General features: G+C 39.3%; 1 protein-coding gene across 4 annotated transcripts; it reads left to right on the plus strand.

Moving 5' to 3' along the window:
* The first annotated feature begins 47,660 nt into the window (after nt 1-47,660).
* Nucleotides 47,661-434,930, plus strand: LOC149156925 (uncharacterized). 4 transcript variants are annotated; one of them, XM_089445409.1, is made up of 8 exons: nt 47,661-47,817; nt 47,946-48,115; nt 109,520-109,626; nt 148,210-148,275; nt 211,593-211,675; nt 342,406-342,452; nt 434,171-434,249; nt 434,366-434,930. In XM_089445409.1, the coding sequence occupies exons 1-8, from the start codon at nt 47,686-47,688 to the stop codon at nt 434,456-434,458; spliced, it is 777 nt and encodes a 258-aa protein (XP_089301535.1). In that variant the 5' UTR covers nt 47,661-47,685; the 3' UTR covers nt 434,459-434,930. The 4 variants fall into 4 exon arrangements, with proteins under 4 accessions (XP_089301535.1, XP_089301536.1, XP_089301539.1 ...); XM_089445410.1 differs by having other exon boundaries at nt 47,946-48,111; nt 109,534-109,626; XM_089445413.1 differs by lacking the exon at nt 434,366-434,930 and having other exon boundaries at nt 434,105-434,193.
* The last annotated feature ends 141,786 nt before the right edge of the window (nt 434,931-576,716 follow it).

Genomic DNA, 576,716 nt, shown 5'->3' on the forward strand with positions numbered 1-576,716 from the left:
CATCCATGATATTCATTGAATATTTCAATTGTTTCCCCTTCTGTCAGACAAAGCAACAAAACACCAACAAGATCTTTCCAATATAACTGACCATTTACTATCACATACTTTTGTGTCTTCAATCTCAAAGCCTTATATTTTTCTCTATCTAAGGTTTTTGGACAACTAAGAAACAGTAAATAATGAAAAATATTCTTATACCAATCAGAACAAACATATTTGTATGCAATTCTATTATCTTGTTCATTTTTCTTACCTTCTTCACCAACTGATTTTGATTCAAGAATTGTTGCTAGCAAATTAATTCCCATTGCCTGGTAATTCGCCTCTGTTAAAATCCTAGCCAATCCCTGCCCCTTTATTAGTTTTGTTGGCTTTATGTCCATGTCAAATTCTTGGATTTTAGCTATCCATTTTCCCCTCCTTCTCTCACTGTCACCCTGTGTCAACACATCCCTAATAACTGAGTTTGGCACATATACATTAATCTGGGATTGCAAAATGTACGTTCTGAAAGCTTTCAAGGCTTTGACCAGAGGATAAGCTTGTTTGTCCAAAATAATATACTTTAATTCAACATCTCTCAATAACTTGCTAAAAAATGCTACTTGCTACTCCTTATTGCCTTGATTCCTTTGCAAGAGAACAACTGCAACAGTAGAAGGTGAGGCAATGTTGGAAATACTGAGAGGGGGGTGAATCAGTATTTCTTATTATTATTTTTTATTTATTTTTTAATTGTTCTAGTGATTTCCAACAACATATATAGATATGTGTATGTATACATAGAACACAGAAATCAACAGCTGAAATTAATGCTTTTATTAAAACTCAAGGCAGTGCAATGAAATAAATACAATATAAGTATAAATCTAATTGTGAATAGTTGCCAAGCTCCAACTTGGACTTCAGTGAGGCTCCAACCTCCAGAGCACCAACTCTGTTTTGCAGTGGTTCTGCACTTAGGAGCACCTACCCCCAATGACTTCAGTCTTGTTCAGTTTTGAGGCTCCAACCCAACCTTGGTATAAACAAGTATGCTGCTGCACACTATTCAGCCAAGGTTGTCTCACTCCTGCTCTTCTGCCTCTGCTGCTTTTATTGCCTCTACAGCCTCTGCTACTTCTACTACCTCACACTTTGGTTCTTCACCACACCAACAACAACAACAGTTCTTTGTTTTTACTGTTTTATACATTCTCATGCCTTTGTCCATTCGTTTCTGCTTACTCAATGGCTCTTTGGCTTCCTCCTCGCTCGCTTGAGCTTTGGCTTCCTCAATACTCGCTTGACCTTCTGGCTTCCCTCCTCCATTCGCTTTACCTTCCTCATGTTTACCTTCAATTGATGTGTTGAAAATATAATGTCGTCGTAGAGAAATTGGTGTTTCAGCAATGCCGCAATCGGTGTTTCAGCAACGCCGAAATTGGTGTAATGGCAAATTTTTCACAAGTGTTCAACAGCTGCGGAAAAGGTTGGTGTTTCAGCAATGGAGAAATTGGTGTTTCAGCAACTTTTCTCCAAGTGTTTCAACAGTGTTCAATAGCTGCAGCAGCCTTCACCAGCGTTCACCAGCAACTTCATACAACGCTTAACTACCTTTGCTCCTCTTGGCTCCGATGGCTATGTGTGCTCCTCTTCTTTGGCTCTGTCTCCTTCCTTGAATATTGCCATATTGACATCAATGACAATCTGTGTCCAACAATCTCCCCCTTTGTTATTGATGGCAATATTCTTCTGCTCTCTCCCCCTTTGACATCAATGGCAAAGGAATGCATACAGACTCCCCCTGTCAACCTGCTCCCCCTGTCCTACTACATCTTTATGAATGAACTTGAGTGACGATAAAGAAATAACCCCCATCTTTTGACGCAGATGTTCGAATGCTTCTCGAGGAAGACGTTTTGTGAAAATATCAGCTATATGCTCCTTACTACTGATATATTCCAGGATAATGTTTTGTTCAGCTACTTGCTCACGGAGGAAATGATACTTGATTGGTATGTGTTTGGTTCTTGAGTGCATCACTGGATTTTCGCTGAGACTGATAGCACTTGTGTTGTCACAATAGACGGTAATTGGTTCATCTGTACATATGTCGATATCTTTTAGAGCTTCCTTCATCCATAGTATCTGAGTACAACAGTCTGCTGCAGCAATATACTCGGCTTCGACTGTGGATAATGATATGGATGACTATTTTTTGCTGAGCCAGGATACCAAACAGTCTCCTAGGAAGAATGCATATCCACTAGTACTTTTCCGATCATCTATACTTCCAGCCCAATCAACATCGGTGTATGCAGTTATAGTCAGTGTTGAGTTCTTTGGGTACCAAGACCGAAATCAGAAGTTCCCTTCAGATATCTGAGAATTCTTTTTACAACTAATAAATGGGATTGTTTGGGAGCAGATTGAAATCTTCCCACCATTCCTATTGCTTGCATTATGTCTGGTCGTGTAGCTGTTAAGTATAGAAGGGCTCTGATCATTGACCTGTAATGAGTTGCATCCACTAGAGGGGAGTCATCATCTTTGCTCAGTTTGCAGTTTGTGGTCATAGGTGTGCTCATGGGTGCATAGTCCTCCATTCCATATTTTTTGAGCATGTCTTTTAGATATTTGGTTTGAGATATACACAATCCTGCTCTGGTTTGAGATATTTGAAGTCCAAGGAAGTGGGACAGCTCTCCTATCATTGAAATCTCAAACTCTTTTGACATGTTTTGAGAAAATTCATGGCTCATTTCATCATTATTACTAGCAAAAATCATATCATCGACATAAACAAGAGCAGCTAGTAACTTACCTTGATTTGTCTTTATGTATAGATTACTTCCATCCACTCCCTTTTTGAAGCCTTGTTGTTGTAGGTAGTGATCCAATCTTGCATACCAAGCTCTAGGAGCTTGTTTCAATCCATATAAATCCTTTTTCAACTTACAGACTAGGTCCTTTCCTGCTGTCAGATCAAAACCTTTTGGCTGCTCCATGTAGACTTCCTCTTTGAGTTCCCCATTTAGAAATGCCGATTTCACGTCCATTTGATAGATTTTGAATCCTTTTGAGCAAGCAAATGCTAAGAACATCCTGATAGCTTCCATACGAGCCACTGGTGCAAATGTCTCTTCAAAGTCAATTTCTTCAATTTGTGAATAGCCTTTGCAAACAAGTCTTGCCTTGTTTCTGATAACCTGCCCTTCCTCATTCATTTTATTTTTGAACACCCATTTGGTTCCTATTATGTTTTTGTCCTTTGGATGAGGTACCAGCTCCCATGTCTTGTTCTTCTCAATTTGGGACATTTCTTCTTCCATGGCTTTTACCCAATGAGGATCCTTACTTGCTTCTGCAAATGTTTCTGGTTCTATCATAGATAGGAGGGCAACGACTTTTCTCTTGGGTGAGGTTGTTATCCTTCTTCGGGTCTGCACACCTTCATCTCTATCGCCAATGATCTATTCTTCTGGATGATATCTTTCGACATACTTCATCTTTGAAGGGGTATGAGGTGGTTCTCTTTTCTCTTCTTCTTCTTTCTCATCTATCTCTTCTTCTTTAGGTTCTTCTTCTTCAAGGAGAAAGTCATCTTCATGTTCTTCAATTTCCTTTACTGGAAGTTCTTCGTCAACCTTTACATCAATGCTTTCCACTATTTTCTTCAGTCGATAATTGTAGCACTTGTAAGCCTTGCTCCATGTAGAGTATCCAAGAAATATCCCTTCATCAACTCGAGAATCAAACTTTCCTGGTGAACCATCATTTATTTTTATGAAGCACTTGCTTCCAAAAATCTTGAAATACTTCACCGAAGCAGGTCTTCCGTTCCATAGCTCATAAGGAGTTTTTTCACAATTTGGTCTTAATTGAGTTCAATTCAGTGTATAGACAGCTGTCCCTACTGCTTCTCTCCAGAATCTAGGCTGTAAGTCTGCTGCTAATAGCATAGTTCTTGCCATTTCTTGGACTGTTTGGTTTCTTCTTTCAACTACCCCATTTTGTTGAGGTGTTCTGGCAGCTGAGAATTCTCTTTTAATTCCATGAATGTTACAGAACTCACTAAACTCGTTTGATGTGAATTCTCCTCCTCTGTCTGTTCTGAGGCACTTAATTTTTGAATCTTTTTCATTTTCTACAAGGGCTTTTAGATTCTTAAAACACTCAAAAGTTTCAGATTTATACTTTATGAAATATATCCACATCATTCTAGTATAATCATCAACAAATAACACAAAGTACCTTTCTCCTTGGAGTGCTTGATTTCTAGTTGGCCCACACACATCAGCATGGATGATCTCCAAGGGCTTCGATGTATAGTGTTCCTTTGTCTTGTGGTTGGTTCTGGTCTGCTTTCCATGTTGACAAGGACCACATACTCCCTAATTTGGTTTGAATAGCTTTGGGATGTCTCATACAGCTTTGATCTTGCTTATATTGATCAAATTTTCGAAGTTTGTATGTCCAAGTCACTTTTGCCACAGCCAACTCTCATCTGTCTGACTCACGTAGCATTTATTTTCTTGAATCATGTTCAGTATGTAAATGTTGTCTAGTGTTCTCACCCCTTTTGCCACAAGTTTCCCTAAGGCAGAGTTCCTTATTTCACAGTCTTTGGTGTTGAAAACAACCTTATGTCCTTGATCACAGATTTGGTTGACACTCAGGAGGTTGTGTTTGAGTCCGTCAACTAGCAGAGCATCTTGAGCTTTTCCTTTTCCATTGATCAGAGTAACTGTTCCTTTTCCTGCAATTATGCCCGATCCACTTCCAAAGGACACATTCCCTTCCTTTTTGCTCAGTGAGACAAACTTCCTTCTATCTCTTGTCATGTGTCTGGAGCACCCACTATCTACAAACCACTGGTTTTCATTATTTTGAGCATATAGAGCCAGGCCGCATTTGTCCATGCTGGGGTTCTTGCTACTCGTCTTTCTTCCTTTGAGTGGGCAGTCTTGTTCATAGTGTCCATTATTGTAGCAGAAAGAGCAAATCAGATCAAATTTGGTCAAGGGATCAAATGGATTGAACGTTTTGATTTGTCCCTGCCTTTTGGGGGCATATGAGTTGATTATTCGGTCCTTTAGATTTGTCTTTTCACTTCTGCGAGCCATACAATGTCTGGCTTGATGACCGAAGTTTTTACAGTGAAAGCAGTGTCCAAGAAAGATGGTTTTGTACTTGTTGAAGCAACCACGATTTGAGTCGATTTCCATCCTGGGAATTACTCCTCCCTCGTTCTTCGGATTTGCGATGGGCCCTTGGTGGAGTACAGTTTTGTATTTGTTGTAGTGTCCATGATTCGACTCCACATTCTTCTTTGGAGTAATTCTCTCTTCATTCTTGGGGTCTGGGATGCACTTTTGATAACATATTTTTTCATCTTTTGGATTGCAGGAAAGTGCATCAGCATAGCTTTCCACACTATTTTTAGTGTTTGAGGATTCTCCTTTGAAACCTATTCCAGACTTGTCATGTTGAGGTTTTTGATTTTTCAGAATAGTCTCAAGTATTTGAGAGCTTTTACAGCCCTTTTTAATTTGCTCCAACTCCTTTCTCAGAGACACTATTTCGGCCTCGCGTTCTTCACAAGTCTCTTCTTTTTCTTTAAGTTTTGCTTCCAAGAGATCTTCTCTCCTTCTTATTTCCTCATTTTCCACTTTGAGAGAAATGATTTTGTTTCGTAGTTTCTCATTTTCTTCAATGGCGCTTATTAACAATTCATCTACATTTCCTTCCAGCCCTGAGTCATCATCATCTGCGAGTGCCATGAATAATGCTTCTTGGCTTTCATCATGATCACTTTCCTCATCTGATTTCTTTTTTATGACCATAAACTCATCCTCATCAGACTCATCTTGCTTGGAGAAGAAGTTTTTCTTATTGAACCCTTTCTTTTCATGTGCCATTCTTTTAGAATTTCCTTCATCATCACTGTCATGTTTATGAGCACATTTTGCTGCATAATGACCTATTTTACCACATTTAAAACAGATAAGAGGATACTTGCCTTTAAGCTTAGATCCTCTCTTAAGCTTTCGTACAAATTGAGCCAATTCGGGTTCCACATCAGACTCATCACTACAGTCATTCCTTTCTTTCCCCTTCTTTGACTTTGAGGCCTTGAATGCTGCATCTTTGGAGCTTGGGCCACCTTTCCTCATTTCATAGGCGGTGAGAATTCCATGGAGTTCATCCATTTTGAGGGTATCTAGATCCCTTTCTTCTTCTATAGCGCTTATTTTGGAGTCAAATCTGTCTGGAAGAGACCTTAATACCTTTTGAACAATGGTAGTTTCTTCAACTTTTTCGTCCAATCCTTTCAGGGAATTTACCACTTCAACTACTCGGAGGAGGTATGCTGCAATGTATTCTTCATCTTCCATCATCAAACTTTCAAATTTTCTTCGGTGAGTTTGAAGCTTTGCCTTTTTTACTTTTGAGTCTCCATCGTACAAGCTAACTAGCTTCTCCCACATTTCTTTGGCAGATGTACAGTGCATGATTTTTGTAAACTCAGAATCAGTGATTCCACTAGTGATTGAGTTCATGGCCTTTGCATTTGTGATGTAGGCTTTCCTCTCGTTTGGTCCATTAGAAGAGTGGTAGTCGTTTTGTATTCATTTTGAACAAAATGCCAAACTTCGGGTCCAAGGGACATTAAGTAGTAGGTCATTCTTTTCTTCCAGAAACCAAAGTTAGTGCCATCGAACAAAGGAGGTCTTCCTGATGCTTCGTGATTTCTCATCATGGCTGTGGATCCTTCTTCAAGCTGTTAGGCTAGTATGAAGCAACCTGGCTCTGATACCAATTGTTGGAAATACTGAGAGGGGGGTGAATCAGTATTTCTTATTATTATTATTATTATTTTTAATTGTTCTAGTGATTGCCAACAACATATATAGATATGTGTATGTATACACAAAACACAGAAATCAACAGCTGAAATTAATGCTTTTATTAAAACTCAAGACAATGCAATGAAATAAATACAATATAAGTATAAATCTGATTGTGAATAGTTGCCAAGCTCCAACGTGGACTTCAGTGAGGCTCCAACCTCTAGAGCACCAACTCTGTTTTGCAGTGGTTCTGCACTTAGGAGCACCTACCCCCAATGACTTTAGTCCTGTTCAGTTATGAGGCTCCAACCAATGTTTTAAAACTCCAACTCGGCTGAGGGTCGACTCTGACTCTGACTCCGACTTGGTATCGACTCGGCCGGCTCGATTTCAATGACTCGGTCATTGTAAAAAATACATTAAATATTTATTTTTTATAAAAACAAATAATTTTAAAGATTTTCATTCATGTTTCCAAACACACAGCATTAGAATATAGATAGAAGACAACATATGATCAAAGTAGGCTCATGAATTTATCCATTATATCAAAATGGCACCCAGTGCACTGTCCAATACATACACGTTGTTGATATAGAGATCAAAACAAAAACACATAACCAAGGAGGTTATAAATTGCCTCTACAACAAAATTCTGTGACCAGTACTACTGGCAACTGCGAGAGTTGCCAACATCATCTGGCTCAATGTTACTTGGGAGCGGGAGCGAAAGTGGGGAGCGAGAGCGAAAACGGGAGTGGGAGTGACATTTTCAGAAGCTCTTGGTTTGGGAGCGAATCCTGGAGGAGTTCGACAACCAATGTCACTAACATCAAGGTACATAGAGGGATTGGTGCTCTTGATTAAATACGAGTTCCATACCCTAATACATGACAAAATTCAATGGAAACATGCAATCCTCCAATCCTTAAATCCTGAAAAACTGATAAGTCTGCTGTATTTTGAATGAAATCTAAAATTCTACTTTCTCCATATGAAATCCAATGAGGCCTGGAACCACTCTCAAACATCCTGAGTCATTTGATGGTAATGTTAAAAATTTAAGTAAAAGGATGAAAATGAAGATTAAGGAGAATGAAAATTTGAATAGCATATCAATACTAGGAGAGGGGAATGGACCCCAAATAGCACTTAACCAATTTAGAAAACACCTTGGAGTCCCCAACAATCAGCTAAATGTTAAAAAGTTAAAAAAAAAAATTAGAAAAATCCCTGTTTTTTTGGGTCACTGGCCGGATTTAATGACTCGGCCAAGTAGATGTGGAAACGGCCGAGTTGGCCAAGTCAGCCATGACTCGGCCTCCCGAACCATTTCCTCCACCGAGTCATATTTCTGGGCAATGAAACGGATCAACTCGGTCGTTTCCGTTTCTAATCGGCCGAATTTTAAAACTATGGCTCCAACCCAACCTTGGTATAAACAGGTATGTTGCTGCACACTATTCAGCTGAGGTTGTCTCACTCTTACTCTCCTGCCTCTGCTGCTTTTACTGCCTCTACAGCCTCTGCTGCTTTTACTGCCTCTACAGCCTCTGTTGCTTCTACTACGTCACACTCTGGTTCTTCACCACACCAACAGCAACAACAATTCTCTATTTTTACTGTTTTTTACATTCTCATGCCTTTGTCCATTCGTTTCCGCTTACTCAATGGCTCTTTGGCTTCCTCCTCGCTCGCTTGAGCTTCGACTTCCTCAATACTCGCTCGACCTTCTGGCTTCCCTCCTCCATTCGCTTTAGCTTCCTCATGTTTACCTTCGATTGATGTGCTGAAAATATAATGTCGTCGCGGAGAAATTGGTGTTTCAGCAACGCCGCAATCGGTGTTTCAGCAACGCCGAAATTGGTGTAACGGCAAATTTTTCACAAGTGTTCAACAGCTGTGGAAAAGGTTGGTGTTTCAACAATGGAGAAATTGGTGTTTCAGCAACTTTTCTCCAAGTGTTTCAACAGTGTTCAACAGCTGCAGCAACCTTCACCAGCATTCACCAGTAACTTCATACAACGCTTAACTACCTCTGCTCCTCTTGGCTCTGATGGCTCTGTGTGCTCCTCTTCTTTGGTTCTGTCTCCTTCCTTGAATATTGCCATATTGACATCAATGACAATCTGTGTCCAATAGGCAAAAGAAAATTTTTGAAAGGGTTTATGGTAATCAGGACTTACCAAAAATAGAGATTCTCTAAAATCTTTTTGATTCTTGTAAAAGACTCCCTCAATGCTGGAGTCCATTTAACCTTTGCATCTTTCTTTAACATATCAACAATCTCTTTAACAATTTCTCCATAATTGGGAATGAATCTCCTGAGAAAATTTATTCTTCCCAAGAAAACTTGAATTTCCTTTTTATTTTTGGGTAGAGGTATATTATTGATTGCTTCCAGTCACTTTGGGTCAATCTTGACTCCCTCTTTTGACACAATATGTCCCAACAATTTCCCTTCTCTTAGATAAAAATGAGACTTCTTTGGATTTAGTGATAGTCCATATTTCCTACACTTCTCAAAAGTCTATTGAAGGTGTTTCAAGTGTTCATCATTAGATTTAGAAAACACTGTAATATCATCTAAATATATGACCATGAATTTGTTCTTTTCTCCCACAAAGGCTATATCCATAGCCCTCTGAAAGGTAGCACCAACATTCATCAACCCGAATGGAATTTTTGCATACATAAAAGTTCCCCATGGAGTTGTGAAAGTTGTTTTCTTCTAATCATCTGGATGCACTTCTATTTGATTGTACCCTGAAAATCCATCAATCATGGACAACCTTGAAGATCCTATCACTTTCTACAAAATATGATCCATTTTTGGAAGAGGGTAATTATCCTTTAGTGATGCTTTGTTCAGATTTCGGAAGTCAATACACAATATAATCTCTCCATTATTTTTTCTTACAGGAACTAAATTTGCCACCCAGACCGAATATCTCAAAGGTAGAATTATCTTTGCATGCAATAATTTCTTCACATCCTTCTCTATTGAGGGAAAAAACAAAGGATTTATCTATCTTAACTTCTGTTTATGTGGTTTGACCACTAGTTTCAAAGGGGTCTTATGTTGAATAATATCCTTGTCATTAGTTTTAAGGTATTCATAAGACCATGCAAAAACATCAAAATATTTTTTGAATAGATCTACATACATGTGCTTATAATCTTTAGAAATACCCTTTGCCAACTTCACAAGTTTGGGCTACTGTTCAGTTCCAAGATTACAATCTTCAACATCATCCTCCCAACTCTGCTTGCTAACATTTACTGGAACATCATTTGCATCAAACAATTTCTCCAAAGGTACCAAACCTTTGGGAATCACATTACCTTTCAATTGAACAATCTTTTGGCCTGCCATGGAATCTTTCCAAGGTAACTCATCATCAACTTCTTCCTCTGCAGCATTTTCAACTTCCTCTTCTTGATCAATCTTTGAGTTAGAAAACTCTCCTACCACTTCCAAAAATATTTTGATTTGTTCCTCATCTTCAAATACCTGCCAATATTTAACATTATCTGGTATAGAAGGTCTATTTCGAACTTCAACTTCATACCTCAACTTTGGATTCTGTGGAGGTCTAAAGGTGTTGGCTTCCACTGCAAGTGAATCAACTAATATGTTTCGTTCCCTTGGCATAAACTGAATGTTAAAAGCTGAAAAGAAGTTGTCCACCAGATCCCAAACTTCATTTCGGTAAGCTCTAAGCCTCGGGTGCTTTGTCTGACACTGTCCTATGATCTGTTTTACAACTAATTTTGAATCTCCAAAGACATAAATGTAGGTTTTAACCCTGTATAGAAATTACCTGCAAATGAATTCATAAAAACATAAAATAAACAATGGCAAGAACATAAAACATAAAATAGATATACACAGGTATTTTCCCCTGGATCCCAAAACCGGGACTACTAGATTGATTTTTCATTATGTTCATGTCAATGTTACAATATATATATATATATATATATATATATATATATATATATACATGTCGAAGCATTCATAAACCCCAATCCATTAACCCTGGATTAGAACATAATTGTAGTTCCCTTGACATGTTCTACAAAATATCATGGTCAGAAAACCATCATGCCCAAAAACATGTGCAAAACTGCCCCAGGTTTGATATTCTTACACTGATTGAGTCTCCAGCTTGGAAGCAACCTTTTCCCTAATATTTTTATTCCTCTCCTCAATTTTTTCATAGGACTCCTTCAAGACAGTAATGGAAATATTCCCAGCTTCTTCGGGAATAGGAGAGGAAGGTGTGCAACTTATTTCTCCCAACTGTAATTGGAAACCAACTCCAGAAGAAGACCTTTCCACCAAAGGCTCGGATTCATGATTGTTTTTTATTTCTTAGAACTCTGGGTAGTTTCAACATCAAGATCAATGACATCTTCAATTCCTCTTTTCAATCCTTTCTCTGTAGGGTGAGGAGTCTCAACCAACATCCCTTTCTGTGATTGATGTTGACCACCATTAGCAAGTTTCTCAATTTCAGGTCTGGACTCATGTAAATACGATGCATAAGAATTATCCACCCTGCTCTTTGAAATAATTTGATGAGGGTCATAGGCCCATTTATCCCCTTGCTGAAACTGCATCTCCTAAAGCATATTCTCTACTTCCTCCACAACTTGTCTATTATTAATGATAAAAGGCCCAACAATCCTAGGCAACTTGAACATGTATCTCTTTTTAGCAGGCACAAAATGGACTTGGTCCACATTCAAACTTTGCTTAATGAATTCTAATGCAAAGAGCCTCATAGGTACAAAAGATGGTAACCAATAAGGGGCAACCTCTGCTCCATGCAACCTGATTTCAATATAATCTCCAAATGCAAACCAATACCCCACTTTAACATCTCTACTCAACTACAAGAATGACTGGGCTTTTGGAAACATGCAAGGTGGAACATAGTTGTGTATAATAGAATAGAACGCTGACATGAAATAGGTGATAAAGTATGGAAAACCTTCATAATTAAGATTACTTTTTACAATTCTAGTCCAATTTATCACTGGGTGCTTTCTCCTATGAGGGTTTGTTATGTTTAAGCTTAAATGCATGGATTTCTCCACATGGACATATAGGATTAGGTAAATTAATAGAGATGGGAATAAAAAACAACCTGTGAGATTAAAGTTTAACAATTGAGAATTGATTGAGCCCTCCTAAAAAGCTGGTATATCAAGAATCACATTAGGTTGCATGACCAAATTGGCAATTACTTGTAAAACTCGTTTAGATTCTTTAGCAAAACTATCCAAAGGGAAAAAAATTGGCTCAAGAGACAAAGCATGTCTAGATGGCATAATATGGAAGCACAACTTGGCATAACTCTCTGAAGATAAATTTTGGAAAAAGGCCACAAGAGTTTCTTCAGAAAATGAAGTATAATGTTTAGACTGTGGAAAGTCTAATGCTTGTTGAATTAGTAAGACAGACACCTGGAAGATGTTTTCTCCCAGTGAATTCATTACAAAGCACTTTTGTGGGTAGAGTGAAGAGGTTATCCAGGTTATAAAGTCTGGGAAAAACTGTGTTTTGGGAATAATTGCAAACAACATCCCAGATTTCATGATTCTAGAGTACACCGGTGACTCTAATTGACTAGCTAGAACATTTTGACGCAATTCCATAAGGTTTAATGCACACACAGGGTCAAAAATATCCCTCTCTATGTCCATGAGTGGAATGTGGGTTGCAGAGCCCACCATAGAAGCTTTCTTTGACATTTTTGAAAAATTGAGTAAGATTGTGTGGTGGATAAATACCTGAAGACTCTTAGCTGACATTGGATTTTAAACTGGCAAGCTGGCAGGTGCCGATGGACTTTGGTACCCTCTATAAAATCAACAGATAAAATGGTTTTGGCGAAAAAACGGGGTTTTATAAGTAAACAGGGGAGAGTGGGGAAATGAAATTTAATGAGAAGTGACAAATGTATGACATGATTACATAATGATGACGTAGAGGTGCGAGCTGGATTGTTGACGTGGAGGGGTGACGTGGAGAGAATGGATGAGGTGGAGAAGTGATATGGAAAATGGAATCCTATTAAAATCTTTATTGCTTGCCATAGAATGTGATGAATACCACTTACCGCCTATGGTGGCACCCATGGTGATAAGTGGTTAGATCACCGAGTGATGTCATATATAATCCCGACCATTGATCTATTGTTGGCGGTTTAGCTACAAAAACTCTTATGGGAGCACCCTTCCCCATAATTGTCGCGCTCTTCGTGGTGTCGGGTTTCTCCTATGGAGGAGTCCCGATGCCGCGAACGACATTGTGCTCCAAAACTGCACGACTTTTAATCTTCCCTTTTTCTCTGTTGGGTCCCGCCAATTAATATAAAATTAATTTTTGGTACTGCACCATTCTCAATCCGACATTAATCCCTTGTTATTTGAAAATATACCACCACCCAAAATAATTTCAAAACTTTTTCTTTTTTATTTTTATTTATAAGATTTGTTTTTGTTTTTGGCATATATGAATTTTTTTCCTTTTTTGAAATTTTGAACAAAGTGAAAACAAGCTACAACACCATGACTACTTCAACTCTGCCTATCTAGACTTGATGTCATTTCTTCGCTTGAAGGATTGGACCCCACAACTCCTCATATATATCATTTTTGTACCTTGTGCCCACAAAAACAATACAATCACACATTGGCTACCAAAATTGATTATTTTTGGCGATGCTGAGAGGTAAGTCACTCCAGAAAAGACAGCTCCCCATAACCCTATCTACTTCTTGCTTCTCCATTTTTTGTATCATTGAATTAATTGAATATTTTGCTCCAACTCTAGTTCATGCAACAAAAAATGATGACCTCTCAATAGGTGAAGTTGTGGAGTCCCTCCCACTACCCATAGGCTTCCAAGTAGATAGCCCTGAAGATCTACTTGCACAGTTGGCCCTATTTGCAATTGCCTCTTCTCTCTTTTTGTGCTTTGCATAAATTGCATGATGTGCAACCCTCATAACCTTCAAGATAGATGAAGGACAAATCCTAAGATTATGCTCAGGGATTTTAGCTAGATGGTATTTCAACCAGTAAATCCCTCCTGTCATATGTTGCTCACATAATTTGCAATTTAGTATTTTTCGGTATGTCCCACCTTCAGGTTCCTCGTACTAACAAAAAGGGTCAAAGTCCTTTAGCATATTTGCAGTGGAAATGGATAGCTTCAAAATTCAACCCTAGGACACCAAAAACACAAAAATGGCATTAAACACTATCAGTCTAATTTACGGAGTTGAATTAGAGCTTCTATTTTAATATCAATCCGGGTTGGTAAACTTAGAATCACACCAAGGTATATGGATCCTATATTTAACTAGTGTAGGAAGTAGTTGTTTAGATGAAAATAATGGAAATGAATATTACAAATATACAATATTGATTGTAAAGAAAGCATAGAAATTTTGATCCATAAGCATGAACAAGTGAATAGTGATTTTATTTGAATCATAGTCAACAAGGAAGAGGCTCCAACTTGGAGACCTGGATTGTCCTTCCTTATTCAAACTAGTCAATGAAAGGAGATCAATTCCAAAATCTGAATGGTTATGACATGCTAATAAGTTTATACATAAAATATTCACAAGAGATTATAAAAAAAACTAAAATGCTAACTTATTCACAATTATGCACATTAATTCACAAAATAGTGTACTTAGCTTAGAATGGGGGCCCTCCACCTTTGCTTGGTACACCTTAAGATAATCAGCTACATCAATTCACCATTCACATCCCACATAAATGATGCATAAGAAATAAAAATCAAGTCTTCAAATGTATTCAGAAAGAGAGTAATCACAATTATAATAATGTGTATCCACAATTGCTTAGTAGTTGTGCTTAAATAGGCTAATAATGTAACAAAATCAACTATAATGGATGTAACAACCAACAAGAGTCTATTCCACCTAATAGGGTATAACTCATCCCTTTGTTGCACAAAATATGAGAAGATTCCACAAAATCATAAAACTATCCCTAAATCAGGGAATTTTCTGAGTGATTGGTCAAGTTTGACCAGCTTTGACTGGGCCTGCTCTGACTCATTTGGAGTGTGCAAATATGAGTCAGTCTATCCTTGGTTCCTGTACTTCTCAAATCTACTTTCAGTTTGTGCCCAGGTATTGTTGAGCCCTGAACTTGCATCTTTCCTATACACCTTCCTAGACTTTTTCCATTCACCTGGACCTCCTAAGCTATCAACATCATTTCATATTAATCATAAAAGAGCACTTAAAGTGGTTTTTAACTATGTTTTGTGTCTGTTGTTTGAACTAGATTTTTGCTCATTGAGCTGCGGAATCCTGTCAATTTCCGCAGCTACTTCAACTTTCCGCAACTGTGTTTGTTAAAGTCTACATTACAGGTGTCTTCGGGCAAATCGAGCCACATGGGCAAGTTGGAAATGACTTGGACATGGACCAAGTCCTATTGGCTCAGTCAAATTCATCAGAGGAGGCCGTGGTCAACGGTGGTCAAGCAGTGGTCAAACAGAAGAGTCCTACGGCAACAGGACCCTGTTTCCAAACACGTGAAAGATTTTTGTGGTCGTTTCTAGATTTCTGGAGGCACGCTGACACCTGTAGGCTGCCCACGATGTAAATCCAACAAGCCGCTTTCACTAGATTGCATCATCTCGACAGCCATGATGCTAGATCCATGGATGTTGTCGTTCACGTGTCCTCTGTCAGCGTAGTTTATAGGATAACAATTATGTAGCCTTTTGTTATAAATAATGTGTTCCTATATGCATAGGAGTTAGTCTTTTGGAATGTAATTTTGCTGTTAAAAAGCCCACTGTGCCATGACACTAGTTTCGTTGTTGTGACTGCGTTCTGAAATATATGAGAAGACTCTGTTTCTAAGCATAATTCTTGATTGATAGCTGTTGCTCGAGGTTGTGCAGAGGGCCCCTACACACGCCGAGGTTTTGTTTCTTATTTGTTGTACAGTTTCATGTTGTGTTTCTTTATGTTTATTATGCCATAGTTATTCACTTATGTATATTTCATTTACTATGGTACTAACGTTTCATTCTTGTTCATAATTTTACATGCTTTACATTGTTGTTAACGCTGATCAGTGTGTATGTTCCAGATTACAGTAGGCAGCCCGGGCATTTGCATATAATTTTCACAATGACTAATGACATGGAATCAGTCTTTCTGCTGACTTACTTTTCTTAGCTTTTAATTCCAGTTCTGTTTTGTTTATTTCAGTTTTGTTCATTGGCTTTATTAGTTAGCTTAGATATTAAATTGCTCATATCATTGTCAGTTACCTCCGAAAGCCATAGCGAGACTAATGGCGAGGGATTGAAGTATGAGTGTGTAATTTGATATTAGTTTTATTTTTCTGCAATTAGATATCAGATTGCTCAAGTTGTTGATGATTACCTCCGAAAGCCATAGCGAGACTAACTAGCGAGGGGTCAGACTATGAATTGATGTGATTTGATTTTAAGTTTACTTTTCTGCAATTAGATATCAGATTGCTCAAGTTGTTGATGATTACCTCCTAAAGCCATAGCGAGACTAACCGGCAAGGGGTCACACTATGAATTAATGTGATTTGATTTTAAGTTTACTTTTCTGCAATTAGATATCAGATTGCTCAAGTTGTTGATGATTACCTCCGAAAGCCATAGCGAGACTAACTGGCGAGGGGTCAGAATATGAATTGATGTAATTTGATTTTAGCTTTACTTTACTTGCAATTTTTTTGGATTTCTTTGAGTACAATAGCTTAATTCATTTCTTTTGTATTTAGACAGCAGCAGGGATAATGGTTTCATGATCAATAGTTCATTGTTTGTTTGATTAGAATAGTGGCACATTTTCATTTTCTTTTAGGAATTAATTTCATCATTAGCATGTTCTAAGACCTTCTGAAGTTTGAAGTTTTGGAAACCATTATAAAGGACATAATTGCCTTGAACATTTATATCCATACTTGTCTTTTAGAATTTCCATTTCACATTAGGAGATAAACGAAGATAAAAACCCCCAAAACAAAATAAAAAAATAAAAAACAACAAAAAGTAAGAAATAGGTTATCTTGCACATATAGTGCGCCACACTTCAACAGTTTACGACTCCCGGATTGACAATTAATATAGCAATTTAGGACACTCTAAATTGACCAAACATTTTGGCGCCGTTGCCAGGGAAGTGTAACTAGGTAGCCAATTTCTTAAAAAAAAAACTATTCAAAGAAGGGAAAAATTGGTAACTTCTCAAAGTATGCTCTCCTCTTGCACCTAGTGTGATCTGGAGGATCAGAAAAGAGAGTTATTGGTTCAATAATTTCTTGAGTATGCTCTCTTCTTGCACCTAGTGTGATCTGGAAGATTAGAAAGAGAATTATTAGCCCGACTTAAAATAATAATAATAATAATAATAAAATAAAAAATAAAAATAAAAATTGACATGCATAGAGCAAGAGATTCTAGTGGAAGGTTTATAGCTAGGGCCAAGAGTTCGATTTTTACAACTCCATCTACTTCAAGGCATAGACAAGATACACCTCCATCATCTCCAACTCACACTCCCAGCCTTAGGATTCTTGGAATTCAAGGGGCAACAGCTGAATTAGGAGATTCTCCCACACTATCCATCAATATACTCCATCTTTTCAAAATCAACAAGCTCCACAACTTCCAAATCAAAACCCACAACTTTCATTGCCATTTCCACAACAACAACAACCTTCTCAACAAAATCCAAATTCTCAACTCTTGCTTCCATTCCAACAAAAGACAAATCAACTACCAGCCCAGCCATTGCCAAATCCTAATAAAAAAAATCCTCAGAATGCTTACATGGTAGAAGGACAACAATTTCCTACCTATATGATTGTTCCTCTTAATGATGTACAACTCAGGTCTGGTAGAGTTCTAGAAAAACCTTTTATAGATGCTCAAAAGCAAATTACTTTTGAGGAAGATTCTCTTAACATCAATAAAGGTTCTGAAGCATCTCTTCAAAACCAAAACACTCAAAAAGAAAAAGAAAAAGATTCGACCCCCACAACTTTTATAGTTGAGCAACCTGCATCTTCATCCACACCTCCTTTTCCTGAAAGATTACAAATTGACAAAGGGGTGGAAAAACAAATCTTGTTGCCTGACTATGATTTCCTAGATGAATTAAAGAATGTTTGTATCAAGATTCCCTTGCTACAAGCCATTAGAGAGATTCCTATTCTAACAAAAACAATAAAGGAGTTGAGTCTCAAAAGACCAGGAAGGAAACCAAGAGATATAAGAAGAATCCACCTAGTAGGAAAAATTGCAGATATCATGATGGGAAAAATCACCATGCAGAAGTATGTAGATCCCGGTAGTCCAATTGTCAAGACACATATAAATGGGGTAGAAATTCCAAATACTTTGATTGACTTAGGGGTTGCTATCAACATTATGAGTAGACAGAGTATGGAACAACTTAAACTTCCTAATCTTGTTTTTACACCTACCTTACTGCAACTTGCAGATCGATGAATAATCAAACCAGATGGTGTATTAGAAGATATTTTAGTCTCCTTAGATTCTTGGGAATATCCAGTAGATTTCATGATTTTGACTCCCAAAAGTAATTTAGGAGAGCATCCACTCATCTTAGGAAGACCTTGGCTAGCCACAGCTGATGCTTTCATCAATTGTAGATCTGGAGATATGTACATTTTTTATGGTAATTCAACAAAGAAGTTCAATTTGTATCCTCCAGCAAAAGAAATTATAGAAGTAGGAGATAATGAATGGGTCGATGATGAGGACACTATACAACCTGTCTTTAACATTTCTGAAATTAGTGAAGATAGTCAAATTCTTAACACATTAGAAAATTTTGAAACATCTTCAGAATATGACCACACACAATTTCAGTTAGATTCTGACATTGAGTATTTATTATCAAGACAAATGTCTATTTACTCTATGGAAGAGTTTGGTAGTTCCACCATTGAGATGTTTCCAGGTAAAACATTGAATATCAATAAAAATTTGGAAAAGTCACAACAGGAAGAGTTAACCAAAATCTTGCAAAAACATTCTACTGCAATTGCATGGGAGCATACTGATATGAAAGGTATTGACCCTAAGACTTGCATTCATCACATCTACATTGAGGAAAACAGTAGACCAATCAGACAACCTTAGAGAAGGATGAATCCAAACCTTAGGGAGATAGTGAAAGAAGAGCTCCAAAAACTACTCAATGTAAACTTCATTTATCTAATTTCAGATAGCCGATGGGTTTCTCCTTTGGTTATAGTACCTAAAAAGAATGGTAAATGGAGGGTATGCATTGATTACAGGGAATTGAATAAAGCAACTTTGAAGGATCACTTTCCTTTGCCCTTTATCGATCAAGTATTAGATACATTAGCAGGAAAAAAGTACTTCTCATTTCTGGATGGCTTTAGTGGCTATAATCAAATTCAGGTAGCCCTTGAAGATCAAGATAAGACCACATTTACCTGTCCATGGGGAACTTTTGCTTATCGAGTGCTTCCTTTTGGATTATGTAATGCACCTGCAACATTCCAAAGAGCAGTACTAAAAATCTTTTCTGATCTAATCCATGATTGTGTAGAGGTTTATATGGATGATTTTACAGTTTATGGTAATTCGTTTGAAGAGGCAGTAGAGAATTTGGAAAAAGTCCTTATAATATGTAAAGAAACAAACCTTTCATTAAGTCATGAAAAATGCTTTATGATGTTTACTGAAGGTATTGTTTTGGGACATCACATTTCAGGGGATGGGATTAAAGTTGATAGATCAAAATTTGAAGTCATCTCCAAGTTGCCTATTCCAAATTATCAAAAATATGTTAGAAGTTTTCTGGGATTTATTGGGTACTATAGAAGATTTATAGAGAACTTCACTAAAATAGCATCTCCACTCTTCAAATTGCTTACAAAAGACTGTGAATTCAAATGGGATCCTGATTGTCAATCAGCATTTGAAACTTTGAAAACAAGAATATCTGAAGCACCCATCTTGAGAGGGCCAAATTGGAAACTTCCTTTCCATATTTCTACAGATGCTTCAGATACAGCTCTAGGGGTTGTGTTGGGTCAAAAGGATTTAGTTCCTTATGCCATTTACTATACCAGTAAAAATTTGACTCCCACTAAGTTGAACTATACTGTAACTGAAAAAGAGTTCTTAGTTGTTGTTCATGCAATCAATAAGTTTAGACATTATATAACAGGCTATGAAACTTTTATTCATACTGATCATTCTGCGATTATATATCTAATGAACAAACTTGTTACTAATGGCAGAGTTACAAGGTGGCTCTTACTTTTACAGGAAGTCAATATCACTGTGTTGGATAGACCAGGAAAACAAAATACAGTAGCTGATTTATTGTCTAGGATTTAGAATACTAAAGAAGATTCTCCTTTAGAGGACAAGTTTACTGATGAATATTTATTTGCAATAACTACTAAGACTCCTTGGTATGCAGATATAGCTAACTATTTGGTTACAGGGAAACTGCCTCCACATTTATTTCCGGGTGAAAGAAGAAAGATTATTCAGGAGAGTTCAAAATATTCATGGATTTCTAACGAATTGTTTAAAACAGGGCCAGATCTTGTGATCAGAAGATGTGTTAGGGAAGATGAAATGCCTGATATCCTCAAAGCATGTCATGATGAACCATGCAGCAGACACTTTGCTGACAAAAGGACAGCCTATAAAATCCTCTCTTTGGGATATTATTGGCCATCCCTTTTCAAAGATGCAAAACAGTATGTCAAAAGGTGTGACAGCTGCCAAAGAGTAGGGAAACCTACCCTTTCAAATGAAATGCCATTGCAGCCACAAGTACTCATCGAACCCTTTGAAAAATGGGCTTTAGATTTCATTGGACCTATTAACCCACCATCTAAACAAAAAAAGTATATATTGGTATGTACTGATTATGTCACTAAATGGGTAGAAGCTAAAGCATTATTTTCTGCTACTGAAAATTCAGTTGTTAATTTTCTTTATGAGGATATTTTTACTCGCTTTGGTGTTCCAAGAGAAATTGTGACAGATTAGGGAAGTCAATTCACATCCAACCTGGTGGAGAAGCTGATGGAAGAATACAAAATCAAGCACAGAAAATCTACTCCTTACCATCCGCAAGCAAATGGCCAAGTGGAATCTACAAACAAAGTTATTGAAGGCATCATCACCAAAACTGTTCATCTACACAGAAGAGATTGGGCAGAAAGGCTTCCTGAAGCCTTATGGGCCTACAGAACTACATGGAGAAATACAACAGGACATTCTCCCTATGAACTAGTTTATGGGAAAGAAGTCCTGCTCCCCATTGAGTTCCAAGTCAAAACTTTCAAGATGGCAGTTCAGTTGGGGATGGATCTATCAGAAGCCCAAAAGCACAGAATGGAGCAATTGAATGAGCTAGATGAGATCAGACAAGAGGAAATTCTAAGAACTGATCTAGTTCAATATCAAAGAGCTAAGTGGCATGACAAATACATCAAAGAGAAAAAGTTTCAAGAAGGAGATTGGGCATTGCTATTTGATTCCAAGTTTAAAGATTTTAAAGGAAAATTTCAGACTCATTGGCTTGGGCCATATGAGATTGACAAAATCTTTAGCAATGGAGCGGTAAGAATCAAAACCATTGATGAATATCAAACTCCTCTTATTGTGAATGGCCACAGATTAAAGATCTATTATAAGCCACTCTCAAAAGAGGAATTTTTCAAAATGTTTCAAGATAGTTTTGCAATAAGGCTAGTGAAGAAGAATCCTTCTTCTCCACCAGCCTAGCCTCTGTTCCTTTCTCTTTCTAAAAAATAAAAAAATAAAAATGTATAAGCCTGAAAACCAATCATTGACTGGTAGTCTTATACAGAAAATACAGGGCAAAAATCAGGAACTCCTGACGCCCTATATTTTCCAAAAAAAATTCTCTCTCTCATTTCACATTTTTGTGACACTCCACTTTATTTCATTCCACTCCACTTCATTTCATTCCACTCCATTTCATTCCATTCCGCCAATAAAAGTTTTTTTTTTTTTCATGACCATTTTTCATTCATTTAGTTATCATCTATCCATCTCCATTCAGTCAAATGATTGCTGTGTTAGTTTCCGCAGCCAGAAGCAGTTTCCGCAGCCATCACTCTGTTTTTCAAAAAAAAAATTGACAGCCAAATGTTAGTTACATAATCATGAAATCAAATGCAGGTATGACTGAGGACATATTATGAAGACATGAGGCACTTAAAAGCATCAACAAGGAGCAGCTGATCAAAGATTAATGGACAAAAAGTGGCAAGAATTCCAAGGTATGAGTAGAAATTTATTTCAAATAGCGTTCAAAGCACATTTTTACATAGTTATAAAACCATAGCTCCATTATATGCAATGATTGGCGTTGATAACTCCATAACCGTTCCACGATCTCTATACGATTCCCCCACAATCCTTGCATTTATTTTCAAACGGCCTCATGATCAAACCTCCGGTTTTAACTCGTGTTCGGCTGTACTTTGATACTCCACCTATAATTATGGGACGTGGTTGATTTGATCACGGCTTCTCTCCACCGCACAAATTCCACAGCCATTTCATAAACGTGTTTACGTCCACTCCGCAGCCATTCAGTTTAAAATTCTGCTGGGTTCACTTTACTCCCCTACTATTTTATTGAAGCCCCGGTTGCATTTCCACCTTGTTCATATCAGTCTCCGCTCCATTCCGTGAATTCACTTCCGCTACCTGTTCTCTGTTTTCCATTTACAGTCACTGTTTTCTTCTCCATAAACCCTGTTCATCACCGTAACCCAGCCGTCTACCTCCGCTAAAACCATTACTCACGTGGACGAATTTTAAAGACAGAGGGAAGGATGGGTCTGTTGTTGAGGGCAGAACTGTTGGCATTATGATTCAAGTGTTGTCCTTGATGGCAACTCACTCAGAAGGTTGGTACAGGTGCTCAGAGACTGGTACAGGTGATGACAACTTAACTAGAAGACAGATCTCAGTACAGCAGGACAAGAAAGAGATATACGCAGGTTCAGCAAGGAGAATCAGCGTGTACACGCAGGTTGGCTTCAGCAAAAGCGCGTGTATGTGGAAACGTACCTTTGGTCCATGGCGGTTAGTCCTTGGAAGTTGTGCCTATGGTTTCGGACCATTGTGTCTCGACGGGCGTGTCGATCCCTAGTATTGAAGTTGATGGTATTGTGTTTCTATGGTTTTGGCTCTTGGTATTGAACAAGGCCTAAAGCTATATAAGGAGAAGATCACTAGGCAAAGGAGCATGGATTGTGTGTGGCTGACGCAGTGAGAGGATCTGGTATTGTTGGTTATCTGTTCGGGACGCTTGGTAAGGGTCGGATCTGACAGCAAAGGCAGAAGTAATCATTTCTAGATCTGCACGCGGGTTGCCTTTGGAGAAAGCGCGTATACACGCGGTTTTGGTACAGTGAAGTAGCGTATGCATGATAAGGGTTGATATTTCAGGTTGTTGCTGATTCTGGTGGTTGTTGCAGAGTTCTAGATTCTGGTTTGGGTTCTGTGTTCTTGATGACAGGGTTTCAGTGATTCGGTATTGGGTTGTTTAATGAATTATGATGCAAGTATAAGTTGATGATTGTATTGCGGTAATGTTTGCTTTGTACTCTTGGATCCAGTCTGAAAATTGATGAAACGTGGTCCCTGAAGGTTGTAGGGTCAGCACCTACGTACTAGTAAATGGATCAGCTAGTACAAGAGCTGAGGGGGTTGTAGCTCCCTTCCAAAAGTAGTTGGAAAACGAAAGAGAGGGTTGTAGCCCTCTGCAGGTTGTAGCCTGCATACTGGTAAAGGACTGCACCAGTATATTGTAAAAGAAGTTTCTCATTAAAGAAAGAAAGAGACGAATTGCAGCAGGTGGTTTTCACCCACATTGGGTTTCCACCTTATATCATGGTGTTCATGTGTGTGGCTCTTGTGTGATGATTCTGTTCTGTTATACTGCACCTGTTTACTCCTAAATTGCTTAATAATGTTCTGATGCATTTACTGAAGATAAGATTAACTGAATCATAAGATATCTGCATATACGCTAGTTGCTTTAGACACAGTCGCGTGTACACGCTGGTTCACTTAACAGAAGTCGCGTATATGTTTCTGAGTAGGAAATTGAAAAGGTTTTATTAATCTGATAATACTGATTCACCCCCCCTCTCAGTATTATTTCCAACAATTGGTATCGGAGCAGGTCCTTCAGAGGAAGCTTGATCGCTTGAAGGAAAAGATCCATCAAAATGGCTAATCCAGAAAGAGAGGCACACATCAGGCCACCAGTCTTTGATGGGAACAATTTTACTCACTGGAAGATAAGAACCACTGCATATTTACAGTCTCTTGGAGCAGAAGTTTGGGGACTCATAGAAGGAGGATACAAATTCCCATCAGCAACTCCTACAGATCCAGCAGAGAAAAAGCAATATGAGCTCAATGCCAAAGTAGTTAATGTCCTATTGGGTACTTTGACTCAATCAGAATTTATGAAGATCATGCATCTCAAATCAGCTAAGGAAATATGGGACAAAATCGTTACAAGCTACGAAGGAGATGATCTGGTAAAAATAGCGAAGCTTCAAACTCTCAGAATCTGGTATGAAACTCTTAAGATGCGAAGTAATGAAAGCGTAGCTAATTATTTCCTGCGTATGGATGAGATTGTGAATTGTATGAGGGATCTGGGTGAAGAATTTGAGGAAGTTGTCTTAGTTCAAAAGGTTTTGAGATCTCTGTCTACTAAATTTGATTCTAAAGTATCTGCCGTAGAAGAAAAGGAGAATGTGCGAAAACTTACCATGTCACAGCTTCACGGGATCCTAACTGCTTTTGAAATGCGACTAGAGGTACCACCAGAGGCCGCATTCGAAGTGTCAGAGGAAGAAGATGAGGTAAATTTTGTCAAGAATCTTGAACGGGGAACTGGACGGTTCAAAGATAAGTTGCCTTTCAAATGTTTTCTATGTGGAAGAGTTGGTCACTATGCTGCTAGATGTCCTCATAACAAAGGAAGGATATATGAAGAAGATGGTAGAAGCTATTATTCCCATATTAAAAGTTCATTTAATGATAGTGAAGATATTAGAAGTCTCATGGAGCACAAGAAGAAGAATGCTTCATCCAATGATAGCGAGGATATTAAAAGTCTCATGGCACATGAAGAGAAGAATGTAGAAACTGAAGAAGCTGCCAAATTAAAAGAACTATTGGAAACAGAAACCAGGGTAAGGGAGAAATTGCAGGATATAGCAAAAGATCAGAGCACAACTATTCAGAGACTTGAATCAAAGATCCTCTCTCTAAAAGAAGATCTTGAAGATCAAGAACATGAAGTGATCAAACTAAAGCGACAAGTAGAAGAAGGGAGAAAAGTTGAAGAAGACCTAAGGAAGCAGTATCTGAAAAAGGAAGAACAACATCAAGTTGAGGTAAATATCTTGAAAGGTAAACTAGAAGAAAAGGATAAGCTTTTACGATTTCAAGATAGTTCTAAAGTCTTGGATGATATTCTTAATAGTCAAAGATCTCCTGCTATCAAGACTGGTCTTGGTTTTCATGAATATGTTGAAGGTGAATCTAGTTCACAAGGTGAGACAAGAAACTCTAATGAGAAATCTGAAATGCTCAAGGAACAACCAAGAAAAGAAATTCCTCAAGGAAGATCCTTTACTCCTAACTATGAACGTGATAGACGATTATTTCCTCCGCTGAATAAAGTTGAATGTTATGTATGTCATAATCTTGGACATGTTGCAGCCAGATGCAGAAGTAGAATGGTTCAAGAAAGATCATCTCATCCCAGGTATTTCAGAGGGTATTGCTTTGCCTGTAATGCATATGGACACAAAGCATTTGAGTGTGATAGAAGGAACATGAAAAATATAAGGTGCTATACATGCAACAACTATGGGCATAAAGCAAGGGAATGCAGAAGCAGATTTCAAAATTCAAGACAAGGGGACCATACATCATCACAGTTGCAGGAATTGAAGAAGACAGAGACAGAAAGGTGTGGGATAACTCAGACAGCTGACATAACAGACACAGGGGAATCTGAAAGTGATGAAATTCAGTATTCCATCCTGCATACGCTGATAGACTGAAGACAAGTCGCGTATATACGCGAGTTACAGGCTGCAAAGTCGCGTATATGAAGAAAGGGCAGCAGAACAGACCCAGGTTCAGTCATGGTTGGCTCAGGCTCAGGGGGAGCAGAACAGACTCAGGAAATGGTTCAGACATGGTTGGCTTACACTCAGGGGAGAATATTCTTCGAATAATGCATTGTTGGCATTATGGTTAGAAGGTGTTGATAAAGTCTATGAAGCTAAATGATACATCTTACTGTTTAGGAATGGTATTGCAGGCTGATGGTACAGATCATGATGCTGTTGGTGGCTTTCATAAGTCTTGGTCTAGATATTTCATCACTATGTCATGTATCTCTTTTATGATGTCAAGGTCATGTAATGGCCTATGTTGGTTTCCCCACTATGCCTGGGATGAATGATGAAATGTTCATGTATTATCATGTATCTTCACATGGTTAGGTGAATGAGTAAATATTGGGATATCCCCACTAGGTTGGGTGATGAATGTATGTTGAGTCTTTTGGTGATAGGAAGGTCTTCTATGATGTATAAGTCTTTGTTCTTCTTGTAGAACATCTTTTACAGATCTTGCCTACAGTCAAGGGGAGCATGAACAGCACATTTCAGCAAGAGCAGGATGGATAGATTGGTACACTTTGGCATACACAAAGGGGGAGCACATTTGGAGATTTCAGCATATACTCAGGGGGAGTATGGACAGCAGTATGGTCAGCAGAAGGTATACCAAGGAAGAGAATATCTTGGTCCACCCTTTGCCCTTGATGTCAAAGGGGGAGAGTGACTTGGTGTGGTGGTTGCCATCAAGTCCAAAGGGGGAGATTGTTGGCATTATGATTCAAGTGTTGTCCTTGATGGCAACTCACTCAGAAGGTTGGTACAGGTGCTCAGAGACTGGTACAGGTGATGACAACTTAACTAGAAGACAGATCTCAGTACAGCAGGACAAGAAAGAGATATACGCAGGTTCAGCAAGGAGAATCAGCGTGTACACGCAGGTTGGCTTCAGCAAAAGCGCGTGTATGTGGAAACGTACCTTTGGTCCATGGCGGTTAGTCCTTGGAAGTTGTGCCTATGGTTTCGGACCATTGTGTCTCGACGGGCGTGTCGATCCCTAGTATTGAAGTTGATGGTATTGTGTTTCTATGGTTTTGGCTCTTGGTATTGAACAAGGCCTAAAGCTATATAAGGAGAAGATCACTAGGCAAAGGAGCATGGATTGTGTGTGGCTGACGCAGTGAGAGGATCTGGTATTGTTGGTTATCTGTTCGGGACGCTTGGTAAGGGTCGGATCTGACAGCAAAGGCAGAAGTAATCATTTCTAGATCTGCACGCGGGTTGCCTTTGGAGAAAGCGCGTATACACGCGGTTTTGGTACAGTGAAGTAGCGTATGCATGATAAGGGTTGATATTTCAGGTTGTTGCTGATTCTGGTGGTTGTTGCAGAGTTCTAGATTCTGGTTTGGGTTCTGTGTTCTTGATGACAGGGTTTCAGTGATTCGGTATTGGGTTGTTTAATGAATTATGATGCAAGTATAAGTTGATGATTGTATTGCGGTAATGTTTGCTTTGTACTCTTGGATCCAGTCTGAAAATTGATGAAACGTGGTCCCTGAAGGTTGTAGGGTCAGCACCTACGTACTAGTAAATGGATCAGCTAGTACAAGAGCTGAGGGGGTTGTAGCTCCCTTCCAAAAGTAGTTGGAAAACGAAAGAGAGGGTTGTAGCCCTCTGCAGGTTGTAGCCTGCATACTGGTAAAGGACTGCACCAGTATATTGTAAAAGAAGTTTCTCATTAAAGAAAGAAAGAGACGAATTGCAGCAGGTGGTTTTCACCCACATTGGGTTTCCACCTTATATCATGGTGTTCATGTGTGTGGCTCTTGTGTGATGATTCTGTTCTGTTATACTGCACCTGTTTACTCCTAAATTGCTTAATAATGTTCTGATGCATTTACTGAAGATAAGATTAACTGAATCATAAGATATCTGCATATACACTAGTTGCTTTAGACACAGTCGCGTGTACACGCTGGTTCACTTAACAGAAGTCGCGTATATGTTTCTGAGTAGGAAATTGAAAAGGTTTTATTAATCTGATAATACTGATTCACCCCCCCTCTCAGTATTATTTCCAACAAGAACTGGAAGGGCCCAAGTTTTTGGAAGGATACCCGCAAGTGAAAAACATATTGAAAAAGGCAAGGTGGCTACAGTTTATTCAAAAATTCAAGGGCTACAACAAGGAGATTACAAAGACTTTTGCGAGGTCTTTTAACAGCCTGGAAACGGAAGTTGGAGACCTCAAGTTTACAGTCACTGAGGCATCCATAACAGCTGCTACAGAACTTCCGCAGGAGGGTGAACACCGGTTCAAGAACAAGAGCTTTGACGAGAAGGCTTGGAGGGCTATCTTATGAAATCCAGGTATGGATGTAACTATTTTTAAACGAGGAATCCATGTCCATGCTTTAGAAGAGAAGTGGGCCAGTCTATTGTTGATTATTCAAAAGTTCATCACCTGTGAGGGACGTTTTGTATCAATGTATATGTATCACACCCGGTTGTTGATGAATTTCCTAGAAAACCAAACCCTCAATCTGCCATACTTTTTACTGAATAGTTTGAAAAAGATGTATGTAACCGTCCAAAAGAATATGGGGGACGTATAACCACACTTGTATCACCATGGCCTTGTGAAAATCTTGATAGAAAAACAATTGAAAGAAAAGAAGGACACATGGGAGCAGTTTCTAATCAAAAATTTCTTTCAAAATCCACAAGAAGCCCCTAAAAGCAGTACATCAAGAAGAAGCAGAAGAAAGAGAACAAGTGATAAAATTCAAAGTACTCCTACTAACATAGTTGAAGAAACTAGTAGAGAAGAAAGACTATCTAAAAGGAGGAAGGAAAAGACTGAGGGTAAGAAGCCAACAAAATCAAAAGAGAAAAGAAGCATTGAGGCTGTGCATCAAACCCCAGAACCTTCCTTAGAAGAAGACCATCAAGTATTGTCTGAAAGACTAGTTCACCTTCAGGAACAGTCAGCTGCAGCCAAGAAGAAAGGAAAAGAAAAACAGAGTAGGGAGGAAAAAGACACTAGTCCACAGCATGTAAGAAGAAGCTCCAGGCTAAAAGGGAAATTAAGGACAGTGCAAACCAAAGGACCCCACTTTATTGACTTGGGAGGGGAAACACCGGAGCAGCCTCCAACAACCTCTCCTAACCGTAGCCCACACCATACTTCCATTTCACAGACAGATTTTGACATGAGTCCTTCTCGGCCAGATTTGGAAATCAGTCATTCTCAATAGGATTTTGGGTCAGCCCAAGGAAAACTACACCCGAGATAGACCCAAATCAGCAAGAGATGTATGATTATCTAGAATCCTTGGAAAAGACAGCCGCAGGCCCAAGCACTTCATCCGCCTAGCCTCACACAGCACAAGAGGCTCTAGTCCAATCATTGAAACTAGAAGTCTTTGAATTGGAGGTTTTAAATAGACATATTAAAAATGAAAATGAAGCATTAAAGGAACAAAGCAGATTGGACAAGATCATTCATGACAACACTATGTTACATCTGGGGCTGTGGCAGAAAAAGAACAGGAAATTGAAGAAGAAATGCAAGAGGTTGAAAGCACTAATCAACCTTAAATTTCGATGCTTGATGAGGAAGCCTAGAATGTTAGCAGTACCAAGGAAGAGGAGAAGAGGGCTGGATGTGCTGGCGGAGGTGTCAGAGCATATGGATTGAAGAGAGGATGGTCAAAATTTTGGTTGCATGGGGACATGCAACACCTTCACAGTGGGGGTATGTTGAGCCCTGAACTTGCATCTTTCCTATATACCTTCCTAAACTTTTTCCATTCACCTGGACCTCTTAAGCTATCAACATCATTGCATATTAATCATAAAATAGCACTTAAAGTGGTTTTTAACTATATTTTGCGTCTGTTGTTTGAACTAGATTTTTGCTCATTGAGCTACGGAATCCTGTCACTTTCGGCAACTGCTTCAACTTTCCGTAGCTGTTTTTGTTAAAGTCTACATTATAGGTGTCTTCAAGCAAATCGAGCCACATGGGCAAGTTGGAAATGACTTGGACATGGACCGAGTCCTATTGGCTCAGTCGGATTCATCAGAGGAGGCCGTGGTCAATGGTGGTCAAGTGGTGGTCAAACAGAAGAGTCCTATGGCAACAGGACTCTGTTTCCAAGCACGTGAAAGATTTTCGTGGCCGTTTCTAGATTTCTAGAGGCACGCTGACACCTGTAGGCTGCCCACGATGTAAATCCAACAAGCCGCTTTCAATAGATTGCATCATCTCGGCAGCCATGATGCTAGATCCATGGACATTGTCGTTCACGTGTCCTCTGTCAGCGTAGTTTATAGGAAAACAGTTATGTAGCCTTTTGTTATAAATAATGCGTTCCTATACGCATAGGAGTTAGTCTTTTGGAATGTAATTTTGCTGTTAAAAAGCCCACTGTGCCGTGACACTAGTTTCGTTGTTGTGACTGCGTTCTGAAATATATGAGAAGACTCTGTTTCTGAGCATAATTCTTGATTGATAGTTGTTGCCCGAGGTTGTGCAGAGGGCCCCTGCACACGCCGAGGTTTTGTTTCTTATTTGTTGTACAGTTTCATGTTGTGTTTCTTTATGTTTATTATGCCATAGTTATTCTCTTATGTATATTCATTTACTATGGTACTAATGTTCCATTATTGTTCATAATTTTACATGTTTTACATTGCTGTTAACGCTGATTAGTGTGTATGTTCCAGATTACAGTAGGCATCCCGGGCATTTTCATATAATTTTCACAATGACTAATGACATGGAATCAGTCTTTCTGCTGACTTACTTTTCTTAGCTTTTAATTCCAGTTCTGTTTTGTTTATTTCAGTTTTGTTCATTGGCTTTATTAGTTAGCTTAGATATTAAATTGCTCATATCATTGTCAGTTACCTCCGAAAGCCATAGCGAGACTAATGGCGAGGGATTGAAGTATGAGTGTGTAATTTGATATTAGTTTTATTTTTCTGCAATTAGATGTCAGATTGCTCAATTTGTTGATAATTACCTTCGAAAGCCATAGCGAGACTAACTAGTGAGGGGTCAGACTATGAATTGATGTGATTTGATTTTAAGTTTACTTTTCTGCAATTAGATATCAGATTGCTCAAGTTGTTGATGATTACCTCCGAAAGCCATAGCGAGACTAACTGGCGAGGGGTCAGACTATGAATTGATGTGATTTGATTTTAAGTTTACTTTTCTGTAATTAGATATCAGATTGCTCAAGTTGCTGATGATTACCTCCGAAAGCCATAGCGAGACTAACTGGCAAGGGGTCAGAATATGAATTGATGTAATTTGATTTTAGCTTTACTTTACTTGCAATTTTTTTGGATTTCTTTGAGTACAGTAGCTTAATTCATTTCTTTTGTATTTAGACAGTAGCAGGGATAATGGTTTCATGATCAATAGTTCATTGTTTGTTTGATTAGAATAGTGGCACATTTTCATTTTCTTTTAGGAATTAATTTCATCATTAGCATGTTCTAAGACCTTCTGAAGTTTGAAGTTTTGGAAACCATTATAAAGGACATAATTGCCTTGAACATTTATATCCATACTTGTCTTTTAGAATTTCCATTTCACATTAGGAGATAAACGAAGATAAAAACCCCCAAAACAAAATAAAAAAATAAAAAACGACAAAAAGTAAGAAATAGGTTATCTTGCACATATAGTGCGCCACACTTCAACAATTTACGACTCCCGGATTGACAATTAATATAGTAGGACACTCTAAATTAACCAAACAGATATCCTACACATACGACTTCTGCCAAAAATAATTTTTAATGCTCAATTTTTACTAAAAATTCTAAAAATTAAAATATATAATTATTTTACCTTAGTGTGCAAAAAGAGGCAAAAATATGACAAATATGATCATGACATGGTGGTAAGAGATGGTAAAAAGGTGGAATATGTATGGTAAAAAAGGGTCAAAATTGAGGGCTAACAAACACCACTACACAAAAAAAATAGCCTCATTTAAAAAATCAAAATTTTAGAAATTTAAATTAGATTATTTTGCAATGAAAAATGACAATAAGAGGGTTCATAAAAAAATTAAAAACTAAAATCAAGTATGTTATCCAAATATGGAAAAAACGCTTGCATTGTTTCATGGGCATGCAAATAATAGCAATTGACAAAAAAAGAAGGAAAACATTGGCAGGCAAAGAGGTAGACAAGCATATACCTAAATGTATGGAAAAATCGTTAACATAGGGGTATTTAAGAACATACATGTGAATGGAAGATACAAATTCTTTCTGGTTGATTTGTCAAATGATCTTTGAATCTTTGATCCACATAAAAAAAACTTTGTTGGTGATGATAATGTTTTTTGGTCCTCAACCACTCCCTGAAAATCATCACAAGCTCTTCTCCTTCCTTCTGCAAAAAAAATGGCAGAAAAAACCTAAAACTATCTTTAAAACCTCGCAGATGCGCCTTCTTGGTGATTTTTTGGGTCATGGCGCGATTTTTCGAGAAAAAATCACGATTTTTTTCAAAAGAATTGTGATTTTTTAAAAAGTGAAAAAAAAATCACAGTTTTTTGTCACTAAAAAATCAAGTGGAAAAAACCTCCAATTTCTCAAAAAATCACAAAATTTTGTTTTGTTTTTTATACAATGATCTTAAGGATTAAAACATAACCATGAAAACATAAAGAGAAATAATTTTATGATTTATCTTAACATCATATACTATAGCTCCCATATGGCCATTATGAAAAGGCAACACCTATATATTATAGAGACTTGCCTTAAATGTGAGTTGTCAGCTCACGATTATGATACTCGCAATTTTGTCAAAGGTAATGAACAACAAACCCTTTCCATGCCTTTAGCGAAATCGTGAGCAATGGAACCATGGTTTGATAACTTGCATTTAAGGTGAGTCTATATAATATATAGGCATTGCCTTTTGTTACAAAAGTAGTTAACAATTTTTTTTTCCCATCATTATTATATTATAGGATGATTAAAAATAAGTTTTGATTAAAAAATACTTTCCTTTACATGGAATTATCCTCTAATCATCGACATAAAGGAAAACTTGCTTACGTGTATCTTATTTTCTTCGTGATAGCACTATCGTTTTCCAATGAGGACAATACATTTCGCTTCATTTTAAATATGACGCTAATTTGCCATGACCGATATATGCACATTTAAAGCGAGAAGCATTTCTTTTTATTCCTCGATGAGTTTTCATCATTGTAAATCTACAAGTAAAATATCTAAGAATGTTGGTTGGTTTTCTCTATATGATGTTCAAGTTTGAGATAAGTGTTTTGTTTCAAAAAAGAAAAGGAAAAAATTAATATAGAATTAAGTCTGTGTAAGATATATCTTTGGCTTAGTTTAACAATAATGAAGAAGTGGTTAGGTTGTGGAATGTGGTTGTTTATGTAAGGGTAGTATTAATAGGAAAGTTTCTAATTTTGATTGATAATAGAGGGTTGTTGTGAGTTGTAATGATATGAATCTACTCATTTTACTCGACAATAGAGAGTTGTTACTTTGGCAAAGATAAAATACATAATTTTGATCCAATGATGTATATCCTAACCTTTATAGCATTTAATATATTGTTGCAAGGTGCATATTATTTGTCTTCTCTAACAAGTCGTCAACATATTAATTCTCGCATAGCTCCTCAGTATTGTCCTTGCTTCTCTTACTTAAGTTGACCAATCAAAAAGTAGGTTATTAAATCATTGTTGAGTTGGCTTGCCAGTAGAATAAATGTTTAAAATTATCTGGATGGTTGTCTAACACATTGAATGGACCTACTTTGATGTTAATGGATGACTAATGATGCTTCAATTGATGTATAACAAAATCAACATTCATGACAGGCTAAGAGGTCACTTCAATGAATCAGTTAAACTAGATAATGCCTTACAATACAATTAACTAAAATATAATATTATAACTATTTATCAATATTTAAAAATTGAGTATTTCATGATCAATGGTTGGTCTCAATTTACTCAAAAACAACCTAGGAATGAATCTAGCATGGGGTAAATATTGATAAGGACACACACTGATTAAACTTAGTTATTTTCTAATAAATTAGATATAACTTGTTGGATAAAAATGAATTTTGATTGCCAAAATTTTGATCTAATGAACCATGATCACTATGAATTTTGATTACAATTTTTTTAACTTAACGAGTCGTGATCTAATAAACTAGATCGAATGAGTTAAATCAAAATGAATTAAATCTAATAAGTAAAATCACAACGATTTTTAATCTAATAAGTTGTGGTAAAATTGTGATAAAAAATAATTAGATTACAATAAATTAGGTTTAACGAGTTAGTTGTGATTTCAATGATTTTAATCTAACAAGTTGTGATCAGAACAAATTAGATTTAATGAGTTAAATCATAATAAATTTTGATTGAGTGAGTTGTGAACATAACGAATTTTGATCACAACTTCACTTTCAAAATTGTTGTGATGACTTTGAATTAACAAAAGATGGGTGACTTAATAAAACTACTCATATAATTATTAGAGAAACATTATTAGCTCAAAAAAACAACAAAATTTGAAACTAAAAAACTATTAACTATTTGATTGCAATATCAACTTAAATGAAGAAATATTAAAGAAAAAAAAAATTCTCTTCTTGAACATGAATATGAATGTAAAGGATTGATATATTTTAAATATTCTAAAAAAAATATAACCTCTCTTTTATCTAACTTGATAACTTTTCTTTATAATTGTAATTTTAAAAATTTCAGAACCATTTTTATTTGTTTTTAATTTCATACAATTTATTTCATTTTTCAAAATTACAATTTTTTAATATATCAATTGTCGGGCGGATGAATCGTTCTTGCGGACAAGACCGATCTCCCTAGTATCTAATGATATCTAGCGACAAGCAAACCAAACAAATTCTATCTTTCTCTAAATATGCAATTTATAAATAAAAGCTAATAGATGTTTTAGGCCTACCTCGGGTCCAATGCTAGTTTGTGGAAGCCACGCTCCGTTGATCCAAATGAGTTCCCTTTTAAAGAATCTGTAAACACAAACAAGCACACATATTAAATAGCACCTGCATAGCCAATATAATAAAGCATATTTATCATAATGATCAAGGAATTCATGAAATAAATCATAGAAGACAATTTATTGAGAAAAATGAATCTGATTGTATTAACTTTAATCAAAGAAGAACTTTACAACCTTGGTGCCTTGATGCTGTACAAGCTCCTCCCAGGGTCCAGCAAGAATCTCCTCTACTTTGACAAGTTTCACTCTCTTCCCAAAGAAGCCAAAAGGTATGTAATCTCTCCTCTCAAGCTTAACTAGGAAGTCTCAATTCCAACAACATTTACCCTAAAAAATGTTCAACTTTCAACCTCCCTAGCAACCAGCCCAATGCCTTAATTTATAGTGCAAAGGAGGGAAGTTACTAGTTCCACCTTCAAAGGGATAGAGCCCTCCTTCAAAGGGATATGCTCCTCTCATCAAGGGGTTAGCTCCTTTAGTTATGGGATGCATGAACCACCTAGGAGCGAACCATCCACGTCAAGATTCCTTCTAGAAGCGTCCAGAATTAACCCAAAGTGAGTTTTTAAGAATAAACTTGCACCTTTTTGACTTTTACAGGGGTCCGCACCCACTCCTTTAGAGACAGAGCGGGCAGGTCCGCAGGTAACATGACCAAGGGGTGCGGGACCGCAGGTAATGGTAAGTGAAAGTGCGGAACCAGAGTTTTAAAGATTTTCAAAGACTTGCTCTCATTTTTAAAGCTTGATATGAAGAGCTGAGGTTTGAGACTTGCAAAGGAGGACAGTATGAGTGGTGATAGACTCACACTGACTACAGAAAGTCATGGTGACAATGTTTTGTGTAGCATCAATTATTATTATTTGCAAAATACATATTTTTTATGTTTTATTTTTTTTAAAAGAAGAATTGAAATGTCCCTTTTATCTAACGTGATAACTTTCTTTATAATTGTAATTTTAGAATTTTTATAAATCTCAAAACCATTTTTATTTGTTTTTAATTTCATACCGTTTAGTGTATTTTTCAAAATTACAATTTTTTTAATGCATGAATTATTATTATTATTTGTAAAATACATATTTTTTATGTTTTTTTTTTTTTTTTATGAGGTGTACTCCTTGTGTTTTTCATGTTTTTTTAATGAAATTAAAGAATATTTCTTTATATTATTTTGAAAATTTATATATTTTTATATGTTTTTAAAAAAATTAGAGACTTTCTAAATGATTTAAGTTTGTTGTCTTATTTAAAAATTTCTTAAAATATTCACAATGGTTGTAAATGAAGTTACTAGAAATAAATAGTACATGAATTCATATTAATGTTTGCAATAAACATTTCATTAATTCATATTACAAAACAATAATATCGACATGGCAATTATGATCTCTTAAATGAAATACTTTATAAGTTTATATAATTGTGTTGCTAGGTATGTATTGTATTCTTCCACGCATTGCACGTTTTGTCAGACATAGAGGGGGGTTCACTAGATGGTAGAAGCCCCCTTGCATAAGAGTTTGAGGGCAACAGCCCTGAAAAAAATATTGGCTGGCTTTTGTGTCCATTTTTGGTTGTTTTTAGAACATGGTTTTTGCGTTTAGCAATTTTGTGGCACATGGGGTTTTGCCCATAGTTTTGTAGTTTTGGTTAAGGAACTACGGTTATATTCTAATCCATGGTAAATAGATTGATACTTTCTGGATGTTGCGAGAGATATATTGTAGTGTAATATTATACATAAGAAAATAAATTGAAACATTTTTATGGTTTTTCTAGTTTTGGTTTTTCAAGGTAAAATCTATGCATTAATGTGAGCATTTGACATTGCATCTTTTCTATTTTATTAAGAATTTGTTTGCAATAATTAATCATATAGGGTTAAAACCTACACATGCAATGACACCAACTTGGTAAACAAGGTTGCCACAAACAAGATTTTCATGAATTCTTACCACCTAAGAATAATGTCAACCTAGTAAATAAGGTGAGTAAAAATTGAAATAGATTGTATTGTTTTGTGAAAAAAGCAAAATCGATTACAAGGAAATTGTTTTGCCCATGTCTAATAGCCTACTCCACTTGCCATATTGTTATTATTCCTAGTGTGAATGGCTCCTGATTTAGCGAGAGCACATCCACATCGTTCCTTTCCACCAAATTTTAGATATTAATTGAGTCATTGTAATGAATTTGATATTGTGGGTCATCAATCCATTTTCTCATGAATTCAGTATTGTGGGTAATTGAGCCATTTTGTTTGATTTCAGATGTCTCTTTTTGATAAATATGCATATGTCCCCATTACAAACAAAATATCATGGGTTTGTTACACAACAAGCATCTAAACATGCCCACCATGTATTTTTAGTTAGAGAGGCTTAACAAAAAGGAAATAGCTAACCCAATGCCTAATATGTTTTTATGTGTGTCGCGGTGGAGCCACCATTAGTGAGCAGGTGTAGGATCAACAACATTGTGGCTAGACAAACCATTTTTTTCCATATGTAGATTGAACATTAAAGATGGGAATGAAGTGTACTATATCTAGAACCAATTTAACAATGTAATCTAATTGTCCTCATTTCTTCTTCCACTCTCAAATTTTCAATGCTATAAGAACATCATTTCTTATTTTCAAATGGATTTCTTATGATATAAGAATATCATTTCTTAGAAGCATAAAAGAAAGGGTTAGTTCCCAATGTTGAAATAACATAGAATATAACATATGTTCAGACAAAACAATAAGAATGACAAAAACTAAATTCAACTTATAATGTCAACATAACTTGCTTTACATGCATTTCATAAAATTAAATATATTTGCAAGTTTTTGGTTTAGAAACAAACTTAGCCATCATATACCTCTCTGTAATGTCAACATGGAAACAAACAAAATAGCATAACATATGACTTGAGTTCATGCAAAATGATGAAAATAACAAAAAATAAATCTAATATGTATCTCTTAGTAACATCAACATGATGTGCATTACATGGCTTACTAAGCAAACAAGATATTTGTAGGTTTTCAGCTAGAAACAAACCTAGTTAGCATATATATATTTATGACATCAACGTGATATCATGACATGAGTTATACACCAAAAAAACATACATTTATTGTTTATCATTTAAAAACAAACATCATTTGCATGGGTTTGTGAATTCTAAGTTAAAAGAAAATATTATTTGCACCTCAAAAACAATTCAAACAAACTGAACTTGGGTGGAACCAAACAAACTTAGAATATTTTAAGGTTTTCTTTTAAAAACCAAGCCTAGTTGACTTACATCTCATTATAACATTAGTATGAACTTCATGACATGCATTACACAAAAATGAAAACTCTTGTAAACAAATATACTTGAAATATTGCAAGAAATGTAAGGGATGAAACGGTTCTCCATTCCTTGGATTGTTTGTACTTTTTTTCTTTTTAATTGTAACAAGAAATTGTATTCATGTGAAAATATGCATTTCGGGCACACCCTTACATCAAAAATAGGTTGGAAAGATCATGATAGTGTAGTCAACTTTTTCCATGAGCCTAAAAGCAAACATGATCCACTCTAGAGTAACTATAATACTATAGTCGTTAAAAGTATAAAATTTCCGAAAAGGGCTAAAAATTAATAAGATTTTGTATACATCTTATGGCTTAGAAACAAGGGAATTGGGATCTCCTTGTACTCTTTTGCTAACCCAAAGAAGGATTGTAACATTAAGATAAGGAATGCTTAATTGAAAGTGACCAACTTAATTACCAAAAGAGGGAGAGTTGGGCTGTTGTTTTCTATGAATCCTTCAAACCTCCTCAATTTGTTGTCTTAGACTTACCATTTCATCTTTAATGCATTGAATTTGTGTCCTATGGTCAATGAGCATTTATCTTGTGGAGGTGAGTCTAGATACCAACTGATTGTGCCTAATTTGTAGCTCCTTGATGTCTATTTGCATCTACTCAATTACTCTTTTATTTGTCTCCTCGAGGTTTGATATTTTCCATGAAAAATGTCCATTGAGATGCTGGTTGTACATTGATTTGCATGTCGACTTCATCCTTCAAAGGGCCCATTACAAAATACAATTTACCCAATTAAACCTTCTTGCAGGTCAACCATAGATCCCCCGCAACATATAAAGAAAAAGGCACATATTTCCTTTCTTGGGCAATTTGCTTGACAATAAGTCTCCCCACACAAGCATTGAGGACTGGACTCAACTGAAGATAAAAGCACACAACATTTTCCTCTAATGGAAATCTCCTCACATAAATATCGATTGAGAGGGAATAACAAAAATGATTATTAATATAACTTCTCAATTTTGTGAAAAAAAAAAAAAAAAGGTGAAATCCTACATCAACATACTTGTACTTCAAGAACTCAATACAATAATTTATGTATATGCCCAATTTGTAGTGACATGGCTTCTTTCTATAGATGCCAATTACCTTGAAATCACATCTTAGGAGCCAATGTCCACCTAAAATCATGATTACATGGCATACAACTACTTTTGTTTCTAACTTTGACCTCTTATCCTTTATCATTTCCCATGCCTCGAGAAAATGGTTGATAAGCTTGGTTGTGAATCATACTTTGTCCCATATAATTGCATACTGTATAATATCATAAAACACATAGTGAACTTGGCAAGCAATTCAAGTGCACTTGTGCCCTCCGTTCTCACACTCAATAAGTAGAACTATCAACTCTATTAATGCTTGCATCCTTGCCTGATCAGATCCATGGGAGAGGCGAGAGAGTTTCGCTAGAAAAGTCCTTTTGGACCAAGAAATGACAATATTTTCTACTCCATGCTTCAAATTATATAGAGGTACCACCTGTAACCAAGCTTTAAGGTGGCTTAAAGGATTCAAATCCTTTATGCACTTCATTAGGGGATAAGATGGAACCCCTCTAGCCCATTTATCATGAAGATTCCAATAGCCAATTTAATTCCCTTGTTATCCATTTGGTTAACTTATTGGTTGTTCTATCAAAGGACATGAAAAAGTGAAATATAATGAATCTTGTTTAATAAAAATTTAATTCTGTTGAAAATACCCTTCAGTTTGACACCCCTTGGACTTGTAAGAATCATTGAATGTTGTATAAGGTTCCTTGAATCTCCTATAATAATCAAATTGTTGATATCAAGGACACAAGTCCGAGTTAATCCCTAAAAATGACCATACTCTTCTGCCTAACTAGTCTTGCTCTTGTTGAGTCCCTAGGCATAGTATATTTCAATTTTTTCATTGAGCAAAAAATAACCCCTCCACACTCTTGCCACCATTGGATTGTTTGAACTTTTGTTCACATTCTACACAACCATAATTTTTTTCTTTAACACCATAACAAGTTCCATTTATAGTCTAGACAACTTAGTTCACCTATTTTGAAGTTGTCAAAACATTCAAAGGGAATAACAATGACTACAAATTGGATGTGGATAAGTTGTACCAAAAACTATTTCACATTAGTGAAAACAAATGAACCATTGGGCGTTTTTTGTAGCATCATTTCGATGATTATTTTGGGTGTTAAGTGGTTGTTGTGACATTAATATTGTATTGTGAATACACTTGTTTGTTTTGAGTTTGACTATACTTTTGTTGCTATATAGCAATGTCTCTCAACCTCTATCCAACAGACCATCACAAATCCATCTATTACTTTTGTTAATATTGATGAACTTGGATTTTCCACAACTCAACTTCATTCTGCTTACCTCTTAGACAATTTAAAATGTGATACCATCTTATATATGGTCATGGATGGTGGAGCAACTAGTTATAAGCTATTTTTCTACTTAAACTACCTCTTCATACAAAGTAATGAATTTGTCATTATATGATGTTGTTTTTCCACGCATTAGAGAGTTTAGGTTAGGGTCTTAGAATATCTAACACTACCAATCCAAATGCCACAACAAACTACATTGCACAATAGAATACAAACATCAATAAATCAACTAGTGCGAAAAATAGACAAATTTTTACATTTTTTACAATAACCCAACTTCGTTATATTAACAAACTATAATACGACTGTCTAGGGCTCTCATACTAGGGATAATGGCCCTCATACATCCACTAATACAAGAATACAATCTAGGGCTTATTATCAACAACTATGACAACCAAATTTCCCTGAACAAGATACATTGATCGTCTAGCTGATGTAGTTGACAATCACAATCACCTTGATTGTACCCTGAACACACCTGTTGGTCTTGCTCCCAATCTACAACACTGCCTCTATCAATGGTCCTGCTCCTTTAGGTCATTGAACACAACTCACAAATATGTCCTCTAGTTGATCATTCATCCATCAATGCATCAACACATAGGGACTTTTGTTGAGTTCTTCACAACTCCATTTGTGAACAACTCTAAACAGCCCACTACTGCTCCTTAGCTCCTTTGGGACTTATTCCATCTAATGCCTTTCTGAGTTTCTCCAATGAAGGCAACTTTTGGCCCAGAGGGATTCCACCTATCACTGCAAGATGTCCTTCTCTTTAATGAACTTGGGCTAGTAAAACTACTCCCTTTGACCTCCTTATTTAGTCTTTCAAAAACCAATCACTGAGCTCTCGAAACTTCACCCTCCTTAGAGTTGTCAATGTCATTCTTTCCCACTGATCTAGGGATACTTTGGGCACCTAGTTTGTTCCCTTCAACAACCCTAAGATACCCCACAAAAATATGTCCAAACTAGACTCTATCCTCTAGCAAAACAACGTCAATAAGAAGAGTCAACCATACTTTGATTATTGATCCTCTTGTCCTTGGCACCTGTGCATAATCTTTGAGTTCTATCAGACCTGGTTAGGGCACATTTGAGCCCTAACTCATTGTTGCAATCCTTTACGTTTTCTATCCAATACAAGCCTAAACTACTCATTGCTCCTTCTTGTGAATGTGACCTAGGTTGGGTTACCTTCTAGGCCTCTTGGCCTCCAACAAAACAGAGATCCGCACCTACAATTACCATAGAAAGGTTTGTGGCCTAAATCATAAATATAATGCAACTAAGATGTTCTCCCTACATGACTATGTCTCACCTCAAAATCCCCAGCCTCCTTCCTATGGAAATCTACCCTCCAAACAATTTAGAAAAGTCACCAAACCTTGCTCCTTTTCACCTTCCCTGGAGTCCCTTGCTTCTATGACTATTTCAAAGATCCTTCCTTGATGTGTTTGCACTTGGGTGTTCTCTTCTAGCCTCAACGTCAACTTTTATTTATATGTTTCCTTAGGCCAAACGACCATCCCATCAAGGGACACCACACTTGCCAAGTTGACTTTCTTTTTGAGTCATTTAGCCCATCACATATAAATAAAAATTAATATCTCACATTGTAGACCTCCTCTCTTGGTGCTTGAATTTTCTCCTTGCTCCTTTAAGGGTTCTCTTTGGGTGAAAAACCCCCAACCTTGGTTTCTTAGCCCACAAAAGACTTTGTGGTGCCAATTCCTCCACAACGCCAAACCCTAGGGTTTGGAGTACCTCCCAAGCTACAAATCTCAACACTCCTTCTTTGCGAGGGAGGTACTTCCAAGACTAGGAAGTAACTCATCATCACTGTCGTTATTGGTGACATTAGCCCAACTCATGGCGCTCACGACTCTAGCAAACATTGTTGCATGAACTGCGCCCTTTTCGGAAGTGTCATTACCACTGGAAGCCTCTTGCTTCTTCTTCTCCTAAAATGTTTTCAATCCATTCCATGATCCATTCTTGTCAGTTTTAGAAGCGCCCTTACTCCCCACTGACCAAACACTCTTCTTGGGCTACACATTATCCCTCTAAACCTACAAACCTTCGTCAGAACTCGGCTCCCTCTGACCCTCTGGAACCTGGACCTTCTCTTCCTTCCATTTCTCATGATCTATAAGCTTGCCCGTCATCCTATATAGACCATGCTCTCTAACTCCAATCACAACTCCTACCGAGCTAGAGCCTTTGGGCCTGAGTCTCGCCTTTTCACCCTTGAACAACAACTCAAACCCCTTCTACTCAATCTTGACACACACAACACATTATATATGAGCTCTGGTACAAAAAATATATCCTGAACTCGAATCAACTAGCCTGACTCCATCGTGAATGGCACGACACCTGATCCTATGATCTCTTTTTGACTCTTTTTTCCCACCACTATGTGCTTCTCACTTAGCTAGAGTCTCGAACACATCCTACAAATTTTTCATATGATTTGATGCACCATTGTCCACATACCATGTAACCTCGTCGATGGTACCCTGAGAGAAATGAGAGATCAAAGAAAAATCCTCTCTCTCAAATCTCTTGGAGAGGTCATCAATCTCGGTAGAAGTGGTGACACCTACAACCTACTTCCCCTTCTTCTTCTCATCATCTCCTTGCTCTTTCTCAGACACTTTATCGAATAATGGCCATACTCACCACAGTTTAAACACTTAATCTTACTCAAGCCCTTCTTTTTCTTGTCCTTCATTCTTGATGCAATAGCCACGTCGTCATCATAATCCTTCTTGTTCAAATGAAGATCCTTGTCTCGCAATTATTTCTGAATGTATTCATCCCACAACCCGTTCTAGTCTGGCAGCTTGTCTCTGACAACAATCCCTTTGATGAACGACTTCCACTCTGGAGTAAACCCCTTCAAAGATATCCTCACCATCTCATAATCTATAACAGTCTCACAGATAGTGATAAGATCATCTAAAACCTGAGACAACCTTGTCAGATACAAAGTCACCCCCTCACGCTGTATCATTTTGGTGGCCTTCAACTTAACTTGTAACACCAACAATCGGTTCTTGTTCTTATTATGGAATGAATCTTGAAGAGTTTTCCACATCCCATGGGCACTAATCTTCCCCAAAAAATGCGGTATCAAAGGATCGTTAACACCATCTAGGATGATCAACTTAGCCTTCGTATCCATCTCTTCGTACACTTCCAACTCCTTAGGGTTAGTTGGCTTATTGATCTCTTTCTTGGAAAAGTCCCAGATCTTGTTCACTATAAAAAACAACTTTATCCTTTCCTTCCAAGGACTATAGTTGGACAACCCTTCCAACTTGTCCTCATATCGCAGACCAACCGTTAACTTCAACATTGTTATGAGCCCTTCAACAACAATGTGACCAACTCCTTCTTAATTTGTACTTGTTGTGCCCACTCGGATTCACTGGCCCATTAAAGTAGCTCTAATACCATGTTGTTTTTCCACAACATTGGAGAATCTAGGTTAGGGTCTTAGAATCTATGAGACTACCAATCCAAATGCCATAACAAACTACTTTGCACAACATAATATAAACAACAATAAATCAACTAATACAAAAAATATACAACTTTTTACAATTTTTACAATAACCCAACTTCGTTATATTAACAAACTATAATACCATTGTCTAAGACTCTTGTATGAGGTATAATGGCCCTCATACATCCATTGATACAAGAATACAAACTAGATCTTGTTGTCAACAACTATGACAACCAAACTACCCTAAACAACATACACTATTTGTCTCGTTGATGTAGTCAACAATCATAGCTACCTTGATCGTACCTTGAACACACCTACTAGTCCTTCTATTCCCAATTTGCAGGACTGCTTTTATCAATGGTCTTGCTCCTTTAGGTGACTAAACACGGCTCACAAATCTGCCCTCTAGTTGATCATTCACCCATCAATGCATCAACACATAGAGACTCCTGTTGAGTTGTTCACAACTCTGTTTGTGAACAACTCTCAACTGCCCATTGCTGCTCCTTAGCTCCTTTGGGAATTCCTTCCTCTATTGCCTTCTTACGCTGCTCAAATGAAGACAAAATTTGGATTGGAGGGTTGTCACCTATCATTGCAAGATGTCCTTCTCTTCAATGAACTTGGGTTGGTCAAACTTCTCCCTTTGACCTCCTTCTTTAGTCCTTCAAAGACCAGTCATTGAGATCTCCATACTTCACCCTCCTTACAACTATCAATGTCCTTATTGCTAACTGATTTAGGGATAGTTTGGGCACCTATTTGCTACCCTCCAACAACTTTAAGATACCCAACAACAATTTGTGCAAACTTGAATCTATCCTCTAGCAAAACAACATCAACAAGAAGAGACAATCATACCTTGATTATTGCTCCTCTTATCCTTGGCACCTATGCACAATATTTGAGTTTTGTCAGATCTACTTAGGGCACATGTAAGCCCTAACTCACTTCTGTAATCCTCTGTGTTGCCCTCCAAAATAGGCCTAAAATACTTGTCGCTCCTTCCTGTGTATGTGACCTGGGTTGGGTTGCCTTCTAGGCCTCTCTGACTCCTCCAAAACATAGATCCACACCTTCAATTACCATACAAAGGTTTGTGGCCTAAATAACAAATATAATGTACCTCATATGTGCTCCCTACACACCTAGATCTCATCTCAAAAGGCTCAACCTCCTGCCTATGGAACTCAACACTCCGAATAGTCTAGAAAAGTCACCAAAGCTTGCTCCTTTTCATCTTCATTGGAGTCCCTTACTTCTGCATCTATTTCAGAGATCCTTTCTTGACTTGTTTGCACTTGGGTGTGCCCTTCTAGCCTCAATGTCACCTTTTATTTATATGTTTCCTCAGGCCAAATGACCAACCCACCAAGAGACACCATACTTTCCATGTCGACTTGCTTTTTGAGTCATTTAATGCATCACACATAAATAAAAAATAATATCTCACATTGTAGACCTCCTCTCTTGGTGCTTGAAGTTCCCCCTTGCTCTTTTAAGGGTGCTCTTTCATCTCCAAGAATCAAACCATAAAAAGTCATCTTGGTTTTGGCCCAACTCCTTTGGGTGCAAAACTCCTAACCTTGGGTTCTTAGCCCACAAAAGACTTTGTGGTGCCAATTCCTCCACAACCTCGAACCCTAGGGTTTGGAGTACCTCCCAAACTACAAATCTCAAGATATGAGAATGATGATGATGATGGTGTTCACTAATAGCCTATATCTTATCATAAATCCTATTTAAATACAATCATTGGCCTTGATGCAATGCATCTATGAGTTACTTTGGTTGACTTGATTCCTTCCAAGAGGAAGAAGTTTTAACCAAATCGAAGTCAAGAAACACTAAGACAAGGAGCATAAAGATGGCGAAAACCTAAAGAATGACAAGCTCTTCATCATTCATAACATTCAACATTTCCAATTAATGATCCCTATGGAAGTTGATAAATGTTCTTTGGCTGGATTTAGTGGCTTAGTCCACAACACCAACAAATTCTTTGTCTAGGAATTCAACATTGTGAAACAACAATAAACATCAAAGCAAACCCCTAGTTTGACCAACACATGAAAGAAAAGTAGAATGGATTGATGCTAATTCCATGCTAGATAAAGTCTCCAATCTTTGCCTACCATCGTTGTTGTTTGAAAATCTCCATGACATGTCATCATCATTGAATTGTAAATGCTACATCCCTCCCTAGTATGAACGAGATGCAACATTATCCTCTTCTCCATGTGTTTGACGATGCATTTAGAGTTGTCTCACTTCAACATGGTATGAGGACACCCAAAGAGACTAGAGGTCACTATAAAAGGGCGTTGTCATAGTTTGATAAGTCTATGTCGACATGGTAGTGAGAAGATGATCGAGACTCTACAAATGAGACTCTAGCTTGGTCTAATGACATCACAAGCCTAGTTGAGGCACATTGTTGATTCTATCTTAAAAAAAAAAATCTTTGTTACTCAAGATTACCAACCTAGTAGCATCCTTAGATCGACATCAATGTACAAGTATATCATTATATAGAAATAAAATTTAGCCACCTATAATATCTTATTGATGATTTATAAGAGGTCAAAGTGCCATTCCTACCAAATGTCTCCAAATCTTTAACCTATAACTTGTTACCTTACATACGAAAAAAGACTCTTACCGAAAAAATAAACACTCTAACCAAAAAGCAATGCCAATTGTAATATCTATCTTAAATAACCCTAACCTAATGTCTCTATGCCTTTACAACCAACCTCGCATATATATAAATTCAACTATATAAAACCCCTTTTTAATTGAAGGTCTAATTTAACATTTGGTCTAGGAGCTATTCTTATTCCACTTCTACCATAAGGTGTATCTAACAAAGAATGTGATTTTTTGTTGTTTGAAACATTTTTGAATGCATAAATGAATTCAACACCCTGAAAAACTCCTTGAGACACTTAAATTTTGCAGATTAAACAACTTAAACTCAGATTTTTAAAAATATGCACAAAGTTTTAATTAAAATTAACCAAAAAAATAACATGAAAAAAATTATTTCAACTCTAAAATAAAATAAACTAAGCTATTTTAAATTTAAAATAATAAAACAACCTACTCTTGAATAAAAATGATAAAGTAACTTAAATTCACTATTTTCGCAATCAAAACTTCCATATCCATCATGGGAGGGTTTTGTGACACGCCATTCTCCACGTCAAACACATTAAAAATATGTATGACATCCTGGTACTCTCACTCATCGTCTCGGAACCCAAAAAGGAAACGACAATGGCGAGTGCTCTCGGAGGGCCTCTGCTTGGACACCACAACACTCCTGCGTTGCAAATGATAAAGAAATCACCTGTAATCGTTCACGAATTAGCTCGTATTTGTTCTGTTCTCGAGTTCAAAATTTGTGGGCTACTCCAACTGTGATTTTTCATGTACGTAAAAACTATAGCCATAATATTTGATCACGTCTTCGTACGCAGAGATTGAGTGGGCGCAGAAGGCAGCCATTGAGCAGAACAATAGTGCCCATGAGAGGAATGCATGCGATTTGTGCAGCTAAGAAAGTGCAGGAGTCTCCCTTCTTGTTGAAATTGGCAGTTGGGTTGGTTACTGAGCTTTTAAGGATCTTCACAACATCACAAGAACGCAGGTGTGCTCAACCATGTGGCATTAATACTGTTGAATTTTGGTTTCATGTCAAAACGGATACAATACGCTCTTTTCTTTTATATTTGCCTGACTTGAAACCCTTTTTCATTGCTTTTAATGAGATTGTATTATGTATTGGCCCATCCCCTTCTAAACCCAGGTCTTATATACGACACTAGGATGAGAAACTCAAGGTTGCCTAGCTATAATTTCAATTTTTGACACATCGAGACAACTTGAGATATTGTATCTTGAGGTTCATCACCTCCAGGTGCATGTTAGACCTTCGGATTAGAACCATCGATAAGGACCTCACCGGGCAGACTCATTGACAGATACTTTGATGAAAATCCTAGTTGTGCTGTTGCAGCTTTATTTATTTCGGTGGGAATCATTATATCGATCTTTCTTCACATATTCAATTGTGCCATCCTCAACATCCTCGCTGGTCCCTACTTTCTTCTCGTCATTAATTTCCCCACCATTTCTCTTTGGTTAATTCCTTTCTGATTTTAATAAATCACCGATATCTGCCTTGAGATGTGGTAAGGTTCGCTGATGTTGGGCTCTACTCCTGTAATATGGCATGAGTTTCTGGACCGAATAATCTTCATCATCTTTAGTTAAAAAGTTCTAAATGACTCCTCTAAACTTATCAATCGACGGATAATTAGGTCCAGTTTCTCCATTATTCGGGCATACCTTTTGTCCTCTTGTTCATTTCACCTATTTACACTGTTTTTAAGATAGTTATATTCAAGTTTGTATTATACAAAAATTACGATTGGAAATTGGGATGTATTGAGCCAGTCCCACAGGATGAGTTATATGACTGGCATATATATATATATATATTGATTTTTTCTCTTATTATTCGAAATTGGGATGCATTGAACCAGTCCCCCAGGATAAGTTATATGACTGGCCCAGGTTGATAATAGTATGAGATTTTGGCCATTGTCATGTCAGAGTTTCTAAGATTTATATATTGTAATATTTAGCCTAAATCAAAATTTAGGTGATTTTAACATTGGGCTATAGATATACTATCTTTCATATTGCTTTTTTCTTTTCCTTCAAAACAAAAATGGTTATAGTTCGTATTAAAATTTGGCTGCAAGGAGTAGTCCTTGTTGAAAATAGCAACAATAAATGCTAAATATAGAAGTGCTAAATTTAGTACTGCTATAAATAGCATTTCGGGATACCTTCCTCATTTAGTTAGTCTCTGAACTAAAATAGAGAAGTAAAAATTCGAATGTGATCTTAGCAGCTGTTTGTAAAATAATTAATTAATTCACCATAAGTTAATTAGTTGTAGAAAATCAAACATGAAGTCTATGTGGGGACATGCAACAGTTTCTCCATTAATTGAAGAATTTATCCATCAGTTAAAGAGATAAGGATGAGTTGTAATATTGAGGTGTAATTAGTTGACTTAGTTAATTGAGTCAAGTCCAGTTAGATTAATTCAAACAATTTGTTGAATTAATTGTGAGTTCAGTTAGTTAATGCATGCATGCATGTATGGAACTGCTGCACTTCAGATAAGTGAATATTCTCTCATAAATAACTCATGCATGTCAGTTCAGACAGAGACCCCGTTGAGATCAGATGGAGGGACAGTGTACTATCAGTTGCTAAAATATTCCAGTGTGAATATCCCTTGCATGCAGAAGGAATTCTTTCTTTGAGGATTGCGCAGTTACTTCTTCAGGTTTTGTGAGTGTGATGAGGCCAATTCACACATGTGGCATCACTGGACCCCAAGAAAAACTGCGTAAGGAAATAGGAGGCTTGGAGGGCTTGAGGAGGACATATACAGTGTCTATTCAGTCCGTGAGCTGTATTGTTTGATTGCAGAGAGAACATGATAGCTTGAGAGTTGATTCTTTTTGTAACTCGAACATATTTCCACTTGTATGATAATACAGAGATTGGGGTTTTAGGCTAAGGCTTTCCCCAGGTTATTTTTTGTGTGTTATGTGTGATTGATTTCTCATTCTCAGTTATATGTGTTCTCATTGATCTTGCTCAATTCGATTAAGCTTCCGCAAAGTTTGTTGTAGAAGTAGATCTTGTATTTTGTTTTAATCTATTGCATAATCTATTGATCTACAGTGGGAATTTTACATGGTATCAAAGCAAAGGTGATCAAGGCGAAGAACAATATACAAGAAGGGAGAAGTTTGAAGTTTGAAGTTCCTGAATATAGAAATCGAGTTCTTATCACATCTCAATTTCACCAATGGCGTTCAACGGTTTAAGACTCGAGTATGCCCTTGATGGTAGCTCGAATTATATAGTCTATAAGGATCGCATGGAAGCAGTGTTAGAGGATAACGGTTTAAAAGACTTCATTGATCAAGAAGTCCCCAAGCAGACTGATGCTACTTAATTGGCGGAATGGAAGAAATGTGTGGCTAGAGCAAGGAGAATCCTTCTGGAGGGAGTTCGAGACCACATAGTCTCGAGTCTCCATGGGAAAGAGACACTGTTTTCGATGTGGAAAACATTGAAAGATCTATATCAGAACAACAACGATCAGAGGAAGCTGGCGCTGAAAGACAAGCTTCGGAAAATCAAGTGCGAAAAGGGCGACACGATCTCTACATATCTGAACAAGCTCACCACTTACAGGGATGAGCTTGGAAGTGTAGGGATCACGACTGCTAATGATGACATGGTGAGTCTTGCACTCCTCGATCTTCTTAAGAGCTGGCATAGCTACCAAGACTCGGTTAATGGAAGAGAAAAACTACCAGATTGGGAATGACTTTGGTCGGATCTGATGCAGGAGGAGATAAGAAGAAGCACCAGAGATGGATCCTCATCGAAGCAAGATGATGAGGAAAATCTAGCCTTAGCGAGTAAGGCGAGAAAAGGGAAGGGAAGGTGTCCCATCCCAAATCCGGTTCTTCCCATGGTGGGAAGAAGTTTGACAAATCGAAAGTGCGATGCTTTCATTGTCATGAAGTGGGCCATTATGCTACAAATTGTCCACAGAAGAAATCCAAGAAGGGTTCCTCGAAGGGATCTGATGGTGAGGTACTGGCGTCACAGTTTGAGCTGGATTTCTTGTTTATCGCATGCATGGTTTCATCCATGGTGGGATGTGTGTGGTACCTGGACAGTGGAGCTTCATTCCATATGTCAGGTGACAAGAATATTTTTAGTACCTTGGAGGAGAAGGATCTCCAGATGCAGATCGAGATGGGCGATGATGGAAAGTACCGTGTTTCAGGTGAAGGTACGGTTGTGTTTCAGAGGGAGCATGGAGCTCCCCTCACCCTGACTGATGTAAAGTATGTACCAGGTCTGAAGAAGAATCTTGTGTCTGTCGCTATGCTAGAAGATAAAGGTTATGATGTAGTCTTTAGTAAAGGAAAGGTATTCCTGAGGCATATTGGTACTGGACAGACCAAGCGAATTGGGATTCGAGTAAAGAATCTCTACAAGCTAGAGGTAGACGACTGTGCTGCATTGAGTTCCAAAGCTGAGATGGTGCAGAGCCAAGATGTTGGTGAGCTATGGCATAGAAGACTGGGCCACTTGCACCATGGAGCCCTGAAGATCATGCAACAGATTTCTACCGGATTACCCAAGGGAAAACTTGAGCAGACAAATACATGCAAAGGTTGTACCTTGGGTAAGTATGCGAAATCTTCCTTTCCGGATCGAGACAGTGGAGTTGGAGCAATCCTGGAGCGAGTTCACTCAGATGTTTGCGGACCATTCTCTACAACCTCCACCGCTAAACAAGGGTACTATGCTATTTTTATTGATGATTTTTCTCGTAGATGCTGGATCTACTTTATGCAAAAGAAGGATCAAACCTTCTTGAGGTTTTATGAGTTTAAAGCCTTGGCGGAGAAAGAATCTGGAAAGAAAATAAAAGCCTTGTGTAGCGACAATGGTGGGGAGTATGTCTCCCAACAGTTTAAAGACTTTTGCACTGCAGAAGGAATTAAACGGGAATTGACAACACCCCGTAACCCACAACAGAATGGGGTGGCCGAAAGGAAGAACAGATCGATTGTGGGAGCAACTCGAGCGATGTTGCATAACAAAAGCCTACCACTGCATTTGTGGGCTGAGGCATGCAATACAACAGTATACTTGCAGAAAAGAAGCCCCCACCGTATACTGGGGATGAAGACACCTATGGAGGCATTTTCCGGGAAGCAACCTGATGTAAGTCACTTTCAAATCTTTGGATCATCAGTTTACTATCATGTGACCAAAGATGCCAGGAAGAAGCTAGATCCAACAAGCTAAGTTGGGAATACTAGTGGGGTATACAGATACACCCCACAACTATTGGGTGTACCTACCTACCACTCAGAGGACAGTGGTACGTAGGGATCTGAAGTTCGACGAGCAGAAAGCCATGCGATTATCACTTGAGAGGGAGCTCAAGTTGCATGCAGAGGAGGAACTTTCAGTTCCTAAGGAGGAGGAGCCTCAGATTGATGCGGAGCAGCCGCATGCAAAGGATCCGGGAGTGGAGACATCCACTCATGCTGAGACTTCCAAAGATGGGCGGAAACGCTCAAGGGAAGCTGACAGGTTGATGCTGGATGCGCGGGAGAATGTGGGACAACTATCTTCTTAGCGCAGACAAAGGAGGTCGCCCGAGCGGTACACTGGATACATGGCCTTGATTGGGGAGTGTGTAGATACCGAACCTTCTTCATTCGAGGAGGCAGTGCAGCAACCAGTCTAGGTTGATGCAATGGTAGAGGAGTACGACTCTATCATTCAGAACAGTGTGTGGGATGTTGTCCCAAGACCTCAGGGTAAGTCAGTGGTGAGTTCCAGATGGCTTTACAAGGTAAAGCAGGCAGCTGATGGCAGTGTTGAGAAACACAAGGCAAGGTTTGTTGCCCGAGGTTTCTCACAGGTCGAGGGGATCGACTACGATGAGACTTTTGCTCTCGTAGCAAGGTACTCATCGATTAGATCGATGTTGACACTATCAGCTCAGATGGGGTGGAAGATCCACCAGATGGACGTGAAGACAACATTCCTCAATGGGAAGATTGAGGAGGAGGTGTACATTGAGTAGCCAGAGGGTTTCGAGACCTTCGATCGTGAGTCGCATGTGTGTCGACTCAAGAGGGCTTTGTATGGGCTGAAGCAAGCACCCCGTGCTTGGTACACCAGGATCGATAGCTATTTCACCGGGTTGGGATTCACCAAGAGTGAAGCAGATGCGAACCTTTACCACATCATGGTAGAAGGTAAACCATTGATCATTGTTCTTTATGTCGATGATCTGATTTTGACAGGTGATGATCAGCTGATATAGTCTTGCAAGGAGGACCTTGCAAGAGAGTTCGAAATGAAAGACATGGGTCTTATGCACTACTTTCTAGGCATGGAGGTGTGGCATAAAGATGGTGAAGTATTTGTGTCTCAAGGCAAGTATGCCAATGAGATACTCAGCCGCTTTCACATGGAGAAGTGCAAGCCCACGCAGACTCCTCTAGCTGGGAACTGGAGGAAGGAGGATGCTACTTCAGGTGAGGTAGTAGCTGCTACTATTTATCGGCAGCTGGTGGGTTCGCTTATGTATTTGGTGAACACGCGACCCGACTTATGCTTTGCGGTGAACCAACTGAGTCAATCTATGGTTCAGCCTACCAAGCTGTTTTGGAAGGCAACGAAGCATGTGCTGAGATACCTCAGAGGCACATATTAGTTCGGATTGTGCTACAGAGGGACAGAGGTAGTGAAGCTTCAGGGCTTCACAGATGCGGATTGGGCAGGGAGTCCATCAGACCGGAAGAGCACTTCTGGAGGAATCTTCAACCTTGGTTTAGCTGCAGTTTCCTGGTACAGCAGGAAACAGAGATCAATGCACTTAGCTCAGCAAAGGTTGAATACATGGTTGCTAGTCAGGCTGCATGTGAGGCCATTTGGATGCGGAAGATTCTAGTGGGATTGTTTGGTCAGAGGATGGATCCAACCATGATCTACTGCGATAATCAGAGTTGTATCAAACTCTGAGAATCCAGTTTTTCATGACAGGTCCAAGCACATTGATATCCGGTATCACCATCTTCGAGACTGTGTGGTCAAGAGGATCATGTTGTTGCTGTATGTTTCGACCGAGGAACAGGATGTAGATTTTGACGAAGGCATTGTCAAAATGCAAGTTCGAGTTCCTCAGAGACAGGATTGGGGTTACTGATAATCCCTTTCTTGTTGAGAGGGAGTGTTGAAAATAGCAACAAGAAATGCTAAATATAGAAGTGCTAAATTTAGTACTGCTATAAATAGCATTTTAGGATACCTTCCTATTTTAGTTAGTCCCTGAACTAAAATAGAGAAGTAAAAATTCGAATTTGATCTTAACAGTTGTTTGTAAAATAATTAATTAATTCACCATGAGTTAATTAGTTGTAGCAAATCAAACATGAAGTCTATGTGGGGACATGCAACAGTTTCTCCATTAATTGAGGAATTTATCCATCAGTTAAAGAGATAAGGATGAGTTGTAATATTGAGTTGTAATTAGTTGACTTAGTTAACCGAGTCAAGTCCAGTTAGATTAATTCAAACAGTTTGTTGAATTAATTGTGAGTTCAGTTAGTTAATGCATGCATGCATGTAACTGTTGCACTTCAGATAACTAAATATTCTCTCATAAATAACTCATGCATGTCGGTTCCAACAGAGACCCAGTTGAGATCAGATGGAGGGATAGTGTACTATTAGTTGCTAGAATATTCCATTGTGAATATCCCTTGCATGCAGAAGGAATTCTTTCCTTGAGGATTGCGCAGTTACTTCTTCAGGTTTTGTGAGTGTGATGAGGCCAATTCACACATGTGGCATCACTGGACCCCAAGAAAAACTGCGCAAGGAAATAGGAGGCTTGGAGGGCTTGAGGAGGACATATACAGTGTCTATTCAGTCTGTGAGCTGTATTGTTTGATTGCAGAGAGAGCAGGATAGCTTGAGAGCTGATTCTTTTTGTAACTCGAACATATTTCCACTTGTATGATAATACAAAGATTGGGGTTTTAGGCTGAGGCTTTCCCCGGGTTATTTTTTCTGTGTTATGTGTGATTGATTTCTCATTCTCAGTTATATGTGTTCTCATTGATCTTGCTCAATTCGATTAAGTTTCCGCAAAGTTTGTTGTAGAAGTAGATCTTGTATTTTGTTTTAGTCTATTGCATAATCTGTTGATCTACAGTGGGAATTTCTACAGTCCTGTTTCAGCAGCTTCACAGAGTTCAAATATTTCAACATTGATTTCCAGTAGCTGTTCTTGCTCTGCTGTGCTAGATGTATATCTATGGAATGTACTTGTATACTGCCTAGTAGATTGGTTCAACAAAAACACATTTTGCAAAACATAATAAAACCAAAATTACATTAGCTCATGCTCATCAAGGGCGATCGAGAATGTAGCTCAGGCAGGAGCTTCTTGCAGAGGTTAGGTGTGAACATGTGACAAGTAGTTCGAGACAACTTCTAGTGATCACTTAGTAAAAGTGAAAAATAATAATATCTTGTAATTTCACTTAAATAAATAAAAGTGAAAGTCAAATTTTCTATATTCTTCTAGTCTTAGAAATCTAAATCTAGAGACTACAGAATATTAGTGAATTAGATTTGTTCTAATTTTAGCCATATACTTCATTGTTGAGATAAGGTGGTTGCTAGGACCAAGGAGATTAGTTACTAAGATATGGGAAATTAGTTGCTAAGATTGAGGAGATTAGTTATGTCTCTCAAAGCATAAATAGGACAACATGGGATAAATTGAAACACACATAAGAACACTTGAGAGAGGCGGAGAGCAAGAGAAGAAGGATAGTGCATCTAAGAGGAGAAAATGCAGATCCATTGTACCAACAGAAAGATGGAATCCATATAACAACATCATCGTAAAGAGTTACAGCAATAGCTACTGCCTCCTTTCTTTAGCAGAGCCATACTTCTATTTCAGCAGGTTATACTTCTTTGTCATGTAGTATTTTGTTTTTTGTATTGCTGCTAACTTACAACAAACTGTTGAGGTACCTTGTAAGCTTTGATCATTGCAATGATAAAGCTAATTTGAAGGGGAAACAGTGTGCATGTGTATTTTTTATTTACTACTGCTGTTCTTTTTCAGCTATATATTTGATTGTTGCATGTTTAGAAAGCTGCATAATTGATGCAGACATGGCTAATGAATCAACAATAACATTCATAGGCCTTGGCACTGCTTCTATGCCAAATGCATCAGAAGCATCTATGACTCCCATGACTTCCTATCTATACTTCCTAAGTCTTTCATTCTTGAGGTCATGTAGGCCTTTTGATTTGAAAACCACCATATGTGAATCCCCCATAACCTTTAGACATGATGTTCCCATATCCCTAGTAGTGGATAATCCTAAAAGTAAAGCTTCATACTCCGCCATGTTGTCGGTTGCCTTAAACTCCAACTTATACGAGAAATGGAGGACTTCATTGTAACTTGTTAGAAAATGTGAAAAAAATTCCGACTCCATTGCCATATTTCGAGGATGCACCATCAAAACTCATCCTCTCTAACCCTTTTACTTCCTTTAGCTGAGGAACTTCAGTAGCCGTGACTATGTAAGATCCCATACTTTCCTCTATGATTTCAACTTGATTTTCAGGGTTTCCAGGATCTTCTACATGGTTCATTCTATATGATTCCCTGTATAACATAATAGATTCACCCTTAGGGGTAGATAGCATGATGTAAGATATATCCATTTGAATAGTGCTACCTATATATCTACTTTTGCGACAAAAACATTTGCCTAGCTAGAGGCACATCCAACACTACAATGGCCACACTTGAATACATCAAGATGCATTGCAAGGTGGACTTATAAATCCTGGATTAAAATGACAAATGGGATCTCAAGAGATTCAAATGCACAAATATTCTTGTGTGTTCGCGAAGTCCTAAATGCCATCCTCGTTGCCACTTGTAAACTCATGACATTTACTGCAACCCCTAAATCCGTCATGCAATTGTGAAGGATCCAGTCAGTTATGATTAATGACACTAGAAATGGCTCATTTAAGGGGTTATTGCTAGGTTTGCTAAACATGGTAGACATGATAAACACAGGGGGATATTCACTCTAATCCATACTAACAAGGTTACTCCAAACTAGCTCTTGGACTCTTTACTCTTCAAAACCTAAGACCTTCCCTATTTGACTTCTAAAGGTGGGGGTTGTTAGTTTTTGTAGCATCAGAGGTGTTCTAGTCTCAAAAATTTGTGGAGAGGCTAAAACACATGAGCTCTCCATAAGCCAGAAACTGTTTTTGGAAATTCCAACTAGAAGTGTTTCAATTAGATTATTAATCTATTTTTTAAATATTTCTTAAGTTTAAACTTAGGAAATCTGGTTAATTAATCAATATTAATTGAGATAAGGTGTGAATCATCTAGGAACTCATATAGATCGACTAGGAAATAATTTGGGCCCTTGATTAAGTTTTAATCTTGGCCATTGGAGTCCCAACAGAAGATTATAAGAAGAAGTCGATGGGTAGATGGATAACACACTTGTGAGAACCAAAGAGAGTTTGATTTCGTTGGAGAGTTCGATTTTCCAGAAAGCCAGCAGTGCTGGAAGAATTCGAGCCTCAACAGGGAAGTAGAGAAAGAGAGGGGCAGAGATAGTGAGGCTGGAGGAAGTTTTCCAGATCCGGTGTAGTGCATTGCAGAGAGGCAGAAAGAGCCACAGTGAGGTTGAAGCAGGGGTTGCGTAGAAGCCTCTAGAGGCAATTCGATTTTGCTAGAGAGAAGCCGAGTTTCAGTTCCATAGGCCAAGAAAGGGTTCTATAAGGCCAGAGAGACAGTTTCTCAACAAGTGGCAGATAGGACAACTACACGAGCAGTTGATTAAGGCAGAGCATAAAAGGACTGCGTAAGGGTGACGTAGGCCTGCGCAAAGGCTGTTTGGATGACTCACTTGGAGCTGTAGTTAGAGCCCAGATTGCTAGTGGGGGTGAGGAAAATTCCTCACAATAATTTTGCCAGTAATTTCTCTACAAGATTGCCAGTTTTCAGTATCCAGATTGTATTTCGAATTTCTCATTGTTGCATAATAATAAAAACCCTCAGCTATTGCACCGGTTTTCCCAAGTTGGGTTTTTTCTGAGACATTAGTCCAAAAATAATTGTGTTAATTTTTATGTGTGTGCACTAGTACATTTCTCAGTTTCCAACGCTATTTTTTTCCGCAATTTTGTTTGTGAAGGTTGCAGTGTGAATTATTTGGTATTTGTCGTAGTAGATAGATTGTTAAATTAAGTAACAAGTAGAAAAATAATTTCTAGTTGCCGCAATAGGATTTCAGTAGTGAAATTTTCACAGGGGTCTTGACAACCTTAATCAAAGGAATAGGCACTTTAGCATTACATTCCCATCCAAAGAGATCTACGTCCAATTCCATGGACTCTGAAGACTTAGGAGGGTCCACTACCCTCTTAGAAGAAGAGGATGTTTGACCAGGAGTTTGAGCTAAGTTCGAGTTTGGATAGAATGTTTCTTTAGATTTTTGTTGATAAGTCTTCCCTTTATAACGTTCAACATACATCTATTTAAGCTAATCATCAAAAGGTATCCTACCAAACAACCTAGTATTTTTATCCACTTAAGGCTCACTTCCTCTAGGCTTGGGTTGATCGAATAATCCACTAATAAATCTGAAAGAAGATAAAGTGTGTGAAAATTCCAAACTGGAACCCTATTGCAACAACTGGAAATTATTCTCCTAATTGTTAATTTAATTGAACAATTTTTTTACTGTTTGCTACAACAAATACTGAAAAAATCACACTACAATCTACACAAATAAACTTGTGGAAGAATAAACATTGGAAGAAATGCTAGCACACACACATAAAATAAAATGATTATTTCTGGACAAAAGTCCTCGGAAAAACCCAACTTGGGAAAACCGATGCAACAACTGAGGTTTTTATTATTATGCAACAGTGAGAAACTCTGAGTAGAACTGGATGTAGAAATATGGCAATCCTACAGAGAAAAATATTGGCAAAAATCTAGTGAGGAATTTTCCTCACACCACAGGCAAACTCCCGACATGACTTGCCTTCATAGATTCGGTCCTTTGACCCTCTATGTCAGCGTCTGCATTGCTCTACGCAGCCTGCTGGACGTCTTGTCTCAAACTGGTCTCTGATGAAGCCGTTCTGCCTTCTGCTGATTGGAAAGATGCTTCTTCGACACTCTGGGACTCCTTCCTGGCCTCTAGAACTGAAAACGTCAATGCCTCTCAGGTATTTTGACTTTGACTCTAGAAGCTGCTGCGCTACCCCAAAGCCAGCCTCTTTGTGGCTCTCCTGCCTTTCAGTGAATGCACTCGTTGGATCTGGGATGCCTCCTCGAGCCTCACTGTCTCTGCCCCTCTCTCACTGCTTCGATCTCTAGCTCTCTCTCTGATAACTAACTGCTGCTACTTTGGAAATCAATATGCTCAGAAATTGAACTTCTCAAGTGTACTCTCCATCACCACATCGACTTCCTCTTATAATCCTCTGTTGGAGCTCCAAGGACCAAGATTAAAACTTAATTAATGGATAGGATCATTTTCGGATTGATCCGTGTGAGTTTCTAGATGGTTCTCGCCTTAACTTAATTAATATTGATTAATTAATCATATTCCCTAAGTTTAGGCTTAGGAAATATTTAAAAACTGGTTAATAATCTAATTAAGTCATTTCTAGGCGGAATTTCCAGGAATGATTTCTGGGTTTTGGAGATCTCATTTATTCTAACCTCTCCATAGAATTTCGTGGCTAGAACACATTTGATGCTACAAAAACTAACACTCCCTCTTAGTGAGGAATGTGTTCTAGTGCTACTGCACACCCTGTAGCAGCACCCTGTCTCTGCACCATCCCTTGTCACGCTGCTGATGCCTGGCCATACTGCCCACCAACCACTGTGCAACTCTAATATACGCTGCATCTGTGCTGCTACTGACACTGCCGTACTTCTGCCAACACCACATCTGCATTGCAACTCCCCCTGATTTGTTGCTATTGCAACTGCAACATCTACAACTGAAAAACATCCAAAATACTGAATCAACTATTATCAGTATAATGCATCTGTCTCCCGAGTTTTTGGCTACTGCTAGTATTTGCACTATCACTGAAGAATCTACGTTGTTGCTGACTTTGCATTGTGCCAATTGCACTGCTGCCAACTTTGCATTGTGCTCCCCAACATCTGGCTACTACTAGTCTCTGCAATTGTGACTCGGTCTCTGATTGCATCGACTGCCATTGATCCATCCTGCCACTAAATATTGTGGGCCACCGTAGCACGGTATTGATCCATGAGGTGGACTCCTCAAGGATCCTTCCCATCTGTAGCACTCTAGGGCTACAACACCAAGTTACCCCACGTCTCTTGTGGAGGTATATTGACAAACATAGTGAAGCCTTCCTCCAGCCTAGAGGAAATCCTATTGATTTCTGCTGAAGCTTCCTGCTGGTCCCGCTTCTCCTCTTTGTCCTTCTTTTTGAGAGGACACTGGGTATTGTAGTGACCAAGCTCACCACATTTGAAGCACTTGACCTTCGACATGTCCTTCTTCTTCTTCCTCTGCTCCCCCTGTCTCTGACTGGGACTCTTAGATGTGAGGGCCACATTCTCCTCCTCCTTCACTTGCTTCTTTTCGCTGCTGCTGCCACTGATGGAGCTCTTTAGAAGAGCTCGCCTCAATTCCTCCTGTTGTAAGTCAGCCCACGTCTTGTCCCAATTTGGTAGCTTGTCTCTAGCCAATATGCTTTGGACAAAGGCATTCCATTCTTCGGAAACACTGTTGAGTGCCAATCTCACAAGCTCTGTGGGTTGAGGCACTACCCCAACAGTTGACAACTGGTCTCGGACCTCCTGAATCTTGGTGAGGAAGGGTTCTATGCTTTCCCCCTTTTGCATCCAGATGAGCCTCAACTTCTCCTCGAGGTACATCTTTTGCTACTCGGAAGTGCCCTGATATAGTGTGGTGAGAGCATACCACATCTCTTTGGCAGTATCCTTGCCAGCTATGTGTGAGACTATATGGTCTTGGACTCCATCCAGGATCAACTGCTTCGCCTTTGCCATTTTCTTCCTATATTCCTTCAGTTGATCCGCATCCTAGGGTACTGCCACAACGCTGTCTATATAGAGCTTCAAGCCATATTCATCCAACAGGAAGGACATCCTGGCCTTCCAGATGACATAGTTGGAGGAGCCATCCAACCTATCCTAATCTCTCAGCCCAACTGTGGCCATCTCAACAAAATGTCGAAAATCTCCTCTTTCCTTTTGCTCCGCTGCTACTCTGATATTCGCACTCCTTTCTGGAGTGAGAAGATTTGCTCACAATGACTGCTGATCTGCAAAGAAAAATCGAACTTCTTGAGACTAGAAGTTCCTTGAGGAAAATTTTCCCTCTGTGTGTGCTCTTCTTCCTTCCACCCGACGCTAGCTCTACTCTAGCGAACTGCTGCAAAAACCACTACATCTATCTAGAGATCCGCCTAACGAAAAATCTGAGTTACTCACTCTGCCTCTGGAATCACTTGATCTGGAAAGATCGAATTTTTTTGTCCCCCACTTAGAATAATCGAACCTTGACAAGTAATTTGGCCTCCTGGCAGAATGACTACGCTGCCCTTGGGAATTTCCACAATGAGCAAGGAAATTCCTTCTCTCTTCGCCTCTAAGCTCTTTGGCTGATCAGCTGCGCTCTGATACCATGTGAAAATTCCAAACTGGAACCCTACTGCAGCGACTTGAAATTATTCTCCTAATTGTTAATTTAATTTAACATTTTTTTACTGTTCGCTACAACAAATACTGAATAAATCACATTTTAATCTACACAAATAAAACTACGGAAGAATAAACACTGGAAGAAATTCTAGCGCACACACATAAAATAAAACAATTATTTTTGGACAAAAGTCCTTGGAAAAACCCAACTTGGGAAAACCGGTGCAACAACTGAGGATTTTATTATTATGTAGCAGTGAGAAAATCTGAGTACATCTGGATGCCGAAATCTGCCAATCCTACAGAGAAAAATACTGGCAAAATCTAGTGAGGAATTTTCCTCACCCCACTGGCAAACTCCCGACATGACTTGCCTTCAGAAATTCAGCCCTCTGACCCTCTGCATCAGCCTTTGCGCTACTCTACGCAGCCTACTGGACGTCTAGCCTCAAACTGATCACTGATGAAGTCGTTATGCCTTCTGCTGACTGGAAAGACACTTCTCCGACACTCTGGGACTCCTCCCTGACCTTTGGAACTGAAAATGTCAATCCCTCTCAGCAATTCGACTTTGCCTCTAAACACTGTTGCCCTGCCCCAACGTCAGTTGCTCTGTGGCTTTCTTGCCTCTCTGCAAATGAACTCACTGGATCTGGAATGCCTTCTCTAGCCTCACTATGTCTGTCCCTCTCTCACTGCTTCGATCTCTAGCTCTCTCTCAGGCAACCGATTGCTGCTACTTTGGAAATTGATCTGCTAAGAAATCAAACTTCTCAAGTGCACTCTCCATCACCACATCGACTTCCTCTTATAATCCTTTGTTGGAGCACCAACGACCAAGATTAAAAATTAATCAATGGCTAGGATCATCTCTTGATCGATCCTTGTGAGTTTCTAGATGATTCTTTCCTTGACTTAATTAAATACTGATTAATTAACCATATTCTCTAAGTTTAGACTTATGAAATATTTAAAAACTGGTTAATAATCTAATTAAGTCCTTTCTAGGTGGAATTTCCAGAAACAATTTCTGGGTTTTCGAGATCTAATGTATTCTAGCCTCTCCACAAAATTTCGTGGCTAGAACATATCTGATGCTACAAAAACTAACACAGTGCACGTCTAAGAAACTAGACTCTTAGGCTTGCTTCCATTGTATGCCTTTGCAAAAGCTTGGCAAATAAACTCATAGTGGAAGGAATTGCACACCGTATAGAAAATATGACTAAACTACTCAAGGGAGTTATTAGATTTCAAAGGATTAGGAGGTTTATGACCTTGTTATAGAGGTTTAGGAATAGCATTAGGAGGGAAGTTATTTCTTTTGCATGGTGTAATAGTCCCTCCCAACCCCTTGGCTTATCTTGGTTGTGGGAGGTATTATCTATCTGTTTTAACCCAACTTCCAAGGTGTTGATTTTCTAAGTGCAATATAACATAGCAAAATATTTCTGAAACACTGGTAATTACTTTTGATGTTGATCTTCTTTTAAATTGTTCCAACATACCATTCAACAATTATACTTTAGAAATTCAACCATACAAGAGCAGTAGAACCATAGAAATCACAATGCACAAAGAGAAACAAGATTTACCCTGGGAAAACCCACAAAGTGGAAAAACCCAACAACCTTTTCAATAGAGAAAATTTTCTGTTCAACAAGAGACACACCTAGACCTATGGTTAAACCTGGTCAACCTCTCCAAGCCAAGCCTCCCAATCTGATCTAGAATTTCGCTCTTCCTGATCTGACCCACAATTTCGGCCCTCTTGTAGCTGCCAGTTACCCTAGAATTTCAGCCCCTGCAACTGCCTAGAATTTTGGCCCCTTGCAACAGAATTGTCCAGAAAAAATGTGAGCCAGAAGAAAAATATACAATTCACATGTGCGAGCTTGAGAGAGAGAGAGAGATAATTCGTCTACTTTTCGTCCTCCTTGTCCTTCTTGATCTTCGCTAAATTGCCCAAAAAATGTCTCCTTGAGGAAGTGTGAATTGGTGCCAAGAGAATGAGGTCGAGTTGCCTTTATATAGTGATCTATTGGGTCGAATGGGTGTGTCCTTTGCCCTGGGTTAACTTGATTTGGAGGGAAGCCAACTTGACAACTTTGGAGCCACAAATTTCAAATTCAAAACTCAAATTTTCTTCTTTAAAAAGTCATAATGGTACTTTGACTCAAAATATATTTTCTTTTGACTCTAGCATTTAAATATGCTTTACAATAATCAATATAAATATGTCAAGTGGCCAATTATGCATTATGAAGACCGACCATAGTTTCAAAATTCAACACTCCCTCTTAACAAGGGAGGTATTTGTAATGACTGTCATAGATGTTCTCAAGTTGACAAATTTGTCTAAGGAAAAGGTTATATCAAATCATCATCTACCATCAACATCCACTAGTATCCATATCAAGGGTGGTACCATATCCATGGCTTGTCATTAGCATATAAGGACTCACTCCTCCAGAGTGATCGGTCCTCAAATCCCAAGGCCTTTCACTAGGCCAAAATGCTGAAACCCAAACCTCTTGGGGAGTACTAGTAGGCACTCACTCAAACCTCCCGGGGAGTACTTGTTCAACCCTCCTACGAAGCTCTTCCTCACCCCTCTCGAGGAGCAATATCAACCCTGATGTTGGAAGACTTCACTCAACCCTTCCCTGGGGAGTGATTAGGTCTCAATGCTAACAAACCTCACTCAACTCTCTCTTGGGGATTGATCAAGTCTAGATGCTAAGAGACCTCACTCAACCCTCTCCTAGGGAGTGATCAAGTGTAGGCCTTACTGAAGCCTTCATGGGGAGTGATCAGGTGTAGGCCTTACTCAAGCCTTCATGGGGAGTAATCGAGTATCCTCACCGAGACGTGCTCACTCAACCTTATTAGGGGAGCACTCTGGGCCTCTCGGACCATTCTCCCTCTCGGGAGAATGTCCATCCATGTTGGTGTCATATCAACACTTCCTCTCAATGAGAGGGGTAATCTCCACAAGCCCCAACTTGTCTTTGAAGTACACAAACTTCTCCTTGGGCAACGACTTCATTAAAATATCAGTTGTCTGCTCATCAGTGGAGATGTACTCGAGCCTTACTGCTCTCCTCTGCACCATGTCATGGATGTAGTGGTACTTGATCTCAATATCCTTTAACCTGTCATGGAACACAGGATTTTTTGAAAGCTTCACACAACTTTGATTATCACAATGTATCACGGTCGATTCCAACTCTTGGTCGAACAATCTTGCAAATAACTTTCAAAGCCACATTGCTTCTGTACATGCTTCATTGGCTGCAATATATTTTGCTTTTGTGGTGCTGAGTGACAGATTTCTGTTTCATGCTCATCCAAGATATAATTGCAGAACCCAAACTGAAGCATACCCCTGAAGTGCTCTTCCTATCATCAACACTTCCTACCCAATCAACATTTGTATATCCCTAAAGTTGTACATCCTTGTTTGCAACATATCTCAAACCATAGTTTAGAGTACCACGTCAATATCTCAAAATGTTCTTCGTTGCAATCGAATGCTCATGTCTGGGTTCCACCTGGAACTGGCTTAGCGTGTTAACAACAAAGCAAATGTCTGACCTAGTGTTAACCAAATACATCATCAAGCCAACGAATTGCTGGTACATAGATGGATCTACCAAATTGGATTCAGAGCCTCTTAACTTCTTCAAGTTAGTCACCATGGGAGTAGCCATGGATTTACAATCCATCATGCCAAATTTATGAAGGATCTTTATAACATACTTTCCTTGTCTAAGGAAGACTTTCCCAGGTTTCTACCATACTTCCAGTGCCAAGTAATAATGCCTCAGACCAAAATCCTTCATATCGAACACAGAAGCTAACTACTTCTTGCACTTAATAATGAGAGGCTTAGCACCTTTTAGAAACAAATCATCAACATATAGCAATAGGATCAAAGGTGCATTCTTCACAACCTTAAAATAAAGGTTTGTATCAACATCGCTTTTGGTAAATCCCAGTCTCATCAAATAGCTGTCAATATGAGCATACCAAGCTCTTGGAGTTTTCTTGAGTCCATACAAGGCTTTCTTTAACCTGCAAACATGGGATTCCTTTCCATGCACCTCAAAACCTTGAGGCAACTCTATGTACACCTCTTCCTCAATCACACCATTGAGGAAATAAGTCTTCACTGTTGACACCTAATCATTGGGATTGGGCGAATATTTGTAAAATAGTGTAAATAGTAAATAAGGAGAATAGGAATATGAAGAGACATTGGGAGGTGAAGCCCAAGAGTCTCTCCCTCTATGTATATATCCATGAGCACTCTTAATGCAAAATCACAATTCACATTGTGGAGTTACCTCCTGGCCTGACATGGTATCAGATCTAGCCCCCAACTTAGTTTGTGCTGTAACTCCTCTTAGTTCTCTGCCATATTCTGTTCCTATATTCCCTGCCATATTTTCTGCAAGACTTTGTGCACTTATATTCCTCAAGGCTGCAGCGAATATCCATTGTGAGTAACTTCTTTTGTGAAGGTTGAGGTTTTGTTTTGAATGATGTCATATGTGCTGACCATAGTCATCGGTTTCCGTTTTAATGTATTACTAATAACACCCCATACGTTATACCTGCACCCCAGTTGCGTTATTGGTCTTGGCCTACACTCAGCTCCGGTCCACTGTTGAACAATGCCTTTTATTAATGCTGCTCCTACCATTGCTCAAGGCCTTGGCCTCTCGGCTCTCTCCTCCTGCGCTCCTCCAAACAATGCTCTCACACCCCTCACTGCTCCCGGTTTTCAACTCCGTTAAACGCATTTAGGCTCCCGATTTTCAACTCCATTAAACGCATTCAGGCTCTCGGTTTTCAACTTTGTTAAACACATTCGGTCCCGGTTTTCAACTCTGTTAAACGCATTCAGGCTCCCGATTTTCAACTCCGTTAAACACATTCAGGCTCCCGGTTTTCAACTCCGTTAAACACATTCAGGCTCTCGGTTTTCAACTCCGTTAAACGCATTTAGGCTCCCGGTTTTCAACTCCGTTAAATGCATATAGTCCTTCGTACCACAACTTTCCTGGAACATTGCACCATACCATAACTTTCCATTGTGTTAAACTGCAACTCCAACTTCGTTGAACGCTGCTCGACTCAACAGTCGACGCCCTATGCCTCACCTTCGTACCTTGGCTCCTCCCACGCACAGTGGACGCTCTCCACAGTCCATACAACCCCACTGCGGTACACCCTTCGTGGACCCTTAATACCGCTTCCCCCATATGTTGATTACTGTTGCAATACCCCTACTGTGTAATACTGCCTCCAAACCACTTGTATAATACTCTCCCATATATTCCCTCCCTCGTATAATACCCTCCCCACATACAACCTCCCCCTTATAACAACTACCCCAAATATTACCTCTGTCCCATAAATATCAGATTGCATTTTTTTACACAAGTGCATTTTTGCCGCCAGAACTGCATTTTTGCCACCAAAAGTACAATTTTTTTTGCAGTATACATTTAAATGCATTTATTGATATCTATTGTTGGAGCAGTTTCTCTGGTAAAGAGAACTATCCTGAATGGTCACGAAAAATAAAACGCACTCTCATTTTCAATGAGTTGTGGAAAGGAGTTTGTGTAGGAGAAGGAGATGATGAACCTACAAAGCCCACCTCAGATAAGGAGATCACCATTTAGGAAAACAAGAACAACAAGGCCTATGCCTTGATTGCAGCATCTGTAAATGAAGAGGTGAGTCACCATATTTCACCATTTTCAAATGCTTTCGAAGCCTTATAGAAGTTGATGGAACTCTGACTCACTCTGAACTTGAAGTTGTCCAATTGGTGATTAAATTGTTCAGTCTTGAATTGAAAAGTGATGACCCTCTTGCTTTAGGATCAAAATTAAGATCTATTATGCATGATACCAAAACCACTGGTGTTCAAATAGACATTCCTCTCATAGCTTATGTCAAGGCACTATATCCCACTTATTCAAATTATCTTGAGTCATTGCAAGCAAGTGGAAACCTCAAGGAGATTACCTTTGAATCCCTTGAGAAGAAGTTTGCTGAGAGAGAAGGATTTTGGGAAGAAGACAACTCCTCAGTCTTCTGAAGAAGCTGTGTGTGTTGCACATAGAGAGAAGAATCATGCTCAAGATTCTTCTAGAGGAAGAGGAAGAAGAAATTTTAGAGGCAGGGGGGGCAGACACTTTCAAGGAGAAAAGTCCGATCTTCATTGCATACGTTGCAATAGAGATGGACATGATGCATCTACATGTAAGTTGCCTTGGGACAAAATTGAGCAGGAAAGAAATGAAGCCAAAGGTAAAACCCATGACAAAGAGAAAGGTAAAGCACCTGAATCCGCTCACTATGTTGTGGCACATTGTAATATTGGAGTAACTAAAGACTTGTTTAATGCTTCACTTGCTTCTTGGAAAAATGATTGGTTGCTTGATTCAGGAGCAACTTGCCACATGACTTTTACAAGAGATTTTTTTGAAGAATTTATTGACAATGTTGATGGAGCAGTATACTTTGCAGACAAATCAAAACTCAAGCCATCAGGGCTTGGAACAATCAGGCTCAAATTGCCTGGTCTTCCAGACTTTTTTCTGCATGATGTTTTATGTCTCCCGGAGTTGAGGAGAAACTTGCTGTCCTTGGTCCACATCTGCCAGCAAGGACACTCCATTCATATGTTTGATGGCAAGGTTGAGGTCATAAAAGCGTCAGATTTCTAACTTGTCATGACGGGGATAGAAGAAGAAAGACTTTTGAACCTGCAAGGTACCTCCGCTCATGCACAAAACTTTGCATACAGTTCTCATTATGATGAAGGTACATTTCCATCAAGTCTTTTATGGCATGCTAGATTTGGACACTTGAATTATGACAACCTTGGTATGTTGAAGAAAAATGGTGTTACTGGTTTGCCTACAATTCCTAGGAAACTCAAACAATGTGATGCTTGTATTCTAGGAAAACATAGCAAACAATCTTTTCATGATTCACATTTTAAAGCACATAGAATACTTGAACTTGTTCATTCAGACTTATGTGGCCTAATGCTTGTTCCTTCTGCAAATGGAAATAAATATATGATGACATTTATTGATGACTACACCAGAATGTGTTGGGGTTTATTTATTGAAGAACAAATCTTATGCTTTTCAAACATTCAAGAACTTTCATGCATGGATTGAAAATGATGCACAATCTCATATTGGTTCTATTCACACTGATAATGGAAAAGAATACACTTCAAATGAATTTGAAAACTATATTCGCCAGCATGGGATCAAACATCAAACAACTGTGCTTTATAATCCCCAATAAAACAGAGTAGCTGAAAGAATGAACAAGACAATATTAAATATGGTACGTTCCATGATGTTTTTCAAGAATGTAAAATTGCTATTTTGGGCTGATGCAATTCTATGTGCCGTGTATGTAAAAAATAGATGTCCATCTAATGCTATTAGAAACAAGACTCCTTATGAAATGTGGTATGACCACATTCCTTCGGTAAAGCATCTCATGGTCTTTGGTTCCACTTGTTATGCTTTGATACCAAAGGAACGAAGAAACAAACTTGGTGCAAGGAGTCGTAAGTATATCTTCTTGGGGTATTCAAATACCTCCAAAGCATATTGTCTCAACAGATCTGAAATTTGGACCTGAGGTTCAGAACGATTTCGGATCAAATGGGTTTTGTTTTTAGCTTTTGAAACTTTGTAGCGAAAAAGTTATAGCGAAAATTCCATGATGACCTGTTTGGAGCAGCGAAACCTTAGAATGCAAAGCTCTAATACCAAATGTTATGCAACCAGCTCACAAAATAGAAGAAAAGATAGATGAACGCCTTCAAAATAAACCTCTTTGAGGGGGCAACCTCCTTTACATTACACAAATGAACAATTCTTGGATGATACAAATGACAAGACCTCCTTTCTATATATAGGAGTCTAAGGGGTCATAATATAATCAGAGCCGATGTTACAATAATAATGTAAGGGCACAACAATAACAATAGTGGGCTTCTATGGGGCACAATAATAACAATATGGGTACTACATGGGCACAACAATATAATAACAATAAGGGGTTACAATAGTAGTATAGGGACCTAACAAAAACTGGTGCAACATATAGAGGGTTTGTATTATTAAGCAGATTTCATGAATAAAACTAGGGTGCTAGAAATGGCTCACCCAACAAAGAATATCCTCGGCAGTAGTACTTCTATCCGGAGACAGATATTCCGGAAAATCAACAAACGGATGAACAAACCCCACAGTGACTCCAACTGTTCCATATGCTGGATAGCGAAAGATGCTCCAAGCACTGCTCTGGACCTGTGTCACTCCTCCAGGAGCTGCATCACCCTCTCCCGGATCAGAATCTGCTGATCTGCTCCCAGTCTGCCCCATAGAATCTGCCAGCGCTGCCTCTGAGGCCCAGCGTTAGCATTTGCGGCTTCTGCGTCTCACTGTGTCAGCGCTCTGCGTCCTCTGCGTCAGCTCTTCTAGGGCCTGCGTTGTGTCTCCTGGCATTGTGCTGCCTCTTTGTTATGTATTCTTCAACCTTGGATGAAAATCCCTTGCTAAACAACCCCTCGCTACAATTCTGATCACTAACTCGATTTCCTGAGCAAACCTCGCCCCATAAAATCAAATTCTTTGATCACTTTCTTGTTGTATCTTGAACTAACCGTCAAGCCTCCTCTTATACTTTTCTGTTGACGAATCAACGGCCGAGATTAAGTCCCAAATCAATGGGTAAGATTAGAACTAGCTTTATCCTTGCCACTTCGAACTTTTTCACCCATATTTTATTAATACACATTAATATTTTTATTTTCCTAAGTTTAGACTTAGGAACCCATTAAAAATATTAATTATTTTAATAACTCTTCATCCGGGTGGAATTTATCCAAAGGATTTCTGGGTCTTGGATATCTCATGTGCCTTAGCCTCTCCACCAATTTTCAAGGCTAGAGCACATCCAATGCTACCCAAAATTAACACGAGAGAGTAGAGTATACACCCATAGAGCCATCTATTGATGAGATGTCGTTTGTAGTTGGGGTTCCAGGAGACACAGAGGTACTTGGAGCCATGATTGATTTCCCAGATGGCCTCCACCTACAACAACATGGAGAAGAGGGATGTGAGGTAGTCATGGAGGGGTAGTTCGTGGCTCATGTTGAGCCCATGGGGGAGGAGGACGAGCAGTCATCTTTTGGGCCAGCTACCGATTTAGAGCAGACAAATGCACAGACCGTCAGTAGAGTTGTAGTACTTCCAGACAGTAGCTCTCCTGGGATTATATAGATGGGGCTTGCAGCATTGCTAGGCTACCCTTGCACAGCGGAGAGAGATGCAGAGTCACCTCGAAAAATTTTATGTGTTGACTCGCAAGATGGAGGGCTTGTTCTACGTGTGGGAGTTTGTGCATTCGATCCCTCTCTTGGGGTTGGATGGCGAAAGGTTCTTAGTTGGTACCCGATGGAGTGGGTTGGACTCATGAAGATGGTTGTAGTCCGGAGTGAAGCTCAGTGGGAGCTCTCAAACAGCAAGGGTACTGGAGGCACAGGTTGGCATTGGGATCCAGGTGGGGCTTCCCATCCGATATTAGACATGTGGGATGGCTATGGCATTGATTAGTTAGTTGACCCAGTGGTTGAGCGCATGCATTCTTTAGGGTAGTTCCAGTTCGCACTAGTGGCTAGGCAGTTTGTGAACAAATCCATGGGTTGTTTTGGCTTGTTGGTTTCGCATGGGGTAGCAGGATGATTAGCATTCTCTGGCAGGAGTTGGTTGGAGGAGGCGGCATGGGTAGGCCACCAGACTGGGCATTGTATGGAGATGGTGTTCTCCCATTGAGGTATTGGGCTCAGGGGTCACTGAGAATTGACATAGTAGAGATATCCCCTCTAGCAGGTGTGGAGTTAGGTCGCTTAGGTCTACCAGTATGGATGAGGAGACATGATGCGTGTCATGGTGGGTTCACTAGTAGAGTGGCAGATACATTGGCACATGCGGGATACGATATGTTACAGGGTGGTATGATAGTAGACATTGGTACACAGTACTGCACTGAGTTATGTCATAGGGTCCAATGTTATATAGAGGGATGTGGCCTGATCCATTCAAACCCAATTTTAGACCATAGCATCTAGTGGTGTATAGAGCTATGCAACGAGGAGCACTGAGGATCGGCATAGCAGAGATATCGCTCTAGCAGGTGTGGAGTTAGGTCACTTAGGTCTATCAGGATGGATGGGGAGACATGACTTGTGTCATGGTGGGTTCACTAGCAGAGTGGCAAATACATTGGCACATGCAGGATATGATATGTTACAAGGTGGTATGACAGTAGGCAGTGGTACATATGACTACACAGAGTTATGTCGTAGGGTCCAGTGTTATATAGAGGGATGTGGCCTTATGCATATAGACCCAATTTTAGACCATAACATCCAGTGGTGTGCAGGGCTATGCAGCGAGGAGCAGTGGCCTGTAGAGGAGCATGGAGATGCATGGTGGTGTGCCATAGCATGTCGGTTTACACTGTGGAGTAGGAGTGACTCGCATTACATTGAGTACCTGCGGGGAGTGTCAGGTATAGTGACACAGGGAGGACATGAGACGGTACAGGATGGTACAGCAGTAGTAGGGGGTATCCAGCAGTGTACAGGGGTAGGCCGCAATGTACAGTGGCATGCCAAGGAGTACATGGATGCTTGGTGGTATGCAGGGGCATATGGTGCTGCACCGCAGGGTCTTGGAGTGTTGCCTCCAAGGAGACTTATGGACAAAGACACCAAGCATACCTTTGGGTGTAGTTCACCCAGGATCGATGGGGACGTAGATGAATGACACTTGATGGTATCCATGGGGACCCACATGCATGTCCCTCTTCTACATCACGTACAGGCACAAATGATTTGGTTGTTGTCCTTTGACATTCTGGGCATGAGCAATAGGGAAAGGGGAACTCACCCGAGATATTTGGATGACACTCAGCACACTAGGGGAGAGACTTCTCAGCTGCAGCATTGGGTCGGTGCGTGAGTTGACAGCCACAGGTTGGGAGATGAGGTGATCGTCCGCAGGTGATCATCACTAAGCCTACACCTGGGGAGTTGGTCATGAGGGAGACGTGTGTCACTCTTTCCACAGGGCATGTCGGGACCATGCATGAGCAGAGGATACCGTGTACGACTGAGGCAATTTTCCAGTATGTATCCCAACTCCAAACATTGTATTGGCACATTATCGAGAGGGCAGATGGCAGACTTAGTGGTGATGGTTGGCAGAAGCAGGATGGATCCAGATACATTGAGTCTATTGTGAGTATCGGATACCAATCTATTGGCTGCATTCAAGGGGTAGCTATTTGGCACATGTGGTTTCTAGTGGTCATCAGTACCTTAGTCACCTGGTTCGACGAACTTGAACGAATAAATTCGAAATTCGCCGAACTTCAAACGAATTCGAATTTATTCGTTCAAGTTCACCAAACAAAATGGCGAACTCGAACATCATGGCGAACCCGAATTTTATACCGAACAAATTCGCCCAACTTTAAAAAAAACACCGAAAAAATCGTTGAAATTCGTTTAGGTTCGTTTAAAAAAAATAAATTAAAATGCCTTTTGCAAATTGCGGGCCCCGTGGTTTTCATTTCATTGTTTGGCAGCACAGGTTTCATTGTTTGCAATTGCGTCCGCGAGTTTCATTGTTCATTGTTTAGTTTTATTATCATGATTCACCACAACCGGCGACAGTCCAAAATCTGTCACTCCATAGCATAGTGAGCAGTGGCAGTGCTATTGCAATTTTGTGGTGACCACAACCTACAGGTGAACCGTGACAACCACAAGCATAGCTCCAGGGCTCCTCTCCGTGATAGGCACAATGTCTAATCACGATAGATCACTGGCTGTCCTTGTTTCGTTTAGAAATAGGCAATCTGAATAGGCGTTGTTTATTTGTTCGCTTTATTTATTTATTTTTTTTAATTATTAATATGATTGTGTTAAAAATTTTAAATTTGTGTTATTTAAAATGTATTTTTTTACTATATAAATAAATTTGCACGCCCGAAAATTTATTTGTGTAATTTATATAATTTAAATTTATAATTTTAATATTTTCGAGACTTCTCATAGAATTAATTTAAAAATATATAAATTTTAAAACTTAAAATAATTAAATCGTGAAAAAACTTTAAAATTTAAAATAATTAAATTAGAATAGTTGAAAATTGTAAATTGTAAATTGTAAATTATAATTTTATTATAATTTTAATATTTGAGAAATTTCTCATAAAATTAAATAATATATATATATATTTTAAAACTTAAAATAATTAAATTGTGAAAAAACTCAAATTATTTTAAATTACAATAATTGAAAATTGAAAATTAATAATTTTAATTTTACTATAAAATTGTAGTTGTGGTAGGTGAGATTGTAATTTAATTGTAATTCAATCGTGTTTATATATATATACATTTTTTTTTCAAATTTCTATATGTTGAATTTTATGTCGAACTTTATCGGCAAAATTTTAGGTGCTGAACTTTATTCGAATTTCAAGGTTGCCGAACAAGAACACGAACACGAACCTGGTGACTTAGATCAGTACTATGTAGTGGCAGGCACATGCATAGTTTTGAAAACTGGAATTGGTGGCTGGACTAGTCCACCTAAAAACCGGGTTTCAAACCGGAATTAGTCAAACCAGGACTGGTCAGAGTTCAATGGACCGGTTTTTAAACAATACATAAAATAATTAATTATTAATGAAAAAAATATTTTTAAGATTTAAAACCATGATTCGAAGCCAATAGAGACAAAATATGCAAAGTTTGCTCATCTATATACCATGTAAAGGTGAATATATCAAAATGGCACCGAGTGCAATACATATCATCGACAAAATACATAAGCAATGAAGCTCTAAATGGAATATAAAGTCCAAAAACAATGCTACAAGCTATGGGGCCATTGGCCTACTACAAGACTACAATTCTATTGGTACATATCAATGATCAACATGATCATTCCTCATCATGATCAAATTCATCACCACTACTAGACACAAGATCATCAACAAGAGCTACATAAACATCATCTGGATCAGAGTCTGAGGATGCCTCAACTTCATCTGCAACCTCAGTAGTAACATTGCCACCAATAACAATATAAATGGACCTAATGGAAGCATGAGTTGGTTGAGTTGCACGACTAGTGCCTTCCATTGGTTGTTTGCCTTTGCTTGATGCGGCTACTAATTCTGGTTCATATGGCGTTGCTACTAACAAATCTTCTTCATCCACCCCTAACACCATGTCAATATCAAAATCAGCATCATACTCAAGATCTTCAACGTCCTCCACCCAAAAAAGTTGTAAAAAAGCGTCAAAAAAGGCTTAGAAACCGCAAAAAAAGCCTTTGGTGGGTCCACGGCCGGCATGGCAATGAACTGACCGGTTTATGACGAAATTGACCATTTGCCCATAAACTGGCCGATGTTTGTAAAAAACAGGTGAAATCGGCTCTCTAACCCGGTTTTTTGCCTAGTCCTGCCGGTTTAGCCAGTGAACCGACCGGTTTGAACGGTTTTCGGTTGAGACCGACCAATATTTAAAACTATGGGCATAGGGAAGTTTATCATGCATTAGATTATTTCATGATATATGGAGCCTATATATTGATTGCATGCAGGGACTAGAGACAAGGCAGAAATGGATTCCAATAGTTTTCAAAGCTATGTCGCAGCATGTCTCGCTATGGGATCTAGGGATTCAGTTGGTTGATAGATCACTCTATCTCGTGATGAGCGAAGTCACGGCAGAGAGTAATCTAGTTCACTCTTGGGTTGAAACATGGGGGTTTGTAGAGGCCTTCATCATATGGCGAGGCGGGCTTTCCCTATTACTGCACAGGTTCGGGGTTAGCTTTGGATGAGTAGGCTTTGGCATCATGGTGATGCTTGAGCAGGATGTATTTGGCCTTTATCAGTATTTCACCATCGGTTTCCAGGAGAGGAGGATATGGTATGCACACGATGCGAAGTTAGTTGTAATTAGAGTGGCGCAGCATCAGCATGGTGGCATCTTTTTGAGATTAGCATGGGACCCTGGTATCGAGGGATTCATCTATGAAAGGATGGTGCACAAATTTAGGGTGACTAAGTGGCACATTTAGGACCTCGGTATTGTTTGCAATGACAGTTTGGGTCAGCAAAGAGAGGGAGCACTTGTTCGAGCATTGCTTGAGGACAAACAATTTTTGGTGGGGAGTACTGTAATATCCCCAATTTTGTGAGCATGGGAGTCACTAAGTAATTTTGCCCAATTTTAGTAATATTAATTAAAAAGGGGCAAATATTATTGGATAAAGGTGGTTTGTATTATTTTATTAGGGCATAGTGGCAAATTATTATTTTATTAAATGGTGGCAAAAGTAACTTAGTGGATAATGACCCCCACCAATAAAATAATATTAAAAAAATGAGTCTAGAGGCAGGAGGAGAAATTATAAAGGGAGGATCGACTCATTTTGTGGATTATCTTTTGACTATTACATTTCACCTTTCATCTTCTCTTGGGGCTGTTTAGCACAAGAAGAAAAGTGTTGTTTAGCACCAGGAATTACAAGCGGAATTCCACCCTCATTTCAGAGAACTTAGAGTGTCTCCCTAGTGAGGTAATTTGGGAGTCCAATTCAAGGCTTTCCTTGAGCTTCATTGTAGGAGTTTCCTAGCTATGCACATTTCCTGGGCACGGAAGGAGTTCGTGGCACATCATTTGGAGTAGCTGCAGTTGGTTGGAGACTCCAGGATTTTGTTGAGACATTCTTCATAGTTAAGGCCAGAGATTTGGAGCATTTTGCAGGGCAACGAGTGAGGTCAGAATTTGGGACGAATTTCCCCTCATTTTGATAGTGCGCAGAGCTCACTGGCTCAAGTCTGCGTAGGAGCAGGAGGTGGCTTCTTTTCGAGGAAATTTGGGTTGGAGAAATCAGGCATTTTCCGGAGGGGATCTTTGCAGGACTTTGGGAGGCTTTCAGTGTCATATTTTGGGCATCCTACAGTAGTTCCATTCCGTGGGGCGTTTTTTGGCCAAATTGGGTAATTCACACTTGTTGGTGGTCACTGGGGCTCGGGGATTCAACCCAAACTCTTTATGGGTTTTTGTGGGTTTGGTGAGAGGAAGCTAGGATTAATTTTACAAAATTTTCTGAACATTTCCGAGGGAAGAATTCCTAGTTCCATTCAACAGTCAATAGTGGAAATTGTTGGAGGGCGCGATTTATCTCGGGACAATTTCCACCACTTGGGTCCGTAAGATATTTATGGGTGTTATTGGAGTTGGTGTGGAGAGCCTGCATTTAATTTTGCAGAATTTTTGGAATAGATTTGAGGGCCAAGATCTCAGTTCACCTACAACAACAGTGGCAGTAATTTACTGGGTCAACGTAGAGGTTTTTGGAGTCATTCTTTTACTTGGGCATCACAATTCCAACCTGGGTTTCGCCTAGCTTGCTGTAGCAAGCCTAGGTTCCTATTTCCATACTCATTGTACTCCATTCTACTCAAAATAAATAAAATGGCTCAGTGTTTTGGTGTATTTTCTCTTGTGTTTTAATTTCCTGTGTATGTGTTGAATTTCCTAGTTGTTGTTATAGTGCATGTTTTTGTTATTCACTTAATATTTTCGTTAGGAATATTACAGAGCCCTTGGGGAAAGCCCAAGTTCATGGACTTTGAGGTGATCACATTTTGTTTGGACCCTGAGCTTATCTAACGAATCTATTTTGCAGAGTTTGGGTTTGTGCATTAAAATTTAAACTATTTCTATCAAATTATCTTGCAAAATCTATTCTTGGGCTATAAATGAATTATTTGCTAATTAGAGCTAATTTGTCCTTGTCGATGATTGTAAACAATTTGTAAATATTTTGTAAATTATTCCTAACCCTTGTAAATTGTTTTTATTACTTGTAAATAATAATTTTGGTGTTTTTATTTGAGAAAGTTCTAGATCTTGTGTCTTGGGCTGTATTTATTCATCTTGCAGGTGCTAAAGGACTAAAATTTTGAAGACAAACTCAATTGTGAAGGTCCTAACCCTCACCTAGCATAGAGGGTTAGGGTTTAGAGGGGTATTCAGCCTGAAGAGGAGCCATCCAACCCAAAGGAGCAAGTCGTTCACCTTTTGAGGGTTGATCTAGGGTCTGGAGACCAAGATCTACATGACCCAAGTCCCATTTTCGCAACGTCTAATCTCCTTGAGGAAGTCGCTAGCCCTAGAGGGCTTTCCTATTGCTGCAATTGGGGTATTTTTTTGAGTATTTATCTTCTGAAGTTGTTTTGTAGGTGGATTCTCAAGGTTGAAGGCATTTTTGGGCATTTTCCAGAGTTTGAAGGCCATTCTTGACCTAGCCGCTAGGGTTAGAGGGTTAAAAGCTCTAGCCACAACCTCTTTCCTGTTGATTTGGGGTAGCGTCGAATGTGCTCTAAGCCTCAAATTTCGCAGGGAGGCTTGGGCACATGTACTCCAAAGAACACAGAAAGCGTTTTGGGAAATTCCACCCAGAAGTGATTTTATTAAAATAATTAATATTTTTAATGGGGTTCCAAGTATAAATTTAGGAAAATTAAAATATTAATGGGTATTAACCTAATCAAGGGTGAAAATTCTAGAAAAAGCCATGGATCAAGCCAAACCGATTTGAGCCTTTGATTAAATCTAGGCCGTTGGTTGTCCAACAGGAAGATATAAGAAAGGGCTTGAGGGTCATTTGGAAAACACACAAAGAGATTGGGAAAATCAATTTTCTGAAGTGAGAAGTTCTCAGGAGTAAAAATCGATTGAGGTGATCTCTTGCAGTTGAGGGGTAGGGATAACAGCTTCTGGAGAGAGAGATTCTCAGTTGGAGATACATCAGTAGAGAGAGGCAGTGAGTGATCCAGAAGCCTTGACGCAGAGGCTGACGCAGGGCCAGAAGGGCCACGCAGAACCAACGCAGAGGGAGAGAGAGGAGTTCGAAATCTGTAGAGGAATTCGATTTTCAGAAGCTGGGAGTTGGGGTGTGAGATCGGGAGGCAGAAATCGAATTTCCTGGGTAGCAAATCAACCAACCAGAGAAGTGACGCAACACCTAGAGAGCTTGACGCTGGGCTGACGCAGACACTGCACAGAGGCAGCCAGAAAAGCTGGGGGGCAGTCAGTTTGGGGTTGGATCAGCTAGGATTTCTCAGTGATTGTGTGAGGTAAAACTCACAAAGCTTTTGCCAGTATTTCTCTCTGTAACTGAATAACCTTGTGAGGTATTCAGTGATGTATTCAGATTTTGCTACTGCTTAATAATAATAAACCCTCAGAGTTGCTGCACCGGTTTTCCCACATTGGGTTTTTCCGGGGACTTTTGTCCAAAAATAATTGTCCTATGTGTTTCTATTTTCCTCACTTAGTTTCTATGTTTCAGAATCATATTTAATTGGTGTAGGCTGTTGGAAATACTGAGGGGGGGGGTGAATTAGTATTTCTTTTCAATTATTATTTTTATCAGTTAAAAACATTTATATTTGGAACACAGAAATAGATAATACGAATAGATGCTTTTATTAATGTGATCTTTGCAATAAATCAAGTACAAGATATATATATATATATATATATATATATATATATATATATATATATATATATATATATATATGGTTTCAAGTATATATATATATATATAGATATATATGGTTTCAAGTAGTTGCCAAGCACCAACTTGGACTCTTTGTGAGGCTCCAACCTCCAGAGCACCAACTCTGTCTTGTCAAGGCACCAACCTTGAATTTAGGAGCACCAATTCCTAGGACACCAATCCTTTCAGTTCTGAGGCACCAACCTCAAGGGCTCCAACCCTCTGCTGTAACTGTATGGATCTGTTTGGTTGTAATACTCTGCTCCCAACCCTGCTGGACCTATGGCTTACTTCTATCCTCCTGTTCCTTCCACTTCTACTAGAACTTCGACTCCCTGTTTTTCTTATAGTTCGCCAGCACCTCAAACTTTCCCTTGCTCTCTGTTTTATATGCCTGATACTCCTGACCTTTGGCTTTCGCTCGTTTCCTCTTCGCTCGCTTGATCTTCTGGCTTCCTCTACGTTCACTCTTCGGCTAAGTTGCACGAAATGTCTTAACATTTCAGAGTTTCTGAAATGGGTACGTTTAGAAACGTCACCTCCCAAAAATAGAAACGTCATATATGTCTAGATATATATAAAAAAGGTTATAAATAAGTGAATAACACATTATCTTGCAAGAGAAAAGGGAATAAGACCCATAGACAACAATTTAGAAGGAAAAACAAGTCTATATTAATTCTCATACATGGTCGAGTTTCAGCCGAGTTTCGGAGTTTCAGGTACGGGTACGGCTTGAAACGTCGGGTTCCTAGAAGTTTCATGCAACATAGCTCTTCGGCTTCCTCTATCCCTTCGGATTCATCAAATTCTTACAGGACACGTTAATGCGGAAGAGAGGCCGTATTATAATAATATTGCATATTAAAGAATAACTATATCAGAGAGGCCCCCCCTTTTTTTTTCAATATTCATACAATGGACCCAAACCTATCGGAAGCGTTTATTTGACTTTAAGCCCCGGGCAACACATTTATTGGAACCACAGGAATACACGGAAATACACCCTCCGAACACATAAGGCCGGACTTCAAATGCATTACGCCCGCATCTATAACTTCATCGGGTCTGCTCCTCCAATCCTTTCCACAGCGCTCTCCGACCTCTGCATTAACTGATCTCCGATCGGCACTTGGCTTCATCGCTATTGGTCATCGGCATATCAGCCCATCGGCAATCGACATACCACCACGCTGTCACTTAACCTTCCCGAAATGCGATCAGTGATTAAATCTAGACCGTTGATCTGGCGCTCGATCCGATGGTTGTCGCTTAGCTTGATCACCAACCAGTCCGCTCGATCTCCACCGTTGATCACCTCCTTTTGATCCGACAGTTGACATTGATTTCGGGTAGACAAATAGCACAGGGATTACCTGCCCGAAAAAGCGGTTTCCTCTCTCCTCCCAAGTGCTATGTGTTGCTCGGTTGGTGGAATCGGGTGCTCACCCTTCAATACCACTTACCACTTTTACCTCGCTCGAAATACCATTTCCTATTGTGGAACCACTTTCCTCGCGAATTAGCACCCTCACATCTCTGCCATGCGATGACCGTCGATTTATAAGATCTAACAGATCTCATGCACTCTCTGTTTGTTTCCTCCTTGACTTGATCTTGTTCGCTATTGATGGATTTATGTTGCTCTTGCTTTAGGAGATAACTCTTCCAACCTTTATAAAATCGAAGGTTTCGGGGGTGACATCGCTTTATAACTTGCGATATGAGGGTTCCGATGGGCGGACGCGATGTCATATTAAGGATTGTTGCTATAACCTGTTCGGGTCCGTGTTATTATATCGCATCTATATAATATATATACTCCTCTGCTCTTTGTACTCCTCCGCTCTTTGCTTCTCGTGGTTTCAAATGAATCTTCCTCTATGCTTCTCTTGCTCCGTAACCTGCTTCTTTGAGGGCTTCCGATGGACTCTTCCTCTCACTTTTTGGGCATACATTACACGCGATACTCCCGATATGGCTCCTCCGATGTGGCTCCTCCTCAATCTTCCGCTCTTACACTTGCTTCTCTTCTCTGCTTTGATAGCTCTGTTGCTCTTTGTTCTTCCGATAGCGGTTTCCCTTGGACATATCTCTCTGTGACTTTCGATGACTTTGTTTATGTACCTTCGCTGATGCGATCCTCTTTCCAGTGGCTTTGCTCCTGTTCTTCACAAGTCTGCTCTGCTTCTCCTTGGCTTCATATTGACATTAATGACAATCTAGATCAACAATCTCCCCCTTTGTCATTGATGGCAATATTCTTCTTCTCTCCCCCTTTGACATCAGTGGCAAAGGAGTGCACAAGGACTTGCCTTGTCAAACCGCTCCCCCTGTCCTGCAACATCTTTATGAATCAACTTAAGTGATGCTAAAGAGATAACCCCCATCTTTTGACAAAGATGTTCAAATGCTTCTCGAGGAAGAGGTTTTGTGAAAATATCAGCTATCTGCTCCTTAGTATTGATATATTCCAAGATGATGTTTTGTTCAGCTACTTGTTCACGAAGGAAATGATAATTGATTGGTATATTTTTGTTCTTTGAGTGCATCACTGGATTTTTACTGAGGCTGATCTCACTTGTGTTATCACAATAGATGGTAATTGGTTGATTTGTACCTATGTTGACATCTTTTAGAGCTTCCTTCATCCATAGTATTTGAGTACAACAATCTGCGGCAGCTATATACTCGGCTTCAGTTGTAGATAGTGATATGGATGTTTGTTTTTTGCTGAGCCAAGATACTAAACAGTCTCCCAGGAAGAATGCATTTCCACTAGTACTTTTCCAATCATCGACACTTCCGGCCCAATCAGCATCGGTGTATGCAGCGAAAGAGTTGAGCTCTTAGGGTACCAGAGACCGAAATCAGGAGTTCCTTTCAGGTATCTGAGAATTCTTTTTACAGCCAACAAATGGGATTGTTTAGGGGCTGATTGAAATCTTCCCACCATTCCTACTGCTTGCATAATGTCGGGTCTCGTAGCAGTTAAGTACAGAAGGGCTCCAATTATTGACCTGTAATGAGTTGCATCCACTGAAGGGGAGTCATCATTTTTGCTCAATTTGCAACTTGTGGTCATGGGTGTTGCACAGTCTTCCATTCCATATCATTTAAGCATGTCTTTAAGATATTTGGCTAGAGATATATACATGCTTGCCGTGGTTTGAGATACTTGTAGTCCAAGGAAGTGAGATAACTCTCCTATCATTAACATCTCAAACTGTTTTGACATATTTTGAGAAAACTCATGGCTCATCTCATCATTATTACTATCAAAAATCAAAGCGTCAACATAAACAAGTGTGACTAGTAACTTATCCTCATCCGTCTTTATGTAGAGATTACTTCCTGCCACCCCCTTCTTGAAGCCTTGTTGTAGATAGTGATCCAATCTTGCGTACCAAGCTCTAGGAGCGTGTTTCAACCCATATAATGCCTTTTTCAACTTACAAACAAAGTCTTTTCCTTCTGTTAGATTAAACCCTTCTGGTTGCTCCATGTAGACTTCTTCCTTGAGTTCCCCATTCAGAAATGTTGCTTTTATGTCCATTTGATAGATTTTGTATCTTTTTGAGCAAGCAAATGCCAAGAACATCCTGATAGCTTCCACACGAGCTACTAGTGCAAATGTTTCTTCAAAGTCAATTCCTTCAATTTGTGAATAGCCTTTACAAACAAGCCTTGCCTTGTTTTTGATGATTTGTCCATCTTCATTCATTTTGTTTTTGAACACCCACTTGGTTCCTATTATGTTTTTGTCCTGTGGACGAGGTACCAGCTCCCATGTCTCATTCTTTTCAATTTGAGACATTTCTTCTTCCATGGCTTTTACCCAATGAGAATCCTTACTTGCTTAAGTAAATGTTTCTGGTTCTATCATGGATAGAAGAGCAACATCATTCTTCTTTGGTGTACTAGTCATCCTTCTTCGGGTTTCCATCCCTTCATCCATATTGCCAATAATATGCTCTTCTAGGTGATATTTTTGGAGAAATTTCATCTTTGAAGGGGTTTGAGATGGTTCTTTTTCCTTGGTCTTTTTCTTCTTTTTTAGGTTCTTCTTCTTCAATGAGAGGATCAACTTCATGTTCTTCAATTTCTTTTTTTGGAAGGTCTTCATCAATTTTTACATCAATGCTTTCCACTATTTTCCATAGTCGGTTATTGTAGCACTTGTAGGCTTTGCTTCTTATAGAATATCCAAGAAAGATCCCTTCGTCAACCCATGAATCAAATTTTCCTGGTGAGTCATCATTGATTTTTATGAAGCACTTGCTTCCAAAAATCTTGAAGTATTTTATTGACGCAGGTCTTCCTTTCCATAATTCATAAGGAGTCTTTTCATTATTTGGTCTCAATTGAGTTCGATTCAATGTATAGACAGTTGTCCTGACTGCTTCTTTCCAGAATTTTGTCTGCAAGTTAGCTGCTATTAACATTGTTCTTGCCATTTCTTGAACTGTTCGGTTTCTTCTTTCAACTACCCCATTTTGCTTTGGTGTTCTGGCAGTAGAGAGTTCTCTTTTAATTCCATGTATTTTACAGAATTCATCAAATTCTTTTGATGTGAATTCTCCCCCTCTATCTGTTCTGAGACACTTAATCTTAGAGTCCTTTTCATTTTCCACAAGAGCTTTAAGATTCTTAAAACACTCAAATGCTTCAGATTTATATTTTATAAAATATACCCACATCATTCTAGTATAGTCATCAACAAATAAAGCAAAGTACCTTTCTCCTTGGAGTGCTGGAGTTCTAGTTGGTCCACATAAATCAGCATGAATGATCTCCAAAGGCTTTGATGTAGAGAACTCCTTGGTCTTGTGACTTGTTCTAGTTTGCTTTCCATGTTGACATGGGCCACATACTCCTTGATTTGGTTTGAATAACTTTGGAATGTCTCGTACTGCTTTAATCTCGCTAATATTGATCAAGTTATCGAAGCTTGTATGTCCAAGTCGCTTGTGCCACAACCAACTTTCATCTGTTTGACTTAAGTAGCATTTATCTTCTTGAATCTTGTTCAAAATATAGATGTTGTCTGGTGTTCTAACCCCTTTCGCCACAAGTTCCACTGAGGAAGAGTTCCTTATTTCACAGTCTTTGGTGCTAAAGACAACATTATGTCCTTGATCACAGATTTGGCTAACACTCAGGAGGTTGTGTTTGAGCCTGTTTACTAGCAAAGCATTTTGAGCTTTTCCTTTTCCATTAATAAGAGTAACAATTCCTTTTCCAACAATTTTGGCAGATCCACTTCCAAAGGATACATTTCCTTCCTTTTTGTTCAATGAGACAAACTTCCCTTTGTCCCCTGTCATGTGTCTGGAGCACCCACTATCCACAAACCAATGATTTTCATTATTTTGAGCACATAGAGCTAGGCCACATTTATCTGTGTTGGGATTCTCACTTCTTGTTTTTCCTCTTTTGAGTGGGCAATTTTGTTCATTGTGTCCATTATTATTACATAATGAGAAAATCAGATCAAATTTGGCCAAGGGATCAAAAGAATTGTAGGTATTGATTTGTCCTTGCCCTTTGGGGCCATATGGTTTGTTTATTTGATCCTTCAGTTTTGGTGTGTCATTCTTACGAGCCATGCAATGTCTAGCTTGATGACCAAAATTTTTACAATGGAAACAATGCCCAAAAAAGATAGTTTTGTACTTGTTGTAATAGCCATGATTTGAATCAACATTCTTCCTTGGAGTTATTCCTGCTTCATTCTTTGGATTTGAGATGGGCCTTTGATGAAATACTGTTTTGTATCTATTGTAACATCCATGATTCGAATCAACATTCTTCCTTGGAGTTACTCTCTCTTCATTCTTTGGATCTGGGATGAGCTTTCGATGAAATAATCTTTCTTCTTTTGGGTTGCTGGAAAGTACGTCGGCATAGCTTTTCGCATTATTCTTAGTACTTGATGATTCTCCTTTAAAACCTATTCCAGATTTGTCATGTTGAGGTTTTTGATTATTTAGGATAGTGTCAAGTATTTGAGAGCTTTTCCAACCCTTTTTAACTTGCTCCAATTCCTTCCTCAGAGATACTATTTCAGCTTCACATTCTTTGCAAGCTTCTTCTTTTTTTTTAGCTTATTTTTCAAGAGATCTTCCCTTTTTTTGTTTCCTCGTTTTCTACCTTGAGAGAAATGATTTTATTCCGTAATTTCTCATTTTCTTCAATGGCACTTATTAACAATTCATCTACATTTCCATCTAGCCCTGAGTCATCATCATTTGTGAATGCCATGAATAATACTTCTTGGCTTCCAGCATGGTCATTTTCTTCATCTGATTCTTCATTACCTCCTTTGCGGTGAGGGAACTGGTTAGTTGATTTCTTTTTGATGACTACAAATTCATCTTCATCAGACTCATCTTGCTTAGAGAGGAAATTATTTTTTATTGAACCCTTTCTTTTTGTATACAATCCTTTTAGAATTTTCTTCATCATCACTATCATGCTTATGAGGACATTTTGCAGCATAATGACCTATTTTTCCACACTTGAAACAAATAAGAGGGTATTTACCTTTTAGCTTAGATCCTTTCTTCAGCCTTCGTACAAATTGCACCAATTCGGATTCAACATCGGAGTCATCACTACTGACATTCCTTTCTTTCCCCTTTTTTGATTTTGAGGCCTTGAATGCTGCATCTTTGGAACTTGGGCAACCTTTTCTCATCTCATAGGCAATGAGGATTCCATGGAGTTCATCCATCTTGAGAGTATCTAGATCCTTCATTTCTTCTATGGCACTTACTTTGGAGTCAAATCTGTCTGGGAGAGATCTTAAGACCTTTTGAACAATGGTGCTTTCTTCAATGTTTTCTTCCAATCCTTTAAGAGAGTTGACCACTTCAGCTACTCAGAGAAAGTATGATGCAATATCTTCTTCATCATCCATTTTCAGACTTTCAAATTTCCTTCTATGAGTTTGAAGCTTTGCCTTCTTGACTTTGGAGTCCCCATCGTATAAGCTAATTAGCTTATCCCATACTTCTTTGGCAGAGTTACAATTCATGACTTTTGTAAATTCAGAATCAGTGATTCCACTAGTGATGGAGTTTAAGGCTTTTGCATTTGCAACGTAGACTTTCCTCTCGTCTTGATCTGTTGGAAGAGTGGAAGGAGCTATGTACTCATTTAAGACCGAATGCCAAACTTCAGGTCCAAGAGACATTAAGTAGTAGGACATTCTCTTTTTCCAGAAACCAAAATTTGTGCCATTGAACAAAGGAGGTCTTCCTGACACTTCTTGATTTCTCATCATGACTAAGAATCCTTCTTCAAGCTGTTAGGCTGATATGAAGAAGCCCGCTCTGATACCAATTGTTGGAAATACTGAGAGGGGGGGGTGAATCAATATTTCTTTTCAATTATTATTTTTATCAGTTAAAAACATTTATATTTGGAACACAGAAATAGATAACAGGAATAGATGCTTTTATTAATGTGATCTTTGCAATAAATCAAGTATAATATAGATATATATATGGTTTCAAACAGTTGCCAAGCACCAACTTGGACTCTTTGTGAGGCTCCAACCTCCAGAGCACCAACTCTGTCTTGTCAAGGCACCAACCTTGAATTTAGGAGCACCAACTCCCAGGACACCAATCCTTTCAGTTCTGAGGCACCAACCTCAAGGGCTCCAACCCTCTGCTGTAACTGTCTGGATCTATTTGGTTGTAATACTCTGCTCCCAACCTTGCTGGACCTATGACTTACTTCTGTCCTCCTGTTCCTTCCACTTCTGCCAGAACTTCGGCTCCCTTTTTTTCTTACAGTTCGCCAGCACCTCAAACTTTCCCTTGTTCTCTGTTTTATATGCCTGATACTCCTGACCTTTGGCTTCTGCTCATTTCCTCTTCGCTCGCTTGATCTTTCGGCTTCCTCTGCGCTCACTCTTCGACTTCCTCTGTCTCTTCGGATTCATCAAATTCTTACAGGACACGTTAATGCGGAAGAGAGGTCGTATTATAATAATATTGCATATTAAAGAAATAACTATATCAGAGAGGCCCCCTTTTTTTTTCAATATTCATACAATGGACCCAAACCTATCGGAAGCGTTTATTTGACTTTAAGCCCCGGGCAACACATTTATCGGAACCACAGGAATACACGGAAATACACCCTCTGAACACATAAGGCCGGACTTCAAATGCATTACGCCCGCATCTATAACTTCATTGGGTCCGCTCCTCCAATCCTTTCCACAACGCTCTCCGACCTCTGCATTAACCGATCTCCGATCGACACTCGGCTTCATCGCTATCGGTCATCGGCGGATCGGCCCATCGGCAATCGGCATACCACCACGCCGTCACTTAACCTTCCCGAAATGCGATCAACGATTAAATCTAGACCGTTGATCTGGTGCTCGATCCGACGGTTGTCGCTTAGCCTGATCACCAACCAGTCCGCTCGATCTCCACCGTTGATCACCTCCTTTTGATCCGACGGTTGACATTGATTTCGGGTAGACAAATAGCACGGGGATTACCCGCCCGAAAAAGCGGTTTCCTCTCTCCTCCCAAGTGCTACGTGTCGCTCGGTTAGTGGAATCGGGTGCTCACCCTTCAATACCACTTACCACTTTTACCTCGCCCGAAATACCATTTCCTGTTGCGGAACCACTTTCCTCGCGAATTAACGCCCTCACATCTCTGCCATGCGATGACCGTCGATTTATAAGATCCAACGGATCTCATGCACTCTCCGTCTGTTTCCTCCTTGACTTGATCTCGTTCGCTATTGATGGATTTACGCCGCTCTTGCTTTAGGAGCTAACTCTTCCAACCTTTATAAAATCGGAGGTTTCGGGGGTGACAGCCCTTTATAACTTGCGATATGAGGGTTCCGATGGGCGGACGCGATGTCATATTAAGGATTGTTGCTATAACCTGTTCGGGTCCGTGTTATTATATCGCATCTATATAATATATATACTCCTTTGCTCTTTGTACTCCTCTGCTCTTTGCTTCTTGTGGTTTCAAATGAATCTTCCTCTATGCTTCTCTTGCTCCGTAACCTGCTTCTTTGAGGGTTTTCGATGGACACTTCCTCTCACTTTTTGGGCATACATTACACGTGATACTCCCGATATAGCTCCTCCGATGTGGCTCCTCCTCAATCTTCCGCTCTTACACTTGTTGTCGCGCAGATTGGCACGACAACGCTCGGACCGGGGGCTGTCACTCTGATCCCCGATCCCTCCGTTTAAGCCTGTCTCCCGCGGCTAAGGGGGGTAGACCCTGCGAGATGATGAGACCAACTGTCGACCAGTTGGTTGGGAGACACGAGATACGATATGAAAAGCACTAAAATGATTTGATTAGTTAGCAGACCAGTGCCTTGAGAGATTGTTATTAAAATGATTACTTGTTAAATGATATAGAAGAATAAACCGTGAATAGCAATCATCCATCATCAGCTAAATCATAATGCTTTTAAAACGACCAAAACGATATCCAGCAACTGAAAATTTTAAAGGATGAATGCTTTAAACCACCACGAATCATAAACCATTAACTAGATATCAATTTCGCATCTCGGCTCAGAATATTCAGCATGAAAGATATAGCATGATAATAACTGAATACTGGCAAAATAAAATTTCCGCAATATTTTTATATTTCAATTTTTTTTTTTTTTTTATAAATTTTTAAATCTTTTTCAATTTTTTTTATTTTTCCATGTTATAAAAATGAAAAAAATCTAAAAAATTTAAAATTTAAAATCTATTCTAATACTAAATCTAAAACATTAAAATAAAATCTACATAATGAAAACTATACAAAGAAAATAAACCTAAGTCTAAAAAAACTAAATAAAATCTTTTACAAAATTAATCTAAAACATTAAAAAACTAAAACATAGAATAAAATAAAACTATACAAAACTAAAACTAAAAACCAAAATTTTTTTTACGATTTTTCATTTTGATGAATCTATACTAAATAAAATGAAATTAAAAATACGTGACTATACAAACTTAAACAAAATTATTTTAAAACTAAAATCTATAACTAAAGCCCTACGACTACACTAACCTCCGTTATATACCAAAAAAACGCTGAAAACATAAAAGAAATCGCAACCCGAGCATACGCAGTCAAATGAGGACAAGCCGCAGATAAATTTCTTTGTTTGTCTATGCAGGTCGGACGACGTAGGGTAATCGATTTGCAGCCAACCTGAAGACGCAAACGCTTACCACAAAGATGGCATCGAAACCCTGAAATGCGGCTTACTGATGCGGATAAGAGAAAAACGCAGGTATAAACGCTGGGATTTGCAATGGACACAACGATTTTCCACGCTACAGCAAAAATGAGAAACGTACACCCCTGGAACGCAAGCTCGAATGGTGAAATGGAGCAGAATAAATATGAAGAGACGCCCTTGATGGCAGCGGGTTTGAGTTGATTTTTTTAAAGGCTGTCATGCAATGGTGGGGGAGAAAACAGTGAAAGATGGCCACGATTTTAAGCTCTGATCCGGGCAGCACTGATCTCCTTCTGAAAATCCTAAAAAAAAAATTTGCTCCTGATAAAAAACCTGTACAATAAAAACAGAACCCAAATGAGAACTGGATAAAGCAAAAGATTGAAACCCTAGATCAGCTAACTAATTTACAGATTTGGCCCCTTAGCAGCCAGATTTAGCAGTAAACACAGAAAATTTTTAAAGATAAGAAATTTCAGATTGTCACTGTAAGAAACTTCAGAAATTTTCTCATGCAAATTAAAACATAAAACCGAATGATAGACCCAGGATCAAATCCAGCTGGGCTCAACAAAAAAAACGCTTGCGGGAGTTGGCTGGTTCAGCCGAGAACTTCCCCGAACGCCCACAAAATTCCTTCAGAAAATGTTATTCTGCACAGCTCAAAACAATCGTCAATAAAGAGGGCAAAAATGCTGCTAGATCTCAAACAGTAATGGAGATACCTGCCATTACTCCAGAAACCCTAGCAGCACCCAAACCCTAGCAAGTGGGCAAGATACCTGTACCCACAATACTCTACAAAAGCTATTATTAACAGCTGAAAATAACATATGCAGAAAATGAAATGATCTCACAGCATTCCAAGAGAGTAACACCAGCAAGATATGGACCCCAAAGTCTTCCTTTATTAACCAGAAACAGATTTACAAGAGAGCTTCTTTAGTCTTAGACTCACAGATCGAATGATCTGAAATGACCACCTAAGACCCTATAAAAAGGAAATGATCCCAACGACTAGTTTTGGGTGATCCATGTAGAACTGATCTCGACCGTTGATGAGGATCAAGACATCTCTTGATCTCATCCGTCGATTTATTTAACTTATTATTTTATTAGTTAGGGTTTTTGCTTCATTTTTTAATTTTTTATTATTTTATTATTTTTATTCATTTTTTTAATTTTTTAATTCATTTTAAGATGGATCATCAAACTAAGCCGTTGGAAACATCACCTAGGACCTAGGACCTAGGACTCATGAGGGGATTTACAACTTTTTCAACCCTCAAGACACATTACATCATGACTTTTACAAAATTACATCTTAAGGGACAAACCCATTTAATACAAACCCTCACAAAACACCCAGTTCTGCGACACAACTATAATCTAGCAGATTTAACACACTAGGGTTCTCCTAAAGTTCTAATGACAAAATCAATCCCGGCTTTGGGGTCAGGTTTGAAGGAAAACTCTGCCGATCCGTGGATCGGTGAGACGAAAAACCTTCCGGGACGTAGATTATCATCAAAAAGTTAGGTCCACCTAGGCAATTTACATACATGACTTTGATCTGCTTAGATTATTTACAATTCATATATGCAGACTGGGTTTACAACTGAAATGATCAAGCTGCTGATGATGGCAGGATGGCACGGACATGCTGATCAGGTGCTGCTTCTTTCTGTCAAGAAAAACGGGATGCACTGCATGGGTAGTTGACCAGTAGAGGTCAACAACACTTGCTTCTCTTCTCTGCTTTGATAGCTCTATTGCTCTTTGTTTCCGATAGCGGTTTCCCTTGGACATATCTCTCTGTGACTTCCAATGACTCTGTTTATGTACCTTCGGTGATGCGATCCTCTTTCCAGTGGCTTTGCTCCTGTTCTTCACAAGTCTGCTCTGCTTCTCCTTGGCTTCATATTGACATTAATGACAATCTAGATCAACATAGGCTACTTGAGTAATTTACTTCAATGTTTCATGAAGAAATCTGAAATAAGCTTGTAATGTAATTTACAATCTAGGGGAAGTAGATTTAGCTGGTTGTAGTAGGATTCCTGAGATTGTTAGATCTAGGAATTTTCACATGGCATTAGAGGTGTAGATGTGAAACAGGGAAGAGAAGATCTAGCATTGAAGGAAGGGCCAACTTGCTGCAACATGCAGCAATTCGAATTCCCTGAAGGATAGCGCAGTTCTAGCCAGGAGGGCTATATTTTCGTGGGTGTCTCTCTTTGAGTGAGCTGACAGAGAGGTAAGACTGCCGGATCAAGAATTTGCCGAGGCAAAGGGAGCTACGCAGAGCCATGCAGAGCTAGAGGGATGTAGTTTTTTGCAAGCTGAGTGCTCGGCAGAAAAGCTGTCAGAAGGAAGAAGTAGATCACATAGTGAGGGAATACTTCCTCAGTGATTTCTTGCTGAGGAAATCAATATTTCTCATTTGCTAAGCAACAAAGGAGTAGCAGCTTACCAGCTCCATCAGGGAGTGCGTAACGCAGCCTATGAGTTACACAGTAGGGAGAAAGAGGGAGTTGTTCGACATTTTTTGGAGGATATGGCAACTAGTGGCTTGAGAGATCAGGACAGGTTGGATGGGGGTTCCAACTATGCCATCTGGAAGGCTAGAATGAATCTCCTTTTAGATGAGCATGCCCTCAAAACATATGTTGATAATGTGGTAGCTATCCTTGCGAATGCAGATTTGCTGAAGAAGTACAAAGTTGAGATGGCTAATGTGAAGAGGATGATCCTAGATGGAGTCAAGGATCATGTGGTGTGCCACGTTGCTAGCAAAAGGACTGCTAAGGAGACATGGGATGCCTTGGCCACATTGTATCAGTGATCTTTCGAGCAACATAAGATGTACTTAGAGCAAAAACTGAGATCTGCTTAGATGCAGAAGGGAGAATGTGTGGATCCATTCCTCACGAAACAGAAGGAGACCCGTGATGAGCTGTTCGCTGTAGGGCATACTCAGGATTCAGTGTTTGTAAGACTGGCTTAAATTCTGTCTCGGATGAGTGGAAAATCTTTGTCCAGAGTATCCTCGGCAGAGCAGCATTGCCAAATTGGGACGAGATGTGGGCAGCTCTAAAACAAGAAGAGCTGAGGAGAGACTTGCTCAAGGTCAAACTTGACGGGAGCAGTAGCATCAATGGGTCGAAGCCCAAAGTAGAGGAGGAGGATAACACAACCCTTGCATCGAAGGGACAGCAGGGGCGACAGAGACGAAATAAGGACGTCTCCAAGGTGAAGTGCTTCAGATGTGGCGAGATGGGTCACTATGCATCCAAGTTTCCCTTGAAGAAAAAGGCAAGGATGAGAAGCATGATCCTAAGGTTGTAGCCGCAAAGATTGAACAAGAGGAGGAGTTCGCCATGACAGCCAAGATACCTCCAGGAGGGAGGTGGGTTGATATAGAACTGTAGTTTGATAAAACTATAGATGGGTAGAATCTAAGTATGGGGGTTTTACGCAGTGCATTATATTAGATATCATTTTGGGATTCAACTGCGTTAAGTAAGTCATTCACGTATGACCATTTCCATGAGAGGTAGTCGTAACTGACTAATTTCTCATGATTTTTGAATAGTTCACTTAGCACTCATTGCATCGGGTGATGCTCACAGGGGTGAAGGAATGAGATTGAAACTAGTGAAATGAATCACATAGCGTCAATCATCACTTCCGGGGCTTGCACCCGGTAACCAGGACTTCCCGGGAGGTCACCCATCCCAGATCGCCTCTGGCTCAAGCGCGCTTAACTGTGGAGTTTTCCCCACAATCAAGCCCACTTAGCTTGCTACCCCATTTGCAAAACCTTAGCAAGTATTGTGCCTCATGAACCATTCAAGTAGAGATCCCCTCACTCTTTTTGAATTTAAGTATGGGGGTTTTACGCATTGCATTATATTAGATATCATTTTGGGATTCAACTACATTAAGTAAGTCATTCACGTATGACCATTTCCATGAGAGGTAGTCGTAACTGACTAATTTCTCATGATTTTTGAATAGTTCACTTAGCACTCATTGCATCGGGTAATGCTCACAGGGGTGAAGAAATGAGATTGAAACTAGTGAAATGAATCACATAGCTTCAATCATCACTTCCAGGGCTTGCACCCGGTAACCAGGACTTCCCGGGAGGTCACCCATCCCAGATCGCCTCTGGCTCAAGCGCGCTTAACTGTGGAGTTTTCCCCACAATCAAGCCCACTTAGCTTGCTACCCCATTTGCAAAACCTTAGCAAGTATTGTGCCTCATGAACCATTCAAGTAGAGATCCCCTCACTCTTTTTGAATTTAAGTATGGGGGTGTTACGCAGTGCATTATATTAGATATCATTTTGGGATTCAACTGCGTTAAGTAAGTCATTCACGTATGACCATTTCCATGAGAGGTAGTCGTAACTGACTAATTTCTCATGATTTTTGAATAGTTCACTTAGCACTCATTGCATCGGGTGATGCTCACAGGGGTGAAGAAATGAGATTGAAACTAGTGAAATGAATCACATAGCGTCAATCATCACTTCCGGGGCTTGCACCCGGTAACCAGGACTTCCCGGGAGGTCACCCATCCCAGATCGCCTCTGGCTCAAGCGCGCTTAACTGTGGAGTTTTCCCCACAATCAATCCTTGAGGAGCCCCCGTCTTGGATCATCACCTTACTACGTGAGTCCATGATCAGTAGTAGCGGGATGGAGGAGTTTTCAGTAGGTGCCATGGAGTGTTGATTAGATAGATGCAGTGGTTAGTAGCGTCGGAATGTGAGCAGCGCGGAGCAGAGAGGCAGGAGTGCGAGGAGGCACAGTGTAGAGCTTCAGCAGCGCAATGGCTTCGGAAGAGAGCATGGGACTAGCAATAGTCAGGATTTCAACATCGAGGTGTATCCAATGGATACATCTCCAGTTTTGGGTTTTTTCAGTTGCAGTACGGATGCAATGTTAGTAGTGGCATTGCTAGCAGCAGAGCAGATGTAGCATTTGAGAGGGAGATGCAATGCAAATGTATCATTGATGGTGGCAGTGTCAAAGGCAGCAGTACAATAGAAGCAACATCGCAATAGTTGGTGGACATCATGTCAGATATCAGCAGCGTAGAGGACAATGCTTCAGAGTCAGAACAATATGTAGTATTGCTAGAGCACATTCCTCGCTAAGAGGGAGTGTTGATTTGGGGTAGCATCGGATGTGCTCTAAGCCTCAAATTTTGTAGGGAGGCTTGGGCACATGTATTCCAAAGAACCCATAAATTGTTTTGGGAAATTCCACCCAGAAGCGATTTTATTAAAATAATGAATATTTTTAATGGGGTTCTTAAGTCTAAACCTAGGGAAATTAAAATATTAATAGGTATTAATCTAATCAGGGGTGAAACTTCTAGAGAAAGCCATGGATCAAGCCAAAGCGATCTGAGCCTTTGATTAAATCTAGGTCATCGGTTGTCCAACAAGAAGATATAAGAAGGGGCTTGAGGGTCATTTAGAAAACACACAGAGAGATTGAGAAAATCGATTTTCTGAAGTGAGAAGTTCTCAGGAGGAAAAATCGATTGAGGTGATCTCTTGCAGTTGAGGGGCAAAAATAGCAGCTTCCGGAGAGAGAGATTCTCAGCCGGAGATACAACAACAAAGAGAGGTAGTGAGTGATCCAGAAGCCTTGACGCAAAGGTTGACGCAGGGACAGAAGGGCCACGCAGAGCCAACGCAGAGGGAGAGAGAGGAGTTCGAAATCTGCAGAGGAATTCGATTTTTAGAAGCCGGGAGCCGGGGCGTGAGACCGGGAGGCAGAAATCGAATTTCCTGGGCAGCAGATTGACCACCTAGAGAAGTGACGCAACACCCAGATAGCTTGACGCTGACTCTATGCAGAGGTAGCCAAAAAAGATATGGGGCAGTCCATTTGGGGCTGGATCAACCAAGATTTCTCACTGATTATGTGAGGTAAAACTCACAAAGCTTTTGCTAGTATTTCTCTCTGTAACTCAATAACCCCTGTGAGGTATTCAGTGATGTATTGAGATTTTGCTACTGCTTAATAAAAATAACCCTCAGAGTTGCTGCACTGGTTTTTCCGCACTGGGTTTTTCCAGGGACTTTTGTCCAAACATAACAGTGTCCTATGTGTTTCTATTTTCCTTGCTCTGTTTCTATGTTTTAGAATCATATTTAATTGGTGTAGGCTGCTTCAGTAATTCACTTCAATGTTTCATGAAGAAATCTGAAATAAGCTTGTAATGTAATTTACAATCTAGGGGAAGTAGATTCAGCTGGTTACAATAGGATTCCTGAGATTGTTAGATCTAAGAATTTTCACATTTCCAGCCTTTCCAGGAGAGCCGCAACCATAATTAGGCCTCTAAACCTAGGGCTCAGCCCTAAAAGGGCCTAAATTTGTCTTTGCAAGTGGTTTCAAGGATTAAAATCTTGTTTTGTCGGCCTACAATAATTTTGGCAAGGGTGTGTAGTGTTTTTCCCATCATATTTTTGTCAATTTGTGGACTAACTTTGGTTTTGCAGCCTTCTCATTGAAGAAGGGTTTCAAGGGCCAAAAATTCATTCGTTTATCCATTATAGCGTTTGGAGGCCTAGCCGCTAGCCTTAAGGCCACCTCTAGGATTGGCTGCAAGCATTAGAGGGCTTGGAAGCCCTAGCCACATGCTCTAGAAGGGCGTATCAGTCATCAAACTTGCTTTACATGTTAACAAATTTGAGTTTTAGGTCTGTACAAGGGAAAATTTCCAATTTTTGAGGGTGATACATCAAGTTTTTGGGGTTTGCACTTGCCACGTTTGCTCAACTAGCCTAGTCGTAGGGCTAGAAGGCCTAAATTTTCCCTAGTTGTGGGGTTTTGAGAGAATTTCCTTGATTTCCAAGCTAATCATTGGTGGTTGCAGGTATTCAAAGGCTCAATCATTGCCAAGTCACTTCATTTGGTGCCTCAAGCTTGTCTCAACTTGGTAAACTTGCTAGTGAAGCAAGGCTTTAGGGCCTTAAGGGTTTGATCCTCTATCTCTTTCTCTCTTTCTTTGACTGTAATAACATATCAGATCTGAAGCTAATCTATAACAGTGGCATTAACCAAGTGGTAATCACTCTAAAGAAGCCTAAAAATAATTCTAAATAGGCTTAAATAACTATAACAAATAACATTCATCACTTAAGGGCTTCAATCATTATTGTGTTTGAGGGTTTCTCTTGTCATTTTTGGGACCGCTTCACAAATATAGGTTGTTGCTCTAATTTATTCAAGTCTGGTGCATATTTCAAGTGATAGCATTGTGAGTAGTCATTGGTGAATTAACCATATAAGTCTTGCATTGACTTATCTATTGCATCTTGCATTCTTGCATTGTTTCTTTCTAGCATCCATTGTTAATTAGATGCACTTGTTGGCTTCATATCACTGTTAGCAATCTCATCTGTGATTGTACTTGTTTCTATTTTGATCTAAGTGGAAAATAGATGTTGTTCTGATTATTGTGATGTAAAGTTGCTTCTTGTGCCTAATTGCTAATCAATTGTTAACATAAGTAATACATTGAGAACATCTAATAAGTATCTTGGGTATTTGAAATTGCTAGCCTTACTTCCTTAATTAACTAACACATTAACAAGTTTTAATAATCTCTTGCTAATTGTGTTTCATTCTCTGGATTGTTTCATTGGGATATTTTGTAAATGCCGTAAGTACTTCATTTGCTTGCTCTTGTCATCTCGTGTTGAATATCATTTGGATCTCAAGTTGATTTCTTGTTGAAGTACTTAATTCACTTAAGTAATCTCATTGAAGCAATCACTCACATCTTGGATTTCCATTCTAAGTTATAAGTGCATTTGTAAAATATACCTCCAAGCATAAGCTTTGTTGTAAGAAGATAGGACCATCTTCTTCAAATAATTTGCGAATTTTGGACCCTCATCCGTAGTTAACACGGTGACCTTGCTGTTCTATTGTTGGCAATCCCTTGTAGGAACAGAGCCACTCGGGTAGTTAGAACTCCACGGGAGGTATTGTTAATGAGGCCCTAGCTTCCTTCCCTTGTACTTCTCTCTACAACTTGTGTTCGTGACTAGCTTCAAAAGAATTGAGGTGAAGGACACACTTAGATTAGGCATATAATTAAAAGTAACCAAGAACTTGCATCTCACATAATTTTAGGTGCTGCTCTTCATATAGGATAGAACTTGCATATTGCAGCAACTGTTCATCCGATAACTTGGAAATTTAATCCTAATTGCGTAAGTAATTAATCTCCTAAGGCACTGGGCTCTAACTTAAAATCTTAAAGAATCTAATCAAAGCGTGCTTGATAATCATACTTTCCTCTTAATTCCATCCAGGTTTCTAGGCTATCAATTGTGTCTCCTTGACTTGTTGGTTCCCAACAAGTTGTTCTTCATCCAATCCATAGGGACTACCCCCCATAGTTTGCAGTTAGGTGACAACTTAAACAAAGAGGGTAGGGATCAGAGTTGAAACCCCTACCCTGAGCATTATCACGATCTGGTGTACAATTTGAGAGACAACACCTCCCTAGGTTGGAGTGGCTAATAGACAACCCTATTAGGCATTTCCAACCCCTAAAGCGAAGTGGCATGTCTTTAGTCCTCTGTTCAATCAATAGGTATCATGTGAATAATGACAAAATGGAAGGGGAGAAGGGGTCTCAATGCCAAATGCCACGGTCAAAGGGGAAAAAATAATGATGGATTCCACATATTGGGCATACACATGTGAGGAGGGAGCAATTTTGGATGCATGAGTAACCTCGACCTTTGTTTTTCTACCCCTCTTATTTTCTTTTTCTTTTTCTTGATTTTTCTTCATATTACTGCCCAAAGCTCTAGGAAATGAGAACATGCTTTGAATGGTATGTAGCAGTGGTTACCCCCTTAGTGGTGGGGCAGTTCATCACCCACCAAGGGTTGGGACATGCAAAGGTTACTTTTTATGATGTGGGAAGGAAAAATTGGCCCCACGAATCGGGTGATGACCATAATGATAAGGGGTAGAGCTCATGCTTGGATTTTCCCCATGTGCTAATATTAATGTCCCGACCATCTTTTGCATTTTTATAATTTTCTTTCTTTTGTTTCTTTCTTGTGGCCATAATATGCATTTTCTTTTTCTTTTAGCTGCATCAACCTCTTGGGGAAAAGGGGGGTGTGCTAGATCCCAGTGGACCCAAAGAAGGATTATGGAATAAGGGCTCGTGATGTGTGGAAGGGAGTGATAAGTATGGTCGTGATAGATGGGACACGCTATCTCAATCATGGATTCCTAAGTAGTGCCCCTTCCTAAAGAACTAAGCCATTAGAGGCGGTACCGCTGGATTAGGATAGAAAATTAACCCCCCATTTAAGGTGAGGGAACAAAATTATGGCCAAGAGCCTTCTTTCTTCCAAGTCACCCCACAATCCATGCTAAATGCCCAAAATACAGGCAGAAGCACCCGAATGCAAAATGAATAAAGTACCTTTTGACCAAAATCTCACCTTCCAACATGTGATCCTGACAAATGGGTGAGGAGACATATGACTGATGCAGGTAGTGGAGATATCAGCGACACGTCATGTCAGCTACAAGGTGGGTTTGGCTGTCGACTAGATGAGATGACTAGGAGAAAAAATTCACCTTTGTGGTCACCCACTTTTGGTAGGTAACATTTATAACATCAACAAAAAAAAGAAGTTCACTTTTGCAAGATGAGTGTATTTTTCAACCCACTCTTGAGTGGTAATGTGACAATGCTAGTTTTCATGAAACACATGCACACGGAATAACATTCAAGAGAAGGAAGAAATGTGCACTCAAAACGCAATGGTTTGATAGTGTGAAGTATCATGTATTGATAACACAACATTTATTTTAAAATTGGTTCCTGAAGATAACAATTAATCTTTAGTCTGAAAAGGATTTATTTTAAAACTATTTGCTCTGTCTCAAAAATATCTTTTTTAGCCTTTTCTTTTCTCACATGCCTGAATTTAAATTCCATGCCTATTTTTGTTTGAATAGGGTACCCTTATAGAATAGGCATTGTTGTCGCTCAAATTGTACAGGCATGGTGCGACGACTCAGGGCATGGGATGTCACTCTGATCCCTTCCCTCTCTGTTCTAGCTGTCTCCCAATAGCAGGGTTTGTGGGGTAGTCCCTATGGAATATGAGAGTGCGAGATTTGTTGGCAACCAACAAATCTGGGAGACAACTGAATGGCCTAGCCACTTGGTTGATTTAGCATGTTTAAGAGATTAGATTAGATTATTGCATGAGAGCAGTGCCTTACAGAGTCAAATACTTGCTTTATATCAATTATACACCAAATGACCAGATGTACAGTTGTTGCTTGGAGATGCTTAGTTATCCTATATGAAATGCAAGTCCTAAAATCTAAGTGAGATGCAAAGAATCTTGGTTTATTTTAGTTATTTGCCTAGCTAAATGTATCCCTTAATCCTTAGCTGTTTTGGGGCTAGTCTCCAAAGTAGGTTGTAGAGAGAAGTTGAGGCGAAGCAAGCAAAGGCTTGGTTAATGATACCTCCCCTTGAAATCTAACCACCCGGTGCCTATGGCGCTGTAGAGACTGTGGTTCTGACGACTAAAAGGTCACTGTGTTAACCACTAGAGAGGGTTTATCCTTCACAAGGTACAGGATGAAGGGTGGCCCTATCTTTCTATCAACGAAGCTTAGGTTTGTAGGTAAATTTATTAATGCAAGACTAGGCCTAGAATGCAAGTGCAAGGTGATTGAGTGCGCAATTTAACAGTGCCCAAAAATTTGTATCCAACACGACCAAGTGATAATTTATCAAGTATCAAATAAAAGACGACTAATTCTCTTTATAACAATTTACCGATATGTCAAAGATAAAATTATCATGTACAATACATATTCAATTTAACCATGAACAATAAATGACAATAATGGCTATAAGGAAGATTAGAGCACTTATCCACGATATTACTTAGAACAATTAGCCAAGGTTCTTATATGAGATAACACAAGATGTGAAAGGATGCCAATAAACAATTGCTCAAGAGATTGACAATTTAGATGATTACAAGAAGTTACCACAATGCCAATTAGATGTTAAACAATTAGGCTTCCAATATCCTTAAACAATATTAACCATTTAAAATGATGCTCAATTCTTGAGATTGATTTGTGCTTATATGAGTGAGTTATTTAGTGCGAATTTATGACCTCTTAGATTATGAAACTCACAAGAAAGCAAAGCGTTAGTATTCTTATTAGAGAACGATATAATCACTTGACTAATTAACATGCCAATAATTCTTTTCAACAATAGATCACCAAACAATATCAAGAACCTTAATGCAATTTATGTTTCAATGACATCACATGAGCAATAGTAAACTTTTATGAAATATAATTATGACAGCAGTAGCTAATCTTACGCCCAATGTCTCAAAACAGTCCCAATTACTTGTCTCTTTCTCTTTTAAATGAGAGCACTTAAGATGAGATGCAAACAGTGAGAAAATGCCTATGAGTGCAAGCATACAAGAGTGCAAATAAGATGAAGGACGTAGCCAAGGGACACAGCCCTCTTAAATCACTTTGCCAACACAAAATATAAGCAATGAAGCAATGGAAACCAAGTTACAAATGCTTGATTAGCCTAGGATCTCTTTAGATATCACTGTTATGTTAAATTAGACTTTATGGTGCTTCTCCAAACAGTATGACAGTCACCAAAATTTATGAAATTTTCCAAACAGTGAATATGCAATTGACTTAGCAACAAGTTGTGTGATTTATTCGTTAATTTTATGCCACTTGTATGTATCTTATATCACTGCAAACAAAATGATTGATGGCAGCAAGCAAAAAAGAGATGAGATTGAGGGCTAGAGGAGGCAAACCAATAGGCCTTTAGGCCTTGAAGATGATTAGTTATCTTGCCCAAAACTCTTACAATGAGATGATCTCTCGCAGCCACAATTGTTAGCTCCAAATTCACTTGAAAATAACTGTAACCACAATGTATTAATGATTAAATTTTTTGCAAACAAGAAGTGTTAGAGGCAAAAATAAAATGGAAACCCAAATCAGAGATAGATGAGACAAAGGGGCTAGGAGAGGGAAAAAATGAGGGCAGCGGCTAAGGGAAAAGGCCAAGTAGGCCTACTGTCAAGGGGAAGGAGGGCCTTAGAGGCTTGCGGCCAAGGCAAAGAGGCCTCTAGGGCCTGCCGCAAGCCCTTCAAGGGCTGCAGCCTAGGGAAGACAGTCCCTTAGGGACTGCGGCTCAAAGAAATGAGGTGGTGGGGCCCATGGTAGAGGTGAGGGAGGTTCACGGAGGAGGAAAATGGGGCAGCGGAGGCCTAAATAGGGCATCAGCTCACCAAGACAAGGAGAAAAGGCCACGACTAGGGCAAGGAGGGCTAATTGTAAAGCCTTAAATTTAAAATTTCTAACAGGGTATAACCATTAAGAATATCAGAATTTATCAATTGGATGTTGAGTACCTCCCTGGGGTTTCTGTGGTTGAAGATGCTTCTGATTTATCGGGTTCTCACTCTTGCTCATGTTCCCGTTACCAAACGATCAAAACTTCACTGCCACACTAGGCACAGAGTTAGTACCTAGCTCCAAAGTACTTCAAATTCGAGGTACTTTGGCCTCCCTGCCCAAAATTTCAAGAACAGTGAAAGCCCAATTCGCTTTGTATTGACTTTGTTCAGAATTCTTCCTCTCTATAAAAACTTGTTCCCCCTGTTATGGCCTCCTCAACTTCCCTATATGCTCCATTTGATCGTCCTCATCTCTCCACCGCCCCAGCGAAATATCTTCTCGGCTCCTTCTTACTACTTGCCACCTACAATGCCTTAGGTTCTCTGTCTCCCTTGCTTTTAAAGTGTATTTATATCTTACATGACTCATGGCTTTGGTACTTGCCACCTTTATTATTTTCCTTTTAATTTCATAAGTTCTATATTATGTTTATTTTGTCTTGTTTAATTAATATAATGTCCCATGAATGTGTTCATTGTTTTATTCGTAGTTTTTAATAATTCACTTTATTAAATATTTAAATAAGTTATTTTATTTACTTAATTAAATCAATTAAATTAAATTTATATTTTATTTCCTTTAATTATATATATAGATATATACGTATACGGGTGGTATGTATCTAAGGCCTCACTTGATATATTTATTATATTATGGTAAGTTAGGAATTTACTTCGATAATTGATTTATTAACCTAATTTAAATATTTTCCAATATTAGATGGTATGTATACTAGTGCAGTGCATGTGATCTATGCATATGTAGTTATCATATGCATGTTAATATTCACATTCTGTTTGTAATTGTAGGAGGGTCGTTACACTAATGCTAGGCCTATAAGGCCTAAAAATAATTCGGACCCCTGCAAAAAATAAAAAATTGCTTCAGATCTTGAAAAATGCCACGAAAAACTTCCTTGAGGGCTAGCAACTTCTTCTTTGGCTTTATTGCTGAGGTTGGAGGGAAGCTAGAGGGCAGATCTTGCCTTCCTAGGCCGAGATCCACCTCAAAACCCCAAGGCTTTCCTTCAATGAGGTTAGAAACCCTCACAAAATCGATATGGCTTGAAAACTCACCTACGCAATCAAATAAATTTTTCCCAAAACCCCAATAAATACAAAATTTAAAATAAACCCCCAAAACACTGTTGCAAAACCAGGGTTAAAAATAATTTATAAAAAATTATTCTACAAAATATTCACAAATATACAATGCTTGTAAAATAAGATTTTTTGAGAAAATAAATTTGGAATAGTGGCAGTGGATCAATGTATTTTTCGAAAGTTAGAATATTGGCCACACCCTTTAGCGAAGTAAGAACACCATATAAAAATTCCTAGAGCCCAAACAAGGTCGACTCTTCCCCAAAGTCTGTGAACTTGGAGCCCAAGGGCTAGTGTACCTGCAAATCTCTATATATTTTCTCAAGCAGACTTGTTAGATCATATGGTGAATCAGATCACCTAAGATAAAACCAAATTTTACCAATAGAATGTTCTTATCACCGACAAATGAAATAACAAGTTCTAAATAATTTTATCACAATAAAGGAAAGCACATAACTAGCACATACCACAGATCAATGGCACAAGAACACCATGAACTGAATCCCAAAGTCATTTTATTATGATATTTGTAGAACCCCAAATTCAGAAATTGACAAAATTGGACACAATCGATGCGCAAAATTCAGACAGTGATATTTTAAAACAGAATATGTCAATTTAATACACAGATACATATCCGGTTTTCACGTTTGAAGTCAATACCGAGCTATCGTAGCTCCAAACTTGCTCCCATTACCAAAAGACCAAAACCTCCCTTCCAAACTGGGCACAATCTCGGTACCCAACTCCAAAATACTTCAAAATTTGAAGTAATTTGGCCCCCATGCTCAAAATCCTGAAGAACAATCAAGGCTTCACTTTCTTTCTCTGTCTATGGCTCTTTGTTGTAGATTCGTCCTCTGTTTCTCTGAAAATACTCCCCCGAATACCTTCTCCAAACCCCTCTTCCTCTCTTAAATAGCAGAGGTTCCTTCACTTCTGCGCATTCGTTCACCGTCTTTATAAAAAAATATTATTTTTTGTCAAATGGTGGTTGCCTCATCATGTTTCTTGCATTTAATTGAATCGGATGACTTTATAACATACGGTGAAATCACTTTTAACTATGATGGTCAGTGTTTTGATTGATAAAATAGTATATAGTCATATAGTGTTACAATGATTTAAATATTATTTTATTTTTATAACATATAAGATTTAATAAAAAAGTTTGTGGATTTAGCTTATTTAAAATATATTTTGGGTTATATACGGGGTGGTAAACCTATGAATAAACTCAATATATTCACTATATTTCTTAATTAATATATATTTAATTAGCACCTTTGATAATTAATTCATTTATCCTATATTAAGACATTCTTCATGAGTAGTTGATATATATACTAGTGCAGTGTATGTGATGCATGCATATGTAGCTATCATATGCACGCCTCACATGCATGCTAATATTGCTATGTTACTCGTGATTCGAGATACGGTGTTACATACACCCCTCCTTCAGAAAACTTCGTCCCGAAGTTAAAGGGTTATATAGTATATCGATAATTACTTTAGGGTATGTAAGGATTGTGTTCTTTGATTGAATTTTCATTTATAATTGTGAGGACACTTAATATTTGTATTTTGAACATTTATTGGTTACAATTTTAATAATCAAGTCCTGTCCCAGCCGGGCTCCCAAACTATTATAGAATTATTGTATCCTTCCTAATCTCTTCCTCTCCCATCCTATCCGTCCTCTACTTGAATATGCCATGACGTCAGCTATATTGTTCTAACCATTCATAAACCTCAAGGGTGACAATGTCGACTATATTGACATGATTACCCAGTGGGCATCCGCCAGTCATCATCACACGTCTAGGGGAGCGTGATTCGCACAGTCCTCCCATGACTCCAGGTTTTGGAGAATAAATGGTGGGCAACATCTCCATCCCTCCCAGTGAGACCAGGGTCAACACCCTATCATGAAATCTCATTGAGCCTCAATTGTTCTTGGAGCTTTTGTCATCACGAGGTCGTTTTGGTAATGGTATTATCTGCAATGTAAACACTTGTGTATGCATTTATAACATATGCATGAATATATTGAAAATTTATTATATTGAAATGATAGTTCCTTGTATTTCTTTCATGTTACCATTTATGAGATTGATCTTATAACATATTTGGCTATGTATAGTGTTGATTTGTGGTAGCATCGGATGTGCTTTAGCCATAAAAATTGGTGGAGAGGCTAAAGCGCATGAGATCTCCAAACCCCAGAAATCATTTGGAGAAATTCTACCCGGATGAGGAGATATTAAAATAATTAATATTTTTAATGGGGTCCTAAGTATAAACTTAGGAAAATTAAAATATTAATGTGTATTAATATAATTTTGGGTTAGAAGGTTCCAAGAGACGAGGATCAAGCCAAATCTAATCTTAGCCGTTGATTAGGACTTAATCTCAGTCGTTGAAGACTCAACAGGGAAAGTATAAGAGGAGGCTTTAGGGTCAGTTGGAAAAACACCAAATTGATCAGTTAGTTCGATTTTCTGGAGCGGGGTTTATTGAGAGAATCGAACTAGTGATTTTTTGCAGCGAGGGGCAGTTCGGCAGAAGGCCGAGAATACATAGTAGAGAGGCAGCGATAGTGCCAGAGAGACATTATAGAGCCTGGGAAGGCTAACGCAGAGGTAGTTGGGATTGACGCAGAGGCTGAGGAGGCCAGCGTGGGTGACGTAGAGGGCCAGAGGGCTGACGCAAAGGCATCAGTAGCTGCGTAGAGGCTAGTAGACTTGACGCAGGGCCATGAGGCAACGCTGAAGATTTTTGTGGGGTAGACTGGAGCTGAGAGGGTGACGCAGTCCCTAGCAGAGTGACACAGAGCAGTGGAGAAGCTTGGAGCAACTTTCGCTGTCTAGCTAAGGAGTTGCCGTAGTTGCTGTGGGATCGATCATTCGGTGACTGATTAGCTGGAATATCTGTCTCTGAGGAGAGGTACTTCTGCCAAGGGCATTCTCTGTTGGGTGAGCCATTTCTGGCACCCTAGTTGTATTCAGAAACTGCATAATAATAAAAGCCTCATATCTGCTACACCGATTTTCCCGCATTGGGTTTTTCCAGGGACGATTGTCCAAAAGTAACAGTGTCTCTTGTGTGATTGTCTCAGTTATTTCAGTTGTTGATTTGTATATATGTTATGGCTGCATTTGTGTTTATTTTGGTATTTATATTTATAAATAACTTGTTAATGAAAAGAACAAGTAGGAGAAAATAAACCAGATAATGCAGTAGGGATTTCTGACGTGTTAGACTTAGAAATTTCAACATCTAGTCCATGTATCAGCTAGTTAGTTTTCATTTTAAAATGTGGTGATTCTTTTGACTATATTATCCCATTTAGAGGTAGAAACCACCTAATAAAATACTTGGTTAACTCCATTTGGAGTTTAGGAGACATTGGCACATGTCGAAGCCCATTATGGAAGGGCAGGCCATTATGAAGTCCCCACCCGTGGTCCATGATTAGGTAAGCTCATTTACTTGATTTCTCTAATGACTTGTTGTACTGGAAGGCTAGGGGACGCATTGGATCTTATGCAGGATTGCAGATGGTTTCCATTTGGGGTTTGGTCTCCCTATACGGGGTCCAAATCCTCCAAAGGGCTACAATGGCACATGTAGGGTGAGAATTGAGAGCCATGGGCCTCCACAACAACAGATTGCACTTCATGGATCTCCACAGCCATTCAGAGATTGCTCCTGGTTCACTTATTAGACGAGGAGGATGCACCTAATTCATCATGCCCAACTGACCCCAGATCTACATCATAAACTTGACAGATGATCCAGGTCTTGCACGATGATGTGATATCACCAACACCATCATCCTATCCCTTGCAGGCGACCTACAGGCATCTTCGATTTGTTTGGAGACCCATGATGACACTTATGTGCCCTCACATGTCATTTGGAGCACCAAAGGTAATTACAAGGGGCTAACCCCTTGCCCACTGCTTTCGAGGGTCTTAGTCTTCATTGTGGCACCCATGGACCTCATTAGGCCTCTTAGAGGGCCCTACGACATGCATATATTATTATTTGACCTCTTGAGAGACTTACTTTTTCATTTATGAGCTAGTTTGGTGGGTTTGTCACCAAAAGTTAGAATATTAACACATTATTTTATTTTTGGGGCTTATGTAGGCCAAGGAGGCTAATTCGAACTCCTAAGTTGTGTATAAATACAAGTGAGATGAGTTCATTTCTCATCATCACTTTGGTTTGGATCTCTTATCTCTCTTGAGATTTTCGCACTTTTTCTAAGGATAAATTGGAGCTTTATGGATAAGTTTTGATGTGTGGATATTGGTCTATTTTCTCTTGGAGCTTCTTTATTGTCAATTGCGAATGGCTGGATATACTCTATTACATGTAAGTACGTACTTTTGATGTTATTTTTGTTTACTTTTGTCATACATGTTTGACTTGTTGCATGCATTTACTACTTAATATTGTGGAATTTGTTTCTATAATAGCCTTCCTTCAATGTATGGGCCATGTAATGTGAGTGAAATCTCCTAGGGGTAAAATTTGACCTTGACAAGCCATTCCTCTTGCACATCGAAGTATAAAAGTTGCAAGGTTGCTTCCTCTTGACCTAGAAGGCAAAACGAAGTGATCTTGAGGCCTCCTTGACTGGGAACCAAGAAATCCTACTCTTACTCAACATAGACTCCATTCTCCCAAAGGTTAAGGCACTGATCTACCAAGGGTGGTCACTAAAATCCATATTTTCTCACATCCTCCCGCGACTAGCCACTTTGGGGTACAAAGGGCATCAATTTCCCGACAAGCTAGCCGTCAAAAGAATTCAATCTGCTAGGGTCTCTTGCGCAGGCCATTCCTCTAGATCTCCTCCAATTTTGAAGTCATTCTGACGATGGAGTTGGGAGAAAAGTCAAGCCCTAGCTTCGGGATCAAAACTTGCCCTGCCATCCCCAAGGCTAGTACCTCATAGGGTCAAGACAACATCTTCAAGTGAAATTATTTCCTTGATCCTTTCCCCTACCTTGTCTAGGTTAAGAATATCATTGGTTGCTTCATACCTTCCTTGTACCCTAGACCGGGTCCACATGGCCTCGTTTGGTTCCACTTGTTCAAAAGATCATTCTTCAAGAACCATCCGGGATACTAATTCTAACAAGGATTTTAGGCATTGGGGAACTCCTTCACAAGCCTATTCCCATAAACCTAACCCTCAAAATCCTCTCTTCCTTTCCTTAGAAATACTTAATACCTTGCTTAGAAAACAAGCAAGTTCCATCCTTCAAACTTTTCTGGAAAAGGGTTTGGGTCACTCATATCCATTGACTTATCATTCATTAGTGACTCCATACATATTGGGTCTCCTCCCATTGGTGAAAGTCCATATATAGAAGGGATCTTTAGCAGAGGTGACAGTAGGCTAAGTCTCCATTTGTTGCCCTTGGCCTACCATTTGCCCTTTAGGGACCCCCCTTAAGTCCCCTGCTAGTTTGAGCGGTAACAAACATTTTTGTATGAGGAGTAAATTGTAAAAGAATTTAAAGAGGAGCAATTAATTTGGTCAAAAGAAGTCACCTTGAGCAACTGTTCTGTGCTTACACAAGTTTTGTGACTTGTAATGTTAATGAACTTATGTATGTGTGTCTGTGTCTGTATATTTTTTAGATTACAGAATTAAATTATTAATTCAATCCCAACTATTGAAATGGATTTTGAAGAGATGGATGATCTTTGACATGTTGTATGATGCTTCTAGTTTATAGGAACTGCAATGATGGGTTGACATTGTTAGGGTTTTTTCTGAGACATTGAAGCTCCAAAATAGGCATGTTAAAGTTTTCCCCAGCATGTCATCTCTTGATAATATCCTAAGTAATTTGCACTGTGCAGTATTCCTCAAATTGTTGATGTTTTAAGATTGAATGCTCTTCTTGGTCATTTTATGCATCATCAGGCATCTAACAATGTCTAACTTTTAACTTGATAAAGTTCTTTTGTTTCAGGTTCAACCACACCACATGAAGTTTCTGTTGCTGATATAGATGATGTAGTAGCTGTCCTTGAATCTGATTATAAACGATCCTATTTTCTAACAGGTAAGCTTCTTCCTTGATAACTTGGAGCAAGTGCCATTCAAACTTGTATATGACTTCTAGTTTCAGAATTTGAGACCCTCGAACTTCAAACATCATGTTTTCCCTGTTTGAATATTCCTTGCATTTATAAGTAGCTGTTTTTCCACCCTTGTTGGAGTACCTACTTGAAGTCAACCAGCAAGTTAATTCTCTTGGTAGTGTCTTGTTGTTTTTCATAGCTAGATTCAAACATCATGTTTATTCCCCGTCGGTGCTTACATTCATGCATTTTCCATCTTTTGTGGCACCTTGATAAATGAAAAAGTTGATGTTGATTGTAATCCATCAATGAAAAAGAAAAACCAGATAATAAGCAGGAAAATATCAGCAACAATAAAACTTATAAGGAACTATTCTTAATTGTGGAGCTTGAAGTAAGGAGGCCAGAATAATTTGCATGACAAAGTCTCAGCAATGCAGTCAAAGACTCCACAGATGAAAAACCAGTAACTTTTGTTGCAGTCCAAAATCTTGACACAGGTCTTCAAGAGGGCCAAAAGGATAACATTCAACATGGATGGATTTGCCTGAACAGCTCCAAGATAACTTATTTTAAGCAAATTCTATTAGTAATAATAATGTTGGGTTCATTGGGTTATTACAAGTTGTAGGGTTAGGGTCAGTGTTGACCTATGTCCCATGCTGACTATATAAAACCATATCAGTGGGCAATTATGAAAATGCAAAGACTTAGTAGCATTATGATGTTGAGAGTGTTGAAATTGGGTAGCATCAGGTGATACTCTCACATGCCCTTGGTGCTAAGCTTGTGAGAGAAAAACACCCACAAAGTATGAGTGTGTGGGTTCTGCACCGAAGTTGTGGGCTTTGTACCCAAAGTGATGGGGTTTTGTGCCCAAGGAAAGCATTTATTATTCTAATTTAATGTTGAAGTTGATGTTGGAGGTTTCTTGAAGGAAAATGGGGGCTTCCAAAGGGACTTATGGACAAGAATAAATAAGAATCCAATGAAGAGGCTTGGGACATGGAACAATGTAGGATAATTTTTCTTGTGAGGAGCAAGAGGGCTAGAAGAGACCCCTAGCCGCAGGCTGCTAAAGGAGACAAAGGAGGAGATTGGAGGGAAGCTGGCCTAAAGAAAGGATCCGTAGCTTAAAGGAAGGCATCTGCTAGAGGCAGAAGAGGCCACAACTAGGAGGAAGTTGGCTGCAGGCCCAAGCAAACTGGCCACAAGAAACTAGCTACAGGAGCTGGCCATAGCAAGTTGGTCGCAGGAGCTAGCCACAACAAGCTGGTTGCAGAAGCTGGCCACAAGAGATGAACCACAGGCTTGTAGGTGCATCCAAGGGTTAAGAATGTTGGGTTGTGTTATATTCTTTCAACGACTAGCCCACGTAGTTAACCAGGGGGTTAGAAGCGGGGTGGAGCCCCCCCTTTGTTGCGCGATTGCGTAGCGGGGGGGGGGGGGGGTCATAGGGGGTTTGAGGGGTGCAGGTAACCCCACTCTATGGTTTTGTGCATGATTTTTCGCACATGGTTTTGGACGTGATGGTTTTCGATCCATGGTTTTGGACGTGATGGTTTTCGGTACATGGTATTGGATGCTTCGGCATGTATAAATATGTATTGTAACATTGAAAGGAACATAATAAAAAATCAATCTGGTAGTCCCAGTTTTGGGATCCAGGGGAAAATCTCTGTGTATATGTGTTTTATGTGTTATGCTCTCGCATTGTTTATTTTCTGTGTTTTAGAATTTGTATGCAGGTAATTTTTGTATGGGGTTAAAACCTACATTTGGTATCAGAGCTGTTTTGGCTTCAAGGGGATGCCTTTGTTGTCGAGGGGTTTTGCTCGGGCCTATGGTAGACCCTGTTCAGTGGGAGATCTACGAAATCGATTTTGGTGGTGAAAGAAGATGGCGAGCAGTGGAAAGATAGAGATCGAGAAATTTAATGGTCAGAGTTTTGAGTTATGGAAACTCAAGATGGAGGATCTGTTGGTGGATAAAGATCAGTGGCTCGTGGTAGATCCAGGTACTAAACCAACGGGAGTGTTCGATGAAGAATGGAAGAAGTTGGATCGGAAGGTAAAGAGCACAATACGATTGTGTGTCTCAAATTCAGTATTGCTGAATGTATCAGGGGAAGCTACGACGAAGGCTTTGTGGGACAAGTTAGGGACTTTATACCAATCTAAGTTTCTGGTGAATAAATTGTTCCTACGGAAAAAACTGTATAACCTGAGGATGAAAGATGGAGACTCAGTGATAGATCATCTGAACGCATTTAATATTGTGGTAAGTCAGTTATCATCTGTTGATATTAAAATTTCAGATGAAGATAGTTGTGTTCTCTACCAGATTCGTGGGATAGTCTGGTTATTGCAATAGGTAGCAATACAACTGCCTTGCAGTTTGATGAAATAGTCTCATCCTTGCTGACGGAGGAGATGAGACGGAAAAATATGGAGAGCCAGAATGGTGATGCTTTGTCTGTACGAGGATGATCCCAAAACAGAAACAAAAATAAGTTATCGAGCGGGATATCTAAATCTAGAGGGAGATCTAAATCTCCAGGAAAACTTGTAAAGGTGGTGTGTTGGAAATGCGGAAAGGAAGGGCACTACAGAAGGGACTGTAAATCTAAAGCTCCTGATAAAGAAAAGGGATCTGATGATGATCCTTCTGCAAAGGCGAAAACCACCTCAGATGAAGGTGGGGATGTGTACTTGGCTTCTTCAAGTACACATGTAGATAATGAGGCATGGTTGATTGACTCAGGTGCATCCTTTCACTTCACTCCCCATAGAGAGTGGTTTTGCGAGTATGAGAAATATGATGGTGGTGATGTCTTTTTGGGGGATGACAAGAAGGCTAGAATCGTTGGTCGCGGAAAAGTAAAGTTGAAGTTGCAAGGTGGAAGGGTTAGAACACTTCTAGGTGTTCCGCATGTTCCTGCATTAGCCAGAAATCTGATTTCGTATCGCGAGCCCGCGTACGATTACTGCCATCCTCTGAAAGCGGTGCGGGGAATACCGCTTACTGCCCGTTGGCCCGTCCTCGTCGGTTAACCTCCGCACATCTTTTCCGCCCGAGATCCGACGGCTCACGACTGTCCGCCTCTTGTTTCCGCCCGATTCCTCTCGCCAAGAGATCTCTGCCGTCCATGCATTGGATCCAACGGCTCACAATTTTCTTTCGCCTCGCCTCCTGGTGCTCCTCGCCAAGCGCTCTCCGCCGTCCATCTGCGCGATCCGAAGGCTGATATCTGTTCCCGTCAGACTCATGCCTCCGCCATTCTGTCCATGCCCATAGCCTGTCCCGTGCATCCAAAGGACGAAGGTAACCTGTTCGCCTGTACCTGGCACATTTCATCTCCAACAACCGCATTCAAGAAACAGAGTGGCCGAGAAGAAAAGGACCAGCCTCGAGCAGTTAAATGCATTTATTAGTTATGGAACTTCTTCCATATTACACTCCACCTGCTCGAGGAGTACAACAGAGCATCAGAGAATGTCAAATTAATTTATTGAAGCAAGCAGAGTGTAGCAGAGACTCCATCAGAGAGTTAAGGTGGTTGGCGGTCCATTATGACCCCTCCACGCATAGCACAACAGCATATCTTTGTAAAGAAACTATATATATACCCAGCACACAGATGGGGGAGGAGGGGGAGATAGTTGTTGTTTTGATGTAAAGTTCAACTTCTGGAGACTGTAACTACTTTGATACTTGCAATGTCTGGTCTTCATTTTCAGCTAATACAAGCTTCTTTTGCTATTAATTGCTCACTTTCCATTTCTACTCTGTTCTAGGTTGTGCCTGTTATGCATTTATTCATGTGCTCTTGATATTTAGCATTAGAGGGGCTGTCATCCCACCTCTGTGTTGAAGTCTAGTATGTATCATTGAATGTGTTATGTAGGTTTCTGTTTACTTAATGCCGGAGAGCTGTCATCCTATCTGTGCATTAGGAAATAGATTTGCAGACCTCTTCACTGGTTGCAGCCAACCATCACATGGTCTTGTGCATCTGCTAGTGTAGTCAGTATTCTCCATGTTCACCTAATCCTCAAACTGTGAGTAATTGGTGGTCTAAAGCCTTGTAGTCTGGGGGTGTTCACCCATGTCTGGAGTTAAGCATAGTAGAAGTGGTTATCTGGCTTGGACAAGCATCATACCTTCCATTCATCCATTTCCAACATTTTGTTGAGTTTGTAATGTTCCCGAGCATCTTTGAGATACAACCTAGGAGAGTTTCTTGGGGTGATAACAGTAATGTAAGATGGAAAGTGGTATGTATGGAATTGAGAAATGGGACTACACTTTCTCAATTGGGGTTGCCCAAGTAGTGCCCTTTCTATACCCATTGGGCCATTAGGGGAGGTCCCATTAGACTAGGATGAAAGATTAACCCCCCATTTAAGGTGAGGGAACAAGATCACGGTCAAAACCCCTCTTCCTTCCAGGTTACCCCATAATCCAATGTCAAATAGCCAAATACAAACAAGCATAAGCACCCGATTGCAAAATGAATAAAGTACCATTTGATCGAAGCCCACCTTCCAACACATGCTCTTGCCAAATGGGCGAGGAAACATATGACTGATGTAGGTGGCAAAGATATAAACGACACATCATTATCGATCAGTAGTGGCTATTAGTGGCTACTGACTAGTTGGCTGGAAGAGATGATGAGAGAAAAATTCCTCCTATGGGTTCACCCATTTTTGGTGGGTAACATGGACATTTTCAAATATTGAATTGCCTTATAATTAGTGATAATTGCCCCAACTTAGGGTAAGGAACTATATCTGCTACTAGGATTCCTTACTACTTGTTACCCATCCATGTGTGGATAACTCCTAGGAGAAATTTTTTCTCTTATGATGCAGTTTGCTAGCTAACATCTACTACTAGGATTCCTTAGTACCTTTTACCCACCCATGTGTGGATAACCTTGAGGAGAAAATTTGTCTCCTATGATGTAGTTTTCCAGCTAGAAACCTTGCCATGATCCATAGATAGCCAGCGTCAGATGCCTCTTATCCACTCTTTGGTCAATGCTTTCATCCAACTAGCCTACTCATTTGATGAAGGTGGGTCATCTATTGTAAGGTATGTTAACCATTTTTGCACTCAAATGCTTTCATTTAATGTTTAAGGCATTCAATTATGGATCACAGGTTGAATTGGATTATAGAATGCTATTGGCTATTTTTTTGTTCCCCTAATTCTCTTTGGTGGTTATCATGTGTCCCGAGTTCAATGTGACCTTTTCTTGGGGTCTTTTCTTTCACTATTTAGGAGGGGCACAAATAGGAGGCTTTGATGGTAGTAACACTCCATGTTATTCATACTCAACACTCGTCATCATTCCCCTTATTTGTTGTCCAACCTTTTGATTGATTATTGTCAGTCGCTCATGTTGGTTCACTTTTGACCTTGTCTCATGAGAAGGGGTTGTATATACTTGAGGTTGATGTAGCTGTAAGAAAAGAAAAAGCATGAGCCAATTGTTAAAATGCAAAAGAATGACAAGGGATGTAAAAGAAAAAAAAAACCAATATCAGCTTGAGCTCCACCCCTCTTATATAGCCACTCGTCCCTAAGAGTGTCCATGTTTATCACGCCTATCAAAGTAAAAGGAACTCTTTTTGAACATCCCGAAGCCCGATGGACCAATGACTTGCCTGTAAGAAAAGGGGTTATATTATTTCTACATCATTATCAATGAAGCTCGTTAAACAAGTTATCTAAATAAAAGAAAAGGGCAAATATTGGAGGCTTGGAAAAACAAATGCAATGAAGGTAACTCAAGCATTGCTAAAATGCTCCATATACAAAGGCACTCATGGGAAATGGTTTTTCATAACCTAGCATGAGACTATGACACCTTTCATGAAGTAATCACCAAGTCATATCATCTCTCACATACACCTATCATTTGCAAGTGTCGGCCTAGGAATCGTTCCTCCCCTTAGGGTTGTAAGCGCCTAATAGGGTCATATGATAACATTGCCATACTCAAGGAGGTAACTTGTACACATTCATGTTGATAAATGTACGGAAGCTAGATTAGGGGTGATTTCTCTTTACTTTGATAACTGCTTGTCATGTTCTTTTAGTTCAACTTGTAGTATTTATAATTAGCCTCTTCTTTTCTTGATTATTATAATGTTCTTATCATCAAACAACTACCAAAACATGAAGATCAATAGAACAAATGGAAACAAGATGTAGGCTGCTAGCTAGTGTCAAAACCTCTCCTAGATAGGAAAACCCACAAGAAATTCTTCTCTTTTTATAGAATCTTCAAATGATGAATTCCAAGACCTTTAGACCCAAGACTGAAACCCCTCCAAGACCAAGTCAACCTTCTTTTAGATGAGATTCTCTTTCACAAAGTCAACCCAAGTCAAATCTTCTTCATTTGCACAACTTCGACCCCTCCAACAAATTTTCGGCCTTCAATGCATGTTTGCACTTTTTCGGCCCTCCTGCAATTGTTGCAACTTCGCACATGTGGATGAAAGAGACTAATTTTGGCCTCTTTTCTTCTTCGCTTGGTTTGCTTCTTCCTTCTAGATAAATAGACTATAAAACATGCTTCCTTTCATCGGATTTTCGGCCTTCTATGGAGATCTGAATTTTTTTGCTTGTAGCTGCAGAAACCCTATCTTGCTATTCACATGTGTGAGAGAATAGAGATAAGGTTTTGGAGTTTCAACTTCTTCCTTAGATATTCCTTCCATTTGCTTCTTGTTTAGATATTCTAGATATGCTTCGACGAACTTGATTGATGCTTCCTCCAAATGAGGTCGAATGCTTTATATTTATACCTTTCCTTGGAGCTCGAATAGCCCTAAACAAGGTCGACTTGTCTTCTGCAGGCTGACTTGGTCTTGGAGGGAGATTTTGACACATTTTGACTCAAAATAAATTCTTTTGACTAGTTACAAGATGCCTAATAGGGTCTAATACATGTGACAATGACTCTTTCGACTTCTTTGACTCTATGACAAATCCTAGAAGCACACAATGGGTGCTTTGACCTATAAAAAATTGACTTTGAGTATGAAACCCCATGATTTACAAAATAACAATAATAGTTTGTCTTTTTCTTTTACATCAAATACATAAAAACAAGAGTACATAAAATATTATGAAGATCAATCCTAGTTACAAATTTCAACACTCCCTCTTAACTACGGAGGTATTCATGATGTCAATGGTACAAGGACATTTTCATACTGAAGAATTCTCATAGGAAGAGTTGGATTGGTAAGCCATCTCATAAGCCATCTTTTCAGCTTATGTCAGTGCATCTCATCATATTGACCAACATTTTGATATAACAAGGCCTTAAATAACAACTCTATCTCTCCACTAGATTAGAGCACAATGTTTGGGAGACAATGATTTATAGACACCTTTGTCATTGTCTCTCAAGGCACATACCCCATCTGGATGTTCACAAGGTATGTCCTTTTAGGACCATTCCCTTCTTGGAATTAAACATCCTCAAGGAATCTCCTCTTCGACTAATCTTGCCTATTGGATACCCTACCTCATCCTCAAAGAGTATCTGTTCCCAAGACTACTTCTATCCTTAAGAAGTATCGGTCTCAGATGCTTACCCTATCCTCTATTCTTTCTTCATGATGTGAAGAAAAGAATGATGTGTCTATCTCTTCCTCTTAACTAGGGAGGATCTGCTCATTCCTTTACATGAAAGGAATATACCCAAGCTCCCTCTTAACTAGGGACTTGTTTCCAACAACAACTATCTATTATTGTATGGAGATCATGGTACTATCAGTGGCTTTTAGGGCTCCTTTTTCTCCATCACCATGCCATAAATAAACTTTAACTTCTACATCATGGAGCCATCTTCTAACATAACTTTTTCATAGGGCTTCGACCATCTTTCTCATCACTTTCCTTCAACGAAACATAGCGTTGAACCAATTAATGTTAGTCATGTCATCCTTATTTTCATTAGAAAGTGACCTTCTTTGTCATCATCTGGCTATTCTTCACACTGCTACCTTTTCCAAGTCATGTTTCTTTTAGAATCATCCATCCAAATTTATGTGTGCTAGTTGTCAGTGATATTCTACAACCCCTTGTCGGTAGCCCTGTTCCAATCCAACCATATGCTTTCTTTCAAAAACCAAAAGTGAACATCAAAATATAATTACCTCTTTATGATGGCCCTTTGTTATCTGCTTTTGCAACATTAACACTCTTTTTCTATACGAATCCATCTCCAAGACATCTATTACCAAGGTTATCCTTCTTCATCATACTTATCAGGGTTTTCATAATTTCTTCATGGAGATGTCATAACCAATCCTTCTTTACATCAGATGTTGATTATCCATGTAGATGCATCTTACGAACTCTCTTTTCAACTTCTTCACATACTGCTTCCTCATGATTTTTTATACATAGCTCCTTCTTTAAAGGAACAATTGTTGCCCACTACCTCATATTCTTCATGAGGTCATATAATGTTGATTCTATCATTATGTAGAAGAGTTCAAGGCATATTGTATCTATGCCTTCATGCATCAACCATAAGGGAGTCTTTTTCTTCAAACATGCTCATGAGATAGAGCATTTCAATCATCCTTTTTTGAAACAAAATGAAGACATGACTTTGTCTATCTATCAAAAAGTTATCAAATGTATGCATACCTCTTTCTTCGTATGGTCATCTAGACTTCCTTTAGCAACTTCCTTTTCCCTTGTTTGAAGATGGGAAATACTTCAATCAAACCATTATGCTGCACTTCCTGTCATCATACCTTCATCCTTCTAAACTATGGATCCCACATTAAGTGGAATGTAGACTGTCTATGTAACATTTGCTTCTTCAAGTAGTGATGAACCTTTTCAACAAATATTCTTGTGGAGGATCTTGATGATCCTTTTCTACAAATACTTCATTCTAATGATGATGAGGTATGATGAGCTCTTATCTTCCAATCTTGCTAGATGACTTGCTTCAACCATGCAAACTGCTACTTCAACTATCCTTTTATGCTTCTAATATGATGCCATCTCAATACTGCTACAATGCATCCTATTTTAACTGCAATGCTTTCTACCATGACTGCTATTTGAAAATGAACTTCAATATATGAGAGATCATTAATAATAGAGGTCTCTCACTTCTTCTTTCTTTGCTTTCTTTTCATCAAGTTCTTCCACTTTTTCAGTTACATGGGCTTCACTTCTTTCTTTCCTTTTCTTGTTGCCCTTCTTGAGTTTAGGACAATTCCTCTTGTAGTGCCTGTTGGCGCGCGAATTGGCACGACAACGCTCAGACCGGGGGCTGTCACTCTGATCCCCGATCCCTCCGTTTAAGCCTGTCTCCCGCGGCTAAGGGGGGTAGACCCTGTGAGATGATGGAGACCAACTGTCGACCAGTTGGTTGGGAGACACGAGACACGATTCAGATAGACACTAAGATGATTTGATTAATCGAACAGACCAGTGCCTTAAGAGATTGTTATTACAATGATTACTTGTTAAATGATATAGAAACATAAACTGTGAACAACAATCATTAATCATCAGCTAAATCAAAACGATATCCAGCAACTGAAAGATCCAAAAAAGATAAATGCTTTAAACCACCACGAGAATCCTAATCCAGATATCAATTTCGTGTTTCGACTTAAAAATTCAGATCTCAGCATGAAAGATATATCGCGAAAGCAACTGAAACTGGCAAAATGATTTTCCACAAATTTTTTATTTTTTCAAAATTTTTTAAATCTTTTTTTTTTCAATTTTTATTTTTCAATGTTATGGAAATTAAAAAGAAATCTAAAAAAATTTAAAATTCTAAAAAACTAATCTAATTTTAAAACTAAACTAAACAAAAAATTAAATTAAAACAAAAACATTTTTACTTTTTATATATATATATATATATATTTTTATTTTTTTATTTTTTTAAATTTAAAACATAAGTCAAGATCTAAAATCTAACTATAGCGTAAAACTAAGGCTAACATTTTAAATCTAAAATCTAAAACGTAAAATAAAAAGGAACTAACCTAAACTAAAGAAATACATTAAAATCTAAAAATTAAAATACATAACCAATTCAAATCCTAAACTAATTCTATGCTGGCCTACGAATAACCAAAGGATTGAAATCGAAAACAAAAAGAAACTTACGCATAAACCAAAACGACTATTCAAACAGTGAACGTAAACCCTAAAAAATGAATTGCTAAACGAAAAGAGACGAGTTACCTGCTGCCGGAGTAAATAAAGTTCGATGGCAACGCAAATATGTTTGCGGAAAAATGAACAGCTGATAGCACGCAAGCAGACACCGAGATCAAAATGCATACGTTCTCTCTTGCTGTCGATTTCTTCAATCGTCGAACTCGGCTGCGTTTTGAAAGAAAATCGATTGTTTTTTGCAGATGAAATGGCAACCGAAACTTAACTCTGGCCCATGAAATTTAAACAAGAAATTTGTTAATAGCTCAGTGTATACAGGACGACGGCGATTGAAAGGAAAACGCGTGGTGGTTTGAAAGCCGACATTGCCAACTCAATGCGAGGGTCATCAAAATCGAATTTGCCTGTGTGATGGCCTGCGATGATGGGCTTAACACATGAAACCCCTTGCACAACCTTTCCAGAACTCTGATGGCGAACCAAATGGAAACCCCGACCACGTAGATTGAAATCTTCGAGAGCACGTTTCGACTGTCAGTGGCCGAGAAAGAGATTGAAATCGGTTTTGAGATCACCGTTGTTTCGTTGATACACAGATTTTGCTTTGCTTGTGGTGCTTTGTTTCCGAAACATTGTCGACGGTGCTCAGAAATCGACACACTTAAAACCAGCGAATGTCTCAGTCGATGGTGATGCAGGTCGATGGAGAGGCTGCGGGCTTGCAGATTGACGGCAGCAATAGTAATTAAGATTTACGTAGAAGCATATGCTAATCCAGCACGCAGATGGTCATGCTGCTTCAGGGTTTTGAAAACTGCTGCGTATTTATGTCCACAACTCAGCGGATTTGAGTTAACTTTCTGAAGACTGTCATGCAATGGTGGGGAGAAAGCAGTGAAAGATGACCACGATTTTAACCAGAGGAGTGCTATGATCTGGGCAGCCCTGATTTCCTTCTGAAGATCTAAAAAAAATTTTACTCCTGATGAAAACCCTGTAGCGAAAGCACAAAAATAAAAAACCCTAATGAAAACTGCATAGAGCAAAAATCGAAACCCTAGAACAGCTAATTGATTAATGTACAGACTTGGCCCCTTAACAGCCAGATTTAGCCATAAATACAGAAATTTTTCAGATTATCAGAAATTTTGAACTTCACTGTGAACAGAAAGAAAATCTCTCAATGTAAAACAGAAAAGAAACTCTTAATGATTAACCCAGGGAACAATCAGCTGGGCTCTGCACAGAAAAGCCTGTGGGAGTCGGCTGGTTCAGCCTAGAACTTCCCCAAACGCCCACAATTTCCTTCAGAAAGGTTTTCCTGCACACCTCAAGCAACCATCAGCACAGAGAGAAAGAGTGCTGCTAGATCTCAGAAAATAATGGAGATACCTGCCATTATTTCAGAAACCCTAGCAGCCCTCAAACCCTAGCAGGTGAACAAGATACCTGTGCTCACACTACTCTTAAAAAAACAAGCTATGATTAACGGCTAAAAACTGAAATATGCAGAAAATTAAAGATCTCACAGCAATCCCAGAGAGTAACACCAGCACGATTTGGACCCCAAAGTCTTTTTATTAACCAGAAAATCAGATTACAAGAGAGCTTTTTCAGTACAGACTCACAGATCAGATGAATTGAAATGACCCCCTAAGACCCTATATAAAGGAAATGATCCTAACGGCTAGTTCGAGTGATCCATGTGGAAATGATCTCGACCGTTGATGAGGATCAAGACATCTCTTGATCTCATCCGTCGATTTATTCACTTAAAATATTATTATTTTATTAGTTAGGGTTTTTGCTTGATTTTTTCTTTTTATTTTTTATTATTTTTCATTATTTTATTATTTTTATTCATTTTTTAATTTTTTAATTCATTTTAAAATGGATCACTGAACTAAACCTTCGGAAACATCACCTAGGACCTAGGACTTAGGACTCATGAGGGGATTTAAAACATTTCTCGACCCTCAGGACACATTACATCATGACTTTTACAAAATTACATCTTAAGGGACAAACCCATTTAATACAGACCCTCACAAAACACCCAGCTCTGCGACACAACGATAATCTAGCAGATCAACACACTAGGATTCTCCTAAAGTTCAAATGACAAAATCAATCCCGACTTTGGGGTCAGGTTTGAAGGAAAACTCTGCTGATCCGTGGATCGGTGAGACAAAAAACCTTCCGGGACGTAGATTATCATCAGAAAGTTAGGTCCACCTAGGCAAATTACATACATGACTTCATGTCTGCTAAGATTATTTACAGTTAATACATGCAGATTGGGTTTACAATCAAAAAGATCAAACTGCTGATGATGACAGGATGGCACGGACATGCTGCTCAGGAGCTACCCCTCTCTGCCAACAGAAAGGAGGTGTACTGCATGGGCAGTTGACCAGTAGTGGTCAACATCTGGCTCTACTTGGGGACACGTCGCTGCACTGGTAGGAATGTGAGAATCCAGAATCTGCATCCATACAACACACAAATGAAAATAAGTAGCGTCCATTCCAAAGTCATCATATACATTAAGTACAGGAAAGATAAAAGCTCTTCATTTATTGACTATCTAATAACATGAAAAGTAAATCTAATCCCAAAAGCAGAAATGAAATGCTGAAAAGACAAGGAGTAGGGACAGAAATACAATACAAAAGATGCCCCACGGCATCAGATGTGTTCAATATAGTGCATACTGAGCATTTGCCTGCTTTCAGGCAAATCTGTCGGCTGCTTGTCGGATGTGCCATGTCCCATTTTGCATATGGTAGGACTCCTTCCTATCCGAAAATCAAGCTGCTCGCGGCCGTCTGATGCGTCAAATCTTCTTCTCATTTTCTTCCTCTTGCGCTTTTTCTTTCTGGCAGGATGAATTACTGATGATCTGGAACTTTCTGTCTCGAAACTATTAGATGAAGTACGCGTGATATGTCTCTCTTTAGCTCGCATCTGATCTTTATCATTCTTAAGTCCATCCTCGATCAACCATCTTTCAACTGAACTAATAACCTCCTCATAATAAGATGGATCTTGTTGCAACAAATCAGAAGGCTCCTGATCTATTGATGTTATCTGTTTTCTTTCATTTTCCAATTGCTGAAATTTTTGAACCTGTATTCTAATGGCATCCATCTGTCTAGAGTGTTCAACCTTTATAGCACTAATTTGTCTGGCATGATGTTCTTCCATGTCTTTTATTACTTTAACATTTTCTTCCTTTATGTTCATCAAGCAATGCTGCATGGAATTTATTTCTTCTTCATGATTCGCTTGTATGTTTCCAATTTCCGTTTCATTTTTAGTTTTCATGGCCTCAATTTCCTTAGCATGCTGATTTTGCGTGTCCTCAATCTCCTTATTACGTTTTTCCAGATGGGTGCGTAAAGTTTTAACATCATTGATAAGATTAGTTTGGTTGCTTTCCAGATTTTTCACCAGCATCTTTAAATCTTGTATTATTTGCTTTTGCTCCTCCTTTTCCTTGTCATTTATCCCTGATTTTTCACTATGATGATCTGCAATATTTCCGGTGGATGACACATTCTGACCCTGAAATCTTTCTTCAACAGCTGAATTACTTTCTTTCTGTTCAACAATTTTAGAAGTAGAAGGCAAGCTGTTTGGACTATCATATCTATCTTTAAAAGCATTGAGAATGTCTTGTAAAGAAGTGAAAAAATCATTAGGAAAGTTATTAAACCAATTCAAGGCATCACCCTCTAAAGAACGGACAAATAGACGCATCTTGAAATCTTCATTATTATATTGAGGAAATCTACAGTATAAGATCATTACACAAGTAAACATGTTTAAATGCCTTTTAACAGCGACCGAATCATCACCCGAGAACTTAAGTAATTTACCAATGGCCTCTTTCGGAAGATCATGGAGATTATCAGTAAAATGACATGGTTTAAATGAATAATCCATGATGAACAATAAGGGATCAGATGGATGATAGAACTAGCTCTTTGCTCAAGAAAATCAAAAGATGAAAGAAGTGGAGTCGCCACTTGAACAATAAAACTGATTCTAAGATCCAAGAAGTAACCAACAAACAGATATGCGGGAGGCTTCTTGTCTGGGAAAAAAAAAAAAAAAAATGGAGTCGCCACCCAAACAAGAAACACACCGAAGAGATGCTGCTGATATGTGATGAAAAGATGCCAAAATATTGAATCTGCCAGCTCAAATGAGAGATGAGAAGATGAGAAGATGAATGTCGATGAAACTCCAGGAACAGAAAAACTCTGTCCCCGGCAACGGCGCCAAAAATGTTGGCGCGCGAATTGGCACGACAACGCTCAGACCGGGGGCTGTCACTCTGATCCCCGATCCCTCCGTTTAAGCCTCTCTCCCGCGGCTAAGGGGGGTAGACCCTGTGAGATGATGGAGACCAACTGTCGACCAGTTGGTTGGGAGACACGAGACACGATTCAGATAGACACTAAGATGATTTGATTAATCGAACAGACCAGTGCCTTAAGAGATTGTTATTACAATGATTACTTGTTAAATGATATAGAAACATAAACTGTGAACAGCAATCATTAATCATCAGCTAAATCAAAACGATATCCAGCAACTGAAAGATCCAAAAAAGATAAATGCTTTAAACCACCACGAGAATCCTAATCCAGATATCAATTTCGTGTTTCGACTTAAAAATTCAGATCTCAGCATGAAAGATATATCGCGAAAGCAACTGAAACTGGCAAAATGATTTTCCACAAAATTTTTATTTTTTCAAAATTTTTTAAATCTTTTTTTTTTCAATTTTTTTTTTTCAATGTTATGGAAATTAAAAAGAAATCTAAAAAAATTTAAAATTCTAAAAAACTAATCTAATTTTAAAACTAAACTAAACAAAAAATTAAATTAAAACAAAAACATTTTTACTTTTTATATATATATATTTTTTATTTTTTTAAATTTAAAACATAAATTAAAATCTAAAATCTAACTATAGCATAAAACTAAAGCTAACATTTTAAATCTAAAATCTAAAACGTAAAATAAAAAGGAACGAACCTAAACTAAAGAAATACATTAAAATCTAAAAAATTAAAATACATAACCAATTCAAATCCTAAACTAATTCTATGCTGGCCTATGAATAACCAAAGGATTGAAATCGAAAACAAATAGAAACTTACGCATAAACCAAAACGACTATTCAAACAGTGAACGTAAACCCTAAAAAATGAATTGCTAAACGAAAAGAGACGAGTTACCTGCTGCCGGAGTAAATAAAGTTCGATGGCAACGCAAATATTTTTGCGGAAAAATGAACAGCTGATAGCACGCACGCAGACACCGAGATCAAAATGCATACGTTCTCTCTCGCTGTCGATTTCTTCAATCGTTGAACTCGGCTGCGTTTTGAAAGAAAATCGATTGTTTTTTGCAGATGAAATGGCAACCGAAACTTAACTCTGGCCCATGAAATTTAAACAAGAAATTTGTTAATAGCTCAGTGTATACAGGACGGCGGCGATTGAAAGGAAAACGCGTGGTGGTTTGAAAGCCGACATTGCCAACTCAATGCGAGGTTCATCAAAATCGAATTTGCCTGTGTGATGGCCTGCGATGATGGGCTTAACACATGAAACCCCTTGCATAACCTTTCCAGAACTCTGACGGCGAACCAAATGGAAACCCCGACCACGTAGATTGAAATCTTCGAGAGCACGTTTCGACTGTCAGTGGCCGAGAAAGAGATTGAAATCGGTTTTGAGATCACCGTTGTTTCGTTGATACACAGATTTTGCTTTGCTTGTGGTGCTTTGTTTCCGAAACATTGTCGACGGTGCTCAGAAATAGACACACTTAAAACCAGCGAATGTCTCAGTCGGTGATTGATGAAGTTCTGGTGAGACGCCTGTATGTTCATGCTGTTCTATCCGCCGTCGGGAGCTGGAAACCACAGCCATCACTCAGGATTAACACCACAAAGACGTTGCTGGTTCTGCGTTGAATGATTATTACTCCAGCCGTCAAGCTCCTCGTTAATACAGACGAGATACCTGCAAAAAATGAAGGGCGAGATACCTGCAAACAAATGAGAAAAGAATTAGTTTTTATTTCGTCGATTGCCATTGAATCATCCAGACCCGCCGACGTATTTTCTTGCTGTATCCGCATAGGGTATTGGGACGCTGTATCAGTTGATCAGTCGATTGTATGAGAAATCTTAATATCAGGTATCGTTCAACATCAGGACGCAAGTCGAAATCCTCAGATCCTTCCGCGCGGGTGCTGCCTCATACTGCTCTGTCCGTCGTGCCACAGCTCCATCGAGCCCGTCGTTTATCTTCAGTCGTTTTTTCTTTAGTGATATGATCCATCGCTGGAGCAAACAAGGCCAGAGGACGCAGGTAAGTCGATTTTGGTTCTGGCCATTCTGCGCAGTCACGTCTATCCGTCCAGGTATTTTCATTTAGCTTCAGCAGGTCAAGTCGATTCTTTCGTTTACCTTGCCGCCGTCACCATACCTCATCGAAATTTCTCTGCGGCCTTTCAGTATTCCTATGCGTAGATGTTTCAGTTCTGAGAGCGCATTTTTTTGGCTTACGCTTCGTTTTAGTTAGGTTTTGTAAATCGTATCTCCTTTTAGGTTAGTGTAGATTCTAAATAGATTTTAATTTTTTTTTTTAGAAGTTTTGTATAGTCACGTATTTGTTAGATTTTGATTTCATAGATTCATAAAAAATAAAAAAATTGAAATGTTTTAGTTTAGATTTTTAGTATTGAGTTTAGTTAGATTTTAATTTGATTTCAATTTTTTTTTTTTTTTTTTTTTTTTAGATTATAGTTTAGGTTTGTATATTCACATAATTTTTTTTTTTTAGATTTTAAATAGTTACTTTATTTTTAGTTTTAATTTTTTAGGATTTTAAAATTTGTAAAAAAAAAAAAAAAAAAAAAGATTTAAATTTTTTTTTGAAAAATAAAGATTTTGTGGGAAATTATTTTTGCAAGTCTCATGAGCTTTCGCGTTATGTGTTTTATGCTGGGATGCTAAATTTTCAAGTTTGAGATGCGAAATTGATATCTGGTTGATGGTTTATGATTCTCGTGGTGATTTAAAGCATTCATCTTTTCAAATTTTTAGCTGCTGGATATCGTTTTTGTCATTCTAAGAGCATTGTGTTTTTAGCTGATGATAGGTGATTGCTGTTCATGGTCCATCCTTTCATATCATTTAACAAGTAATCATTTTAATAACAATCTCTTAAGGCACTGGTCTACTAAATTAACCAAATCCATCGAGCCCTTTTTATATCGTATCTCGTGTTTCCCAACCAACTGGTCGACAGTTGGCCTCATCATCTCACAGGGACTACCCCCCTTAGCCGCAGGAAACAGGCTTAAACGGAGGGACCGGGGATCAGAGTGACAGCCCCCGGTCTGAGCGTTGTCGTGTCAATCCGCGCGACAACAGTGCCCATAGTCATTACATGAACCAGCCCTCCAAATTGACATGCACTGCACTGCTAAGCTCTCCTGTGAATTCTAGATGAATTCACCAAGGGTAGATGGGTACTCGCCCAATCTCACTGAATCCCTCGAGGGTTTCGTCCTGGGGCTACACATGAAGTAGAGAATCAGGTTCTCAAACCTCTCATACAAGAAGAAGATCAAATCCAAGAAATCCAAGATATCCTCTAATGGCCTCCTCCTCCTCTTTTTATAGCTCTAATGGACCCCTCTAGAAGCTCCCATTTTGTTATTATTTTAATCATTGAGCACATTTCCCTCAATTAGAATATCTTTTTAATGTGGGAAAATGGTAAATTGGCCACCATGTCTTCTCAGGCCTTTGAAACCCCCATTAACCATCCCATCTTGTAGATATTCTCGTTCCGGTTCCAACGAGCTATTACACTAATGTGTTTCGTTAAGTATTCCTCTCGAAATGCCACCTTAAGCGTAATTAATTGAGTTAGGCACAATAATAACCCTGTTTTATGGGAATTATCAAAATGCAATGGAATGAGAAACAAGTTGTGCAGAATCAATCCTAATGATGGAAGATGGCAAGTGAACTCCTCTAGACCCCATAAAACATCTCCAAAAGCCCCTGAGGTCATTGATGAAGTAAACCTGCACCTGTGACCTATCTGCCTCCAACCTTGAAAGTCCATCCTAACCATGCCGTAAGGAACACCAGAAAAAGGAACATTACAAATCCTCCGCCCCAAGATTGCTTGCCCTCAAGCAATCCAAACCCGTGGACCAGTCTGGTGGCCCAATGCAATCGAGACCCAATCCCTGGATCCCATATAAACCACTGGGTGATGCTATGCCTCTGTGTCAACCCACCATGAACGTACCCTTCAATACCCAGATCTTTGGCCAATATTTGACTGAACCTATCATCAACAAATCCTCCTGGATCTCAATGCCACCAAGAATAAGCATAATTGCTTCATGGCTCCTGCTGTGCTATAGCTTCGGTTATGAACGCTACTCCATCAACCATGTACCAACTCATTACCTCTCTCCAGTGCAACCCTTGGCATAGGCCAGGGTCAGTCCCGCTATGTAGAGGCAAGCATGAAATGTTGGAAAGTTGTTGGCCTACCTCCCACCGCCAACTGGAGGATGTAGTACTCCTCATGTTTAAGGGTCCCTATGACACTATGCCTCTGACTGAGAATATCATGCTACCAACAGGATACCAACTGATGATCTCCTGCCAATCCATCCTGTAGGAAGGATCGGATGCATGTGCACCTATATAGGATATGAGTCCACTATGTTGTAACTTGTACCATGCTCAACTCATGCAGTTCTGCTCAATCAATTAACCAAATATGTCTAGGAATCCCTGCCTCTCTCCCTATAAGTGGGCAACCTGTGCTGCATGCTCTGTCTATGTACTCTTGGAGAGGGCTACTACCTGGAAATACTGCACCTTTGCTAGCTGCCACTGCATCTACCTACACCTTGTCACTGGGTAGACCCTGTTGACCCTGCCGCCTACACCTACCTACAAGTCAGTGAGAAAAAGCCTTCAACCCCACAAGGTGTGGTTGGTGGCAGGGAACTAAGAGAAGGGGCTGTCACACTAATCCCGACTCTCTCCGTTTGAGCTATCTCCAAAGTTAATTTAAAAGGGATGTGAGTTTCTAGGAGAATTGTTAGAGTTAAATAGATTATCTCTTTAAGATTTAGAAACAAAAAATTGATATGAGCAATAACCATCATAAGATAAGCATCAAATACATAAACAACCAGTGCCTTCCAAGTATTTGCTCTTTAAGAAATGAAATTGTATTTTGCTTAAAATGAAGTGAAATGCTTTCAAATGGAAAGCCAAAATAAACCTGAAAAGTGAAACACTAAATTGTTAGCACAAGATATTATAAATGCTTTCAAGATGAATAAGTCTACAAATCAAAGCATGGAAACTATCTTGCTCAAAAAGATACAAAAATAACTCAAATGTTAGACCAAGATGACAACAAAGTATGTTACAAAAATAATCTACAAGAGGCTAGACCAAAGAGTATGAGCAAGCTCTCCTCTTTGACTAGCCATGACTTAGCTATTTGAAATAGCGAAATATTGATAAATGAAGTACAATACGTAAAAAAATATTCTTTTTCAAGTTTGATATTTTGATGCAAGAAATAAAAGATTTAAGAAACTTGAAAGAATCCCCGCAAGACACAAATAAGATATAGATGAGACTTTGGAATTCAAGAATATTTCTCCTTGAATATTTTTCAAGAATGGATTGATTCCTTCGAGAATTTCCCCTCACGCTTGAAAAGCTTAACCAAATAATGATTCATCTACAAAACTTCACCACAAATCATTAAATCGACATGAAATTAAATAAGTGTAGTGGAAAGAATTCCTAGAGATACATCTTTTATCCACTAGAAGATTTCTTTTCCTAAACCAAATAATTAATTCTTATGCTAATATGAGATAGCTGCATGCTAACATAACTTGAAACAAGTATGAAAGAAATAATGACATGAGGAAATAAATAGAAAGCATAACAAGTCAAGAATTTACCGCACATGCAAGTAGAAGAACACCATCACGCTTCACCCCAAACATTGTTGTATTATATTGCAAGTAGTGAATACAATCCCTCAGAGTCTCCTCAAGCACAATAGCTCGTATTACATGATACAATGTGAGAGCCCATGGCTCTATTATATAGAGAGTTGGGAGCAAATCCCAATGAAGAATGCCAATGACAAATGGCATTGGAGCCAATACCAATATAGAAGTGATTAAACAAGTGGCATGAGGTGACAATCCCAAAGAGAAATTCGAATTTGTTGAATGGAACTCCAATGCCAAGTGTAAAAATCGAATTCTGGCAAGTGGACATCATTTTCTTCTTTCCTTATGTGTCAAATTCGAATTTTATGATAGAATGACAAGTGTATATGGGTGGTAACCCATGTGGAGACAATTTCCCACAAAAATCTCCACCAAATATTCTTTCAAATCCTCCCAAATGTGCATTAACTTCACAAATTCGAATTTCCAAGTAAGCAACTTTCTTCTTTTATGCCAGAAATTCGGATTTATCTGAGCACATGTCCTTCACTTGATTTTAGGAGTTCACATCACCTTGGAACTTCACTTTAACTTCCCCATAATTTTCCACCTCATTTCCACAACATTTAGCATGTGTGGATATTTATTTTTCTCCATTTATTTAATTTCTGGCTTAATTAATTGCCAGATTTCCCACTAAACTTAGGAAAAGTGGGTTTTGAGGATTCAAAACACATTTTTAACCCATCAAAGTGTGTCGTAGTAGAAATTTGAGGGTGAGAGATGTAAATTTCATTACTCATAACCCATACAACTTCTCTAGACATCACTTATTACATTACAAGTACAATTTTATTTGTAATTTTTGACTTGCAAGACATTTAAAAAATTTAAAAATGACTACCTAGACCTAACCAAATTCCACGATTTTTTTTGTGTGATCTAGTATGGTAATATACATCAACTCTAGACACTAAGATGTGTTAGGAGCTCAACCTTCAAATCGTCACCCTGACTTTGGGGTAAAAAGTGAGTGAAAAAAGCCAAGAAAATTATCCACCTCTGAAAAAGAAAAGATAATTAACTAGATAAAAAAAACACTCCAAGGTGTACTCATCTGCTAATAGAGTCCCAACATCCTAGTCCTATTACATACTCAAAACTCATCATTACTAGTATCACTTATTACAATTCCTCGCAGTGTGGGGAATTTGGGTACAAGAAAGATGATGAGAAAATAGAAGTAGAGTTAAAAACTCTGTTGACTGATGATATCTGATGGTACAAGTGTCCTTTAGATCATCCGTGGGCATGGAGTCTTCATATAATCATCAGGTGCCACTCCAGTGGTCAACAAACTCAAAGATGGATGCATCAATATCCCCAAAAGGGCCTTCCTCATCTGACCAGGAACTCCATGTTCTATCGGTCCACTTGTCACTTGCAAAACTGTCTGGTCATGTCCCAATGCCTGTTGATGACCAATGGATGCAAATACTAGCTCCCTACTGACAACCTACACATCTGTATGCCCCTCATCAATGGTTGGTCGTTAGGACTGCTGCTCATCCTCCATCACGGGCTTAATATGAGCCACTAGCTAACTCTCCAAAAATGAGCCATCACGCATATTGTGCTCTACTGTGTGATGCATGTGCTGACTCATTGAACATGGATGTGGATTTGGGCTGCTGTCGTCATCTATATGGGTCTGCTCAAGCTCCTCCATGCGCCCACCATGCTGGATCGCCACTGATAGCTCATCTCCCTAGTCTCCTCCTGGCATGGGAATAATTCGATGCTCATCAAAGCTATCCATCAGATAGTTATACATATCACGACTGCTTCCACCATCCCCACATGCCTATTGATACTCTTTAGAAGAATCCTCATCTAGAAGGCCAGAATGAGTTTCCCCCTGATTTACGTTTGTCATCCCCTCTGTGTCACTCAAGCATGTCCTCCCAATTCTCAGCTGCTCCTCCTTGGTCAACTTCCTCCTGAGCAGATTTATGTTCTGCTCAACCAACCTTTCAGCTAGCTCATAAGCAGTAGGTGAGACCAATTGTTCTCTCCTCCAAACGGACAACAATCGAGACTGCAACTCCCGACAAATGGCATCACGACCTCTCATACATGATGACAAGATGGACTGCATGTGTGTTTTGACTGAGTCAGGATGATGTCTCCTAATGCTGAAAAAGCATTGGAACATTTGCAGAATCAAGTCATCACACTCAAGATCAAACATGATTTCATAAGTCCTAGTCATGGCCATAATTTCCAAAACCTGAAGCTTCTTCCCAAATGTAGGACCCATAGAGTTATCCAAGTCTCGTAAGGTTTCTACCATCAGCTTGAAGACTCTCTTCATAACATCATCATTGTAAGGAGCTATAGGGGCGGTCAACATCATGATGCTACTAAGACAAGAGGCAATTGGAAGTGTGACCCCTTCACAAGGGTACTCCAAAAACTTGGGTTGTATTAAAGCTAGCATGGTAGGTTTCAAAGCCCACATCAACTTCTTCCCCTCTAACTGGTCTATCTCAGAAAGGAGTGTGTCTAGTTCTTCTAATTTGGAAAGGGCTTGTAATGTGAATGAGATGCTTCTTGAGTTAAGATTGTTTATGTTAAGTACTTCAGTTATGATTAATTTTCAATTATGACAATAAGTACTCATCAATGGAGAGAGACAATCTCAACCACAAGAGTATGTGCCAAATCAACAAGTGTCAACAAGATACAAGATATATCCACAATAAGATTGCTCAAGATATATTTTTTGAAATAAGAAGTCTCCAAGTTAAGAATTCGTAAATCTCATGTGCCAATGTAAAGTTATCATTCACGAATAGATAATGACAATGAAACAAGAATGACAATAATGAAAGCACTATTCACCAAGGTTCTTATGATATAGACGATAGATACCAATATCCAATGAGCTCTTAGACTTATTTACTTAGGCAACCAAAATTATTAGATTATGTGCTTTAGGGAGTGAGTTACAAAGATTATGAACTTTGATACTTATGAGATCCACAAGAAAACACAACGTTAGATTTAATAGCATCAACACTAGCAATGAACAACATAAGCCAATCTTTTACACCATGAGCAATAAACCAGAGCAAACTTATGTTACATATATTCCAATCACATATATTGAGCAATAAATGAACCTTTATGACAGAGGTGAGTAATCTTTAGTTTAGAGCATTTTTAGATGCAAAATGAGATGCCAAAATGTAAGTGAAATGCAAGTAGTGGAAGCCCAAATGTCAAATTGATTTGCAAAACATAAGATTCTAATTAAATTACCCTTTTTATGATGCAAATGTCATTTTTATATCAGACCTCAGTGAGCCTTTCAAACAGAGATGACAGTCATTAAAAAGTATATGAAAAGTGCCCAAACCATAAATGCCAAATATGCTCAAGTGACTTATCAATATGTGAGATAGTTTGCCAATTTGTTTTATGCCACTTAGATATGTTTTTCAACATTGCTAAGAAGATATCATACTGTTGTAACAAAAAAGCAAGGGTTGGAGAGTGAAAACCAGTGAGCCCTTTTGGCTTGGAGATGACTAGTGAAACTGCTCAGAGCTTCTCCAAAGCCAAGGTCACCTTCAATCACAAATTTCAACTCCAAATCTCTGCAATACACACAATATTAGCTTAGAAAAATAGATCGAAGGTCAAATGAGGCAAAGAGAGGCCCGACTAGGTGAATGATGAGGGCAAGGAGAAAATGCCAGGCCAAGAAAGGCCACGACTAAGGCAAATAGGCCTAGTAGGCTTGTCATCTAGGGAAAAAGCGCTGCCGAGGCCAAAGGCAAGCCAATTAGTCCTGCAGTAGCGACTAAGGGAGGCTGCCGTGCGGTAGTAGAGGGAAAAGGAGACCACGAGAGCTGAGGGGCAAAAGAAGAGGACAGAGGGCTGGAAAGGGAGGACGAAGGCCTAGAGGCCTAGGAAAAGGTCTGCCGCCTGCGGCTAGGTTTATGAGGGCAGTAATGCCCACGACTAGTAGAGGAAGGCTCACAGCCAACCTTAGGGTGCCCAATTAGGCCTGCGGCCAAGGGATGAAGGCAGAAAAGGGTAGCGGCTAGGGCTTGAGGGGAACGATGGGCCTTGAGGCCCTAAAAAATATTTACAAACCCTCGCAAAATTTGATTCTTGTTTCAAATCTTCAACATTAACTCAAATCACTGCAAAATTCTTGATGTTGGCCCTGCAAAAAATTTAGAGACTAGATCTTACCCTTAAGGGCCTAGATCTAACTCAAACCCCAACAAATCTTCTTCAAATGGATTGGATCTCACATGCACAAATGGAAAATAAAAATACCCAAAACCCCAATATATTCAAAAATTTAAAATAGAACCCCAAATCCTAGTTGCTGCAAAACAAGTGTTTGAAAAATTTATTTACAAAATTTATTCTACAAAATATAATTTACAAAGATACAAATATACAGTGCTTGAAAGGTTTTTTGGAGAATAACATCTATAAAAATGACAATGGCCTGATGTATTTCGAAAGATAGATATTAACCATAGTCTTAGCGAAATAAGAAAATCACATAAATTTCCCGAAGCCCAAACAAGGTTAGCCTGTGCCCATAGTCTGTGAACTTGGAGCCCAAGGGTCAGGGAACCTGCAAACTCTATATATTTTCTTCAAGAAAACTTGTTAGACATATGGCGAATCAGATCACCTAAGATAGACCCAAAATCTACCAATAGAATGTTCTTATCACCATCTAATGAAATAACAAGTCTTATAAAATTGTAAGCACAATATAGGAAAGCACATACCCAACACGCACCACAGATCAATGAGACAAAGACACCATGAACTGAACCCAAAGTCTTTTATTATGAATTTCAAACTTTCCTAGTGGAACAGTGGTTTCACACCAGTGTTTACAAAATTATATCAGCCAAAGATGATCAATAGAAGCAAAATGCCTTCTATTTGTAGAGAAATCCCTCCAAGTCGAAAATAACGGCTAGTTGGCTTGATCCTTGTTAAGACAATCTCGACCGTTGATAAATACTTGATCAACCTTTAATCTCTGCCGTTGAAAATATTTATTTTTGGGGAATTTTCAATTTCTCATAAAAACCATTTTTTTATTAAAAAGTTGACTTCCACTTAACTACCAAGGTCCAAGGGCTTAATTTTTCTTAAAAAATCTATTTTTGCCTTGTGGGGGACGTCCAAAAATTAACTTCTTTTTGACCCACAATTTTTGTTGTCATTTTCCACTTGGAGAAATTAATTTCTCTAGAATTTTATTTTTTTGACTCTAAATTAATTAATTTTCTGGCTTAGGAATTAATTTTATTTTTGCCAGAGAAATTAATTAATTGACACTTGAGGGGATTAATTATTTTTCCACCCTCAAATACTTTAGCCATAGTGTCTAATTGTAAGGGTCTATGCACTAAAATATTTTTACGTCAGATAATTTACATATTCAACCCTTAAAGGGGGAATACCCATTTGTTATAGACCCTCATAATTTTTACCCAATTCCGCGACACAATATGATCTAGTAGACCAAGTGATTTGTAATAAAATAATCTAGCCAAATAATTTAAACTATTCCAAAATCACTTTTACAATAGACATGACTAGGAACACTAGGACTCACCTAAGACTTTATCAATAAATTCCACCCTAGCTTGAGGGTTTAGGTTGGAGGGAAAAAACTCTTTCGATTAGCCGTGTCTAGAAACCTGGGTAATCGATGAGGTTAAAAGACCTCCTAGGATGAAATTCGTTGCCAAAATCATAGGTTTACCTAGGTTGTTACATAATTAAACGGTCGTACTAGCATCATGTACATTACAATTTGCAGCAATTGGGTTTACAATGACATGATAACTGTCTGGCTGATGATCCTGAACTTTGAAAAATTTTGCACCACCGCTTCCTTGGACTTGTGACAAAATGGGTGCAACAGCTCCCAACTTCACTTGAAAATGTCACTACTAGCAAGAACTTCAAACTCAGCCTCAACGGTAAATATGCTTTGGCCAGCAGCAAAAGTGGGGCTCGTTCCAACAAAAGAATTGAGGGTACTTGGCCTTGCTCAACAGGAATACAACATTAATATAATAGAATAATTCTCCAGTAATGAGCTCAAAACTTGTCCCTAAAGTGGTATGCTGCTCCTAAAGATAAACTTACAACCACACGAATATATGTAGAGGGAAACTAATCCTTCTGATTTTGAAGTATAACCAGCAACCCAATACTCTTGTTCTCTTCCCGAATGATAGCTTGAACCTCTGCAATAATTTATTGGCATAAAATTTCCGAAGAATAACAAACGGTGGAAAACTCGACCTTGGTTCAACAATGAAGTTTTAACTCAATCTCCAGGAATACACACAAAGGTCTTTTAACCTCTTCCTCAAGCAATAGACTCCATAACTCATCCCCTTATACACTATAAAGACTCCAACAAGAGACTGATACATTCATTTGGTAAAAGAACGACCCACAAACAATTTGCATGCAGTACCAATGGGAAAGAAACTCGTTCCTCTTTGAATGGTACTCTTGAGCCTCAAGAACAGTGAAGATCGATCTCTTCCTTTGATTAAACCCGAAGAAACTCCACCAGCGGAGAGATTCGACATCCAGATGCGTTCCTCCTTGTCTTCAAAACAAAAAAACTGGTCTTGCAGCTTGTCCCTTCTTTCTTGACTGATATGATTTCTCCTTTTACAAAACCTTGGCACAAAAATCTTATCATCCTTCTTCCGAATGAAAGCGCTCAGGAATTAGAAAAATAGCTCGGCTAGTGACGCGGTTCCAATGGCTCAAGAACTTTGATCTTGCAGTATATGGATAATTTGGCTTGGCTTCAGAATTACATTCGGTCTGGATCCCCTTTTTTTCTTTTTGCTAGAAAGAGAGTGAATAGCCTCTATACACACTAGAATTTCGACAACCACTATTTTCCCTAACTTTGAAAATATGAGAATTAAATCGGCCCACAAGTCAATGGAATTCAGTGCAAATTTAACTTCACAGAAAAATGATTTAGCTCCAGGTGCTCTCAGCCTTTAAAAATTTGGTTGAGTTCGAAACCCAAATAAAAATGAAATTCGGCCCCACTTTGAATAATAAGCCACGACCCACTATAAGAATTCGACCAAATTAGCTTACGACCCCTTCAATAATGTGATGCCCCTTTAAACCAAATAGTTGGGTTTTCACAAAAATAAATCTCCCTTTTTTTTTCTAATAATAAAATTTGACTTAAATAATTCAACAATTTGAAAGAGCTACTGCTGAATGCTTAATATTCATTAGATAATTTTCTCTTAGGCCAACAATTTGTTCGACATTTCGTCGAACCATAGTAGCTGCAACTAAAAACTGAAAACCTGCAGGCTGAGCAAAGATCAATGCTCTGATACCACTGTAATATCCCAAATGGAAATATTTTGATTAATTTTGCAGAAGCAAAGTGACCTTAAAAGAAAAGAAGAAAAGTGACCTTAAAAGCATTTATACTTCGTTGCAAATGGAGAAGGCTTGTCAAAATAACTTCGACCTCTAGGACAATTCATTCATCAAACATGGCTCATGCATAAAGATAAGCTATATAGAGACATAATTCCACATTGATGTCGTAAATGCATGCAACAACTAGCCCAAAAATAGCGAAAATCTCATGATCAATGTATGCAACAAAGTAAAAGAAAATATCATCAAAATTATACTTACATGTAAGATAATATATCCAACCATCAACACATTTGCAATATAAGAAGCTCCAAGATAAGAAGAGCCAATCCACACATGAAAATTCATCCATGATACAAAAATATCCTCCAAGGAAAAATGCGAAGTTCTCAAGAGAGAGAATGATCCAAGTCATGTGATGATACAAAGTGGATTCATCTAACTCCTATTTATACACTCATTAGGAGTTTGAATTACCTAATTGGGCCTACAATAGCGCGTAAAATAAAATAATGTGCTAATAATCTAAATTTTGGTGATAAGCCCACCAACCTAGCTCACAAATGAAATAATAAGCCTCTTAAGAGGTTAGATGATGAATAATACATGTTGTAAGGCCCTCCAAGTGGCCCGATGAAGTCCATAGGTGCCATAATGAAAAATAGGACCATCAAAAGTGATGGACAAGGGGTTGGCCCATTGTTCTCTAAACAATAAACCTGTGGTGCTCCTAGTGGGTGTGGGGGCATAATAATAACCTCATGGGTCTCCAAGTGAGTCGAATATGCCTGTAGATCATCTGCAAGGGGCTTTGATGATGGTGTCGGTGATGCCACATCATTCTACAAGTCTTGGGTCAGCTGCCAAGTGTATGGTACATTTGTTGGGCCGGCTGGGCAAAGGTGAACTAGGTGCATTTCCTCGTCCAATAAGTGAATCTCAAGCAATCTCAGAACATCCTTGGGGATCCATGGATTTCTGTCTATTGCTGTGGATGCCCATGACTCTAAACACACACCCTATATGTGCTAATGTAGCTCTCTGGAGGATTAGGACCCTGTATAGGGAGACCAAACCCATGATGGAGACCATCTGCAATCATGCATAAGATCCAATGCGTCCCCTAGCCTTCCAGTACAACAAGTCATTAGAGAAATCGAGTAAATGAGCTTACCAACTATGGACCACAGGTGGGGACTTCAAAATGGCCTTCCTTTCCGTAATGGGCTTTGGGATGTGCCAATGTGTCCTAAACTCTAAATGGGGTTAACCAATTATCCTATTAAGTGGTTTCTACTTCTAAAGGGGATAATATGTTCAAGGTATATCCTTTAAAAGGTGGTGGTATGTGATAGATAGGTGAATGAAGTAGGGGATGAGAGGGGCAGCGCTAGACAACATGCTGGGGTGCAAGGGTAGCTAATAAAAAAGAAACCCACTCTTGGGTTTATAATGTATAGGAGGGAGCAATCGTGGTGCATGAAATGCCCCATCCTTGATTTTTCCACCTTTCTTTATATGCCTTTTTCCTTTTTATGATTTTTCTTTGATTAACTGCACGGGGCTCAAGGGTTAAGAGCATGATGTATGAGATATCGCAGTGAATACCCCTTTTAGGGTAGGGCGGTTCATTGCCCACCAAGGGTTGGGACAATCATGGGTTCCTATATGATGAATGAGGCTCATAGAACTTGTAGGAACCAGGGTGATGGCCATGATGATGGTGTAGAGCTCATGTATTGGCTTTTGCTCACGTGCTAAATGTGTTTGTCCCGACCATCTTTTGCATTTTGTGGTACATGTTCCTGTTGAATGTGGCCAAATATGCTTTTTTTTTTTAGCTGAATCAACCTTCACGGCATCATTCTAGGCCTGACCCAAGGTGTGGGCAAGTGTTAAAATTGGCAACTAGGGCCAAACTCCATGTGGGTCATCTTATTTATGGCAGCTGATATTTTTCTTGGATCCCTTTCATTGAGAGGTGTAGGATTGATCTAAAGCTCATCTGATTCCAATAAGTATTCATGGAGTTATGAAATTATTTGTGTTATAAGACAATTCGTCAAGGTCGGCCAGCAACCAAATATACCCCACATGTGCTCAATGTTTTAGTATAAAAGGAGATGACTTGATAGTCATTTCTACACACACTTCTATCTTGATTTCTCTCCGCTTGTCTTTGGTTTTAGTGGAAGAGAAATCTAGGAGTGGAAGCCCTAGATGTTGGAGGATTGAGGCGCCCTAGTTGCAGTCAACAGGAAAAGTATAAGAGGAGGCTTGAGGGTCACTTGGAGAATACATCAGAGTGATCAATCATTCTATTCTCTAGAGCGGGGTTTGTTAAGAGAGATAGAATCAGTGATCAGGAGAGAAGCTGAGGGGCATTAAGTACAGAGAGATAGAGAGGCAGAGATAGTGTCGGGAGAGCAGCTAGAGAGAGAGACGCAGGAGCAGCCAGTGCTCACGCAGGGCCACGCAGAGGCAACTAAGTGTTGCGCAGAGCACCAGAGAGGCTAGCGTAGCTGACACAGAGGCTCAGAGCGCTGGTGTAGGGCCTCCTGGGGTTGACGCAGGCCAAGCTAGGTTGACGCAGGGCTAGCACTGGGCTAGGAGAGGTTGACGCAATCTATATTGGGCAGATGCTGGGGTTTCTGGGGCAGATTAGTGCTGAGTAGCTGCCGGAAGGATTATCTGAGGTTTCAGCCAGTAGATTTGTCAGAAACTGAGAGGTATTACTGCTAAGGAAATTCTCTGTTGGGTAGGCCAGTTTCGGCACCCAGATTGTACTCTGATATTGCTTAATAAGAAAACCCTTAGATAGTTGCACCGGTTTTTCTGCATTGGGTTTTTCCGGGGACATTAATCCACAAATAATGGTGTCATATGTTGTGTTTGTTCTTGTTTCTTTTAGTTGCTGATCTGTAATATGTTGAGCATGCACTAGTGTTTATTTTCAATATTTACATTGTAAATAACTTGTTAAGGAAAATAACAAGTAGTTAGGAATAAATCAGATAAAGTGCATGGAAGGGTTTCTAACTAAGTAAACTTAGAAACTTCAACAAAAACTAGGTCGGTCTTAATCGTATTCGGCCTAGTTGATTGAGCCAGACCCCTGCCCTGGTCGGCTAGGTAGAAAAACCGGTCCGACGGCTGGTCCATTACCGAATCGACCGAGCCGGACATTGATTTAGCTAGTTCAGTAATGGACAGGCCGGTTCAGTAATGGATTGGCCGGTTCGGCCGAGCCCATCTTAAACTGCCTGAGCTAGTCCGCGGGGAAAAAAGACGGCAAATCAGACCCAAAAATTCAATTTTTTTTTTTGTTTTCTTTTTCTTCTTAATGCCTCTACCTCTCTCCCAAGGCTATGAAAGTGACCCAACCCCCTCACATTTACTCACAACTATCCCATTGCATTTGTGTGAGCATTTGTGACGAGTTTGTGAAGAGTTGGAGTTGGTTTTTGGAGCAGTAGTGAGGAGGAGCCATGGGTTTCCTTGTTTGACTCTAATTTAGAGTCTGAGCCAGATGATCTTGCCTTGTTTAGCAATAGTGACTAGTGATGTTTCGTTGTAGAGGCCATTTAGAGCCTCCTTGGTTATGTGTTTTTGTTATGATCTCTATATATTACATGTATTGGACAGTTTACTGGGTGCTATTTTGATATAATAGATATATTCATGAGCATACTTTGATCATATGTTGTCTTCTCTCTATATTCTAATGCTTTGAGTTTGGAAACATGAATGAAAATCTTTAAAAATGGTTTTTCATAAAAAAAAAATATTTAATGTATTTTTTACAATGACTGAGTCAGTAAAATCAACTAGGCCGAGTCAGAGTCGACCCTCGGTCGGTTCTGAATCCAAGTCAGAGTTTTTAAACTATGCTTCAAACATACGATCATGACAGATGGGTGAGGGACCACATGGCTGGCTCAGGTGGCGGAGAAGTGGAACAACGAGATAGTTGGTGGCTTCAAGGGGTTGTTCGCTGTCGGCTGAGGACCATCTTGGAGAAAATTTTCTCCTAGGGATATCACCCACAAGATGGTGGGTAAGATCTGGCTCCAACTAGGACGTGATCTCTCGAAGAAGTGGACGAAGCTACTCGAACGGGAGGCCATGAGAACTCCAACAATATCTTGGTTGTCATAGACCTCTTACCTGCACATATAATAGATGAAAAACACGGGGCAACAAGCTTTTTCTGTCTTATGATTGCACATGCTTAATGTTAGGCCATAAAATTAACCAAAAAGTAAAATATACAAATTTTTAATTTAGATGCATCTACCATGAGAAATATCATATGATGTTAGTTCTAATGAGAAAATGAGCATGCAATGCATCCTATTCTAGCGTGCATATAGTAAGGTTAATACTAAGTGTAATCATAAACCAGTGCAACCAACATATCATCACATTAATATACATATGCCTGCCAGCGTGATTACTCATGTAGCAACTCCCAAATCGAATGTAGACATAGTGACATGGCAAATGAAGCGGGTGGCAGGCGAGGAAACATGATCTCCATTCGAGTTAAATGGAATTCCTAGGAGAAATAAAATAGGTCAATCTAGAGGTCTCAGGCTTTCCCTCTAAGTACACAATGGTGGAATGAAAGATCACTCTCAAGAAATCCTCATCACAAACACTGCTTGTAGTATCATGCTTTGAAGATGTCACATGGTTGTGATGAGAGGGGAACGAAGGGTGAGACAAAGGAGTGAAACAAATGGGTTGCTCAATGTGATGGTCACATCGGAGAGGGGAGGTCATGAAGTGATCAAAACCTCGTGGGTGAGTCAAAGGGGACAAGGTATATTCAATGAAGGGTTCTTCCTTGACACCATGTTCAAAAACGGGGAAAGGGGCATGGTCACTCGAGGTCATAGCAAAGGGATGAGGGACTTACTTGAGGAAGACTCAAGATGATAAACAAGAGGGAAAGGCAAAGGGTAGGGTGAAGTGTTATATTTGATGGTTTTTCCTTCCCCATAATCTAAAGGCTCATGTGATTTGAATATATAATCATGAGGTGGGTATGTAGGAGCTTCATTGCTTTCCTCATTATAAGAATCAAAGATTGGGTTTTCATCAAAAGGAGAATCAATCATTTCCAATTGTCCTTCTTCATGAAAGGGAAAATAATAATTCTTCTTTCCAAGGGCATCAATGGGTATGTCATCGCAAGTAATGACCGGGATAAAGAGAAAACCAATCTCAACCTCATCTTCTTTGTCAGTATCACAAATGGGAGCATAATCAAATTGAGGCCCAACAATCTCCCATTTCTCCTTTTCAATGCAGAAATAATATCCATTGTCATCCTCCAAGGAGCTCATGGGATCACCTTCCTCAATGTTCTCAAAAGGAGAGTCATCATGAGTAATACCCTTAGAGAGGTAAGGTCAGTCGTGGCCTTACTTTCCATAGCCTCATTCTCCTCAACACATGTGCTCTCAAAATCATTCTGGCCATCTTGTGGCCCCAACGAGCAATCATCTTCCTGCTCATCGACGAGATCCTCAAGGTCATCTTCATCTTGGTTGTTTGACAAGCGAGACCTCTCTTCTTCTCTCTTCTCTTGAAGAATAACGACTAAGGTATTTGTTACATGATTTTGGTAATATGCTTCTAAGAGGAGAGAATTAGTAGGGTTCTCTTTATATTCACATTTCATCTTATGAAGCTTCACCTCTTCATCATATAAACGGGAGAATACTTCATTAGAATTACATTCCCTTACTAACCCCCTGCATGACCTACTATATTCATCCATTCTTTCTTTCGTGATTTGGAGGCTTTCAGGATCCAACTCTTCATCATCCTCAAAGAAGATGTCTTCCACTTCACTGCTATTGGCCCCAATTCCATAACTGATATCTGCTCATCATCCTCATTTTCTTGGTCATCCTAGTTATCCAAATCCACATCTGGTAATGAGCCATATTTTTCTTTGATCTTGCGAGACAAGGAATTAAATGCCCCAGTATAATAGGCAAGCTCCAAGAAGAGATAATCGGTGGGCCCTTCTTCATACGCCCGCCTTATGTTGTCGAGGTTTGACCTACTCCTGTTATAAAAATTGAGTATGAAGTCCTCGTTCTCGTGCTCTATCAGATGATCACAAAGCTCAGACCACGAATCCAATCTTTCCCATAGGTCTTGTTCTTCTTCGGGGCTAATGTCGTGGATACTTTCTTTAACCATTTTTCATGATCTTGCATATAATGCCAAAATGGAGCCACCAGGGTGAATTAAAATGCCTTCACAAATGCTTACTTCACCCTACAAGCATTTGACTTTGAAGTTCAATGAGGAACTAGGACTTCATTCCTCCAATGGAGTCGCCAAATGATATATCAATAATGTCGTATGGGGAACAAAGCACACGTTTTGTGTCCCTCGCAACGACGCTAAAATGTTACCGCTCAAACTAGCAGGGGACCTAAAGGGGCTTCCTAAAGGATCAAATGCTAGGCTAAGGGCAACAAATGGAGACTTAGCCCACTGTGACCTCAGCGAAGGCTCCCTACTCTTTACGGACTTTCACCGATGGGAGGAGCCCCGGCATATATGGAGTCACAAACGAAGGATGAATCAACAAATGGATATAAAGTGACTCAAGCAATCCCTTTCTTAAAGAGGGTCAAGAATGGAGCTTGCTTGCTTTCTAAGCAAGGTACTATGCCTTCTAGGAGAAGGATGTGGGGATTTGAGGGTTAGGTTTAGGGAATATGACTTATGAAAGAGTTTCCCAATCCCTAAAATTCTTATTGAAATTGGTATCCCAAATGGTTCTTGAAGAATAGTCTTTTCAAAGATGTGGGACCACACGGGACCAAGTGGACCCAGCCTAGGATAAGGGGCACAAATTTAGCAACCAATGATATTCTTAACCCAGACAAGGAGGGGGAAAGTATCAGAGCAAGAATCTTCACTTAAAGGTGTCAAATTGATCCTATGAGGCATTAACCTTGGGATGCTAGGGCAAAGTTTGATCTCGGAGCTAGGGCTTGGGTTATTTCACAACTCCACTATCGGAATGGCTTCAAAATTGGAGGAGGCCTTGAGGACACACTATCGCAGGGGAGGCTAAGAGATTGAACTTTTTGGAGGGCTACTTTGTCGGTAAATTGATGCCCTAGGTGGCCGAGCGTGGCTAGACCTAGAAAAAAAGAGATAAAGGTGAGGAAATAGGTTGAAAGTGACCACCTTATGATGGATCAGTGCCTAATTCCTTTTGGGATATAGAGACAATGAGAACTATGAAGATGGATTTCGTTTCTTGTTCAAGGAGGCTCTCAAAGTCAACTTCGTCCAATGTTAAGGGAAAGAGAAGAAAAGTGACCTTAAAAGCATTTATACTTCGTTGCAAATGGAGAAGGCTTGTCAAGGTGACTTCGATCTCTAGGGCAATTCGTTCATCAAACATGGCTCATACATAGAGATAAGCTATATAGAGACATAATTCCGCATTGATGCCAAACATGGCTCATACATAGAGATAAGCTATATAGAGACATAATTCCGCATTGATGCCGTAAATGTATGCAACAACTAGCCCAAAAATTGCGAAAATCTCATGATCAATGTATGTAGCAAAGTAAAAGAAAATAGCATTAAAATCGTACTTACATGTAAGAGAATTGTAAGAGAATATATCCAACCATCAACACATTTTCAATATAAGAAGCTCCAAGATAAGAAGACCCAATCCACACATCAAAATTCATCAATGATCCAAAAATATCCTCCAAGGAAACATGCGAAGTTCTCAAGAGAGAATGATCCAAGTCATGTGATGATACAAAGTGAATTCATCTAACTCCTATTTATAAATTCATTAGGAGTTCGAATAACCTAATTGAGCCTACTTTAGCCCCTACAATAAAATAATGTGCTAATAATCTAAATTTTGGTGACAAGCCCACCAAACTAGCTTACAAATGAAATAATAAGCCTCTTAAGAGGTCAGATGATGAATAATACATGTTGTAGGGCCCTCCAAGTGGCCTGATGAGGTCCATAGGTGCCATAATGAAGAATAGGACCCTCAAAAGTGATGGACAAGGGGTTGGCCCCTTGTTCTCCAAACAATAAACATATGGTGCTCCTAGTGGGTGTGGGGGCACAATAATAACCTCATGGGTCTCCAAATGAGTCAAAGATGCTTGTAGATCATCTGCAAGGGCTCTGATGATGGTGTAGGTGATGCCACATCATCCTACAAGTCCTGGGTCAGCTGCCAAGTGTATGGTACATTTGTGGGGCCGATTGGGCAAAGGTGAACCAAGTGCATCTTCCTCGTCCAATAGGTGAATCTCAAGCAGTCTCTGAACATCCTCGGGGATTGATGGATTGATGTCTATTGTTGTGGAGGCCCATGGCTCTCAATACACACCTTACATGTGCCAATGCTGCCCTCTGGAGGATTAGGACCCTGTATAGGGAGACCAAACCCAAGATGGAGACCATCTGCAATCCTGCATAAGGTCCAATGTGTCCCCTAGCCTTTCAGTACAACAAGTCATTAGAGAAATCGAGTAAATTAACTTACCAACTATGGAGCACAGGTGGGGACTTCATAATGGCCTGCCCTTCCATAATGGGCTTCGGGATGTGCCAATGTCTCCTAAACTCTAAATGGGGTTAACCATGTATACTATTAGGTAGTTTCTACTTCTAAAGAGGATAATATGTTCAAGTTATATCCTTTAAAAGGTGGTGGTATGTGATAGATAGGTGAATGAAGTATGGGATGAGAGGGACAGTGCTGGGCGACACGCTGGGGTGCAAGGGTAGCTAATAAAAAGGAAGCCCACGCTTGGGTTTATAATGTATAGGAGGGAGCAATCGTGGTGCATTAGGTGCCCCGACCTTGATTTTTCCACCTTTCTTTATATGTCTTTTGCCTTTTTATGATTTTTCTTTGATTAACTGCTCGGGGCTCAAGGGGTAAGAGCATGATGTATGAGATATAAGAGTGAATACCCCTTTTAGGGTAGGGCGGTTCATTGCCCAACAGGGGTTGGGACAATTATGGGTTCCTATATGATGATGGAGGCTCATAGAACCTGTAGGAACCAGGGTGATGGCCATGATGATGGGGTAGAGCTCATGTATTGGCTTTTGCCCATGTGCTAAATGTGTTTGTCTCGACCATCTTTTGCATTTTGTGGTACATTTTCCTGTTAAATGTGGCCAAATATGCTTTTACTTTTCTTTTTAGTTGCATCAACCTCCTGGGAGCTATTCCAGGTCTAACTTAAGGTGTGGGCAAGGGGAAGGGGTGAGCTAGCCCTATGCGGACCTAGTGGAGGAATGTGGACCCAGGTGGGAGAAATGATGAATGGGGTAATAATGAGTGGAGAGGGGGTAATATATGCGGATAATGGAGTAGGACCACACAACCAAAATCATGGTTTCCCGTGAAATACCATCCCTAAATCCAAATGGTCAGTGAAAAAGATCCCACAGGACTAGAATCCAAGGTTAATATGCAAAAGGGGTCTAGGGGACAAGAGCACAAACCTATCCCATTTTTTGCGTCGAATCCCCCCAATAATCCATGCCCAGAAGTGTCCATGATAAGCAAACTACAATACTCAATTACCAAATGACAAGGCATACCTTTAGGTTCGGGAGGCCCACCTTCAAACATACGATCATGACAAATGGGTGAGGGACCACATGGCTGGCTCAGGTGGTGGAGAAGTGGCACAACGAGCTAGTTGATGGTTGCAAGGGGCTACTGGCTGCCGATTGAGGACCATCTCGGAAAATTTTCTCCTAGGGATATTACCCACAAAATGGTGGGTAGCAGATGTAGTTGTAGATTTTCTGGTGGGACGTAGCGCTGACAGTGGGTGATTTCACTTGATTTTTGGGTAATTCTGGGAGGTTGGAATTAGCCCAAAAGCTTTATGGGTTTTGTTGGCCCGGGGTTGGAGAGCATTGTCCTAATTTTTTAGAATTTTTGGAGCAGATTTGAGGCCTCAAATGTCAGTTTGCTACCAGCAGCAGCAGTGGTAAATTTCTTGGCAGAGCGTACAGCCAGTGAGCCTATTTCAGCATGGAGTTTTCTTCATTCCCACCTGGGTTTTTCATATTTTCTTTGGCAAGTCCAGGTGCACTCATTCCACTATGTTTTGTACTTGGCTTCTTATTGAATATTGAATAAAATGGCTCAGCTCTATTGTTTCTGCTCAGTAGTGTTCTAAATTTGTTGTTCTTGTGGAGTTTTCAGATTGCATGTTCATTTGTTCGCTGTAGCTAGTTCATGTTTTGGTATTTCACTGTATTTTCTCTTGTCAGAATATTACAAGCTTGCACCATTAGCATGAAAATTAGACCATCCCAAACCTCCCTCGAGTGGTCCCACCCCTTATGGAGAATACCACTTGCTATCATCATCATCCTACAGCCAGTAATAGCTATTTGGTGATTCTAAACACTATGTTGTAATTTCATAGAAGCATGGTTGCTATCTTTAGCGCCTCTGAGCTGTCCCCTATCTTAATAGTAAAGAAATATGATTGGGTTTTCCTCCCTTTACACCTAGCTGGAATTTTACTATTCTCTCTTAAGTGCCTATTTCTACTTTTTTTTCGTATATTCCTTTTTTAATCTGCTTTCTGATGTTTAATTTTAAGAAAACAGGTTAACTGCTAAGTATACATGCTCATTTGATATTTTTTAATCATACATGTTTTATATTATTTCCGTTAGTAACTATTGAGAGTATCTGTTAGTATCTAATATCTGTCATGCTAAATAAATCAAATTGAGGTAAACTTACAATGTAAATTTTGTTACCGCAGGAGAGTTTACGAAATCAATTTATGCAGAAGATTGTTGGTTTATTGATCCGACAATTAGGTTTAGAGGTAGGTGATGATTTCAGTTTCACTGGTCTTTCCTACCTATGTCCATGAATAAACTCTAAAGTTGCTGTATGAATCTTTCCATGCTTTTGTCTTATTTCTGTCTCTTGAAAACAGTAATAAGTTAAACTTGAAGCATTTTATATAATTTAGTAGCGTCCTTGAAACCAGTACCAGAATCTTTAGCACAATAGAGAATAAAATCCTCTTTCTCATTATACTATTAGATAGTTCTTTCCTATCATATAGCTAATCACAATTCGAATTTTGGAAAGCAATATCATTGAATGACATGGTTGAAATCAATACCAAAATATACACTGTATTCGAGAACAAATTATTTTTCTGATAACCCAATTCTGAAGTACTCTCGTTTAAGGCATCTCCAAGTTTTTATGTCGTAAGAAATCTTAACATTCTTCATTTTGAAAAGGAGAACATTTTGAGAATGCCTACATGTTACAGGATCATAAGGAAAATATTCATATATCACATTTATAATATTTTTTTCTGCAATTTGATATATTCACATATTCAAAATCTTTAAATTAAAAGAAGGTTTTGTCTCCTACTCATTTTATTGTAGACAAGACAATTTTCAATTTTTATTGACCCTAAAAGGAGTCTTTATACATTGAGCATTTAAAGGTAGTAAGAAGCTAGTGGCTGATAGACCAATTCTGAATAAAGTTGTATGATTGACCTACTAAAGTGCCAACATACAGACTATTGCGATGTGAGTACGATAAGAGGCTAGAGAGAGTGTACATTCAACTTTAAACGGGGATGGATAAGAATTGGTAATTGGAATTATATTGTGTCCATGAATAAACAAAAATAGATTAATAGGGCTTGAGTACTGTTGACCCTGCCGCCTACACCTACCTACAAGTTAGTGAGAAAAGCCTTCTGTTGATTTGGGGTACCATCGGATGTGCTCTAGCCATGAAAATTGGTGGAGAGGCTAAGCACATGAGATCTCCAAGACCGTGAAATGGTTTGGGCAGATTCTAACTGGTTTGGGAGATATTAAAATAATTAATATTTTTAATGGAGTTCCTAAGTCTAAACTTAGGAAAAATAAAATATTAATGGGTATTAATATAAAACTGGGTTAGAAGGGTCCAAAAGTCATGGATCAAGCCAAATCTAATCTTAGCTGTTGATTAGAGAATTAATATCGGTCGTTGATGGATCAACGAGAAAAGTATAAGAGGAGGCTTCAGGGTCAGTTGGAGTATACACAAAGAGAGATCAAGAATTCTATTTTCTGGGGTAGGGTTTGCTGAGGAAATCGAGTGAGTGATCTGAGTTGCAGTTGAGGGGTAGTGAATACATAGCAGAGAGGCAGAGTTAGTACCAGGAGGATCAGTGCAGAGCCAGGAGAGGTTGACGTAGAGCCAGCTAGAGGCTATGTAGAGGCAGCCAGTGGCCACGCAGAGGCAACCAGGAGCTGCATAGAGCCAAAGAGGGCTAGCGTATGAGACGCAGAGGGTCTAGGGGCTGACGCAGAGGCTTTAGAAGCTGACGCAGATCCCCAAGAGGCTGACGCAGGGCCTAGAGGCAGCGTTGGGAGAATTTCGTGGGACAAACTAAGAGCTGGAGAGTTGGATAGGGTGATGCAGTCCCTATCAGAGTGATGCAGAGCAGTAGAAGTTGCATTGTTGTTGTGGGATCGTTCATCCGGTAATTTAACCGGAATATCTGTCTCCGACTGAGAGGTACTATTGCTGAGGGCATTCTCTGTTGGGTGAGCCATTTCTGGCACCCAGGTTGTATTCTGAAACTCCATAACAATAAAACCCTCTGAATAGATGCACCGGTTTTCCCGCATTGGGTTTTTCTGGGGACATTAATCCAAAAACAACAGTGTCACTTGTGTACTTGTTTACTTTCAGTTGATGATCGTATGTGTTGATACTGTACTTGTATTTATTTTCAGTATTTACATGGTAAATTACTTGTTAAGTAATTGAACAAGTAGGAAGAAATAAATCAGATAGTACAAGAATTATTTCTAATGGGTTAAACTTAGAAATTCCAACATGGTATCAGAGCGAGGTTGTAGATCACAAGATAACTGAAGGCATTAGTTGAGCAGAGTAGTAGTAGCAGAAACAACTGTCCCGAGTGACAGAAGGTGTTCCTAGCAGAAAGCAGCAAGGAAGGGGTGATGCAGAGGGACTGTGTCATCAGTTCGAGCCAGGAGGAGGATCAACGTAGAGGCAGAAAGGAGCATACTTGACCTACGCAGTGCCCGGTCATCTTTCTCAGTTAGGAAGGATCGACGCTGTGGCCAGGAGGTGCAGATTTTGTTGGTGTCTGGATTTTGTAGAGCCTAGAGGCTCAGTCCTTCAAGTTGCTGTGGTATAGGACGCTAGGGATAATTTGCGGAGCAAATTTGGTGGGGTACTGTGGTCAGAACAGTACCTAACAGGGCAAGACCAAGGAGGAGGGATTTCCAGGAATGAAATCGAGACTCAGAGGGAGTCGAACCGAGGACTTCCAGGAGGGAAGTAAAGAGACTCAGAGGAGTTAGAAGAAGAGCAGCAAGATGATAGTGAATGGGCTGAGAGATCAAGATAGACTGGATGGAGCTTCCAACTTCGTAGTCTAGAAGGCTAGGATATTGTCCATTCTAGACAGGTATCGCATCAAGCTCTTTGCCTTGAAAACAATAGCGATCCCAGTTGACCCAGCTGAAAATGAGAAGTACGAGAAGGCAATGGCCAAGGAAAAGTGCATCATCCTTGATGGGGTCAAGGATCATGTGGTGCCGCATATTGCCGAGAAGGACACGACAAATGAGATGTGGGAAGCCCTAAAGAAATTGTACCAGCATACTTCCGTGCAGAGGAAAATGTTACTTGAAAATTAGCCGCGGTCATCCCAGATGCAGAAGGGAGAGCAGATAGATGTCTTCCTCGGTGGATTGAAGATCTGTGATCAACTAACTTCCATAGGGGCCACGTCGGATCAGGAATTGATGGTGGGGACCGCATTGAATGCAGTCTCAAAGGATTGGGAGGTATTTGTCCAGAGCATATTAGGCAGGTCGAGCCTTTCAGATTGGGAGGAACTGTGGGCGACTCTTCGTCAAGAAGAGATCAGATGGGTGACCAAGGCGGGGAGTAGCTGAAAAGGGGTCAGAATCAAGAAGGAGGAGGAAGAAGATGCGGCTCTCACATCTGCGGGAAAGCAGGAGAAGAGAAAGAAGAAGGACCTCTCCAAGGTCAAGTGCTTCTATTGTGGGGAACTGGGTCATTTTGCGAACTAGTGTCCTAGGAAGAGGAGCAAGGGAGAGGCTTCTGAGACCAAGGCAGCACCAGCAAGGGCGAAAAAAGAAGTCAAGACTGATGACAATTGTTCCATGAGTGCTCATGCGCCACTTGAGAAGAAGTGGAGAGACATCGAGCTGTAGTCAGACAGACTACAGGTGATGAGGGGCAGGATCCTCGAGGTACCCAACCTCTTAGATTATACCTTGCTGCGGGAGTTCCAAAGAGGAGTAGCAGGATTGGCAGATGTCAAAGACGGATGCGGATGAAGCAGCAGAGAGTGCAGGAGTTTCGAGACATTGCAAAGGCTAGCAGGATGCAACAGTGTGAGAAGCACGGGAGTATTGCACCAGTGCAGGATGGCACGGAGAGGTGTGCAACAGTGCAAGATGCATGAAGTTGTTGCAGCAACGCAGAGGTCAGTAGAGGGAGCACTTGCTAGCAGCAGAGGGAGCTTCAGCATCGGGAGAGTCTCTAGCCTGATAGGGATGTCAGAGTTGGGTGGATCAATTACTTCCTTCTCTGTAACTGGGTTGCAGTGCAGCAGTTAGCAGTGGCAGTGCTATGGGTAGCACGATGCAGCGTGAGGAGAAGGGGATGCAATGCAGATGCAGCAGTGGCAGTGATAGGGCCATGGGCAACAGCACAGATGCAGAAGGAGCTGCCGTACATATGCAAGAGTGGCAATGGCAGGGTAATGGGTAGTAGTACAGGATGCAATAGTGGGTGTTGGGCAGGGAGGCCTAGCATCAGCACAGCGACCGATGCTGGATGATCAGGGTGATACTCAGAGAGGAGTATTAGTAGAGCATAATCCTTACTAAGAGGGAGTGTTGATTTGGGGTAGCATCGGATGTACTCTAGCCATGAAAATTGGTGGAGAGGCTAAAGCACATGAGATCTCCAAGACCCAAAAATGGTTTGGGCAGATTCTAACCAGTTTGGGAGATATTAAAATAATTAATATTTTTAATGGAGTTCCCAAGTCTAAACTTAGGAAAAATAAAATATTAATGGGTATTAATATAAAAGTGGGTTAGAAGGGTCCAAAAGTCATGGATCAAGCCAAATCTAATCTTAGCCGTTGATTAGAGATTTAATCTCGACCGTTGATGGACCAACGAGAAAAGTATAAGACGAGGCTTGAGGGTCAGTTGGAGTATACATAGAGAGAGATCAAGAATTCAATTTTCTGGGGCAGGGTTTGCTGAGTAAATCGAGTGAGTGATCTGAGTTGCAGCTAAGGGGCAGTGAATACATAGCAAAGAGGCAGAGTTACTACCAGGAGGATCAGTGCATAGCTGGGAGAGGTTGACACAGAGCCAGCTAGAGGCTACGTAGAGGCAGCTAGTGGCCATGCAGAGGCAGCCAGGAACTGCACAGAGCCAGAGAGGGCCAGTGTGTGAGACACAAAGGCTCCAAGGGTTGACGCAGAGGCTCTAGATGCTGACGCAGAGCCCATAGAGGCTGACGCAGAGCCCATAGAGGCTGACGCAGGGCCAGAGAGGCTGACGCAGGGCCTAGAGGCAGCGCTGAGAGAATTTTGTGGAACAGACTGAGAGCTGGAGAGCTAGATAGGGTGACGTGTGAAAATTCTATCTCTGCAACAACTGATTTATTTTACCTACTTATTTCCCAATAAGTTATTTATGAAAATCCTTCAATAAACATTAAAAGAAATTCTGCTGCAAATATCACATCATAATACGGATACAAACACATGCACAAGAATTAACACATCGACACAAATATTTTGGACAATCAGTGGCCGGAAAAACCCAATGTGGGAAAACCGGTGCAACAAGGGAGGATTTTATTATTCAACAACTCTTCAGTACAAATGGGTGCGAAACTGGCTTACCCAACAGAGAGAAAATTCTTTAGCACTTCTCCCAGTCTCAGCGTTAGCCTGGCTGACCTTTGCGTAGCTTCTAGACCCACTGCGTCAACCCCTGCTTCTCTGTATCAGCACTAGGCCTCTCTGCATCACCCACGCAGACTCTCCAGTGACTGCGCAGTCTGCTACCTCTGCGTCTGCCTCTCCATCCTTTGCGATGTTCCCCTGGTGTTGGTCCCTACTCTCTGTTCCGTACTTACTGCCTCCTACTACTCTCCAGACTACTAGTTCGGATTTCTCAGATAACCCTGCTCCAAAAATCGAACTGACTGGTCTCCCTCAGTATGTTCTCCAACTGACCCTCAAGCCTCTTTTATACTTTTTCTGTTGATCCTTCAACAACTGAGATTAAATCTCTAATCAACGACTAAGATTAGATTTGGCTTGATCCATGACTTTTGGAACCTTCCAACCCAGTTTTATATTAGTATCCATTAATATTTTATTTTTTCCTAAGTTTAGACTTAGGAACTCCATTAAAAATATTAATTATTTTAATATCTCCCAAACCAGTTAGAATCTGCCCAAACCATTTTTGGGTCTTGGAGATCTCATGTACTTTAGCCTCTCCACCAATTTTCAAAGCTAGAGCACATCCGATGCTACCCCAAATCAACATGACACAGTCCCTATCAGAGTGACGCAGAGCAACAGAAGCTGCATTGTTGCTGTGGGATCGTTCATCTAGTGATTTAGCGGGAATATCTGTCTCCAACTGAGAGGTACTACTGCCGAGGGCATTCTTTGTTGGGTGAGCCATTTCTGGCACCCAGTTTGTATTCTGAAACTGCATAATAATAAAACCCTCTGAATAGTTGCATCGGTTTTCCCGCATTGGGTTTTTCCAGGGACAGTAGTCCAAAAACAACAGTATCACTTGTGTGCTTGTTTACTTTCAGTTGATGATATGTATGTGTTGATGCTGTACTTTATTTATTTTCAGTATTTACAGGGTAAATAACTTGTTAAGTGATTGAACAAGTAGGAAGAAATAAATCAGATAGTACAGGAAGAATTTCTAAAGGTTTAAACTTAGAAATTCCAACACCTTAAACCCCACAAGGTGTGGTTGGTGGCAGGGAACTCAGAGAAGGGGCTGTTACACTAATCCCGACTCTGTCTGTTTGAGCTATCTCCTAGGTTAGCTAAGGGGGATGGTCCCTAATGAAAAGTTAAGTTAAAAATATGTGGGTTTCTAGGAGAATTGTTAAAGTTAAATAGATTATTTCTTTAAGATTTATAAGCAAAACTAATATGAGCAATAACCATCAATACATAAGATAAGCATGAAATGCATAAACAACCAATGCCTTCAAAGTATTGCTCTTTAAGAAATGAAATTGTATTTGCTTAGAATGAGGTGAAAAACTTTCAAATGGAAAGCCAAAATAATCCTGAAAAGTAAAATAATAAATTGTTAGAACAAGATATTATAAATGCTTTCAAGATGAATAAGTCTACAAATCAAAGCATGGAAACTATCTTGCTCAAAAGGATACAAAAATAACTCAAATGTTAGACCAAGATGACAACATGAAATTGAGTTTGCAACTCAAAATAATAGTACTGAAAGTGAAATCAACCATTTATGACAATAATTAAACCACAATATGAGTCAATTTCCAAGTACAAGAAAAATTAAACTTGTTGCAAAATTAAAAGGAATTACAATGCTTTCATCCAAAGTGCCCCTTGAAATAAGATTTGCATGTGAGACTTTAAACCATCAAGATAACAAGAAATTTAAGAACTTTCCAAACAAAACAAATATGATGGAATGAGTTCTTGATTTATTTATTAATTAGCGTTAAGACAAAGTTACAATTGAACTCTAGTCCTCATATTTCATCCTCGCCCAAATGTTTGGATCTCACAATGAGGAGTCAATAGAGGTAGAGGGTCCTAAAATTCTATTCAACCAACTTAAGTTGGAGGTAAGTTTTAATGAGGCTTGGGGCCTTCCTATACTAAAATGCCTAGATGAAATGCAAATTGTGTTAATTTCCCAAATTAAACTAATGCTTCAAAGAGAAATAGTTTGCAAAACTTGAGAGCGTATGCATGTGGGAATTTAAATACAAGATTAGTAAAATTTTGCATGAGTGAAATGTGTTGATTTTAAGCATGCATAATATGAAATTAAAAGCTAAAAATTTAAAAAAAACTAAAAGCAAGATTAGGCCACCCACAATAATTCCTTCTCTAAATGAGGAAGGGGGATGCCATGGGAAAAATCCCAAGCTCCCTCAAACAATTTTTTTTATCTTTAATTAGTGCTTAAAGCGGGTAAAAATGCCTCTAAGAGGGCAGCCCACAATACGAAAGAGATCTTTACAAAGATGGGACTCTAACAAAGCTAGACTTTCTCCCCAAAATATAACAACAACAAACTTGAAGATGAAAAAAACTCTCCAAAAGAGATTCACAAGGCTCAAAAGGCCCACGGCCTAGATGAGTTTGAAACTATCTCCCAAGTGCTTATGGCCTCCCTAGAAATCAGTGTTTGGACAACGTGAGGGGGTCCTGCACGCACACGAGTGAGTAGTTTTCCAAAACTTCTCCTCAAGCTCCTTTCTGCCCAATGGTCAAGCCTATGGGCTGCAAAAAAAAAAAATACCAATTGTCAGTGTGAAATTAGGAAAAAGAAACCAAAATTAAACTTATAATTTAATTTACAAAGTACTAGCTCAAGTAATGGGAGTGAACCTCCATGCTTGCCTAGCTTTAGAAATGACTCTTGAATAAGAGATATAACTTTGAAAGAACTAGAACCAAAGAAGTATTTTTAATTTTAAATGGATGATCAAGTAGCTATAGACTAAGAAAACTCCCTTTTTCTCTTTGTTGGATGGAAAACTTGGAGCAAAAAATGGCTAAGTCTTGGATCGCTGTGACTCGAGGAGTGAGTTGATCTAATTGAGATTTCTCTCACTTCTAGATGGATTCCTACACACAATACAAAAGATCTTTCTTACACACTTAAACACGTATTAGTTTGCACAAGATTAGAGCAATATAATGAATAAGATAAACCAAACATTCCTCTTAAAATGAATTGGAAAGCTTATCCCTAAAATACTACTCTAAATCAATGATATGTGCAAGATAGCTTGCACACATCAATCCAAGCAAGATGGCAAGTATAAACTAATATTAATTCAACATGCAAAAGAAATTAAACACAATAGCAGTAGTATGAAAGGACATCACCTCATAACGCCAAGAGAACACCAGCCAGATAGCCCCAAAGTCTTGATTATATTAAGAAAGTATGCAAGTACAAAATGATAGAGTTTCCTCAAGCCCAATAACTTATTACATGATACAATATGAGAGCCCATGGCTCTATTATATAGAGAGTTGGGAGAAAATCCCAATGAAGAATGACAATGACAAATGGCATTGGAGCCAATCCCAATGTAGAAGTGATTAAACAAGTGGCATGAGGTGACAATCCCAAAGAGAAATTCGAATTTGTTGAATGGAGCTCGAATGCCAAGTGTAAATTTTAAAAATCGAATTTTGGCAAGTGGACATCATTTTCTTCTTACCTTATGTGCCAAATTCGAGTTTTATGATGGAATGACAAGTCTATATGGATGGTAACCCATGTGGGGACAATTTCCCACAAAAATCTAGACCAAATATTCTCACAAATCCTTCCAAATATGCATTAACTTCACAAATTCGAATTTTCAAGTAAGCAACTTTTTCCTTTAATGCCATAAATTTGATTTTATTTGAGCACATGTTCTTTCCTTGATTTTAAGAGTCCACATCACCTTGGGACTTCACTTTAACTCCCCCATAATTTCCCCCTCATTTCCATAACATTTAGCATGTGTGGATATTTATTATTCTCCATTTAGTTAATTTTTGGTTTAATTAATTGCCAGATTTCCCACTAAACCTAGGAAAAGTGGGTTTTGAGGTTTCAAAACACATTTTTAACCCATCAATGTTTGTCATAGTGGAAAGTTGAGGGTAAGAGGTGAAAATTTCGTTACTCAAACTCCATACAACTTCTCTAGACATCACTTATTACATTACAAATACAATCTTATTAGCAATTTCCGTAGTGCGGAAAATCTAAAAAATTAAAAAATGACTACCTAGACCAAACCAAATTCCATGAAACTCTTTGTGTGATCTAGTATGGTAATATACATCAACTCTAGACACTAAGATGTGTTAGGGTCTCAACCTTCAAACCGTCACCCCGGATTTGGGGTAAAACGTGAGTGAAAAAACCTAAAAAATTATCCGCCTATGAAAAAGAAGGGATAATTAACCAGATAAAAAAACACTCCAAGCTGTAATCGTTTTTTGATCGAGTCCCAACATCCTAGGCCTGTTACAGACTCAAATACTCATCATTACTAGTATCACTTATTACAATTCCCCGCAGCGTGTGGAATCTGGATACAAGAAAGATTATGAGAAGATAGAAGTAGAGTTAAAAAACTTTTTTGACTGATGATATTTGATGGTACAAGTGTCCTCTGGATCATACTTGGGCATGGAGTCTTCATATAATCATGAGGTGTCACTCCAGTGGTCAACAAGTACATTGTTAGTTTTTGGTAGTTCGGTCAGGTGTTCAGTCTCTATTGGTGTCTATGAGGCTAAGGAACACAGAGGGATAGTTATCTCCAAGACCCAGAAAAGGTTTCCAAAGAAAATGCCTTAATTAGATGCATTAGCCAATTATTAAATATTTTCCTAAGTCTAACTTAGGAAAACTGGTTAATTAAATCAGATTAATTGAGGTAAATCGATTTTTCTCTAGACTTTTGGAAAAGTCATGAGAAGGGGTCAAGATGATCTTAGCCATTGATTGAGAATAGATCGTGGTCATTGGTTGTTCAATGAGAGATTATAAGAGCAAATCAATGGGGCTTTTGGAGACACGTCACAAGGAGTTCGAATCACCCAGTTGTAGAGATAGCAAGGGTACAGTTTGAGCGAGGGAGACACCGCCATAAGGTCTCAACACAAAATATTGGGGAGAAAAATTTCCGGAGGAATTTTATTAGTGATTTCCAATTTCCAATGAGATGAAGGAGGTCAATTTCATCAGAAGAAGAGGTCAAGTTTAGCAATGCGAATAGCTAGTTAACCAGTGTGAGTGACAGGGTGGCTCGTTTCAGTTGTTGGTTGTCGGAGCTATCACCTAGAGGAAGTCATGAGGAAAATATATACATATTTTGCCAATCATCTGACTGTCTAAGCTTCAAAATTATTAGTATTTGGGTTTGAGACCTCCCATATGATATTGACATTCTATACAACAAAAACCTCTGTAACAACTCAAATGATCGAGACCCCCCAATTGACTACCTGAGTCCCACCAACTACGGAAAAACCAGAAAAAAGAGAAATAAAAAACTAGCTAAAAAGAGGTTTGTTTCCATAGACTCTATCTCAACACCATCTGAAAGCTCATGTGTATAGACAAGATCCAACTGGGAGAGCGAGTGATTCCTTTGACAGGCTGTCTGCTTAAACATTCAACGCACGCAAAATATGGCAGAAAGATACACGCTCAAAGGAATCAACCACCTAACAAATATTGCTGAGAAGAGACTCCAAGCCAATGTATTCACCGATGCCCTATGAATTTCCTAGTTTAGAGCAAGCTTGGAATCGCCCATAACGTGAAGGTTGAACAACGATTTTTTTGTGGAAATTTCTGACACGAAATTCTACTGCAGCAACTGATTTATTTCTCCTACTTATTTCTCACAATAAGTTGTTTACAAAACCCTTTAGCAAACATTAAAATAAATTCTACTGTAGTTATCACATAATAGCATAGAGAAAAATAATAGTGATATACAAGCATAGGAATCAATCACATTAACACAGTTATTTTTGGATAATTGTCCCCGAAAAATCCCAATGCGGGAAAACTGGTGCAGTAGATTAGGGTTTATTTATTATTCTTTAGCAACAATCTCTTTACAAGGAATAATTTTGCAGTACATAGAGAAACCTTCAAGAAAACAACGGATATAGTTTTCCTCCTCATCTAGGAGAAATTCTGACACCACAAAGACCCTTTATCCTTCATTGTGTCACCCCTTCATCATCTGCGTGAGGACTGCATCATCCCTGCGTCATCTGCTTGAGGATTGTGAGATCTCGTCCCTGCCTGCACTGTCTCTTAGAGCTCTCCCTCTACGCTGTCTCTCTGAGGCACTGCGTCACCTCCTCCTCAGTCTCTAACTGATGCTGAAACCCTCCTCTTCCTTCACCCTGCAACTCTCCCTCTGAAATCGAATCACCATTGGGTGGCTCCACCAAGGGCAAGATCTCCGCATCAACGAACAATGTTGCTTGTCCTATGGCATTAAGCTCTTCAATGATGAGTTATTGTGTGATATTTCTACCCTTGAAGTTTATGATGTTTTTTAGGCCAACCATAATTGTGGCAACGTCATGTTGTATATGAATCTAAACCTCGTAGTGTTTTATTATTTTGGGCAAACAACTATATAGGATACCAAAGGTAACCCCGCGTATTTCCATTTCTTTGATCTCTACTAATTAATGTAAGGTCATCTCCCAGACTAGGAAATTTGTCTTCTTCTCGATTCGCCCTCAAAGTAAGGACAAGATTGTGGCCACATCCATGGCCTCCACACAGGGCTCCTCCACGCAGTAGAGGTAAGTGGACAAGGTCGTGGAAGAATACAAAGACATCTTTTCCTCACTCACAAGGGTACCTATGAACTGTCAGGTCAAGCATTCGATCGATCTAACCCCCAACACACCTCTACCAAATGGACCAATCTACCACTGTTCTATTCTGTAAATTGAGGAAATCAAGCGCAGGTCCAAGAGTTGCTCCAAAAAGGGCACATTCGACTGAGTTCCTCACCCTATGGAAGTGCAATTGTACTCATGCAGAAGAAAGACGAGACTTGGTGACTGTGCATTTATTATCTGGCCCTGAATAAAATCACAGTCAAGAACCGGTAACCGATTCCCCAGATTGACGACCTGCTTGACCAACTCAATGGGGCCAAGTATTTCATTAAGATTGATTTGAAGTGAAGTTTGAAGTCCCAATATAATCAACTGATGTATAGAAGAATGCTTTCAAGTCCAAGGTGGGTCTTTTCAAATGGTTGAACATACCCTTCAGTTGGACAAATGCCCCAACAACGTTTGTGAAGTTGATGGATGATATCTCGCGGCCTTTCCCCAACTCTTTTGTGGTTGTATATCTTGATGATGTATTCATCTTTAGCAAGAGTTACACAAGACACTTGCAACATATTTAGCAGGTGCTTCACACTCTGTGGCAACATAAACTATGTGCTAACTTGGAAAAATGCTCCTTCGACATGAACAAGGTCCAATATGTAGGCTACATCATTAATGATCAAGCTGTACATGTGTATTTGACCAAGATCCAAGTCATTTGTGTGAAAATTTCAAACACGAAATTCTACTGCAGCAACTGATTTATTTCTCCTACTTAAATAAGTTATTTAGAAAACCCTTCAGTAAACATCAAAACAAATTCTACTGCAGTTGTCACATAATAGCATAGAGAAAATAACAGTGATATACAAGCAGAAGAATCAATCACATTAACACAGTTATTTTTGGACAATTGTTCTCGGAAAAATCCAATGAGGGAAAATCGGTGCAGCAGATGAGGGTTTATTTATTATTCTTCAACAATAATCTCTTTACATGGAACGATTTTACAGAATATAAAGACACCTCTGAGAGAAACACCTGAGACAATTTTTCCCCTTGCTCCGGAGAAATTTTGACACCTGGAGAACCTTCAGCCTTCACTGTGTCACCTTTGCGTCACTTCTGCGTGAGACCTGCTGTGAAAATTTCTAACCCGAAATTCTACTGCAGGAACTGATTTATTTGACCTACTTATTCTTCACAATAAGTTATTTACGAAATCCCTTCAACAAATATTAAAATAAATTCTACTGCAGTTATCACATAATTACACAAAGAAAATACATATACAAGAACCAGTCACATCAACATAGTTGTTTTTGGACAATTCTCCCTGGAAAAACCCAATGTGGGAAAACCGGTGCAACAGATGAGGGTTTTATTAATTTTTAGCAACAATCGCTTTTACAAGGAATGATTTGACAGAGAAATTGAGAGAAAACACCTGAGACTTTCCCCTGGAAACTTTCTGACACCTTGGAGACCCTTCTCCCACTTCTGTGTCACTTCTACGTCACTCTGTGTGGCTTTGCGTCCCTCTGTGTCAGCTTGTGTGAGGGCTGCGTCTCCCCTGGACTATGTCTCCCTCTGCATTGTCTCTCAATGTCCCTGCATCACCTCCTCCTTAGTCACTGACTGCAGCTGATGCCCTCCTCTTTCTCCACCCCGCAACTCTCCCTTTGAAATCGATTTCCTTCTCTTTGAGAATCGATTTTCCTTGAGATACTGAGTATCTGCTAGTGTGTCTCCAAATGATCCTCAAGTCTTCTCTTATACTTTTCCTGTTGATGAATCAACGACCGAGATTAAGTCTTTAATCAACGGCGAAGATTAAAATAGACTTGATCCTCATTTCTTAGAAGATTCTCACCCCTATCTTTATTAATACCCTTTAATATTTTAATTTTCCTAAGTTTAGACTTAGGAACCCATTAAAAATATTAATTATTTTAATAACTCCTCATCTGGGTGGAATTTCTCCAAACAATTTCTGAGTTTGGGAGATCTCATGTGCCTTAGCCTCTCCACCAAATTTCAAGGCTAGAGCACAATCGATGCTATCCAAAATCAACACTCCCTTTTAGCGAGAATTGTGCTCTAGCAATGCTTCACCATAATAGCATCACACTGATTCTTCGCATCGATTCTTTGTGTTGATGCTTGGCCTGCTGCTCCACATCCATTGCACTGCTACTTCCTATACTGCTGCCCATGACACTACCACTGCCACTGCTACATATGTACTGCAACGCCCTCTCAACATGCTGCATCATGTTGCCCATAGCACTGCGACTGCTAATTGCTGCACTGCAACTCTCGATACCTATCCATTTCTTCTACTGAAATGGATTTTTCACCATCCCCTTTTTCTCCCTGAAATAAACAAACTTTGTTCTTCCTAGAGCCTTGGTGAGGATATCTGCCACCTGTTCTCCTGTAGGAGTGTACCTCAACTGTACTGCCCCTCGTTGGACACAGTCTCTGACAAAGTGACACCTGATATCAATGTGCTTCGACCGATCATGAAAAACCAATGTGGAAAAGTCGAAGTTGGGATTAAATCGGCAAGGGTCCAGAAATTGAAAAGGTCGTTTAAGTCTAGAGATTTTTGAAAAAGTCGGCAAAATTAAAAAAATACAAAAATATTCATTTTTTTTTTTAAATCTCGACATTTTCAATAAAATCCCGACTTTTTCAATATAATCTTTGATTTTTTCCAAAAAAAAATAAAAAATCGTTAAAGAAATTGCCTCATTCACGATTTTTTGGAAAAGTCCTGATTTAATCCCGACCTTTTCAATTGGGAAAAAATCGGCAAAAAATTGGCCGATCTAATTGGCCAACCTAAAAAATCACGTTTTGGGGATTTAATCTCGATTTTTTCCCGACTTTTTCCACACTGAAACACTAGATTTTCAGAGAGATTGATGCAACTCTGATTATCACACAAGATCTTGGTTGCTTCCATCCTCCTACTGAATAGATTCGCAAGCAATTTCCTGAGCCATATGGCTTCGCAAGAAGTTGTGCTAGCTGCCATATATTCTGCTTCAGCTGAGCTCAGAGCCACAAATTTATGTTTTCTACTGCACCAGGAGGTCATTCTCGATCCAATGTTAAAACAATACCCAATTATACATTTCCGATCTACTGAACTTCCAGCCCAATCTGCGTCAGTGAACCCACTCATCCTGATGTTATTTCCTTGGGTGTACAATAGTCCATGCTCGACTGTTCCTTGTATATACCTGAGAACATGTTTGGTTGCTACCCAGTGCACCCTCGTGGGTTCCACCATGGATTGACTGAGGGTGTTGACAGCGTAACAAATCTCTGGCCTGGTATTGACCAGATACATCAGGGACCCTTTAAGCTGCTTGTACAAGGTGGGATCAACGTCTTTGCCTTCTGATGCATCAATCTTCTTCCAGTTGGTGATCATTGGAGTAGCCATAAGTCTACAGTCCTGCATCCTGAATCTCTTCAAGATCTTTGTAGCATATCTCCCTTGTCCAAGGAAGATCTCACCCTTCTACTGCCAAACTTCCAACCCCAGGAAATAATGCATCTGTCCCAAATCCTTCATGTTGAATTCTGTGGTTAGGTTCTTCTTGTATTCTTTGATGAGCATGGATGATCCTGTCAGGAAAAGATCTTCCAGATATAATACCAGGACTAGAGGCTCATTCTCTACGACAAGATAGTAGAGATTAGGATCTGCGTCACTCTTGATGAACCCCATGTTCTGCAAGTAGCTATCAATTCGACCATACCATGCTCTAGGTGCCTGTTTAAGCCCATACAATGCTTTCTTTAATATGCATACATGAGATTTCTTCTCATGTGTCTCAAAACCCTCTGGCTATTCAATGTATACTTCCTCTTCTATCAGCTCGTTCAAGAATGTCGTCTTGGCATCCATTTGGTGAATCTCCCACCTCATCTGTGCTACAAGGGATATCACGGTTCTAATAGAAGTATACCTGGCTATTGGGGCAAAGGTTTCTTCATAGTCTATCCCTTCCTTCTAAGCATACCGCTTAGCCACAAACCTGACTTTGTATTTCTCCACACTGCCGTTTGCAACATATTTGACTTTGTAGATCCATCTCGAACTTACCACTGACCTGTCCTGAGGCCTAGGTACCACTTCCCAGACATCATTGACCATTATAGAACTGTACTACTCCACCATAACATCTATCCATACTTGATGCTGAACGGCCTCCTGAAAACTAGAAGGTTCCCCAACTTGAGCTACTAGGGCTTGGTATCTGTTTGGCTATCTTCACTCCCTTTTATCATTCTTGGGTGCACCAATGAAGTCCTCTGCATCCCGTAGAATCTGTCGGAGTTCCTGGCTCATTCTTCCATTGGTAGTGGGTACATCTATCAACTCTTCCTCTTCCTGAGGTTCCTCTTTGCCTTTGGGAGAGTTGCTGGTACTAGTTTTTGCTGGTCGAAGTGGTTGGACCAACACATTGTCTTTTGACTGCTCCTCGGAAGGCATTTCTCGGGATTTCCCGAAAGCTCTGTCCTCCGTGAACTTTACATCCCAACGAACTACTACCTTCCTACGCCCTGGAAGATAGACTCTATATGCCTTAGGATTCTCGCTATATCCCGCAAGATATCCTTTCTCAGCAGTTTGATCTAATTTCTTTCTCTTTTCTTCGGGTATACGACAATACACCAAACTTCCAAATATCCTGAAATGACTGACTTCAGGTGTCTTCTCGGTGAAGACCCTTTCCAGAGTGATTTTTCCCAATGCCCTGTGTGGAGTCCTGTTTTGGACATAAACTGCTGTGCTGCATGCTTCTGCCACAGGAATTTGGGCATATCCTGATCATACAACATTGCCCTAGCTGCTTCCACAATAGTCCTGTTTTTCCTTTCTGCTACTCCATTCTACTCCGGATTGTAGGGAACTGTTCACTCCCTTCTGATGTCTTCCCTAGCGCAAAATCAGTGAAGTCCTTGGCAACATATTCTCCACCATTGTCTGAGTGCAACACTTTTATCTTCTTTCCTGTCAGATTCTCCATTGAAGCCTTAAACTCTTTGAATCGAACAAAGACCTCATCCTTGGTTTTCAGAAAGCAGATCCAAGTCTTCTTGGAATGGTCATCAATGAAGGTGACGAAGTATTCAAGTCTTCTTGGAATGGTCATCAATGAAGGTGACGAAGTATTCAACACCACTAAGAGCTTTTGTCAACATCGGTCCGCAAATGTCTGAGACTCTGAGTGTATCAATCCTAGAACACTCTTACCTCTATTGTTACTTATGGAAAGCGTTGCTTTGGCATACTTGCCTAGAGCGCACCCTCTGCATACATCATCTCGTTCGGTACTTAGTTCTAGAACTCCTGATACTGTTTTCCTGAGAATTCTCAAAGCCCCATGGTGTAAGTGTCCCATCCTCCTATGCCATAGTTCATTCAAATCTTTATCTCCATTGCTGCCTATCAATGCCATTGGAGATTCTAGCTGTAATCTATACAACCTGTTACTTCTGATTCCAATCTGGGCCTTCCTTTTCCAACTCGGGTGTTTGACATATACTTTCTCCTTAATGAAGAAAACGTCATAGCCCTTGTTTTGAAGTTGAGATACAGAGAGTAAGTTCATCCCCAATCCTGGCACATGCAGCACATTGGTTGCTCGAAGCTGTTCTCCTGGTTTGGTTTGAAAGACTACAGTACCTCTTCCTACGGGGGCACACTTTGTCTTATTGCCCATGGTGATCTGAAAATTCACCCTTTCTTCCTGATAATCTGAAAAACATTCTTGAACTCCTGTCATATTCCAGGAAGCTCCAAACCTCTGAGGAGTCAGAGCTTGCTAGGCAAGCGACTTCTTCTTCGAATCTAGAAGCTAACATAGAATAATCGTGATCCATGTCCCTTGTTCTTTCTTCTAGAAATTTTCGTGCGTCCCTTTGAGTTGATGCCTCTACATCATGCTCTTGACCCATAGCCGATTCTTCTCTCCTGTTGCTGGATCTCTTCTCTAATACCATGTGAAAATTTTTAACTTGAAATTCTACTGTAGCAACTGATTTATTTCACATACTTATTCTTTACAATAAGTTATTTACGAAATCCCTTCAACAAATATTAAAATAAATTCTACTGCAGTTATCACATAATTACACAAAGAAAATACATACACAAGAACCAGTCACATCAACACAGTTGTTTTTGGACAATTCTCCTCGGAAAAACCCAATATGGAAAAACGGGTGTAGCAGATGAGGGTTTTATTAATCTTCAACAACAATCGCTTTTACAAGGAATGATTTTATAGAGAAACTGAGAGAAAACACCTAAGACTTTCCCCTAGAAACTTTATGACACCTTGGAGACCCTTCTCCCACTTTTGCGTCACTCTATGTGGCTCAGCGTGGCTCTGAGTGGCTCTGCGTCCCTCTGCGTCAGCTTGCGTCTCCCCTGTACTGCGTATCCCTCTGCGCTATCTCTCAATGTCCTTGTGTCACCTCCTCCTCAATCACTGATTGCTGTTGATGCCCTCCTCTTCCTCCACCTTGAAACTCTCCCTCTGAAATCGATCTCCTTCTCTTTGAGAATCGATTTTCCTTGACATAATGAGTATCTTTTGGTGTGTCTCCAAATGATCCTCAAGTCTTCTCTTATACTTTTCCTGTTGATGAATCAATGGCCGAGATTAAGTCTCTAATCAACGGCTAAGATTAAAACAGAGTTGATCCTCGTTTCTTAAAAGCTTCTCACCCTTATCTTTATTAATATCCATTAATATTTTAATTTTCCTAAGTTTAGACTTAGGAACCCATTAAAAATATTAATTATTTTAATAACTCCTCATCTGGGTGGAATTTCTCCAAACGATTTCGAGGTCTTGGATATCTCATGTGCCTTGGCCTATCCACCAAATTTCAAGGCTAGAGCACATCCAATGCTATCGAAAATCAACACCTGCCAGCTCTGTGTCACTTGTGCGTGAGGCTTGTGTGAGGACTGTGTCCCTTGTTGCGCTATCTCTCTGATTTTCCCTCTGCGCCGTCCCTCTGATGCTCTGCATCACCTCCTCGTCAGTCTCTAACTAATGCTGATGCCCTCCTCTTCCTTCACACTGCAACTCTCCCTTTGAAATCGAACTCCTTCTCTTTGAGAATCGCTTTCCCTTGGGTTATTGAATATTTGCCCAGTGTATCTCCAAATGACTCTCAAGTCTTCTCTTATACTTTACCTGTTGATGAATCAACGCCTGAGATTAAGTCCCTAATCAACGACTAAGATTAAATTAGACTTGATCCTCGTCTCTTAGAAGCTTCTCACCCATACTTTCATTAATACTCATTATATTTTTATTTTCCTAAGTTTAGACTTAGGAACCCCATTAAAAATATTTATTATTTTAATAAAATGCAATCTGGGTGGAATTTCTCCAAACGATTTCTGGGTCTCGGAGATCTCATGTGTTCTAGCCCCTCCAAAAAATTTCGGAGCTAGAGCACATCCGATGCTACCTAAAATCAACGCTCCCTCTTAGCGAGGTAGCGCTCTAGCAATACTTCCCAACAGAAGTATCACATTGATCCACGGCATCGATCTTGTGCGCTACTGATGCTCGACCTGCTGCAACCTGTACTGCTGCCCATGACATTGCCACTGTCACTGCTAGATCTGTACTGCAGCTCCCTCTGAATATGCTACATCATGCTGCCCATAACACTGCTATTGCTAACTGATGCACTGGAACTCCCTGTACTATCCGCTTCTGCTACTGAAACGAATTCTCAATCATCCCCATCTTCTCCCTGAAATAAACAAACTTTGTTCTTCCTAGAGCCTTGGTTAGAATCTCTGCCACCTGTTCTCCTATGGGGGTGTACCGTAACTGTATTGTCCATCATTGGACACAGTGTCTGATAAAGTGACACCTGATGTCAATGTGCTTTGACCGATCATGAAAAACTGGATTCTCAGAGAGCTTGATGCAACTCTGATTATCACACAAAATATTGGCCGCTTCCATCCTTCTCCTGATTAGATTCACAAGAAACTTCCTAAGCCATATGGCTTCACACGATGTTGTGCTAGCTGCCATATATTCAACTTCAACAAAGCTCAGAGCTACAGATTTCTGTTTCCTACTACACCAGGAGGTCATTCCTGATCCAGTGTTGAAACAGTGCGCAGTGGTACTTTCCAATCTACTGAACTCCTAGCCCAAGTTGTGTTAGTGAACCCACTCAGACTGATGTCATTGCCTTGGGTGTACATTAGTCCATGCTCAATTGTTCCTCTTATATATCTGAGAACATGCCTGGCTGCTGCCCAGCGTGCCCTCCTTGGTTCCACCATGAATTAACTGAGGGTGTTGACAGCGTAACAAATGTTTGGCCTGGTATTGACTAGATAGATCAGGGACCCTATGAGCTGCCTATATAAGGTGGGATCAACTTCTTTATCTTCAGATGCATCAACCTTCTTCCAATTGGTAATCGTTGGAGTAGCCATAGGTCTACAGTCTTGCATTTTGAAACTTTTCAGAATTTCTGTAGCATATCTCCCTTGTCCAAGGAAAATTCCATCCTTCTGCTGCCAAACTTCCAATCCCAGAAAATAATGCATCCGTCCTGTTGTCGCACAGAGTGTTTAGGCACTGCGACAACGCTTAGATCGGGGGCTGTCAACCTTATCCCTAATCTCTCTGTTTAAGCTGTCTCCCTACAGCAGGCTAAGGGGGCTAGACCATATGGAAAAAATGGAATGAAGAAGAACTAGTTGGGAACCAACCAGTTCGGGAGACACAGTGAGTCGATCAAGTACTTGATTAAGATTTAGCAAGACTTAGGATTTGATTTGATTTTAAACGATTGATACCAGTGCCTTATGGAGTCAACAATCTTGCTAGGGAAATGAAGACCAGGTAATCGATTAACAACTGCTGCTTAGATGAATGAATACCTTATATGAAATGCAAATCCTAAAACTAATGTGAGATGTAAGAATCTTGGTTAATTTTAGTTAAATGCCTATTTAAATGCGAATCCTTCAATCCTTTCTATGTTGAGCCTGATTTAGTAGTAATTGGCAAAGAGAAGATAAGGAGAAGCACACTAAGGTGTGATTAACGATACCTCTCTTGAAATTCTAACATACCCGGTGCCTCCGGCGCCGCAGAGAGCTGTGGCTTTGACGGCTGCAAGGTCACTGTTTTAAGTACTATTAAAATAGGCTTCTCAAGCGAAGATTGATGGATACCTATCTCTCTATCGACCAAGCTTCTGCTTGGAAGTAAATTTTATTATGGAAAGCTAACTTATATGTGAATGCAACAGAAGATGAGATGAGGTTAGACTCGAGGATGGGAAAACACTTGCGTCGCAAAAGCTCTCGATCACCAAAATGTTCTGATTGCTTTATGGATGAAGACTTAAAAATAAACCCCTGAAGATATTATAATTAAACCACGAGTTTATTTCAAATATTTCTGATACAATTATAGCTCAAAGAAAACAAAAAAAATCTCTTTGCAATTTAATATTAATGTCAACAGATGTTTAAAAATACTTAGCTTAGGAAACAGAGATATGCAATCTATTATAAAATTCTTTAACAACTGCTTGAAAATATTCGCAAAATGTTTAACATGTAATGAACACTAAATAATTCAAGCGATGACGATCAATTTCAATAGATGCACAATATCATAGCAATTAAATTTCTAGAGATCCAAATACTTTTAACAACCATGAAATTTAAAAGCTAACCAATTTCGATCCTAGAATTAAAAGATTTATGCTTAGTGACCCAAATCTAGGAAAATTTACCACTTTCCTATAGTTAATTTTTAGATATAAAAATTTAAGCACATTTAACTATAGATAAATAAAAAATATCGACACCACAAAAGTTCTCCTTTAGACTTTATCCTTAGCACAAAAGACACCAAGAAAGAATTTTACAAATTGACAAATTTGATTAGTTCTCAGGAAATCTTTTTTCAATATGCTAAGCAAGACTTAATGTGGTAAATGATTAATCAAGATCTTTTTTATGTGACCCAAATAAATCAAAAGATTCAATATTTTTTAAATTTTTTAATGGGCCAGAGGCCACATAAAAAAAATTTAAAATCTTTAAATGCGGAAAATGCTTTTGATTTAAATTTTTTAGAAGGTCCCAAAATCACATGAAAAATAAAAATGAAGCCCCTTCCTTTTTTATTTTTTAGTTTTTTAGGGTTTAGGAATCTTTTATAACTTTTGAGTTTTAGAATTTTTTATTTTTAGAATTTTTTTTGTTTTGATTCAAAATTTAAAATCATAAATCAATAAAAAAAAATAGAATGAAATCAAATATCAAAAAAAATAAAAACCAAATCGAAATCTTATTTGTGTTTCTTTATGCTTTACATAAAATATAAAAAAAACTAGCCAAAGTTTAGAAGAATGAAATAAAATCTAAACTAAATAAAAGTGAAAACTAACCCAACCCAACTGCATACACAATAATAAGAAGAATAAAATTGAATGAGTTTGAGGGTTTGTTGTTGTGCATGTGCAGGTTGAAGGGCTCGACGGTGGCAGAGGAGACGACAGAATGGAGGAAGGAGCAGGACGGAGATGAAGGAGGCTGCGATGGGAGGATGGACGACAGAGAGATGGGCTAGATGCAGAATGAGGAATGGATACCGCTTCGTGGAGGGGTTGGCAGCAGATGAGGAGTTCGATGAGTAGGTAAGGAGGTAGTGAAAGGATGAGATGGAGGCTGTGGGTTGCTGTAGAGAAATGGCGGCGAGGGAAGGATGAGATTGAGCTATTGAAGAAGAAGGTAAACTGCAGGGAAGGAACCACGGTTAAATGCGGATCTGTTGGAGACTTCGACGGCGGAAGAACAGAACGCAGGTCAATGAGGAAGGGAGAACACTCAACGCAGAACGCAAGGAAGGAAAAATGCGCGTGAAGGCAAGGTAAGGTAGCGTGAGGAGTTAATGGAAACGCAGCAGTGGAGGGAAACTAACGAGAGAGAGGCAGGTTTGCTTGGACGAGAAGCAAGGATGAAGACATCGGAAAGGAGATGAGGCAGCGAAAAAGGTGCAGCGAGGGTTTAGGTGATAAGGAGGGCCACAAGCTATGGAGGGTTGCGAATTTGATGGGAAAGTAGAGCAGAGGAGAAATGGAGAGAATTGCTGCGTATTTCGTGATGGCTGAGAATGTAGCGTTTTTTGTTTTTCTTGTGATGCAGGTTCGACAGCAGCGTGGAAGGAGGAAAATGACTGAGGGAATGCTGCAGTAGAAGGGTTTCTAAAAAAAAATCGAAATGCACAGTGAACCCCAAAAAACTAGGCAACAAATCAAAGAAACCAATCAGCAAAATGGTGGCCCAGAAACCCCTTAAAAATTTTCCAGAAATCTTAATTAAAATTTGTGAATCCACTTGCTTCAGATTTAATAGTGAAACCCTTAAAAAAATTTCCAGATTAAAAAGTTTTAAATTTAAAACCCTGGACTGCAAAAATGTCTGAATAATATCCCTGGATAACGATTTTAATGAACCCCAGAGATCTAGATCTTACCCTCCAGGGTCTAGATCTGGACTCTACACAATTTTCTTCTTTAAATCTGTAGCTGCACGACAACAAGAAAACGCCCAAACGATATATACAATGATAAAAACTAAAACCCAGAAAACCCAAGTCAGAAAACCGCAAATAATTATAGATCTATGTACAGGAATAACAGATCTATCAGATCTGAGGAGTGTGAGTCCAACTCCGCTCTCAGATCTGATAGTTTAAGGCTCTCAACAACCAGATCTATTAATTTTGCACATAAAAATTATTTTTTTTGAATTTTAAAGGAGGTGCTGAGCTCAAAACCCTTCATGCATCATCCATAAAAAATCTTATGATAAGCCCAGGATCAAATTAAGCTGGGCTCTTCAAAAAACACGGATCGGGAGTTGGCTGGTCCAACTGAAAACTTCCCCGAATGCCCGATGATCTAAAAATCAAGACTTTCCTGCAAAACTGTTATGCTCTTAACCTGCAAGACGATACCAGAATATAGAATATGCGAAGAAATATACCCAGAACATAGAATAGTGAGAAACAACAAGAAGTATGTTATTATTCAGAAAACAATGTTCACTTGCCTCTTTGAGGGGGAAACCTCCAATAGAGCAGAGCTCGATTACAAAATAAGACACGATGCTCCTCTCAGGGAGTCTCTATCCTTTATATATGACTCATACATGCAATACCATGGATCAATACCATGGTTCTTATTAATACCATCTATCTAATACCATGGCCCATTTGCAATTAACTGTGGTCCCGTCATTAAGTGCGCGTTAACCGCTTACAATTATTAATATGGGCTTTATTGACTCTTTACTTAACTATAACTAGGACTCGATCCTACTACATAAATAAGGGGGTTAGGGTGGGACCCTAACATGCCCTCCCCCTTAAGAATGGCCTTGTCCTCAAGGCTGAAGCTGCGGAAACTGTTGAAGAATAGTGGTTGGTTCCCAGGTTGCATCTTTCAGAGAGGTGTCTTTCCACTTGATGAGGACTTCCTTGATCATGCGGCCACGCAGGTGCCATTCTCGTGTGTCTAGGACCTGTTCAGGTTGGAGCCAGATTAACCCTTCTTCATCCAATTCAAGTAGACTGGTTTGAATTCTGCAATTGTTCCCAATCACTTTCTTGAGGCATGAGACATGGAAAACTGGATGGATTTTTGCAGTGGGTGGCAAAGCTAGCTTGTAGGCCACTTCTCCAATGCGCTGAAGTACTTGATACGGTCCGTAGAATTTTGGAGATAGTTTCTGACAACCCTTGTCTTTGAGTGATGTTTGCTTATATGGTTGCAGCCTCAAAAATACCTGATCCCCTTCTTGAAATTGGCGCTCTGAGCAATGCTGATCTACCTGTTGCTTCATGCGGTTTTGAGCTTGATGAAGATTCTCTCTAAGATGGGCGAGCATGGTTGTGCGGTTTTGTAGGAGTTGATCCACTGCTTGTACCTTTGAGCACCCCTTGATATAAGACGTAGGGGAAGGAGGGAGTTGACCATAAACTGCTTCATAGGGAGTCACTTTGGTGGTGGCACGATAGTTGGTGTTATACCACCATTCAGTTAGAGGTAACCACTGTACCCAAAGATGTTGCTTTTCTGAAGTGGAACACCTAAGGTAGGTTTCCAGACATCTGTTGACGGCTTCAGTTTGACCATCCGTTTGTGGATGATAGGAAGTACTGAGTTTTAGTTGGGTGCCTTGTAGCCTGAAGAGTTCCTGCCAAAAATTACTGGTGAAGATCGGGTCACGATCAGACACAATAGAAGTGGGCATGCCATGCAATTTGAAGATCTGATCCATGAAAGATTGAGCGACCAAAGTCGGTGTAAAAGGGTGGGGTAGGGCACAAAAATGAGCATACTTAGAAAGTTGGTCCACAACCACCATGATGACTGACATGTTTCCTGACTTTGGAAGACTTGTAATGAAATCCATAGAAACCTTTGTCCATATTGATGCCTGGATGGGCAATGGTTGTAATGTGCCTGGTGCTTTGACTGTCTCCCCTTTGTGGCGCTGACAAATATCGCATTCCGCTACAAAAGTAAGGATGTCCTTTTTCATGCCTGTCCAAAAAAATGATCTTCTAGTGCGAGCATATGTCTTCTGAAAGCCTGAATGTCCTGCAGTGGGGGATGAGTGCAATTCCGCCAAAATGCGGCTTTTAAGGGTGGATGTTGGTGATATTACAACTCTGTCCTTGTAGCGAAGAATCTCATCCTGCCACGAGTAGCCCTTGGTGGAATTTGGATTCGCCTGCAATTGAGTAATGAGTTGGGAGAGCCAGGGATGTGAAAACCATTCCCTGCGAGCCTCTTCAATCCATTCTGGAATGGGAAGGGAAATTGCGAGCAGGGTACTTTCCTCCTCAAATTGGCGAGATAATGCATCTGCTACAATATTTTCGCGCCCTTTCTTGTAAATGATCTCATAATCATATCCCAGCATTTTGGCGAGCCATTTATTTTGTTGTGGGGAGGATAGGCGTTGCTCCAAAAAATATTTAAGACTGTGATGGTCTGTGCGGATTTGGAAACGTCACCCCAATAAGTAACGTCGCCCAATAAGCAAGATACCTGTACTCAAATCACTCTTTAGAAGCTTACCAATGGCTAAAAAGAAGTTACGCATGAAAACAATACATCTTACTGTATTTCCATGAAGAGTAACACCGACGAAAATTAACCCCAAAGTCTTCCTTTATTATAAAAAAAAACGTTTACACAAGAGCTTTTCGCTTAGCACACGATCAAAAGATTGGATGAATTGACTGACAAATGACTTCCTATTTAAAGATAAATCCTCCAACGGCTAATTCAAGTGATCCTTGTCAAAGCAATCTCGACCATCGATGAGAATTAAAATTTCTTTTAATCTCATCCGTCGAAATATTAAATTCATGAGGAAATTCGAATTTTTCAATTAAATACATTTTAATTAACTTAAAAATAAAAATTTTGAGTTAAATTCCTCAAAAATTTGACTTTGACTTAACCCCCAGGGATCAAAGGCTTAAAATTTATCAAAATAATTAATTTACTTTAGTCCTGGGACCTTTTAAAATTTGAATTTTTAAGGACCGACGAATTTTGCCTTCGGAGAATTTAAATTTACCTAGGACCTAGAATTAATTAAATTTCTGGCTTAGGATTTTAATTAATTTTGGCCAGAAAATTTAATTAATTAACCTATGAGGGGATAAATTATTTTTCCAACCCTCAAGACACTTTACATCATAATTTTCACATTTTTTACATCTTAAGGGGGAAAACCCATTTGTAAAAGACTCTCACAGACTACCTAATTCTGCGACACAAATATAATCTAGCAGACCAAGCAATTTGTAATAAAATAACCTAACCTCTGAGAGACACCTAATAAAATAAGCAATTTGTAATAAAATAATATAATCTCTTTACAAGGAACGATTTTACAGAATATAGAGACACCTTTGAGAGAAACCCATGAGACAATTTTTCCCCTTGCTTTGGAGAAATTTTGACACCCTGGAGATCCTTTAGCCTTCACTGCGTCACCTCTGCATCACTTCTGCGTGAGGACTGCGTCCCTTGCTGCTCTCTCTCTAATTTTCCCTCTGCGCTGTCCCTCTGACGCTCTGCATCACCTCCTCCTCAGTCTCTAACCGATGTTGATGCCCTCCTCTTCCTTCACCCTGCAACTCTCCCTCTGAAATTGAACTCCTCCTTGAGAATCGATTTCCCTTGGGTTACTGAGTATTTGGCCGATGTATCTCCAAATGACTCTCAAGTCTTCTTTTATACTTTTCTTGTTGATGAATCAACGACCGAGATTAAGTCCTAATCAACGGCTAAGATTAAATTAGACTTGATCCTTGTCTCTTAGAAGCTTCTCACCCATACCTTCATTAATACTCATTAATATTTTTATTTTCATAAGTTTAGACTTAGGAACCCCATTAAAAATATTAATTATTTTAATAAAATACAATCCGGGTGGAATTTCTCCAAACGGTTTATGGGTCTTCGATATCTCATGCGTTCTAGCCCCTCCATAAAATTTTGGAGCTAGAGCACATCCGGTGCTACCCAAAACAAACAATTTGAGATTGGCCAACCTCGATGACTCTAACAGAGCTTTGCGACTTCTTGGGCCTTGCTAACTTCTACCAAAGATTCGTGTTATGGTTCTCTTATATCACTTGGCCCTTAAGTGAGGTGACCAAGGGCATAGCAAAGGCAAAGTTTTTTTGGTCTGGGTCACAACAGAAGGCATTCGATGAACTGAAACGCCACCTTTGCTCTTCACCAATCCTCACCCTTCCATACTTGCAACAACTATTTGAGATTGAGACAGGTGTCTTTGACTATGTTATTGGTGTTGTCCTCGTTCAACACGGACATCTGGTGGCCTATCACAGTGAATCTCTCTCTGATATTTTCTAGAGATACCCCACCTATGATAAGGAGATGTATTTCATTGTGCAAGCTTGCCGACAATGGAAGCATTATATTCTAGGGAAGGAGACGATCATCCACATTGATCACATGCTTCTATAATTTGTTGATTTTGGGTAGCATCACATGTGCTCTAGCTCCGAAATTTTGTGGAGGGGCTAGAACACATGAGATCTCTAGAACCCAGAAATTGTTGGGAGAAATTCCACCCAGATGAGGAGTTATTAAAAAAATATATATATTTTTAATGAGTTCTTAAGTCTAAACTTAGAAAAATAAAAATATTAATGTGTATTAATAAAAATATGGGTGAGAAGGTTCTAAGTGGCGAGGATCAAGCTATTTTAATCTTAGCAGTTGATCAGAGATTAGATCACGACCGTTGATTCATCAACAAGAAAAGTATGAGAGGAGGCTTGAGGGTTGGTTGGAGATACACCAAGAGATCAAAGAGTTCGATTTCTCTGTGTTGTGGTTTGTTGAGAAAGTCGAGTTAATTGATCTGAGTTGCAGTGAAAGGGGAAGTTCGGTAGAGGTTCTTCAGTGCAAGGCCGAGGATATGTAGTAGAGAGGCAGAGTAGCAGTAGGAGAGACAATGCAACTCCAGAGAGGGTGACACAGAAGCTAGAGGGGTTTACGTAGTCCCTTAGAGGCAACGCTGGGGTTTTCTTTGTGGCAGAGAGAGCAGTAGTTCAACATATTGACTTAGAGCAAGGGAGCCTCATTGGGAGGGTGACGCAGCTCCTAGAGGAGGTGACGCGGTTCCAGCGCAGAGCTTGGAGCAACCATCGCTGCCCAGCACTGGGAACAATAATTATCATGTGGGGTTTGATCATCAAGTTGCTGGAATTGTCAAAATATTTGTCTCCCTATAGAGGTACTTCTGCGAGGTTTATTCTCTGTTGGGTGAACCGGATTTGGCACCCTAGTTGTATTAAGAAATCTGTTTAATAATACAAACTCTCTATATGCTGCACCGGTTTTCCCGAATTGGGTTTTTCCGGGGACAATTGTCCAAAAATAACGGTGTCCCTTGTGTGATGGTCTCAGTTTATTTTAGTTCATGATCTGTGTTGTCGCACAAATTGACACGACAACACTTAGACCGGGGGCTGTCACCTGATCCCCGATCTCTTCGTTTAAGCCTGTCTCCCGCGGCTAAGGGGGGTAGACCCTATGAGGTGATGAAGACCAACTGTCGATTAGTTGGGTTGGGAGACACAAAGGAACAAGCACTAAATTTGATTTTGTTAAGTTAAAAGACCAGTGCCTTTGTGGGTTTGATGTTTAAACAATTATTTACTAGATGTTGCAGAGATGTAAACCATGTACAGCAATCATTTACCATCAAACAACTTGAACGATGCAAGATATCCAATAAAACCACCATGCTCTTATAATGATTAAAGCTCAATAACGATATCCAGCGATTAAAAATTTCGAAAGATGAATGCTTTAAACAACCACGCAATTATGAACATTAACCAGATATCATATTCATGCAGCTAATCTTCAAAATAATCATTCACGTGCAGACTCGCATAAAACATTCATTTCACATCAAAAATTTTAGCCTTAGCAAAAAAGATAAAATGTGATAAAATCCCCGAGCCAAGACTGAATCTGGCAAAATATTTCCAAAAAATATTTTTATGTTTTTCAAATAAAAGAGAACTAGTCTAAGCAAAAGCTAAAGGCTAAATAAATGAAACTTAGAACTAAGAAATCTAAAAAAAGGAAAAAATTTAAAGATTATTTTTTATGCTCTTAGGATTTTTTTATTTATTTATATTTTTTTTTTTGTGATTAAAATCTAACTTTAAACAAACTTGACTAAACTAAAAAAAAATAAATCTAAAACTCTAATCTAATCTAAAATAAAAGGGGAACCTTTTAATATTTAAATTTTTTTTTTTATGATTTTAAAATCTTAAATCTAAAATGAAACATTTATCAAATAAAATCTAACTTAAATAAAAAAAAAAGTTATTTCTGATATATATATAAATAAAAATAAAACTAAAACTAAATCTAAACTAAAAAGAGATCTAACGAAGACTTTATTAAATCTTTTTATTATTTTTATTAAATTAAATCTAACATTTAAACAAAACCTAAACCTAAATCTATTTTATATTTTATTTTATTTTTTTATATTTCAAATAAAATCAAACTAAAATGAAAATAATCAAACTAAATCGAAAACGTAAAGGAGAAATGATATCTTAACGAAAAACTTACCAGCGTTTCAGAAAATCATATTTGGAGCTGAGAACGTCTCACCTGATGCCCGTGCGGAATGACTTTAACACACATCCACAGAAATTTACTCAGCCTAACACGTGAAGCATGCGTGGAATGTCCAAACCTTGACGGATGAGGAGAGCTTCGACGGGCTTGCGCAGGTCGGCGGTAGAAAAGCAGTGGGAGAATTTCGACTTGAAGATTTGCCAACGACGTTAGGGGGAGTATGAACCTCAGTCCACGCAGCACGTGAATTGTTGGACGGGCAGAGAACTTTAACGCTGGTTCGGCGAGGACGCAGGGATGCTGAGGCTGCAAGCTGAGCAGAAAACGTTGAACGCAGGAGAAAACGAAAGCGTAGAAAAATGCTTGCAGATGGGGAGATACACTGCACACAGATGGTTGGGCAGCGTTGGACACTAGCTGTTTGAGAGAGGGGTGAAAATCGATTGCTGTAGTGACTGTAGATCTTAATGTGGAAACAATGAAACGTGGGCAGCAGCAAATGGTAGTGTTGAGGATCAAGGATGGAGCCAGGATACAGCACTTTGCTGCCTTCAGAAATTATGATCAATGTGAACCTCAAACCCTAGCTGTGAAAGCTGGAAATCCTTGCTCCGTCAAATCTGTAACCTGAAATGCAAACAGACAACACCAAGAAGTAAGACGTGCCCAAAACTGAAACTCTAAATCAGCCCTAAAATTTACGACTTTAGACTCTTGAACAGCCAGATTTATCAATAATAGCAATAATATGATCAAAATTCCAAATCTACTATAAAAGAAATTTCAGAAAATCTCTCATGCAAATCAGAAAATAAACTAAATGATTAACCCAGGATCCAAACTAGTTGGGCTCTGCAAGAGATGCTTGCGGGAGTTGGCTGGTTCAGCCGAGAACTTCCCCAAACGCCCACTGGTCTTCTTTAATAAGGTTTTCCTGCACAACTCATTTCAACCGTCAATAAAGAGAGAAAAAACAATACTAGATCTCAATAGCAATGGAGATACCTGCCATTACTTCAGAAAAACCTAATACCATTCAAACCCTAGCATGTGAATAAGATACCTGTGCTCAACAATACTCTATAATAAGCTGTTACTAATGGCTGAAAATCAAAATATGCAGAAAATAAAATAGCTCACAACACTTCCAGAGAGTAACACCAGCAAGATTTGAACCCCAAAGTCTTTCTTTATTAGCACCAGAAAAGTTTACAAGAGAGCTTCTTCAGCACAAGACGCCAAGATCGAAAAAATCTCAAATGACCCCTAGCACCCTATTTAAAGGAAAAGATTCCAACAGCTAGTTCAAGTGATCCATGTCAAAATGATCTCGACCGTCGATGAGGATCAAGATATCTCTTGATCTCATCCGTCGAATTTTTAATGTATTAAAAAATTGAAATTCTGCATTTATTTACTCAAAATATTATTATTTTATTATTTTTAGGTTTTTTTACTTTATTATATTTTTTATTATTATTATATTTTTTATATTTTTATATTTTATTTTATATTTTATTTTTATTTATTTATTATTTTTTTAATTTATTTTTAAATGGATCCTTGAACTTAGCTTTTGGGAAAATTACCTAGGACCTAGGACTTAGGACTTATGAGGGGATTAAAACATTTCTTATCCCTCAAGACACTTTACATCATGACTTTTACAACTTTACATCCCAAGGGGGGAAAACCCATTTGACATAGACCCTCATAAACCAACCAGTTCTGCGACACAACTATAATCTAGCAGATTAACACACTAGGATTCTCCTAAGATTCTAGTGACAAAATCCATCTCGGCTTTGGGGTTAGGCTGAAGGAAAACTCTGCCGATCATGGATCGGTGAGACGAAAAACCTTCCGGGACGTAGATTATCACTTAGAAAATTAGGTCCACCTAGGGAATTTACAGACATGACTCATATCTGCTAAGATTATTTACAATTTATACATGAAAACTGGGTTTACAACATAAATTGATCAAGCTGTCGATGACTGAAGGATGGCACGGACATCTTGATCAAGCGCTACCCTTTTTGCAAAGAAAAAAGGGGGTGTACTGCTATGGGCAGTTGACCGGTAGTGGTCAACAATCTGTATAGTGTTGACTTTTCTATGTCTATCCGTTAGAAATCCTTCCTGTACTTCACTGATTTATTCCTACCTACTTGTTCTGTTAATTAACAAGTTATTTACCATGTAAATACTGGAAATAAATACAAGTACATGCTCAACACATTACAGATCATCAACTGAAGGAAACAAAACAAGCACACAAGTGACACCGTTGTTTTTGGACCAATGTCCTCGGAAAAACCCAATGCAGGAAAACCAGTGTAGCTATCTGAGGGTTTTATTATTATGCAGTTTTTGAATACAATCTGGGTGCCAAAACCGACTCACTCAATAGAGAAAAAATCTCAGTAGTAGTACCTCTTAGTCGGAGATAGATGTTCTGGCTAAAACCCCGGATAATCACTCTGACAACCTCACAGCTCCAATCTGCCCCACGAAACCCCAACGTCAGCCTCTAGGGACAGCGTCAGCCCTTTTTGGCCCAACGTTTGCCCAACGTCACTCTGGCTTGGCCTGCGTTAGCCTCTGGAGGCACTGTGTCAGCCCTTTGGCCCTCTGCGTCACCCACGCTGGCCCTCTGAGGCATTGCGCAGCTCCTGGCTGGCTCTGCGTGAGCCCTGGCTGGCTTTGCATGAACCCCTGGCTGGTTTTGCATCCCTCACTCTCGGCTACTGCGCTGATCCTCCTGGTGCTATCTCTGCCTCTTTGCTTTTGTATTCACTGCCCCTCAGCCGCAACTCTGATCACTCTCTCGACTTCCTCAGCAAACCCAACCCCAGAAAGTCGAAATCTTGATCAACTTGATGTGTTCTCCAAGTGACCCTCAAGCCTCCTCTTATACTTTTCTCATTGACAAATCAACGACCGAAATTAAGTTCCTAATCAACGACTAAGATTAACTCTAGCTTGATCCATGACTTTTGGACCCTTCTATCACAGTTTTATATTAATTCACATTAATATTTTATTTTCCTTAAGTTTAGACTTAAGGACTCTATTAAAAATATTAATTATTTTAATATCTCCCAAACTGTTTAGAATCTGTCCAAACCATTTCTGGGTATTGGAGATCTCATGTGCTTTGGCCTCTCCGCCAATTTTCATGGCTAGAGCACATACGATGCTACTCCAAATCAACATATATATATATATATATATATATATATATATATATGTGTAGGTTACAAAAGTGTTTTATCGCTATTTGAGTAATTAAATAACTTGCTGAATGTGTTATATAATTGATCTGAAAATATATGAGAAATATAAATATACCCAGAAATAATAAGATAGAAATAGATAGAAATGCTTCACTTTATTAATCAAACCCTTAAAGTAGGGCAACACCATACATTTACTCCTTAAGGAAGGAGAACACTCCACAAGCCATATGCCTGTTCGTACAATAATCCTTGACATCTCTCAATGGGGAGTCTCTAGCCTCTATATAAGCCTCATACATACAATACCATGGGTCATTACCATGGTTCCCTCAATACCATCTATCTAATACCATAGACTTATTGTATTATTGTTAACTACTTATGGTCCTTTACATGATACGGGTTAACCAACTTATTTATTACTATGGCCCATCCCATTATTACATTATTTCCTTGGGTACCTCCCCCTGTACCCCATATTATCCCCCCTAAGTATACTACATTCCACCCCCTTAACATGTTTCGTCCCCAAAACATATGAAGAACACAAATAATAAGATCTACTCAAAAGAGTAGTCCATTGGTACCATGCACTTGCATCTAGCTATCCAAGAGAAAGGTGAACTCTCGATCCAGTTGGTGCCTCGCTCGTTTGAGATGGAAGATGACCCTGGTGGCTCTTCTGTGTTGATGTGTAGTAGGTGGATTGTTGCTCCTCTCTCTGTCATGTAGGGGTTGTTGTCCTTGTGGCTAATTTGTTGCCATCTCGTTGGTTGTTTTCTTGCGGGGTGATGTGGGTGGTGATATATTGAAGTTTTAACCAACGGTGTATCTTTCTTTAATTTACCACCTAATAGAGCCTAATTGGTATCTGGTACATGTTGTGGTGCCTGCTGTTGTTTCTTATCTTCCAATATTACTTCAACCACTGAGTCCTCATCTGATGTATTAGTACCTATAACCTTTTCTGCTTCAACCTCCTTGGATTCTCCCTGTTTTTCTGGTACCTGGTTCGATGTTTGTGTTTGGTTGTCGACCATTAAAGGCTCATCATCTGATGTGTCAGTGTCATTAGAGCTTTGTGCTTCTGCCTCCATAGTCTCTGCTTGGGTCTTAATGGAAATATCCTGCAATGTAATTTTCTTCTTTTTATACCAGAGCTTTAAGAATTTCTTCTGCACATTAATATTGATAGTACCCACATATTCCATCCAAGGATATCCCAAAACAACATCCATGTTATCCATATCTGAAGTATAAAAATCACAATGCAACACATACTTATCCATAGAAAGCTTCAAATCTTTATAAACTTGAACATCTTCATTATCAATCTGTGTGTTTTCAATGTGTTTTATCGGAACTTGCAATTTTTTTGCCAAATTAACATTGATAAAATTATGCTTGAAACTAGGATTTATAGACACAACGATCTTCTCCTTCTGAATCAATCCATGAACCTGCAATAAGGAGATACCAGCAGAAAATAACCCTTTAGGTTTCTTGGTTTCCTTCTTTCTTGGTTTTTGACTTGGAGGGGGTTTTCTAACTAAAATTCTTGTGCCTACTGTGTTCTTTTATTTACTATTATTACTGCATAAACATTAATAATAATTGAATATTAACTAAGGCTCCCCTATGTTCAACACAACTACAACAGAGCTCTCCATAGCTCAACTAGCCACAACGCCTTGTAGGTGGGCTTGGGATTTCAACCATTGGGTCCCATTGATGTCGCATTCCCCTTGCAACTAGATTGGAAAAATCTACACATGTTCAATCTGGGGTCGGAAAAGTGTTAGTTTTTGTAGCATCGGATTTGTTCTAGCCACGAAATTTGGTGGAGAGGCTAGAATACATGAGATCTCCAAAACCCAGAAATTGTTTCTAGAAATTCCTCCTAGAAGTGTCTCAATTAGATTATTAACCGATTTTTAAATATTTCCTAAATCTAAACTTAGGGAATATGGTTAATTAATCAATATTAATTGAGATAAGGTGAGAATAGTCTATAAACTCACACAGATCCATCCAGAGATGATTCTAGCCATTGATTATGTTTTAATCTTGGTCGCTGGTGCTCCAACAGTGGATTATAAGAAGAGATTGATTTGGCGATGAAGAATTCACTTGAGAAGTTCGATTTCTTGGTAGATCGATCTCCAGAACGACTTCATCAGAGACTAGTCAGAGGCTAGATGTCATAGTGACTGCGCAATCTAGCGCAGAGGGTGACGCAAAAGCTTCAGGAGGCCGAGTTTTCTATAGGCAAGTTGTGTTGGGATTGCTTGTGGAGGAAGGGTAAATTCCCTTCAATAATTTTGCCCAGATTTTCTTGCTGTGGATTGCTAGTTTCAGGGATCCAGATTGTACTCAAATTTTCACTACTGCATAATAATAAAAACCCTCATTGCTGCATCGGTTTTCCCAAGTTGGGTTTCCCGAGGACATTTATCCAAAAATAATTGTCTCATATTTTATGTGTGTGTGCTAGCATTTCTCAGTTTCCAACGCATTATTTTTCCGCAGTATTTTATTTGTGAAGGTTGTAGTGTGTTTATTTCGATATTTGTTGTAGCAGATAAATTATTAAATTAATTAACAATTAGGAGAAATAATACCAATTGCTGCAATAGGATTCCAGTTGTGGAATTTTCACATGGTATTAGAGCGCAGTTGATCAGCCGGAGAGCTCAGAAGTGAAAGAAGGAATTTCGTTGTTCAGTAAGAGCAGCAGGCCGAAATTCCCAGGGGCAACGTAATCTTTTTCCAAGAGGGGCGAGTTACTTGAGGAAACTCGATTTTTCAGAGCAAAAAAATTGAATTTTCCAGATCGAGTAATTCCAAAGGTAGAGGAAGCAACTCATATTTTTCGTTGGGCAAATCTCTAGTTGGACGTAGAGGGTTTTGCAGTAGTTCACTAGAGCAAAGCCAACGTCGTGTTGCAGGAAGAGAAGCAAGACCAACAGGCAACTTCTGCAGAGATTGACAGGGTATTCTCTAGTTTGGTGGGGAAATTTGATACTGTACTCCTAGAGAGCTACAGAGATTGGGCAGGGTCCTTGAAGAGTCCACTTCATGGATCATTACCTGGCTACAGGGGCCCGCAATATCCAGTAGCAGGATGGATCAATGGCAGTTGATGCAATCAAAGACCGAGTGACAGTTGCAGAGACTAGTAGCAGTCAGATGTTAGGGAGCATAGTGCAATGTTGACAACAGAGCAGGTGGCTTAGTGGAGAGTTGGCAGCAACGCAGATTCTTCAATGACAGTGTAGATGCTAGTAGCGGTTAGAGACTCGGGAGACAGATGCATCATACTGAACACAATTGATTCTGTGTTTTCGATGCTTTTCAGTTGCAGATATTACATTTGCAACAACAATAGATGAGAGGAAGTTGCAGCGTAGATGCAGTGTTGGTAGCAGTATGGTAGTGTCAGCCGCGGCACAGATGCAACATATATCAGAGTTGCATAGTGGTTGGTAGGCATCAACAGCGTGACATGACATGATGTAGAGACAGGGTGTTGTGGCAGGGAGTGCAACACTAGAACACATTCCTCGCTAAGAGGGAGTGTTAGTTTTTGTAGCATCAAATGTGTTCTAGCCACAAAATTTGGTGGAGATGCTATAATACATGAAATCTCCAAAACCCATAAATCGTTTCTGGAAATTCTTCCTAGAAGTGTCTCAATTAGATTATTAACCGATTTTTAAATATTTCCTAAGTCTAAACTTACGGAATATGGCTAATTAATCAATATTAGTTGAGATAAGGGAAGAATATTCTAGAAACTCACATAGATTGATCCAGAGATGATACTAGCCATCGATTGTGTTTTAATCTTGGCCATAGGTGCTCCTACAGTGGATTATAAGAAGATATCGATGTGGTGATGGAGAAGACACTTGAGTAGTTCGATTTCTTATCATATTGATCTCTAGAGTAGCAGTAGTCAGTTGTTAGAGAGAGCTAGAGATCGAAGCAGTGAGTGAAGGGCAGGGACAATGTTACAGAGGAAGTTTTCTAGATCTGGAGAGGCAACACCAAGAGGGCCCAGTTATCCCAGTGAGGCAACTTAGAGCTTTGCACAGTAGCTTCAGAGAGGGAAGTTCGATTTGCCAGAGAGAAAATCGTTTTCAGATCCAGAGGTTGGGCAGAGGTTCCAGAGGGCCGAAGAGATGGATTTCTTAATAGAAGAAGGCAGAATGACTTCATCAGAGACCAGTCATAGGCTAGACGTCATAGTTACTACACAGTCCAGCGCAGAGGGTGACACAGAAGCTTTAGGAGGTTGAGTTTTTGGTAGGCAAGTTGTGTCGGGATTGCTTGTGGAGGAAGGGTAAATTCCCTTCAATAATTTTGCCTAGATTTTCTTGCTGTGGATTGCCAGTTTCAGGCATCCGGATTGTACTCAGATTTTCACTGCTACATAATAACAAAAACCTTCATTGCTGCACCAGTTTTCCCAAATTGGGTTTTTCCAGGGACATTTATCGTAAAATAATTGTCCATATTTTATGTGTGTGTGCTAGCATTTCTCAGTTTCCAATGCATTAATTTTCTGCAGTGTTTTATTTATGAAGGTTGCAGTGTGTTTATTTCGATATTTGTCGTTGTAGATAAATTGTTAAATTAATTAACAATTAGGAGAAATAATACCAGTTGCTGCAATAGGATTCCAATTGTGGAATTTTCACACAAAGCTACTAATTTTATTGAACGGATTCAACACATTTGCCATTAAGTCCATAATATCTTGTAGAAAGCCAATACTAAGTACAAACAACACCATGATCACCACTGGGTGCCACACAAATTTCAAGTGGGAGAGAAGGTTTGGTTGCATTTGTAGAAGTAATACCTTGCAGGGGCCCATCGGGAGCTTTGACAATTTCACTATGGACCTTACACCATTGCTAAGGTTGTGGGTGACAACGCTTTGAGCTATGTATCCCCCCTTCTTCCTTAGCCTGCACCCAATGTTTAATGTGGACCTCTTTCAAGCATACTTTCCACCATTGTTGGACACCTTACATATCTTAGAGCAGCTAACACCAACAAAGCTCAACACAGATTGCATTGAAGAGGCAACAATTGATCAGATCATTGACACACAGATTAAGAGTGCTTGCCAACAGAGAATCCAACTGTGTCGAGTTGTGCAGGGCCAATTCCTGCACCAAGGCAAGTGGCTCACTAAGGCCAAGTTCAACAGATGTTTCCCCATCTAATGGAGGCACTCAATGCAATGGAGACCATTGCTTCCTAAGGGGGGAGGACTAATCCAGGTGGATATTGGTGGCCACCCAGCTACTGCACTAGTTCACAACACAATTTTCTAGTTTGACAGTTTTTTTCTATAGTTTTTTTGGTCTTATACTTTCAGAGTTGTTTTGAGGCCCCAAACAATGCTTCTTGGCGAAATGGGCACTTCACAGGTAAAGACTGCCTAGTGTAGTAGGAAAATGTACTTCTTGTTTAGACCTTTCCAACGGGGCCACTGAGTGCTCCAAATGAAGATCATATGCCAAAGTTATCACCTTGGGAAGTTGACATTCCAACTTACCTTATTGAGGCCCATAAGCGTTTTGGTGCTCCATATGCTAGGGTCAGGTTTTTCGCTGTTTAGGGTTTTCTCATTGCTTCTTTATGATAAAAGGGCCTTGCAGCCTCATTGTAAGACAGTCCAACGAAGGTGCATAGCCATGAAATATTTTCTCAAAGATAAGCTCCCACCGTTCGAGCTAGTTTGTTTTCATTATGCATTTATACAGTTTCAACACTTTCCATATATTAATAGAAGTCAAGTTTCACTATATCTCTCTATTTTGGTTACAAATCTGTATATGTTAAAATTGGCAGCTAGGGCCAAACTCCGTATGCGTCACCTTACTTGGGGCAACTGATATTTTTCTTGGATTCATCTCTCTGAGAGGTGTAGGATTGATCTAAATATCATCCAATTCCAACATGTATTTATGGAGATATGAATTTATTTATATTCTTGACAATTTGTCAAGGTCAGCCAACAAGCAAATTAGTTATTTTTCACCCCCAACTTAACCTCAACGTTGCTATAAAAAGAGGAGACCTCATGGCTTCATTTCACCATATCATCTCATCATTCTCTCTCTTGTTTAGGTATGCATTTTTGGAGCTGTCTCTCTCACATGTGTGGAAGGTCGAATTCTGATTTTTTGTTAGGGCAACGTTGACTAAGGTTGACCAAAGTTGCAGAAGGGTTTTGGATTGCATTTTGGACAACGTCTTCTCTCCTTGAGTGTGGATTGGGTTAGGTTGCCTCTCCTAGGCAGGCTGCAGTTTTGGATAGCCTTCTGGACCCCTCCTTGACCTTGCGTTGACCAGCGTTGATTGTGCTAGGGCTGGCCGCAGGGTTGACTGCAGTTGAACGAAGTTTGACAGTGATTTTTGGACTGTTTTGGGTTGCTTCTCCTCGCTATTGGAGGCCGAGTTGTTTGGGTTGATGATCGAGCGATTAGAGGTCAAATCTGACTTGTTTGACCAACTTTGACTTTGCTGGTTAGGATTTGTTGTTGCTGTCATAAAAATATCAGAACTGTATATTTGTACTATCTCTCTCTCTCTCTGTTGAATTATTGAAGACTATAAGAAGAATTGATCAAGGGTTTCCCCACATTGGGGTTTGTCCCTGGCTGGTGCCACATCTTGTGTCCTCGTCTTGGCTCGTCTTCTATTGTTTATGTTTATGTTCTGTCTGCATTTTACTATCATGCTAATGTGATTGCTAATTTGGAAATTGATATTGGGCTAATAAGAAATTTGAAGTAAATTGCTCTTAAGCATAGAACATACCAAATTAACATGGTATCAGAGCTGAGGTGAAGACAAAGCCCAAGCAAGAGTGAAAGAGCAATCATCGAAGATAGTTGGAAAGGACAAAAGGCTCAATGGGTTCCTCATCCCACTTCTCGGTTGAAGACAAGCTCCGTGAAAAGTCTGACTATCACGAATGGAAGATGTCTCTTGATCTAACATTGGAAGAACAAGAAGTGTTGGACTATGTGAAGGGTAAAATCCCTGAGCCTCCATCAAATGCATCGGCTGCTACAAAGAACAAGTACACTAAGGGTGAAGTCAAAGCGAAGAAGATTATCAGAGATTCCATTGACAAGCCTCTACCTACATCTCCGATTTGAACACCTCCAAGGAGATCTACGACAGATTGGTAAGCATGTTTAACGTCAGTGATGCAAATCAAGTTTTGTTCCTCAAAAATAAGTTGAAAGATATTAAGAAGGGAAAGGATGAGGATATTCAATCTTACTTCTTAAGGATCACTGAAATCAAGAATGATCTTCTATCGATTGGAGAAGTCATTCCTGACAGGGAACTTACTATCACTACCCTTGGAGGGCTCCCATCCGAGTGGTATATATTTAGAACCACTCTTCTCAATAATGATTGAATTCCGGGGTTTGAAGAATTGATGTCGAGATGCATTCAAGAAGAGACAAGAATGGTGGAGCAAGAAATGCCTTCAAATAGAGGCAATCCCACTGCTTTCTCTGCTCATGCCAAAAGGAGAAATAATTTTGGGTCTAAAGGACATTTCAAAGGTAAGCCCGGATCTAAGGGTGGAAGGAAGGGAAGATGCTTTGTTTGCAATAAATTTGGCCACTATGCGAGGGAGTGTCCAAATAGAAAGGATACATCACATGATGATGATCATAATCACTCTAGGGGCAACTTCAACAACAAAAATCAAAGGAATGACAGGTTCAATGGCAAAGAAGGAGGAATGCGGGAAATCATGGAAATGGTGAACCGTCCAAGAAAGCAAGGAACTCCAGGTATGAAGAATCAAATGTTGTTAACAATAAGAAAAATGAGTATTATCCTATATCGACCCTCTCCACTACCTCTCCTCCGGACACTTTGGGGAATTGGCTTATTGATAGTGGTGCCTCGAGGCACTTCACCAGATACAAGGAAGCTTTCTCTAATTTGATAGAGAAGGAGACAAACTTGGAGACAATGTCACCTATCCTGTAAAGTGTTGGAATTTCTAAGTTTAACCTGTTAGAAATTCTTCCTGTACTATTTGGTTTATTTCTTCCTACTTGCTTAATTTCTTAACAAGTTATTTACCATGTAAATACTGAAAATAAACACAAATACAGTATCAACATCTACAGATCATCAACTGAAAGAAAACAAGCACACAAGTGACATCGTTATTTTTGGAACAGTGTCCCCAGAAAAACCCAATGTGGGAAAACCGGTGCAGCTATTCAGAGGGTTTTATTATTATGCAGTTCTCAGAATACAACTAAGGTGCCAGAAATGGCTCACCCAACAGAGAATGCCCTCGACAGTAGTACCTCTCCTCGGAGACAGATATTCCAGCTGATTAATCATCAAATGAACGATCCCACAGCAACAATTGCAGCTTCCACTGCTCTGTGTCACTCTGATAGGGATTGCGTCACCCTACTCAGATCACCGGCTCCCAGTCTGCCCCACGAAAATCCTCCCAGCGTTGCCTCTTGGCCTTGCATTAGCTCTGCTAGCCTCTGCGCAACTACTGTAGCTTTTGCATCAGCCCTTAGACCCTCTACGTCACCCATGCCGGCCTCTTCTAGATCTGCTCAGCTCTCATCTGCCTCTGCGTAGCACCCAACTGCCTCTGCGTAGCACCCAACTGGCTCTGCATCAACCTCTCTAGGCTCTGCGCTGTCTCTCTAGTACTAACTCTGCCTCTTTGCAATGTATTCACTGCCCCTCGTTGCTGATCACTGATTCAATTTTGCTTAGCAACCGCGCTCTAGCAAAATGAATGACTGATCACTCTGGTGTGTTCTCTAATTGACCCTCAAGCCTCTTCTTATACTTTTCTCGTTAGTCCATCAACAACCAAGATTAAATCTATAATGAACAACTAACATTATATTTGGCTTCATCCATGACTTTTGGAACCTTCTAACCCTGTTTTATGTTAATACCCATTAATATTTTATTTTTCCTAAGTTTAGACTAAGGAACTCCATTAAAAATATCAATTATTTTAATATCTCCCAAACCGGTTAGAATTTGCCAAACCATTTCTGGTCTTGGAGATCTCATGTGCTTTAGCCTCTCCACCAATTTTCATGGCTAGAGCACATCCGATGCTACCCCAATCAACACTCCCTCTTAGCGAGGACTGTGGTCTAGTAATACTCCACACTGAGCATCACCCTAATTATCCAGCATTGGTCCCTGTGCTCATGCTAGGCCTCCCCGCTCAACATCCTATGCACTGCTGCATCCTGTACTACTGTCTATGGCCCTGCCACTGCCATTGTTGCATCTGTATGACAACTCCCTCTGCATCCGTGCTGCTGTTGGTCCATACTCCCAACGCTGCATTTGCACTGCATCCCCTCTCATCATGCTGCATCGTGCTACTGCATACTGCTATTGCACGCAACTCAGTTACTGAGAAGCAAGTAACTAATCCACCCAACTCTGACATCCCTGTCAGGCTAGAAACACTCCCGATGCTGAAGATCCATCTGTCGCTAACAAGTGAACCCTCTACTGACCTCTGTACTGCTGCAACAACTCCCTGCATCTCGCACTATTGCACACCTCTCTGTGCCATCCTGCACCAGTGCAACACTCTCGTGCCTCTCGCACTGTTGCAGTTTGCTAGCCTCGCACTGTCCGGGGACTCCTACACTGTACCACTCGCTGCTGCTCTATCCGCATCCATTTCTACTGACATCTGCTAGTCCTTTTACTCCTCTTCGGGGCTCCCTTAGCAAGGTATAATCCAAGAGGTTGGGTATCTCAAGGATCCTGCCCTTCATCGCCTGTAGTCCTCCTGACTACAGCTCGATGTCTCCCCACTTTTTCTTAAGTGGTACATGAGCACTCATGGCACAATCGTCTTCTTCCTCGACTTCTTTCTCCACCTTTGCAGGCATTGCCTTCGAGTCCGAAACCTCTCCCTTGCTTTTCTTCCTAGGACACTGGTTCACAAAATGACCCAGTTCCCCACAATCGAAGCACTTGACCTTGGAGAGGTCCTTCTTCTTCCTCTTCTCCTGCTTTCCCGCAGATGCTAGAGCCGCATCCTCTTCTTCCTCCTTCTTGATCCTGACCCCTTTTCCACTACTCCCCGCCTTGGTCAGTCGTTTGATCTCTTCTTGACGAAGAGCCGCCCACAGTTCTTCCCAATCTGGAAGACTCGTCCTGCCCAATATGCTCTAGACAAATACCTCCCAATCCTCGGAAACTGTGTTCAGTGCGGTCCTCACCATCAATTCCTCATCCGACGTGGCCCCTATGGAAGTTAGCTGGTCACGGATCTCCTTCAAGTGACCGAGGAAGACATCTATCTGCTCTCCCTTCTGCATCTAGTATGCCCTTAGCTGATTCTCCAGGAGCATCTTCCTCTGCACGAAAGTATGCTGGTACAATGTCTTCAAGGCATCCCACATCTCCTTTGCCATCTCCTTCTCGGCAATATGTGGTACCACATGATCCTTGACCCCATCAAGGATGATGCACTTAGCCTTCGCCATTGCCTCTTCGGACCTTTCATTAGCTACCGGGTCAACTAGGACAACTATCACTCTTGTGACGAAGCCCTTGAGGTGATGTCTGTCTAGAATGGACAAGATCGTGGCCTTCCAGACTACAAAGTTGGACGTTTGTTCAACCTATTCTGATCTCTCAGCCCATTCATGACCATCTCGCTGCTCTTCTTTCGACTCCTCCGAGTCTCTCTACTTTCCTCTTGGAAGTCCTTTGTTGGACTCCTGCTGAGTCTCTCAACTTCCCGTCTAGAAGTTCTTGGTTCAACTCCCTCTGAGTCTTGATTTCCCTTCTGGAAATTGCTCTGCCAACGTCAAGCTGCCTCACTCCGATCATCTGTGCAACTGCACTACTGATCTGGATTCCTTGGCTAGAAATCCGCCTCGGCAGCAACTCCCTCCACCTTGGTCTTGCCCTGTTAGGTATTGTTTTGACCACAATACCCCACCAGCTTCGCTCCGCAAATTATCCACAGCCTCCTATACCCCAGCAACTTAAGGATTGAGCCACTTGGCTCTGCACAATCCCGACACTAGCAAATCAGCTACCCCAGCCGACTGCGTCAACCCTCCTGGCCTCTGTGTGAGCTTGACTCTGCCTCCCTTAGCCTCTGCGCTGCCTTTCTCTGGCCCAAAATGATGATGCAATCCCTCTGCTTCATTCCTTCCTCTGTTGCCTTCTGCAAGGATCAACTCTATCACTCGGGACAGCTGAATCTGCTGCAAATGCTTTGCTCGGCTGATGCCTTCAGTTTTCCTGTGATCTACAACCACGCTATGATACCATGTTGAAATTTCTAAGTTTAACCTGTTAGAAATTCTTCCTGTACTATCTGGTTTATTTCTTCTTACTTGCTTAATTTCTTAACAAGTTATTTACCATGTAAATATTGAAAATAAACACAAGAACAGTATCAACATCTACAAATCATCAACTGAAGGAAAACAAGCACACAAGTGACACCGTTATTTTTGGACCAATGTCCCCGGAAAAACCCAATGCGGGAAAACTGGTGCAGTTATTTAGAGGGGTTTATTATTATGCAGTTTTCAGAATACAACTAGGGTGCCAGAAATGGCTCACCCAACAGAGCATGCCCTCGGCAGTAGCACCTTTCCTCAGAGATAGATATTCAAGCTGATTAATCATTGGATGAACGATCCCACATCAACAATTGCAACTTCCATTTCTCTGCGTCATTCTGATAGGGACTGCGTCCCCCTACCCGCATCAACTCTGCCTCTTGGCCTTGCCTCAGCTCTGCTAGCCTCTGTGCAACCACTGAAGCTTCTACGTCAGCCCTTAGACCCTCTGCGTCACTCGCGCTGGCCTATTCTGGCTCTGTACAACTCCCAACTGCCTCTGCGTAGCACCCAGCTGCCTCTACGTCAATCTCTCCAAGCTCTGCGTTGTCTCTCTGGTACTAACTCTGCCTCTCTGCAATGTATTCACTGCCCCTCGCTACTGATCACTGATTCAATTTTGCTTAGCAACCCCGCTTTAGCAAAATGAATGTCTGATCTCTCTGGTGTGTTCTCCAACTGACCCTCAAGCCTCTTCTTATACTTTTCTTGTTGGTCCATTAGCGGCCGAGATTAAATCTCTACTCAACGACTAAGATTAGATTTGGCTTGATCCATGACTTTTGGAACCTTCTAACCCAGTTGTATATTAATGCCCATTAATATTTTATTTTTCCTAAGTTTAGACTTAGGAACTCCATTAAATATATTAATGATTTTAATATCTCCCAAACCGGTTAGAATTTGCCCAAACCATTTCTGGGTCTTGGAAATCTCATGTGCTTTAGTCTCTCCACTAATTTTCATGGCTAGAGCACATCCGATGCTACCTTAAATCAACATAAAGGGTGTAGGGAATGTTACCCTTCAATTGAATCAGGGTAACACGATTCATTTACAAGAAGTTCTATATGTAACTAATCTAAAGAAGAACCTGGTGTCCATTTCGGCAATGGAAGACAAAGGCTACAAGGTGGCATTCATCGATGGAAAGGTATGTGTTTGGAAAAAGAATTTCAAAGATGCTTTTACTCTTGGGTTCTGGATTGACACATTGTATCAAGTTGGAGGAAGTCCATTGGGGGGCATGTCTTGCCACATATCTCTACAATCTGAACTATGGCACCGGAGGTTTGCCCACCTTCATTATATGGCCCTATCCGATGTGAGACAGATGGTAACAGGGATGCCCGAGTTCAAAGTAGAGCATGAAGGTATATGTCCTGGATGTGCCAAAGGAAAACTCAAAAGGGGACCATTCCCTTCAAGTAATAGCAAGACCACAAATATATTGCAGTTGGTCCACTCCGACATATCGAGTATGATGCCCGTAAACTCTTTGGGAGAATATCTATGTTGTCTCACTTTCACAGATGATTATTCTCACAAGACTTGGATGTACTTCTTGAAAAAGAAAGATGAAGTGTTCACCTGATTCCATCACTTCAAAGCCATGATCGAAAATCAATTCGAGAAGAGAATCAAGATATTAAGGACTGATAATGGGACCAAGTATGAATCCAATGAATTCCATGACTATTGTAGAGAAGCTGGCATTAAGAGGGAGACCACTATACCATACACTCCTGAGCAGAATGGTGTGGCTGAAAGGAAGAACCGTACTATTATGGAAGCTTTTCATGCCATGCTTCATGATCAAAGGCTTCCGAAGTTTCTATGGGCGGAAGCTGCAATTACCGTTGTTTATGTTCAAAACCGATGCCCTCATCAAGCATTGTACCCCAAGACTCCCGAAGAAATGTTCGCTAGTCAGAAACCCGATGTCTCTCATTGTAGAATTTTTGGAAGTCCCATATACTTTCATGTGTCGAAAGAGAAAAGAAGCAAATTGGGTGCATTTGGAAAGAAAGGAATCTTTGTGGGATATAGCGACAATTCTAAGGGTGATAAAATTTATGTGGCTAGTCAAAGGGAATTTGAGATAAGTCATGATGTCACCTTTGACGAAGATATGGCTCTTAGTAAGGTTGACAATCTTCTTATACCAAGGAAGGATAAAGACGCTGACATCGGAAAGCCGGATGACAAAGTAGATGAAACAATGCCGGATGTTGAAGAACCTATGGATCCCATTGATCCTCCTCCTCAAGAGCCCTCTTCCTCTAAGAAGAGGCCCTCAAGGCTTAGGGAGACTCTCGAAGATGCTGAGAGACATATTGCGCCAAGGGGGACTTTCCGTGAAAGCAAGAAGCCGACCAGGTATCAGGGATACTTGACCATTATGAGCATTATCATTCAAAACGAGTGTACATCATTCGAAGAAGCTGTGAAGCATCAAGTATGGAAGGATGCTATGAATGAAAAATACGAGTCCATTATGAAGAATGATGTTTGGGATGTGGTCCCTAGACCCCAAGATGAATCGATTGTCACCTCTAAATGGCTTTACAAAATCAAGCATGGAGCTGATGGGAGTGCAGAAAAGTACAAGGCTCGCTTTGTTGCTCGAGGCTTCTCTCAAAAGGAAGGTGTAGATTACGATGAGATATTTGCACCTGTTGCTCGATACACCACCATCCGCTCAATCATAGCCCTTGCCGCTTCGCAAGGATGGAACCTACATCAGATGGATGTCAAGACCGCTTTCTTGCATGGTTCGATTAAAGAGGAAGTCTATGTGGAACAACCTGAGGGGTTTGAGATTTACGATCGAGAATCTCATGTATGCAGGTTGAAGAAATCTCTCTATGGGTTGAAGCAAGCACCCCGAGCTTGGTATGAGAGGATCGATATATATATATATATATATATATATATATATGGTTGAGCCTCATCACTCACACTGGATTGGTGCCAGGAATCTTCTGAGATATCTTCGGGGCACAATCATTCATGGACTGAGATACACTGCCGGAGATGTGAGGCTGCATGGTTACTTTGATGCTGAGTGGGCAGGTCGTTTGGTGGATCGCAGGAGCACTTCTGGGTGTTGTTTCTCTTTGGGTTCTGCCTCAATATCTTGGATGAGTAGGAAGCAGAAGTCGGTTGCTTTGAGCACCGCTGAGGCCAAATACATAGCTGCGAGTATGGCGTCTTGTGAAGCTGTCTGGTTGAGGAAGCTCTCCAGTGAGCTGTTTGGACATGTGCTGGATACCACCATGATCCTTTGCGACAACCAGAGTGGGATCTGATTATTAGAGAATCCCGTATTTCATGATCGCTCTAAGCACATCGATATCAGGTACCACTTTATCTGGGATATGGTACAACAAGGAGAAATAAGGCTCCATCACATTGGATTGATGAGCAGGTCGCCAACATTTTGATGAAGCCCCGGGGAAAGGTCAAATTCTTGACTTTCTGAGAACGACTAGGAGTCGTGGAGAGACCCTCTTATGAGGGTCTTGTATGATATGGACATTGCGCTCTGGGAGCTTCGGGGGGCTTGGGGTACTTCTTGGAGTGATGAGCAACAATAGGGTGAGTGGTTTAGCCTTCCCCTAGTGGTTTGCTATGTACAGGGTGAGTGGTTTAGCCTTCCCCTGTGATACCCCGTGGCAACATGTAGGCAGGATGAGTGGTTCATCCTTCTCCTGCTGAGACATCCTACCCATGTAGTCTAGGACACATGGGAAGTACCTCTCATCTGGCCAATGAGTAGGGAAATGAGGATAGGGACCATAGTACTACTGATGGACGCATCGTGTACTACCGTACTCCCTATGCTAGGATGATATTGATCTGGGATCAATTGGAACTGATTTCGGGTCAGTAAGAGCGGTATGATACACTCTCTTTATTGGAATTGACTTCGTGTCAGTAAGCGTGGTATGAGACACTCTATTTTATCTGGCACTGACTTTGGGTCAGTAGAGAATGGTATGATACATTCTTGATCACTTCTTCTTCTTCATAGTTCAGCAGAGCAGAGCAGTGCATTAATGGCAGAGATAGTACCGACAGACAGATGGATTAGCAAATGGAGTTCTCCCTAGTTGAGAGGGAGTGTTAAAATTGGCAACTAGGGCCAAACTCCATATGGGTCACCTTATTTGGGGCAGCTGATATTTTTCTTGGATTCCTCTCTCTGAGAGGTGTAGGATTGATCTAAAGATCATTTGATTCCGACATGTATTTATGGAGATATGAATTTATTTATATTCTTGACAATTTGTCAAGGTCGGCCAACAAGCAAATTAGTTATTTTTCACCCCCAACTTAACCTCAACGTTGCTATAAAAAGAGGAGACCTCATGGCTTCATTTCACCATCTCATCTCATCCTTCTCTCTCTTGTTTGGGTACGCATTTCTGGAGCTGTCTCTCTCACATGTGTGGAAGGCCGAATTCTGATTTTCTGTTAGGGCAGCGTTGACTAAGGTTGACCGAAGTTGCAGAAGGGTTTTGGACTTTGTTTTGGACAGCGTCTTCTCTCCTTGACTGCGGATTGGGTTAGGCTGCCTCTCCTAGGCAGGCTGCAGTTTTGGACATCCTTGTGGACCCCTCCTTGCCTCTGCATTGACCAGCGTTGATTGTGCTAGGGCTGGCCGCAGGGCTGATTGCAGTTGACCGAAGTTTGACAATGCTTTTCAGTTTGTTTTGGGCTGCTTCTCCTTGCTGTTGGAGGCCGAGTTGTTTGGGTTGATGACTGAGCTGATTAGAGGTCAAATCTGACTTGTTTGACTAGCTTTGACTTTGCTGGTTAGGGTTTGCTGTTGCTGTCATAAAAATATCAGAATTGTATATTTGTACTATCCTCTCTCTCTCTCTCTGCTGAACTATTGAAGATTATAAGAAGAATTGATCAAGGGTTCCCTGACATTGGGGTTTGTCCCTGGCTAGTGCCACATCTTGTGTCCTCTTGTCTTGGCTTGTCTTCTACTGTTTATGTTTATGTTCTATCTGCATTTTACTATCATGCTGATGTGATTGCTAATCTAGAAATTGATGTTGGGCTAATAAGAAATTTGAAGTAAATTGCTCTTAAGCATAGAACATACCAAATTAACAGTATGTCATTGTGTTCCCTTAATGGATTCGGATCAATCTCCCTTCACTTTAGGCCGGCTTTCCTTTGGGGCAAAGAGGGTTTTCCTGAATCAACTCTTATTGTCTTCTAAAACAAAACCAGATTTAACAATTGAAGTGTTTATGATATACAATAGATATATGGTGGTGGATTCAAGTAACTCAATGCCTAATCCTTGGGAAAATAGAGTCAAAACACTGGCTTGGAAGACTTGATGATAGACAATATTAGACCAACAAAGATGCCTAGAACAGCAATCCATCTTAGTTATAACTGTGTTGCAAAATGAGATGCAAACCAGCATAATAAGATCATAAAAATGCACTAATTTTATTGCATTCTTGTTTCATCAAACAACATCAGGATCTGAAATATGAAGCAAAACACAGCCCTCTATTAAGGAAAAAGAAGCCCAGTTACATAACATAATCCAGATCTGAAATTAAGAGTCTCCAAGAGGAGAAAATAGTCACATTTCAGACCTCTTATGCTGGAAGATAAACCTTATAACAACAAAATCATTTCCAGCATAAAAGAGTGGAAAGGAAGATACAGCAATAGCCTTACTATTGAATGATTGTAGCCCTGAATATTTCTTCAATGAAGATCCAAACCTGCACAAGATAGCTTTGACTTACAGCTCAATAGTCTAGGGATCTCTCCACAACCAAAACACCCTGCAGATGGAGAGAAGGCCTTTTATAGCTTTCTATATCACTTTTACATGGAATAAAATATTATCAGAATTGTCTACATATCCATGGAAGGAGGGAACTCAACTAAACAAGCATTAATATAATTTTAAAGTGATAAAATGTGTCATATGTGGGCCTCAAAGGCTAGGTTCTCCTTCAAAATATGACTTGATCTTTCTATGCGTGCCTTGTGTGAGATTCTTGGGCTGAGTGCTCGACTAATTGGTGACTTTACATTAATAAATGTGCTACTTGTGAGCTGAAATGGCTGAGCTCTCCCTTAGAAATTGAATTATGCTTCCAAGGGATGTCTTCACATGTGATGTCCCCAATTTTGATTTACTGTCTGGGGAGGCCACAAGGAGGCTATGCACACCAATGGAGAGAGAAGTGCGACTTTGGGAGGCAAGGTGGTGGTCACCAAGGAGGCAATACACACCAAGAGGGGGAAACCAAACGTCAAAGAAGGGGGACGAGCTAGTGGATTGTGGGGGCCACAAAGGGGAGGAAAAGGGTCCATGGCTATATAAGGCAGCAAGGAGGCATTTCTCATCTTTATCTATTGCATTTCAGAAATTAACATTTCTTGGAGGTCCTCAGCTCAAGGGTTTGGAGTGTTGTTGAGCACAGGAATTTCAAGCGAAATTCTACCCCTTCTTCGGAGAGCTTCGAGTGTCTCCCTAGTTGGGAATTTGGGGAGTCCATTTCCAGGCTTCCACAGAGCCATATTGTAGCAGATTTTTTTGTGGTGCGAATTACCAAGGCGTAGAGACATTTCAAGCAGCATAAATTGGGCCAGCTACAGGGATTTAGGAGAGCCGAGAAATTGCAAGAGAATTCTTCATCTTACAGTGAGAGTTTTGGTGACTGTTGTCGCGCAGATTGGCACGACAACGCTCGGACCGGGGGCTGTCACTCTGATCCCCGATCCCTCCGTTTAAGCCTGTTTCCCGCGGCTAAGGGGGGTAGTCCCTGTGAGATGATGAGCCCAACTGTCGACCAGTTGGTTGGGAAACACGAGATACGATATAAAAAGGGCTCGATGGATTTGGCTAATTTAGCAGACCGGTGCCTTGAGAGATTATGGTTAAGACGATTACTTGTTAAATGATAAAAATATGGACCATGAACAACAATCATCTATCATCAACTAAATCACAATGCTCATAGAACGATCAAAACGATATCCAGCAACCGAGAATTTTAAAGAGATGAATGCTTTAAACCACCACGAGAATCGTGAATTATTAACCAGACATCAGATTCGTATCTCGACTTAAAAAAATTTAGATCTCAGCATGAAAGATATATCGCGAAAGCAACTGAAACTGGCAAAATGATTTTCCACAAAATTTTTATTTTTTAAAATTTTTTAAATCTTTTTTCAATTTTTATTTTTCAATGTTATGGAAATTAAAAATAAATCTAAAAAATTTAAAATTCTAAAACTAATCTAATTTTAAAACTAAACTAAACAAAAAATTAAATTAAAATTAAAAAAAAATCTAACAAAAACATTTTTATTTTTTTATATTTATTTTTTATAACAAAGTTTAAAACATAAACCAAAATCTAATTAAAACATGCTAACACATTAAAATTTAATTAAAACGAAACTAAATAAAAACTAACATAAAAATCTATTTAAAATCTAACATTAAAACGAAATCTAAACCTAAACCCTATCCACGCACATGCATAACAATCAAATGCCAAAATTTAAGAAAATACGTATACCCTCATAACCAAAGCGTAATTAAATGATCCACTGCATAAACACGCTACACTATGGCGACTGAGAAGGCAGACAGCGAATGAAAGCAGGAGTTTGGAAGGTGGCAATGAAAAAAGGCAGCAGCGCGGTAAAAAAGAAGCCCACGGAGGTATCATTGACAGCGAGGGACAGCAGAGATTTCGATGGCGTGAGGCAGAGCTTTGAATCGATTTCTGACCCGGCGGGCTTGAGCACATGCAGAAAAACAGCAAATCGATTTTACCTGATACTGAATGCTTGGAGATTACCTGAGCCGCCGATTGCGTGATTGGTGATTGCTACCTGATAAAATTTGGTGCCACTGTTCACCTGCGTGAAGGGGGACTGGGTACGATTCAAACAAAGGAAATTTCGATGGTGATCGCCGGCCCACGAAAATTTTACAGTTGCAGCAACGACTTCACACAATGCCTTCATCCAACGTTTTGTCCAACCAATGCACCGCCGCGTAAAATGATTGCCCAAACTTGCGGCCTCAGATCAGAAGTGAAAATGAAGAGATGATTAATGAGTGATTAGCGCATTTTCTTGCTGTAGGTCAAAGTTTCCAGCAGTTACGTGATTTACAAAAACGCGTGAATTTTTATTGACGTTACACTGGTGCTTATAAGACAAGCTGAGCACTGAGATCGAAGTGTCTACAACCCTAGCCGCAGAGAAATTTCTGTTGTTATCTGGCCCGTATCGATTGATCACCTTATGCGTTTGCAGGTGCTTGGGGCTGAGAAGATTGACGATGGTCTTGCAAAGACAAAACGCTATACCTGCAAAAGAAAAACAAAACCCTAATGAAGTATGCCAGAAAATAAACTAAAAACCCTAATGAAAAAATTTGAAACTCTAAGACAGCTAATAAATTTACAGATTTGGCCCCTGAAATGCCAGATTTGACAATAATTGCAGTAATGTTTTCAGTATATCAGAAATTTTTTGAACTTCACTGTGAGCAGAAAGAAAATCTCTCAATGTAAAACAGAAAAGAAACTTTAAATGATTAACCCAGGGAACAATCAGCTGGGCTCTGCATAGAAAGTGCTTGCGGGAGTTGGCTGGTTCAGCCGAGAACTTCCCCGAACGCCCACAAAATTTCCTTCAAAAATGTTTTCCTGCACATCTCAAGCAACCATCAGCAAAGAGAGAGAGAAAGCTGCTAGATCTCAGGAAATAATGGAGATACCTGCCATTATTTCAGAAACCCTAGCAGCCCTCAAACCCTAGCAGGTGAACAAGATACCTGTGCTCACACTACTCTAAAAACAAGCTATGATTAATGGCTGAAAACTGAAATATGCAGAAAATTAAAGATCTCACAGCAATTCCAGAGAGCAACATCAACACGATTTGGACCCCAAAGTCTTTTTATTAACCAGAAAATCAGATTACAAGAGAGCTTTTTCAGTACAGACTCCCAGATCAGATCCTCTGAAATGACCCCCTAAGACCCTATATAAAGGAAATGATCCTAACGGCTAGTTCGAGTGATCCATGTAGAAATGATCTCGACCGTTGATGAGGATCAAGACATCTCTTGATCTCATCCGTCGATTTATTAACTTAAAATATTATTATTTTATTAGTTAGGGTTTTTGCTTCATTTTCTTTTTTAATTTTTTATTATTTTATTATTTTTATTCATTTTTTAATTTTTTAATTCATTTAACATGGATCACTGAACTAAGCTTTCGGAAACATCGCCTAGGACCTAGGACTTAGGACTCATGAGGGGATTTAAAACATTTCTCGACCCTCAGGACACATTACATCATGACTTTTACAATTTACATCTCAAGGGGACAAGCCCACTTAATACAGACCCTCATAAATCACCCAGCTCTGCGACACCACGATAATCTAGCAGATCAACACACTAGGATTCTCCTAAAGTTCTAATGACAAAATCAATCCCGGCTTTGGGGTTAGGTTTGAAGGAAAACTCTGCCGATCCGTGGATCGGTGAGACGAAAAACCTTCCGGGACGTAGATTATCATCAGAAAGTTAGGTCCACCTAGGCAAAATACATACATGACTCATGTCTGCTAAGATTATTTACAATTAATATATGCAGACTGGGTTTACAATCAAAAACATCAAGCTGCTGATGATGGCAGGATGGCACGGACATGCTGATCAGGTGCTGCTTCTTTCTGTCAAGAAAAACGGGGTGCACTGCATGGGTAGTTGACCAGTAGAGGTCAACATCTGGCTCTACTTGGGGACACGTTGCTGCTTGCAGGAATGTGAGAATCCAGAATCTGCATCCATACAACACAAAAAATAAGTAGCGTCCATCCATAAGTCAGCATATACATTAAGCACAGGAAAGAAAAAAGCTCTTCATTTATTAACTATCTAAAGCAGAAATGAAAATGCGGAAAAAACAAGGAGTAGGGTTAGAAATACGCTACAAAGGATGCCCTACGGCATCAAATGTGTTCAATATAGTGCATACTGAGCATTTGCCTGCTTTCAGGCAAATCTGTCGGCTGCTTGTCGGATGTGCCATGTCCAATTTTGCATATGGTAGGACTCTTTCCTATCCGAAAATCAAGCTGCTCACGGCCGTCTGATGCATCAAATCTTCGTCTAATCTTCTTCCTCTTGCGCTTCTTCTTTCTGGCAGGATGAATCACTGATGATCTGGAACTTTCTGTTTCGAAACTATCAGATGAAGTGTGTAAGTTATGCATGCTAAGTCTTTTTGTGTCTTGCATCTGATTTTTATCGTTTTTAAGCTTATCTGGATCACCTTCAATTATCCACTTAATGACCTCCTCATAGTAAGATGGAACTTGTTGCGGCAAATGAGAAGGCTCCTGGTTTCTCTTATCATCTGACCATTGTTGAATCTTTTGAACTTGTATTCTAATGGCATCCATCTGACTAGAGTGTTCAACCTTTATAGCACTAATTTGTCTGGCATGATGTTCTTCCATGTCTTTTATTACTTTAACATTTTCTTCCTTTATGTTCATCAAGCAATGCTGCATGGAATTTATTTCTTCTTCATGATTCGCTTGCATGTTTCCAATTTCCGTTTCATGTTTAGTTTTCATGGCCTCAATTTCCTTAGCATGCTGATTTTGCGTGTCCTCAATCTCCTTATTACGTTTTTCCAGATGGGTGCGTAAAGTTTTAACATCATTGATAAGATTAGTTTGGTTGCTTTCCAGATTTTTCACCAGCATCTTTAAATCTTGTATTATTTGTTTTTGCTCCTCCTTTTCATTGTCATTTATCCCTGATTTTTCACTATGATGATCTGCAATATTTCCGGTGGATGACACATTCTGACCTTGAAATCTTTCTTCAACAGCTGAATTACTTTCTTTCTGTTCAACAATTTTAGAAGTAGAAGGCAAGCTGTTTGGACTATCATATCTATCTTTAAAAGCATTGAGAATGTCTTGTAAAGAAGTGAAAAAATCATTAGGAAAGTTATTAAACCAATTCAAGGCATCACCCTCTAAAGAACGGACAAATAGACGCATCTTGAAATCTTCATTATTATATTGAGGAAATCTACAGTATAAGATCATTACACAAGTAAACATGTTTAAATGCCTTTTAACAGCGACCGAATCATCACCCGAGAACTTAAGTAATTTACCAATGGCCTCTTTCGGAAGATCATGGAGATTATCAGTAAAATGACATGGTTTAAATGAATAATCCATGATGAACAATAAGGGATCAGATGGATGATAGAACTAGCTCTTTGCTCAAGAAAATCAAAAGATGAAAGAAGTGGAGTCGCCACTTGAACAATAAAACTGATTCTAAGATCCAAGAAGTAACCAACAAACAGATATGCGGGAGGCTTCTTGTCTGGGAAAAAATAAAAAATGGAGTCGCCACCCAAACAAGAAACACACCGAAGAGATGCTGCTGATATGTGATGAAAAGATGCCAAAATATTGAATCTGCCAGCTCAAATGAGAGATGAGAAGATGAATGTCGATGAAACTCCAGGAACAGAAAAACTCTGTCCCCGGCAGCGGCGCCAAAAATGTTGTCGCGCAGATTGGCACGACAACGCTCGGACCGGGGGCTGTCACTCTGATCCCCGATCCCTCCGTTTAAGCCTGTTTCCCGCGGCTAAGGGGGGTAGTCCCTGTGAGATGATGAGCCCAACTGTCGACCAGTTGGTTGGGAAACACGAGATACGATATAAAAAGGGCTCGATGGATTTGGCTAATTTAGCAGACCAGTGCCTTGAGAGATTATGGTTAAGACGATTACTTGTTAAATGATAAAAATATGGACCATGAACAGCAATCATCTATCATCAGCTAAATCACAATGCTCATAGAACGATCAAAACGATATCCAGCAACCGAGAATTTTAAAGAGATGAATGCTTTAAACCACCACGAGAATCGTGAATTATTAACCAGATATCAGATTCGTATCTCGACTTAAAAAAATTTAGATCTCAGCATGAAAGATATATCGCGAAAGCAACTGAAACTGGCAAAATGATTTTCCACAAAATTTTTATTTTTTAAAATTTTTTAAATCTTTTTTCAATTTTTATTTTTCAATGTTATGGAAATTAAAAATAAATCTAAAAAATTTAAAATTCTAAAACTAATCTAATTTTAAAACTAAACTAAACAAAAAATTAAATTAAAATTAAAAAAAAATCTAACAAAAACATTTTTATTTTTTATATTTATTTTTTATAACAAAGTTTAAAACATAAACCAAAATCTAATTAAAACATGCTAACACATTAAAATTTAATTAAAACGAAACTAAATAAAAACTAACATAAAAATCTATTTAAAATCTAACATTAAAACGAAATCTAAACCTAAACCCTATCCACGCACATGCATAACAATCAAATGCCAAAATTTAAGAAAATACGTATACCCTCATAACCAAAGCGTAATTAAATGATCCACTGCATAAACACGCTACACTATGGCGACTGAGAAGGCAGACAGCGAATGAAAGCAGGAGTTTGGAAGGTGGCAACGAAAAAAGGCAGCAGCGCGGTAAAAAAGAAGCCCACGGAGGTATCATTGACAGCGAGGGACGGCAGAGATTTCGATGGCGTGAGGCAGAGCTTTGAATCGATTTCTGACCCGGCGGGCTTGAGCACATGCAGAAAAACAGCAAATCGATTTTACCTGATACTGAATGCTTGGAGATTACCTGAGCCGCCGATTGCGTGATTGGTGATTGCTACCTGATAAAATTTGGTGCCACTGTTCACCTGCGTGAAGGGGGACTGGGTACGATTCAAACAAAGGAAATTTCGATGGTGATTGCCGGCCCACGAAAATTTTACAGTTGCAGCAACGACTTCACACAATGCCTTCATCCAACGTTTTGTCCAACCAATGCACCGCCGCGTAAAATGATTGCCCAAACTTGCGGCCTCAGATCAGAAGTGTAAAATGAAGAGATGATTAATGAGTGATTAGCGCATTTTCTTGCTGCAGGTCAAAGTTTCCAGCAGTTACGTGATTTACAAAAACGCGTGAATTTTTATTGACGTTACACTGGCGCTTATACGACAAGCTGAGCACTGAGATCGAAGTGTCTACAACCCCAGCCGCAGAGAAATTTCTGTTGTTATCTGGCCCGTATCGATTGATCACCTTATGCGTTTGCAGGTGCTTGGGGCTGAGAAGATTGACGATGGTCTTGCAAAGACAAAACGCTATACCTGCAAAAGAAAAACAAAACCCTAATGAAGTATGCCAGAAAATAAACTAAAAACCCTATTGAAAAAATTTGAAACTCTAAGACAGTTAATAAATTTACAGATTTGGCCCCTGAAATGCCAGATTTGACAATAATTGCAGTAATGTTTTCAGTATATCAGAAATTTTTTGAACTTCACTGTGAGCAGAAAGAAAATCTCTCAATGTAAAACAGAAAAGAAACTTTAAATGATTAACCTAGGGAACAATCAGCTGGGCTCTGCACAGAAAGTGCTTGCGGGAGTTGGCTGGTTCAGCCGAGAACTTCCCCGAACGCCCACAAAATTTCCTTCAAAAATGTTTTCCTGCACATCTCAAGCAACCATCAGCAAAGAGAGAGAGAAAGCTGCTAGATCTCAGGAAATAATGGAGATACCTGCCATTATTTCAGAAACCCTAGCAGCCCTCAAACCCTAGCAGGTGAACAAGATACCTGTGCTCACACTACTCTAAAAACAAGCTATGATTAATGGCTGAAAACTGAAATATGCAGAAAATTAAAGATCTCACAGCAATTCCAGAGAGCAACACCAACACGATTTGGACCCCAAAGTCTTTTTATTAACCAGAAAATCAGATTACAAGAGAGCTTTTTCAGTACAGACTCCCAGATCAGATCCTCTGAAATGACCCCCTAAGACCCTATATAAAGGAAATGATCCTAACGGCTAGTTCGAGTGATCCATGTAGAAATGATCTCGACCGTTGATGAGGATCAAGACATCTCTTGATCTCATCCGTCGATTTATTAACTTAAAATATTATTATTTTATTAGTTAGGGTTTTTGCTTCATTTTCTTTTTTAATTTTTTATTATTTTATTATTTTTATTCATTTTTTAATTTTTTAATTCATTTAACATGGATCACTGAACTAAGCTTTCGGAAACATCGCCTAGGACCTAGGACTTAGGACTCATGAGGGGATTTAAAACATTTCTCGACCCTCAGGACACATTACATCATGACTTTTACAATTTACATCTCAAGGGGACAAGCCCACTTAATACAGACCCTAATAAATCACCCAGCTCTGCGACACCACGATAATCTAGCAGATCAACACACTAGGATTCTCCTAAAGTTCTAATGACAAAATCAATCCCGGCTTTGGGGTCAGGTTTGAAGGAAAACTCTGCCGATCCGTGGATTGGTGAGACGAAAAACCTTCCGGGACGTAGATTATCATCAGAAAGTTAGGTCCACCTAGGCAAAATACATACATGACTCATGTCTGCTAAGATTATTTACAATTAATATATGCAGACTGGGTTTACAATCAAAAACATCAAGCTGCTGATGATGGCAGGATGGCACAGACATGCTGATCAGGTGCTGCTTCTTTCTGTCAAGAAAAACGGGGTGCACTGCATGGGTAGTTGACCAGTAGAGGTCAACAGTGAATATTTGTAGGGTCGGAGTTGTGGCATTTTTGTGGGCCGAATTTACCCAGCTCTGGATGTGCATGGAGGTGACTGTGCAGTGCCTGCGCAATCATAGGAGTTGGAGGAGTGAGGTGCTTGGAGTTGAAGGATTTTTGGGCTCCGGAAGGGAATTTAGCAATGGATTTTGAGGGAAATTTCAGGAGAAATTGGGGAGCAGCCACAACAGTGATTCTTCCTCCAGTGGTACGCATTAGCAGCCAATCTGGACCACTCGCACTTGTGGGGGTCAAATTTCACTACCTAGAACTAGCCCGAACTATTTCTGGGTATTTCTGGGTTTGGTGAGAGGAGCTTGGGGTTAATTTTGTATAATTTTCTAGGCAATATTTCAGGTGGAAATCCTTGTTCCATCAGTCAACCAACAACAATTTATTTCTAAGTAGTGTGCATTTCTTGTTCTAGGACATTTCCCTATCTAGGCCTAAGATATATCATGTGGGTTTTGCTCAACTTGCTTGGCAAGCCAAGGTTCTATCATTTCAGCTTATTCTATGTACCCAATACCAGTTTATTAATAAAATGGCTCAAAATATTTAGCTGACATGTATTGTGCTTTAATTTGTGGCCATGTCCTTCATTTATTTTTGTTGTTCCTTGTTTATTGGTTTGGTATTTGCTGTTATTTCCAATTAGGAATATTACAAGACATGTATTCTAGAACATTCTATGCCAAGTGTTTGTTGGAATTTCTAAGTCTAACCCATTGGAAATTCTCCCTGTACTATCTGGTTTATTTCACCTACTTGTTTAATTACTTAACAAGTTATTTACCATGTAAACACTGAAAATAAACACAAGTACAACATTAACATCTACAGATCATCAACTGAAAGAAAACAAGCACACAAGTGACACCGTTATTTTGGACCAATGTCCTCGGAAAAACCCAATTATGGAAAACCGGTGTAGCTATTCAGAGGGTTATATTATTATGCAGTTTATTGAGTACAACTGGGTGCCTAAACCGGCTCACCCGACAGAGAAAAATATACGGCAACAATACCTCTATATCTGGAAACAGGTATTCAGAAAACCTATCCCACGAAACCCTCTCCGGCACAACTGAAGCTCAGCGCTGGCCCTTTTGGCCACTGCGTCAGCCTCCTGCTGACCTGCGTCAGCCCCAGGACCCTTTGCGTCAGCCCTTTGAGGCACTGCGCAGCCTCTGGGAGCCTCTACGTCACTCCCTCTGCCCTCTGCGTGGATGACGCAGTCTCTCTAGGCTCTGCGCTGCCTCTACTGGGCTCTGCGTAGCCTGGACTGACTGCTGCTCTGGCTCTCTCCGCTTTTGTGCTGGTCTCCCAGTATTGTCCCTACCTCTGCCTTTTACTCACTGCCCTTTGCTGCTGATCATTGATTCAACTTTGCTTAGCAACCCCACTCTAGCAAAATGAATGACTGATCACTCTAGTGTGTTCTCCAACTGACCCTCAAGCCTCCTTTTATACTTTTCTCGTTAGTCCATCAACAGCGGAGATTAAATCTCTACTCAACGGCTAAGATTAGATTTGGCTTGATCCATGACTTTTGGAACCTTCTAACCCAGTTTTATATTAATACCCATTAATATTTTATTTTTCCCAAGTTTAGACTTGGGAACTCCATTAAAAATATTAATTATTTTAATATCTTCCAAACCGGGTACAATCTGTCCAAACCATTGCTGAGTCTTGGAGATCTCGTGTTTTTTAGCCTCTCCACCAATTTTCATGGCTAGAGCACATCCGATGCTACCCCAAATCAATAGTGCTCCATTAAATAGTGACCTTAAAAATATTTTGTGCCTTGTGGGGGCTGAAACGTCAGCTTGCTTCAACAATGTACTCCTTTGTCTTCATGAAACCTTCCTTGGATGAAGGGTGTTCAAGCAGAAGAGGGTTGTTTGACCATGTAGATGGGTGTTGTATGCCTTTTGTCATTATCCTAAAGAGGGTGTTCCACCAAAAAGCCTTGTAACAAGTGCCAATATGCCATATCTTGCCTCGAAATATGTAGAACGTGCTATGTGTGATGTGAAATGTACCCATGAAGATTATCATGCCTTCAACTATGCAAATATGCCTTGGGGATGTGAAAATGCCTAAGAGTATCCTCAATGAAAAATTATGCATTCAAATGTATGATAATGCCTACCTATCGTCGACACCTAGGGCTTGTGCATGTTCTAGGAGTAACATGTGGTTCTAGAAATCTGATTAGCACATAGATTTTCTGGGAAAAAGACTAATAATGCACTGAGTACCTTGCTAATTACATGTAACCTTCTCTAACACCAGTGCATATTCTGCACAACCTTCATATAACATTGTCCTCTTCTTCATATTAGCTCTACAATACAAGAGGGTCCTGTACCAATCTCTAGAACATCATCACACTGATCTTTAAGAAGTTCTGCACTTAACAACACAAAACAACCCACTACAATACTGCACAATTCAGTTAAGGATAACAACAAAACTTCAGAACATAATTGTCCCAAGAATAGCTTGACAGTTCCACACCAATAGTTAAATAATTTAACCCTTAAGAAGATTACAACTCAAACTTGAATGATAAAACATTCTCCATAAAGGAAACTCCTGCATGAAGATATTGCAGAAAAGCTAACTCTTTTTAACTAGAATACACCACAAATGGCTCTCAAATATGTTGTACGAGCTTTTTGCCTACACAAGAAGTTTTTTTTTTTTGTAAGCTTCGGCGGGACCCAGTACATTTTACAATCTCATTTTTACAACCTCATTTACAATCTCATTATACAACCTCGCAGGATTCGAACTTGGGTGGGGGGTGTGAAAGCCATCCGCCCCAGCCATTACATCATGCACGTCATGTGCGCCTACACAAGAAGTTTACAGTTCCAATGGATTAAAAATAAGTTTACAGCCAACACTTTGGCTTACTCAATAACTCACTAACTTTCTCTAACAATCTAATCCAACCAGGGGAATAAAGTATTGACAATTTAATACTTTATAGATTTGGGACTAATCAAAGCTGACCAAGTTTTCCACGTACCTCACCGATGATAGAATTGACAGGGTCAATGATCAAATTTGTCCAATTCAAGCTTTGTGTAACAATCACATCCACATCAACAATCCACGGATATCACTTTGGTGCCAATTTAGCTCTCATGCTAGAATTGTTTGTGCGCCATAATTAGAGCATGCTAGAGATGGTGTTGTGCTTGTGCTAGTTTTGCGTCTGTGCTTTCTTCTTTACACTTCTGCAATATTATGATCTGCACTGTATGATTTTCCTTACGTTTTACAACATTGATACCTGGGAAGTTACAAGGATGATTACCTTAGGATGTTGTCTACCCAACTCCCTGATGTCATTAACCAGGGGTATTAGAAGACACATAGAAGTGAAGGCTGACCATTCTCTATTAGTCTTACTACGGGTATGGTGTCCCCTTCTTGATTCCACATTGAAGTACACCCCTAATACATATTTATATGATAATATACTTTATATCACAATTATTCATGTTGATGTCCTCATATCTGATTCTTTTTCTATTTTTTTCATAATGCATATTACTCAGAACTATGCTACTAAGGAATCATTTAGCATAATTAGTACATTAAGGCCCTAACATCCAGTGATTTGAAATGCATGTTCTATCATATTAGAAATGGTGTTGATGATTTGCTTATTGTTTTAATGTTTTGTCTTTGTTTAGAAGTTTTGGATTTTTCAATTGTGCAGGAAGGGATTTGTATCAACGTAATTTACAACTGCTTGTTCCGTTTTTTGTGAATCCATCCCTGTATCTTTGTGGGATTGAACAGGTTTGTCAAATTTAACCCCGTGTTTAAACAAACTTATTTTTTACAACTAGAAATATCATGGATTGGGACCTACTGTTGGAAAATGGAACATGGTAGCTTATTAAATCTTATTTTCCTTTCCATTCATACTTGCTTGTGAACTTAGTTATTCTTCTTATGTTCTTTAGTTAGATTTTTTCATCAAACAAATATTAGGAATGAAATAGCAACAACAGAAGACACAAAAATTAGGCTCTTAGTCAGGGCAAAACCCATCCAAGGGGAAAACCCAGTAAACTCTTCTCTTCTTATAAAATCTGCTTCAAAATGATACGAAGACCCAAACCCTAGACCAAGTCCTTCAAGTACCAAGTCAGCCCTCCAACAAGTCTTTCCTTGATTCTGCACCAACCAACTTTAAACTACAACTTTGACTTGTCAGCTTCAATACTGCAACTCGTCCTGCAACTTTGACCCTGCAATTTTGGCTTTGCAGCTTCTATGGAAACCCTAATTCTACCTCTTCTTGAGACCTTCCTAGATCAAGATAGCTCTTCCCAAGGTCAACAAGGTCAAGGTAGGGTATGCTTCCTTCCAGCGACAAGATACAACACTTCATCCTCCTGCAACTCGAACCTGCAACTTCGGCCTCCTTTTGCAGCACTAGAAACCCTAGAACTTCAAACGTGTGAAAGAGATGGAGCCCAAGACAAAGATTTTTCCTTCTTGGATTCTTCTTGCTTCTTAGACCTTCACTCTCCTCTTCTACTTCTCCCAGCTATAGATCGAATTTCTTTGTTGATAGATCGAACTTATGGATGAGTGAGTCCCAAATGAGGTCAAATTGCTCCTTTATATAGCCTTCTCAAGGGTTCGAATTCCCTCCTCTAGGCCAACTTGTAACTGTTAGGGCCGACTTGTACTTTTGGAGTTTCTCGGACTTTCTAGACTCAAAATAATTCTTTTTACAATTATATTTTTCCTAGAAGGATCTTATAAACATGATTTTGACTCCTTTGACTCAAGACAATAAATCCTAAGACCTAAAAAACCCCAAAAGCACAAAGAACATGCTTTTACCTAGAAGACCATCAATAAAGAGCATGAAACCGATGTTCTAATAATAATAATTTTTTCATTTCTTCTCTTGCTTGTTACATATGATACATATTGAAATGAGTATTGTTAACCCTGCCACCTACACCTGCCTACAAGTCAGTGAGGAAAACCTTCAACCCCACAAGGTGTGGTTGGTGGCAAGGAACTTAGAGAAGGGGTTGTCACACTAATCCCAACTCTCTCCATTTGAGCTATTTCCTAGGTTAGCTAAGGGGGGTAGTCCCTAATGAAAAGTTAATTTAAAAAGGATGTCAGTTTCTAGGGGAATTGTTAGAGTTAAATAAATTATCTCTTTAAGATTTATAAGCAAAAAATTGATATGAGCAATAACCATCATAAGATAAGCATGAAACAATAAACAACCAGTACCTTTCAAGTATTTTCTCTTTAAGAAATGAAATTGTATTTTGCTTAAAATGAAGTGAAATGATTTCAAATGGAAAGCCAAAATAACCCTAAAAAGTGAAACACTAAATTGTTAGCACAAGATATTATAAATGCTTTCAAGATGAATAAGTCTACAAATCAAAGCATGGAAACTATCTTGCTCAAAAGGATACGAAAATAGCTCAGATGTTAGACCAAGATGACAACAAAGTATGTTACAAAAATAATCTACAAGAGGCTAGGCCAAAGTGTATGAGCAAATTCTCCTCTTTCACTAGCCACGACTTAGCTCTTTGAAATAGCCAGATATTGATAAATGAAGTACAATACGTAAAAAATAATTTTTCCAAGTTTGATATTTTGATGCAAGAAATAAAAGCTTTAAGAAACTTGAAAGAATCTCTGCAAGACACAAATAAGATATAGATGAGACTTTGAAATTCAAAACATGCAGGTTCTCCTTGAATATTTTTCAAGAATGGGTTGATTCCTCCGAGAATTTCTTCTCACGCTTGAAAACCTTGACCAAATAATGATTCATCTACAAAACTTCACCACAAATCATTAAATTGACATGAAATTAAATAAGTTCAGTGGAAAGAATTCCTAGAGATACATCTATTATCCAGTAGAAGATTTCTTTTCCTAAAGAAAGCAATTAATTCTTATATTAATATGAGATAGCTGCATACTAACATAACTTGAAACAAGCATGAAAGAAATAATGACATGAGGAAATAAATAGAAGCATAACAACAAGTCAAGAATTTACCACACATGCAAGGAGAAGAACACCATCACGCTTTACCCCAAAGACTGTTGTATTATATTGCAAGTAGTGAATACAATCCCACAGAGTCTCCTCAAGCACAATAGCTCGTATTACATCATACAATATGAGAGCCCATGGCTCTATTATATAGAGAGTTGGGAGCAAATCCCAATGAAGAATGACAATGACAAATAGCATTAGAGCCAATCCCAATGTAGAAGTGGTTAAACAAGTGGCATGAGATGACAATCACAAAGAGACATTCGAATTTGTTGAATGGGGCTCCAATGCCAAGTTTAAAAATCGAATTTTGGCAAGCGGACATCATTTTTTTCTTCCCTTATGTGCCAAATTCAATTTTTATGATAGAATGACAAGTGTACATGGGTGGTAACCCATGTGGGGACAATTTCCCACAAAAATCTCCACCAAATATTCTCCCAAATCCTCCCAAATGTGCATTAACTTCACAAATTCGAATTTCCAAGTAAGCAACTTTTTCTTTTAATGCTAGAAATTCGATTTTATTTGAGCACATGTCTTTTCCTTGATTTTAGGAGTCCACATCACCTTGAGACTTCAATTTAACTCCCCCATAATTTTCCACCTCATTTCCACAACATTTAGCATGTGTGGATATTTATTTTTCTCCATTTATTTAATTTATGGCTTAATTAATTGCCAGATTTCCGACTAAATTTAGGAAAAATGGGTTTTGAGAATCTAAAACACATTATTAACCCCTCAAAGTTTGCCATGGTAGAACGTTGAGGGTGAGAGGTGTAATTTTGATTACTCATACCCCATACAACTTCTCTAGACTACACTTATTACAATCTAAATACAATTTTATTTGTAATTTTTGACCTGTGGGAAATCTAAAAAATTAAAAAATGACTACTTAGGCCTAACCAAATTCCACGAAATTTTTTGTGTGATCTAGTATGGTAATATACATCGCCTCTAGACACTAAGATGTGTTGGGGGCTCAACCTTCAAACCGTCACCCCGGCTTTGGGGTAAAACGTGAATGAAAAAACCCAGAAAATTATCTGCCTCTGAAAAAGAAGGGATAATTAACCAGATAAAAAAACACTCCAAGGTGTACTCGTTTGTTGATCGAGTCTCAACATCCTAGGCCTGTTACAGACTCAAAACTCATCATTACTAGTATCATTTATTACAATTCCCTGTAGAATGTGGAATCTGGGTACAAGAAAGATGATGAGAAGATAGAAGTAGAGTTAAAAAACTCTATTGACTGATGATATCTGATGGTACAAGTGTTCTCTAGATCATCCTTGGGCATGGAGTCTGTTGTCGTACAAAATGTCTAGGCACTGCAACAACGCTCAGATCGGGGGCTATCACCCTGATTCCCAATCTCTCCGTTTAAGTTGTCTCTCTACAACAGGCTAAGGGGGTAAACCCTATGGAAAATTGAATCAAGAAGAACTAGTTGGGAACCAACTGGTTTGGGAGACACAGCGAGGTGATCAAGTACTTGATTAAGATTTACCAAGACTTAGGATTTGATTAGATTTTAAACGATTAATACCATTGCCTTATGGAGTCAACAATCTTACTAGGGCAATGAAGACCAAGTAATCGATTAGCAATTGCTGCTTAGATGAATCACTATCTTATATGAAATGCAGATCCTAAAACTTAATGTGAGATGCAGGGATCTTGGTTAATTTTAGTGAAATGCCTACTTAAATTGTGAATCCTTCAATCCTTTCTATTTTGAGCCTGATTTCATAGTAACTGGCAGAGAGAAGATAAGGAGAAGCACACTAAGGTGTGATTAACGATACCTCTCCTGAACTTCAAACATACCCGGTGCCTTCGGTGCTGCAAAGAGTTGTGGCTTTGATGGTTGCAAGGTCATCGTTTTAAGTACTATTAAAACAGGCTTCTCAAGAAAAGACGGATGGATATCTATTTGTCTATCGACCAAGCTTATGCTTGGAAGTAAATTTTATCAATGCAAAGTTAACTTATATGCGAATGCACTAGATGATGGGATGAAGTTAGACTTGAGGAAGGGAAAACACTTGTGTCACAAAAGCTCTCAATTACCCAAAATTAAATGTTCGCTTTACTGGATGAAGACTTAAAATAAACCCTTGAAAATATTACGATTAAAACACAAGCTTATTTCAAATCTTTCTGATACAATTATAGCTCAAAGAGAACAAAACTTCTTTGCAATTTAATATTAATGTCAACAAATTTTCACAAATATTCAGCTTAGGAAACTGAGATATGCAATCTATTGTAATTCCACATCAAAGTTCTTTAACAATCGCTTGAAAACATTCACAAAATGTTTAACATGTAACAAGTATTAAATAATTCAAACAATGATGATCAATTTCAATAGATGCACAATGTTCTAGCAATTAAATTTCAAGAGATCCAAATATTTTAAACAACCACGAAATTTAAATGCTAACCAATTTCGATCCTAGAATTGAAAGATTTATGCTTAGTGACCCAAAATCTAGGAAAATTTACCACTCTCCAATAGTTAATCTTTGGATGCAAAAAAACATTTAAGCGTGTTTAACTATAGAGAAATAAAATATTAATACCACAACCGTTGTCTTTAGATCATGTCCTTAGCACAAAAAGACACCAAAAGGAATTTTAAATTGACAATTTAATTAGTTCTTAGGAAAACCTTTTCAATGTGCTTAAGCAAGACTTAATGTGGCAAATAAGAAGAATGTGACCGAAATAAATCAAAAAGATTTAATAATTTAAATTTTTTTTTAATGGGCCAAAGGCCACATAAAAAATTTAAAATCTTTAAATGTGAAAATTATTTCGATTTATTTTCTAGTCACACAAAATATGAAAATGAAGCCCCTTCCTTATTTCTTAATTTTTTAGTTTTTTAGGGTTTTTTGGTTTTTATGATTTTTTTAGTTTTAGAGTTTTTTTAATTTTTTCTTCTTTTTTTTTATGATCTAAAAAAAAAGAAAAAAAAAAGTGAAATGAAATAAAAAATAAAAAATAAAACAAAGCAGAATCGAATTTATAAAAAACGAATATAGGTAAAGTATATAATTAAAAAAAAACTAAATATTAAACTAACCTAAAGCTAGGCTAATTCATAACAAAAATAAAAAGAAAAATCAAATGCGCTAACACTTAACCCAAACTAACCCTAATACATAAAAAAAAATCAAAAGTATTTCTTTTGCTGCTCCAAGTTTAGCTCGACGGCGGTAGTGTTTCGACGGAGAAGGGAGGTCGAGGCACGATGGAGGAGGGAGTTGTAGGAGCAAAGGTCGGAAGGGTGTATGGCAGGGTTGCGGATTTGGACGGAGTAGCAGCAACGAGGATGGAAGGAAATGACGCTGGCTCGAGGAAGCTTGCAGAAGGGCAAGGAAAGGACGCAACAGATGGAGGAAGCAGCACACAGGAGGAAAAACAACAGACAACAACAGATAGAAGCAGAATGAGGGAAGAAGATACAACGTGGATTTGAGCTGTAGCGAGGAGGGCAATGTAGAAGAAACAACGAGAGGCGCTGAGGGCGCAGTAAAGAACGAGGAGCTAGCAGATTGAAAGCTGGAGGGTGAAGGACGCGGGTCAACGCAGGGATGGCAGTGAGATGGGTATGGAGGGCTGTGAATGTAGGGATTAGGCTGCAAAAATCGAGCGGCAGAGAGGGATGTAGGGAGATAGAGCCGCAGGCTGAATGGAGGATTTTCTAAAAAAAAATCGATATTTCTATGTAGCAGCGAAAATGAAAAACCCAGGCAACAGCAAAAGACTGTGGGCCTTGTAAAAAAAAAACAAAATTTGCACATCAAAATGAAAACCCAACCAACAAATCAATCAGCAAAATGGTAGCCCTGAAACCCTCATGAAAATTCTCCAGAAATCTTAATTAAAATATGAATCCACTTTCTTTAGATTTAACAGTGAAACTCGTAAAAAAATTCCAGATCTGAATTTAAATTTAAACCGTTGGACTGCAAAAATCTAGATAGTATTTTCTGCAAAAATAATCTTAAGGCCAGATCTTACCCTCCAGGGCCTAGATCTGGCTTTAAAATCAAACTTCACCTTCAAATCTGCAACCTGCACCTGAAAACACAAACACCCAGAACCTGGATATACAAAAATAAATGAAACCCTAGAAACCCAAGTCAGAAAAATATTTTTTTACAGATCTATGCACAGGAATAGCAGATCTAACAGATTTGGCGAGTGTGATTCCAACTGTGCTTCCACATATGATAATCTAAGGCTCTTGAAAGCCAAATTTATCAATTTAGCGCAGAAAAATTTTGAAATTTTAAATTTAAACGGAGGTGCTTCGCCCAAAACCCTTCATGCATCACCAATAAAAAATCTTATGATAAGCCTGGGATCAAATCAAACTGGGCTCTTAAGAAAATATGAATCGAGAGTTAGCTGGTCCAACTAAAAACTTCCCCGAATGCCCTATGATCTAAAAAATTCAAGAATTTCCTGCAAAACTCAATTCAACCATCAACATAGAGCGAGAAAACGATAATAAAATTCAGATTAAAAATAAATAGAGATACTTGCTATTATATTCAAAACTTAAATTTTCATTCAAACCCCGGTGACTGAGCATGATAACTGTTCTCACATCACTCTACAGAAATCTATCATCAATGGCTAAAAATAAATCTATGCATGAAAATGACACATCTTACAGTTTTTCCACAAAGAGCAACATCAACAGAAATTAACCCCAAAGTCTTTCTTTATTGCTCATAAAAAGATTACAAGAGAGCTTTCACTTAGCACATGACTCCAAGATCGGATGATCTCAATTGACAAATGACCTTCTATTTAGATATAAGTCTTCCAACAACTAGTTCGAGTGATCCTTGTCAAAGCAATCTCGACCGTTGATGAGAATTAAAATTTTTTTGAATTTCATCCGTCGAAATATTAAATTCTTGAGGAAATTTGAATTTTTTAATTAAATGCATTTTAATTAACTCTAAAATAAAAAAATTGAGTTAATTTCCTCAAAAATTTGACTTTGACTAAAACCCCAGGGACCAAAAGCTTAAAATTTAGCAAAATAATTAATTTACCTTAATCCTGAGACCTTTTAAAATTTGAACTTTAAGGACCCAGGAATTTTGCCTTTGGAAAATTTAAATTTACCTAGGACCTATAATTAATTAAATTTCTGGCTTAGGATTTTAATTAGTTTTTGGCCAGGAAATTTAATTATTTAACCTATGAGGGGATAAATTATTTTTCCAACCCTCAAGACACTTTACATCATTATTTTCATGTCTTTTACATCACAAGGGGGAAAACCCATTTTTGTGACACAAGTATAATCCAACATACTAAGCAATTTGTAATAAAATAACCTAACCAAATAGTTTGGATTATTCCCAAATCACTTTTATATAGACTCGATCTATAGGACTAGGACTCGCCTAAGATCTCGGTGACAAAATTCATTCTGGCTTTGGGGTAAGGCTGAAGGAAAACTCTGCCAACCATCTGAGAATGGATCGGTGAGACAAAAAACCTCCTGGAATGTAGATCGTCACCAAAAAAATAGGTTTACCTAGGCAATTACATACATGACACAGATCTGCTGAGATTATTTACATCATATACATTCAAAATGGGTTTACATTATAACATGACAATCAGGGTGATGATGATAGCTAGACGACACGGACACATTGATTAGGCGTTGTCCCTTTTGCGAAAAAAGGGGGTGTACTGCTATGGGTCGTTGACACGTAGTGGTCAACACAGTCTTCATATAATCATCAGGTGCCACTCCAGTGGTCAACAAGTACAACAACAATTATGAAGACCGAAACTAGTTACATTTTCAACGCTCCCTCTTAGCTAGGGAGGTATTGATAATTGTACAACATCATTCTCAAATTAAAGAGTTCTCATAAGAAGAGTCGGATTGATAAGCCATACTGTAAGCATCATCATTATGACCAACAGTCTCTGAGGTCTAACTAGACAAACTCTAGTTCAATCAAGAGAATTATGCTGGGAGGTTTTACGTGTGATACCACACTACCTCTACAAGGCACATACCCCATATAGATGTCAACAAGGTGTGTCCTTTTAGGACTATTCTTATCTTGGATCTCCAATCTTGAATCCTCAAAGAATATCAATCCTCTTTGACGACTCTCCTCTTGGATATGTGTCACATCCTCAAAGAGTGTCGGTACCATTCCTTTTTTGGATGTTTTATCCTCAAGGAAACGACAGATGCTTATCCAATCCTCCACCATTCTCTCTCCATCACCAAGAGAAGAGAATGTACATGTGGTGTCCAACATCACTCCCTCTCATCCAGAGAGGACATCTCTATTCTCCCTTTTGATTAGAGAATAGATCCTTGCTCCTATTCAAGGAGATTCCTTTGCTCCCACTCAAATCTAGAGGAGATTCCAGACTTCTTTTCTATTTGGGAAGTCAACACCACAAGCCTTGTTACCCACCATTTTGTGGGTGATATCCATAAGAGATTTTTTTTTTCCAAGATGGTCATTAGATAACAGCCAGCAGCACCTTGCATCCACCAACTAGCTCATTGTGCCATTTCTTCGCCACCTGATCCAGCCATGTGGTCCCTCACTCATCTATTATGATCGCATGTTTGAAGGTGGGCCTCCTGAACAATGTTGCACGAAGCGGGGACGAAACAGGGACTTTTTTTGGAAGCGGGGATGCGGAAGCATCATTTTCCAAAAATCTAGGAAGCGAAGCATCTGCTATATATATATATATATTTTAATATTTTTTTGGCATTTATACTCAAAACAAGCATCCCAAATACCAAATTAGTTGTAGAAGACATAAAAACATGCATATTTTTGCATAAATAAAGATAGATATGGCATCCATGATTCCATTGTAGTTACTAGTATGTACATCAATGATTAATTATTCGAACATCAATCATCTATATTCTAGCAATTACAAACATACATCAAATATTTAAGCATATTATAAAACATAAAATGTTTAAGCATATTATAAAACATATAGCATATTATGATTTATCTAGCAAGTGAGCAACTGTCAACATTTGTCATGTCCAAAATTCAAATAATAATGTTTACAAAATAGGTCACTTGGTCACCACCAAGACAAAAAGGTTGAAATTCACAAGCCTACAAGTCTAATGATTAATTTATGAAAAAAGTAGTAAATTGTGAATATATCTACTAATCTCTCCTCCTTCCACCACGAAGAGAACGTGGCAGTGGGCCTCCACGTGGTGGCAATGAAGAAGATGGTGCCTGTGGAAGTTGTGGCACTAAAACTGATGAAGATGAACCCCCTGTTGTTGGTTTTGAACCATGGAACCTAGGAACCAAGGGACCAGATGGGGGTGGCATCTCAACGCGATCATTATCATCCTGGAATCACTAAAAAGCTCATACAAAAAAAAAACACTAGTTAACAAAGAAAATTAAAAACATGAATTAGAGAAATGCTTTATAAGCAAAATTCATACCACAATGGACATACCTGGATAAGATCATCCTCTAATTGCTCTAATCGCACACTCCATCCTCCAAGTTGGACTCCTCTGGATTCTTGTCCCAAATCTTAAGGTCTTTATTAGTCTTTGCATCATCACAGTAATGGGACAACAATCGCAAGTTGTAATGAACATAAATTAAGCTCTCTGCGCGGTTTAAACTCAACCTGTTCCTTTTAACATTGTGGATGAAAGAATAAGAGCTCCAACACCTCTCTGTAGAAGAAGTGTTTACCACCTGTGATAGCACCCGCAATGCCAAAGTCTGTAGAAGTGGAGTAGCCCCTCCATGCATGTTCCACCACTCAAGAGAAGAAAAAGTCTCTTGATCTCTAATTGCATGCATGCTCCCAAATGGACCAGTGTTAAGCATATAATTGCTCAACTGTCTCCGTACCGTGGCAGCCTCCTCCTCATCAGGGACTAATTTATTCAATGCAATCATATATTTTTTGTGAACCTCTTGATCTTGGTGTGGTTTTCCCCTGCTTCCCCCCCCAAGGGCTGGTGTTGAAAGCCATGATGGATGATAGTATTTAGGTGTCAAAACATATGGTAATGCATGCAATGGAACATTTAGAATTTCCCATCGGTTTTCCACCTCTGCTCAAATATAATTGTACAAGGTGATATCTCTAGGCTCAACAATGTCCTTAATCTGCCCCAACGTGCTATCCATTTACTCATACACCTCCCCAATTATTGGTCGATCTGAATCTCTAAACTTGGTCATGTAATAAATTGGTTTGGTGAATTGCAAAACATATTTAACCTATGAACATAAGTACATGTCAAGAATAATGTCCTTGGCTGCATTAGTACCATCTCTATCAGTGTTAATTTCATCCCATGTTTCAGCACACACCATATTAGTTAAAGCTTGTTTCACCTTCACTAGCTGCCTAAAGGTGAGGTAATAATTGGCAAATGTTGTCTTTGCAAGTTTAAGCAACTACAACTTGGAGTAAGTGCCATGGAAGTAGTTTACCCTTGTATGCCCTGTGATGAATTTAATGAGTTGCTTCCCTCTCCTGTAAAGCTCATCAATCCACCCATTCTTTATGCTTCACAATATCATGCATCAAAAGGTTCAATGTGTGAACCAGGTACCCAGACCAAAATATGTGTGGATGAGTACGCTCAATAATTTTTCCTGCTGCCTTACAATTTGCTGCATTATCTGTGATCACTTGAACCACATTATTCGGACCAACATCTTTGGTTGATTGCAATAGGAGATCTGCAATGTTTTGGGAAGATGCACTGATGGAGGACGAGTCATGACATGTAATAAATACTGCACCACTAGCAGAAACACCAAGGACACTTATCAAATGTCGGTTTCTAATATTTGTCCACCCATTTGATACAATGGATACCCCACAATCTACCCACTCATTTGTAAAACGTGTCAAAGCTCTTTGAACCTTTGCTTTTTTTTTTTCTAATAACACTGTTCTAGCTTTCTCATAGTTGGGGGACTTGTATCCTTTTGGGGCTTCATTGATGGCCTTTACCATTTCATGCCAATAGGGAGAGCGAAGCACATTGAATGGTACACCGCAAGCACAAAGAAATCAGACTATCTTTCCATCCACATCATCCCTCCTAGCAACATTAAGGAAATCTGCTATTGTTCTTTTACCTCCAGAGCTTCCAAAAGCACCATGAGGAGATGAGCTACCAAATCTAGAGGTTGCACTTGATTCAGAATGAGTTTTTTGTTTCTTGCTTTTTTGTTGTGCAACCTCCTCTATTTGGATGTATTTTCTTCTTTGTTCAGCTGAAATGTTTGGGCAAATTTGTATCCCCACAACACCCTTTTTATCATCACTGTCCATCACCCCACAAAGATGCCTCCTCACACGGGTATATGAACCACTAAATGGTTTTCCTCCATGACAACCATGAGGGCACAAAAATTTGTAGCTTCCACCACCCCTTCAAGTTTACATAGTTCCATAAAGGTGTTAATGCAGCGTTCCCCTCTAGCGTTTCAGTTTCCCCTTTAGGTTCAACTTCATCCCCTTCTTCTTCAAACCCTTCCTCCTCATTATACATTGGGTCACTCATATTGGGACCACTATCTTCTTGTGCTTTTTCCCTTCTATTCCTACTCCCCCTTGCCATCATTAAAACCAAAAGTGGAATGATACATAGAAGCCAAAAGAACACCATCTTGGAATATGGATATAGGTGGTAGACAACCTGCGATTAAATAAGCAAGTAGAAACAATGGGAAAGAGTAGGAGAGGGAGGAGAAAAATACAAAAGAAAATGTCAAAAAAATAAGGGAGTTTGGGGTTTGCACTTACCTCTTTAGCTCTTGTAGATGGAAGTCCTCCAAGCTCCTACTCCAAGCTCCTCCTCCTTCTCCTAGCTCCTCTTTCACTCCTCCAAGCTCTCCTCTCCTCTCTCTCTTCTCTTCTCTTCTCCTCTCCTCTCTTCTCTTCTCTTCTCTTCTCTTCTCCTCTCTTCTCTTTTCCAAACTCTCATAAACTCAAAGTGAGAAAATGAGAGGTGAATGGGGGGTTAAATCCCTTCATTCCTCACCCTAACCCAAGGTGGACCCACCCCCAACAAAGCAAAATGCCAAAAATAAAAAACAAATTGTGCTTTTTTGGCTGCACAGCAGAAACAGAGGAAGTTGTACGGAATCGCTCGCGATCCATACACTTCGTACTCTAAAGCGCAACGCTTCGTACGACCGAAGCGTCGTACAAAGTGCGTTTCGGAAAAACAGAAACGTGTTTCGGTCATACGCTTCCGAAATTTCCACGAAGCGTGTTTATCAGCCCGAAATGCGTTTCGGTTTTTCCTGGGGTTTTGATCTGGGGGGGGACGTTTCCTGCAACACTGCTCCTGAACCTAAAGGTATGCAAGGTATGCCTTGTCATTTGGTAATTGAGTATTGTAGTTTGCTTATCATGGACACTTATTGACATGGATTAGTGGGGAGTTTCGGTGAAAATAATGGGCTAGGTTTGTGCTCTTGTCCCCTAGACCCCTTTTTGATATTAATCTTGGCTTCTAGTCCCGTGGGATCTCTTTTACTGACCATTGGTTTTAGGGATGGTATTTCATGGGAAACCCTGATTTTGGTTTGGTGGTCTTGCTACCTTATCCGCATATATTAACCCCTTTCCACTCATTATTACCCTATTCATCATTTCTTCTGCCTGGCTGCACATTCCTCCACTTGGTCCACATAGGGTTATCTCGCCCCATCCCCTTGCCCACACCTTGGGTCAGGCCTGGAATAATGTCCTGGAGGTTGATGTAACTAAAAATAAAGATAAAAGCACATATGTCCACATTCAACAGGAAAATGTACCACAAAATGCAAAAAATGGCCGGGACAAACACATTTAGCACGTGGGCAAAAGCTAATACATGAGCTCTACCCCATCATCATGCCCATCACCTTGGCTCCTACAGGTTCTATGAACCTCCTTCATCATATAGGAACCCATGATTGTCCCAACCCCTGGTGGGAAATGAACAACCCCACCTTAAAAGGGGCTATTCACTACTATATCTTATACATCATGCTCTTACCCCTTGAGCCCCAAGCAGTTAATCAAAGAAAATCATAAAAAGGAAAAAGGCATATAAAGAAGGGTGGAAATATCAAGGTTGGAGCACCTCATGTACCACGATTTCTCTCTCCTATACATTATAAACCCAAGTGTGGGCTTCCTTCTTATTAGCTATCCTTGTACCTCAGCATGTGACCCAGGGCTGCCCCTTCTCATCCCCTACTTCATTCACCTATCTATGACATGCCACCGCTTTTGAAGGATGTACCTGGAATATATTATCCCCTTTACAAGTAGAAACCACCTAATAGCGTTCTTGGTTAACCCCATTTGGAGTTTAGAGACATTGGCACATCCTGAAGCCCATTGTGGAAGGGCAGGCCATTATGAAGTACCCACCTGTGGTCCATGATTGGTAAGCTCATTTACTCGATTTCTCTAATGAGTTTTTCTATTGGAAGGCTAGGGAACACATTGGATCTTATGCGGAATTGCAGATGGTCTTCATATTGGGTTTGGTCTCCCTATACTGGGTACTAATCCTCCAGAGGGCTACATTGGCACATGTAGGGTGTGCGTTGAGAGCCATGGGTCTCCATAGTAGCAGATATTATTCCATGGATCCCCACAACTATTCAGAGATTGCTCGTGGTTCACTTATTGGACGAAGAAGATGCACTTGATCCATCATGCCTAGCTGGCCCCAAATTTGCACCATACACTTGGCAAACTATGAAACTGGATTCGTCCCTAAGGCCCATCATGTCTCGAATCTAGTGAATTGGACATAATTCAGGAAAATTCGAATCCGAAATCGGGATTCGTTGTGTTCGATCGGGACACGATTGAATCCGGATCGTGTCCCAATTAGACACGACGAATCCCGATTTTCGGATTCAAATCTAGAAAAAGGGATGTCGCACGACATTATAAAGGCAATTTTTCCCTTTTTATTTCCACATTCACTTGTTTAGTTTGCTGTGGGTGTTTGAGAGTAAGGAGCAAAGGGTGTGGGATCATTTTCAAGGAGATTCAAGCAACAGGTAAGTGCATTTTCTCTCTTTTTTTTGCATTTTTATTACAACAGTTTGGATGTGCATTTCTTTTACAAATTTGTGCATTTTTTTTTTTTTTTTTAGCATTCATGGCTCAATCAAGGGCAGCAGGGAAGGGGCAAAGGAAGGGGAAGAATGTCCCCATTGGAGATGCCCCTCCTCTCCCAATTTCATCAGGGTCTGCAAGTGTTCCCTCTATTGCATGTGGGGCGACAACAATAGCCTCAAATGTTGAGGGAAGACTTCCTCCTCAAGGTAACAAATATCCCTTGTGGAAATATGTCAAAAGAGAGCAAAGGCCACCCAACAAGGTGAAGGGAGGAGACAATGTGAGTTGGAAATGCAACTATTGCCACAATACTTTCACAAGCACATATATCCGTCTGAAAGGTCATTTGTTGGCTTTACCAGGTTGTGGAATTGGAGCTTGTACAAATGTGCCTTTACCAAAGAGGAAAGAAATGCTAAGAGAGTCAAATGTTGGTATGGCAAATGTGGCTGCAAAATAAAAAAAAAAAACAAGAATGATGACTCCCTTCCATTCTTGAGGAAAAACAACAACAAATTCCCATTTGAGAGTTCTGGTGGGGGACAAGTAGCAAAAATAAAGGCAATTTCACTTGGTCCAATGGACAACATTTTTATGAGGGAGAAACAGGAAGAGCTTGATCTCACCATTGTCTCTATTTCTATCAAGACTTCATAGCCTTTAATGTTGCATGCTCACCCCCATTTATTGAGATGTGTCGAGCTCTAACTCATGGGTCTCCATCATGGTATGTGCCTCCTGGTTCAGAGAAGCTTAGAACCACATTGTTGACGAAGGCAAAAAAAGAGGTGCAAAAAATGCTTGAGCCTATTAAAGCATCATGGCCAACATCTGGGGTTAGCATTGTTTCTGATGGATGGACAGATCCAGCATGACACCCACTCATCAACTTCATGGTGTCTTCCTTGAATGGTCCAGTTTTCTTGAAAGCAGTGGATACACTTGGAGAATACAAGGATGCACAATTTATGGGTGAGTTATTTATTAAAGTTATTGAAGATGTAGGTGTTGATTCTTGTGTGCAAATCATTACAGATAATGCACTTGTTTGCAACGCTGCTGGCATGATTGTGGAAGCTAAATATCCACAAGTGTTTTGGACACCTTGCATTGTCCATTCATTGAACTTAGCACTGAAATCCATTGCTTCTGATGTGCTTTGGATTGGTAACATTATTGAGGATGCACGACATATCCATAACTTTGTGCAAAATCATACAAATGCCCTCACTATCTACAAGGAGTACAACAATCTATCATTGTTGAAGATTGCTGATACATGGTTTGCCTCTTCATTCATCATGTTGAAGAGGTTGAGGGAGGTCAAGACCGCTCTTGGGGCCATGGTTATTTCTGAGTTTTGGTGTTTTTGGAGAAAGACAGATCAAGTAGCCTCTAAAAGGGTGAAGGACACAGTGTTAGATGATGCTTACTGAGAGAGGGTAGATCTACTTATTCAGATCATGGACCCTATCATTTCTTTGCTTCGATTTGCATATACAGGGCAACCCATCCTAGGAGAGGTTTATGAGGGATGGGATTCCATGATTGAGTCTGTGAGGATCGTTATTTTACAGAGTGAGTGGCCCGAGTATGAGACATCATCAGAGGCATTCTTCACCACTATATAGGACATTCTTGTCAGCAGATGGGACAAGAATTGCACACCGTTACATTGTTTGGCTCACTCATTGAACCCAAAATACTATAGCCATGAGTGGCTAAATGGTGGACCTTCCCACAGATTCCCTCCTCACATGGATGGTGAAATCTCACAGGGGAGGAAAGATACATGTAGGCGGATTTTTCAGGATCGAGAATCCCTTTGATGAGGTGGAGGATGCCTTTGCAGAGTTTTCCACTGGTACTGGTCAATTTGCAAGATATGATCTGATTAGAGACAGGGGGGCTAAGAAGCCCTATTCTTGGTGGGCAAATCATGGGGCAACAAGCCCTCCTCTACAACAGTCAGCCATGAGGTTCCTCTCTTAGGTGACTTCATCCTCTTGTTGCAAGAGGAATTGGAGCACATATGGGAATTTGTATAGTGTCAAGAAGTGCAGGCTTGAGCAGTCCAGGGCAGAGACAATGGTGTATGTGCACACCAACCTTCATCTTATTTAGAGGCAAAGGGATGAGTGGTTGAAGGGAAAGACAAAGATATGGGATGTATTTCCTGATGATATGGGTCTGTACAACAGTGTATTGGCCAACTCGGATTTCAATGATCTAGTGCTAAAGCCTGTCAGATTTGATCATGGTGATACTATAGAGGGGTCATTCTCCACACCAGCAGATGCAGATATGACTTTGGATGCAAAGGAGGAGGATGCAACAGAGGAGAGCAGTGGTGACCATGATGATGAGGACAACATTGCCAATTTTGATGATGACTATGAGGATTGATGAGTCGCGAGTCATGAGCTACCTACTGCCTTGAGGCTTGTATACTTGTAGACTTGTAGTTGTAGTTGTTTTGTATTTGCTATTTCTATTTGCCATTGGCATTGCACTACCTATGTAAACAATAACACATTTTGATTTTGATGACTTAATGAGGAAACTATAGTATCTTTATCTTACTATCTTGTCTTTCTCCTGTTGGATCATTGATGAATTGAATATGTATTATAATTTATCATTTATGTAACAATTGTTTTTGTAATTTTGTATGCATAATGTTACTTTGTAAAACTTACATCTAGATGAAGATCTATGTTTGAATCAATGAATTTGTATCATGAATGAGAATTTGTGTAAGAAATATCTAATTTTTAATATATATATATATATATTTTTTAATAAAATAATATATAACGTATCCGAACGTGTCCTGTTCCGGGGGGTCAACGTGTCTGTATCCGACACTTGAGTCCCCATATCTGTCGAATCCTAAATCCCTGTGTCAGGTGACTTAGTTGGCAGATGGTCCAGGACTTGCACGATGATGTTCCATCACCTACACCATCGTTCTAGCCCTTGCAGGCGTTCTATAGGTATCTTTGATTTGTTTGGAGACCCATTAGGACACTTGTGTGCCCCCACATGTCATTTGGGGCACCACAAGTTATTACAAGGGGCCAACCCCTTGTCCACTGCTTTTGAGGCTCCGATTTTTCATTGTGGCACCCATGGACCTCATTAGGCCTCTTAGATGGCCCTACAACATGCATAGATTATTATTTGACCTCTTGAGAGGCTTTTTCATTTATGAGCTAGTTTGGTGGGCTTGCCACAAAAAATTAGAATATTAGCACATTATTTATTTTAGGGGCTCATGTAGGCCAAGGAGGCTAATTCGAACTCCTAAGTTGTGTATAAATACAAGTGAGATGAGCTCATTTGCTCATCATCATTTTGGATTGGATCTCTTCTCTCTCTTGAGAATTTCGCACTTTTTCTAGAGGATGAATTGGAGCTTTATGGATGAATTTTGATGTGTGGATATTGGTCTATCTTATCCTGGAGCTTCTCTCTTGTCAATTATGGATGGTTGGATATATTTTGTTACATGTAAGTACATGTTTTTAATGTTATTCTTGTTTTACTTTGTCATATACATTAGACTGGGATTTTTGCTATTTTTAGGGCTAATTGTTGCATGCATACACTACTTTAAATTGTGGAATTTTGTCTCTATTATGGCATCTCTCAATGTATGAGCCATGTAACATGAATGAAATCTCCTAGGGGTAATTCCATTGACGAATTGACCTTGAAAAGCCATCTCCTTTGCACATCGAATTATAAAAGCTGCAAGATTGCTTCCCTTTGACCTAAAAGGCTAGAGAAGTAGTCTTGAGGCCTCCTTGACCAAGAACGAAAGGTCCTCACTCATATTCATCATAGACTCCATTCTCCCAAGATTAAGGCACTGATCTACCAAGGGGTGGTCACCTAAAATTGTACCTTTTTAACCTTCTCCTAGGTCTAGCCAATTCAAACTCCGAGATCAAACTTTTTCCTAACATCCCCAAGGCTAGTGCCTCATAGGATCAATTCAACACCTTTAAGTGAAAACTCTTTCTTTGATCTTTTCCCCCACCTCGTCTAGGGTAAGAACATCATTGGTTGCTATACTCTTTCCTTCTACCCTAGACTGGGTCCACTTGGTCCTGTGTGGTCCCGTTCCTTTGAAAAGACAATTCTTCAAGAACCATCCAGGATACCAATTTCAATAAGGATTTAGGGATTGGGAAACTCCTTCACAAGTCATATCCCATAAACCTAACCCTCAAATCCTCCCTTCCTTTCCCTAGAAGACATTGTACCTTGCTTAGAAAGCAAGCAAGCTCCATCCTTCAAGCTCTTCTGGGAAGGGGATTATTTGGGTCACTCATATCCATTCATTGATTTATCCTTCATCGGTGACTCCATAATATACCAGGTCTCCTCCCATCGGTGAAAGTCCATAAATAGAAGGGAGCCTTAGCTGAGGTGACAATGGGCTAAGTCTCCATTTGTTGCCCTTGGTCTAACATTTTTCCTTTAGGGATCCCCTTTAGGTCCCTCGCTAGTTTGAGCGGTAACAAGCATTACAACTTGTCTTTATGAGAGTACCAGCTACTTGATCTTCATAGCGATATGGCTCCATGTTTCTTCTGCATCTCTTGCATTGAGCTTTGCTTCCTTTAAAGGTATCATGGAGCCATCTTCTCTCTTCAATCTTGTGACAAGATCCAGGTCATCTTTCTTGATCATCTCTTTCATATTCGTGAGGAATGCATTGCATTGAGCCTTTTCAAACTTAAAGTTGATCATAACTTCCTTATGAAAGTGATCTCCTTTGACCTTCAGGTTATCTTCTCGTACAACTACCTTTCAATCCCAAGATGGGCACATCTTAACTTCATAATTGCCAGGTACCATATTTTGAACTTTCCTCAACATTCTTCATACATTTCCATCCATACAGTTGAACTTGCCTCCACTGTCATCATGTATCCCTGCAACATTCTTCCAGATAGCAAAAATAACATGTTAACCAGATAACCAATAATAATAACCAAAATCAGACTTACCTCATTGTGATGACCTTGCTCCATCAACATCCTCATCGACTATCTCCACTTAAAACTTCCTTCATGCATCAGAGTGCCCAAAGATCGAACTTGATTACCAAGTTAGAACTTTTTCTTTTGGAGATTATACTGGATGTTAATCATTATTTACATATTCTAGAGAAAGTCTCAATATTTAATTTGTCCTTGAGTAAGTCAAATCCTATTTCTTTCAAGCATCATATATCCATGCATATTTTATGACCAACTTTCTTTTCACAAGATTCTATACATATGAATCTTATCCAAAATTTTACATCCAACATGCATTCCTATGCTTTCACCCAATCACCTAGCTCTTTGCACTAAAGTGAGCCTTCAACCTGACCCATTGCATTCTTTCATCCCTTTAACAATATTGACTCCACATTACATGGAATGTCTACTAACCTTGTCATGATGCTTTTCCCAAGGACCTTCCAAAATCATGATGATCCAACTACGCAGGATGACAACTTCTAACATAATGTTAGATAATACTTGGATGAACATTATGCAAAAATGGTCTATCTATCCATCTATCTAGATGATCTCTACAAAGCAACTTAATCATGTAAATTCTAGACATGCTACTATCATATGCTTCTTTCTATGATGTTATGCAAAACATACTATCCTAAAGGAAAGATTAATCCTTACAAAGAACCTGACAGTCAGTGAGCCTTCTTTAGTAGTAAAGATCCTTCACTTCTTCCTTCTTCGGCTTCTTCTCAGGTTCTCCCACTGCCTCGGCTACATGAGCTTCACTTCTTTCCTTTCTCTTATTGTTTTGTTGGCTTGGACAGTCCCTCTTAAAGTGTCCAAAATCATTACACTTAAAGCATTGAACCTTGGACATGTATTTCTTCTTGGGATTTCCAAATTTTCCCTTCTTCTTCTTGTTGACTCGGGCTAGAAAGGCTTGAGACTGCTCATCTGATACAATGTCATATTTTACCTTGATCCTTGATTCTTCCAATATGCATTGAGCCCACAACTCATCAAAGGGAGTTGAATCTTTCTTGGAGTAGATGCTTGTTCCAAAGCTGCTCCATTCTGGTAGCAATGCATATAGTACACAAATGGTTACTTCCGAATTAGAAATTATTTCCCCAAGTCCTTGCAGATGGTTTCTTAACTGAGAGACTTTCATGAGAAAGGATGCCATATCCTCATCTTTTGATTTCTTCATTCTATATAATTTATTCCGCAAAGAAATCTTTTGTCATGATGTACTTGCATAGTACAAATTCATTAGTTTGTCGTACATAGCCTTGGAATTTTTTGAGTTTGCAACAAATGGAACAAGATAATCTTTAATGGATTCAACTATGATCCTTTGAGCCCTTACTTCCCCTTTCTTGTACTTTGCTAGTTCTTGTGTCTTGTTTTTGCTAGTTGTTGACTAGTGGAGTGGCACCTGATGATTATATGAAGACTCCACGCCCAAGGATGATCCAGAGGATAGTTGTACCATCATATATCATTAGTCAACAGACTTTTTTAACTCTACTTCTATCTTCTCATCATCTTTCTTGTACATAGATTCCACACCCTGCGGGGAATTATAATAAGTGATACTAGTAATGATGAGTTTTTGAGTCTGTAATAGGCCTAGGATGTTGATACTCGATCAGCAAATGAGTACATCTTGGAGTCTTTTTTTTATCTGGTTAATTATTCTTTTTTAGAGGCGGATAATTTTTTGGGTTTTTTCACTCATTTTTTACCCCAAAGCCGAGGTGACAGTTTGAAGGTTGAGCTCCTAACACATCTTAGTGTCTAGAGTTGATGTATATTACCATACTAGATCACACAAAATATTTCGTGGAATTTGGTTAGGTTTAGTTAGTCATTTTTTAATTTTTTAGATTTTGCGCAGGTCAAAAATTGCAAATAAAATTGTATTTAAATTGTAATAAGTGTAGTCTAGAGAAGTTGTATGGGGTATGAGTAATCAAAATTACACCTCACCCTCAACTTTCTACTAGGACACACTTTAAGGGGTTAATGATGTGTTTTGTACCCTCAAAACCCACATTTCCTAAGTTTAGTGGAAATTATGGCATTTAATTAGGCTAGAATTAAATAAAATAGAGAGATAAATTATTCCATGTGATAGAATGACGTGAAAATGACTTGAAAATTAGCCTAAGTCAAAGAGTTGAGTCAACGGACATGTGGAAGATGACTAGGCACTCTCCATCATAAATACACCATTATTTCATAAAATCGAATTTGCGAGAGATAAAGCAGCAGTTTCACATGTGGAAAATCGAATTTATTAGAGGAGCTCATGCACTGAAGGAATATTCTATGGTATATTTGGACTGAAGATTAGGTGGGGCCTCATCTCACAGTTATCTCAGGGTCTTCTACTCTTGGCACTCCACTCTTGAGGACTACGAGTTGCACATGGAGGAATCACGCAGTTCATGGAGGAATCACACAGAGCTATCTGGGGTTGTCTACATATGTGGCATCACTTAATTCGAGTTTGCATTTGTTGACTGGAGTTATTACGGTACTTGGATTCACTCATGGATGAGTTTACTATGCCATATATGGAATTCGATTTCCCTTGATGTGCACAAATGGAATTCGATCTTTCTCTGATGTCTTTATCTTCTCCACATTGAATTTGATTTATCTTTCCTTTGGATTTGCTCCAAGTTCAATTCTCACATGCATTCTTCCTTGGGATTTTCTTCCAACTCTCTATATAATGAGGCTATATGCTCTCATATTGTATCATGTAATAAGCTATTGGGCTTGAGGAAACTCTGCCATTTTGTACTTGCATACTTTCTATTGATTTGGGGTAGCACTGGATGTGCTCTAGCCATGAAAATTGGTGGAGAGGCTAAGGCACATAAGATCTCCAAGACCCAGAAATGGTTTGGGGAAATTCCACCTTGTTGGAGAGATATTAAAATAATTAATATTTTTAATGGGTTCCTAAGTCTAAACTTAGGAAAATTAAAATATTAATGGGTATTAATATAAAACTGGGTGAGAATGTTCTAAATGACATGGATCAAGCCAAATCTAATCTTAGCCATTGATTAGGGACTTAATCTCGACCGTTGAAGACTCAACAGGAAAAGCATAAGAGGAGGCTTGAGGGTCAGTTGGAGATACACCAAGATTGATCAGTTAGTTCGATTTTTAGGAGCGGGGTTTGCTAGGAAAATACGAACAAGTGATCTGTCATAGCGAGGGGCAGGAGTACATAGCAGAGAGGCAGAGATAACGCCTGAGGGTCAACGTAGAGTTTTAAAAGGCTGACATAGAGGCAGCCAGAGCTATGCAGAGGTAGCAGGAGCCACGCGAAGGTAGCTAGAGACTGCGCAGAGGCTGAGGGGCCTGCGTGGGTGATGCAGAACGCCAGAGAGCTGACAGAGAGGCAAAAGGCTGACGCAGATGGTTCCAGAGCTATGCAAAGGCTAGCAGGGCTGAAACAGAGCCTTTGAGAAGCACCAGAAGGATTTTCGTGGGACAGACTAGTGCTGAGAAGCTGAATATTTGTCTCCGAGAAGAGGTATTACTGCCGTGTAAAAATATTTGTTGGGTGAGCCAGTTCGGCACCCTAGTTGTACTCAAGAAATCTGCATAATAACAAAACCTTCAGAACTACTACACCGGTTTTCCTGCATTGGTTTTTCTGGGGACGATTGTCCAAAAATAACGGTGTCCCTTGTGTGTTTGTCTCAGTATTTTTCAGTCGCTGATCTGTAGATGAGTTAAGGCTGCATTTGTGTTTATTTTCAATATTTATATGTATAAATAACTTGTTAATGGAATAAACAAGTAGGTGAAATAAACCAGATAATGCAGTAGGGATTTCGAACGTGTCAGACTTAGAAATTACAACATGGTATCAGAGGATTGCAGATCATAGGAGGATTGAAGGCACTAGCAGATATCGGAAATTTGCAGTATTAGCATCTATCTCGAGACACAGAGCTACTCCTAAGTAGAAGGCAGCAGAGAAGGAGTGACGTAGGGGGCCTACGCCATCATTTTGAGCCAGAGAGAGGGCCAACACAGAGACAGAGAGAGGCAGAAGAGGCTCACGAAGAGCCACATCATCCTACTCAGCCAGGTAGGCTTGACGCAGTGGCTAGAGGAGCAATTCAGCCTTTGTCGGGATTGCGCAGCGCTGGAAGGCTCAATTTCTTCAGTTGCCGGGGCCTAGAGAGATGTGGGCAGATTGTGATTGGGAAGCTGGTGGGTTGTTGTTTCTATTGGAGCAGAGCAGTACCTAATGGGACAGAACCAAGGTAGAGGGAGTTGTTGCCTTGACAGATTTCTAGCCAAGAAATCCAGATCCGAGTTGCATTTGCAAAGAGGATTGGAGAGGAGTGGTTCGACATTTGGCGGGAAGATTTCCAGCAGGGAAATCAGGACTTAGAGGGAGATTTCCAAGAGGGAAGTCGAAACTCAGAGGGAGTCCAGAAGAGGAGCAGAGATGGCAGTGAATGGACTGAGGGATCAGGACAGGTTGGACGGGGCTTCCAACTTTGTCATCTGGAAGGCCAGGATCCTAGCAGTCCTAGATAGACATTGCATCAAGGGCTTCGCCTTGAGAACTGTGGCTATCCTAGTCGACCCAGTTGATAATGAGAAGTATGAGGATGCAATGGCGAGTTCAAAGTGCATAATCCTTAACGGGGTCAAGGATCATGTCGTACCACATATTGCTGAAAAGAACACAGCAAAGGAGATGTGGGGTACTTTGACAACATTATATCAGGGCACTTTCGTGCAGTGGAAGATGCTATTGGAGAATTAGCTGGAGTTGTATTAGATGCAGAACGGGGAGCAGATAGATCTATACCTCCTCAGATTGCAGGAGATTCGGGACCAACTTACTTCCATATGGGCCATGCCAGATCAAGATTTCATGGTGAGGGCTGCCCTGAATGCAGTCTCCGAGGAGTGGGAGACATTTGTCCAAGGCATTTTGGGCAGAGTTACTCTTCTAGGATGGGAAGAGATGTGGGCAGCTTTTTGCCAAGAAGAGATCAGATGTTTAACCAAGGCGGGGAATAGTGGGAAGGGAAGTCAAATCAAGAAAGAGGAGGAGGAGGATGCGGCTTTGGCATCTGCGGGACAACAAGGGAAGAGGAAGAAGAAGGACATCTCCAAGGTGAAGTGCTTCCGTTGTGGGGATCTGGGTCATTATGCATCCGAGTGTCCCAGGAAGAAGAACAAGGGAGAGGCTTCCGACTCCAAGGCAGCTCCGGCTAAGGCAGAGGAAGAAGTCGAGACTGATGACATCTATGCCATGAGTGCTCATGCACCTCTAGAGAAGAGGTTGGGTGACATCGAGCTGTAATCAGGAGGACTATAGAAGATTAGGGGTAGGATCCTTGAGGTGCCCAAACTCTTGGATCATATCCGGCTACGGGAGCCCTTAACGACAGTAGCAGGATGACGGATGTTGGGAAGAAGTAAGAAGCATGTTGTCATCTTGGTCTAACATTTGAGTTCTTTTTGTATCCTTTTGAGCAAGATAGTTTCCATGCTTTGATTTGTAGACTTATTCATCTTGAAAGCATTTATAATATCTTGTGCTAACAATTTACTGTTTCACTTTTTAGGGTTATTTTGGTTTTTCATTTGAAAGAATTTCACTTCATTTTAAGCAAAATACAATTTCATTTCTTAAAGAGCAAATACGTGGAAGGCAATGGTTGTTTATGCATTTCATGCTTATGTTATGATGGTTATTGATCGTAGCAGTTTTTGCTTATAAATCTTAAAGAGATAATCTATTTAACTCTAACAATTCTCCTAGAAACTCACATCCTTTTTAACTTAATTTTTCATTAGGGACCACTCCCCTTAGCTAACATAGAAGATAGCTCAAACGAAAAGAGTTGGGATTAGTTTGACAACCCCTTCTCTGAGTTCCCTGCCACCAACCACACCTTGTGGGGTTGAAGGCTTTTCTCACTCACTTGTAGGTAGGTGTAGGGGGTAAGGTGAATACTAGGTTTAGTAATTTCCCTAGTATCATACTTCATTACTTCTTGTTTAGTGAGTATCAGGTCAACCCTTTTCTTCCATGCTAGATAATTTGATGCTCCAACGAGCTTATTGCTCTCCTTGCAGAAAGAACCAATATGACCTGTAGATTCATACATGATGTAATAATATGATACTTACTTGATAATCAATATTTTCCTTGATGGTGTCTCCAACATTCTTGATGCCTTCAAGATCTTTGAGGAGACTTCCTTGAAAGATGTTCCCTAAGATTCCTCCAACAATAACTTTGATGCTTCCTTTAAAGAGGTCTACCAATGAGTCTTCAACTAGATCCTTTCAAGAGGTAATTCTTCTTGAAATCTTCTTCTTTAGGCTTTCCTTTTTCCTTCCCCATGAAAAACAACGCCTTCTAGTGTCCTTCTAGCTGCCTTCCTTGTTAACCTTAGCTCTAATACCATGTTGGAAAAAGGAAAGTGGTAGCTTATTGAATCTTATTTGTTGATTTTGGGTGGCATCAGATGTGCTCTAGCTCCAAAATTTTGTGGAGGGGCTAGAACACATGAGATGTCTAGAACCCAGAAATCGTTTGGAGAAATTCCACCCGGATGAGGAGTTATTAAAATAATTAATAATTTTAATGAGTTCCTAAGTTTAAACTTGGGAAAATAAAAATATTAATGTGTATTATAAAAATATGGGTGAGAAGGTTCTAAGTGACGAGGATCAAGCCTATTTTAATCTTAGTTGTTGATTCATCAACAGGAAAAGTATAAGAGGAGGCTTGAGGGTCAGTTGGAGATACATCAAGAGATCAAAGAGTTCGATTTTTCTGGGGCAAGGTTTTCTGAGAAAATCGAGCTAGTGATCTGAGTTGCAGTGAGGGGCAGTTCGACAGAGGGACTTTAGTGCAAGGCCGAAGAATACATAACAGAGAGGAAGAGTAGCACCAGGTGAGACAACGTAGCTCCAGAGAGGGTGATGCAGAGACCAGAGAGGCTGACACAGAAGTTGGAGGGGCTGACACAGGCCCTTAGAGGCAATGTTGGGGTTTGCCTGTGGGGTAGAGAGAGAGCAGTTCAGCATATCGAATTTCTGAGCAATGGAGGTTCACTGAGAGGGTGACGCAGCTCCTAGAGGAGGTGACGCAGTTCTAACGTAGAGCTTGGAGTAGCCATCACTGCCCAGAACTGGGGACAACATTTGTCATCTGTGGGGTTGATCATCCAGTTGCTGGATTTGCCAAAATATCTGTCTCCAGATAGAGTTACTTCTGCCAAGGTTATTCTCTGTTGGGTGAGCCGTATTTGGCGCCCTAGTGGTATTTAGAAATCTGCTTAATAATACAAACCCTCTATATGTTGCACCGGTTTTCCCGAATTGGATTTTTCCGGGGACGATTGTCCAAAAGTAATGGTGTCCCATGTGTGATTGTCTCATTTTATTTCAGTTCATGATCTGTATGTATGTGTAGGTTGCAATAGTGTTTTTCATCAATGTTTATGTAATTAAATAACTTGTTAAATGCAAAGAACAAGTAGGAGATGATAAACCAGTGATTGCAGTAGGGGTTTTTGATGTGTAGATTCAGAAATTTTCACATTATTTTCCTTTACCTTAATGCTTGTGAACTTAGTTATTCTTCTTATGTTCTTTAGTTAGATATTTTTATCAAACAAATATCAAGAATGAAACAACAACAACAAAGGACACATAAATTAGGCTCTCAGCCAAGGAAAAAGCCCGCTAAGGGGAAAACTTGATAAACTCTTCGGTTCTTATAGAATTTGCTTGAAAATGAGACACAAAGACTCATATCATAGACCAAGTCCTTCCCCGATTTTGCACCAACCAACTTCAAACTGCAACTTCAACCTACCAGCTTCAATACTGCAACTTGTCCTGCAACTTCGACCCTCCAATTTCATCTTGCATCTTCTATGGAAATCCTAATTCTGCCTCCTCCTGAGACCTTCCTAGAGAAAGACAACTCTCCCCAAGGTCAACAAGGTCAACAAGGTCAAGGTAGCATAACCTTCCTTCTAGATACAAGATACTACACTTTGTCCTCCTCCAACTTTGGCCTCCTTTTGCAGCACCAAAAATCCTATAACTTCACATCTGTGAGAGAGATAGAGCCCAAAACAGAGATTTTTCTTTCCTTATTGGATTCTTCTTGCTTCTTAGACCTTCACTCTCCTTTTCTGCTTCTCCCAACTACAGATCAAACTTTTTTCTTGATAGATTGAACTTATGGATGAGTGAGTCCCAAATGAGGTCACACTGCTCCTTTATATAGCCTTCTCAAGGGGTTGAATTCCCTCCTTTAGGTCGACTTGTAACTACTAGGGCCGACTTGTACTTTTTGAGTTTGCCGGACTTTCTAGACTCAATAATTCTTTTTACAATTATATTTTTCCCGGAAGGATCTTATAAACATGATGTTGACTCCTTTGACTCGTGACAATAAATCCTTAGACCTAACAAACCCTAGAAGCACGAAGAACATGCTTTTACCTAGAAGATCATCAATAAAGAGCATGAAACCCATGCTTTAATAATAATAACTTTTTCTTTTCTTCTCTTGTGTGTTACATAGGATACATATTGAAATGAGTATAAAAACAATTTTGAAGACCGAAATTAGTTACATTTTCAACACCTACAAACAATTCTGGTTAGGTAGGTCTTGTCATCCATTAATCACTTGGACAAACACGTCCCGCTGCTTTGAGAACCTGCTCAAGGCATTTCTCACGAGCTTGTCATATTCTATCTTTTCTCCAATAGTTGCTAACTCGTCTTTGACAAGTCTAATCCTGGTGAGGTAACTGACTACGCCTTCGTCCTTGTTCATTCTGGTGTTTCTTAGCTTGTGTCTAAAGATCAACTTCTTGTTTACAGTGACATTCTGGAATAGTTTCAGGATGGATCCCACATCTTCTTGGTTGTATCCAACTTTGCGATATGGGGAACAATATGATATTTATCCCCGTCCTAGATAATACACCTAGCCTTGGCATCCTCCTTCTTGTAAGTTGCTAACTGTGCTAGATCTGGCATTATGGAAAAAATTGTCATAGCATACTCCTTCAGTGCATGCTCCTCTAGCAACAACAAAATTTTGGATTTCCATACACCAAAGTTCGATGTACCATTGATTCTATCTTGATCCCTCATTCTCGCTGCAACCATATTTGAAACCCTTGGAAAATATAAGAAAACCCAAGTAAATATTGAGCAACTCGAATTGGGTTTATAAGTTGTCAGTTTTCTCTCCTATACCCTGTGCCGAGCTTCTCAAATAATCTGCCCCGCCTTAGATCTACTCTGATACCATATGAAAATTCTATTGTAGTTAATTCACCTATCTTTTAACAATTATTTGTCCCAGCAAATTAATTTACTGCAAATAATGAATAAAAACACAACTGCAAATTTCACCAAATAATAAATCATAGGAACTGAGAAAATGTCACACATAAAATGGACACAGATTTTTGGACAATTGTCCCTGGAAAAACCGCAAGGTGGGGAAAACTAGTTTTGCAGATGAGGGTTTATATTATTAATTCTTCAACAAATTGAGAATGTACATAATCTGCTTGCCTTCCACTAGCAAAGCTTGGACAATTTTTTCTTCACTTCAACTGACCAAGTTGCACTGGAAAATCAACTTGGCCTCTACTAGGCAACTCGCATTGCCCACTGGAAATGCACACTAGCCCTCCAAGAAATTTGCACCGCCTCTAGGAAAATTGTCACACGAGTTTTTCTGCCTCCAACAACTCAAATAGCCCACTCGGACTTCCCCCAACAAATCGATCTAGCAATTCGTAATCGAAACTGTGTCTCCGACAACTCGCACTGGAAAATTCAGCCTCCCTCTTGCAAAATAATTCGGCCTCCCTTTGTCTCTCAGAAAACTGGAATCACTTTGAAGAAATTGCTTCGGCAAATGTCTCCACAATTTCTTTTGCTGAAACCCTTGTTGTTGTTGTCTCACACGCTATAGTTGCGCATCACTTCAACTTGAATAGGGATCTCCAAGATCCCCATTGATTTCCTCATATAATCTCTCATTGAGCAATCAACATCCGCGATCTAATCACAATTGATGGCTAAAATCATCTTGACCTCATCAAGTCACTTTTCTAGAAGTCACTAGAGAGAAATCGACCTGTCTCAATTAATACTAATTAATTAACCCATTCCCTAAGTTTGAATTAGGAAAATAATTAAAACTGGTTAGTAATCTAATTAAGAAATTTTCACTTTATAGAATAAACTAGGCTTGGAGATAATTAATCCACTTGTGTTCCTAGCCTCATTGATGTTGATTTGTGTAGCTTGGGAGGTACTCCACAACCCTAGGTGTTGGGTTTGTGAGAAGGTTGATCACAAAAGGATTTGTGGGCGAAATACCCAAGCAGTGGGAACCCAAGAAAGGGGTTTAAGATCTAAAAGAAGTTATTATTAATTCCTAAGGTCAAGAGGACTTAAACCCTAGATCTAGAGGGTTCCTAAGAGAGTAAGGGAAAAAGTATTTAAATAGACCTAAGGATCAAGCCTAAGACAATAAATGAAAGGAATATCATTGAGCATGGAAGCTAGAAGAGATCTAGCCATAGGTGATGAACAACAATGTTTTTGAAGCACTAGAGCAGTGAATGTGTGCACTGTGTATGGGAAGTTTTGGAGGCCCTAACGAGAGTGACAAAAGGTGATTTTTCACAGTATGAGGGAAAATTTGATGATTCCCTAGGATTAACATTTTAGAGTAAGTAGAAGGTTGACAAGTGGGAAAAATATGGAAGGTCTTATGACAGTGATCTTGGAGTAGCTAAGACACTGTGTGAAGGCAATTGAGTTATGTTCCCAAACAAAGTTGTGAACAATGATTCTCGTATGTAGTATGCAGTGGGTAGATTCCCTAAGTTCTATCACCTTTGGAGTAGAAAGGAGCTGGATAGTAGGCAAATCAGGAAGACCTCATTTACAGTGATCCTTGGAGCAACGAAGGGATTGTTAGGAGGTAGATTTGCGGGAGCCCTAGTTTAGGGATTTGGTGTGGAAAATCACTGATAAGAGGGCAGATCCAGAGGATGCAATGAGCAGACATCTTAGTTGAGCAAGAGGGCTACTAGTGGGTAGATCAATGGGCTAAAGTTTAGTCATCTAAGAGTGGCCAAGTGTGGTTGATAGCGACAAATTGGACAACTGGAGATGAAATTGCAGTGATCAGCAGATGGGGAGGCAAAGTACTCACCAAATGTGTTCAAGGTACGTGGATTGAAAGGGTTGAGCCTGAACCTTCAACAAGTAGGTCAAGTGTATCCTGTTCAGGGTAGATTGGTGGTCGTAGTTGTTGACACCAAGCCCTAGTTGTGTCCTTGTATCAAGGTTGTATGTAAGGGCCATGATCCCTGGTACGGGAGCCTTATGATTGTTGTATTAAAGTTTGTAATATTGTTGGAAACACTAAGAAAGGGGTGAGTCAATATTTCTTATCAATTAATATATTTTTATCTACACAAAGAATTAATTGTTATTAGCATCAGATAAATCTAAACATTCATCAACACCATTCAACAATGCACAATAACAAAGATAGTAGACACAAATATTTTTAGGTGGAAACCCCTTTGGGACAAAAACCATTGAGCACTTATTAATATTTGTCTTTCAATAAAATGTACATCAATATATTCAACTCCAACTCAGGGAGTTGTGGATTTGAGGTAGCATCGGATGTGCTCTAGCCATGAAAATTGGTGGAGAGGCTAAAGCTCATGAGATCTCCAAGACTCAGAAATGGTTTGGGCAGATTCTACTCGGTTAAGGAGATATTAAAATAATTAAGATTTTTAATGGAGTTCCTAAGTTTAAACTTAGGAAAAATAAAATATTAATGGGTATTAATATAAAACTGGGTTAGAAAGTTCCAAAAGACATGGATCAAGCCAAGTCTAATCTTAGCCGTTGATTAGAGATGTAATCTCGGCCGTTGAAGGACCAACATGAAAAGTATAAGAGGAGGTTTGAGGGTCAGTTGGAGAATACACCAGAGTGATCAATCATTTGATTTTCTAGAGTGGGGTTTGCTACGAAAAGTCGAATCAATGGTCAGTTTGCAGCGAGGGGCAGTGAGTATGAGGCAGAGAGGCAGAGATAGTGCTGAGAGACTAGCGCAGAAGCAGAGAGAGGTCGACGCTGAGCCAGAGGGATAACGCAGAGCCCAGCAGAGACAAGAAGGGCCTGCGTCATCCACATAGAGGTTGCAGGAGTGACGCAGAGGGCCGTAGAGGCTATGCAGTGCCCTAGAGGGTTGACGCAGAAGGCGCCGGGCTGACGTTGAGGCCAAGTGGGTTGAATATGAGCTTCAGAGGTTGTTGGAGAGGGTTTCGTGGGGCAAATTTTCTGAATATTTGCTTCCGAATAGAGAGGTATTACTGTCGGATTTTTTTCTCTATTGGGTGAGCTAGTTTGGCACCCAGTTGTACTCGAGGATAGACTGCATAATAAAATAACCCTCAGAATTGCTGCACCGGTTTTCCCAAGTTCGGTTTTTCCAGGGACGAGTTGTCCAAAAATAACGGTGTCACTTGTGTGTTTGCTATTCCTTTCGGCTGTTGATCTGTAGATGGTTGAGATTGTATTGTGTTTATTTCAATATTAAATGTTTAAATAATTTGTTCGTAATTAACAAGTAGGAGAAATAAACCAGAAGAATACAGATAAAATTTCTAATGGGTAATACTTAGAAATTTTAGCAGGAGGCTCCAACCCCTTGGTTTATAGGCTCCAACTTGTAGGACGCTCTAACGCCCTGTTTACCAATTGCAACTGTGAGGATACTCCAACGCCATGGTTTACAGGCTCCAACCTGAAGGATGCTCCAACACACTGTGTACGAGCTGCAACTGGACAGGTGCCCCAACGCCCTGTGCAGGCTCCAACCTGAAGCAGACTCCACTCTCATGCCTTGCACCACCCAACCACCATGATTAGTCGGCAGACCATGTTTCACAATTTTAAGATTGGATCCACTTGTGCTCAAGATCAATTCAAAACAAATTGCAATATGATCTATACTCAATCTGCTTTTGCTCAATCTCTATGGCAAACCTTAGATGCTGAACCATTCATCTCTTTCAATTTCAATACCAAATCTGATTGCTACACAACATTGCTGCACTCAAACTACCACTGTTGCTGCTATCAAGGTTGTTGTTGCGTAGAGTGTCTAAGCACTGCGACAACGCTCAGACTAGGGGCTGTCACCCTGATCCCCGATCTCTCCGTTTAAGTTGTCTCCCTAGGCTAAGGGGGTTAGACCCTATGGGACAAAAGAAGACCAACTGGGAACCAGCTGGGTTGGGAGACAAGATGAGGCAATTAAGCGCTTGATTAAAGCTTAGCGACACTTCAAAAAATTAATTGGCTTTTGAATGCCTAAGATCAATGCCTTATGGAGTTAATGATTAAATAATTGTTTATCAATTGCTGCAGAAATATGAAATTTGTAATTCCACGACTAACAATCATTTATCATAAAAAAATCCAAGCAATGATTAATTTCACCAGATGCAAGATATTCAATAAATACACAATGCTTTAGCAATGTTCCAGCAATTAGATTTCTAAAGCTTAAATACTTGAAACAATTAAGAAATTTAAAAGCCAAGTATCCACAGAAAAATGATCATGCTTGAAATTCCAGACATAGAAAAATTTATCGTTCTCCAATAGTTAAACTTTAGATAAAAATTAAGCACTTTTAACTATAGAAAAATGACAAATATTAATACCACAACAGAAAAAGACATCAAAAGGAATTTCCATTTCTTAATTAATCTTTTCTCAATTTTTTTTTAATTTTTTTAATTTTTTAATTTTTAATTTAATTTTTTATGCTTAAAAAAATACCTAATTTTTTATTTTTTAATTTTTAATTAAACTTTCTATGCTTTTGGGATTTTTATTATTTTTATTTTTATTTTTTATGATTATTTGTTTTTATATTTTATTATATATTTTTATGGTTTTTTGATTTATTTTAAGATCAAAAAAATAAAACAAAACTAAACTTAAAAAAATACCTAATTCTAAAACTAGAACCTGAGCTAAATAAAATTAAGTAAAAAAAAGTCTAATTTAAAAAAAAACTATATAACAAAATGAAAATGATTTATTTTTTTTATTTTTTATGGTTTTTTGATTTATTTTAAGATCAAAAAAATAAAACAAAACTAAACTTAAAAAAATACCTAATTCTAAAACTAGAACCTGAGCTAAATAAAATTAAGTAAAAAAAAGTCTAATTTAAAAAAAAACTATATAACAAAATGAAAATGATTTTTTTTATTTTTTTATTTGAAATTGAAAATGTACGCTAGCCTAAGTCACAGAAATACAAAAAGATCACTGAAAAAATATCTTACCTAATGTATATACTTACAAAGTAAACAAAAATCAAATGTTTAAACCTAAACCCTACCTACGCATAGAAAAAATTCTTTATTTGTTTTATTGTGTGTGTGTGCAGGTGACGGCGGAGCAAGGAGTAGCGTGACAAGGGACCCGAGTTTCTGCTGTTGTGTGAAGAAAAGAGGGAGAGTTTTGCTGCGTGGGATGAGCTTGGAGTGCTGGGTAACGAGGGTATGGAGAGCGATGAAGGAATAGCGAAGGAGGAGCTTCACACAGAGGAGAGGTGGGTTTTGAATGGTGGATGGACGCAAAAGCAAGAGTCAAGGGTTTTGCAGAGCGCGTGGACAACTGGTTGGACAGTGTGGAGGCTATGGATCAGCGAGGACGTGATTTGGAGGATGCAAGGAACGTTGAAGGCAAGGTTTGATGAGAGAACTGGAATGAGGGCCGTAACTTGGCAGAGGATACGCAGAAGTAAGGGAAACACAGAGGTGGGAAGCGCTGCGTAGAAGGGTTGAGTGGCGGTGTAGCAACCTGTGAGGTATGCCAATGAAAAATGTAAGGAGGCCGAGGGCAGAGAGATAGCAGTGCGTTGATGAATGATGGGAGTGTGAATGAGTTCGGTGGGTGTAGGGATATGCAGAGCGCTGATCGTGGACAGGTTTGCGTGGAGAGATGGGATTCGATGGCCGAGAAATGCGATTTGCAGTGGGAACAGAAAATGCTGGAGAACGTTGCATGGATAAGGTTGCAGAGAGATGGGCCAAATACGAAATGAGGGTGCGGGTAGGCTGCATGAAGAGTTGAGAGAATACTGATCTGACAGAGAGGAAAGGACTGTAATGAAAAGCTACGGGTCTGATGGATAACAACGTGAGGGTTCTACACAGTACACCTAAAAAAATTTCAAAATTTTTCTGCAAAAATGAAACCTCAGCAGACAGATAGCTTGGACAAACCCTCGAATTTCTTTAGGAAATTTGAAAATCTTTTGAAGAGTATCCCTGCAAAAATGATGTTGAGGCCAGATCTTACCCTCCAGGGCCTAGATCTAGCTTCGAAACAAGATTGCACCTTCAGATCTGCAACGTGTAATGACAAAAACAAACACCCAGAAACAAAATATGAAAGAAACGAAAAAAAACCCTGAAACGATCGAAATAATTACAATATTCACAGTTTAAAGGCTCTAAATAGCCAGATTTGTCAGTGTGCCACATAAATATTTTCAAAATTTTAAATTTAACGTGAGATGCTTCAGAAAACCCTTCATGCATTCACAAGAAAAATTCAAATGATAAGCCCGAGATCAAAACTAGCTGGGCTCTTTAGAATGTGCTTCTCAGGAGTTGGTTGGTTCAGCCAAGAACTTCCCCAAATGCCCGTTGATCTTCGAAATCAAGATTTTCCTACACAGCTTACTTCAACCATTAACAAAGAGGGAGAAAATGATATTAAAATCCAGATCTAATGGAGATATCTACCATCATATTCAGAAATTAAACTACCATTCAAACCCTAGTGACTGAACAAGATACCTATGTTTAAAATCACTCTTAATCAAGCTATCATCAATGGCTAATTATATTTATGCAGAAAAATGAAACATCTTACAGCATTTTCAGAAGAGTAACACCAACAAGATTTCAATCCCAAAGTCTTTCTTTATTGCACATAAAAAAAAGGATTACAAGAGAGCTTTTTTTAGCACAAGACTCACAGATCGAATGATCTCAAATGACCCCTGACACCCTATTTAAAGAAAAAATTCCCAACGGCTAGTTCGAGTGATCCATGTCAAAGTAATCTCGACCGTCGATGAGGATCAAAATTTCTTTTAATCTCATCCGTCGAATTTTTAAATGTATTTTAATATATTAAAAAATTAAAATTTTGCATTTATTTCCTCAAAACTTTGACTTATTATTATTTTATTATTTTATTTCATTTTTATTTATTTTATTATTTTATTTTATTTTATTTATTTATTATTATTATTATTTATTTATTTTTATTTAAAGGAACCCTCGAACTTAGCCTTTGGAAAAATCACCTAGGACCTAGGACTTATGAGGGGATAAAACATTTTCTAACCCTCAAGACACTTTACATCATGATTTTTTACATTTTTACATTTCAAGGGGGAAAACCCATTTGACATAGACCCTCGTGGACTACCTAGTTCTGCTATACAAATATAATCTAGCAGATCAAGCAATTTGTAATAAAATAGCCTAACCAAATAGTTAGGACTATTCCCAAATCACTTTTACATAGACTCGATTTAGCACACTAGGACTCCCCTAAGATTCTAATGACAAAATCCATTTTGGCTTTGGGGTTAGGCTGAAGGAAAACTCTGCCGACCATGGGTCGGTGAGACAAAAAACCTTCCGGAACGTAGATCATCACTAGAAGATTAGGTTTACCTAGGTACTTACATGACATCGATCTGCTAAGATTATTTACAAATTTACACATGTAGACTGGGTTTACAAAATAACATAATCAAGCTGATGATGATAGCCGAATGGCACGGACATGTCGATCAAGCGCTATCCCTTTTGCGGCAAAATGGGGTGTACTGCTATGGGTAGTTGACACGTAGTGGTCAACATCTAGCTCTACTTGGGGACACATTGCTGCACTGCAGGAATGTGAGAGTCCAGAATCTGCATCCATGCAACACACAAAAAAACATAAGTAGCGTCCATCCAAAAATCATCATATAACGTTAAGCACAAGAAAGATATAAGCTCCTCATTTATTAACTATCTAGTAACATGAAAAGTAAATCTAATCCTAAAACAGAACTGAAAATGCTGAAAAAACAAGGAGTAGGGTTAGAAATACAATACAAAAGATGCCCCATGGCATTAGATATCATCTTTGAAGAACAACTTGAGCATTTGGCCATTTGCAGGTAAATCAAGTGGTTCGCCATCCAATCTACTCAAGTGGAATGAGTTTGGTCCAACAATGTCACGAATGATGTACGGTCCCAGCCACAAACTGTCAAACTTCTTATGTTTTCCCAGTTTTTCATTCTTGCGATCCCAAAGAAGTACCATATCTCCAACCTGCAAAGATCTAGATCGAGAGGATTTATCAAAGCTTTTCTTAATGTTAGATTGGATTTTACATATAGTATCAAAAGCTGTCCTACGAGCCTCATCTAACTCCACAATTTGATCTATTCTATTTTGAACAACATCTTTATTAGTGGAAAAATGCTGAAGGAACTGATAAGTTGGCAATTTCAGGTGCACAGGTAAGGTTACATCCAAGCCATAAACCAATTCAAAGGGAGATTTACTAGTAGCTTTCTTTTTAGTGACCCTATCTGCCCATAAAGCATACTTGATTTCGCTATCCCAAGATCGCTTATTATCTCCTACTATCTTCTTAATAATGGTTATGAGATTTTTATTGCTTGATTCAACCATACCATTACCCCGAAGATAGTAATTTGATGAATGAGATAAGACAATGCCATACTTAAAACAAAAAGACGAAAATTCTGAAGAACTAAAGGCCTTGGCATTATCAGTAGTGATCTTAGCAGGGACACCAAATCTAGTAATGATATTATTTTCAATGAAATCCATAATAACCTTTTCAGTGGCATTCTTAGCAGGGATGGCTTCAACCCATTTAGTGAAATAATTGGTAGCAGTCAAAATCCATGAGTAGCCATTGTTAGAATTTTCATGAAACTTCCCAATGAAGTCCAGACCCCAATGCTGAAAAGGTGCCTCCACAACGATAGGTTGTAAGGGCAGGGCAACAAGCTTCTGTTTCCCAGTGAACAGTTGACAAGCTTGACAACTTCTAACAAACTTATGCACATCAGAAAAAATTGAAGGCCAATAATAACCAGCTCTCAAAATTTTGTGGGCAATGGTTCTAGCAGCATAATGACCACCACAAAATCTTGAATGAAACTCAGAAACTAACCTTTTGGATTCAATTTCATCAACACACCTAAGAACTATGCCCTCAGGATTTCTCCATCCAAGACCATCCTTCATGAGGCAATACTTAGTAGCTTTTAATCTAAGAGCCCTTCTCTTATGAGCGACTAAATGGTTAGGACATGTAAGATTTAACAAGTAATAACTAATGTCCTTGTACCACTCATGCTCTCCTAATCTTTGCAACTCGGGCGAAGATAGATCGTTAAGACAAATCAAACCAAGAGCCTTTTCATTACCTTCAGTCATCATTTGAGCCAAGCCTTGGCCTTTGACTATCTTGGTGGGTTTGATCTCTAAATCATATTCTTGTATTTTAGTAACCCACCTAGCGCGAGTCCCTAAGCAATCTATTTGAGTTAATATATCTTTAACAACAGAATGTGGGACAAAAGCAATGATTTTGGAATAACCCACATACGTCTTGAAATGCTTAAGAGATTTGACTAAGGCATAGGCTTGCTTTTCCATGGTATTGTATTTTAATTCAGAATTTTGAAACGCTCTACTCATGAAAGCAATACGCTGCTCGTGACCATCTTCATTTTTCTGTAATAAGACACCAGCAATGGTATCTTCAGAAGCGAAAGAGAAAATCATGAAATCCTTAGAGTAGTCAGGACTAACTAAGACAGGGGCTCTTGCAATAGCGCATTTGATTTCCTGAAAAGCCTTTTTTCCGTCTTCTTGCCAAACAAATTTTACATCTTTCTCCAGAAGACTTTGAATAGGCTTAGCTACTTTTGCATAATTTGGAATAAACCTTCTGAGAAAATTTGTTTTCCCAAGAAAAGACTGAAGGGACTTAAGATTATGGGGAAGAGGAATCTTTTGGATTGCCTCAACTCTTTTAGGATCAATTTTGATTCCATCTTTAGAAATGATGTGACCAAGTAATTTCCCTTCGGTTACTCCAAAAACAAACTTAGCCGGATTTAAAGAAATCCCGTACTCTCTACATCTATGGAAAACCTGCCTAAGATGATTTATATGACTGATACCATCTTTAGAAAATACAATAAGATCATCTTGGTAAATTTCTATAAATTTCCCAATTAACCACTTGAAGGCATAATCCATAGCCGTTTGAAATGTTGCCCCAGCGTTGGGTAATCCAAACGGCATTCTAATGTATTCGAAAGTACCCCATGGTGTGGTGAATGTGGTTTTGTGACGATCCTCTTTTTTAACCCATACCTGATTCTACCCAGAAAAACCATCTAGCAATGACATCATTCCAGAACTAGTTACTCTTTGCAACAGAGTCTCCATGTTTGGCAAAGGTTAATTATCTTTCTTACATGCTAGATTAAGGTTTCGAAAATCGACACAAAGTCTTATCGTACTATTCTTTTTCCTAACAATCACCAGGTTGGAACACCATGTTGAATGCCTCGTTTGAGAAATAATTCCTGCTGCAAGCATCTTTGAAAGTTGCTTCTGAACCGAAGGGGCTAACTTAGGATTAATCTTTCTAAGCTTTTGACGAAAGGGTTTAGCATTTTCATCTTTCAAAGGGATAGTGTGTTCCATGACATCCTCCCTATATCCTTTCAATTCATCATAAGAAAATGCTAAAACATCCTGATATTCACGAAGTAAATTGGTTAACTTTTTTCTTTCCTCAACACTAGTACTGTAGGAATTTACAAGGTAAGTTCCTCAGACAGAACACCAAAGGACACCGCTCACAAACAGATCATAGATCAGTACACCAGTATTTTGACATGGTTAAAACCCTCAAAGAGGGAAACAGTCCACGGCCTGAGCCAACGCGGCCACTTCAGGCAATTTATTAATAAAAGAATGAAAATTTACATATGCTTCTCTCATAGACGGATGACCCTACAAATGACCCTCCATGCTCTTTAAATAGAGATCATGGACCAATCGGGTGTTAAGCCACGGATCAAGTGTCGGTAATACCGAGGAGAGAATGAACCGTCGGATCACTACATATCGTGACCGTCAGATTGTAAGTTACAAAATGTACATAGTAAAGAAACACACTTTACCTAACTCTATACCTAACTCTATACTAGACCAAGTTGTACTTAACTATTTCCTATGTGTCAGAATATCCTAACATCCCCCCTTAAGAACAACTTGGGATAGGATTGAAGGATTTACAAATATGACACAATAGGAGAAGAAAGGAGGCACTAGAGCCTATCCCCCCTTAGTGACAACTTCCTAAACTCCAACCATAAATCGAAGTTTAGTGAACTTCGCCTCTGTGAGAGCCTTTGTAAAGATGTCTGCAACTTGATCATCTGTTGAAAAATATTGCACTTCAAGAACATGGTCGTGAATGAGCTTTCTGATGAAGTGCATGTGCAGTTCAATGTGTTTGCTGCGCTGATGTTGGACTGGATCTTTGCATAGCTGAATGGCATTTTGATTATCACACCAAAGTGTAGTCGGATGCTACTGCTGAAAGCCGAACTCTGACAGGATCTGACGAAGCCACAAGGCTTCCTTACTAGCTTCTACGGCACCACGATATTCTGCTTCTGCTGAAGAAAGAGAAATGGCACCTTGTTTCTTGCAAGCCCATGTAATAGGTCCTGAACCAAGAGTGAATACATAACCTACAGTAGACTTCCGATCATCAGGGTCACCAGCCCAATCGGAATCAGTGAAACCAACCAATAGAGGAGTTGCTTCAGCACTGTAATGAATCCCAAACTGAACTGTACCTCGAACATAACGAAGTATTCTTTTAGCTGCTTTCCAATGACTTTCATGTGGGTTTTGCATAAACCGAGCAACAAGGCCAACGGCAAAGGAAAGGTCAGGACGAGTATGGGTTAGATACAAACGTTTTCCTACAAGTTGACGGTATAAGGTAGCATCAACTTTAGGAGAAGTACAAGTGACTGAAAGGGAGAAGGGGCTGGCTTACAGTCTTCCATGTGAAAATGGCGTAGAATATCACAGGCATACTTGGACTGAGAAAGGGAAATACCTTCCTTGGATTGCAAGACTTGAAGACCGAGAAAATAATGTAAGTGTCCTAAGTCTGTCATTGCAAACTTCCTTTTAAGGCTAGACTTCACATGGTTTATAAGGTTGGGATCACTACCAGTCAGAAAAAGATCATCAACATAAAGAACAAGAATGATAAGAGACTTGCCCACTTTCTTGGTGTAGATAGTATTGTCAGAATGACACCTAGAGAAGCCAGATTCTAAAAGAAAGTTATCCATTTTGGCATACCAAGCTCGAGGAGCTTGCTTGAGACCATAAAGGGATTTCTTAAGCCGACATACAAGGCTGGAGTCAGTTTGTATAAAACCAATAGGTTGTTCCATATAGATTTCTTCATGCAAGTCCCCATGCAAGAAGGCGGATTTAACATCCATCTGATGGACTTCCCATTTGAAAGAGGCAGCAAGGGAAAGAACAAGGCAGATAGAGTTCATTTTGGCAACAGGGGAGAAGGTTTCAGTATAGTCAATGCCTTCAACTTGTGAAAAACCCTTAGCAACAAGACGAGCTTTATGTTTATCAACTTTCCCATCTGGTCCATACTTGGTTCTGTAAACCCATTTGCATCTAACAAGTTTTCGTCCCTTTGGTAGAGGAACAAGATCCCATGTATCATTTGCCAATAATGAATGATATTCTTCATTCATCGCTGCTTCCCAATCTGGATGGCCTAAAGCTTCTGCAAAGGTGTCAGGATCATAATTCGCTAACGCTTGAGCCAGTAAAGAAGAGGCTCTCTCGAACTGAGAACGTGTACGTCGCTGATCTGTAGGATCACCGACAAGATCACCTGCTGCATCCCGAGTAGCACGGACCCATTTTGGAAGCTGAGGAGCTGAAGAAGGATCCTGAGAAGGTGGGGGAGGATTTTCATCCTCGCTTTCATCATCTGAAGAAGAAATATTTTCAAAAGTAGAAGAGATAGGGAGAGGTGGCACATCCGCCGAACTAGGCTCGCAGGCCGATATATTTTCATCAAACTTTACATCTCTTCTAATGATAACATTTTTGGACTTAAGTGGAATAAGTCTATATCCTTTGACATCTTCAGAATATCCAACAAAAATACATTTTTCACTCTTTGGTTCTAAAGCTTTATGTTTCTCATCTGGAATATGGGCCCATGCTTCACTTCCAAAAACACGAAAGTGACTTACATCTGGTTTGTTTGAGCTCCATGCTTCTTCTGGAGTGATATTCTTTAAAACCTTAGTAGGTGTGCGATTTATTATGTAATTTGCACAGTTAATTGCTTCTGCCCAATAATTAAGACTAAGTCCTTTAGATTGAAGCATACAATTAGCCATTTCCTTTAAGGTGTGATTCTTCCTTTCAGCTACACCATTTTGTTGTGGAGTGTATGGAACAGTATGTTGCATTTGAATTCCATTCTCAGTGCAAAAGTTGATGAATGTGTTTTTAACATATTCTCCGCCATTATCAGATCTTAGCTTAAGAATTTGATGTCCAGATTGTTTTTCAACAAAGGCCTTAAAGGCCAAGAACATGTTAAATACTTCACTCTTGAGTTTTAAGAAGTATACCCAAGTGCGTCTTGAGAAATCATCAATGAAAGTTAAGAAATACTTGTAGCCAAAGAATGAAGCAACTGGAAGTGGACCACATAAATCACTATGCACGAGTTGTAAAGGGGCTGAGGCGTGCCAAGAGGCACGTTTTTCAAAACTGTCCCAATGATGTTTTCCGAGTATACATCCGGAACAAACACCATCTTTGCAAGATACCATTGGAAGACCTGTCACCATATTTTCTTTACATAGATTCTGAAGAGAGCGATAGTTTAAGTGACCAAATCGCTCATGCCAAAGTTTGCTCACTTCATCATTATGAGCAACAAATACTGAGGGAAGAATTGATGACCCAAAGTTGTGAAACTTATACAACCTTGTAGAATCATCAGAATGCCAGTGGCTAAAATCTGTCTAGGATCTCTTAGGTCCTTAATTACAACATCGTGCGGTGAAAATTCAACGATTTTACCTTCACCTGAATGGGTTGTCTGATATACAGATAGAAGGTTGCAGGATAAGGTTGGAACACATAATACATCATTAAACTGACCATTGTCTAGATGAACAGTTCCAGTCCCTACAACACTAAGAGATCTATCATCACCAACATATATATTTTTGGTGTTACAATCATTTAAAGAAGAAAACATGGCTTTGTTTTTGGCCATGTGATAAGAAGCTCCAGAATCAATGAGCCACTCATGAGAATGAGAAGAAGAAGATACATTTAGTGCATAGCCAGACCGAGATGCTTGACAACCACATGCAGAAAGTGCCATTCCTGAAGATGAAGTTGAAGTTGAAGATTGCTCCAAATGGATGTTATGCTTCTTCATTGCTGCTTCCAAGGCTTCCATCTTCTTAAAGCATTTGGATTCTAAGTGGCCATCTCGATTACAAAAGTTGCAATGTCTATCAGTCTTCTTCCCTTTGTTTTTATTTGTCTTATCATTTTGTTGAAATGATTTTTCATTTTGAGGCTGAAATTGCTTAGGACCCTTGTTTGGTTTAGGACCATTCTTTTTAGGATACAACTTCTTAGGATTCTTTGGATTTGGTTGCTACTGGGCGGCTAACGCTTTATTAGAAGAGTTTCCAAGATGAAGAAGACCAAGGTGTAAGAGTTTTTCTTGTTCTCTTATTAAAGAATCACAAAAGGAATCAAAGGAAGGGGACTTGTAGGTTTGTCCTTGAGAAATGAAGGCTTCTCTTGTAGAATGGAAGGTGGAAACAAACACAGAATAGGCTGGTTCCAACTTAGTAAGAATGGAGTAGATAAGGCTACTATCTTCTGTCTTAACCTTAACACCTTCCAAGAGAAGTCTAAGGGTCTTGAACTTGGACAAGAAATCTTCAATGCAAGAAAAATTATTGGGGTCCAATGTAAGCAATTCATTTTCAAGTTGATGGGCTTTAAGTTCATTTTTAATTCCAAAGACTTTAGTAATTTGTTTCATTGCTTCATCAGGAGTATCAAGTTCTGCAATATGGAATCTAAGATCTGTAGAAATAGACATCCCTATCAACCCACGTGCTTGGTCTTGCCTATTTTCCCATTTAGCTGCCTTGTCTTCATCTTTCAGTTTGGTCTCTTGGCCTGTGGCTATTCTATAAAGACCTTTACTTCTAAGTAAATCCACAATGTAGGACCACTATTGGAAATAGTTGGTGCTGTCAAGAATAACTTGGCATGGACTTTCCATTTAAAAAAAAAACTGAAGTTATAAATGCTGAAACTAAGTGTTTCAATGGAAAGATCTCAAAAAATTAGGCTGTTTAAAAAAAAACGGTTCTGAAAACGACTTCCGGATGAAGAAGTTATGGCTTTTTGAAAAAAATTTGATGAAGTTGCCGACGAAGTGCGGGAATGTGTGGAAATGAAAAATCTGCCCCCACAAAATGGAGACTTGAACCCAAGACCTCTACTCTCATAAATTAGCTTTGCACCAAGTGAGCTATACAAAAAGTTTGAGAGAGAGAGAGAGAGAGATTGGGGGGGGTTGATGCTTTGGTTTGCATGCTTGCTTTGAGAAAGCTCTTTTTCCCTACAAAACAAAAAACACAAAACCCAACACGGAAATACAAAAAAAAACGAACCTTGCGACTCGAAGTTAGCTTTAGCCAGAAACTAAATATTTTCAAAGACGAACCTTGCGGCTCGAAGTTAGCTTTAGCCGGAAACTAAATATTTTCCTCAATGTTTCTGATTTTCCGAGATCACACTAAGGCACAGCGGAAAAGAGCATACGCATGAGAAAAATCCTTCCTTTCTGTTTCTAATTTGCCCAGATTGCACAGAGTCGCAGGGCAAAGAGCATACGCAGAAATGAAAGGTATAGATCCGGTAATAAAAAGGGCTAAATAAACCGAAAACCGAAATAAACAGAGAGAAAATAACTGTAAACTGCAAATAAACACTGTATACCTCCAGATCTTAAAAATGACGCAGCCAGGGCTACCGGAAACCTTTTCGCGTGAAACGAAAGGGTTCCTCACTGGAACAGATGCTCCCAACACAACAGAGCAACCCTCTCGGCCCGAAAGCAGTCAGAAACAGTAGATCTAGGAAACGGCAGTCAGATGCAGTTCTACTGGCTTCAGATTTGGATCACCAACGGACGTGGCCCTCAAATAGCTCTGATACCATGTAGGAATTTACAGGGTAAGTTCCTCAGATAGAACACCAAAGGACACCGCTCACAAACAGATCACAGATCAATACACCAGTATTTTGACGTGGTTAAAATCCTCAAAGAGGGAAACAGTCTATGGCCTGAGCCAACGCGGCCACTTCAGGCAATTTATTAATAAAAGAATGAAAATTTACATATGCTTCTCTCATAGACGGATTACCCTACAAATGACCCTCCATGCTCTTTAAATAGAGATCATAGACCAATCGGGTGTTAAGCCACGGATCAAGTGTTGGTAATACCAAGGAGAGAATGAACCGTCGGATCACTACATATCGTGACCGTCGGATTGTAAGTTACAAAATGTACATAGTAAAGAAACACACTTTACCTAACTCTATACCTAACTCTATACTAGACCAAGTTGTACTTAACTATTTCCTATGTGTCGGAATATCCTAACAAGTACCCTTACCAATTTTAACAATCTTTGGATCCCCAAGAGTACCAATGTTTATCTTGATGTATTCGCCTAGATCCATTTTATTTTCCTCTTTCAACTTTGTGGCATCATGTCGATCAAAGTGCAGTTCTAAAGCAACCACATTCCTAGGAGTAGGATTTATGATATCTTCATGATCATCAGATCCATCCTCCTTGGAATCTATCCGAAAATTCTCAAACTCATCCAAATTATCAAGAAAACGAATCACTTGCTTTTCATCATTAAAGATTTGCCAATGCTCTGAGTTATCTGGAACAGACGGTCTAAATATAACTTCCATTTTGATCTTATCCTTTATTAGCTCATCAGACAATTGCAAAGTAGAAGCAGCGACGACAAGTTCATCTGCCAAACTATTATGCTCTCTTGGGATTGCCTCAAGGTCAAGGGCATCAAAGTGTTCCATAGTATCCCATACAGCATTTCGATAATTCCTTAACCTTTGATTTTTACATATAAATTTATTTTTAAGCTACATGATAATTAAGTTAGAATCCCCCTTAATGCTAAGCAACATAATTCTCAAAGCCTTTGCCAATTCAAGACCCAACAACAAAGCTTCATATTCAGCAATGTTGTTGGTTACTTCAAATTCCAATCAATAGGCAAACTTGAAAATATGACCAAGGGGAGATTTCAAAACTATACCCGCACCTTTACCATGTCTAGACGATGCACCATCAAAATACATGTACCAAACTTTATCATTGAGATCCCTAATCTTTTTTTTGACCTTATCATCAGGAGGAACTATGAAATAAGACATGATAGCATAATTCCCAATGTCAGATTGTTCTTTAATTATCTCATTATGAGGTCTCTTAGGATCTTCAACATGGAATTTTCTCTCGGGCTCTCTATTAAGTCTCACAAAGCCATCACCTCTAGGAGAAGGAATCATAGCATATGACCAATTCATCTGAATACTTCCTCCTAGATCAGAGGCCCATTTTCTGGATAAAAGCATACCCCAAGCATCAGGCACATCAACAACAACAATGTCCATAACAATCATGATGTCCGGGTAAACTGATAAATGAACCTGTAAATCCTTGATTAGACCATGAACTTCAATCTTTTTAGAATCCATGGCGCATATATTGTAATAGGGTCTAGAAACTCTTAAGTTGTTCCATGACCCTCTTAGTCATGACACAAGCTGAAGTACCAGAATCCAGCATGCAATTATTCAATTTATACCCATTAACCATCAAAGTGATAAAGAAAGGCGGATGATCTTTGTTATCCGAGTCTAAACTTTGCAAATATATGGGAGCATCATGAAAATCAACTTCCGGGGTCTTCTGTTGAGAAGCATTTGCTTGAGGACCTTGAATAGCTTTTAGTAACTTATCTCTTTGGGAAGGGATTTTCACAATCTCGGAGACAGGAACCCAGATTTTCGCATTGTTAAACCAACTTCCCAAATCGACATCTAATCCGGAATTTAAACCTGGGTTAAAGGTTCGAGGAGGAATTGGATTCCCGCTCTGATCTTTATCCCTTCTTTGATAAGTTAGACCTTTGTCTCTAGCAATTTCCATTATTTGCTCTGGAGAGGGTTTTTCGCCATACAACTTAGCCAAAATGTCATCTTCATTTTCAAGATTATTTATACCAAAAACTGATGAAGGATGCATAACATCTCGACTATTTTCCTTAACCTCAATCCAGTCGTTCATGGACAAAGGAAACTCTTTACCCACTACGTTTATTTGATCACCCGCCCCAAACATTCCATTATCCAAAATTCTTCTAACAATGGGGCAAGTAGCCTCTTCATGAAGAGCATCACAAACCCGACAGTAAGGCGGAGCATCATCGACCAAATTAGTAAGCGGATTAGGAGGTCTCTGTTCACTAGATTGACCCTTCTTTTGCCAATTATTATTTCAATTATTATTATTATTTCTAGGCTGGAAATTTTGCATTTGCGCTCTTTCCATTTGGACCAATCTATTCTGCAGAGTATCTTTCTCCTTAGCATGGTTAGTTGTTAATTTCGCTTGATTAATTTCCATGCTTTCGATCTTCTGGAGCAATTTCTGAACAAGCTCGCTATCAGGTTCTTGAACTGCTTTTCCTTTAGGTTCTTTTAGTTTCATAGCAGCCCTATCGAAACCTGGGATCTCAGACTTCCCAGATGCTGCCTTGTCCTTTTCGAGTTCTACTGTTAAGGCTTGGCAATCCCTATAATCATGAAGTTTAGCGCGTCTCAACTCATAGGAAGGCTCAGGGCTAAAGGCATCAATATAAAAATCTCGAAGAGATTTGTCGGTAGGTTTATAATCTTGAGGTAACTCTTTAATAATATCATTAAACCTTTTATTAAATTCTTTAGCGGTTTCATTCTCTCTCTTTTTGATTATGCTGATAGCTTTTATGAGGTGTCTTCCTTCTCTCTTATCTCCATACTTTTCCTTAAAGGCATTAACAATCGATTGTAAGGAATCAAATGAATTTTGAGGCTTTTCCGTAAACCAATCTAAAGCATCACCCTCCAAGGTCAGAACAAAAAGGGTCATTTTAACATCTTCATGATTAAAATCAGCAACCCTTGCGTACTTCCCCAGCCATGAACTAAAAGCTTTCAGATGTGAATTAGCACTAATTGCGTTATCTCCCTGAAAGATAGGCAATTTATCCATTCCATGCTTTGGAATATCATTGGGATAACCCTGAATGTTAGCAAAGTTACACGGGGCGAATATGTCCATGATGTCGTGCTCAACCGGGCTAGTAAAAAGCAAGCGGATATCAAAGAGGGCTTCTTGTCCTAGGTTAACAAGAAGTGTACGAGAAGAGAGTTTGTGTAATCGTACCTTGAGAGCCCTTTCAGGATCAGGAGCAGGATTAAACAAACTACTTGGATATCTTCTAGTATACACTCTTGCAAAGGATAAATGAAGTGGAGTTGCCACCCGGACAGAGAATCTAACACAAAAAAAACTCGAAAGGAGAGAGCTAAGGACAGGAAAGGACAAGAGGAAAGAAACGAGACGAATGTCGAAGGAACCAAGGACAGAAAAAACTCTATCCCCGGCAGTGGTGCCAAAAAATGTTGTCGCGTAGAGTGCCTAAGCACCGAGACAACGCTCAGACCGGTGGCTGTTACCCTGATCCCCGATCTCTCCATTTAAGCTGTCTCCCTAGGCTAAGGGGGGTAGACCCTATGGGACAAAAGAAGACCAACAGGGAACCAGCTGGGTTGGGAGACAAGACGAGGCAATTAAGCGCTTGATTAAAGCTTAGCGACACTTAAAAAATTAATTGCCTTTTGAATGCATAAGATCAGTGCCTTATGGAGTTAATGATTAAATAATTGTTATCAACTGCTGCAGAAATATGAAATTTGTAATTCCATGACTAACAATCATTTATCATCAAAAAATCCAAGCAATGATTAATTTCACCAGATGCAAGATATTCAATAAATACACAATGCTTTAGCAATGTTCCAACAATTAGATTTCTAAAGCTTAAATACTTGAAACAATTAAGAAATTTAAAAGCTAAGTATCCACAGAAAAATGATCATGCTTGAAATTCTAGACTTAGAAAAATTTATCGTTCTCCAAAAATTAAACTTCAGATTAAAAATTAAGCACTTTTAACTATAGAAAAATGACAAATATTAATACCACAACAAAAAACGACATCAAAAGGAATTTCCAATTTTTAATTAATCTGTTTTCAAATTTTTTTAAATATTTTAAATATTTTAATTTTTAAATTTTTTTATTAAAATATAAACTAAATTCTAAAATAAAACAAGACTAAATAAAAACCTAAGGATTAAACTTTCTACGCTTTTGGGATTTTTATTATTTTTATTTTTATTTTTTATGATTATTTGTTTTTATATTTTATTTTTTATTATATAATTTTTTATGGTTTTTTGATTTATTTTATGATTAAAAAAAAAACAAAACTAAACTTAAAAAAATACCTAATTCTAAACCTAGAACCTGAGCTAAATAAAATTAAGTAAAAAAAAGTCTAATTTCAAAAACAAAAAAAAAAAACTATATAACAAAATGAAAATGAATTTTTTTATATTTGAAAATGAAAATGTACGCTAGCCTAAGTCACGGATATACAAAAAGATAACTGAAAAAATATCTAACCTAATGTATATACTTACAAAGTAAACATAAAATCAAATGTTTAAACCTAAACCCTACCTACGAATAGAAAAATTTCTTTATTTGTTTTATTGTGTGTGTGCAGGTGACGGCGGAGCAAGGACCAGCGTGACAAGGGACCCGAGTTTCTGTTGTTGCGTGAAGAAAAACAGGGAGACTTTTGCTGCGTGGGATGAGCTTGGAGTGCTGGGCAACGAGGGTATGGAGAGCGATGAAGGAATAGCTAAGGAGGAGCTTCACGTAGAGGAGACGTGGGTTTTGAATGGTGGATGGATGCAGAAGCAAGAGTCAAGGGTTTTGCAGAGTGCGTGGACAACTAGTTGGACAACGCGGAGGCTATGGATTAGCGAGGACGTGATTTGGAGGATGCAAGGAACGTTGAAGGCAAGGTTTGATGAGAGAACTGGAATGAGGGCTGTAACTTGGTAGAGGATACACAGAAGTAAGGGAAACGTAGAGGTGGGAAGAGCTGCGTAGAAGGGTTGAGTGGAGGCGTAGCAACCTGCGACGTATGCCAATGAAAAATGTAAGGAGGCCGAGGGCAGAGAGATAGCAGTGCGTTGATGAATGATGGGAGTGTGAATGAGTTCGGTGGGTGTAGGGATATGCAGAGGGCTGATCATGGATAGGTTTCCGCAGAGAGGAGGGATTCGATGGCCGAGAAATGTGATTTGCAGTGGGAATAGAAAATGCTGGAGAAGGCTGCGTGGATAAGGCTGTAGAGAGATGGGCCAAATACGGAATGAGGGTGCGGGCAGGCTGCGTGAAGAGTTGAGAGAACACTGATCTGACAGAGAAGACAAAACTGTAATGAAAAGCCGCGGGTCTGATGGGTAACAGTGTGAGGGTTCTACACAGTACACCTAAAAAAAATTTCAAAATTTTTCTGCGAAAATGAAACCCCAGCAGACAGATAGTTTGGTCAAACCTCTCGAATTTCTTCAAGAAATTTGAAAATCTTTTGAAGAATATCCCTGCAAAAATGATGCTAAGGCCAGACCTTACCCTCAAGGGCCTAGATCTGGCTTCGGAACAAGACTGCACCTTCAGATCTGCAACTTGTAATGACAAAAACAAACACCCAGAAACAAAATATGCAAGAAACGAAAAAAACCCTGAAACCAGCTAAATAATTACAATATTCACAATTTAAACGTTCTAAATAGCCAGATTTGTCAATATGCCACAGAAATATTTTCAGAATTTTGAATTTAACGTGAGATGTTTCAGAAAACCCTTCATGCATTCACACGAAAAATTCAAATGATAAGACTGGGATCAAAACTAGCTGGGCTCTTCAGAATGTGCTTCTCAGGAGTTGGCTAGTTCAACCAAGAACTTCCCCAAACGCCCGTTGATCTTCGAAATCAAGATTTTCCTGCACAGTTTACTTCAACCATTAACAAAGAGGGAGAAAACGATACTAAAATCCAGATCTAATGGAGATACCTGCCATCATATTCAGAAATTTAACTACCATTCAAACCCTAGTGACTAAACAAGATACCTGTGCTTAAAATCACTCTTCATCAAGCTATCATCAATGGCTGAAATTAAATTTATGCAGAAAAATGAAACATCTTACAACATTTCCAGAAGAGTAACACCAACAAGATTTCAACCCCAAAGTCTTTCTTTATTGCACATAAAAAAAACTTAGCACAAGACTCACAGATCGAATGATCTCAAATGACCCCTGACACCTTATTTAAATTAAAAATTCCCAACGGCTAGTTTGAGTGATCCATGTCAAAGTGATCTCGACCGTCGATGAGGATCAAAATTTCTTTTAATCTCATCTATAGAATTTTTAAATGTATTTTAATATATTAAAAAATTAAAATTTTGCATTTATTTTCTCAAAACTTTGACTTATTATTATTTTATTTCATTTTTATTTATTTATTATTACTATTAATTTTTTTTTTTTTTTGTAAGGAATCCTTGAACTTAGCCTTTGGAAAAATCACCTAGGACCTAGGACTTATGAGGGGATAAAACATTTTCTTACCTTCAAGACACTTTACATCACGATTTTTTACATTTTAACATCTCAAGGGGGAAAACCCATTTGACATAGACCCTCATAGACTACCCAGTTCTGCGATACAAATATAATCTAGCAAATCAAACAATTTGTAATTAAATAGCCTAATCAAATAGTTAGGACTATTCCCAAATCACTTTTACATAGACTCGATTTACACACTAGGACTACCCTAAGATTCCAATGACAAAATCCATTCTGGCTTTGGGGTTAGGCTCAAGGAAAACTTTGCCGACCATGGGTCGTTGAGACAAAAAACCTTCCGGAACATAGATCATCACTAGAAGATTAGGTTTACCTAGGTAATTACATGACACGGATCTGCTAAGATTATTTACAAATTTACACATGCAGACTGGGTTTACAAAATAACATAATCAAGCTGATGATGATAGCCAAATGGCATGGACATGTCGATCAAGCGCTATCCCTTTTGCGAAAAAAGGGGGTGTACTGCTATGTGTAGTTGACACGTAGTGGTCAACAAAGGTCACTACCATAATCAAGGGTAACTGTCATAGTCGAAGGTCATTGCCATATAAGGTTATTGCCAAAGAACTCAAACCCTAGCTAGATATACCTTATGTCTTGTACGGACTACTCTTTGCATGATAAAGCTTTGGCTCTACTTAATACTTCTCGATAGCTCCAACAATTGTATACCAAATTGTGTTAACAACAAATTTATGTCAACACTCCTACAACTCAAATATAATATCAAACCTGAACCCATAGCCTTTTCCATCAACATTATAGTGATCCTCTGATGATGAGAATGTCACAAACATTCCCAAACCCTAGTGGTCAGTTTTATAGGACAATTATGCTCAACTAGATTATGGTATGCAGATCATCAACAACCTCTGTTATCTTCTTGTGAACATTGTGTTACCGCTCAAACTAGCAGGGGGTCCTATAGGGAAACTACTAGGTCAAGGGAAACAATTGAGCGCCCACTGTCACCTCAACTAAGGCTCCCCGCTCTTTATGGAATTTCACTGATGGGAGGAGACCCAGTATAATGAGGATCACAAAGATGAATGGATCAATGATAGGGTGAAAGGTGAACTTAGAATCCTATTCACAAGAAAGGCTCAAATATATGGCTAGCTTGCTTGGAAAGCAAGATGAAAGGCTCTCTAGGAAGGGCTTGAGAGAATCCCAAGGGCTAGGGTTTGAGTATATGACTTATCAAGGAGATTCCTAAACCCTAAGATCCTTGTGGAAACTTGGATACCAATTGGTCTTTATGAAATTATCTTTAAAAGGTTGTGGGACCATACGGGACCAAGTGGACCTAGAATTAGGTCAAGGGGATGGAATTTATCAACCAAGGGTGTGCTTGACCTAATTGACGGGGGGAGAAAGAGATTAAAGGAGAAATTTTCTCTGAATTTGATGCAATAATCCCAATTAGGTCACTAGCCATAGGAAACTTAGGGCAAGAAACGGTCCTCGAGCTAGGGCTTGCAATATCTTGAGATCCCACCACCAGATTTGCTTCAAATTTGGAGGGCCTCTAGAGCAAACTTCATCACAATTGTGGACCAAAATTCGAAGTATTTGGATGTCTAGATTGTGAGATACGTGATGCCCTAGTTGACCTGTGTAGGTTAGACCTTGAAAGAAAGAGAGAAGGTGCAAAAAATATGCTTTAAGGTGATCACCTATGGAGGACCAGTGCCTAATCCTTTGCAAGAGATGGAGTCATGGAAGATCAAGAGTTTGGATTTATTTCCACTTGTCAAGGAGGCCTAAAAAGCAACTTCGTTGGGCATTAAGGAATGGAAGGAGCTTCAAGGTCTTTATACTTCGTTCAACAATATTTTGTGACTTATCAAGACAAAATGTCTCTAGGAACTTTCTTCATTCAAACATGGCCCATACATGATATATCACTATTTAGAGATTCAATTCCACAATTTCGTTCTAAGAAAAGCAGCAAATTAACCCTAAAATAACGAAAATCCCAATATAATGAATGCAACGACATAAAGAAGCAAAATAGCATTAACATGGTATTTACATGTAAGAATAATATATCCAATCACTAAGATATGCCAATCATAGAAGATCCATGACAAAGAAGATTAACCAAACATCAAAATTCATCCATTCATCCAAAAATTGTGAAAAATCCTACACTGAAGGAACCCCTACTGCAAAAAACTTGAATCTACGTCACCTACTTGATTTTTTACATTACATTCATCAAGTTATTCTTCTGAACACTGAATAAAATTACTTCTGCGGCCTACACTAATTAAATATTTGATCTCATGAAACAAAAAACAGAGCAAAGAACAAGATACATAGGACACACTTATTTTTGGACACAATAGTCCCCGAAAAAACCCAATGCGGAAAAACTGGTGCAACAATTCTGAGGGTTTATTATTATGCAGGAGAAATATCTGAATACAAATCTAGGATGCTCTAATCTGAGTGAATTTTATCTCACTTCACTGGCAGAATTCATGTTGATCCGACACAAGATTGGCTAACCCCGACTATCTCTGTGCTGGCCCTGCGTACGCCCTGCGTCACCCTTTCAGGCTCTGTGTCACCTCTTTTTCTCTCTGCGTCAGCTATCCCGACTGTTTCGGTAGTTTCTGGTAGCTCCAGTTGTTCTCGACAGTTTTGGATTCTGCGTGATAGGCAGCTTTGCCTAAGTTTAGAGTTAGGAACTCCATTAAAAATATTAATTAGTTTAATAAAATACAATCTGGGTGGAATTTCACCAAACGGTTTTTGGGTTCTTTAGAACTCATGTGCCTTAGCGTCTCCACCAATTTTGAAGGCCAGATCACTTTCGATGCTACTAAAAATTAACTCTCCCTCTTAGCGAGGAAGGTGCTCTGGCAACAATGTCCACCTGCATGCTGCTTTGTTTATGAAACACCTCTTTTCTGCACCGCTGCTTCCACCAACACTGTCCTATTGCTGCTACTGTACTGCTGCCTGTAGGAATTTACAGGGTAAGTTCCTCAGACAGAACACCAAAGGACACCGCTCACAAACATATCACAGATCAATACACCAGTATTTTGACGTGGTTAAAACCCTCAAAGAGGGAAACATTCCACGGCTTGAGCCAACGCGGCCACTTCAGGCAATTTATTAATAAAATAATGAAAATTTACATATGCTTCTCTCACAGACGGATTACCCTCCAAATGACCCTCCATGCTCTTTAAATAGAGATCATGGACCAATCAGGTGTTAAGCCACGGATCAAGTGTCGGTAATACCGAGGAGAGAATGAACCGTCGTATCACTACATATCGTGACCGTCAGATTGTAAGTTACAAAATGTACATAGTAAAGAAACACACTTTACCTAACTCTATACTAGACCAAGTTGTACTTAACTATTTCTTATGTGTCGGAATATCCTAACATTCCCCCTTAAGAACAACTTGGGATAGGATTGAAGGATTTACAAATATGACACAATAGGAGAAGGAAGGAGGCACTAGAGCCTATCCCCCCTTAGTGACAACTTCCTGAACTCCAACCATAAATCGAAGTTTAGTGAACTTCGCCTCAGTGAGAGCCTTTGTAAAGATGTCTGCAACTTGATCATCTGTTGAACAATATTGCACTTCAAGAACATGGTCGTGAATGAGCTTTCTGATGAAGTGCATGTGCAGTTCAATGTGTTTGCTGCGTTGATGTTGGACTGGATCTTTGCATAGCTGAATGGCACTTTGATTATCACACCAAAGTGTAGTCGGATGCTGCTGCTGAAAGCCAAACTCTGACAGGATCTAACGAAGCCGCAAGGCTTCCTTACTAGCTTCTACGGCACCACGATACTCTGCTTCTGCTGAAGAAAGAGAAATGGCACCTTGTTTCTTGCAAGCCCATGTAATAGGTCCTGAACCAAGAGTGAACACATAACCTGCAGTAGACTTCCGATCATCAGGGTCACCAGCCCAATCGGAATCAGTGAAACCAACCAATAGAGGAGATGCTTCGGCACTGTAATGAATCCCAAACTGAACTGTACCTCGAACATAACGAAGTATTTTTTTAGCTGCTTTCCAATGACTTTTCACGTGGGTTTTGCATAAATCGAGCAACAAGGCCAATAGAAAAGGAAAGGTCAGGACGAGTATGGGTTAGATACAAAAGTTTTCCTACAAGTTGACAGTATAAGGTAGCATCAACTTCAGGAGAAGTACAAGTGACTGAAAGTTTGACTCCAGACTGAAAGGGAGAAGGGACTGGCTTACAGTCTTCCATGTGAAAGTGGCGTAGAATATCATAGGCATACTTGGACTGAGAAAGGGAAATACCTTCCTTGGATTGCAAGACTTGAAGACTGAGAAAATAATGTAAGTGTCCTAAGTCTGTCATTTCAAACTTCCTTTTAAGGCTAGACTTCACATGGTTTATAAGGTTGGGATCACTACCAGTCAGGATAAGATCATCAACATAAAGAACAAGAATGATAAGAGACTTGCCCACTTTCTTGGTGTAGACAGTATTGTCAGAATGACACCTAGAGAAGCCAGATTCTAAAAGAAAGTTATCCATTTTGGCATACCAAGCTCGAGGAGCTTGCTTGAGACCATAAAGGGATTTCTTAAGCCGACATACAAGGCTGGAGTCTGTTTGTATAAAGCCAATAGGTTGTTCCATATAGATTTCTTCATGCAAGTCCCCATGCAAGAAGGTGGATTTAACATCCATCTGATGGACTTCCCATTTGAGAGAAGCAGCAAGGGAAAGAACAAGGCGGATAGAGTTCATTTTGGCAACAGGGGAGAAGGTTTCAGTGTAGTCAATGCCTTCAACTTGTGAAAAACCCTTAGCAACAAGACGGGCTTTATGTTTATCAACTTTCCCATCTGGTCCATACTTGGTTCTGTAAACCCATTTGCATCTAACAAGTTTTCGTCCCTTTGGTAGAGGAACAAGATCCCATGTATCATTTGCCAATAATGAATGATATTCTTCATTCATAGCTGCTTCCCAATCTGGATGGCCTGAAGCTTCTACAAAGGTGTCAGGATCATAATTCACTGAAGCTTGAGCCAGTAAAGAAGAGGCTCTCTCGAACTGAGAACGTGTACGTCGCTGATCTATAGGATCACCGGCAAGATCACCTGCTGCATCCCGAGTAGCACAGACCCATTTTGGAAGCTGAGGAGCTGAAGGAGGATCCTGAGAAGGTGGGGGAGGATTTTCATCTTCGCTTTCATCATCTGAAGAAGAAATATTTTCAAAAGTAGAAGAGATAGGGAGAGGTGGCACATCCGCCGAACTAGGCTCGCAGGCCGATATATTTTCATCAAACTTTACATCTCTTCTAATGATAACATTTTTGGACTTAAGTGGAATAAGTCTATATCCTTTGACATCTTCAGAATATCCAACAAAAATACATTTTTCACTCTTTGGTTCTAAAGCTTTATGTTTCTCATCTGGAATATGGGCCCATGCTTCACTTCCAAAAACACGAAAGTGACTTACATCTGGTTTGTTTGAGCTCCATGCTTCTTCTGGAGTGATATTCTTTAAAACCTTAGTAGGTGTGCGATTTATTATGTAATTTGCACAGTTAATTGCTTCTGCCCAATAATTAAGACTAAGTCCTTTAGATTGAAGCATACAATTAGCCATTTCCTTTAAGGTGTGATTCTTCCTTTCAGCTACACCATTTTGTTGTGGAGTATATGGAACAATATGTTGCATTTGAATTCCATTCTCAGTGCAAAAGTTGATAAATGTGTTTTTAACATATTCTCCGCCATTATCAGATATTAGCTTAAGAATTTGATGTCCAGATTGTTTTTCAACAAAGGCCTTAAAGGCCAAGAACATGTTAAATACTTCACTCTTGAGTTTTAAGAAGTATACCCAAGTGCGTCTGGAGAAATCATCAATGAAAGTTAAGAAATACTTGTAGCCAGAGAATGAAGCAACTGGAAGTGGACCACATAAATCACTATGCACGAGCTGTAAAGGGGCTGAGGCGTGCCAAGAGGCACGTTTTTCAAAATTGTCCCGATGATGTTTTCCGAGTACACATCCAGAACAAACACCATCTCTGCAAGATACCATTGGAAGACCTGTCACCATATTTTCTTTACATAGATTCTGAAGAGAGCGATAGTTTAAGTGACCAAATCGTTCATGCCAAAGTTTGCTCACTTCATCATTATGAGCAACAAATACTGAGGGAAGATTTGATGACCCAAAATTGTGAAACTTATACAACCTTGTAGAATCATCAGCAATGCCAGTAGCTAAAATCTGTCTAGGATCTCTTAGGTCCTTAATTACAACATCTTGCGGTGAAAATTCAACGATTTTACCTTCACTTGAATGGGTTATCTGATATACAGATAGAAGGTTGCAGGATAAGGTTGGAACACATAATACATCATTAAACTGACCATTGTCTAGATGAACAGTTCCAGTCCCTACAACACTAAGAGATCTATCATCACCAACATATATATTTTTGGTGTTACAATCATTTAAAGAAGAAAACATGGCTTTGTTTTTGGCCATGTGATAAGAAGCTCCAGAATCAATGAGACACTCATGAGAATGAGAAGAAGAAGATACATTTAGTGCATAGCCAGACCGAGATGCTTGACAACCATATGCAGAAAGTGCCATTCCTGAAGATGAAGTTGAATTTGAAGATTGCTCCAAATGGATGTTATGCTTCTTCATTGCTGCTTCCAAGGCTTCCATCTTCTTAAAGCATTTGGATTCTAAGTGGCCATCTCGATTACAAAAGTTGCAATGTCTATCAGTCTTCTTCCCTTTGTTTTTATTTGTCTTATCATTTTGTTGAAATGATTTTTCATTTTGAGGCTGAAATTGCTAGCCCTTGTTTGGTTTAGGACCATTCTTTTTAGGATACAACTTCTTAGGATTCTTTGGATTTGGTTGCTCTGGGCGGCTAACGCTTTCTTAGAAGAGTTTCCAATATGAAGAAGACCAAGGTGTAAGAGTTTTTCTTGTTCTCTTATTAAAGAATCACAAAATGAATCAAAGGAAGGGGACTTGTAGGTTTGTCCTTGAGAAATGAAGGCTTCTCTTGTAGAATGGAAGGTGGAAACAAACACAAAATAGGCTGGTCCCAACTTAGTAAGAATGGAGTAGATAAGGCTACTATCTTCTTTCTTAACCTTAACACCTTCCAAGAGAAGTCTAAGGGTCTTGAACTTGGACAAGAAATCTTCAATGCAAGAAAAATTATTGGGGTCCAATGTAAGCAATTCATTTTCAAGTTGATGGGCTTTAAGTTCATTTTTAATTCCAAAGACTTTAGTAATTTGTTGCAGTGCTTCATCAGGAGTATCAAGTTCTGCAATATGGAATCTAAGATCTGGAGAAATAGACATCCCTATCAACCCACGTGCTTGGTCTTGTCTATTTTCCCATTTAGCTGCCTTATCTTCATCTTTCGGTTTGGTCTCTTGGCCTGTGGCTATTCTATAAAGACCTTTACTTCTAAGTAAATCCACAATGTAGGACCACCATTGGAAGTAGTTAGCGCTATCAAGAATGACTTGGCATGGACTTTCCATTTTTAACAGAAACTGAAGCTGTAGATGCTGAAACTAAGCGTACCAATGGAACGATCTCGAAAAATTAGGCCGTTTAAAAAAAAACGGTTCTGAAAACGGTTTCCGGATGAAGAAGTTATGGCTTTTTAAAAAAAATTGACGAAGTCGCCGACGAAGTGTGGGAATGTGCGGAAATGAAAAAATCCACCCCCACAAAATGGAGACTTGAACCCAAGACCTCTACTCTCATAGATTAGCTTTGCACCAAGTGAGCTATACAAAAATTTTGAGAGAGAGAGAGGGGGGGGGGGTTGATGCTTTGGTTTGCGTGCTTGCTTTGAGAAAGCTCTTTTTCCCTACAAAACAAAAAAACACAAAACCCAACACGGACATAAAAAAAAAAACGAACCTTGTGGCTCGAAGTTAGCTTTAGCCGGAAAGTAAATATTTTAAAAAACAAACCTTGCGGTTTGAAGTTAGCTTTAGCCAGAAACTAAATATTTTAAAAAAGGAACCTTGCGGCTCGAAGTTAGCTTTAGCCGGAAACTAAATATTTTCCTCAATGTTTCTGATTTTCCGAGATCACACTAAGGCGCAACAGAAAAGAGCATACGCATGAGAAAAATCCTTCCTTTCTGTTTCTGATTTGCCCAGATCGCACAGAGTCGCAGGGCAAAGAGCATACGTAGAAATGAAAGGTATAGCTCCGGTAATAAAAAAAAGCTAAATAAACCGAAACCGAAATAAACATAGAGAAAATAACTGTAAACTGCAAATAAACACTGTATACCTCCAGATCTTAAAAATGACGCAACTAGGGCTACCAGAAACCTTTTCACGTGAAACGAAAGGGGTTCCTCACTGGAACAGATGCTCCCAACACAATAGAGCAGTCCTCTCGGCCCGAAAGCAGTCAGAAATAGTAGATCTAGGAAACGGCAGTCGGATGCAGTTCTACCGGCTTCAGATTTGGATCACCAACGGACGCGGCCCTCAAAGAGCTCTGATACCATGTAGGAATTTACAGGGTAGGTTCCTCAGACAGAACACCAAAGGACACTGCTCACAAACAGATCACAGATCAATACACCAGTATTTTGACGTGGTTAAAACCCTCAAAGAGGGAAACAGTTCACGGCCTGAGCCAACGCGGCCACTTCAGGCAATTTATTAATAAAAGAATGAAAATTTACATATGCTTCTCTTACAGACGGATTACCCTTTAAATGACCCTCCATGCTCTTTAAATAGAGATCATGGACCAATCGGGTGTTAAGCCACGGATCAAGTGTCGGTAATACCGAGGAGAGAATGAACTGTCGGATCACTACATATCGTGACCGTCGGATTGTAAGTTACAAAATGTACATAGTAAAGAAACACACTTTATCTAACTCTATACTAGACCAAGTTGTACTTAACTATTTCCTATGTGTCGGAATATCCTAACACTGCCCATGAAATTGCCACTGCCACTGCTGCATCTGTACTACAACTCCCTCTCAAATGTTGCATTTGCTATGCTGCTAGCATTGGCATTGCTAACACTGCATCTGTACTACAACTTAGTTGCTGAGAGAAGCTACTGGAAAACATCCAAAATTAGTTGTACTTAACTATGTTCAACATAATACAATGAATGTTGGAATTTGACTGCTACTAATTTTGACCCTTTGAATCTTCTGCGCTGTTGCTGATTCCTGCACTGTGCCAACCGCACTGCTGCCAACCTTGCTCTGCGTTGATCAGTCTCTGGTCCCCAACTACTGCATATGTCCTCCAAACAATCCACTACATCATCTGACACTGAGTCCATCTTGCTATTGCTGAATCTTGGGCTCCCGTAGGAAGGAGGTGGACTCCTCAAGGATCTTGCCCACATGTAGTCCTCCTGACTACAACTCAATATTGCCCCATCTCCCTCATGGAGATGCGTGGGCACTCCTGGCAAACTCATCCTCGTCAATCTTGTCTGAAGTAGCCTTAGGATCATGTTTCTCATCCTTATCCTTTTTCTTCAAAGGATGTTGGGATGCATAGTGGCCCATCTTGCCACAACTGAAACATTTCACCTTCGAAATGTCCTTCCGCTTCAGCTTCTGCTGTCCCTTCGATGCTAGAGCTGCGTTTTCCTCCTCCTTTGTCTTTGTGCTACTCCCACTGCTGCCACTAAGGTTGATCTTGTTAAGTTATGGTATGTTCTATGCTTAGAGCAGTTTACTGCTTTTTATTATTATAATCCACAGATTAGCAATCACATGTACATTAAGTAAAGTGCAAATAGAACATTAAACAATCAACAGAAAACAAGCCAAGACAAGAGACCCAAGATGTGGCGGCTAGGCAGGGACAAACCCCAATATGGGGAAACCCTTTGATCAAATCTTCCTTTATCTTCAATAATTAAGCAGAGAGAAATAGTACATAAATCCGATTTACATCAGCAGCAGCAAACCCTAGATTAGCCCTAAACTAGGGCAGACAATATCTTGCAAACCGACCGTCAGATCGGCTTGATTCCTTCACCAAAAAATGCGGCCTTCTGAGGAGAGTCAGTTCCACCTACAGTGCAGTTTTGAGAGAGAGTCTGATGGTCAATGCTGGTCAAACTTCTGATCTATAGTTGCAGCCCTAAATCTACGTCCTTCCTTCCACACATGTGAGAGAAGAGTCTCTTTCTGTGCAGTAGGAGAAGAGCCTCTTTTTTGCACAGGAGAGAGAGAGAGAGAGATGTGATGAGACTCGAGAGTGAGTGTCCAAATGAGGAAAAGACCTCCTGTATTTGTATACAAATGTTGATGATGAATAGATGCGACTGCTGGGCTTTTGAGCCTACATGAGTCGCTGGTCGGCTTGATAATTATTCCATAATCAAAATAAATTCATATCTCCATAAATACTTATCAGAATTGGATGATCTTTAGATCAATCCTACACCTCTCGACGAGAGGAATCTAATAAAAATATTATCAGCTATGAATAAGATGTCCCACATGGAGTTTGGCCCTAGTTTCCAATTTTAACACTCCCTCTCAACTAGAGAGAACTCCATCTGCAATTTGTTTGTCGGTCGCTACTATTCATCCATCAAATGCACTGCCCTGTACAGCTTGACCCTTGCTCTGCTCTGTTCTGTTCTACCCTGTTCTAATCTGCTATGCTCTGCTCTGTTTTGCTTTATTTTGCTTTGTTCGAATTATGAAGAAGAAGAAATGATCGAGGATGTATCATACCATCCTCCACTGACCCAAAGTCAGTCTCAAAGTGTGTACCACTGGTCCCAGACTAGTCCTCAACTGACCCGAAGTTAGTGTCATAGTGGGTACAACTCCTACCACTGGTCCCAGACCAGTATCATTGATCCTAGATCAATGAAGGTCATCCTAGCATAGGGAGTACGGTAGATACAACGATGCGTCCATCGGTACTACTATGGTCCCTATCCTCATTTCCCTGCTCATTGATCAGATGAGAGGTACTTCCCATGAGTCCGAGACTGCATGGGTAGGATGCCTCGACAGTAGAACTAATCATCCTGTCCACAGGAGAGCAAATCATCCTGTGTAGTGGATGCCACAGAGAATTAATCATCTTGGCCCACAGGAGAGCGAATCATCCTGTTCCACAATCACCATGGAGAACACATCATCTAGGCCTCACAGGGGAACTAATCATCCTGCTACGCAATCGTCATGGATAACACATCATCCAGACCTTACAGGAGAACTAATCATCCTGCTACACAATCGTCATGGAGAACACATCATCCAGACCTCACAGGAGAACTAATCATCCTGCTACACATAGTCTCCACGGGGTGTCACAGGGGAAGGTTGACCCTTTTACCCTGTACTAAGTGCACCAACCGGGGATGGTGAGTCACCCTGTGGTCATGTGTCGCTCCAAGAAGTACCCCGCGCCCCCCCGGAGCTCCCAGAGCTCAATGCATCATACAGGACCCTCATTAGAGGGTCTTTGAACGACACCAAGTCGTTCTAGAAATGTCAGGAGTTTGACCTTCCCTAGGGACTTTGTCAGAATGTCGGCGACCTGTTCATCTGTACCGATATGTTGGAGCCTTATAGCTCCCCGCTGCACCATATCTCGAATATAGTGATACCTGATATCGATATGCTTGGAGTGATCATGAAATACGGGATTCTCTGATAAACAAATCCCACTTTGGTTGTCACATAGGATCACGGTGGTATCCAATATAAATCCAAACAGCGCACTAAAGAGCTTTCGCAACCAGACTGCCTCATAGGAGGCCATGCTAGCAACAATATACTCTGCCTCGACGGTGCTCAAAGCCACCGACTTCTGCTTCCTGCTCATCCAGGATATTGAAGCAGATCCCAAGGAAAAACAACACCCGGAAGTGCTCTTACGATCCACCACACTACCTGCCCAATCAACATCAATGTATCCAAGTAGTCTCACATCTCCGGTAGTGTATCTTAACCCATATGTAATTGTGCCACGTAGATATCTTAACAGATTCTTGGCACCAATCCAATGTATGTGGTGAGGTTCAACCATATGTTGACTCAATGTGTTGACTACAAAGCATATGTCTGGACGGGAGTTCACTAAGAACATTAATGCTTCGACGAGTTGACGATACTCGGTGGCATTCCTTAAAACATGTCCAGCAGCACTACCGCTTAACTTCTTGAAGTCAAGCTCCATCGGGGTAGTTACGGGCTTGCAGTCCACCATACCGAATCTTTCCAATATCTTCACCACATATTTTCCTTGAGACAGGAAAATTTCCCTTGGCTTCTGCCAAACTTCGAGTCCTAGGAAATAGTGTATCAGTCCTAGGTCCTTCATTTCAAATTTAGAAGCCAACTCCCTCTTACATTTGTGAATGAGAGGGTCTGCACTTGTTAGAAAGAGGTCATCCACATACAACACCAGTATGAGAGGTTTGTCATCTTCAACCTTAAAGTAAAGGTTAGGATCGACTTCACTCCTAGTGAATCCCAGCTTCATCAAGTAGCTATCGATCCTCTCATACCATGCTCGGGGTGCTTGCTTCAGCCCATAGAGAGCCTTCTTCAACCTGCATACATGAGATTTTCGATCATAAATCTCAAATCCTTCGGGTTGCTCCACGTAGACCTCTTCTTTGATCGAACCATGCAAGAATGCGGTCTTGACATCCATTTGATGTAGGTTCCATCCTTGTGAAGCCGCAAGGGCTATGATCGAGCGGATGGTGGTATATCTGGCAACAGGTGCAAATATCTCGTCATAGTCTATACCTTCCTTCTGGGAGAAGCCACGAGCGACAAAACGAGCCTTATACTTTTCCATACTTCCATCAGCTGCATGCTTTATCTTGTAAAGCCATTTAGAAGTGACAATTGTCTTGTCCAGGGGTCTGGGAACCACTTCCCAGACATCATTCTTCATAATAGACTCATATTCTTCGGTCATAGCATCCTTCCATACTTGATGCTTGACAGCATCTGAGAATGATGAAGGCTCATTTTGTATGATCGTGTTCATGATGGTCAGGCATTCCTGATACCTGTTAGGTTTCTTACTTTCACGGAAGGTTCCTCGGGGTGCAATGTGTCCTTCAGCATCATCGAGTAGCCCCCTAAGCCAAGAGGGCCTCTTCCTAGAGGAGGAAAGCTCAGGTGGGTCAATAGGATCCATGGGTTCATCCACATCGGGCATTGTGACATCATCTTTTTCTTTTGATTCCCTGGTGTCAGCTTCTTGAGAGCTCCTTAAAGTAGGAAGACTGTTCACCTTGCTGAGAGCCATATCTTTGTCAAAGGTGACATCATGACTAATCATGACTTCCCTTTGACCAGCTACATAGATTCTATAGCCCTTAGTATTTTCACCATAGCCCACGAAGATTCCTTTCTTTCCAGATGCACCCAATTTATTCCTTTTCTCTTTTGGCACATGAAAATATACAGGGCCTCCAAAAATTCTAAAATGAGATACGTCAGGTTTCTTATCGGTGAACATTTTTTCAGGAGTCTTGGAACCCAATGCTTCATGAGGGCATCGATTTTGTACATATACGGCGGTGTTTGCAGCTTTGGCCCATAGAAACTTCAGAAGTCTTTGATCATGGAGCATGGCACGACAGCTTCCACAATCGTATGGTTCTTCCTTTCTGCCACACCATTCCGTTTAAGAGTATATGGTGTAGTAGTCTCCCTCTTAATGCCAACCTCTTTACAAAAGTCATGAAACTCGTTAGATTCATATTCAGTCCCATTATTAGTCCTTAAGATCTTGATCTTCTTTTCAGTTTGATTCTCGATCAAGGCTTTGAAGTGTCGAAACCAAGAGAACACTTCATCCTTCTTTTTCAAGAAGTATATCCAAGTCTTTCGAGAATAGTCATCTGTAAAAGTAAGGTAATATGAATATCCTCCCAAGGAGTTCACAGGCATCATACCAGATATGTCTGAGTGAACCAATTGTAATATATTGGAGGTCTTGCTTTGGCTTGAGGGGAATGGTCCCCTTTTGAGCTTTCCTTCGGCACATCTCGAACATACACCTTCTTTCTCTACTCGGAATTTGGGCATCCCTGTCACCATTTGTCTTACATCGGGTAGAGCTTTATAATGAAGGTGGGCAAACCTCCGATGCCAAAGTTCGGACTGAAGAGATGTGTCACAAGACATGACACCTAGCGGACTTCCACCGACCTGATATAATGAATCAACTTGAAACCCAAGAGTGAAAGCATCTTTAACATTGTTTTTCCATACACATACCTTGCCATCGCTAAAGGTCACCTTGTAGCCTTTGTCTTCCATTGCCGAGATGGACACCAGGTTCTTTTTGAGGTCAGGTACATATAATACATCCTGTAAGTGGATCGTATTACCTTGATTCAATTTAAGAGAGACATTGCCTACACCTTTCACGGGATATTTCATATTATCTCCAAGGACAATTTCCAGGTTAGTTTCTTTCTCTATCAGATTATGGAGAACATCTTTGTAACCAGTGAAGTGCCTTGAGGCACCATTATCAATAAGCCAAATTCCCAGCGAGTCCGAGGGAGTAGAGGTGGATAGAGCAGCTAGTAGATAATATTCATCCTGCTTATTGTCAACAGTGTTAGATTCATACCTAGAATTTCTATCCTTCTTGAATGGTTGTCCTCTTCCTTGATTTCCAGCACTCCTTTTACCTCTGCTATTAGATTTGCCATTCCTTTGATTGCCATGAGAGGGATTTTGATCATCGTCCTGGTGTGAGTGCCTTCTATCAGGGCATTCCCTTGCATAGTGACCTGCTTTATTGCAAATGTAACATCATCATTTTCTTCCACCCTTAGGTCCAGCCTTTCTTTTTGATTTAGTCTCGAAATGATTTCTTTTCTTAGCATGAGAATAAAAGGCAGCAGGCTGACCTTTAGGCATGGGCATTTCTTGCTCTTCTATCCTTGTTTCTTCTTGAATGCATCTTGCCATTAATTCCTCGAAACCAGGAATCATGTTATTGTTGAGAAGAGTAGTCCTGAACACGTACCATTCAGATGGTAATCCTCCAAGAGTCGTGAGTGCCATTTCCCTATCAGTAACATTCTCCCCAATAGATAGGAGATCATTCTTGATCTCGGTGATTCTTAAGAAGAATGCTTGCATACTCTCATCTTTGCCCTTCTTAATTTCCTTCAACTTATTTCTAAGAAACAAGACTTGATTTGCATCATTAACTTTAAACAAACTCACTAGTCTATCGTAGATTTCCTTGGAGGTGTTCAAGTCGGAGATGTAAGCCACCAAGCGCTTGTCGACAGAGTCCCGGATGATCTTCTTTGTTTTGACTTCACCGGTTTTACATTTGCTCCTAGCAGCAGCGGGTGCATTTGATGGAGGCTCAACAATATTGCCTCTCACATGGTTCAACACTCCTTGATCTTCTAAGGTTAGATCGAGAGACATCTTCCATCCGTGATAGTCAGACTTCTCACGGAGCTTGTCTTCGGTAGGGAAGAGTGTTGAGGACCACATAGTTCTTTTAAGATAGCCTTGCCAATCTTCTCTTCGGTGATTGCTCTTGCTCTTGCTCGGGCTTTGTCTTCACCTCAGCTCTGATTCCATGTTAAGTTATGGTATGTTCTATGCTTAGAGCAGTGTACTTCTTTTTATTATTATAATCCATAGATTAGCAATCACATGTACATTAAGTAAAGTGCACATAGAACATTAAACAATCGACAGAAAACAAGACAAGACAAGAGACACAAGATGTGGTGGCTAGCCAGGGACAAACCCGAATATGGGGAAACCCTTTGATCAAATCTTCTTTTATCTTCAATAATTTAGTAGAGAGACATAGTACATAAATCTGATTTACATCAGCAGCAACAAACCCTAGATCATCCCTAAACTAGGGCAGACAATATCTTGCAAACCGATCGTCGGATCGGCTTGATTCCTTCACCAAAAAATGCGGTCTTCTGAGGAGAGTCAGTTCCACCTACAACACAGTTCTGAGAGAGTCTGATGGTCAACGCTGGTCAAACTTCCGATCTACAGTTGCAGCCCTAAATCTGCGTCCTTCCTTCCACATGTGAGAGAAGAGTCTCTTTCTGCGCAGTAGGAGAAGAGCCTCTTTTCTGCGTAGGAGAGAGAGGGAGATGTGATCAGAGTGAGTGTCCAAATGAGGGAAAGACCTCCTGTATTTATATACAAATGTTGATGATGACTAGATGCGACTGTTGGGCTTCTGAGCCTACATGAGTTGCTGGTCGGCTTGATAATTATTCCATAATCAAAATAAATTCATATCTCCATAAATACTTATCGGAATCAGATGATCTTTCGATCAATCCTACGCCTCTCAACGAGAGGAATCTAATAAAAATATTATTAGCCATGAATAAGATGTCCCACATGGAGTTTGGCCCTAGTTTCCAATTTTAACAGACCTTCACTAGGTCCCTCCTTAACTCCTCTTGTTGAAGAGCCGCCCAAATCTCCCTCCCATGACAGTAGTTTTTCTCTGCCCAATATGCTTTGGATGAAAACTTGTCATTCACCTGAGACTACATTCAGGGTTATCCTCACCATTGCGGTTGGCTGAGGAGTGGACCTCACTGCAACACGCTGGTCTCTAGTGTCTTTAAGATGTTGAAGATAGAGGTTCACCCCTTCTCCTTTCTGCATCAAAGTCCGCTGCAACTTCTGCTCCAAATACATCTTCCGCTGTTCGGAAGAGCCTTCATACAGAGAAGACAAGGCTTCCCACATCTCTCGGGTTGTATCCTTGCCCTGCAAGTGTGAGACCACATGATCTTGAACTCCATCGAGAATGAACCTCTTTGCCTTCCCCTACTCAGCCTTGTACTTCTTCTTTTGATCGTTGTCAACAGGAACAACTACAACACTATTGACGTAGGCCTCGAGATCATATTCCTCCAGAACAACTAAGATTTTGGTCTTCCATATGACATAGTTGGAAGCTCCTTCCAACCTGTCCTGATCTCTAAGCCCATGCGATGCCATCTCACCCAATTGTCGAGCTAACTCCTCTAGTCGTTGCTCAGTTGCTCAGCAAGTGAGAAATTTGAACTTTCTGGCGGAAAGTTCTCTAAGGAGAAAATTCCCCTTTTATGTGTCTTCATTCTTTTCCAGCGGATTTCTGCCCTGGCAGAAGCTACACCCTTGAAGCACTACGTTGAGGCTCTGCATCACTCCCTCTGCCTTTGCAAACTCACGAACTGGAAATCGTACCTCTTTGTCGTTTCACTCAGAGAGAGATTTCCTTGGATCTGCTTTCCGACAAGGACTGCACAATCCCTTAAAGGGGATTTGAATTGTTGCTAAGTGCAACTTTCGACCTCACTGCTCAGCACTTGATTTGCTCTAATACCATGTGAAAAGTCCTACACTGAAGGAACCCCTACTGCAGCAAATTTGAATCTACTTCACCTACTTGATTTTTTAAATTACATTCATCAAGTTATTCTTCTGAATACTGAAGAAAATTACTTATGCAACCTACACTAATTAAATATTTGATCTCATGAAAAAGAAAATAGAGCAAAGAACAAGATACATAGGACACACTTATTTTTGGACACAATATTCCTCGAAAAAACCCAATGCGGTAAAACCGATGCAGCGGTTTTGAGGGTTTATTACTATACAGGAGAAATATCTGAATACAAATGTAGGATACTCATCTAACAATCCTTTACAAAGACAATACTGGCGGAAAATCTGAGTGAGTTTTATCTCACTTCACTCGGCAGAATTCCTGCTGATCCGGCACAAGACTGGTTAACCCCAGCTATTTCTGCATTGGCCTTGCGTAGGCCTTGAGTCACCCTTTTAGGCTCTGCGTCACCTCTTCTGCCCTCTGTGTCAACTATCCCAGCTGTTCCGATAGTTCTCGGCAGTTCCGGCTGGTCCCAACTGTTATGGATTCTGCGTGACAGGTAGCTTTTCTGCTCTGCGTTGTCCCTTCTGGCTCTGTGTCAGGGCTGCGTGGGCCTAGACTGGCCCAACGTCATCTCTCTCGACTACTGCACTGCCTCTCTGCAAACTCTCTCCGCCTCTCTACCAGTATTCTTTGGAAAGTCATTCTCCCAGATTCTCACTGCCCCTCTGCTACTGAATGATCACTTAGTTCGAATTTATCAACTTCCTAGCCCCAGAAATCGAACCCCAGATCAATTCTATCTCTGTGCACGTGTTTCCAAATGAACCCCAAACCTCCATTTTGTACATTTCATGTTGAGTCTTCAACGACCGAGATTAAGTATCTAATCAACGGCTAAGATTAAAACATGACTTGATCCACCTTCTAGATCATTCTCACCCAGATTTTGATTAATACCCATTAATATTTTAATTTCCCTAAGTTTAGACTTAAGAACTCCATTAAAAATATTAATTATTTTAATAAAATACAATCCGGGTGGAATTTCACCAAATGGTTTCTGGGTTCTTTAGCCTCTCCACCAATTTGCAAGGCTAGAGCATTTCCGATGTTACAAAAAACTAACAAAAATCTCATCCTCAAAATATAGCAAAAATCTCACAATTAGATATGATCCAATCCAAGTGATGATGCTCAAATTAATTCACATCACTTGTATTTATACACTTCTAATGTGTTCGATTTAGCTAATTAGGCCAACATTAGCCCCTAGAATAAAATAATGTGCAAAATAACTAACTTTTGGTGACGAGCCCACTAAACTAGGTCATAAACAAAAGAATAAGTCTCTCAAGAGGTTGAATAATAAATAGTACATGTCGTTGGGCCTTCTAAGAAGCCTGATAAAGTCCATAGGTGCCATAATGAGAAATAGGACTCTCAAAAGTAGTGGACAAGGGGTTGGCCCCTTGTTCTCCAAATAATAAACTTGTGGTGCTCCTAATGAGTGTGGGGGCACACAAGTAACCTCATGGGTCTCCAAGTAGATTGAAGATTCCTATAGATCATCCATGAGGGCTCGGATTATAATGTAAGTTATGCCACATCATCATATAGGTCCTGGGTCATCTTCCAAGTGCATGTTACCATTGTGGGGTTGGTTGAGCATGGTGTACTAGGTGCATCTTGCTCGTCCAATAGGTGGATCTCTAGAAATCTCTGAGCGTCTCTAGGGATCCATGGAGTGTTGTCTACTACTGTGGAGGCCCATGGCTCTCTACACACACCCTACATGTGCCAATGTAGCCCTCTGGAGGGTTAGAACCCCGTATAGGGAGACCAAACCCAAAATGTAGACCATACACAATCCTACATAAGATCCAATGCATCCCCTAGCCTTCCAATACAACAAATCATTTTAAAAAATTGAGTTATAGAGCTTACAAACCATGGATAATAGGTGGGCACTTCATAATGGCATGCCCTTCCATAGTGGGCTTTGGCATGTGCTAATGTCTCCAAGCTCCAAAGAGGTTAACTAAGTACCCTATTAGGTGGTTTCTACCTTTAGAAGGGATACTATGTCAAAGATACATCCTTCAAATTGTGGTGACATTTGATAAAGAGGTGAATGGAGTAGGGAATGAAAGGGGCAATTTTGGGCCACATGTCGGGGTATAAGGGTAGCTAGTAAAGGGAAGCCCACACTTGGGTATATAATGTATAAAAGGAAGCAACTGTGTTGCATGAGATACCATGGCCTTGATTTTTCCACCCCTTTTTGTATGCCTTTTGCCTTTTATGATTTTTCTTTGGTTAACTACTCGAGGCTCAAAGGAATGAGAGCATGATGTGTAAATTATAGCAGTGGATACCCCCTTTAAGGTGGGGTAGTTTATCGCCCACCAGGGGTTGGGACAATCATGGGTTCTTGAATGATAAAGGAACTTCATCTAGGGCCTATAGGAACCAGGGTGATCGCCATGGAAGGGGGTAGAGCTCATGTATTGGCTTTTGCCCACGTGTTAAATGTGCCACTATTTTTTGCATTTTGTGGTACAATTTACTGTTGAATGTGGCTAATTATGCTTTTACTTTTATTTTTAGCTACATCAAACTCTGGGGCATCGTTCCATGCCTGACCCAAGGTGTGGGTAAGGGGAAGGGGAGGCTAACCCTATGTGGACCCAAGTGGGAAGAATGATGAAATGGGTTTATAATGAATGGAGGGGGAGTTATATATGTGGATGAGGGAGCGGGACCACACAACCAAAATCAGGGGTTTCCATGAAGTACTATCCTTAGAACCCAAAGGTCAGTAAAAGAGATCCCACAGGACTAAGGTCCAAGGGTAACATCTAAAATATGTTTAGGGGACAGGAGCACAGACCTGGCCCACTCTTTCTGTTGAATTCCCCCATTAATTCATGCCCAAAAGTTTCCATGATAAGTAAACAACAATACTCAATTACCAAATGAAAAGGCATACTTTTAAGTTTGGGAGGTCCACCTTCAAACATACGATCATGACAGATGAGTGAGGGACTACATGGTTGGATCAGGTGGTGGAGAAGTGGCACTACATGGTTGGATCAGGTGGCGGAGAAGTGGCACAACAAGCTAGTTCGTGGCTACTGGTTGCCAGCTGAGGACCATCTTGGAGAAATTTCCTCCTAGGGATATCACCCACAAAATGGTGGGTAACACATTGTTGATAACAAATTTTGTAAAACTTATCTCAACATTATTTGTCATTAATACATAAGAGACACTCAAGTATGATACTTCTAGAATTTCATTAACACTTTAGCTAAGTTACTCCTATCATTCAAACTTAGCATCAACTTTGTCCAAACAACATAGTAATAAAACTTATACCAATAATGCAACCAAGACTTTGTCACCGTGATCATGAACGTGTCCTTGTCAGTTTACATACCTTTGTCTACTCAGAATTGGTGCTTCAAGATAATTAAGTCTTATAGATATTCAAAACACAGATTTTACTATTTTTGTCAACGAACCCTTGGATACCTTTGAAACTTCCAACAATGGCCAAAACAAGAGCACAATTTGAACACACCAACAATTTGAGAGTTCATAATAGGAGTACATTGACCAATACTTACCTATGTTTGATAGGACATTTGACATGACTGAACAAATCATAAGATTAGCTCAATTTTCCATCAAGTGATCATCCTTTCAACTGTTTATTTGAGGGTGGAAAGATCAAAGCTTCAGTGCACAGACCTCAAGTTCAACCTGTTGCTTCTGTAAAGTTGGCTTACTTCTTTAGATAGACTTGTGGACAAGTATTTGTATTCAGAATGCCAACATAGAAACACGTCACTGCAAATATGAGGTTAGTATGAACATCTTTGCAATAGTAGTCCAATCATTTACTTGCAATGGAGTATCCACAAGTCTGTGCAGATGGAAAGCCCTTATGCTCGGAATGTAGGTCTGATGTTAGGATATTCTGACACATAGGAAATAGTTAAGTATACTTGGTTTAGTGTAGAGTTAGGTAAAGTGTGTTTCTTTACTATGTACTTTTGTAACTTACAATCCGTCGGTCACGATATGTTCTAGACATGAAGTGATCTGACGGTTCATTCTCTCCTCGGTATTACCGATACTTGATCCATGGTTTAACACCCGATTGGTCCATGATCTCTATTTAAAGAGCATGGAGGGTCATTTGTAAGGTGATTGTTCATGAGAGAAGCTTATGTAAATTTTCTTTCTTTTACATTAATAAATTGCCTGAAGTGGCCACGTTGGCTCAGGTTGTGGACTGTTTCCCTCTTTGAGGGTTTTAACCATGTCAAGAATACTGGTGTATTGATCTGTGATCTGTTTGTGAGCGGTGTCCTTTGGTGTTCTATCTGAGGAACTGACCTTGTAAATTCCTATATGGTATCAGAGCTATTTGAGGGCCGCATTCATTGGTGATTCAAATCTGAAGCCGGTACAATTACATTCGATTGTTGTTTCCTAGATTTATTGTTTCTGATCGCTTTCGGGTTGAGAGGACTACTTTATTGTGTTAGGAGCATCTGTTCTAGTGAGGAACCCTTCGTTTCACTCAAAAAGAGTTCTGGTAGCCCTAGCTACGTCATTTTTAAGATTTGGAGGTATACAGTGTGTTAGCGCTTGGAATTCACCTAGGCTGAGATAGACAAACTCTCAAGGCTACATCAAACCATTTCACCTCGTAGCTAGCCCTACGAGGTATGAGAAGGCTCTCTCGGGTCAGATTCGGTAGATCTTTCAATAGGATAGGCTGACCAATTAGGAATAAAGATTTTAGGCTAGTAAATTGATAAGGGAGGTTGATTTAAAGATTTTTGGGGTTTTTGGTGGCAATTGAAGGGAGTGCAATTCAGGGTGCGGGGATTGGGCTCAGTTTTTGCAGGGGGATTTTTGGGGCAAAGTAGGAGTGAGTGCTGATGCCTTAATCTGAGATGGATGATCAAGGAAGAAAGAGAGGGAGCTAAAGAGGGCAAACAATGACTTTGAATCCTCTTTAGACAGTGGAAAACATAAATATTAAACAAAATTGAAAGCTGAGCATGGCATGCATGAATTCAAACTTTATCACTTCTTTTGTTTAATTAGCAACAATAGAATAAGAGATGGAACACATAAACACACTTACAATGACAAGTAGGAAACACACCATCAACACAATAATCCACAAGAATCCACAATGATGTCTGCAAAACCCTGGCCTTCCTTTTCCTTAAATTGCAGTAATAGATGTACAATATACAATAATGCTTCTCCCACAAGAGTCCAACCATGAAAATGAGCAAGAGAAGGCATAATATAGATCATCTAACTCCTTTCCCCACCTCTAGGGGTCGAGCTCAGCTTCCTAGGAGCAGTTTGAACTAATTCTAAACTGAGCACTAGATAATAGGCAGTCAAAACAACTTGCCTCTAAAACTTAGGTAACCCATCCATGCATTTAATATTCACTATTTACATCAAGGAAGCTTCTAGAAGGGTTAAGAGAGATTAAATCTATCAATGTGCCATGAAAATTATCCATACATCCATCATTTACAAGTACAAATGATCAACCAAGGTAAAAAACAGAGTTTGCAGGCCTGAAAAGTCAAAACTGGCAATTTTAGCTCGAGTGGTCGCGCCCCCTGCTCGAGTGGTCGCGCCCCTTTGCAGCACTTTTTGAGTGGGTTTCAGTTGTCCAAATCAAGTGCAAGATGGCTCATTGGAAAGCTCTGTGTGTCTACTTTCCATCCCAAGTGGAATTTCTGGATTTGGAGTTGATTTGACCCCTCAAAAGTCAATTCTCCCAAGGTCACTTTCTGCAACTCAAAAAATGGGCAGAAAGTCAAAATTTTGATGTATTTTGAGCTTTTGGAGGCCCAAATCTCAAAATCAAGTTGACCCCAAGTATAGGTAATTCTAGTTTTTGCATGCCCTTTCCAAAAATGTCAACTTTTTGTGATTCTGAGCAGTCCTCCCGAGTGGTCGCGCGCGGGGTGAGACCACTCCAATGGCCAAAACCTGTAAATTGCACAAAAAATTCACAAATGACAAAATTTTCTCCAAATTTCTTGAAATTTGGGCTGGGAGTCCCCAATCAAGTACCATGCTCAGTCAAAGAGGCTTTGGCCAAAGTTTGGAGCGGATCGGGCGTTTTCCTTCGTTTTTGTGCTTTGGCCAACCGTCCTTGGAGCACCTTCGTTCTCGCCGGTATTTTTGACATTTCTCTCAAACCATGACACCTGTGTAAAAAGTGAAGGAGGTTTTTCTTCTTTGGCATGTTTTGGACAAAAACCTCTCTCAGATTTCCAAAATTCATCTTTGATTGCTCTGGAACATCATTTGAGTGCGACTTGTCCCGATGTGTGAAGCAAGGAATTTTGTCGAAATGGAGCGAGATGAAGGGGATAGGGGTCTTCTAAATTCTTGGGGAAATTTATGGGAGTGGGGAGGGATGTTAGGAAGCAGGAGAAAGTGAAATCTCAGTGATTGAGTGAGGGGAAGGGGTCGAAAAGGGCAAAACACAGGCCAAACCTAGAAAATTGCCAGGTTGTAGCTAGAAACTAGGGTTTGCGCAAAAATGAGGAATTTGGCGGATCTAAGGGATGGGAAGTGTTTGATAAGGTACTTTAAGGATAGGGGAAGGTGTATGAACATCAGGAAACAAGTTTTGCCGGTGATTTGACCGTCCAAGAGAAATTGCCTTCAAAACCCTAGGAGAGGGAAATGACCTTGCCTAGGTGCAACTGAAGCATGAACAAGGTGTGAAATGACTCATTAGACACTGACATAATAATGACAACCCTATGAATGATGATAAACTCAGCTGAATGGTGACATGGACTGACATTTGGGCAAACCCTAGACCTAATGCCTAGTGACCAAATTTTGCTTGAAGACTCACTGAAATGACAAAATTTGACCTTGACACTTCAAAATCACTTTGTAAGAGCATATTTGATCACTGGAGGAAGGCTGGAAAGACTGACACTAACACAGTGTTTATTTGCAGTTTTAGTTATTTATCTCTCTGTTTATTTCAGTTTATTTCTCTGTTTTTTATTACTGAATCTATACCTTTCATTTCTGCGTATGCTCTTTGCCTCGTGATTCTATGCGATATGGGAAAATAAAAAATAGAAATGAAGGATTTTTCTCATGCGTATGCTCTTTTCCACCACAACTTAGTGGGATCTCGGAAAATCATAAACATTGAGGAAAATATTTAGTTTCCGGTGAAATCAAACTTCAAGCCGTAAGGTTTGGTTTTTTTTGTATGTCTGTTTCGGGTTGTTTGTTTTTTTTTTTGTAGGCAAAAAGGGTTTTCTCAAGTAAGCACACACTCCAAAGCTTCAGTGACTAAAGAAAAAAAAAAAAAATCCCTTTCCTCTTTTCCAACAATGACTAACCTTTTAAACTAGCTCACTTGGTCCAAAGTTACTTTATGAGAATAGAGGTCTTGGGTTCAAGTATTTCCTTTTGTTGAGTTACTTTTTCAAAAAGCACATATAACTTATGTTTTAAAGTTATTTTATGTAAAAATGTTTTCACCCATTATAAAAAGTGAGTCACTTATAATTCTAAAGTCTCTTTATCTTTTCTTTAAGTTACAATTTAGTGGGTAGCTCATAAAGTATCATTATAAAAGTGACTTTCACTTATTTATAAAAGTGGGTCACATATTTTTTTTTTTAAAGTGAGCTAATTAGATTAAGTTTGGAAAGGGGCGATATTTTTTTAAAATATAACATTATCATTCACTTCCGCACATTCGCGTACTTCGTCGGCATCTTCAACAACTTTTTTTCAAAAGCCATAACTTTTTCATCTGGAAGCTGTTTTCAGAGCCGTTTGTTTTTAATCGGCTTAATTTTTCGAGATCTTTCCATTGGAACACTTCATTTCAGCATCTATAACTTCAGTTTCTGTTAAAATGGAAAGTCCATGCCAAGTTATTCTTGACAACACCAACTACTTCAAATGGGTGTCCTACATGGAGGATTTACTTAGAAGTAAAGGTCTTTATAGAATAGCCTCAGGCCAAGAGTCTAAACCTAAAGATGAAGATAAGGTAGTAAAATGGGAAAATAAACAACATCAAGAAAGTGGGTTGATAGGGATGTCTATTTCTCCAGACCTTAGATTCCATATCACAAAAATTGATACCCTAGATGAGGCAATGAAACAACTCAATAAAGTTTTTGGAATTAAAAATGAAATTAGAGCCCATCAACTCAAAAATGAGTTGCTTACGTTGGACCCCAATAATTTTTCTTCCATTGAAGATTTTTTGTCCAAGTTCAAGACCCTTAGACTTTTCTTGGAAGGTGTTAAGGTTAAGAAAGAAAATGGTAGCCTTATCTATTCCATTCTTACTAAGTTAGGATCAACCTACTCTGTGATTGTTTCCACCTTCCATTCTACTAGAGAAGCCTTTATTTCTCAAGGACAAGCCTACAAGTCCTCTTTTGATGCCTTTTGTGATTCTTTAATAAGAGAACAAGAAAAACACTTACATCTTGGTCTTCTTAATCTTGGAAACACTTCTAAGAAAGCCTTAGCTGCCCAACAACAACCAAGTTCAAAGAATCCTAAGAAGCAACATCCTAAAAAGAATGGTCCTAAACCAACCAAGGGTCCTAAGCACTTTTAGTCTCAAAATGAAAAATCAATTCAACAAAATGATAAGGCAAATAAAAACAAAGGTAAGAAGATTGATACACATTGCAACTTTTGTAATCGAGATGGCCACTTAGAATCCAAATGCTTTAAGAAGATGGAAGCCTTGGAAGCAACAATGAAGAAGCATAATATCCATTTGGAGCACTCTTCAACTTCAACTTCAACTTCAGGAATAACACTTTCTGCATGTGGTTGTCAAGCATCTCGGTCTGGTTATGCACTAAATGTATCTTCTTCTTCTCATTTTCATGAGTGGCTCACTGATTCTGGAGCTTGTTATCACATGGCCAAAAACAAAGCCATGTTTTCTTCTTTAAATGATTGTAACACCAAAAATATATATGTTGGTGATGATAGATCTCTTAGTGTTGTAGCGACTGGAACTATTCATCTAGACAATGGTCAATTTAATGATGTATTATGTGGTCCAACCTTATCCTACAACCTTCTATCTGTATATCAGATAACTCATTCAGCCTTTCAGGTGAAGGTAAAATCGTTGAATTTTCACCTCATGATGTTGTAATTAAGGACCTAAGAGATCCTAGACAGATTTTAGCTACTGGCATTGCTGATGATTCTACAAGGTTGTATAAGTTTAACAACTTTGGGTCATCAACTCTTCCCTCGGTATTCGTTGCTCATAATGATGAAGTGAACAAACTTTGGCATGAGCGATTTGGTCACTTAAACTATCACTCCCTTCAAAATCTATGTAAAGAAAATATGGTGACAGGTCTTCCTATGGTATCTTGCAGAGATGGTGTTTGTTTCGGATGTGTACTCAGAAAACATCATCGAGATAGTTTTGAAAAACGTGCCTCTTGGCATGCCTTAGCCCCTTTACAGCTTGTGCATAGTGATTTATGTGGTCCACTTCTAGTTGTTTCATTCTCTGGCTACAAGTATTTCTTAACTTTCATTGATGATTTCTCAACACACACTTGGATATACTTCTTAAAACTCAAGAGTGAAGTATTTAACATGTTCTTGGCCTTTAACGCCTTTGTTGAGAAACAATCTGGACATCAAATTCTTAAGCTAAGATCTGATAATGGCGAAGAATATGTTAACAACAAATTCATCAAATTTTGGACTGAGCATGGAATTCAAATGTAACATACTGTTCCATATACTCCACAACAAAATGGTGTAGCTGAAAGGAAGAATCGCACCTTAAAGGAAATAGCTAATTGTATGCTTCAATCTAAAGGACTTAGTCTTAATTTTTGGGCAGAAGCAATTAACTGTGAAAATTACATAGTAAATCGCACTCCTACTAATGTTTTAAAGAATATCACTCCAGAAGAAGCATGGAGCTCAATTAAACCATATGTAAGTCACTTTCGTGTTTTTGGAAGTGAAGCATGGGGCCATATTCCCGATGAGAAACATAAAGCATTAGAACTTAAGAGTGAAAAATGTATTTTTGTTGGATATTCTGAAGATGTTAAAGGATATAGACTGCTAAGTCCAAAAATGTTATCATTAGAAGAGATGTAAGGTTTGATGAAAATATATTGGCCTACTACCCTAGTTCGGCGGATTTGCCACCTCTCTTTATCCCTTTTACTTCTGAAAATACTTCTTCAGATGATGACAGCGAGGATGACAATCCTTCCCCACTTTCTCGGGATCCTCCTTCAGCTCCTTAGCTTCCAAAATGGGTCCATGCTACTCGAGATGTAGCAGGTGCTCTTGTAGGTGATCCTACAGATCAGCGATGTACACGTTCTCAGTGTGATAGAGCCTCTTCTTTACTGCCTCAAGCTTCAACGAATTATGATCCTAACACCTTTGCAGAAGCTTCAGGCCATCCGGATTGGGACACAGCTATGAATGAAGAATATTGTTCATTATTGGCAAATGGTACATGGGATCTTCTTCCTCTTCCAAAGGGATGAAAACTTGTTAGATGCAAATGGGTTTACAGAATCAAGTTCGGACCAGATGGAAAATTTGATAAACATAAAGCTCGTCTTGTTGCTAAGGGTTTTTTCACAATTTGAAGGCATTGACTATACTGAAACCTTCTCCCCTGTTGCCAAAATGAACTCTATCCGCCTTGTTTTTTTCCTTGCTGCATCTTTCAAATGGGAAGTCCATCAGATGGATGTTAAATTTTCCTTCTTGCATGGGGACTTGCATGAAGAAATCTATATGGAACAACCTCCTGGATTTATACAAACAAACTCCAGCCTTGTGTGTCGGCTTAAGAAATCCCTTTATGGTCTCAAGCAAGCCCCTTGGGCTTGGTATGCCAAAATCGATAGCTTTCCTTTAGATACTGGCTTTTCTAGGTGTCATTCTGACAATACTGCCTACACCAAGAAAGTGGGTAAGTCTCTTATCATTCTTGTTCTTTATGTTGATGATCTTATCCTTACTGGTAGTGATCCCAACCTTATAAACCATGTGAAGTCGAGCTTTAAAAAGCAGTTTGAAATGACAGACTTAGGACACTTGCTTTATTTTCTTGGTCTTCAAGTCTTGAAATCCAAGGAAGGTATTTCCCTTTCCCAGTCCAAGTATGCCTATGATCTTTTATGCCACTTTCACATGGAAGACTGTAAGCCAGCCCCTTCTCCCTTTCAGTCTGGAGCCAAACTTTCAGTCACTTGTACTACCCCTAAAGTTGATGCTACCTTATACCGTCAGCTTGTAGGAAAAATTCTGTATCTGACCCATATTCGTCCTGACCTTTCCTTTGTTGTTGGCCTTATTGCTCGATTTATGCAAAACCCACATGAAAGTCATTGGAAAGCAGCTAAAAGAATACTTCGTTATGTTTGAGGTACAGTTCAGTTTGGGATTCATTACAGTGCAGAAGCATCTCCTCTATTGGTTGGTTTCACTGATTCCGATTGGGCTGTTGACCCTGATGATCGGAAGTCTATTGCAGGTTATGTCTTCACTCTTGGTTTTGGACCTATTACATGGGCTTGCGAGAAACAAAGTGCCATTTCTCTTTCTTCAGTAGAAGCAGAGTATTATGGTGCTGTAGAAGCAAGGAAGCCCTTTGGCTTCGTCATATCCTGTCAGAGTTTGGCTTTCAGCAGCAACATCCGACTACACTTTGGTGTGATAATCAAAGTGCCATTCAACTATGCAAAGGTCCAGTCTAACATCAATGCAAAAAACACATTGAACTACACGTGAACTTCATCAGAAATCTCATTCATGACCATGTTCTTGAAGTGCAATATTGTTCAACCAATGATCAAGTTGCAAACATCTTTACAAAGGCTATCATAGAGGCGAAGTTTACTAAACTTCGATTTATGGTTGGAGTTCAGGAAGTTGTCACTGAGGGGGGATAGGCTCTAATGCCTCCTTCCTTCTCCTATTGTGTCATATTTGTACATCCTTCAATCCTATCCCAAGTTGTTCTTAATGGGGGATGTTAGGATATTCCGACACAGGAAATAGTTAAGTATAACTTTGTCTAGTGTAGAGTTAGGTAAAGTGTGTTTTTTTACTATGTACTTTTGTAACTTACAATCTGGGGGTCACAATATGTTCTAGGCATGAAGTGATCTGACGGTTCATCCTCTCCTCGGTAATACCGACACTTGATTTGTGGCTTAACACCCGATTTGGTCCATGATCTCTATATAAAGAGCATGGAGGGTCATTTGTAAGGTGACCGTTCATGAGAGAAGATTATGTAAATTTTCTTTCTTTTACATTAATAAATTTCTTGAAGTGGCCGCATTGGCTCAGGCCATGGACTGTTTCCCTATTTGAGGGTTTTAACCACGTCAATAATACTAGTGTATTGATCTGTGATCTATTTGTGAATGGTGTCCTTTGGTGTTCTATCTGAGGAACTTACCTTATAAATTCCTACACCTAACAGTGATCATGGTGGAGGTTTTAGGCCTTAAAATACCGTCAATATATTGTCACTGTAACAGAACAAGGATAATCTTTTCATCAATCGACATATTTCTTAGAAGGTCCAGGAAAAAGTTCAATGCAAATCCCTGTAGTTACAAGTTTGTTATTGAGACCTTGAATCATAACTAGACCTCAGAAAAGATAACAAATCTTGCTTAGAATGCCCAGATAACTAGCCTTGAGAGGGTCAAGGCTCACACTTCACTTGGCTACAAGAGATGGTTTACAAGAAGCCACAAAGATTCAAATCATAAGGTTACACTTGTTGAGAGGTTTAATACTTAGTCCAATTTGTAGAGATGATGCCTTTTCTTCAAGGATTCTGAAACTTCATTATGGCTACTGAAAATGAATTAATCACAGTGAAGAAAATACAATGCAACTTTAGAATAGGCTGCAATTTACACTGTCCAACAGACCTCAAACTTGATGCCCTAATTGTGAAAATTTCTACGAAATTTCTATTGCAACAATTAGAATGAATTCTTCTAATTGGAAATTAATTATGCAGTGTATTGCTATGACAACAACGAATTAATAACACTGCAACCTTCAAAAATAAAATATTGCGGAAAATAAAAGCACTGGAAACTGAAAATGCTAGCACACACACATAAAAATGACATCGTTATTTTTGGACAAAAGTCCCCAGAAAAACCCACTGTGGGAGAACCAATTGTAGTAGCTGAGGGTTTATATTATTATTATGCAGCAAAAATTTTGAGTGCAATAAAATGTTGTCAAACTAGCAATTCTACTGAAGAGAAATACTGGCAAAAATATGTTGAGAGATTTTACCCTCTCTCTGAACAATCCCGTCACCTGATTTCCTTTGAAAAGCTAGCCGTCCACTTTCTCTGTGCAGGCCCCGCATCACCCTAGCGTAGACCCTCACACGTTTGGCCTGGAAATGATACCAGTCTGGCCGTCCTACCTATTACTGACTAGGAAAATGCTTCTTTGACCCTCTGGAAAATCTTTTTGGCCTAGGAACTGAAAACATCCTCTCCTTCAGCCAAATCAAGTTGCTCTTTTGAAGCAACTGCACAATCCCTGTGTTGTTTCCTGGAGAAAATTTTGGCCTCCTCTTTTTCACTCTCCTGAACTGGAAAACTTCCTTCGAATCACTGCGGATCTCTCCTGCCACCTACTACTTGCTTCCTGGCTCGATCTCCACTGTTGAATCACTCTTGCACTTAGGAATTCAAACTGCCTTGGCAATTGAGTATCTGCACTGGTGTATTCTCCATCTACCCATCAACCTCTTCCTATAATCTCTAGTTTGGACTCCAATGATCATGATTAAAACTTGATGGTTGAGATCATCTCCAAGTCGATCTGTGTGAGTTTCTAGAGAATTCTCACCTTTCTCAATTAATTCTTATTAATTAACCATTTTTCCTAAGTTAGACTTAGGAAATTTTTAACTATGGTCAATTAATTTAATTGAGCCATCTCTAGGTGGAATTTCCAAAAATGATTTCCGGGTTATGGAGAACACCTATGTTTTAGCCTCTCCCCAAATTTTCGAGACTAGAACACCATCTGATGCTACAAAAACTAACACGCGTTCTTAACAAGGAAGGTGTTCTAGTGTCGTACGACAACAACACCCTGTCTCTGCTACATCCTCCAACCATGTTGTTGATGTCTGACCTCTATAGTTGCTTGCCACTGTGCATTAACCAATGCGCTAATTCTAATTCATCTACCACTGATTGTAGCTGAATGATACTGCTGCATCTGTGCTGCGCTGACACTGCACTGTACAACCTGTACTACTGCGAACTCTTCATCTGCACTGCAACTCCCTCTCAACTGTTGTTGCTGCTACTGCAACTATTGCAACTGAGAAGCATCCGAAATATTGTCCCTGCTACTAAAACAGGTTCTCCACTATACCCATTTTTTCTTTGAAATAAACAAACCTAGCTCTCCCTAAACCTTCCGTGAGTATATCTGCAACCTGCTTATCTGTGGGAACATACTGTAGCTGGACCGCTCCACGTTGCACACAATCTACGATGAAATAACACCAAATATCTGTGTGTTTCGACTTGTCATGAAACACTGGATTCTCAAAGAGCTTGATGCAACTATGATTATCACAATAGACACTAGTTGCCTCCAACCTCTGCCTGAACAAGCCCACGAGAAAATTCCAAACTGTTAAGTTATGGTATGTTCTATGCTTATAACAGTTTACTTTTTTTTCTTATTATATTCCACCGATTAGCAATCACATGTACATAAAGTAAAGTGCAGATAGAACATTAAACGATCGACAGAAAACAAGCCAAGACAAGAGACACAAGATGTGGCGGCTAGCCAGGGACAAACCCCACAATGTGTGGGGAAACCCTTTGATCAAATCTTCTTTTATCTTCAATAATTCAGCAGAGAGAAATAGTACAATAAATCTGATTCATATCAGCAGTAGCAAACCCTAGATCAGTAGCATCAACATTAGTAGCTTCATTATCAAACTAGGGCAGACCATATCTCACAAACTGACCGTCGGATTGACTTCATTTCACCACCAAAAGTTTCGGCTTCCAGCGGAGGTTCAGATGAACCTACAGCGCAGTTCAGATGAGGAGATTTTCTAGGCCACGCAAGTCAATCTTTACTTCTGCAGTTGCAGCTTCAGTTTCAGCAGTTTCCGGCTTCAAACTAGGGCAATCGATATCTTGCAAACCATTCGTCGGATTGACTTCATTCCACCACCAAAAGTTGCGGCTTTCAAAGGAGGTTCAGATGAACCTACAGCGCAGTTCCAAAGAGGAGATCTTCTAGGCCACGCAAGTCAATCTTTACTTCTGCAGTTGCAGCTTCAGTTTCAGCAGTTTCCGGCTTCAAACTAGGGCAGTCGATATCTTGCAAACCGTTCGTCGGATTGACTTCATTCCACCACCAAAAGTTGCGGCTTTCAAAGGAGGTTCAGATGAACCTACAGCGCAGTTCCAAAGAGGAGATCTTCTAGGCCACGCAAGTCAATCTTTACTTCCGCAGTTGCAGCTTCAGTTTCAGCAGTTTCCGGCTTCACATGTGTGAGAGAGAGAGACCCATTTCAGCGCAGTAGAGAAGAGACTCATATCTGCGCACTAGAGAAAGAGAGATGTGATGAGATGAGTGAGTCTAAATGAGGAAAAGTCCTCTTATATTTATACACAACGTTGGTGGGTGAATAGATGCGACTGTTGGGCTTCTGAGCCTACATGAGTTGTAGGTCGGCTTGATAATAATTTCATAATCAAAATAAATTCATATCTCCATGAATACTTATCGGAATTGGATGATCTTTATATCAATCCTACACCTCTCGACTAGAGGAATCTAATAAAAATATTATTAGCCATGAATAAGATGACCCACATGAAGTTTTGCCCTGGTTGCCAATTTTAACACTCCCTCTCAACCATGGAGAACTTCATCTGCAATCTGTCTATCGGTCGTTACTATTCATCCATCAAATGCACTGCCTTGTACAGCCTGACCCTTGCCATGCTCTGCTCTATTTTGCCTGTTCTTCTTTGTCTTGTTCTGCCCTGCACTGATCTATACTGTTTTGTTCTGTTCTGCTCTGCTCTTGCATTGTTCTGTTCTACTCTGCTTTTGTCCGAATTATGAAGAAGAAGAAATGATCGAGGATGTATCATACTGACTCAAAGTCAGTCTCAGAGTATGTACCACTGGTCCCAGACCAGTCTCAACCAACCCAAAGTTAGCGTCATAGTGAGTACAACTCCAATGGTCCCAGACCAATATCATCCTCCACTGACTCAAAGTCAGTCTCAGAGTATGTACCACTGATCCCAGACCAGTCTCAATCGACCCGAAGTCAGCGTCATAGTATGGTACAACTCCTACCACTGGTCCCAGACCAGTATCATTGATCCCAGATCAATGGAGGTCATCCTAGCGTAGGGAGTACGGTAGTTACAACGATGCGTCCATCGGTACTACTATGGTCCCTAACTTCATTTCCCTGCTCATTGATCAGATGAGAGGTACTTCCCATGAGTCCCAGACTGCATGGGTAGGATGCCTCGACAGGAGAACTAATCAATCCTGTCCTCACAGGAGAACACATCAATCCAGGCCGCCATGGAGAACACATCAATCCAGGCCGCCATGGAGAACACATCAATCCAGGCCTCACAGGAGAACACGTCAATCCTGCTACAATCGCCATGGAGAACACATCAATCCAGGCATCACAGCAGAACACATCAATCCTGCTACAATCGCCATGGAGAACACATCAATCCAGGCCTCACAGGAGAACACATCAATCTTGCTACAATCGCCATGGAGAACACATCAATCCAGGCCTCACAGGAGAACTAATCATCCTGCTACACAGGAGAGCGAATCATCCTGTTCCACAAGAGAGCGAATCATCTTGTCCCACAAGAGAGCGAATCATCTTGTTCTAGTGTGCACCACCAGGGGAGGGTGAGTCACCCTGTGGTCGTATGTTGCTCCAGTAATAACCGCAAGCCCTCAGAGCTCCCAGAGCTCAATGTATGCAACATGCAGGACCCTTGTACAAGGGTTTCTTACCGACTCCAAGTCGTTTGGGAAAATCACAGATTAGATCTTTCCTCGGGGCTTTGACAAGGTGTATCAACCTGTACATCATCTTAATGCGATGGAGCCTCCTTGCTCATCAACTTACCATATCCAAGATGATGTCTATCTGCTGGAGCAATCGACGAATAAGGGATTCCTCAATAATCGAATCCCACCTCTGGTTGTTATAGAGAATCACAGTGGTATCCAATGTAAATCCAAACAGCTCACTAAAGAGCTTTCGCAACCAGACTACCTCACACGAGGTTATGCTAGCAACAATATATCCTGCTTTGGCGGTGCTCAAAGCCACCGACTTCTGCTTCCTGCTCATCCAGGATATCGAAGCAAATCCCAAGGTGAAACAGCACCCGGAAGTGCTCTTACGGTCCACCACACTGCCTGCCCAATCAACATCAGTATATCCAAGTAGTCTCACATCTCCGGCAGTGTATCTTAATCCATGAGAGATTGTGTCCTGAAGACATCTCAGAAGATTCCTGGCATCAATCCAGTGAGGCTCAACCAAATATGAGCTCACAATGCTAACTGCAAAAAATATGTTCGGACGGAGGTTCACTAAGAACATCAATGCGAATGAGTTTATGAAACTCAGAGGCATTTCCCAAATCTGGTTCGACATCACTACCATATAACTTCTAAAAGTTAAGATCCTCGAGGTAGTCACAGGCTTGCAGTCCATCATACCAAATCTTTCCAATATCTTTACCACATATTTCCCTTGAGATAGGAAAATTTCCCTTGGCTTCTGCCATACTTCAAGTCCTAGGAAGTAGCGCATCAGTCCTAGGTCTTTCATTTCAAATTCAGAGGCCAGCTCCCTCTTACATTTGTGAATGAGAGGGTCTGCACCTGTTAGAAAGAGGTCATCCACATACAATACCAGTATGAGAGGCTTGTCATCTTCAACCTTAAAGTAAAGGTTAGGATCGGCTTCACTCCTAGTGAATCCCAGCTTCATCAAGTAGCTATCGATCCTCTCATACCATGCTCGGGGTGCTTGCTTCAGCCCATAGAGAGCTTTCTTCAACCTGTATACATGAGATTTTCGATCATAAATCTCAAATCCTTCGGGTTGCTCCACGTAGACCTCTTCTTTGATAGAGCCATGCAAGAACGCAGTCTTGACATCCATCTGATGTAGGTTCCATCCTTGTGAAGCGGCAAGGGCTATGATCGAGCGGATGGTCGTATATCTGGCAACAGGTGCAAATATCTCATCATAGTCTATACCTTCCTTTTGGGATAAACCACGAGCAACAAAATGAACCTTATACTTTTCCGTACTTCCATTTGCTGCATGCTTTATCTTGTAAAGCCATTTTGAAGTAACAATTGTCTTGTCCAGGGTCTGGGAACTACTTCCCAGACATCATTCTCCATAATAGACTCATATTCTATGGTCATAACACCCTTCCATAGTTAATGCTTGACGACATCTGAGAATGATGAAGGCTCATTTTGTATGATCGTGCTCATGATGGTCAGGTATCCCTGATACCTATTAAGTTTCTTAATTTCACGGAAGGTTCCTCAGGGTGCAGCATGTCCTTTGGCATCATCAAGTATCCCCCTAAGCCATGAAGGCCTCTTCCTAGAAGAGGAAGGCTCATGTGGATGAGAATCTATCAGATCCATGGGTTCTTCTACATCAGGCATTGATTCATCATCCTTTTCTTTCGGTTCCCTGGTGTTGGCTTCTTGAGAGCTCCTCAAAGTCGAAAGATTGTTCACCTTGCGGTGAACTTTTCTTTAGGAGTCTTGGAACCCAATGCTTGATGAGAGCATCAATTTTGTACATATACGACGGTGATTGTAGTTTCAGCCCATAGAAACATCAAAAGTCTTTGATCATGTAGCATGGCCCAGACAGCTTCCATCATCGTGCGGTTCTTCCTTCCCACCACACCATTCTGCTCAGGAGTATGTGGTGTAGTAGTCTCCCTCTTAATGCCAACCTCAGGTATGCCTGAGTGAACCAATTGTAATATATCAGAGGTCTTGTTTTGGCTTGAGGGGAATGGTCCCCTTTTGAGCTTTCCTTCAACACATCCTAGACATACACCTTCATTCTCTATTTAGAACTCGGGCATCCCTATCACCATTTGTCTTACACCGAGTATAGCTTTATAATGAAGGGGGGAAAACCTCTAATGCCAAAGTTCGGACTGAAGAGATGTGTCATAAGACATGACACCTAGCAGACTTCCATCGACCTGATATAATGAATCAACACTAAACCCAAGAGTAAAGGCATCTTTAACATTATTTTTCCATATACATACCTTGCCATCGCTGAAGGTTACCTTGTAGCCTTTGTCTTCCGTTCCCGAGATGGACACTAGGTTCTTTTTGAGGTCAGGTCATTTAATACATCCTGGAATTTCTGGCCTTCTTGAATGCTTGTCCTCTTCCTTGATTCCCAGCTCTCCTCTTACCTTTGCTGTTGAATTTGTCATTCCTTTGATTGCCATCAGAGGGATTTTGATCATTGTCCTAGAGTGAGTCCTTTCTATTAGAGCTCTCCCTTGCATAGTGACTTGCTTTATCGCAAATGTAACATCGTCATTTTCTTCTAGCCTTAGGTCCAACCTTTCCTTTTGATTTAGTCCCGGAATTTATTTTTTTCTTTGCATGAAAAGAAAAGGCAGCAGGAGGACCTTTAGGCATGGGCATTTCTTACACTTCTTCCCTTGTTTCTTCTTGAATGCATCTAGCCATTAATTCCTCGAAACCAGGAATTACATTATAGTTCAGAAGAGTAGTCCTGAACACATACCATTCAGATGGTAATCCTTCAAGAGTTGTGAGTGCCATTTCTCTGTCAGTAATAGTTTCCCCAATAGATAGGAGATCGTTCTTGATCTCGGTGATTCTTAAGAAGTATGCTTGCATACTTTCATCTTTACCCTTCTTGATTTCCCTCAGCTTATTTCTAAGAAACAAAACTTGATTTGCATCATTAACTTTAAATAAACTCACCAGTCTGTCGTAGATTTCCTTGGAGGTGTCCAGTTCAGAGATGTAGGCCACCAAGTGCTTGTCGATAGAGTCCCGGATGATCTTCTATTGTTTTGACTTCATTTTTTCATTTGTTCCAGGCAGCAGCAGATGCATTTGATGGAGGCTCAACAATATTGCCTCTCACATGATCCAACACTCCTTGATTCTCAAGGGTTAGATCGATAGAAATCTTCCATCCGTGATAGTCAGCTTTCTCACGAAGCTTGTCTTCGGCAGAAAAGAGTGTTGAGGACCCCATAGTTCTTTTAGGATAGCCTTGCCAATCTTCTCTTCAATGATTGCTCTTGCTCTTGCTCGGGCTTTGTCTTCACCTCAGCTCAGATACCATGTTAAGTTATGGTATGTTCTATGCTTATAACAGTTTACTTCTTTTTCTTATTATATTCCACCGATTAGAAATCACATGTACATAAAGTAAAGTGCAGATAGAACATTAAACGATCGACAGAAAACAAGCCAAGACAAGAGACACAAGATGTGGCGGCTAGCCAGGGACAAACCCCACAATGTGTGGGGAAACCCTTTGATCAAATCTTCTTTTATCTTCAATAATTCAGCAGAGAGAAATAGTACAATAAATCTGATTCATAACAGTAGCAAACCGTAGATCAGTAGCATCAGCATTAGCGGCTTCATTATCAAACTAGGGCAGACCATATCTCACAAACCGACCGTCGGATTGACTTCATTCCACCACCAAAAGTTTCGGCTTCCAGAGGAGGTTCAGATGAACCTACAGTGCAGTTCAGATGAGGAGATCTTCTAGGCCACACAAGTCAATCTTTACTTCTGCAGTTGCAGCTTCAGTTTCAGCAGTTTCCGGCTTCAAACTAGGGCAGTTGATATCTTGCAAACTGTTCGTCGGATTGACTTCATTCCACCACCAAAAGTTGCGGCTTTCAAAGGAGGTTCAGATGAACTTACAACGCAGTTCCAAAGAGGAGATCTTCTAGGCCACGCAAGTCAATCTATACTTCTGCAGTTGCAGCTTCAGTTTCAGCAGTTTCCGGCTTTAAACTAGGGCAGTCGATATCTTGCAAACCGTTCTTCGGATTGACTTCATTCCACCACCAAAAGTTGCGGCTTTCAAAGGAGGTTCAGATGAACCTACAGCGCAGTTCCAAAGAGGAGATCTTCTAGGCCACGCAAGTCAATCTTTACTTCTGCAGTTGTAGCTTTAGTTTCAGCAGTTTCCGGCTTCACATGTGTGAGAGAGAGAGATCCATTTCAGCGCAGTAGAGAAGAGACTCATATCTGCGCAGTAGAGAGAGAGAGATGTGATGAGATGAGTGAGTCTAAATGAGGAAAAGTCCTCTTATATTTATACACAACGTTGGTGGGTGAATAGATGCTACTGTTGGGCTTCTGAGCCTACATGAGTTGTAGGTCGGCTTGATAATAATTCCATAATCAAAATAAATTCATATCTCCATGAATACTTATCGGAATTGGATGATCTTTATATCAATCCTACACCTCTTGACGAGAGGAATCTAATAAAAATATTATTAGCCATGAATAAGATGACCCACAAGAAGTTTTTCCCTGGTTGCCAATTTTAACACAAAGCCATATATCTTTGCACGTAGTTGTGCTAGCTGCCATATACTCTGTCTCTGTAGAGCTCAGTGCTACTAACTTTTTCTTGCTGCTGCACCAAGAAACCATCTTTGATCCAACGCTGAAGCAGTACCCAAAGGTACTTTTCTTGTCCACTAAACTGCCTTCGCAGTCTGCATCTATGAATCCACATAGTCTAACGTTATCCCCTTTGGCATATTTCAACCCACTCTATTGTGCTGCACAAATACCTCAAAATGTGCTTCATTGTTGTCCAATATACTCTCTTCGTTTCCAGCATATACTGACTGAGAGTACTGACCACCAAGCAAATATTTGGCCTAGTGTTGACCAAATACATGAGAGAACTGATGAGTTGTCTATATAAGGTGGGGTCAACATCCTTGTCATCTGACGCATCTATCTTCCTCTAGTTGGTGATCATGGGCATAGACTTGGGTCTACAATCTTGCATTCTGAACCTCTTTAGAATATCTGTAGAATATCTCCCTTGACCAAGGAAAATCTCCTCGTCCTTCTGCCACACTTCCAGTCCTAGGAAATAGTGCTTCAACCCCACGTCCTTCATATCAAAGTTTGCTGCCATGTACATATTGCAATCTTCTATGAGCCCTGATGATCTTGTCAAGAACAGATCATCCACATATAAAACTAGGATGAGTGGTCTATCCTCTACCATCAAGTAGTAAAGGTTAGGGTCAGTCTCACTCTTGACGAATCCCATCCCCTACAAGTAGTTGTCAATCTAACCATACCATGCCTTGGGAGCTTGCTTGAGCCCGTATAGATCTTTCTTTAGCTTGCACACTTGTGCGACTCTCATGAGTCTTGTTGTCGCTTAGATTGTATAAGCACTGCGACAATGACTCAGGTCAGGGGCTGTAACTCTGCTTACTGACCTCTCTATTCTAGCTCTCTCCCAACAACAAGCTATGGGGGGTAGTCCCTATGAAAATGTGAAGATGAAGGACAAGTTGGCAACCAACGAGTCCAGGAGACACGACTGAATGGCCTAGCTACTTGGTTAATTTTAGCAAGACTTAAATATTAGATTAGATTAAACATGAGATCAGTGCCTTATGGAGTCAACTTCTTGCTTTATATTAATTAGAGACCAAGTAACCAGATGGACAATCGTTTCTTAGATGCTTGACTATCCTAGATGAAATGCAAATCCTACAAGCTAGGTGAAATGCAAAATCTTGGTTTATTTCAAGTTATATGCTTATTCTAAGTGTTACCTTCCTCTTAACTGCTTTGAAACTAGTCTCTAGAGTAGATTGTGGGATGGAAGCCAAACGGAAGCAAGCAGAGGCTTAATTAATGATACCTCCCCATGTGTTCCAACCGCCCGATGCCTTTGACACTGCAGAGACTATGACTATGACGACTACAAGGTCACTGTGTTAATGACTAAAGAGGTGCTAACTTGCTAAGTCCCTCAAGCTAAATTGAGAAATGGCGGCCCTAAATGTGTATCAACCAAGCTTATGCTTGGAGGTAATTTATTAATGCAAGACTAACTTAGGATGCTTTATTCAAGATTATGAGTATTCTTGATGTGAGATTACTTAAATGTTTCCTTCAGTACTTAATTATGATTTACTTCAAGTTAAGATATCAAGTACTTAACAATGCTTAGAAAAGGTAATCTCAATCGCAAGACAAGCTTTCAAGTTTAACAGTGCCAACAAGAGATAAGATGCCCATGATACAATTGTTCAAAAGATGCTCTTAATAATGATTCACCAATACAAAGTTTTCACAATAGATAGTCACTTACAATATGAACGATAAATCCAATAACAATTAGAGCACCTAAGACAATTAGCTAATGATTCAATACAATATGCCAATGATGACTTCACGGCAAGATTATTAACAATCTCATGCCAATACTCTTCAATAATTAGTCTCTTTTAACAAGATATGCAATTAGATTCGAGCTAAATTCCCAAATTTCTTAAGAGAGATTCAATGATATTCAATTCTTGATTAAGAGCTTTTCATGGTTTGCCAATAAGTCAAGGATTTACAATAACCATAAATCAATAATTACAAAGGAAAACGAGAGCAATTATCCAATGATTCACTTAGAAGCCCAAGAAAATAATGCCAATTAGATTTCTTAATACCAATGATTTAAACACTTAGAGAGCAAGATAATTGAATGGCAATTTGTAGAGATAATTAGATCAAGATCTCGGAAGTAACTTAAACCATTCAACACAATGCAACTTGAGATTAGAGTGCTTTAGTGAGTGAATTAGATGAAAACTTTAGTCAACTCACAACAACAAATGTGTTAGTGCACTTGGAACAATTAGAAACCAACTTGTTAATTACCTTCTTCACAATGGCACATAGAACCGTGAAACAAGTAACAATTATAATGTAAAGCAATGAAAGCACTTATGTAATTAAAATAGATCTATGACAATAGTGAGATAACTGTGAAAACAGTGAGATATCAATGTGCTAACTTGTGCGAAAATGTGTGAAACAATTTCCAAATGCCAAATCAAATTCGTCAATATGAAAACTTGGATACTTTAACCCTCTTATGATGCACTTTGCCACTGTTATATCAGAGCTCAATATGCAGAGCTGACAGTGATTAGAAATTGAGATCTTACTCAAACAAAATGCCAAATTTATCCAATTAGTTCCTTAATGTGTTAAGCAAATTATGAGTGATTTTTAGAGCATTTTCATAAGTCTTTTGTCACTGTAAAAAAATGATAGGATTTCTGTGGCAAAACAGAAGTAAGAAGAGGGTGTATAAGTGGCAAACCAATGGCCCTAGGCCTAGAAGGGGCTTGCTAAATTTGCCAAAAATTTCTCCAAGGACTGGAACACCTGCAAACACCAAATTTTTTGCCAAATATCTCTACAAAACACACAAATATTCAGTCCCGAAATCAAATGCTCAATCAGAGATGAAAAGAGGGCAAATGAAGGTCAAAGAAGGGCAACAATAGACCCTAGAGGGCTAGCGTTGAAGTGGAGGAGGGCTGCAAGGCCTACTTAGGCCTGCGGCTAAGGCCTAGAGGCCAAGACAGGCCTAGGGCTTGTTGTCGCACAAAATGTCTAGGCACCGCGGCAACGGCTCAGATCGGGGGTTCACAATGATTCCCAATCACTCCCGTTTGAGTTGTCTCTCAATAGTAGACTAAGGGGGGTAGACCCTATGGAAATGGAAAAAGGAAAGATTAGTTGGGAACCAACCAACCTGGGAGACATAGCTAAGCAACCAATACTTGTTTTAGATTGCGCAAGATTTTAAGGATTCAAAATGATTTGAAGAAAGTGATACCAATGCCTTGTGGAGTCAACTATCTTGCGAAGAAAATAAGGTTCAAGTAAAGGATGGAAAATTGCTGCTGAAAAGACTCGACTGTCTCATATGCAAATGCAAAATTAAAACTATGTGAAATGCAAGGACTTGGTTAATTTTAGTTAAATGAGAGCCTAAAATTGTTTCTAATGTAGAAATTTTAAATAATTTAACACATATTCAACAGAGATTATCCTGATCATGTACTATTGCGGAATACATACACAATACATAAGCTCCTCTACGTTGATCATCAATATAGCAGCATCAATAACAATAAAACATCAAGAGCATTCACACATTAACACAGTATGTAACCCGGGGAAAACATCTCGCTAAAAACCCCACACTATCTGTATATTAATGATTGAGACCATGTAACATTACAAAGTACAATGCTTATCACAAGCAATCCAGTACCAGCTCCACCTGTTACACACAATACAGCTCAGATCTGATCTCCAAATCTATTCCACTGCTTGCCTGCCTCCACTTCTCAATACCTGCTCAAGAATGAATGAGAATGGTCTACCAAACTCGTATTTCACCTCCAAAGAATCACTCACAATGTGTAATACGTGAGCAGAAGCTACAAACTGGGCAAATACATGAGCAAACTCATTGGCATACTCAATCCTTTGATTGTGCAAGATCTGATGCACAACTATAGTCACAACTGATAGCAATCTGATTCTCTAACACCTGTCCCTGCTGAACTGAACATGCACTGACATGCAACTGAGTTAACTGATGTATTCTATAGTTGTATTATGAGTTAATAATTAGTTTAACAACTCATCATTAGTCTATTTGTAGTTAGACTAACTACAACTAGTTTAACCAAGTCAAACTGAACACAACTCCATCAACTCCACAATCAACTCCACCAAACTCAACTGATTGAATTCTAACTGAAGTCATGCATGCAACAACTCAACTGACTCATAAGAAAAGCGTACTTCCTTCTGACAGCTACATGGGCCACATCTGTAGCTCAAACTGAAGTGCTCCAAGAGAATAAGATCAAGTTTATAGTCCAAATATTATTATGAGACAATAATATTTGACTTTTCTATTTTTGACAGCCAGTCTAAAAATAGACTTTGATCACCCACATTGTGGTCACCCACACTTTGGTCACCCACATTGTGATCACTCACACTGTGATCACTCACATTGTGGTCACCCACACTGTGATCATCCACACTGTGACCAAAAATAGAACTTGCACCATAATTTGCCTGCGGGCCCACTTAGTGAAGGCTACTCTTTTCACTAAGCTCCATCATCTTGTTGCAATCTCAACACTCCCTCTCGACAAGATATGGATTATCAGCAACCCCTATCCTGCCTCGGTGGTACTCGAATTTGCTCCTAGTGAGAGCCTTCGTCAGAATATCAGCATCCTGATCCTTCGTTGGAATGTATGAAAGCAACATGATCCTTCGCTGCACACAATCTCTGATATGATAGTACCTGATGTCAATATGCTTAGATCTATCATGAAATACAGGATTAGCCGAGAGTTTAATGCAACTCTGGTTATCACAGTAAATCACAGCAAGATCCAAATGAGAACCGAACAAACCAACCAGGATCTTCCTCATCCATATAGCCTTGCATGCAGCCAAACTTGCTGCCATATACTCGGCTTCCGCTGAACTGAGTGCCATGGATCTCTGCTTCCTGCTGTACCAAGAAACTGCTGTCGATCCAATACTGAAGACCCCTCCTGATGTGCTCTTTCTGTCCGTTGGGCTCCCTGCCCAATCTACATCCGTGAAGCCACATAGCTTCACCTCATCCTCTTGTTTGTACCACAAACCATATCCCGATGTGCCTTTCAAGTAGCGCAATACATGCTTGCCCACCTTCCAAAAGAGCTTGGTAGGCTTAACCATAGCTTGTGAAAGCTGGTTAACTGCATAGCATATATCAGGTCGTGTATTGACCAAATACATCAGCAACCCCACCAACTGTCGATAAACAGTGGCATCCACTTCTTCTCCCGAAGTGGCATCCTCCTTCCTCCAACCTCCAGGAAGAGGAGTATCAACAGACTTGCAGCCATGCATGTTGAATTTCTCCAGTATCTCCCGAGCATACTTGCCCTGAGAAACAAACAGTCCACCACTGTGCTGCCATATTTCCAATCCTAGGAAATAGTGAAGGAGGCCCAAGTCCTTCATCTCAAACTCTGTAGCAAGATCCTTCTTGCATGACAGTGTCAACAGCTCATCACCCGTTAGAATCAAATCATCAACATACAGTACAATGATAAGCAACTTACCCTCCACCATAATCTGGTATAGGTTAGGATCCGCCTCGCTCTTGGAGAATCCAAGTCCTGTGAAATAGCTGTCTATCCGTGTGTACCAAGCACGTGGTGCTTGCTTCAACCCATATAGCGCTCTCTTGAGCCTGCACACATGCGACTCGCTGCTGAAGACCTCAAAGCCTTCGGGCTGCTCAATGTACACCTCCTCCTCAATGACTCCATTGAGGAACACAGTCTTCACATCCATCTGATGAATGTGCCATCCCATCTGCGCTGAGAGAGCAAGAATCGTCCGTATGGAAGAATACCTTGCGACAGGTGCAAAGGTCTCCTCATAATCGATCCCCTCTATCTGTGAAAAGCCTCGGGCAACAAATCTTGCCTTGTACTTCTCCACACTCCCGTCAGCTACCTGCTTGACCTTGTATATCCATCTCGAACCCACCACTGATTTCCCTTCCGGTCTAGGAACAATCTCCCATGCACTGTTTCTGACAATAGAATCATACTCTTCCACCATGGCGTCTACCCATGCGGGATCCTCCACAGCTTCCTCGAAAAAGGATGGCTCAGTCACAACACACTTGCTCATCAGAGCCATGTATCCAGTGTACCGATCAGGTGACTGTCTCTGCCTGCGTTGGGCTGTAGGTGGTCCTACAACTTTCTCTGCATCTTGAGCCAGTCGCTCAGCTTCTGTCAAGTGCTTTCGCCCTCTGATGGTTGGCGCTGCATGAGTGGTCTCTTCCACTCCATGAACCTCGTCCTGTGGCTGATCCATGTCCTGAAGCTCATCCTTAGGAACTAATAGCTCCTCATCTGCATGCAAGTGTAGCTCCCTCTCAAGCGAACACTTCATGGCCTTCTCCTCCTGAAATTTTATATCCCGTCGCACAACAGTTTTACCACTGTCTGGCAAATACACACGATAGTTGTGGGGCGTATCAGTGTACCCCACAAATATCCCAACCTCTGCGGTCGGCTCCAACTTCTTCCTGGCATCTTTCGTCACATGCATGTAAACATTAGCACCAAAAATCCTCAAATGAGAAAGATCAGGCTTCTTACCAGAATAAGTCTCCTCAGGTGTACTCATGCCAAGTATCCTATGAGGACAACGATTCTGCACATAAACTGTTGTATTGCATGCTTCCGCCCACAAGTGAAGGGGTAGGCCCTGATCATGCAACATTGCCCGTGCAACACCCACAATCGTTCTGTTCTTCCGCTCAGCTACCCCGTTCTGCTGTGGGTTATGGGGAGCTATGAGCTCTCTACGAATCCCTTCTGCCTTGTAGAAATCCTTGAACTCGTCCGAGATGTATTCACCACCATTGTCGCTCCTGAGAGCCTTCACCTTCTTCCCCAACTCCTTCTCGACCAGTGCTTTGAATTCACAGAACTTTGAATATGTCTCGCTCTTCTTCTGCATGAAGAAGATCCAGCACTTACGAGAGAAATCATCAACAAAAATCACATAATACCTGTGTTTTGCTGTCGAAGCAACTGAGAAAGGTCCACACACGTCTGTGTGAATTCTCTCAAGGATCGTCGTGGCGCGACTATCCTTCTCGTGAAAGGTGGCTTTCACAAACTTCCCCAAAGTACACCCCTTGCACTGATCTGACTGCGCAAGTGTGCCTTTAAGAAGCCCTGTAGTGATCTGCTATAGTATCTTCAAGGCTCCATGGTGAAGGTGACCCAATCTCCTGTGCCACAACTCGCCATCATCCCAGCTCACCAATCCTTCTGCCTTGCCCGCCATTGCTGCGCATCCATCTACATGCAACTGATAAAGGTTCCTCACTCGAACCCCTATCTTCCGGGTCTCACCAGTTGTCTTGCTGCGCAGGAAAGCCTTTCCCTCGCTGAAAACAACATCATACCCCTTGTCTTCTAACATCGCCACTGAGATGAGATTCTTTGTCAATCCTGGAACATGCATGACTTCCTTCAGTACGAAGGGTTTACCAGACTCCCTCTCAAAGGAAATGGTACCGATACCGGTCGCATTGTATCTACCATCATCGCCCATCTCGATGTGCACTCCAAGATCTTTGTCCTCCAGATCAGAGAACAAATCTCTATCTCCCGTCATGTGAAAAGACGCACCACTATCCAAGAACCACACTGATCCCATCACACTTGAAACCAAGCATGCGATCAATGAAAAATCAAGCTCAAACTGTGAGGCTAGAGCCTCTCCTGCTGAAGATCCAGTAGCCTACTTGTTCTTCTTCTTCTGCGGACAATTAGTGGCATAGTGTCCGTGCTGGTGACAGTGAAAACACTTCACCTTGGACACATCCTGCTTCTTGCCTTTCGCATCGGAATGAGAAGCTTTCTTATTCTTCCCCTTCTTTGCTTTGGCAGCCAAAGCGCAATTCTCTTCATCAGATACCTTTGATGAAGATCCATTCTCACCTTTATTGTTTCTGAGTTTATCCTTGAGCGCCAGGTCGCTCTTGCTTTGGAATAACATTTGCAATCCGTTGAAAGACATTTCAATCAACACTGCTGCAAATTCGATTTCCACCAGCTCAAACTCAACTGCTTCCGATCTAAAATTCGTGAGAACACAATATTTCTCGTACAGAGATTGATTGTATGGGCATTCACCGGATATCTCACCTTCCAAAGGAAAGATGAATCCAGAGGCTACCTGGCCCGATTACAGACTTTGCTTGAAGAAATAGAATGTAAACACTTCCTGAATAGTAGATCTGATGATCAATCCTCGCTTGATATCCTGTAAAAATCTCTTCTACAAATCAAGCAGCTCTGATACCATGTAGAAACTTTTTCTACAATTATCTAGCTCGCTCTGATACCATGTAGAAATTTTGAATAATTTAACACATATTCAACAGAGATTATCCTGATCATGTACTATTGCGGAATACATACACAATACATAAGCTCCTCTACGTTGATCATCAATATAGCAGCATCAATAACAATAAAACATCAAGAGCATTCACACATTAACACAGTATGTAACCAGGGGAAAGCATCTCTCTAAAAACCCCACACTATCTGTATATTAATGATTGAGACCATGTAACATTACAAAGTACAATGCTTATCACAAGCAATCCAGTACCAGCTCCACCTGTTACACACAATACAGCTCAGATCTGATCTCCAAATCTATTCCACTGCTTGCCTGCCTCCACTGCTCAATACCTGCTCAAGAATGAATAAGAATGGTCTACCAAACTCGTATTTCACCTCCAAAGAATCACTCACAATGTGTAATACGTGAGCAGAAGCTACAAACTGGGCAAATACATGAGCAAACTCATTGGCATACTCAATCTTTTGATTGTGCAAGATCTGATGCACAACTATAGTCACAACTGATAGCAATCTGATTCTCTAACACCTGTCCCTGCTGAACTGAACATGCACTGACATGCAACTGAGTTAATTGATGTATTCTATAGTTGTATTATGAGTTAATAATTAGTTTAACAACTCATCATTAGTCTATTTGCAGTTAGACTAACTACAACTAGTTTAACCAAGTCAAACTGAACACAACTCCATCAACTCCACAATCAACTCCACCAAACTCAACTGATTGAATTCTCACTGAAGTCATGCATGCAACAACTCAACTGACTCATAAGAAAAGCGTACTTCCTTCTGACAGCTGCATGGGCCACATCTGTAGCTCAAACTGAAGTTCTCCAAGAGAATAAGATCAAGTTTATAGTCCAAATATTATTATGAGACAATAATATTTGACTTTTCTATTTTTGACAGCCAGTCTAAAAATAGACTTTGATCACCCACACTGTGGTCACCCACACTTTGTTCACCCACATTGTGATCACTCACACTGTGATCACTCACACTGTGGTCACCCACACTGTGATCATCCACACTGTGATAAAAAATAGAACTTGCGCCATAATTTGCTTGCGGGCCCACTTAGTGAAGGCTACTCTTTTCACTAAGCTCCATCATCTTGTTGCAATCTCAACATCTAAAATGTCTTAAATGTTACTTAACTTAAGGTTCAGAAAGGTGGTGATCTAAATGTGAAAGAAAGTACTTATGCCAACACTGCAAAATGTAAAATCTGCACAAATAATTACTAAAATGCACAATGGACTGAAATGTAAAATGCTGGAATAAAACACCTTTAAATTCAAAAATTCATTTGTATGAAATACTCAATCAAGATCATTAGATGCATAAGTAAAACTAGATTAGTTCTACTTGCATAAGCATGTTAAAAACAAATGAATTTCAGAAATTAAACTAAATGTTTTAAACTCAGATCACATTAATGAAATATCAGTCTAGTAATATGTTCTTACATCAAATGTTAAAACTAGCAATATATTCTAAAATATTAGTTTTGTAACCATGCAGTATTCAGAAATTTCTATGTATAACAGCGGAAAATTTTAAATGACAAACTGATAACTACAATTCAGAAAATTTCTGAGTTCAATTATTTTTGATCTATTGATGTATTGGATCTAAAAAACTCACAAATAAACTACTGAACAATAGTAAAACAATTTGTAGAAATTTGTTTGCAAAAGTTATTAAAACTAACTTCTATTTCTAGAATTAAACCACAGTAAAAATGTAAATTAAATCTGTTGCTAAATTCAGAAAATATCTGAGCTTAATTCTTTCTGATCTATTTATGTATTTGATCTAAAAGCTTGGAAAATTACTAAAAAAACAGTGAAATAATATTCAGAAAATAGCATGTAAAAGTTTCTAAAAGTAATTATATTTCTGAAATGTAATGCAGTGAAAGATTAAAACTAATTTGCTGCTAAATTTCAGATAACTAAAATTTTATGTCAGTATTAATCTTTCTTTCAATTAGATCAATGAAAAAGGTAAGGGTTTAGAGGATGTGCACCAGTCATCCCTTAGGGGCTTGAAGACACCTGAAGATATGCTGCCCGAATCACTAAAAATCCTCAACTCAGAATTTTTTTTGTGAAAAACTTTGTTAAATTTGACGTTTTTTGGGAAATTTTTAGGAAAAATTAGTGAGAGAATTTTGATAAAAAGGGGAGGCCACAAGGCTGAAAGGGAGGCTAAGAAAGAGGCTGGAGATGGCCAGCGTAGGGCCTCAAGGCCCTAAAAAAAATTTGCCCATGATCTTCTTGAAATTTATTTTCAACCTGCATACAAAATGGAGATGCCCTCTGGGGTTCAGATCTCTCTCTGGAATCCACAAAAATCACCTACAATTTTAAGATTTTTTCTTGCACAAATAAAAGACAAAAAACCCCAAATCATGTATATACAAAAATATGAAATACTCAGAACCTCAATGAATTAAAAATTTGTTATTTACAAATATACAATAATATTCTACAGATCTAGTAGATCTGCAGATCAAAGCCCTGTATTAGCCAGATTTAAACATTGTTTTGCACAATATTTATGTCAGGCTAGGTAGTAACTCGACAAAAATTCATTTCATATTATTCTTTCAGGTTGGTCTTTATTATATACATGAGGGACACTGTTCACTTCATCTCCCGATGGCTGTTCATATTTCTTATTATTTATTTACATCAATTGTATTTATTCACCCAATCCTGATAATTAGTTGTCAACATCCCCCCCCCCCAATCTGAAGGGATGTTGGTGAGTCCAAGCATCATTTTGAATCATTCAAGCTTTTCTCTTCTAAGCACTTTGGTGAAGATGTCTGCAATTTGCTCATTAGTGGAACAATGACGAAGATGGATTGTCTTGGCCTCAACATGATGTCGAATCAGATGATATTTAGTATTGATGTGCTTCGTTCGATCATCGAACTTTGGGTTATTGGCCAACTTTATTGCAGAGGTATTGTCAATCATAAGTGGAGTTGATTGTACTTGTTTTACCTCCAAATCTTCAAGAATTTTCTTGAGCCACACAATTTCTTTTGTTGCCTCAGCTGCTGCCACATATTTTGCTTCTGTTGTGGAATCTGCTGGCACTGATTGTTTGCGTGATCTTCATGAGACAGCTCTTGATCTAAGACTCATAGCATATCCTGAAGTAGATACCCCAGTTTCTTTGTCTCCATCAAAGTCTGAATTAGAGTATCCAATCAAACTGAAGTTGTCCACCTGTGTATACTTGATTCCAAAGTCTTGAATTCCCTTCAAGTACCTTAGAACTCTTTTTGCAGCAGACCAATGTCTTTCACAAGGCTTTTGCATAAACCTGGAGAGGATTCCAACAACAAACGAAATGTCTGGCCTGGTAGTAGTTAGGTAGTTGAGACTTCCTACAAGCTGTCTATACTTTGTTGCATCCTCAAATTCTTTTCCTTCAATAGATGTGAGCTTTAAGTTTTGTTCCATTGGAGTAGTAAGAGGACTGCATTCTGTCATGCCAAACTTGTTCAACAAATCTCCAATGTATTTCTTTTGAGAAGGAAATATGGATTTCGGATGTTGAGTTACTTCAATACCAAGATAGTAATGAACATAGCCCAAGTCAGTCATTTCAAAACTTTTCCCCAATTCCTTCTTTATGGATGCAATGTAGCTTTCATTGTTCCCTGTCATCAAAAGTTCATCTACATATACCAAAAGATATACAACTGTTTTGTCAACTTTCTTGACAAATAAAGTTGCATCATCAAGATCATAGTGTTTGTAATTGAGTTTCAGAAGATGCTCAGTTAGTTTTTCATACCAAGCTCGTGGTGCTTGTTTGAGGCCATACAAGGATTTCACAAGTTTGCATACTTTATGTTCATGTGATTTCACAGCGAATCCTTCAAGCTGGGACATAATCTTCGTTCAAGAAAGCAGTGTTTACATCCATTTGATGGACTTTCCAACTGTTCTGAGTAGCTAGGGAAAAGAGTGTCTGAATGGTAGCCCATTTTGCTGTGGGGGCAAAAGTCTCCTCATAATCGACCCCTTCCTTCTGTGCAAAACCTTTTGCCACAAGCCTGGCTTTGTGCTTGTCAAGTGAGCCATCAACTTTATACTTGTTCTTGTAGACCCACTTGCAGCCAATTGGTTTGGTTCGTAATGGAGGATCAACTAGCTTCCAAGTGCCATTCTTTATGAGGGCATCATACTCCTTTTGCATTGCTTCTTTCCATTCATCATGAGAAGCAACTTCTTTGAAGGAAGTTGGTTCAAATCTGTAGACAATTTCAATTCACAATCATAAGAAACATCCATATCAATAGGTGAATTAGAGTCATCTACATCACCTCCATTTTGCCAGTTTGAATTTCTAGTTTCTGTCTTTCCAACCTCATCAGGATGAACACTTTAAAGTGTCGTTGTCAGCTACTTTGGGGGACCTTTCTCAGATGGTCCAGGCTGCTCCGTTGATTGAGTTGGGACTGAATCAAGATTGAGTCTCCCAATTCTATCAATCACATCACTTAAAGCATCATCCGTTGTTGGAGTTTCATGTGGGGGAGAGAGTTCTTCAGAAGAAGATTCCACATGTTGATCTAGTATAGGAATCCCTCTTTCAAGATGTGGAATCTGATTATCAAATTCTTGAAATGATTTTGCATTTGCGAATCTCTTCAAGCGATCAAGTTGCCGCTCAACAACATTGTCAGTTTTGGACGATTAAAGAAAAGTTACATCTCTAGATACAACAAACTTTTTATTGACTTCATCATAGAGACGGTATGCTTTGGAGGTGTTTGAATACCCCAAGAAGATACACTTATGACTTCTTGCACCAAGTTTATTTCTATGTACCTTTGGTATCAAGGCATAACAGTTGGAACCAAAGACCCTGAGATGCTTTACCGAAAGAATGTGCTCTTACCACATTTCATAGGGAGTCTTGTTTTTGATAGCATTAGATGGACATCTATTCTTTATATATGCAGCACATAGAACAACATCAGCCCAAAACATTATTTTTACATTTTTGAAGAAGAGCATGGAGCGTACCATATTTAAGATTGTCCTATTCATTCTTTCAGCTACACCATTCTGTTGGGGATTATAAGGTACAGTCGTTTGATGTTTGATCCCATGTTGGCAAAGATAGTTTTCAAATTCATTTGATGTGTATTCTTTTCCATTATCAGTGCGAATAGACCCAATATGAGATTGTGCATCATTTTCAATCCATTTATAAAAGTTCTTGAATGTTTGAAAAGTATCAGATTTGTTCTTCAATAATTAAACCCAACACATTGTGGTGTAGTCATCAATAAATGTCATCATATATTTATTTCCACTTGCAGAAGGAACAGGCATTGGACCACATAAGTATGAATGAATGAGTTCAAGTTTTCTATGTGCTCTTGAATGTGAATCATGAAAACACTGTTTGTTATGCTTTCCTAGAATGCAAACATCACATTGCTTAAATTTCCTAAGAATTGTAGGCAAACCAGCAACACCATTTTTCTTTAACAAGCAGAGGTCGTCATAGTTAAAATTTCCAAATCTAGCATGCCATAATAAACTTGATGGAAGTGTACCTTCTTCATAATGAGAATTGTATGAGAAATGTTGTACACGAGCAGAGGTACCTTGCAGCTTAAGAAGCCTTTTTTCTTCTATTCCCCTCATGAAAAGTGAGTGGTCAGATGCTTTTCTCACCTCAAGCTTGCCATCAAACATATGAATGGAGTGACCTTGCTGGCGGATGTGGACCAAGGACAACAAGTTTCTCTTCAGCTGTGGGAGATATAGAACATGATGCAGAAGAAAGTCTGGAAGACCAGGGAATTTAAGCCTGATTGTGCCAAGCCCTGATGACTTGATTTTTGATTGGTCTGCAAAGTATACTGCTCCATCAACATTGTCAGTAAATTCTTCAAAAAATCTTTTCTATGAGTCCTGTGGCAAGTTGCACTTGAATCAAGCAACCAATCATTTTTCCAAGAAGCAAGTGAAGCATTAAATAAATCTTCATTTATTCCAATACTACATTGTGCCACCACATAATGAGCAGATTTAGGTGTTTTACCATTGTCTGTGTCATTAGTTTTACCTTTGGGTTGATTTCTTTGTTGCTCAGTTTTGTCCCAAGGTATTTTGCATGTAGAGGCATCATGTGATCCATTTCTTTTGCAGCGTATGCAGTGCAAATCTGCCTTTTCTCCTTGAGAGTGTTTGCCCCCCCTGCCTATGAAGTATCTTCCTCGTCCTTTTTGACCACCTCTTCCTCTGGGAGAATCTTGAGCAGGATTCTTTTCTTTATGAGCAAGGCACACAGCCTCTTCAGAAGATTCAGGGGCTGTCTTCTTTCCAAAAGCTTTCTCTCTTTCAGCAAATTTTTTCACAAGAGAGTCAAAGGTAATATCTTTCAGATTTCCATTTGCTTGCAATGACTCAAGATAATTGGAGTAAGTAGGATAAAGTGCCTTGAGAAAAGAGATAAGAGGAATATCCAATTCGACATTAGTGACTTTGATATCATGCATTATAGACTTTACTTCAGATGCAAGAGCAAGAGGATCATTATTTTGCAATTCAAGAATGAAGAGTTTAATTATGAGTTGGACAACTTCAAGTGCAAAATGTGAGTCATAGAGTTCTTTTAGCTTTTGTAAAGTTTTAAAAGCAGTTGAAAATGGCGAAATATGGTGATTCACCTCTTCATTTACAGATGCTGCGATTAATGCATAAGATTTGTTGTTTTTATTTTTTCAATTGGTGAGCTCTTTGTCTGAGTTAGGCTGTTCTGGCTCTTTGTCTCCGTCTCCAATGCACACTCCTTTCCATAACTCATTGAAAATGAGGGTGTGTTTTATCATCCAGGACCATTCAGGATAGTTCTCCTCGCCAGTGAGAACTGTTCCCACAATGGATATGATTGAATGCATACTGTAACAAAAAACTTTTGCTGGCAAAATGTGTTGAATGTTTAATACAAACCTCGTGGCAGAGGACTGTGGTATGTTGGATTATACCACAGTTCTATTAAAAAAATACAGCAATAACATTCAATGGTCAATGCTCAATGTAATAAAAATGGGAAGCAGAAGCTGTAGCAGTGTTGATATAGCATTGTCGAATATCAACAACTGCTCCTTAGAAGGTTTGCAGATCAGTTCAAGAAAATGTATGAATTGGGAGCGAGAAAATTTCTAATATCGAATGTAGGACCTTTAGGCTGCACACCTTTGATGATTAGTTTAGAGAAATCTCGATAATGGAAGCTGCGTCGGTTATGCCAATGGCATCATCTCAGATTTCAACCGAGGCTTGGATAAATCAGCAACGACGCCACATATCAAAGGTATATATCATATAACATGAGACCATATCATTCACAATGCTTCATGCCACAGCGCTTTGATACCAACACATATGGTGGTCCTTCACGCAGTAGCACGTATGATGGTCCTATCGGAGCAACGCCCTCACGTTTCACGTACCATTCACACAGCAACGTTCCACTCACGCAGGTATGGTGCGCAGCACTACCTCATACTTCAACAGCACACTCTCGCAGCAGCGTTCCATAGCACACTCACGCAGCAGCGTTCCTTCACGCAGGTATGGTGCGGAGCGCTCCCTCACACTTCAACAATTACTGGCAAGGGAAGGCGAAGCAGTTACTGGCAAGAGTATAAAGGATATTTCATTCCCAGTAACTAGCAATCTTTGAAAGAGCGAGCCATGGTGGAGAATCATAACACACAAGATAAGATGTCTTCGCCACATGCAAATACGGACTATGGCACGAGTTTGAAAATCAAAGGCGGTAGACTATACAGACGCAAGATTTTAGTCGAGGACGTTCAATCATGCGGAGAACGCTTTTCGAAAACTGCCCTTTGCAATGGAACGCTGTTGCCAGGTCAGAGGTGTCAGTTCTGAAATATGGGCAGAATAGGAAAATAGGCAGAAAATGGAGTTACAAGGGCAGGAATACTAAAAATAGCACTGGCTCTGATACCATGTCAGGCCAGGTAGTAACTCCACAAAAATTCAATTCATATTATTCCTTCAGGTTGGTCTTTATTATATACATGAGGGAGACTGTTCACTTCATCTCTCGATGACTGTTCATATTTCTTATTATTTATTTACATCAATTGTATTTATTCACCCAATCTTGATGATTAGGTGTCAGCAATTTAGAAATAAATTTGAAATTTTAAAGAGGCACAAGCCCAAGAAAAACCTTGCAAGTAAAATATTCTATAAAATGACTTCATAAATTAAAAAGATAGTGGGATTTTTTAGATTCTGTAAACTGAGAGTCAGTTGGTCCAGTTGAGGACTTCCGCAAACGCCCAAATTCTGAATTATAACTTCTGCACACTTAAATCTTGTTAGATTAATAGAAATTTAAAAAATGATCATAAAATTATCAAGAAATAGGGATACCTGATACTTCTATCAAATTAAAATGATATTCTAAAAAACCCAAAAATCTGTGCAAGATCCCTGTACACAGATCAATCCTTAAAGGCTATTAACCAGCAAATGCAAATAAAAGCAGCAAAGTATTAAGAACAATATTACCACATAAATCTGAAAGAAGAACACCAAGATTTGAAAAACCCCATAGTCTTTGTGTTTTATTAACCAGAAAAAGTTACAAGAGCTTTCTTAGGGCAGGTACACGATTCAGAAATCGGATGCAAATAATGGAGAGAGGCCTCTCATTTATAGGAAAATTCTCCAACGGCTAGTTGGCTTGATCCTCGTCAAAGCAATCTCAATCGTTGATGAAGATCAAATGATCTTTTAATCATCACTGTTGAAATAAAATTACTTTTTGAGGAAATTAGAATTTCACTTTTAATTAACTTAAAAATGATTATTTTGAGTTAATTTCTGCAAAAAGTTGATTTTGAATAAACTACTATGGTCCAAGGGATCAAAATATCTTGAAATTTTCAATATTCCCTTTGTCGGGGACCTCCAAAAATTAAAAACTTTAAAACCTGCGAATTTTAAATGTTGGAGAATTTAATTTTTCCTAGGACCTAAATTAATTAAATTTATGGCTTTAATATTTTAATTTATTTTAGCCAGAAATTTTAATTAATTGACTCATGAGGGGATTATTAATTTTTCCAACCCTCTAATATTTAGCCATGGTGTCTAACTATGAGGGACCATGCACTAAATATTTTTTATATGAAATATTACATTTCTAACCCATGAAGGGGGAACACCCGTTCGTTATAAACCCTCAATAATTACCATTTATGCGACACAAAATATGATCTAGTAGACTAAGTGACTTGTAATAAAATAATCTAATCAAATAGTTAGAATTATTCCCAAATCACTTTTATAGAGACTCGATAAATAACACTAGGACTCATTTAAAATCCCGACGACAAAATCCACCCTAGCTTTGGGGTGAGGCTGGAGGGAAAAACTTTGTCGATCATCCGTGTTTAGAAACACACATGAATCGGTGAGACTAAAAACCTCCTAAGATAGAAATCATCATCAGAAAAATAAATTTACCTAGGTTGTTACATACATTTGTCTTACTAGGATCATTTACATTACAAAATGCAGAATGGGTTTACAAAACTCCAATGTACATATAGCTGATAATGATGAATCTGTGGATCATCTGAGTGCTCGGACACGATGAAAATCCATGTGCGAAAATATGTATAGCTATGGGGTAGTTGACATGGAGTGGTCAACATCTGGCTCTACTTGGGGACATGTTGCTTCATCGAAGGAATGTGAGAATCCAGAATCTGCACCCAAAGAAAACACAAAATGACATAAGTAGCGTCCATCCAAATATAATCCAAAAATCATCATATAACATTATATAAAATAGAAGCTTTGTAACAATTCTACAAACATGAAATGTAAACTTAGTCTAAGAACATAAATAAAATGCTAAAATGACAAGGTGTAGGGTTAGAAATACAATACAAAGGATGCCCCATGGCATCAGATGTGTTCAATATAGCGCATACTGAGCATTTGCCTGCTTTCTGGCAAATCTGTTGGTTGCTTTTCGGATGTGCCATGCCCGATCCTGCATATCGTAGGACTATGTCTTATCCGAAAATCGAGTTGCTCTCGGCCATCAGATGCATCAAATCGCTTCCTTTTGCTTTTCTACTTTTTTCTCTTCTTCTGGGTGGGCTGTGATGTCAACAATGAGACCACTATAGATTTCTTGTCCTGATCTTGAAGATGTTTGGACGAAAGATCTGAAGAATCTGAAGTATGCCCAATCTTATTCTGAATATACTCTGTTAATGGTGATACATAAGCTCGGTCTTCCTTAACCAAAGTCGACTTGTCCTTAATGGGAAAAATAACCTCCTTGCGATGAGATGGGAAATGATTCGGTGGATTGGGAGATCTGTGAGTCGTGACAAACCTTTTGTGCTTTGGTCTAACCTGAAATCTTCGAACTTGTGCATTTTTCATCATTTGTAGCTTATCTTGAAGAGTGGTATTTTTGATTTTGATGGCATCAATCTGGTTAGAGTGTTCAACCTTCATAGCATTGATTTCCTTGGCATGGCTTTCCTCCATGGTCAATAATTTATTCTGAAAACATATCTGACAAGCTTCCATATCTTTCATTAATTGCACTTGCTTTTCCTCCATGGCTAACAATCTGTTTTGAAGAGAAATCTGACCAGCTTCCATGTCCTTCATCATTATGTTATGATTTACTTGTATAGTACTCATTTCTTTCTCATGATGATTCTGCATGTCATTCCTCATAGCCTCCATCTTCTGAGCACACTTTTCTACTACGGTGGCTATGTGATCAGAGTGATTAATTTTCATGATTTCTATCTCCTCATCACATTTTTCTATTTGGGTGTACAAAGTTCTCATATCCTTGGTGTAATCAGCTATAAATTTTTCTTGATTAAGCTCCATGTTTTTTACTAGCTACTTTAGTTCTTTAATAAGATGCTTATCATTTTCTCTTTCATTGTTGATACTGATTTGACAATTTGTTTCTTATTTTCCATTATCATGGATTTGTCTTTTCAACGGTACAATTGCATTCATCATGAGAACATTCACAATGCCTGCAATATGGCATATTTTGATATGGAGAATTGTTTTGATATATTTCGTTGATAGTTGGGTTCTTTATAAGATTACTTTCATCCTTTTGCATAATACTAGGGGCACAAGGCAAGTCACCTTGATTTCCATATCTATCTTTAAAAGCATTGATGATGTATTTTAAAGAAGCGAAAGAATCCTCAGGACAATTACGAAACCAATCCAAAGCATCACCTTCTAAAGAAAAGACAAATAGACGCATCTTGACATCTTCATGATTATATTGTGAAGGAAGACAATATCTAGTTATTATATGAGTAACCCTGGAGAGATGCTTTCTAGCAGTGGTTGAATCACCACTTGAGAACAAAGGCAATTTATGAATGGCCTCTTTCGGCATATCATGAAGAAAGTTAGTAAAATGACACGGGGCAAACAAGTCATCCATGATGACTTGCTTAAAGGGATAAGGAGGGACCAAATGGATGCTAGAGAGAGATCCCTGCTCAAGAAAATCAAGAGATCCCCAAGAAGCGAGCTTCTAGCAGAAATTCTTGTAAGAAATGAAAGAAGTGGAGTCGCCACTTGAACATGAATCGAGCTCTATGATCCAAAAGGAAAAAACCAAAAGGTCAGTTAGGGAGAAGCAGATGGATATAATGGAAGTTTTCTTGTATGAGAAAAAAATGGATGAATAAGTGGAGTCGCCACCCAAACAAGAAACCAACCGAAATATCCAGGTGCTAAAAGTGCAGACGAAAGATAAGGTGACGAAAAAATGAAGAAATATAATGGCGCCATAAAATGTGGCGTTGATGGGATAAGAAATTATTAAAAGACTGAAAATGTGAAGATGAATGTCGTAAAGCCAAGGTCCAATAAATTGGTCCCCCGCAACGACGCCAAAAAATTTTGTGCTCCTTGACGGGCTAATGAATGGCAGAAGAGATTAGAAGATTACAAAAAATGTCATGAGGACCAAGGACAAAAAAACTCTGACCCCGGCAACGGCACCAAAAAAATGTTGTCGCACAGAACGTCTAGGCACCGCAACAACGGCTCAGATCGGGGGTTGTCACATTGATCCCCAATCACTTCGTTTGAGTTGTCTCCAAATAGCAGACTAAGGGGGGGTAGACCCTACAGAAATGGAAAAATGAAATATTATTTGGGAACCAATCAACCTGGGAGACACAGCTAAGCAACCAATACTTGTTTTAGATTGCGCAAGATTTTAAGGATTCAAAATGATTTGAAGAAAATGATACCAGTGCCTTGTGGAGTCAATTATCTTGCAAATAAAATAAGGTTCAGGTAAAGGATGGAAAACTACTTCTGAAAATACTCAACTGTCTCATATGCAAATGCAAAATTTAAACTATGTGAAACGTAAGGACTTGGTTAATTTTAGTTAAATGAGAGCCTAAAATTATTTCTGAAATATGTCTTAAATGTTACTTAACTCAAAGCTCAGAAAGGTGGTGACCTAAATGTGAAAGCAAGTACTTATAGCAACACTGCAAAATGTAAAATTTGCACAAATAATTACTAAAATGCACAATGGACTGAAATGTAAAATGCTGGAATAAAACACCTGTAAATTCAAAAATTCATTTGTATGAAATACCCAACCAAGATCATTAGATGCATAAGTAAAACTAAATTATCTCTACTTGCTTAAGCATGTAAAAAACAAATGAACTTCAGAAATTAAACTAAATGTTTTAAACTTAGATCACATTAATGAAATATCAGTCTAGTAATCTACTCTTACATCAAATGTTCAAATCAACAATATATTCTAAAACAACAGTCCTGTAACCATGCAATATTGAAAAATTTCTATGTATAACAGCAGAAAATTTTAAATGACAAACTGATAACTACAATTCAGAAAATTTTTGAGTTTAATTATTTCTGATCTATTGATGTATTGGATCTAAAAAACTCATAAATAAACAACTGAACAACAGTAAAACAATTTGCAGAAATTTGTTTGCAAAAGGTACTGAAACTAACTTCTATTTCTGCAATTAAATAACAGTAAAAATGTAAATTAAATCTGCTGCTAAATTCAAAAAAAAATTGAGCTTAATTCTTTCTGATTTATTAATATATCTGATCTAAAAACTCAGAAAATTACTAAAATAAACAGTGAAATAATATTCAGAAAATAACATGCAAAAGTTTCTGAAAGTAATTATATTATGAAATGTAATGCAATGAAAGATGAAACTAATTTGCTGCTAAATTTCAGATAACTAAAATTTTATGCCAATGTTAATCTTGCTTCCAATTAGATCAATGAAAAAGGTAAGGGCTTAGAGGATGTGCACCAGTCATCCCTAAGGGGTTTGAAGACACATGAAGATATGTTGCCCAAATCACTGAAAAACTGAAAAATTAGTGAGAGAATTTTGGTGAAAGAGGGGAGGCCATAAGGCTGAAAGGGAGGCCGAGGAAGAGGCTGGAGATGGCCAGCGCAGGGCCTCAAGGCCCTAAAAAATTTTGCCCACGATTTTCCTGAAATTTACTTTCAACTTGCAAACAAAATGGAGATGCCCTTTGGGGCTCAAATATCTTTCCGGAATCTACAAAAATCACCTGCAATTTTCAGATTTTTTCCTACACAAATAAAAGACAGAAAACCCCAAAGCATGTATATACAAAAATATGAAATACCCATAACCCTAATGAATTAGAAATTTGCTATTTACAAATCTACAAAAATATTTTATAGATCTAGCGGATCTGCAGATCAAAGCCCTCTATTAGCCAGATTTAAACAAATTTTTGCACAATATTTAGAAATAAATTTGAAATTTTAAAGAGGCACAAGCCCAAGGAAAACCCTGCAGGTAAAATATTCTATAAAATGACTTCAGAAATTAAAAAGATAGTGGGCTTTTTTAGATTTTGTAAATTGAGAGTCAGTTGATCCAACTGAGGACTTTTCCAAATGCCCAAATTCTGAATGACAACTTCTGCACACTTAAATCTGCTTGTTACATTAATAGAGATCTAAAAAATGATCATAAAATTATTAAGAAATAGAGATACCTGCTACTTTTACCAAATTAAAACGATATTTTAAAAAACCCAGAAATCTGTGCATGATACCTGTACACAGATCAATCCTCAAAGGCTATTAACCAGCAAATGCAGATAAAAGAAGTAAAGTATGAAGAACAATATTACCACATAAATCTGAAAGAGGAACACCACGATTTGAAACCCTAAAGTCTTTGCGTTTTATTAACCAGAAAAAAGTTACAAGAGCTTTCTTAGAGCAAGTACACGATTCAGAAATCGGATGCAAATAATGGAGAGAGGCCTCTCATTTATAGGAAAATTCTCCAACGGCTAGTTGGCTTGATCCTCATCAAAGCAATCTCAACCGTTGATGAAGATCAAATGATCTTTTAATCATCACCATTGAAATAAAGTTACTTTTTGAGGAAATTCGAATTTCACTTTTAATTTCCTTTTAATTAACTAAAAAATGATTATTTTGAGTTAATTGCCGCAAAAAGTTGATTTTGACTTAATTACTATGGCCCAAGGGTTCAAAATATCTTGAAATTTTCAATATTCCCTTGGCTGGGGACCTCTAAAAATTAAAAATTTTAAAACCAACGAATTTTAAATGTTAGAGAATTTAACTTTTCCTAGGACCTAAATTAATTAAATTTTTGGCTTTAGCATTTTAATTTATTTTAGCCAGAAATTTTAATTAATTGACTCATGAGGGGATTATTAATTTTTCAAACCCTCTAATATTTAGCCATGGTGTCTAACTATGAGGGACCATGCACTAAATATTTTTTATATGAAACATTACATTTCTAACCCATGAAGGGGGAACACCTGTTCGTTATAAACCCTCAATAATTACCCATTTCTGTGACACAAAATATGATCTAGAGGACCAAGTGACTTGTAATAAAATAATCTAATCAGATAGTTAGAATTATTCCCAAATCACGTTTACAAAGACTCGATAAATACCACTAGGATTCATTTAAAATCCCAACGACAAAATCCACTCTAGCTTTGGGGTGAGGCTGGAGGGAAAAATTATGTTGATCTTCCGTGTTTAGAAACACACATGAATCGATGAGACTAAAAACCTCCTAGGATAGAAATCATCATTAGAAAATTAAATTTACCTATGTTGTTACATACATTTGTCTTACTAGGATCATTTACATTACAAAATGCAGAATGGGTTTACAAAACTCCAGTATACATATAACTGATAATGATGAATCTGTGGATCATCTGAGTGCTAAGACACGATGAAAATCCATGCGCGAAAATATGTATAGCTATGGGGTAGTTGACATGGAGTGGTCAATAGGGCTCAAAGGTGGGAGCCCAAAAGGCTCACGACAGGCCCTAAGGGTTATCGTTTGGCTTGAGGAAAGGCCAAGAAGCCTCTTATGGCTCACAACAGAGGGAGAGGAACTAGTGGAGGGCAAGAGAAGGGGATATGAGGAAGAAAAGGGGAGTGGAGGAGAGGAAGAAGGGGAGGAAAGGCCCGCGGCATGCCTAGTAGGGGAGGCCGAGGGCCTTAGGCCTTACGATCAAGCCTAAAAAGCCAAAAATGCCCACGACAAGGAAAATAAGGGCAGGCCAAGGCCTTTAGAGGCTTGTGGCTAGCTTAGAAAGGACAAAAAAGGTTGACGTAGAAGCTAGGAAGGGTAGATGGTTAGGGCAGAAGGAAACACTGGTCCTAGATGTTGAAAAATGTAACTAGGTTCAATCTTCATAATGACATGGGAATTGTGCTTTTATGTAATTGATGCGAAGAATAAAAATAAAATTATTATTGTAATGCTTGTCTCATGGGTTTCATGAGCAAGGAATTTTAATTTTAGGTAAGCCTCCCATTGTGAGCCCTTAGGATTGGTCATAAAGTCAAATTGAGTCAATGTCATGTATGAAGGACCCTTCTTGGGCATGTTACATATTCGTATGAGTCATTAAAGGAATAAAAAGGCCCTCCAAGAACAAGCTAAAGCATCTCCTTCAAGTCGGCTTCAAGCTGGAATAACGGAATTGCACCAAAGGACATGTCGGCTCACCCTCAACTCATATTGGCTTATTTGATGGAAAAACTACTATAAATAGGGCAACTCAGCCTCATATCAGAGACAAATTTTCGGTGAAGAAGAAGTCTGCAATAAAAGGTGCGAAAAGGAGTCTCATAATCAGCGAAGAGGAGGAAAGGAAGAGCGAAGTCTTTAGTATTGTGTTTGGTTATGTTTTTGGGTTGAATCACTCCACACGTGCGAAGTATATACACTGTCTGTTGCAAAAGAAGCCGAAGTACTGCAATCCCATTTGAAGGTTAACTCAAGGAGAAGACTAAGGAGTATCTCAAGCCGATTTGTCAAGGAAGCAACCTCCACCAAGAGCGAGGATAATCAAGGGTCAAAGTTGGTCAACCTCATGTGCTAAGGGTTTATGAATTAGGGCTGAAGAGGTTGCAGGTCTGAAGCAGAGGGTATTCTTGAAAGAGGAAGAAGCAGAGGTTGGACTATTGTTGACTCAATCAAGAAGGATCTCATCAAGGAAGTTGTGTGCCTTGGGCTTGGAGAGGAAAATAGGTCAAGAGTCTTGGTCTTGGTATTTGTCAATTGAAGTCTCTATAAGAAGAAGAATTTGTTTTGGTTTTCCTCTCAAGTGGGGGAGGTTTTGGCCTTGGTTGATAGCCTATATTTTGTCTCTTGTCTCTTTGTTGTTTATGCATTGGTAATTTTTTGATGAAGAAGAACATTATAATAATCTAATGAAAGAGAAGATCCTAATCTAAATAAGTAAAAAGCATTCACAAGAAGTTATCATTAGAAGAAAAATCACCTAATTGTTATGCCTTAGATTTCTCAACACTGGAGGCCCTAAAAATTTTGAAAACCCTTGCCAAAAAATTGAAACTACTTCAGATCTTCAATTTCACTAAAAAATTCTTCAGTTGTTGGCCCTACAAAAATGTTAGATACTATATCTTACCCTCAATGGCCTAGATCTAGCTCAAAGCCCCAACAAATCTCTTTGAATCACTTGGATCTGACCTACACAATGAAAATACAATTCCCAAAACCCCAATATATACAAAAAAAATGAAAAACCCAAACCCCAGTTGCAAACAAGGGTTAGAAAAATTATTCTACAAAAATTATATTACAAAAATTAATTTACAAATTATACAAATGTACAATGCTTGAAAAGATTTTTTGAGGATTAATTTCTAAATAAAATTTTGACAATGGCCAGGTGTATTTCGAAAAATAGATGTTAACCACAACCTTAGCGAAGTTAGAAAATCACATAAAATATTCAAAGTCCAAACAAGGTTAGCTTGTGTCCATAGTCTGTGAACTTGGAGCCTAAGGGCCAAGGAATCTACAAACTCTATATATTTCTTGAGAAAATATCGTTAGAACATACAATGAATTAGATCACCTAAAATAAGCCCACGAGTTACCAATAGAATGTTCCTATCATCTACAAATGAAATAACGATTCAGATATAATTGAAGTGCAATATAGGAAAGCACATACCCAACACATACAATAGATCAATGAGACAAGGACACCATGAACTGTACCCCAAAGTCTTTTATTATGAAATTCAAAATATTCTCGGTAGGACAATGGCTTCACACCAATGTTTACAAAAATTACATCAAACCAAATATCATAGTCCTCCAAATAGAAGCAAAATGCCTTCTATTTATAGAGAAATTCCTCCAAGTGGAAAATAAGTTGGTTTGATCCCTGTCTAAATAATCTCGATCGTAGGTAAATCCTTGATCAACTTTTAATCTTGACCATCGAAAATACTTATTTTTGAGGAATTTTTGAATTTCTCATTAAAACCATTTTTTATTAGTTCAAAAATAATTATTTTGAACTAATATCCTCAAAAAATTCTTTGACTAAACCACCAAGGTTGAAAGGTCCAAATTTTCTTGAAATTTCCAATATTCCTTTGGTGGGGGACCTACAAAAATTAAATTCTTCTAGACCCACGAATTTTTACACTTGGAGAAATTAATTTCTCTAACATTTTAATTTTGACTCTCAATTAATTATTTTTTTGGTTTAGGATTTAATTTTATTTTTCCCAGAAAAATTAATTACTTGAGTCATGAGGGGATTAATTATTTTTCCACCCTCAAATATATTAGCAATGGTGTTTAAGTATGGGGGAGCATGCGTTAAAATATTTTTACATTAGATATTATATTTCAACCCTCAAAGGGGGAATACCCGTTTGTTATAGACCCTCATAAACATACCCAATTCTGCGACACAATACGATCTAGTAGACCAAGTGATGTATAATAAAATAATTTAGCCAATTAGTTTAAATTATTTCCAAATCACTTTTACAATAGACTCTACTAAAACACTAGGACTCACCTAAGACCTTGTTGATAAATTCCACCCTAGTTTTATTCCCAAATCACTTTTACAACAGACTCTACTAAAACACTAGAACTCACCTAAGACCTTGTTGATAAATTCCACCCTAGCTTTGGGGTGAGATTGGAGGGAAAACTCTGTTGATCATCCGTGTTTAGAAACACAGATAACCAGTGAGATGAAAAACCTCCGAGGATGAAACTTGTCGTCAAAATCATAGGCTTACCTTGGTTGTTACATAATTAAACAATCATACTAGTATCATTTACATTACAGATTTGCAGAATGGGTTTACAACGACATGACAGACTGTTGGTTGATGATTTGGCATAATTGTTTCCTTGGGACTGTGAAAAAATGGGTGCAACATCTAGGTCCATATGGGGATACATTGCTTCGATGGAGCAATGTGAAAATCCATAATCCTATATTCAATAAAACAAAAGTTCATCAAATAGATATCTGTTCATAATCAAAATCATCATGCATATATGGGAGATCAATGAGAATGATGCTTTGCAAAACATAAATAACATTAAAGATATTGTTACTTCTAAGTTCAAAGAAAAATTGTGGTGTGAGAAAGATTTAGCGTCTAAAAGAAAATTAAGTTATTATAAGAAGGTCATCATTGAGGATCAAAAGTATCTCTCTATTCTAGCTAGCTCCAAAGATTAGAACGAATTCTCATGAGCTCCATAGTGAGACTGGCCGCTGGGTAGTTCCTAAAACGCCATGGATGGAAAGGATCTGCCATATTTGTGAGAATAAGAGCATCGAGGATGAAAACCACTTCCTCTTAGAGTGCCCTGCATACAACCACATTAGATCTCAATTTCACAAATAATACTGACCTTTCTAGCCTTTTACAATGCCAGTGAACTCGAGAGGCTTCTCTCCAAGCTTTTTGAGCATCGGAATAAAATCATAAATCAAAATAAATAATTCAGGTCCGATAGATCATTATTTGGTCTCAGTGGACGTTAACAACCATCATCATCATCATAAAATATCTACTGGAATAGAAAAAATCTACTCTAACAAATTGAGATGTAAAAACATAAAACATAAGTGCATGAAAATGAAACTAACTAACGACATAAATGAAAGGGAGTAGGGTTAGAGATACTATTCAAAGGATGCCCTATGGTATCAAATGTCTTCAACATAGTGCATACAGAGCATCTGCCGACTTTACGGCAAGTCTGTGGGTTGCTTCTTGGATGTGCCCTGCCCAATCCAGCATATCGAAGGACTCTGTCTTATCCGAATATCAAGCTGCTCTCAGCCATCAAATGCATCAAACCTCTTCTTTCTTCTCTGCCACTTTTTACGTTTTCTTTCGGCAGGATGTGATGTGTTCGGTGCACAACTTCCTTCTTGATCTGAAAAACACTCATATGGAAAATTTGGAACGTCCAAGACTTTTGTGACCTGCTCTTCTTTATTTTCATGACCCTGCTCTGTCAAAGTTGTTGGATCAATCTTGCAAGCATCAATCTGATTTCCTTCAGTTTCCTTCTTGCCTAGATCATCTTCATTTAACCATTTCTCAATGGAATCAATGACTTCTTCATAATAAGATGAAGGTTGCTTTAGTAAGCTGGGAGGCTCATGCTCTGGACCTTTTAGTCTTGGCTAGAGTTCCTGAACCTATGATTTTTCCATTAGCTGCAGCTTATTTTGTAGAGTGATTTGCTTATTTCTCATGGCATTATTTTGATTAGCAATGCTTAGAAAGGTAATCTCAATCACAGGACAAGTGTTCAAGTTTAACAGTGCCAACAAGAGATAAAATGCCCACGATACAAGTGTTCAAAAGGTTCTCTTAATAATGATTCACCAATACATAGATTTCACAATAGATATCCACTTACAATATGAACGATAAATCCAATAACAATTAGATCACCTAACACAATTAGCTAATGATTCAATATGATATGCCAATGATGACTTCACAACAAGATTATTAACGTTCTCATGCCAATACTCTTCGATAATTAGTCTCTTTTAACGAGATATGCAATTAGATTCAAGCTAAATTCCCAAATTGCTTAAGAGACATTCAATGATATTCAATTATTGATTATGAGCTTCTCAAGATGTACCAATGAGCCACGGATTTACAACAACCATAAATCAATAATGACAAAGGAAAACAAGAGAAACTATCCAATGATTCACTTAGAATCCCAACACAATAATTCCAATTAGATTTCTTAATACCAATGATTTAAACACTTAAGAGAGCAAGATACTTGAATGCCAATTTGGTAGAGATAATTAGATCAAGATGCCAGAAGTAACTTAAACCATTCAACACAATACAACTTGATATTAGAGTGCTTTAGTGAGTGAATTTGATGAAAACTTTAGTCAACTCACAACAACAAATGTGTTAGTGCACTTGGAACAATTAGAAACCAGCTTGTTAATTACCTTCTTCACAATGGCACATAGAACCATGAAACAAGTAACAATTATAATGTAAAGCAATGAAAGCACTTATGTAATTAAAATAGATCTAAGACAGTAGTGAGATAACTGTGAAAACAGTGAGATATCAATGTGCTAACTCGTGCCAAAATTTGTGACACAATTTCCAAATGCCAAATCATATTTGTCAATATGAAAACTTGGATACTTTAACCCTCCTATGATGCACTTTGCCACTGTTATATCAGACCTCAATATGCAGAGATGGCAGTCATTAGAAATTGAAATCTTACTCAAACAAAATGCCAAATTTATCCAATTAGTTCCTTACTGTGTTAAGAAAATTATGAGTGATTTTTAGAGCATCTTCACAAGTATTTTGTCACTGTTAAGAAATGATAGGACTGTTGTAGTAAAACAGAGGTAAGAAGAGTGTTTAGAAGTGGCAAACCACTGGCCGTAGGCCTAGAAGGGGCTTGCCAAATTTGCCAAAAAATTCTTCAAGGATTGGAACACCTGCAAACACCAAATTCTTTTCCAAATATCTTTCCAAAACACATGAGTATTCAGTCCTGAAATCAAATGCCCAATCAAAGATGAAAAGAGGGCAAATGAGGGTCAAAGAAGTGAAATGCTAGACCCTAGAGGGCTAGCGTGGAGGTGGAGGAGGGATGCAAGGTGTAGTTAGGCCTACGTCTAAGGCCTAGAGGCCAAGACAGATCTGCGGCTCAAAGGAGGGAGCCCAAAAGGCTCATGGCATGCTTTAAAGGGCTGTTGTTTGGCTTGAGGGAAGGCCGAGAAGCCTGTTATGGCTCATGATAGAGGGAGAGGAGCTAGCGGAGGGCAGGAGAAAGGGATAGCAAGAAGAAAATGTTATGAAACCAGCTCACAAAAAGATAGAAAAGATAGATCAATGCCTTAGAATTCAGCCTCTTCGAGGGGGCAACATCCTTTACATTACACAAATGAATGATTCTTTGATGATTCAAATGAAAAAACCTCCTTTCTATATATAGGAGTCTAAGGAATCACAATATAACCCAGCCGACCTAACAATAATAATATAAAGGCACAAAAATAACAATAGAGGGATTCTATGGGGCACAGTAATAACAATATGGGGACAATAGGGGCACAACAATATTAATAAGGAGTACAACTACAATAGTAATGGGGTAATCACTAGTATTATAGGGACCTAACATGCCCCTCTCCTTCAAAAAAGTGTTGTCCTCAACGCTTGAGTAGTTCTGGATGCTTCTGTATAAAATTCTCATCTTCCCATGTGGAATCTTCAGCGGATAAGTTCTTCCACTTGATGAGATACTTCGAAATTGATTGATTTCGTAGCTGTCGAGTTCTTGTTTCTGTGACTGCTTCCGGTTCCAATATAATTTTTCCTTCCTCGTCAAGTTTTGGCAATATTGTTTGAACTGGGAGCTTGTCGCCTATCACCTTCTTTAAACATGAAACATGGAAAACTGGGTGCACTCGAGAAGCTGCAGGAAGCTCCAATTTGTATGCCATAGTACCAATCTTTTGCAACACCTTGTACGGACCATAATACTTTGGTGATAATTTATTATCCTTCTTAGCTTGCTTAAGAGACATTTGTTTATATGGTTGTAGCCGTAGGAATACCCAATCACCTACATCAAAACTTCTTTCGCTGCGATGTTGATGTGCCTGTTGTTTCATTCTATTCTGCGCCAACACGAGGTTATCCTTTAAGAGTTGGAGGACTTGTTGTTGATGCTCGATGTGATGTTCCACTTCTTGAACCTTAGAATTTTCTCTTAAATATGATGTGATGGATGGTGGCTGATATCCATAAAGTGCCATAAATGGGGTCATTTTTGTTGCTGTATGGAAGGAAGTGTTATACCACCATTCAGCCAGAGGCAACCGTTTGACCCATTGTGTCTGTTTATCAGATACAAAGCATCGAAGATATCCTTCCAAACATTTGTTTACTATCTCAGTTTGCTCATCAGATTGAGGATGATAAGATGAGCTATGAGCTAACTGAGTACCGAGACAAGAAAATAATTCTGTCCAAAAATTTCCAGTGAAAATGGGATCTCTGTCATTTACAATAATCTTTGGGTTTCCATGTAGCTTTTGAATTGTTTCCATAAATGCAGTGGAAACTGTACTGGCTTTAAACGGATGTGATAATGCACAAAAGTGTGCATACTTGGTAAGTCTGTCAACTACCACCATGATGACACTCTTTCCCTTAGACTTGGGTAAACCTGTGATAAAATCCATTGAAACCTCCTCCCAAAGTTGGCTTGGAATGGATAAAGGTTGTAATAGACTTGGGGTCTTAATTGTTTCAACTTTATTTTGTTGGCAAACCAAACATTCCGCCACAAACTTTTGAATATCCGATTTAAGGCCATCCCAAAAAAATCCTTCTTAACCCTGTGGTAAGTTTTTAAAAAATCCCGAGTGCCCTCCTAAGGGAGAAGTATGCAGTTCCATAAGAATCTTTTGTTTGAGTTGGGAATTCTTACAGAGGTATAAGCGATCTTTGTACCATAACGAATCATTTTGCCAACTAAATGTATCAGATGTACTGGAATCTTGTTGTAACTTTCGAATAAGTGCCCACACTTCTTCATCATTCTTCCATTCCTCCCTTGCTTCGTTTATCCAATCTGGTTGGATAATAGAAATGGCGCACAATAATGCTTCCACATCCTCATCCTTTCTTGAGAGTGCATCTGCCACCACATTTTGCTTCCCTTTTTTGTAGATGATTTCAAAGTCATAACCCAACATCTTTGTGACCCACTTTTGTTTCTCTTCAGAGGATAATCTTTGTTCTAAAAAGTATTTAAGGCTATCATGATCTGTTTTTACCTTGAAATGTCTTCCCATTAGGTAGGGTCGCCATTTCTTAAGTGCATGTAGTATTGCCAACATTTCCTTCTCATAAATAGCTTTGTGTAAAAAGTTTCCCTTGATTGGACGACTTTCAAAAGCAATGGATCTTTCATCTTGCATTAAAACAGCACCAATTCCATTTCCTGAAGCATCACATTCCACAATAAAGGTTTTTGTGAAATCTGGTGTAGCTAAGACCGGTGCTTGGCACATTGCCTCTTTAAGATGTTCGAAGGCCTTTGTTGCTTCTGGAGTCCATGAAAATGCATCTTTCTTCAATAATATTGTTAGAGGTGCTGCTATTCTCCCATAATTCTTAACAAACTTGCGATAATACCCTGTCAACCCCAGAAATCCTCGCAGATGCTTTATGGATGTGGGGATTTTCCATTCCTTAATGGCTTTAATTTTGCTAGGGTCTACCTTAACTCCTCCATGAGATACAATATGACCCAGATATTCCACCTCTTGTACTCCAAAGAAACATTTGGATCTTTTTGCATATAATTGTTTCTCCTCCAATAGCTGTAGCACCCTGTCAACATGTTCAACATGATCTTTCCAAGACTCGTTGTAGATTAGTATATCATCAAAAAATACTAACACAAATTTTCTAAGGAAGGGTTTGAAAATGGAATTCATCAAACATTGAAATGTAGAAGGTGCATTGGTAAGGCCAAAAGGCATGTCCAAAAATTCATAATGACCCTCATGAGTTCTAAATACTATTTTCGGAATGTCTTCAGTCTTCATTTTGATTTGATGATATCCTGAACGAAGATCCAACTTGGTGATGTAAATTGATCCATGCAATTCATCCAGTAATTCATCAATGACAGGAATGGGAAACTTATCTTTAATAGTGAGCTTGTTGAGCTCCCTATAATCCGGACACATGCCCCATGATCCATTTTTGTGCACCAATACTATTGGAGCAGAGAAAGAACTTTGACTAGGTTGAATTATACCAGCCTCTAGCATTTCTGCAACCATACGTTCAATTTCACTCTTTTGGGCATAGGGATGTCTATACGGACTGATGTTTGGAGGAACACTTCCTGGAATCAGATGAATAGCATGATCATGATCACGAATAGGTGGGAGACATTTGGGAGTCTCAAATACCTTGGAATGATTGTCCAAGACTTTTTGGAGATCTGGAGAATTAGATGATTTCGATGTGGAAACATCTAGTGAACATAATTGTGCAATTACACCTCTTTGTTCCTTTTTTAGAAGCTTTGTCATACAGTTAGAGTTGATTATCTTTCCCGGTTTCCCAACAATACCCCTTAATTCAACTTCCTTTCCTTCCGCAGAAAATTTCATGAAAAGTTCTTGAAAATTAAAAGCTATTATACCCAAGGATTGTAGCCATTAGACTCCTAGTACAACATCAACACCTCCCATTGGAATGGAAAGCATTGGGCTAGTCAATACATATTCTCCCATGGATAGCTTGATATTATGGCACTTTCCACAGCAATTTATTGTTCCTCCATTTGCAACCATCACTTGACACTCTGGTGCTGGATATAGGAAGCAATTCAATTCTTTTGCTATCTTACAATGAATAAAATTGTGGGTACTTCCTGAATCAATCGACACTATTACCTTTTTCTTCTTGATTTGTCCTTCTATCTTGATGGTTTGAGGAGTGGTAATTCCAGCCAATGCATTACAAGATATGGTCGGATTAATTTCTTCTTTATCTAGGCTTTGTTCCTGGAGTATATCCTCTTCTTTTGACCTTTCTTGCTCCTTTTCTTCTTCCTCTTCACAATCTATGTAGAATAATTTCTTCTCAGCACACTTATGAACTTTAGTGTATTTGTTATCACAACTGTAACAAAGCCCTTTTGCTCTTTTTTCTTCCAATTGTTGTGGGGTCAACCTTATAGGTTGTGGAGGACTAGGGGCAACAACACTTCCATCTTTATAATTGTGAGTGGTATGCTTCTTGGTTGCCATAATTTTGCTTTCCATTTTTCTTGCTAACCTGAATGCCTTCTCTAATGAATCAGGTTCCCAAAGGCGAACATCATGTTGGATGTTATCCTTTAAAGTCCCTATGAACACATCAATCCTATGCTCCTCTGGAATATTTTTTACCTTTATGTTCAATTTTTGGAACTCCTCAATGTGCTCCATTATTGAACCCTTTTGTTTGAGACTTATCAATTGGCTAAAAAAAGTGTTGCTTTTTGTATCCTCATAATGTGCTGTCAATTCTTCCGTAAAAATTGCCCAAGTGATAATTTGTTTACGAGAGCAAAGCCATTGATTCCATACAAACTGATTTGGTTCCAAATATAAAGTTGCAATATGTACATTTTGTGTGTTTTGCACATTATTGAGATCGAAAAATTGCTCCATCTGTAATATCCATGTTGCAGGATCCTTGCCATCAAATTTCCTCATATCAATTTTTGGAATATGGTGGGTTTTCAATCCAACATTAGAGTCTATGAAATCATGATTAACATTTCTTTTGTTCGCATCATGAGTTTCCTTTGCTACTCTTTCACCATTAGTAAGTATTTCTTGTAGAAAATTTGTCAAATCTGTCTTCAAATCATCAATCTTAGCTTTCATGCCATTCATCTTAGCTTCCACGCTCTTTATCTTAGATTCCACGCCATTTATCTTAGCTTCTGTTAGCTTTTGTGAGAGTGAAATTTGTTGCACTTGGTCTTGTAATTTTGATATATCATGTAGCATTCCTTCCTCTTCTTCATGAGTCATGCTAGAGTTTTCAGGTTGCTTACTAGGTGTTTGCATTTTCTTTCCTCGGGGCATTAGTTACCGATAATAATGCTCTACTATGCCCTTTGAATCAATGTTGTGAAAAGCGCGATCGGGATTAAATCGGCGCGGGAAACGAGTCGGAAAAAATCGGGAAAAAATCGTTTGGTACAAAAATATTCATTTTTTTTCATTTTTTTTCAATTTTTTTAATATCTAAACCATCTACAACATAAAATAAATACATTGACACATAAATATGATAAAAAAACTAATATATAAGATGTTTAATATCATTTCTAGCGCTAAAATCACACATAACATTGAATCATGTCCTGAATAGTAAGTCCTGACTCCTGAGTCCCAACTCAGCCTCAAAATATCAACAAAAAATATGATAATGTATCTCATCATGTCATAATGTCATATACAATAAAATGAAAGTCTAATCCTATTGATTCCTCTGCCCCTCTTGCGAGAAAATGCCACAGCTTTCCCTTTCCCTCTAGATGTAGATGCTGGTGGAGATGGCAGTGGAGTCTGATGTGCTCTAGAAGCTGAAGAACTAGAAGTAGGAGCTATAGGAGGTAGACCACGTCCTCTACTGGTGGCAAGGGTAGTCTGGGCAGGTGGTGTCACCTGGAAACATTACAATCTCCCAATCCTGAAATCCTGAAAAACTGATAAGTCTGCTGGATTTTAAATGAAATCTAAAATTCTACTTTCTCTATATGAAATCCAATGAGGCTGGAACGACTCTCAAACATCCTGAGTCATTTCATGGTAATGTTAAAAAATTTAAGTAAAAGGATGAAAATGAAGATTAAGGAGAATGTCACTTTTACTTTAAGAATTTAACATTACCATGAATAGCATATCCATACTAGGGCCTAGACTTGATCATTAAGCTGCCCCACTCAAAAATTATTTGTTTCTTTAAAAAAAATTGCATGAAAAAACCCAAAAAAACGTTTAAAAACTATGTTGTCCTGACCCCGTGCGATTTTTTCAGTAAAAATCAACAAAAAAAAAGTAGGCGATTTTTTCGTATAAAAATCGCGATTTGATCAGCAAGCTAAAAAAATCGCGATTTTTTCATTAAATTGCGATTTAATCGCGCTTTTCACAACACTGCTTTGAATTCCTAATTTTTCAAACCAAGTTTAAGCAAAAATTTAAAAAAATCCACACTTTTTTTCACTTTGTAGGAGCTCGATATTGCCTTTGATGTATCTCTGTAATTTCGGATCATCTAGTTTTGAAATTGCGACCTGCAGTAGCTCTCTGTGTCCTCTTTCCAATGCCACTAGTGTGATCCCAATTGGATTCTCCAAGGAAGAGTTATGCCAAATCTCCCACAGTGACCTGATTATAGACTAGTTCAGTAGAGTGAACTTGTACGACGTGCCACGTGTGCCTGTTTCGACCTTTGGTTCTGAAAAATATATTCAAGAAACTACAGTCCGTCCTCTTTCTGTACCTTCTTACAAAATTTCAATCCGATGCTCAAAGAGAAAGTTATGACAATTTTCCCCAGGTCACTTGTTCGGAATGTAATTTAGGAGTTTGCAAAAAGGCCAACTTCCTCAGATCATATCTCCGCAAATATAGTGCGAAAAGCTCTTAAATTTTGGACCCGAGGTTCAATGTGATTTCGTCTCAAATGGGTTTTTTTTTTCGCTTTTGAAACGTCGCAAAAAAAAGTTAAAGCGAAAATGCCACGATGACCTATTTGGAGCAGCGAAACCCTAGAATCCAAAGCTCTGATACCAATGTTATGAAACCAGCTCACAAAAAGATAGAAAAGATAGATCAACGCCTTAGAATTCAGCCTCTTCGAGGGGGCAACCTCCTTTACATTACACAAATGAATGATTCTTTGATGATTCAAATGACAAAACCTCCTTTCTATATATAGGAGTCTAAGGAGTCACAATATAACCTAGCCGACCTAACAATAATAATATAAAGGCACAAAAATAACAGTAGAGGGATTCTATGGGGCACAGTAATAACAATATGGGGACAATAGGGGCACAACAATATTAATAAGGGGTACAACTACAATAGTAATGGGGTAATCACTAGTATTATGGGGACCTAACATAAAAAGGGAGCAGAGGAGAGGAATAAGGGGAGGGAAGGCCTGTGGAAGGCCTAGGAGGGGAGGCCAAGGGCCTTAGGCCTTATGGCCAGGCCTAAAAGGGCCAAAAATGCCCACAACAAGGGAGAAAAGGGAAGGCCAAGGCCTTTAGAGGCCTGCGGCTAGACCAAGAAAGCCAAAAAAAGGTTGACAAAGAAGCTAGGAATGGTAAACAGCTAGGGTAGAAGGGAAGGCTGGGCCTGGAGGCCCAAAACAATTTGAAAATCCTTGCCAGTGTTGAGAAATCTAGGGCATTAATATTAGGTGATTTCTCTTCTATTAGTGACTGCTTGTGAATGCTTTTTACTTGTTTAGATTAGAATCTTCTTCATGTTATATTATTAGTGTTCTTCATCAAATAGTAACCAATGGATGAACATAAATAGACAAAAGACATAACATGTAGGCTATGAGCCAGGGCCAAAACCTCTCACTCTTTGAGAGGAAAACCCACCCCAATTCTTCTTTCAGAGATTCCAATTGATGAATACCAAGACTGAGACCCTTGATCTATTCGCTGCTTCCAAGATCAAGACACTAGCTCTCTTGACTTTCTTCTCCTTCCTTCTTTCAGTTCCTCTTACGCATTGAGATCATCTTCTTTCAGTTGACACACTTGAGATGGCACTATACCATATCACTGTCTTGTCACAAAACTGTCCTTACTATAGTATTAGCAAGACACTATAATGCTTCTCTAAAGGGCAGCTCTTTCACATCACCAAGCCGTGGCTTCTATTCATCATCTATGGTATAGATACATCGTCACTATCACTGTATACCCGAAATTCTAGAGATACATATGAGAACTTATTTCCCTGTGGAGATATGAACTTTTCCCTAAACAAAAACCCTTGCTATCGGTTCTGCTTAGTCGGAACTGTATACTGTGATATGACATCCGAAACTGTCCATCAACACAGAGATCCAAATCGCTGTGTGATTGTGCTAGTAGTCCAAATTCAACGTTGTCCTCTCCATCCAAATCACAAAGATGTTCGACTTCTGTTCACTGTTCCTCATAGAGGAATTTGAGCTTGTGTCTTATCCTTTCTCGTTGCCACTGTGATACAGACTTTAGAGGGATCCGAGTTCCAATCTACATCTTTATTCCCAAGTCTGAGCTCCTTCTACACCTTGATTCAAATTTTGTGACTGTGATCTGAAAAACTCAAAGACATCAAACTTCTAAACTGTGTTTATGCGAAGTGCCTTTACCTAGTATATATAGTGGTTGGTCTACATAAATTTGCTGACATGAGCCATGTGAATCGTTGTGACTCCATGAGGTAAGGCCAACATGATCTTTGTTTTAACTTGCAGCCGACATGAGGAAGAGAGCTAGTTCTTGTTGTTGGAGAGCTTCTAGACAGTCCTATTAACTCAAATACATTTGTTACATGCCCAAGAAGGGCTCTTCATACATGACATAGACTCTTTGACTTTTAATGATCAATCCTAAGGCTCTCAATGTGAGCCATCTAAAAATAAAATCACTTGCTCATGAAACCCATGAAGCAAGGCTTACAATAATAATTTTATTTTCTTCATTACATCATTTACAAAAGTCACAATTACATGTCATTATGAAGAGCGAACCTAGTTACACTTTTCAACAACCAGAAAATTGAAATTATTTCAGATCTTCAATTTCACTGCAAAATTCTTCAGTCGCTGGCCCTGCAAAAATTTTAAAGACTAGATCTTACCCTCAAGGGCCTAGATCTAGCTTAACAACCCAACAAATCTCTTTGAATCACTTGGATCTGGCCTGCACAAATAGTTTGTTATTGTTATTGTCAATCTCTAATAGTTTGTTGTTGATTAGTAGATTTCCTAGTATCATTAGTTGATAGGTGAAGATTTGTAGTCCTTTTATGATAAATTATAGTTTCTAGACTTTGAAAATCTAGGCTATGTGTAATTCTTTTGTGATTAATGAAAGTCTCTTCTAATTCACACACACACACACACAAAAAAAAAAACTAGTAAATTTTTGTGAAGGCCATTATAGAGGAATTCAACAATCAACACCATCAATGTCAAGTCACATGAAATGCATTTCAAGGCCACGCAAAACATGTTTCTCACTAGATGGATCTGTGTTATGGCCTTGAAATGCATTTCCATGTTTACGTGCATTTTTGTACATGGTACAACCCTTTAGGGCATGTTTCTTGCAACTTAGTTTCAAATTTAAATTTTAATAGCAAAATCAACGTTAAAATATTATTTTGTAAAACCAAGTCATTTTCGAGATCAACAATCTAATTCTAATCAACATAGTAGGGATCCACACTATCTAGCACTTATTTATATATGTTTCAAAGTGGTATCACCACTACGTAACACTTGTTTATGTATGTCGTACAATGGGGATTACCATTATGTGGCACTTGTTTATGTATGTTGTAGCTTGCATCATTGACAATTTTTCAATAACCATAGTAGCCCTTCATACTTAAAATTCATTTTTCTTTAGAAGAAGATTTAATTATCAATTTCACTCCATCAATGTCAAAAATTGATGCCTTAATGAACAACATTGTCTTTGTGCAGGGCTTCAAAGGTGATGCAAAATTCATTAAAGCAAATTGGTATCTAAGGTGCTCAACATTCAAATCAATTATGCTTAGATTATGCTTCAAATAGGCTTAGCTTGGTATTTGTTTACTTATGCTATTTTTTTCATTATAATTAGTAATTTGCGTATGATGTGCTTTGATATATCATATGATATGGTTGAGAGTAATGAATTCCTTGTGTTATTGATAACGCTGCAACAAAACATCACATGGTTAACTTGAGCTAGGCTACCCAAGTACATCAAATACATGTACAAGTTTCTCACATACCTCACCATACATTACATCATATATAGTTCCTTAAGATGGTTAGGTGGTCTACCCACCTAACTAACCTTAATTCTATTCAATGTTACCCTTCTTATTGTGTGAGAGGTAAATTTGTTAATTTTGTCACATGACAAGAGTTTCAGTATGAGAATTAGTTTTCAAATGACATGATGTTCCAATTCATGCTTGATATGAGCACTTCAGATTTGTCACTCAGAGCACATATGCTAGAGATTTTGTTGCATGATGATCTTTCTTGCATAATGGAAAGTCTCTTGTTATAGACTTAGATAAAAGTGACATATCCAAGACCCATGACCATGACAAGATTCCAACCCTCAAGATGCCAAGTCAAACCCTTCTTCCAAATAGCAACAAGTTCATAGTAGAAAAACCAACATCATTTACAGTTTTAGAAACAACCTTTCAACAAGAGATGTGTCATAGCAGAACTTCCACAAATCTGAGCTCAAGAAAACCTTTCTTTACACGTGCAAACTTCAGACTTTGGCCTCCCTTGACTTTGCTATTCTATGCTTTATTTCGGAACAGATCATGCGAAACTCTTATCACCAAATGAATCTAACTTATCCTTCAATTTATACTATCCAGAAGGGTTCTATTAGATGTCTCTTCCTTGGGTGGGGCCGACTTGATAGGCAAAGCCGACTTGGCATCTAAATTTGACTCAAATTACATATTTGAATTTTTTTTCTAGGCTATAAATAAACCTTTGAATTTGACTAATACAAATAATAATGAGCATGAAGAACATGCTTGAAGAAGAATAATAATTTGACTTGAACATGAAACCCATGCTTGAAAAATAAGGATTTCTTTTCTTTTCTTTTTTACATGAAATATGCAATGGCACAAGTACAATGATAATTACGAAAAACGAACCTAGTTACATTTTCCAACAGATATTATGATAATGTGTGTTGTATTGGATATTGTCATAGCTTGTATTCTTGCTCATGTATGGTGAATTTACTTCATGTATTGGTCATGATCATGGTGAACATTGTTGTAATCTAATAATGAAACATAATTCCTAAGTTCTTTTCTTTTATTTATTTGTGCCATGTTGGGTGGTAATTTTCCTCTAGGTAAGTTTTTTCATCTTTTGAGTCAAGTTGTACTTCTAGAGACCTAAGTAGATGTAGTGTGTACATCTTCTATAACCATCTTTCACACCTTGTCATCTTCCAATTACTGGCATGCACATTCATCATTTCTCCCCTCATGGTTGACTTATCATATGTCATATAGCAAGGTCTAAGGCAAGGAAATCCCATGTACGAAAAGCCTAAATAAGGTCAAAAGAGCTAAGAGCTTGAGGTTGATGTAGCTAAAAGAAAAAATCAAATTGTAAATCTTGAGCCATGTTGCCTTGCAAAATACTGATTTCCCTAAGTGCCATGCTTAATGAATGCTACATCTAAAGCAAGGGACCAAGCAAATAAATAAAAGGACAAACAAGGGTTAGTAAGAAAGATAGGCTCAATAATGTTAATTCAATGCTAATGCTAAGTGCTCTCTCTCTCAAGGAACACATGTGGAATGAAAATATAACCCTAGTTCTTGAAAGCTAGAAACAAAAAGACATTTTACATATGCTATGAGAATCAACTCATGTAATAGAGTTTAATGATGTCCCCAACATGGTTAATCTTAGCAAATGATAAGAATTAAATGAGTCATTGAGAAGTTAAAGGATGCCACTTAATGTTCCATCACCTAATGACATGTATATCTAGGCATGACTCTTCATTATGAGGTGGCACCCCTACATTGTGATCTATATACTTGCCAAGAGCATTGCATCTCTACCTCAAGAGTTCTGTACTTGCATTGAGAGTTATGTGATTGCCTTGGTCATTGTGAACATATGCCTAAGGTACTATGACATGCATAACGGTTTGTGATAATTGCATTGGGCATTGTTACTACAAAATCTAGCATCCTAGTGCAAAACCTCATTAGGCAACCTAGGTATTAGGGAAACAAAGAGATTAGCCACCATTGTCACCTTACTGGGCTTTTTCTTGCTATTTTTTGGTTGGATATTATCCCCACAAGGGAGGCTTCCCTAGCAAGGCTTACAAAATAGATGACCTAGAGTTACTAAAAAATGTTTTTCTAAGTATCTTGCTAACAATATCAACTACAAATATCTTCAATAAAGGAATGCTCAAGGGTGATAAGATATTAATGGTTATGGAAGAAGGTACTAGCTGTTAGACAATGTAATCCTTCAGGATTATGGTAAAAGAGTAATTTGGTTTGAAGATTATGTTGGGAATCACGATTGTCGTTAGACCAAAATCTGCAGGTGTTAGTCAACGATCGCATCGCTAGAGATAAGGATTCACAAGAGGCGGTTAGTCCATGTCATGAAACACACGGGGAGTGTTGGTTTATCCAATGTCCAACAATATCCCCCAATGCAAGCCGAGTGTGTATCGAACTCGTGACCTATGCTTTGATACCACTTGTTGGAAATCACGAATGTCGTTAGACCAAAACCTGCAGGTGTTAGTCAACGTTCGCATCGCCAGCTATAAAGATTCACGAGAGGCGGTTAGTCCATGTCGTGAAACACAAGGGGAGCATTGGTTTATCCAATGTCCAACAGATTAGTTGTAGTAAAGGATAGATCGTTGGGAACACTAAAAACCCACATGTATCCTCCATGTAATAAACATTTCCTGTTTGTTAATGAATATACATTGGAGCTTTTCGATCCTTAGTCTAACATGGTATCAGAGTTGAGTGCTCCTTTGATCTCCTCGTGCTTCTGCCCCCATGTTGTTCAGTGAATGTGATTGTGAGCGTGTTCAGTGAACGAGATTGTGAAGGTGTTTTTGGTGAGCGATTGTTAGTGAAATTGAAGTGTGATGGACCTGGTGAAGTGTGGCAAAGTGTAGTGGACCTATTGACTATTTTAAGCCAAAATACTTAGCTTGTCAAAAGAGAAGATAATGGTGCAGTGTTGAAGAGCGTACACATTGAGTTTAAGAAGCGGAGTCAAAGTCATCTCTAAAACAAGGTCATTACCGTTCGAATTGGTGTTTCAATAATGGTTTCTGCAAGGGTGTAACTCCTTTACATTCAAAATTGTAAAAGTTTTGGCCATAGGCCATGTTATCAACATTTGATTAATACCGTGTTATTGTTGTTCCGATCTGAACTTTGCAGTATGCAATGTTAAATATCATTCGTACTTTCAAACCAAAATCTGTGGCATAAGTGTCATTGTCTTATTACACGTTCTATGATTTTTTCTTACTACATTCAAGGGTGATTATGATTTCTATGTTTTTAACATTCAAATGACTGGCCATTAAACTCGAACTGACTGGGAAACATCTCAGAGTGGCTGCGAATCTCGTTATTTGTACGTGTCTTTCTTAGTGATGCTCAGGGATTCATGTTCTTTGATTATTTATTTCAGATAGTTGGTTTAATACTCAGCATCAAGACCAGTCAAATGATGGCAGACAGGGCCAAACCATTATCCATAGTTGGTCTAGTCTCTTGTACATAGATACCTAGCCGTTGTTAGGTGTGGTGTTCAATGGTCACATACAAAATAGATAGGCGTGGTGTTCAAGATATTTCTTGACCTCACTAAAGAAAATGCAACGGAGGATAAGGTCGACGTCAACCGATTAGCCATCATTTGCTATGGTCATACATTTGAAGTCAAATGTACCATGGTGTTGCATGAAGACAAATTTAAAAGTACTTTTAACAGGAGAGTATTTTTAAATTAAAAAAGGGTTTTCTTGTGCTGTTTGAAGAATGGCCATAAGATTTTTCATGTAATTTTAGTTTAGTGAAAATTTATAAACATTAAAAGATTTTAATCAAAAGATCAAATTCATAAAAACCGTAAAGTCGGAAAAGTTTTATTTTTGAAGGTAAAAGTATTTTAAAGGAGGTTGAATTGATTAAAATTTGGAAGTTTTTCAAGCAATATAATGCATTCTCTGAATTCCATAATTGGCATAGTTTTGACTAGCAAATAGAACTATGCAGAGTAGCTCAAAAAAAATAAAGAGCACACTCATTTTTAATGATTTATGGGACAAAATTTGCGAAGGTGAAGTCACAAAACTGGATGATGATAACGAATTTGAAGTGGAGCTGAAGGAAGAGCTACCAGTCCAGCCCACATCCAACAGAGAACTTGTAATTTGGAAGAGCAAAGACAAGAAAGTATATGACCTTATCAATGTTACAGTAAACGAGGAGGTAAGTAGACATATTGTTTCACTCAGGGTTGCAGGGGAGCGCCACCCCGCTCATGTCCCCGCTTTGAATTCCCGCTTCGGTTGGGAGGGCTCCAGGACCTAGTCGGGAGCGCGCTCTCGAAATCACTCGCAAAGAGGGAGTGATTTTGGGAGCGTGCTCCCTACAAAAAAAACGCTCCTTGGTTTTTCCGGAGTGTTTAGTCTTTTTTATAAAAAGAAATTGCAGGAACATTCCAAATGCAATTTTTTTTTCAAAGAAACAAATAATTTTTGAGTGGGGCAGCCCAATGATTAAGCCTATGGCCCTAGTATTGATATGCGATTCATGGTAATGTTACATGCTTAAAGTAAAAGTGATATTCTCCTTAATCTTCATTTTCATCCTTTAACTTAAATTTTTAACATTAACAAGAAATGACTCAGGATGTTGGAGAGTGGTTTCGACCTCATTGGATTTCATATGGAGAAAGTAGAATTTTAGATCTCATTTAAAATCTAGCAGACTTATCAGTTTTTCAGGATTTCAGGATTGGGGGGATTGTAATGTTTCCATTGGATTTTGTCATGTATTAGGGTATGGAACTCGTATTTAATCAAGAGCACCGATCCCTCTATGTACCTTGATGTTAGTGACATTGGTTGTCAAATTCCTCTATTATGAGCCTCCTTAAAATGTATGCATCACTCAAACAAAATCTTGACTTGACATGCTATGATTTTTCTATCTTATGTTAATGCTTAGAGGGTGATATTAATGACAAAGATCCCTATACGGATCCAAAGGTAATGACAAACATACCTCTAGATATTAATGCTTAGAGGGTGATATTAATGACAAAGATCCTGATTTTCCAACAAGACTAAAAAAGTAGACATTTCTCATGGCGGCAACAGGCCCAAGCATTAGCAGTGGATAATAGATTTACTTGTCTTCTCTAGTTTCTAGTAGTTTTTATATATATTGACTGTTTCATATTTATTATGATAATTTTGTAAACAATATATGACAATTTATGTTTGAAGTTGGCAATTATAAGTTATAACTCATTAGTAATGAATTATGAATATGATGCTTTGTGAAAGTTGAAATTTTTTTAATTTCATTTCATTTTATAACATTTCATTTCATGTTAGATATTATTTGTTGTAATGTTTACACTTAGCTTACAAATACAACTTTGGTGATCAATGATGATAAATGTTATATATTGAATTTTGAAAGCTTGAAACTTTAAGATTGATGAATCATGAGACTCAATATGTTGTATGTTACTGACTTGTGGACGTGGTTGATGAAGATCATAACTTCTAGATGATTGTTGTTATATGGTTCAATCTATGGTTTTTATATCTATTTCATCATTCTACATGCTTTTGTTGACATATATGCATCAAAATATAAAAATATAAAATATATATATTATATAAAAAATCGCTCCCAAAAACTAGGGGCTTCTGAAAATGTCACTCCCGCTTCCGCTTCCGCTCCTCGTTTTCGCTCCCGCACCCAAGTATCCTTGGTTTCACTTATGTATTCATAAGGTACACTTAAGAAATTAAAATAACTGTATGATTTTCATTCAGAATTAGAACTCCTACCATTTCTCGTAAGTTTTTTTAATCTTGAATTGAAAGATGATGACCCCAATGGGCTAGCTTTAGAAATCAAAGCTATAATGCATGACATTGATGCCACTAGAGTAAAGATAGATCTTCCTCTCACAACCTTCATAAAGGCCTTGTATCCTACCTACTCTCACTACCTTGAATATTTGCAAGCGAGTGGTCAGATGAAAAACATAACATTTGACACCCTGGTTAAGAAGGTTTCAGAAAGAGAAAAATCCTTTGGGAAGAAGAAGCAAGCATCACAGTCCATTAAAGAAATTGTATGTGTTGCCCGGAAATGGAAGATAGATCCTTCCATAGGCGACAATAGCAAAAGAGGACGTGGGAGAAAGAACTTCAAACGAAGTGGGGGGGTAGACAGAATCAGACGAGAGACCAGATCTTCATTATGTCTGCTGTGGAAGAAAAGGACATGAAGCCAAAACATGCAAAATTCCATGGGAGAAGATCAAAGAACAAGAAGAAAAAGACAAAGACAAAGCTTCAGAACAAGTGAAAGGTAATGCACTAGAATCTGCTCATTATGTTGTTGCTCACTATAATATTGGATTGCATGAGGATGTATTTAACATTGCATCTGCTTCTTGGAGAGACACATGGTTTCTTGACACAGGTGCCACTTGCCACATGATGTTTTAGAGAGAAGCTTTCGAACAATTTGATGAAAACATAGATGGCGTAGTATACTTTGTTGACAAGTCTAGTCTCAAGCCTTCAGGGATTGGAACAATTAGATTGAAGCTGCCCAAACTTTCAGATTTTGTCCTACATGATGTTCTCTATCTTCCTCAATTACGAAGGAACCTGCCATCCCTTGTGCATGTACATCAACAAGGTCATTCCATCATCATTTTTGATGGAAAGGTTGAGATAAGGAGGGATTTCGACAACAAAGTTGTGATGATTGGAGAGGAAGAAGACATATTGCTGAAACTAAAGAGTATATCTACATCCTCTGCACAACATTTAGCTCATGTCACTCAGCATAGCGAAGGTACACTGTCTTCGTGTCTTCTATGGCATGCTAGATTTGGACATGTTAACTATGATAGTCTTCATTTGATGAAGAAGAATGGTGTTTCTGGTCTTTCTACTATTCCTCGAAACTTAAAACAATGCTCTGCATTCTTGGAAAACAAAGTAAACTGCCATTCCATGACTCCAATTCTAGGGCATAAACTTGGGTTGATTCATTCAAATTTGTGTGGTCCTATGCCTGTACCTTCTGCAAATGGAAATAAATATATCATGACATTTATTGATGACTACACTAGAGTGGGTATCTTTGTTAAAAGATAAGCCTAAAGCATTTGAAGCATTTAAAAACTTTCATTTCTGGATTGAAAATGAAGTTCAAACTAAGATTGGTGTCCTTCGTAATGATAATGTAAAAGAGTATACTAGTAATGATTTTCAATCCTATCTTCAACAACATGGTATCCAACATCAAACATTAGCTCTATATAATCCTCATCAAAATGGTGTAGCTAAGATGATGATTAGGACATTTTTGAACATGGTTCATTCCATGATGTTTTTTACGAGTGTGAAACTGATGTTTTGGGTTGACGTTGTTTTGCATTAGAGGAAATTTCAGCCTAAAAGTGCCCGTGAAATTTTCACGTCATTTCCATGTCATAATATGTAAACCATTCAAAATCCCTTAAATTTAAAAAGAGGTACATGTCCTAAATAATTTTAAATTGTTTAATTTGGGTATCCGTGAAATATTTTATTGTTAACTTAGGTATCAGTGAAATATTTTATTATTAATTTGGTATTCGTGAAATATTTTATTAATGTTATTTACCTACCTTACCCATATGAATTAGAATATTGAAAAATTTATTAATGCAATGTAAATCTTGATATTAGTGAAAAAATATAAATTAAAAATGTGGGCCCATTTGACATTAATAACCATGCCCAAAAAAACACAAAAAATAGTTAAATATAAAATATATATAGACAGTTAAATATAAAATATAAATATAGACAGTTATAGTTAAATATAAAATAGTTAAATAGTTAAAAATAAAATATAATTATAATTAAATATAAATTAGTTAAATAGTTAAAAATAAAATATAGTTATATTTAAATATAAAATAGTTAAATATAATTAAATATAAATTAGTTTAATAGTTATAAAATAGTTAAAAAACATGTTCCAGAAAGGAAAAATTACTGGATTCTAGCCAAAAAATATATTTTGGGCGAAATTGTGGCTTAAGTAGACAATGTCGTTCAAAAAGCACCAAAAAATATAGTTAAATATATAATATATATATAGTTAAATACAAAATATAAATATAGACAATTAAATTTAAAAATAATATATGTATATATATATATATACTGCCATATATTGAGGTATTTCAATAAAGGTCAAAAAATAGAAATAGTATATTAATTTTTTTTATTAAACTCATGCAAATAAATATTGTGCAACAAAGATAAAAGTAAAGTAATATTAAAAAATTGTCTACATGGCATTTTTTTTATTAATTTCTTGATTTTTCCTTAGGATGCCACTTTTATGCTGAAATTTCCTATAATGTGTGCAGTCTATGTGAAAAATAGATGTCCATCACATGCCATTCAAAACAATACTCCTTTTGAAATGTGGTATGACGACATCCCCTCCATCGAGCATCTCAGGGTTTTTGGTTCCACCTACTATGCCCTGATTCCAAAACAATAGAGAAATACATGAGATATCCAAAATCCTGAAATCATTTCTGGAAATTTCGCCTAGAAGTGTCTCAATTAGATTATTAACCAATTTTTAAATATTTCCTAAGTCTAAACTTAGGGAATATGGTTAATTAATCAGTATTAATTGAGATAAGGCGTGAAGCATCTAGAAACTCACACAAATCGACCCAAAAATGATCCTAGCCATTGATTAAGTTTTAATCTTGGTCGTTGGTGCTCCAATAGTGGATTATAAAAGAATGTTGGTGCAGTGATGGAGATCATCCCAGTGCAGATACTCAGTTGCCCAGGCAGTTCATTTTTCTTAGTAGCAGTAGCTCAACAAAGAAGATAGAGCCAGAGGGTGAGAAGCAGGTGGAAGAGGAGAGCAACAACATTCCGGGAGAATGTTTTCAGTTCTCGGAAGAGTTGAAGGAAGGAAGGACAGAATCTTCAGAGGGCCAGCGTAGGAATTGCGTAGAGGCTGACGCAGGCATCTCAACGCAGAGGTTGGGGAAGCTATTTCAAAGGCAGAAAATAACTGTGGGGTGAGAGAAAATTCTCATAATATTTTTTCCAGTGTTTTCTTCAGATTAGATTGCCAGCTGGGCATCTAAATTATTGTACTCAGAATTGCTGCTGAACATTAATAATAAAACCCTCATCTGCTGCACCAGTTTTCCCAAGTTGGGTTTTTCCGAGGACAATTGTCCAAAAATAACTGTGTCAATTTTATTGTGTGTGTGTTAGCATTTATCGATTTCCAGTATTTTATTTTCCGCAGTATTTTTATGGTGAAAATTGCAGCTGTGATTTTATTTATTATTTGTCGTAGTAAATAAACTGCAGAATTAATTTCTGAGTTAGAAGAATAATCTCCAATAGCTGCAATAGATAAAATTTCACATGGTATCAGAGCTTAATTGATCATCCAGGAAGCTCAGAAGCAGAGAAAGGAATTTCGTTGTTCAGAGGGAGTAGCAGATCAAAATTCCCAGAGAGACTGCACAGAGCCCAGATCAGGCAGTTCGAGTTGCTAGGGCAGTAGTTCGATTTTTCAATTAATAGGAAGCAAGAAAAATTGAATTGCCTAGATTAGTGATTCCAGCAATCAGAGGGGGTAGTTGCAGCTCGGATTTTCGCTGAGCAGCATACTGGTTGTACGTAGAGAGTTTTGCTGCAACTCTGCAGAGCAGAATCCGCATCGGGAGGACAAGAGAAATGGCACACTAAATTCACTCCAGTATAGCCATGGACATAAGTAACATTCCGGAGACTTCAGATTTGTCTTCCAATTTGGAAGACCAGTTTGCTTGCTTAGCAGTATCAACTTTGCTTAGTAGTATCAACTTCACAGGGAGTCTGTGTTGAAATTTCTAAGTTTGACACGTTAGAAATCCCTACTGCATTATCTGGTTTATTTTCTCCTACTTGTTCTTTTCATTAACAAGTTATTTATAAATATAAATACTGAAAATAAACACAAATGCAGCCTTAACTCATATGCAGATCAACAACTGAAATAACTGAGACAAACACACAAGGGACACTGTTATTTTGGACAATCGTCCCCGAAAAAACCTAATGCGGGAAATCCGGTGCAACAGATATGAGGGTTTTACTATTATGCATATTCTTGAGTACCACTAGGGTGCCAGAAATGGCTCACCCAACAGATATTATTACATGGTAGTAATACCTCTTCTCAGAGATAGATATTCAGCCTCTCAACTCTAGTCTTCCCCACAAAAATCCTTCTGGCACTTACTCTTGGCTCTGCATCATCCCTTCTAGCTTCAAATCAGCTCCTGAAGCCTTTGTGTCAGCCTCTTGGCTCTCTGCGTCAGCTCTCTGGTCCTCTGCATCACCCACGCAGGTCCCTCAGCCTCTACATAGTCCCCAGCTGCCTCTATGTAGCTCTTGCTGCCTCTGCGTAGCTCTAGCTGCCTCTGCATCAGCCTCTTCGGTCACTGCGCTGACCCTATGGAACTATCCTTACCTCTCTGCTATGTACTCACTGCCCCTCGCTACAACAAACCACTAGCTCGAATTTTCTTAGCAAGCCCCGCTCCAGAAAATCGAACTGACTGATCAACTTGGTGTATCTCCAACTGACCCTCAAGCCTCCTCTTATACTTTTCTTGTTGAGTCTTCAACGACCGAGATTAAGTCTCTAATCAACGGCTAAGATTAGATTTGGCTTGATCGATGTCATTTATAACATTCTCACCTAGTTTTATATTAATACCCAATAATATTTTAATTTTCCTAAGTTTAGACTTAGGAACCCCATTAAAAATATTAATTATTTTAATATCTCTCCAATTGGGTGGAATTTCCCGAAACCATTTCTGAGTCTTGGATATCTTATGTGCCTTAGCCTCTCCACTAATTTTCATGGCTAGAGCACATCCGATGCTTGTTGCATGTGGAGCTTGATTATCTTCTTTATTTAGAGGTATCGCCACATTGGACCCCGGTTCGTAATGTGGCAGCAACACCGCCTGTAAAATCTACGCTGCAAGGGGGTCCAGGGGAGGCGGTTGCGATCTTTGGGAGGCCCCCCCTGGCGGGGGATCGGGGGCAGCACCCCCGAAGCTAAAAATAAATCTAAAAGTGCCTTGTAAAATGTTGTAATTTCGTAGTCAATCTGGGCCGTTCATTAGGCGGAGATCTGACGGTAGAAGTTATGTTCAATTTAGGGTTTTTTGCCCTAGAAGGCAACCCCACACTATATATGAGGGAATTGTATTGCGTTTATGTAGATCGGTATTCTGAGTGAGAAGGAGAGAGGAGATTGTGTGAGAGTGAAGAGGGAATTACAACGATTTGCTGTAGGTTGTATCTCTTCAGTTTGTTGGATAATATAAAAGGAAGGACTGGCTGTTTCCCCGTGGATGTAGCCCAAATTGGGTGAACCACGTATATCTGTGTCTCTCTTGTTCTATGTGTTTTCTGTGTTTATATTTCTGCAATTTTATGTGTTCCATTGCTGTGTAATATATAATTTTCTAACAACTAGTATCAGAGCTGAAGGTCTATTTGGCTGATAAACTAGTTGGAGAGAAGGGTTCTTGGTTCGAGTGGGAGCAATGGCGGAAGATGGTAGGTTTAGGGTCGAAAAATTTAACGGACAACAAAGAAGCCGACGAGTATGACAGACACAGAATGGGATATTCTTGACAAAAAGGCTCTTGGAACAATACAACTGTGCCTAGCAGCATCGGTAGCCTTTAATATTTCAAAGGAAATAACAACAGAGGGTTTAATGTCGGCATTGGGCAACTATATGAAAAACCCTCAGCCTCAAATCAGGTATTTCTTATGAAGCGTTTATTTAATATGAAGATGTCAGAAGGTGGATCTGTTGCTGATAATTTAAATGAATTTAATACAGTTACCAGTCAATTAAGTTTTGTAGGGGTTAATTTTGATGATAAAGTTAGGGCTCTGTTATTTCTATGCTCATTGCCAGAAATTTAGAATGGTTTAGTTATGGCCATTAGTAACTTTGTCTCTAGATCTAGTACTTTAAAGTTTGATGATGTTGTTGGTGCAATCCTTAGCGAGGAAATGTGACGGAAAAGCTCTGGTGAGACATCAGGTAATGCTTTGACTGCAGAGACTAGGGGAAGAAAAATGGAAAGAGGAAAGAGCCCAGGATATCGCAGTAAGTCAAGGAAAGGAAGATCCAAGTCCAAATCGGGGATAGTGTGCTGGAAATGCGGGAAGAAAGGACACTTGAAGAAAGACTGCAAATCTCGGAAGGGAAAAGAAGAAGATGCCCAGAAAGAAAACAATCATGAAGCGAATGTGATAGGTGATGTGTTGCAAGATGCTTTGATTCATTCATTAGAAAATATTATTGATCCCTAGGTAGTAGATTCAGGGGCCTCATTCCATGCCACACCTGATAGGAAACATTTTCATGATTATGTTCAAGGAGATTTTGGACAGGTTTGATTAGGTGATGATAAACCTTGTAAAATCATTGGAATGGGTACAGTTTCATAAAACAATAGAATGGAAATCAATAGCTATTGAAAGAGGTAAGGCATGTTCTAGATCTGAAGAAATATCTGATTTCAACAGGACAGTTGGGAGGTCAAGGTTGTGTAACAACTTTTACAGATAAAACCTGGAAGGTCACTAAAGGAGCCCTGGTAAAGAAAAAGGAGAAAAGGTTGGTGCATTGTATTTATGCAATGGTATTTCTAATTATGTTAATGCTTTAACCTCTACAGGTGAAGATACAACATTGTGGCATCATAGGCTTGGACACATGAGTGAGAGGGGGATGCAGATTCTTCACTCAAGAAACTTGTTGTCAGGTTTGAAGCATGTTGATTCCTCAGAGTTAGGAAAGAAAAGAAGAGCGAAAAATTAGAGCTTGTGCATACAAATGTATGGGGACCTACTTAGGTATCATCTCTCGGTGGCTCTCGTTATTATGTTAATTTTATTGATGATGCAACCAGAAAAACTTGGATTTATTGTATTCGAAATAAATCTGATGTATTTGATACTTTCAAGAAATAGAAAGCTTTGGTTGAAAATGAGACATGAAAAAGGTTGAAGTGTCTCAGATCAGACAATGGAGGTGAATATTGCAGCAAAGAGTTTGATAGGTACTGTTCAGAAAATGGAATTTGCATAGAGAAGACAGTTCCAGGAACACCATAAGAAAATGGTGTGTCAGAAAGGATGAATAAGACAATCATGGAACGTGTAAGGTGCATGAGATTCCATGCAGGATTACCTTTAAAATTTTGGATAGATGCTGTAGATATTGCTGTTTATCTAATAAACAGAGGGCCTTCAAGTTCCTTGGATGGTGGTATTCCAAAGGAGGCATGGACAGGTAAAAGTGTAAACTACTCATTTTTAAAGACTTTTGGTTGTGAAGCCTTTGTCCACATTAATAAAGAAAATGAAACAAAGCTTGAGGCAAAATCAAAGAAATGTATCTTTATTGGATATGGTGTTAATGATTTTGGTTATCACTTTTATGATTATGAAAAACACAAAATCATTAGGAGCAGAGATGTCATATTCAATGAAAAGGTTTTGTATAAGGATCAGATGCAGGAAAAGAAACAAGAAAAATAAAACAGAGAATACACGGTGCTTGATGAAATCACATAAAAAATGAAGGTGCCTGAAAATCATTATGATCAACAGCCAGAACAACAACAACAACCACAACAGCAACAAGCACCTCAAACACCTGAAAGTGGTGTTAGAAGATCTACCAGGATAAGTAGACCCCTTGAACAATACTCTCGATTATATTATGTATTGTTCACTGATTCTAGTGAACCAGAATGTTATGAAGAAGCAATGTAGGTAGAAACCAGGAAGAAGTGGGAGCAAGCCATGAAAGAAGAGATGGACTCCTTAGCACATAACCAGACTTGGGACTTAGTCAGGTTGCTTACAGGTAAAACAACATTGTAGAATAAATGGGTTTACAGGTTGAAGGAAGAAGATGGAGGTAGAAAAAGGTATAAAGCTAGACTTGTGGTGAAGGGGTTTGCACAAAAAAGGGTATAGACTTTGATGAGATATTTTCTTCTGTTGTTAAAATGACTTCAATTAGAACTATGTTAAGTCTAGTAGCAGCTGAAGATTTGCATCTTGATCAGTTAGATGTAAAGACAGATTTTTTCCATGGGGATTTGAGGAAGAGATATATATGTAGCAACCACAAGGATATGAGGTAAAAGGGAAGTAGAAACTAGTGTGCAGGTTGAAGAAGAGCTTATATGGCTTAAAACAGGCTCCAAGGCAGTGGTTTCTAAAATTTGACAGGTTTATGTCTGAACAAGGTTATACTAGATGTTACTCTAATCATTGTGTTTATCTCAAAAGTCAAAAGGAAAAATGATGGCAGCTATATTATTTGTTATTGTATGTAGCTAACATGCTTGTTGCAAGTTCTAACATGCAGAAAATAAATGTGCTCAAAAGAAAATTTGCAAACTCATTTGCAATGAAGGATTTGGGTGCTACAAAACAAATCCTTGGTATGAGAATAACTAGAGACAGGAAGAACCGCAAATTAACATTGTCTCAGAGTGAGTACATACAAAAGGTGTTGAAAAGGTTTAATATGCAGAATGCAAAACCATTTAATATACCTTTGGCTCGCCATTTCAAACTAAGTAAGGAAATGTGTCTCAAGACTCAGGAAGGAATGGATTATATGTCTAAAGTTCCATATGCATCAGCAGTTGGAAGCTTAATGTATTCAATGGTCTGCATAAGGCCTGATATTGCACATGCAGTGGAAGTTGTAAGCAAGTACATGAACAATCCAGGAAAAGAACATTGGATGGCAGTGAAGTGGATTCTCAGGTATTTGAGAGGTACCACAAATCAAGCATTATGCTTTGGTGGTTCAAACATTGCTCTATAGGGATATGTTGATGTAGATACGGTGGGTGATAGATATAACAGGAGGAGCACCACAGGGTATGTGTTTACTATAGGTGGAACAACTGTCAGTTGGGTCTCAAAATTGCAAAGTGTTGTTACACTCTCAACAACGGAAGTAGAGTATGTTGCTGCTACAGAGGCTAGTAAAGAAATGATTTGGTTACAAAGGTTTCTGGATGAATTGGGTAAGAAGCAGGAGTTGGGAAGGTTATACAGTGACAACCAAAGTGCCATACATCTTGCAAAGAACTCTGCATTTCATTCCAAGACTAAACATATACAGCTCAAGTACCATTTCATATGGTTAGTGTTGGAAGATGGACAGTTGAAGCTGGAAAAGATACACACTAGCCAGAATCCTGCAGATATGTTAACAAAAGTTGTAACCAGGGAGAAACTGAGATTCTGCTCAGTTTCAATTGGTCTTCAAGTATGATGAAGAAGATGAGAAACAGGCAGGTCCAAAGTGGAGTCATTGTCCAGCAAATGAAGCAGCGGTGGAGTTGTTATAATCAGTCTCCAAGTGGGAGATTGTTGGGTGTGGAGCTTGATTATCTTCTTTATTTAGAGGTATCGCCACATTGGACCCCAGTTCGTAATGTGGTGGCAACGCCGCCCGTAAAATGTATGCTGCAAGGGGGTCCAAGCGGGGCGATTGCGATCTTTGGGAGCCCCCCCTTGGCGGGGGATCGGGGGCAGTGCCCTCGAAGCTAAAAATAGATGTAAAATTGCCTTGTAAAATGTTGTAATTTCGTAGTCAATATGGGCCGTTCATTAGGTGGAGATCTGATGGTAGAAGTTATGTTTAATTTAGGGTTTTTTGCCCTAGAAGGCAACCCCTCGCTATATATGAGGGAATTGTATTGCATCTATGTAGATCAACATTCTGAACGAGAAAGAGAGAGAAGATTGTGTGAGAGCGAAGAGGGAATTACAGCGGCTCTATTGTAGGTTATATCTCTTTAGTTTGTTGGATAATATAAAAGGAAGGATTGGTTGTTTCTCTGTGGACATAGCCCAAATTGGGTGAACCACGTATATCTGTGTCTCTCTTGTTCTATGTGTTTATATTTCTGCAATATATTTTATGTGTTGCATTGCTCTGTAATATATAATTTTCTAACAATGCTACCACAAATAAACACTCCCTCTTAGCGAGGAATGTGCTCTAGTAATGCTCCACCATTGAAACATCACACTGATCCTTCTGTATTGGTACCTGTGTTGATGCTTGGCCTGTTGCCTCACATCATCTACAATGCTGCTTCCTGTACTGCTACCCATGACATTGCCACTGCCACTGCTACATCTGTACTGCAACTCCCTCTCAATATGCTACCACTGCTAACTGTTGCACTGCAACTCAGTTACCGAGAAGTAAATAACTGATCTACCCAAATACTGACATCCCGGTCAGTCTGGAAGCCTCATGAAATTGAAGCTGCCTATGTTGCTATCCTGTGCTCCCTTTGTTGCCACTACGCTGGTGCATACACCTTTGTGCCTCTCGCACTGCTGAAACCTCCACTATGCTGCCTCAGATTTTTGCACCCAAACACTGCCTTGATTTCACCACACTTTGCTCCACTTGACCTCTGTCATCTTGCTATTGTCGTTAAGGGTTCCCGTAGCCAGATATGATCCAAGCGTTTGGGCACCTCAAGGATCCCGCCCCTAGTTTGTAGTTCTCCTGACTACAACTCGATGTCTCCCCACCTCTTCTCTAGAGGTGCATGAGCACTCATGGCACAGTCGTCATCAGTCTTGACCTCTTTTTCTGCCTTAGTTGGAGCTGCCTTGGAGTCGGAAGCCTTTCCCTTGTTTTTCTTCCTGGGACATTGGGATCCATAATGTCCTAGTTCCCCACAATGGAAGCACTTCACCTTGGAGATGTCCTTCTTCTTCCTCTTTCCTTGCTGTCCCGCAGATGCTAAAGCCACATCCTCCTCCTCTTTCTTGATTCGACTTCCCTTGCCACTACTCCCCGCCTTGGTCAACCTTCTGATCTCTTCTTGGCGAAGAGATGCCCACATCTCCTCCCATCCTGGAAGAGTAGCTCTGCCCAAAATGCCTTGGGAAAATGTATTCCACTCCTCGGAGACTACATTCAGTGTGGACCTCACCATGAACTCTGGATCCGGTGTAGACCCTATGGAAGTAAGTTGGTTACGAATCTCCTGCAATCTGAGGAGAATGGATCTATTTGCTCTCCCTTCTGCATCTAATAGGACCGCAGCTGATTCTCCAATAGCATCTTCCATTGCACGGAAGTGCCCTGAGACAAGGTCGTCAAAGTATCCCACATTTCCTTTGTTGTGTTCTTTTCAGCAATATGTGGTACAACATGATCTTTGACCTCGTCAAGGATCATGCACTTCGCCCTCGCCATTGCGTCCTCATACTTCTCATTTTCAGTTGGGTCGACTGGGATAGCCACGGTTCTCAAGGCAAAGTCCTTGATGCAATGTCGATCCAGGGTTGCTAGGATCCTGGCCTTCTAGATGACAAAGTTGGAAGCCCCGTCCAATCTGCATTGATCCCTCAGTCCGTTCATTGCAATTTCAGCTCCTCTTCTGAACTCCCTCTGAGTGGACTTGCCTCCTAGAAATCTCCCTCTAAGTCCTGATTTCCCTACTGCAAATCCTCCCGCCAAATGTCGAACTGCTCATTCTCCAACCCTCCTTGCAACTGCAACTCTGATTTGGATTTCTTGGCTAGAAATATGTCAAGGTAGTGACTCCCTCTACCTTGGTTCTGTCCTTTTAGGTACTGTTCTGCACCGACAGAAACAACACCCCACCAGCATCTCAATCACAATCTGCCCACAGCTCCCCAAGCCCCGGCAACTGAAGGAACTAAGCCTTTCAAGCTCTGCGCAATCCCGGCAACAACAGAATCTGCTCCTCCTAACCATAGCATCTATCCTTCTTGGCTAATAAAGATGATTGGGCACTACGTAGGTTCGATCTGCCCCTCTTTGCCTCTACGCTGGCCCTCTTGCTGGCTCAAAATGATGATGCAGGCCCTCTGCGTCACTTCTTCTCTGTTGCTTCTCCTCTGGAACAACACTGTCTCTTGGGACCACTGTTGCTGCTGCAAATACTTCAGATTACTACAGGTGCCTTCAGTTCTCCTGTGATCTGCAATGCTCTAGTACCATGTTGAAATTTATAAGTCTGACACATTAGAAATCCCTACTGCATTATCTGGTTTATTTTCTCCTACTTGTTCTTTTCATTAACAAGTTATTTATAAATATAAATACTGAAAATAAACACAAATACAACCTTAACTCATATACAGATCAACAACTGAAATAATTGAGACAAACACACAAGGGACACTGTTATTTTTGGACAATTGTCCCCGGAAAAACACAATGCAGGGAAACTGGTGCAGCAGATATGAGGTTTTATTATTATGTAGATTCTTGAGTACAACTAGGATGTCAAAAATGGCTCACCCAATAGAGATTGTTACATGGCAGTAATACCTCTTATCGAAGATAGATATTAAGCCTCTCAGCTCTAGTCTGCCCCACGAAAATCCTTTCGCCGCTTCAACTTGGCCCTATGTCAGCCCTGCTAGCTTCATCTGAGCTCTTGAAGTCTCTGCGTCAACCTCCTGGTTCTTTGCGTCAACTCTCTGGCCCTCTACGTCACCCACGCAGGCCCCTCAGCCTCTGCGCAGTCCCCAACTGCCTCTACGTAGCTCTTGTTGCCTCTGCGTAGATCTAGCTGGCTCTGCGTTAGCCTCTTTGGTCACTACGCTGACCCTCTGGCACTATCCCTACCTCTCTGCTATGTACTCACTGCCCCTCGCTGCAATAGACCACTTGCTCGAATTTTCTCAGCAAGCCCCGCTCCAGAAAATCGAATTGACTGAACAACTTGGTGTATCTCAAACTAACCCTCAAGCCTCCTCTTATACTTTTCCTGTTGAGTCTTCAACAACCGAGATTAAGTCTTTAATCAACGGCTAGGATTAGATTTGGATTGATCCATGTCATTTAGAACATTCTCACCCAGTTTTATATTAATACCCATTAATATTTTAATTTTCCTAAGTTTAGACTTAGGAACCCCATTAAAAATAATAATTATTTTAATATCTCTCCAACTGGGTGGAATTTCCCCAAACCATTTCTGGGTCTTGGAGATCTTATGTGTCGTAGCCTCTCCACCAATTTTCATGGCTAGAGAACATCCGATGCTACCACAAATCAACAGTCTGGTACATAGACAGTGGAGCTTTAGCTCACATGACAGGGGTTAGAGAATATTTCTCTAGCTACGAAGAGGAGCAAATGGATTTCCAAATTACTATGGAAAACAAAACAAAATGTACTCCAGCAGGGAGAGGTACCATAGATTTTCATGGGCAGTCAAGAGCAAGCATCAGTGCTTCAGATGTATTGCATGTGTCAGGATTGGGTATGAACTTGATTTCAGTATCCCAATTACAGGATAAAGGGTATGATGTTCACTTCGTAGGGAAGAAACTGTATGTCAAACACCCGAGCTGGAAGAAGGTAAGATAGGTTGGAGTTCAAAGTAATAGGTTGTACTGGTTACAAATCGATTCTCCAATGGCATTGATAGGAAGTAACAGTAGCAATGGGAAGGAGATGAATGAATTGTGGCACAGAAGGATGGACTTCTACATCATGGAGCACTCAAGATACTCAAAGAAATCGTAACAGGGGTTCTTGAACTAGGAACTGAACACGATGATGTGTGTAGAGGGTGTGTGCTTCGGAAGTATGCTAAGGCGACATTTCCAAGGAGTGACAACAGAGATGATGGCGTATTAGGACTTACACACAGATATTTGTGGCCTGATGTCCACTAGAGCTCCCAGTGGTGCCAAATATTTTGTCTCCTTTATTGATGATCATTCCAGGAAAACCTGGATCTACTTCTTGAAGACCAAGGATGAGGTCTTCAATTGTTTCAGAGAGTTTAAAGCTCTCGTGGAGAATGTGACAAGGAAAAAGATCAAGGTACTTCGCTCAGATAATGGTGGAGAGTATATTGATAAATACTTCATAGGTTTTTGTGCGAAGGAAGGCATCAAGAGAGAATGGAAAACTCCATATAATCCACATCATAATGGTATAGCGGAGCGGAAAAACATAACCATTGTGGGAGCTGCAAAGGCTATGTTATATGACCAAGATCTACCCAGATTTTTGTGGGTAGAAGCATGTAACATGACAATGTATATTTAGAATAGGACTCCTCATAGAGCATTGGGGAAGAAAACACTAGGAGTATTCACGGGGAAGAAGCCTGAAGTCAACCACCTCAGAATTTTTGGCAGCGTTGCTTATTGTCACGTGCTAGATGATAAAAAGGACCAAACTGGATCAGACTGCAGAGAAGGGGTTTTTCGTTGGGTATGTTGAGAATTCAATAGGGCAATGAATATGTTAGTTATCTTAACTTGATAACTGTTTGTGTTACCTTTTACTTATTAGCTTTGTTCATTGTTATTCCAATGTGCAATACATCAAACAACTACCAAAATAGTAAGAACAGTGACACAGTATATAGGCTGCAAGCCAGGGCCAAAACCCTCCTCTTGAGGGGAAAACCTGTAAATATCTTCTTTATCTTTCAGATCTTCCAATTGACGAATTTTGATTTCTGGTAGCATCGGATGTGCTCGAAGCCTCAAAATTTGCAGGGGGGCTAGGACACATGTATTTCAGAATACCTAGAAATTGTTTTGGGAAATTCCACTCGGAGACAGTTTTTTTAAATAATTAATTATTTTTAATGAATGCCTATGTTTAAACTTAGGAAATTAAAATAATTAAAGGGTATTAATTAAATTGGGGGTGAAACTTCTAGAAGAAGACAAGGATCAAGTCAATATGATCTGAGTCATTGATTAGAATCTAATCTTGGCTGTTGATTACTCAATTGGAAGATTATAAGAAGGACTTTGATGGGCATTTGGAAAACACATTGGGTGAGAGATCAGAGATCGATTTTCTCAATAGAGCAACACAACAGTTGTCGGGGAAGTCATCGAGGAGATTTCTTGCAGTGGGACAGGGATAGTTTTTTGGTCGGAGAGTTTCCTGATCCGTGGATACATTGCAGAGAAGGCAGAGAGAGATCCAGAACAAGCAGCACAGTGCCACGCAGAGGCAGTGCAGAGCTTCAGAGGGAGTCTAAGATTCAGCTGGGAAGTCGAGTTCCAGAGCCAGAAGTCGGGGTGTGAGATAGGAGGGCTAGAGGAATGAAGTTACAAACATCAGAAGATCCGTGGAAGAGGTGACACAGACCCTAGAGAGGTTGACGCAGATCTGCGTAGGCTAACGTAGAGACTACACAGAGCCAGCGTGGGGCTAGCCATACAGGGCCTGGATCAATGTCAGTTCTCCAGTGATAGTTTGAGGTATTTCTTACTAATTTCTCTGCTGGTCAGATTCTCTGTATTGGATAGTCAGTAAGGCATCCAAAGATTGTATTCAGAAACTACTGCATAATAATACAAACCCTCAACTGCTGCATTGGTTTTCCCGCATTGGGTTTTTTCCGTGGACATTTTTCAAAAAACAACAGTGTCACTTGTGTGTGTGTTATTTCTTCTTTCTCACTTCTTGTTTCCACATATAATTTAATTAGTGAAGGCTGCAGTCGTATTTACTTCGACATTTACAATGTAACACAATAAATAACTTGCATGAATTAACAAGTAGGAGAAATAATATCAGTTTTTTGCAATAGGTATTTGGGGTCACCATATTTCAACATGGTATCAGAGTGCAAGTGAAGCAAGAGAGCAGACCGAAAGAGCTGAGCGTTGAAGAGAAGGAGGGAGATCGAAGTGTTGTGTAGGTAGCAGATTTAATCCCTAGAGGGATTGTGTAGTCCAAGCTAGGAGGGAAAGATTCTCGAGGAAAATATCTCTCTAAGTGAGTTGACAGAAAGGTAAGAGTTATAGATCGAGATTTGTTAGTGGCAGAGAGAGAAGCGCAGCAGAAGCTTCAGCGCAGAGCAGTCTTCAACTGAGACACAGTTTTTTGCAGCAGTTATTGGGGCAGAAAACGTCAGAAGGAAGGAGACACTTTTTGAGGGAATTTCTTCCTCAGTGAATTCCAAGCCAAGGAATTCTATTTTTCAGTTGCTGAGTAGTAGTATCAAGGAGTAGATCTACTAACTCCAGCATGGAGTGCATAGGCCAGCCTAGCAGCTGCGCAGAGGAGAGAGGAGGAAGTTCGACATTTTGTTGGCAACTAATGGGCTGAGAGATCAAGATTGGTTGGACGGAGCATCCAACTATGTGATCTGGAAGGCTAGGATCTCCTGCCTTCTGGATGAGCATAATCTCAAAGCCTATGTCAATAGTGTGGTAGCTGAACCTACAGATGGGGATCCACTCAAGAAGTACAAGGCTGAAATGGCGAAGGCCAAGCGGTTGATCCTCGATGGAGTGAGGAATCATGTTGTATGTCACATTGCTGGCAAAGAGACGACCAAAGAGATGTGCGATTCCTTGGCTACGTTGTTTCAAGGATCTTCCGAGCAACGAAAGATGTACTTGGAGGAGAAAATGAGATCTGCGAGGATGCAGAATGGGGAACACATTGATTTTTTCCTATCGAAGCTTTAGGAAGTCCGAGATCAGTTGGTAGCTATAGGATCATCACCTCAGCCTACAGAGATGGTAAGGTTGGCCCTGAATTCAGTCTGAGAAGAATGGCAAGTATTTGTCTAGACTCCAGAGTATCCTGGGTAGAGAGAAATTGTTGGATTGGGAAGGGATGTCAGCCGCTCTTCAACAGGAAGAGATGAGGTGAGACTTAGTCAAGTGCAAACTTGATGGCAGTAGCAACAATGGGACAAAGCCCAAGGAAGAGGAGGAGAATGCAGCCCTTGCATTAAAGGGGCAGTGGGAGAAGCATAGGCGGAAAAAGGACATCTCAAACAGTGTTGAAAATATCGGTATCGGCAAAATATCGGCGAGGGTCCAGAAAATATCTTATCGGCAATATCAGCGAAAATATCGGCAAAATATCGACAAATAAAAAATAATTTTTTGAAATTTTTAAATATAGCCGATATTTTCAAAATATCGCGATATTTTGCCGATATTTTCCGATATTTGCCGATATTTTGAAAATATCGCGATATTTTCAAAACAGAAAATATCGCGATATTTTCTCGGCGATATATTGTTTTGCCGAAAATATCGCGATATTTCCGAATATCGCTGATATATCGCCGATATTATCAACAATGATCTCAAAGATCAAATGTTTCTGGTGTAGTGAATTTGGTTGCTGTGCTACATAGTGTCCTCTAAAGAAAAATGACAAGGACGAGAAACATGATCCGTAGGCCGCAACCTCTAATATCGAGGAGGAGGAGTTTGCCATGATTGCTCAGATACCTTCAGGGGAGAGGTGGGGTGATCTAGTACTATAGTTCGAAAGAACTACAGATGGGCAAGATCCTTGAGGAGTCCACCTCTTGGATCAATACCTTGCTACGGGAGCCCATATCAGAAGTAGCAGGATGGACCAGTGTCAGTTGGTGCAGAGGAGTGCCAGAGTGACAGTTGCAGTGGCTAGGAGTGCCAGAGACTGAGCAGCGCAGAGCAGAGTTGGCAGTAGTGCAGTTGGCACAGTGCAGAGTCAGCAGCAGCGCAGAGGCTTCAGAGGGTCAGCGCAGAGACTAGCAACAATCAAAACTCCAGCAACAGATGCATCATGCTGAACACCTGTTCAGTATTTTGGATGCTTTTCCGTTGTAGTTGCAGAAGGCAACAAAAACAGTTGGAGTAGAATTTCAGTGCAGATATAGTTCGCTGCATGCAGAGTCAACAATAGCATGGATGTAGCATTTGCGCAGTAGTTGGTGGGCAGTGATGTCAGACATCAGCAGCGCAGAGAGAGATGTTACAGAGTCAGGGTGATGCTTTAGCAAGTTGCATTACTAGAGCACATTCCTCGCTAAGAGAGAGTGTTGATTTCTGGTAGCATCAAATGTGCTCTAAGCCTCAAAATTTGCAGGGAGGCTAGGACACATGTATTCCAGAATACCCAGAAATCGTTTTGGGAAATTCCACCCGGAGACAGTTTTATTAAAATAATTAATTATTTTTAATGGATGCCTAAGTCTAAACTTAGGAAATTAAAATAATTAAAGGGTATTAATTAAACTGGGGGTGAAACTTCTAGAAGAAGACGAGGATCAAGCCAATATGATTTGAGTTGTTGATTAGAATCTAATATGGGCCGTTGATTACTCAACTGGAAGATTATAAGAAGGACTTCGATGGGCATTTGAAAAACAGTGAGGGGTAGGGATAGTTTTTCGGTTAGAGGGTTTCCTGATCTGGGGATACACTACAGAGAAGGCAGAAAGAGATCCAGAAGAGGCAGCGCAGTGCCACACAGAGGCAGTGCAGAGCTTCAAATGTATTCCAAGAGTCAGCTGGGAAGTCGAGTTCCAGAGCCACAATCTTGGGTGTGAGACCGACGGGCTAGAGGAACGAAGTTCCAGACATCAGAAGATCCGTAGAAGAGGTGATGCAGACCTTAGAGAGGTTGATGCAGAAGCCACGCAGAGCCAGCGTGGGGTTAGCCATCCAAGGCCTGGATTAGTGTCAGTTCGGTGTTTCTCACTAATTTCTCTGCTAGTCAAATTCTCTGTATCGGATAGCTAGTAAGGCATCCAAAGATTGTATTTAGAAACTACTACATAATAATACAAACCCTTAGCTGCTGCATTGGTTTTCCCGCATTGGGTTTTTCCGGGGACATTTGTCCAAAAACAACGGTGTCACTTGTGTGTGTTATTTTTTCTTGCCCAGTTCTTGTTTCCACGTATAATTTAATTAGTGAAGGTTATAGTCGTATTTACTTCAATATTTACAATGTAACACAGTAAATAACTTGCATGAATTAACAAGTAGGAGAAGTAATATTAGTTTGCTGCAGTAGGGATTTGGGGTCACCAAATTTTCACAACGAATACCATGACCTAGACTTAGACAAATACCCTCCAAGATCAACTCTACCACGGCCTTCTACTGCAATAACTTCGACCTCCTAGTAGATTTGAAATTATACTCCCCAGCAACTGTTGCTGCTTCTCTAGGAGACTTTGATCTCTCTCTAATAGCCTTCCTCTTAACTTCGCTTGTCTTGACTTGAGTCCTAGGGCTAGTAAGATGCCCTAAGAGACCTTCGCTTTCCTTCCCTTCTCTTCTGCTTCCAAAATTGAACCCCAGAAGATCCAGCGCAGAAACCCTAACTTTGATCTTCCCAGAAGAATAGATAAGGCCCAGAAACACTTTGACTTCTTTGAATTCCTCTTCTTCGCACTTCCTTCTTCGACTTCTCCTTCTTCTACTTCTTCGTATAAGAGATGAGTGAGTGACTGATCCAAATGGAGGACGAGTTCCTCTTATATATAGGCTTCTTCGAGGGTGGACGTGGCTCTTCATGTAGGCTGACTTGACAACTCATTAGATCGACTTGATCTTGGAGGTATTTTGACACTTTAAAGACAATAATTTTTTCTTTACAATTTACAATGTGCCCATAAGGTCTTCAATATATGACAATGACTCTTATACCTAAGACAAACCCTAGAAGCACTCAATGGGTGTTTGACCTATAAAATAAAAGAACTTGAGCATGAAACTGATACTCCAATAATAATAATAATAATAATAATTTCTTTTTCATTTTATATTTACAAGAATACATTTCATACTTATGAAGGTCAAACCTAGTTACACATTTTTCAATAGGGTACAACGAAACCTCAAAAGCATTTAGAATATACATTCCTAGTGGCAGGAAGATAGTAGTAATGCGAGACGTGAAGTTCATGGGGGAACGAGCTTTTAGGAGGTCTCGTGAGATGCTTGCAAGTGATCAGAATCACTTAGCAGAATCTCCTTTAGTCCAGCCAAAGGAGTAGCTAGTGGGAAAAGCAGGAGGATAGTCACAAGGGTCAAGTACTGTGACTAGTGCCAATATTTCCTTAGGTGTAGGAAATCCAGGGAGTTCTCAGCAGATGGAGCAGCAAAGACAGGATGAGGAGGAGATGGAAGAACCTCCCACGACTAGTGATCGAGCCAACAGAGAGGTTTGTCAGAAATTATGGGATGCATAGGAGTTTATTGGAACTCCTAGGAAAAGCAAGAGACAATGCAGACAACTTGACAGGTACCAAGCATTGGTAGCTCAGTTTGTAGAACCTTTCAGCTTTCAGGAAGCCGCATAGCATTAGGTGTGGATAGATGCCATGGTAGAAGAGTATAGCTCTATCATGATGAATGATATTTAGGAGATAGTGCCCAGGCCATAAGACAAATCAATTATAGGTTCGAGGTGGATCTATAAGATTAAATATGCGACAGACGATAGTGTGGAAAAGTACAAGGCTAGGTTTGTGGCAAAGGGGTATGCACACAGGGAAGGGATATATTATGAGGAAACCTTTGTCCTAGTTGCCAGATAAACTTCTATCCGGTCAATTATATTTCTAGCAGCTCAGATGGGATGGCAGATTCACCAGATGGACGTCAAGATAGCCTTCTTGAACAGAGTGATAGAGGAGGAAGTGTACATAAAACAACTAGAGGGCTTTGAGACTCAGGAGAGGCACACACGTGTGCAAATTGAAGAAGGCTCTATATAGGCTCAAGCAGACTCCCAGGGCATGGTATGGTAGAATTGACACCTACTTGTAGCAGATGGGGTTGGTCAAGAGTGACGCAAATCCTAACCTTTTATATTTGATGGTAGAGGATGAGCCCCTCATTCTAGTTTTGTATGTGGATGATCTATTCTTGACAAGATCAGCAAGGCTCATAGAGAATTGGAGGAGGAACGTGGCAGCAGAATTTGACATGAAGGATTTGGGGTTGATGCACTAATTCCTAGGATTGGAGGTGTGGCAGAAGGATTGGGAGATCTTCCTTGGGCAAGGAAGATACGCTACAGATATTCTGAAGAGGTTCAAAATGCAGGACTGCAGACCCATGTCTACACCCATGATTACCAACTGGAAGAAGATAGATGCATCAGATGACAAGGATGTCGACCCCACCTTGTATAGACAGCTCATTGGGTCTCTCATGTATTTGGTCAACACTAGGCCAGATATTTTCTTCGCAGCCAATATTCTTAGTCAGTTCATGGTGGAACTGAAAAGGGTACATTGGGTAACAGTGAGGCATATTCTGAGGTACATTCGTGGCACAGAGGAGTATGGGTTGAAATATATTCGAGAGGATGACGTCATACTTTGTGGGTACATTGATACAGATTGGGCAGGTAGTTTAGTGGATAGGAAAAGTACCTCCGGGTACTGCTTTTGTGTTGGATTAGGGATGGTTTCTTGGTGTATCAAGAAGCAGAAGTCAGTAGCACTAAGCTCTGCAGAAGCAGAGTATATGGCAGCTAGCACAGCTACATGCGAAGCTATATGGCTTCGGAAGCTGCTAGTAAGCTTGTTCAGGTAGAGGATGGAGGGGACCAATGTCTATTGTGATAATCAAATTTGCATAAATATCTTTGAGAATCCAATGTTTCATGACAGGTCGAAGCACATCGATATTCGGCGTCACTTCATCAAATATTGTGTACATCGAGGAGCAATCCAGCTACAGTATGTTCCCACAGAAGAGCAAGTTGCAGATATACTCATGAAAGCTCTAGGGAGAGCTAAGTTCGTCTATTTCAGAGAACAAATGGGTATGGTGGAGAACCCGTTTCAATAGCAGGGACAGGCTATTTTGGATGCTTTTCAGTGGCAAATGTTGCAGTTGCAGCGGCAATAGATGAAGAGGGAGTTGCAGTGCAGATGTAGTGTTGGCAGCAGTTCAGCAGGGTTAGCAGCAGCACAGATGCAACACATATCATAGTTTCACAGTAGTTGGTGGGAAGCAGCAGCCAGATATCAACAACGTGACAGGAGATGATACCGATACAAGGTGTTGCGACAAGGGGCAACAACACTAGAACACATTCCTCGCTAAGAGGGATTGTTAGTTTTTGTAGCATTGGATGTGTTCTAGCCTTGAAATTTTGTGGAGAGTCTAGAATACATGAGATCTCCAAAACCCAGAAATCGTTTTTGGAAATTCCGCCTAGAAGTGTCTCAATTAGATTATTAACCAATTTTTAAATATTTACTAAGTCTAAACTTAGGGAATATGGTTAATTAATCAGTATTAATTGAGATAAGGCGCGAATCATCTAGAAACTCACACGGATCAACCCATAAATGATCCTATCCATTGATTAATTTTTAATCTTGGTCGTTGGTGCTCCAACGGTGGATTATAAAAGAAAGTCGATGTGGTGATGGAGATCATCCTAGTGCAGATACTTGATGAGTCCCAATTTTGGTACAATTTGGGCTCATTTTGGCCTATTCTACTTGCTCAAACCATTCATATTTTATTGCTTATGCATGCATTTCTTAGTTTATTCGTGTTGTTTGCGGGAAGAAGGGTAGACACTTTATCTACGTGACTAATGCATTATGATTTCAGGTTTTTGCATTAAAAGGGAGAAAAGACCACGTGAAAAGGAGACAAGGAGACAAGGAGGTGGCACTGCTGGTTTTTAGGAGAGGATGTCCACAGTCTTGGGACATTCCTCGTGATTCCCACCAAGAACTCCGAGCTCCAATCCATCTCCCCTCCGAGCTTAGAAGCAGCCAGCTGTTCTACAGGAACAACAGTTACAACTGTTCTACAGGAACAACACTTATGACTGTCCTACAAGATCAGCAGTTAAACTCTAGTTGGACAGCCGAGCTCCTAAAATCAAGGACACTTGTTGGATCACTGTTTTGCATAAGTATAGAGGCCGTAGCCTTTGATAGGTTGTTGAAACTTTCGCATTACTATTGTAATTTTGGAGCACAGCTCGGTGTTAGTTCTTGTTGTAAGCCAGTTTTGGCATAACATCAGATTATGAATAAAGAAGGCAGATTTTGATCTAGCTCTGAGTTTTCTTAAGGAGACTATAGCTCTCAGGTTAGGGCCCAACCTGAGAGCCATAGATCCCCTCTGCTGTAGTGTTGTTTCCATTTCGTTTCAGCACTTTGAGTTTTCATTTCCACATGCAATTCGAATTACAGGTTGTTAACTTAGTTGTTTTTCATGAATTTAGATAGGATTTGCTTATGGTGAGTTTGTTTACAGTTGTTTAGGTTAGCAGAGGATAGATATAATCCATTGGAGCTCCAGCAAAAAGGTTGTTAAGGCTCACTGCCATCTCATTTGGGATTGGGGTGCAGTCCATGATTAACCACCAAAAATACGCATTTCTTTATTTCATGATTGCTGCAAACACAGTCACGTTATGTTAAATGCTTCCACATGATTCACACCTGCACCACACTCCTTTACCACAGCTTCATGCACATTCTCCTTCGCGTTTTGGATTGCTGTTCATTGAATTTACAAGCACAGGTAGTTTAGGTTGATGCATTTTCGGTTTGGTGACAGTCATAAGCATTTGTTTCACTTACACTGCTCTCTCTCGTTCCATTACCTCATTCTCCATCTTGATCACGCATGCAAACACATCTTTGACCCCTGCTCCGCTCTGTTATCTCCCAAAGTCTTTCACTCCTCACGTACTTCCATTCTCTAGCCCTTTTGTTGACCTAGCCCTCTATCTTCCAACCTACTCCCTACATTCACTCCCTATCCCCATTCCTCCACTTCTACAGCCATCACCAGCCTCATTCCTACCTTACACATCTCCCCCTACCATTTCATCACTCCTCCATCACGCCAAACACTCACGGTAGGTCATCCTGTAGCCGTTTGTAGACATCCTGTAGAAACCAGAGTATCCTGTAGGATCCCATGCAGACATCCTGTAGGAGGCCACTCACTCGGTTGCTGAGCATCTGAATGCGAGGAACCTCTGTGGATGGATGCTAAGGATCCCTAGGGACCTCTCCTAGCCTCCCCAACCTGTCCCGCGCTTTCCTTCCTTCTCCATCCCATCTGCACAACCAAACCCTAGTTAGCACAAAATCACAATCATTCCATTCACTTAAGGGAAAAATACAAAAACATGTCTTTTATGATGCAAGTAGCTTAGATCCATGCATTTCCACTTATTAGAGGTAACAGCAGCATTGGTAGAGGTTCCATTCACATTCTTTGCATTATAGAGGTTAGACTAGTTAAATTAGGGTTTCCTAGGTTTACATGCTTTGATTTGCTTTTAGTCCATTTCGTCAAGTAGAGTAGTTTTCCTTTGAGAATAGCTTTCGTCCATCAATTAGCAAGCTTCTTCTGAGAGCCTATAGAAGTTGGCTTGAGCCCTAGCGGACTTGTGCCAGCTGACCAAGTGACAGCTGCGACAAGAGCTAGTACTTGTGCATATAGCACCGTCGCTTCCAAGTTTGTACGAACTACCGGGTTGATAAAATGAGAGACAGGAAGCCCCAGGAGTTGTAGCATTATTGCTACAATACTGGAGCTCACCATCTTTTTGGCGCCGTTGCCGGGGAAGCGTCAGAGTATTAGTAATTGTTGCTTTTCTTCTACTTTCGTACTCTTACTTCTGCTCAGTAGTTTATTTCATTTCCATTCTGCAAAAGTAGCTTAGTATTTCTTGCTTTCATAGATTAGCATTTCCTGCTTTCCTAGATTAATATTTCTTGCTTTCCTAGCTTAGTATTTCCTGCTTTCATAGATTAGCATTTCCTGCTTTCCTAGATTAATATTTCCTGCTTTCCTAGAATTAGCTTTCCAATTCCGCAAATTTCATTTGAGCAATATAGTTAGTGTAGATCACTCTGTTTCAGTTTTGCAGGTACCAAAGAAAAAGCAAAAGCACAAAAAAAAGAGAAAAGTCCTTTCCATTTCATGCCTCGTAGGAACCGAGATAGATCAGGCAAATTCCTACCAAACACCCCCACCACATCACTGAGTCACCCTTCTCTCTTCTTTGGTGACAGTGACCCAGAGGAACCTATAGGTGAACATCCTGAGATATACCAAGACCCTATAGAAGAAGAAGAGTTAGAGACCACTCCATCTGAAGCCATGGCTGATAATAGAAGAGAAGATGAGAGAATAGAAGGAGCTTTCCCCATCCGAGAGACCAATGGAGAGATGAAAATGAAGAACATTAGCCCCTCCGCCTTGCCTCACTTCCATGGACTGACCACTGAGGATCCTGATACCTTCTTGTTTGAGTTTGCTGTCCTTTGTAGAACCTATGACTATACTGAAGATGAGCAAAAGCTGAAGCTTTTCCCTTCAACCCTTAAGGATGCAGCACTACGCTGGTTCATGGGACTACCTGGGAATAGCATCGCTACTTGGGCTCAAATGCAGCAAGCCTTCAATACCAAGTATAGGGATTACTGTAGGTCTAAGGAAACCAAGGGAGAGATCTTTCGGATGACCATGGGGAATGATGAGTCCTTAGAGGATTATGAGGAGAGGTTCCAGCTTAGCTATAAGCGGGCCAGGTGCACACTTGACCCTGAATCCCTCAAGTTGGTTCTACTCCGAGGAGTCCCTGAAGATCTCTTAGACACCCTTCACATGTTAGCTGGGGGGGACATTTACCAACTGCCTTATGAGGACATCAAAACTGTGTTTAGAAATCATTCCAGGGCAGCTAGGAAACGAGGTAGAGGAAATCTCCTCTCCACTGGTGTCCCTTTCTCCAAACATGAGTTTACAAACCAATTAGAAGATCTTAAGAGTGAGGTGAGACAGACCATTGCCATGCAGCTGGACACATTCAGGATCCAGCAAAGAAAGAGGAAGCTGAGAGAGCCTTGGCTGTCTTCTGCCCTAGGTGCACCAGAAGACACCCTAAGAACGAATGCCCATTGCATTCGGTTGAAGTGTGTTTCGTTTGTGAGGAGGACCACCCAACAAATCAGTGTCCAACCTTACCTGGGTTTAAAGCCATGTACCAAGGGACCGAAGCTCCCACAGAGCCTCTCTATTACCTCAACCAAAGGAGGCCACAAGGATCTAGACCTTATCAGCAGGGGATGCAAGGGGCATCTCAAGCCTATTACAACCCCAACCAGTCAACTCCTATGCCTTCCTGGGGTCCCCCTGCTCATCCTTCATGGTCCATGCCTCCTCCATGGTCTTATCCACCTCAGTACCCCACTCAACCTACTTCTCATCCATATCACTCACATGCCCAGTCACAGCCTCAATGGAGTGCACCTCAGTCGGGGTGGAGGCCCCAATACAACACTCCTCCTACCATTTTGCCTCCACCACCAGTTCAACCTCAGCCTTTACCTCCTGCTCCTCCAAGGCAACCTCAGATGCCTGCTCAACCGAACCCGAACCCCAACAATAGACAGGCTCAGCAGGTATATACTGGGGAGACCTCATGCCCTACCTATGCTGTGGAGATCCAGGAGATCAATCTTAGATCTGGAAAGACTCTTCCAGATCGCCAACCTCCTCCCCCAGAGGATGAGGAAGACCATCAGGAGAGTGAACCAAAGCCTATTCCACCCTTTCCTGAGAGACTAACAGCCACCACACAACCCAACCCAGAGGAGGATGAGCTTCTGGGAGAGCTCAAGCAGTTGTGTGTTAAGATACCCCTTCTCCAAGCTATCAAGGATGTGCCCATTTATAACAAGCTGGTTAAGGAGAAGTGTTTCAAACACCCAGGCAGACGGAAGAAAGATGCCTCAACTATCAATGTCATAGGACAACTGTCTGACCTTATGCTAGGACAAGTCATCTGCCCAAAGTACCTAGATCCTGGAAGTCCTGTAGTAGATGTTCACATCAATGGCACCATTATCCCCCACACCTTGATTGATCTGGGGGCGGCCATCAATGTGATGACCAGGGATACCATGCTTAAACTCAATCTTCAGGGTTCCTTGAGGAAGACCTCGACAGTACTGCAATTAGCAGACCGCTCCACTGTGACTCCCGAAGGGATTGTGGAGGATGTCATGGTCTCCATCGATTCTTGGGAATACCCTGCAGACTTCCTGGTTCTGCAACCAAAGGCCAAGCTTACTGGATATCCTCTCATCTTGGGAAGGCCTTGGTTAGCTACTGCAGATGCTTACATAAGTGGTCGGGCAGGAAACATGACCATCAAAAATGGTCCCATGTCCAAGCAGCTAGTCCTATACCCTCCTGCCCAACCTTCTTTAGAGCATGATTTACCGCTCTGGTTGGAGGAAGGAGAAGAAGACGAGGTGTATTCAGCACCTCTGTGTACCCTAGATACCACTAAAAGAAACCCCCCAACCGACGATGACTTGATTGAGACTCTGATCCAAAACCCACCTACCAGTGCACTACCTTTAGAAAAATTGGTGGAGGATGCCCAAGCTAGCACCTTAGTGGATCTTTGTACAACCAACCCTGTCACTCCCAGAGTTAAGAATGTGGAGTTCGGCCCTGAGAAAGCATTGAAAATCAGCTCCTCCCTATCTCCTTCCCAGGAAAAGGAGCTGTGTAGTCTGTTGGCCAACCACCTAGATGCTTTTGCTTGGAGTTATAAAGAGATGAAAGGAGTCCATCCCTCGGTCTGTACCCATCATATATACATCAAAGAGGATTGTAAACCGGTTAGGCAACCTCAGAGGAGAATGAATCCAGCACTTAAAGACATTGTCAAGGAAGAATTGCAGAAACTGTTGGATGCCGGATTCATCTACCCCATCTCAGATAGTGAATGGGTGTCCCCTCTAGTGTTGGTTCCCAAAAAGAATGGGAAGTGGAGAATCTGTGTGGATTACCGTGAGCTGAACAAAGCTACCAAGAAAGACCATTTCCCTCTACCTTTCATAGATCAAGTGTTGGATGGACTGGCAGGAAAGAAGTTCTTCTCTTTCCTGGATGGGTTTAGCGGGTACAATCAAATCCAAATCAGCCCGGAAGACCAAGATAAGACCACCTTCACTTGTCCTTGGGGTACCTTTGCCTACCGAGTCCTTCCCTTTGGACTATGCAATGCTCCTGCTACCTTTCAGAGAGCTGTCTTGAGCATCTTCTCAGAGTTGGTCCATGATGCAGTAGAAATCTATATGGATGACTTTACTCCTTACGGGGCTAACTTCCAGGAAGCATTGTCCAACTTGGGAAAAGTCCTCACCAAGTGCATCGAGATGAACTTGTCCCTTAGCCCTGAAAAATGTGAATTCCTAATGACTGAAGGGACCGTGCTAGGCCATACCATCTCTTGCCAAGGGTTACAGGTGGATCCCAACAAAATTGCTCTAATCAAGAAGGTTCCACCTCCCCAAAAGGTCAGGGATGTTAGGAGTTTCTTGGGATTAGCGGGATACTACAGGAGATTCATTAAGGACTTCAGCAAGTTAGCCTCACCATTGTTTGGCCTATTGGCAAAAGATGTGGAGTTTAGGTGGACTGACGATTGTCAGAAGAGTTTGAATGAGTTAAAGGACAAGTTGGTGTCAGCACCAATCCTGAGAGGTCCAAACTGGGCCCTACCTTTCCACATCCACACTGATGCCTCGAACAAAGCCATAGGTGCAGCCTTAGGACAAGTTGAGCAAAAGCTTCCATATGCCATTTACTTCGTTAGCAAAAACTTGTCCAAAGCAGAGCTGAATTACACGGTAACCGAGAAAGAGTTCTTAGCTGTAGTCCATGCACTAAACAAGTTCCGTCATTATATCACTGGATATCAAACATTTGTACATACTGACCATGCTGCTATTAGATATTTGATGAATAAACCAGATGTGAACGCTCGTATTATTAGATGGTTACTTTTATTGCAGCAGTTTGATTTGACCATTGTTGATAAACCAGGTAGAGAAAATGTTGTTGCTGACTTTTTATCTAGATTGGATTTGTCTGCAGATGAAGATGGGACGGTGGATGACCAGATGCCTGATGAGCATCTGTTTGCTATCTCAGTACTCTCTCCATGGTTTGCTGATATAGCAAACTACCTTGTTTCAGCTCAGTTCCCTCCGCACCTCTCTTCAAAAGAGAAGAGCAGAATCATCAGAAAAAGTGCCTCATTTACTTGGATCGGGGGCAACCTGTTCAAGCTTGGCCCCGATCAGATCTTAAGGCGTTGTGTAAGGGAGGAGGAAGTCTTTGATATCCTCCTCACTTGTCATGATGGGCCTTGTGGAGGGCATTTTGCAGCAAAGAGAACTGCCTTCAAGATCCTGCAGGCAGGCTACTATTGGCCCACACTTCATCAAGATGTCAGAAGATATGTCAGTCAGTGTGACCAATGCCAAAGAATGGGGAAACCAACCCAAAGGGATGAGATGCCTCTCCAACCTCAAGTGACTCTTGAGCCATTTGAGAAGTGGGGCATGGACTTTGTGGGTCCAATCAATCCCTCTTCGAGGCAAAGATCCTACATCATTGTGTGTACTGACTACTTGACAAAGTGGGCAGAGACCAAAGCAATCAAGGCAGCAACAGAAGAGAAAGTGGCCGAGTTCCTAAGAGAGAACATCTTCTACAAGTTTGGCTACCCAAGAGAGCTGGTCACCGATCAAGGGAGCCAGTTCACCTCCAACCTGGTTGAAGATCTCCTGGCTCATCACAAGATCAAGCATAGGACTTCCACTCCCTATCATCCTCAAGCAAATGGGCAGGTGGAAGTCACCAACAGAGCATTAGAAGGGATCTTGACCAAAGTGGTGAGCAGCAGCAGAAAAGATTGGGCAGATCGCCTGGTTGAGGCCACATGGGCCTACAACACCACTTGGAAGACCACCACCGGTTTCACACCATATGAGCTGGTCTATGGGAAGAAAGCTTTGCTGTCCATTGAGTTTGAGTATAACACTTTGAGGATGGCAGCTCAGCTGGACCTAGATCTCAGCCATGCACAACAAGAAAGGCTGCTGCAGCTGAATGGCCTGGATGAGCACCGCATGCAGGCCCTCCTTCACTCAGAAGTGGTTCAACTTCAGAGGAAGGTGTGGCATGACCAACATCTCCATGACAAGCAATTTCAGCCGGGAGATTGGGCCTTGTTGTATGACTCCAGGTTCAAAGACTTCAAGGGGAAGTTGAGAACCAGATGGCTGGGACCGTATGTAGTGGAACAATGCCATGACAATGGATCTGTCCTCATTCGAACCATTGATGAGGAAGCCATTCCCATGCTTGTCAATGGGCATCGATTGAAGATCTACAAGAGACCTATCTCAAGACAAGAGTTTATCAAAACTATGGAGAAATCTGTATTGGTCATAGAGAAGGGTTCTGCCTCTGCCTCCGGCACACCCTGAAAGAAGATCTAAAAAAAAAAAAGAAAAAAAAAGAAAAAAAAAAGAAAAAAAAAAAAAAAAAAAAAAGAAAAAAGAAAAAAGAAGAAAATAAAGATCCTTGGGTGAAAACCTCTCTGAGGCGCCCAAGGCAGGTAGTAGGGGTGAAAACCTCATTGAGGCACTCCTATTGCTTTTTCAAAAAAAAAAAAAAAGAGAAAAGGTTGAAAAAGATCCTTGAGTGAAAACCTCTCTGAGGCGCTCAGGGCAGGTAGCAAGGGTGAAAACCTCTTTGGGGGCGCCCCTGTTATCTTTTCAAAAAAAAAAAAAAGAAAAAAGAGAAAAAATAATAAGCACAATGTGAAATTTGCATGCAGATTGCAGGTGTTCTATGGAGGAGAGGAAGCCTCTCAACTCAAGGTCAAAGGTCCTTATCATGCAGCCAGGACACCTCACCAGCTCCTCCTCCAAGAATGCTTATGTTCTTCAAGGTATGTGCACTTTCATTATAAATTGAGTCTCCTACAGGAAGACACAGATTTTCTACAGGAAGGTGCGAGTTTCTACAGGAAGGTGCAAATTTCTACAGGAAGAGTTGCCTGTCTACAGGAAGCTCTGTATTTCTACAGGAAACTTCCTGTAGAAGTTCAGAACGGCCCAGAATGCGTTTCATGAGCAGATCTGATGACTACGGGTTGGTGTGGACGCATGCAAGCCTCTTTTGGGCCCATGCACGATGCTGTTACCTTACTCCACCACCCGTGTCGACATGCGGCCAAGTCCCTGCACCCACAAAGAAAATCGATGAGTTCTCGCGGGCAAGCCATTTCCAAAGGTAACAAATGACGAGATCTCATACCATATGCATCAAGAGCGCTGGGATCGTGATCGAAAAGCCAGAACCACCAGCGTGCAGCATGCACCCAAGGAGAAAGGACTGTGACGAGACCCCTCGCGGGGATCCTGTAACAGTTCAACTTGCTTGAGTGAATACCCTCCACATCACCGCCATCCGAGATGAAACGCGGGCGCATGAAAGCAAAACCATCCACTCCAGCGTCAGCAACCTGTAACCATGAGCCTCCGGGTCTGTGTAAGCCGCGTGCAGCAGGTAGATCCGTCGTCCAAAAACTGAAAATCGTGTGCAGACGCGCGCAGGTAAGTGTCTCAACCTTCTCTCCATCAAATCGCATGAATATTACTTTGATTTGTTTGCATGGCGTAAGAGTGAATGGTTGAGCAGCCGTATGGCCAGTTGACTGGCCACGTCGGCTAGTTATGGTATAGTCGGATGATCGGGTGGCAGCCACGACAAAGAAAACACGCAGCACGCACGTGAAGATAGTCCCGTCAACCGAGAAACGAGTTTAACCGAAAAGGGCGGCGGCAGATCTGTGGGAATGAATGCGGCAGCGAGTGAACATGCAGGCGAATGATGGGTGACGTCGCCCAACGGTCCGGCGGGGACAGCTCACCCCCGCGCCACGAGCTGCGCCGATTCAAAATCTAATCGGCTAGATTATGCGCATGTATTCATCAACCTCCACTTCAAAACTTGAGTGGCTCTTCTGATTTCCTCGGCACGTTGATACGCCAAGCTTTCGGCTACCAGAACACCGGTGAAGCGCACCTCAACCGCAGTCCAATTGCAGTCCTCCCCGAAGTTTGCATACTGCTCCTACAGGAACAGTTTCTACAGGAACGCAGTCCTACAGGAAGCAGTCTCTACAGGAACGCAGTCTTCTACAGGAACGCGGGTGTTCACGTAAAAAAAAAGGTGGCCGAGTAACGAGGTAACCCTGGACTCCTCACGCAATTGATCATTTAAGGTGGTAGGATTGTCAGTTACTGTCTGGGTAAATGAGAAAGTAGACAAATTGCTGTCTGTGTGCCCATACTGCAATTCTACAGGATTGTTGCGTGGTTAGACTGTGTTGTAAAATTTTTGTGGGTTATACGCATTGTTCTGCACTCTGTCACCGAAACTAAACTCTCTTCCACCATCACCACCTCCGGTTAAGAAAATTGTGCCATCATGCCGGGTGGATTTATCAGGCGAGAACCCACAGATTCCACCAAATTAAGGAGAAATCCCGCAGTGGTGGAGCTCTTCACCAGAGCACAATGGATGCCTTTTTGTGATAAGCTGCAGGGCTACGATGATGAACTAGCCGAGGAATTCTTGCAGGCATTGAAGCCTAAATCCCAGACACTGGCCACAGTAAGCTTCAGAGGTCTCAGCCTCCAACTCACCCCAGAGCATATAAGTCGAATCACAGAACTGCCCATGGGTCTGCCGTGGGATAAAGAAGAGCGGAAGCAGAGCCAGCAAGCAAAGAAGGAGTTCTTCCCACCTGAAGAAGAATTCACAGAGGATAAAAATGGGGTGAGAAGGACAAGCCTGTTGCCACCATGGAACGAAGTCAGCTTGCACATCATGAAATATATCACCTGTGAGGGTCGTTACAGCATCGTGTATGCATATCATTTCAGACTGCTCACCGAATTAAGACATCGGATCAATCTTCCTGTAGAGCAGAAAGTAAGCATTCCTTATTTCCTGTTACAATCCTTGATTGAGTGCGCTACAAAGCTCAAATATGGTCTACCAGATCAAGTCGCACACCATGGGCTGATCAAATTGCTTGTGGAGGATGCACTGCACTCATATAAAGTTCCCCTCTCCTGGGAGTCATTTAGGAATCTAACACGAGATGGGGACATAAAAATGCTAGTCGAAGCTAGTGGCTCCTCCAGCGGTGAAGAACGAGAAGCAGAGGCTGAGGAAAAGAAGGAAACTAGCCCAAGTACCCCGACTACCATGCAGGAGAAGCAACACGAAGAAAAAGATGTTGAAGAAAAGGCTGACTCCCCCATCCTGTCAGCGAGGGAAATAAGGTCAAAGAGCAGAAGGGACAAAGTTGGGGCAGGCCACGTCAGCCCAATTACCTCTCCAGCACTCACAAGCAAACAAAAAGATAAAACCCCTGCAGCAAAGCGAGCGAAAGTGAAGACACCCGTCACTACAGGAAAGGAGAAGTAGGCTTCTACAGGAAGCCTGAAAACAGCTTCTACAGGAAGCACAAAAGCACAGAAACAGGCTTCTACAGGAAGCCATGCAAAATCAAAATCAAAGGAGCAGAGGCTGGATGTTCTGGCCAGGGAGGCAGCGGCTGTATTAGCTGGCCTCAGTACGCCACCTAAGCCAAAAGGGAAGAGGAAGAGGGACCCTCCTCTCTACTTCAAAGCCCGGAGAAGTGTTCGGATAAAAACAGGGAAACCACAGACGCAGTCCAGCAGCCCAATTGTCATCGAAGACACCCCTGCTTCTCCCAAAGAGAAATCACCCTCAAAGATTACAGTTACCTACGAAAAGGGAAGTCCAAAGAAGAGCACATGGCAAGAAAGGGTAGATCTGTTGGATGAAAAAACCCGGCTACAGGAAGCCGAAAATGTCCTACAGGATACCTTGGCTCGGCTACAGGAAACCGAACAAAGAGAAGGGGAAGGACCCTCGTCACCAAAGGAGGGTGAGCTAGCACCTCTTGGTGAAGAAGAAAGAGAACATATCCCTGAACCTAGCCCTTCACCGAATCTGAACTCCTACTACACCTTCTTGGAGGCGGGAAAGATCATACCGCAAAAATTTACTGTACCTCTATTTTTTGAACTAGAGAAAGAAAGAGTTCGTTCCCACACATGGATGCAGATCGCTAAATCAAAGGGTGTGGCAGACATAGGCCCTTTACAAGATCAACTTAGGGAGGTCAGGAGTGAATTCACCATGGCAAAACATGTGGCTAGCTGCCAACATGCACTTCTACAGGAAGAAAACCAGAAGTTGAAATTGCAGCTACAGGAGCTAAGGGCAGGGGTAGGAACCTCCTCCAAGGACACCACAAATGAGCAGCAAGGGAAACAAGAGCTGACCACCCATCTTGAGGGGCCAATTACACTTCTACAGGAAACAAGACAGCAGGGCCAAATTGAAACACAAGCTCTGAAAGAGCAGCTGAAACAAAAGGAAACACAACTGGCCTGCATGGCCAGTTGGGCCATGGAAGCCCTGCAGTGCAGACATCCTGCAAAGTCTTATGGGTTGTACTTAAAGGATCAGTGGCTACAGTTCCAGATAAACACATTAGCACAAAGAGGTATTGCACAAATCCATAGCCCACAGCAATTTGCCGAATTATGCAATATTAGCTCAGCAGAAGACAAAGCCAAGCTAGCAGAATTCTACATCCACAATCTGGTTTTGCCTAATGAAGTCTCTTGGGATCCCAATATCGCCTTGGGTGATATGCAGTTGATGGCCTTCGCTTCATGGTTAAATCATGAGGATCAGAGAGCAACCGAAGAAAAATCGGTTATGAGCCGAGAAGTGAGAGAGCCACTGTACATTCGAGCAGAACCAGAGAATCCGGTTGCCCTCATCTCAGCCCGCCAACAGTTGTCTAATGATCCCACAGCTTCCTTGAGATTTATGGACCAGCAGGCCCAAGCAATAGCCCACTTTGAAGATATGGACAGATTATTGGGAGAAACTGCTGCCCACGCATGTGCACGCAGGTGGCATACCTTGGCACATAGTTTGAAGATCCGGGAGTACCATACCCCGACCCGGATGAGGGAAGCATTGGCAAGAGTGGACCTTTACAAGAAATCCATGCAAAGACTTCAGGCCAGCTGGATTGGCCTTAAACTCAGCCCCCCATTGCTGCTAGGATTGGCTGAAGGAAGTACAGAGAAAGATGACAATGCACAATGGGAAAAGGTGGACCAAACAGCCGGGTTTCATATCAACAAAGAGGACATCACCACAGAAGCTTGGGATGTAAGGGGAGCAGTGCAAGCCATGAAGGACGAGGATCTTGATTGAGTTGCTCAAGGATGAGCAAATGGTTCAGCTGGGGGGTGATGATGAGTCCCAATTTTGGTACAATTTGGGCTCATTTTGGCCTATTCTACTTGCTCAAACCATTCATATTTTATTGCTTATGCATGCATTTCTTAGTTTATTCGTGTTGTTTGCAGGAAGAAGGGTAGACACTTTATCTACGTGACTAATGCATTATGATTTCAGGTTTTTGCATTAAAAGGGAGAAAAGACCACGTGAAAAGGAGACAAGGAGACAAGGAGGTGGCACTGCTGGTTTTTAGGAGAGGATGTCCACAGTCTTGGGACATTCCTCGTGATTCCCACCAAGAACTCCGAGCTCCAATCCATCTCCCCTCCGAGCTTAGAAGCAGCCAGCTGTTCTACAGGAACAGCAGTTACAACTGTTCTACAGGAACAACACTTATGACTGTCCTACAGGATCAGCAGTTAAACTCTAGTTGGACAGCCGAGCTCCTAAAATCAAGGACACTTGTTGGATCACTGTTTTGCATAAGTATAGAGGCCGTAGCCTTTGATAGGTTGTTGAAACTTTCGCATTACTATTGTAATTTTGGAGCACAGCTCGGTGTTAGTTCTTGTTGTAAGCCAGTTTTGGCATAACATCAGATTATGAATAAAGAAGGCAGATTTTGATCTAGCTCTGAGTTTTCTTAAGGAGACTATAGCTCTCAGGTTAGGGCCCAACCTGAGAGCCATAGATCCCCTCTGCTGTAGTGTTGTTTCCATTTCGTTTCAGCACTTTGAGTTTTCATTTACACATGCAATTCGAATTACAGGTTGTTAACTTAGTTGTTTTTCATGAATTTAGATAGGATTTGCTTATGGTGAGTTTGTTTACAGTTGTTTAGGTTAGCAGAGGATAGATATAATCCATTGGAGCTCCAGCAAAAAGGTTGTTAAGGCTCACTGCCATCTCATTTGGGATTGGGGTGCAGTCCATGATTAACCACCAAAAATACGCATTTCTTTATTTCATGATTGCTGCAAACACAGTCACGTTATGTTAAATGCTTCCACATGATTCACACCTGCACCACACTCCTTTACCACAGCTTCATGCACATTCTCCTTCGCGTTTTGGATTGCTGTTCATTGAATTTACAAGCACAGGTAGTTTAGGTTGATGCATTTTCGGTTTGGTGACAGTCATAAGCATTTGTTTCACTTACACTGCTCTCTCTCGTTCCATTACCTCATTCTCCATCTTGATCACGCATGCAAACACATCTTTGACCCCTGCTCCGCTCTGTTATCTCCCAAAGTCTTTCACTCCTCACGTACTTCCATTCTCTAGCCCTTTCGTTGACCTAGCCCTCTATCTTCCAACCTACTCCCTACATTCACTCCCTATCCCCATTCCTCCACTTCTACAGCCATCACCAGCCTCATTCCTACCTTACACATCTCCCCCTACCATTTCATCACTCCTCCATCACGCCAAACACTCACGGTAGGTCATCCTGTAGCCGTTTGTAGACATCCTGTAGAAACCAGAGTATCCTGTAGGATCCCATGCAGACATCCTGTAGGAGGCCACTCACTCGGTTGCTGAGCATCTGAATGCGAGGAACCTCTGTGGATGGATGCTAAGGATCCCTAGGGACCTCTCCTAGCCTCCCCAACCTGTCCCGCGCTTTCCTTCCTTCTCCATCCCATCTGCACAACCAAACCCTAGTTAGCACAAAATCACAATCATTCCATTCACTTAAGGGAAAAATACAAAAACATGTCTTTTATGATGCAAGTAGCTTAGATCCATGCATTTCCACTTATTAGAGGTAACAGCAGCATTGGTAGAGGTTTCATTCACATTCTTTGCATTATAGAGGTTAGACTAGTTAAATTAGGGTTTCCTAGGTTTACATGCTTTGATTTGCTTTTAGTCCATTTCGTCAAGTAGAGTAGTTTTCCTTTGAGAATAACTTTCGTCCATCAATTAGCAAGCTTCTTCTAAGAGCCTATAGAAGTTGGCTTGAGCCCTAGCGGACTTGTGCCAGCTGACCAAGTGACAGCTGCGACAAGAGCTAGTACTTGTGCATATAGCACCGTCGCTTCCAAGTTTGTACGAACTACCGGGTTGATAAAATGAGAGACAGGAAGCCCCAGGAGTTGTAGCATTATTGCTACAATACTGGAGCTCACCAATACTCAGTTTCCCAAACAGTTTGTTTTTCTCAGTAGCAGCAGCTCAGCGGAGAAGATAAAGCCAAAGGGTGAGTAGCAGGTGGAAGAGGAGAACAACAACATTCCAAGAGAAAGTTTTCAGTTCTCGGAAGAGTCGAAGGAAGGAAGGCCAAAATCTTTAGAGGGCCAGCGTAGGGACTGCGCAGAGGCTGACGTAGGCATCTCAGCGCAAAGGTTGGGGAAACTATTTCGAAGGCAAAAGATAGTTGTGGGATGAGAGAAAATTCTCACAATATTTTTGCCAGTGTTTTCTTAAAATTAGATTGCTAGCTGGGCATCTAAATTATTTTACTTAGAATTGCTGTTGAACATTAATAATGAAACCCTCATCTGTTGCACCAATTTTTCCAAGTTGTATTTTTTCTGGGACAATTGTCCAAATATAATTGTCAGTTTTATTGTGTGTGTGCTAGAATTTCTTAGTTTCCAGTATTTTAGTTTCCGCAGTGTTTTTATGGTGAAAATTGTAGCTGCGATTTTATTCGTTATTTGCCGTAGTAAATAAATTGTAGAATTAATTTCTGATTTAGAAGAATAATCTTCAGTAGATGCAATAGATAAAATTTCACAAAAAGAAACTTGATGCAAGGAGTAGTAAATGCATCTTCTTTGGGTAGTCAAATACCACCAAGGCCTATCGTCTTTACGATGAGGAAAACAAGAAATTCATACTTTCTAGAGATGTCATATTCCTTGAGTCCAACAAAAGTGATGACGTTGTTGAAAGACAACTTGATCAACTAGAAAGTATTTCTCCGATGAAGAATTATCATGAATTTGACAGTGAGATTCCAAACATTGAAGGGGGGAACCCAATTCTTGGTCAATCTTTGGAATATCCCTACGCAAAACTAGAACCAACTCCTCCTCATGAAGAAGTTCCAGAAACCTCATTAAATTTGGATGATGTTATAAGTAATTAAGAAGTTAAAGATTGATTATGCTACACCCTCATCAGAGCCATCTAGTCCTTCTCCAAAACAATCAAAATGGTTGTTCAAGGCACTTGAAAGTGTCCATCCCGATGAGATCAGAAAGATTGGAACCAGGATTTCTACAAGAGAAGACAATGGAAGTGCAAATTCAAGTGATGTAAATGACATAAATACTTTGTATGATTGTGAACTGAATTTGTCTGTTGACTTTGAACCTACTTCCTTCGAAGAAGTTGCTTCTCATGATGAATGGAAAGAAGCCATGCAAAAGGAATATGATGCTCTCATAAAAAATGGGACTTGGAAGTTGGTGGACCCTCCATATGGAACCAAACCAATTAACTGCAAGTGGGTCTTCAAAAACAAGTATAAAGTAGATGACTCACTTGACAAGCATAAAGCAAGGCTCATGGCAAAAGGATTTGCACAAAAAGAAGGTGTTGACTATGAAGAAACCTTCGCTCCCACAACAAAATGGGTGACCATCCGGACCATATTCTCTTTGGCAGCACAGAAAGGATGGAAAATCCATCAAATGGACATGAAGACAACTTTCTTGAATGGGGATTTGAAAGAAAATGTTTTTATGTCTCAACCTGAAGGTTTTGTTGTGAAGGGACAAGAACAAAAGGTATGCAAGCTCATCAAATCCTTATATGGTCTAAAACAAGCACCACGGGCATTGTATGAAAATCTAACGAGCATCTTATCAAGCTAAATTTCAAACATTACAATCTCGACGATGTTACTTTGTTTGTCAAAAATGTTGGAAAAACAGTTGTGTATCTTGTAGTGTATGTAGATGATTTGTTAATAACAGGAAACAATGAAACTTATATTGCATCATTGAGAAAGATTTGAAGAAAGGTTTTGAAATGATAGATTTGGGACATCTTCATTACTACTTGGGCATTGAAGTCAATCAAAATCCAAAATACATATTCATTTCCCAAAAGAAGTACGTTGGAGGACTACTGAACATATTTGGCATGGTAGATTGTAGCCCTCTCTCCACTCCAATGGATCAAAATTTGAAGCTTACGTTAAAAGAAGGGAATAAATTTGAGGATGCAACCAAGTACAAACAACTTGTAGGAAGTCTCAACTACCTAACCACGACCAAACCAGATATCTCATATGTTGTGAGCATCCTTTCTAGATTTATGCATAAACCCTTGCATTGGTCTACTGCAAAAAGAGTCATGAGATACCTAAGGGGAACAGAAGATTATGGACTTAAGTGCACCAAGGTGGATGACTTCAGTTTTATTGCATATTCTGATTCAGACTTCGTTGGGGACAAGGAAAATGGAGTATCAACTTCAGGATATCTCATGAATGTAGGATCAACAACTATCTCCTGGAGGTCACACAAATAGTGAATTCCGATAGATTCGACAATAAAGGTAGAATATATGGTAGTTGCAGAAGTGACAAAGGAAATTGTGTGGCTCAGGAAAATACTTGAAGACTTGCAGGAGAAACAAGTGAACTCAACTCCTTTACTTGTCGACAATACTTCTGCAATCAAGTTGGCCAAGAACCCCAAATTTCATGATCGAACCAAGCACATCAATACGAAATATCATTTGATTCGATATCATGTAGAGGCCAAAATCATTCATCTAAGACATTGTTCCATAGCTGAGCAAATTGCAAACATCTTCACCAAAGTGCTTGGAAGAGAATGTTTTGAAAAATTTAGAATGATGCTTGGGCTCACAAACACCCCTTCAGATTAGGTGGGGGGGGGGGATTTTAGATAACGCAATCCTTCAAGATTATGGTAAAAGGGTAATTAGGTATGAAGATTAGTTGAAGTAACGGATAGATCGTTGGGCTATCACCAGAGAAAACCCTAAAAACTATCAATTTTAAATTTCAAATAACTTCACTTCCCAAACTCTGTTTTGGATGACTTTTCTTTGAAATTGAGTATTTTTTTTTATAGCAATTTAGTTCTCAAAGAATTCTCCAATTTTTGCACATAGAGTTCCAAAAAACATCCTATATGTTGTCTTCCTCTTTTTCCATCATAAATCAACAAAAGGAAAGAAAATCTCCCACTTTGTGCCAAAGAATTCTCTCATTTCGTGCCCAAGAAAGAGCTCTAATAACACTTGTAGTGTAATTGACATAAAATATAATGAAAAACCCAAGAAAACAAGGGAAAAAAGAGATAATCCCGAAGAAAGATCCCTTTGATAATAAAACAATAGGGATCTATGTTCACTTGCCTCTTCAAGGGGGCAAGCTCTATGAGGAATGCTTCAAATACAAGAAAAATTCTTGTAAAAACATTACCTATACTTCTACTCAATATATAACTATCCATTGATACTCTTAACTACCTATGGGCCCACTTATAATGTGAGCCTATTAACTAATTGGGGCCATACTAACAAAGAGAACCCTTTTTACAATGAGTGTTTGATAGTTCTCATTCAATATTGTGGCCTTATACATTGATAAAGTATTTAAATAAAAGGGTTAGGGTAGGATCCTAATAAATACACACTATTACAAGTCAATAATCACATTAACCAACAACTAGAATGCATGTAGCCCATAAATGTGAGTAACACTCAAATATGATAATAATGTATGGCTATAGTTATCCATGTAATGATTCCAGCTATTAATTAACATAACCAAAACAATATGAAATGCAACATCCACAATGCAAAGTACTCGATCACAAAACAAATTAATGAATGCACATCATAGACATAGAAAACCTTTATCTTGGAAAGCCAAATGGGAAAACCTACATTAAATGGGATTAATTCTTGCTTAGGAGATTATTATAGAGGATGAGACATGGACTCTCAAATGAGATTTTGATGCATTCTTACTGACTCATAGTTTTGCAAATGGATTTGAAGACAAAATGCAACCACTAAAGCATTTCCAAGATGAATCCCCAATGAATGCGGTCATAGGCCTTTTCAAAATCAGTCTTTAGAAGCAAGGAGTCCTTGCATGTTTTTCTTGCCTACTCCATTTTTTCCTAAGTATTAAATGCATCAAGGATAAATCTTCCCTACACAACACTCAATTGTTCAAGCTTGACAATTCCAGACACTACTTTCCAAATCAGCAAGGCAAGAGCCTTCGCAATTATGTTGTAGGAAACATTAAACAATGTAACAGGTTGCCATCTACTAATGGTGTTTAATGCTGCATTTTTTGAAATTAATTTAAGCAAACCTTGATTTGGAATTTCAATAGATTTAGCTATGAAAAATTGATATGGAAGGCCAACAAGGCCGAGGGAATTACCATTCTTGATTTTGAGCACCAAATACATGTCTTCTTTTGAAATTTTACTCAACATTGACCTTTTCAGAGTAGAAATCTTGGTAGGGACCACATTTAAACACTTATTCCTTGCATTTCTCACCATTTCAATGTCAATATAAGTGAATAATGTATTCTAGAAATGTAGATTAATTATATCCTTCACCACAATTAAGTTTTCCTCCAAAGGGCTTGTTACCCGCCACCCGTGGGTGACGCCATACGAGATTTTTTCTCCTAGATTTGTCTTCAGTCATTAGCGAACAACCCCTGACAGCCACTTGTGTAGCTGATATATTGTGCCAGTTGATCTCCACTCCCTAAGCCAGTCATATGTCCCATTACCCATCTATCAAGAGCGCATGTTTGAAGGTGGGCCATGCAATCCTAAAGGTATCTTTTTCTTTGGGAGCATTAGGTATTTATCACTGCTCAAACTAGCAGGGGACCTAAAGGGAAAATGCTAGGCCAAGAGCAACAAATGGAGACTTAGCCCACTGTCACCTCAGCTAAGTCTCCCTACTATTTATGAACTTTCACTGATGGGAGAAGACCCAGTATATTATGGAGTCACTAATGAAGGATAAATCAATGAGTGGATGTGGAGTGACCCAAATTATTCCCTTTCCAGAAGAGGTTGAAGGATAGAGCTTGCTTGCTTTCTAAGCAAGGCACAATGTCTTCTAGGAGAGGAATGAGAGGATTTGAGGGTTAGGTCTAGGGGATATGAGTTGTGAAAGAATTTCTTTTAAAATTGGCAACTAGGGCCAAATTCCACCTTGGGATAGCTCATATGATGGGGATGATTATAGCATTGGATTCCTCTTTGTGAGAGGTCCAATTTTGGTATAAAGATCATCTCATTTTGACAAGCAAAAATGGAATTTTTAATTTATTCTCTCTCATGCACAAATTGTCAAGGTCGGCCTCAATCAAATGTAGGTTCATGAAGCGCAATAGATGTGTCTCCTCACCATCAACAAAGTGTATAAATAGGAGTGACCTCTCTCCTCATTTGGACATCACTCATCTCATCACATATCTCTCTCTCTCCTCTCTTGATTGGTTCGTACAACTTGGAGGCAACCTCTTCCTACTTCACATGTGTGATAGAAGGATGAATTTTTGGGTTTGTTTGCTGGCCGAATTTCAGGAAAATAGACCAACGTTGACTAGGGCCTATTTGATCTTCGTTGACTTCGATCTTGAGGGTAGAATTTTGATTTTTGGAGGCTGCATTCATTGGCACAAAAATTGAGGTGATTCAGACAGTTTGACCAAGGTTGACTTTAGCATTGACTACATTTCTGACTGCAAAAATTACATTAGTGTTTTCTCTCTCCTTTGACTAGGTTGACCAAACTGTTTTGGGTTGACTTTGACTCTCTTGGAAGGCCGAATTAATCTATTGTTGACTAAGATGCTTGGAGGACATTTTGGTGCTGCTTTGATCGGCATTAACTTTCTGGTTAGGGTTGCAGTTGACTGCTAATTTTGACGAGAATGTTTTGGGCTAGTTAATTTGATATTTGTACTCCCTCTCTCTGTTGAACTATTGAAGAATAATAAGAAGATTTGATCAAAGGGTTCCCCACATTGGGGTTTTTCCCTGGCATCCACCATATGTTGTGTCCTCTTGTCTTGGATTGTTTTCTACATATGTTTTTATGTTCTATCTACAATTACTGTCAATGTGATTGCTCCTGGATATAATTGCAAATTGTCATTGGGCTGATAAAGAACATTGAAGTAAATTATGCTAAAGCATAGAACATACCATTTCTATCTAAAATTAACATGGTATCAGAGCTCAGGTGAAGATAAATCCCAAACAAGAGTGAGGAAAAGCAACCAATAAGGGAAACTGTTGGACAAGGACTTGGAACTAGTCTCAATGACGATTACATCTTACTTCAAATCTAAGGATAAGCTTAAGGACAAATCGACTATCATGCATGGAAGATGTCTCTAGATTTGACATTGGAAGAAAATGAGGCCATGGACTATGCCAAAGGAAGAGTAGTGGAACCTCCTTCAAATGACTGCACAAACAAAGTACAAGAAAGGTGAGGTTAAAGCTAAGAAAATTATTGTTGATTCTATTCACAAGCCTTTGGTTGCCTATATTTCTGATTTGGGAACATCTAAGGAGATGTATGACAAACTTGTTGGGATGTTCAAAGTAAATAATGCAAATAAAGTTCTCTTTCTCAAGAACAAGTTGAAAGACATCAAGACGGATAGAGGAGAATCCATCCAATCCTACTTCATGAGGATTACCGAGATCAAGAATGATCTCCTATCTATTGGAGATGTCATTGGTGACAGAGAGCTCACTCTTATTGCACTTGGAGGTCTTACAAGAGAATGGGATGTGTTCAACACTGCCATCCTCAACAATGACAGGATTCCGGGATTTGATGAATTATTGGCTAAATGCACTCAAGAAGAAATAAGGATGATGGAGAGAAACAAGCCCTCAAATAGAAACGATCCTACCTCCTTCTCCACTCATTATAAGAGGAAGAACAATGGTGGTCCAAGAAGACAAGGTTAAGGGTTCAAGCCGGGATTCAAAGAAGGAATAAAAGGGAGATGTTTCAATTGTAATAGGTTTGGCCACTTTGCTAGAGAGTGTCCTCACAAGAAGGATACTCCAAGAGATAATGACAACCATAACAAAAACTACAAGGACAATGGCAATGAAAAGAACAACAGGTTCAACAACCAAGGGAAGAGGAATGCTCCCGCTGCTTGAAATGGAAATGGTCGTCTTCTCAAGAAGTCGAGAAACTCCAGGTATGAAGTTAATGTTGTAAAGCAAAAATAATTTTATCTTATTTCTGCCCTCACCACCGCCTATCCTCCAGATACATTAGATCATTGGTTGATTGATAATGGTGCCTCAAGGCACTTCAATGGGTACAAAGAGGCTCTCTCAAACTTGATTGAAAAGAAGACAAATATGGAGATTATACTTGGGGATAATTCCACTTATCCCGTGAAAGGAATTAGGACTGTTACTCTTCACTTAAATCAAGGTCAAAACCTTCATTTACAAGAAGTGTTGTATGTCCCTCATCTGAAAAAGAACTTGGTCTTTATTTCTACGATGGAAGATAAAGGTTTTAAGGTGGCATTCATTGATGGGAAGGTTTGTGTTTGGAAAAGGAACCCAAGAGATTAATTCACTCTTAGATTCAGGGTTGAAGGGCTCTATCAGGTTGGAGGAAGTCCATGGGAGGAATGACTTGTGATACTTCTCTTCAATCCGAGTTATGGCACCAGAGATTTGTTCACCTTCATTTCAAAGCCTTACCTGATGTAAGGAAGATGGTCACAAGTATGCCTGAATTCAACTTAGATCATGAAGGTGTTTGTCAAGGTTGTGAAGCTGGAAAACATACAAGGGGACCATTCCCCTCAAGTGAAACTCAAACCACCGATATTCTTCAATTGGTCCATTCTGATCTATCAGGTATGTTGCCCGTGACATCTTTTAGTGGATATTTGTACTATGCAATTTTTGTGGATGACTTTGTTGATTTCTGGTAGCATCGTATCTGCTCTAAATTTTGCAGGGAGGCTTGAGCACATGTATTCCAAACAACTTAGAAAGCGTTTTGGGAAATTCCACTCAGAGACTGTTTTATTAAAATAATTAATTATTTTTAATGGGACCCTAAGTCTAAACTTAGGAAAATAAAATAATTAATGGGTATTAATCTAACTGTGGGTGTAACTTCTAGAAGAAGACGAGGATCAAGCAGAAATGATCTTAGCCATTGATTAGCTTCTAATCTGGTCTGTTGAATGTCAACAAAGAGATTATTTAAGGACGCTTGAGGGTCATTTGGAATACATGCAGAGAGTTTATCAGTGAAATCGAATAGCTAGAGCTAGAGGCAGCGCAGTGATTTGTGGTGATCACGGAGAGAGGGACAAAGGAAGCTTTTGGCTAGAGGATCTTCTTCGGAGCTAAGAATACTCAGCAGAGAGGCAGAAAGACACACAGAGGAGGCAACGCAAAGGGCATAGAGGGTGACGCAGAGCTAGGAAGGGCTCACGCAGGCCCCACGCAGACCATCGTTGAAGCCTCAGCATGAGGAAGCGCTGGTGTGATGCATTTTTTTTGCAGGTCGTTTTGCTGGGCATGAAAATGTCAGAAGAGAAGCACATCGAGGGAAATTTTCCTCAGTAGACTTCCTGCCAAGAATTCTATTGTCCTATTGGCTTAGCAGCAGCAGTAGGAAGCATAGAGCAATTCGACATTTTCGAGGCAGAGATGGCAACCAGTGGTTTGAGGGATCAAGATATATTGGACAGAGCATCCAACTATGTCATATGGAAGGAAAGAATGTCATTCCTTCTAGATGAACATTCCCTCAAGACATATGTTGACGGTGTGGTGGTTGAGCCTGCAGATCTAGATCTGTTGAAGAAGTACAAGGCAAAATGGCGAAGGCAAAGAGAATGATCCTTGACGGAGGAAAGGATCATGTAGTCTGTCACATCGCTAACAGAGGGATTTATAAGGAGATGTGGGATGTGTTGGCTACGCTATATCAGGGATCTTCCGAGCAGAGGAAGATGTACTTAGAGCAGAAACTGATATTTGCACAGATGCAGAAGGGGGAGCATGTTATATATCTGAAATAATAAGATAGAAATGCTTCTTTATTGATCAAAACCCTTAAGGTAGGGCAACACCATACATTCACTCCTTAAGGAAGGAGAACACTCCACAAGCCATATGCTTGTTCATACAATATTCCTTCACATCTCTCCATGGGGAGTCTCTAGCCTCTATATAGGCCTCATACATACAATACCATGGGTTATTACCATGGTTCCCTCAATACCATCTATCTAATACAATGGTTTTATTACATTATTGCTAACTACTTGTAGTCCTTTACATGATATGGGTTAACCACTTTATTTATTACTATGGTCCATCCCATTATTACATTATTCCCTTGGGTACCTCTCTCTGTACCCCATACTATCCTCCCTAGGTATACTACATTCCACCCCCCTTAGACATGTTTCGTCTCCGAAACATAAGAACACAAATAATAAGATTTACTCAAAAGAGTAGTCCACTGGTACCATGCACGTGCATCTAACCATCCAAGAGAAAGGTGAACCCTCGATCTAGTTGGTGCCTCCCTCGCTTGAGATGGAAGTTGATCCTGGCGGCTCTTCTGTGTTGATGTGTAGCGGGTGGATCGTCGTCCCTCTCTATTTGTCATGCAAGGGTTGTTGTCCTTGTGGCTAATTTGTTGCCATCGTGTTGGTTGTTTTCTTGCGGGTTGATGTGGGTGGTGATATGCTTAAGTTTTAACCAAAATTCACCACTTAATGGAGCCTGATTGATATCTGGTACATGTTGTGGAGTCTACTGTTGTTGCTTATCTTCCAATATTACTTCAACCACAGATTCCTCATCTGATGTATCTGTACCTGTAACATTTTCTGCTTTAGCCTCCTTGGACTCTACCTGTTTTTTTGGTACCTGGTTTGATGTTTATGTTTGGTTGTCGACCATCAAGGGCTCATCATCTGATGTGTCAGTCCCTAGAACATCTTCTGCTTCAGCCTCTTTGGACTCTACTTGTTTATTGATGGAAATATCCTGCAATGTAATTTTTTTTTATCCCGGAGTTTCAGGAATTTCTTCTACACATTAATATTGATAGTACCCACATTATCCATCCAAGGATATCCCAAAACAACATCCATGTTATCCATATCTGAAGTATAAAGATCACAATGCAACACATATTTATCCATAGAAAACTTCAAATCTTTATAAACTTGAACATCCTCATTATGGACCTGTGTGTTTTCAATGTGTTTTGCTGGAACTTGCAATTTTTTTGCCAAATTAACATTGATAAAATTATGCTTGCAGCTAGGATTTATAGACAATAGTTTTCTCCTTCTGAATCAATCCATGAACCTGTAATAAGGAGATATCATCAGAAAATAACCCTTTAGGTTTCTTGGTTTCCTTCTTTCCTGTAAAATAAAATCTTTGCTAGGGTTTTGGGTTTCCTTCTTTCCAGTATAAGACCATTTGTCCAAAAATAGTTTTTCAATTTCTTTAGCACGAGATAACTTCAGAATCTCACTATCAAGTGATTTCCACCATATATCAGCCTCATCTTTCAAATAATATCCTATGGAGTCCTTCCAAAACCATAGGCGGTCACACTTCTGATCTTGTATGAATTTTTCAATAGTCGGCCCATAATTTTTTCCTAAAAACATATCGTTAGAAGCCATGAAGAGGGTTTTGAAAAAAAGAAATCACTTACTTGACGAAAATTTAAAATGGCCATCGTTCGGTCAATATTGCTCAGAATCTTTATTATGACTTGGTTTTGGAAATGGAACAGTGATTCTGCATCTTCCCATGTGATAGAAATCCCGATCTAGGCACTCTAGAATTTCATATTCACGCTGCAATTGTTCCGCCATCACAAAAATTATGAAAAAATGAGCTGATTTTAAATCAGCGATATCTTCCTCATCTGGATTCCTATTCGACCGATTTTTTTTGAAATTGGGTATTGTTTTGCAAAGAACCCAGATCTGCAATTAGATTCTACAAATTTTGCACCAGAACGTACAGATTTGATCTGCAAACTCGTCGCCTTAAAAAATTTCTGCAACACAGCGGATTTTTAAATCAACGATATCTCCCTCATCTGGACTCTGATTCGGCTGATTTTTTTTTTTAAATTGGGTATTTTTGCACAAAGAATCTAGATCTGCAATTAAGTTATGCAAATTTTACACCATAACTTACAAATTTGATCTGCAAACTTGCCGGCCAAAAAAGTCCTGCAAAAAATTAAAAAAAAAAATCTCCACTTTGCCTAAGAAAGTGCTCTGATACCACTTGTTATAGATCTGATCCAGAAATATATGAGAATACAAATATACTAAGAAATAACAAGATCTGAAATATAGAAAATGCTTCTTTATTGATCAAACCCTTGAGGTAGGGCAACACCATACATTCACTCCTTAAGGAAGGAGAACACTCCACAAGCCATATGTTTGTTCATACAATATTCCTTAACATCTTTCCATGGAAAGTCTCTAGTCTTTATATAGGCCTCATACATACAATACCATGGGTCATTATCATGGTTTCCTTAATACCATCTATCTAATACAATGGGCTTATTACATTATTGCTAACTACTTGTGGTCCTCTACATGATATGGGTTAACCACTTTATTTATTACTATGGCCCATCTCATTATTACATTATTCCCTTGGGTACCTCCCTCTGTACCCCATACTATCCCCCCTAGGTCAGATATATAACAAGTGGTATAAAAAAATTCTCCGCTTTGCCCAAGAAAGTGCTCTGATACCACTTGTTATAGATCTGATCCAGAGATATATAAGAATACAAATATACCCAGAAATAACAAGATCTGAAATATAGAAAATGCTTCTTTATTGATCAAACCCTTGAGGTAGGGCAACACCATACATTCACTCCTTAAGGAAGGAGAACACTCCACAAGTCATATGCTTGTTCATACACTAATCCTTCACATCCCTCAATGGGGAGTCTCTAGCCTCTATATAGGCCTCATACATACAGTACCATGGGTCATTACCATGGTTCCCTCAATACCATCTATCTAATACAATGGGCTTATTACATTATTGCTAACTACTTGTGGTCCCTTACATGATATAGAATAACCACTTTATTTATTACTATGGCCCATCCCATTATTACATTATTCCTTTGGGTACCTCCCTTTGTACCCCATACTATCCCCCCTGGGTATACTACAGAGCGCATAGATCTGTTCTTCACGAAGCTTCAAAAGCCCCGGGATGAGTTAGCAGCTGTGGGGTCTACACCTCAAGGTTTCGAGATGGTGAGATTGGCCCTAAACTCAGTCTCAGAAGAGTGCCAAGTCTTTGTCCAGAGCATCCTCGACAGGGCAGCTTTGCCAGACTGGGATAGTATGTGGGCAACTCTCAAGTTGGAAGAGCTGAGGAGAGATCTAGTCAAGTGCAAGCTTGATGGAAGCAACAACAGTGGGTCGAAGCCCAAGGAAGAGGATGAGAATGCAGCCCTTGCATCGAAGGGGCAGTAGGATTAGCAGAGACAGAAGAAGGATGTCTCAAAGATAAAATGCTTCAAGTGTGGTGAGATGGGTCACTACGCAACACAATGTCCTCCCAGGAAGAAGGACAAAGATGAGAAGCACGATCCGAAGGCTGCATTCGCAAAGATCGATGAAGAGGAGTTCGCCATGATAGCCGAGATACCTCTAGGAGGGAGGTGGGATGATTTGGAGCTATAGTTCGAAAGAGTTACAGATGGGCAGGATCCTTGAGGAGCCCAGCTCTCGGATCAATTCCTTGCTACGAGAGCCCAGATCAGGAGTAGTAGGATGACGAAGTGTGAGTTGGTGCAAAGGAGTGTTGGAGCGACAGATGTAGTGGCTAGAATGCTAAGTCTGAGCAGCGTAATGTAGAGTTGCAGCAGTGCAGGGAGGCACAATGTAGTAGTAGTAGCAACGCAGTGCCTTCAGAGGGATAGTGTGGGACTAGCAGCAGTCAGATCTTCAGCATTGAGATGCATCTATGCTGACCACCTGTTTAGTAATTTGGGATGTTTTTCTGTTGTTGATGCAGTAGCAATAGCAGTTTGCAGTACAGTGGTAGTACCAGCAGCAACACAGATGCAAAATTTCAGAGGGAGTTGCAGTACAGATGCAGTGTTAATAGTGGCAGGGTCAGCAACAGTATAGATGCAACATTTACGCAGTAGTTGATGGAAAACAAGTCAGACATCAGCGGCGCAGAGGACGATGTTGTGAAGTCAGGGTGATGCTTCAGTGGGAGGCATTGCTAGAGCACATTCCTCGCTAAGAAGGAGTGTTGATTTCTGGTAGCATCAGATATGCTCTAAATTTTGTAGGGAGGCTTGGGCACATGTATTCCAAAGAACCCAGAAAGCATTTTGGGAAATTCCACCCGGAGAGAGTTTTATTAAAATAATTAATTATTTTTAATGGGACCCTAAGTGTAAACTTAGGAAAATAGAATAATTAATGGGTATTAATCTAACTATCGGTGTAACTTCTAGAAGAAGACGAGGATCAAGCAGAAAGATCTTAGCCATTGATTAACTTCTAATTTGGGTCGTTGAATGTCAATGAGGAGATTATTTAAGGAGGCTTGAGGGTCATTTGGAAGACACACAAAAAGTTGTTCAATCAGATCAAATTGTTGGAGCTAGAGGTAGTGCAGTGATTTGTGGTGATCATGTAGAAAGGGGTAGAGGGAGTTTTTGGCTGGAGGATCTTCTCCAGAGCCAAGAATACTCAGTAGAGAGGCAGAGAGACACACGAAGGAGGCAGCGCAGAGGGTAGAGAGGGTGACGCAGAGCCAGGAAAGGCTCACATAGGCCCTGTTGACCAGTACGTGTAAACTACCGATAGCAGTACACCCCCTTTTTCGCAAAAGGGATAGCGCTTTATTAACGTGTCCATGCCATTCGACTGTCATCATCAGCCCGATCTTGTTATGTTGTAAACCCAATCTACATGTGTAAAATGTAAATAATCTTAGCAGATCTTAATCATGTATGTAAACTGCCTATTTTCTAGTGATAATCTACGTTCCAGAAGGTTTTTTGTCTCACCAATCCATGATCGGCAGAGTTTTCCTTTAGCTTAACCCCAAAGCCGGAATGAATTTTGTCATTAGAATTTTAGGGAAACCCTAGTTTGCTTCGAGCCTATGTAAAAGTAATTTGGAAATAATTCTAACTATTTGGTTAGGTTATTACAAATTGTTTGATCTACTAGATTATAGTTGTGTCGCAGAACTGGGTCGTCTATGAGGGTCTATGTCAAATGGGTTTTCCCCCCTTGAGATGTAAAATTGTAAAAGTCATGATGTAAAGTGTCTTGAGGGTTAGAAAATGTTTTAATCCCCTCATAAGTCCCAAGTCCTAGGTCCTAGGTGATTTTTCCAAAGGCTAAGTTCGAAGATCCAAAAATAAAAAATAAAAAACAATAAAAAGTAAAAGATATAAATAATGAAAAATAATAAATAAAAATAATATATTTTAAAAATAACTAAAAATTAAAAATTAAATTAAATTAAAAGAATAAATAATAAATTTTGAAAAATAAAATAAAATAATAATAAGTCAAAGTTTTGAGTAAATAAATGCAGGATTTTAATTTTTTTAATATATTAAAATGCATTTAAAAATTCGACGGATAAGATTGAAAGGGATTTTGATCCTCATCGACAGTCGAGATTAGTTTGACATGGATCACTCGAACTAGCCGTTGGGAATTTTTCCTTTAAATAGGGTGTTAGGGGTCATTTGAGATCAGATTGGATCTTGGAGTTTGGTGCTAAAGAAAGTTCTTTTGTAGTCATTTTTTGTGCAATAAAGAAAGACTTTGGGGTTGAAAATCTTGCTGGTGTTACTCTTCTGAAAATGCTGTAAGATGTTTTATTTTTCTACATAATTTTATTTTCAGCCATTGATAAGAGCTTGATGAAGATTGATCTAGGCACAGGTATCTTGTCTGATCTCTGGGGTTTGAATGATAGTTTAGATTCTGAAATATAATGGCAGGTATCTCCATTTGATCTGGATTTCACTATTGTTTTCTCTCTCTATGTTAATGGTTGATTTTAAGCTGTGTAGGAAATCTTTTTTTAGATTACTAGGCGTTCGGGGAAGTTCTTGGTTGACCAGCCAACTCCCGGATTGCGTTTTCTGAAAGGGCCCAGCGAGTTCTTGATCCGGAGCTTATCATTTGAATTTTTATTTTTTGTGAATGCATGAAGGGTTTTCTGAAGCATCTCACATTAAGCTTAAAATTCTGAAAATATTACTGTGGATTATTGACAAATCTGGCTACTTAAGAGTCTAAAATCTGTAAATATTGTAAATTTCTAGCTGGTTTTAGGGTTTTTAGTTTTGTTTCTGGCACATTTTACTTCTGGGTTTTCTGTTTTTTCCATTACAGGTTGTAGGTACAGGTTTTGTGAAAATTTTCAGGGTTTCCATCAGGTAATCTAGAGCAGGAAAGATTCAAAATTTTAATTAAGTTTCTAGACTACGGGTTTGCTACTGCGTTTTCATTTTTCACTGCTGCCTGGGGTTTTCATTTCATAAAAAAATTTCGAATTTTTTTTTAAGAACAGGTTGTGGGATTGCTGCTTCACCTCCAAGCAGTTTTCTCCCACTTGCAGCACACTGGCAACATTTTTTCCCTCTGCGTTTTTCCTCTCAGCTATCCGCAGCAAGCTTCCTCAGCTCCAGGTGTCCAAACCCTCACGTCACCCTCAACCCTCTCCACGCAGCATCATTCTCAGCCTTCATGCAGTTGCGTTCTCACCATTTCCCCATCCGTTGGCCACTACTCATTCCACGCAGCTCTCTCAGCGTATTTTCCCTCTGCCAAATCCGTTGTTCCTTTTTTCTTTTTCTCTCCCAGCGTGCATTCTCCTTCCCGCTGCAGTCTCCCTAAGCTGTGTGCTACCTAGTCGAGGCTCCCTTCGAACAAAAACACGTCCATCTTACCCCTCACGCAGTGCTGTCCTGCTCCATCCTTCTGCGTATTACTTCTTTGCAGCCTTTGAACGCTGCTCAAACTGTTCATTTCGCTGCCCCTCCTCCCTGCATACAGTTTTCTGCTCCATTCAGCCTATCCGTCCTTTGCTCCTCACGTGCACCTACAAACAACCACCTAGTTCTTCACGTATTTTTCCTTTGTCGTCAACCTGCACCAACAGCAAACAAAGCAAATTCGATTTTCTATATATGGGTATGGTAAGTCGTTGGTAAGTTTAGACTCTAGGTTTGATTTTATTTTTTTATTAGATTTCATCTAAATTATAGTTCGATTTTTTTTTATTTTGTTCTATTTAGAATTTTATTTAAAGTTTTGTTTAGTTTTAGGGTAACGAATGTATATATATGTTTTGTTAACTTTTAATTTTGAACTTCATAAAAAAAATAAAAATAAAAATAAAAAATAAAATAGATTTGGTTTAGAATTAGATTATTTTTAGTTTTAGATTTTAAAGTTAATTAGATTTGATTTTACCCTTTTTTTTAGTTTAGAATTTAATTAGCTTTGTTTATTTTAAGTTTCAGTTTCATTTAATTTAGATTTAAACTTTTGTTTATTTTGGTTTTGATTTGTGATTGATATAATTTAGAATTAGATTTTAATATTTTAAGTTTTATTTGCTTTAGTTTTACTTAGGATAGTTTTGTTTTATTTTTTCATTCATGAAAAATAAAAAATTTCATAAAAACAGAAAAGGTTAAAAAAGTTAGTTTTTAGGATTTATTTAGATTTAGATTTAATTTTTTAAAGTTTGATTTTAAAACAATTCAAAAAAAATATAAAAATATAAAAAATATATATAAAAAGGGCATAAAAGGTTTTTTTTTTCAGGTTTTAGATTTAAGTTTTATTTTTTAAATTTTATATTAGAATTTTATTTAAAGTTTTGTTTAGTTTTAGAGTAACGAATGTATATATATATATGTTTTGTTAACTTTTAATTTTGAACTTCATAAAAACAAAAAATTAAAAAAAAAATAGATTTGGTTTAGAATTAGATTATTTTTAGTTTTAGCTTTTAAAGTTAATTAGATTTGATTTTACTCTTTTTTAGTTTAGAATTTAATTAGTTTTGTTTATTTTAAGTTTCAGTTTCATTTAATTTAGATTTAAACTTTTGTTTATTTTGGTTTTGATTTTTGATTGATATAATTTAGAATTAGATTTTAATATTTTAAGTTTTATTTGCTTTAGTTTTACTTAGGATAGTTTTGTTTTATTTTTTCAGTCATGAAAAATAAAAAATTTCATAAAAACAGAAAAAGTTAAAAAAGTTAGTTTTTAGGATTTATTTAGATTTAGATTTAATTTTTTAAAGTTTGATTTTAAAACAATTAAAAAAAATATAAAAATATAAAAAATATATATAAAAAGGGCATAAAAGGTTTCTTTTTTCAGGTTTTAGATTTAAGTTTTATTTTTTAGATTTTATATTGTTTCATTTTATGTATATAGCTTAGGTGTTAGTTTTAGATTAGATTTTATTTAGATTTTAAATTTTGTTTCATTTTAAATTAAAAGTTTTAAAATCATAAAAAATATAAAATATAAAAAAGCATAAAAAGTTTTAGTTTTTAATGGGTTCATATTTTGTTCTAATTTGTTAGATTTATTTGATTCTAGGATTTAATTTTAATTTAGTTTAGTTTAGTTTAATTTTGTTTTAAAAAATTCATTCTTCAGCATCTTTTGTGGTATCGATGTTTCACTTTTCTATAGTTAAATGCACTTAATGTTTATTTGAAGTTAGCTATGTGAAAGTGGTAACTGGTCAACATTTAAATTTTATGATCATTTAAAGCATTTGATTTTTCTTGAAGTTTAATTGTTGGAACATTGTTAAGCATTGTGCATTTATTGAATAGCTTGTATCGCTTGGGATATTCGATGATAAATGATTGTTTTACAAGGTTCATATTTCTGCAAAATTTAATAAATAATCATTTAATCATTAACTCCATAAGGCACTGGTACATTAATTCCTAAAATCAATCAAGTACTGATATTGCCTTGCTGTGTCTCCCAACCAACTGGTCCACAGTTGGTCTTCATTCATCCCATAGGGTCTACCCCCCTTAGCCTCGGGAGACGACTTAAATGGAGGGATCGGGGATCAGGGTGACAACCCCCGGTCTAACCGTTGTCGCGTTGCCCAGACAATCTGTGCGACAACAGGCCCCACGCAGAGCAACACAGAGGCCTCCAGCGTAGAAGTCCGAGTTTGCTGAGGAGGCTAACGTTTCTAAGCCGGGAGGGCTGGAAAATGCTTCTGAGGGCAAATCCATTCTCAGTTGATCTGACACAGGGCCTTAGAGGCTGACGCAGGGGCAGCGCAAAAGTAGCAGGGGAACTCATTGGTTCAGCTGTCGGATCTGTCGGGACTTGCAGTGTAGAGTAAGGAAATCTCACCAGTTTCTTTTGCTAAGGGATTTCTCTGTAACTGGATTGCCAGGAAGGCATCCAGTAGTTGTATTCAGAAATACTTCAACTTAATAATAAAAACCCTCAGATCTACTGTACCGGTTTTCCCGCATTAGGTTTTTCAGGGAAGTTTGTCCAAAAACAATTATGTCATTTGTGTGTATCTTTCTCTATTGTTCAGTTTCTTGTTTCAGCATATTATTTAATTGGTGTAGGCTGTAGTGTATGTATTTCGATGTTTGCCGTAGGAAACTGCAAATAACTTGTTCATGTAAATCTAACAAGTAGGAGAAATATCATCAGTTGTGTGAAAATTTCTAATCTGAAATTCTACTGCAGCAACTGATTTATTTCACCTACTTATTCTTCACAATAAGTTATTTATGAAATCCCTTCAGCAAATATTAAAATAAATTCTACTACAGTTATGACATAATTACACAGAGAAGTTACATACACAAGAACCAATGACATCAACATAGTTGTTTTTGGACAATTGTCCCCGGAAAAACCCAAAGTGGGAAAACTAGTGCAACAGATGAGGGTTTTATTTATCTTCAGCAACAATTGCTTTTGCAAGGAATGATTTTACAGAGAAACTGAAAGAAAACACTCGAGACTTTCCCCTGGAAACTTTCTAACACTTTGGAGACCCTTCTCCCACTTCTGCGTCAACTCTACGTCACTCTACGTGGCTCTGTGTCCCTTTGCTTCACCCTGCGTGGGGACTACTTCTCTCCTTTGGACTACGTCTCCCTCTGCATTGTCTCTCAAATTTCCCTGCATCACCTCCTCCTTAGTCACTGATTGCTGCTGATGCCCTTCTCTTCCTCCACCCTGCAACTCTCCCTTTGAAATCAATCTCCTTCTCTTGAGAATCGATTTTCCTTGAGATACTATCTGCCGATATGTCTTCAAATGATCCTCAAGTCTTCTCTTATACTTTTCCTGTTGACGAATCAACGGCCGAGATTAAGTCTCTAATCAACAGCTAAGATTAAAACAAACTTGATCTTCATCTCTTAAAAGCTTCTCACCCTTATCTTTATTAATACTCATTAATATTTTTATTTTCCTAAGTTTAGACTTAGGAACCCATTAAAAATATTGATTATTTTAATAACTCCTCATCCGGGTGGAATTTCTCAAAACGATTTCTGGGTCTTGGAGACCTCATGTGCCTTAGCCTCTCCTCTAAATTTCAAGGCTAGAGCACATCCAACGCTACTAAAAATCAACACTCCCTCTTAGCGAGGAATGTGCTCTAGCAATGCTTCACCATAGAAGCATCACACTGATCCTTCGCATCGGTTCTCTGTGCTGATGATTGGCCTGCTGCCCCACATCCATTGCACTGCTACTTCCTGTACTGCTACCCATGACACTGCCACTGCCACTGCTACATCTGTACTGCAACTCCCTCTCAACACGTTGCATCATGCTGCCCATAGTATTGCCACTGCTAACTGTTGCACTACAACTCCCGACACTTAATCATTTCTGCCACTGAAATGGATTCTTCACCATCCCCATATTCTCCCTGAAATAAACAAACTTTGTTCCTCCTAGAGCCTTGGTGAGGATGTCTGCCAGCTATTCTCTTGTATGATTTTACCTCAACTGTATTGCCCCTCGTTGGACACAGTCCCTGACAAAGTGACACTTGATATCTATGTGCTTCGACCGATCATGAAATACTGGATTCTCAGAGAGCATGATGCAACTCTTATTATCACACAAAATCCTAGTCGCTTTCATCCTTCTCCTGAATAGATTTCACAAGCAATCTCCTGAAGAAAAATACTTGGCAATCTTTTCATTTTTTATTAATCAAAAAAGGGCTTAAAGGCAACTCGTCATGGAGGAACGAGTGGTATAAAGGGTAGCAACAGGTTCCGGTGATGGGGGAACTGCTCAAAACACTGAAAGGTCAAGAGGCTAGCTTTAAAAACCACTCATCACTGCAGTTCCTCAGGAAAGGAAAAAACAACCAAGTGAAAGCATATGATCAGCCAAAGAGATGGTGGCGATGGAATAAAACAACCAAGGCTCATCTAACAGAAATTAGCTGATTAAAATGGCAATCACGAGATGTAAATCAGGCATGGGTTCATTTTTACACAAGCTTGAACCATGGAGAACTCTGCTTGGATTTAGTTTCATGTTTACACAAGCTTGAAACGAAAAACTATGCTTGAGATAAGTTTGCATGCCCCCGGCATAATGACTCAATTCGAGGTACATGCCCCCCAAGCTTCATTTCATTCAACTAGGTGAATGGAATGAAGGTTCACTTTCGAGATCCAGGAAAGACTCATATGGGATTTTACGAGATCTTAATCAAAGACTCGATTTGGAAAAGGGTGGTGCTTTATTTTTTAATGAAGTTGACACAGTAAAAGAACTATCCTCGAGACCCTTGTCTCATTTTTTAACGAGCTTGACACAAGACAAGGAATTATCACTCCTTGATTCATTTTTTAACGAGGTTGTCACAAGACAAGGAACCATCCTCATGACTCCTTGTTTCATTTTTTAAAGAGGTTGACATAAGACCAGGAACTATCCTCACGACCTTTGTTCATGACCCATAATAGAACATGGCTCCCAAGAGGTCTTGACTAGATGGAAGAACCATGCTCTGGGAGGAATACATGTCATTTGGTACCAAAGACATATTGGGTTCTAATGCCCCCAGTACATAATGTACAATACCATCTGTGTGATCATCAGCAGATGCAGAGATAGAACAGGTAGCCACATAATTGACCTGTGACGGGGAAGGTATTGTTTGCAAACAAGAGCCGATAGGGGATGATGGTTGCAAAGGAGGCGCCTAGTGACCAATGAACGACAGTTGATCAATAGTCACAATTCTCCCTTCGTGCGGAAAACAAACCACATGGAAAAGTGAAGAAACAAGAGCTCCCATGACATAAACATAGTCGCGTCCAAGGAGAAGATTGAAATCTAAGGGACCTTGGACTACCATCACGTCTATATAGATGGTCTTTCCTCCCAAAGTAATAGGGAACTTCGGAAGGATCCCTAAGGGTTGACTGGTTCCTCCGTTGAAAGCCAACAGATTCTGGGTGACAGGCACAAGCTGTGGGGAACCCAAAGCTTGCCAAGTAGTAGAAGACATGATGCTAACAAATGCACCTTCATCTAATATAGTGCCATGTACTACCATATTATAGGCTTGTACTGTGATCTGGAAAGGCACATAAGATGGAAGGTGAAAAGCAGTCAATTTACTCCAATCAAAAGAAACGACAGAACTACTTGGTGGGGGTATCATATGATTTCCCCCATGCTCTGCAGGAATAGGAGAAGGACTCTCCTGAACAACTGGGACGGGAGGGTCACTCTTCGATTCATGAGAATCTGAGGAGACGAGAAGAACATGAGCAGTATGATCACCACTCTCTTCGGGAACAGAGTGAACAACTGAAGGCGGAGCCAAGTCGACACTCTTTTCGACCAATGGTTGGTCGGGAACAGACATAAGAGAGTCATGCTCAAGAAGAGCAAGATGGGCAAGAGATGAATCCAAGTTAATCTCTTTACCAACTATGAGAGGGTTAGAAAAAAGCCTTCGATAACCAACAGGAAGTTGGGGTTGAGGAGCTATAAGGTTTTCCAAAATTTTGGAAGCTTTATCCATAAGAGGACGAAGTTGAAGAAGATGCTTCCCTTCACATAACCTATAGGGGAATCTAATTTTTCCCTTCTTCTTACCATCATTAGCTGAAGATGTAGCATCGACATGATCTCCAGAGGTCGATAGGGATGGTCGATTCAAGTCTTGAGACCATACCTTTAAGACTTTGGGAATGCCAAGATAGTCTCGAAGGAGATGGTCATCCTTACACAGCTTGCAAGGGAATCTGACCTTTCGTGGGGGATCGGAAGGTTTGTCTACAAGAGGTGCATTTGGAGCAATAGCTGCACGGTTGGCATCTTGCTGATCTGGCTCTTCTTCCTCGTCTTCTTCTTCTTCTTCTTCTTAGCCTCTTGGTTACTGGATTTCAAACTTTCACTAGGCGAAGTAGAAGAGGAAGATGAAGAAACAGGGGAAGAAGGCGAGGGGTCAATTTTAGAATCAACGCGATGTGATTCACATGAAGGAGACGGTTGGGTAGGAGTTGGGACACTCAGGATCACCGAGGTCGAAAATAACCAGATAGGTAAACCAATGGTTAACCTAGGAAGGGACAACGTTGCCATGTAAGGAGCACCAGTGTTTCCAAAAGAAGGAAAGGGACCAGGATTCCCATCCGAGGGGAATCCTTGACTAGTAGACTCTGGAAATGTTGCCATTGGAATCGACCCTAAAGAATCACTAAGGAAGATAACTTTAACCAGGAATATTTCATGGGTAGTTAATTTTAAGACACTGAAACAAAACTTTGCCTTTTCATATTTTAAGAGTCGAGAAAAGGACGAAAGGTGACTCTAGTCGCTTTCAGATTTAAAACAAGCTCAAAAGGATAAGCACTCGGTGATATTTTAAATTTAAAGAGTCAAAAAGACCAAAACAACTACTCAGGATAATCTAGGCAAAAAGGGATTACCAGGTAACCGTGAACTGCAGAATACCTCCCGGCAAACCAAAAAGTACGAGTAGGCAATCTCCCCGAATGTTGTGTTCGGTGTATCACGTTTACAAGGCGGCAGACTCGGTGTCCTACAAATAAAAGATTGCAACCTAGTGGGGTTTCCCTTTATATACTCGATGGTACAGGGAGCACAAGTCCGTACTAGCGCTGTCTAGTGCCGAAGCGAACGACAGCTGCTAGGTTTAAAGACGCTGGAACACTTCTCTAGCCTAGACCTTCTAAACATGATCATTAGGTTTGAAATGCGCCTTAGGTTAATTGAATACATTTTAAAGTTTATCTTGAAATTATGTCTCGGTTTTCAGGCCTTATCGAAGTGACTCGAAAAACTCCTATATGCAGTTAAATGAGACAAGACCCTTTCAATTTGATGAATTGTTTACACTAATGAGAGTAGAAAACACACTCAATGCAACAAACAGGCAATTGAAAGCGAAATGACCTTTTCACTACTTCACTTTTTTGAAAACAAAATGATGAAAAACTCTTTCCAATTCCTATCTTTCCTATCAAACGCACTTCAAGTAGTCCTTTCAATAGTAAAGAGAATTCATTTCTTTTCCAATGACGATGCAACTCTAGTCTTCAATGATGCTAGCTAATGTAACATATTGATTCAGCAAACTAGAATTATGTATTTTTCAATGAAATGATAAAACGAATCTTTCACAAACACTTCAATGAATTTTTTTCAAAACAATCAACCTCAAGCAAATGCAAAGCACAAAAGAGAATTCCTTCCAAACTAATGATGCAAAGACTCAACCAAAAACAAGATGAGCAATGTGATCTATGCCCGAAAAGAGACGCTTAATCAACAAACGAAACTTTTCAAACTTGTTAAATGGAAATCAAAGCAACAAAAGGACTAAAAAAGAAATGCAAGGAGCAACTTAACTAACAACTTGACTTGCTGAGCACACAAATAGGTGAATGGATGACGACCTAGATTCCCTAGGGCTACAAACCATCCAAGGACTCAAGAAACCAAGTGAAGAAAAGGCAAACCAAACAAGCATATAAACCAAGCTAATGGAGCTTTCTAGTCAAGGAGAACACAGTCAAAACAAGCCAAGAAACAAATATCAGAAGGGCAAGACACACTGGTTATGATCTAGGGGAAACCCTGATCTTCAGAGAAACTTGCGCTGATCGGCGTGACTGTCAAAAAAATAAATGCATTGATCGAGGATTCAAGGAAAAAAATTAAAATTTTCAAAGGTTAAAACCAGACTTGCCACTGTATCAGACTCGGAGCAGTAAACCAGGCAAAGCAGAGAAAACTAAATGGAAATGGTGATACTAGAAAAGTTCACAAAAAACCATAAAATGACAATCAATCAAATAGAAGGATTGGCTCCCCAGTATGGTCACCAATTTGTGGTGCAAGTAAATTCTCAGTCTGGACACAAACAATTCCTCTAGCCCGAGAGAGTGGGTCTAGCCACAAACAAACAATATATGGAAAACTTCCTTAAGCTAGAATCAAATAAGAGGGCCTACCTCTTAGAACGCTATTCCGCTTGGTGATGATCCTGCTTCCTTACTCCAGCGACTTTTCGTTTCCTTCCTTCAAATACCTGAAACAAGCAAATAAACAACAACAACAAATGTGATAGCATACAAATTGCATTTAGCCTACTTAACAAGTCAAGGAACATTAAGCCATCAAATGTATGATAATACTTTAATGTAGGAAATCAATCAATAGTTGTATTCATATAAGTTCAGAAAGAGATCACAGCCAATGCCTTGACATTGCTGGTCTCCTCCGACGTATCCGGGTTCCCACATTTCTGCTAACATATCATGGATAGCCCCAACAATGGAAGTTTTCAGGCTTCTTCCCTTTAGTCTCAAACCAAACCAAACACACTATTATCCCTCAAACATAAACTAGAGAGCTACAAGCTATAGATGTCTTGCTGATTATTCAAGCTCCAAAAATACCAACACTGAAACTACATCCAAAAAGCCAGTTTCAACTTCGGGAAAGGAGGGGCTTATATAACTTTGATGGAGGGGAGATGGTTCGTCTTATCATGGGAGAGGCCTTATCTCTTGGGTTTGTTCCATCCTAATAGGGGAAAGGAACCCAAACTGACTTTCTCGGCTCCATCCAACCCAACCATTTACCGAACTTCTATTACGAAACTTCTAGACCTGGAAGCTTTGTCTCCATATTTAAAAAACTTGCCAAAATAGGATCGGTGTGACTGAGACAAGGCTCAGTAGCGCTGATCGGCGCTAGTCCCAGTGTTAAACTCTATAGATCGACGTAGGGGATGAACTGGTCATTAGCATCGGTCTTGTAAACTGGGGTAAAAGGAAGATTCTTGGGAAATGATGCAAAAGGGAAATGTTCTGCTCATGAAGAGGGACATAATGGGAGTTTCTTCATGATGGGAAAACGCATGAGGGTCACTATAGAGGTCCTCTGGGATCGTGGAACGGGGAGTACAGGGACAATGACAAAATGCTGCATAACAACCCCAATGTGGGGAAAACCCTTTGATGGAATCTTCTTACTATTATTCAATAGTTCAGCAGAGAGAGAGAGTACAAAATTCAAATAGACTAGCCCAATACAAAGTCAAATCAGCCCTGTCAAATTCTGTAGTCAACTACAGTCAAACTTCAGCTCTAATAAGAAAGTCAACGCTGGTCAAATCAGCAGCAAAACACCTCCTTTGAAGCTCGGTCAAAGGAATATCAATTCAGCCTCCATGAAGGGTCAAAGTCAACTCAAAACAATCCCACAAACACTGGCCAAACTCGGTCAAATAGCTCTGTGGTCAATGCTGGTCAAATAGTCCCAAACACCTTGATTTTCATGCCAATCAATGCGGCCTCGAGAGAGGAAAATTCTACCTCCAAAAATGCAATCAAATTCGATCAAATCAGCAGTGGTCAATGCTGGTCAACAGTGTGAAATTTTCGGTTCTGTTTCAGCCCAGAAAAACAGTGCTCCTAGCCGCACATGTGTGTGTGAGAGAGAGAAGATCCCTAAGCTATACGAACCAATTTGTTGAAGAGAGAGAAGAATGGTTTTGTGAATGATGCCCAAATGAGGAGAGAGGTCTCTTCTATTTATACACTTTGTTGTGGGTGAAGAGACACATCTATTAGGATTCTTGAGCCTACATTAAGTTGAGGTAGACTTGAACAATTTGTACATGTGAGACAATAAATTCAAAATCACACTTCTGCTTCTCTGAATGAGATGATATTTATATCAAAATTGGACCTCTTGAAAAGAGGAATCCAATGCAATAATCATCTCCATCATATGAGTTGTCCCAAGGTGGAATTTGGCCCTAGTTGCCAATTTTAACAGGATTGGTGGGGGGACTTCGATGGAAAGAGTGGGCTAGGTCTGTACTCTTGTCTCTGCTTGATTTGGCGGTTAGCCTTGTATCCTAGTCCTATGGGATCTCCTTTACTAGCCACTAGCATTAGGGCTCTCACTACATGGGAAATCCTAATTTTAGTAGCATGGTCTCGTTTCCTGATACCATATACATCACTACCCTTTGCTCATTTTAACTCCATTCATCACTTTTCCCATCTGGGTCCACATAGGGTTAGCCTCCCCCTCCCCTTGTCCACACTTTGGGTCGGACCTGGAACAATGCCTCAGAGGTTGATGCAGCTAAAAGGAAAAGAAAAAGCATAATTTTTCCACTCTCAACAGGAAATGTACCACAAAATACAAAAGATGGCAGGGACATACAAATTTAGCACCTGGGTAAAATCCAAATATGAGCTCTACCCCTTATTATGACCATCACCCTGGTTCCTCTTGATCCTAGATGATCCCCCTCCACATTAAGGAACCCATGATTGTCCCAACACCTGGTGGGCAATGAAATGCCCTGTTGAAATTTCTAAGTATTACCCATTAGAAATTTTAACTGTATTCTCTGGTTTATTTCACCTATTTGTTTAATTACTAACAAGTTATTTAACCTTATAAACACTGAAATAAATACAATACAGTCTCAACCATCTATAGATCAACAGTTGAAAGAAATAGACAAACACACAAGTGACACTGTTATTTTTGGACAATCGTCCCCGGAAAAACCCAACTTGGGAAAACCGGTGCAGCAATTTTGAGGGTTATATTATTATGCAGTCTTTCTAAGTACATCTGGGTGCCAAACTGGCTCACCCAACAGAGAAAATAATCTGGCAGTAATACCTCTCTTCAAAAACAGATATTCTGAAAGTCTACCCCACGAAACCCTCTCCATCACAATCTGAAGCTCAGTGTCAGCCCTCCTGGCCTCTACATCAGCCTAAAACCCTCCGCATCAGCCCTCTGAGGATCTGCACAGCCTCTATGGCCCTCAATGTCACTCCTGCAGCCTCTGCATGGATGACACAGGCCCTTCTGGCCTCTGCGCACTCTACTGCCTATGCATGGCTCCTTTTGGCTCAGCGTCTGCCTCTCTGCCTCTGCGTTGGTCTTTCGACACTATCTCTGCCTCTCTGCCTCGTACTCACTGCCTTTCGCTACAAACTGATCACTAATTCGATTTCTCTTAGCAAACTCCGCTCTAGAAAATCGAATGACTAATCACTATGGTGTGTCTCCCACTGACCCTCAAACCTCCTCTTATACTTTTCCTGTTGGTCTTTCAATGGCCAACATTTCATCTCTAATCAACGGCTAAGATTAGGTTTGGCTTGATCCATGTCCTTTAGAACCTTCTAACCCAGTTTTATATTAATACCCATTAATATTTTATTTTTCTTAAGTTTAGACTTAGGAACTCCATTAAAAATATTAATTATTTTAATATCTCCTTAACCGGGTAGAATCTGCCCAAACCATTTTTGGGTCTTGGATATCTCATATGATTTAGCCTCTCCACCAATTTTCATGGCTGGAGCTCATCCGATGCTACCCAAAATCAACAATCCCTCTTAGCAAGAATTGTGCTCTAGTAATACTCCACACTGAGTATCACCTTGATTATACGGCACCAGTACCTGTGTTGATGCTAGGCCTCCCCACCCAACATCCTTTGCACTATTGCATCATGTACTACTGCCCATGGCTCTACCACTGCCACTACTACATCCGTATGGCAGCTCCCTCTGCATCTGTGCTACTGCTAGTCCTTTCTCCCAACACTGCATCTACATTGCAATCGCCTCTCATCATGCTGCATCGTGCTATTGCTACTGCTATTGCTATTGCACTGCAACTTAGTTACTGAGAAGTAAGTAACTGATCCACCCAACTGCTGACATCCCTGTCAGGCTAGAAACACTCTCGATGTTGAAGCTCTCTTTGCCGCTATCTCTTACTCCATTTGCAATCTTTGCGCTGCTGCAACATCTTTGTGCCTCTTGCACCGCTGCAAACCCCTTTGTTCCTACCTGCACTACTGCAACGTCTTTTGTGCCTCTCGCACTGCTGCAATCCCCACTGCGCTGCTAGGGACTACTGCACTGTAGCACTCTTTGCCACTTCATCAGCATCCACTTGTACCAACGTCCGACATCCTGCTACTCTCCCGTTGGGGCTTCCGTAAGCAGGTATGATCCAAGAGTTTGGGTACCTCAAGGATTCTGCCCCTCATCGCCTATAATCCTCCTGACTATAGCTCGATGTCTCCCCACCTCTTCTCTAGAGGTACATGAGCACTCATGGCACAATCATCATCCTCCTCTACCTCCTTTTTCGCCTTTGCTGACGTTGCCTTGGAGTTAGACACCTCCCCCTTATTCTTCTTCCTCGGGCACTACTTTGCATAATGCCCCAGTTCCCCATAGTTGAAGCACTTAATCTTGGAGAGGTCCTTTTTCTTCCTCTTCTCCTGCTTCCCCGGAGATGCCAAAGCTACATCCTCTTCCTCCTCTTTCTTGACCCGGGCCCCTTTCTTGCTACTTCCCGTCTTGGTCAGCCGTCTGATCTCTTCTTGGTGAAGAGTTGCCCACAGTTCTTCCCATCTTGGAAGATTCGCTCTGCCCAAAATACTCTGGACGAATGTCTCCCACTCCTCGGAGACTGTGTTTAGGGCAGTCCTCACCATCAACTCCTGATCCAGCGTGGCCCCTATGGAAGTCAGTTGGTCCCAGATCTCCTGCAACCGGCTGAGGAAGTGATCTACCTGCTCCCCCTTCTGCATCTTGTACGACCGCAGTTGATTCTCCAGTGGCATCTTCCTCTGCACGTAAGTGCCTTGATACAACGTCTTCAAGGTATCTCACATTTCCTTTGTCATCTCCTTCTTGGCAATATGTTGGACCACTTGATCCTTGACCCGATCAAGGATTATGCATTTTTCCTTGGCCATTGTATCCTTATACCTTTCATTGTCAACTGGGTCGATTGGGATAGCCATTGTTCTCAAGGCAAAGGCCTTGATGCGATGTCTATCTAAAACGGACAGGATCCTAGCCTTCCAGATGAAAATGTTAGACGCCCCGTCTAGCCTGTCCTGATCCCTTAGTCCATTCATGGCCATCTCTCTGCTATTCTTTTCGACTCCTCTGAGTCTCTACTTCCCTTTGGAGCTTCTCCCTTTGACTCCCTATGAGTCTCTACTTCCCACCTGGAAGTTCTCTGTTAAACTCCCTTTGAGTCTCGATTTCCCTCCTGGAAATCCTCATGCCAACCGACGAATCGCACCTCTGTGATCTCCTGTGCTCCTCCAACACTGATCTGGATTCCTTGGCCAGAAATCCGCCGAGGTAGCGACTCCCTCTACCTTGGTCTTGCCCCGTTAGGTATTGTTCTGTCTCGGCAGCAACAACACCCCACAAGCTTCACTCCCTGCAATCTTCCCACTGCTTCGTATGCCCCAGCAACCGAAGGACTGAGCTTCTAGGCTCTGCGCAATCCCAGCATTGGCTGAATTGCTCCACTAGCCAACTGCATCAACCCTCCTGGTCTTTGCATGGCTCTTCGTGAGCCTCTTCTGCCCTCTTCAACATGTGCACTGGCCTCTCTTTGGATCTAACTGATGACACAGTCTCTCTGCGTCAATCCTTCTTTGCTTCTTTCTACCTAGGAACAACTTTTGTCACTCGGGACAGTTGTTTCTGCTGCAAATTCTCTGATTCAGCCAGTGCCTTCAGTTCTCCTGTGATCTGCAATGCTCTAATACCATGTTGAAATTTCTGAGTATTACCCGTTATAAATTTTATCTGTATTCTCTAGTTTATTTTTCCTACTTGTTTAATTACTAACAACTTATTTAACCATATAAACACTGAAATAAACACAATACAGTCTCAACCATCTACAGATCAACAACGGAAAGAAATAGACAAACACACAAGTGAGAGGCTTATTTTTCTATTTTGAGCTATCTTGGTGGGCTTGTCACCAAGGAATCTTATTGTTGCACATTTAATTTATTATTTGGAGCTCAATTAGGCCAATTAGGCTATTCGAATTCCCTTATGGATTTTATAAATTGATGAGAGGTTCATTCATTCCTCTCATCATCACTTGGATTAGATTAGTATCTCTTGAGGGATTTCCACACTTTTTGCTGGGGTGAACTTTCTGGAGTTTCCTGATGCACTATGATGTTTGGATTTTCGCTATTGTCTTTGGAGCTTCTTTCTAATGAAAAATTGATGAATGGATATACTCTCTCTCTCATGTAAGTGAACCTTTAATGTTATTCTTGTATCTTACTTGTCAAATCCATGTATATTGTTATCATTATTCTTGTATGGGTTAATGTAAAGCGAAATTCCTCTAGGACCTTGAATAAGTGGTTTAATGCGTGTGTTGCTCATTGAAGGATTGGGTGAATGTTCCTAGAGGCACCTCTTAGGTTTGAAGACCTTGAAACTTCATCTCTTTGGCAATTTGAAGTATAAATCTCTAATTACCTAGTTGTTTCCCTTGAATAGGCTAGTGAAGGTTCATTAAGGCTCCTTAGCTCACGAAATTCCTCGATCTAGGTGTATCTTGACTCCATTAAGCCCCCTAAGCAAGGCACTTATCCTCACATCCTCTTAGTGGTCAAATTTACCTTTCTTTTCTTCACTCTTCCCAATTTTAGGCCTAACCCTAGAGAGTCACCTAGGAACCAATTGAATTCCTTTGTAGCCATCCAAACACCTCAATTTTTGGTCCACTACTACACTAGGGTTTTCTTTAGACGTCCTCAAAGTTTGAGGAAAATACGACGGTGGAATCTCGAGATATAGCAAGCCCTAGCCATAAGTCCAATTCTTTCCCTAGGTTGATTTGGGTTAGTGTCCTCACTTGGATCATTGCATTCAATCCTCAAAGGAAAACGTGTCCTTTGATCCTACTCTCTCCCCTAATTAGATCGAGCCCCTTCTTGGTTGATCAACTACATACCCTTGACCTAGTTTAGGTCCACTTGGGTTCTTTGTGGTCCCACAACTCTACAACTCAAATGCCACAAGGATTACATAGAATCCATTTCTTCACAAGGATCCTTAAGCCTAGGAAGCCCCTTGTCAAGGCATATCCCAACCCTAGGTCTAGGTATCCTCTTAGCTCTTCCTAGAGAGCCTATCACTTTGCTTTTAAGGAAAATAAGCCAATTATTTGAGCTTCTCTTGAGAATAAGCTTTAGGAATCACTTCTCATCCCATCATTGATATTTTCATCCTTGTGATTCCTCTTATATCGGGTCTCCTCCCATTAGTGAAAGTTTGTAAAGAGCAAGGACCTTTAGTTGAGATGACAGTGGACTATTGCTCCATTATTGCCACTTGACCTAGTAGTTGCTTTATAGGATCCCCTCCTAGGACCCCTGCTAGTTTGAGCTGTAACAAACCCTAAAATCAAGAGAGTAGGATTTCGTGAAGAGATCTAAACTTTATCAATAAACCCTAAGAATATTAGGGTTTCATCATTATGATACCCTAAGCATCTAAAGGCTAGGTTTTATAGTGAATCCTAAGGTTAGGGTTTTATTAAAGAAAAATGACAAGAGATAGAATGATAAGGGAAGATTCAATCTAAATATTAATCACCCTAACAAGAATCTTTATGATTCAAAGCCCTAGACATAAGAGAGTTAGTAATATAAAGCAAATTTCAAATGAGAATGATCATACCTTTTTGTATGAAGAAAATCTTGCAACAAATCTTGTAGTCTAAGACATACCTTGAGTTGTTCTTTAACAAACCTTGTAGAGTTTCTTTAGCAACAAGCTTACTTTTATGATACAAGTATTTCTTTGAAGTTTCCTTCATAATCCTTATGTATTCCTGCAAGCTTTCCTTCTAAGGAAAATACAAAGAAAGGATTATGAGTATGTAATACAAATAAACTTAGGTGTGTGGAGGAAATCAAACATGAAAGAGGAAACAAAGAACAATATACTTATCTTTTGGTAAAATGGTGAAGGCTCCCTCTTAATCCAATCTTTCTGAGGGATACCTACAACTTATCAAAACAATTCAAGAACTTCTAACAAGACATATTAGATCAAAACATAAAAGAAAAAACTTTACAAAACTTAAAACAATAATCTAGAAGGATATGCAAGGAAAGACTTAATAGTATAAGTCTTTGACTTCAGATTCTTCGGCCTTGTTCTTCTTGGGTGGAGCTTCATCAACAATTGTTGTGTGTTCCCTTTCTCTTTTCTTATTTTGGTTCCTAGGATTTTCTGGAGATTGATTCTTATAATGTCCCATCTTATGATAATGATAATATTCTACTTTAGATAGGTCAATTTTCTTCTTTGGTCCCTTAAACTTCTTGTTTCCTCCCTTCTTCTTGTAGTGAGAAAAATAATCATTTGAAGTGTTGTGCTCATCTTCTTCCTTCTTATTATTTGCTAATGAGATGTGAGCTTCTTCTTGACTACATGCATTCCACATTTCTTTAAAGGATGATGTTTCTTTCCAATTGTTAATGCCTAATGCAAAGGAACTCCATGATTTGGCAGACCTAGTAGAGCAGCAATCACGAGTTCTTTGTCTGGAATGATCTTATCAATGGCTTAGATCTCATCTCTTATTCAGGAGATCCTCACAAAATATGAAGATACAGTATCATATTTTGTCATCTTCATTGTTCTTAGTTCATTCTTGAGACTAGCAATTTGTCTAATGTTCTTGATAGTGAATAGTTCTGAGATAACTTCATATATCCCTTTTGCAGTGTTTATATTGGATATATAGGGGATTAGGTTTTCTTTTACTCCATCTACAATTAGATTCATAGCCATGATGTTTGTCTCCTTATATTTTTCTTTTCCTGCATCATCTACAGGTTCCTTCACCTTTCCTTGAACAAATTCCAATACTTTGTGTTTTGCAAGGATGAGATCCATCCTTTTCTTCCATGCTCTATAGTTAGTGGCTCCTAGCTTATTCTCTATCTTCATTGAAGTTGCCATAGATTTTCTACATGTATATTCTTCCTTTCTTTCAATAGATCTTCAAGGTGCCTTTTTCTCTTCTTTTACCTTAGCTCTAATACCATGTTAGAAAATCAGAAAGACAAAAATATTTTCTTATGTTGACAATTATTTGTGATATTCTTATATTCTTATTAGATTTCTTTATGTTCTTCTTTATGTTCTACTCATCAATCAATCATCAAATCAAAAGCATGAAGATCAATGACACCAGAAGTGGGCACTCAGCCACGGCTAAAACTCCTATGAAGGTGAAAAATTAGTCAAACTCTTCCACTAGTAGATTCAAATCAAATTGAGACAAACCAAGATCTTTGACTAGACCAAAAGACCTTCCTCACTCGACCAAGTCATCCTTCCAAGATGATTGTGCAAACTTCAGTAGTCTCTTCTTGTCAACTAGCTTCAACCTATCTACAACACAAAATTTCAGCTCCCGGCTTCCAAAATTTCGGTCGTACCGCAAATCTAAAATTTCGGCTCTCTAGCAACAACCCAGAAACTCGCATGTGTGGCAAAAGAGAGAGAAATTCAACTTCCTTTCACTTGACAAGTGTCTCCTTTGCTAGGATTTTCTCCTTCTCCTTAGGTATTTCGCTCTCCTTTTCCTTCTCCAACTACTGCAAATCGAACTTACTTGTCTTGTGCTCCAAATGAGGTCGAGTTGTTGCCATATATAGTGGATTTTGGCTCCCAATTAGGCAGACACTGAGGAGGCCTGAATGACCCATTTTTCATGAAAATATTTTTTCTTTCTTGATTGGAAAACCCCAAGAAGGGTCTATTACACGATGACATGGACAAGTACTCTTGACATAAACCCTAGAAGCCTACGATGGAAGCTTTGACCTAGAAATAAAATAATGAAGCATGAAACCCGTGCTAATAAATAAATTTTCTCTTATAATAAAATTTATTTTTATTTCTTTTAATAAATATATTATATCTGGACTCAAATACTTATGACGATTGGCACTAGTTACATTCTTCAACACAACTTGCATCAATTGTTTGAATGAATTCATTTGTATCACATAATGCATTAACTTTTTCTATTAGAACTTTTGTATCAAAAATTGCATCTACCTTCACTGTAGATGTTGCATCAATAATATAGTCAATTTGATCTTGCTTTTCTCTTCACTTAGTCTAAATAGCATAAAGCAATTGATCATTCAGTTATATTTCTCTTTGAATATCTTTTGTATCTGCGAGTGTGCCAAGCATTTAATCAATTATGATTTGATTTTGTTGTAATTTCCACTCAAGTACTTTAATTTTATTGTGTAGTTCATGGTTGCGCTCTTACCAATCTTTGATTTCTTGAGAAGCATTTTGTAGACACTTTCCTACTTTACCCATTTTTCACTTGACTCGTTCACTTGTACTTGCTCGCTTTCTTATGTGTCATGTTCACTTGTTCTTGCTCATTTGCTTATGTGTCACACTTACTTGATTTACATCACCTTAGGGTTTCAAATACTACCAATCATGCACCTTAAAGTGCAATTACAATCTTGAATTTTGATCTCCTTATTCAATTTCAAGCAAGTTTTTTTGATGTTTGATTTAAAAATGCCATTCTCTAATGCTCCACGCAACCTTCTAACTTATTGTCGATTTGATTTTCATGCCTTGTTAGTCCATGTGTATCATGATAAATTTCATGGAAATGCCAAAACTAGACACCAAATAGAGTATCACACACCCAAAAATCGTAGACAACCACAAATGTCCTTAGACCCCCATTCAATTTTGGGACAAGTCTAGGACTATGCACAAAAAATGATAATTATATTCTTTGAAGTGGTACATCAAGCTTTCAAATAGCTTAAAAATTCAAAACCCCTTTAAAACTTACTACAAATATTCAAGCCCCTTATTGCAAATTTAGCATATGAATTATTTTCAAATTGAAAAATCATACTAATGTTCAACCATAACTTACCAAATTGAAAAATCATACTAATGTTCAACCATAACTTACCATCTTCACCATTATACCTCCCACTTTCTCAATATTATATTCACCCTTTTATCTCCCACTTTCTCATAAAATGATAAGAACTTCCAAACACATTTTCACACCATCTAATATAAAATACCTCAGTACGATCAATTATGATTTCAAAACACTATGTGATAAGAAATTGGAAATTGGGGTTGAAGACAAAGTTAAATAGTATTTCCTTCTTTGCAGGGAACGTCGCTTCTAGGCATTATTCCAAGACCCAATTTATGGCATCATATATATCTTGAAGTTGAATCCTTTATAATTGTAGATCTTTCCCATCCGTCTATTTCCGTCAATTGGCATCTTGCAGGGTTGCCACAAAGCTTCTAGAGTCAAAGTTCTCATTTCCAACGAGGAGGAAGGCGACTGCCTATATTTTTTAGAGAAGGCATTTTCAACAAGAGATCTATATCTCTGAGGTCATGCATGGTTGAAAAATGAACCAGAACAGAAAATGAGAGATTCCATGCACTAAAATATACCTTTTGTTTTTCCACAAACCACACCAAACACTTGTGTTTTCCGTTGTCTTCTAAGCTTTTGTATGCATATTTGATAACATGTAAGGTTTTACAAATTCTTCCTGACTGCCACTGTTGTTAAACATCGTATCTGCGAGAAGATCTAGCTGACAAAGTCTACTGGTACTTAGCTTCTTTCGTCGAGTCAAGCATAAGCTTTTTCAATAAATTGATTTTGAAATGGGGAGAAACAAAATTCAGCATGATCTGGTAAAATAGCTTCTCAACCAACTGCAGAGGCAAAGAGATAGCTCTACATCCAAACAAACCGCCATTAAAATTTTTAAATGTGTTTTGGCTCCACTGTGTGACAGTAAAGGCAGAGGAACATACAGTAAAAATCACAGAGTTACGCGCAACACAGAAGACACAGTAAAAATAAAATATTGCGCATAACAAATAAAATTTAAATATCCAGAATGAACGATGCAAGGAAAGTATTTATTTTAGATTATATTATCATGAAACCAAAATAAATTTTCAAAATAAACGAAGACTTCAGCTCCTTTCACCCACAGTTGAAAAACTAGAATTCACAGAAGAAGGAAAAAAAAAAAACTAGAATTTACGGAGATTTACGAGCGCTCTGTTTTTACACAATAAAAAGCTAGTTTTACCTGCACACCAAAATTTCAGCTCCAAGCATGGTTTAATGGCTGTTTTTTTATGCACATTCTTATTTTCATGTCATGACACAAAAATAATAAACTATTAAAATATTTAATGAAACATATACTTTCCCTCATACATATGTGCAATACACTATATCATCGCCCAGTACAACCAGGCATTTACAACTACATCAACTGCACGTACATATATCAGAGTTTTGATTGACGAATGTGTTGCAGGGATGGGAAACTTGTACACTGGCCAATTCTACGTTCCTTAATCCAGAAAGCAAAATCTGCAGCTTGATTTTTCTGTACTCCTAGATATGGACACGTGATTAGGTTCATTAATTTGGTACTTGTGATTAATTTCCAACACTGTTGCAGACTGTTGTAGGTTCCATGACTGAATTTGCGGAGACCCAGTTGCACACCTGGCAAAGGAGGGGTGAGTTGAACTCGAGATCTGACGGGGTTTTCAAACTGCACAATGCTGCCACAACGAGATTACTCTGGAAAAGGCATTAACAATTTTATTTGCAAGATTCCCAGACATTGCTTTCTAATTGGAATGAAGTTGGTTGTCGTCGCTCCTGTTGTAAGCGGCTAAAACGATTCAAATTCGAGCGGAACTGTTCCGTTAGAAGCTGCTATCTAACTATTTGTTTTTGTTTTGTTTTTTTTTTTTTTTTCAAACAAAAAATGTGATTTTTCATTCTTCAATGATGAGCCGCATAAAAGCTTTGATCCCAAACTTTATAGGTCTCAATAAAAAACTGAGCAAGAAGAAGAACTCGAGGAATTTGTGAATTTTGAGCATTATCATGATTTACTTAATCATCAACGTAGATAATTCAATGATGAAGAGGGTTTGTAGAATGTTGATAAATAAATGGAAGCAAGAAAAAAGAAAGCATTTTGAAGACTAAAAAACTATGTGATGTAGAACTGGCCGCTTGCAAAGAAAAGTCAACGAAGGAAGTATTAAAGGGGCAATTTTTAGATGATTATCTAATACAACTTTTCAGCCATTTGAAACAATTTCAATATTGATGGATTTGTTAAAAGTAAGGTGATTTCACAGCCAGATGTTTCATTTTACATTTCCATGAAGCCTATGTGTTGTTTAGTATTGATCTCAATATCTAAATTTATAAAACATCAATTGACCTTCTAGATCTAGATCACACTCACAACTCATTAGTGGATCATCACAAAAACTCATCAAAATAAGAATCACAAGTCACTACAATTGTATTCTTAGACTTTCTGATTGTCTAGGGACCCAGTCTAACAAATTATAACACTTTATTGGGAGCGAGGAGGAATACAAGTCCAAGGGAGATAGGGTCAATATTTTTTTTAATAAAAAAAGTACAGAATAAGAAAGAAAAATATAATGTTACTTCTGAATGAAAAATATTAGAAGCAATAATTGAGCTAACCTTTTTATGTCCAAAGGGTTGACTTAACTAGTTGTTACTAATGTTTTTCAAAATTTGGCTAGTTTTATGCTAGCAAGTGCTTAGTTTGAATCCCCCTAGATTAATTGTGTTGACCCTGCTGCCTACACCTATCTACAAGTCAACGAAAAAAGCCTTCAACCCCACAAGGTGTGGTTGGTGGCAAGAAACTCAGAGAAGGCACTGTCACACTAAATCCCTTCTCTCTCCGTTTAAGCTATTTCCTAGGTTAGCTAAGGGGGGTGGTCCCTAATAAAAAGTTAAGTTAAAAAGAGATGTGAGTCTCTAGGAGAATTGTTATTGTTAGAGTTAAATAGATTATTTCTTTAAGATTTATAATCAAAAACTGATATGAGCAATAACCATCATAAGATAAGCATGAAATACATAAACAATCAGTGCCTTCTAAGTACTTGCTCTTTAAGAAATGAAATTGTATTTTGCTTAAAACAAAACTAGAATGCTTCAAAAATTGAAAGCAAAACAATTCTGAAATGGAGACAAAGATGACATGAAATAGTCAAAATGATAATCTACAATTAGTGTACAAGAATTAGATCAAGAGAGGCAAGTAGAACTCCATACTTGTCTAGTTAAAACAATGCTCTAGGTAGCAAATAAAATCCTTGAAAGCACAAGATATTGATCAACAAAAATATTTAATTTAAATTTATGTGATCTTAGTAGGCTAGAGGAAAGGAAACTCCCTCTTTCAAAATCGTTTGATGAGATCCTTGAGGCAAACCGATTGGGTCCTTCTATTCTTGATCTTGGCAGTTAGTTCATCTATTGGAGAGCTACCCCACGCCCAAATAAATCTTTCAACCAATCTAAAGATCCCTACACACTTGGAAAAAGACGTTAGCAATCATAAGAGATTAGATTATACAATGCAGGAAAAGGCTAGAGATTTCACCAAAAATCTTCTAGTGCTCCTCTTCCTATAGTATTTCTCTAACCAAAAAACCATACAAGATAGCTTGCATATGTTAATCCAAACAAGTGGCAAAATGATAACTAGCATAATCCAACATACATGTAAAATGTAAAGCACAACAATTGAAATAACATCATCTCAAGAAATAGAAGGAGAACACCAACACAATAGTACCCCAAAGTCTCTTTTATTATATGAAAGATAAATACAAAATTCAGCAGAGTCTCCGCAAGCCCAACAACTCGTTTTATGATACAATGTGATAGCCCATGGCTCTATTATATAGAGAGTTGGGAGCAAATTCCAATGAAAAATGACAATGACAAATGACATTGGAGTCAATCCCAATGTAGAAGTGATTAAACAAGTGGCATGAGCTGACAATCCCAAAGAGAAATTCGAATTTGTGAATGGAGCTCCAATGCCAAGTGTAAAAATCGAATTCTGGCAAGTGGACATCATTTTCTTCTTCCCTTATGTGCCAAATTCTAATTTATGATGGAATGACAAGTGTATATGGGTGGTAACCCATGTGGGGACAATTTCCCACAAAAATCTCCACCAAATATTCTCCCAAATCCTCCCAAATATGCATTAACTTCACAAATTCGAATTTCCAACTAAGCAACTTTCTCCTTTAATGCCAGAAATTCGATTTTATTTGAGCACATGTCTTTTCCTTGATTTTAGGAGTCCACATCACCTTGGGACTTCACTTTAACTGCCCCATAATTTTCCACCTCATTTCCACAACATTTAGCATGTGTGGATATTTATTTTTCTCCATTTATTTAATTTTTGACTTAATTAATTGTCAGATTTCCCACTAAACTTAGGAAAAGTGGGTTTTGAGGGTTTAAAACACATTTTTAACCCATCAAATTGTGTCATAGTAGAAAGTTGAGGGTGAGAGGTGTAAATTTCATTACTCATACCCCATACAACTTCTCTAAATGTCACTTTACATTACAATTACAATTTTATTTGCAATTTTTGACCTGCGGGAAATCTAAAAAATTAAAAAATGACTACCTAGACCTAACCAAATTCCATGAAATTTTTTGTGTGATCTAATATGGTAATATACATCGACTCTAGACACTAAGATGTGTTAGGGGCTCAACCTTCAAATTGTCACCCCGGCTTTGGGGTAAAAAGTGAGTGAAAAAACCGGAAAAATTATCTGTCTCTGAAAAAAGGATAATTAACTAGATAAAGAAAACACTCCAAGGTGTACTCATTTGCTGATTGAGCCCCAACATCTTAGCCCTGTTACTTACTCAAAACTCATCATTACTAGTATCACTTATTACAATTCCCCGCAGGGTGTGGAATCTAGGTACAAGAAAGATGATGAGAAAATAAAAGTAGAGTTAAAAAACTTTGTTCACTGATGATATCCGATGGTACAAGTGTCCTCTGAATCATCCTTGGGCATGGAGTCTTCATATAATCATCAGGTGCCACTCCAGTGGTCAACATTTGGCTCCATATGGGGATGCATGCTAGATATGAAGTGATAGTGTGCAAGAACCTGGAATCTGCATCCACCGACAAAAGACATATATCAGCAGTATCCATTCAAAAATATCATCAAGTACATAAATGAAGCAATGGAAATTTATTCTAAAAGCATAAATGACAATTTATTCATGAAATAAAATGACGAGGGATAAGGTTAGAAATATGATACAAAAAGATGCCCCATAGCATCAGATGTCCTTAATGAAGTTCATGCTGAGAACCTGCTTACTTTTAGGCAGATCCATGGGCTGCTTTTCTGATGTGCCTTGTCCAATTCTGAATATTTGAGGACTTTGATCAATCCCAACATTGTGTTGTACATGGCCATCAGATTTACCAAATCCTTTCCGCTTTTTTCTTTTCTTCTTAATAGATTGTGATGTTGATGTTGAGGTGATCAAAGTAGACCTTTCTGCCCAATTTTGAAGATGCTTTGATGGAAAATTCAAAGTATCCAAGACTTCTTTGACTTGCCTTTGTCCATTTTGCTTCTGCTCTGACATGGGTGATGGATCAATCTCATAAGTATAAACTTGATTCCCCTCAGTTTCCTTGCTATCCAAGTCTCCATCAATTAGCCATTTTTCAATGGAGTAAATGACCTCCTCATAATGAGATGAATATTTCTTCAGTGGATTGGGAGGCTTATGATTTGTTTCTTTGTTCTTTTCCCATTCGTCATTTAACCTAAGTTGGAATTTTTGTACCTGTAATCTTTCCATTTCATCCAACCTATTCTGAAAAGTGACCTGATTAGCCTTCATAACACTTATTTCCTTGGCATGATTCATTTCCATGGTGTTGATTAATTGCACTTGTTTTTCTTCCATGGCGAGCAACCTGTTTTGAATAGAGGTCATCTAATTAGAATGATTGACTTCCATGGACTTTATTGCTTGTGCATGATTTTCCTCCATGGTCTTAATGAGTTGAACTTGGTTGAGTTGCATATCCTTAATCATTTGAGTCAACCCCTTGATGAGATCCTTATCATTCTCATTTTCTTTTGCTTTGATCTTTCTTTCATCTCCATATTTTTCTTCAAAGGCATCAATGATTGATTCTAGAGAATCAAAACTGTTAGCAATTAATTCTATCAAACAATCCATTGGATTTCCATCTAATGAAAGATGAAAAGTCTCATTTTAACATCCTCATGGTTAATATCATGGCACCACTTTCTCACACAAAGGTGGAAATTCCTAAGGTGAGTTTCGGTATTGATGGCATTGTTACCTAGAAAACTAGGCAACTCTTCAATAGCCTCAATGGCTTCATCCGGAATGAAATTCGGATAGCTTGCAATGTTAGTAAAATTACAAGGGGCGAACAAATCATTCATGATGCTAGGCTCTACTTGTTCTTGAAAAAGCAAATGAATAACAGAAATAGCCTCTTGCCCAAGACTAACAAGAGCTCTACTACGAGAAAGTTTATTCAATCTCTCTCTAAAAACCCTTTCAGGATCAGGGGAGAGGCTAACTAGACCACTTGAATTTCTCCTAGTAGAGACTCTTGCAAAATTTGGATTGAGTGGAGTCGCCACTTGAGCAAGAATCTAAATCTAAAGTTTAAAAATGCTAAAACCAAAAGGTTAGTAGATTTCCTAGGTACAAGAAGACTTGTCCCCGGCAGCAGCGCCAAAGATGTTGACCATGCCGCCTACACCTACCTACAAGTCAGCGAGAAAAGCCTTCAACCCCACAAGGTGTGGTTGGTGGCAGGGAACTCAGAGAAGGGGTTGTCACACTAAATCCCTTCTCTCTCCGTTTAGGTTATCTCCTAGGTTAGCTAAGGGGGGTGGTCCCTATTGAAAAGTTAAGTTAAAAAGAGATGTGAGTTTCTAGGAGAATTGTTAGAGTTAAATAGATTATTTCGTTAAGATTTATAAGAAAAAACTGATATGAGCAATAACCATCAGAAGATAAGCATGAAATACATAAACAACCAATGCATTCCAAGTACTTTCTCTTTAAGAAATGAAATTGTATTTTGCTTAAAACAAAACTAGAATGCTTCAAAAATTGAAAGCAAAGCAATCTTGAAATGGAAACAAAGATGACATGAAATAGTCAAAATGATAATCTGCAATTAGTGTACAAGAACTAGATCAAGAGATGCAAGTAGAACTCCATACTTGTCTAGTTAAAACAATGCTCTAGGTAGCAAATCAAATCTTTGAAAACACAAGATATTGATCAAGAAAAATATTTAATTTAAATTTATGTGATCTTATTAAGCTAGAGGAAAGGAAACTCCCTCTTTCAATATCATTTGATGAGATCCTTGAGGCAAACCGATTGGGTCCTTCTATTCTTGATCTTGGGAGTTAGTTCGTCTATTGGAGAGCTACCCCACGCCCAAGTAAATCCTTCAACCAAATCTAAAGATCTTTACACACTTGAAAAAATATGTGAGCAATCATAAGGGATTAGATTATACAATGGAGGAGAAGGCTACAGATTTCACCAAAAATCTTCTAGTGCTCATCTTCCTAGAGTATTTCTCTAACCCAAAAACCATACAAGATAGCTTGCATATGTTAATCCAAACAAGTGGCAAAATGATAACTAGCATAATCCAACATACATGTAAAATGTAAAGCACAACAATTGAAATAACATCTCCTCAAGAAATGGAAGGAGAACACCAACACAATAGTACCCCAAAGTCTCTTTTATTATATGAAAAATGAATACAAAATTCAGCAGTCTCCACAAGCCCAACAACTCGTTCCATGATACAATGTGAGAGACCATGGCTCTATTATATAGAGAGTTCGAAGCAAATCCCAATGAAAAATGACAATGACAAATGGCATTAGAGCCAATCCCAATGTATAAGTGATTAAACAAGTGGCATGAGGTGACAATCCTAAAGAGAAATTCGAATTTGTTGAATGGAGCTCCAATGCCAAGTGTAAAAATCGAATTCTGGCAAATGGACATCATTTTCTTCTTCCCTTATGTGCCAAATTCGAATTTTATGATGGAATGACAAGTGTATATGGGTGGTAACCCATGTGGAGACGATTTCCCACAAAAATCTCCACCAAATATTCTCCCAAATCCTCCCAAATGTGCATTAACTTTGCAAATTCAAATTTCCAAGTAAGCAACTTTCTCTTTTAATGCCAGAAATTCGATTTTATTTGAGCACATGCCCTTTCCTTGATTTTAGGAGTCTACATCACCTTGGGACTTCACTTTAACTCCCCCATAATTTTCTACCTCATTTCCACAACATTTAGCATGTGTGGATATTTATTTTTCTCTATTTATTTAATTTCTGGCTTAATTAATTGCCAGATTTCTCACTAAACTTAGGAAAAGTGGGTTTTGAAGGTTCAAAACACATTTTTAACCCATCAAAGTGTGTCATAGTAAAAAGTTGAGGGTGGGAGCTATAAATTTCATTGCTTATACCCTATACAACTTCTCTAGACATCATTTATTACATTACAAGTACAATTTATTTTGCATTTTTTGACCTACGAGAAATCTAAAAAATTAAAAAATGACTACCTAGACCTAACCAAATTCCACGAAATTTTTTGTGTGATCTAATATGGTAATATACATTGACTCTAGACACTAAGATGTGTTACGGGTTCAACCTTCAAACCATCACCCCGACTTTGGGGTAAAAAGTGAGTGAAAAAACCGAGAAAATTATTCGTCTTTGAAAAAGAAAGGATAATTAACCAGATAAAAAAACACTCTAAGGTGTACTCATTCGCTGATCGAGTCCCAACATCCTAGGCCTTTTACTTACTCAAAACTAATCATTACTAGTATCACTTATTACAATTCCCCATAGGGTGTGGAATCTGGGTACGAGAAATATGATGAGAAAATAGAAGTAGAGTTAAAAAACTCTGTTGATTGATGATATCTGATGGCACAAGTGTCCTTTGGATGATCCTTGGGCATGGAGTCTTCATATAATCATCAGGTGCCACTCCAGTGGTCAACAAATTGCATTGGTATACATCAACTTGTTTACTAAAGATGCTATCCACAAATGTGGGGAAGCATCTCTTGGGTCTCCATACAAGGTGTACCTTGGGAAAAAATATATAATTTAAAATCTTAAATTATTGAGAATTAGCTTTTTTTTTTTTCAATGTCTATTTTTTATAGCTCAATTTATTTTAAAACTAGAAGTTTGTCATTACATCAAGAGAAATGAAGTGTGGGGAAAACTCTGCATACATATGTGGGTAATGCTAACAAAATAAATTGCACAAAAGAAGAGGAAAAAATATAAATTAGCACAAGATTTGCACCTTAATTTTTTTATCCATCTAGAGTTGAGATGGATCTTTAAAAAGTAGGTTAGAAATTAAAAGCCATCAATAAAATTTGGAATCTTTAAGATTTTTCTTTTACAGCTGTGAAATGTTGTTAGTGGTTTAGCAAGTGTGTTTCTCCCCCTGCCCCCACCATAGATCTCCTTATACAACCATTAGACCACAATCAATGTTCATTCTTAGAAAGTCTTGGGTGGGAGTTTCCATATCTCCTCTTATTTAGGCCTATGAGTGTCCTCGTCTCTTAATGGAATGATCATGTGCCTAATAGAAATCACAGAGTTTAACACAACAGAATACTTTATTTATTCAGGCCTAAGCCTGCATACTTTCTTACTACAAATACATCACAATGTGTCGCATTATATAACTATGGGATCACTAGACTCGATGCGCATAACAACATGGAACATACACACTCTGACTTAGCTACAACTCAGTTACATTGGAAAACAATTACTTCTAGAACAATAGCTCGTAACTCACATAGATCTAGGTCATTTCCTGACAACTAAGAAGAAAACTCAACAAACCTAGTACATTTTCAGACTCTTCCATTTCTACATTATTCTAACACCCTCATTAATGGAGAAATGGATTTGCTACAATACATAACAATGCCTGTTGGTCTAAGTCTCAGCTAGGCTTACAAATATGACTCAAACATTTCATTTTGACTTTCTTTGCTTCAACATATTGATGAAATTTCTTCTTGGACTTGTTGCTCCAAACTCTGATGCTTTCAACCTATGTAGTCTTCTTCCTACTCCAGATTATGAAGTCTGGATATTACTTCTTATTGCAACTAGGATGATGCCAATCCATTTCAACTCCTTTTTCAACAAGTTCATTTTCATCATCAATAGTTTCTTGTTCATTGGACAGCTCCCACATCAATCCATAATAATGTTTAATCTCTTCAAGACTCCAATACATGAAAATCTCATTAACTTTTTCATTTTCTACATCATCCATGTTGTCTTCAACATTCATTGTTGCAACTTCTATGGAGACTTCATCAAAACATGGTGTTTCAAGCCATGCTTCAAGGAACTTTAATTATTCTTCAAATTTTTTCACTTCTTTGTGGTTGCTGCTAATATCTGCACACTGAGAAACATTCATGAGATTCACTAAATCATCATAATTTGAGTTCTTTTCAACATCCTTTATATTGAGAGTTTCCTCCACTTCTTCATCTCTATCCTCTGCCAAATCCTCCTTATTTTCTACATACTCAGTTTCATCTTGCTCTTCCAATTGTTTTTCGACCTGGGTTACTGCTCCATTGAGCAATTTAGCTATGAGCTTCTTTTCCTGCGACATTTGGAATCACCTTTATCTTGAAATTTGTTCGTTATCATATTTCACTTTAAGTTCTTCAATTCCTTCATTCTCTTTTCCTGTAACCTTCTCTGTAGATTCTTCTAGTGACTCATAAGACATCTTGCTCCCCCACTGCATATTGTACTTCATTTCAAGAATATCCCAAAATATTTTTGCGTTATGTATTTCACCATATTCATGCAAAATACTAGATAAGATTTTATCGTCCAATGCTGATATAATAAGAAACAATGCTACTGCAACTCTACTCTTATCATCAAAATTTATAGAAGCTTCTTGAACAAATTCCCATAAATCTACCGAACCAAGCAGTCCCTCCATTTTAATTGCCCATAGCTTAAAATTTTTACGTGAGAAAGATGGAAAAACTGGCATTAATCATTTCAATATTGCACTAGTTTCTTCAAATTCTTCATTGATGTGGTCTAGTTCTGCATTTTGATCCTCATGTATGGTTTCTTTTGCTGGAAACATTCCATATTTTTCTGCACCTTCTTCTCTTTGATTATTTCACCTAAGTTGCTTCAGTTCTTTCCGGAACTGCTTAATTCTCCTTTGCCGGCCCATTACCACTATGCATGCTCCTTTTGTCTTCTATAGTTTCTTTAACCGCAATAAACTAAAAATTCACATCAATCAACAATGACAACAAATTCCCTTAGTGAATTCCTTCAACAATACACCAGATCTGAATAATTTTATGCAATACTTCAAATAAGAGACAGATACCAATAACCAACAAGTTCCTCAAATAAATTCATACCACCCTTCCAAAGTTTTTCTGGACTGCACTTTCCTTTTTCTTTGTAATTAGAAAACACCAAGCTGCTTTTCCAAACATAAAACTTTCTTTTTCAATTGGTTATATCTCCTTTTCACTAATAATTAAATCTTACCTCATAAGAGCCTTGAAATTATTAAGCTTTAAATAGAGCTTAAAAATAAAGTGAATGATGTTTTCACAAATAAAGCTTTATAAAGTTATTAAGCTTTAAATAGAGCTTAAAAATAAAGTGAATGATGTTTTCACAAATAAAGCTTTATAAAGAAGACGTGTTCAGTTCATAATTCATGCGGCTCCCTTTAAAAGTTCATAGTTCATATGTCTCCCTTTTTTATAAATATAAAATTTAAAGGAAACTTGTCATAATTCCAGCGGCAGTTATGGCTATCTACGCACATTGAAAGACAAAGATCAGGGGAGCGATAACTGGTCGGTTACCCTTATTTCTTCATGCAACACTGCTAAAAAAAAAATAGAGCCAAAAGAAAAACACTCTCACCAGATTTGAAGTTTATATTGCCCTTGTTCAAAATTTGATGGGAGCTGCAAACCACAGTGCCTCTACAAATTCACCGATCTGGTGTTGGAACCTTATGGCTCTGATACCAAATTAGAAATTGACTTATGGCTTTAATACCAAATTAGAAAACACAGAACCTTATGGCTTTGATACCATAATAGAAATTACAGAGTTTAACACAGTGGAATACTTTATTAATTCAGGCCTAAGCTTGCACACTTGCTTACTGCAAATACATCACAATGTGTCCCATTATATAACTATGGGATCACTAGACTCGATGGACATAACAACATGGAAGATACACACTCTGACTCAGCTACAACTCAGTTACATTGGAAAACAATTACTTCTAGAACAACACCTCGTAACTCACATAGATCTAGATCATTTCCTGACAACTAAAAAGACAACTCAACAAACCTATCACATTTCCAGACTCTTCCATTTCTACATTATTCTAACTGTGTCATTCTACAATTATGAATATTTTGCTCTTTCTGTGAATAGAGGTTGAGTATTTTCTATTTCATGCCTGCAATGTCTATCATGCATGGATTGTCCATTGTTGCAACTACTATACTAAATGAGTCAACTTTGGGTACTTGGTCGAGATGGATAGATAAGGACTTTTGGGTACTTGGTCCAGATAAAGACATATATATATATATATATATATATATATGTGGTTATGTCTATCTTTTGAATTTCATACAGAATTCAGAAGGGTGCTCTTGTGGTAGATATTGATTGACCATGTTTGCCGGATATCTTGGGTAACAGAACGAACTTAAAACTTCCTTGGAGACCCCTGATTTCTCTAGAAGGCTCAACAATATATGATTTGGATGATAGCTTAAAGGTAATTATTTAGTATTTATAGTTTACAATACATTCACTTTTGTTTATTTTTATAATTTTATAAGATTTTTAGCAACGGTGATGCAGCTCATAATGATATTTTTTTGTTCCATCCAGATTGTATACCATGTTGAAAGTTGGAATATATCAGCATTTGAAGCTATCACACAAATATTTTTACCTTCAGCAAATGGTTCCTTCCATAAATGATGACCTTATTATAATGTGATAGTAGATTAATTATATTAAAAGACGTTCTAATCGATTTCCAACATGCCGATAAGGTAGAATTAGTATCGGTTAGAAAAGTCTTCATTCAGCTATGGTTATTAAACATTTGCTTCATTTGCTTCATATATGAAAATGCAATCTTGGAGCTCAATCTTCAGGCAAACATCAAGCAAGAAGCCCTCAATGGCCATGTCTTATTTTAAAGATCAGGTTTCTTCATGTTATGCCATATAGTTTTGTTGTCAGGATTGTATATTAGGTTTATATCTATAAGCTTTTTGGTTATACAGAAAGAATTGTAAGAATTACACAGCTTGTGGGTAGATTGTTGAAATTTTGAGACTTTTTGAATCCCTGCTATGAGAGTCTCTTTTTGAGTTGTAAACTCGCTACACAGTGTGGTTGTAACTTTCTTTTAATACAATTGAATCCCTGGTATCAGAGTCTCTCTTTTTTGAGTTGTAAACTTGCTACACAGTGTGGCTGCAACTTTCTCTTAATACAATCAATACTCATTTCAGTTTTTAAAAAATAATAATAATACATTTACATTTCAAATGATCAAGTAGTTCATTTGACAGCAAGTACAACTCTTATGAGTATCTAACATGATTTTGGGTTGGCCAAAAGTCTCAATTAAACTATCATTACACTGTGGATTCGGCTTCATGTCTAGGTGTGCCTCCTTTTGCATTGGCAACACTGGAATGATTGCACATTGTGCTCCTTAAAGAGATATAATGATCCCAATCAAACGCTACCCGCATGCCTTATTATCAGCTGCGGTCTACCAGCAGACTCCATTTGATGTGGCTTGTCTCCGTTATCTTATCGTCCGAGTGTCCTTACTGTTCAGTGTTGCCTGCTGCCCCCTTGTCATCTTCTTGTTGATCCCAAAGTTATTTTTTGTTGTAGTAGTTTGTGTTCGTGCAATTTGAAGGGAATTTTCAATGACAAAAACTGACTATTTGAGATGGAAAAATGAAAATCAACGCAAAGCATTGCAAAATCACCATCAATTGGAATTTTGTAATGCATACACCTAAATGGAGACACTGTTTTCTTAACTGTAAATGGTAATATGAACTTCCAACCAAAATAGTACTGAATCAATCCTTCTCATGGAATGGTGGATCCTGGAGAGTTAGTCCAAAGGGCTTCCAATTCGATGGGAAAAACAAGGAAAACCATGCTAGTATGGAGTTGTCGCAGAGACTGTAGGTTACATTGAATTGTGTGATATTAGCTTGTTGACTGTACGTGCTCTTCTAGAAAGGGGCCTTTAGAAGCATGATCATCTCATGTACATGTGCATCCTCATTCTACCGACCTTGTTTGATCGAAAATAGAACAAGCTCAGTATAGTTTTCCATTTTCTTCTTTTCATTATTTTAATACAAAGCATCTGACGATATTCTTTGTATTGAAGTTACAAGAGGCCCCAGCTTTAAAATGTAAAACGATCACCCATTAATATTTTCAAAAATGGTGAACGACTACATACTTCATTATTTATTGAAGTAATATAATGATGTTGGGAGAAATCCGCATGACTAACTTCATAGTATGAATAATTTGTTGAAGTTAGTTTCTTTATTACACATTCATTGCTTATTTCTTAGGTTAAATATGTTTTTATGTCATAGGAAATACTTATTTATTGAATTTTATTTCAAAGGATTATTTAATCTGAACAGTTCATTTCTTGGCTATATTGTTTATTCCAAGTAATTAGTTACTAATTTCTAGTAATAATAATAATAGATTTGGTGAGATGATAAATAGCTTTTCTAATAAGGATATGTCTTGGTTTTTAAATTTGGATATGGAGAAGTATAAGATGAGTTTTGTCTCACTTTCTCAATTTATCATTTTTTATAGTATTTAATTTGATTGAAATATTGAAGTTGAATGTTAAGCTTACAAAATTTAAGAGATATTTGAATATGAAAATCACAAAATTATTTTGGAGCTTTTATCCTCTCCAATCTTATCGACCCTAAGAGTCTCAACATCTTTATTGAACATTTTGAAGAATTAGCCCTTAATATCTCTTTGCAAAAACCAGTTGTTTGTATCATTTTGTTGATAATACATTTTTTATCTGGCACATAGTTGCCCCTCCCTTTCAACCTTCCTCAACCATTTCAGCAACATTTCTCCCCATATCCAATTTACTATGGAATTTCAAAATAGTAATTCCCACCTCTTTCTTAATGTCCTTATTTCACGTCAATTTGTGGTACCCTTATCCATCGAGTTTATGGAAAAATTCCCTGCACCAATAGATACCTTCATGCCCAATCCTACCATCACCTACCCCAAAAATTCATTATTCTTACAACTTTGGTCACTAGGACCTTCTGGATCTCTACTCACCAATTCATTGAAGAAGAGAGCTCGTTCATCAAAATTCTAAAAGAAAATGGTTACTCTTCTCAAATTCATAGAGCATTTTGATCCACTTGGAAATCCAAATCCTCCAACTCTTCTCCTCCTTCCCTGCCGAGAGCCCACATCTCTCTTCCCTACATTTGAGGTATCACTAAAATAACTTCTAAGATTCTTGTAAAAAATAATATGAAAACCTTATTTAAACCTTATAAAACTCTCAAACATCTTTTAAATCTGCTAAAGACATATCTGACCCTATGGTGTACCTTGGAGTTTACTAAATCCCATGCTCCTATGGAAAATCCTACATTGTGCAAACTAGAAGATCCTTCATAGCCCACATCAATGAACATATTCTAACAACCATAACTACATTTCCAAATTAGTCATTTCTAAACACTCTCATAACTCCAAACTCCTTATTTTCTCTGACCAAACCAAAATTCTAGCTTTCAAACCTTTCTATTCCACTTGAATTATCAAAGCAACTATCGGAATTGAAAAGCGCACTAATAATTTCAATCGTGAATATTACCATAAACTCAACTAATCCTAGAAACTTATTATCCATTTCCTCGATCATTAATTGTTCTCCCTTTTTTTCTTCCTTGGTCATCTCTCCTAGGTTCCTTCCCCTGCCCCTTCCCAATAGCTTGCTCATTTATTTCTACTCCTTACTCATTTCTTCTCTTTTGTTTTTTTCCATGTTGGATCCTTCTCTCTCTCTATTCCTCTCCCTCATTAATTGATTCTCCCTTTGCATCTACTCCTTGCCTCTTCATCCCTCATTATTTTAACCTTTTTGGCTTTTATTTTCTTCTTTCATTCCACAATTGCAATTGGGTTTATTTCTTTTGACCAAATTATTTCCTACGATTTGATTCCTTCCCTTAAGTTGGGTCCCTCCCTCTTGTTAACAATCATTTTTCTTATTTATCTTTACAATTCACTTGTTCACCCTCACATTTTTGTACTCAATTACTATCTCAATTTTCATTGATTTTTATTTTTGATTTTTCACTTATCAACCCCTTCGTTGACTTTGACCTTGAATCCACAATTTATGGCTTTCTTCACTTTACAACCTAATTTTTTTGGTCCTAATATTTCTTCCAACACTTAAATAGTTTTTTTTAATCTATATATATTTAACTCCTAGCACTCTTTTGAGACATTTTTCTATAGTTTTTTTTGTCCCTGATGATGGGTGGAGTGTCCAACCAAAATGTTGGACGTTTCTTGCACCTGCACACAATTTATCTCCAAATATAACATAAGCATTAAATACATGAATGTTCTTCAACAAATCATGGATTGAATAATTCCATGATTCATTACAATATTACATGCTACATATGTTTTTTTGTCATACAATATATTAAAAACATTAATATGTCAATATATTGATGCACAAACACATTACCCTTTAACCAAGAAAACATTGGAAAAGCATCAAACCATACAAATCAACTTTGTATTGAAAAATATTAAATTAATAATATCATTATTTCAAAGTGTTGAAAAGGATATAAAGGGTCAAAATAAGGCGTTATTGTTCCACTATTATTGAAGAATCCATGAAGCTTAAGTTGCCTAGTTATAAATGTGGAATAAGGGATTTGAACCTACAAGATGAGACTCTAGAGAGAAGTGAAATCCTTAAGAGGTAAGTTTAAAGATAAAAATTTGTTGAAGAAAATTTTGATATTCTAACAAAATTATTTAATGGTTTGCTCCTATGGGTTATTTTACCAACAATGGTTCACCAATAACAATTAACATTGCTAAAAGGAAAAATCATTGCTAACTTGAGGATGGGCACAAAAAATGTGCCAATGAATTAGTTTTAATTCTAAAATGTTGTTAATAAGAAAATCTCTTTATTACTCTTTAGTGAAATGTGTCTTTGTCTTCCTCTTTTCAAATTATAGTAACACATTTCTTTGATTTGTTGGCATTCATTTTTTTTAGAAATTTATCAAAATATCATTGATTAGATAGGTAATTGTTATATATTACAATGAGTCTCTCTCCGAGACAGTGCCTAGATCGTCACGCCTTTTGTGCGGGTCAGAACTTACTCAATGCTTAGTGATGGATTATATTGATGCTTTAAATGCACATCACTAAGTAGGTCATAAATTAATACCTTTGTAATGATGTTAATCACCAAATCAACCAAGTCCAACTACAAAAATGTCACAATGTAATTGAAATTAAAAATAGTCCGAAGTATTTTTTCGTGTAGTAGTGGCAATTAATTATTTTTGAGGCCCCTTCCCAATTCAATTTTCATGTGAGATGATCTATATAACATTGAGCATTCCTAATGTTTAATCTCTTAAGTTGGCTCAAGCATACATTTTTGGATTTCACTGGCAAAGTTATCATAAGGTTTAGGGACAAATTCTTTTTATGACAGTGGGATGTGAACTGTTGACCTTGTAGCATTGGTGGTGTTGGTTTAAATAGTGAAACATGTGCACTTTGATGATAGGTGACATGCGCTCTTTCTTGTATAGCAAGTCCATTTTGCTCATGTTTTGATAAATGCACATAATCTATGACACAAATGGTTACATGCAATGGCACAAATACTAGACCATGATAAATTAATTCATAGTTTAGTTTTGTCGGTAATAATATAATATGAACTACGCCAAATTTTACGTTTCATAATGTGTGATTTGATTGGCCTTTTAAATGTGATTGCAAATGGCAAATACAATTCGATTAAATTCATGCTTAGTATGAATTTGTGGTTCTATGTGATTAGTTAAATATACATTAGGTTGGCTAGATATCATATGGATGTTGATATGGTAAAAAGTGCTCAAATTTCATGATGTTAGCCTCAATAAGGTGTATTTTGTAATTTTTTTGATACATTTCCATTAATTTTCAAAACTATTTGGTTCACGTGATTCTCAATGCATTTTTTAATCCTTCTTAAAATTATTGGCATCCAATAAGTGATTAGTCATGTTTAAGGGTTGAAACATTACAAACATTGAGGTTGTGGCATGAATGTGATTTCTTGTCATGGTTTTTGAGCTAGAGCTCTAAACCATTTATTTTGACTTTCTATCCATCGATGGTCACAATTGCGAGATACTTGCTTGGGTACACAAAAAATGTTTAGTTGCTTAGTGAAACTGAAGTTTATGTAATGATGAACACTGTTAGAATGTAACATTGCAATTGCTTTTTTATTATTTATGATTCCTTTAAGCTTCAAGGTCTTAGGTTGTAATTTTCCTCTCATGATTGTATAATAGCCCCAAGTTAAAAATCCATGTAATAAAGTTAATAAAGGCAATATAAGACCAAGGTCATGGGAGACATATTCCAAGTTAAATGTTGGGCAAAACATCCTAGCAGGTGTTCATTTGGTTTATTATGGCTAAGACGAAATTGGCAAAGGCATTTGAAAAGACAAGACACATTATTTGGCATTTATTTATAAAAATAATGGAAAATAAGAGAAAAGGAAGGTGAAAGGTCATAGGTAGCATGTGAGGAGGAAACTGAAGGAAAAATAGGGGAAATTGAATAAAATAGAGGCCTTATTGATAAAAAGGCTTCCGAGGATCAATTGGTAACCTTTTGTCAGTTTTAGCTTGGAGTTCTCTCTCCATTCTCTTTCTCTTTCACACTAAGAGCATTATTGGAACACTCTAGCATTGGAGAAAAGAAAGCAAAGGAAAAAAAGGATCAAGTGAGGAAAAGGTTGGATCAAGTAGCTACAATAGGAATATTTGCAGGTAACAAGTTGCATGTGTGATTTCCTAGTTGGTTCATGGATGCATGGTACATGCATGTGTGTATTTAGTCTTCTTGTTGTCATCGACATGGGTTTCGCTAAGTGTGATAGTAGTTTTAGGCTTGCCTTGCTATTTATGGATAGTCATGATGTGATCGGGTTCTTTCACTTGGTTGAGTTGGATTGCTGGATGGTTTTGAAACTGAGTGGGGTGGTCTCAGGAAATTTCCCAAAGTCCTCGGAATCCACTAATCAGTACATGGTGGGATACATGGTAAAGCCTGAGGGTGGAGACGGGAAAATTCGTCACGGTTTAGGTGGAGAGATCCGAAAGCATTCATGTTGCTTGTTTAGGGCCTATTAATCCCTTGACCGGTATATGGAGGGGTTGCGATAAAGCTTGGTAGTGTGTTTATTTTTTGGGCCTAGGAATCCCTTGACCGGTAGATGGTGGGATACACATAAAGTCTAGTTGTATAGATGAGGGTTTCGGGCCTAGGAATCCCTTGACCGGTAATGGTGGGATGCATGGTAAAGCATTAAAAAGCCTTGATTGGTTTTGTTATGAATCCCACATTCATGCTTGGAATATGGCACAAGGGTGATTGGCTAAAAGAAAGATTTGGTTCAGCCCAATCTATGGTCGGGTGGTACGTGGAAGTCCCTGACTTGGTTGGGTTTTGCATATGAATAATAAGAATCTTTCCTCTTGAGTTTTATGAGAAAATGTGCCTATTATTATGTGATTTTAATGGATGTTCTATCATTGTCAATCTGTTGGTTATATGTTGGTTATAAGCATGGGTTTATGACAGACTTCAGTTATGCCTCTCATCATGTTTTGTCTTGTAAATGAATGGTTAATGATTGTATGAAATAATAGATGATAATGCAGTTATTATATGAGAGCATCATATCTTCTTGACGATCTTTAGATAAGTATGAGATCCCTATGTTTAGATATGTAATTATGACTTGTAGATTACATGTTCATGATGTGTTTGACGGAATGTCTATCATGGTTAGGCTTGGTTAGGCCAAGTACTTGATCAAGTTTTGTATGGAAGGGTTTGTCCATGTGTCATTTATCATTTTTGATAGTTTCATTAAGTTTTGGGTAGTGGTCTAGAGACTAGCCCTGAAATGTGCCTTAGATCTCGCGGTCACGGGCATAGAGTTGGGTGAAAAAGACTGCAATCACTCCCTTGCAGGCTCATGCATGTGACTGGAGGGTTATAGTCAAATTATAACAGTGTTGTGCCAGTGTCTAGGAGTCCATGACACAAAAACAAAGGTTTAACTCAGGGTCTAGGCACCTGGAAAGGTGGTTTAGCCCTTGGGGGTCCTGTAGCACCTAAAGGAGGCTAGTAAGGTTTTGGTTTTGTCAATTCCACTTCTTTAAGGTGATCTAGGAGGTTGAGTCATATCATAGTAACTCTTCATCACATATTTACCTCGGTGGACTGGTAAGCTTGGGTAAGTATGGGAGGAGGGTGTTATATTGTGGTATCAAAGCATGGTTCAACACTTGGACTAGATGGGTGGGATGTGTTTGTCATGCATGCATGTTAGTTTTCTATTTGATTGTTATGTATGCATTGTGATAGTCATTGTATGCATTTTATGTCATCATGATGTTGTTGGTATATTATGATGCTAATGTGTTATCTGAGATAGAGCAGGAGAAGAAGATTATTAGAGAGAGGTGGCAGCATTGGACCTCGGGGTAAGAGAAGATTGTCATACAGGTATTGTATGTTTGGCATGCAAGAATGTTGGTTAATGGTTGTTATAGGCATTATGGTTATATGCATGCTTGTCATTTTATTATTGTTGTGGTTACATGCATGATAGATGCTAGTTGTTCAATGCGTTCATATGTACATGCGTCAGTTAGTCATGCTTGGCAGTAACTTGTTGTGATATGCATTGTGGTCATGTCCATGATGAGTATGGTCATTGCATCTAGGATCTTGGTGGTATTATGTATCGTTCTTATCTGAATTGGTCTATGTAGATGGTTATGGTTATGATATTCAGATATGGGTCGATATACTTATGATGTTGTGTCGTACTAATATGGGCTAACTTGTACAATTGTGATAGCCTCCCCTGGGATAAATTGAGGTATGATTTGATTATGTTGTCTATTTGGCTTATCTAACATGCTATGTTTACAGATTGTTTGAATGCTTCATTAATTGCTTGATATGAGTATGTGTTTGTTGTGGAGGTAAATCCCCTCTGCGGACAGAGGAGATCCCTACTAGCCCAAATGGGGTCTAGCAACAATCAAACAATGCTAACACGCAGGTTCCTAATTGCAAATCAAAGACCGATGATGAGGGCCTACCTGGACTCCAATGCTAATATTTGTAGAAGATTCGTCGCTCCTGTTCCTTTGCTCTGGCTGGTCACAATCCCCACGATCCTCGTGAACGGACACCTGCACATGCAAAGAACGACACAAACACAAGCATAAAATCCAATAGATGCAACTATATATCAGTCAGAAAGGATATAACTCAATCATCATTACAAATACAATAAGAGTGGAACCATAATGATAGTCGTCTATTATTGATAAACAACAAAGAAGAATACAACCATAGTTCTGACGTCAAATCCTCCTTTGGCTAGGTGATCAGTAGCACATGCCTTGCAAAGCTTGTTGGGAATAGGGAACAAGCCTCTCTCTCCTTGGTTACTTGGACAAGAATCTCCTCACTTTAGATTTAGCTTCATGGGAATGAAGAAGGCTTCTTGTAGCATAAGCTTAGCAATTCTCAAACTTTGGGACTTAGAATTTGGAACTTGGAGACCAACTTGTCAAAGGCAAAAGGACAAGCTTTTAAAGATAGAGGAGAAGGAGTTAGGGTCATCCACAAGATTCATGGGATTAGCTTTATCACTAAGAAGCTTCCATGAGAGGTGGAGAACTACTTCCCTTCTATGGAGATTTGAAGCCCAACTGAACTAACTCAAGATGGAATTAGTTCATGAATAGGTTAGGAAGAACCTTCGTAAGTTTGTTTGTTAAAAACTTTACCCAACTGGGCTGGCACGAGTGCGACTCTGAGACAGAGCGCCAGCTGGCGCACCCTCTTTGGAGGATTTCCCCCACTGGTGCGAGTGATACACAGTGGAACCGCGCCAATGGAAAAAGGGCTATTTTTATGGGTATTTTGCAGAAGGTGTCTTCAGGGCATATGAAGTACATACTCAAGGGGATACAATGCAAGTGTTTCCAGGCTATGTCACTTCTCACAAGTCCCGGAATAAGTCCTCCAAGGTGCGGGAGAAGGGGTAACAGGGACGGTGACAAATTACTGTGTAACAGATGCCCCCTAAAGCATGAAGCCCGAGAGAGAGAGAGGGATGAAATGCTTTACAAGAACATGGCCAACTGAAAACACTACCGCCGGAGAACCTGGATGAAGAAGTACAACTGATATCTCAAGTACATGATGTATGTGGTATGGGTGCAGCCATCCATAGCAGAGTACAGAAAAATCCAAATCCAAGGTATGGGCGCAGCCATCCAGTAAGGATCGATAAGTAGACTCAGGCATGGTCGCAGCCATCTAGTGAATGAGTCATGTAATGATCATAATAATCCCAAAAAATCGCAACCTGGATCTCAACAGACAAAATCCAGGGTCTTGCGCTCCATCTCGACCCGAACAAAGTACAAGTCCAAGCATACGAATATAGGAGTCGAAGTGGAACATGCAAGAACATCGTTTGATTACCAGTCAATGATGAAAACTATTAACAGACGCGAGAGGTACCACCAATAATGAAAATGGTCCTCAAGGTACTATAGGTACAATCTACGGCGTGCAAATCAGTGAGCTGGCGTCGAACACCCGTAGAATCATTCGATCAGAGGCCAATGATGAAAACCTCGTGTCGAACACGAAGAACCTGCCATTGAGGCATGCAGGCTCTAAGGCACCTGAAGGGAGTCTCTAGGTCAACTTCCTAGATAATGAGTTGAAGTCGACAGGAAGTGACCTTGATCGAAGGTGGGCCATAATGTTTCCCACACCATCGACACGAGACAGAGAAGGATAAGATGTTTTGTGAATCAGGATTATGTGAGGCATCAGAGGGAGGTTGAGTATTTTACAGAGGTCAACTTCTCTTGAACATATTGGCGGCACGACAATGGACTTGGCAGTGTTTGAAATCAAATGATCAAGGGTCATGGTGACGAGGTAATGAGCAGATGAGAGGTTAAACAAGATAACCCAAACCCACGGAGGCAAGTGTAAAAACAAGATGAGATATCCCACCCAGACACGAATGCAGACAAGTGCCATGTTCAAGAGCGACATACTGCCGACACGACAATAATTGTGGTTCCATTTTCCCCACCATTTCTGGTGAGTACCCCAATTATTTTTATCGACAAGCTTGACGAGGATAGCATATGCTTGTGAGCGTCATTTCGACGGAATCCAATGCCATCAAGTTTTAACGAGCCTGACAGAGGAAAAACTCGGCGTATTTTCATGTTTAGAGAGTTTGAAAAGACAGCAAAAAAGTAAACTCCTGGGGTGTCCTTTTTCGTAAAGTTGTGTCTCTCGAGCCCGAAAAAGTATAAAATAATGTTCGAAAGAACCGCCCGATCATTACGATCGAGGAGTACTTTTCATGAGTAGTGATTTCGACCTGAAAAAGTAAAAAAGCGATCGAAACCACGTCGCTTCGTAACCGTTAACGAATCTGAAACGACAAGGGTCTGACGATGTTTTCGTCTTTACACGGTCGGAAAAGAGTTTAAAGACGACCACCTCTCATTTACATTTAATGAGTCGAGAGGAATAACTCGGCGTTCTTTTCACGTTTAGAGAGTCAGAAAAGAGAAAGATGACTCCAGAGTGACTTTTTCGCGTATTTACTGAGTCTGAAAAAGGTATAGAATACAACTCGTTTCGTCACCTAAACCGCACAAACACTTGTCGTTGCACAAAAACCAGTGTAAAATCCATTTTCGACGCAAATATACATTAAAATATTTATAAAAAGACTTTTAAAACCTATTGAGGGTCAAAAAGCTATAAAATGGGTGAAAATGGTAAAAACAAGAAATTACTTTTCATTTTTACCTCTTGAGAATGACATTTGTGCTTTTGGTGTGCGACCTTCAAGCGTCGATTGCGACAGATCCAGTTGACCATTCGGAGCGCCATCAGTGTCAGGTAAGAGGTCTCTTTCCCCACTCCATTTCCATCCGTTTCGAATTTGTTTTAAATTGTTTTTTCATCCTTTATGGGAGGGATTTAAAAAATGAGGGTTGCGCCCATTGGCGCGGGTTTCGAGCACGGACCCGCGCCAATGGGGCAACTTTCCTTAAAGGCACGTGCCAATCGCCGTGCGGGTTTTTTGCTCAAATTTTAACGATTTAAAGCAATTTTCACTGCATTTTTAAATTTTCCCAGGATCTAATACAATGTTTTGACCCTGTGATTGCAGAGAAATAGGCAAAAATGGCAATCGTATGGAAGGAAAGAGAACACGACCAAGTGGACACATTGGCTTTAGCAGATGAGGGCTGCATGGAAGCTCTCAGAGCTTGTGGGCTCAAGAAATTTTTCCTACTATCCTATTTACGAGCTCAGCCAGAGCTCTTGCAGTATTTGATCAACTTATGGGACGAACAGGAACAGGTGTTCCGGATACGAGACCAAATATTGGAATTACATGTATCTGATGTCTACTTCCTTACTAGATTGTCACGACGAGGGCTGGTGCCCCAATTGACTGGTAGCAGGCCATCTGGAGAGAAGATGGAAGATGTGAAGGCTCGAGTTTGCCCAGGGGCAAGATATGGGTCGGGCAGCTCGAAAGTGGATATCCCCACTGTTGAGGACCTGACACTCAGAGCTTTACTATTCACCATTACACGAACTGCAGGGGCACAGGCGTCCCACGAAGCTACGAAGAACCACCTGATCTTGGCGACAGAGTGCCTTAGTCCGATGGTCTTCAATTGGGCGTCAGCTGTGATGACCAATATGAAGAGGCAGCTAACGAAAGCCAAGTGCGGCAAGCTGCAATAGTTCGGGTACAGCTCCATCTTGGTGACGTTCTTCTTGGAACATGTGCCACTCTTCCAGGGCCAAGGGGCCCTTGTTCCTGACCTGGCACCTCGAGAGCCGATGTTGGCTCGTTAGGCGCCACTGATGCTGAGAGGGGGGGCGGTCAGCAGATGTCATTCAGACCTGAGTTTTTTGGGTGGCTTCACTGCCAATTGATCATGGTGGAGGACTGGCCGTATGCAGGGACAGACTTCACCAGTGACCCTGACCTCCCACTGCCAGAGGGGGAGGACTGGGACGAGGAGATAGGTATGACCTCATTTTAATTTTGTGTTTTATGATTTTTTGTTAATAAATGTTCGTTCTAACAACAGTTATATGTGTATGCAGATGTTGGACCAGAACGCCCAGCTGGCATGTCTCCTATTACGCAGAGAAACCAGCCTACAGCTAACCCTCAGCTAGAGGATGTCGAGGGAGGAGAGTTGATCCAGAACCTCGAGGGGCTTGCCCAGGGGATTCCAGACTATGCCCGGCTGGCAGATGTCCCACCGGCGTACCAGAGATATACAATGGGAGTGCCCAATCGCATCCACCGCCTCTTGAAGCGCCTAGTGCGTGCGGTGACGTGCTATCATGAGCACCACAGGGATTAGACATCTAGGGTTTATTTTCATGCATATTTTTTTTTTTGAGAGAGAGACATGTCGTCTCCGGATGTATTAAGATGAACATGTATATTTTTTGACCCATGTGATGCACGTTGTGCAAACATTTCGACACATATATACATATGCCTATTTTGGATGGATCTTTTACATGTGATGATGTTTTTATATGCTATGCAGATGTCTAACACAAATGTAATCTAATGTATCAGTTGCATAACAAACGACCCAATGCGAAATGTATTTAATCACATATTTTATTTTTACGCAAGCTTAAAAGCACACATGACAACACATATGCAAACTATGCTTGGAAATGGATTTTCTTTTCATGCAATCTTAAAAGCACACACACACAACACACCTGCTAGAAGCACATGTATGTAAAAAAAGTAGAGTGCATGCATGATACTTGTTCAAGTCAAGCCCATTTTAGGACTTACCGTATTGCATCGCTGTGTGACAGATAGTGTAGGCGTCATCTCGACCTGTTTTGTAAAATGATCAACGACACCGATGATCTGCCCAAGCGAGGGTTACCTAGATAATCAATGCATAGCGACAGTGTGCAATGGGGAATCAGAACGAGCGGAAATCAAACCGATCGAGGCAAGATTCACAGGTGGGAGTGAGAAGACACCCATGAGGGCAGGGTCTTTAAAGAGCCCGGCTCGTGGAGGTATGCTCCACAAAAGGCACGTTACCTTCGGAAGAGGAAGCGAAGAAGGAGAGCTAGTCTACCGTGACAGATGAGCGAATGACACGAAAGAGGGAGGAAGCCACGACACGCATGGCATATGTCCAGCTCTAGCCCAAAAGGAGGTTGTAAGTGAGGTTAGCATCGACAACTTCAACTTCCACTTCAACGGTCTTCCCTTCCAAAGTAATCGGCAATCGTTGGAGGATACCGTAAGGGCGAGATTCTCTCCGTCAAAGGCTTCCAGTGTCGTTGGAGACTGACTCAAAGTCGGAGACCCAATAGCCTTCCAACAAGCAACAAACATAATGCAAGTTGACGCGCCTTCATCAATAATTGTACGATGAATCGTTTTCGAATTGATGATGACCTGAATGAGGAAGGCAATCTGGTGAGGCAATCTCGGTACATGGCTCTCAAGATCAAACGTGATCAAATCCGAGTCAGTCGGGTCGATGCCACCGATGGCCGATAGCAAGGACTTCCTCTTGGGGGGGGCAGTTCTGGAGAACTTCTAAAGTGGACATAGCTGACGGAGCCTGAGCTAAGTCCTCAACGATGTTGTAGTGCTGGGCAGCACGAGCATTAGGGTTGTAAGATGATCTCCGGAGTACACCTTTAGGAGGGGGTCGAATAGGTGTCTCAGTGCTAGGTCTCTTGATGTGGAGCGGACCAGAACTGGACGAAGGAGCGCTTGAGGGGACCTCAGGCTCCTTCCTGGAAAATGACGGATATTCCTTGCTCGAGTCATAATATGAATGGGAATTGTTCCAGCCATGAACACTTGGGAACCAAGGGGAGAAGAAGACGAGGATGGGTCAGCCACCATTTGCGTTTGCTATGAGGGGAAAGGTTCTTTCAGAACCGCAGGAATCCCAGGAGCACCTTTCAATAAATGACTAACTTCGGACCGCCTTGGGCAGTCTTTGATATAGTGATCTTCGTCACAGATAAGACAAGGATACTTTGGTTTACGTTTGGCTCCTTCCTTGGGTGGAGGTTTAGGGGAGTATTGTCTGGGTTGTTCAGATTTATCTTTCGCTTTCCCCTTCTTCTTTCCTTTCGAGGCTTTATCCGCCGTGTTGGACTGGATGGCGTTGACCTCGGAAGTATTTCCGGAATTAGATACACCCTGAAAAGTGTTTTCGTTTGAAGCATTTGATTTTTGCTTCCCAGGGTTCGCGGATGATTTCTTCGAAGACGGATTTACAGAGCCAATAAGATGGCTTCAGCGGAGCTGTGGAAGTTCCGGGCCTCGGGGCATCAGGAAAATAATCATATAAGGTACCTGACCGAGAATAAACTAAGTCGAGGTACTGAGCACGTGCGATAGATTGCTCTTTAGTTACATAAGCTCCCATAGCAATGTCTCGCGCGATAGCTGGGACAAAGGAGGTCGTAAACCAATCGGTCAGGAGCTGATCAGGGATCCAGAACTTGATCAAACGACGACACCATCTCCATTCATGTATATGATCGGATATGTGCGTGGCCGTGTCCTGTTTAAGAGACGTGAGGAGATGCGTCCCCATCTCATACCGAATGGGAAACTGAAAGTGAGTTAGAAATGCCATTGCCAACGAGTTGAAATCTTGAAAGGATCCGTGAGTCAACTCAATGTACCACTTAACAGCCGATCCGGTGAGAGTCCTTTGGAAAAGGCGGAGCCGGATGGAATCGTCAAGCCATGAATTTGACGAACACCAAAGGTGGTAAGTCATAACATGGGCTTGAGGGTCTTCTCCAGCTTTGCCATCGAATTTGGGACAATCACCGAGTATCTTGGTTGGAACTGGTGGCCAGAATGGATTATGAAGGATAGGATCATTAGTCAATTTGGACACATCCGACAATTCCAATGTTGCTAAGAAAGGTAACTGAGGATTGAAGGACATCTGTGGCCGTGGATAAGAGGTAATGCCAGAGTTCCAACTAGTTGGTGGTGGCCCCATTGACTTTGTCCGGACGGGCTTGGCCCATAAGGGTTCTGTCCGTAGGGATTCTGTCCATAGGGGTTGTAGCCATAACCGGACGGTTGACTCTGGGTTTGCCCCCCAGCACCCCATTGATTACCAACTTGGCCTGCAGGAGCAACATACTGTTGTTGGTAATTCTGATAAGGAGCGACCTGCATTTGTTGATAATTTTGGTACGGGGCCAACTGAGCTTTCCCTTGGGGTTGCTGGTAACCATACGGTCGCTGAGCTCTATACTGAGTCTGGGGACCAGGTCGCGCTTGGTAAGAAGGTTGGGATTGAAACCCACCTTGCATTTGAAGACCAGTTTGAGTCTGGGGCCCAGCTTGGGGCTGAAAACCGGGTTGAGCTTGAGAAGCAACCACCATTTGAGTGCCCGGTTGAGCAGGCCCAGCCTTGAAAAGATGGAGATTGGGCCACCTGGCCGGAAGGTTGCCTTGGTTGAGTTTGGGATGGACCCACTTGCCCAGAAGGTTGAGCTTGATGGGTGTTAGGTTGTCCTTGTACAACCGAGTGTTTTCCTTGTGGAACAAATGGCTGAGCGAACTGGACGGTTGGTTGACCCTGAGGTTGACCAACTTGTCCAGATGGTTGACTAGGCTGGGCAGTGGGTTGGCCTTACTGTACATAAGGCTGACCACCCTGCCCAGAAGGGTACCCTTGCTGGATTCCAGGTTGTCCTTGTTGCATATAAGGTTGTCCTGGATTCCCATAGGGTTGACCAGAAGGGTATCCCTGCTGGACTCTAGGTTGTCCTTGTTGCATATAAGGTTGTCCCGGATTTCCAGAGGGTTTCCCAAGATAAGTGAAATACGGACCACCATAGGCCAAAGGTTGTCCTTGGAAGGGTTGTCCTTGTGGGCATCCAGGCTGCCCTGGATAGGATTGACTGTAATACTGTTGCCCATAAGAAGGCTGCATGTAAGACGGCTGACCCTGATGCGATGGTCCTTGGTAAGGCTGTCCTTGATCCGGATGGGGTACTTGGCCACCACCATAACCAGTGGTACCCCAAGCGACGCTTAATGGAACTGAGACCTCAACCGCAGGCTGAGATGGCAAGGAAGTATACAAATGATGCCCTATAGGGTCATAATAATGATTTGGACCTTGCGTGCCCAGATTTGGACGGCATGCAAATACTGATTATGTGCCTCCCCTGCTGGAATGGAACCAGAAGAAGGTGGGGCACAAAGTGCAGGATGAACAACTCTGGGTGTATGTGCCAGCTGGCCCCTATTTACGGGGCCGTGAGATGGACCAGCAACAGTAGTTACAGTTGAAGATGTCGTAACGATACTAACAACCGGTGTTGAATAGGCTACACAAACAGTTGGAATAGTCGGGACTGAAGTGATGACTGTATTGTGAACTTGTGGAATGAAAGATCCCGTAGTGGGAGTGATGTGGTGATCCCACATGGTACCTGAAGAGGGGTTCCTAAAACCCATATTATCCCTCAAAGCCTTATAGCGTGAGGGTACCAGGGATGTGGCCGGGATAGGAGTTTCGATACTTGACAAAACATGTGTCTCACTCGCTATAGGAGATGTGTCATCCATGTCAGAGGAAGACATTGGGACCGAAACACCAGTAGGAGTAAAAGGAATATCCTCTTCGTAAGGCTCCCAAATAGGGTTCCAAAATAGATCGTGGAGATTGTCTTCTGGAGCGCGAGAGTTAATCGGTTGGATACTCGGAACAATAGGGAGAGTATCACTCACAACCGGTACCTCAGGAGCAACAGAAGAAGGAGACCCTTGGTCACTTGGAACGGGAGATGGGATCAGTGATTCCGCCAGGATGACAACTTCAAAAGATCCTAGGCAAACTAACGAGAAAGGACCCTACTCAAGCTAATGCGAACAAGATCTAACTGGGTAAATGTGAATCGTGGCCGAATAAATTTTAAGACATAGGAACAAAACTTGACCTTTTCATTTTTAAAGAGTCGAGAAAAGGACAAAAGATGACTCTAGTCGCCTTCGAATGTTTAATGAGCCTGAAGTGACAAGTGCTCAGATGGACCTTTTCTTTTAGGGAGTCCGAAAAGGAACGAAAGTGACTACTCTGGAGAGCTAGGCAAAAGGGTTTACCAAACAAATCCGTAAAACTGCATATACACCTTGGTAGTCATATGAAAACCAAGGACTTTCCATACGACAATCAATCTTCCCGAATGCTGTGTTCGGTGCGTTACGACTTGTAAGGCGGCAGACACGGCTTCCTATGGATAAAGGATGATAACCTAGTGGGGTATCCCCATATACTCGACGATACATGAGAGCTCAAATCCGTACTAGACCATTATTGCGTCACGAAAGGAGGAATCACCCAACCTTGAGTGAAACAAAAGTGACTAGGTTTAACGATGCCAGAGCACGTCTCTAGCCTAGACCTCTAAATGTGTGCGTTATGTTCCAATGCATTGTTAGATTCATTCAGTTCATTTTAAAGTTGATCTTGTATTAGGTTTCAATTTTCAGGCCTTACCATATGTAATCTCTCAAAATTCCCTAAATGCAAACTATATGCCAAAATATGTCATTTCATTCGATGAATGCTAGTTACGAGAGGGTTTGAGAGCTTTCACGCAAACGAAATGATCACAAAACAACAAAGAACTTCCCTAATGCAGCTAATGGAAATTAACAAACTTTTCTTTAAGATCACTAATCACTAATCAAAATGAAAAGTTCTAATTCTCATTAACTAATACAAAGCAAAAGAGATTTTTTCTTTTGTTGATGGCAAAGTGCATTAAACAAACTTTGAGAAATGACAACAAATAAATTCTATTCAATACAAGCACATTCAATTCCCTAAATCACCAAGCAAACCTCCAAAGAACAAGAAAAGTCCCAAAGAGACCAATGAGCCGTGTAATCTAGGCTCAAAGTGAGACGAAGCGGAATTCAAGTGAAAGCGAAGCAAGTCACCCAAATAACGCAATAAAACAATTTACATTACCAAACAAGTGCAAGGGAGTAATCAAAGAATCGACTGGACCACTAGAAGATCAAAACACCTGAGGAAGGCTCGACACACAAAGCCACTAGATGCCCTAGGGCTAGAAATGTGAAATCGATAGAAAAAAGAAAACACCCAAAGGGTAAAGATCAAATCTAGTCAAATCATACTCCAACACACTCAAATAGTTTAAAAAAGGTACCCAGAACAAAAACTAAGCTCAGAGGGTTCACAACCAAGCAAACTTCAAAAGTTCCCAGGCCTGACACGACTGTCAGGCTGAAACTAGCGCCTTTCTGGTATTGGCGCAGGTTGTCAATGTGCAACATGCGCCAACTGGCGTGACTGTAATGCTATAAAATAGCGCCAGCCGAGTTTGCTATAGAAAAATAAAAACAAATGAGCCAAAGATAAGTCAACAGTACCCAGGTACACCAAGGGGCAAGAAGCAATACAAGGACTCAACCCAGAAAGCTAATCAAGCAGGAGAAACCAAGAAACAAGGCAAGTTCCAAGCCGTTCAGCTCATAAACCAAACCGGAGATGGATTGAAGTGGCGTTGATCTACTTTGCTAATGCGGAGCAATAGCATTTCGAAGGCTATCTGGCCGTACTTCAGGCTCAGTCTAAAGTTTACAAATCAAACAACAAGACAAAACAAACAACAAGGCAAAAAGCCAACTCCCCAGTGGAGTCACCAAATCATTGTGGAGGTAAATCCCCTTTGCGGACAGAGGCGATCCCTACTAGCCCAAATGGGGTCTAGCAACAATCAAACAATTCTAACACGCAGGTTCCTAATTGCAAATCAAAGACCGATGATGAGGGCCTACCTGGACTCCAATGCTAATATTTGTAGAAGATTCGTCACTCCCGTTCCTTTGCTCTGGCTGGTCACAATCCCCACGATCCTCGTGAACGGACACCTGCACATGCAAAGAACAACACAAATACAAGCATAAAATCAAATAGGTGCAACTATATATCAGTCAGAAAGGATATAACTCAATCATCATTACAAAGACAATAAGAGTGGAACCATAATGATAGTTGTCTATTATTGATAAACAACAAAGAAGAATACAACCATAGTTCTGACGTCAAATCCTCCTTTGGTTGGGTGATCAGCAACACATGCCTTGCAAAGCTTGTTGGGAATAGGGAACAAGCCTCTCTCTCCTTGGTTACTTGGACAAGAATCTCCTCACTTTAGATTTAGCTTCATGGGAATGAAGAAGGCTTCTTATAGCATAAGCTTAGCAATTCTCAGACTTTGGGACTTAGAATTTGGAACTTGGAGACCAACTTGTCAAAGGCAAAAGGACAAGCTTTTATAGATAGAAGAGAAGGAGTTAGGGTCATCCACAAGATTCATGGGATTGGCTTTATCACTAAGAAGCTTCCATGAGAGGTGGAGAACTACTTCCCTTCTATGGAGATTCGAAGCCCAACTGAACTAACTCAAAATGGAATCAGTTCATGAATAGGTTAGGAAGAACCTTTGTAAGTTTGTTTGTTAAAAACTTTACCCAACTGGGCTGGCGCAAGTGCAACTCTGAGACAGAGCGCCAGCTGGTGTGCCCTCTTTGGAGGATTTCCCCCATTGGCGCGAGTGATACACAGTGGAACCGCGCCAATGGAAAAAGGGCTATTTTTATGGGTATTTTGCAGAAGGTGTCTTCAGGGCATATGAAGTACATACTCAAGGGGATACAATGTAAGTGTTTCCAGGCTATGTCACTTCTCACAGGTCCCGGAATAAGTCCTCCAAGGTGCGGGAGAAGGGGTAACAGGGACAGTGACAAATTACTGTGTAACAATGTTTATAAGTTTGCATGAAGGAATGATCTTGTTTTAAGATGGTTGTACTAACACATGTGTTGAGATAGCTAATATGTACTTGAGTGGAAGTGGGTGCTAGTTATAGTATTATGACTATGACTGTGAGTTGACTATTGATAATGGCATGGTTGTTAGTCTTGGTAAAAAATGATTTCAGATTACTAGACATGATGTCTTGATCTTTGGAACATGTGACTGACATGAATGAGCAGTTGCAGGGCAACATGCTTTGTAGTAACATGACAAGGTAACAGTTGATTTGTTTATATAACTAGCAGCTGGGCGATGTGATAGTACATAATAATATTCAATTTCAACAAGGAGAAGAGGTAAAATAAAGGAATTGGGTGAGAATTCCTTTGGCTATGTTTGGAAACCACGATTCCAAATGAATGAACACTTCGCATAATACAAGAAGTCTTCTTAACTTTGATTTCATTTGACATTATGTGGACATGTGTTATAGTCATGGACATGTGTTTTGTAACACTCTCCTCCCACATCTACTCAAGTAACCGGTCAACCGGGGTAAACATGTGACGAGAAGTTACTATGATCTGATTCGATCTCCTAAGTCACCTTAAGGAAGTGGAACCGACAGAAACACACCATACAGACCTTCCACATCAGCCACAAGACTCCCATGAACCATCCCAACCTCTTAGGTAACCAACCCTAGGTCCCACTGAGATTTTAGACCATTAAACCCCCGGACGCTCCCTTGATATGGGCATGCATGCGTCTAGGAGGCTCTGGATGCTCCTACACCACGGTATGCATGCATCCAAGGACTTTTCTGTCCAGTGTTGTGTTTGCGTCTTTGAGATTTGTGCCACTTTTTCAGGCCCAAATACCAGGTCACTGCCCAAAACTCAATGACACTTTTATAATTGAAACATAACAACCAAATAATGATAAAAATGCAATTACTTGAACAAGGACTTGACTGGACCCCTACTATCCATGACAGGCATTTCGTCAAACATGTCACAAATATGTAATCTACAGGTTTAAACAACATATCTGAGCATAAGGGTGTCATACTTATCTGAGAATCACTAAGAATCATTGTTCCCTTATATCATTAGCTACAATTTCATCTGTTAGGCCATAAATACATTGTTCATTCGTTTACAAATCAAAACATAATGAGAGCCATACTTCATCATTGTCATAAAACGTGCTCATAACCAACATATAACCAGTAGCATAACAATGATAATACAACCATCAAGGTCACACAATAACAAGTACACGTACTCATCATTTACAAGAGGAAAGAGATCTTATTAACATATGCAAAATGCAACCAAGTCTGGGAATTCCACGTACCACCCGACTATAGACATGGTTGAGCAAAATCTCTCTTCATCTAGCCACCCATATGCCATATTCCAAGCATGAATGTGGGATCTCATAAAACATGTCAATCAAAACCATTCAGGGCTTACAGAGGCCAAACCACCTCAACCCATCAAATGGTGATTCCACGTCATGGTCAGAAATCACAAACCATCACTAGATTGGTCTCTACCAAAGCCTTCCAAGGCTCCAGAGAGTTTGTTCCAACTAAGGCTTCCAGGAAATGTAACTCAACCCACAGCTTATTCTAGGCTTCTAGATCGTTTTTCCAACCAAGGCTTCCAAGACTAGTAACTCAACCCACCAAGGGCTTCCAAAGCGTTTTTCCAACTAAGGCTTCCAGGACTAGTAACTCAACCCAAGTTGTTATAGGAATTCTAGAGCGTTTTTCCAACCAAGGCTTCCAAGACTAGTAACTCAACCCAAGCTAAAGGGAACATGAGAACCAACTAGAAAAAACAAAGAAATAAACCCACAACACCCTGCCTATCCAAGAAATGGAAAGGCTAGGCAATTCCACTGTCAATCCAGGCAATCCTCCATGCCAATGATAGATCATGACCAATAAACCACATGCATATGTCATGCATGCCAAAACTAGTGAGGAAAACATACATGCAACTCAGTACCTGCAAGCAAAACCCGTTGTAGTTGTTGATCCCGATGTCCTCTTGCACTTTCCTACTCATCCTTTGCCTTCTTTCTCTAAAACTCCATGTATGCCAGACTCTCCAAGGGTGCTCGTAGAAAACTCTAAGTGTCCAAGAGTATGAGAGAGAGAGAGAGAACAAAATGAGAGCTCCAAAACTGAACTAACAAAAATCTGCACTAACTAAGCTAACCCATTGATCCTCAGAAGCGTTTTTATCAATGAGGCTTCTATTTTTTTCATTTTCCATTATTTTCCTTCAATTTCCTCCTCACATGCAACCTCTGACATTTCACTTTCATTTTCTCCCAATTTCCTTTATTTTCATAAATAAATGTGAAAAAATGCCACTTTTCCTTTCCAAAGCCTTTACCTTTACCAATTTCCTTTAGCCATAATAACTGAAAGAAGATCCACTAGAATGTTTTTCCCACCATTCAGTTTGGAATACGTGTTTAATGACCTTGGTCTTATATATTTTTACATGGGTTTTTAACTAGGGCTGTTACAGAACCCTCCCCCTTGGGGGAACATCGTCCTTGGTGTTCAATGACACCTATAACCAGCAAGGCCATTGAAAACAAAATATATTGCCCATGGAGCTTTATAACATAGCTTGTTTCAATATTTATAATGACCATCTGCTAAAACATGGCAAACATATTGTTTACTAGAGCTTTATAACATAACTCATTACGGTTTTACAATAATAATGACATATACACACATACACATTTTCTTCACTCAACAAATAATCATATTGTCTATGGAGCTTTATAAATCTAGCTTGATACAGTATTTACAATAATACACACCTACACACATATACACATATGCACATTTTCTCAACCAACAAATAAAAGGATACGATGTCTGCATACGCAACAAGGGAATTGAGAGGCTCACACCTCCACCCTCAAGGTAATACCAGGATTCACCTCCTTCCTACGAACTTCAGAATCCACTGCAAGGTCAAATCTACATCCAATGTCCAGCGCTATAATCCTGTGCCACTTGTCCTCTCAATGAACAATTACTGCCTCATTGTTCTAGGGCACACTCCCAATGTGCATATGATTCCATCTGGTAATGCTAATGACAAAAAAAATCCATTCCTGACATTCCCTTCTCTACTAGAAAGTCCCTCGAGAAATCTGCTTACCCCCTTTCGTGCAGTCACTCACCTTCCAAGTTCCGCTGGCACCCCCATCCCGAGTAGTCCATCCCTTGGCAAGACTTCCTCGCATCAGAAGATACAAAAACCAAGGCATACCCCTTCCTTAAAACCATCATACCGATCATATCATTCTCATGGAAATCGAAGGACACTATTGGGTACCAATGTCCCACAATGGTTATGCTCCTAAATGTTTTACTAGCATACTGCTGCATGTTCCAGTTCCTTTTGTCATTTCTGATAACGTTTGTCGTAAGTTTCAACCATCCAACCAGCCATATTCATGCATTCTTGTACCAAGCACATAATATCCATTAAATTTAAAATAAATTTAAATAAATTCACATCATACCTCATTGGTAGCTCGTCAATAAGGTACATTTGCAATCCTATTTACTTCCTGCCACAACAAGTCAAGCTAGCATCTTTGACCAAATCAACATGTATAAACATATCACTTTCGGTTAGCTCAAAATGCAGCCATCATAATGAAAATCATGAATCACATGTAATCATCATAAATTAGAATCATAGATTACATATAACCATCATAAATCAAAATCATAGGTCATATGTATAATAAAAATAAAATGAAATACTAATACTTATCCTTCATTGGTCCTTACTTCTACCTTTGTTCTTTCTGTACACACACCAAATTGGTTTCCAGGCCCGGCAAGCACCCAGTGCCTTTGCTTATCTTCAATCACGTACACATACACAGTGTACATCACAACACATACATCCACACACAACGTACAACACCACATAATGCATATACCTACACCTGATATACAACACAACACATACATCTATACCCGATGTACAATGCCAAACAATACATGTACCTACACCTGGCGTACAACACAACATAATACATCTATACCCAATGTACAACACCACCCAATACATGTACCTACACCTAGCATACCACACATATACTTACACCCAGTGTACAACACAATGAATACATATGTCACGATACCACGACTACACAATGCACATACATAGTACCGCATGCTCGCAACACAACATGTATGACATGCGCACAATACCACATGTACACCAGTACCATATGTACAATATGTACACAGTACCACTTGTACAAAGCACCACCTACACAGCGTGTTCACAACATCACACGCTCACAACACCACCTGCACTATGTGTACATAACACCACATGTACATCGTACCAACTGTACAACATGTACATAACGTTGGACATACACAACACCACATGCACATGTATACGAGACCACATGTACATAACACCATATGCACGACATGTACACATCACCATCTGGACACAACACCACATGTACATGATGTACACGACACCACATGCTCACAACAACACTTGTACAATCATGCACATAACACTATATGTATATAGAACCACATGTACAACATGCACACAACACCATATACACACAACGCTGCATATCCATCAAGCGCACAGTACGATATGTACACAACACCACATATCCAACATGTACATAGCACCATCTATACCCAGCACTGCATATGCAACATGTGCAAACCACTATATGTACCACCTTGTACAAAATATTGCATAAACAACATGTACACATACTATATATACACAACACCACATGTGCATAATATCACAGATGCAACATGTACAACATGTGCACAACAATAGCACCACACTATCTCTACCAGGCAACCTTGCTTCTAGTGTTTCTCTGCCATCCATGTTTGTCCTAGCATGTCACAGATCTCACTCCTCTCATTCAGTTGATGTATCCCTTAGAGTTACTTGTCATAACATAAACATAGGCATGATACAAGTATACAATATCAATTCATATCCACATGATACTGACCTTGCATATTTGTCATGACTACTCCCCCCACTTGATTCCCCATAACACCAGGAACTGCGTCATGTCATTCACCCACATAAGCAATCCTTCCTCCACAAGAATGATCCCTGAAAGTCCTGTCGGGTAGTGACATAGATACATGGATACATACATATACATAAACATTAACATAAAACAATCATGCTCCTGTCAGACAACGACATACATACACACATATACATATAAACATTAACATTAAACAACCATGATCCATGATGATCCCATCAAACATGAAAAACATACATACATACATGTATACATATATAAAAACCAACATAATCATGATCATAACATAATTACCAGATAGCATAAGGTCAAGGTTAAGATAACTCCCTTCATCTGTTCACAGCATGCACAACATTGAGAGCAATTTTACCTTTCCTAGTTATTTTTCTCATGTTTGTATTGCCACAGTCCATTTACCTCAATGGACCCACCCTATCCAATCCACTGTCATATTCTTGCTTCAACGTCCCCTTACTCATGCACTGAGCTTCAATCGGGTCTTACATTGCCTGTCAGGTTTCATTCAACTCCCCCTAAGCTCCATTAACTTTCCTCTTTCCCAAACCAATTCCCAAGTCTAAAAACATAAAACGAAAGAACAAGAAACAAACAAGAAGAAAACCATGAAAGACTAATAACAATACGACACCACAAACAAAGTGGCATGGACATGCACAAGACACAAACATAACTGCAAATCAAGTGCAAGCAAATCATAAAACACCAAAACCACAACACTAGCAACAAACACCATGACTCAATCCCATAGTTCTCAATGCCTCCAAGGGAAATCTCAACTTGAGTCTTCTTCGAAATTTCATGGCATCCTCTTTGCCATGCAATCCCTTGCATCATGCTTCCATAAACACATAACTATTGTTAGAAAATTATATATTACAAAGCAATGGAACACATAAAATATATTGCAGAAATATAAACATAGAAAATGCATAAAACAAGAGAGACACAAATATACATGGTTCACCCGATTTGGGCTATGTCCACAAAGAAACTGTCAGTCCTTCCTTTTATATTATCCAACAAAATGAAGAGATAAAACCTACAACAGATCCGTTGCAATTCCCTCTTCGCGCTCACAAAATATCCTCTCTTTCTCGCTCAGAATACATATCTACATGGACGCAATACAATTCCCTCATATATAGCAAGGGGTTGCCTTCTAGAGCAAAAAATTATAAATTAAACATAATTTCTACTGTTAGATTTCCGCCTAATGAACGACCTAGATTGACTATGAAATTACAACGTTTTACAAGGCAATATTACATCTATTTTTAGCTTCGGGGGTGTTGCCCCCAAACCCCCCTAGAGCCCCCTGGCGGCACACATTTACGAGCGGTGTTGCTGCCACATTACGAACTAGGGTCCAATGCGGCAATACCTCTGAATAAAGAAGATAATCAGGTTCCACACCCAACAATCTCCCACTTGGATACTGATTATAGCAACTCCACCGCTGCTTCATTTGCTGGATAATGACTTCACTTTGGACCTGGTTATTTCTCATCTTCATCATCATACTTGAAGACCAATTGAAACTAAGAATAATCTCAGTTTCTCCCTGCTTACAACTTTTGTTAACATATTTGCAAGGTTCTGGCTAGTGTGTATCTTTTCCAGCTTCAACTATCCATCTTCCAACACTAACCATATGAAATGGAATGTTTAGTCTTGGAATGAAATGCAGAGTTATTTGCAAGATGTATGGCACTCTGGCTATCACTGTATAACCTACCCAACTCCTATTTCTTACCCAATTCATCCAAAAACCTTTGTAACCAAATGATTTCTTTACTAGTGTTGCACAAAAAATTGTCACCTTGACATTCTGCAATCTGTGTGAGTCCATTACCACTCATACTTTCCTCCTTTGCAAGTCTTAAGCCTTAGTTCTTTATATCAAGCCTTGAAAATAAGAGAAAGTCCTCAAAAGTATCTAAAACTTTGGTTCTGCACTTTCTCTTTGCATTACTTGCGGTCCCGCACCTAATGGTCATGTCCCCTGCACACCTGACCACTTTGTTTCTGTGTTATGGGTGCGGACCCCTATAAAAGTTAAAAAGGCAAAAGTATATTCTTAAAAGCTCACTTTGAGTCAAATCTAGAAGCTTCTGGAAGGAATCTTGAGATGGCAAGTTCGCTCCCTTAAGGTTCATGCATCCCATACCTTAAGGAGCTAACCCCTTGATGTGAGGAGCTTATCCCTTTGAAGGAGGACTCTATCCCTTCATAGGTGGATCTGTAACCTCCTCCCTCTACACTATAAAATGAAGTATTGGGCTGGTTATCAGAGAGCTTCAAAGCTGAATATTTTTGAGGTGAAATGCTGCTGGAACTTAGTCTTCTTAGTTGAGATTTTATGAGGAAAGATTACATACCTCTTAGATCTCATTTAGAGAAGCGTAAGGCTTGTCAAAGTAAAGGAAATTCCTGTTTTGGACCCTGGGAAGAACTTGTTCAACATCAAGGCTGAAAAGGTTGTAAGGTTCTTCTATTTCAATGTTAATACAAATAAGTTTGTTTTTCTCAATAAGCTGTGTTTTATGGTTTATTTTATGGATTCCTTGATCACCATAATCAACATGATTTATGATATTAGCTATGCAGGTGTTATTTGATGTTTTCTTGTTTGTGATTGCAGGTTCTCAAAAGGAAACTCTTTCGGACGGTTGAAGGATTACTACTACAAACTAGCGTTGGACTTAAGGTAGGGACTAAACACCTCTATAGTTTTTATTTATGAATCACATATGTTTAGAGAAAGATAGATTTGTTTGTCTGCTTGTTGCTAGATATCTTTTGATACTAGGGAGATCGGCCTTGTCCGCAAGATCGATTTATCCGGCCAACAAATTGGTGACTCCACTGGGGAACTGAATTTAGCTTTTGGTTTTCCTTTGTATTTGACTTGAGAAACTTGTTTTCGTTTCTGGTTTTTGATTGATGTATGTTGGCTTGGGTAGTTTTTAGAATCTGGATTATTTTTTGTTTTTCTGAAGTTTTCATGGGACTGCACTTTCTCTTTACAGACAATGTGGGCATCTCCGCACTTTTCCTTTAGTACACAGAGTGGTACCGTGCTTGTTTCTTCTGGAAGCCTGCGGAACCTGTAATTTTTTTTGAAAAACCTAAATTTTTTTCTTCCAGTTAAGTTTTAGGTTTCATTTACGACTTTTAGTGTCTACCCAGATCCACATGTGTTCTGTCAAAATCTCTTGTGAGTGAGTTCCATCGGTATTTTTGTTTTAGATGATTTTCTAGAAGTTTTGCATGCCTGGAGTGGTTTTCACATGGTCTTTGTAGTGACTCAAAGATCAGAAGCTTGAGAAACCTTAGATTACCCTGGTGTCTTTTTGTCTTCTTGATGAGTCTGATTGAATTGTGAAATCTATCCTTTGTGAGAAATAGATTTACTTTTCTCTTTGCAAATCTTTGAACAAACTTGGTCATAAGTTTTGAATTTCATTTTTATAAAAGAAAACGTATTTGTATGTTTTTTGATTGATTTGTTATTCTGAACAAATGAATCCTTAGTTTACTGAATAACTAAGTAAAACGTCCTCAACGGCTAACAGATAAAACAGCAACGGCTAAGTCTTCAACAATGTTATAATTCTGAGTAGCTCTTGCATGTGGATTGAAAGCTGATTTCTGAAATATACCTTTAGCAGGGGGTTTGATTACTAAGTCAGGGTTGGGTTTCTCGATCTGTAGCAGACCAGAACTAGGAGGAGTTGTAGTTGATGTGTTTGAATTAGAAGATTCTCCTTCTTTACCATCAACAAGATTTTTACTACCATAATCTTGCGATTGCGTCGCAATCCTGACATGGGACATCATCATAATGGGTTCTTCTGAGGTATTCGAGGAAGAAGCAACCACCTTACTATCTTGAGTAGGAGAAGGATCCTTCAAGACAACAGGCGTTTGAGAACCTTTAACGAATTTTGAAAACTCTGCTCGATATGGGAATTCTTTGGTAAAATGATCCTCATCGCAAATGAAACAAGGATAGCAAGGTTTTCGTTTTTTGTCAATAGATTCATTTTTATTTGTTTTATCTTTTGAATTTTGATTGTTTTTGTTCTTCCCCTTCTCTTTACTACCGGAGTTGGTCATAGATGAATCTACGACATGGACGTTGGTAGAAACTTTAGCAGAAGAATCTCCTTTCGGGAATCAGGTAAAGTTATTGTAGGAGAAGAATTCTATGAAGATCTCTTATTACTTTTAGTACGAACTGAACCAATCATACCATTAGCAGCATGAGACCCTGAAGGAGCTGTATTTTTTGGAAGATCAAGGATTTTTCCGTGTAAAGTACCTGACTGCGTATAAACGAGGTCAAGGTACTAAGCCTGAGCAATGACTTGCTCTTTAGTGACAATAACTGCCCTAGCTACATCTTCAGTGATTTTAGGTAACAATGATTTAATGAACCATTCCACTAAAATTTGATCCGAAATGAAAACTTTCACTAAACGCCTCCTACGTCACCATTCATGAATATGATCAGAAATATATGTGGACGTGGATTGCTTTAGTGAAGTTAACAGTTCCGTGCCATTGTCGTATCTGATAGGCAACTGAAAATGAGTTAAGAAAGAAGTGGCTAACTGACTGAAATTATAAAAAGAGCCTCGTGGTAACTCAATGTACCATTTGGCAGCAAGACCAATAAGAGTTCTTTGAAAAAGACGCAATCGAATTGAATCATCAATGATTGAATTAGATGCACACCAGAGGTGATAAGTCATAACATGATTTGACAGATCCTCTCCTGACTTACCCTCGAATTTTGGGATATCATTGGGCAACTTATTAGGCATTAGTGGCCAATATAGAAGATAGTAAATCGGATTGTTCATAAGGCGCAACAAATCAGGTAAATCCAAAGTTGCAATAAATGGTAATTGACGGTTAGGTTCACGAAAACCTTGAGTAACTAGACCAACTCCATGAGGAGGATATCCAGGATAACCTAGAATCAGATTTGCATTAGGAATGTTATAACCTCCTGGGAAACCAGGATTAACCGGACCAAACTGGGGTTGTTGAGGCTATTGATAAGTATAGCCAGGATACGGTTGATCCTGGTAAACTGGGTTTTGTACTGTAGGACTGGATTGATACTGTCCCTGGTACAGTTGACTCGTGGCAATTGTACTTGGACCAGCTTGTCCTGCAGGCATCTGGACTGAAGTCTGAATCGTAGGTCCTGACTAGGGCACAGAGACTTGAGGAGTTTGCACTGATGTAGGGATAGTAGAAACCAGAGCTACAAATACTCCAGAAACAGGTGTGGTAGGTTGAACAGAAAATGCAGTAGTTGCAGCAACAGTTTGAGGCGGACTCTGAGGTGAGCTAGGCCCAGGCTACTGAACTAAACCAGTTGTAGAGGTTTGAACCATAGGTTGGACAGGTTGTTGGGTTGGACCAGAAACCAAAGGTTGTCCAAATTGATTAGATAACTGCACATTAGGTTGCATAGTATGTTGAATTTGAGAGGGATCCCACACCATATTCATTACGGGACCCATAAAAGGTTGAACATATGGAGGACCATAACCTGGTTGAACATAGGGCTGATAATTTGGAGGTGCATTTCCAGCTCCTTGTAAAAATGACTAACCAAAAGGCGGTTGGAAACCTTGAGTTGGGTACTGACCTTGAGGTTGATAACCCTGAGGCACGTACTGAATCTGGGATTGAAAAGCATCCTGAGGGATATGGGGTTGACCTTGGGGTATGTACTCTCCTGAAGGTTGAAAACCTTGAGGTATCCCTCTAGGTGGAAACTGACTACTTTGGGGTTGCCCCCTAGGTGATAACTGACTACCTTGAGGTTGCCCCCCAGGAGGTAACTGAATGCCTTTCCCCCCAGGCGGTAACTGACTACCCTACCTCCCCAGGCGGTAACTGACTACCTTGAGGTTGAGGGTTTGGAATACTACTAGACATCATAAAAATTGGTTCTGCGTTCAACATTTTAGTTCCATTATTACCAGGTGATAACTGATATTCAGTCGGTCGAGGAGTTGCTCCTGAAAAGGTACCAGAAAGTGACTGGTACCCCAAAGGAACAGTAGGACTGCCATATAAAAATGTTTCTGGTGATTGAGAAAACATAGATGATTGTCTTGACATGATTGATCAAGAATAATAATCTCTGGGTGTAGGATGAAAATAATCACACGAAAACAAAGAAAATTTCAATAAAAGCACCTAAAGTCTCTAAAGAAACAAACAACTGAATCACACGCCTAAAAAATCTAAGAGTTCAAACCACACACATACAGTAACTTCCCGTACTAAAAACACTAGTTGGTGATGAAATTCAACGTCGTAGAATTTTAATACAGAAAGGGCGGTTGGAACAGTTACCCCGACAACCTGTTTAATGAAACAGACTGGCACAAGTCTCTTCACAAAAACCATCTCGAGTGAACAGAACCCCCCAAAGAGTCCAAGTGAGTCTAGTCGACGTCTGCTCCAGGTACAATGAGACTTGTCCTTCACCGTCACCTTAGGAAATAATCTTAAGTATATGGACAATAAGGTTACCAACAACAACAAATACAATTGGGGGAACAGTCTACGATTCGATCTATGCGCAAGGGCAGAGTAACAAAGCTCAATCCCCTTGAAGGCTCCCCGACATGATCAATCCGAGGTCTACCAACAAGTGACCCCAGGATCCTCGACAATGTTTAATCCACGGTTTACCGTTTATAATACGCATAAATCTTCTATCTTTCCCAATGAAACAGACATGATTATCTCAAAGGTTCGGACATGATCTCGTGATTGACTCCTTTAAGAGAAGGTTCCCAGAATGTATCAATTACAATTGGATTTATTTCCTACCGCAAGATATAGCTACTTGTTTTTTTTAACTATCTTGGAGAGTTAATTACTCCCTACTCCAAGATACTAGCCTAAGCTATATTGGTGATAAGAGCCCTAGAAATAAAAAAGATTACTAGATCAATTTTAATTAAGCGTTGCTTTTATGGGTTGTTCTTTAAGTCAATAGGTATGGAAATGAAACTTTAATGGTGTGAACACTCAACTCCAAAAACATTAAAAAGATGCACCTAAAATGATAAACAATTTGTTTTTCTTTCAATGAAATTCTAGCTAAAAGAAAGAGTTCAAGAATGCAATTATTTAAGAAACAAATCCTTCTTTCAACATAGGAATGGAAAGAAAATATTTTTGTCTTTTTCAATAAGAACTCAAAACAAGACTACTAATTAAAGCTCACAAAAAATCCCTTTCTCTTTTCAAAACTCGAAACTACAAAAAACAATTTCTTTCAAAAGAGATCTACAAGTTTTAGAAAAACACTCAAAACTACAAAACTAATTTTGAGATCTAAAAACTTGAAAACAACCTAATTGTATAAAAGCTTCAATTCTTTTTGAGGACGTTTTACTTAGTTATTCAGTAAAATAAGGATTCATTTGTTCAGAATAACAAATCAATCAAAAAACATCCAAATACGTTTTCTTTTATAAAAATGAAATTCAAAACTTATGACCAAGTTCGTTCAAAGATTTGCAAAGAGAAAAGTAAATCTATTTCTCACAAAGGACAGATTTCACAATTCAGTCAGACTCATCAAGAAGACAAAAAGACACCAGGGTAATCTAAGGTTTCTCAAGCTTCTGATCTTTGAGTCACTACAGAGACCATGTGAAAACCACTCCAGGCATGCAAAACTTCTAGAAAATCATCTAAAACAAAAATACCGATGGAACTCACTCATAAGAGATTTTTGACAAAACACATGCGGATCTGGGTAGACACTAAAAGTCGTAAATGAAACCTAAAACTTAACTGGAAGAAAACATTTTAGGTTTTTCAAAAAAATTTATAGGGTCCGTAGGCTTCCAGAAGAAACAGGCGCAGTACCGCTCTGTGTACTAAAGGAAAAGTGCGGAGATGCCCGCACTGTCTGTAAAGAGAAAGTGCGGTCCCCTGAAAACTTCGAAAAAACAAAAAATAATCCAGATTCTAAAAACTACCCAAGCCAACATACATCAATCAAAAACCAGAAACGAAAACAAGTTTCTCAAGTCAAAGACAAAGGAAAACCAAAAACCAAATTCAGTTCCCCAACAAAGTCGCCAATTTGTTGGCCGGATAAATCGATCTTGCGGACAAGGCCGATCTCCCTAGTATCAAAAGATATCTAGCAACAAGCAGACAAACAAATCTATCTTTCTCTAAACATATGCGATTCATAAATAAAAACTATAGAGGTGTTTAGACCCTACCTTAAGTCCAACGCTAGTTTGTAGTAGCCATCCTTCAACCATCTGAAAGAGTTTCCTTTTGAGAACCTGCAATCACAAACAAGCAAACATCAAATAACACCTGCATAGCTAATATCATAAATCATGTTCATTATGGTGATCAAGGAATCCATAAAATAAACCATAAAACACAGCTTATTGAGAAAAACAAACTTATTTGTATTAAATTTGAAATAGAAGAACCTTACAACCTTTTCAGCCTTGATGTTGAACAAGTTCTTCCCAGGGTCCAAAACAAGAATTTCCTTTACTTTGACAAGCCTTGCACTTCTCTAAATGAGATCTAAGAGGTATGTAATCTTTCCTCATAAAAGATCAACTAAGAAGACTAAGTTCCAACAACATTTCAACTCAAAAATATTCAGCTTTCAACCTCTCCAATAACCAGCCCAATGCTTCATTTTATAGTGCAGAGGGAGGAGGTTACCAGTCCACCTATGAAGGGATAGAGTCCTCCTTCAAATGGATAAGCTCCTCACATCAAGGCGTTAGCTCCTTAAGGTATGGGATGCATGAACCTTAAGGGAGCGAACTCGCCACCTCAAGATTCCTTCCAAAAGCTCTTAGAAATGACTCAAAGTGATTTTTTAAGAATATACTTGCGCCTTTTTAACTTTTACAGGGGTCCACACCCATAACATAGAAACAAAGTGGTCAGGTGCGCAGGAGACATGACCATTAGGTGCGGGACCGCAGGTAATGCAAGGAGAAAGTGTAGAACCAGAGTTTTAGAGACTTTTGAGGACTTTCTCTTATTTTCAAGGCTTGATATGAAGAACTGAGGCTTAAGACTTGCAAAGGAGGAAGTATGAGTGGTAATGGACCCACACAGATTGCAGAATGTCAAGGTGACAATTTTTTGTGCAACAACTAGCCTTTGTAGCAGCAACATACTCTGCTTCCATCATTGAGAGTGCAACAACACATTGCAGTTTTGAAACCCAACTGATAGTTGTTCCGCCTATAATAAACACATACCTTGTGGTGCTCGTCCTGTTATCTCTATCACCTGCCATATCTGCATCAACATATCCTTGTATAGCACTGTTTAAACCACCAAAGCATAATGCTTGATTTGTGGTACCTCTCAAATACCTGAGAATCCACTTCACTGCCATCCAATGTTATTTTCTTGGATTTTTTATGTATCTCCTTACAACTCCCACCACATGTGTAATATCAAGCCTTGTGCAAGCCATTGCATACATTAAGCTTCCAATTGTTGATGCATATGGAACTTTAGACATATAAGCCATTTCTTCCTGAGTCTTGGGACGCACCTCCTTACTTAGTTTGAAATGGCTAGCCAAAGGTATACTAATTGGTTTTGCATTTTGCATATTAAATAATTCAACACCTTTTCTATGTATTCACTCTAAGACGATGTTAAGTTTCGATTCTTCCTGTCTCTATTTATTCTCATACCAAAGATTTGTTTTGCAGCACCCAAGTCCTTCATTGAAAATGAGTTTGCCAATTTTCTTTTGAACACATTTATTTCTTGCATGTTAGAACCCGCAACAAGCATTTCATCTACATACAATAACAATATAATATAGTTGTCATCATTTTTCCTTTTGAGATAAACACAATGATCAGAGTGACATCTAGTATAACCTTGTTCAGACATAAACCTATCAAATTTTAGATACCACTGCCTTGGAGCCTATTTTAAGCCATACAAGCTCTTCTTCAACCTACACACTAGTTTCTCCTTCCCTTTTACCTGATATCCTTGTGGCTACTACATATATATCTCTTCCTCCAAATCCCCATGGAGAAAGGGTGTCTTTACATCTAACATCTCAAGATACAAATCTTCAGTTGCTACTAGAATTAAAATAGTTCTGATTGAAGTCATTTTAACAATAGGAGAAAATATCTCATCAAAGTCTATACCCTTTTTCTGTGCAAACCCCTTCACCACAAGTCTAGCTTTATACCTTTTTCTACCTCAATCTTCTTCCTTCAACCTGTAAACCCATTTATTTTGCAATGTTGATTTACCTGCAGGAAACCTGACTAAGTCTCAAGTTTGGTCATGTGCTAAAGAGTCCATCTCTTCTTTCATGGCTTACTCCCACTTCTTCCTGGTTTCTACTTGCACTGCTTCTTCATAACATTCTAATTCACCAGAATTAGTCAACAATACATAATATGATGAAGGAGAGTATCGTTCAGGGGGTCTACTTATCTTAGTAGATCTTCTAACACCACTTTCAGTGTTTGAGGTGCTTGTTGTTATGGTTGTTGTTGTTGTTCTGGTTGTTGATCTTTATGATTTTCAGCCACCTTCACTTTTTCTGTGATCTCATCAAGAACTGTGTCTTCTCTGTTTTCTTTTTCCTTTTTCTTTCCCTGCATCTGATCCTTATACAAAACCTTTTCATTAAATATGACATCTCTGCTCCGAATGATTTTGTGTTTTTCATAATCATAAAAGCGATAACCAATTTCATTAACCATATCCAATAAAGGTACATTTCTTTGATTTTGCCTCAAGCTTTTTCTATTTTCTTTATTAATGTGGACAAAGGCTTCATAACCAAAAGTATTTAAAAATGAGTAGTTTACCTTTTTACCTATCCATGCCTCCTTTGGAATACCACCATCCAAGGAACTTGAAGGCCCTCTGTTTATTAGATAAACAATGATATCTACAGCATCTACCCAAAATTGTAAAGGCAATCCTGCATGCAACTCATGCACCTTGCACACTCCATGATTGTCTTGTTCATCTTTTTTGACACACCATTTTCTTGTGGTATTCCTGGAACTGTCTTTTCTCTGTGAATTCCATTATCTAAACAGTACATATCAAACTCTTTGCTGCAATATTCACCTCTATTGTCTTATCTGAGACACTTCAACCTTTTTCATGTCTCAGTTTCAACCAAATCTTTCCATTTCTTGAAAGTATCAAATACATCAGATTTATTCTGAATATAATAAATCCAGGTTTTTCTGGTTGCATCATTAATAAAAGTAACATAATAATGAGAGCCACTGAGAGATAATACCTTACCAAGTCCCCATACATCTGTATGCACAAGCTCTAATTTTTTTCTCTTCTTTTCTTTCCCAACTCTGAGGAAACTGACTCTCTTATGTTTCCATAAACAAATTTCTCACAGAATTCCAAATCAACATGCCTCAAACCTAGCAACAAATTTCTTGAGTTAAGAATCTGCATTCTCTTCTCACTCATGTGCCTGAGCCTATGATGCCACAATGTCGTATCTTCTCCTGTAGAGGTTAAAGCATTAACAAAATTACAAATATCATTACGTAAATACAATGTACCAACCTTTTCTCCTTTTCCTATTACCAGGGCTCTTTTTGTGGCCTTCAAGGTTTTATCTGTAAAAGTAGTTACAAAACCTTCACCTCCCAACTGCCCTATTAAAATCAGATTTTTCTTCAAATCTGGAACATGCCTTACCTCTTTCAATAGACATTGATTTCAATTCTATTGTTTTATGAAAATTGTACCCATTCCAATGATTTTACAGGGTTTATCATCACCCAATCGAACCTGTCCAAAATCTCCTCGAACATAATTGTCAAAATGTTTCCTATCAGGTGTGGCATGGAATGAGGCCCCTGAATCTACCAACCATGCATCAATAATATTTTCTAATGAAATAATCAAATCATATTGCAACACATCACCTGTCACATTCACTTCATGATTGTTTTCTTGTTGCGCGCCTCCTTATTTTCCCTTTCAAGACTTGCAGTCTTTCTTCAAGTGTCCTTTTTTCCCGCATTTTCAGCACACAATCCTCGATCTGGACTAGGATCTGCCTTTCCTTGACTTACTGTGATATCCTCGGCTCTTTTCTCTTTCCATTTTTCTTCCCCTAGTCTCTGCAGTCAAAGCATTACCTAATGTCTCACTAGAGCTTTTCTGTCGCATTTCCTCGCTAAGGATTGCACTGACAACAACACCAAAATTTAAAGTAATAAATCTAGAGATAGAGTTACTAATGGCCATAACTAAACCATTCCAATTTTTTGTCAATGAGCTTATAAATAACAGAGCCCTAACTTCATCATAAAAAGTTACCCCTACATAACTTAACTGATTGGTAACTGTATTAAATTCATTTAAATGATCAACAACAGATACACCTTCTAACATATTCATATTAAATAAACACTTCATAAGAAATTCCTTATTTGAGGCTGAGGGTTTTTCATATAATTTGGCCAGTGTCGACATTAAACCCTTTGTTGTCGTTTCCTTTGAAATATTAAAGGATACTGATGCTGCTAGGCACAGTCGTATTGTTCCAAGTGCCTTTCTGTCGATAATATCCCATTTGTGTCTGTCATACTCATTGACTTCTTTGTCCTTTTGCTCAATGGTAGGTACAGATATTTCTGATACAGATAATCTTCCATCTGCATCTTTCACAGTTGGTAGTTTTGGCCGTTAAATTTTTCGACCCTAAATCTACCATCTTCCGCCATTGCTCCCACTCGAACCAAATACCCTTCTCTCCTACGAGTTTATCAGCCAAATAGACCTTCGGCTCTGATACCAGTTGTTAGAAAATTATATATTACAGAGCAATGGAACACATAAAATATATTGCAGAAATATAAGAAAATGCATAAAACAAGAGAGACACAGATATACGTGGTCCACCCAATTTGTGCTAGGTCCACGAAGAAACAGTCAGTCCTTCCTTTTATATTATCTAGCAAAATGAAGAGATACAACCTACAACAGATCCGTTGTAATTCCCTCTTCACTCTCACACAATCTCCTCTCTCTTTCTCGCTCATAATACTAATCTACATAGACGCAATACAATTCCCTCATATATAGTGAGGGGTTGCTTTCTAGGGAAAAAAACCATAAATTAAACATAATTTCTACCATCATATTTCTGCCTAATGAACAACCCAGATTGACTACGAAATTACAACAGTTTATAAGGAAAATTTACATCTATTTTTAGCTTTGGGGGCATTGCCCCAAACCCCCTAGCGGTGCACATTTACGGGTGGCGTTTCTGCCACATTATGAACTAGGGTCTAATGTAGAGATACCTTTGAATAAAGAAGATAATCAGGCTCCACACCCAAAAACTGTCAATGCATAAATACACACAACGATATACTAGTTACCTTACCTTGTTGTGCCAAGCACGTTGTTATTGGATGTCGGAATCACAATGCAATTCCTCAACACTTAATTGTCAAACTAGGGCTACATAAGCTTTGAGGCGTAACACAGGTAATGCCAAAGATTTTGGAATTTATTATGTAAACCCTACTTCTATCCCTACAATTAAACCATTCAGATTCTGAGAGAACAAACTTCAAGAAAGCCTTCTAATCCTTTTCATGTACTTGTCAAAACAATGACACCAAACCACTCTAGAAACTAGACTCTCACTTAGAAAATAACAATCAAAGACTTCGCTGAAAAAATACTTCAAAAATCAATGAACACGGAATTCATGCCACTCAATCAAGTCAAACCAAATCAATTTCAAAACTCAAAAGACTCTTGAAATAAATATATTCATGTACTTCAATTCATGTACTAGGAAAACAAAGCAAATTCGTTTATGTATTATGATAACTATGTTCCTGTAGTAGAATGATATTGTTCCTGTACTAGAACAACTTTGTTCTTGTACTGGAACAACTATGTTCCTAAACTGGAATGGTTATGTTCCTGCACTAGAACGACTTTATTCCTGTATTGGAACAATTTTGTTCTTGTACTAGAATGACTTCGTTCCTGTACTCGAATGATTATGTTCCTACACTAGAATAAATATGTTCCTGTACTGGAACGAATCTGCTTTTGCACTTAACAATATTCTATTCCTTAACCAACAAAAATATTGTGAGATCAAGCCAGAAATCAAAAGGTCCGAAAAGGAAACTTTAATTCAATTCAAGATAAAAATTCCCAAACCATCACATGCTTCTTCAAAATATAAATTGCGAAATCAAATGGAAATTTTATCAAAACTCAATGTGAATGTTAAACTCCTATGTTTGAATAAATAAATCACCTTACAAATATGTTTTACTTATATTCCCCTCTGAACTATTTAACATTATGTCTCAATTAACCTCCTATGTCTACAAAGGAAATTGATTCATATAGAAAGGTTCAACTTGCAATATTTCGATTGAATAATAACGATATTTGATTCCTATACTTAAGACTTAACTAGAAAAATCATTAACTAAGCCATGAATACGATTTAGATCTGACAATTTCCACAGAGAAATCAACACCCTTACACAATTTCAATATGCATTTATCAGAACAAGGGGTTCTTCCCTACTTATTGTATTTTAAATGAGTTCTATGCTAATCATTAAGCAAGGTAAAAAAAAAATGAAATCCTGCAAACCCTTATACTTAACTAAAAGGTGATCTAAAGGAAAACTTCCCAGACCACAATGCTTGTTGTGCTTAAAAAATGAACATAAAGAAATGTTTTTAATGTAAAAGAAGGAAACACACTTCAACACACAAAAACTTAGATATGAGAATACTGCTGCAAAGGAAAACAAATACATAAGAGCTCATTCAGTCACTCGCACACATCATTCATAAGAAACCTTCACACTAATCACTTCCTGTACTTAATACAAAATATAATAGCAATGGGAGAACGAGTTGGGTTGGTTGGGCCCAAATCGACCAAATCATCTCCCCTTTTAAGGAAAATGATTAATCTATGAGAGCATGATTAACATCACAAGAAATAGATGAAATAGATACATGAACCTGACATTTTCCCTCATTTATTAAAATGATAAAAGTCTATATTCAATACATGATATATAGCGACAGATTTAGCTCTGAGAGGGATTGTGGCGATACAAGTTATTAAAATACAAAAGCCAAAAGTTTCCCATAGTATCGCTACCCTACATTCTGATCGAACTTTAATTTATACAGATTACATCACCTCTCGGTCGTGTCGAACAAATAACAAAAAGATGCAGTTGTTGGTAACCGATCCCCATCTTTAGAAACCCTCGAACACTCCACACCGTCTACAGGAAAATGAGAACAAATCCTTTGAGGTAAGTACACATCATTTCCTCTAACAACAATAATAGACTCTAAGTTAATCCTCTCAAATCAATCATCCATCCATATCTGTTGTAGGAATAGAAGTAAGTGCAGGAATATCGGGATCCTATACCACAACCACTTTTGACTTCGAATTAATGATCATACAGTTCCAAGCCATACGGTAATGTAAATGATAAGTTACATGGAAAAAGTATAAAACTATTTAACCTTTTAATTAAGATAAGCATACACATCCATTTTCCCAAAAATTCATTAAGAGAAACCAAAATGCATGTAGAGAGGCCTTATCCAGGTTGTAAAATAGTGGCTAGGGTAAGGTAATTTGGGGTAAAAATATGTCAATTTCAAAAATCAACAGTTGCCTTACAACTGAACACATCCACACCATCTCTCAAGGGACTCCAATTTCGTTGACAAATCTAGCTATAATTAGACGCCAGTTGTTATACCTTTCAAATACATGTGCATGAATATAACATGTATCCACATAATTTCAGACAAATTAGGGTTAATAAGGCTTCCTGTATGCAAAGCACTCATTCGTTTGGAATTGTGGTTTCCAAACATATCCAAAGGAATTCTCACTTAATTTCTTTCTTTTACCTTTTACCTTGCTACAATCGAGTCTTATTATATGTTATTACATCACTCAACTTTTAGTTATATAAACACATCAATTGTTACCTTGTCATGCTACTACCAAGCATGTTTCCTACAGCTGTTTACACATGTTAGTCACATGTTCCTCAAATCAAGGTATCATGTCTATGAATTTGAAATCAACCTTTACCAAAACTAACAACCATGTCATACTTAACAATCAACTCACATTCATCAGTCATAATACATAATGCTACAACTATCACCTACTTACACTCCTGTACATATCAGTTGTCTCAACACATAATGTGTTAGTACAACCATCTTAAAATAAGACCATTCATTCATGCAATCTCACAAACACAATATCATGCAAGTAATCAAACATTTAAACGATAGATAGATGACATAATAGACACCAAATGCTCAAACATAAGATAGACGACATAATCAAACATTCAAGCACCAAGTAGACAATATAAGCAAACTCATACCTTAATGTATCTCATGGGAGGCTATCTTGTCTGCACAATCAATCCAGATTAGCATGATATAACTTCACGAAATATCAACTCAAACATAAATAAGGTCATGATATCCATAATATTCACTACCTAACATGTTCACATCATAAACTCATAAACAATTATCATTGATACATAATAATCACATCCGCACAATCAGTATAGATTAGTATGACATAATATCACAACATATTAACTCATACCTGAATTTCATAACCCTAACCATCAAGTTACTAGCATATAACAACAACAACTTATAACCTATTCATCAAGCTATCTAACATAGAACAACAATAGCAATGCATATAACCACATGTTACTATCATTTGGGACTATTCAACACATGTGCATATGATTATCCTAATCAACTATCATCTATCATGTATGTAACCGTAACATCAATAGAATGAAAGGCATACACATAACCATAATGCATATAACAACCCTTAACCTACATACTTGCATGCCCAACATACAAACTTGTATGACGACATGCTCTTGCCTCGAGGCCCAATGCTACAACTTCACTTTGATGATCTGCATCTCCTGCTCTATCTCAGTTAACACATTAGAATCATAACATAAGAAATACATCATGATGACCTAATTGAATACAATGACCTCACAATGCATGTCTAACCTACCATACTTGCATAACCATAACCATGACAATGCATTCATAACAACATATAGACACTGACATGCATAACCAATTCATATACAACTATACACTCATGACGAAAAATTCCACAGCAACACCATCAACCTTCACATCGCGACATCACTACAACCATGCTCAACACTATGCAAATGCAATAAGCACAACGACTACAAGCATAAGGAACACATATAAAACTGACATGAATGCATGACCAACACACCGCCCATCTAGTCCTACAGGTGAACATGCTCTGATATCACTCGGTAACACCCTCCTCCCACATCTACCCAAGTAACTGTCCAAACAGGGTAAACATGTGACAAGAAGTTACTATGATATGATTTGACCTCCTAAGTCACCCTAAGGAAGTGTAACTAATGGAAACACACCATACATACCTCCCACATTAGCCATAGGACTCCCAGGAACCACCCCAACCTCTCAGGTAACTAGTGCCTAGGTCCCACTGAGTTTTTAGACCATTAAACCCCCAAAAGCTCCCTTGATATGGGATTTCATGCGTACAGGAGGCTCTGGACGTTCCCACATCATGGGTATGCATGCGTCCAAAGACTTTTCTGCCCAGTGTTGTGCCTGTGTCTCTGGGATTTGTGCTACTTTTTCAGGCCCAGAGTCGAGGTCACTGCCCAGAACTCAATGACACTTTTAGAACTGAAAGATAGAAACCAAATAATGCTACAAATGCAATTACTTGAACAAGTACTTGACTGGACCCCTACCATCCATGCTAGAAATTTTGTCAAACATGTCACAAATATGAAATATACAGGGGTCTCATACTTATCTGAGAATTGCTAAGACACATTTTTCCCTTATATCATTAGCTGCAATTTCATCTATTAGGCCATAAATACATTTTTCATTCATTTAGAAATAAAAACATGATGAGAGCCATACTTCATCACTATCATAAAACATTCTCATTACCAACATATATCTAGCAACATAACAATGATAATACAACCATCAAGATCACATAATAAAAAGTACACTTACCCATCATTTACAAGTGAAAAGATCTCTTATTAACATATGAAAAATGCAACCAGGTTTGGGACTTACACGTACCACCTGATCGTAGACATGGCTGGGCCAAATCTCTCTTCAGCTAGTTAGCCCCATGCCATATTCCAAGCATTAATATGGGATCTCATACAACTCATCAATCAAAACCATCCAGGGCTTCCATAGGACAAACCACCTCAACCCATCAAACAGTGATTTCACCTCACGGTCGGAAATCACAAACCATCGCCAGATTGGTATCTACCCAAGCCTTCCAAGGCTCCAAAGCATTTTTTCCAACCAAGGCTTCCAAGATTAGTAACTCAACCTATAAATTACTCTGAGCTTCTAGAGCGTTTGTCCAACGAGGGCTTCCAGGACCAATAACTCAACCCACCAAGGGCTTCCAGAGGTTTTTCCAACCAAGGCTTCCAAGACCAGTAACTCAACCTAAGATGTTACAGGGCTTCCATATAATTTGTCCAATCAAGGCTTCAAGAAATAGTAACTCAACCCAAGCTAAAGGAAACATGAGAACCAACAAAGAAACAAACCCACAACACCATGGCTATACAAAAAATGGCAAGGCTAGGAAAATGCACTGTCAATCTAGGAAATCCTCCATGCCAATGACATATCATGACCAATAAACCACATGCTATGCCATGCATGCCAAAATTAGTGAGGAAAACATACATACAACTCAATATTTACAAGAAAAACCCATTGTAGCTGTTGATCCCTATGTCCTCTTATGCTTTCCTACTCTTCCTTTTCCTTCTTTCTCCAAAACTCCAAGTATGCCACACTCTCCAAGAGTGTTCCTAGAAAAATCTAGGTGTCCAAGAGTATGAGAGAGAGAGAGAATAGAATGAGAGCTCCAAAAATGAACTGACAAAAAGCTACATTGACCAAGCCTGCCCACTAATCCTCGAAGGATTTTTATCAACGAGGCCTCTATTTTCTTCATTTTCCATTATTTTCCTTCAATTTTCTCCTCACATGCAACCTGTGACCTTTCACCTTCATTTTCTCCTAATTTCCTTTATTCTCATAAATAAATGTGCTAAAATGCCACTTTGCCTTTCCAAAGTCTTTTCCTTTTCCAATTTCCTTTAGCCATAATAACCAAAATGAACACCCACTAGGATGTTTTTTCCACCATTTAGTTTGGAATACATGTCCCATGACCTTGGTCTTATATATTTTTACATGGATTTTTAACTAGGGTTGTTACATATTTGGCAGGTATATTAGCTAGTTTCTAGTTATAGCTGGATCTGTGAAGGGAATTGGAGTCCCTCGAGGGATGGCATGGATGTGTTTAGTTACAAGGTCGCGTGCTTGGCATAGCATTGTAAGATAACTGGTATATTGTTATGTTTATTTATACATTGACAATTATGTGTTTATGGTGGTATGATGCATGGAATTGCATGGGAAAAGTTATTTCCATGAAATATTGAAGAAGGCTCAAGTTGATATTTCCCTTGGAAGCATTGGGAACCCATGGGGATTGAGTCATGGTGTCTATTGAGAGCTTTGTTCTTTCGGTCTTTTGTGATTTGTTTGTGCTTGATTTGCATTTTTGTTTATGTCTGGTGCATAGCTATGCCACTTTGGTTGTGGTGTCGTATTGTTATTGGTTTTCATGATTTTCTTCTTAGTTGTTTCTTGTCCCTACCTTTTATGTTTTGAGGGACTTGGGAATTGGTTAGGGAAAAAGGAAAGTTAATGGAGCTCAGGAAGATCTGAATGACTCATATGAAACCCAATACATGTGTAAAGGGAAACTAAAGGCAAGAGTATGACAGTCGATTGAGTTGGTTGGGTCCATTGGGATAAATGGATGGTGGCAAAGCAGTCATGAGAAAGGTAACAAGAAAGGTAAAGTAAATGGATTTGGAGGCATCAGATGCCTTGGCTATGTTGGGAACCGTTGTTCTCAATTTTTCGTATGTTGTGCACAGATAAAAGGAGTTCTCTTCACCTAGACCTTATGATATTTGGTAATAATGTTGTGATCATGATTATGCTAATGTCCATATCTACATACATGTATGTATGTATGCCATTGTCTGACAGGGTCATCAGGGATCATGATTGTTTTGTGCCAATATATATATATATATATATATAGATGTGTGTGTGTGTGTGTGTGTGTGTGTGTGTGTCGTTGTTTGTCATGGTTGTTAGAGATCATAATTGTTTTATGCTAATGTTTACATGTATATATGCATGCATGTATGCCATTGTTTGATAGGGTCGTCAAGAATAATTATTGCGGAGGAATGATTGATTATGTAGGTGAATGGCATGAAGGGGTTCCTCGTTTATGAGGAATCAAGTGGAAAGAGAAGCTGTGACAGATCTATGAGGTTAGTATCATGTGGACATAAATTGATATTATTTGATTATACTATGTTTATGTTTATGCTATAGTAGGTAATGTTGAGGGATACATTAGTGGAATGAAAGTAGTGTGACATGTGGCGTGCTGGGACAAGCATGAATGATGGAAAGACACTAGAAGCAAGGTTTCTTGGTAGAATCAATGAGGTCTATAGATGTGTAGTACTATTGTTGCATATATGTTGTGCATGTTCTATATGTGGTGCTATGTACATATGGTGTTTTGTACATGTTGTATAGTGGTGCTATGTATATATAGTGTTGTGTCCATGTTGCATATGCGGTGTTGTGTAGATATGGGGCCATGCACATGTTGTACATGCACTGTTGTGTACATATGGTGTTGTGTGCATGATGTACATGTGATGCTATGTACATGTGGTGTTGTGTGCATGATGTACATGTGATGCTATGTACATGTGGTGTTGTGTGCATTATGTTAGGGTCCTATAGTCTAGGAATCAAAGTGTTTGCTTATCTTACTATTTCATTTTAGAGGTATGTTTGTAAATTTTAGCCTATGGATCACTAGATGTCACAGTCTAAAGGTTTCTGTGTGTCATAGGTTGTCATCCCCATTGTAAAGGTTCATGTCATAAAGGGGTCTTTGAACCTAAGTTGAACTTTGTGAAAGTCTAAAGTCTAAAATCCATGAGAAGGTTATAAGGTCCTAATTTCAAATGTGTAATCAGGGAGGGAAAAGGAAATCATCTAGGGTTCAAGGGGTCATTTCAGTTAGTTAAAATTTCTATGGGCCTGGTTAGTGGTGTTTAGTTCTCATCATTGATCTCATTAGTGAAGGATATCCTCATGTCACTTCACTCTTCCTTCATTCAATCATTCACCCTGATGACATGAAACAAGCCATATGGAGGCATTAATTTAAAAAAAAAATGAAGTTGTGCTCATTCCTACTCCATTGCAGCCCGCACTCTTAGAAGTTTTGAAAGCTTGCAAAAGGTTGAAGGTTAGTGTTTGGAAACTCGGGTGGAAAGAGGTCATTGCGCAACTGCTGCGCAAACTAAGAACAACCATTTTGGAGGTCTGCAAGCATGGAGGGAAGCACTCAGAGGGTGCTAAATCATCACCAGGTCATCTCAAGCACATATACACACTCAAACTTGCACAAAAACATCTGCAACCATATCAACCATGGAGGTCTGCTACACTATGCTACAAATTTTCTCCGAAATTGATTGTTTTGGTCATCATTTTCAAAAGAGGCTTCTGATTGAATGGAAAATAATTTCGAAAAGTGGAAAGAGGTTTTTTCTAAGAACGGGCCAAATAAAAAAACCTCCTTTGGTTTCTACACAAGTGTTATGGTGTTGAATATATAAAACGCTCTTGGAGGCCTAGTTTTCAAAAAAATATTTTTTTGCATTTACCTCCTGTTTTAGTCATTTTTTTTTGCGCACTTTTCTAACAGATGGAAGTGATTTTTTCAAAACTAAAAGAGGTTTATGTTGAACATGGTCCAAAGAACAAATAAATCTCTCATTGTGTGCACATGTATCATAGTTTCGAAATTACAGGTGTCACTTGGAGACCCATTTTCCATAATTTCTTGCTGACAAAATTCTGAATTGTTTTTTTTAAATTCGAATTTTGGTTGAGTGGAAGTTTGTTAGGTGCTATAAGGATGAATGAGATGTTTGGCTGATAGCTACAATCATTTTGGAGCAGGAGCTACTAATACAACTTTAGAATCTTTTTTTTTGTTGCGCAAATGGTAAGCAATTAGTTGGGAGGTCTACAAAGGCTAAAGAGGATATATCAGAGATTCTACACTAGCACAACACCATTTCAAACATACCCATTAGCTCAGTTTTGTCCAGAATGATATGCAACTATGTCAAGCTTGAAGGCCTATTTCACCCTGCTGCGCAACTATATCAGTCAGGTTTATTTTTTCATTTTGGTATTTCGGGACCTTCTAGAAGTATGTTAGTGATCGGATAGGTGTGGATAAGCATAGATAAGTTAATTTAATTGATAAGTCTGGACATGTTGTTTCTAAATTTTTGTAAGCTTTAAAACAGTGATGTTTTTGAAATTATGATAGCTTCTATATGGTAGGTTTCTACTTTTCTACAAATACATTGTATCGAGCCTGTTTTACTCTTGTTCAGTGAATTCGACCACCTTAAGTGGTAATTTCGAATTCCTCTTTGTATTTAATGATGGAAGAAGATGAAAAAGGGGTTGGTTAGAGTGTGAGAGAAAATACTTGTGTTATGTACATTTTATAAAAATTTCAGTGAATGAAAGAAGGACAAAGTGACTTTTTGTAGGAATTCAAGTGTTAGTCCTCTATGGTGATGTGATTTCTTATTTTTTTCATTACCTTATGTTATTTCCATTCATGAAATGTCTTAATTCATGTTTAGTAAAGAAAAGGTTGATTTCAGAATTCACTGTTAAGGTGTTGTTGGCTTGTTGGGGCCTGACCCAGGTTCAGAGTTAAGTAGCCAAACAAATCCTTGACTCTTGGCCCTTTCGGCAATAGTCTGCAGAGCGCGGACACGAGGTCCCACCCGAAGTAGTATGGGGGGGTGCTTTCTGTACCCTTGAGATGTCTGAGGGTTTGATTCGGTCCCACTGTTAATCCCTTCGCGCAGGTTACTTCACACCCTTCCCTGCACTGATATACTTGCCTTTGCGTAGCCCTAACCAGGGATTGTGGGGCTTCCGTGCTGCTGGATCAATGCTCTGCACTATTTCCCTAAGTTGCACCTGAGATCTTACCTATCTTCCTATGCCATTTAGTTATCTTTGCATAAATAGAAGCCTTATGTTATATGTATTTATACAACACATACATATAAGTTCGTGCAACAAATAAACAATACACTTGCAATTTATACCCAATAATACATTAAACAGGAAAAGATATATAGAAATATGGTAAACTTCTCTTTATTAATTCTTCCAACGATTACAGACTCATCATGCCTTGTGCACTCAGCTGCAGGGATCTGCGCACTCAACTGCGAACTACTAGGCCTTTGTGCATTCAGCTGCAGAGCCTTCTCCTACTATATGACCCAAAGACACACTTTACACTTTGACTCGATCTCTTAGACTCATCATGCTACTATTGTCTCTATTAGCTATATGCTATCTTCTACACTTAGAGCCTCACTCTATTTATACAATCCCATGGTCCGTGGACCATGGGTAGGTCTATCAAACAAGGACGGACAACCCTGTGACTCTATTATGACTTTGCGCTCTGTGCCCACAAATTGCGGAGCCTTTACAATGGACTTGGTCAAAACTTGGGCTTTAAGCCCCAAAACATGCCTTGGGGGGATTCCATGCCCAATAGGCCCCCAACACAAACATCGTGACTGGCCCTCAAGTCACTCTTTCGACGCAGAGATCTTTGCGCGGAGTCCCTCCAACTCTGCTCGGACCGCTGCAAGGTCGGCAACGCACTGAGCGGCTGCCTGCAGGATCTCTTGTACGTGTTGTTCTGAGACCGTGGTGTTGAAACTTCTTCCCTGGATCTATTCCTGCATCCCCTATATTTTTTTATAGTCTCACGCCTTTGTCTGACTACTTGGAGCGCAAAGACTGTGCGTTTGCCGGCTAGTTAGATAGCTTGGCTACCCGTGTAGGGCTTCAATCAGCTGCCATTCACTTTGCCTGGGAAAGGCTCTCCATTTAGCTTTACCATCTGTACCGCCCCTCCATTTGTGACCTCCTTAACAACGTATGGTCCCAGCCAATGCATTCTGAACTTTCCTGGGAATTTATCAAACTTACTGTCATACAAAAATACTAAATCATTTACCTTGAAGGTGCGCAACTTAATATGGCGATCGTGCTAGGCCTTCTCGTGTTGCTTTTGTACCTATTGATGGAAGCCAGACATGAACCGTTCCTCTTCAAGTTCTTCCAACTGCGCGAGCTTCTCTTCCACGGCTTCGCGGTCCGTCATACCTGTGAGCACTACTATGCGTAGACTAGGTACAATATACTCCATTGGCATGACAACTTTCACGCCATAAACCAATCGGAAAGGTGTTTGTCCCATAAATTTATTGCACGTTGTCCTATAAGCCCATAGTACTGCAGGTACACACAGGTCCCAGTCACTTTGCTGCGTGTTGCATACTTTGGTCAGCACAATCTCCAGTATTTTGTTGAATGCTTCTACTGTCCCATTGGCTTGTGGGTGATACAGTGTGCTTTTTTGATGATACACCTGAGGCTCTTTTGTTAGTGCGATGATTTTTTCGTTTAGGAAATGTGTACCGCGATCGCTTATCAAGATTTTCAGACATCCAAATCGAGTCAATAAGTGTTCGAAAAAAACTTCGCAGCTGTGGCAGCCATGCAGTGTTTGACCGACTGCGCTTGTGCCTAATGAGTCAAGTACTTTGTCGCGGTGATAATGTATCTCGCGCCCGTCTTTCCCTGAGGTTTGATAGGTCCTACAAATTCAATTTCCCATTTTTTGAAGGGTTGCAACTTCATTTGTGGATTCAAAGGCATCTCATCCCTTCGTGATGGTTTACATGTCCTTTGACATATATCACAGGCCTTACAGTATGCTTTTGAATCCTGATGAAGTGTTAGCCACCACAACCCTGCATGGAGAATCTTTTGTGCGATTGGTCGCTCTGCATAGTGTCCTCTTGCAGTGCCCCCATGTGCTTTCGTTATGATCTGACTTCGTTCGAATTCAGGTACATACCTTCACAATATCTCATCCTTGCCCATCTTATATAGGTACCCCGCAGTGATAGAAAAATTAGCCCCGCGCACCACCAGTTCCTTCTTCCGCTGGACGGAGTATTCCTTCAGCACAGTCCCTATTGTCAGAAATTGGATTATATCTTCAAAGTGTCCATCCGCTATGCACACAGTAAAGAGTTGTGCATCAGGTAATCCTTCCTCCAAATTAGTAGGCTCCTCGCCTGTCACAATTCACGACAAGTGATCCGGTCCTGCGTTCAAGCGTCCAGGCTTCACAACGACCTCAAAATCATATTCTTGGAACAATAAGAGCCACCTGCATATGCGCCCCCCCAACACAGGCTTATTGACCAAGTATTTTAGAGCGAAATGGTCTGTATACATCTTGAAGTGTATACTTTCTATCTTTCCCCCCAAATCCAGTTCATTAATGCTCTCTTGGCGACAGATTTTCCCAAATCTTGTCCATAAATCATGTCTTAAATGCCTTTCGCCCACTCCATTTGGTCTCAAGTCGAGCATCACATCATGAATAGTGACTCCAACGGTCACTTTCTGGCCAACCTGTGCGGTAGCACAACCCCCCTTGCACTGTCATGGACCTTGTGACTCTTTGCTTCTGCACACAGCTCCAACATCGCGCAGCTCCCAGGCAGAGTAGTTTATAGTCCCGTGCCTCCTTTCAACTTCCAGGAGCGCTAATACTGTACTTTCCATGGCTAGTTAGGTAGCCGCGCAACCTGTATAGGGTTCATCTGGTCATCCATCACTTTTCTTGGAAAATACCCACCTTTTATTGTTACTAGCGACATCACGCACTTTATCATGTGCAGCGCGCCATCATGGTTGATTTGTGTAGTAATATGCGACCCAAGCCAAGGCATCAGACTGATCAATTCGTGGCGATAGTCCCTAAATATGTCGGCGTGATCATGTGCACCCTGTTTTATCATCCTGGTCTTCTTATCAAGAAAATATTTCTTTATCTCGTCCTCAAGCTTTTTGACTTCCGCTTCCACCAGAGCACTTTTCTCCCTTAATCACATCCTTTCTTTCCCAAGTTCTTGGATCCTAAAATTACCCTGTTGGATTTCTTCCTCAGGTCCCAAGCGTTCTGCTTCATTCAGCTGTGCGATCCCTTCTTCCAAGGTTCTACGAGTCATCGTATCTACCTGTGCTGCCATGTGCGGACTAGGCATTTCATGCTCTATGGGGATTATAGCGTTCGCTTCATACTCTAGCCTCAATGGTGCCTGCATCATCAGTTTCTTGCGCATGGTCCTATAAGCCCATAGAACTGCTGGTATGCACAGGTCCCAATCAGTCCTGTGCGCATTGTGGACCTTGTTCAGTTCTTCGCATACTTCGTTAAAGGCTTCTGTGTGAATAACCTTTTGCGTACTTGGTCCTTCCATACTCCATGGTTCCAACTGGAGGGGTTGTTCACGCCATGGCCTCACCCGCACCTGCTTACTGACCGTGTCTCCTAACGTGACGACTGTGTGCATCTGCGCAGGTTTCATACCATATGCTTGTATCCATCTGGACAGATGGGCATGCAGACCATTTCATCTAGAAATCTTGTATGTTAATCGCGATGGAGGCTTCCCAGACCGCATGTGCATCATCCTCCTGTAGTCGCACCAGTCCTTAAAACTTCTTTGGTGCGTACCCCACCACCTTGCAGGCATAGTGTGCAGTACCCATTTCAAAGCTTCGAAACGTTGTTGCTCTAGCACCTCACTTTCAAATCTATTCAGGAAGTCATCCACCTCACTTAACCCATCATACGTAGGCAGATCCCTTACCTTCGTTGATACGCAACGTAGTGATCTCGTCATCATGTTATAGTTCAGTGTGGTTACCTCATGTAACCAGTTCTGCCATAATTCTATTTCCTCGTCTGAATCCGATGTGCAGGGGCTTTTGCACTCCCATGAGGTTCGTCCATCGGCTGTTAGATTCACCTAGTCTTTCTCTCACACGGTTATCTTGTAGATGCAGTCCAAGTCATCGTCACTGTCATAGTCGCGCACCGGCTCCGTGTAGTGCTAGCCTTCTACAAGGTCCAAAGGTACAACTACGCACAGAGACTTTTTCTCAAAAATCATCTTGCGCTTCTTCATAGTTATCACCCCATTCATGTCAGTGACCCAATATATTCCTAATAGCGCGGGGTAGGGATTGTTGTCATAAACAATATCTATCAATTCAAAATATTCTAGCGCACTTGCTCCTTTAATATCCACTGTGATTCCCTGCAATCTCCCCATAGGTAGGATTTTTTGTTGGTTCACCATTCGCAGTTGGATAGGATACCATTACAGCGTAGGCCTTCCCATGCACTCCCAGGTCTGTTTCAGCAGGACATTTGTGTTCGACCCTAGATCCAGAATCACTTGGTCCATCTCATATTCCCCAATCTGCACGGTCAATCTCATCTCCCTTCCCGTTCACGTTGTGTGCTTTCCGAGCTTTCGGAGTACGCGCGGTTCTCTTGGTGTGGTCCCAACGCATCTATTTATGAGTTCCTGTAGCCCCTTTACAGCCTTACTATCGCACAATAGCTTCATGCATGTTTCCATGAACATGGTGAGCATCGATGGGTCCATTTCCAGCTCTGGTTCGTCTTTACTTCCTGAAGTGGAGGCACCAGTGAAGCTCTTATTGGCTTCCATGAAGGTTTCCTTAGCGTGCTCCAAATCAAAATCTGGTTCCTTTGTTGGAGCCTTGCGAACCCAAGTAATTTCTTCAGACTGATTGCCTTTGTCATCCCCTGTCGTAATTCCACTTTTTAGCACAATATTCACATTAGGGTCTTCCTCGCACGGCTTATACCTCATCATTTGCAGGTTTTTAGTCAGGGGGAGGTTGGAATGCTCCTTTATTGCGTAACCTCGCTATCAGTGTGGGACAATCCTCGTCTCATGATCAAATAATGTACAATACAAGCATGATGGTCACGTTGGATTCGTACAATCACGGGCATAATGTCCTGGCCCTCCACAATTGTAACATATCAATTGTCTGCGACCTCTCCCAGGTCCTCCTCCACCTCGGCCTTGTCTGTGCCCATGAAATCCGGTTCACGCCATCCTTGTGTTTTGGTCAAGGGCCCGCGTTTTGGCCTGAACTCTGTAAGTAGGAGTCCGATCCATCATTAGCTCATAATTTCTACAGGTGCGCTCATCATGTCCCACTGATATACAAAAATTATAGAACAACTGTTGTGAATTCTGCATGTACTTTTGTAATAAACGACAGTTATCTATAGCATGATTTCCTCCTATTTGAAAAATTGTGCACCATAATGCATGCGTCGCGCTTGGTCCTGCTTGTGCCTCCGGTCTCAGTGGCATTGGTCCTCCTCCCGTGAGGTAATTCACGAACATCGGGCAGTGGTCCTTATCATGTCCCTGACCCTTGCACTTTATGCACCATACCTCATCGTGCACTTCTAGGTGAGCCGTCCTGTCTTGTTTCAAACTCTGCATCTTAAGGCACAAGTTTTTCAACTATGCATGGATCTATTCAACTCCCAGGTTGGGATCTTGTATCGGGGTCTCATGCAGTCTCATCGTGATCTCCAAGGCCTCTTCCTGAGTTGTTAGCCTTTGTTGTGACGGTGTTTCCATTAAATGCGGCGTTAACGATGCTACAAACCATTCGCGTTGTTGTCCATCCGTCAACGTCAAGTTAGCTTCGCGAATTGTGCACTTCAATCTCTGATTCAACTCCCAAGGGGTCTTTCCTGGTAGCATTGTGATTTCCTTGAACCCAATGATCGACTGTGATTATGACTTCGGCTTGTTAAATTCTTTGTTTAGCGCAGTTTGAATATCTACGATCCCCACATTCGGATTGTCATTGGAATGCTTAATGTACCAGGTCAGCGCGTGATCCTGCAGAGTGCTGACCAACATCGCTTTCTTTATATTTTCATCCGTGACTCCCTGTGCTTCCCATACAGCTTTTATCACGAACCAAAACTGGCCCGGATCTTCATTCCCTACTCCCTTGAACACTGGCAACTTTATCGCGCTTGCCATATTGGTTCGCGGTGGTGGCAAAGTTGGTATTGGTGAAGATGGGGGTGAAGTCGGTGAAACTGGCAGCGGTGTGGGTGGGGGTGGTATGCGTGGAATCCTCCGCCTTATCAAATTGATCACACTTCTTGGTGAGACCTTCGCGAGAACTTCCTCGCCCCCTCGCGGAGGTGAAATCAAGGGGCTAGTTTCTAGTTCTATACTACCTTCGTTTCTATAGATTATCCCACTTCGCGTAGCTCCAAACATCAATTTATTCACATAACCCACTTTTCACACAGTAGCATTTTAATCCAAGTGTTCAAAGATTTAACGTACTTACCTCGCGGTCCTTTGAGGAAGCGTCATTCTACCTCATTGTAGTTGACTGAGGTATCCACCGCAAACTCAGTGATGAATCCTACTATAATTCAATCAAGCCAGTGATCAACAGCACATGCGATCTTATCCTTTGATGCTTCCAATCTGTGCACCAGTTCTGGAGTCCACACAATAGGTCTGTCGATCTTACACCTTCCTTGGCTATCTGCTAGCTTCGCAATCCACTTGTATAGCTCAGTAGGGAAAGATGAGATGAAAATTTCATGGATCTCTGTGTATAAATAGCAGTCTAACCACTCTTGCTTTGATAGTTGCGGATTCTTTTTTTCCTGCGCCACGAACTCGTGAATATTTCTATCCAACCAATCTTCAATTCCTTTCTTTGTTGGATTCCAGTGATACAACATTAGACATCTCTATGCAGATTCCGGTCCCAACAACGGAACCATTTGTTGGCTTGTTGGGGCCTAACCCAGGTTCAGAGTTAATTAGCCAAACAAATCCCTGTACTACTAGCCCTTTCAGCAACAGTCCACGGAGCGCGGACTGAAGTCTCACCCGAAGTAGTTTGGGGGGGTGCTGGAACTAGGTTTCTGCACCCTTGAGATGTCTGAGGGTTTGATTTGGTCCAATTGTTAGTCCCTTCTTTCAGGTTACTTCACGCCCTTCCCTGCCCTGATATAATTGCCTTCACGCAGCCCTAACCAGGGGCTGTGGGGCTTCCGCGCTGCTGGAGTAGCGCTCTGCACTATTTCCCTAAGTCGCACTTGAGATCTTAACTATCTTCCTACGCCAGTTAGTTATCTTTGCGTAAATAGAAGCCTTGTGTTATATTTATTTATATAGAACACACATATAAGTTCGCACAACAAATAAATAGTACACTTGCAATTTATACCCAATAATACATTAAACAAGAAAAGATATACAAAAATATGGTAAAATTCTCTTTATTAATTCTTCCAACGATTACAGACTTGTTCTGCCCTCCTGTTAGGGTCCCACCCTAACCCCCTTATTTATGTAATGGGATCACGTCATAGTCAAGAGTCAATAAAGCCCATATTAATAATTGTAAGTGGTTAATCCACAATTAATGATGGAACCACAGTTAGTTGCAAATGGGCCGTAGTATTAGATAGATGGTATTAATAAAACCCACGGTATTGGCCCGTGGTATTGCATGTATGAGTCATATATAAAGGATAGAGACTCCCTGCGAGGAGCATCGTGTCTTATTTTGTAGTCGGGCTCTGCTCTATTGGAGGTTGCCCCCTCGAAGAGGCAAGTGAACATTACTCTCTGAATAATAAAATCATTGCTATTCTGTGTTATGGGTATCTTTTCTTTGCATATTCTGTATTTGGGTATCATTTTTCAGGTTAAGAGCATAACAAGTGGTATCGGAGCACTTTCCAGGGCCGGTGGGATCTCCATTTCTTAGAAATTTTTTTTTGGCTAGAGACGTGTTCCGACGTCTTTAAACCACGGGATCTATCGTTGAGCGCATAAACCTGTGGATTTGGGGAGGCATGCACGCAGGAAATACAAGAGGTGGTCACGTCTGTTGGACTCCCTTGTAACCCCTATGGGTACCCCTTCGAGTAGTAGCGCATTAGACAGAACCACGCACAGATTGTCTTCCATGTACCCTCTGGGTATATCGGAAGCCCTCTAGGCTCCCTTGAAACCTCGCCATAGATAAACCGTCGGCCGTCTTGCGGCTACAGTACACCGAGAACAGCACTCGGGGAGATTACTCGCCCGTACGATAGGGTAGTTGGGTTGTACGACTAAGGGTATGGTCGATCCTCCTTAGTTAGAGCCCTGAAACATTGGGCCAAGTACTACTGCCAGACCCTTATGTATATTGCGATCTGTAGCACCTGACACTCCTCAAGACCTTAGTTCCCTTTTCTATTGGGGGATCACACAGCATATCTTCCAGATCCGCCTATGCAAAGGGGTGCAGCAGCAGTAGACATCAGTCCCGCAGTCTCGAGTTCGCAGATCAGCCATTCCGATCTATTAGATCCATCAGATCCGCAAAAGCAGCCTTTTCCGCCATCAGATCCGCCATTCAGATCTCTTAGATCCCCCAGATCGGAGTCGTTGTGAAGGGTTCCTATACCGGGGTATAATTTTCGCAGGACTTTTGGCCGCATTGACATTTTGAGGATTTCAAGGTGCTTATTGGTGATCTAGCCCATCAGAATCAGGACGAAGAGCTGAGCACGGTGGTACCATTCACTTCTTAGTGAAAAAAATTTAGGCGGTCCCAATTTTCAAAAAACTCGGTTGGTGTATGGTAGAAACTAGAGCTCAAGCGATGGCCAATGAAAGGATGGACAAATTTGAAGAATCAATGCACAACCTCCACCTTCAGCTTACCGGACTATGTAACATGGTCGAGAAAATAGTCCCGAAGGGCAAGGAGCAAGCCCATGAGGAGGAGTATAATGGCACTGAACACAATGAGGGTGAGTCTAGCCACTCTCCTCACGTCTGGCACACCCACCCACCACCCAGTCAGCGACCTCCCAAGTTGGATATGCATAAATTTGACGGCTCTACCCGTCGGCATGGATAGCACAAATGGAGCAGTATTTCAAACTGAATCGCATCTTCGATGATGAGACTCAGCTTATGTTGGGGAGCATGTACTTGGACAATGAAAGGTGGCAATGGTGGGAATGGCATCAACGTTGCACTGGACCTTTTAAGACTTGGACCAAATTCACCAAAGCTCTTCAAGACCGCTTTGACCAAGAATCATCTTTTTTGGGTCGTCTTACTAAGCTCTGACAGACTGGTACAGTGGATGAATATATTATAGCTTTTGAAGCCTTAGCCTTCCGCACTTGGGATCTCTCAGATGTGTTCTACACGGAATGTTTTATCAGCGGTCTTAAAGAAGCTATCAAAGCCCAAGTCCTATTGCACCACCCTCCCACATGGACGGAGGCTTGCAAGGTCGCTCGTAATGTGGAACGTGCATTAGTAGCCCAATAGAGTCGCCCAAATTTCTCCGCAAAAGGTCGCCCCCCACAGGCTCACAACACGACTCAAACACTTAAGGTCCAAAAGGTGTCACCTGCGGAAATGGCCGAAAGAAGAAAGCAAGGCCTATGTTACTACTGTGATGAAAAATACTCCCCAGGTCATAAATGCAAGGAACCCAAATTTTTTCAAATTGATGCCACTGACTACAACTCAACAGAGGAAGATCCACCACTGGAGGAACATGAGCCGCTAGAAGAAGACAACCAAAAGGGCAATGTCTCTGACGAACCAGTTATTTCGTTGCATGATTTGGCAGGGATTTCTTCCCCTCAAACTCTCAAAATCAGAGGTTTTATTAAACATCGCCCAGTAGTAGTCTTGATTGATAGTGGAAGTACACATAATTTCATCCATCAAAAAGTCGCAGAAGCAGTGCATTGTTTTGTACGAGCAGTTTCTAACTTCCAAGCTCAAATTGCTGATGGAGGCACAATGAAATGTGAAGGCCGCTGTGAAAATGTCAAACTTCAAATGGGGGATTATCAGTTGAAAACTCACATGTTTTCCATACACATGGGCGGTTGCGACATTGTCCTCGGCGCTGAATGGATCCACACTCTTGGGCCAATCACAATGGATTTCCAGGAGTTATATATGAGTTTTAAGCAGAACAACTACACACATACCCTCCATGGACTCCAGGCGGGAGCCCCCTCTATCATCAGCTCGCATAGGATGGAAAAATTGTTAAAAAAGGGCAATCATGGAGTTGTAGCTCAATTTAATGCCATCCAGGCAGTCGAAACCAAGCCTCTTCCAATTCATCCTGAGATGCAACATATTTTAAATAACCATCTGCCGGTCTTTGACAAGCCTCATGAGCTTCCACCCTCGCGAGGGGAACATGATCATAGCATCACCTTGGTTCCAGGGGCCCAACCCCCAAATGTGCGCCCATACAGATATCCGTTCACCCAAAATAATGAAATAGAAAAAATCATCAAGGAAATTTTGGAAGCAGGTGTCATTCATCCCAGCATTAGTCCTTATTCATCCCCAGTGGTCATGGTGCTCAAGAAAGATGGGGAGTGGCGGATGTGTCCCGACTTCAGGGCCCTCAATAAGTTGACAGTCAAAGATAAATTTCCCATCTCGGTGGTTGATGATTTGCTGGATGAACTCAATGGGGCTCAATTCTTCACTAAGCTGTATCTTCGCTCAGGCTACCACCAAATTCGCATGAAGGAAGTCGACATCCCCAAGACTGCTTTCCGAACTCATGAAGGCCATTATGAATTCTTGGTCATGCCATTTGGTCTTTGTAATTCCCCCTCTACTTTTCAGAGCCTTATGAACCACATTCTCAAACCATATCTTAGGAAATTTGTCCTTGTATTCTTCGATGACATCCTCATCTATAGTTGCACTTGGGCCGCAAATCTTCAGCATGTAGATCTACTCTTGCAACTGCTCCGCAAGCATAAATTATTTGTCAAGATGTCCAAGTGTTCATTTGGCATGGCAGAAGTAGAGTATTTGGGCCACATTGTGGGGCATGAAGGTGTCAAGGTGGACCCCAAAAAGATCCAGGCAATGCAGGAATGGCCTCAACCTAAAACCTTGAAGAGCTTGAGAGGATTTTTGGGTCTCACAGGCTATTATCGTAAATTTGTTCGCAACTATGGTCGCATAGCGAAGCCCCTCACCCAACTCCTAAAGAAAAATTCATTCTTCTGGAATGAGGAAGCACAACAGGCCTTTAAAGCTCTAAAAAATGCCATGTGTTCCACTCCAGTCTTAGCACTACCTGACTTCACCAAATCTTTTGTCATTGAATGTGATGCTTTGGGTACAGGTATTGGGGCGGTCTTAATGCAGGAAGGGCGACCGTTGGCCTTCACAAGCCAACAACTCAGTGGGAGGAATCTGGGCCAATCTACCTATGAGAAGGAAATGATGGCCATCTTACATGCAGTCGAGACCTGGCGACCTTACTTATTGGGGCGACGTTTCCAAATCTGCACAGATCATCACAGTCTTAAATATTTTTTGGAGCAACGCCTATCCTCCCCACAACAAAATAAATGGCTAGCCAAAATGCTGGGATATGATTATGAGATCATTTACAAGAAAGGGAAAGACAATAGTGTAGCAGATGCATTATCTCGCCAATTTGAGGAGGAAAGTACTCTGCTAGCAATTTCCCTCCCCATTCCAGAATGGATTGAAGAGGCTCGCAGGGAATGGTTTTCACACCCCGGGCTCTCCCAACTCATTTCTCAATTGCAGGTAGATCCAAATTCCACCAAGGGCTACGCGTGACAGGATGATATTATTCGCTACAAGGACAGAGTCGTAATATCACCAACATCCACCCTCAAGAGTCGCATTTTGGCAGAATTGCACTCATCTCCCATTGCAGGACATTCGGGCTTTCAGAAGGCGTATGCTCGCACCAGAAGATCATTTTTTTGGATAGGCATGAAAAAGGACATCCTTACTTTCATAGCAGAATGCGATGTCTGTCAACGCCACAAAGGGGAAACCGTCAACACACCAAGCACATTACAACCATTGCCCATTCCGGCATCAATTTGGACGGAGGTTTCTATGGATTTCATTACAGGTCTTCCAAAGTCAGGGAACAAGTCAGTCATCATGGTGATTGTGGACCAACTGTCGAAGCATGCTCATTTCTGCGCCCTACCCCACCCGTTTACACCAACTTTGGTTGCTCAATCTTTCATGGATCAGATCTTCAAATTGCATGGCATGCCCACTTCTATTGTGTCCGACTGCGACCCGATCTTCACCAGTAATTTTTGGCAGGAACTCTTCAGAATACAAGGCACTCAACTAAAACTCAGTACTTCCTATCATCCGCAAACAGATGGTCAAACCGAAGCCGTCAACAAATGTCTAGAAACCTACCTTAGGTGTTTCACTTTAGAAAAGCAACACCTTTGGGTACAGTGGCTACCTCTAGCTGAATGGTGGTATAACACCAACTATCATCCCACCACCAAAATGACTCCCTATGAAGCAGTATATGGTCAACTCTCGCCTTCACCTACTTCGTATCTCAAGGGATGCTCAAAAGTACAAGCAGTGGATCAACTCCTACAACACCGCGCAACCATGCTCACCCATCTTCGAGAGAATCTTCATCAAGCTCAGAATCGCATGAAGCAACAGGTAGACCATCATCGCTCAGAGCGCCAATTTCAAGAAGGGGATCAGGTCTTTTTACGGCTCCAACCATATAAGCAAACATCACTCAAAGACAAGGGGTGTCAGAAACTCTCTCCCAAATTCTACGGACCATATCAAGTACTTCAGCGCATTGGAGAAGTGGCCTACAAGTTGGCCTTGCCACCTACTGCAAAAATCCATCCAGTTTTCCATGTCTCATGCCTCAAGAAAGTGATTGGGAACAATTGCAGAATTCAGACTAGTCTACCTGAATTGGACAAAGAAGGGTCCATCTGGCTTCAACCCGAACAGGTCCTAGACACACGAGACAAGCAACTGCGTGGTCGCATGATTAAGGAAGTCCTCGTCAAATGGAAAGACACCTCTCCGGAAGATGCAACTTGGGAACCAACCACTATTCTTCAGTAGTTTCCGCAGCTTCAGCCTTGAGGACAAGGCTAGTCTTAAGGGGGAGGGCATGTTAAGGTCCCACCCTAACCCCCTTATTTATGTAATGGGATCACGTCATAGTCAAGAGTCAATAAAGCCCATATTAATAATTGTAAGTGGTTAATCCGCAATTAATGACAGAACCACAGTTAGTTGCAAATGGGCCGTAGTATTAGATAGATGGTATTAATAAAACCCACGGTAGTGGCCCGTGGTATTGCATGTATGAGTCATATATAAAGGATAGAGATTCCTTGCGAGGAGCATCGTGTCTTATTTTGTAGTCGAGCTCTGCTCTATTGGAGGTTGCCCCCTCAAAGAGGCAAGTGAACATTACTCTCTGAATAATAAAATCATTGCTACTCTGTGTTTTGGGTATCTTTTCTTCGCATATTATGTATTTGGGTATCATTTTGTAGGTTAAGATCATAACACCTCCGCACTCAGCTGCGGACTACTAGGCCTCTACGCACTCAGCTGCAAAGCCTTCTCCTAATCTATGACCCAAAGACACACTTTAGACTTTGACTCAATCTCTTAGACTCATCATGCTCCTATTGTCTCTATTAGCTATATGCTATCTTCTACACTTAGAACCTCGCTCTATTTATACAATCCCATGGTCCGCGGACCATGGGTAGGTCTATCAAGCCAACATTACATTACAAAAACAAGGGCAAACAACCCTGTGACTCTATTATGACTTCACGCTCCACGCCCACAAATCGCGGAGCCTTTACAATGGACTTGGTCAAAACTTGGGCTTTAAGCCCCAAAACATGCCTTGGGGGGATTCCATGTCCAATAGGTGCTCTATCATGGCTTGCTAAGCATTTTAATGTTTATTCCTCAGTAAAAATTTGAAATTTTACCCTAGTGAGGTGCTCTAGGTGTTATTAAGTTCACTATTCCTTTGCTTTCCCTCCTACAATGATTTTTGTTTGAACCCTGTAAGACTGCCTAACTTACTCCTGTTGCAAGAGATATTCATTATCCCATTTATTCACTGAAAACATTATTTGAGAGTGACTCCATGCCCAATGGATTTTGTCTCACACCTGTTAGCGCTTGAAATTTCACCTCAGGCTGAGAAAGGTAAACCTCAAGGCAACATCAAACCACTTAGCCTCGTAGCTAGCCCTACGGGGCTAGAGAGGGCTCTCTCCGATCTATCTCGGTGAGATCTTCATTGGATGAGATGACCAATAGGGTAACACTGATTTTAGGCTAGTAAACTGATCAAAAGGGTTGATTTGGGGTTTTTAGGGTTTTTGGTGGAAAATTGAGGAGAGGGCAATTTTGGGTGCAGGGATTGGACACAGTTTCTGCAGGGAGTTCTTTGGGGCGAGGTAGGAGACAGTATTGATGCTTTTGATTTGAGGTGGATGGTCAGGAATGAAAGGTGAGGAGCTAAAGAGAGCAAACAATAACTTTGAATTCTCTTTAGACAGTAGAAAACATTAAAATTAAACAAACTTAAAAGCAGAGCATGGCAGGCATGAATTCTTACTTTAACACTTCATTTGTTTAATGTGCAGAAATAAAAGAAAGGAAATGAGTCACATAAAAAGCTTACAAGTACATTGAGAAACACACCATCAACACATGAGTCCACAAGAATCCCAAAGAGGACTGCAAAACCCTGGTCTTCCTTAGCCAAAAATTGCAGAGATACAGTGAATAATACAATGATAGCTTCTCCCTCAAGAGTCCAACCTTCCAACCTCTGAAAATGATTGAGAAAATACATAATATAGGCAAGCCAACCTCTTCCCTTGCCTCTAGGGGTCGAGCTCATCCTTATAGGAGCTGTTTCAACCACTTCTAAACTAAGCACTACAAACTAGGCAGTCAAAACAACTTGCCTCTATAAGCTAGGAAACCAATTCATTCATTTAATTTTCACCTTTGTCATGAATGAATCTTCTAGAAGAGGTACATAAGAGTAAAAGTGTCATAAAAATACATTAATTACATCAAAGAGCATAATAATCCACCCCAAAAAGTCAAACAGGGTCAAATTGCGTTTTTCTGAGCTGTACACTGAAATTTGGAGAAGTTTGCCTGACGGGTCGCGCGCCTCTGCTTGACGGGTCGCGCGCCTTTGGGACCACATTTGGGGCACTTCTAGATGTCCAAATTGAGCAAGAGTAGGCTTGTTGGAAAGTTTTGTGAGTCTAATTTCCAACCCAACTGGAATATCTGAATTTGGTGATCATTTTCCCCTCCAAACTTGCAATCTCCCAAGACTGCTTTTTGCAACTCAAAAATGTGGCAGAAAGTCAATTTTTGCTTGTTTTTTGACTTTCTGGAGGCCCAAAACTTCATAAAATCTCAAGTACATTGATGAGCATAAATAACTTCTCATGAAAAGTCTGGAAATGCTGAGTTTTTGCAAAATGGAGTTGCCAGGATGAAGGGTCCCGCGGGGGGTGAGACCCGTTAATGGACAAAAACCTGTAAATTGCACAAAAAATTCACAAATGACAAAATTTTCTCCAAATTTCTTGAAATTTGGGCTGGGAGTCCCCAATCAATTACCATGCTCATTAAAATAGGCTTTGACCAAAATTTGGAGTGGATCGGGCCTTTTCTGTCGTTTTAGTGCCTTGGCCAACCTCCTTGGATCCGACGATTGTAATTTTGACATTTCTCTAAAACCATGACACCTGTGCAAAAAATGAAGGAGGTTTTTCTTCTTTGGCATGTTGTGGACAAAAAACTCTCTCAGTTTTGCAAAATTCATATTTGATTGCTCTGAAACATCATTTGAGTGAAACTTGCCCCGATGTGTGAAACAAGGAATTTTGTCGAAATGGAGCGAAATGAAGGGGATAGGGGGCTTCTAAATTCTTGGGGAAATTTTTGGGAGTGGGGAGGGATGTTAGGAAGCAGGAGAAAGTGGAATCTCAGAGATTGAGCGAGGGGAAGGGGTCCAAAAGGGCAAAACACAGGCCAAACCTAGAAAATTGCCAAGTTGTAGCTAGAAACTAGGGTTTGTGCAAAAATGAGGAATTTGGGGGATCTCAGTGATGGGAAGCATTTGATAGGGTATTTTAAGGATAGGGGAAGGTGTATGAACATCTGGATACAAGTTTTGCCGATGACTTGACCGTCCAAGAGAAATTGGCTTTCAAAACCCTAGGAGAGGGAAATGACCTTGCCAAGGCACAACTGAAGCATGAACAAGGTGTACAATGACTCATTAGACACTGACAACCCTATGAATGATGATAGACTCAGCTGAATAATGATATGGACCGACATTTTGACAAATTTAGAAGGAGTTAAAGCAAACCCTGGACCTAATGCCTAGTGACCAAATTTTGCTTGAAAACTCTTTGAAATGACAAAATTTGACCTTGACACTCTGAGATCACTTTGTAAGAGCATATTTGATCACTGGAGGAAGGCTGGAAAGACTGACACTAACATTGGCTCCAATGGGGATGGTAGCTCCTTGGAGGTGCCAAGAACAGCAGATCTCTGTAAGAGCTGACCAGTGCCTTATCTATGGGCAATGGAGTCAAAAACTCAAACTACAATGCATAACTGAAAACCGCACAAACTAACTTAACAACAAGACTGAAAATTGACTCACAAAGGACTCATGACTCAACTAAAAACTGACTCGATACTTAAGCACAATCGACCAACTGAAAATGATGCTCAAAGTGGAGCTTATTCATCAAAACCTAGTCTAACAGTTTCATTCATCACCTGATCAAGTGAAATGAAACAACCAACGCAACCAAGTAAGTATCCCGTTTGTTGTTCGAAGTCTCCACAAGTGCTCACTTAAGAACAACAAAAGAGAACTACTGAAAGGCAACTCCCATGGCAATTTGGAAACAGATCCGTAGAATGATATGAGTTCTCTATCCGCCTCCAAAAACACTGCATAAGGATCTTGAAATTCAAGCACACTGGAACTTAGCTCATCCAATGGATTACTTCTCTTTTCCTCATACCATGAATGCAAACTTTGATCTGAGCCTTGTGATGAGACCTCTGTTGAAAATAACAAAGAAACTGACTGCCGGATCAAATTCATATCAGCACATGTTTCAAGCTCACATGTAGTCAATGGAGAAAGACTTTGACCGCAAACCTCATCCAAAACATCAGCTATTGGATCATGAAAAACTTGAAAAGACTGCTGTAATGTATCCATTGAAAATGTATGACATCCTTCTAGCTGTTCATCTTTTTCTTGAGAGATTTTACGAGAATTCTGCCTTATAAAATGAAATGCTTCGAAACAAAAGGGTATAGAATCTTCCTGCATCATCAAATCATGTATTTCGGCTGCCATACCTTCATCTGTAATCTGCCCTTCAAGTTCATTTGGTGGCTGCAAATTTGATGCTACAGGCTGCTCAAGAATTTTGTTATCTGTCTCATCCTCAACATTAACACTGAGAGATTGCTGATTTGTTATAGGTTGTTCATTTGAATATTTACTATGCAATCTACCCTTCAAAAACTGAAATGATTCGAAACAAAATGGTAGGGAACCTTCTTGTTTCATTTGATCAAATATGTCAACTTCCATGCCTTCATCTGCAACTTGACAACCAATGGAATTTGGGGGCTGCAAATCTGAATATGAGAAGTCTTGAACAAAATTTTCATTGCTCTCAAGATGATTCAAATCAAGACTTGTTGACATTTGATTTCTGATTGCATGGTAGTTATCTTTGATGAACTGAAACGAATCAAAACAAAAAGGCAAATATCCTTCACTTACTTCAAAATTTGCTGCTCTTTCCTCATCAATGTCATAGCTGATATGTGATGGCTAAACATTGTATTCAAACTGCTGAAAATAAACTTCCTCCTCCCACAAACTAGCTGCTAATTTGTCTGCAATATTAGCTTCTGTTTGGAGAACATAATCATCATCATACTGATCATACTGAGGCAAATCATCGGTATGAAACATATCATCAAGCATACATGTCATATCAACAGATCTCTCTTCTCCAAGATGATCTACAAAACAATCATTATCAGATCTATGACAACTAGGATAAGAAACAAAATGTTTTGGATCAACAACTTGTTCTTCTTCAATCAGCGCGCCATGAGCTTGAACATCATAAGAATTTCTTGCGGTGACCTTCTCCATCATCTTTTCCGCTGCACTTACCAAATTGTCAAGCTTCACCTCTAGAGATGTCGATTTTTCCGGATCTATGTTTTTCATCTCTTCTTCCTTCAACCTTACCCGTCGGATCAACAGATGCGCCTCTACATTTACTGCACTGTTTTGCATCTCGTGAAGTGTTGCAATATCCCTTTCTCTCAGTTGAAACTCCATCTCCGGATCAAAGGCACCCAGATAGTGCAAGAGAGCAGATCTAGGAGTAGGCCTTATATCAACTGGCATTGAATAATAAACTTGGTTAAATCTAGCTGAAAACTGTTGTACTGTCTCCCCTGGTAATCTTTTCAGCTGGTTATACTCTTCTACAATCAAGAGAAGGTTCTGTCCGATCATCCACCTGTCGAGAAAAACTTTGACAAACTGCTGGAAATCTGAGATGCTTGCATCAGGCAGGGCTTTGAACCAACTCTTGACTTTGGCTTGCAAAGAAAGAACAAAAAGCCTTATACTAACATCTTCATCATCAACTTCAAAAAGATCTAGAAAATTCTCAAAATTCTGCACATGTTGCTTAGCGTTGACATTCTTACTTTCACCATCAAACCTCGGCAAGTATAGATCATAGTTTTTGGGGAAAGCATGAAGAATAGAAGGTAAAACAAGAGGTTTATACCGATCTGGAATTTTACAAGGTGTAGGGGTATGTACAGCAGGTATAGGTTCATCACAAAATTCGGAAAAAGGAACTTGATCAAGCTCAAAGGTATGCAAATCTTTGGTACTCACAATCTTCAAAGGGAAAGAATCAACTGCAGGCCAAGGATCTTTTCTCAAGCATAGTATACCTTGCAAAGCCTTCTTGGCATTCTCGGGAAAAGAGAAGAAATAATTTAGAAAAAAGAACAAAATGTCTTGGATGAAATTCCAACTTGAATACCTGATATGTCCATATTGTCCTTTCATGTTTTTGCTGGTCGGGATCATCCTCCAGTGGAGTCTTTGGATCTGATCTCGAAAATGATTTAGAGTCGCCAAGTGAATGATTTCAACCTTTCAAGTGTCTGATCGTTGTCCACCATCAACAATCAGATCTGAACTTGATACATGTACTGGGGTAAAATGCAAATGAAATGCTGTATCCACAAGCTCACGGAGATTGACTGAAGCAACGTTTATCTACTTCCGCTTATGCAAAGCAAAAGCGTTTCGAAGGCTACCTGGCATAACTTCAGGCTCCGTCTAAGACTTATGAAACAAAAACATCAACCCACAAACAAGTTTGTTCTCCCCAGTATGGTCGCCAGTATGTTAGCGCTTGAAATTTCACCTCAGGCTGAGAAAGGTAAACCTCAAGGGAACATCAAACCACTTAGCCTCGTAGCTAGCCCTACGGGGCTGGAGAGGGCTCTCTCCGGTCTATCTCGGTGAAATCTTCACTGGATGAGATGACCAATAGGGTAACACTGATTTTAGGCTAGTAAACTGATCAAAAGGGTTGATTTTGGGTTTTTAGGGTTTTTGGTGGAAAATTGAGGAGAGGGCAATTTTGGGTGTGGGGATTGGACACAGTTTCTGCAGGGAGTTCTTTGGGGCGAGGTAGGAGATAGTATTGATGCTTTTGATTTGAGGTGGATGGTCAGGAATGAAAGGTGAGGAGCTAAAGAGAGCAAACAATAACTTTGAATTCTCTTTAGACAGTAGAAAACATTAAAATTAAACAAACTTAAAAGCAGAGCATGGCAGACATGAATTCTTACTTTAACACTTCATTTGTTTAATGTGCAGAAATAAAAGAAAGGAAATGAGTCACATAAAAAGCTTACAAGTACATTGAGAAACACACCATCAACACATGAGTCCACAAGAATCCCAAAGAGGACTACAAAACCCTGGTCTTCCTTAGCCAAAAATTGCAGAGATACAGTGAATAATACAATGATAGCTTCTCCCTCAAGAGTCCAACCTTCCAACCTCTGAAAATGATTGAGAAAATACATAATATAGGCAAGCCAACCTCTTCCCTTGCCTCTAGGGGTCGAGCTCATCCTTCTAGGAGCTGTTTCAACCACTTCTAAACTAAGCACTACAAACTAGGCAGTCAAAACAACTTGCCTCTATAAGCTAGGAAACCAATTCATTCATTTAATTTTCACCTTTGTCATGAATGAATATTCTAGAAGAGGTACATAAGAGTAAAAGTGTCATAAAAGTACATTAATTACATCAAAGAGCATAATAATCCACCCCAAAAAGTCAAACAGGGTCAAACTGCGTTTTTCTGAGCTGTACACTGAAATTTGGAGAAGTTTGCCTGACGGGTCGCGCGCCTCTGCCTGACGGGTTGCGCGCCTCTGCCTGACGGGTCGCGCGCCTTTGGGACCGCATTTGGGGCACTGCTCGGTGTCAAAATTGAGAAAGAGTAGGCTTGTTGGAAAGGTCTGTGAGTCTACTTTCCAACCCAACTGGAATTTCTGAATTTGGTGGTCATTTGCCCCTCCAAAATTGCAATCTCCCAAGACTGCTTTCTGCAACTCAAAAATGTGGCAGAAAGTCAATTTTTGCTTGTTTTTTGACTTTCTGGAGGCCCAAAACTTCATAAAATCTCAAGTCCATTGATGAGCATAAGTAACTTCTCATGACAAGTCTAGAAATGCTGAGTTTTTGCAAAATGGAGTTGCCGGGATGAAGGGTCGCGCGGGGGGTGAGACCCGTTAATGGACAAAAACCTGTAAATTGCACAAAAAATTCACAAATGACAAAATTTTCTCCAAATTTCTTGAAATTTGGGCTGGGAGTCCCCAATCAATTACCATGCTCATTAAAATAGGCTTTGACCAAAATTTGGAGTGGATCGGGCCTTTTCTGTCGTTTTAGTGCCTTGGCCAACCTCCTTGGATCCGACGATTGTAATTTTGACATTTCTCTAAAACCATGACACCTGTGCAAAAAATGAAGGAGGTTTTTCTTCTTTGGCATGTTGTGGACAAAAAACTCTCTCAGTTTTGCAAAATTCATATTTGATTGCTCTGAAACATCATTTGAGTGAAACTTGCCCCGATGTGTGAAACAAGGAATTTTGTCGAAATGGAGCGAAATGAAGGGGATAGGGGGCTTCTAAATTCTTGGGGAAATTTTTGGAAGTGGGGAGGGATGTTAGGAAGCAGGAAAAAGTGGAATCTCAGAGATTGAGCGAGGGGAAGGGGTCCAAAAGGGAAAAACACAGGCCAAACCTAGAAAATTGCCAAGTTGTAGCTAGAAACTAGGGTTTGTGCAAAAATGAGGAATTTGGGGGATCTCAGTGATGGGAAGCATTTGATAGGGTATTTTAAGGATAGGGGAAGGTGTATGAACATCTGGATACAAGTTTTGCCGATGACTTGACCGTCCAAGAGAAATTGGCTTTCAAAACCCTAGGAGAGGGAAATGACCTTGCCAAGGCACAACTGAAGCATGAACAAGGTGTACAATGACTCATTAGACACTGACAACCCTATGAATGATGATAGACTCAGCTAAATAATGATATGGACCGACATTTTGACAAATTTAGAAGGAGTTAAAGCAAACCCTGGACCTAATGCCTAGTGACCAAATTTTGCTTGAAAACTCTTTGAAATGACAAAATTTGACCTTGACACTCTGAGATCACTTTGTAAGAGCATATTTGATCACTGGAGGAAGGCTGGAAAGACTGACACTAACATTGGCTCCAATGGGGATGGTAGCTCCTTGGAGGTGCCAAGAACCGCAGATCTCTGTAAGAGCTGACCAGTGCCTTATCTATGGGCAATGGAGTCAAAAACTCAAACTACAATGCATAACTGAAAACCGGCACAAACTAACTTAACAACAAGACTGAAAATTGACTCACAAAGGACTCATGACTCAACTAAAAACTGACTCGATACTTAAACACAATCGACCAACTGAAAATGATGCTCAAAGTGGAGCTTATTCATCAAAACCTAGTCTAACAGTTTCATTCATCACCTGATCAAGTGAAATGAAACAACCAACGCAACCAAGTAAGTATCCCGTTTGTTGTTCGAAGTCTCCACAAGTGCTCACTTAAGAACAACAAAAGAGAACTACTGAAAGGCAACTCCCATGGCAATTTGGAAACAGATCCGTAGAATGATATGAGTTCTCTATCCGCCTCCAAAAACACTGCATAAGGATCTTGAAATTCAAGCACACTGGAACTTAGCTCATCCAATGGATTACTTCTCTTTTCCTCATACCATGAATGCAAACTTTGATCTGAGCCTTGTGATGAGACCTCTGCTGAAAATAACAAAGAAACTGACTGCCGGATCAAATTCATATCAGCACATGTTTCAAGCTCACATGTAGTCAATGGAGAAAGACTTTGACCGCAAACCTCATCCAAAACATCAGCTATTGGATCATGAAAAACTTGAAAAGACTGCTGTAATGTATCCATTGAAAATGTATGACATCCTTCTAGCTGTTCATCTTTTTCTTGAGAGATTTTACGAGAATTCTGCCTTATAAAATGAAATGCTTCGAAACAAAAGGGTATAGAATCTTCCTGCATCATCAAATCATGTATTTCGGCTGCCATACCTTCATCTGTAATCTGCCCTTCAAGTTCATTTGGTGGCTGCAAATTTGATGCTACAGGCTGCTCAAGAATTTTGTTATCTGTCTCATCCTCAACATTAACACTGAGAGATTGCTGATTTGTTATAGGTTGTTCATTTGAATATTTACTATGCAATCTACCCTTCAAAAACTGAAATGATTCGAAACAAAATGGTAGGGAACCTTCTTGTTTCATTTGATCAAATATGTCAACTTCCATGCCTTCATCTGCAACTTGACAACCAATGGAATTTGGGGGCTGCAAATCTGAATATGAGAAGTCTTGAACAAAATTTTCATTGCTCTCAAGATGATTCAAATCAAGACTTGTTGACATTTGATTTCTGATTGCATGGTAGTTATCTTTGATGAACTGAAACGAATCAAAACAAAAAGGCAAATATCCTTCACTTACTTCAAAATTTGCTGCTCTTTCCTCATCAATGTCATAGCTGATATGTGATGGCTAAACATTGTATTCAAACTGCTGAAAATAAACTTCCTCCTCCCACAAACTAGCTGCTAATTTGTCTGCAATATTAGCTTCTGTTTGGAGAACATAATCATCATCATACTGATCATACTGAGGCAAATCATCGGTATGAAACATATCATCAAGCATACATGTCATATCAACAGATCTCTCTTCTCCAAGATGATCTACAAAACAATCATTATCAGATCTATGACAACTAGGATAAGAAACAAAATGTTTTGGATCAACAACTTGTTCTTCTTCAATCAGCGCGCCATGAGCTTGAACATCATAAGAATTTCTTGCGGTGACCTTCTCCATCATCTTTTCCGCTGCACTTACCAAATTGTCAAGCTTCACCTCTAGAGATGTCGATTTTTCCGGATCTATGTTTTTCATCTCTTCTTCCTTCAACCTTACCCGTCGGATCAACAGATGCGCCTCTACATTTACTGCACTGTTTTGCATCTCGTGAAGTGTTGCAATATCCCTTTCTCTCAGTTGAAACTCCATCTCCGGATCAAAGGCACCCAGATAGTGCAAGAGAGCAGATCTAGGAGTAGGCCTTATATCAACTGGCATTGAATAATAAACTTGGTTAAATCTAGCTGAAAACTGTTGTACTGTCTCCCCTGGTAATCTTTTCAGCTGGTTATACTCTTCTACAATCAAGAGAAGGTTCTGTCCGATCATCCACCTGTCGAGAAAAACTTTGACAAACTGCTGGAAATCTGAGATGCTTGCATCAGGCAGGGCTTTGAACCAACTCTTGACTTTGGCTTGCAAAGAAAGAACAAAAAGCCTTATACTAACATCTTCATCATCAACTTCAAAAAGATCTAGAAAATTCTCAAAATTCTGCACATGTTGCTTAGCGTTGACATTCTTACTTTCACCATCAAACCTCGGCAAGTATAGATCATAGTTTTTGGGGAAAGCATGAAGAATAGAAGGTAAAACAAGAGGTTTATACCGATCTGGAATTTTACAAGGTGTAGGGGTATGTACAGCAGGTATAGGTTCATCACAAAATTCGGAAAAAGGAACTTGATCAAGCTCAAAGGTATGCAAATCTTTGGTACTCACAATCTTCAAAGGGAAAGAATCAACTGCAGGCCAAGGATCTTTTCTCAAGCATAGTATACCTTGCAAAGCCTTCTTGGCATTCTCGGGAAAAGAGAAGAAATAATTTAGAAAAAAGAACAAAATGTCTTGGATGAAATTCCAACTTGAATACCTGATATGTCCATATTGTCCTTTCATGTTTTTGCTGGTCGGGATCATCCTCCAGTGGAGTCTTTGGATCTGATCTCGAAAATGATTTAGAGTCGCCAAGTGAATGATTTCAACCTTTCAAGTGTCTGATCGTTGTCCACCATCAACAATCAGATCTGAACTTGATACATGTACTGGGGTAAAATGCAAATGAAATGCTGTATCCACAAGCTCACGGAGATTGACTGAAGCAACGTTTATCTACTTCCGCTTATGCAAAGCAAAAGCGTTTCGAAGGCTACCTGGCATAACTTCAGGCTCCGTCTAAGACTTATGAAACAAAAACATCAACCCACAAACAAGTTTGTTCTCCCCAGTATGGTCGCCAGTATGTTAGCGCTTGAAATTTCACCTCAGGCTGAGAAAGGTAAACCTCAAGGGAACATCAAACCACTTAGCCTCGTAGCTAGCCCTACGGGGCTGGAGAGGGCTCTCTCCGGTCTATCTCGGTGAAATCTTCACTGGATGAGATGACCAATAGGGTAACACTGATTTTAGGCTAGTAAACTGATCAAAAGGGTTGATTTTGGGTTTTTAGGGTTTTTGGTGGAAAATTGAGGAGAGGGCAATTTTGGGTGTGGGGATTGGACACAGTTTCTGCAGGGAGTTCTTTGGGGCGAGGTAGGAGATAGTATTGATGCTTTTGATTTGAGGTGGATGGTCAGGAATGAAAGGTGAGGAGCTAAAGAGAGCAAACAATAACTTTGAATTCTCTTTAGACAGTAGAAAACATTAAAATTAAACAAACTTAAAAGCAGAGCATGGCAGGCATGAATTCTTACTTTAACACTTCATTTGTTTAATGTGCAGAAATAAAAGAAAGGAAATGAGTCACATAAAAAGCTTACAAGTACATTGAGAAACACACCATCAACACATGAGTCCACAAGAATCCCAAAGAGGACTGCAAAACCCTGGTCTTCCTTAGCCAAAAATTGCAGAGATACAGTGAATAATACAATGATAGCTTCTCCCTCAAGAGTCCAACCTTCCAACCTCTGAAAATGATTGAGAAAATACATAATATAGGCAAGCCAACCTCTTCCCTTGCCTCTAGGGGTCGAGCTCATCCTTCTAGGAGCTGTTTCAACCACTTCTAAACTAAGCACTACAAACTAGGCAGTCAAAACAACTTGCCTCTATAAGCTAGGAAACCAATTCATTCATTTAATTTTCACCTTTGTCATGAATGAATATTCTAGAAGAGGTACATAAGAGTAAAAGTGTCATAAAAATACATTAATTACATCAAAGAGCATAATAATCCACCCCAAAAAGTCAAACAGGGTCAAACTGCGTTTTTCTGAGCTGTACACTGAAATTTGGAGAAGTTTGCCTGACGGGTCGCGCGCCTCTGCCTGACGGGTTGCGCGCCTCTGCCTGACGGGTCGCGCGCCTTTGGGACCGCATTTGGGGCACTGCTCGGTGTCAAAATTGAGAAAGAGTAGGCTTGTTGGAAAGGTCTGTGAGTCTACTTTCCAACCCAACTGGAATTTCTGAATTTGGTGGTCATTTGCCCCTCCAAAATTGCAATCTCCCAAGACTGCTTTCTGCAACTCAAAAATGTGGCAGAAAGTCAATTTTTGCTTGTTTTTTGACTTTCTGGAGGCCCAAAACTTCATAAAATCTCAAGTCCATTGATGAGCATAAGTAACTTCTCATGACAAGTCTAGAAATGCTGAGTTTTTGCAAAATGGAGTTGCCGGGATGAAGGGTCGCGCGGGGGGTGAGACCCGTTAATGGACAAAAACCTGTAAATTGCACAAAAAATTCACAAATGACAAAATTTTCTCCAAATTTCTTGAAATTTGGGCTGGGAGTCCCCAATCAATTACCATGCTCATTAAAATAGGCTTTGACCAAAATTTGGAGTGGATCGGGCCTTTTCTGTCGTTTTAGTGCCTTGGCCAACCTCCTTGGATCCGACGATTGTAATTTTGACATTTCTCTAAAACCATGACACCTGTGCAAAAAATGAAGGAGGTTTTTCTTCTTTGGCATGTTGTGGACAAAAAACTCTCTCAGTTTTGCAAAATTCATATTTGATTGCTCTGAAACATCATTTGAGTGAAACTTGCCCCGATGTGTGAAACAAGGAATTTTGTCGAAATGGAGCGAAATGAAGGGGATAGGGGGCTTCTAAATTCTTGGGGAAATTTTTGGAAGTGGGGAGGGATGTTAGGAAGCAGGAAAAAGTGGAATCTCAGAGATTGAGCGAGGGGAAGGGGTCCAAAAGGGAAAAACACAGGCCAAACCTAGAAAATTGCCAAGTTGTAGCTAGAAACTAGGGTTTGTGCAAAAATGAGGAATTTGGGGGATCTCAGTGATGGGAAGCATTTGATAGGGTATTTTAAGGATAGGGGAAGGTGTATGAACATCTGGATACAAGTTTTGCCGATGACTTGACCGTCCAAGAGAAATTGGCTTTCAAAACCCTAGGAGAGGGAAATGACCTTGCCAAGGCACAACTGAAGCATGAACAAGGTGTACAATGACTCATTAGACACTGACAACCCTATGAATGATGATAGACTCAGCTAAATAATGATATGGACCGACATTTTGACAAATTTAGAAGGAGTTAAAGCAAACCCTGGACCTAATGCCTAGTGACCAAATTTTGCTTGAAAACTCTTTGAAATGACAAAATTTGACCTTGACACTCTGAGATCACTTTGTAAGAGCATATTTGATCACTGGAGGAAGGCTGGAAAGACTGACACTAACAACACCTACCATCAAAGCTTTAAAACAAATTCATTTCTCTTTGTCCTTAATAACTAGCCTAAAATTTGAAACACTCAATTATCTAATTGAATGAAAAATCCTATAGAGAGAGCCCTCTCTGGAGTTGGAAGGGCTAGGTTCCAATTCCACAAGTGGTTTATGTTTACCCCTGTGATCTTTTTTTCAATCTTGAGGTACTTACAGGGTGCTAACACATTATACATGTGTTTTTGTTTGCATGTGGTGTTGTGTACATGGGGTGTTGTGTGCAAGTGGTGTTGTGTAGATGTCGTGCATGTGGTGTCGTGTACATGTGGTGTTGTGTTGGGTCCCTATAATACTAGTGATTACCCCATTACTATTGTAGTTATACCCCCTATTTATATTGTTGTGCCCCTATTACCCCCATATTGTTATTTCTGTGCCCCATAGAATCCCTCTATTGTTATTTTTGTGGCTTTATATTATTATTGTTAGGTCGGCTGGATTATATTGTGACTCCTTAGACTCCTATATATAGAAAGGAGGTTTTGTCATTTGTATCATCCAAGAATTGTTCATTTATGTAATGTAAAGGAGGTTGCCCCTCGAAGAGGCTGAATTCTAAGGCGTTGATCTCTCTTTTCTATCTTTTCTTGAGCTGGTTTCATAACATTTGGTATCAGAGCTTTGGATTCTAGGGTTTCGCTGCTCCAAACAGGTCATCGTGGCATTTTCGCTATAACCTTTTTTCTGTGACGTTTCATAAGTCTCAAAAAAAACCCATTTGAGAAGAAATCGCGCTGAACCTTGAGTCCGAATTTCAAAGATTTTCGCGCGATATTTGCGGAGATATGATCTGAGGAAGTTGGTATTATTGCAGACTCCTGAATTACATTCAAAACAGGTGACCTGAGGAAAATCGTCATAGCTTTCTCTTTAGGGATCGGATTGAAATTTCGTAAGAAGGTACAGAAAGAGGATGGACTGTAGTTTTTTGTATGTGTGTTTCAGATTCAAAGGTTGAAACAGGGACTCGTGGCACGTCGTACAAGTTCGCTCTATTGAACCAGTCTAAAAGCAAGTCACTGTGGGAGATTTCACATAACTCTTCCTTGGAGAATCCAATTTGGCTCAGACTTGTGGCATTGGAAAGAGGACGCAGAAGGCTACTACATGTAGAAATTTCAGAATTGGAGGATCCGAAATTACAGAGATACATCAGATTCAATATCAGGCTTCTATAAAGTGAAAAAAGGTGTGTAGTTTTTTTTTAATTTTTGTGTAAGCTTGGTTTAACGGAATTCAAAGGGCATAGTAAAACATTATTATCGGTAACTGATGCCCCGAGGAAAGAAAATGCAAACACCTAGTAAGGAACCTGAAATCTCTAGCATGACTCATGATGAAGAGGAAGAAATGCTACATGATATATCAAAATTACAAGAACAAGTGCAACAAATGTCACGCTCACAAAAGCTAACAGAAGCTAAGATAAGTGGCGTGGAATCTAAGATAAATGGCGTGGAATCTAAGGTAAATGGCGTGGAATCTAAGATAAAGGGCATGGAAGCTAAGATGGATGGCATGGAAGCTAAGGTGAATGGCATGGACGCTAAAATTGATGGCATGGATGAATTGAAGAAGTTGCTACAAGAAAGGGTCACTAATGGTGAAAAGGTAGTAAAGGAAACTCATGATGAGAACAAAAGAAATGTTAATCATGATTCCATAGACTCTAATGTTGGATCGAAGACTCACCATGTTCCAAAAATCGATATGAGGAAGTTTGATGGCAAGGATCCCGCCACATGGATATTACAGATGGAGCAATTCTTCGATCTCAATAATGTGCAAAACACACAAAAGGTACGTATGGCAACTTTATATTTGGAACCAAATCAGTTTGTATGGTATCAATGGCTTTGTTCTCGTAAACAATTTATCACTTGGGCAATTTTTACGGAAGAATTGATAGCACATTATGAGGATACAAAAAGCAACACTTTTTTTAGCCAATTGATAAGTCTCAAACAAAAGGGTTCAATAATGGAGCACATTGAGGAGTTCCAAAAATTGAACATAAGGGTAAAAGATATTCCAGAGGAGCATAGGATTGATGTGTTCATAGGGTCTTTAAAGGATAATATCCAACATGATGTGCGCCTTTGGGAACCTGATTCATTAGAGAAGGCATTCAGGTTAGCAAGAAAAATGGAAAGCAAAATTATGGCAACTAGGAAGCATACCGTTCACAACTATAAAGACGGAAGTGTTGTTGCCCATAGTCTTCCACAACCTACAAGGTTGACACCACAACAATTGGAAGAAAAAAGAGCAAAAGGGCTTTGTTACAATTGTGATAGCAAATACACAAAAGGTCATAAGTGTGCTGAGAAGAAATTATTCTACATAGATTGTGAAGAGGAAGAAGAAAAGGAGCAAGAAAGGTCAAAAGAAGAGGATATATTCCAGGAACAAAGCCTAGATGAAGAAAAAATAAATCCGACCATATCTTGTAATGCATTGGCGGGAATTACCACTCCTCAAACCATCAAGATAGAAGGACAAATCAAGAAGAAAAAGGTAATAGTGTTGATTGATTCAGGAAGCACCCACAATTTTATTCATTGTAGGGTAGCAAAAGAATTGAATTGCTTCCTATATCCAGCACCAGAGTGTCAAGTGATGATTGCAAATGGAGGAACAATAAATTGTTCTGGAAAGTGCCATAATATCAAGCTATCCATGGGAGAATATGTATTGACTAGCCCAATGCTTTCCATTCCAATGGGAGGTGCTGATGTTGTACTAGGAGTCCAATGGCTACAATCCTTGGGTACAATAGCTTTTAATTTTCAAGAACTTTTCATGAAATTTTCTGTGGAAGGAAAGGAAGTTGAATTAAGGGGTATTGCAGGGAAACCAGGAAAGATAATCAGCTCTAATGGCATGACAAAGCTTCTAAAAAAGGAGCAAAGAGGTGTAATTGCACAATTATGTTCGCTAGATGTTTCCACATTGGAATCATCTATTTCTCCAGATCTCCAAAAAGTCCTGGACAATCATTCCAAGGTATTTGAGACTCCCAAAGGTCTCCCACCTATGCGTGATCATGATCATGCTATTCATCTGATTCCAGGAAGTGTTCCTCCAAACATCAGGCCGTACAGATATCTATATGTCCAAAAAAGTGAAATTGAACGTATGGTTGCAGAAATGCTAGAGGCTGGTATAATTCAACCGAGTCAAAGTTCTTTCTCAGCTCCAGTAGTATTGGTGCACAAGAAGGATGGATCATGGCGCATGTGTCCAGATTATAGGGAGCTCAACAAGCTCACTATTAAAGATAAGTTCCCCATTCCTGTTATTGATGAATTACTGGATGAATTGCATGGATCAATTTACTTCACCAAGTTGGATCTTCGTTCGGGATATCATCAAATTAGAATGAAGATTGAAGACATTCCGAAAACAGCATTTAGAACTCATGAGGGTCATTATGAATTTTTGGTCATGCCTTTTGGCCTTACCAATGCACCTTCAACATTTCAAGGTTTGATGAATTCAATTTTCAAACCATTCCTTAGAAAATTTGTGTTAGTATTTTTTGATGATATACTAATCTACAGCAAGTCTTGGAAGGATCATGTTGAACATGTTGACAGGGTGTTACAACTATTGGAGGAGAAACAATTATATGCAAAAAATCCAAATGTTTCTTTGGAGTCCAGGAGGTGGAATATTTGGGTCATATTGTATCTCATGAAGGAGTTAAGGTAGACCCTAGCAAAATTAAAGCCATTAAGGAATGGAAAATCCCCACATCCATAAAGCATCTGCGAGGATTTCTTGGGTTGACAGGGTATTATCGCAAGTTTGTTAAGAATTATGGGAGAATAGCAGCACCTCTAACAACATTATTGAAGAAAGATTCATTTTCATGGACTTCGGAAGCAACAAAGGCCTTTGAACATCTTAAAGAGGCAATGTGCCAAGCACCGGTCTTAGCTACGCCGGACTTCACAAAAACCTTTATTGTGGAATGTGATGCTTCAGGAAATGGAATTGGTGCTGTTCTAATGCAAGATGAAAGACCCATTGCTTTTGAAAGTCGTCCAATCAAGGGAAAGTTTTTAAACAAAGCTATTTATGAGAAGGAAATGTTGGCAATACTCCATGCACTTAAGAAATGGCGACCCTACCTAATGGGAAGACACTTCAAGGTAAAAACGGATCATGATAGCCTTAAATACTTTTTAGAACAAAGATTATCCTCTGAAGAGCAACAAAAGTGGGTCACAAAGATGTTGGGTTATGACTTTGAAATCATCTACAAAAAAGGGAAGCAAAATGTGGTGGCAGATGCACTCTCAAGAAAGGATGAGGATGTGGAAGCATTGTTGTGTGCCATTTCTATTATCCAACCAGATTGGATAAACGAAGCAAGGGAGGAATGGAAGAATGACGAAGAAGTGTGGGCACTTATTCAAAAGCTACAACAAGATTCCAGTACTTCTGATACATTTAGCTGGCAAAATGATTCGTTATGGTACAAAGATCGCTTATACCTCTGTAAGAATTCCCAGCTAAAACAAAAGATTCTTATGGAATTGCACACTTCTCCCTTAGGAGGGCACTCAGGATTTTTAAAAACTTACCACAGGGTTAAGAAGGAATTTTTTTGGGATGGCCTTAAATCAGATATTCAAAAGTTTGTGGCGGAATGTTTGTTTTGCCAGCAAAATAAAGTTGAAACAATTAAGACACCAGGTCTATTACAACCTTTATCCATTCCAAGCCAACGTTGGGAGGAGGTTTCAATGGATTTTATCACAGGTTTACCCAAGTCTGAGGGAAAGAGTGTCATCATGGTGGTAGTTGACAGACTTACCAAGTATGCACACTTTTGTGCATTATCACATCCATTTAAAGCCAGTACAGTTTCTACTGCATTTATGGAAACAGTTCAAAAGCTACATGGAAACCCAAAGATTATTGTAAGTGACAGAGATCCCATTTTCACTGGAAATTTTGGACAGAATTATTTTCTTGTCTTGGTACTCAGTTAGCTCATAGCTCATCTTATCATCCTCAATCTGATGGGCAAACTGAGATAGTAAACAAATGTTTGGAAGGATATCTTCGTTGCTTTGTATCTGATAAACAGACACAATGGGTCAAATGGTTGCCTCTAGCTGAATGGTGGTATAACACTTCCTTCCATACAGCAACAAAAATGACCCCATTTATGGCACTTTATGGGTATCAACCACCATCCATCACATCATATTTAAGAGAAAATTCTAAGGTTCAGGCAGTGGAACATCACATCGAACATCAACAACAAGTCCTCCAACTCTTAAAGGATAACCTCGTGTTGGCACAAAATAGAATGAAACAACAGGCAGATCAACATCGCAGTGAAAGAAGTTTTGATGTAGGTGATTGGGTATTCCTACGGCTACAACCATATAAGCAAATGTCCCTAAAGCAAGCTAAGAAGGATAATAAATTATCACCAAAGTATTATGGTCCGTACAAGGTGTTGGAAAAGATTGGTACTATGGCATACAAATTGGAGCTTCCTGCAGCTTCTCGATTGCACCCAGTTTTCCATGTTTCATGTTTAAAGAAGGTTATAGGTGACAAGCTCCCAATTCAAACAATATTGCCAGAACTTGACGAGGAAGGAAAAATTATATTGGAACCGGAAGCAATCACAGAAACAAGAACTCGACAGCTACGAAATCGATCAATTTCAGAGTATCATCAAGTGGAAGAACTTATCCGCTGAAGATTCCACATGGGAGGATGAGAATTTTATGCAGAAGTATCCAGAACTGCTCAAGCGTTGAGGACAACACTTTTTTGAAGGAGAGGGGCATGTTGGGTCCCTATAATACTAGTGATTACCCCATTACTATTGTAGTTATACCCCCTATTTATATTGTTGTGCCCCTATTACCCCCATATTGTTATTTCTGTGCCCCATAGAATCCCTCTATTGTTATTTTTGTGGCTTTATATTATTATTGTTAGGTCGGCTGGATTATATTGTGACTCCTTAGACTCCTATATATAGAAAGGAGGTTTTGTCATTTGTATCATCCAAGAATTGTTCATTTATATAATGTAAAGGAGGTTGCCCCCTCGAAGAGGCTGAATTCTAAGGCGTTGATCTCTCTTTTCTATCTTTTCTTGAGCTGGTTTCATAACATGTTGTGCACACGTTGTGCATGTGGTGTTGTGTACATGTGGTGGTGTACACGTTATGTAGGTGGTGTTGTGTACAAGTGGTACTATGAACATGTTTTCATGTGGTACTATTGTACATGTGGTATTTTGTGCATGTCATACATATTGTGTTGTGTACATGTGATATCGTGTGCATGTCGTACATGTTGTGTTGTGTACATGTGATACTATGTTATGTGTATTATGTATTCATTGTATCGTGACATGTGTATTTGTTGTGTTGTACTTTGTGTACGTATATGTATTATGTTGTACACTAGGTGTAGGTGTATGTGTTGTGTTGTACACTGGGTGTAGGTGTATGTGTTGTGTTGTACACCGGGTGTAGGTGTATGTGTTGTGTTGTGGGGTACACCGAGTGTAGGTGTATGTGTTGTGTTGTACACAGGGTGTAGGTGTATGTATTGTGTTGTGGGGTACATCGGGAAAATGTGTATGTGTTGTGATGTGCATTGTGTATGCGTATGTGATTGAAGAGAAGAGAAGCACTGGGTGCTTGCCGGGTGTAGAAACTGATCCGGTGTGTGTATGGAAAGAACAAAGCTAGAAGTAAAGGACTAATTGAAAGATAAGTATCAATATTTTATTTCAGTTTTATTATGCATGTGATCTATGCTTCTAATTTATGATGGTTACATATGATATATGATTCTAGTTTATGATGATTGCATGCAATTCATGATTTTTATCTATGATGGTTATGTTTTGAGCTAACTAGATGTGATATGTTTATACATGATGATTTAATCAAAGAGCTAGTTTGACTTGTTGTGACAGGAAGTAAACAAAGTTGCAAGTGTACCTTATTAACAGGCCACCGATGAGGTATGATTTGAATTTATTTCAATTTCTTTTGAATCTAATGGAAATTATGTGCTTGGTATAGGAAAACATAGGAAATGCCTGGCTTGGGTGGTTGATACTGACTGCAAGAATTAGCAGCAACAGCAAAAGGAATTGGAATAGGACGCAATATGTTGGTAAAGCACTTTAGAAGCAAGGTCATTGTGGGATGTTGGTACCCAATAATTTCCATTGATTTCCATGAGCATGTTATGACTGGTATGATGGTTTTGAGGCAAGGATATGCCTTGGTTTTTAAACCTTCCGATGCGAGGAAAACTTGCCAAGGGATGGATCACCTGGGAAAGGGGATGTCGAGGAACTTGGAAGGTGAGTGATTGCATGGAAGCAGAGTTATCAGATTGCCTGATAGATTGTGTAGCGGAGAAGGGAAGGATGAGGGATGGATTTGTTTTAGTCATTAGCATTGCCGAATGGAATCAGATGCACATTAGGAGTGTGCCCTAAAACAATGAGTCAGTAATTGTTCACTGAGAGGAAAAGTGGTGCAAGATCATAGAGTTGGATATTGGATGTGGACTTTGACTTTGGAAGTGGATTCTAAACTTCTTGGGAAGGAGGTGAATCCTTGTATTACTTTGAGGGTGGAGGTGTGAGCCTCTAGATTCCCTTGTTGTGAATGCAGGCATTGCGTCCTTTTAGTTGTTGTTTGAGAAAATGTGCATATGTTTATATTATTGTAAATATCTTATTGATTTGGATTTTTAAAGCTCCATAGACAGTATGATATTTTATTGGTTGAAGAAAAGGTGTATGAGTCTATATGTGGTTGTTATTGTAAATATCGTAATGAGTTGTGTAATAAAGCTCTAGTAAATAGTATGTTGTCATGTTTTAGTAGTGGTCATTGTAAATACTGCAACAAGCTGAGTTATAAAGCTCCATGGGTAGTATATTTTATTTTCAGTGGTTTTTCTTTTGTAGGTGCCATTGAACATTGAGGATAGTGTTCCCCAAGGGGGAGGGGTCTATAATAGCCCCAGGTTAAACATCCATGTAATAAAGTTAATAAAGGAAAAATAAGACCAAGGTCATGGGACACGTATTCCAAGCTAAATGTTGGGAAAAACATATTAATGGGTGTTCATTTGGTTTATTATGGCTAGGGGAAATTGGAAAAGGAATTTAAAAGGAAAGAGACATTGTTTAACATTTATTTATGAAAACAATGGAAAATAGGAGAAAAGGAAGGTGAAAGTTCACAGGTTGCATGTGAGGAGGAAATTGAAGAAAATAGAGGCCTCATTGATAAACAGGCTCATGAGGATCAGTTGGTAACTTTTTGTCAGTTTTAGCTTGGATCTCTCTCTCCATTTTCTCTCTCACACGCTTAGAGCATTCTTAGAACACTCTAGCATTGGAAAAATGAAAGAAAAGGAAAGCAAGGATCAAGTGAGGAAAAGGTTGGATCAAGCAGTTAAAACATGAATACTTGCAGGTAACAGGTTGCATGTGTGATTTCCTATATGGTTCATGGATGCATGGTACATTAATGTGTGTATTTGGTTCTCTTGTTGTCATTGGCATGCGTTTTTCTAGGTGTGACAGTTGTTTCAGTCTTGCCTTGCCATTTCTGTCTGGATAGCCATGGTGTGATGGGGTTGTTTCACTTGGTTGAGCTAAATTGTCAGATGATTTTGAAATTGAGTGGGGTGGTCTTAGGAAAATTCCCAAAGGCTTAGGAATTCCTTGACTGGTATGTGGAGGGATACACGTTAAAGCCTGAGGGTGGAGATGGGAAAATTCCTCATAGTTTAGGTGGAGAGATATGGAGGCATCCATGCTTGTTTAGGGCCTAGTGATCCCTTGAACGATATGTGGTGGGATTGCGGTAAATCATGGAGGATTTCAGGCGATCGGAGGGTTATAGTCGAATTCCAGCAATGTTGTGCCAACGTCTGGGATTTCAGGACACGAAAACAGAGGTTTAACTTAGGGTCTAGGTGCCTGGAAGGGTGGTTTAACCCTTGCGGGTCCTGTATCACTTGAGCGAGGTCAGTAAGGTTTTGTTTTGTCGATTCCACTTCCTTAAGGTGATCCAGGAGGTTGAGTCATATCATATTAACTCTTCATCACATATTTACCCTGATGGAACAGTAAGCGTAGGTAAGTGAGGGAGGAAGGTGTTATAGATTGGATGTGGAACAATAATTTTTCTTTCTTCTTTTATTGGATCATGGATCCTCTTAATCTTCATTAAATGAGGTGAAATATATTTTGTAGTTTGTTTTTGTGTTTGTCCTTTTGAAATAATTGTTTTTTCAAGGACTCATTTTCTTCATTTCTACTATATGATGTGCATGAGATTGATGTTAATGACACTTTTGGTGTCATTCATCATTGTTGGATTCTAAATTCCATCCTATAGTGATGTCATTTCATGAATTCAACATTTCTACTATATTTTCATCCCCTATCTTCAAATTACGTAGTGACTTGTTTTCGCATCAATTTTTGAAAATCAATTCCCTACCACATTTGTGACAATTGTTTCCTTTTTAATTAACTCTAGCTATTATCTTCTAGAAACTTTGATTAACTTGGCAATGTCGTATTCTAATTTTTACTTCTCAATCTTATCCATAATTTACATGGTGTTATTAAATTCATCTTCATGAGATGACCTTCTGGTAGGTCTTTGTGATTAACCATTTTGGTAGTGGCCTTCCTTCTGAGCCTCTCCCTTTAGTGTGTGTGTGTGTGTGTGTGTGTATATATATATATATAGGTATTGGAGATCACGTGAATTTTTAGTGGAGAATCATTTCGAAGTTACATGGGATTTAAAAACATATGAAATTAAAAAATAAACAATAGTGTATATGGCTAGTGATGGTTGTGTATGGCCTTACCATAGTTGCTAGAGCATAGAGAAAAGCAAGAGCATCGATAATGTTATTTTCCAAAAAACCTTCGGAGCTAAGAATCACTTATATTAAAAAAATGCAAGATGCCACATTAGTTATAGAATATATGAAAACATGAATATGTGTACATTAATTAAGGTAGAAATGGCATCCATAGTAAAATAATGCATAATCATTCGAGCATCAACCATCTAGATTCTATATTTTGGAAATTACAAACAAACATATAAATTTTTAATCCATGTAACATAAAGCAGACCATTAACTTATGGAATGGAATGCGCTATCTAGAAATTTCAAACTATAACATGACAAAATGGTTATTTTTACAAAATAGGCCATCTTACACACCAAAGCATGAAGATAGAAAGGTCAAAACCAATAAATTGAGCTAATTTCTAAATACTGTGAATCTATCATCTATAACGTATAAATTAGTGAAAAAGGGAAAGAAATTATTCTAATATCTATGATTATATCTACTACTCCTTGTTTGCATGACCACAACCACTAGATGGGCCTCCATTTGCTGGTTATGGAGCTAAAGAAAAATGAAATTGTGTAGAAGTAGTTATAGGTAGAGCTAAATATGAATCCCCTAGAGTTGTAGCTAGATTCGTAGACATATAGACCATGGCAGTGGAAGGGGGTTGGCATCTCAACATTTATAGTTAAAATTTTCATAATGATGAGACAGGCCTACTTGTGCTCTATTCGTTGATTTTTGAGCCTTCAATTGAGCGTTTTGGCATGGAAACCAATGTAAGTCTCATTTATTGTTGATTTTCCCTTATTCAGATTTCTAAGAGGGAGAATATGTAATTGCAGATTTTGTATGATCTTTGTATGTTTCATCAAGGCAATAAGATTTGAACTATTGTACCTTGCATACTCATATCCTGGAGTTAATTATCTAGATAAGTCTTACGCATAGGGAAGCTCATGCCAAAAGGAAGGGCTCTCTTACTTTTGCAAAGTGCTTATTAGATTCCCTCAACTACTTAAAGGTAGCAAATCCTTTGACACTCAGTGGATAAGGAAATCTCTTTCTGAAATGAAGCCATGACCTTTTATAAGCGGGTTGAGGAGTTGTAATATTGATGTAACTCCTCTCTTTCTTGAGGGCTTGCCTCTTCTATCTTATCTCCAAAAACCTAATTGATACATACTTATAGTATCTAGGGAGGTCAATGAGGTAATACAATACTTCAATTAAGTCCTTTCTATATATGATAGATATGAATGAACCTCAAGTCTAATTTCTTATTATTAAGTCCAAGAAGTTAAGGCGGGACACCATAAAGTAGTACTCAATGGCACCCCTCTTAGTTACTTAGAAACTTTCACAGTATATTGAGCCAAGCTCACAGATTTTCTTGGTGAAGGCTTCTTTGTTTGAGCCTATGCATGAATATCGAGATGGTGTGGTACTAAAAAGGCCATTTGGAAACTCGAAGTGAGAGTTTAGTCCTTTTGTATTGTTAAAGGAGAATGTATCTTTGAAGGAGAGACATTGCCACTTGAACTAAGAGTTTATTCCTTTTGTATTGTCAAAGGAGAACATATCTTTAAATAAGAGGAATTGCCACTTGAAGCGAGAGTTCAGTCCATGTATATTGACGAATAAGAAATTCTCTTTGAAGGAGATACATTGCCACTTGAAGTGAGAATTCAGTCCTTTTGTATTGACAAAGAAGAAGATCTATTTGAAGGAGAGATAATGAAGCGGCTACGTAGTTGAGAAGAGCTTGGAGACATAGCCCCCACTGAGTGAAATCCCTTACCAACTCAGTGATCTATTCTCTTATGTGATTGATCTATTGTCTCATGTTTCCTTATGCATGTTGGGATTCTCTCACATTTTTTTGGAAGAAAGGACATCATCTTTTGGGGTTTTGATAATTTGATATTTCAAGTAATCATGACATTAGAGTTGTTGCTAACAATAGTGGTTGTTGGTGTGAAATCATGACTTACCAAGAATTGAGTTGTTGTTAAACTAATCTCTTTTGCAACAATTGAATGATAATTTATAACAAATATTATTGTAGGAAAGGAGATCATTATATATAAATATTGTTACATCTAGAGTGATAAATCGTTGGATGTAGTTTTACAATGGGAAACTTGGTTTTCTAATATATATTTCTAACTTGTGATGATTTGACAATGGTGATGCAAGAAGGGAAATAAAGTTATTGTGGTAAACAATCATTCCATGAGGATAGTGTACTCTAAGAACTATTGGGTAATGTGTTTGAGAAACATGACATGTCTAATATATGGGCCTCTAGTTAATAATACTTGAATGAAAATTTATGTTTCTTTTTAAAATCTCAATAGTGGACAAGGGATGGATTTCCTTGTTTCCATTGAGTGAGGGATGAACTCCATCATGAAACAATTTTAATAAAGAAAAATGTTTGTTATTTTTTCCATTCGGGGTTTCTAGGGTAATATCAATGTTCATTTGTGTGCTTGCCTATTTGGTTATCTTAATGATATTATCATCTTGCAAAACGTTGATAATTATATGCTTCATCATTTTTTTAATAATCCATAACTAATTGAACGATGTTAATGATGTGAATTTACAGCATAATGCACTATGTTAACAAGTTACACAAATGATTATTCCTTTATGCAAATAACCATTCCATTTCTACGGTTACTTCACTTCATGATTGTGATTATATCATTTGATGATCAGTTAAAGAGTGTGTGATAAGTCATTTGTGGGATGCAACATGCTAGTAAAACTTGTATAAGGTTTTAATCTTGTGTATTTTTTACAAGGTATACTGAGGGATGTTACTGTGAAAAATCCTTGAACTGCAGCAACTGAGTAGTATTCTTGTAACTTAACATATTATTTGTCTTATGTACTTATTATTACAAAAATATTGAATAAACCACACTATAATTCTTCACTAATTAAAATATGTCGTGGAAATAAAATAGGAACTGAGAAATATATGCACACACATAATAAAGTAGAAACCAATGTTTTTGGACAATAGTCCTCGGAAAAACTCCAAAGGAAAAATCAGTGCAATAGATGAGGGTTTATTTTATTAGGCAACAATTTGATAATTATTACAACTAGTTTCCCACTGGAAAACTTTTGGAAATCAACTGGAAAAATGTATGGAGATAAATTATATCCCTTTTCACCCAGCTCAACCTCTCTCCTGCAACTCATACTTCCCAGGAATTCACACCATTGGAATAGAAATGTGCATGACCTAGCTAGAGAAGATTCTATAACCTCGAAACTAACTCAAGATGAGTTGTACTGCCTCCCTTTGCCTCTGGAAGTGACTCACTCCACCTCTTGGAAGTTTATTTGGTCTTAGTCATGACTAAACAACCCTCTTTTGTAAACTCGCACCTAGGTTTCTAGATATTCGCAGTAGTTGTAGTGGCCGTCTCTGCAGATAATTCAATCTCCCTTCTCTTGTTTCTCAAACACTGGAAAATCAGTGGGAAACTCTCTTGAATTATTTTCTTCCCAAATCTCTACTTCCTCCTCTCTCTAATGCTCTTTCCTTGGCACGAATTGTGCCCTCACTAAATACTATGATCTAGGTAGCTCGATATGTCTTGCTCACAATGATCACACTAATGTTATCCCCAAGCCCTTCGACCTACTCTTATAATGTCTCGTTGGAGTCTCAATGGACATGATTTAATCTCCATCAACAACTGATATCAATTATAATTCATCAATAAAAGTCTCTAGAGAAATCTCGAACATCTTAATTAATTAACTTTGATTTACCACTTTTCATAAGTTAAACTTAGGAAATGTTTTAGTTATGGAAAACTAATTTAATTAAGGTGTTTCCAAAGCTTATATCGCGAAACCTTTTCTAGGTTTTGGAGATATAGTGTTCCTTAGCCTCGTGGAATCATTTAAGACTAGAACACATGTTCAATGCTACCATATCCATAAAAAAATCAACACTTCCTCTTAGCGAGGAAGGTGTTCTCCACTATACCCATTCCTTGTCTACAGTAGAGGAACTTGGCTCTCCCTAGAGCTTTTGTAAGTATATTTTCAAGTTGTTGCTCTGTGGGAACATGTTTTAGTTGAATTTCTCCATGTTGCACATAATATCTAATGAAGTGGTATCATATGTTGATATGTTTCAACCTATCATGAAACATCAGATTCTTACAAAGCATGATATAAATCTGATTGTCATAGTAGATATTGGTTGCCTCAATCTTATAACTAAAAAAACTCACTAGCAGTTTCTGAAGCCAAATAGATTTGCATGTGGCCATGCTAGCTGCCATGTACTCCACTTATACAGAGATCAGTGCCATGGAATTATGTTTCCCGCTACACCAAGACACAATGCCTTGTCCAATGTTGAAGAAACATCCTAATGTGCTCTTCTAATCGACTGAACTCCTAGCCCAATATGTATCTATAAAACCACATAACACCATCACCTAAAGTATACCTCACCCATACTCAGTTGTGTCGTGAAAATACCTCAGTATATGCCTCTTTTTTTTCAAGTACACTCTTTTAGGTCCCACCATAAACTAAATAAGAGTGTTGACCGTGAAGCAGATGTCTAACCTGGTGTTGACTAGATACATGAGGGAATCAATGAGTTGTCTATACAAGGCTGGGTCAATGTCCTTGTCCTCTGATGCATTAATATTCCTCCAGTTTTTAATCATAAGAGTAGAGATAGGCCTACAATCCTGCAACCTGAACCTCTTCATAATCTCTATAGTGTATCTCCCTTGACCAAGGAATATCTCCTCATCCATCTGTCATACTTCTAGGCCTAAAAGGAAATGCATCAAACGTAGATCCTTCATGTCAAACTCTGCTTCTAGGTTCCTCTCGTAGTCCTCTATGAAACCTAATGACCTTATCAGAAAGATTTCATCCACATAAATTACTAGGATGAGTCTCTCACCCTCTACCATCAGAGAGTAAAGGTTGGGATCTACGTCACTCTTGAAAAATCCCATCTACTGCAAGTAGTTATCAATCCAACCATATGAGGGTCTGGGAGTTTGTTTGAGCCCGTATAGTGCTCTCTTCAATCTGCAAACATGTGTGTCCCTCTCATGTGTCTCAAAGCCATCTTGATGTTCAATGTATACCTCCTCCTTTATCACCTCGTTCAAGAATGTTGTCTTGATGTCCATCTGGTGAATTTGCCAACACATCTTTGTTACAATGGATATAATTGAATGAATGGAAGTATATTTGGAAACTGGTGTGAAGGTCTCCTCATAATCTATGCCTTTTTTTCTGCACATACCCCTTTACCATGAACGTAGCCTTGTACTTCTCCATGCTGCCATCTATAATGTACTTGATCTCATAGATCCACCGAGAGCCCAAAATTGACCTATCCATAGGTCTTGGAAGTACCTCCCAAACATCATTAGTCATGATGGAGCTATACTCCTCAACCATGGAATCCTTCCACATTGATGCTATGAAACCTCCTGATAGTTGGAAGGTTCAATAACCTATGCCACCAATGCTTGGTACCTATCTGGTTGTCTGATTTCTCTCTTGTCTGTCTTAGGCATTCCCATAAACTCCTTTACATCCCTCAACGTTTGATGAACTTCTATGATGGTTTGACCATCAGTGATGGGTGGTTCGAACAAATCCTCATCCTACCTCTATTGCCCCATTTGTTGCAAACTCATATGATCTCCTACATCTGAGGTTGTGCTATTACTAGTAACTATAATATATCCTTGTGAGTATTCTTGCAGTTTCCCCTACTGCTAGACTAGTGGAGCTTTGGTTGGCTCACACTCATCACCTATCAACATCTCACAATTTCTCTTAAAGGATTTTTCCTCCATTAACTTCACATCCCATCTCAAAATAATCTTCTTATTATTAGGAATACAGATGTTGTATGCTTTTGATGTTTCACTATACCCAACGAAGAACCCCTTCTCTACAGTTAGATCTATCTTAATGTGTTTCTCATTTGTTACATGACAGTAAGATATATTTCCAAAGATCCTAAATTGATTGACCTCCAACTTCTTCCCTGAGAAGACCTCCTCTAGTGTTATCTTCCCCAATGCCTTGTGAGGAACTCTATTCTATATATACACTATTGTGTTACATTCCTCTGCCCATTGAAACTTGGGCATGTCTTGGTCATACAAGATAACTTTTTTTGCCCCAACTATAAACCTGTTTTTTTGCTTCACTACTCAGTTTTGTTGTGGATTGTATGGATTTGTCCACTCCCTCTTGATGCCCTCCTTCACATAGAATCCCATGAAGTCACTGTTTGTGTAATCTCCTCTATTATCCCGCAAAGCACCTTAATCCTATTCCCTGTCATATTTTCCGCTAAAGCTTTAAACTCCTAGAAACAACTGAAGACCTCATCCTTGGTATTCAATAAGTAGATCTAGGTCTTCCTAAAGTAGTCATCTATGAAGGTGATGAAGTAATCATACCCTTTGAGAGGTATGGTGGACATAGTACAACAAATTTATGAGTGTATAAGTTGTAACACACCACCTGATCTACTATCACTTCTTGGGAATGTTTCCTTAGCATACTTCCTAAGTATGTACCCCCTGCACACATCATCGTGTTTCGTGCTCAATTATGGAACACCTATCACTGTCTCCCTAAGCATCCTAAGTGCTCCATGGTGTAAATGTCCCATTCCCTTATGCCATAATTCATTTAGGTCTCTCCCATTGTTATTGCTATCACGGTTGCTTCTGCTAATAAGTGCCTTTGGAGAGTCGAGCTACAAATTATTCAACTTGTTGCTACAAACTCTAATCGGCTTCACCTTCTTCCAGTTCTAGTGTTTGATAAACACATTCTTCCCTTTAAAATAGACATCATATCCTTTGACTTGTAGCTTTGACACTAAAATTAGGTTCATACCTAAGTCGGACACATTCAACACATCTTAATAATGGTGCTTGCCCCTGAGTCCCTCTGAATCTTGATGGTACCTCTCCCAAATGGAGTACATTTTCTCTTGTTTCCCATATGGATATGGAAATCCATCTCCTCATCCCTGTAGGTGGAAAATTAGTCTCTACCTCCTGTCATATGAGTCGACACTCTAGTGTATGTATAACAGACACCCTATGCAGTTGAACTAGAAAGGTAAGTTATTTGAGAAAATTCATCTTCCAATCTGGAAGACAAATCTATAGCCTCCTGAATGTTGAATATATCTACATCCATACTAGAAAATATGATTACTTCAAATACACTTGGAGAAGTCTTGATATAAGTTTTTGTGTGCTTTTCTCTTCTTACCCTGTGAAAATTTGTAACTGCAAAACCTTGTTGCAAATCTCTAGGCCCAGATCTACTCTGTGGATCTATTGGCTTTCTCTCCATAACCTATTTTTTGCAACCAAATTGCCTTCTGCTACTTCTTTTGGGATAAATCATGCTTTTCCTTCAACCTAAACTAGAAATCAATTTCCCTACATTAGCAATTCACACTACCTGGATTGCCTACACAAATATGGAAATATTATGCTCATATCTCCCTCTGCAACTACATAATTTTGCTTCCTTCACTTATGATCCTTTGATCTGATCAACAATCCTCTGCTACCATGTGAAAAATCATTGAACTACAACGAGTAAGTATTATTCTCCTAACTTAACAATTTATTTGTCTTTTGTAATTATTATTATGATAAATCGAATAAACCACATGCAATTCTTCACCAATTAAACTGTGTTGCAGAAATGAATTAGAAACTGAGAAATAGATGTGCACACACAATAAAATAGACACCAATGTTTGTGGACAATAGTCCCCGAAAAATCCCCCAAAGGGAATACCAGTGTAGCAAATGAGGGCCTATTTTATTATGCAGAAATTTGAGAATTATTACAACCGATTTCCCAATGTCAAACCACTAGAAATCAAGTAGAAAAATATTTGGAGATAAATTATCTCCCTTTTCACCTGCTAAGCCTCTCTCTTGCCACTGGCACTTCCCAGAAATTCACACTATTGGACTAGAAATGCACATAACCTAGGTGGATAAAATCATACATTCTCTTAACTAACTGTGGATGAATCATACTGCCTACCTCTGCCTATGAAAGTGACTCGCTATACCTATTGGAAGCTGATCCGGCCTCCAGAAGCTAATCAAACCTCTTCCGGCAATTCACACTTGGATTTCTAGCTATTTTCACTAGCCATAGTGGCTCTCTCTGCAGATAATTCAACCTCCCTTCTACTGTCTCTCTAACATTGGAAAACCACTAGGAAAGTCTCTTGAATCTTTCTTTTCCCAAATCTCTGTTTCCTCCTCTCTCGAATGCTCTTTCCCTGGCTCAAACTGTCCCTCACTAAATACTTTGAAGTACATAGCTCGATCTTCCTTGCTCACAATGATCACACTAATGTTATCCCCAAGCCCTTCGTCATGCTCTTATAATCTCTCGTTGGAGTCTCAATGGAAGCAATTTAATCCCCATCAACAACTGAGATCAATTAGACTTCATCAATAGAAGTTTCTAGAGTAATCTTGAACATCATTAATTAATTAACTTTAATTTACCACTTTTCCTAAGTTAGACTTAGGAAATATTTTAATTATGACAAATTATTTTAATTAAGGTTTTTCCCAAGCTTATCTCGCAAAACATTTTCTCGGCCATATCCATAAAAAAATAACGGATACAAGTGGTATCAGAGCCCAGGTTGCAACACTGGCACCTCTTGGGTTTCGTAAGAATGAGGAGTAGAGGTATGATACTATTAGGTGAATCTCGGGTATGATGCTAACGGAATAAAATTGAAATGTATGCAATAGACTGAATTTAATATGAAATCCATACTAGTGTTGATTACATTGAGTCCTCATGTTGATAAAAGAGTTTGATTTTTTTTTTTACATTTGAATATAATTACATTATGGACAATCTTGAACACCCACACGGTAAATAGTGACAGTGTGGATTAGGATTGGCTATCAGCCTTTGTACCCATACTCTTATGATAATGTTTAATGATGCATTAAAAGAAAATGCTTGGAATTGCAATTCATTGCTTACAGTTTTTGGAAAAGAATGAATGCATGCATTGCTTTGTTAATAATGAAAATAGTGTGATAGTGAAAGAGTGTAGGAAGGCATGGGTTGTCCTTGATGTTGTTGATAGTAGGCTATAATGGTTAAGAACTCTCTTGAATGTGGATAATAAGTAATGAGACAAATGGTAGGTTAAATTAAGTGCTTATTAATAAAGAGTATGATCGTAATGGCTAATGATTGATTGTATCTTATTGTGGAATTACCCTAAATGTCAATTGAGTTTACGATAATATGGTGGCATTGTTTATTTAGTATATTGCACTATCCTCATGTGAATAAGAATTACACAATACCATATGTTTTGTTAAAAACATTAATGGCATCCTTTTTGGTAATTGAAATACTACTAAGTCATATGTGATTTGGTTGAAAAATTATTTGACTTATCCCTAAAGGTATATTGTATTAAGTTTATTAGAATATGCATCATTCGGTTTTGTTAAAGATTATTGCTAAAGTTGTAAACAATTTGATAGTGGTAGTTCATTTTCATATTATTGGTTTAATGGTGACAATACATTGTTATTTTTTGAGTCTGTTATTGGCTTCTAAATTGCTAACAATATTTTTTATTAACACTCGGTTACTAATATCCTTGTACGGTTAAATCTTTGTATAGGATTTTATGCGAATTAAGATATTATGCAAGAAATATTGATGGTTACGAAAGTGAATATTTGTTTAACCATGCATAAGCATGATTGTAATTCTTGGATATCATAAAGAACTTATGTCATGATAGTAATATTGCCTTATAAAGTGACTAATTTAATAGAATTGCATTGTTCTATCAATCATAAGAACATAAAGGAAAAGTGTTGTGGTTTTTTATATGAATTTAAAATAATGCATAAATGGTAACTAGTGTGATAACGATAGAAAGGATTATTTTGATAGCTTAATAATGTACATTGCAATAATGGAGACATATGTGATTAAATACATTATGTATGTTCTGCAAGTTTAATGATAAAGCTAGTAGCAGCTAGGTGTTGTTGATTACATTGATTGCTCAAACTTCAAACATGGCAATGTAATTCTACAAGTTTATGTTTCAATGATAGTACAAATGATCTTGCATACATCATGCATCTAAAAAAATGTTGCATTTTCATCCTTTGGAATTTATCCAGTCTATGTGCATATTGTTGGTGACACTACATATGAAACCTAATTAGTTAGGTCTATTATGTTATAGAATTTATGGTGTCTTCATTTTCATTGTTAAACATAATCTGGATGGCATTTTGATTAGTTGGAATTACTGAATTCTTTGACTTGAAAGTCCTCATTATTGTCTTCAAGTTAGTAATGTTGCATAGTGACTTATGGTTAGACACATGCATGAAAATGAAATATCATTTTGCATGGATTAGAAATGTGGTGGATGATAATATTTGGATCGGAATGTCTATATCTATGAGAAGGTATTATTTCCCTTAATTGTTGTTATGGAAAGCATTTCCATGGAATTTTTTTTTTTTTAATTCTCTTATATGTATTGTCTAGAGGATGTATCCTTATTTTCTATACTTACTCTTAATCCATGGAAATTTTTTTATGTAAGTGAAAACTTGACAGGGCCAATACTTCCTTACTTTGTTAAAGTATTGAGAAACATTGATGCATGTGAAAATTGAAATTCACCTTAGCATAATTGATAGTATATTTTGTAAATAACATGATTTTGTGAAGGGTATAGTTTTATGAAGCATGGTTGTGACTAATATTATTAGTATGAGTAAGTAGGGGCCGATTAATGGAAGTTAGTGGTGTCACTAGATTATGACATCACAGAACATAAGAACCATTGAAAGGTAAAATGTTACAATGTGACTTGCGACTGAAAATTTGAAGGTATAATGCTTATCGTTATGCAAACATGACACACATGATTTGTGCATAGAAGATATAATGGTTTTTTTTTCTAAAAATGAATGTTCGATTATTATGTGGGAAACTTGAAAAGAACACAACCCATGAGTCATAAGATGTCAATCATGATTCTTGAGAATTTTTTGATTTTGGGGGATGCCCTGGTTGAAGGCACAAATTGTGAGGATGCTTAGGTGGTAAGGCCTTAAACTTTTCAAGGAATAATGGGATGATAGGAATCATGAGTTGGTAATTGAAAATACTTCAAGGAAACATTCAATGATAGTAGAAACCAAATTGAAACTTTTATTTTTATAATTAATCTTTTATTTTAATAAAATAAAATGCAGATTGACAAGCAATGTCAAGGAAAAGTGGACCATGACTTGTATGGAATAATACAAGAAACTACTATAAAATTGAAATGAAGTGGCAAGGGCAACAAGAGGTGAAGGCCATGAGTTTTATTTTCCCAAGAGGAAATTCCACCTAACACAAATATGAGAGGTCAGATAGTGGAAAAAGTCCTAGGAAAAAGTGGTGGGATTCTTCTACATGCTATGAGGCTTGGGAGGGAGTGGCTTAGTCCAGTTGAACCAGACTAAAATGGAGGGTATGGGGCCATGAGAGAATGGAGGGATGCATGGCTTAGACAGCTTTTGTGATTCCACTATCTATCTTGAAAGAAAGTTAGATATAACCCGGAAGGAACTTGGGTGGTGAAAATTATCACAACGGAGTGTTGGAAGTAGGAAGGATGGATTTGTCTCTATAAATTCATGCTACTAGATTTATGGATGTCTTTAGCAAGGTCTAAAACAATATGCACCTTATGAAGTTATGGATACTTTGATCATTCCTGTGATTATAGAATTATATGATCTTTGAGTATTATGCAGAGGTACTGCACTAAATGGTTGCACCTGGAATTACGTAAATGATTGATAGTTAAAAATATTGTGATTAAAATATAATGCGATAATGATTGAGAAAGGACTAATTTGTTTCCAAGAATATTAGCAAGAAAATACTAGTTCTTATGAAGATGTTTTTTTGTTTTTACGAAATTGAACAATGGCTCAAAGGGAGGAAGTAAAAGTTGAGTATTTTCATATCTTGTATATATTTATGGTTATTAAAACATTACTATTTTTTACTTATTGGTATTTCCTAAAAAATACAAGAGGATCCACCACTTGACTAAGTTGGGCTCCCAACTCTAAAAAATAGTTAGAATCATATATGGTCCAAGAAAGGATGGAAACACTAAAAAAACCTTCATTTTGAAGGGGAAAGATCCACTTTTTGTTGTTCTAGTTACAGAAATATCATGAATGGATATAGATTTCATGAGTGAAATATGATCTGAAAATCATATTGTGGGATATAAAATAAATCTAAATGAAAGGACAAAGTTCTAGTGGGAGATAAACACTAGACGAAAATATAGTGATGAAAAAAGGAAGACAAGAACACTAAGGATGGTGTTATTTTTAATGGGGGAGTATGTTATATCCCTAATACTTGCAAATTAATTTTGAAATGTTCAACATTTATGATTTTAACAACATGGAAAATATTGACATGCTCTAAAATGGTTAATTTTTCATTTGGTTGGCATCAAGAATCAGTTATGGAATGGTTTGAAACTAACCCAATATTTCGCTCAATAATTTTATCCAAAGAAAATATCATATCATCATCTATGAGATTGGGTTATATGGGGGTGACTAGAACTTCATCCAGAATCTATCTTCTGATTATTATATTTTATTTTCCCATGAGGCAGAGGTTCATGATGTCTTTTCTTCATTCCTGAGGAGGAATTTGATCATTATTTTGGCCCCTCCATGTGTGATTCCTCACTGGTAGTGCGCTCATCTAGCAAGGTAATGCTACAGTAGAATGGAGGCAAATGTAGAGGAAAGGAAAGATTCCCCTCCCACCCTCATAAAGAACATACATGGAAAACTCAAAGGGCATTGAATGTTGTTATTTTGAAATATTTTTCATTCACAAGAATAATAAAGTTGTGGTTTTATTAATGCGTATGATTTTTGCATTTAAAACAATAAAATAACCATGATTTTATAACCACATGCGTTTATTTAATGCATTTGAAATATGGATAAAATAAACATGCTCATATAATTGTCTACATTTTCATAATGCATTTGAAATAAAGGAAACAATATTAGTTGTATTTTATATTATTAACCTATGTTATTGCATTTGTAATAACAAGAATGGTTTTGTATTAAAAGGAATGAGTAGATTATTACCCATGGTTTTGCAACAAATAGTAACTGGAAAACAATACCATGGTTTTGCGAATAGTAGTTATGGTATTGCATGTGTTAAATAGTTATGGTTCTATATTTGATAATGCATATAAACGTAAAATATTAGTTATGGATGTGATTTTACTTTTATTCATGCATTCGCAAGAAAATGTTTTCATGCAAAAACATATAATATGTAGAGGTTATTAGTGATTTTGACATGAAGGCGATAACCTATAGAGATTGAATCACTGAGGTATAAGGGTATGGATTCTCTTGCATCTTGTTTGGAAGAAAGGCCATAATATTTTGGGTTTTTCATATTTGATATTTCAGGTAAACATGATGTTTAGAGTTGTTGCTAATGATAGTGGTTGCAGGGATGAAATAATGACTTACCAGGAATTGAGTAATTTTTAAACTAATCCCTTTTGCAGTAATTGAATGATGGTTTATAACTAATATTGTTGCAGATGAGGAGATCATTATATATAACTATTGTTACATCCAAAATGATAAATCATCAGAAGCATTTTTACAATAGGAAACTTGGTTTACTAAGATATATTGCTCATTTGTGTTGGTTTGACAATGGTGATGCAAGAAGGAAAAGAAGGTTATTATGGAAAACAATTGTTTCATGAGGATATTTTACTCTGAGAACTATTGCGTAATGTGTTTGAGAAACATGACAACATGGACCTCTAGTTAATAAAACTTGAATGAAAGCAACCTTGTGTTTCTTTTGTAAAATCTCAACAATGGACACGGGATGCACTCCCTTTTTTCCATTGAGTGAGGGATGAACTCCCTCATGAAACATATTTAATAAAGAAATTATTTTGCTACCTTTTTCCCTTCGGGGTTTCTAGGGTAATATTGGTGTTCATTTATGTGTTGGCCTATTTGGTTATCTTAATAATATTTTCACCTTGCATAACATTGATAATTATATCATTTATCATGTTTTTAATAGCCCTAAATAATTGAACGATGTTAATGATGCGAAGTTGCAGCAGAATTCATTATGTTAACAAGTTGCACAAATGATTATTTCTTTATGAAAATAACTATTCCATTTATATGGTTACTTCACTTCATGATTGTGATTATATCATTTTATGATCATTTAAAGAGTATGTGATAAGTCATTCATGGGATGCTACATGTTGGTAAAACTTGTGAAAAAGAATTAATCCTATGTATTTTGTATGAGGTTTGCCGAGGGATGTTACACACTGGCACACATGACGATACATATAAAAGGTGATTATCCAAAAAAACATTACGAGCAATGTCAAAAATATGAGGTAGAATATCTATGAGAGAAAAGCAATCATTCACGAAGGATTTCTTAAAGATACTACAAGTATATTATTGAATGTAAAATATGTAGACTATAATCTTCCTCTTGATTCTTTGCACCGTTCTTGGAGTTTTAATCCAAATTCCTCATTTTCCATATCCTTGTTTTGTATTATTTCTTCTTCTTTACATCACTGCATTATAGACCCATTTAACAATTTAGAAATTGAATTAATTGAAGTGTTGTTTCTGGCCAACCCCTATTCCAACCCCCATTTTCTATTTTTTCCTATTCTTTAATCCACTCCATTGAATACCCCATTGTTTTTGCTACAATTTGAAAAGAGAAAGGAAATGAAAATTTTATATGGATACACTTCATGTCTTATTATTGCTATATAGAACTCCTCAACTTGATGAGTGGAGGAGATATCCCATGAATTATTTTTGGTGACATTGTGGAATGTTATCAACAATATCCACAAGGAACCTCTAATACTGGCACATGACCTTGAGATATGTTGGCTAGGATTTAAAGGACTGTTTCCGCAAGAGTCACTAGAGAATAAATTTGCAAGTTGTTGGAGAAATTCAAAATTGATATAATAAGCACGTTGAGCTCCCACCTATATGTACCTAGTAAAACAAGAAAGAGGAGGTAGGATTAGCATTAACAATATTCTGCCCAAAGCGTAGAAGAAATAATCCACTTGACAGATAACCCCAATTGACTAATGTAGTAATTTTCTTATTATAATGTAATTACACCTCCACCATTGTACACTAACTCAACCATGCTATAATTTTGACTCAACCTCCTCACATGCTCTACCATGACTGGTCGATATGCCTTCATCATATGTAAAACTAACAATTTGAGGCCAAATTCATTTAATTCCACCTGCAGGGGGGTGTATTATTATTAATAATAATTCTATTAGTAATATTGGTATTAAATAATATTAACATTATTAATGAAGTTGAATGAATAACATTAGTAACATTATCATAAATATTAATAACATAACAATAATAACAATAGTAGTAATAATAATAATGTAATAATACAAATAAATTGATATTGCAATGCCACAAAGAAAACCCAATGTCTCAATGTGATGAAAATTTTCCATCATCACATTGTGATGAACATGTCCCCACATCACATTCGAATATAACCCTTCACCAACATCAAATTGTGGTGTAGTACACGATATCCCAATGTCAAAATGTGACAAAAATCTCCCAACATTATAATGTGATGAACATAACTTAACATTGTGGAAACCCATTGTTGTAATGTTATCTATGAACGCCCAATATCATAATATGATGAATATAGCCAAATATTGCAATCTTTGTCCCTTCTTTCCTTTTTGGAAAGCAAGAAATTAAATAAAGTTCCTTTTGCTTTGTATAGATGACCAAATCATTTTAGTGTTCATGGGACATGTGAAACATAATTCAAATAAATGTATCTATGAAATACAATTCCCCTCTAAGTATCTAAGTCTCAATGGTAGATATGGGCTACCAATTTAATTACTTGGACACCAAGCACCATTTTGGGACCAATCCATTATGGACAGTTCAATATGATTAAGGTTAGTGCTATGTCCATATGTATCCTAGATAAAATATCTATATGATTTTCATATCAACTAGTGGAATTGCTTCCATCCCTCAGAAGGGAAGGTCTCATGAATGTAGGACTCAGAGACATTTATTCTTGAATAGTTAGATCCATTCTTGATTGTGATCTTTTTCTATAAGAAGGTTTCCCATTGTCATGATGACAGTAAATATGTTGCAATGATTGAAACTTAAGGGGTCTATGCTTGATCACAACACCATGGAATGATAGTTTGTTTACTATCTAAATGTGAACATGGTGATATTGACATAAGATGGGTTATAGTTCATACATTTAAATTACAAGTGTTAGCCTCTTTAGCGGGAGTTTCGAAGGTTGATCCAGGTGGATATTGGTGGCCACCCGCTAATTCCACTTGGATCCCCTCTGTGCTTCTTACAGTTTTTTCAGTTTCCTTAAATATAGCACAGTTTACTATTTTTAGCAGTTTTTCAGGTCCTAAACTTCCGGAGCCGTTTTGAGGCCCTAAACGACGTTTTTTGGGAAATCTACCACCAGCAATTTTTCTAATAAAAATTGTCTTTTTTGTCGTAGTCCTTGGAGAGATCTTTCCAATGGGCTATCATGCACGTCAAATGGAGATAGTACGACCAATTCGCGACCCCGGGAAGTTGATGTACCGACTTACCCAAAAATGGGGCCCACAATTTGGCGTTTCATCTTCTAGGGTTAGGTTTTGGAATGTGAACGGTTTTCCATTGTTTCTCAACAATAAATAGGCCTCCGAGCCTCATTGTAAGACAGTTCAGAGGCATGTAGCCACCACATCTCTTCTCAGAGATAAGCTACCATCGCCCTAGCTGGTTTATTTCCATTTCTATTTGTAAGCATATTTCAGTATTTTACAGTAATGAATTGAGGTATTATTTCCGCTGCATATCTGTCTTTATGGTTATCTCTGTATTTTATTGCATTCCTGTTTAAATCCGGATCAGTGGTATCAGAGCGGTCTGCTTTTCTTCTCTGTTTTTCTTTGCATGTCCCCAACGAGGTCAGGATATAAGGAGTTAGGGCTTGAACTGGTCGAACCTTTGCAAGACCAACCTCGCAAATCCCGACGGCCTCCCATGGCGGATGAAAAGAAAGACGAGGAGGCAGGAGATCCTATCAAAATCTTGCTCGAAGAAGCCCTCGAGCGACAAAGGAACGCGATGATGGACAACTTTGCCCAAATCCTTCAGCGACTACCCAGGGGCGACGCATCGGCTTCCAAAAGCAACTCTGGAAACGCCACACCATTTAAGGTACAAGTTAATTTTGAAATCCCCATATTCGAGGGTCAGATAGACGCAAATGCCGTCAATAAATGGTTAAATGTGCTAGAGGGTTATTTTTCTGTTCACGATTTTTCCATTCGGGAAAAGATTATTTTCGCTCTTCTCAAAGCAGCCCCCCACGTCAAGGATTGGTGGGAAACCTACTGCGAGCAGAAGGATGAAAGTACAGGCTCACTATTTTCAGTCGCACCGACTTGGGATTTATTCCGAGATGCCATCAAGGAGCAGTACTACCCTGTTGGAAGCTATGAGGATCAATACATCAAGTGGACCATGCTACGGCAGGGAAGGGACCAAGACGTACCAGAGTTTACCAATATTTTCCATACCCTTCGCACAAAGTTGGGTATCAAGGATACAGAGCAGCATTTGGTACTCAAATACCGTGGTTGCCTGCACAAGTACATCCAAGAAGAAATAGAATTCCTGAACATCTCCTCGCTCGGCACGGCATACCGATATGCCGTCAAGGTCGAGCAAAAGTTTAAACAGAAGAAGCGAGACTTTGGGTCTGCGAATCTGAAACAAGGGAAAGGTGCCCCCAAACCGTAGAACAAAGGAAAAAGCCAAGGCGGGGCAGCCCAAGACAACCCGCCAAAGCTACAAGCAAAGAACAGCGCCGCGAAGCCGAAAAAGGACACCGGAAAGTGGTGTGAGTTCCATAAGAGCTCCACTCACAACACAAGTGAGTGTCGGGCCAAGCAGTCACTGGTGGCCGAGCTAAAGGTTTCAGAATCAGATGCATGTTCTGACTCTGAGTCAGAACCCGATAAGGGGAATGACAAAGGGAAGCAGATTATCGATGTGGATCCCAATGCCACCATTGCCACTACGAAGATCCAGAAGGAGGAACCTGAAGATCCAGAGGAGGAGGAGCGTCTCTTCCACTCCCAGATGTGGGTAAAGGGCTCCCCGCTACAGTTCATTGTCGACAGCGGGAGCCAAAAGAACCCCATTTCGGCAGAGGTCGTGAAACGGCTAGGCTTACCGACCACAGCACATCCACAACCATACACCATTGGGTGGCTGCACCAAGGACGGGATCTTCGCGTGAGCCAACAGTGTCGCCTTCCATACAACATCAATCCCTTCACGGATGAGGTATTGTGTGACATTGCTCCCCTTGAAGTTTGTGATGTGTTATTAGGACAACCATACTTGTGGAAGCGACATGCGGTGTATGAGTTAAGGCCCCGTGCTGTTATTATTACTTTGGGAAATAAGTTGTACATTATACCAGAGGTAGCACCGCCTACTGCCATCTCTTTGGTTACTGCAAAACAATGCAGTAAGCTCATTTCCAAAACTGGGAAGTTTGTTTTCCTGATGATACGCCCTCAAGAAAAGAAGAAGACGGTGGCCACGACCTCCAGACAGGTCCCCTCCGCACGACAACTACAGATGGACAAGGTCATGGAGGAGTATGAGGACATCTTCACCTCCCCCGCAGGGGTTCCTCTGCACTGTCAGGTCAAGCACTCCATTGATCTGACCCCAGGTTCCCGCTGCCCAATGGACCAATCTATCGACGCTATGTTTTGGAGAATGATGAAATCAAGAGGCAGATTCAGGAGCTGCAGCAAAAAGGTCACATCCATTCGAGTTCATCGCCCTATGGGAGCCCGATCGTGTTGGTACAAAAGAAGGATGGGACTTGGAGACTCTGTATTGACTATCGGGTTGAACAGGATCATTGTCCGTAATAGGTACCCAATCCCACGGATTGATGACCTCCTGGACCAACTAAAGGGGGAAAAATATTTCAGCAAGATCGATTTGAAGTCAGGATATCACCAGGTACCAATCGAACCCTCCGATGTGTGGAAGACTACCTTCAAAGCCAAGGAGGGCCTTTTCGAATGGTTGGTTATGCCTTTCGGATTGACGAATGCTCCTGCAACCTTCATGAGGCTAATGGACGACATCTTGCGGCCATTCACCAACTCATTTGTAGTGGTATACTTGGATGACATCTTGATCTTTAGCAAGACTTGGGAAGAGCACCTCCACCACATCCGACAGGTTCTCCAAACATTGCGACAACACAAGTTATGTGCCAATTTGGAGAAATGCACTTTTGGCATGACCCAGGTTCAGTATTTGGGATACATTATTGATGAACAGGGGGTGCATGTGGATCCAGCCAAGATCCAAGTCATTCGGGATTGGCCATCTCCAACCACTCTGACAAAGCTTCGCAACTTTCTAGGCCTTGCCAACTTCTACTGCAGGTTCGTGTTGGGGTTTTCTCATATCACTTGGCCCTTGAGTTAGGTCACCAAGGGAGGAGCGAAAGCAAATTTTTTTTGGTCGGAATCTCAACAGAAGGCATTCACAGAGTTGAAAGATCGACTCTGCACAACACCAGTTATTGCATTACCAGACTTGCAACAACCATTTGAGGTCGAGACAGATGCCTCTGACTATGCTATTGGGGCAGTCCTTACTCAACACGGGCATCCAGTGGCATATCACAGTGAGACACTTTCATACACAGTCTGGAAGTATCCCACTTATGAAAAAGAGATGTATTCCATTGTGCAGGCTTACCGACAATGGAAGCATTACATTTTGGGGAAGGAAACGGTCATCCACACGGACCACCGACCCCTGCAGTTCATACAGACCCAAGGGAAATTGCAGAATGATCGCCATCAGAAGTGGTCCACATACTTGCAACAGTTCCATTTGAATATCAAGTATAAGAAGGGCAACACCAATAATTTTGTAGATTGCCTCAGTCGACCACCGATCATGGCATTAACCACCGTGCTCAACTCTTCTGGGCACGAGACTTCTGATTGGCCACTGCTCTACAAAAGCGACCCGGAATTCGTCCACACATACCAGACACTCTTGGAGGGTCAGCATGTTCCAAATTTTCACCTCCAGGATGACCTGTTATGCCACCTGGGTCACCTTTGTGTTCCTTCAAGCGAGCGTGCCAAGATGATCTGGGAAGCACACTACAGTCGGGCCGTTGGGCATTTTGGGATCGAAAAAACCGTGGCAGTACTGCAGAAATATTTCTATTGGCCGAATCTTCGACAGGATGTCGGGAAGTACATCAGATCATGCACTGCTTGCGCCATTGCCAAACCGACCATCAAGAAGCAAGGCCTCTATACCCCGCTGCCTGCCCCTAGTCGACCTTGGGAATCCATCTCCATGGATTACATGTCAGGCTTCCCTTCCACGAGGCATGGAAATGACTGTGTTTTTTTGGTCGTCGACAGGTTCTCGAAGATGGCCATTATGGCAGCCTGCAAGAAGAATATCACAGCAGAAGCCACTGCTAAACTCTTCTTTGAACGAGTATGGGTACATTTTGAGATCCCACAGTCTATCATTTCAGATCGGGACAGCAGGTTCCTCAGTACATTTTGGTCTAGCCTCTGGTCGATGCTGGACACCAAACTCACTAAGTCCACAGCCTTCCATCCTCAAACTGATGGCCAGACTGAGGTCGTCAACAGGATGATCGTACACATTCTGCGCATGTACAACTCAAAGCATCCACGCACATGGGACGAGAGCCTCCCCTATGTTCAACACAGCTACAACCGGGCTCTCCACAGCTCGACTGGCCACAGCCCTTTCCAGGTGGGATTGGGATTCCAGCCACTATGTCCCATCGATGTGGCCATGCCATTTGAAGCTACTCACGTAGATTTTTCTCATGTCCAGTCCGAAACAGATAAGGCAAACAGCTTCATTGAGCACATCCAACATATTCGCCAGCAGGTCCATGACATTCTGGAGAAATCAAATGCCAAGTACAAGCAGCGACATGATCAACATCGGGTGCCACACACATTTCAAGTGGGCGACAAAGTCTGGTTGCATTTGCAAAAGGAACGCCTTACCGGAGCCTATCAGAAACTCAGACCACTCCGATATGGCCCTTACACCATTACCAAGTCTGTGGGAGACAATGCATTTGAGCTCAGCATTCCCCCATTCCTTGGCTTGCACCCGGTGTTTAATGTCGACGGCCTTCGGCCATACTTTCCACCATTACTAGACACGTCCGACATTGCAGAACAACTCAAACCCACAGAGTTAAATCCAGCTTGCATGGAACAAGTTGCAACTAATCGGATCATGGACACACAGATCAAGCACACTCGCCAGCAGAATATCCAACTGTATCGAGTTGTCAAAGCAGGACAACACCTTCACCAGGGCAAGTGGCTCACCAGGGACCAAGTGCAGCAGAAGTTCCCTCATCTCATGGAGGAACTCAACGCAATGGGGACCATTTCTTCCTAAGGGGGGAGGAATGATCCAGGTGGATATTGGTGGCCACCCGCTAATTCCACTTGGATCCCCTCTATGCTTCTTACAGTCTTTTCAGTTTCCTTAATTATAGCACAGTTTACTATTTTTAGCAGTTTTTCGTGTCCTAAACTTCCAGAGCCGTTTTGAGGCCCTAAACGACATTTTTTGGGAAATCTACCGCCAGCGATTTTTCTAATAAAAATCGTCTTTTTCGTCGTAGTCATCGGAGAGATCTTTCCAACAACTATCATGCACGTCAAACGGAGATAGTACGACCAATTCGCGACCCCGGAAGTTGATGTACCAACTTACCCAAAAACGGTGCCCAAAATTTGGTGTTTCATCTTCTAGGGTTAGGTTTTGGAATGTGAAGGGTTTTCCATTGTTTCTCAACAATAAATAGGCCTCCGAGCCTCATTGTAAGATAGTTCAGAGGCATGTAGCCACCACATCTCTTCTCAGAGATAAGCTACCATCGCCCTAGCTGGTTTATTTCCATTTCTGTTTGTAAGCATATTTCAGTATTTTACAGTAATGAATTGAGGTATTATTTCCGCTGCATATCTGTCTTTATGGTTATCTCTGTATTTTATTGCGTTCCTGTTTAAATCCAGATCAAAGGTTTTCAGTAAGTTGGTATATCTCCAGCGTTGAATTTCTTCCTCACTAATAATTTGGAATTTTAAAGTTGTAGACTTAGTTGACCTTAAAGCCTGGGACAAAAGGTATCCATGAACAATGCCAAGGATGAAGCATGGAATTAACATTGTTGACAAGGAAAATGTATGTGCATAACTCCTTTTATGCTTGTAATGAATTCTTAGTACATCATCGAGTGATATTTTTAAATATTAGTGTTGGTGGAGAGGAATGTGTTGAGTGCAATATATGTTAAATCAATGTGTCAACATTTACTATGTCAATTCAGGGTCTTGTACACTTCAAGGTGTTGTAAATTTTATGCCAAAACAGGTCCTACAATAACCTATAAAGCAATATCTATATGGTCAGTCAACACTTTCATCTTTCACAAAACAAATCAGTCCCTTGAATTCAATTCAACTATGAAATCCTATGGCATTATTCATAGAACAAATCCCTTGATAATAACCATTATCGTATTTTGATTTTTTCACCTTCTGGGATGACAAAAATAATGTAGTGTTCAGTTGTCTAGAGGAAAAAAGAGATTAGGAAACCCTAAAGTTTACCCAACTTTTAAGAGGAACAAAACTCCTAACCCATTCTCCTTCTGGGTTGACCAACCTAATGTGTTGTTCAGTTTTCTAGAGGACAAAAGGAATTAGGAATTCCTATAGTCTGCACACTCTTGAAACAAGAAAGAATAAAGTATCCTTGCCCTAACTCCTTCTGGTTTAACATACCTACTGTATTGTTATTTGTGCAAAGGATAAAAGGTCAACAAGGATATCCTTGCAAGCTTAAACACAAAAAGAACTCAAGCTCATGGTCCACTCTGTAAACAACATTATTGACTATTAATCAATAAAAATGTCCTAAGTTATGCAAGCTATGTTACTACAATAGTATTCTAATGCAAAAAGAAATATGCTCTGAGAAAAAGAAAGAACATAACTTGTGATTATCTGTGCCAATATTTACTACAATCAAACCATACACTCTCTGCTTGCTATCAATATTGATACTACTTACAAATAATAAAAACATAGTATATAAGGTGAGTGTGGAAACACAAAGCACTAATACCCAGATTCAAATCTTAACATAATATTAATAAAGTATTTTTGAATATCAACCTTAGCACAAAGGCTTTTTCTTGTATTATCAGCGGTCAATAACCAGATCTGTATAAAGACATACATCAATAAACCAGGTGAATAAATGAAAATATCATGGTCCATTTAAATGAAGTATATGAGCCTATTTTATAATGCTTGTTGTATATTGTAACCAACTCAAATACCTTATAAACAAACTCGATTAGTTACAATCTTACGATGCAGATCTAAGTTCAAAATATTACTTATGCTCCTTGATTTAACAATACACCAGACACTTAATAATATTGCATCTAGGAGATAGAGTGTTATAGGGGAAATAATTTTTTCAATAGCCCAAATACATCATTGTTTATGTTTCAAACCTTGCACTTTCGGTCTTGTAGCTCATTAGATAACTTTTGAGGTCTAAATTTTGAGCGGTAGTACTCGTTGGATGCAGAATTTAATTCCTCATCCAAGGAGTACCCATGTTGCATACTTTTGATGGAGCTTGCTACACAAAAAATGAGAAATACATGAAAAGCGTGATTGCAATCACGTTTTTCATGTTTTTATCATTTTTTTTGTAGCAGGGTCCATCAAAAGTATGCAACATGGGTACTCCTTGGATGAGGAATCAAATTCTGCATCCAACAAGTGTTCACGCTCGAAATTTTAGTAAACCCATAGGTAGATAAGTTGAAAATACGAGTTTAAAAAGTAGTTTTTTCTTTTTTTCCCTCTAAATTTGGATGATGTAATCTAATATTATTTTATTATTTCCACTATTATTTTATAATTTCCTTATGAGACCCATTTTAGACCTCAAAATTCCCATAATGATGAGATATGTACTACAAGGTGCAATCAATACCTTTTTTACTATTTCAAGTTAGATTTGAAATACCCATGATAGATCCATTCAAAATAACCCTCAAAGAACAACATGGAAACCTAGATCATACATTTGTTGCATAATATATAGAAAGTTTACTAGAGTCTTGCATATATAAAACAAAGTTCTAGTGTGTAAAAAGAAAAATTAGAAAGTGTTGTCACTACGGCAAACACCCTCCAAAAATTTTCCTACATCTGAATTTTGGAGCCTGCTGTGGATCTTGCGATCCGTCATTCTGCAGTCACTTCTTGGATGGTTTATGCTTTGTTAAGTCTTTGAGCTCCCTTCTTGGTTTGTAATTGGCGAAGCCACCTGCTCACACATACCCAGTATCCAACAAGTTCATGAAGGAATTCTCTTATGCCAGCTTGAACAAGCACAAAAGAGACCATTAAGATAGTGCCTGTGTGCTGATCAACACATGTCAGCAATCAATAAGTTCTTTCATTGATAGCCTCTCAATTTTGGTTGTGTTTGTACTTCTATTTTGATGAGTTTTTCAAACTGTCGCTTTTTCACACCTTTTCTTTCATGAGTTTCATTTTCATGCTTTTTACGGTCACTTTTGCTTGTTGTAACTTTAATAGTGTCATTTTCATGTTATCTTTACTCGGGCATGTGTCGCTCTCACTGTCATTCACATATTGCAAGTTTTGTTCACACTTTTTCTCCCATATAGAAAATGTCGTCTTTTAGCATGGGGAGTGTCGCTTATTATGTAAAGAGGAGTTTTGGATTGTTTCAATGGGTAAATTTGGTGTTGATGAGATCTTATAGTCATGTAGACATGTTTTACACTCATTCCCAAAGTTTTATTCATTGTCACATAAGTGTCGTCACTTTCGTTGCAAAGTGTGCCTTTTGTGTTGCACTGAGAGCATCATGTTCTTCTGGTTTTTTGAGTGATCAATGTTGTGTCTTCATGAATGATGTCACAATTCTTTATTTGGCACTGATACATGTGGATATCGGTGGCCACCTGCCTATTCCACTTGGACCCCCACCATTGTTTCTTTTAGTTTTTCAGTTTCCTTAATTGTGGCACAATTTACTATTTTTGGCATTTTTTGGGTCCTGAACTTCCAGAGCTGTTTTGAGGCCCTAAACGACATATTTTTGGGAAAACCACCGACAGTGAATATAAATTTTCAACTCGGTATTTGTTGTCAGCAGTTGTAATCCTCAGATAGATATTTTTAATGAGGTACTATGTGTGTCAAACGGAGATCGAATGCCAAAGTTATGACCCCAGGAAGTTGATGTACCAACTTACCGCAACAGGGCCCATAGTTTGGTGTTTCGTCTCCTAGGGTTAGGTTTTTGGATGGTTAGGGTTTTCCATTATTTCTCAATAATAAATAAGCCTTCAAGCCTCATTGTAACATAGTTTAGAAGCATGTAGCTGCCACAACTCATCTTAGAGATAAGCTACCATCGCCCGAGATAGTCTTATTTCCATTATGTTTGTAAGCATATTTTAGTATTTGATATTAATGAAATGAAGTGTTATTTCTGCTATATCTCTGTATTTATGGTTATATCTATAATTTGTTGCGTTATGGTTTAAATATAGATCGGTCGTATTAGAGCGGTCTGCTCATTCACTATTTTTATTTGCATGTCCCCAACGAGGTTGGGGTATAAGGAGTTAGGGCTTGATCTGGTTGAACCTTTGCAAGATCATCCTCACAAACCCTGATGGCCGCCCATGGGGGAATAAAATAAAGACAAGGGAGCAGGAGATCCTATCAAAATATTTCTTGAGGAGGCCCTCGAGAAACAAAGGAACACGATGATGGATAACTTTTCTCAGATCCTTCAACGGTTGCCCACCGATGGCGCATCCACATCCAGTAGCTACTCAGGAAGCACCACTCATTTTAAGGTATAAGTAAACTTTACCATTCCCATATTTGAGGGCCAAATAGATGCAAACGACGTACATAAATGGTTAAATATTCTAGAAGGATATTTTTCTGTTAATGATTTTTCTAGCCAGGAAAATATTACTTTTGCTCTTCTCAAAGTCACCCCCCACGTCAAGGACTGGTGGGAAACCTATTGTGAGTAGAAGGATGAAAGTGCGCCCTCACTATATTTAGTTGCACCAACTTGGAATTCGTTCCAGGACACCATCAAGGAGAAATACTACCCTATCGGGAGCTATGAGGATAAATACATAAAGTGGACCATGCTGTAGCAGGGAAGGGACCAAGACGTGTCAGAGTTTAGCAATGTTCTTCATACCCTTTGGACGATGTTGGGTATCAAGGATTCTAAGACACATTTGGTACTCAAGTACCGTGACTGCCTACACAGGTACATCCAAGATGAGATGGAGTTCCTGGAAATCTCCTCGCTTGGAACGATGTACTGATACACTGTCAAGATCGAACAAAAGCTTAAATAGAAAAAGAAAGACTTTGGATAACTTTAATTTTGTTGATTCAGAAGAATCATCTGATGAAGAATTATGTAATGATCCCCATTGTACAGAATGTAAAAATTGTGATTGTGATGACCCTGATATTTGTACATGTAATGCAGTCAGGATGATGAAGACTGATTATGATGAAATCAGTAAAAATATTTTTGCACAAATGATGGCTGCTACAGATCCACAAATGAAAGAAATGTACAGATCTTTGCTGACAGAACATTTGAAGAAATCACCCTCTAGTTCAAAGAACTCTCCAAATAAAGGGTATGTTCCTCCTGCTACTCTTTTCTCTGTTGAGGCTTTAACTAGACAATTCAGAAATGAAGATTTTGGAGAAGACTTGCCACAGACTTTGCCTGCAGTACATCAGGCAATAAAAGAATTGAGAAAGACAATCAAAGAGAATAGAAGATTGTGTGTTGAAAGGCACAATGAGTTAAGCCTAAAGATGTTAAATGCACAAGCTCCTTTTGCTTCTTCATCACAAGATCCTATTTCAGGGAAGACAGAAAACTGGACCTACCATTCAGGACCAGTTCAACAACAGTATAACAAAGAAGAAGAAGAAGAAGAAGAGATAATAAGAACAGATTTTGGATGCAATAGCATGAATAGGGATGTCATGTATTGTGTCAAAATGAAGGTAAAAATCGGAAACCAGTATGAATTCTGGAAAGTTCTTATGGATACTAGTTCCAGGTTAAACATAGTAAGTGATACAGTAGTTGGCATGCATCACAGAAGGCCAACAACATGTCCAAGGGTGATCACTGCAAGTGGTGATATCCCTACAAAGCATGAAGCAGAAATTGATGTTCTGCTTACAGATAAGATTGGAGTTCATTTGGTTTGTCCTGTTGTTCCAGGACTGGATTGTGCAATGTACCTCGGAACACCATTTTTTCAGAACTTTAGTATGCATGGAGCAAGATTTGATACAAAAACACAGAGGTATGGATACTTTGTCAATTTTGATAATAAGGAAGTCTTTTTCCCATTTATTAATTCTAATTCTCCAATTAGAATTAAGAGAATAGAAAGAATGGAAAATCTGCTAGCGAAAATGGAAATAAAGAAAGAAGTACTAAAAACAGAAGAACTTTTGGATAATGGGAAATTTTCTTCAGAGATAGCAAATCTCACTGCTCAGTTTAAAGAATGTTGTTCAGATGATCCAAATGCTTTCTGGCATATTAAGAAACAGGAAGTAGAACTTCCTCTCAAAAAAGATTTCAGTGGAAAATTAAGGAGATCCAAAGCAGTGGCAATGAATGAAGAACAGATGAAGCTTTGCAAAGAAGAAATAAAGGATCTTTTAAAGAAAGGGCTTATCAGGAAAAGTAAAAGCCCCATAGCATGTTTCGCATTCTATGTTAATAAACATGCTGAAATTGCCAGAGGAAAACCAAGGTTAGTCGTGAACTATAAACCTCTGAATAACATTTTGGATTATGATGCCTATCCTTTGCCAAAGCCTTCTTCCATACTTGCTCAGATATCAAAGTCCAAGATATTTTCCAAATTTGATCTCAAATCTGGTTTCTGGCAAGTAGGAATCAAAGAAGAAGATAAATGGAAGACAACATTCTCTGTACCAGAGGGACATTATGAGTGGAATATCATGCCATTCGGCCTGATCAATGCTCCTTCAGCCTTTCAGAGAATAATGGATGAAACCTTCGAAGGAATGGAAGGTTTCCTGAAAAAATATATTGATGATTTATTGATTCATTCTGATAATATTGCCGACCATATCAAACATTTGAAAATCTTTCTTCGCAGGGTCAAAGAAATGGGCATAGTATTATCAGAATCCAAGATGAAATTATTTCGGCCAATAATAGACTTTTTGGGTTACAATATTCAGTATGGATCCTATACTGTAATTCAAAGAAGTCTAAATTTTATTGATCACTTCCCTGATGAAATTAAAGATAAAACACAATTGCAAAGGTTTTTGGGAAGTTTGAACTACATTTCTAAGTTTTTGAAGCATTGTGCACAAGAAAGGAAATTGTTAAACAAAAGGCTTCAGAAGGATCCAATTCCATGGAATAATGATTGAACCCAGGCAGTCAGAAAAATTCAGCCTCTCTCTCCTATCAGAGAAGAATGGGAAAAGATAATCATGACAGATGCCAGTTATGAAGGATGGGGAGCAGTTTTGTGTCAGAAGAACCCTAGCAGCAAAAGTGAAATTGAAATCTGTCAATATGCATCTGGACTATGGGCCAAAAATCAATTGAACTGGTCTAGCCTGAAGAAAGAACTAAGAGCAGTCTGTTTGGGAATAGAAAAATTCAGAGACTTTGTTATCTATACCAAGTTCACTGTTAAAACAGACTGCCAAGCCTTAAAATTTGCCATTCGTAAATGTGATTTTGAAGATGCTGCTATGGTCAGATTAATTATGCAGCTCAGCCAGTATAATTTTGGAGTTGAGTTTGTTAAAGGGGATAAGAACAATTTTGCAGATATGTTGAGTAGGGAATTTCTGTCTGAACATTCAATCCTAAGTTTACATTGCAATTATATCAGGAGAAGGGAGAGTACTGTTGAAATAGAAACACCAAATGGTTGGGTAAGCTATATGCTTGAAACTCCTTTACTTATCCATGATGTAGATTGGTATCCAATTAAAGAAATCAGGCATCGTGAAGATATTCCTTATCTTTGGACAGAAACAATGCAGGATGAAATGAATCAAGAGTCAGTGGAAGCCTTAGAGTATCTGGAATATATTGACAGCATACACTATACTCTTGAAAGAGATGATGAAGATGATGATCGAATGACAAGTTGCCATATTACACTCCGAAGGTTTGATAATCATCTTCATCGGGAAGACTATGATCCCGACAGACAAAAGGAATGCTTCTTTACAGCTATGAATCTTCAAAACTGCTCAACTAACCTATTCTATTCTATACAGTCTTCATTCATATTTGAAGGTATGACAATAGAAGCTTTAGAACAAGACGACCCTACTCCAGATTGGTTCATTGAATGGTGGAAAATTTATGGTCTCTCAGCTTTGGTAATAAAGCCATATACATTACACATGCTCAAGATCCCTGGTTTTAGTGAACCCAGATCCCACATGAATGGTATAGTATACAAGAGTGTTGAAAACATTGCTGACATAGATGATTTGTCCTTCTTGCAAGCAATCCGACGCTGCAGTCATATCAGATGGTTTGTCACAAATCAATACAAGGCAAGGATGATATCTTCCAGCACCAACTATGAAGATTTCCACAATCAGGTTGATATCTCATCAAATCCTTTCCAACCCATCAACTTTATGGAACCACCTAATAGGAACAGTTCACAAATGTGGGAATCAAAGAAAGAAATTAGAAGTATAGTACTTTAATAATTCTCTGATTGAAAGGTTCAGATATCAGCATTATACACATCCGCAGATAGAATATTATACAATGGACTAAGTGTTGTCTTTCTGGCCGACTATGGTGCCGGACGAGCTTTCGTGGATTCCCTCGCTCTGGAATCTCCACTTTGTACAACCTTGAGATTTGCAAATCTCATCTTTTATGTCATTTTAGTCTTTCAAGGGTTCACTTATGAATTTCCTCTATGTAAATAGTTTGTTGGTACTAAGATTCGGTCCCCACATGCCTCGGGCTCTCTGATAAAGAGTAGGGACGAGATAACATAGGACGATATTTTCCTATGCCCGAATCTTGCTTTCGGCGGTTTATCCAGATCTGTTTGAGTACTTTTATTTTGAGTCATCAGTCTGTACAAAGCCCACTCATGAATGTTTGTTCCCTTCCAGCTTATAAATAAGAGCTAGCTGCGAAGTAAGATTCATTTTGGTTGGGATAGAGTCTGAGTATTAGAGTCATAGAACTTTTCCTGCTCTGCATCTGCGGACAATTATGTCTGATCTGCTTGCATCACGAAAGGTTTGATAAGTCTTAGAGTCTGGTTTGGAAGCCTGCGCATCAGTGTGTTCGGCACTGGTGAGAACCTAAAGTGGCTGAACCATTAGAGAAGTCTGGTATTTGGTCTGTAATCTCTGAGGCAGAGTCTGTCTATTGCCAGGTAGCCTCCGGTAGACAGTCGATCTCTGTAAGGAGATTTATCATATGTAAAATCTGCATCCATATAATAAAATTCCAGTTCAAGTTTCTGCGATCTTGCTGTGTTAATTTGCTTATTGCTTGTTAAAAGGTCCTGTTGAGATGGTATCAGAGCCAAGTATTGTTTGAGTTGATATTTTTTCATGAGATATTGTTTGAGTGAAAAAATTCGCTTGAGTCCTGAATAGCGTTCGAGCTCGTTGTTGCTGCTGTTGGCATTGGAGAGCGTTGAAGACGTTGGACGATAATTTGCCGCAATTTCTCCTTCAGAAGAAGACCGCAATTCTTCTCATCATTTTCTGCAAGACTTTTGAACGGGTATTTATCTATTCTATGTGAAATTGAAGCAAGGAAAGGTTCCCCCAAACTGTAGAACAAAGGAAAAATCCAAGGTGGTGCGGCCTAGGAAAACTTTCCAAAGCCGAAAGTAAAGAACAACACCGCGAAGCCGAAGAAGGACATGATAAAGTGGTGTGAGTTCCATAAGAGCTCCACTCACAACACAAGTGACTGTCGGGCCAAGCAGTCACTAGTGATCGAGATGAAGGCTTCTAAATTAGATGCATGTTCTGACTCTGAGTCAGAAACCAACAAGGGGAATGAAAAAGGGAAGCAAATTATCGATGCAGAGCCCAACACCATTGTTGCCACCGCAAAGATCCAGAAGGAGGGACCTGAAGACCTAGAGGAGGAGGAGCGCCTCTTCCACTCCAAGATGTGGGTAAAGGGTTCCCCGCTATAGTTCATTTTCGACAGCGGGAGCCAAAATAACCTCTTTTCAGTAGAGGTCATGAAGTGGTTGGGCTTACTGACCACAGCACACCCAAAACCATACACCATCTAGTGGCTTCACCAAGGATGGGATCTTCACGCCAGCCAGCAGTTTTGCCTTCCATACAACATCAAGCCCTTCACAGATGAGGTATTATATGATGTTTCTCCTCTTGATGTTTGTGATGTATTATTTGTTGGCATTATGATACAGGTGTTGTCCTTGATGGCAACTCACTCAGATGAAAGCTCACAGTGCAACAGGTCAAAAAATTACAGATCAGACTACAAAGAATGAAGAAAGAGAGGTATACGTAGGTTCGCCTTGTTAAAGCTACGTATACACGCAGGTTTACTGACAATGATATACATTTATAGTACATTCGTGTGACCGTTGGGCTCCACATCCCAAGGTCTCTTAAACTCTCATGGTTTTTCACATTCTACACCAACCCATAGAGGATTAGGTGTCAAAAATTCCCCCCCTTAATCCGAAGGGTTATGTATGAGTCCAAGAAGAGATTTGTAAAACAAAATGTGCAAAAATGCATGGCAACACTAGGCTGAATGTGCTCTCTGAAATGTTGGTATAAAGGGCGATGGTTTAAGGATGACCACCAACACTGGAATGCTTAGTGCAATTCCCAGAACTCTTCCAAGTCTAGTATGAAGCTGGTCTTCTGCTAGAGGAAGTGCTCCTAATGTTTTGAAGAGGGAAGCCTTCAACCATGAAAGGGAGGTCTCACCCCGCATAAAAGGGAGAACCTCAACCTGAAAAGGGAGGTCTCAACCTATGATGGTTTAAGGATGACCAACAACTCTGGAATGCTTAATGCAATTCCTGGAACTCTTTTGAAACTGGCAAGAAGCTAAAGTCTTCTACTAGAGGAAGTGTCCCCAATTCTTTGAAGAGGTATCACTGACTGAAGGCATGCTCAGGGGCATCTTTGTCTCTGGATACAACTCTGAATATGGTATGGCAAGTTGTGGCTCAGGCTCGCTTGATGTGGCTTTGAATCTTGTATATGACCATCATTTCCCCTCCTTTCAGATATAAGGTGAGATGATGGAGAAAACTCAATTACAAGACTATTCAATACTCTAGAACAAGTGTAGACATATGACTAAAATATCTTCTTGGCTGTTGATGCCCATTGCCAAGAAGTGATCCATCCAAGATGAATCTTTGTTCTTGCAATAGGCTTGTTTCTGAAGCATATGTGTGAAGAATGGGTGGTTTTATGACAGTGCTCACATGGATGAAGATCAAAACAATGATCTTTCATATGGCCAACTCAGTCACAGTGTTGGCATTTCACAATATTTTGTTGTTGTTGTGGAAGAGGAGTAGAATCTGGAACAACTGAAGGTGAACTGTCATGAAGAAATCCGACACTCTTAAACTAAATGGGCTTTGAGTAATCTGGAATATGAAAGGAAACCTCCTTATCATATCCAAGACCTGTTCTGTGCTTGTTATGGACAAGCTCTTCCCAAGGTCTGATGATGGGCTTGAGAAGTGCAGATTGAATTTGCATCTGCATGTAATTGTGATGCTTCATTGGGTACTGGATCTGAATCAATTTGTTTCTTATGGGAGTCTGTTTCAATGTTCTGAACAGAAACAGGTTCAGAATGTTGACTCCACTGCTGTAATTCTTCTTGTTGAAGCTGAGATTCAAGTTCCAAAAATTCTACCTTTTCCTGTGTATGTTGCAGACAAGTTTTAATATCAACAAGAGTGGTTTTTTTTATTTCAATTGTGTTGTCATTGGTGGACACAATTAGAGTTCCTAATAACTCCAATAATCCATGATTTTTTTTCATTAATCAAACAATTCAAGTCAAATAAATGACCACAAATGCAATATTTTTCAAAAATTAAATGTACCTAATTATAATAGGGAAATCCTTGAAGCTATACTTCTTTCTGGTAATATTCAACAAATTTTAAAAATACATCCAAGCTCTCATGTGAATAAACTACACCATCCACATCACTGTCATCTACCCGGGTTTTGTTTTCTCTTCAATTTCTTCAAATTTCAATGAGCATTTTATGTCTAACAATCACGATCTCACTGTTAAAGCTAAAGATCCAACAACTTCAATGGTGCAAAAATGCCGTGGGGCCCGAGTAGATAGCTGGGTGTTGTTCGAATAAGCAAATCACAACCTATTTCTTCTGAATCAAATGGGACAACTTCAAGCTTCAACTCGTCAGCCTTTAGTGTATGCTTCAATATTCATTTTCTTTATCATCGATGGAGGTAGCAGGTCAACCTTTCTTGTATGCTTAAACCCAAACCATAATTCTACAATGGGCGTGTATCAGACGGTATCTCTATCCACTTGATTTGCATACCAATGTACCAATTTTGTATGCTTTCATGTCTAGTTATGATGAAAATCTAACTTATGTGCTCAATTTGTTTGGAGTTGATAGAGCGAGTTGTTAAAATGCTTCACGTATTTGAAGTTGGGAGGAGGAATCCTCATGGGTCCTACTACTCAGCGGTGGCATCAACTCCTCCTCCTAAATATGGTCAACTGTGCAAGGCCTTATTCGTCCTGCAAGACACCGCAGATAAAATTTTCGACACTATTTCACACAAGGTTATAGCTGAGTACTAGCACCTCAAGGTTTTTTTTTTTCTAGCAGAATCGATACTGCCAAGGTCCAAGTTGATGCTATTTTAGGCACAAAGCGTGCGAATCCAATTCAATATATCCTTCAATGTCCTCTGATGTAGAAGATTTTCATGCAGTTTTTGGTGATAAATTTGGAGGAGTTCACACTGACTTTCCTTTGGTAACCTTGTTGTTGAATGGAGGACTTAGTCGAGAATCTAATGAAGATGGAACTCTGGAACTTTTTCGTTTTTTTTCTTCAGAAACAAGCCATGAGTATCTCTCTAATGATAAATTCCATCAAATATAGATTCAGTGACGAAGATGATCCTTTTCAATTCAAATGAACTACCATATCACACGTCTATGACAGTGGATAACCTCGATGTAGGAGATCCCTTCATTGAAAAGTGCAAAGAGCTAAAGCAGATCCCTTTGCCTCCACCACCTGAAAGTGTGCTTCAAGGAAGCACATTGTCATCCTCAAAGCCAGAAGATTTTATCTTTAGACCTATACATCAGCAAGTTCCATCTTTCATTTTACCAAGAAATTTAGTCTGACACACTTGGAGCAGCTAACATGCATTGGGAAATATAGATAAATGCTTGTGAATATAGGGAAACTCTCATCTAAAACTAACACACAAATTTCTTTGTCTTGTTTTTTGTCCCAAGCAGTTATTCCTTTGCCTCAATTTTGCCTCGTTTAGAGTCGAGCAGAGGAGCAAATGGCGCCAACTCCATGGTGGAATATGTAATGCTACAATGGTGTGGAAGTGTTCTGGATAGTGGTTTAATGATTGGTGGTATCAGCAACGTATGGAGTTATGACTGGTGTTATGATACCGTAACTGCAACGATACCGTTGTTGATAGACTGTAAAACTGGAGTGAGAAGGAGGCAGGGTAATAACCATCGAAGGATGTATTATGGTATAGTGGTATAGTGGAGAGCGGAGTTGCATCTGCAATTTCTTCACTGGAATCTTTAATTGACAGTTATTATTTTGCTGAAGCAAGAAAAATTCTAAACAAGAATTTGTGGGTGGAATCTCCCATTTCTGACCAAGAATCAAAGGATGAAACAAGATGCAATAAACGTTAAATGTATTTGATTCAAATTTATGAATTCCATGGCTGTTTGATCAAATCATATGCAGCTCCGAAGAGGATTCTAGAAATCATGAACGTTCCAGGACTTCCACGAGAGAAAGTTGCAAGCCATTTGTAGAAATACCTACTGTACTTGAAGCGTTTGAGTGGAAGTATCCTATAGCCATGCACAGTAGCCTCATTTCACACTACCAGAGATGGAAAATTCAGTGGCACCAAGCAAATCCGAAAGTGTGGTAAACCTACTCCTTCATCTTCATCATCATCAAGCTCATCCTCTGCTCTGAAAACATCTCCTTTGCATCACCCAACTCAGCCAATGATGAGATCTAACAATAGCCAACGTATATACCAGGATTTAGTAGCGCAAAGACCCAAATTTAGGTCCTGCATTCTGATAGGTGCAGATTTCTGAGAGTCTCGATAACGCCAAGGTCTGGAAACAAGCACACAAAGAATGGCCACGAAAAATAGTGGCTCAAATGTGAGTAGGGCAGGAGATTGCCCGCTCCGATACCATGTTATACACACATGGCAGAGACAAAATAGGAAGGATAAACATGATATTACATTTATTATTGACAATGATATACATTTATAGTACATTCGTGTGACCGTTGGGTTCCACATCCCAAGGTCTCTTGGACTCTCATGGTTGTTCACATTCTACACCAACCCATAGAGGATTAGGTGTCCAACATGAAGGTTGATGGACCAGGATCATAAAGGCTTAAATGTATTATCATTATGTGGTTTGATCTTGAACAATCTAGATCTAAATACTGACGCGTGTTTTATTATGTAAATGTGATGATCTGGGTATGACTGAAGTCTGGAATAGTTGTGATGTTTTAAGTTAGCATTTATAGATCTGTACGCAGGTTTTCTTTATTAAAAGAGCGTATACACGTTGGTTCAACATATCAAAGTAGCGTATACATCATAAATTGGAATTTTCAGATCTATACGTTGGTTCCCTTTAGGTAAAAGTGTGTATACACGCTGGTTCGACACATGGAAGTAGCGTATACCTTATGAAGCATGATGTTTAAAGTTTCAGTTGTTTCTATTTGCTGTTGTAGAGTTCTGGGTTCTGCTTTGTGTTCTAGTGACTGTATTCTGGTAACAGTGTTCTGAATGATCAGATTGATTGATTGTGATTTGCTTCAGTGATGATGGGTTGTCAGTGATTGATTGATTCAGTTGTGGTTAATTTAGAAAGTGATGATTAAGTTTCAGTGATTGGTTGATGTAGATGTATTTGATGGTTGTATTGCAGTTATGATTTTCTGAGTTTCAATGTTGTTGATGGGTCTAGTATGAAAATTGGATGAAACATGGCCTTCAGATTGTGGTGTTGTGTTCCAGGAGTATCCAGTCTGAAAATTCATGAAACGTGGTCCCTGGTGGAAGAGTGGAGTTTTCTGTAGGCTGGAACCTACGTACTAGTAAACATATTGGCTAGTACAAGAGCTAGGGGGTTGTAGCTCCCTTCCAGTAGTAGCTGGAGAACGAGAGAAGGTTGTATCCTTCTGTAGGTGGGTGTCTGCGTACTGGTATGAGTCTGCACTAGTACAAGATTGTAAACAGATTTTCTTATTATTAAAAGAAGACAGAGACGATAGCAGCAGGTGGTTTTTACCCACATTGGGTTTCCACCTTATATCTTGGTGTTCATGTGTGTTTCTTACGTGTGATGCTTTATTCTGCTTTTACTGCACTGTCTAATAAATCTATGATATACTGGTTTAAGCTAAATACATGATAAATTGCCTAAATCAAAAGTTCTCTGCATATATGCTGGTTGCTTTAAGTACAGTCGCGTGTACACACTAGTTCACTTCACTGAAGTAGTGTATATATAGATCTGTTTGGGAAATAAAATTATAGATCTGATAATACTGATTCAGCGCCCTCTCAGTATTATTTCCAACAATTGGTATCAGAGCAGGTCCTTCAGAAGAAGCTTGATTGCTTGAAGGGAGATCCATCAACATGACTAATCAAGAAAGCATGGGATCCATCAGACCACCAATCTTCGATGGGAGCAACTTTGTTTATTGGAAAATAAGAACCACAACTTATCTACAATCGCTTGGAACAGATGTCTGGGAAATTGTGGAAGGAGGATATACATTTCCAATAGCGATTCCTACAAATACGGCAGGTAAAAAGCAATATGAAACTAATGCCAAAGCTATCAATACTTTATTGGGAAGTCTGTCACAATCAGAGTTTGTTAAAGTCATGCAGCTCAAATCGACCAAAGAAATATGGGACAAAATCGTTCTAAGCTACGAAGGGGACTCTCAGGTAAAACGTGCTAAGCTTCAAACTCTCAGTATTCAGTATGAAACTATTAAGATGCATAGTGATGAAAGCATAGCTAGTTACTTCCTATGTATAGATGAGGTTGTCAATTATATGAAGAATCTGGGTGAAGAAATTAAGGAAGTTACCCTAGTTGAGAAAGTTTTGAGATCCTTGTCTGCTAAATTTGAATCCAAAGTGTCTTCCATAGAAGAAAAAGAGGATCTGTAGAATATCACTATGACGCAACTTCACGGAATCTTAACTACCTTTGAGATTAGAAAAGGAGGACCATCAGATATGAGAGAAGTCACATTCAAAGATTTAGCAAAAGGAAAGGAAGAACACAATGAATCAGGACATATTTAAGAAGAAGAAGATGAGGTAAACTTTGTCGAAAAGCTTCAACGCGGTTCTGGAAGGTTTAGAGGTAAGTTACCCTCAAATGCTTTTCTTGTGGTAGAGTCGTTCATTATGTTGCCAGATGTCCTCGTAAAGATAAATTTGAAAAAGGAAATGAATATGCAAAAGGGAATAGAAAACAAGTTGTGAATAAAAGGAGTTACTATACTCATGAAGATAGTGATGGTTTATCTAATAGTGATGAAGATGAAACTAGACAAGATTATAGACTTCTCATGGCTTATGATGATGATAATTTTTTGGGATGCTTTAGAAGAGGAAGACCTTCATGACGAAATATTTAAACTCAAAATCTGTTTAGAAGAAAAGAATATGATTATACATACCTTAACATACCAACTTGCTGAAAAAGAAAAACACAATGAAAAACTAGAATGTGAAATTGTGGGTCTAAGAAAAGATCTTGAGAAAATGAAATTTCTCAATCTTAGATTTGCTAAAGGATCAAAAAATTTAATTGAAATTATCAAAGTTCAACGTTCTCCTCTGATAAAGACAGGTCTTGGATATACTGAAGAAGCATCTCAATCACAGAAGCCGTCAACCTCCACCAAAAGTTATCTTGATGCAGCAAAGACTAGTGAATAGTATGACAATCATCAACAAAGGCATAAAGCAGATCACTAGGTAAATCAGACTCAATTTACTCCAAGGATGAATAGAAGCCACAACCAACCTCAGGTAAATCATACTCAATTTGCTCCAAAGATGAATATCAATAGAAACTACAATCACCAGGTCAATAGATTCGATAGTCGCATTAAATTCTTTAATGGGCAATGTTTTTCATGTCATAATTTTGGACACAAAGCTGCTCAATTTGTTGCTTACAAAACCATCATGACTAGAGAAGCACGAAATTAAAAGAATGTAACAGGGATCAATAAAAGTTCCTATAATAACTTTTCTCTTCTTGAAAATGAAATAGAATTTCAATCTGTAACAACTTTGGTCATGAAGAATCTGAATGCAGGAGAAAATTTCGACAAACATCTCAAAAGGAGAAAACTCCATTAGATCCCAAGATATGGAGAAGGAAATAATCTCAAACAGAAAGATGTGGTATAGCCTTGTGTGCAGAAGGACAAGAAAATCAATGGTACATCGACAGTGGATGCTCAAAACACATGACGGGTGACAAAGAAAAACTTCACTCATATAATGCCTTAGAAAAAGAAAAGAATGTCTCATTTGGAAATGACACTCCTGCTGTCATAAAAGGTAAAGGCTCTGTTTTCTTGATAGAAAAGGTTAAAGCTGGAAATATTATGTATGTAGACGGTTTAAAGCATAACCTGTTGAGTGTCAGTTAAATGCGTGATCAAGGAAATGAAGTGGTGTTTCGATCAAACAGATGTGTTGTTCGTGAGCTTAATACAGGAGAGGCTGTGATAAAAGGTACAAGAACTCCAAACAACTTATACATACTCAAGGGAGGACAACAATAGTGCTATATAAGTAAAAATGATGAAAACTAGTTGTGGCATAGAAGATTGGGACATCTAAGCTTTTCTCAAATAAGAAAAGCATGCAGATTCAAGGCGGTTCGTGATCTTCATGATATCAGCATCCCTGAAAATACAATATGAAAACCATGTCAAATTGGCAAGTAAACCAAAGTTCACTTCATGGAAAAGGAAGGGTCAAATAGTAAGCCTCTTGAACTTGTCGATACTAATTTATGTGGACCATCAAGGAAAAAGTCACCTCGTGGAGAAGAATACTTTATTTTGTTCATCAATGATTTTTCTAGAATGTGTTGGATAGGTCTTCTAAAGCATAAATATGAAGCATTTGAAAAGTTCCAAGCCTTCAAAGCTTTGGTTGAAAATGAATCAGATTGAAAAATCAAATGCCTCAGATCTGATCGAGGAGGGGAATTTACCTCAGATGAATTATTTGACTTTTGTGAACAACACAGAATAAACATACAATTCTCCACCACAAGGAATCCTCTGCAAAATGGAGTGGTAGAAAGAATGAACAGAACTGTTCAACAAATGGCTCGAGCTATTCTAGATGAATCTGGAACTCCTGCAACCTTCTGGGGCAAAGCTGCATTCGCTGTCGTAACTATTCTCAACCAAGAAAATGTTTGGGTAAACAACACTCAAACTCCACATGAAATTTGGTATGGTAAGACTCCTACTGTAAAATACTTTAAAGTTTTTGGAAGAAAATGTTATATCAAAAGGACTAACGAAAAACTTGGTAAGTTTGAACCCAGAGCAGATGAAGATATTCTTCTTGGTTATTCTTCCAGAAGTAAAGGATATAAATGTTATAATAAATGACTTGGAAAAATTGTTGAAAGAATTGATGTTGTAGTTGATGAAGCATGCAAAAATACAAAACAGATAAAATGAACAAAAGATTATGACAATGAAGAAAATGGGGATTATTTTCCCACATCAAATCAAAATCATATTGAAGAAGAAACCAATGAAGCACTAGAAGAAGAGATAATGGTAGAAGAAAAGACTCCATCTAGGTATGTTCAGAAAAATCATCCAGAAACTCAAATTTTAGGGGAAAAAGAGGCAGGTGTACAAACAAGAAGAACTATTACAGGGACCTCAAGCTATCTATCATTACTATCCTCCACCGAACCTCAAAATGTAAAAGAAGCATGCAAAGATGAATGTTGGGTCAAGGCCATTGATGAAGAACTTGAGCAAATTGAAAAAAATGATACTTGGGAATTAGTTCCTAGACCTCATGATAAAAATATTATAGGAATTAAATGGATATTAAAAAACAAGCTAAATGAAAATGGAGAAGTCATTAGAAACAAGGCCAGACTTGTTTGTAAAGGGTATGCTCAACAAGAAGGTATAGATTTTGAGTAAACATTTTCACCTGTTGCCAGACTTGAAGCCATAAGGATGTTTCTTGCTCTTTCTAGCTTTCAGAAATTCAAAGTATACCAAATGGATGTAAAATCATCCTTCTTGAATGGAGATTTAGAAGAAGAAGTTTATATTGAACAACCAGAAGGATTCATTCTTGGAAATGATGCAAAACTTGTATGCAGAATCAAAAAGGCCCTCTATGGTCTGAAATAGGCTCCAAGGGCCTGATATTACCGCCTTGACAAATATCTACACCAACAAGGTTTTAAAAAAGGTTCAGTAGATAGCAATCTATATACAAAGATTGAAACTGATAAATTGCTAATTATTATTTTATATGTTGATGATATCATTTTTGGTAGCAAGGAAGAATCCATGAGTCAGAATTTTTCTTCAGTAATGCAGCAAGAATTTGAAATGTCCTTGCTTGGTGAACTTACCTATTTTCTTGGTCTACAAGTTCAACAAAATAAAGATGGTATTTTTCTTTCACAAACCAAATATCTCAAACAGATCTTGAAAAGGTACGGAATGGAAGATTCTAAACCTGTATGTACCCCAATGGTAACAGGATGTAGTCTCAGCTCAAATGATGAATCAACAGCAGTACATCAACCAACTTACAGATCCATGATTGGCAGTCTGCTTTATCTAATAGGTACCCGACCTAACATCATGCATGCAGTAAGAATAGTTGGAAGATTCCAAGCAAATCCAAAGGAATCACACCTTCTGGCAGTCAAAAGAATTTTCAAATATCTTCAAGGAACTCAGGACTTTGGTTTATGGTATCCTAAAGATGAAAATCTTACTCTTCATGCATATACAGATGCAGATTGGGCAGGAAGTGTTGATTACAGAAAAAGCACTAGTGGTGGTGCATTCTATATGGGTTCCAGGTTAGTGTCTTGGTTCAACAAGAAACAAAGTTCAATTTCTTTATCTACAACTGAAGCAAAATATGTGGTTGCTGCCTCTTGCTGCACACAACTAATTTGGATGATGCAAACCTTGCAAGACATTCAGATCACATATACTCCACCCATCTCCATTCTATGTGATAATACAAGTGCCATCAGTGTTTCAAAAAATCCAGTAATGCACTCCAAGACCAAGCACATACCCATCAAATACCATTTTCTACGTGAACAAGTGATTGAACAAAAAGTCAAATTGGAGTATGTTACCTCCAAAGAACAGGTTGCTGATATATTCACTAAACCACTGCCCAGAGAAACATTTGAATATCTCAGACAAAAGCTAGGAGTAGTTGCTGCATCATCCTGCTGTTAAATCTAACTTTTCCATAGAAATGTTATTATATGCCTATTTCATGAAGTTGAGTAGCGTACACACGTGGGTTTCTGTGGGATAAGGAGCGTATATGTTTTTCAGTCAAGAAAAATAGTGGGGCAGGCTTTGATATGGGTGCTCTGTCTAATGTTGATAATTACAGTCTATTGATATGCTCTGTTCATTAATTTTTATCTAACTGACAAAGATGCCTTGATCATTGACTTGTTAACAATGCACAGGTAGCACAGGTTCAGGGGGAGCATTAACCTTCACTCGCATTCTGCATTTTTGGCATTATGGTTGCTGAGTCCAACTATGGCTTTAGATATTTATACCTTTTGTTGCTTAGGCCATGTAAAAGTCTAGGATGTGATATGTGTTCTCATACATTTGAATGAGTCCTATTGGACAAATTATGTAATTTGTATCCCCACTTTGCATAATATGGATGATGTAATATTTATTTGTTTCTGTCATGTATAAACAATTGGTATATCCCCACTTGGTTGGGTGGATAAGTCAAGCTTGGTATATCCCCACTTGGTTGGGAGAATGGATGTATGTATGATTCATTGGTGATAGGAAGGTCATACTCACATAGTTGAGTTATAGAGTCATGTTATTCTTTTGGAAAATATTTTTGCAGACTCTGCTTGTGCTCAGGGGGAGCATAGACGGTTTCAGTGCATCTCAGCATGTACAAAAGGGGAGTTCAATAATAAAATTCAGCATGTACTCAGGGGGATCATGAACAACATAATGTATGTCAAAAGGAGATAATATATTGGTTTGCCCTTTGCCCTTTATGTCAAAGGGGGAGAGTGTCTTGGTGTTGTTGTTGCCATCAAGTCCAAAGGGGGATATTGTTGGCATTATGATAAAGGTGTTGTCCTTGATGGCAACTCACTCAGATGAAAGCTCACAGTGAAACAGGTCAAAGCATTACAAATCAGACTACAAAGCATGAAGAAAGAGAGGTATACGCAGGTTCACCTTGTTCAAGCTGTGTATACATGCAGGTTTACTGAACAAAAGGAGCATATACGTACACACACACTTTCACAGAAGGAAAAGCGCATATATCTTGGAAAAACAAAGTTTTTGGTCCAAGGTATTTAACCCAAGGTAATTGGTCTGAGGTATTTGGTCCAAGGTATTGGTCCTAAGTAGTTTTGGTCCATGGTATTGAGAAAGGCCTAAAAATATATAAGGAGGAGAAGATCATTAGGCCAAGTGTGCAAGTATTTTGAATATCTTATGAGGTGTTGGATCATATATGCAGGTTAATGAGCTTCTGATGGTTTGCTTGATCTGATCTAAGGAGGCACCTATATGGCTGATGAAGGTTGATGGACCGAGATCATAAAGGCTTAAAAGTATTATCATTATGTGGTTTGATCTTGAACAGTCTAGATCTGAATACTGACGCGTGTTTTATTCTATAAATGTGATGATCTGGGTATGACTGAAGTCTGGAATAGTTGTGATGTTTTAAGTTAGCATTTACAGATCTGTACGCTGGTTCCCTTTAGGTAAAAGTGCATATACACGTTGGTTCGACACATGGAAGTAGCGTATACCTTATGAAGCATGATGTTTAAAGTTTCAGTTGTTTCTGTTTGTTGTTGCAGAGTTTTGGTGACTGTATTCTGGTAACAGTGTTCTGAATGATCAGATTGATTGATTGTGATTTTCTTTAGTGATGATGGGTTATCAGTGATTGATTGATTCAGTTGTGGTTGCTTCAGAAAGTGATGATTGAGTTTTAGTGATTGGTTGATGTAGATTTATTTGATGGTTATATTGTAGTTATGATTTTCTGAGTTTCAATGTTGTTTATGGGTCCAGTATGAAAATTGGATGAAACGTGGCCTTCAGATTGTGGTGTTGTGTTCTAGGAGTATCTAGTCTAAAAATTCATGAAACGTGGTCCCTGGTGGAAGAGTGGATTTTTCTGTAGGTTGGCACCTGTGTACTAGTAAACATATTGGCTAGTACAAGAGATAGGGGGTTGTAGCTCCCTTCCAGTAGTAGTTGGAGAACGAGAGAAGGTTGTAGCCTTCTGGAGGTGGGTGCCTATGCACTGGTATGAGTCTGCACTAGTACAAGATTGTAAACAAATTTTCTCATTATTAAAAGAAGATAGAGACGACAACAGCAGGTGGTTTTTACCCACATTGGGTTTCCACCTTATATCTTGGTGTTCATGTGTGTTGCTTATGTGTGATGCTTTATTCTGCTTTTACTGCACTATCTAATAAATATATGATATACTGGTTTAATCTCAATACATGATAAATTGCCTAAATCAAAAGTTCTCTGCATATAAGCTGGTTGCTTTAAGTACAGTCGCGTGTACATGCTAGTTCACTTCGCTGAAGTAGTGTATATATAAATCTGTTTGGGAATAAAATTATAGATTTGATAATATTGATTCACCCCTCTCTTTGCATTATTTCCAACATTATTAGGCCAACCATACTTGTGGAAGCGACATGATGTGTATGAGTCAAGGCCTTGCACTATTATTGTTACCTTGGGAAAATAAGTTGTATAGGATACCGAAGGTGGCACCGCCTACTACCATCTCTTTGGTTACTACAAAATAATGCAGTAATCTCATTTCCAAAACTGGGAAATTTTTTTTCTTGAGGGAAAGAATAAGCCGGTGGCCATGACCTCCAAACAAGGCCCCTTCGGATGACAAAACCAGATGGACATGGTCGTGGAGGAGTATGAGGACATCTTCACCTACCCCACAGGGGTGCCTCTGCACTATCAAGTCAAGCACTCCATCGATCTGACCCCAGGTGCATCGTTGCCCAATGGACCCATTTATCGAACCTTTATTATGGAGAACAACGAAATCAATAGGTAGATTCAGGAGCTGCTTTAGAAAGGTCACATTCAACCAGGTTCATTTCCCTGTGGGAGCCTGATTGTGTTGGTACAGAAGAAGGATGGGACTTGGAGACTCTATATTGACTATAAGGCATTGAACATGATCACTACCTAGAATAGGTACCCAATCCCACGGATTGATGACCTTCTGGACCAAATCAAGGGGGGAAAATATTTCAACAAGATTGACTTGAAGTTTGGATATCGGCAGGTACTAATCAAACCCTCCGATGTGTGGAAGACTCCCTTCAAAGACAAGGAGGACCTTTTCGAGTGGCTGGTTATGCCTTTTGGGTTGGTGAATGCTCATGTAACCTTCATGAGGCTGATGGATGACATCTTGTGGCCATTCACCAACTCATTTGTAGTAGTATACTTGGATGACATCCTGATCTTCATCCAGAGTTGTGAAGATCACCTCCACCACATCTGATAGGTTCTCCAAACACTGTGGCAACACAAGATGTGTGCCAATTTGGAGAAATGCACTTTTGGCATGACCTAGGTTCAGTATCTGGGATACATTATTGATGAACAGGGGGTGTATGTGGATCCATCGAAGATCCAAGTCATTCAGGATTTTCCAACCCCAACCACTCTAAAAAAGCTCTACATCTTTCTGGGTCTTACCAATTGTTAACTCAGGTTCGTGTTGGGGTTCTCTCATATCACTTGGCCCCTGAGTCAAGTCACCAAGGGAGGAGCAAAAGAGACATTCTTTTGGTATGAATCTTAATAGAAGGCATTCATAGAGTTGAAACATCACCTCTTCTCTGCACCAGTGTTCACATTACTAGGCTTGCAATAACTAGTTGAGATCAAGACAAATGCCTCTGACTATGCTATTGGGGCAGTCCTTACTCAATAGAGGCATCCAGTGGCATATCACAATGAGACACTTTCAAAGACAGTCTGGAAGTATCCAACTTATGAAAAAGAGATGTATTCCATTGTGCATGCCTATCGACAATGGAAGAATTACATTTTGGGGAAGGAAAAAGATCATTGACACAAACCATTGACCCCTGCAGTTCATACAGTTGCAAGGGAAGTTGTAGAATGATCACCATCAGAAGTGGTCCACATACCTGCAACAGTTCCATTTGAATATCAAGTGCAAGAAGGGAAGCACCAATAATGTTGCAGCCTACCTCAGTCAACCCACGATCATGGAGTTAACCACCGTGCTCAAATCTTATGGGCACGAGACTTCTGATTGGCCATTTCTCTACAAAAGTGACCTAGAATTCGGCCACACATACCAAACGATCTTGGAGGGTTAGAAAGTGCCAGATTTTCACCTCCAGGATGCAATGTTATGCCACCTGGGACACCTTTGTGTTCCTTCAAAAAAGCATGCCAAGATTATTTGGGAAGCGCACTACAGTCAGGTTGCTAGACATTTCGGGGTCGAGAAAATAGTGGCAATACTGCAGAAGTATTTCTACTGGTCGAATCTTCGACAGGATGTCGATAAGTACATCAGATCTTGCATTTCCTGCACCATTTCCAAACTGACCATCAAGAAACAAGGCCTCTATACTCTGCTACCTACCCCTAAACGACCTTGGGAATCCATCTCCATGGATTACATGTCAAGAATTCCTTCTACTAAGCATGGAAATGACTGTGTTTTTGTGGTCGTCAACAGATTCTCAAAGATGGCCATTATGGCGGCTTGCAAGAAGAATATCACAACATAAGCCACTAATAAACTCTTCTTTGAATGAGTGTGAGTACACTTTGGGATCCCACAGTCTATCATCTCAGTGCGAGACAACAGGTTCCTCAGTACATTTTGGTCCAGTCTCTGGTCGATGTTGGACACCAAGCTCACTAAGTGCACAGCTTTCCATCCCCAAACTGATGGCCAGACAGAGGTCATCAACAGGATGATCGCACACATTCTGCACATGTACAAATCAAAGCATCCACGCACATAGGATGAGAGCCTCCCTTATGTCCAACACAACTCTAACCGGGCTCTCGACAACTTGACTGGCCACAACACTTTTTAAGTGGGCTTGGGATTCCAGCCACTATGTCCCATTGATGTGGCCATACCATTTGCAACTACTCAGGAAGATTTGGCTCATGTCCAATCCAAAGCCGATAAGGAAAACAACTTCATTGAGCACATTCAGCACATTTTCCAATGGTCCATGACCTCTTGGATAGAGCCAATGCTAAGTACGAGCAATTGCATGATCAACATTGGGTGCCACACAAGTTCCAGGTGGGTGACAAAGTCTAGCTAAATTTTCAAAAGGAGCGCCTTGCTGGGCCCCACTGCAAGCTTCGCCCACTCTGATATGGTCCATACACCATCACCAAGACAATAGGGGACAATTCCTTCGAGCTCAATATTCCACCATTCCTTGGTCTACACCCATTGTTCAATGTGGACCGCCTTTCGCCCTACTTTCCACCATTGTTGGACACATCCGACATTACAGAACAACTCACAGCAACCGAGTTAAACCTAGACTGCATGGAACAAGCCACAACTAATCGAATCATGGAAACACAAATCAAGAACACCCGAAATCAAAGGATCCAACTATATCGATTTTTCAAAGCAGGCCAACTCCTTCACTGGGGAAAGTGGCTCACTAGGTACCAAGTTCAGTGAAGTGTCCTCATCTCATGGAGGAACTTAACGCAATGGGGACCATTGCTTCCTAAGGGGGGAGGAATGATCTAGGTGGATATTTGTGGTCACCCTCCTATTCCACTTGGACCCCCACCATTGTTTCTTTCATTTTCCTTAATTATAGCACAATTTACTATTTTTGGCAGTTTTTTGGGTCTTGAACTTCCGGAGCCGTTTTGAGGCCCTAAATGATGTTTTTTGGGAAAGCCACCGTGGAAAATATCAGTTCTCAACTTGATATTTTTTATCACTAGTTGTAATCATCAGATAGATATTTCTAACAAGATACTGTGTGTGTCAAACAAAGATTGTATGCCAAAGTTACAACCCCGGGAAGTTGATGTACCAACTTACCCCAACGAGGCTCATAGTTTGGTGTTTCATCTCCTAGGGTTAGCTTTTTGGATGGTTAGGGTTTTCCATTGTTTCTCAATAATAAACATGTCTTCAAGCTTCATTGTAACACAATTCAGAGGCATGTAGCCTTTGCATCTCTTCTCAGAGATAAGCTATCATCACCCGAGCTAGTCTTATTTCCATTTTGTTTGTAAGATTATTTCAGTATTTGATATTAATGAAATGAAGTTTTATTTCTGTTGCATCTCTGTATTTATGGTTATACCTGTAATTTGTTGCATTCCTGTTTAAATCCAGATCAGGCACCTAGGGTTTGCAATCAACACCAAGGGTTTCATCTTATTGACATCAATGACAACTTTATCCAACGATTCCCCCCTTTGTCATTGATGGAAATACTTCCCCCCTTTCAAGATTCTACCCCCCTTTTCCATCAATGGAAATTGGGGTGCTTTTCATGACAAATACTTCCAACAAGTACTTCCCCTAATCGTGCTGCATTCTCTAGACATCATGTTGCTCCCCCTATCATCATGCTTCTATTTTTTCCAATACCCTGCTCCCCCTAACAATATGCTTCTTTCTTTGTCATCGTGTTGGAAATTTCATAAGCTCCCCCAAACAATATGCATGATCTTATTCTTAGTAGGCAAAATCTCATCATCAAAACATGGGATATCATATCTTCCAAAGATGTGCTCATCGGATCAATAACATGAGTTGATGCCTTAAGTGTCCAAGACATTTTCTGATTCAGTTTGCTTCCTTCTCCAAACTTGTGTAAATTTCTTTTCTTGCTTTTTAGTCATGGTTTTATCTTGATTAGGAACCTAGGTCAAGTTACAATCACAAGGCATATTTACAATGTTATGGAATTTGAAGAATTCCATATTGTTCATCAATGGTGAAGCATGAATTCTTCTTTCTTTTGTTGGAACTGGGCTCATCAACATCTCTTTCAAGATTCTCCACATCCTTGTTGCTTGATTCATTAGAGTTTGCATGTTTTTTCTAGATGGTTCACCTGCATAACCAAGACCTGATTTATCAAGAGGTGATATTTCATGACTTAGGACGTCATCTAGGGTTTGAGAGCTATTTAGACTCTTGTTCAGTTGATCAACTTCTTTCCTTAGAAGATCAATTTCTTCTTTCAACATCTTGCATTCTTCATCCTTCTTTTCTATATGGTTATTCATTTCTTCCTTCATCCTTGTTTCTTCACATGTTTGGGCCTTGAGAGAGGAGACATGTGATTTCAATCTTAATATTTCTTCATATTTTTCTTCTAGTTGGCATGCTATGGAATTTATGTCCTTTTTTGCTTCACCTACTTGTCCTTCCAGGAGGGCCAAAACTTCCATCACCTTTCCAGCTCCTTGTACTTATTTCTTTGCTTCTTCTAACTGAGATTTAAGCAATGAGAACTCTTCCTTGTATTGACCATTTTTTTCTTCAAATTTGTTCAAGTCCTCATGTATTTGTTCAAGATGGTTTGGCAAAAATGTATTCCCTTTTATTCGCTTTATCCAATTGATTTGTCATGGATATGACTTCTTCATGATGCCTTTTCTTTTTTTGAAGAAATTCCTCCTTAACCTTGGTGAGATCCTTATCTCTTTCTTTTACTTGAAGCTTGAAGAGGTCAACTTCCTTCCTTGTCTTGTCAAGGTCATGATCACCATCTTGTGCTTTCCTTTTGAGTTCCTCATTTTCTTTTTTCAAGTTGCTTATTTCTTCTATGGAAACTACAAGCTTTGTCTTAAGATATATTTCAACTTCTACTTCAAGGATTTCTTCATCATCATCTTCCTTTATACAATTGGTCCCTTCATTTTTTCTTTCATTTGTCTTCTTTGGTTCATCTTGATGCTCTTTGTCATCATCTTTTGGATCAGAGGTTATGACCAATAATCCTTTAGAGTGAAGATATTTAATCTTTTCCCAAAGCTCTTTTTCTTATGAACAATTTTCCATTATGTACTTTATAGAATTTGGTAGCCCACTCAAAATTGCCTTCATTTCTATTGCATTATGAACTTTGGAATATTCTTCTTCTATTGTGCTTTGAAAAATCACTGAATCCAAGACTTCAAAACCTTGAGTCATCAAAAATAATTTCACTCTACTCTTCCATACTTCAAAATTTGTTCCATTCAACATGGGGGCTTTGACTACTTGATTTTCATTTGAATATTTGACTAAGGAAGAGATATCTTCAAAAGGTTTGGAGCCTTTCTTCCTTGACCTTTCCATTTTGTATTCTAAGGATCTACCCTCCATCTGTAAGGTTGAGACTGAAGGTACTGTATTTGATACCAATTGTTGGAAATACTGAGAGTGGAGGTGAATCAATATTTCTTTTACAATTGTTATTTTACCAGTTTAGATCACTTGTGAACATAACAAAAAATTGAGCAATATAGAATAAATAATTTTATTAATAAAAAATAATGAGGACTCCAGTCCTATTCTTTACAATAAATCAAGTACAATAATGTTTAGGGCCCCCAACCCTAGTAGAGGAAACCAATCTTCAATCAACCAAGATCCAACTTGGTCCTTATGAGGTTGCAATCTCTAGGGCTCCAACCCTCTCCACTAGCACAGGATCCAACCTAATATTCTTGAGAACTCCTATCCTCTAGGGATCCAACCCTTTACTTCAACTCTTCAATAAAAGTACAATGGTTCTTCAAGGCTTCCTCAATATTTTCTACAACAAGCTTTGAAAATATTCAATACCGCTCTCAATTAATGTTCAAGAATCCTTCTTTCATCAATGACAACTTTATCAACCAAGGAGGGTGTCTCCAATATTCTTCATGTTCCTTAAACATTTATTTTCCAAGATTACTCCTTGAGAGCTTCAGTCATGCATCACTAGGTCAACCAATGTCTCTAAGAATGCCTCAAAGATTCAACCAGCCCAACTTGCTCTAACACGAAATTCAACAACTGCTTCAAGGTCTGTCTTCAAGATGTTTGTTTGAAGGTTGCCTTTGATAGTGTTTTAACACAGTTGGTATTCTTCTCCATGTCTTGGGAAAATATTAATGTCTTTAATTTCTCCAATGTAATCCTCAAATCATAAATTCTTCAAGAGGAGTAAACAAGCCCTTAAAATGTCAATACTGTACTTCTTTTATTTCAATAATACTAATATTGTGCTTCTGCAAAATAAACCCAATACAATATTTCTGCAAAGGAGGATTAGGATCACTGGGTTGTTCCAAAAGTAATCACAAATATATGGAATGAATGTAATGGGTCCTAATATTTAGTGACAAGTTCTTTCTTTGAGGAAAAGATTCAAACTCTGGTCCATTGTTGACAAATCCGAGTCTTCAATCAAGATCTATGTTGTGTATTCAAAAAATTCCAATCCCAGAACCTCAAATAAGGACCTGTAACTCTTCCAATGTTGTGTCTGTAAGAAGACCGTGTCACCAAATTTTTTCTTCAGACGGGCTGCCACAGATCCAAGAAATGTCATTACAGGTCATAGACATAGTTATTTGTAGATATCCAAGCTTTTTCTTTCTAGAAGTTATCACATGTTCGTAGAAGGTCTATCAACAATTTGTAATACAAATTCTTCACAAGTCACAGCTCTGGGGTGTGATTTCTTCAGAATGAAAGTTTTTTCACCATAGCTCCTACAAAAAATTGTTCTGATGACAACTGTAATATCGAAAAAACAATGATGCTACAAGTGTGATTTTCTCCACAAAAATTATGTAGCGAGAAAATATTTTTCTTAGAACCCATATCACCCAAGAACTCACATGTCTGCAGGAACTCAGGTGTGCATTTCCTTCTTTTTTTCCATTTTTCCTTGCAAGTTCACAAGATGTGAACCTTTCCTATTCTTCCCTACGCTTCTTATTATCTTCACTAAGAGATCTTATGCTATAATTGATCTAGGCAGCCTTATTTTTATACCTTTCTTTTGCATCTAGCAACCGAGACTGTGAGAGAGTCGACCACGTGGTATTTGGAGCCGACTAGTTAACATTATAAAACCATTTGCCAACTTAATTTAATTATGTACACGCCCATCATTAAAAAGTTATCCACGAATTGGGATTTATTTAAATAAAAGTTTAAGTGTTTGGTTTGTGTCTCTTTACATAATGAATTTGAACCCCCTGGTGTCTCTACTCCCCAAACTCTTGTAAATCATGAGACACCTCTAATTTTAGAGGAGGAACCTATTATTCCTTTTATTCCTGTCCTCTCCCTTTTCTAGTTCCGATGAAGGTGCCTCCTCATGATGATAATAAAGTTAAGAAATCTACAAATCAAATTCCTAATCCCTCTTCTCATCTTCCTTCAGCTTTTCATGACTCAGATCCCATGAAGGAAATCCTGGAATGGTTCATGAAGCCTATGTTGAAAACTAATTTCTACATTCCTCAAGATGGTATTAACACTCATAACTCTAATATTGAATTCGATTTGGATTTCTGTCATCCTCTATCATCTCTTTCTCATGACCCCTTGTCCCATGATTTGCTTGATCAACCTATTCCAAATCCAAAAAGTGATCAGGTGCGGGGTAGTCACATTTCATAAGTAGAGGAGAAGGAAGGTGAAGATTCATGTAGTCTCTCTTTTCTTTTTCAAAATCCTCTGTGTGAAGATGGTGTTTCCTCATTCTTGGATGATATTGAATCTGGTAATCTTGGTAGTAAATCAAATGTGATCAATTTTCCTAATCAATCTCAAGTCTTGGAAACGATCATTCTAATGAGAATGACTTCGTTGATATATATTTTGATGAAGGAACATTCACAAGAAGCTTTCGAGGTTTGTATGTTTATAATATTCATCAAAAAGGTAAGATCACAAGTTGGGTAGAAGTAGTGGCTATGACGTATCTTTCTGTTGATAGGCAAGACCTTCAAATTTTTGTGCAAGTTATTCAAGCTCTTATCTTTTTTAATGCACATCGTTTTATATTTGTTTTAATTTCTCGCATCTTTGTGTATGAAGTTCGGGACCATCTATGGTGGATACATTGGAAATTACATTATATGTGACCCCGACCTTCTATCTAGTTAGGATATGAGTAAGTGTATTTGCATCTTAGTTTCCCTTACACATGCATTCTGCCCTCACTCTTTGTATCCTTCACTTGTTTTCTAACTTTTGTCTTGCATCCTCTTTTCGGTTACCCCCATTTGCCTTGTCCTTTTGATTTTTCTTTCTTGTTTCCTCGATAACAGTCCACTGCCATTTGCATTTGGGATCTAGAAGCTACTTGCAGTGCTGTGCTTCCGCAGAGTCTGCTGACAGTAAATGCAATCACTTTGAGTTCAGGATGGGAGATGGTTTTGATATCAATCCCTTTGTCCTTTGTTTGGTCATTACAAAACTCTAGTTGAAGACTATCGACAGTCTGGCCACCTGGCCTAGTCCCGAATAGAGATAATTGTTCACCTCTCTTGGGCAAACCAGTCAAGAAGTAAATGTCCTCTAGCTCCATTTCGAGCCGGTGGCCACCAATAATGAAACACTGGTCCTGTATATTCCATCTGTCCACCAGCCACTGCAAAAAGTCTACTTGGGCCCTCATGCCAGGTATGGCCCAGAATTTAAATAGCCCGCATGCCCTCAATGCATCTATTGAGGGTTGATGATTAATTGCGGCAAGGTCCACATCTTCGTGCTCCTGTTCCTGCCAAATGAGCATTGTGTATATCCTACATTGCAAAAACAACGGATTAGAATATTTTGGTTCAAAATTTTTGGGCGGAAATGAAAAAATTTAAGTTTCAAAAACTATTTCGGGGGTCCACACCTGCTAGTTAGGGACAGTGCGTAGGTCCGCACTCTGCCCAAGCAGCAGGTGCAGGCCCTTGGCTCTTTCCTTTGTAGGAAAAATTCAAGGTTCGCAGGTTTCGCATATTGCGTCTGCGGACCCTCGCGAGCGGTCTTTTAAACTAATTTTTCTCTAAAAAATCAAAATGGAAGCCTAAAAACAAAATTCAAACGGTTGAAATGCAAGATTAAAGTGATGTGGATTACCTAGAGGTGACGGTTTTCGATTCCAACAGACAGATTTTCCACAATCTTCACAGGAAGTTTCTTACCTAAAAGCTCTCTTTTCTCACTCTGAAGTCAAACGGTAAAAATGAATTTACAAAAGCCCTTTTTATAAGCTTTTTTGAATAAATGAATTTTTAATTTGTTTATTTTTCACTTTAAAAAGGTAACTTTTTGATGCATTTTTATTTATTTTAAACAGGTATGGGTAATGTTTGAGTTTTTGTGCAGAATATTGGATTTTTCAGGCAAAATTGATCATTGTCAACAAAAAACATTGGAGTCCTCTTTAAGCTCTTTTCTAACTCGTAAAATATGAAAAGATTGCCGAGTTTTTCTTTTTAATCTCGTTAAAACGGAATTAAAAGGACGGTCCACTTACAACTCTTTTCTGATCGTATAAACATGAAAAGGTTGTTGGGCTTTTGTCGTTTCAAGTTCGATATTGGTTATAAAACAACGTGTCATTGATCACTTTTTTACTTTTTCAGATCAGGGGCACTAATTATGAAAAGTACTCCTTGATCTTAATGGTCAAGCGGTTCTCTCAAGTATTATTTTATACTTTTTTAGGCTTGGGAGACACAAATTTACGAAAAAGGACAACCATGGAGTTTTCTTAAGTTTTTCTTCTGACTCCCTAAAATTGAAAAACGGCGAGTTTCTCCTATACTGGACTCGTTAAAATTTAACAGTAAAGGACCTGTTCAACTTCAAATGGGAACGGGCCACTCCTTCTTAGGGTTCAAATTTTAAACTAAGTTGGACTCATCCGAAGGATGAGCTTATAATCAAGCAAGTGTTATCATCCTCAAGCTTGTCAAAAATAAAGAGGTACTTGCCAGAAATGGTGGGGGAAAAGAGAGAAAAATGAACTTGTTTGTTATATTTTGTGTCCCAGAAAAGCATTCAATCACTCTTGAACACGGCACTTTTTGTTCACCTGGGTTGGGAAATCCTTTGCCTAACAGTTAATCAAACCATATTGAAAGTCTTCAGCCGGTTTCTGGGTATTAGCTTTGGATCAATTGTCACCAAACCATCTGCAGTGTCATTATGTGTTCAAGAGGTCAGTTCAAATAAACCATTCATCTGCAAAATATATGTCATCCATCTTGACCATCCCTGAGTTAGTCCTTGCTAAATATATTTCTTCAAACTTGATCTATGATTTCGTGTTGTGGGCTTGCTTATGACGGATCACTTTCTATCGACTTCAGCTCATTATCTAGAAAGATGATCTAGAAATCGTCAGTACCTTGGAATCTGCATGCCTCAATGGCAGGTTTCTCGCCTTTGACGACAGGTTGCATCATTGACCTTTGATCAAAGGATTCTATGACATGTTCGACATCAGCTCATCTATTCACATTTCATGGATTGTACTGACTACTTTGAGAGCCATTGACATTACTGGTGGTTTCTCTCACACTTGTTAACAGTTCACATCATTGACTGGTAATCAAGTGGTTTCTACCATGTTCGACTTCGACACATTCATTCATATGGATAGAATCGTACTAGTTCAGGAAGCAGAAATCAAGACCTTGGATCTAGTTTCCACCATCCAGGCTGCGAGGAATTTTGTTATTCATTATACAGTGGACTATTCGTAAACAGATGGTTGCAACCATACTGTGTCTACATATGTCTATACTTGTGATGTATTACAAGATCATTCCTATATCAGAGTAGTTTAGTTAGTTCTCTAGTCAGTTTTGATCTGAGTATGGGAATGCCTACCTCAACGATGATATGATCACATATATATATTTTGTATTGAATGTTTTTACAGGTTCCAACCAGGCTGTCCACAGGATGATCTTTGAAATGATAAAGTACTTCACTCTTCTTAGATGACAAATACTATCCTCATCTATTACAGACTTCGCACTTTACGGGGCAATCTGTTGCACAAAATATTGTCACCATGACATTCTGCAATTA

Source organism: Pinus tabuliformis, chromosome 9, assembly GCF_031772625.1.
Source record: "Pinus tabuliformis cultivar Carrire ecotype Pingquan chromosome 9, CPIR1, whole genome shotgun sequence".
NCBI classification, from domain to species: Eukaryota; Viridiplantae; Streptophyta; class Pinopsida; order Pinales; family Pinaceae; genus Pinus; species Pinus tabuliformis.

What these genes read in the sequence shown, in the direction of transcription:
- LOC149156925 (XM_089445409.1), top strand. Translation starts at nt 47,686, where the DNA reads ATGTATGACATCCTGGTACTCTCACTCATCGTCTCGGAACCCAAAAAG. An exon ending in ATCTTTGTGGGATTGAACAG is followed by an intron (nt 211,676 to 342,405) that starts GTTTGTCAAATT and finishes GTCTTTGTGCAG; the next exon opens with GGCTTCAAAGGTGATGCAAA. An exon ending in AAAGCAAATTGGTATCTAAG is followed by an intron (nt 342,453 to 434,170) that starts GTGCTCAACATT and finishes CTTGGGTAACAG; the next exon opens with AACGAACTTAAAACTTCCTT.